General features: G+C 36.7%; 1 protein-coding gene and 2 pseudogenes across 3 annotated transcripts; 2 read left to right on the forward strand and 1 right to left on the reverse strand.

Moving 5' to 3' along the window:
* Positions 1 to 59440: 59440 nt before the first annotated feature.
* Grm1 (glutamate metabotropic receptor 1) lies at positions 59441 to 436020 on the reverse strand. 3 transcript variants are annotated; one of them, XM_076859661.2, is made up of 8 exons: positions 435321 to 436020; positions 324008 to 324257; positions 163965 to 164200; positions 120816 to 121062; positions 116006 to 116174; positions 107681 to 107807; positions 94821 to 95751; positions 59441 to 60389 (listed from the first exon to the last, which is right to left on the reverse strand). In XM_076859661.2, exons 1-8 carry the CDS (start codon positions 436018 to 436020, stop codon positions 59441 to 59443), a joined length of 3609 nt encoding a protein of 1202 aa, XP_076715776.2. The 3 variants fall into 3 exon arrangements, with proteins under 3 accessions (XP_076715776.2, XP_076715777.1, XP_076715778.1); XM_076859662.2 differs by having other exon boundaries at positions 60288 to 60354; XM_076859663.2 differs by lacking the exon at positions 59441 to 60389 and adding an exon at positions 67789 to 67849.
* LOC143401637 (eukaryotic translation initiation factor 5A-1-like) lies at positions 205881 to 206371 on the forward strand (annotated as a pseudogene).
* On the forward strand, positions 331350 to 332031 carry LOC143401638 (U11/U12 small nuclear ribonucleoprotein 35 kDa protein-like; annotated as a pseudogene).
* Positions 436021 to 500144: the final 64124 nt, after the last annotated feature.

Below are 500144 nucleotides of genomic sequence, written 5' to 3' on the forward strand. Positions count from 1 at the left end.
GCATCATCAAAGCACAGACATCAAGCTAGGATCAGCAGAAGGAAAGCAGTGGTCACTGGGAGCAATGCAAGGGAAAACTCAGAAGCTAGGGCAGAGCAATACATCTCGGTCAGAGGATGATTCTATGCATCTCAGAGGGATTGAGAATTTTGCCCCTAAGACATAACTTTAGCTCTTCTTAAAAATAGCTTTCTTGATGTATAATTGACATACAAATAAACGTACTTATTCAATGTATGCAATTTAATGAATTTGGACATATACAAACATCTATGATACTATTACCACAATCAAGGTAATACACATATCCAACACTTCCCAAAGTTTTCTTTTGTCTTTACCCTTTTTTGTGTGTATGATAAGAACACTTTACATGAGATTTACCCTATCATATTTAATAAATTTATATTTAAAGTCATAATGTCTTATTGTTAACTCTAGGTGCTATGTGGTACTTTGGATATCTAGAACTTCTTCATCTATCATAGTAAAATTTTATACCTATTGAACAACAACTTCTAATACCAAAAACCTGAAGTATTTGTAGGAGTTGGCAGAGGAAGGAACATAGTAAGCATTAGTGGCAGAGGAACTAACAAGTAAATGAGATTGAACATCAACCATTCAAGAGACAGTTTACTGAGACTGCAGTTTAAATAGCAATTGGGAGAGTTATAAAAGATGAGTCTAGAGCCAAGACTAGATTATGAGAGTCTTGGAAGCAGATAATTTCAATGTTTTCCAAAAGGAACTGAGAATCTCCAGGGGTTCAACAGGTCAGGTATGAAGAATTTCATATGACAAATGTGCATAAGAGATGTAAGTAGTTAAAGAGCACAGAATTAGAAAGATTTTAGAAATATTTAGGAAGTTGCGTCAGCAGAATTAATGATTATTTAGATGTGTACAATAAGAGGATCAAAGGTGGTTCCCAGGTTTCTGGTTTGTGCAATCAGGAAATTGAAAATGATAATTCCAAATACTTTGAAGGAAACACTGGAGATAAATAATCTCATTTTGGATAAAAAGCAGCTAGACTTTGAAGTACAATGACAAAGGGAGTATTCTCATATGCAATTATAGTTACTAGACTTGAGTTGAGGTTGAAGATAAAGTTTCATAATAATCATACATAAATGGCCATTGAAATCAAGGAAGAAAAAAAGAATGCCCAAAGATTTTGTAAATATGAAGTAGGTCTTAAAAAAAAAAAGCTCTGGGAATGTTGACAACTACAAAGAACATGAAAAGTGAGGTCTGGGGAGCTAATAAATCAGTTGTGTGACATTTAACACATACATTCATCTACTTCAGTTTGACCATTTATTAATTTATTTATTTTTAAATTTTATTTTTAATATTTATTTTTAGCTGTAGTTGGACACAATATCTTTTTATTTTATTTATTTATTTTTCTGTGGTACTGAGGATCAAACCCAGGGCCTCATACATGCTCGGTGAGTGCTCCACCACTTAGCCACAGTCCCAGCCCTGTTTGACCATTTATAAGTGGAAAAATACAACATAGAATTGTTGTGAGTGTAACATGAGATGAACCAGAGCCTGCCTTGCAGTAAGTTTCAGTAACTTCAGCATGAGAGTCTGTGCTTAGTAATTATCTTATCTTCTCTTCCACTATGTACACAAAGCTCAGTTTATTTTATAGAGCAATGCTTCCTTTTTAAATGTTCTATTGCTGCATAATAGTTGTACATAATAATCAGATTCATTTGGACACACTCATAATGTACATAATGTAATTTGCTTAATTTTAATCCTAAGCTTACTTCTTTTTTATTGGCACCCTTGCATAATTATGTTTCATTGAATTATAAATCCTGCTGAGGGGATTACATTGGCTAATTTTTAGTTTTTTAAAAGTTTTGTTTGTTATATACGACAGCAGAATGCATTACATTCATATTACACATATAGAACACAATATTCCTTATCTCTGTACACCCTGAATTTCCTTTTCCCCCACCTCCTCCATTTTCCAGATCTCCTTTCTCTATTTGATTCCTTTTATTTATTTGTTGTTGTTTTGTAAAACAGAACCATTATAATTTTACATAAAAGTGGATAATTTTACATAAAAGTGTGATATATTCATACATGCACAGAGCATAATCTGGTCAGTTTCATACTGTAGTTCCTCTTTTTCCCATCCTTCCTCTCTCCCCCAATCTCCTTCCTCTACTCCATGGTCATCCATTTTATTTTCATGAGTTTCCCCATTTTAATTCTTTGTTTCTCTCTTCCTTTGTATATGAGAGAAAATATTTGACTCCTGACTCTCTGGGTCTGGCTTATTTCACTTATTGTGATGTTCTTTAGTTTCATCTATTTTCCAGCAAATGACAGTTCCATTTTTCTTCATGACTGAGTAAAATTCCATTGTGTGTATCTGTGTGTGTGTGTGTGTGTGTGTGTATGTGTATACCACATATTTTTTATGCATTCATCTGTTGATGGGCACCTAGGCTGATTCCATAACTTGGCTATTGTGGTGAATTGCACTTCTATAAATGTTAGTATGCCCCCGTCACTATAGTATGCCGATTTAAATTCTTTTGGAAAAATATCAAGGAGTGGAATAGCTGGGTGAAATGGTGAGTCCATTTCTAACCTTTCTTTTTGTAATATGTATTTTTTAGTTTTAGTTGGACACAATACCTTTGTTTTATTTATATTATCTTTATGTGGTGCTGAGGATCGAACCCAGGGCCTTGCATGTGCTAGGCGAGCACTCTACCTCTAAGCCACAACCCCAGCCCCCATTTCTAATCTTTTGAGGAAGCTCCATACTGTTTTCCAAAGCTGTTGTACTAATTTGCAAACCCACAAAAAATGTGTGTGTATACCGTTTTCCCCATCCTTGCCACCATTTATTGTTACCTGTGTTCTTGATGACTACCATTCTAACTGGAATGAGAACTCTCAGTGTAGTTTTGATTTTCATTTCTCTTACTGCTAACGATGTTGAACATGTATTCTCATGTTTATTGGCCATTGTATATTTATAATGAGAATTGTCTCTTTATTTCACTTGCCCATTTTTGATTGGTTTATTTTTTTAGGTGTGAAATTTTTTGAGTTCTTTATACTTTCTGAATATTAATCCCTTGTTTGAAGAGTGCCTGGCAAACATTTTCTCCCTTCAAGCTCTGTCTTCAGGTTCTTGTTTCATTTGTTGCGTGTAAGTTTTTAAGTTTGATGTTATCCCGCTTATTAATTCTTGCTTTTATTTCTTGAGTCTGACTAAGGACGTTGGTGTCTGCGCCAATGTGTTTGAGTATTGACCCTGGGTCTTCTTCTAGCAGCTGCAGTGTTTCTGGTCTAATTCTAGGTCTTGATCAACTTTGAATTGATCTTTATGTGGGATGAGAGATAGGAATCTAGTTTCATTCTTCTACACATGGCTATCCAGTCTCCACAGCACCTCTTTTTAAAGAGGATATTTTTCCTCTAATGTATATTTTTGGCACCTTTGTCAAGGTTATCTAAACTGTTATCTATGAGGATTACATCCACGAATCCTCTACTCTATTGCATTGGTATTTGTGTCTATTTTTATGCCAATATTAAGCTGCGTTTGTTACTATAGCTCTATAGTATAATTCAATATCAGGTATTGTGATGCCTCCAGCATCACTCTCAAGAGATGATTCTTAACATTTTTTGTTTTGACTAATCCTTTTTGAAAACTCAACATTAGTATATTTGCTCCTTCCAGAAGCATGCTTATGAACAATGCAAAACAATTTCAGTGCCCAAAACAGTGTTCTGCACATAATAGACACAGGTTAAATTTAAAAAATGAATGAGCTTTTCATTATGATCAAATTACATTGCTAAAGATTATATCAAATAAAGGATACAATCAATTTTTTTTAAAGTTGCATGCAATTTCAAGGAGCTCATGAAATTCCTGGAAATGATACATGAGTCCCTCTCTGCCATGAAGGAGGGACATCCAGATGGTATAGACACTGGTATCACTTAGGGTCCCTCTGAGATCCTAGCTTAAATCTATTTCAATTTTATAGGCTATAGTGGAGATTTAGGGTTGTTTATATTTAAGACAAAAGTGGGTGGGTACTCTTAATCTGCATGGACAAATATTGAGTCAGAAGAGGCAAGATGTGAAAATATCTTCCAAGGCCCCACTTGATAACCAGGCAAACTTCCTTTTGATCCTCCAGCACCATTTGGCATGTGACCCTAACCTCCCTGGTGACAATAGCTGTCAACTTCATCCAAGAGTGGGAATCTATTGGCTTTTCCTCTTTTATTTCTCTCTTGGTTTTCTTTTCTCTTTTCCTGTTTTTTTCCCCCTTGGACTTTTTCCTTCTTTCTTTTAACTGCACATATTATGGAAGAGAAATATAATCTTGATGTTCCATTTTCTATAGTGAATGCATTTCATATTCCCTATTTGAAATGTTAAGTTCTTTACTTTGAATGCTTCTCATCCCCTATTATCTACGGAAAGCTTCCAACTTACACTTGAATTAATTTTTAGTTTAGGTCTTCTTTTTTTTTTTTTTTTTAGTTGTAGTTGGACACAATACCTTTATTCCATTCATTTATTTTTATGTGGTGCTGAGGATCAAACCCAGGGCTCCGTGCATGCTAGGTGAGCGCTATACTGCTGAGCCACAATCCCAGCCCCTGTTTAGATCTTCTTAATGTTAAATAAAAATGCTCCCACTCAGGATGTTATACCTAGTTTTCCCACCAAATGGTTCTTGAATCTTCTGTTGAATTCTCCTTAAAAATAATCAGCTGCTCTACAAACTGCCTTGTGCTATATGTTTTAGATTTCTGATTTTTAAAATTTTATTTTAAAATTTTATTCTTGTTTTGTCACTCCAAATTGAAATGCATGTACTTGAGCTGATTTATTCTGATGGTAACCAGAGTTTTTTTTTTTTAAGTTTTTGGTTTTTTAAAAATATTTATTTTTTTAGTTGTAGTTGCACACAATATCTTTATTTTATTTATTTATTTTCATGTGGTGCTGAGGATTGAACCCAGGGCCTCACACATGCTAGGCAAGTGCTACCGCTGAGCCACAAGCCCAGCCCTATATTGTTTTGTTTTTAAGACAAATGTACCTCAGTACTGTCTTCTTTTCTGACTCTCTTTGGAAATTGGTGACTGCTATCTCATAGCTCTTTCCAGATTGTATTTTTCATCTATCAGTAAAATTGGTATCTTTATGACATATGGTAAAAAATGACCTTGAATATTTTAAATAAATGAAGTGCAATCTCCACTTATCAAATTACATTAACATGTCTGTATATTTTTAAGCCTGTTGATTTTGCTTCTGTCATCAGATGCTAGGTTCAGGGAACAATAAAGACTGTGATTCTACACCCTGTGTACACAAATCACTGGTGGTGTGCATCAAGCCATCTGCTCTGCCAAGGAACTTTTTTTCTTATCCTTTCCTAAGCATATATTAACCATGAGATGGGCTTAAGATGATAACGTCATGTTATCCATTACTTCTGCTATGATTTTCATTATCTTCCCTTATGAAAAAGGACTCCTGAACTAGGTGCAAAATTCCAATGGTAGAGGATTATTTTGCTAACTGTGTCATTAGTATCTATCACATCACTTAAACCAGAACATCTTCAAATGGTTCAAAATCTCTTCTAAATGCAAGTGAATACCTAGCTTTATTGTATGAACTCCATTATCCCCCACATTCTTCTCTGAATCTTGATTACTAATCAAATATAAGTAAATTGATAATCACTAACTTTTGTAAAAAAAGATCATATTACCTCTTAACATCTACATTCTGTGATAGTGAAAAGCAAATTTTTCTTCTCTTAAATTCTTGAAATCGTTCTGTTTTAACTGAGTAACTTTTCAAACTGCTTTCTGATATTCCAGAGGGAAACAATCATGTCATGAGCAGGCTGTGTAACCTCCCATAATGCTCATCTAGTTCATCCATATGTACTGAAATTATGGTCCAAAGATGATGGAGTAGGGATGCCATCTCAGCATCAGAGCATAGTGAAAAGGCCTGTGTTTTTTGTTACTATCCTTTCAAAAAAATCACATCCATCATTCAGATACTGAAAGAAAAACAGTTGTTTCATTTCTAACGTTGAATATCAGAAAATTTGAGTTATATTTGAATCCATGTTTTTAGTAATGAAATATATATTTCAATGCTAGCAACCTTTAGTATTAAGGAGGAAAGAATTTCTAGATGTTTCCAAAGCCAGGGGATTCTCCAACACATGTAATAAAGATGAGTGGAAAAGATTTGGGATGTGATTTTAGGGGCACTGGAGACTGGGGAATCTGACCCCTTACTGTCTTTGAGTTTTTTATTTCTCTTTCTCCCCACATTCTGCATCATTCAAAGTATATTCTCTGGAGTGGATATTAACATAATATTAACACAATGTTGTGTTCATCAGAAGATTTAACCAAGCCACAGACTGTTTGCCTCATAGAAGAACACATATAATGTGAAGGAATTTTAAAGAATGTCCTTAGAAAGATTTTGACTTGCTGTAAATATATAGACCATCCGTGACACTGCATGACCATATCAGGATTTCCAAGAAGCAGCCAAGGATGGTAGTGTTTCGGAGTTGGGGTTTTCTGTTCCTGCTTTCTTTCGATCTTAGATATTGTAAAAGGTCCTTAACATATAAACTAAGAAGCCATTGTTCCATTGGAGACAGCTGCAATGCACTTACTGTGATTTTTCTCATTGCAAAGTTTTTAGAAAAATTCTCGCAATTTTTGGATTCTGTTTTCACAGGCTGAGGAGGGCTAGCGGTCTTTTCTATCTCTTTACTACTCTATTTGCAATGATATTTTCTATGTTATCTCCTTTAGTTCTTAAAACAACCATGTAAAGTAGGCTTTTTGGTCACATAATTTTACATGTGAACAAAGGAAACTCAGAGCAATTAGATAATTGTTCAAAGTTCTTGAGGGACACAGACTGTATTAGTCAGGGCTCTCTAGAGGAACAGAATTAATAGGAAGTACGATTATAAAAAGGAAATTTATTAGATTGGTTTATGGGACAAGAAGCTGGATAGTCTACAATTGCCTTCAGCAGGCTGGAGAACTGGAGGAGCCAGTAACTGCACAGTCCAAAAGGCGGAAGCCTCAAAACAAGAGGGATCAATGGTGTTACCCTAGTCTGAGAATGAAGGCTTCTGGGAACTCCCTGGAGAACCACCAGCAGAGTCCTCTTTGGAATAGTGAAGGAGCAATAGTCTGATATCCTGAGGCTATCACAGCAGCAACCAAGAGCCTATTCAAAGAAGAATCCAATTTGCTTCTGCTGATGCTCTGCCGAGTTTCCGTTCTCGCAACTAAAAGGCTCAGGGCTCACTCTAGTCAAACTGGGCTAACTGGGCTGCACGAAATAACCACACAAGAGACACAAATACCTTTTTCTTTGGGGTTGCTGTGACGGCTCCTCTGACTTTAAGGGTCCGCAGAGAGAGCAAGAGCGCGCGCTGACCCTTTTTTTTGAGGAGAAGCTATTCAAATGAGGCAAGGGGTCAGGTTTCAGGGGGCTGAGTTTATCTTCATGATGTCCACTGTCAGCAGGTTGACTGACACCTGGATAGGCCACACCCAAGGGCACAGTAAGAGGAGGGGACACACAAGGCACTTCCATGGAAGATTCTATCCTAAATAGGGCAAGGGGTTATATTACAAAGGAACAGGTGAGCATAGCTTCACCCATGGGGCGGTAGCAAGACACACCCATTTCTGTGACTGAGTGCCTCAGCACCCAGCTGGGGAGTGTAACTCAGTCACCTGTAAGGTTGGCCTCCCACAATGCTCCTTCTTCCATCTTTCTTCCATCCACACTACCTAGCATCCTATTGCTAGACACACCCTCTTTGCACAACCAGAAGGGCTTAAACAAAGGCATCTCTTAATTCAATCAAGTTGACAATTCAAATTGACCTTTACTGGACTAACACAAGTCTCTTGAATTTACATAGCTTAAGCTAATCTTTCTAGGGAGTACTCAAAACAATAGAATCACCCTGTATTTTACTAATGATTATATAAATTGTAGGTGGATGTCTCCTTTAGGGCATCTAGTCTATTCTCTCCATCTGGTAGATGAAGGTGAAGACCCTAAGCACAAAGCAGAATGCCAGGACTAAGTCACAGCCCAGATTGTGCTGCCTATCAAATACAGGGTGAGAGGCTCACTGTTCTCTATTTGTCTATAGGGCCCAGGAATTCTGAAACTCTGAGGTATGATAGTCTGGAATTTCAAAGGCTCATTAAAAAATCAAAATAATTTGAATGAAAAACTTTTTGTCTACTTTCACTTCCATGGAGCCAGACAGCTTGGGTTTCCTGTCCTGGTGCCATCCTTGATAGTTGTATAATGTGAGCAGGCTACTTGATCTCTCTATGCCTTGATTCCAGGCACGTTCAATTGTCTAGGGACAGACTCAATTCAGCGGGGTTGTCCAGCAAAACTTGCAATTGTTTCAGTGCATACACAGCAGGAATCTCTGGTGTAGGTATGTGTCCAGTTCACAGTGGTGTTGGTGAAGACACACCTACAGGTGAAAGAACAAAGCAGTTACAAGCATTAGCACAGGTAAATCACATCCATCTGGGAAAATCCATGCCAGCTTTGAGTCCTGGTGAAGCACAGTGGCTGCCTGTGGCAATATTATAGGGACAAATGAGGCAAGGCACCGAAGATAGCAGTTTTATTTGGCTGCAGCCAGGTTCAGAGGGCACAGCTTCTGCTATAATCAATTAATCCCCTGAACTCAGAGTTCAGGGAGTTTCAGAGTTTTATACCCAGCATGTAAAGGGAGGGGCTCAGAAGCCCACAGTCTGCAGAAGTTCACATAAAAGCAGCTTTTTCTTTCACTGTTCTGGGCAAGTTAACTCTTCAAGGACAACACCTGAGAAAGGGAGAGCTTCTTCTCCCCTTTTTTCCTCTCCCTGCCAGCTGTTACCATGGTGCCCATTTGTAACTTATCTTAAAAATGTAGACATCTATGTGAAGCCTAGCTTAAGGCCAGAGGCCTTGTTTGCACAGTTCTACAAAGTACTATACTGGATATGTTTGTGAAAACCTAGTAAGGGGGTGTCCAGCACCTGGAGTGCTGGTATCTTCTTGGCCAGTGGCCAAGTAAACAGGGTGACACGAAAATAGGAAGTTTATCTACACTGAACTCTTTCTCAGAGACTCTTCTGCTGACAGTCCTAAAATCAGCCATGGTGAAGTGGGCTTTTCTGTGGAGAAAGTGGGGGGCCACTTCAGCAGCTTCCCTGATGGTGATATCACACATGTACAGATAGGTCCTGTACCCCACCTAGCTCAGTGTGCACTATCACCGGGGAACTCATAATTGGCCAATGGGAAATAACAAACATGCACTTCAAAATCTGTGTCCCATCTGTGGTACCTGGGCCAAGTCATACAGGGAGAGGGGCTTCATTAGTTACCCATGGCATTACAAGGAGATCACACTCCCAACATGTTCTCTGTGGGGCTAACAGGGCTACTCAACGAAGGTGGGAGAACCTTACTGTCCAGAGTCATGTCTAATCCACAGTTTGCCCCCTAGACATTCCAGTGGGAGCAGGCAAAAGAACATTCCCTTTTTTCCAAAACTGGTCTTAAGTTCAGCATCCTTTGTTGTCACCTGGACGCATATTGGTGCTGCTGTGTAACACAACAAAACTTCCATGGGAGGTGTTCCTCCCTGCTGGGGACCCTCATTCAGAGCTCTCACAACTATGCATGTGCACTGTGCCCACCCCTGCCGCAGTCTGGCTGGGCACAAAATCATGAGCCACTCACAGCTTTGTAGATTCAAACAGCAATTCTTTAATCCCGATCTCACACCGGCCCTCTACAATCACGTTCTGGGGAAATGAACATTCTCTGCCCAAAATCCACCTCCTCTGCCTCCCAAAAACTCTCTGAATCCCGGGAGAACTCAAGGGGAACTCAGGCAGCAGGATACGCCCTATTCCCAGCAGGAATAATCTTAAACCTGGAACCGCCCTAAACCTGGATTGTCCTAAACCGGGAATGCCCTAAATCCAAGGAGAGCCTTAAACCCTGATCCGCCCTAAACCCGGTTCCGCCCTGGTCCTTGAGCAAGGTCACCTTACATGCAATGTCACTGCAAAATGTCTAAGGCAAGTCCTATTTCCACAAGTCCTTCCACTAAGCAACATGGGGTACACTGGCAAGGAAATTGTCATACCTACTTGGCTAATGGCTCTCAGCATCTCCCCCCTTCTGATTAAAACAACAAGCAATGTGGCTTAAGGACCGTGCCTGGTAGGTTGTCCAGTTCAACATATGGTTCTTACCCGTCATTGGAAAACTGACCTTTAGGCGTCAGCCTCCTGTCTTATGTTGATACCACTGCAATTGGATCATACCCGTCACTGACTATCGGTCCAGCATATAGCCATTGGCCCCCAAATTTTAGACCATCACTAGCAGAAGGGAGGAGGATACAGAAATGCCACAACACCAAGCCAATTGACGGCTCCTTTGGAAAAATTGCATCACTGGTGACACATCAGCAAAGATATGCCAGCACTACCACAATTAACATGGGGTGCGCTGGCAAGGAAATAAAAATTGCATCACTGGTGACACCATCAGCAAAGATATGCCAGCACTACCACAATTCGCTGCACCAAACGATAGTTACATAGTCCAGACAAGTTCTGCAAGCAGTTCAAAGCGGAGGAATCTATCAATATGTCCGTTTCCTCCCAAAGTAAGTTGACTCCTTGATTGAGCATTACTTGTTGAGTTATATTCATTGATGCATCAGTTTATACAGTTTACTGTGATAGCTATCATAGAAGCTGTAGTTTGGTTTTATCTTTGTCTTCACCAGCACTGGGATGAAGATAGGAATTCTGGCAATGATGCTAAAGAGACATTATCCTGAAAAGAATTATTAAATATAATGAAAAGGAAAGGTGAAAGTAAACAAACAGATCTGTTAACCTCCTTTAAAAACAATCCTTAACAGCTGTCTACCTAATTTAAATTAAGCCATTTAAATCACGTAAATAAAAAATAATAATTCGGATCCATTTTTTCATGAGCGCTTCTCATATATGATATATGGACATATGCACACACAGACATACAACACAAAACACAAATGTGCACACAAACATACAACACATAAGACAATAATAAAGGCCTTGTAGCTTTACCTAGGTGAAATCTCCATTGCAATGTTTAAAAACTCCAGTCAAAAAATAAAACTGATCAGAAAAACATTAACCTAGGTTTGTATGAGCTCAAAAATAAAAATAGAACCTTATTATGTGGAAAAATGCAATAATAAAATAAATATTGAAAAAAGCACCCTGGTTAATCACTGTTGCAGATGTAAGAATAGCCAAGCTGGAGTTCTGGATATCAGCTGTTATGGATTTGAGTCAAATCATCTTCTTTTTGATCTGTAGAAATTGTTTTAGTTAATCTCTCTGGAATCCAAATCGGCTGCTGTTCTCCCTGTGGAAAAACACAAACAGAACCCCGACTCCAGGACCTTTCCATTGTCCTGTTAGAATATCTTTCCAAAGTACCTTAGGCTTATGTACATTTTTTGGATACATATGCCTTTCCGCAGCACTAAGTCCTGATGAATTCAAATTTAAAAAGTTTAGCGTAAAAAGGGTTATCTAAAGTTTATCTTTGGGGGATATATACCCCTTTCCAACTCCCTCTTTTTGCTTTAATAAGCACATGTCTGTATCTAATAGTTGTCTTAGCTTTTTGCATTTTCTATCTGAAATACCTTTACTTGACATTTTCAACCATTTTTTATCTTATTTCTATCTTCTAGGTTTTTTTCCCCTAAGGTTTATACATTCACCCTTAGTTGCTTTTTTTTCCTCCTAGTTTTCTTTTGTTTCCTATTTTGTGGGTTTCAAATTCTTGTCTTCCTACATCTTTTTTATCTTTCTACATCTTCTCTATCTTTTTTTTCTTTTTAACTTTCTATACTTCTGTATTTAAAGTTTTTCACTTCAAATTTTTAATCTTCTTTATCTAAATATCTTTTATCCTATTATCTTCCCATTTTCGTAGTTTTTTTTAAAGTAATGTTTTTAAGATTAACTAGGCTTCAAAAGATGCAATCTTTCCTCCGTCATGAAGGCATCTTAACCACCTTCAATTCAACCTTTTAAAGCCTTCCAATTAAGTACTTTTAAATGTACTTTTTTACCACCTATAGCTTCACTCTTTTAAATGAGGCTTAGATTCTGTTTAAATCGCTTAATGTTAGTTTACATGGCTGCCCTTCAACCAAAGGCCTTTTTTACTCCATTAAGAAGCTTTGTCTCAATCTGCCATGTACAAATACCTTTTTCTTCTTTCTTCCTTTCTCAAGCTTTTAAAGTAAATCTAGTTTCCTCAAAATCTTTTTAAATGGCATTTTATAACCTTTTACTTAACCACACAAAGATTATCTCATCTAGAAACATTTCTTTTTCTTTTATCCTTCCATATTAAAATATAGTTCCACATTTTCAATCTTTAAATGTCTCTTTTCTAGCCATTAACCCTTTTTATAAATTCATATTCTGAAACAACTCATAAAATTTCTGATTTAGACTAATTACTCCACTTTAATAAGATGAAATACTTTCATGTTTTTTTATGGTACTATAATACTATAATTGAAACCCAACTGAAACTTCTTATACTCTTTGTATATAAATTACACATGATAGAATCTTAACTCTTAGTAACCTTGTTTTAGCAAAGACACAGACCAAAGCAATATTAAACTTTTTTCTATTTCCCAATTTATGAAAACACACATAATGTTTAAATATATTACCTTATGGAACTTAATAAGTAAAGAGTACTTTATTTCATATTTAGTGGTTGATATTTTAACACTTTAGCTTTGTAAATTAATCAGATGTCTGTAAAAACCAAAATCTTAGACAATTGTAGTAAACAGTCATCTTTAAAAAGCCATGGGCTAGGGCTGGGGATGTGGCTCAAGCAGTAGCGCGCTCGCCTGGTGTGCGTGTGGCCCTGGTTCGATCCTTAGCACCACATACAAACAAAGATGTTGTGTCCGCCGGAAAAAAAAATATATATTAAAATTCTCTCTTTCTCTCTCTCTCTCTGTTTAAAAAAACAAATAAATAAATAAATAAATATTAAAAAAAAAAAAGCCATGGGCTACATTTTTGTATTGTATCAACATATGTCCTAACTGTTCTTGGTCTTACTGGGGTGCCTCCTTTTTCTAACAATTTCTCTTTCTCGGGGGCGAACAACTTCAAACCTTGAGTCGACCATTTTCCCCAGTTTGCCTGAGAAAGTTCTAGGAACAGGAAACTTGAAAAAAAAAACAAAATAAATCAGAACAAGAACACATTGTTTTTTGAAATGCTCACCCATTCTTTTGCTCTCCTTCAGGGGCGAGTAGTTTCACTTACCTCCAAGTTTCAGACGTTCCGCGTATGGACCACCAAATGCCGCAGTCTGGCTGGGCACAAAATCATGCCACTCACAGCTTTGTAGATTCAAACAGCAATTCTTTATTCCCGATCTCACACCAGCCCTCTGCAGTCACGTTCTGGGGAAATGCACGTTCTCTGCCCCAAATCCACCTCCTCTGCCTCCCAAAAACTCTCTGGGGAACGCAAGGGGAACTCTCTGGAAAACTCAAGGGGAACTTAGGCAGCAGGATACGCCCTATTCCCAGCAGGAATAATCTTAAACCTGGAACCGCCCTAAACCTGGATTGTCCTAAACCGGGAATGCCCTAAATCCAAGGAGAGCCTTAAACCCTGATCCGCCCTAAACCCGGTTCTGCCCTGGTCCTTGAGCAAGGTCACCTTACATGCAATGTCACTGCAAAATGTCTAAGGCAAGTCCTATTTCCACGAGTCCTTCCACTAAGCAACATGGGGTACGCTGGCAAGGAAATTGTCATACCTACTTGGCTAATGGCTTTCATCACACCTCCTTTGTGGAAGGTGTGTTGACTGTGGTCCTCATTCCTTGCTAAAGCAGCCCATCATATCTCTCTATTGTGCCTGCAGCCTGTGGGTGATATGGAACATGTAGCCTGAATCTGTAACTGAGTTGCCTATCACTCCTGACCTGTAAAATGTGTACCTTGGTCATTTTCTATTGTGATGGGCTGGTTATGCAAGGCTGTCAACACAGGGTGCAAATCATAGAGCACTGACTCGCTTGACAACAGGCAAAAAACAAGCCTATGCTCATATCCACTGCCATCAAGGCAAACAGTACAGGGCAATTGTCAACCTACCCTGTGTCAAAGGGATGTGTTCACATTACCTGGCCATCTGTGAATCCAAGGTGTGGGGGTTGTGGATGCTCGTGAGCACAAACCACATAAGCCTGGCAAACCTCTACCAGGACATCCCATATTAAAGGCAGACCCCACTCTTTGACTGCATTCCACATCGTCTTCATACCTGCGTATTGTAGATGGCAGTGCAACTAAGCCACCAGGTTGGTGGGAGGCACCTGCTCTAACCACTGCACCCTAGCCAAAGCAACTGCTTCATCATTCCCTGGGCTAGTGGGGGGGAGGGGCATGGCCCATAACATGCCCTATAGTCACCTGTTCTTGGTGGCTTAGCTCCCAAGGCTCTTGTCACAGAACTTGTCCCCAATACACAGCACAACTATCAGTACACATCAAGATGGGGAATGCTTCATTTGCTATCAGCTTTTAGCTCAGCTCACTGGCTTCCTTGTCTTACACCTGTATCAAACCAGACAGTGCCTGTTTCTGACTCCAGAGCCACAGCCATCCACATGGGCAGTTGTCCATGACTGGAATCATTAGTGTAACTAACAATGAAGTGTATGGGTGCCTTACTTCTGTTTCTGGCTCACCTACATAGATAATAGGCCCTAGCACCTCTCTCTTTTTTGGTTCATGCCAGCTCCTAATACACTTGGGCTCTTTTGGCCCCTGCTGACTCCTGGCACATTTGGGCTCTCTGGTGCCTGCCAGCTTCTAGTATACAGGGGTCTCCTGGCTCCCGCTGGCCTCTAGCACATGTAAGGCTGAAGTTTATGCAGGATCCATAACATGTACCACATGGGTATCTTGCCCCTGTTGGCCAGCAGCACCTTTAAATCTCACAGGCATAACAACAAATTGGTCAGGGGCTCTCTTGGCCTCTGTCCAAATTATTTTCCCAAGCCCACCAACTCCAACTCCACTTTAGGGGCACAAAGGGGTAAACTTGGCTACTGGGCCAGCCCTGCAGGCAGTTGCCCTTCAAAGCCATCAGCTGCACTGTTTGATTTTCTCCATTACCACTGGCTGGGCTTGCAGGTGCTAACCTTCCTCCTCCTACTGGGATTCCATCAGCACCCTGGGGGAGGCTGAGGGGAATTTTCAAGGTTTGCAGATCCTCCTCTGGCAACCATACTCTGGCTCTCAAGTCCTCTTCCTTATCTTGTAACTCCTTCTTCTTGGCAGTCTCTGGTAAAGCTGCATTGGAATTTGCTCTCAGAGCTGTAAGACACATTTGAAGCTAGATTCAAAGAGAGGTAGTTAGTATAGTTAGGTAAATCGGGTCTAATATGGAGTAAGATAAATAAAATGGAGGCCATTATTGAGAATGGAGTCCAGGGAAGCAGAGCAGCACTTGGGGGAATTGAAATGTTAATGTCCCCAAGGCCCAAAGCCCATCCTAAGTAAATGTTAATGAAGCAGCTCCCAGCAAACTGGGCAATGCTAATCAAAAGCTGCCCCAGGCCCTTCCTGCCCAGATTACTCCTTCAGCCACCTATCTCCCACCTTTTGGTCCTTCCCACCTGCTTTCTATCACTGCAAGATAAAGGGAAACAAAGGACAGGAGTGTGGGAAAGCTGAAAGAAACCTTAGTTATAAAAAAGGGAAGACCTTGCCCTTCCATGGAGTCCACTTTTGGGTCCCCTTTTCTTTCAGGGAGAAGTCCTTTCTGCTGTCCTTTAATAAAGCTTCTACTTTCCACTCTAAACTTTTCTGGGCCTGCTTCTCTGGTGTTATACTTCTGCATTCGGGGAAGCAAGGACTCCTCACCATTAAACAGCGGTGACACATTTGCCCTATGGCCCCAGCAGCTGTGCATGCAGCTCCTCAGGCTGTTTCTCTGTCTCACTGGCACCACCACTGCCTTCTTTGTCCTTGGCCATGGGCTGACTCCTGGGCTCCACTGCTCAGTTCACAGTCAGCTCCAGCAGGTCCACATTTACTGCAGGGCAATCAGAAATCTTCTCTATGCTCACAAGAGACCCATTCACCACATCCCAACTCTACACAGGAATTTGTGCTAATAGGACCTCGGCAACTGAGTGCTACAAGCTGCTCATTAGCCACAGGTCCCTGCTGTCCACCAGGGTTAAGGTGTAAAGGTGAAATTTTTAAGCTGATTCTAAGCCCAGAGCCTGAGTAAAAGTTGTAAAAGATCGAACATTGTGAAGTTTCTAAACTGCAAGGCTTGGGTTGTAAAGTAAAAGACCATTGTTATGTTTATTATTGTTAAATTCCTCTGTTACTCCCGGAGCCTGTGATCTCTGTAGCTGTTAGGACAATACCGGAACTGCCCAGTAAACATTCTCACTGGCTCCTCTGATGGTCTGATAACTTGGGACTTTGAGTAGCCTGGCACGTAGGCACCTCGGGCCCCAGAACCAATCAGTTTAAATGTTCACCCGGCTTAAAAGTAACCAATCACCCCCGTCCAATCTGTTCCCGCCAGTAAATGTGCTAATCATGACTCAGAGTTGTTGTTCAATTTTCCCGCTCCTCCTGATGATTTGTTCTGATGTATGCAAAGCCCCCCGCGCCCCCCCCCCCTCCAAAAGGTGTACTTAAGCTCAGCTTAACCTCTGCTCTGGGCCCCTGGTCTGCTCTTCCTTTTTGTGGGAGCTGGCCTGGGGACTCAGCGCGCTGAACCGGATCCTAATAAACTCCTCTTGCATATTGCATAAAGTCAGTCTCTTGGTGGTCTCTTCCTCCGACGCTTCGCAGGACCCTTACAAAGGCATCTCTCATCTGTGGAACATCCTGCCAGATATGCCAGATATCATGCGGGGGCTCAGACCCAGGAAATAGATTCAGCAGGTAGAAGAAGATGCAAGGCATGGTGGGAATATTGGTCAACCTTTATTCGGAGGCAGCCATAGCCATTAGAGAGCCCCCATCTTCAGCTTCAGCCCCTACCCAGTTCTATTTTAGCCCCTCCTCACACCCATTTCCATAGGCCCTTTTTATATGCAGTTCAAACAAAGAAGTCACACTGTCAACAGGTTACACAAGGGGGTGGGGACACATGCTGACAAGTTCATGTTTATGACCTTAGGTCTATACCCTAAATCTGTTTCCAGGGTCAGGTCCCTGCACAACAGCAGGGCACAGCTAACAACATGACTGTCTGCTTTGCAGCTTCATTACCTAGCTGGGGAAGTGTCTGTGGTGACAAGACAGGAAAGAGGTGTAGTCTGAACTGACTGAGATTAGACACTGCTGTTAATTTTCTGTTTTACTTTTTGTCTTTTTAAAATCAACCTCACATTCCTATACCAAAAGTACAGGTATGGGAGTGACTTCAAAAAATATTTTATATAATCCCCCCATTCACACACATGCATACTTGACTTGTTTGGTGGTAAGGATCAGTAATTTCCACCCATTCTCACTGACCTGAGCATAATAAAAACATGAAAAATCCTCACTGGTCCCTGACAAAGAAGATGTGGTTCTGTTTGGCAACTGTGCACTAAGTAATTTATTTATCATTGAACATTTTGGATTTCAGAATTTAATTCTGGGTCCTGATATAATGATCAGGCTATTTGGGCTATGACTAAGCAGACTCCATCTTGCCCTCAGATTCCACATCAGGTTACAAATGCCTCCCCCATGGAAAGCCCCACCTCTGTACTCATCCACAATTGCTGAGCATAGCATATTTGGCAACACAAAATGGCATTTCTTATACAATGTAAAAGTGTTCTCTCTTTGGTTCCCCTTTTATTCTTGGACAATGTCAGAGATTGATTGTATAGATGTTAGCAACCATTCTGTAAACTGAACTCACCTAGGGACATTTTGGCCCACTCCCTTTTCTGCTTATGATTTTAAATCTCATGACATTTGTTTATGGATTTGGATCACAGCAACAGCCAGTTAAGCTTCAATATGGTTTTCGACTATAAAAAGTGTACTAAAACCTGGGAGGGGGTTGAAGGGTATAGACTTGCAGCCTACCTCTTGGCCCACCAGCTGGTGGATCCAGAACTCTGGCTGGTGAATAAAGTTTCCATCTCCTGCTTTAAGATTGATTCGGTGATTTATTGCAATCTCTCCTTAACATTAATGATTTTTGAGAGGCTGTTTAGCTACTAGAAGTTAAAAATATTCAACAGTTCAGTAAAGTCTGAGAAGCTTACCACTTTGGTGTGCTTTTTTTTTTTTTTTTTTCTATGAGTAATACAGCTGAGCCTACAGATTGGGAGAAAATCTTTACCACATGCACCTCCGTCCAATAAAGATTAACCTCTAGGATATATAAAGAACTAAAAAAACTTAACACCAAAAAAACCCAAATAACCCAATAAATAAATGGGCTAAGGAATTGAACAGATATGTCACAGAAGAAAAATAATTGATCATTAAATATATAAAAAAGTGTTCAATATCTCTAGCAATTAGAGAAATGCAAATCAAAACTAATCTAAGATTTCATCTCACTCCTGTCAGTATGGCAATCATCAACAATACAGGCATCAATATATGCTGTTAAGGATGTAGGGGAAAAGATATAGTCATACACTGCTGGTAGGACAGCAAATTGGAGCAACCACTATGGAAAGCAGTATAATTATTCCTTAGAAAATTGAGAATGGAACCACCATTTGATCCAGCTCCCCCATTCCTTGGTTTATACTCAAAGGACTTAAAATCAGCATACTATAGTGTCCCAACCGGCAGGACACATCAACGTGGGCAGCGAACCTAGATGGGGAGGAATGAAGGGACAAGAGACACGAAAGGAGACAGCAAGACAGTAGTTCTGATCAAGCTGCAAACTTTTATTGTTCACACAGGTGTATTTATGGGCTGGGGATGGGGAAAGCTCTCTTATCGGCAGTTGCTAGAAGTCTTCACAAGGTGAGATAACGCAGGATGCTTCAGGAAGACAAATGGCCATAGAATGTCTCAGGGAGATAGATGGCTGCAGGGTGTCTTCCAGGCAAGATGTCTCCCAAGGGGCTGTTTCTTGTAACTGTCAGGCTATTCTTTGAAGGAGAACTCCCTTTTGGTCCCTGGCACTATAGTGACACAGCCACATCAATGTTTATAGAAGCTCAATTCACAATAGCTAGACTATGGAACCAACATAGGTGTCCCTCAATAGGTGAATGGGTAAAGAAAATGTGGTATATATACTCAATGGAAATTACTCAGCTTTAAAGAATAGTGAAATTATGGCATTTGCCAGTAAATGATTGGAGTTGGAGAATATCATGATAAGTGAAATAAGCCAATCCCACAAAAACACAGGCCGAATTTTAAGGTTGGGGGGGGCACTAGGAAAGAATACCATTACCTTAGATTAGGTAGAGGGAAGTGATGGGAGGGAAGGGGGGATGTGGGGAAAGGAAAGATAGTAGACATTATTACTGTATGTGTATATATGACTACATGACCAATATGATTCTGCAACATGTACACTCAGAAAAATGAGAAATTATATCCCATCTATGTATAGTATATCAAAGTGCATAAATGCATTTTACTGTCATATATAACTAATTAAAGTAAATAAATTTTTTTAAAAAGTGCAATGGTAGTTATATTTAAAGGGCAAGAGTGCTGATATTAATTAGAAAAAAATAGAGTAAGGGAATTATGGCCACAGATTCTTTGATTCTACTAAGTGTTAAGTGTTTTTAAAATGCCATGGATCAAATTCTCTTTTAGATAATTAACACGGGTAACTATGATGGAATACTGTCTCATTATGGAAATAATCTTGCAGCACCTGTCCCGCCACTATCCCATGTTTGGACAGTTATGTTCACAGTAGGTAGTGTGGAAACATAAGAATGATTATGCCAGTTTCATAGAATGATGTAACAATATATTAATATAATATTTTATATTTAATTTTATTAACTTTAGGTTTTAAAACTTATACCATTAAAGTAGCATTAAATATAAATTTCATATTAATTATTATATATAAGTATACAATATTGTTATGAGAAAATAAAGTATTTATAATTTAACAGTACCAAGATATAATAACATAAAGTACTATAAAATAATTTTATATTATACTATTATAAATATAAGAAGATATTAATACAGAATGATTTTCCCCTATCTCAAAAGGGTCTGACAGTCAATTTCTCCCTATTTTTAAAGACAGGGAAAGGAATGGGTTCTTAGTTTAATGTACTTCAGTCTATTACAAAGGAACAAAGACTAGGTTTGGGAAAGAGAAAAAAGAACTTTAGGGACCTCTAGGAAATAAAAAAAAAAAAAAGCAAAGATGTTCCCTAAGTCCAACAGGATACATGAGGATGAAGAAAAGAGAAAGTGGAATTTGTGAGTGGGCTGGGGCCTGGAAAAGTTTCTTAAGATGCTACAGTTCATGGCGCATATATGTAATTTCAGCTTCTCCAAGAGACTAAGACAGAGGATCACAAATTTAAGATCAGCCTGGAAAAATTAGCAAGATCCTATCTCAGAAATTAAAAAAAAATAATAATAAAAAGGGTTGGGTATATATCTCCGGGGTGGAATGTCCATGGGTTCAACTATCAGTACCACCAAGAAGATGAAGAAGGAGAGGGTTAAGGAGAAGGAAAGGAGTAGCTGGAAAGCATGGTTCAAACCTGTATCAATCCCAGTGACTCTGGAGGCTGAGGAAGGAGGATAGCAAGTTGAAGGGCAGGCTCAGCAATTTAGTGAGTGAAGGGAAAGTGAGGAACAGAGACGAGTAAGCGAGAAATGAAACACAGAGACCAGGCAGAGATATACCTGACAGATTATTTGTCAGAGCTGAAAAATAAAGGCCATCTCTCCATTGGGAGAGAGAGGCAAAACAGACTCGGGTTCTGGAACTTTTACAGGGCAGACTCAGGAATCAGAGCCAAGCAGGTCCTAATGTGGGTAGTTAAAGGTTGAGTTGGCATGAGGGAGTGGTGAGCCTTTCTCAGAAACGCCCTTGGGCAGGAAAGAAACTTGTTCCTTAAAATGGAGGCTGTCACTTAAGATGGTCACTTAAGATTGCCATGCCTGGTTGCAATTGATAAGGAACTGTAAAGAGCACAAGCAATAGGCACACTTAACAATGACTGGTTACAATTAAAAGGGAGAACAGCTCCATGGACATGCACAAAGAACAAGTCCTGTCTCAGCAAAACCCTGTCTCAAAATAAAAAATAAAAAGGACTGGCGATGTAGCTAAGTGGTAAAGCATTCCTGGCTTCAATACCCAGCACACCCAATATAAAGAAAGTGGGAAGAACATTGCCCAGGATGATCTGGGTAGATGGTGTCGCCAGTGGCACTATTAACAATTACTTGGGGGTGGATTGTCTTTAAATGCAAGCATATATTCCATCACACCAATCATCAAATATAAACAATTAATGCAATAGTGTTGAGTGTGCTGGAGCACCCCAACTAGCATTCAAAACATACTAATTAAACACTATAAGTTAATGACAAAATCCTAGGGTAACCACGGGCCCCAAAATAGCTCAGCTGCCAGGTGACTTCTATTAGCCAAAGAGCAGAGTTGTCCTTGTCTGGTGGTTCTTTCCAGCCAACAACTGGATGTCAGGAAATGATAGAGTTGATCTGGGGATGGAAAGCAAGGTGGCCAGTCTCTCTGATGTCCTCGGATCAGCCTGGTTAATGTGGCAGGACACATCATTTAAATATAGTTACAAGTTGATGGTTTACATTGTTGGTGATTGGTTTCCTCCAGTGAAAGTCAACGTCCACTGGTTATGTCCAGTGCAACAATGTGTATTTGCAACAGGACTTGTTCTTTGTGCATGTTCATGGAGCTGTTCTCCCTTTTAAGTGTAACCAGTCATTGTTAAGTGTGCCTATTGCTTGTGCTCTTTACAGTTCCTTATCAATTGAAATTAGACATGGACAAAGCATGCCTATGGCTGTTGTTCCTTATGGTCAGCAACTTAATGAGTCCCAGCATGTCCCAACAACATGGCAGATGCTCCTTACAATGGAGAAAGCACCTCTACGAGGATTATTGGTCGTGCACCTAGGAACTTCTTGGGAACTGAGCCACCATCTGAAGTTGTCTTGCTTTCATACAAAAAAAAGGTCTCTAATACCTGTACCAGGGGACAGTGATAACTGCCTTCTCTTGGGGTTCATGAGGATGTCATTCCTCCATCATCTACCGCTCCTAGGGCTAGGAGGACTTGCAGCCAACACCATCTCCCACTTCAATACCTGTTGTGTTGGGCAAAAGTGCAACTTATGCAGTTGAGGGGGAGAAATAAAGAATGTTCACAGGCTTCTGACATTTCAATGCTTTATTCATTCAAATCACTCAATATAATTTCACACTATAGGTTATTTTTTAAAAGTTTTATTTATATTATTCATTTTAGTTGTTGATGGACTTTTATTTTTTATTTATGTATGGTGCTGAGAATTGAACCCAGTGCCTAACATGTTCAAGGCAAGTGCTCTACCACTGAGTCACAACCCCAGCTCCATCACGCTATAGGTTCTTCATCAAGAAAATTACAATCCTAATGCTAGGCACTGCAGTAGACATAATCAATACACAGCGAACAATTCTAGATTAATTCTAAATACTGCAAACACCTTAATCATGACAGGCTCATGACAGACATTCCCTCTCCATGGCTAAGCTCAAGTGTCAGATCTAAAGTCCCAAGCCTTAGGCTCTAAGTTCACCAGAAGCACACTCACTCAGGCTGCGGTAGAGGTGGGGTGGTGCTGATGGCCAGCTGAGGAGAGGGTCATAGGGAGAAGCTGCATTTCTCACCAGGGTGAAGTTGTGGCTGTAGAGTTTGAGAGTGGCAAGGAAGATACAGAGGATCAGGCAAATGATGAGAAGAGTTGGGATGTCAGTCCAGGTCCTCATCAAGCTCTCTGGCATGAGGGAATCAGTGTCTGCTGGCTGAATGTCTGTTCATTTGCTCCATCATTTATACTAAATTTGGGGAATTCTGACTACCCTTTCAATCCTTGTCAGCTACTACCATATTTCTCAGTGATGTCATTTGCCCTGAGGTTAAATAATCTCATGGTTAAAGCATCAGGTGGTTCCACCCTGATATTCTTGACTCTCCCCCTTATGGGGCAAGGGCAACATGACACAGACCTCACTCTGAGATTGTCAGGTTGGGGAGAAATGACTTGTTTATGTCATGGCTATGCCTGATGATCATATTGGAGGGCTCTGTAGGTGTGCCTGGTGGGGCTGCAGATTGCAAAGTGGAGTTTTAAAATGGGGTTGCTAAGGCTAAGGCCTAAGGCCATCTATACAATACCTAATGCACACAATACTACAGACACCATGAACCCAAGTGTGGAAAATGACTGATGGGTCTGGACTGGGTCCCAGTGGAGCAGGAGTGAGGGCATACCCAACACCTCTAATTGGGAAAGAGTTGGTAAATGAACATACCTTGACTCTATAGGAGACTGCTTTCATCCTGCCCTCTTCTCCCTGAAATGGAGCAATATTTATTGAGGACCCTGTCATTGTCCCATGATCTCAGGCCACTTGCTTGGGCCCTCTCCTGTGCCTGCCCTCTGTCTCCCCGCCCCCCTCCCCGTGTATCCTCCCACTGCCTGGAACCACCACCTCCCCCGCTTGCCCCTCACCTGGGCTCCTCCATCAGTTCTGGGCTCTCCCCACACCCCAGCTTGGGCCCCAGTGTCTCCCCACAGGGTGGTGCCCTCCTTTGGCCCTTGTTGGTTCCCAGTTCCTTTCTGAGGGACTACTCCCCTGGGGCAACGGAGTGGACTGGGCTGGCCTGTGCGCCCCGCAGGCTCCAGATGGAAAAGACAGCCCTGCCCCGTCCCCGCACCCTTGCTGACTGCACCCTGACACCTGGCAGTGGACTTGGGCCTTGCACTGCTCCCCAGCTCCCCTGCGCTGCTTTCCCCTGAGCCATGTTCTCCCTACCTGGTTCCCGACCTCTGGCCTCGCGGGCTGCCCATATCCCAACCAAGCCCTTCCCAAGCCCCACCTCTTCGCGCTCACGTCCCCTGAGCCGCTGACCCCGTTCCTCCTGTCACGTGGCGTGACGTGGCGTGGCGTGGCGTCGTGTCCGAGCCGGGGACCCCTTGCTTGGGCCCCCTACCGCACTCCCCTTGGTGTCCCTTGCGCCGCCTCCCGCTGTCTCCTCATCCTCGCGCCGCCCCCATCCTCCCCTTCCCCACTTTGCCCTCGCGCGGGCCTCCTGCGCCTCTGATCCCCAGGTCGGGAGGTGGGTGGCTGGTTCGGTGCCTGTGTCCTCCTGCATCGGGTCCGTCCCCTGCCTGGGCCCCTCGCTTGGGTCCTGGCACTCACCCCTCTCCGCCCCCACCGTGACCCCGCGCCGAGCCCTCCCGTCGCCCTCCTCCAGGGCCCCGTCCCTTGCCAGGCCCCCTTTGCCAGGCCCCTGTGCCAGGATTCCCATCTGGGCCAGAGCGCCTTAGGAGAAACAGGCCTGCCCCTCGCCTGGGCCACTTGCTCTCACTGGGCCCTGGGTCCAGCAGCCTGATGCATGACTCCTGGCCGTAGACCCGGGCCTTGTGCCACCCTCGCCCTGCTGGCACCACCCCTCTCCCCTGCCCCGCCCTGTCCACACCCCTGAGTCTCCTGCCCCAGCCCTTAGCCCCTGGCTCTGCCCTCCCTGGCCTGGCTCCTGGCTTGAGCCTGTGTTGGCCCTTGTGGCTCAGCGCGCCTGTGGGCTTAGAAAGCGGGGCCCTGGCTTGGCCTGCCTCCCTGCTTCCTTTGGCTTGCCTGCCCTTCCTGCCCTGCCCTGGTGCCACCTGCCTGCCTGGGCTCCTTGCTTGGGTCCTTGCCCCTCGGACCCATGCCCCTCCACCCCACGCCCTTCCGCCCCCACGGCGTCCCCCCACTGTCCCTTCCCTCCCTTGGCCCTTCTCTGTTCCCTGCCTCTGCCAGACCCCTTTGCCTGACCCACTTGCCAAGGTGCTTCCCTGGTCCAGGGCCGTGGGCTTGGCCTCCTGGCCCCTCCAGTCTCCCTAGAGGTCAAGGTAGCCCTGCCCCTTGCCTGGTCCCTTTGCCCTCCCTCAGCCCGGTGCCCTGCTCCCCAAGCCCGGCCCCCGGCCCCCGGCAGTGGACCTAGGCCTTGAGCCTACCTCCCCCCTGCACCAGGCCCTGCCCTCCCTTCCCTCCCAGGCCCTGTCCGTTCCCTTGAGTCCGTTCCCTTGAGTCCGGCCGGGCCCTCACCCCTCATCCGTGGTCCACGTTCCAGGGCCTGGCTCCTTGCTTGAGCACAGGCCAGTCTTCTGGAGGACCCTGACCCTGTACCATGGCCTTAGGCCCCTTGCTTGAGCCCCCTCCTGTGCCTGCCCTCTGCTCCCCTGGTGCTCCGTGTATCCTTGCACTGCTGGGAACCACCCCTCCCCCGCTTGCCCCTCGCCTGGGCTCTTCCATGGGTTCGGTCCCCACACCCTGGCTTGGGACCCAGTGTCTCCCCCACACGGTGCCCTCCTTTGGCCCTTGTTGGTTCCCAGTCCCTTTCTGAGGAACTACTCTTCTGGGGCAGCGGAGTGGACTGGGCTGGCCTGTGCGCCCTGCAGGCTCCGCAGATGGGAAAGACAACCCTGCCTGTGCCTGGCGCCCTTGCTTCCCTCCCTGGCCTGGCTCCTGGCTTGAGCCTCTGCTGCCACTTATGGCTCAGCGCACCCTGGTCTTTCAAAGTGGGGCCCTGGCTTGGGTCTCCTCCCTGCTCCCCTTGGCTTGCCTGAACTCCCCTGTCCTGCTGCAGCCCCCTTGCCTGGCCTGGCTGGAGCATGGGTCTTTAGGTTCCTCTCTTGGCTCCTTGGGTTTATCCCAGTCTCATAACCCACTACTACCCTTCTGCGCCCACTACATCCCACATTGTGCCTTCCCTCCATGGCACTTTTAGTTTCTGTCCCTGCCGGACTCCTTTGCCTCTTCCCTTTGCCTGGATCCTCCTCTGGTCAGGGCAGTGGGCTTGGCTTTTCCGCCCCTTAGGCTTCCTTGGAGACAAGTAACTCTTCTTCTTTCCTGGTTCCTTTGCCTTCCCTCAGCCGGGGCCCTAGTCCTCAATTGTGCACCTTGGCAGTTGACCGGGGGTCTTGAGCCTACCTCCCTCTGCTCCCTTCCCTCCTCTCCCTTCTTTCCCTGGCCCTTTCTATTTTCTTAAACTTCGTCCCCAGTCCGCTGAGGTGGCTCTTTCTTCCAGGGCCCTGCTCTTTGCTTGAATTCCAGCCTCCCTTCTGCTGGACCCTTTTCCTGTCCCATGATCTCAAATTGTTGGTTTTGGCCTCCTTCTGTGCCACTTCTTTTTCCCTTGCTCTCCTTAGATCCTTGGTTCCGAACACTGCATCCATATATTTCGTGGTATTCCTGGGCCTGGAGCCTTTGTTCCAGTGCTTCAACACCTCCCTTTTCCTCCCTGGCCCTGTCCACTTTACTGGGCCCCATTCCCCAGCACTTAGTCCTTGACTCTACCTTCCTTTTCATGGCTCCTGGCTTGAGCTTCTAGTGGCCCTTGTTCCTCAGTGTGACCTAAGGCTTGACAGTGCCTCTTTGCTGTTTTCCTGCGCTCCAGTCTATTAGTGCCTCTTGCCTGTTATCTCTGGCTTTTCTCTTCTTCTTCCTTTTTTTTTCTCCTCCATCTTGACACAGGAGATGTGTATTTTTATCACTGATGTGTTAATTTGAAATGGCTCAACAAGATATAGTGAGATTTTATGGGAGATATGTCATTTGATTCATCTTGAAGCCCATGCTTGGAAGTATTTAGAATTTAGTATATGCTTAATAAACAGTTTGTGAAGTAATAAACAGTGTGTATATTCTATTAATCTAAGGAGACCAGTGTCAGGTATTGTCATTTGTTTCTTAAGAAATTGTATTCTACCATAAATTACCTTGAGGCAATGCAGTTTGTTGAAAATTCAGACAAGAGCACCTTTCAGGATATTATTGGAATGAATCCGGAGAAATGCAATGAAGGCTGAGAAGGACACATTCCTTTCCTCATGGAAACAGATCTCACATCTACTCCTTTCCTCCTTGCTGTAAATATCCACACTCCCACTGTGGGATTTTGGTAGAGCTGCCACTCACAGTATGGTCTCATCCAAACACAGCTAATGGCCCATGTTCTGGTACAATGAACATATTGTTTCTCCTTCCTCTAGTTATCAGTTTTAGTGGACTCAATAGAACCCAATCATGCCAAAATTTGTGAGAGGAACCAAATAATAATTCAAAGGTAAAATATCAGCAATTTCATACCAGGGGAATGATCTACCAGGGCACAAACTCACAGTAATTTTAGATGTGTATTATAAAATACAAGGTACGCTGCAATTGAAATAATGGCCAAATGAAGACAATTCCATCAATGTTCATTTTTCTTCCTTCTTTCCTTCCTTCCTTTCTTTCTTCCTTCTCTCTGCTCTCAATATTTTGCTCCTTTCTTGACATTGGCCAGTACCAGTGACAATGGCCTGTCCATGGATGGTGATGGCAATTGGGAGGTCAAGGAAGTGTGGTAAGCTGGGACATTGTGTGAGTCTATGCAAGAAGGTTTAGAGGATAAATTATTGGGTTCTGAGGGTTTTAGATCAATAAGTGAATTAATCCCCAGATGGTACTAACTGAATGGTTACTGAAAGCAGATAGGGTGTAGCTAGAGGGGGTGGGCCTTTGGGGGAATGTTTTTGGGAAATATATTTTATATCGGGCACAGTGGAGTCTCTCTCTGCTTCCTGATCATCGTGTGATCCACTTCCTTCCACCTCACTCTTCCACCATGATGTTAAGCCTCACTGTGAATCTGGAAGAATGGAGCCTGCTGTCTATGGACTAAGACCTCTGAAATGGTGAGCCCCCCCAACAAAATTTTCCTCCTCTAAAATTGTTCTTGTCAAGTACTTTTAGTCATAGCAGTGAAAAAGCTGAATAAAACAGACCTTTTCCTGGTCATGCAGAATTAGGGCAGGACACAGAAGGACAAGTCAAACTAGTTGGAAGCAGAGGACTTTCATTTTCTCAAGGAGCCAAAGCACCATGACATATGACTGGGCAATCTACATAGTAGAACTCAAGGCAATAGCCTAGACAGATCCCCCACCAAATGAGAGGTTAGGAACACTACCTGGGAAGTCCCCATGCGGGCCACATCTTTGCTCTGATTGGGATGATCCAGGTAAACTTAGGAAGATTTAGGAGTCCAAAACTTGTACTGGGACCCATAGAATTTGACATCTACTTAGCACCTACTTAGATGCTTTTCTAAGGAGTCGAGTTCACTTGAAACTCAGAAGAGGTAAAGAGTCTTAATTTGTAAATTCTGTATCTACCACTAGTATGTGACCATAACAACCCATACAAAGTTTCTAATTTCTATGATCATTATCTGTAAATGGGATGGTGCCCTTTGCCCAGAGGAAGCAACTTGGTTACTTCCTGGGAGGGTCTCTCCCATGTTGCCCAGGTCTGTAAGTTCACATGGTGATGGTGTGCACAAGTATGTGACCTCACACTGAGGAGGCACTGTCTGGATGGCTCAGGGAGCAATTGGTCCCAAAACACTTGCAAAGAATCCCTGTGCTAAGCGGCTTTCAAACTTCAAGAGTCTATGGATAAGTAAATTTCAGAAGATGAAAGGTAAATGTAAGGTTAGCAATTTTTGTGATTATAAACACAATCAAAAACACCAAAAAGTGGAGAGGAGAGTCAACTTAGTGAGAGGTTGGTTCACTGATGAAATTTACCTTTGGTAAATTTAATTTAATTGTAAATAAATTTTTGAAGTTTTTTTTAATCAACCTCCTATATTATGTGATCTTGATGTAGGTCATTTATCAGCAACAGTGATATGTTTGTCCTCTAAAAGACTAGAAATTCAGCTTAAGCTAGCTTCTACATTTATGTTGTGTCTGGAAATGCAAATGAATATAGACTAAAACAGAATGTGTTGTGAAATGATGTGAACTTTTTTTAGTGATAAAAAATCTATGAAGTTTCAATCAGTTTTCACAATATTAGCTTGTCATAGCCTCATACAACATCCTAGACATTCAGTATGTTTATCTGGGCAGCTGTTTCATGAGGTAGAGGTGAACACAAGCAGAATCAATTTGCTTCATTAATGTTCTTGATGTCATACCATTCACTGTAGTCTTCTTGTTATACAATTGTTATGCCAATGGATATACTGCTAGTTAGATTCAAAGCATGACTACCCCTCTATGACTGTATCAGTGAAGAACAAAATGAAAGAGATAAAGGATTGAGATACAGAACTTTTACAAAACCTCTGATAAAAAAAGGTTTCTACTAGAATGTACAAGGCTGCGAAGAGACACCAATCTTAAGTACATAATATCGATGGCAGAGGAGCTAATCTGAACTCTTCAAAAGTAAGATGGAGATCCACAGGTATCCCAAATGAAGGTATGTATCAGCATTATGAAAATTTTAACATCCTCTATGAACCACAAATTTTGATATATAATTTTTTATACTAAAACATAAGATCATAATACATATACAATAAAATTAAAGAATGGGTCTGATGAAATTTATGTATTTAGTATAATACTTGAATAGTGCTTAAGGAAAATTATTCAAACTTCTGTTTTCAGTACTTGACTGCTCTCCCTTTTCCTTTTAAGCCATATGTCTTCATATGAGTACTTCATTATACAAAATTATTTATTATTGAACTCTCTGAAATCAGGGAAATTCATTGTTAATGACAAGTCTTAAATGCATAATGTGTAATGAATCCATTTATTATCTCCTAGTTGTGTCCAGTTTCACATGAATAATTGCAATTTAATGCCACTGAAGAACAGCTTTTCATCTTTCCTCCAACTTCTCTTCCTGTGCCAGTGGTCTATCTGCAGTGCAGCCAATCCAGGTGAAGGGTTTATTACTATACAACATCACATGGTGATGGTTACATAGAATGTAAATCTTAACCATTAATGGGAAAGACAACACAGAATGTCAAATTCAGAATTTTTCCACATTCAAGATTAACTGTTTCCTGATTTAGCCTTTTTAAAAAATGTAATAATTGATACTGTGTTATAAAATAAGTAGGCATTACTAATAGTTTTCTCTATTAGCTAAGAATCTTAAAAGAAAGGCACATTGACTCGATGCCACAATATTTGCAAAGTACTATAGAACCAAACTTGTTTGCTTTGAAAAAAAAAATTAAAAACTGCTAATTCAAAATCAATTCCACCAAGGCAATTTCATTTCCCTGCACACTGCCCTGATTAGATGAAAGCACTTTATTTGAGTGGTCAGGAACTGAACACTGGTACTATAACACAAGCCACCCTGAAAGAAGGTGGTGGAATCTGTTGTTTTGATAGGTTCTACATGCTGACAGCTATAGTGACTTCAGCTTTAAAACCGTCACAAGTGTGTGTGTGTCTTCGACCTCCCTTATTTTCCTGGGCTTCAGTTCCCTGTACTAATTTCCTGTTTAGATGCTGTCATATTATAATGTTAAAATCAATGAATCTGAGATCTGAGCATAATTTTATTATCTTCTATTCAGATCAGATATTATCACAATCTGCTTTTTAAAGGACCCATGCCAGCCACGAAATTAAAAGAAATTTCATATAGTGGCATTTAGGAATTTCGATACTGTGACCCAGTTGAGCCACTAGATCATGACTGGCCAGAAACCTATTCTTTTTAGGATTTTACATTTGTTAGTAAAACTGTTGCCTGTGTCGTTTGAGCTAGTTTGAGGAAATTTTCTATGGTCTTACTCTTATTTTTAACTAGTTCTTTGTTTGTTTTTTAAATTTGGTGCCAGCGATTGAACTGAGGGACCCTTAGCCACTGAGCTATATCCCTAGCCCCTTGTTTTACTTGCCAAGTTGCTTAAGGCCTTACTAAGTTACAGGGGCTGGCTTTGAACTTGTGATCCTCCTGCCTTAGCCTCCCTAGACATTGGGTTGTTTTATTCTTTTTCTCAACCCCTTCCTCATGTAGTCTGCACCCCTCTTTCAGTAACACCTCTTGATTAACTTAAGCCAAAAGGCACATTTGATATTTTGGGCCATAGAGATTGGTTGATGAATAGGCAGGTGACTAAGATGCTAGTAAATATTTTTTAGAGGTTTCTCAGAAAAGCAGCTTCATTATCCTTCAGTGAGGATAGTCTCTTTCTCTTGGAAATTAGGGGGAAAAAGACATAATCCTTCTACAGTTGCTACTGCTTTCTTATAACTGAAAAGTATGTAAATTTAGGCTTAAGCAGAAAGCACAGGAGAAATTAAGAGAAACTAGGTTCTGAGTAACATTGTTGAACCACTAGATCATGACTGACCAGAAACCTATTCTTTTTAGGATTTTACATTTGTTAATAAAAATGTTGCCTGTGTCATTTGAGCTAGTTTAAGTCATGTATTTTGTTTCTTGCAACCTAAACATTCCTAAAAAAGTACATCTTTCAGTTTGTGGTTTTCCTTTTATTAGGTGGTTTATGCCAATCTATGTTATAATGGCAAATGTTTCTTCTATCAGGCCAGAAGTTTGGAACTTTCAAAGCTGTACATCCAGTGTGTTTATGGCATCCATTCCCTGCTGCAGGTGACCTTGCTTATCCTTCATTCCTTTACACAAACAGATCTCATTTTATTGCACTTTGCTTTACTGCATTTTTGAGATTTTTTTTTTATTTATTTTACAGATTGAAGATTTTTAGCAGCCCTGCATCAAGGAGTTGATTAATACCACTTTCCAAACAGCTGGGATGATGTTTAGCCTTTTTACCAATAAATAATTTTTAAATTAAGGTATGTGTACTGTTTTTTAGACATAATGCTATTTCACACAAAACACACTCATAACTTTTATATGCATTGTGAAACAAAACTTTAATGTGCACTGGGAAACCAAAGAATTGCATGTGTTAATTTATTCCACTATATGTTTCATTGTAGTGGTCTGGAGCAACTCACAATTCCTCTGAAGTATGCCTATATATTAAATTAATACTAGTCTAAATTGAGACTGAAAGTTTAAATAAGTCATCCATGGAAAGGTAAAGAAATAAAAGCATTCCAGGAAAAAGGCATAGCTTGTGAAATGTCATAGAATAATGGATGGCACATGCTATTTTCTTTTTTTAATGAGTTTTTTAATGTTTATGTTATTTATATGTGGTGCTGAGGATCAAACCCAAGGCCTGACACATGATAGGCGAGTGTTCTACCACTGAGCCACAACCCAGCCCCACACATGCCATTTTCAAGAAACTTCGGGGCTGTTCTCTAGGGTAAGAGCAAAAGACACACGTTTGCACAATCAACACCTGACAACCAATTGGAGTGACTTGTTGCCAAATTTGTTATTGTCTTTCTCATGTTTTGTTTATAACCAACAAAATTAACAAACATAAAACCAACCTTTGTTGTGATCCCAACTTCTCTCTTATTCTTCTCTTCATGCTGGGTTGGTGTCCAAATTTTAACATTTATTACCTTCTAATATCCAGCACTTTAAATTGTATTGATTTCTTTTCCCACCTTAAACAGGGAGAATTCTAATTCTTAAGTAGACTGCATTGAATCCTATTCTGTCTTCAGTTCTGACCCATATTCAAAGAATGTAATTGGCTTCATTGAGTATTATAAAAAATAATTTGGAAATTAGGGAGATTATTTTTGATTTTAAGAGGTTGGATCACAACGAAAATTCATTTACAAGATCCTGAATGTGAAGTGAATTGTTAAGCAGAAGAGGGCTTAAGTGCCTACGTATTTTTAAAATTTATTTTTTAGTTGTAGTTGGACACAATACCTTTATTTTATTTATTTTTAGGCGGTGCTGAGGATGGAACCCAGGGCCTCTCATGTGCTAGCGCTCTACAGCTGAGTCACAACCCCAGCTTCCTACTCCCGCACCCTCAGTGCCTCCGTTTTAAAAAAGAAGGGGATTTAATTCTATCTAGTAAAATAAGAAACTCAAGAAATGGTAAGCTACAGAAATATCCAATTGTGTGCTTTTTGTTGGTTTGTTTCACTTTGGAAAGCTATTTTGCCAAAAGTATATGTTCTGAGAAATACAGGACTCTGTTCCAATAACTAAGCTCTTGTCTTTCATGGGAAACCAGGCCCTCTGTACTCTAAGCCACCTTGCTTTGCTGGGACAGGGATTCCGCACTTTATTTTTGCCCTCTGCATTCTCTTTTTAGGTTCCAATATTGGGAGCACTAGAAGGAAAACGGAAGCGTGTAGGAGACAGTGCAGCCATCCCTCTTTGAGCTTCCTATCTGTCTGCCTTTCCTTCACATGAGCATCGTCTGTCCTTGCTTCTTCACTCCAGTCAGCAGCAACTAAAGGCAATTCAGTTTTTATTTTTTTTTTCATTTTCTGTGAGTAAGTTTCACAGTATATACTCAGAAACCACTGGAATCACAACTAGTCCTCTAGTTTTACCAGAGGGCTCTAGTAAAGCCGTTAAAGGCCCTTGGGATCTGTCTTCGGTTTTAAAATTATTACAACTTAATTTCTAATTTTAATAATTATTAAAACTTAATTTTTAACTCTGTGATAGGTCTGAGTTCTGTTTTGCACTGTCAGTCACCTAGCTAATAACTTCTTACTTAGTTAACAATTATTTTGAATTCTCATTGTTCAAATAATTAGTATACAGAATTCAAGTAATGAAGCAGAAACAGAAGGGTCCTATATATCTATATACATGCATATTTATGTATATATGATTTATAGAAAACATATATATACACACACACTTGTACATATGCATTTGTATATAGTTGTTCCTTGGTATCTGCAGGGGATTGGCTCCAGTCCCCCACCCCCAATGAATACCAAAATTTTTGGATGCACAATTATATAATATAAAATATTGTAGATATTTCCTTATTACGTATATACATCCTCATACATACTCTAAAAAACATCTAAAAACTTCTAGATTATTCATAATACCTAACACAATGTATCTGCTTTGTAAGGAGTTGTAACACTGCATTTTGGGAGGTATAATGACAAGAGAAATGCCAATATGTGTTTAGTAAAGACAAATTTTTTCTAAATATTTTTTATCTGTGGTTGTTTGAACCCTCAGATGCAGAATACACAGACATGGAGAACCAATTGTGTATATGAATTGTCTTAGATTATTGTGGATGTTGGGTCATCACTTCTGAAATCAACACAATAGCCCATCTGGAAGGATAGGCTGCAGCTTTTTGCAGGCATGCAACCTGCTGTCCCCAGGTGAGATTTCTTTGTTAGGGTACTCAGTTCTTCTCTTAAAGTCTTTCAGTTACTGAATCAGGTCTACCCAGTTCATCTAGAATAATCTCCTAAAGTTAAAGTCAATTGATCATGGGTTTTAGTCATACCTACAAAATACCTCCACAATAAAAGTAGATTGAAGTTTGATGCCATAACTGGTGATTGCAGCCTATCCACATTGACACAGACCATGACCATCACAGTTAGGGTGGTTTCCTACCTTGATATTTACCTCCAACTCACACTGACCTTCCTCTATCTGTAGATTGCTGGACTTTTCTCTGGCTGAATAAATAATGGGAAAGAATTGCTTGGTGAATTTCTCATTCTAATTCCCTGAAGAGATCACAAAAGCTAAATCACCTGTGAATCGAAAGGGCCTACTCCAGCTCTTTGTCTCTGCATATTCAAGAGTGACCTATCTTTAGTAAATTTGTTTCTATTCCTGTCTTTGACTTCTTGTATTTGATTATTGCTAATAAATTATGAGGAATACAACTTAAAGTTTTATTGAATAACAAATTATATTTTCATTAAAATAGTGAATTAGATATGGTGTTCTTGATTGATGCAATATTATCGACCTTTTAGCTTTCTGAATATTTCCATCAGATGCCTACATATAAGAACTGCTCTAAAACATTCTATGCTTTTCTATTCTATTCATTTATTGTTTTGATCCAAGGCAAGATACCTAGTTAGCTCTATGACCTTCAGTTCCTTTCTGTGTTTATTTCCCATGGTTCTGTGAGGTTCAAATAAAGAAGGTGAAGAAAGATGCTGGGTGCCTACTGGGAGGCACTCTCTACTTCAGGGAATTTACTAGGATTTCAAAAAGAGATGCACATAGCCACTCTGTTTCATCTGTTCTAATATTTTAACTCAGTTTTCTATTTCTATTTAGAAAAGCTTTATTTGCCCTCTGGATTTATTTGTTGAACTTGCTATTCCAATAAAAATCATCTAAGAAATTGTTTCCTTTGGGAGGCAGTTATAAAGAGATGTATGACTTTGATTTTCTAGATTTGTTTTTCAGAATGATAAACATGACAGAGATTGTTTGACTTCTGTTAACCTAGTATTCCTAAGTAGCACTTATAGACCTGGCAATCCAAAATTAGACCCAAGACTAAAGGTGTTATGCCAGATTCATGGGACCCCAATAGACCTCCAGGAGCCGAATCCGATCTAATCACACAAGAGTCTTTATTGCAAGCTCAAGCCTGGACTCACAACTGTTCCCGAAGCAGTGGTCCCAGGAGTGAGTCCCGGTCCTTTGTTCAGTGAGATTTTATAGGTTTTGGGGGGGATCCTCTATGCGTCACAACATCACACAGCAAATCATTCCATACGGCGGGAAAATCAAACAACAACTCTTAACATTGATTAGCACATTCAATGGTGGGAACAAGTTGGGTAGGGGTGATTGGTTAGTACAATAGGGGGATTCGTTTGAACTGATCAGTTTAGGCCACGAGGGGTGTACATGCTAAACTACTTGGTTTCCCAACATGTTATCAACCACTATAAACCACTTAGGGGTCATATGGCATCCCAGATATTTTCCCAGTCTCATGCTGATTGGAGGTTGCTACAGGCATTGCTATGGGTCCTCACCTAGCCTAACTGAGTCAGGGACACCTGGCACCACTGACCTCTCCTGTTATTTACAGACAAACAGCTCAGCAGGGTGGGTAGGTGCTTAGGAGTGCTCTGTGGGTTTTTCCAAGGACAAGGGTCATTCCCCCTTTCTTGACAGGCTTTGCTCTGAGGTAGAGGCTGGTTTCTCAAAAATGGAGTCACATTAGTTTCTCAAAGGGAGATTTACTAATGCTCTGAAAATAAATGCACTTGGATCCTAGTTTTAGTGCATCTGGTCCTCATGCTGATATGACTGGGGTCTCAGTGCTATAGACTCGAGAATAATTTCTTGACTGCTGAGAACACAGTACCAGGGAGTGTGGAATAAAAGTCTATTTAATGTTTCCTCCTAGATGAACTATATAATTTCATTCTGGAGTTTGTTTCTGAAATGCCTAACAGTAAGCACAAAACGCTGAGGAGAAGACAGATTCTTATTCTGCCGGATAGTCATCTCCTCAGACATACCCAGGAATGGATATTGGAATGAAAAACTAAGGACATAAGAGTTTGGATAGACATGTGTATTAGTTTGTTAGAGATGCTATAACAAAATACTACAGAATTTGTAGCTTAAATAAGGGAAACATTTTTTTTTACAGTCTAGAATCTGAGAAGTCTAAGGAATATTTGATTCCTCCTGAGACCTCTCTCCTATGGTCCCTGAAATTAAAGGAAATGTGAAAAAATCACAGACTTTGGGAAGTTTCTGTCAATGGAAAATGAAGATATAGAAACAAACTGTACTTCAGTTTTACATCACCTATTGACATGCTTTTGACTTTCAGGATCTTGGTCAAGAAAAGATGATTATGCCAGAATGTATCCAAGAAGAACCCCTCCAATTGGACTACCTTCTGCAGTAGACTGCCAAGGTTTTGGTTCTAATGGCCCTTCTCCAGAGGACTTTTCTTGGATTACTCATGCTGTTTCATCTCCTGGACTTGAGAAGAACAGATAGATACTGGGAGCACAGATTCCCTCCACCCAGGATTGTCCACTAGTCAGTGGCTGACTGGTCCATAACCAGGAAGCCCAACACCCCATGTGGAAGCAGGACAGATTGCAGTGGTAAGAAACGTACACCCCACAATGACCTTGGGCATCAGATTGAAGTTGGAACTTTACTGGAAATTTCAGCTTTGCTTGGTTTCTTCTCTGTTCATGTTCTATTCCCCCAACTCATGTCAGTTACTCTGGCAATGTGTCCTTCATAAATTATTTGCACATAAATCTTTGACTCAGTGTCTGATTCTGAGGAACTTGACCTAAGGCAACTTCTGTGACTAGATTTTATTCTAGCTAAAGTTCCTTGGGAGTAACTAAATATTAAATCCAGATACTGTAATGAAAGGGGATTAAAACAGGAATCTGAGTTTAACTTCTACTCTGCCATGTATTAGCTTAGTGTCTAGGTCATTCATTCTAGTGCAAAAAGGCAGAATAATCTATTCAATCAGTCTTTAAATTAAAAAAAGAAATTTGCTTATGTATATAACACCATATACAAGGGTATTCTGACTTCAGGCATGATTTATACTAAAAAATTGTCTCATTCCTTCTGGCTTCTCCCTGAATTATGGCAAGACAGCCACCATGAACTCCAGATTTGCATCTTAGTGTCCAGCAACCTCTGCAGGAAGGGGTCCATTGAGTCCCTGTGTTAGTCACCTTCATATTACCATAATGAAATATCTGAGAATATTAACTTACAAAGAGAAAAGGTAGATGGCAATGGTGGGGACCCTATGGGGGAGGAAATTGCTCATGAGTTGGAAAACAGAAAGGGCTAGCCAAGGTCCTCTAATGCCCTTTCTGGGCATGCCTCCAATGAAGGTCCTCCTAAGGACATTGTATAAGGCTCTGGCTCCCAAAAGTTCCTCAGGCTCCCAGTAGGACCACTTTGAGAACCAAGTCTTTAATGAATAGGCCTTTGGGGAAGTTTTTGACATTCAAGCTGTAATCGTCACCCCAAACACCAACATTCCTTGAATTTACTCTGATTGGTCCAATGTAGTGCACATGTCTGCCCTTGCACCAATGAATGTGTCTGCTTGGGTAGTTCTGGAGCAGATTTTCTTCTCTGAAGCCAGAACAGAGTCATCTTTATATTGACTGAGAGTGGGGAAGATATAGAATCCTGAAAAGAAAAATGAGGTATAAGAAGAAAAGTGAGTGGATACTGAGGAAATAATTAATTAGCTCATAGAGTGAGCATGAATGAGAAAATTAACATTTATATACCATAATATCCTTACTGTTCATTGGGGATACAGTAGTGATTGCAAAAAGTTGTTGTGATGATTAAATAAGTATAGAAAAGTTTTCAGCACAGTGCCCGCAGGTCATACTTCCTCAGTGCATGGTAGCTATTATTAGTACCCCATTGGTGGAGTTAGTTGGTCACCACAAGTCCCCCTCTGCCTAAAGAATTTCATATTCTACTTTAGGTATTCAGTAACACAATAAGATGTCAGGGAATAAACTAAGGCTGAACCAACATCCTGTGGACATGGGCCTGGAATGTCAAAGTTCCCAGGAGCAAGTGCTTAAAGATATAACAGAAGGCAATTCTGTCAGTTTTTAAAATCCATTTGTAATTATTATCTCATCATGAGATCAAGAAGTACATGTTAGGGTTGATAACATGGAGATTTTGGTGGTAAATTAGTAGAGTAATGTAGAAATATTGCATTTTGGGTATCTCTTTGCAGCTTCACACAATGCCTGTTAAATTGCTGACTAAATGGTAAAAAGAACTACATGATGTACAGAATTTTACTCTGATGATCATGAGGGTAAGCATGAGATGATGATGAGTACCATCTGTGGCCCTTAGTAGAAAAAAAATAAATTTATCATATCACAAAGCCATGTGTTAGGTGATAGTGGAACAAATTCCCATCATATATTACATCTTGTTGAGTTTCTAGGTGTCCTTTAATCATTTCCTGATTGAATGTAAAAATATATTCAAATTAAACAGTGCAAACTGCCTTTACAGTTAAACTTTAGTCTTCTTTCCTGAAAATAACCTAAACAATTACATTTTTTAAATATTCAATTGTTCCTTTTACTGTACACCCACACAGAAGAAAAGAGGAAATTAAACAAGAATTCTGGCTTTATCTTTATTATTTTTTTCTTTGAAACTGAAAAGTATATATTTCATCCTGAAAGTAATTTTGTATTTATAATTTTATGGTTAATAAATATGCTTTCTTTCTTTTTTTTTTACTTTGGGAAAAATATATTTTCTCCTCAGAACATATGTTCCCTTCTTGTCACAGGATAATGTCATTTCATTCATTTTGAGAAGAAAAAAAATTATCAGCTACTCAGACATACCCATTTGCTCAATGTTCTGAATAGATTAGGGAAGATCTAGAGGGGTCAAAATGTATGATTTTCCCATTAGTAGTGGCTCAGGGTTCAATGGCCTCTTTCTTGCCAATTTGATCATGTGTGCTTCATTGAAGAACAAGAAATAATGTTTTCAATGATTTTTTTAAAAACAGAATCCATTTGATCTATTATGAAAATGAACAGATAAATCAGAATTTATTAAAACTGTGATGGGTGAACAGGTGTTTTTTTGTTTGTTTGTGTGTTTGTTTTTTTACACAAGCCTAACACCTCCTTATGGGCTATTGGGAGAAGTCTTAAGTTTGCCATGCTCCAATGCATTTGTTGAGAGGCTACTTAGCGTAATATCATCGCCTTGGAAATATACCAGGAGTCAGTGTAATGAGAGTTTCATAAAACCAGAGCTGAGGGTCAAAGTGCATTTTATTTTAGACTGTATTCAATTTTACAACTGCATAAAATTAAAGAAAAATATCTTTGGCTGCAGGGAATTCAGAGGAATATTACTGGTAGATGACACAACTAGAAATATCCAACTTATCATGAGTATGACAAAATTATTAAATATTATTAAACTGTCCTAACATATTTGTTTAATAACTCCAACTACAAATTGCCATCTGAACTAGATAGTCTTGTTTTACTTAACTAGTATTACATGCAGTATGCATGTAATAAAGGAAATTTAAGAAATAACACAATTTTAAATAAATATTAATATTAGTAACACAAAACTGTGAGATAGAATCACATTCACATATTAAGAAGAATAAATTAGCTCTCTACATACATACCCAATTTTCCAAGGTAATTAAGAATTGCAAAGTTAAAAAGGAGTAAATGTATGAGCTCATGAACAGTTATATAATTATGAATACAAAGAAACTATTAATACATAGAATGATTTTTTATAAACATGTATATTTTAAATTTATTCTTTTTAATTATACATGACAGTAGAGTGTATTTTGATATACATACATGTAGTATAACTTTCTTGTGGTTGTACATGATGTGGAGTTATACTAGTCATGTATTCATATATGAACATAACAAAGTAATCTTCTGTTTATTCTACTGTTTTTCTTACTCCCACCTCTCTCCCTTTCCTTCATTCTATTTTCTGTAATCCAGAGTACTTTTATTCTTCCCTATACCCCCTCTCTTATTGCCTATTAGCATGCACATATCAGAGAAAATATTCCACCTTGGGTTTTTTGGGATTGGCTTATTTCACTTAGTATGATAACCTCTAGTTCCAAACATTTACTGGCAAATACCATAATTTCATTTTTTCTTTATGGCAGAGTAATATTCTAGTGTGTATATGTACCATATTTTCCTTATCCATTCATCTGTTGAAGGGCATCTAGGTTGGTTCCACAGCTTAACTATTGTGAATTGTACTACTATAAACATTGATGTGGCTGTGTCTCTGTAGAATGCTGATTTTAAGTTCTTTGGGTATATGCCAAGGAGTGGGATAACTGGGTCATGGTGTTTCCCTTCCAAGTTTTCATACTGCTTTCCAGTTGCATCAATTTTCAGTCCTACCAATAATGGATGAGTTTACCTTTCCCCCCATATTCTCGCCAACATTTATTGTAAGTTGTATTCCTGATAATTGTCATTCTGGCTGGAGTGAGATGAAATCTCAGTGTAGTTTTGATTTGTATTTCTCTAATTCTAGAGACACTGAACATTTTTTTTTCATATATTCATTGACTGATTATATTTCTTCTGTGAAGTTTTTGTTCAGTTCCTTTGACCATTTATTGGTTGAGTTGTTTGAATTTTTGTTGTTGTTGTTTTCTTTTCTTTCTTTCTTTCTTTCTTTTTTTTTTTTGGTGTTAAGATTTTGAGTTCTTTGTATCTCCTGGAGATGAGTGCTCTATTTGAGGTATACAGGTGGTAAAGATTTTCTCCCCTCTGTGGCTCTCTCTTCACATTCTTGATTGTTGCCTTTGCTTTTTAGTTTGATACCCTCCCATTTATAGATTCTTGATTTTACTTCTTGCACTTCAGGCATAGAATGATTCTTCAAGCCTAAGCTCCAGAGTTGATGACCTCCAAGGAGGACTAGAACCATGAGCTGTGTTTACAATGAACCTTTTTTCTTGTTCTTCAAATGTTTCTATGTGAAAGTCAGCAGAATATTATAATAATACCACATGTATATACACATCATCCATATTCAACAATTATCGGCATTTTCTATACTTGCTCCTTATTTTGTTTCTTTTCTGTTTTGAAGTATTTTAATGCATATCTTAAACATTAATATTTCATCACTAAGGACCTTGCTGTACAAACATCTCCAAGTATAAGTGAATATTTACCTGCATGCACACAATACCATTATCTCCTTCATCACAATTGCCAGGGACAGACCCTTAGCTCCCCTACCTCTTCCAATTCAAATGTTGAAGCACTAATCCCCATGATGATATTAGAAATTGGAGCCTGTAGGAGACAATTAGTTCTTAAGGGTGGAGCTCTCATTAATGTGATGAGTGCCTTGTTAAGGAGAGGACAGAGAGTTACCTAGTCGTCTTTCTGTCATGAAACCACAAGGAGGATTCTGCTGTCTGCAACCCAGGAAGTGGATCCTCACCAGATGTTGGATTTGCCAGCACCCTGATTTTAGACTTCTCATCCCCCAGAACTGTGAGAAATAAATGTTTATTTTCTAAGACAATCTATGGCACTTTTTTTTTATAGCAGTCTAAACCTACTAGGGAAATATTTAATGATAGATTATTATTCTTATAAAAATAAACATGTCATTCTATGTCTGACTCCTTTACAAATTTCTTTGTTTATCTACAAAATAGTCTTTGAAAGGTTTATGTATTCTGTTCAATTGCAGGGACCAGACCATAATGTCAAGTCATTCTCAACATGAAGAAATTTTCATCTAGAGCAGGATCCTTTACTTTTTTATTTTTCAGGTCATTAACTTGTTTGAAAGTCAAATTTGAAAGTCAAAAACCTATGGAGTGTCTCCGTTTGTGTTTATCTGTGTGCATCTTGACTGTTTCATTTAGTATGTTCCTCTATCTTCCCATGATTTCTGAAAATGGGATAAGGGTTGATTAGATTCAAGTATGTTTGTTGGTCATACAACAAATAAATGGTATTTTGAACATATTTCAGCAAAAGACTGAATTTTTAAGGGTATAGCTATGTATTTCTGCATATGCAGATACCTGGATATTTTTTAAATGCTCCAAAATACTTCCTTTTGATGCATTGAGTTGCCCATGAATGAAGACAGGATTTGAAAAAGTTTGTTCCTACCACCTAAAGAGTTGGTGTTTGATACAGATGGACTTTGAAGATCTGAAAGTTCCTTGTTAAATAGATATCAACCTCAGAGAGCTGAGTCATAGGAAGCACACTCCTGGAAACATGATAAATACCAAGGCTTAGCACTTATTCACTTATTTATAGCATGGCTGTGCTTTTACTTGGCAAATTTAATGTTTTTCAATCTCCAGAATTGGCTAAATAAATCTGAAAAGCACACTCAATTTACCAAAAAAAAAAAAATCATAGTTGATTGTATATTCATTCATTAATAATCTCTGAATGCCCACTTAATACCAAGCACCACTCTAGGCATTGGAAAAGAGGCAAGAAATCTCTTTAGTCATTTAATTGGTTTTCACATTCGTTAAAACTACAGCATCTAATATATGTGTGTACAATACACAAATCATGAATAAGGTTTTACTGTGACACAAAGAAGTGTGCGACATATCACCTGCCCTCCTCATGCCTTAGCTTAGGGTTAAGACAAACAACAAGCTGTGCTAGTCTAGAAAGACATGGAAATTGCTATTGATATAAAGGGGCGATTGAAATAGTTTCTGACTAAATAGTTTCTGAGTTTTTCATTTCATTAGAACTACCAATTAGGGGGCTGGGATTGTGTCTTAGAGGTACAGTGCTTGCTTAGCATGTGCGAGGTCCTGGGTTCAATCCTCAGCATAAAGATAAATAAAAAAAAGATATTGTGTCCAACTAAAGTATTTAAAAAAGAACTACCAATTAACTATAACAAAATGAGGGAATAACTGAGTTCAATAAGTGTTTTGTTCATGTCTTAAAAATTTGTATTTGTGTTATGTTCAAAACAGCATTCATCATGAAGTCACGAGTATATTTTTTTTTATCAGACATGGTTTGTTGCTTTGTCAATTTTGCTTTATCATTCACTAGCTAGAAGCCCTTGAAAGATAAGTGATGATCATCTCTCTGTGTTATTTGCATCTATTGATTTCCTGTTATACACAGGCAGTCTTCTTCTCCCTATTCCCCTAATGCTGAACTGTCTTCAGAGAGAGAAAACAGGCTGAGTAGAGGAAACAGGCTCATGGTCAAGCCAAAGACATTGCCAGAAACCCATCATCCAGGCAAATACCATAGCAGTGCTTTGCACAGAACCCTGACTCAGAATTAGTTATTCTTGAATAAAGAAAGTGCAGAGTACTAAAGAGAAATCAATTCAAGTCCCAGACACCCCAACCTTTTTTGGTATAATATAAAACTTCTGGGTTTCAAGAGCCCTAGGGCTTCCTTTACCACATAATTAGGCAAAGGCAGGAACAAGAACAGCTCTCCATGGCCCTACTTTATTCTCATTAGTTGGCACTCTTCTGACACTGAGTCCCAGCAACCACACTGTGGAGTTCTGCCTGGGAGCAGGATGTGATAGAAGCAGCCTAAAATATCCCAAGGAACATGTTTGAGACCTGGCTTAGCTGCCTGTTGGCTATTCATACACAGGCAAGTTTTGGCTTCCCTGATCCTCACTTTGATTGAGAACTGGGCTTAGAATACTTGAAAAGACTGTTGTGAGAAACACACCTGACCACGGAAGTAAAAGAATTCTGAAAGCTATACAATAAAGAATTGTCATCCATCTTCTTGGTAATACTATTGCAAGCACTGTGCCTTGGGCTCCCACAGTTAAATTGTTATCATCCTCAGAACAACCTTGTAGGGTCTGGTATTAGTATTAACCCTGCTTTACAAATGAGGGAATTGAGGATTTAAAAGGTGGGCATCTTATCTAAGCTTAGAAATCTGGTGAAGATATGTGAATTCTGTCAGGCTGATGTCAAGGGCTCTGTTTTCCCTGATCAGGAATAAGTCTACAGTTCATTTTAAATGTTAGGCATACCCCTGGAGGGAAAAATCTGAAACAAGGAAGCAAATCTGGAAGTAGCTAGAAAATGGTATAGAGATGAATAAGGTTGAAATCTACAGCTGGCTATTTATGGTTTTTGACCATGAAAACAGAGAAGAGGCCTGGCCTAAGAATTATTGCACGGAAAAGCATTAGTTCTTTATTTTGGATAAGACAAATCACAGACTTTGCCAAGTTTCACAGTGTGATTCTAACTCTCATTAAAGCACTTGGACACATTGAAAAAAATCCTAGTGTTTAGGTTACAGATCAGATAGACCAGACTCTGGGAATAGGTACTAGCATTTTTAAAAAACTTCCCAGGGATCGGAAACTGCAGCTAAGGTTGCCAGTGGTGGAGTCTGGAGTGTGGGGCCCTGGGAGGAAACTCATACCATGTGAAGTTTCCTAGGAAATATCACATTTCCTAGGCAGCCTCTCCTAGCAGCTGGAGGTGTTTTCTTCTTTTTCTCAACCTCTCTAGCTTTTATTTCTGTCTGAGAACACTGGCCACATTCCACCTTTAACACGTGTACTTGCCTTTACCCTACTCCTCTACAGCTTTGGAGACCACAGAAGAGTCTAGTATAAAGCATACTACACAACAGGTTTGTACCTAGTCAGAGTCCCCAAATGAAGCTCATGGCAGCAAAACTTTCCTTGAACAAATTAGTTGAATATTACTCTCGTTGAGAATTTCAGAGGATTTTGCATTTAAAATCCCTAAGATGTTCTGTAGTAAGAAAACGTCTTTAAATTTGTCTCATGGAGGCATTCAAAAAATTATTTGAACAGAAATCAATCTTTTTATTCTGTTTTTTTAAAGCATAAATATTCTAGGGGGAAACGCTAGTGTAGAAAAGAGAATGGTCTTATGTAATAATATCTGGCTACCAACTCCCCATAATCATAATAAATATTAATACCACTAACACTATTAATGATTACAAACTTTATAGGCTGCTATAAATGATTGCATAAATTGTGATTGTAAAGGATAAATATAATAAGTAACATAAATAAAATAATATCATTTATGTAATGTGTCTACTACAGTTCCTTGTGGTGGTGTTTCTTCTTTTACACCTAGCACAGATTCATGTTAAACACACACACAAGGGGCCGGGGCAGTAGCTCAGTGGTAGAGCGCCTGCCTCGCAAGTGTGAGACACTGAGTTTGATCCTCAACCCCACATAAAAATAAATAAATAAGTGTATTGTGTTCATCTACAACTAAAAAAAATTCAACTCACACAAAAAAACCTAGTCATAATTTTTTAATATTTATATTAGTATATTAATAATATTTGCTATCTGTTTTATATATAATTATATAGACATATGCTATATTTAATTAATTTATTAATAATCTTTATTTTTTAATAGAGCAAGAAAATTTTTAATTCAGAGATGGGTATCAGAAGCACAAAATGTCACCTAAATTGGACATCACAGTATTTCCTCTATTATTAATGGTTAAAGAAAAAAGAAAATATTAAAGATCACTTTCCTCTGAAATTCATCATTTTTAACCTATTTATTGATTGAGCATTTACTGGGAAGTTGATAGGGCAAGGCGCTCTGGGACTTACAAAATTGACAAGACAAGGTCAAATTGTGGACTCAGATGCCACTGTGGCCAGGGCACATGGGAGCTGTCCTGTTGGCTGAGCACAGGGAAGGCTCTGACTTGCACCAAAACTTGTTGCTTGCACCTTCGCGTCCCTGGATGTTCTGTGAGTGTGTCTGTGTTTTAATTGTTTACTAACTCAGAGCAAAGTGCATGCCTGACCCTCAGTAGGTATTTTATAACAGGCTACTAAAGTAATCAAACGTGGGGTTCTTCATAGATGATACAAGAGCCCTGAGGATTCTGAGAGAGCACAGAACATCATAAGAGTGTGTGCATGTGTATCTGGAGACACTGTTCTTTTATAAACAATAAAACCTGTTGCAATTGTTGTTGTTGAGGACAGAATCAAACTCAGACACTCCCTCTCCCCTCCCCACCCTCCTCATTTGGTTTTGAGTATACAACTGTCTTACTGGAGGATGCTGGATTTGATTGGAAGATGAGGAATGCTGAGAGAAGAAAGTTCATCATTTCCCTGGAAGTTGTTGTTGTTTATTCACTAATAAAGCTTTACTTTCTCCCTTGCCACTTGGGTCAATATTTTGTTAATATTTTGTTACATAAAGTATAAGCCAGAATTATAGGTAGGAGTGTGAGCTTTTTTTTTTTAAAAAAAAATAGACTTTTTAGTAATTCCTATGGATTCATTTCGTTTGTTTTAATCCAGTCTCTACTCACACTGAGATGATCATTCTCAAACATGGCTGCAGAGCAGGAACACCTGGAAAACTATCTGAATGATAGGCTTGCTTCCCAGAGATTGCAAATTAATTGGCTGGGAGGGTAGGCCAAGTTGTCAGTTTTGTTTTTAAACTCCTGGTATATTTCTAAAGTGCAGCCCAGGTTAAGCAAACTGCCTTAAGGGGACTCTAGGATGTATTTCACTTTCATTAATTGTAAACCTGAGAAGTTTGAAAGACTTCCATGATATTGGTTGGCTGGCTGTTCCAAACAATGAGGATTTACTTCTATGGAAGCAGCATATCTGCAGATCATAAGACTGTGAGGCTCCCATCCTACCCTGGACTCTCAGCTGAACTACTAAATGTGTCAACTATTCTGAGTCTCAATTGTACCATGACAGTCTAAAGAATGACAGCATCTCAACTCTGCCTTTGGCCAACAACACACAACATGTGACACAGCAAAGTAGATATTGAAGCTTCTATTTGGAAATCTTTAGAAGAAACTTTGGCAACTTTGAGCAGTTATGTGGTCAAATTAGGACAAGATGTACCCCATCAACATCATTTCCTGACTTTCTTTTTTAATATAAAGGACAATAGTACGCAAAGAAACTAAATTCACCAACATTTTAAGTTTATTTTTCCAATAATTTGAGTGATCCTGTGATTTGTGATTTCTAAATGTGAAAATGGTTTTCCACCTCAGCCTTCCTTTAACTTTGGTAACAGACACAAGATGTATTTTGAATATTCAATTGTGGCTCAGGACTCTTTCTAGACTCTTTCAAGTTTAGAAAAGCTTAACAAATGGAATTTTTTTTTTTTTGTATTTCAAACATACAGAGATGATGTTTCTTAGGCTTTTGTAAAACATTTAGAGATAAAAATAGAAGCATCTATATTCCTCCTTCTTTTAAACCAAAATATGAGACATAAATTTTAGACTTTTTCATTTCAAGCAATCATGCTTTACATATTATACATAATGCTCTGAGGCATTATTACTTGAACATACCCAAAAGCCAGAGAAAAATGAAATTTGTCATCCAATTTTTACCTGCATATGCCAACAGAAATGGCAAACAGAAAAATGAGAATCGGAGACTTCAATCTTTCATGAGTGTGTGTTTTGTCTTTAGCTTAGTCTTCAGATTTCAAATGAATTTAGAATGGTTGAACAGGAAAAAAATTGAAAATGTATAATATTTACAATCTCTGGCTTTTCTTAACTTAGTTCTAACTCTTTAGAAGTTTCCTGGGGTGGAAATGATACCTCGAGGATCCACAGTGCTTCTGAAGTAGAGTAGGTCACAGCCGGTTAATCTTGGGACACATTTTGCTACCTGCTACAATGGGTAGGAAATGTCTGATCAGGGAAGAATATAATGCCACAGATTACACCTTCCTTTTGTCTTGGGGTTTGTGGCATGTCACTTGGCATTGCTAATATGGGTCTTGGCCAGAGCCCCTGTATACCTCCTATCTCACTGGGTCTCAGACCCTGAACTTCTCAGGCTCCCTTCACCCAGAGGTCTCTAGCTATGCTTTCAAATAAAGGGTATGCTTTCTACAGGAGAAACAGAACAAAAATAGCAATTTGTAGTTCCCAATAATAGGACTCACTAATTATAAATCCCGTCTCCATAAAAAGTATTTTCTATCACTGTTTCTCCTATCACCCCAGAATTTTACCTTCAAACTCTAATGTTTGTAACTAGTTTTTTATTATTATTATTATTTAAAAAAACAGCTTAGGAAATAGAGAAGTTAATTAGCATTGGTTAAAAATTATGAGAAAGTAAAAACCTTTAATCATGTCTGCAATTATTTAAAAATGCTTTCGTCCTCGCCACTACTGAATAGTAAACTAAACATTCCATAATGGTAGGATTATGAGTTGCTTTAAGCTACACCCAGTTACTAGTTTCTTGACACAGACTTGATGTCAGTCTTCACCATCTGACCAAGTTTTGATAACTGGAAAGGGCTGATCACAAAAATATGTAATAAAAATTTCTGCATGTGCTAGTCTGTGGTTATGTGAAAAGGGATTATGCAGTATAGTGAAAAACTGTAAAAGGAAAACGAACAAAAGTACTTTTCATCATCAAGTACTCAGTTTACTGGGAGCAGTCAAGGCGGCAACTGCTTAAAGTGGAAGGAGACTTGGAGGATCCTATAGTCTAGAATGTGGTAAGGTAAGCCATGAATTCTTCAGGTCCTGTGCGTCCTCATTTATTAGCTACATGACCCTAAGCAAACTACCTAGTGCTCCCAGGCCCCCTGCCTTTCATGTGGTGATAGGGCCTAGTAACTGTGGCAGAGGAAAGAGAAACATCTACCATTTATGATCTCAGGCATTGGGATGACTCCTGTCTTAGTCTCTCTTGAAGTCAGGCTTCAGGGGACACCTCCTGAGCTCTGATTGCCAAGTGAGGCAATCACCTCTGTGTCCGACAAACATCCTGCTCAGCACTGAGACTCACACAGGTGCCCTGCTGTAGTGACGAAGAGACCTCATGTTGCAGCAAGGGTTGCTACTGTATGAAGGAGGGTGACCCAATCTGCATGAGGCTTTATGTGTGCTTGAAATAAATGCTATTTTTAAAAGGCACTGAAGTGTCCTACATTCCCTTCCCCCTTCCTCCTTCTGTCTCTTCCTTCAGTCTTTCCTAGCATAACCTGGTCCATCCTGATTTGAGTGCAGTGCATCACATCTGTTTCACCAGTTCATATGAATTAAACACTATCAGGGATGTAATGCTAGGGACACGGGGGCACATAGTAGGTCTTTAATATGTTTATTTTTACTTTGTGCAATCCCAAATCATTATTTTGAGACAAAAAAAAAATGCAGAGGCTTATAGAAGTCACATGATTTACCTAGGACAAACACCAAATTTTGTGTACAGCTGAAGATTTCCAGCTCAGGAACCTAACTCTCATATACCATATAGTAAAAAAAAAAAAAAAAAAAAAAAAAAAAAAAATAGACAGGATATACCTGTTCAGTGAGATGAGTACATTAAAAGTGAGAGCCTAATTTAATTTTAAGAGATAAACAACAACGGATTGAGGGTGTTTTGATAACCACACAATGTTAATCTCAATCTTGTCTTATTGAGTATATATACTCCTTATTAGGAGTGTGGTGCAACAGTTTGGCAATTTTTATATCCTCTCACAAAAATTTTCACATTTTGGAGAAAAGAAGTAATTTCCTCTAGCTTTTCTTTTTTACTTTAAATTCATTCAGCACATATCCTGGAATTAATAATGACCTATTAAACAAAAGTGATCTTTAATTAATTTTAGGTAAATGTTATTTTTAGAATGGCACAATAATAAAATAAATGATTACTAGAAATCTGTTTATTGCAAATATTTTAAAATATTTTTTGATAAATTATTACAATTAAATGTATTTCTAAATTAGAATTATGTTCTCTTGGTAGCTTTTCATGAGGAGTCCTTGTGTGGGAGTAACTCTGCTTGTGTAGGTAGATAAACTTCCTCAATTCCATAGACTCTAGGAGCCCTCTGGGGGACAATTCATGCTCAGTTTCTAACTGATGATTCTAAAACAGACAATATAAAAGTTCCATTGTTTAGCCACTCAAGCTAAGTTTGCATATTTGCAAGCTTTCTGAGTATTTTTTTAGCATAGCGTTTCAGCATAGTATGGTGGTTACAAAAATGGATTTTGAAATTACAGTATGCATAACCCCCTAGTATAACGTTGTTAGGCAAGTAATTTCATCTTTTTGAGCCTCAGTTTGAGATTTACATAATGAATTCTATCCCAAAGATGTTATTAGGTCCAAAGTGATGTAAAGTTTAGACTGTGTTTGGCAGGGAATAAGAAATAATAATAACCAAATAATTGATTAACAACATCTTTAGAAACCAGACTAAAGTGACAATAATGTTATATACATAGATGGATAAGTTTGGGGCATGAAATAATTTCTCAGGAAATTAGACATGTTCAAAGTGTCTAACACCAGGGAGGTGGTGAAAACCAATCACGTGCTAGCAATGTAATGGGTGTTTTTTTAGATATCCTTAAGAAAGCTCTTTCAGGTAACTTTGTCACTGACCTCAGGCCCTACTTGCCAACACCAGGGTGTTTCCCATTCTGTCGAGTCTGCCTTGGCACACTTTGCACACTGCCTGTGTGTCTTCTTCTTGGTCTCAGATGCTGCTTTTGTGGGCTTTTGTGGCTGTGGCCTGTTGATGTTTTGCTTTTGCCTACAGCTACTCCTTGAATCTATCCACAGACATCTGTCCATCTGTCCTGCCCTGGATACCTGAGTGGTGGCACTGATTCACCCTTGATCCCTAATATCACTTGAGATTCTCTCCCTTGAGGTCACTAACAGATCAAGTACAGCCCGTGCCTGATCTGCTGTTGGCAAACAAGAGCTCTGGTTCTCCTCATCTATACTAATTTCATTAACACCAAGGAAATTCTCTCCCCCATGTGAGATTTTCTACAAATAATATATGTGATGGTGGGTGGGGAGCACGGTAGTGGTGCAGCTGGGGAGGGTGTAGACTAGGAGACTTGTCAGGCCAGTTGAGATAGCTCTTGACATTGAGCTGCACCATCCTCTCCATCACCCAGCGCCCTGTGTCCTGATGGGTTTAGTCACCTCTCCTGACAATCCCAGCCCTGTTGCTGATTCTGGCCAATTCTATCCTTAATAGTCAAGGCTCCCTCTTCTCTCAGGTCATGCACTTCCCCTGCCCACACCCTGATTTCCACAGACCCCAACCATCTATCAGTTAGAATTGAACCTCAGGTTCCTTTGAACCTCAGTTGGGAATGAGGTCAGAATTATTTTCCAAATTGTTCCTGGATTCCATGGTAGTGGGAAACTTTGTCTAACCCCACAGGCAGGTTATTCCTCAGATCTGACCAGTGGAAACTCCTGCTGTAAATAGAAATGTCAAATTGAAAAAAAAACAGGAAAAAACAATTATAAATGGAAGTTGATTCTAGCTCTGTTAAAATAGAACTTATATGAAAGTCACTGGAAGGAAAAATGAAAATGACTATAATGATAAAATTTAGAGTATGTGGCTAGATTTTTTCCCTTAATTTGGAATTTCTATAATGTATTTTATTAGTTTTTACTAAAAAATAATGACAAAATTTAGGAAGTTATTGCAGAGAAATAATCTGGAGACAATATGCTCATTTAAAACAAAGTGTAACTTTAATTTTCTTTTGTAATGTTCCTCTTGGTTTGAACAAAACAGTCTTTTGGGGTGATTCTATAAGTGTCTGTTCTTTTATTGTCATTGTTGGTGCATTATACAGGATAATGGGTTTCATTGTGACATATGTGCAGATGCATAGAACATACTTCGATCATTTCCGTCTCCCATTACTCCCTTACTCTCTCCTCCCCTCCCTTGATACCATTCCTTTTCTCTAATGGTCTGCCTTCTCTTTTCATGTTATCTTTTTTTTTCTTTTAGATTCTGCATATAGTCTCAATGATGATTTCCACCTTTATTTGTTTTCTGGAAGTGATATGATTTCTTTCTTCTTTATGGCTGAATAATATTCATATATTACAAAACATATATATATATACATATTTTAATATATGTGTATTTATATATATACTTATATATTACATTTGACTTATCCATCCATAATTGTTTTTATAACTTGGCTGCTGTGAATTACAACATGATCAACATGGGGATGCAGGTATCTCTATAGTATGGTGACTTTATTTCTTAAAAGTGTCTGTTCTTACTGAAAGTGCCTCAGTAGACCTCTGCTTTGTGTTCTACAGTTCATTGCTTTCGCATATTTACCCATACTGATATTTGTATCTATGAGTTCATCTCTCCCTCTCCTCTCTCCAAAAGGGCATCTGAGCAGACATTTTTATTACTCGAACCACCTTCCCTTGCCACTTACCGTTCTTGCATAGTCCAACATTATGTTGTTCCATTGTCAGTTCCTGAAACTTTTGAGCAAGTCTTTTCTCTGCAGACAGGAGCTTAGGAGCCTGCATGAGGAACATCCTGAGAGTAACCTGGGAATTAATATGTACCTCCTTCCCCAGTGGCCCTTAGCATAACTAACAGAAGTTGGTGCATAAATGTTCCTGATTTCCTTGCCCCACTAGGAGAGGGGACAATTATGAAGCATGTTCCCCAGAATTCCACAAAGCTAGCCCTTGTTTCCCACACTGGTGCTGGTGATGGACATTCTCCTTCTATTGTCTGCATATTGCCTCTCTTCCTTTCTCATCTACTGCAGTTTCCAGGAATCAAATCCCTAAAATACAGCTTTCTCTCAAAAGCCCAACTTGAGAAAATATTCACATCTGTCCTCGGCACATGCCTGTAATCCCAGCTATTCAGGAGGCTGAGGCAGGAGTATCACAAGTTCAAGGGTAGCCTTGGCAACTTAGTGACAGCCTGTCTCACAATTAAAATTATAAAAAGTACAGAGGATGTAGCTCAATGATAGAGCACCCCTGGGTTCAATCCGAGCCCTACAAAAAGAAGAAAAGAAAATACTTACATCTATGTCCATTTCCTACAGAAAATGGCTTATGTGTGATAGCTGGCTCTGAGCTGAATGTGAGCTCAAAATGTGGCCATCCCATAAACAGAGGGAGTGTCACTTAAGGCAGCAAAGCCAGAATCATGATGAAAGAGATTCAAAGTATATGTGTGGTACTATGTCTACTTCTGGATATAATTTTTTTAAAAAGAACATTCAAAAATTGGAATATGACCATGGCTTGATTAGAGGTTAGGAACATAATACAAAAATAACAATGAAAGAAGTGGAGCTCTTTGGCTTGGAGAATCAATCACAAAGGAATGACATAATCACTATACTCAAGCAGCTGGGAGGAAGCCATGTGCACAGTGGCCTCAGTTTGTTCACTCTTTTTCCAGAGGGCAGAGCTCTAAGGAAAACATGGAGAAAGACACATGGCAGCTCAGGGAAATGAAGAATGTTTTAATACTTAGAGCCTTTTCTGATGAAATACAAGATCCTGGTCCCTAGAAATACTTAGGAAAAGAGTAAAAATCACCTAAATGTATAGACCCCTTATACGTTCTCACCTTATGTGTTCTCACCAAAAGCTAAGCTTGATCTCCAGAATTTTACCTCTGGGGTTTGATCTGACCACCTTGTCACCCACCTTGCCAGTTATTGCTTTTAGTTTTCTGGCTCCTGACTCCATTCTGTCTTTGTGCTTAAGGTCTATTCTCCTGCAAGCCTCATGGATTACCAAAAGGTTTTGAACTTGCCAAGGATTCTCTGCCCTCTGCCTTGGCACAGCAATTGCAGGCAGTAGTCACTGTATCTCAGTGCCACCTCAGTCAGCTGTGGACAGAAGGGATCCTAAACAGGTGACAGCTTATATTAAATCACTTCTAAGTTTATTTCCAACTGTAAGATTCTGTTCTTATTTTTATAATTAAATTTCATTTCTTTATTTTTTGATATAAATCTTCCTCTCCCAAGTTACATCCTGAGAAAAATTTAGCCGGTTTCTGGTTTGTGTATAGTATTATTAGTTTAACTAAGATAATCCCGTCTCTCCGGTGTTCCTACAGCCCATAATAACTGCTTTTGTCTTTCACTTTGTCTGAATACATGCATTTCAGTAAGGAAGGGATACCCCACTACTCCCACTCCTTTCTCTGGGAGTGATTTATGTGGCCCTGAAACTGGTGCGCCCCACCGCCCCCCACCGCCTGAAGCAGTTTATGTTATACCAGCAGTTCTCCTGCAGAGGGCGACCTCTCCCACACCTAACACTGCCCAGACCTCTAGTTGAGCTCAGTGTACACACAGTATTGCCTCTGTCTTCAGCAGAAAAGGGGAGGTCAATAGGATAGCTCTTTTTGATGCCAAAAGGTGAGCTTGTTTTTCCTGACTAAAGCATATGGCTGTCCAGATGTCAGAGATAGGATCAGTAGGTGGAAACATGGAGCTCAGGACCCATGGGGATCTTGGAAAAAAATCTTCAGGGAACTGAGCTGGGAAAACTATGGAGCTATAACACTTATTTACTGTTATTGCTTTCCTAACAAACCTTTACTGAATATCTGCTTTACCCTCAGGGCTCAGAAATTAGAATGAAAAATTGATCTCAAGCAAAATAGAATCAGCTCTTCCATTCTTCCCTGAGCTCTGAAGAAGAACATAAATTTGCAAGCTCTGTACTCACAGAGGATGGGGATCAAAGTCCTGCTGGGCCACTTACCAACTGAGAGACTTTGGGCAAGGTATTTCAGTTCTCTAAATCATCCATGTGGTTGCAGTCCTGGGAAAATTAAATGAGAATAAATTCAAAAAGCCTAACACAGTGTCTAGCACAGAGCACATTCATCAAGATATTCTTTCCCTTCTGTTTGATTCCCTGCCAAGGTGTTCTGTGGCAATTACTCATTCATCATTGTTGTATCTGGACCCCAATCCCAAGTTCTCCAAATTTCTTCTTTCCAAGTGACACTTTTTTGGGGGATTGGGGGGCGGGTACCGGGAATTAAACTCAGGGGCACTTACTGAGCCACATCCCCAGCCCTATTTTGTATTTTATTTAGAGACAGGTCTTACCCATTTGCTTAGCACCCTGCTTTTTGCTGAGACTGGAGTTGAACTCAAGATTCTCCCGCTTCAGCTTCTCAAGCCGCTGGGATTACAGGCATGTGCCATAGCACCTGGCTTCAAGTGACACTTTTGTGCTCTCTCCCAGCTTTTGTGATCTGGCACGACATCTGTGTATATCTCTAGACTACACATCTTAAATATTTTCTCTTTTGCTTTCTAGCACTTTTCCTCATTTGTTTTTTCTTCCTGCTTTTTTGTTTCCCATTCTTTCTTTTATGACTTTTCTTACTGAGACCCCTAAGCTCCCATTTCATAATTTCTTATTCAATTTTCCAGGTACACAGAAGAACCCCTGGAGTCTCAGCCTCTTCATCTGGTAATTTCTTCAGCATGAGCCTCTCTGTATGGAGTTCTCCCCTCCCAGCCAAAAGTCTTTGATCTTATGAGTGTGGTCTTTTTGCCACCTGATGTTTCTTTGACTGACACCTGGAAAATATTCTCCCTTGGAGAAATCTCACAGCAGAAAATGTCAATGATTCCCCTTGTTTGGAGGATCAGTGATGTCTCTATAGAATTTAGGGGAATTAAACTTGGGAGAAGTAGAGGAAATTTCTATTTTGGATTGCACTTAAAACTGCTAACAACTTGAGGTACCCCTTCCTCATAGTCAAATTTTACTCTACTTTCTTACTTACCTGTAAGAAATGCTGGAAATTTCAATTTTGGATTGCACTTAAAACTGCTAACAGCTTGAGGTACCCCTTCCTCATAGTCAAATTTTACTCTACTTTCTTACTTACCTGTTCTATAGATTCCATGTTGTTCTTTCCAACTTTTACCTAGAAGGCATATTCTGAACAAAATCAAATCATTGGACTTATTTCCTACACTGGCTTATTTCTATTATTAGAATGCTTCCAAAGTTTAGAGAAGCAACGTACACATTGAGTAAATAGAAAATATTTATTGTACAGCATTATCAAGGTTATTTGACAAAAGGCAGTAACAAGCCAAAGGAAAACACTTTTACAAGAAGCAGAACAATCTGTATAAGCACATACATTAAGGTGAGGAGTCTCTGACCTTCTGGTACAGATATGTATGTGTACATCTCCAACTGTGAACAATTAGGACAGAGAGCTAATACTCTATTTATTCAGGAAAACTTGAAATCATGATGATAGTAGGCATTCAGAGTATAATTGGAATTATTGTTTAATGTGTTCACCAAATGACTTAAACCAAAATCTCAGAACAAATCACCATCTAACATTATTTGAATGAAAATTGTTTTCTTCATCTATTCTGGTGTTTAAAAAATCTGAATGCACAGTCCTGCAATATTAAGGATATATATTAATATATGGCATTAACATTAAAAGATGTTCACTAAGAAGAGAGCATATGTTCTCTTGCTAGTTTGCCAATTAGCAGAACTCCATCTATTAAGCACCGGAGCTGTCCATTTTTCTCATTCTGCTTCATTGCAAGGAAAACATGGAATTGAAATTCACATTTTTGGTCATGAGGTCTTTTCAGTAAAGGTGTTTTCAAATCAACTTTTAAAAATAAAGGAAGTTCATTCTCGATATGGAAATGACTAAGCTTGGTGGTAGAATCTGGTAAAACCTAAGGAATAAAAGCCTCCAACATTAGAACTGATGTTAAATTCTGAACAAATGATGCCGTTGATATTTAAAGATTCTGGGATGAGTTTTGGCTGAGAAATCAGCAGCTTCGACATGAAGAAAGCATATTAAAATATGACTGAACATAAGGCATAAACAAAGATATTTAAAGGGATAGGATTCATCCACAAATAATAGAAGAAATCAAAACAGCAAGAGAAATCCTTTTATTGGGAGTCAAAGGAGGGTAAAAATGGAACAACAAGATTACATGTACATGGATATTAACACAGCAGGAAATGAGAGAGTTACAAACAAAAGTTATGACAGCAAAAATAGCAAGAAAAAATGACATGAAAATAAAAAGAAGGCAAAATGTGATTGATAAATAAATATTTGATAAATTATGTCTGGACTTGGCTACTATTATATGCTAGAAGAACAAAAAGCTCAAGTAACTGTGGAAAATATTTTTTTAAAAATCTAAAATAATCTGGAATAATCTAAATACTTTTCAATCTTTCATTTTAATAATGATGTGTGCAAGTTTATAAAATGTCTATTTTATTGTCACCCATAACTTTTGTGACCTTTTGATATAACAAATTTTCAAACTAATTCATTAATAACATACCCACATCATAAAATGTCTGAAAAATAAGTTCCCTCTCAGAAGAGGAATTACCATCTGAGCTGCATATGACATACACTGAACCAAAGTACTCAAACCTTCATAGAGCTTCTGCAGGTACTGGTGACAATGATATATAAAACGTTATTAGAACATGAAAATATCTATAGCTATATCCAAAAGACAATCTTCTAGTTGCAGTTAGATTGACGTTACATTGCACAGGTTTATAATTACATGTATATGAGGACACAAGAACACATTCACTTACTAGTTACAGGGACTCCCATGACAACAGGAAAGAATTACTTGTCATTTGGGTGAGTAATAGTTGCTATGAGTACACCACCAGGTTCAATAATGGATTTGTTTCCGTTGTACATTGGAGAAATAATGGCACCACATTGTACATATACTGAACCTTAGAAGTCCAACTGGTTAGATTTATTTGCTACAGTAAATGGAAGGTAACACTTCTGCCACATGGTTTGTTCTCTTTAACTGAAGGGCAATGGAGAGCCCACTTGGCACAAGCACAAGTGAATCCACAAAAGTTACAGCAACCTATTGTTTTCACAGTTTTCCAAAACCTCCAATAAAAAGGTATTGAATATGGGAGGCTGGTTGTGTTGACTGATTTTGCCCAAAACCCATACTTAAGTATTGTCTTGCTTCTCATTCTCTCCTCCCATTGCATTCCCAAGGAAGCACTTTTTGGTGATGATTTTGTTCTTATTCCTGTTTTCCTAAGTAGAGGAAAATCACAGAGCCTTGGGGTGTTCATGCACCTTTCTCCAAGTGCCACAGCAAGGCTGGTGCTGGATGGTAGCAATGGATGAAGAGAGGCCCCAGTGACGGTCAGTTCCTGAGTCTTCTGAAGACCAGGATTCTGCAGGTCCAGCAGGGACAAGGGCATCCAAGAAATGAGTTGCTGTCCCATCACCTGGTCCCTGGGTGTCCCCATTTTCTGGTCCCTCCCTTTCACCTGCCTGCTCTGACTGGGTCGACCTGCTTACTACAAATGCCATGAACTAATGGTCCCCAGAGGTGGTTCTTTTTCTGGCTTGGCCAAGTGTGTGTGGAGATATGTATATATATATATATATATATATATATATATATATATATATATATATATATATATATGCACAATTGTGCAAAAGAGGAGATTATTTTTGTTGATTTTATTTTTTATTTTTATTTTTTGCAATAAAAGTTACATACCATATGGAATTGTGCTTTGTCAGAATTCCCTTTCTTCCTAAAGAAGGCGTTGAAAAATTCAAGAATCAGAATCCTGGCCTGGCTCACTGTTTGCTTGCTATCTTTCCCTCTCTCCTCCAGTAAGGCAGCAGCAGCAGCTTTCTCTTCCTCTCCTCCCCATTTGCCCCCACCCTCTTCTCCTCCAGGCTTGTGCACATCTCTGGAGGGGTTGGAGCTCTCTGGCTTATCCTGCTTCTCCATTCGGACGCCTCCTCCCTACAGGGTGGAAGAGCTTTGCTTGTAGTCCCTCAGGATGACAGAGGCATAGGACACGTTGGGAGGCGTGCAGAGCACCGACTCAGACACTGGGGAGCTGGGCACTGAGCTGCCTGAGGCCACCGAGTCTCGGAAAGGTGAAGGAGGCGTCAGGGCAGGAGAAGCCTCGGGGGTCAGCTTGCTGGCCGCCTGCAGGTCCTCTTCTTCTTCTTCCAGTTCGTCTTCCTCCGTGGTCCCTTCGCGCTCATACACATACTCCTGGAGGAGCTTAAACCTCTCGCTGTCGTCCTCGTCCTCCGCGGGAGGGGAGATGGGCTCTTCCCCGAACGTGCTCAGCTGCAGCGGCAGCATCTGCAGGTGCTGCGTGGGTGGCGGGGGCGGGTACAGGGACCGCAGCCTGATCCCCGGGCCCCCAGGGCCTGCCAGCACCGCATGGAAGTCCGGGATTCCCGCGCCAAAGTTGTTGACCACTCCCTGTAGCTGGTCCATCAGGGGTTTCTGCTGCTGCGGTGGCTGCTGCAGCGGCGGCTGCTGCTGCTGTTGCTGCTGCTGCTGCTGGAGGGGAGGGGGCAAGCCCTTGGGAATGGCCGGGTCGGCCAGGAAGAGAGGGGTCTCCTCCGCTGTCAAGTGGGGCGGCAGAGGAGGCGTGGTCATCGCGGGTGACACGCGTCGGTGCACCACCATGGAAGGGCTGCTGGGAGGGCTGAAGCGAACCGGCTGGGCATCCTCCTCCTCTTCCACGTTGTAAAGGGACTTGGTGCTGGTATCTGAAAAGGTCAGGCTCTTGCCAGAGCCTTGGTAACTTTTAGTGAGGGGCTTGATGACGGCCGTTTGGTTGCAGGCCGTCTCATTGGTCTTCACGTGCACAGAGAGGCGGTGCCACATGTGCTGTCCCTTGGGCACCTGTCTTCCACCTGGTTCAGACCATGACACAGACTTGCCATTAGAACTATGAATAAAATAGAGATGGGTTTATTTGCAGGTGGATTATTCACAGAGAATAAAATACATATAATTCCTACGTATACCCAGCTCAATGTGATTTAATTGTACCCTGCCCTCCAGGTCCTCCCTGCACACCCCAGCCTCCCTTCAGTATAAATCCAACACCAGGAGCAGCATTAACGCATGCCTCTGAGCGGCAAGCGGGACATATGCACCACTCCAAGAAAAGAAATCTGACCCTGGGCAACATTGTTCGGGAGAAAAGCTAAAGTGTGGAGGGGTGTCTGTCTGTGTCTCTCTCTCTCTCTCTTTCACATACACAAACACACACGCACACCCGCACACATGCGCGCGCACACACACACACTTCTCAAAGTCAATAATAAAACAATTATTCAATGTAAACCTTTGAAAGATTCCCAAACTGATGAAGGAAAAAAATATTTAAATCTTAGTTACACTTGGGTGACAGAATGTGATGACTACAGTTTGTGGGAAAAATTAAGACTCATATATAAGTCTAATCCCATGGCCTGTGGAATTATAAAATAGAACCTCTCAGTTGCCCATTCTGCTATGAAGTTATTTCCTATTACCAGAGGGGCACGGGGTACCTGGATGAAAGAGGAAAGTGTAGATGGCAGAAAAACTCACATCCATGATTGACTGATGTGTTCCATACCTTTCCATTTTCTTTTTTATTTCAAAACATTATTCCCGACAAATACAACAGATAACAATTCCTTTAAAGGTCCTGAATCATAGCAGCTAGTTTGGGATTTTTCACACTGGAATTTTCAACTAGCTGTGTTTGAAAAGAACGACGAAGAAGCCTAAGAAAATACTGATGCTCATATTTCGCTTTAGCCATCCACCATAATTTGCTGCAAATGAGACAAAATTAGGATTCAGACAAACTGGCAGTTACTGAGACAGACCCCTGCCTGGATCTCTCCTCTCTGTGCCTACCAGATTATCAAGTTTCATCTTGATGGAACCCTCATGAAACCAACCAAATATAAAATCTTTCTGAAGAAGAAGAAAAAATGAATAAACTTGCTGTATGTATATACCACAAATTCTACCCTGTATATTGCAGTATGGTCTTGTTTTGGGACTTGGTTTATTTTCTGTGTAACTTTAAGCAGATGGCGGTACCTTACCATAGCATCCTATTAATAACATCAGTGTTAATACTTAAAAGAAGTAAGTCATTTTTTCTTCTGTTTTTTAAGAGTTTACTTTTTCTCTGTACCCATTAAAGCTACAGTCAAAGTTGCACAATAAGAACACATTTGAGGGCCTGGGGCTGGGGCTCAGTGGCAGAGCGCTTGCCTTGCATGTATGAGGCACTGGGTTTGATTATCAGCACAGCATATAAATAAATAAAATAAAGGTCCATTGACAACTAAAAAATATTTTAAAAAATTAAGAACACATTTGTGGCATTGAAAAGAATGTGCACATTTTTTTCCCTTAGGTTGGGATTGAAATTGAGGATTCTGTATCATTGTTTTTTGTTTGAAAACTATATGGGAAATGATAAATAATTACCATAATGGTTTATTTAATAATTTTGATAATATAAATGTGAATCACATTAAAAATTTTATGTGATTTTCACATTTATGTGGATGGTAACATTTCATATTATAATCCTGAAAGGTGAAGTGAGCCAAATAAGTACAAATGAGTGTACAAAGTCTGATATTGATTATAAATAGTTCTGTTTACAAAAGGCTCTATAATATACACACACACATATGCATGTATATACACGTATATATGCTATATAAAACAGAAATAACAGCTAAAAATTTTGACTTTATAACTTGGGGGAAAAGATAGTTCTCCCATATATCTGATAATCCATGTGGCATTTTTAATTGTCTGAGAAAATTTTTATTTCTAAACTATTATATCAAAACAAAGGCCATGGCACATGCTTATAATCCCAGTGGCTTGGAAGGCTAAGGCAGGAGGATGGAGAGTTTAAAGCCAGCTTCAGCAACTTAGTGAGGTCCTCAGCAACTTAGCAAGCCCCTATCTATAAATAAAACATAAAAAAGGGTTGGGGATGTGGCTCAATAGTTAAGCACCCCTGGGTTCAATCCCTGGTACCCAAAGCAACAACAATAACAAAATGAATATCTCTCTCTAATATGCGCTTGATATATTATCAGAGAATTTGTGTTTGTAGATGCTAAATTTATAAACTTCTTCTCTATATTGTTAGGATAGCTGACCAGCTTCTGAGATGAGGAAGCTCAAGTACAAGATGGTGGTGTCCCTGGCAAGAACACAGTTAACCAGCCAGCCCAAGACAAAACCGGAAAACACAGTTCCTCTTCTGAGTATAAAACTCTAGATGAACATGCCTCCCCATTTCATTGTCTGCTCCACCACTCTATACACACTATTTTTCTCTATATATTTGATATAGCTCTTCAAGAACACAAAATACAGCTATCTGAACCTTATCCTCCTTAATTTTGCCTTATTAACCCTTCTACTTGAGTGATTTTCACTGCTTTCAATTGCAAAGGAAAAACTTTTTTCTTTCCCCAATATCTTCCCCTCATTATTCACTTTAATAAAATCATTAAACTAAAATGCTATTTGTGTTTTCACTTAATTATGGGCATGTGTGTGGAAAGAAAGAAAGGAAGGAAGGAAGGAAGGAAGGAAGGAAGGAAGGAAGGAAGGAAGGAAGGAAAGAAAGAAAGAAAGAGATCCCTTGAGAGCTGGTCTGCACCTCGTTCAACTCTCAGGCTTAGGACCCAATGAAACATTACCCCAGTCTCTCCATGTATTAGCAAAAAAAGGGTCTCCTAGTATATTTCTGGAAAAACCTTAGGTGACTCCACTCACTTTAACCACTCACTCACATGGGCCGTTTTCCATATTGTGCAGGGGTTCCATGTGGAGCTCTTTTTAAATCACACACGTCCATATGTTAACAGTATTATTAATGATTTTGCAGGCAGATAAAACCACAATTTAGTTCTGTTTTGATGGAACCCAATTTTTATTCTTGTGAAGGGAAATTTTCACTGTGGCTGTCAAAATTAGCAGCTTTTCTTTCCCCTCAGAGTCTTGCTCTAATTTTGCTGTAAAGTCCTGTTTAATTAGGAAACAGATCTCATGCCCCAGGGCATTTATCAGATTACAAAAATCAGACTAACCTTGTTTTTCTTCAAGGACAAAATAAATTGCTTCTTAAAAACCCAAGTTAGTAAATGAAATGCATCATCTCAGAAACTGTAGCTCAGTCTATAAAATCTGGCCCTTCAGAATTACCCATTTCTCACCGGTGGTCCACGGAAAAGCTGAATGGTCTATGAATCCACACATGCATTAAGCATTGTTTTTAGGAAGAATATATATTATGTCTTTGTAAATAATATACTGCTATTTTTAAATGCATGTGTAATCTTTAACCATAAAGTGTAAATAAACTCTGGGAAGCTTTGTTGTGTTCTGTATTCAAACAACCTCTAATAAAGGTAGTTACTATCATTAATTGAGGTAAAGTTTTAATAGCTATGTTGATGTGAGAAGAAAGCATTCTATTTGGAAAGGTTGGGAACCTATTTCTGTGATGTTAAGAAGAAAATAATGTATGAAATATGTGGCACCAAAAAGAAATGAATGCATTTTTTTAAAAAATGCAAGAATACAATGAAATAAGACTTCTATTTCATTCCAGGGAATCCTAATATATTCCCCTTTGGCCACTAGCTTATTCCTTGTATTGTTTAATTTTATTTGTTTCCTAATCTTAAGAAAAGCAGTATGGTTTAGTAAACACCACATAATTGTCACAAAACACCATATCCTCTTGCTTCAACTTCAAAAGACAGAACTCGGGCCTAAAAAAATCTCCTATTTGAAGATCAAATGGGTAAATTTGGGGTAAATACCTCAGGTGGTTAAATATATTTACTGATATTAGAGTTAATGGAGTAAAAGGCTGTAGGCTTAGAGGAAGCAGGGTTGTATAGGATGATGCGCGGTTATCACTTGCAGAGCTAAGCAGGCCTGGGGCTGTGGTTCCAGCTACAAACAGGAACAGGATTTTGCTTTGATTTTTCTTTCATTAGATAAGTATCACAATCCCCCCAACACAAAACCCAATATTTACAGCACTTTAGAGAAGAGTTGGGAGTGGGTGGTGTAAACAGATTAGTATATCTTTGGCATTCAGAGTGATCCTGTCTGTTTTATTTGTTTCAGTAAGTACTAGTTACATCTGCAGAGTACACTGCTTTCTGCTCCAGAGAGGTCTAAAATGGGAATAACAGTGGGTGGGTGTTTCAGATCAGGAGGGAGGCATCCTGCAGAAGCTGCCTGAAGGGAAGGCTTACACAACACCTGTCTCCCTTATGTCCAACTTAAGTCTCTGCCACTAGGCTTAACAACAGATGTAAGGACAGTACCCCAAAAGCCCATGGACAAGGCAAGACTTTCCCATAAGGGAGGGAGACTGACTCCCTGGAATCAGAGGAGGTTAATTTTGCTTTCTCTGGAAGTGAAAGGTGTGGTGCTACCTCTGCTGAAACACAGTGTGGCAGAAGGGGTTGTCCTAATACTCTTGCCTTCACAGACATCAGTCAGCAGGTACTACCAGTTTAGAAGGTGACTCCTCAGGCCTAGGAACTTTTTAAAACCATTTGAGGCAGACTTCTGTTTTCTAAGACAACCCCAAGGGAGTCTGCCATTCAAAGGACTTCAACTGACTTCAGTTCTACTTCTTGAAAGATTTCCAGAAAAATCTGCATATTTAGTATATATTCTACAACCTGGGGCCTATCTGAACATAATTAAAATTTCTCGCTTTTTGACTCACCACTAGTTGTAATGTGGAGAATCTCTAAGTGTGCTTTTGAAGAGAAATGTTTTCTAATTATATGAGATCTTGGTAGTTTCTGTTGTTATTAAATCTTAAATATCTTTGAGAGACTACCTCATCAGAAGCGATTCAGAGAACCACTGTCTTACTGAAATTCACAATATTATATAGTATAAATATTCAGCCCTTCCTTTAGAATCTTTAGAACATCTCCATCCTACATCCTTAAGCAACATGATATGGGTCAAAAGACAACCCGAAGAAAACCACTTTGACTTTATTAGGCTTTGTGCTTTCTTCGATGAACCAATAAAGAAAAAGACATGTACTGATTAAATTATCTCATTGAAGTTAGTGAACTATAGAAGTTTCCCAAGCGTCTTATGGGTACAGGACCTACTGTCCTGAGAAAAGTGCCCAATCAGTTTCAGACTAAAGGGTAGAATTCTGATGGCTACTACATGGTCTTAGTTCAATGTAATCATGATTTATTGACTGATAAAAGAAATTCTGAAGTTTATTTAAGACATCCTCTTGGTACCAGAGCATCCTTTCAGCACAGGTAGATCAGATGAAATTATTCCTTTAGGAAATATAGATAAGCCTGGATTATGTTCCCCTTGAAGGACTTTCAGGTCAAACATTATCATTTACTTTATGCTCCCTGCTACCAGATCTATCATTTTAATTGCAAGATGCACTTCAGCCCCACATGAAGGCCTCACAATTTGCCCTGGAAATATAGGGCAGTTGCATTGCTCTGCTGGGATTATTCCTCAGGGCCAGGATAGATCTCGGCAGACCGTAATGATCCTGATCTAGTTTATTTCCACAAGTCCCTTTGCTCTGCTATTCACAAATCAGTGGGAATGAAGGTCAAGGAAAGAACATATCTTTTTTTTTTTTTTTAATTCTGTAGGAACAACCAAAGCTAAACATATCCATTTTTAGTCTGCAGTCCATGGTTTTAAAGCCACTGATCTCTTCCTGATCCTTTCGAGTCTCAGGCAGGAAAGCTGAATACAACACTTTCTGAAAGTTCTTCAAGACAACCTGTTGGTTGTGCTGACAGTTGTTTTTTTTTTTTTGTTTTGTTTTTTGCTGCCCACCAAGGATGGACCACGTTGGACTTTAACTTTTACTTCTAGACACTCACCTTTGAATCTTGAAATGTCAGTTGATTCTCCTCTCTTTCTCTGGCCCTGCTGTCATAACAAGACAAGCACATCTACCCATCCTCATCAATTTTTTTTGACAGGCAGCCAGCAGCTGTCACAATTAGGATCTCCTTGCTGTGTCCTTGGTCAGACTCACCCCTGGTACAGAACCCCTCAATGCTTTTGGACTTGGGAGAATTACAGAGAATGCACCCAGCCCTGCTCGGAGCGGCTCTGGCCTAGATGTGCAGAGTCCTCCAATCACAGCCTGAAACATACTGGCATGACTACCATATTTGTCCCTCTAAGAACCACGATGATTTGGTGGAGATCGCACTCTTTGATTTTAGGCTTTTAAAGGGAACAACCCAAAGGCAGGCCACGGACTCCCCAGTGTTCTCAACTGTGTGAACAGAAGAGACACCATGGCCCCAATCACCAGCCTCTGTGGCCAGTTTAGTAGCAAACATTTGAACAAATTGGGCTCTTGGCTTTGAAGAGCTATTCAGGCCACAGAGACCTCATCAATGGGCCCCCTCCTGCTGCAGGAATGTGTACCTTTGACTCTCCCAGGAGTTTGAAGGGCTGTAAAGGAACAGCTGAAAATGACCACAGACTCCATGCACAATGAATTGAACATGGTCTATGTTCTTTTGTTAACTTAAAGAGACACTGTCAAGATCTAAAGGTCAAAAATTGGACCAGACATGCACTGTTTTTATCAGACAGGAAAATCTGATAAAAATCACTCAGAATGTTGGGGAAATGACTAATTTTTTCTTAAAAGCTCTTTTTTTTTTTTTTTTGTGGGACTGACAAAACTCTTGTTTTGTGCTCCCTAGAGTGTGGGAGACACCCAGCAGAGGCTCATGCTGGCGCCCACCCCCTCAAACTGACATTATGGAATTCTTCTGTGAATTTAAGCTATGGCTTTTACTTTAATGCAGACAGGATCATTTCAAACATTTGTGCAACAGCAAAAAGGCAAAAAAGAAAAGAAAAGAAAAAGCTCTGTTTGCCAAGGAGAAGCTGACAAATTTCTGAAGGGGGAAAATTCACTTTCGAGCTTGTGAGTAGGAGTCACAAACAAAAGTGAATCTCCAGAATTGAAAAAAAAAAAAATGTTGCATTGAAATGAAAAAAAAAAAAAAAAAAAAGCAAGAAGCAAAAAACTCTGCTAACAACTTGACAGTGTCCTTTTAAGAATGATGGACAATCAAATTAAGGCAGTCGTGCAAACCATGGCACGTACATGAGTTCCTCATTCTTGATGGCATGCACCACATCTGTTTCCATGTTAGAAAGTGGAAAAACCCAGGAGAGAGAAAGCAAGAGGCAAAACACTATATTTTCCATGCAGCTTCTCTTACACATTCACTGCAGTGTGGGGGTTTTCAAAGCTGCACATGTGCCGACGGACATTGGCTGGTGGGCGAGAATTCTGGCTGCCTCTTCCTAAAGATTAAAAAGAAAAAGACACCCAGTGAGCAAGTGGTTATACATGGGTACAGGTATGGTGAGCACAGCACTCAGGCAGTGCCTAGTCCTTGGTCAGGTTCGGGCCTGGCTCCTGCCTTTCTCCTGGTCACCTCTGTCTCCGGGTCCTGTATGCATCCTGCGCTGCCTGCCTATTTCTTACTTCCAGGCTCATTTCTGAAAGCCATGTCAGCGATGTGCATTAATTCTTTTCCCTGTGAAACCATCCCTTTCTAAGTGGCAGATGCTTTTTCTGCTGTGTGTATCTGTCTCAGATTGACTGTTTTCCTTCACTGTTTGACACGCTCCTTATTCTTCTTTGCAGTGGACTCTACACCTCTGTTCTGGTATCGGCTGAATCTTCCCACCCACAACTCCTCTTAAAGGAAGTTTGTAAATTTATATCTGACATTGCAACTTTTAATTGCACTGCTGATTTTTTTCCCATATTGTTTCATCATAGAAGTATGGCTGTCACTTCATATAAAGTCACTCTTGGCATTCACAAGATGAAATGTGTTTAATGGTACAGGGGTAGAGAGCAGCCAGAGACCTGCCTGCTGAGATTGGAGGAGATATGACAAGGGGAGCATGTCATCCCCTTGCCTGGATAGACATGGCGAGGCTGATGGGGAGCCATGGAGTTGGCCTTTACATCATTGGTTGGAATAAAGATAAATGGTTTTCCCCTGTGTCCATCAGAAAGTGGTAGAATAAAGCTATTTTTGCTGCCATGCCACATAAGAGGAGTGCTTGTCATAGGAAAGTATTTCAGGAATGAAGTGCTAAGCATGAACCTTCAGTATGTGCTGTGGGTGATAGGGTTGAGGTTGATTGAGTTTTCAGGAAATTTCTCATATTAGGAAATTGCATCATCACAATTTCCTATAGGGCTCCCCAAAGAACTTACAAATGTTCTCTATGAATCAGCATTTGGCTATCTGCCCTCAAGGACCTTGACAATAGCTCTCTAGTGGCAGGTCCCAGCAAGTCAAAGACCTTTTACCCTCTCCTCTCTCTTTTACCTATCTACGTAGACAGAGGAATGGAAACTCAGAAGAAGGAGGAGGCAATGTTGCAGGATGAGACCATGCTCTTCCCACGCCAAGTCTTTCAGGTTGAGGTCTCACAGATATTAGAAAGGAGAAATAGGAATTTAAATTTCAAACAATAATATGCTGAAATAGCTTTTCACTACCTAGAAGTAAGGGATCTGATCTGAATTTATAAAATGAAATTTTTTTCCATAGTACAGGAGAATATAACATGTAAACAAAATTGATCGATATTTATATTTCCTTTGAGTTTGAGTTATTCAATAAAACTTTTTAAAGGCACATGATAATATACCCAAAACAATTTGAAATCTTATCCAGAAATAAGAAGCTAAGAGGTTACCTGGTGTAACTTCATTGCTGCTGCAATAATACATCTATTTTAGAAAATCAGACAAAGAGACAATGTTTGCTATCTAACTTGCCAAAGTAATATTCCCTGACATTCAATTTGCCCACCATAAATCACAAGTATCATTAAAACAATGAAGAGATGATAAGGAATAAAAGAATATTTGAATATATACATGAGGTTAGTAAGAAACAGGTTTAATCTGTAAAATATTGAAACAGTTCCTCATGAAAGGAAAAAAAAAAAAAAAAACCTTACTCAAAGCATTTGGCTCTGTCTTGCCAAAGTGCTTGCATCTTTTTGCACTTTCTAATTCATTCTGTTTTGGGATAATGTCTATAGGTGGCCTGGTCAAATGGTGCAAAGGATCAAGGGCCCTGAAAGGGCTGGCTTCAGGGGTCTATGTTAAACACAGACAGACACATTGTCCCTTCAACAGCCCTGTGATTGATGTTTAGTGATCTGTGATCATCCTCTTGAAAGTCGATTACTTTTGTCTATTGTAAGTGACAGTGGTGTAAAAATGAAACATGCTCTGGGGACCTGGAAACTCAGCTCATGGATGGTCCCTCATTCCACAGCCTCCATAACTTCCCAGGACAGGTCCTGGACGTTTTGTTCCCCTGCCACTGGAGTCCCAGCCTATCTAGCCTCCTCTCCTTGCACAGGGATCACCACCATCCTGGACTGCTTGAGGGGACCTGGGGACAAGCCCCAGGAAGATCAAGGTCTGGTAGCATCTTGAGGAGATGAATGACAGTGGCCGTCTCTCCCTGGACTTGCAGTACCAACACATGTTTGGCAGGAAACATGCTGTGGTAGAGGCCAGTCTCATGCTCATCCTTGATCCAGATGGTTCAGATTTCCCTGTACTTTTGTTGCATACCTGTTTAACATGGTCTGGGGCAGGAGGTGTGTGGAAAAGGGAAGCAACTAGTTCAGTTTTCAGTTGCTCCAGCAGTGACTGACAAGAGGGGTTGTTGGCAGTGCTGTGCCTGTGCAAGGTGCAGAATGGGATCTGCAGTGCCTAGAAAGGACTGCCTCTGCACTGAGAGTGTCCTCGCACAGTGAACACAGCATTCAATGGCAAACACAAAACCCCATGACACACACACACAGAGAGGGTAAGCTCAGATGTTAATGAAAAAAGGCATGATATTATATTACCTTTAACACATCCCCTGCTTTACAGACCAGGGACCTCATGTTTTCACTTTGCACTGAATCTTGGAAATGATATAGCTGGTCCTGTCTGCTGGGGCTGTATGATAAGAACAAGGGGGCTGTCCTGAAGTCTAGAGACTTGACCTGCTGACTTCAGCGCAGGGGCAGAGTGCAACATTCCCTGGGCAGCATCTACTCCTCTGTGTCTCCAGGGGACTGGGACAAGAAGCTTCACCAGCCTCGGTTTTAGTTTGCTTTTTGTCACTGGGACCAAAATATCCAACAAGAACAACTTAAAGGAGGAAAAATTTATTTGGGGATCATGGTTTCTGAGCTCTTAGTACGTAGAAGGCTGACTCCATTGCTCTGGGCCCAACATAAGGCCGCACATCATGGGGGAAGGGCAGTGGAAGAAAGCTGCTTGGCTCTTGATGGGGTTAGGAAGCAGAGAGCCGGTAGGGAGAGACCCGAAGTGAAGATGCACCCTTCCAGGGCAAGTGCCCCCAGGGATTCCCCCTCCTCCAGCCATGCCCCACCTGCGGACACTTACCACCCAGTCCTTTCAAATTAAGATGGAGGTATTAAGTTACAATTGTCACAATTCAATAATTTTGACTTTGAATTCCTGCAGAAACGGGAACTTTAGGGGGATACCTCCTGTCTGAACGATAACAACCTCTGTCTCTGACGTTGCCTTTTGGAACCATTCCCGCAGTCCGTGACAGTTCTATGATTCCTTTGGGGGCTTTAGCCATATTGACAGCCAAGCTTCACACAATCACTCTAAGTAATCCCAAAGCTATCTTAATTAACTATTGATTGAGGTAGTTGGATAGAATAGAACATCTTCTTCATGGTCCCATGTCTTTAATCTCTTTCACTTTGCATTGAAGTGAAATATAAATGAGCCCTGCATACAGATTTTGCTTCTAGAAAAGAAATGGTTTATTAAAGGTTACAGGCAAAGACTTGGAAACTCTGATGCCCAAATGGCCACTTTTTCAAACTACATAAAAACCAAGAGAAGGAGATTGACTTCAGGGTATTTTTAGCAATATGTAAACCACATATCCAACCAACCACAGATTCAGCAAGCTAGAGCAAAATCTTGGAGGGAAAATGAAGCATATGGGGGCTTGTCAAATATAAGTCCCAAATCTGTGCTTGAATCTTTTGGCAGAAACTGGATTTAAAGAAACCTTGTAAGTTTAGCTAGAAAGATTCCTCTTCAATTTCTTCTGAAAGTGCTAGGGTCTTTCTCTCCTCTTTCTCTTCCTCCCTCTCTCCTTTTTTCTTGATTTTTCTTTCTTTCCTCTTCGTGCAAACTCACTGCTTTTCAAACCCCAAAGGAGTATACACAGCTTTCCCCATTTATTTTCAGTGTGCAGATAATATTCTTCTGTGTAACAGCATGTCACTCTCAGGGGTTACTTAGCTCCACATGACTCTGTCTTAACGTGTCATTTTGTTTACATCTGGTCATCCCTCCATCAGTTTCTGTGTCAGGAGTCAGCCTTTAAATGGAACTTGAGAAGTGGTTACAAACAAGTTTTATTCAGTGTAGTGTTAGCAACACTCACTGGTCAAGGATCTGGGGACCTGGCTCTCTCCTGTTCTTTCAGACTTGGCCATTCCATCTAAGAAGAACTGCTGGAATAGCCCATTTGAAATTGCTTCCAAATGGCAAAATACTGCTCTAGTTGAGACCCCCACTTTGCATACCTTTCCTCTGAAGGATGTAGAAGCAAAGACATCCACAAAGAACAAAGCAACTTAACCTTAGTGTGGACTCAGATTATGCTAACTCAGCCTCTCCAACTTGGCCTTCCTTTTATTCATCGACTTTAGCCACTTTCCTTACTCAAGACTTTCAGTAACCTCTTGTAGAAAATGAACTGAATTTTATTTTCTCTTTCTCCCAGAACTTTTTTGTTTCCTGGATGAAATCAGTGACATTGAATGGATATGTCAGGAGCAGGCAAAGGCACAGTGTGCAGTCAGGATAGCTGTCCGTGTCTGAAGCTGCGAGTCTTTGGCAGGGTTGGAGGTGAATCTTCTTTTAGCAGAGATAAAATGGTCTAGACAATTCCAGATGGTCAGTCTTAAGGATATATAAAGCTCACCATGGAAATAATAATGTGGCTGCTGTCCAAACTAATCAGAAAGAATGACAGCAACCACTCAAGACTGTTTTAGCAGAGTATGGTCTCTTTTTTGTTGTTATAGATAAATAAGATAATTTGTGCTTCTGAGTTCTTTCCAAAGCCAAATGCATTTTTTCCCCTGGTATCTAAATTTTAGTATTTATTCTCAGCATTTGCCCCTCAGAGTGGAGAAGGGAGCTCTGGCTGTGTATATAGAGCCTCTATAAAGACTAATTTCTTCCACATTTCCTTTTAACATAATCTCTAACATAGTGTGTTAAGGTTCTTTATATAAACACAAATTCAGTCTTTCTACTATAGAGATAAAGTACTATTTCATTAAAATTCTTATTTATTAACATTTGTGAGCTAATGAGAGACTAAACAACCACAACCATAGTTTTGTCAAATATTAACATTTGCCTCACTGAAATCCTCTTTCTTTTGAAAACATTAAGGTCAAGTTTAAAGCTTTTATGTATCACTATAAATACTAATTCACTCCTTTTAAAAAGAAAAGTTAGCGTATTTTATCACTTGGAATATTTGAATCTTTTACAACATATATGTGTATTAATAAATAATATATGGCTCATTTATCATATTATTAGATTTTATACACATAGCATCGTTGTCTTTTTACACAGTATTTAATTGATAGATGCAGCTCTAGTTCATTACTTATATTAAATTGTATAAATAGCACACTATTAAAAAAAACACCCTTTCTCCCACTGATAATCTTTCAGGATGTTCTGGCATTTTGCTCTTTTAACTAGTGCTATGGTGAACATACTTAGGTATTTCCCTTTGCACACATATGAGAGTTTTTTAAGTATGCACATAGAAGTAGAATGGATAGACTATTGTACATGTACATCTTTGTAACATTATCACATTGCTAAAAAAAAAAAAAAATGCTTGCAGGCTGGGATTTGGCTCAACAGTAACGCACTCGCCTGACATGCACGGGGCGCTGGGGCAGATCCTTTAAAAAAAATAAAATAAAGATATCGTGTCCACCAAAAACTAAAAATAAATATTAAAAAAATTCTCTCTCTCTCTCTCTAAAAAAAAAAAAAATGCTTGCACAATTTACACTAGTGCGTGAGAATAAGTATTATTCTTTCCGATTCTATTTGGCTTTCAGGCATTTTTTTAAAATAACTTTTTATTATGAAAATTTCAAAATACTTAAGAGTCAGCCTGATGCATACATTCTCAACCCCCCCATAAGTCTTTCATCTAATGGTTTTAACAGTCATTAGTGATCATGATACATGTCAATTGTTTTGTTGCAAAACTAGAAACCATGATAAAATTCAATCACCCTTTCTGTGTTTATCACTTGATTTCTTTTGTAAAATAACTTTCCCTCATCAACTGTTTGGTTCCTCTGTGACAGAATTCAAACAGAAAAGACTGGCTACAGAGATGCACTTTTTTCACCCTCTGTTTACCAATGTTCTAAATAATGAGCTGGTTGTGTGACATCCTCCAACAGGGATCAGTGAATCACCTGTGGGTCTAGGATCCTATTGTTTCCCTTGGTTTTCCAGTTATATGGTCCTATCACTTGGCTTGCCTAACTGTTTTCTATCAGATGAAACATTATGTGTATATAAAATAAGATAACGTAGAGAGTAGATAGCATTATTTCACTAGAAGTGCTTTACCATTTTCTCTGTTAGGCAGAGGAAACTGATCAACTTAATCATATTGGCGACTGAATTCAGCATTCTTATGCAATTTGATAGGAATCAGTCTCCCATGGGGCTTTATCTGCTCAGGACTTTCAACAAAGTCTAGCTGTGTACCAGTGAGCTTCAGCTGATGAGTTTCTATCTCTTCCTTCTGCTTTTCAAAGATTTTCAATTTAGATTTTTGGCCTCCTGCCACTCACTCAGAATTAGGCAAATGGCCTGACACAGAGCCTTGACCACGTGTTTGCGGCATGTTTGAGTCTCCAATTCTGTCACTCGGGTCTTATGTGATAGCTGAAAGGGTCTTGCAAGTCTCTGTTCAGGGGAGTCTGTCTCCTCAGCACTGAAAAGCTCCAGGAAAATCTCCTCTGTATGTCAGAGGTTTGCAGCTTATCTTTTAACCATTCTGACCCATCCAACTGCAGACATCAGCAAATGTTTTGAAGGAGAAGCTATAGACCTCACAGTAGCCTCACTTGCCTTTATTTTATAACCCAGTACTATGTGACCACATGGTTTCTTCTGCCTTCTCTGTTTCCTCTGCTATTCTGCCTGGGCCACTCCCAGAGACTCCACCTATTATAGTGCTTTGATTTGGCAGGTACCCCATGGAAAAGCAGCTGGCAGCTGCTTACTCCTCAGGGCTCCTCTCTGAATTTCAAGACTCTTTAATCCTCACCATTTCAGCAGCTCCTGACACTGTAAACAGATCACTCTTGTCTTTGGTGTTGCTTTTCCAATTTGTTGAAAGCTGTTCTGCCATGATCTATTCCATTCTACCATGAAGCAAAAGTCCCATCAGAGTTTTTAATTTCTTAGTTATTAATGTCTTGATTTTTTGACCAAAGTGATGGCTGTAAAGTGACATCCTAATGTTTTTCTTACCTCTGTTCCTTTGATTCATGTTTAGGTTTTTATTATACTAGGTAGGCCATGGTCTCTTGGGGGGCAGGATCTATGCCAGATTTATCATTATTATTAACCTCATTCTTCTTTACATGTCTCAGTCTTGCAAATAGTTAAGGAAACCATATAATTTGTCATGCAAATCAATTACTTTTAAGAGTTAAGGAAGTGTTCTTAATAATTATGTCACCAAAAAGCCATAAACCCACACTACTCTGGGCATACAAACACATAACAGTCATTTTATTTACTGCAAATGTTGAATGAATGATCAAATAGTTCAAAACAGAACAGAGAAATATTGTTAATATGGAACAAAACCAGAAATAGTCCTGAACTTCTCTATCATTTTTCTAATTATAGGGACATAAAAAGAACTTATTATATTTATTAATAATTCCTAAGCTAATCTTAATACTAAATATTGACTCATAAAATTCCTAGTAAAACTCAAACTTTTAAAAATATAGGATATATAATGTCTTGTGTATTTGTGTATACCTGTGTGCAAATATAAGGAAATACATAAAAAGTGTTAATGTTGGTTTTTCTTTGGGTATTGGTATAGTTGTAGGTAATTCTTACTAGATTCCTTGTGTTTTCCTATATTTTCCAAATTGCCCACAATGAATATTTATTACTTTTTAAAATGAAAGTAATAATTATCATTGCAAAGAGAATAATATCATAGTCTATAATTTAATATTCCCTCTCTTAGCTATACCCCAATAACTTAAGTTATCATATGAGAGAAATGAACATTTGGGTGTTTTTGTTGTTGTTGAATAAGGCAATAAAATAAAAATCCTAAAAATATATTTTAAAATATATGAGCAACTACTGAGGAAACATTGAAATAATAGAATTTAGCAGTTAATACTAATACTTTCATGTTAAACAATACTGAAATCCTTATTTTAAAATTCTGTTTTACAGTTAGCCTTTGTGCTGCAAAAAGTTGTATTACTGTACACATAAGTATTCTCCCATATAGGCATCTTTACTAAAGAGAAGGTAAAAGCTCAAAATTTGGGAGAAAAAACAACTCCAATTTTTATACAAAAGGGAAAAATACCCTGCTGCTTTTCTAGATAGACTGTAGGTGACAAACCGCCAAGGTGAGACTTTTTATTATTTCACTCTGATTTATCACAGAGGGGGAGAGAAGATGCTGAAAACAACTCACCAAATGCTAAAATCTTCACCTTGGGAGGTTTTGGGAAAAAAAGAAATCATAATTTAGATAAGAGGCTTAAATCAAAGACATAATGATAGCAAGACAAGACTTGGTTCATATAAACCTAGAATTTTGTGAGTATTCTGAAATTCTTGGCTATCACACTAGTCTCAATTCTCCATGTATGTTTTCACTTAGGTTTATTTTATGCTATTATTTCTCTTTAAGCAGAGATTTTAATACCCTCATGCCATCAAACCTGCAAAAGAACTGAATAGGCAATTATTATTGAATTTTTCTTACAGTGTTAGAAGTCACCAGAGCCCAAAGAAATTATAGTCACATCATAGCCTACTGGGAAAGGTGAAGGGTAGAAAGTAAAATGGGATAAGATTCCCACTTTCAGTTAAGATAAAGTACCTCTGGGCAAACCAACTCTTCCCCTGAAAACAACTAAAAAAAGCAGATAAAACACTTTTAAAAGCCATTTGAAGATACTAGGATGCTGCCATGGCAACCAGAATCCAAGGGATCAATAAGTCAGATGAAGAGAACTTCAGAGAAGTAAGCAGATAATCTTAAAGCTGTTTTTTTCCTGGTAGACATTTGATGATTCTTGATGTAGAACAACAGATTGAGAAGATCTTAATAAAGAGGGAAGGAAGGATGAAAAACTGTTTCTTTTTTCTTTTGGTATTGGGAATTAACCCAGGGGCACTTTATCTGATCTACATATATAGTCCTTTTTAAAATTTTTCATTTTGAGACAGGGTCTTACTAAATTGCTGAGGTGGCAAGAAGAACTTTTAATAAATTAACAGGTCATAGACACAAAAGTTTAAGTTCAAATCTTCTGAGTCAGCCAGGACTTGGGGTGCCAAAATCCTGGATAGAGGGAGGTAAAGAAAAGTGAGACCAACACTTGATAGTTCCCTCTAGGAAATTTTGTAAATTTTATATTGCACAAAGCATAGACTACAAAGCTAAGTAGGAGGTACTAAAAATGAGAGTAAAGTTTTGGAGCTCTCACAGTGCTAAGCAATCAAAATTGTAATTTAAATATGGAGAAGATGAAGGACACAGTCAGCAACAGGGGACTTAGGTTCTCAGTGGGAACTTCTGGACAGTTATGCCCTTGAAACAGGATGTGCTAGGTGACACAGAACAAGTTTGTAAAACCACAATCCACATTCAAAGCAGCTTAGCCTATAATTGGATTACAACATAAAGGAAAAACATATGGGAATATACAAATAAATACAGATGGCTCCTGGCTTATGATGGTTTAAGATTCTTTTTACTTTAAAATGCTTCAATTGAGCATGATGGTACATGCCTCTAATCCCAGCACCTCGGGAGGCTGAGAAAGTAAGATCACAAATTCACAGCCAGCCTCAGGAACTTAGCCCGGCCTTAATCAACTTAGCAAGACCCTGTCTCAAAATTAAAAAATAGAAAGGGCTGGGGATGTGCTCAGTGGAGACACAGACACAAAAGTTTAAGTTAAAATATTCTGAGTTAGCCCAGACTTGAGGAGCCAAGATCCTGGACAGAGGAAGGTAAAGAGAAGTGAGATCAACACTTGGTAGTTCTATATGTCATAGTTATATAGTTCAAATCTTGAGAGAACAAAATAGACAAAAGGAGTGTTCCTAGAATTATTTGACACTGTTTTGTGTTTTCCTATCTCATCATGTCCATGAAATACTCATCTCTGTGTGTACATGAGATTCTCCACACTTTATGTAACATAGGCTTTGTGTGAGATAACTTGCCCAACTGTAGGATATGAAGAGTTTTCTGGGCACGCTTAAAGTAGGCTAGGTTAAGCAATATTTGTTAGGTTAGGCGTACTAAATATTAAACCTATGATATTTTCAACTTATGATGGTTTATTGGGGTATAAACCTATAGTAAATCAGGGAGCATTTGAATTCATTGTGCAAAATAATTACAGTAGTATACAATATGCATGAAATTAAAATGCATAACAAAATGTACAAAAGTTGACACATGATAAATACAATTAAAGTGTTCTACCACTTTCACCTTGTTTGGAAAGTGATAAACTTTTAATTTATTTGAGATCATAAGAGATTAGAAAAACTATTTTTGAAATTTCTACATTTTGTAATCATAAAAAAACTATATTTTGTAATCATAAAAAGAAAATGGATTTGGAGTCTATCATGCTAAGTGAAATAAGTCAATCCCAGAAAACCAAAGGTAGAATGTTCTTTCTAATATGTGGATGCTAACACATAATAAGGGGGCAGGGAGGAAAAAATAGAATTTTAGTGGAGTAGGCAAAGGGGAATGAATGGAAGGTGGCGGGGGGAATAAGAAAGACAGAAGAATGAGTTAGATACAACTTTCCTATGTCCATATATAAATACACGACCAGTGAAACTCCACATCATGTATAACCATAAGAATGGGATCCTAATTAGAACAAGTTATACTCCATATATGTATAATATGTCAAAATAGACTCTACTATCATGCATATCTAAAAAGAACAAATAATAAAAAAAATTAAAAATCAAAAATTAATATAGGGGAAACTGAATATTAAAATACTAGATTAATCAAAAGAAAGGAATAAAGGAAAATGATGGACGTAAATTCAGCAAGATGTGAAAAGCAGTTAAATGCTAGATATAAATATGATTATGCCAGCAATCATATCTAAGTAAACTGTATATTCTAATTAAGAGGGAAACATTTTGAGACTGAATTACAAAATCAAAGTATGTGCAGCTTAGGAGAGATATTCCCTAAACACAGGGACATTAGAAAGCTAAAAATCAAGGGATGGAAACATGTTTGACCATCCAAACACTAAACAAAACATAAAAGCTGCTGTAACAATATTAGAGAATGTAGACTCTTAGGGATAACAGATTACATTAAAAAAGGAGAGTTTATTTCAGCATTTCAAGTCTCAATGATTATTTGATAATAATTCAATATATTTCCCCATATTAATAGAGTGAAATAGAAAAAAATATAACAATTGATATATACAGAAAAAAATTGTCGAAACTTAATGCTGACTCATGACCAATTTCTCAGAAAATATGAGTATAATAAAATTATAAGGGAAAGTCATCAGACCAATAGTGATTCATCTACATAAGACCTAAAGATAATGTTGTACATTATGCTGAAGAAACTTTGAATAAGCATGACAACATCCTACACCTAGAATGGCCAGAACAATCATAAAAGAAGAATGAAGTTAGAGGACTTATGTTATCTTATTTTTAAAAATATTTTTTAGTTGTTGATAGAGCTTTTATTTTATTTATTTATATGCGGTGCTGAGAATCAAACCCAATGCCTCACACATACCAGGCAAGTGCACTACCACTGAGCCCCAGCCCCAGCCCATGTTATCTTATTTCAATAATAAAGATTTGGCAGAATCAAGATAATTTAGTATTTTAGAAAGAGAGATGTACATATCAATAGATATTAGTCCATAATTAGAACTACACTTGTATGTTTAGTTGAATTTTAACAAAAGCACCAATGTTATTCAATAAGGCAAATATTTGCACAATTGAGCTAGATGAACTGGAGTTTTTAATTTTTTAAAAATTTTTTTGAGACAAGATCTATTTGCTGAGGTTGGCTTTGAACTCACAATCCTTCTACCTCTGCTTCCTGAATAGCTGCTCTGGATTTTTATTTAGATAAAATGAAAAATGGATCTTGGTTCACTCTGTGATGGATTGAATGCCTGTGCCTCCTTCAAGTTCACATCTTGAAATTCTAACACCAAATCTCATGGTATTACAGGGAGGATGGCCCTTAGGATGACCCTTAAATAGGTCATGAGAGTAGAACCTTCCTGAATGAGATTAATGCCCTCGTAAAAAATTCTCTGATCTCCTTTTCAGTCTTTTTTTTTTTTTTTTTTTAAAGAGAGAGTGAGAAAGACAGAGAGGGAGAGAGAGAGAATTTCAATATTTATTTATTTTTTTAGTTCTCGGCGGACACAACATCTTTGTTTGTATGTGGTGCTGAGGATCGAACCCGGGCAGAATGCATACCAGGTGAGCGTGCTACCGCTTGAGCCACATGCCCAGCCCTCCCTTTCAGTCTTATCCCAGAGATGGCCTTCACTAGAATTCACTCGCATAGCACCTTGATCTAACATTTTCAGTCTCCAGAATTGTGAGAAGTAAATCTCTGTGATTTCTAAGCAACCTGGGCTATGGTTCTTTGTTAGAGCAGACGAAAGTAACTAAGGAACATTCCACACTTTTCACAAAATTACTCAAGATATATTATAATACTAAGTGTAAAAGCCAAACCCATAAAGCTCCAAAACAAAATGGGACAAATTCTTTTTTTAACTGGGGATAAGCAAATATTTCAATACTGAACACAAAAAGCATAAATAGTAAAAAAAAAAAAAAAAAAAAAGTTGATGCATTGGACTTGATCAAAATTAGAAACTTTTACTCAATTAAAAAATATCACTAAAAATGAAAAATTAAAACTGAAAAAATATGTAACACATATATCTGACAAATAACTTATATTCAGATTATAAAATCAATAATAAAAAACAAATGATATGATAAAAAAATGAACAAGAATTTGGGTAGGCATTTCACAAAATAGGGTATATAGATGGCAAATCAGTACCCAAAAAGACTCTCAAAATTATTGGCCATCAGAAATATGCAAATGAAAACTATAATTAAATATCTGTAGATATACATTATAATGGTTAAGATATAAAAGACTATCAACACCAAATGGATTTATACATTCTTGCTAAGAATGTAAAATAGCAAAACTTTACTAGGGAAATTTGTTTGACAGTTTCACATAAGTTAAACCTGCACCTCACATATCATCCATCAACCCCATTCCTGGGACTATAATCAAACAAATGAAGATAAAAATCCAAAAAACTTGTACATTTATGTTGATTGTGCTTTTGTCACTGCATGATTTTTAAGAAATTGAAGAATGGGCAAGCTTAATCTATGGGATAGAAATCAGAATAGTGGTTCTCTCTAGCTGGAGAGTGATATAGGTTAGAAAGAAACACAGAAAAACTTTGTGTTTTGCTCTGTATCTTGATTGCCTGTTGGGTACATGGGTATCCTGCACAACTGTTCTTAACTTCTATGCATATTACTGTATGAAATTGTGCTTCAATAAAAAGGGTATGAAATAAGCACATAAAAAGAATCAGAATGTGAAAATACCAAATAAAGTCAGAAATGATTCAATATATAATATTAAGAATTCATGAAGAATAAAACCAAAGGGAATGAAGCAAGTAATGGAGACTATAACTCAACAAAATTTTCCTAAAATTATGAATATTTTAAACTGTGCATTGAAAGACAGTACAATCTCACTGTGTTAGTCTGCTTTTGATCATTGTTACCAAAGTACCTGACAAGAACAACTTAGAGGAGGAAAAGTTCAATTTGAGCTCATAGTTTCAGAGGTTCAGTTCATGGTCTAATGACTCCATTGCTTTGGATCTGATATGAGTCAGAACATCATGAGAAAAAGGGGTGACAGACGAAAGCTTTCAGATCATGGCATCTGAGAAGCAAGGAAAGCAGGAGACAGGAAGTGACCAGAGACAGGTATAGTCCAAGGTCCCCTGTGAACAACTTCCTCCAGCAACACCCCAACTGCCTAGCATTACTACCCAGCAATCCACTCACATTTTCAAATGGATTAATCCACTGATGAAATGACACCTCTCATAAACCAATCTTTTTACCTCTGAACATTGCTACATCACCTTACCCATGAGCTCATAGTGGAGGGCATTTTACCATCCAAACCATATCACTATGCACCTGGGAAATCTGACCCAAGACAATGAATACTCAGAATGTTCTATTAAAACAAATGTGCTTTATAGAAAAAAGAAAATGAATTACTTTGATACTGGGAAAAAACAGTCATTATTTTAGAAGGAAAAATAGATTATTATCCAAATTTTGGATAACAAAGAATCACACTAAAAGCAACTGAAATAAGATGTTGAAGATACTCAAGAAAACCAAAACATGCATACTGAATTATACCCAGCAAAACTGACTTTTGAAACAGAGATCACAGATAAAATGTTTTAACAAGCAAAAACTAAATGAATACTATTCCCATGAGTTTCCCAGGAAATAAGATTCTAGATCTCAGACTACTAAAATTTCTAAGAGCATTTTAAGGACTAGAGGTAAGTGTCAGACATATTCTTAATTGTAGAACTAAAATTAAATGAAGGTTAAAAAATAGAAATTATAGTATGTAAGGGCTACATAGATAATGTAGATTCAGTGAAACTATTTTGAAATGGGGACATGGGAAGATCAAGTGCAAACAATTTGAAATGATTTGGTTGTGGTAGTTCTAGTAGTTATTCTAGGACATTTGTATAGTTATTGTGGAATGATATAAATATCTACTCATGGGAAATTCTGATTTATCTCCTGTTTCCTTGGGAACTTGCATTCTTGCTGCAGGAAGAAAGAAGTCTCTATGTATGACATGATAATACATGTGTTTTTGGACCAGGGCTAATACATAAATAATCCACAGACTATAATTTTAACCTATTTCTTAAAGTCCACCTACTACATAATTCCCTATCTTGGGATGGTACAATGTCTTATAAATAAAGTATGTTTGTAAGTGGTGTGTGGTAAGCAGACTATGAGCATTGTTGTCTCCACCAATGAGAAAAAGAAACCGAACTTACTAAAAAAGTAAATGTGAAAACCATGGCATGCTGCCACACCCAGCACCATTCCTGAAGAAAGGTCTTCCAAGAGGGAACCAGGATCTACCTATTGTCTTGCAAACATCCTTTCTATCACTCATGTCTCAGCTTGATGCAAAGGGCAGGGCTTATTTTGTCTGCCCAGGAAACGGTATTATCATCCAAGGTAAGACTTATATTACATAAGTTTGTGAAATAAGATTTGCGAAATAAGATAGCCACACACCAGAATCCCAATTTCATTTGCAATGGAAATAATGTACAGGAATATTAGAATTTGTATGAATAGACCTATGAGGAAAGAAAACACTTGAGAGTTGCTTACTCACAGGAAGACAGAAGGAAGAGGTGGTGAGTTTTCTTTGAAGTTCAATAATTGAATGTTATTTTCTTTATGGAATTAACCTAAGATAGTATATTCCATCCTTTTAGGCCTAGGGTTGCAATGTGATTTAACATTTAAAGAATCCACTGATCACCAGCTTCTTCACCCTTCTCTTCTGCAAAGGAGTCTGTGGCCATTTTGGGTGTTTGTTTTGATGACTGTCTTTCTCTGTTTTCATGTCTGATCAATCCCCCTTAGAGATCAATCATGATTTGGTATGTTCTTATTCTAGTTTTAGGTGAACTTACATAGGCCTAGAGCCCAGAAATCTCAGACAAAGGCAAATCTCTGTTCTGTGTGATCTTAAAATTGAATTTTGTGAGCAATCTTACTTTCACTTTTGTTTTTACCCCCTTAAGTATTTCTCTATAGTCGCTCTCTTCATCCCCAGCTGTCCAAACCCTAGGTCAGGGCACCATAATCTCTCCCCTGACCCTCTGACAGGCACCTCCAAGAGCTCCCAGCCTCCCCTCTTGCCCTCCTCCTATGCATCTCTGTACTAGTAGCAGAGTGACAGCTCTGAAACATGCATGAAGTGATCACAGTACACCCTGCTTGGTGACTTCAGTGGCTTTCTGCTGTTCACAGAATGAGATCTAAAACTCTTGTGGCCTCCAGTGGGGCCCTGCAAAATCCAGTTCTAGCAGACGCGCATACTCTTGTTCCATCACATTTTCCTTCTCCCCCTCACTATTCCAGACGTCTTAGAATTGCCTCAGTTCCTTCAGCCATCAGTGCCTTTTCCTGCTCTGAGACTTACATTGTGACTTCTTCCCCAGGCCTTCCTTTCCTAGCCAACCTCTTTTCCTTTTTTCTGAAGTCTTAGCTTAGGCAATGCATCCTGGAAGTATTTCTAGCATCCTTGAACTGGCAGAGATCTCTAACAATGCGCCTACAAACCCCATGCTTTTCCTTTGAAAAATGACTTACTTGTAATTACTCATTCAATGTCTGGTCTCCCAGCTAGATTTCAAATGCCACAAAGGCCGGGGCCAGATCTCTTTTTTCCATTACTATATTCCCTGCACAGTCCTAGTGACTGGCACATAGTAGGCATTTGAAAATCATTCACTGAATAAATGAGTCATGATCGCATCTGTTCTGGATCTTAGAAGGTGTGCATCAGGCCTTGAAACCATTCTAATCATCAGAGCAAATGTGATTTTACGCTAGGATAAGTCCTGGAATAATTTTTGGCTTTACACATTTGGAGGTAAACAAATATTCCTATGATAGTACTGCTCGGGTTCAGATGTAGTCTGTCCTTCAAGGGTTTATGTGCAAGAGGTTTAGTCCCCAGTGTAGCAGTATTAAAAGGAAGTGCAACCTTCAAGAGGTGAAGCCTAGTGGGAAGAGGTTAGGTCACTGGGGGCATCCCTAACTGCCTAGTTAGGGACTAAGGCTGACCTGTAGAGTGAGTTGTTCTCTCAAGAGTGGGTTTTTATAAAGCAATGCCACCCTGTAGGCTTGGCCCCCTCCACATGCAGCTGATTCCCTTTCTATTCCTCTGGTAGGTTATGATCCAGCCAAGTGGGCCATTGCCAAAGGTCAAACAGATGGGGCTGCCCAACCTTGAACTTTTGTCCTTCATAATTGTGAAGTAAATAAACCTCTTTTCTTTATAAATACCCAGTTTCAGCAATAGAAAATGTCCTAATGCACCTACTGATTTCTTTTTTGCATTTCTCTAATATGCTGAGCTCTCTCCTGCCTCCACATCTCCTTGCATAGTGGTCCCTCTGCCTGCAAAACTCTCTCTGCATTTTTCCCACCTTAACCCATTCCTCTCTAATAAAGTATTAGGAGTATTAGGTCAGCCTTAGTCCCTAACTAGGGCAGTTAGGGATGCCCCCCCCATGACTTAACCTCTTCCCACTAGGCTTCACTCTTGAAGGTTGCACTTCCTTTTAAGACTATACTTCTTTGGGATAGATAGTGAGAATCACTGTCCACAGATTTTCTTTGATTTTTCCTGACTTGGAGGTCTATGCTAGAAGTCCCTCTGTGTGCCTCCAAAGCAAGCATTCTCTGGAACTGTCATAGCACTTTACCTCACCACATTGTCACTGCTGGGTTTCCTGCTGCTGCTTCCCCACCACCCCATCCCATTCCTCATTGAATCCTGAGAAGTCAAGACCATTTATTTTCTTCACCAATAAATTGTCCATGATTTGTAAATGGTAATATCTCCCCATATATATATGTATAGATATTTATATATGTATATATATTTATATGTGTGTATATATTTACATATTTACAAATGTGTATAACATGAGCTCCCTGATATTATTCTTTACGTTCTTTGTATTATATAACCCCTTTTGCTTTAGCTAGGTTAAGTTGGCATGTATAACTTGCAGCCAAAGAGTTATGATTAATGAAACTGTACGGCAGTCCGTATGATCTGAAGCTTCTGAATTCACTGATACTTCAATTTCTTTATTCTAGAAATTATCAGTAGTTTTGCTCTTGGACTATCTTTATGAACATACTCATGTGGCCTGCTTCCCTGTTAGTGGATAACACTTCATACTAGATGCTAAGGTGAACAGATGGAATACAAATGACCTCATCTTTCCTTGGGGGGGGGCCAAGCACAGACAGGTTGCCAAACTGTGCCAATGGGCATCCTTCCTCACATGCATCTCACACTGAGTAGCACTTGCACACACTCACTTTAGCAGATATGCAGCTCTCCCATTTTACACAGAAATGAATACAATGAACTGGTCATGGTAATGTATATTTCTAGTTTCTAGAACTCTCTCAACCTAAAGGTATAATGAAAAGTTTTGTCAGTATAAGAATTTCCATACACCCTTTCATATTTTCATATTTTAATGTCACTAGATAAAAATGATTGATATTTTACTCTTTGCTAGTCACTATGCATAAATTCTCTCATTTAATACTAATAATCCTGTCAGTACAGTTCTTCAGTTTTGTATAACTAACAACATAGAAGTTATGCAATTTCCCCAAGGACTAGTAACTTTAGGAAAAAACCCAAACAACTCAATAAACATTTTCTATGGACTGAATGTTTATGTATTCAAATTCATATGTTGAGGTTGTACCCTAATGTGAAATTAGTAGTCTGGGCCATGGGGATGTAATTAGGTCAAGAGAGTGGAGCTTTCATGAAATAAGCCCTTGTAAAAATACAGAACTTCACCACTCTCTATTCTCTATCATTTGAGGATATGAGAAGACAGTCATGTTTGAACCATGAAGAGGACTCTTACTAGAACTCAATAATGCTAACACCCTGATCTCACACTTCCCAGGCTCCAGAAGTGTGAGAAATAAAATTCTGCTATTTAATCCACTTATTTATTATATTTTTGTTATAGCAGCTCATCTAAGACAACATTGGACTCTGAAGTTACCATCCACATGAATCATATTTTACTGTTTATTACATGCACCTAATTTTTATTGTAAGGGTATTTATACATCAATAAACTATGACTTCCTTTGGAGCAGGCTCCATGTTTTATTCATTTTATTCAATGAATGAATGAATGAATACATTATTAAAGTGACAGGCATAGACAGCTATCAAGAGTAATAAAAATAAATGATTTTATCCAGAGAACAATGATTTTTAGATCCATTATTTCTCTTATAAAAGTGGTCTTGAGCTTTTTGAGTCTCAATGTCTTTATTTACACAATAAAGTTCTGAATGTGCCTATCTTGGACCATTATGGATAATGATGTGAAGCTACTTGTGAATTCAGCTTAGAAACTACACATTGTTAATGTATGTGCATAAAATATTAAGTTGGAGAACTTGAAAAATGTCAATCATATGGGTTTATTTGAATTTGAAAGAAATGTAACCTATACTCAAAATGAATTATGTTCTCTTTGAAGTTGTTGCATAATCCATGCCAATGGTCTTAGTTTTGAATTTAAAAAACAAAACATGAGTATTATAAGCAGCTATTTCTGTGTTGTTATTATTATCTTTTTAGATCAGGTGTGTTATCTACAAGAACAAAAGCAAGGAATTTGGTGACTGAAAATTTGCTGCCTCTGATGGAGGGGCAAGTTGTGTCCACCACCATTGTACTGAGGTCATTCACTCCTACACTTGAGCCTGTACCTCTCTAGGTGACCTCTTACAGCAGCATCCTCTACACACAAGCTACTCCTGAGGGTGTGTTTATTCTAAGTAATTCCTGCAGTGCCTTAGGTAATGATAAAGCATTATGTCTTCAGAGAGTGAAAGCATTTAGACTGGCTTTATCATCAGGCACAAGACTTTACCCCAAACAAAATATTCTCATGCTGACAGCCTCAGGTACCATGGTTGGTCTTCAGGGAGGGATCCCAGGGTCTCCAGCACTTTCCAATCATACTATGACAAATGTACCTGCTTCATCCCCAATTAACCTAACTCTGGACACACAAAACCTGCTTTTCTTGTACAAAATAATAATAAAAAAATACCTTACAGGCTGAGAATCCTTCAGACTGCCAAGAATTTCAGAAAAGCACATCCTATTTATTAGGGTCTCCATAACTGGTCTCTTCTCAAATCCTACAATGTTTATAATTCCAGAGGTCTTATAAAACCCTGAGTAGGTATTTTATCATAGTCTTTAAAAGTTTCCAACTTGATTTTCCATCCTGTTGTAATATCAAACATTAAACACTCAGCTAAGAGAGAACCAGCATCAACCACATGCACACCATGTTCTCTGGAGTTGACACTTCATTGTTATAGTTGTCAATTGATGTCAAATGGCTGTATTGTAATGGCAGAGCTTTGGGTCTGGCTCCTGACATAAACCATGTTCTCTCTTTTATGTTTTCAATTGTTCTTTCTCTGTTGGCTCCTTTCTCAGATATAACAAACATGATTAAAGTTCTCTTCTAATATACCATTCCTCCCCCTCCCTGAACTTTATAAATATTAACTGAACTACTTACTTTCTTTAATGCCAAACTCTTTCAATTTATGGTAATGTAACTTCTACATTATACAACTGATACCTCTCAACATTAACTGTGAAGTCTCCAACCTTGGGATTCCTTGGGTTGGATTGGTTGGATCCCATGTTCAAACATATTGACACAGACTATTATACAGACTGAATGTTTCTGTCTCCTATTTGAATCCTCAATAAGACCCAGTAAGATTATATTTGAAGATAGGGCTGTGGGTAATTAGGTTTAGATAAAGTTCTATGGATGGGGCCCTTAGGATAGATTTAGTGCTTTTATAATAGAAAACAGAGGGTTTATGTCTCCCTGCCTCTCATACAAAGAACAGAGCATGTGAGTCATATCAGAAAGGTGGTTGTGTGAAACTGAAGGGGAAACCTCTCATCAGAAGTAGACCATGGTGGCATCATGATCTCAGACTTCCAGCCTCATAAACTCTGAGAAAATAAATCTGTTATTTGAGCCACACAGAATGTGGTACTTCGTTATGGCAGCCTAAGCAGACAGAGACAGTCTCCTCGTTGGTTTCCATGGCACTATGTCCTTCCGTTTCCCCTTTCTTCTTATTACCTTGTGTCTATTGCCCTCAAATTTCCCTTTCTATCACATCTCTTAAGCGAAAGTGTTCCTTAATGTTCTACCTTTTACTTTCTTCTTTTCTCCTGTTGTAATTGCTCTCTTGGATACTTTCAACATTCTGGTGATTGAGCTGCAGATCTAGGGCTCTAGGTGAGATCTCTCTTTGAGCTTCAGACTTGAATTTGTGAGTATTCTATGGATGCCTCCATTTGGCTGCCTTTATAGCATCTTTAACCAGAAAGCTTAAAACCCAACCCTTCAACATCTCCCATCCTACTCTACTCATATCTCCTCTATGTTTTATAGTAACTGTTTCCCCCCCCCACCCAGGCACAAATAGGAGGGTCCTATTCTATTTTTAATTCCTTCTTTCAACTTCCATAACTGGTACTCTAGTTCTAATGAATCCAACTCAGAGTTTTTTTCACAGGCATCCCTTGGGTTCAACTTTCATCTCACCTGCTCTAGTTTAAGGATCTTGTTTTTAAATTTTAAAAACTTTAAATTTTAAATTCTACTAATGAGTCTTTCTATAGCTCACTTTATCACATAAAGCTTACACATGATCATGAAACTTCCCAAAGATCTTTAAGACACCTTGTGGATTACAGAAAATTGTCTAAACTTTATCTGAAAATATTGACCACCCTCTAGAAGCCTCTCCCTGCATCTATAAATTTCCCCACCCTTGAAACAGATGCTCCTTGAATTTGAAGGAAGACCAAGTCATTGCCTAATCAACTCCATGTAATTTCTCTGACATGTACTATTTTTCAGCTTATTTTTCCAGATTCTCTAAAGTCCCAGGAATGGTAGCCTTGCAGCCAAACACCCCATGATGGGATCCATCATTCTCCTCAAGCAGCAACAGCTTCCCTCACATCAGCAAGACTGAACCTGAGACAATGATCAACTGCAGCACAGGCCGACCAAGATTGCTAACTATACAGACATCTCCACCCTTGACCATTGTTCTCTCTCAATAAAATCCTTGCACTATTTTTAGTTGCTGAAAATGGTGCTTCAGACAGTGGTCCCTCACTTCCTGGTGTTACCCATGCTAAAATAAAGTCCCTCACTGTTTTACCACTGCTTGCCTTTTTACTATTTGGATTCCTGTAAGTAAGTGGCCAAACTTGGTCTATTGGGATCCCTGGGCATAGGCCTCTGGCCTAGGATTCCAGGAGCAAAAATAGTCTTCTCCATGTTCTTCCTTTATACCAGAATCCACATTGTGTGCTAACATTTTTTAATCTTCACCTCTATTATTATATGTGAAATGATCTCACCATAGCACCATTTCTCTTGTCAAAAAAAAATCTTTCAGGTCAGGTTCACATGCTGCTTTTACTAAAATATCCTTCCAGTCCTTTCACAGATATGACTTCATAGGTAGACTTAATCTCTCTCTTCCCTGGACACTCAGAATGCTATTGGTCCTCTAATATGGCACTTAACATGGGATATTTACTTAGGTCTTTGTCTGTCCATACTGTAGAGTGGTGCAGTCAGTACCTTAGTTTTATGTCTTTTTATCCTGAATATTATCTAGAACCATGTCAACTACCTAAATACTTTAAGCTTACTATTGAAACAATGATTGATTGATTAAAGGAATTAATTAAGAGTAGATCTTCAAAAACATGTTTCCATCAAGTGATAAAATTCTAGAACAAATATTTTAATAAAACTCCTGATGCTTACTATAAAATCAAGTGAAGAATTATAATAAAATTCAAAGCCATGTACTGTATGATTAAGGAAAAGAATGATTTCAAAATGACAGATTTTTCTCATTTACAAGCCAGAATAGTGTTTGAGTTTCTATTAGAGAGAAAAAGATGTTACAGCTATTTGATTGTGATATTGGTTGGCTCACTATCAGATTTCCTTTCCTAATAAAAGAAGGAAAGACAAATCCAAATGCTTACCCAGGGTAACATGACTAATGCTGCAGGCTTATTTACGTCTACTTAGGTTTTGTAGCAGAGAACCAAGAGGGAAATTTCCTCAGAGCATCCTTCCACTTAATATTTCACTTAGCTCTTGCATTCAAAGCATAGTCAATTGTGTAAGAAACAACTACAGAAGTGAAATAATGTTGTGTTCACTTAGAAATCTATGTTTTAAAATCACACCCTTATATCAATCTGATGCCCTTTTTTTGTGTGTGTGGCAACTGCTTTCAGTTTTGCACATGACTATGTATGCGAAAGGTCCAAGGAGTATATTGTCACATTTTAGCTTCATGTACCATCAAATTATTTGGTACTCATTGAGTTTATTTATCCTGAAAATAACTAAAAATATGATTTTAACATTGAGTCATGGATATAATTACGTTTTAAGGAAGCATGTCATTTGCACAATATTTTACTTTCAGTGGAATGATGGTAACTCATTTTTCTTTGAACAGAAGTGATAAATAACTTGAATGTAAATAATTTACTTCTTTATAACTACCCATGGATTTCTGCATTCTTCTATTGCCAGAAAAGAGAAATCTCCTATATCTTTATATTAGCATATGCCTTAACATTTTCCCATTTGATGACACATAAAAAAAAAACAACTAAAGAAATAAGAGTTGTCAAAGACAATAATATATCAACATGCCTAAAAGGACCTCTGTCTATAAATAACTCAAGTAAACCAAACTTCAGATTTACTGATTAAACTCCTCCTCTATTATATCTCAGAAAATATAAAGCAAGGTCCTAACCCTTTTGTTGTGTCAGATATTTGACTATGAGTAAAATATAAAATTCAAGTACTCTTTGCAAAAACGCAGGCAATATCATCCTTCCCATACATTTCAGAGACAGTCTATCATGAGGATGTTGTTGGACTTGCAACTTCTTAGAACCATATTCCAACATATAGATCAGTTGGAAGTTCATTACAGCATCTGCTCTATGTTTATAGCTACATATGTAGCCTGCTGAATACCCTTAGTGCACCATGAATGTAGGAATTACATATCCAAAATGGTAATAAACTCACTGGGTGATGTGTTCTCTAGAGCTTCCAATCCCTTGCTTCAGCTGATAAAATTCTGTTAGATTTTTATTGCTGTAGAAAATATTAGATTGTGTTTTTTATAACTTTGGAGACAAACCAGGAAAACATAAAATGGCAATAAGAAAAGGTAAAAGCAGAGGCACTGCGATTTTTGTTACATTTTAAAATTACAGTCTCAAAGAGAGTTACAACAGAAGCAACAACTGAATAAATGAGTAAACAAATGACTGTTCTCCATAGAAGTTTAGTTCCAAATACCCTCTGTGGGTCAGCTCATTGGCATTGTGAATATCGGAGAGGTTACAAATTGTACCTCCTGTTGTTATTGTTAATTAGAACTAGGTTTCTCAACATAACACTAAGACAATTCTTGATAAGTTACAGCTAAGTTAAACAATTTTTTGATGAAACCAGGACTTCCTAGACAAACAAACCAGTTCATGTAGACTAAGGTGGTTTTTCTCTCAAATGCCAGATACCATCGCTAACTATATAGGTAAGATACAAAGTGGAATTAATTTATTAATTTGTAATAGTGAAAAGAATTTTCTCAAATTATAAGGAAAGTTGTCCAGGTATGGAAAGGTTGTCAAAAATGAACAGTGAAGTCTGGCTGTTCGAGAAGTGCTAAGCATCATTAGTGTCAGTTCAGATAACTCCATCTCATCCCTGCAGCAAGCATTGCTTACAATTCACCAGTCACAATTTTCTTGGACAGGTGCCCTATACAGTTGTCACAAATGCATATTCCTGGGCACCAACATGAGACATCTCAATTCTATAGGTTCTCAGAACAGTGTTCAGTGACCAAAAATCATATGGAAGTTTCTGAAGAGCCAAAATGAAGGCAGACAAATGAGAAACATGGAGCTAGATATTGGTGGATGGAGGAATGTCTCCCTCATGACAGCCTCCGTATGTATTACAATAAAGGGAATCTCTTGCTCCCTATGAACATTTCAGTTTCATTCCATTTCTTTTTGCTTTCTCTCATTTCATTCCTCTTAAGGAAAATCACTGTGATGCCATTTTACACTGGTATACTCTAAAATAGCCTATTCTTTTTCCCTCTCAAACCATGGGATTTTTGCTTTGCTTTCGTGCTGGACAATAATTCCTTGTCAGGAGGTTGCAATTGAGGGGATGTTGGCTAGAATCAAAAACCTTGGCAAGGGGAAAAAAATTATTAAGCTACTTTTGTGATCAGCTTCTTGTAAATAACTTGAAATTGACATAGTGGGAAGTAGCACAAGTTATTGGCTTTATCCTAACATTGATAAAACTTAGGGATGTCTTTTCTTGAAATAATAATAACCTTATGTATTTCAAAGACAGGTTTTTCCCCAAACTTCCTCATCAGATTCCAAAATTATATGATTTCTGTAAAAGGTGTTTGTGCTTCAGCTTAGCACATAAAAATTACAAAACTCACAATTTTAATGCATGTAGGGTTTTTGAAATATGTTAAGATTTTAAAAAATCATATCAGTGTAAGACCTGTGCAAAAAAATGACTAAGTGGAATAACAATGAAAAGTTTTACGAATTTACAATTGCTTAGTTTTCTCGCCTATGAAATGTAGAAAAATAACATACTTACTGGTTCAAGTGAATAGAATAGCTATATTATGGTATATAAATTATAATGGTTGCTATTAAAATTCTTCACTTTTAAAGAATTACTTCAATGAGTAAAATTAATCCTGATAATGGAAAAATTTTATGCTTTTTGACAATTCAATACTTTTTACAACTTCAAGTGTCCTTGTTATTTTTCAAATTATTATAAACTATAATTATATTATAAATTATTATTATAAATTATAAGTGTTAAATTTTGTTTTTATGAGTCTCATAAAGATGACACAAGCCAATTTTTAGCATATGTTTCTTCTTAAAACAATCAGAGAAAAGATAGGAAGTTGTTATTATACAAAGTGCTTAGAAGAATTACCAGAATACAAGACACCTGAACTTTGATGTTCACATTGACTCTCTAATTTGGGATCATCACTTTTATCTGGTCCTTTATTTATTCTGGTGCTTTGTGTCTAAGAAACGATCCTAATCATGAACTTGAAGTAGAGATAGCCCAATTTACTTATAGCATTGTAGAACATCTTTATTAAAATATGCATGAAAGTTCAAAGAATAAGAGATGACAAAGCAGTTACTTAAGAGATGTTATTTCAGGACATGGTTGGTGCTTATCTGCAATCCAATTTGGAAACAGCCATTTCCTCAGGGGCTTAATTTCCTTGCTCTCTGTCCCTAATTAGTGATAGTGTGGTCCAAGTATGATAAAAACCAATTAGAAACTACCTTCTACTATGGTCCAAACTATAAATTAGAATTAATGTTTGCATCTTTGACCCAGACCCCAGAGGTGTATTGATGCTCCTCAGAGAGAGGACCCATACAAAAGGAAAAAAGTTACTGGGAGAACTGAAGCTTGAGTTCTAGACAAAAATGAGGATGTGATCAGCCAGCTGTTAGTTCATGCTTCTTGCTGTGTCAAAGGAATGAAGATAACAAACTTAATGAAAAACTGTAAGTTCTATCTTCCTACTGCAATAGAATGTGAAATTTGTTAAAGGAAGAAAAAGTAAGAAAAAACTTAGGGGAAGAAGAGGGCAACAATTTACAAATACAGGGGAGAGAGAGAGAGGGTGGGGGAGGGAGAGGGAGAGAGGGAGGGAGGGAGGGAGAGAGGAGAGACAAACTCAGAATGGATAACTCACTTGGCATTCCCTGCCCCCGGCTTCTTTCTTCGGAAAATGTTGAGGAATGTGTTGGAGCGGCAGGGCAGCTTGCCATCGCCCACATGCATGCGGACCACATCAGAGGTGGTGAAGGCACTGCGGACATTCCTCTCGGGCTTGGCAATGATGATGTACATCTTGGGAGTGAACATGCACCCCAGGGCCACTGTTACACTGAGGCTCACTGCAAAGCAGGTAGTGATGATCTTGTAGTTGCTCCCAAAGTAAATGGGCACAAAAGCCAGCCAGATGATGCAGGTGGTGTACATGGTGAAGGCGATGTATTTGGCCTCATTGAAGTTGGCGGGCACGTTCCGGGTCTTGAAGGCATAGTAGGTACAGCTCATGATAAGGAGTCCATTGTAGCCCACAGGGGCCACCACACCCAGGTTGCTGGTATTGCAGATAAGGTAGACTTCCTTGATACTTGGGTAGGACAAAATGGGCATGGGAGGCTCCATGATGATCAAGGTTACCACCAGTGTTAGTTGCACACTAATCAAAATTGAGGCAATGATCACTTGGGCCCAGGCACTCATGAACCTGGGCTTGCGGGTACAGATCTTCTTTTTGCTGCCAGCAAGGATGCGTGCAATGCGATTGGTTTTGGTCACTAAAGCAGAGTAGCACATGGCAGAGGAGAGGCCAACCAGGAGGCGCTGGAGGTAGCAGGATGTGGTAGTAGGTTTGGCAATGAGAGTGAAAGGGCAGACGTAACCCAGGAAGATGCCAGCTAGGATGATGTAGCAGAGCTCCCGACTGGAGGATTTGACCACAGGTGTGTCTCGGTACAGCACAAAGATTAGAGTGACAAACAGGGTAACAAGGATGCCCAGGCAAGAAAAGACGATGGCTATGATGGATTCTATGTTGCTCCACTCAAGGTAGCGAACAGGAATGGGCTCACAGCCTGTAATGAGAAAAATCGTTTGAATGTGAACCTGAGATTTCCATTGAGCAATAGTGACAGTACTCAGTAGTTACCAGAGACATAGCTAGAGCCACATTCTTCATGATTTATATTATTTTTATGCTTTTCACTAAATTCCTCAATGTTACACAAAGGTACTTCTATGTCTTCCCTGGAATATCATGTCCCCAAACCTAATCTCATTACAATCATGACATATAGAGCCTATAAAAATTAAGTTTTTTTTAACACCAACATGATAAATATATGTCACCCTATAGATGGATCTTACTTCTACATTCTCAGAAAGAGAAAGAAAAAACAAACTGCTTCCAGTTGCAGTTCAGCTGTGATAAATTAATAGAATAAGATAGTTAGAAATAAACTAACACAACTTTTATTTTATGCACATTGTCCATAAGCAAGTGCAACTCATAGACAAGTATATTTGAGGCAGCAGAATGTTTTAAACATAAATTTAATTAGGAGTGTGTAGAAGAATCCGCATTTTTATGCTCACCACATAATTCTATATTACCTGCTTAAATTCCTGTTAGTCATGACTGACTTGCAGCCAGCATTTGCGGGTCTTTGAGTTAGTAGTCTCTAACAGTCACACTAAAGAGGAATGAACTCTCTCTTCACCAATCTCTTGCAAGCAGAGACCAGCATCGTGTTTTTAAATGCTGCACTCATTTATTTGCTCTAGATGGAGAATTACATCTATTTTGTATTTTAGAGTGAGAGAAAAATATGTCAGGCTCTTGAGATGATCCTTTTACAGGATTTTGTATTTGGTCTGGGCCAGTATTTCCCAAACTGCGGGAGTAAAAACATTTCCACACAAAAAGACTCATTGTTCTATGGTCCTGGCAGCAAGGAAACCACCAGAGACTATTTTAGGGTTGTTCAGTTAGTCAGAACCAACCCACCTCAGCGGACATGTTTTTGTATGCCAACCAAAGGATGTTAGCTCTTACGCTGAAGATCACACAGCAGGGGACACGCTCACTTCAATAAATGCATACCCACTAACCCACAACAGTCTCACACCAGTATTGTATTTCTACAGATGATGTGAATCACTTTATGTTCAGAAGTTTATCAATCCCTGAAGTCAGTACTTTACAAGAACCCCATAGAAAATGAGCAGTCTCTTCTGCTCAGAGAAAACTTATCTGACCAGGTAGAGTATAGCTATACCTTGTTATACTTTAGCAATAAATTCAGCTTTTGTACTTTTAAAAATTCCACATAAAGTTGTCCCTCAGTATTGATGGGAAATTGGTTCCAGTACCCCCACTGGTACCAAAATTTGCCGATGTTCAAGTTCATTATATAATATGGTCTATTTTTTGCAAATAACTTTTACACATCCTTCTGTGTAAATAATTTCTAGATTATTCATAATACCTAATGCAATGTAAATATTATGTAAATACTTTTTTGCTCTGCATTGTTTAGGGAATAAGGACAAGGAAAAATCTGTAAATAGTAAGTACAAACTCAACCATTGTTATGATTTGGATATGAAGTGTTCTCCTAAAAGTTAATGTGTTGGAAATATGACACCCAATGTAGCAATGTTCACAGGTAAAATAATTAAATTATAAGAACTGTTTAACTCCATCAGTGAATTAATTCATTTGATGGATTAGTAGTTTGAATGGATTAATTTAGTAACTGTAGGCAAGTGGGGTACGGCTGGAAGAAACAGGTCCCTGGGGGCATACTTTGGGGATTGCATTATGTTGGTGACTCCTTGTGCTTGCTCTCTCTCTCTCTCTCTCAATCCCTCCCCTGCTTCTTCTCTACCATGAATTGAGTAACTTTCCTCTGCCATATCTTCTGCCATGATGTTCTTCCTCACCTCAGGCCCAGAGCAATGGAGCCTGCTGACCATGGCCTGAGACCTTTAAAACCATGATCCCAGATACACTTTCCCCTTCTAAGTTGTTCTTGTCAGGTATTTTGGTCGCTAACACAATGATCATAGTCCTAACTATATAGTATGCATATATGTCTACAGTACATGAATAGTTCATAAAACATATTAGCAACAGTGAAAATTTTTTCCCATCCATTGTTGGTTGGATCCAAACATGCAGAACCAGCAAATACAGAAGGCCAACTGTATTTAGTCTTACCATCTTTCATATTTCTAGAGATTTCAATGATATTGTTTTAAAGACCCTCATTTGGAAAGATTTCTGAAGATGCTGTGACCAAGTTTGACTTGCTGGGCCCCTCAGGTCCAAACTGTCCTTCCCACATACTACATAAGAGTCAGTCTAAAAATGGAAATACTTAGATTGCATATAATTCAAGAAACAGCTATTGTCCCAGAATCACTACAGACAAAAGACTCCACAGAAATAAGGAAGATGAGAACAGAGCACATAAGTCTTCAGATAATCCTAGGTACCTGGGTTATATAAGAATCTTTCCTTTTGTATGGTCTGAAAGGTCTACACCATGCTAGGGATAAATTAACAACATGGCACATATTGAAGAACTATTGCCCATTGTTATAGGAAGCTTCTAAGATGTTCTCCAATGACCCTCACCTCTTAATATTTATGTACTTGTGTAATCCCCTCCTCTCAAGTATGAGCAGGGCTGGCAAATTGCTTCTAGTCTATAGAAAACAGCATCCCAATGGATGTTGCTTTCAAGCTTAGGTTCTATAAGTTAATGACTTCTATCCTGCTAGCACACTGTCTCTTGCTAACCCTGTTGAAGAAACCTGCCATGTTGAGGTTCACAAGACGAGGAACTAAGGGCAGTCCTTGCCCAACCACCTGCAAAATATGAGTTCTCCGTTAAACATCCTTTGAGGCAAGATATAATCCTGCCAACAACCTCATAAGTGAGTTGGGAAGTGTACCCCTCCCCAATCAAGCCTTCAGGTTAGACCCCATCCCTAGTCCTGTGAAAGATCCCAAGCAAGAACCCAGTTAAACAAATGCCTGACCTGCAGAAACTGAGATGATAAGTGTGTGTTGCATTAAGTTACTAGATTTTATGTAATTTATTACAGAGCAAGAGATAATTAATTTATCCACTAAACCTAACCCCTAATCCAGTAGACAATGCTAAAATCCCTTGCCTTAGGGCAGTTTCAGACATAAAGAGTCAAAACATTTTTAGGTTTTTGATATATCTTTAAATCTATTGTTACCTCAAAATAAATTCCTATTACAGTAACTGCCCAACATTGTCTACTAGTTAATTAAGTAATTATGAATTATTGCTACTTCTCCTTTCCTTTTTCTGCCTACTGATGTGATTCTCATAATAGCAACTTTATAAACCTTAATCAATTTAGGAGAATCTCAGTATGTGTTTTTATCATTCAAGAAGTGTTCCTGCTCAGAATAGAATTTGAGCACTCAAGTACTAAATTTTGACTTGATATTGCTTTTCTATGACTTTTATACTTAAAATTGCTTTACTATGTTTTTATACTAAATTAAGAAGGAACACTTCTAAGCTTGATATACAATAAGCAGTACAGTCAGTATTATAAAGTCCAATACTTTACCCCAACCTAAATTTTTCTAATAATAACTGAAGTATAGCCTTCTCTATGGTATATTTTGGATACTGCTAAAATGAAGAAGAAGATACATAAACTAATGGGGTATATGGTTCCAGAATGATTCATTTGTTTGAAATTATGTTCTTTTTTATTTTTGGTCAATCCTAAAGATCAAATCCAATACCCTGACACCCTCTACAGAAGCACTCTATCACTGAGCCACAACTTCAGTCTCAGAAACATTTTAGGTCTTCGGATGTTTTCTGAAAATAAGCAATGATATTAATTACTTGATATCATAATGTTACCTAAAATAATTACTCTCATGAAGGTTGGCTCATAGTAAAAAAGGTACTATAGAAAGTAAAGATAGTGTAAAACTAATAAAGATACAGAGATATAAATATTTTAGACATGCTTTGATGTAAAGTCCTTACTCTACCCAACTGTCTCATACAAAACAACAAAAAAACATTTTTCAATAATAAAAACTTTATGGGGAGGTTCACAGATTGAACTTCAGATATACAAAATCAGTCAGAAAATGTTCTAAAAATATCCCAGAATGATCATGTTGTAAGATCCATAAAGAAAATACTGGCAAAGCCCTAATGCCTATCTGGTGGCACCAGATAAACTATCCAATGGACACTGGAGAAAATCCTCATGAAAAAAAAAAAAGAAATAATTTATTCTAAGAGGGACAAATTGATACCCTGATAATGTATTATTGGGAAAACCTTTCCAGGATAGCAGAAGATGAAGCTAGTTCATATGTAATTTCTGTTTTAATTATTCTTCAAAAGTTGTGAAGATAGGCATTGACTGATAAAACTGCAAAAGGATCCTTTAAACAATCTCCAAATGGGTTGCATACAGTTGTCCCCCTCTATGATTTACAAACGTGCCTTTGTTTTCTGAACAGGTTGGAGAATTTTCCTGTTGAAAAGAAACAATCCTTACAACTGCTAAATTACAATTAGATTTGTATTTCTTAGGTAGAATATTACAACTTATGAATTCAATTATATGGGAACTGGAAATGGTAAGTACAAACTCTACGGATAATTTCACAGATTGAAAAAAAGGTTTTTATGAATTTAAACTTTGTAAGGTTATCTTCATTACTCCCAATCTTGTGAAAAAAATAAAAGGGAACCTTAATGTTACTTGAGATTATACCTTGCAGTGATTTTAAACTCAGCTTCCCTGAGAGGATAGAAACAGAAGGCCCATGACCATTGACTGTTAACCCTAAGTCCTTACAGCGAGCTGATGACAACACAGTGGAATTCTGTGTACGATACCTGTAAGTAGTTTCTTTCTTATATCATACTCCCTTTTGTGTATTCTTGCTTATTTGTATTTTTCTTTACTGACTTCAGAATATAAATCTGAGCCCATCTTTACTAGTTACCTTATTAGTAATAGGAATTCACCTAAGCCTAGATTTTACTAGAGACAGTCATTACTCCAACTCAATAATTCACTTATAGCAAGCAGTTGATAGTTAAGGTAACTTGAAGAATAATATAAATGTATGTTACAATAACTTTTCCAATGTATCTTGTATATGCAAAGATTTGAAAGGATAAGGGTTCAGATCTTTGAAAGGATTCAGAAGACTCACAGAATGTACTTACATAGTGTTGTCATTTAAAGGCAGAAGTTGTGTTATAAAAAGGAGAGTACAGGTCACCAAGAACTCAAAAGATATCCAGTGCAAGCTTTTATTCATGTACAAATAAACTTCATCTTCAGATTGACCTATCAAGATCTGTCTTATTGCTTTGAAATAGCTCAAAGCAGAAATTCCCAGTAGAGTCTTTTTATCATCCTCAAGATGTGAAGCTGAGTCAGGCTGTTGAATTGGTTATGCCAAATAAAATTTATCAGTAAGAAAGCTGGATTTGTCACCAGTGAAGTTTCAAATTTTAAAATATATTTCATAAATCCTAATTCCCACAACATAGGCAAAAGTCAAAGACAGATACTAAAGGCATCTCCATAGGTGATCATAAATTTGTCCAAGTCTAGCTGCAAAATATCTCTATCCTACTCAGTATATCATATACAGATAAAAAAATGTCTTTATGCTACAAGGAGATTAAATATTCTTGTGTTTTAACAGTAGCAGTTTGTCATGGAAACAGCCAGAAACATTCTGGCAACTCCACCATGACTGCTTTTTCTTTTGGGAATATCCTAAATTCTTTTCCTTCTGTGAAAACCAGACTCTTCAATGCCAATTCAGACTCACTCAAAACAGAATCAATCACCTGTAGATTAGAGCTGATAATTTAAATTTTGAATAACTTTTTCTAACTTGACTTTCTTTCTTTTCTCTTCTTTCCTATATATTTTTAGATTTTCTACATTTGAGAAGCATTAGCTTTGTCATCTTGATGGAATTAACTATAATGTCCAAATTATCTACATGTAATGTAATGAGGTTTTTTTTTTTTTTTTTTTTTTTTTTTTTTTTTGGTGGAGGGGGGACATAAAAAAGTGTTAACCAGCCACTTGGATGTTTTTGGGTCTCCCAGGACTAGAAGGGGTAGGAATTACCTTTAACCAGTGGTAAGTCATGTGCTAAACCTACTTGACCCCTAGTCTATCTGATTGAAAAGAAGACTTTATGGTGTTGTTCATATGACATTTGAAGTCCTGAGAACTTAAAGACTTGTCAAATGTTCATGGTTACTGTTATCCCAGAGAATCCAGAGCCATCAGACAAGTAAGTTTCCTGCTAGGAGAGTACAAATTACTGAATAAAATCTGAGACGTGGTGACAACTCTAATCCGAGGACCAGAAGCTACTTCTAAATTTTGAATCAAATATTTGAGAGGCTAACGTTTAACATCAGACTTCTTTTTAATTAGATCAAGTCAAATTTAACATGAATCAAGAAGTAAAGAAAGGCAATAACTATTTCACCCAAAGCTTCTATAGGCAATTCCTAACAATTCATACTAATTTATGATTGTATAAGGCCTCAGAGAAATATGCTTTCCTTAATATTATTTCATTAATATCAATTGACTACAAGGTGAAATTCTATTTATAATTCAATTGCTTCTTTCTTGGTGTTTGTATGACATTTTGCACATATCCTTATTGTAGGACTTTTATCCTAATTAACTGTTTACATGTGCAGTTTCAAATGACACTCCTCATATTTGTTTCATTCTCCTGTAAATCCTCAAGTCTCCAAACATGCCTCACACTAAACAAATAGCAGGGTATCTTATAGAATTAAATAAGTAAGTAGGTAGTAGTGTGAGAGGTCACACAACTTTTGGGATGCAAAAAAACATTAAATTTGTTACTTCCTGTAACATTAATTTCTGTTTTTTAAGGGAAGTTTCAATGTAGTCTTGTCTTTCTGATAAATCCTCTTATGCTATTTGACATTTTAAAAGAAATAAATAGTATTAGATTACTTATAGTTGGTTAGTGAATTATTAAACTACTGTCATGTTATATATCATTGTGAGAGAATCTTGTTTATGCATCATAAGACATAAAGCATAAAAATGCTGAATTCAAATGTGCATTTTCCCAGTAAGAAAATATGAAAAACTTAAAAACATCAAAAAACATTTCCTCTAAGAAATGCAATGATTTCTCTTCATAGCCCAAACATGACACATCCCGATGAAAATTTTAAAGTCACTTAAAAGCATATTTTATTCATTGATATTAGCATCTTTGGAATGTGTAAAAAAAAAGTCTTATCTAGAAAAGTAATTCAAAAATATTTTCAGAAAATCTACCTTCAGGAAAAAAATCATTCCTCAAATTTTAACTTCTCGTTTAAATTAAAATTTAATAAAAAAAATCCACTACTGAAAACAAAAACATCTACTTAAAGGCAGTGCTTTTGCTCTTCAGAGTATTTCTATGATTTTGGTATTTCATGCCAGTGGGTTTTCTCTTCACAACTACCACTACCATGGCAACATCAGCAACACATTGCCACGTCCCCTGCCCTTGCTCTGCTTGACATGGCAAATGGGGTCTGTTTTTCCACTCATGTCTGCAAGTGAAAGGAATGCAGAAATAATAGGTGTCATTAAAATATATGCATAAATTAATATGCAGGATGCATGTTCTGTAAGATCCTAAGGTAATATTTACAAAGTGGTTTGGATATATGATCCAAGAGTAGCTGCTTTGCAGAGATAAAGGCAGAATCTGAGCCGTTGCCTGGCTCGACTCATTTGACTGTTAAAGTGACTTAAATCTATGATGCCTCACAATATGGTACATCTTTAGAAAAAAATAATTACGCTATTATCCTTCTGTGTATAGTCAGAGAGGCTTTCTTTTGCTTCACCAAGTTAAAGAGTCCTCATCAATGGTAGTTATGATTTCCAGTGGGCTGACAATATACCCACAATGGAAGATCTCCAGGGAATAAAATGCATGTCTTTGAGTTTCATTATTACAATATATTAAATCTTTTATAAAAGGTTTTCTTTTTTGGTATCTTAATGTTTTAAAATACGATAAAGTTCTTTTTCATGTATGAGGTAAACTCTAATTCAAGTGAACACAGAGCAATAGGAAGTTTGGGAAAGTTCAAAAGAAGGTGGACAAGAGAAAAAACTCTCGTACTTCCAAGCCAGGACTTCTAAGACCAACCTAAGAAAGGGATCACTTTTGTCTTTGTGTCTCTTCAATCATCTGTGATCTCAGAGAGCAGAGAGGAATGACTGTTAAATCAATCTCAGCTCCAAAACAGAACAGGCCTCTGTGGGACCTGCTTATACAAGAAAAAGATGTCCAGCAGGAAGCTCATATTATAAAGGTCGAGAAAAATTAGAAAAGAGACAACATAGAGTGAGGGGGGTGGATTTGGTCCACAGGAGGCTGGCAAAACTTTTCCATGCCAGCCCACTGCATGAAAAAGGAGATAAATGACATCAGAGGGACCATTAGGCCCAGGGGGAAAAAAAAACCCTGGATTTATATTCTGATTCTTCTAATAAACAACTACATTAATCTAGATGAACTTGGATGAGTCCCTTCTGTCTAATTCTCCAATTTAACAAGCATTTACTAGGTAACTCTTATGTCTAAGGCATTGGGCTTTGAGTAAGAGGGTATTTTAGTACTACAGCATAAGAGTTTAAACATGAGGGAGGGCAGGCACTGATTGCATCAGAATCTGTAGGATCCCACCCCAGAACTAGCAAATGGGAATCTCTGGAGGTGGCTAATTCCTGAGTAATTTTTAGGCACATGAAAGTTTGAAAGCCAGCTTTTAGGTAGAGATTTTTATTTTTTAAAAAAATGAGTGCAGTATGTACCTTCAAAAATATTCTGATCTAATTTCCTTTTCTTTAAAAAGGGCCTTTGTACTAGGTGATTTCCAAAAGTTTTCTGATAACTCACTTTAATGTTTTTTTTCTAACAGTTAACCTTTTACATGGTACTATCACTTAATATGTATAATTTTTTTTTTTTTTTAATATTTATTCTTTAGTTATCGGTGGACACAACATCTCTGTTTGTATGTGGTGCTGAGGATCGAACCCGGGCCGCACGCATGTCAGGTGAGCGAGCTACTGCTTGAGCCACATCCCCAGCCCCAATATAATTTTAGTTATGTGACCTGGTTCTACTTATCCAGCCATTTATAGATGGTTTGAATAAACCACAAGAATTTTATTGTCATATTCTTCTTTAGAATCAAGTAAAAACCTCCTCTTCTCCTCTGATGCTTCCCCCACCCCACATTTTTTACTTTGGTTCATATTAGTTATTCATAACATTAGGATTCAGTTTGATATCATTATAAATGATGTATTATAATTTGCTCTAATTCGGTCCCAAGTACTTCTCCTTACCCTCTCGTCCTCCTCCCCTTGCTCCCTTTCCTTTTCTCTACTGATCTTTTTGGTATTTACTGTTGTTGTTTTTTAATTACTGCCTTGTGCATATACATAATGGTAAGATTCACTGCAATATATTCATATATTTTACATAGGAAAGTTAGTCACATTCATTCCACAGTTTTTCCCTTATCCCTTTTCTCCTCCCTTCCCCTCAATCCCCTTACTCTACTCTGTTGATCTTTCTTTTATTTGATAGTATTTGATAGAGTCCTGCTTAACCACTGAGCCACATCCGAGCCTTTTTGATTTTTTAATTTGATACAGGGCCTCACTAAGTTGCCGAGGTTGGCTTTGAACTTTAAACCTCCTGCCTCAGCTTCCTAAAATGCTGGGATTACAGGTGTGCACCACCATGTCAAACTCTCTTTTTTTCTTTACTTTTGACTAGCTTCCACTGTCAAAGAAAACATTGGACCTTTGACTTTCTGTGTCTGGATTATTTTACTTAGTGTGGTAGTCTCCAGTTTCATTCATTTACCAGCAATTGCCATCCACTCATTTTTCTTTATGGCTGAATGACACTCCATTGTGTATATAAGCCATACTTACTTTATCTGATGAAGGACACCTTTGTTGGCTCCATAGCTTGGCTATTGTGAATTATAGAGCTCTAAACATTGATGTGGCTGCACACCTATGGTAGGCTTATCTTAGACCTTTTGGATACATACTGAGGAGTGGAATAGCTGGGTCATATGGTGGTTCCATTCCTTCTGTTTGTAGGAATCTCTATATTGTTAATAAGTGGGCAAAAGAACTAAACAAACTTATCAAAAGAAGAACTACAAATGGCCAACAAATACATGAAAATATGTTTACATCTCCAGGAATTAGCAAAATGCAAATCAAAATCACCTTGAGATTCCATCTCATTCCAGTCAGAATGACAGTTATCAAGAATACAAATTATAATAAGTGTTGTTGAGAATATGGAGAAAAAAGTTACATTTATACATTGTTGTTGGGGCTACAAATTAGTGCAATCCCTCTGAAGACTTTGAAGCTACCCAGGGAAGCAAGAGATCAGGATTTGGTGAACTGGGTTCTGCTTTCAACTAGTTGCATGCAAGTAGACATGATGCACCCTCCCTCACCCCTATAGGCTTCAGCCTCTTTGTGAGATGAGAAGTTAGGTTATTCAAATGACAAAGGCTATATGTACTCAGATGACAAAATTCCTACGGCTTATGACTCTTGAAATTTATAAAACATGTTAGTGAGAAACCTCTTATCTGTGAGCTCATGCCACAGTCTGTGGAAAACAAAATTCATATACATGAGCATTGCTCTTTGGGAAGTTATAAACTCCCAGGATCAATCCATCTTAGCCCCACTGACTTTACTATTGAATTATCTCTTGCACTCATTTTTTCCTCTTCATCCCCACTGCAGCGGCCCTAGACTCTTTGAAATGATTCACTGAGACCAACAGGACAGCTTCTTGACTGCTGTGTTTCCAGTCTAATTTACACTCCACCCCACCACCAGGCCTGTCCCTTGGTAAACAGATACCATGTCACTCATCACTCCAAAGCCTTTCAGTAGATGCACATAATTTGATCAATTTCTTTCCCCAGTACCTCCTTTTCCCTCCCCTCCTCTCTCCCCAAATCAGGTTGCTTCAATTTGCAGATTGATTTTTATTGTTGTTAATTATATATGTAATTATATATAATATTTATATACAATATTCATCATATATTCATTCATTATGTATATTTATATTATCTAATATGTATACTTATATACATTAATAATAAAATAAAATCCTTCAGTATTTCTCCTGTGCTAAAGCCAGAATAAACACATGGGAAGATCATGTGGAAGTCCCTGTCACCACTGCCAGAGTCCTGCTTAGCCTTGTTTTTCATCACTTCTCTACCAGCCCTTTGTGTCTACTGATTAGCTACATGTGCTGGTCCCATGGTTTCCCCAGACTTATTTCAGACTTTTAAATTTCCCATGTTTTGTTTCCTAGAATTCCTTTCATATCCTTGTCTACCTTTTATTGTACTTGATAAATACATTTATATATTATATATAATATATAATATTTATATATTTTTCCCATGTCTCTTTCCTTACATATTGTAAGCAAAGTAAAAGCTAGGATTGTATCTCATCCTTTGTATCTTTTCAGTCTATAGTTGTGACTCATAGTAGATGTTCGAAAAATGGTTGCCAACATAAGTTCAGTTAACTAGAAAAACTTTTGATAAAATATTAAAAAGGAAAAACTGAAAATAACTCTAAAACAGAATATCCTACAAAATAACAGCTCACTTTTATTTAGATGTAAATGAGATTTTTTTGCAATATAGATTATGGAAAACTTATGTCTGTGCATACTGTTTGACACTAGCATTAGAAAGTGTGGGCTGTAAATTATCATTGAAAAGACATAATGGCTCACATTTGAATGATGAACATTAGAAAGCACAATAGTTAGGGTCAAACAAAGTTTACAGTTGAAGCTGCTTGTACCTGTTAGATCTGTATTGGGCCACCACCCCAGGTCACAGGCTTTGCAGGTGAACTCATCTTGCACGTATTCATTCTCCTTGCAGGCTGTGCAAATCCAGCAGCAGCTCACTTCTCCTTTACGTATGACCTGTAACACAGAGATATTTCACATCCTAAAGGTTTTCTCCCCAGAAAAATTCCTATATAGTGAGGAACCTTAAGAGCATAGATTAGAACATACAGGATTATCTTATAATTCAATTGTGAATCTCAATTCAGCCTATCCTGAGTTTGGAGATTTTCAAATAATAATTTATTTTATAGATTGAAATGATTGTATTATTTTATGGTTTTAAAAAATAAGACAGTTTAAGTTCTTCCTTGTTTATATTCATATTTATTCATTGCTCCAAGGGTAAGAATTACCTTTTGCTCTGAAAAAAGGTGATGTTTAGCCACAAAAGTTCTTACACAATTAAACCTTATTAGTTCACAACACAGGGATATAAAATTTTGTTGTGATCATGAAATAGAATTATAGATAATTTCATTCTACAGCAACTTTTTATAATAAGGCCAGAGTGATGGCAAAGAAAACATAACCAGGTATTGGCTCTTTCTGACTTGCTCTAGTGAATTCAAACGATCGTGTTAATTGTTGGAAGAAAAAGTTACTAGTCAAAAATTAAGGAAGAGTTGCTTTTTATCTGAGTACTTTAACTTTTCCCCATTTTCTATTTGTTTGTAAATACTTTCACACTTATTTGTACAAAACTAAACATCAAAACACCCTGCACTTTAAGTGAGTTTCCTGTGGATGGCATATAATTAGGTCTTGTTTTCATCTCTTGTCTGACAATTTCTGCCCTTCATTGCTTAATAATTCACTTATTACAATAATCTATATGGTTTGCTATGTCTTTTCATTTTTACCTATCACATTTGTTCTTTGTTCCTTTTCCCTGTTTTTCTGCCTTCATTTTTAGCATTCCATGCTATTCCCAATAGTGGCTTAGTAGCTAGACCTCTTTTTGTTTCAGTGGTTGCTCTTTCATTGACAGTAGGCACCATTAACTTATCACATGTATATTCCACTAATACTTTGCCATTATACTACATGCATAAAATTGTACGATGTAAGAATCCTACATTAATGTTCTTTCACTTTTCCTTCCCATTCTTATGGCTACCATTTTAATACACTACTTATAAGCATTTTATAGCACCATCTCCCACAACTATCTTTTTACTTCAAACAATTTTTAAGTAAATTTTTAAGTAAAATTGTAAAAATCAGAAAATTTGGAATCAGAAAAAAATTGTTATATGACCAAGGTGCAGTGGTGTATGCCTGTAATCCCAGCTACTGGGAAGCTTGAGGCAGGAGGATCTCAAGATTGAAGCAATATAGTGAGCCCCATTACAATGAAGGAGGAGGAGGAGGAGGAGGAGGAGGAGGAGGAGGAGAAAGAGGAAGAGGAGGAGGAAGAAGAGGAGGAGGAGGAGGAGAAGGAGGAACTAGAAACTGGAAAAATGCCTTTGTCTTTGTCAGCTCTGCAAATTCCATTCCCTAGAAATTGTTCTTTACTTGGACTCTAAGAATTCCACTCTACTTAAATGCAGATTAATAGTCAAATAATCAAGAGAAAATCTTTGGAAATTTATGGGACTCGCTTTTTTTCTTTCTCCTGAACAGATCCATCTTCTCCCTTACCTGTACTACAATTTATAGCTGCCTTGGCCTCCCAAACCATGATTCTGTCTTCTTAAATTAGCAAGATGACCAAACTCTGTTTCTCTAGTTGGACAATTAGGAAATTTCCTCCAGGCAAAATGCTTGAGTGATTTTAAGGTTTACTTTGTTTATCTCCCTTCGCTTCTCTGGCATCAGGGTCATGTACTCCCTTCCAATGTCTGAACACAGACAGTTGTTTCATGTTTTATCAAGATTTTTTTTTATTGTTTAGTATAGAAGGCTAAGTATGAGCCCCGTTATCCTTCATTTTAGGAGCAGAAGACCTTCCCTAACATATTAGAAATTACTGAATATTTCCATATGTAGAGTCAGAATTGAACTGTAAATATTTCCATGCTTTAAAATGATAGAAACTCTAGACTTCATGAAAATAAAATGATTTTTCTACAGATAAAGTTGAAATTTATACCACTGTTTCATAATTACATAAAATACCAAATAACAGAACATTTTGAACAAATGTAAAACATTTTTCTTTTCTTACTTTACTTTTAAATAATTTTGAAACTAAAATGAAATCAAGTCTTTTTTGAAAAAATTCATAACTATCTTCAAAATAGAACATTTACATTCCCAATCATCATTTGTTTTCTAACTGATATGAGAAAAATTCAATTAATAAATGAATGTTTCTTTCTTATTTTAATTAGAATAAGCGGTATCATAAGAGACAATACAAAATATTGTATGTTATTTCACCTACCTTTAATTTTTCTTTTCCTATTAAATTAGTACCACTAATTAGGCAAACTCAAAAGATGATAATGCTAAGCAATTTATTAACTTCAGTTTTCCTGTCCTTTTAGTGTATCGCAGCTCATTAGTCCTCCAATCAAAGGTACTGAGATAAAAGAGGCAATATTTTACCAGAAAATAATGTTAGAATATCCTTAGTTATTTTTCATTTTGATGAACTTGTTGCAACGTTTCCATTATTGGAAAATATATGGAACAATAATGTTCCTTAGACTGATCTCAAATAGTACAAGTTTCATAAATTACATGATTGAAGTCATGTAATATTTGGGTTAATTTTGACATAGTCATACATGCATGAAATTTCATTTGCTCCATTCCAGTCCCCAGTGCTTCCTCTTTCTCTCCTCTATCCCTCCTTCTAGTCTCCTTCCTCTACTCTCCTGGTCTTTCTTCTATTTCTTCTGTTTTAAAAAATGGCTGCTTCTTAGACAAAAAGGTGGAATTCACTGTGGTAGAGTTGTTCATGTACATGGTGTTGTGTTTGGCTGGTTGAAGGGAAGAAGAAGAAATGATCAACTTCCCAACCCAGTCTCCCAACCCCAAACCCTTTTCTTGGACAAAATAATCTGAAGACACATTTAAAGGAAAAAGAAAACAGAAAAAAAAAGAGAAAAAGGAGAGAGAGGGGAAAGAACGGATCGGAGGCCAGTGAAAGCAACCTGTAGGGTCCTTTATCTTGCTTCCCTGCCATTTTCTTTTGTCTCTACTAAACCCTGTCTCCTTCACAAATATTGTTTCCTTAAGTCTGGATTCTGTTCCTTCTGTGTTTTAAAAGTGGATCACTATTTATGATTTTTTTTTGCGAACTACTGAGCAACTAAAGCTTGGAAATTGAAATTTGCATTTGTAGGATACATGCCAGTTCACATAATGAAGGATAGCTTAGCAACATGTGGCCATAGGATGATAAGAGCTTTGGAATGGCTCCAAGCCCAGCTTTGGCAGATTCTAGTTGAGAAAGATCAGGAGCAAGAGACTTAACCCCTCTCGGTTTCAGATCCATCATCTGTAAAATAAGAGTGGTAATGCCTGCTTCATAAAAGTTGTCTCAAGGAGTAATTGAAATGATGTAGGTAAAGCATCTGTTGCAGTGGAACAAGAACATGCTTGGTTGATGTCGGTCCTGATCTCCCTCCCTTTGCCTTCCCGTCCCTTTTTGTTCCTCACCATAACAAGCAAAAGAGCATCAGACTCCGTATATGAGACCCGTCACTCCAGACCCTTGTTATTTACTTGCATGACATTGTCCATAAATTAAGTGCTTCCTCAGACTGTCTTAGCCTCCCTTGTCCCCTGTGCCCTTGGCCACCAGCTCCACTTCTGTGAATACCAGCTCAGCCTCTAATACTATTGTTTCTTCTTCAGACACCTTCAGTTGTCTTTCTCTCTCTGAAAGTACTTGCCAGATCCCAGAACTTCCTCCACTGGACTCACCTTCACAGAAACCCTAGCCAGACCACAGGGGACACACAGGCTCTTTTCCTTCTCACTACCTCCAGAACCAGAAGAGGAAGCCAAGTAAGAAGACATGGATTTTGGCTTCCTCAGTCATTACTTGAGGGGTCAGGTGATGCAACTCCATGTGAGCATAAACTTTGACCAAAGGAAGCAGAAAATAGATACATTCATTCTTTTCCCCTCTTTTCTCCAGTAGTGTGAATAGTCTGCCCTGAGATCTCTGCAAGGCTCAGTCAGTAGTCATGCCAATGAGGCATGGTCCTTCTCAATAAGGCATCTTTTTTTTTTGGTTATTGCTTATTTGTTTATTTTTGTGTTTCCTCATTCCTTCTTGTCTTACTTCCCTTTCACTCTCACTCTTGTTTTTCTGAGATTGAATCTCCAAATAATTCATTGCATACTTTTTTAGTGTTCAAGGGAACCTGCACTGAGATACTTGTGAATACATTTTCCAGGATCTCTTATCAACTGTATTCTAAATAGGTTTGGTAAAATGGAATGGACTGATGGGAAACTGAGAGAGAAAATAGAATTGTCTTCCACCTCAAGGAGCAGCTCAGGTAGAGGCTGTGCATTCTTCCTCTGGCCTGAGAGTGGAATGAATTTTCGCTGTTGCTCATCTCTGAGTTGATCTCAGAGTGCCTTTGAGTGTCTCCTTTTAAAAAGCTTTTCTAACCGGTTTCCTATATTAAGTTCCCTCTATTGAATCACATGTCATGGACTCTTCCTGAAAAGATCCTAATACAATGCATAACAGTAAAGAATATGATTGAATTTGCCTGTGTTTGTGGTATTACTGAAATAATTCTTTTCCTCCATAAGATATTATAAGAGATATATATTTCTAAATATAAGTAACATAAGGAAACTGGGCTTTTAACTACTTCAAAGTAAATTATCATAAGAAAGTTCTATACGTTGTCAGAAAAGACATCCAATTATTATTTTAGCATTTTAAATGGCATTGGATATTAAAACTGAGTAGCCTTTTCCTAAAGACTTTATTTCCCACTTGATATAAATGCATATTTGACAGTCACCTTGAAGCTGCCTCTCTCCTGTCTTCACGGTGGCTACTGAGATTTAGCTTTCTGCATCCTGGGCCTGGTAGGGGGCAAATTAGTGGTATTAGAATGTAAGTGCCATTATTTGGTAAATGGGATTCAGATTTCATTTGTTTCTTTACCTCCCAAGGTGTTTATGGGAAACAAACACCACCACACCCCTCTCCTGGTGCTACTAAGAACTGGCATATTTTCCTCCTGCAGGGCACACAATATTTCTAAAATTGGCCCCCAAGAGATTTGCACTTATTGTGAGTGCTCTGTAATGGCTCGGCAAGGATTTCTGGGATCTCATTCGATGATACTGAATGGGTATAACACAAAATCACTGCCAGAAATACTTCAGTATTTAGGCAGAAAGATGTCAGCAGACAGCCTTGCTCTGAATTTGAGGAGGAAAGAGGCCTCTCTTCTGGAATGCACAAGTGGGAATACACATGGAATGTGACACCCAGGCATGGCTTGCCAGCACTCAGAGCAACAGGAGAGAATTATGACAGGGAGCTGGAGCACAGGGAATCCTTGAAACAATTATTTTTTCTGCCGTTTTTTTCCCCCTTATCTCCTGAAATACTTTGTGGTTTCATAGACCATTTCACAGTGATTGTCCATGGAGCAGAATCAATGCTATATCCACACTGGAAAGGAGACCTGAGTCAAACATGTGACACCCTTTGGGTCAGAGAAGCATAAGAGCTCAAACTTCTGCATTCTCCTCTATATGTGGTGTCAGTTCTCAGATGTGCTGGTTTTGTTTTGTTTTGTTTTGTTTTCCTCAATATCAAGAAAAGACGATACAACCAGAATCCATTAGTCTGGCATCTTATGGTAAAGGACAAGAAGTTTGGAGCTTCTGGATTTCAAAGGACATACTTCTGCATACCACCAGATGGCCCCATGTGAAAGAATTCCAGAAGAAATGGCTGTTGAGGGAGAAACAGAGTTGTTTCTCATACACACTGGATTGGCTTAGGATCATTCTTAACACTGCAGAAGCTCTTTGGTATAGATTAGAAACTGACAGTGAATTGCCTGATACTACACCAGCTATATAAGAACTCTTGGGTCATATCTTCCCATAATCCACTCTGTTAGTCCATTTTTCTGTCGCTGAAACAAAATACTGGAGGCTGAATAATTTACAAAGAAAAGAGATGTGTTTAGCTCACAGTTTCAGAAATGGGAGGACTTCTAGTGAAGTCTCCTCTGGCTGCATCAAAACATGGAGGAGAAATAAAACAGGAACTGCTGGGTGCAGAAGGGGTCAAGCATGTGGGGTGTCCTCACTTCATACCAATACACTCTCACAAGAACTAACACTCGGTGGACTGGCATAAATGTTTTCTGAGGGTGATGCCCCCAGTGACTTAATTACCGCCCACTAAGTCCCAGCTCTTCAATATTCTACCACATTCTAACATCATCACATTGGTGAACAAACCTCCAGCACAGGAATCTTTGGGGAACACACCCAAACCATATCCAAACCCCAGCACCTATAAACTCAAAGATTAGCCACGGTCATGGAGCCCTTTAGCATTGCATCCTGACACAGCACTAGAGTAGAGAATAATCTGATTGGCTAGTTGTCTTGATAATTGACAAATATTTTCATATAACTTCTGCAGAAAAGGTACAAGATATTTAAAACTAGGGTGATTTGTCTCAGAAACTTACTGCTTTCTCACAGTGGCTGGAGTCACTGAGAATTTGTCCACCAGGACAGCTCATGTCATTTGACAAGAACTGTTCCTGGCCCATAAACTTCCACTTTTTCTTGGAAGTTGAAATAAGACTTCTCCAGCATGTACACCCAAAGTCATATACTACATGACTAGATCCTTGCCATCAGAGCCTTATGCTTACTAAGGGCATCTCTTCTGTAGGGTTGTTCCTGCAAGGCAGAGATGAGTAGCGGCACCGTGGCTCTGGGAGGGAGCCAGAGCCTCACACACTATCTACTCCAGCTCCAGCTGTGCTGTGTGACATTTATGTGACAGTCTGTCTTCTCCCCAAGATGAATCACAGAAAATTAGAGATGGGAAAGACCTATTAGTTCATCTAATCCTCACTCCTGCCAGTTCACAATCCCTCCCTCTGCTCCATTTCCCTGTGCATCATCCACTTTGATTGAAATAGCATGGCATACAAAGAGTGCTGCCCCAAACCTCATCACTGAGAATTCTCTCTAGCACACCAGATAATATATGTCTGCATTTACTTCAGCTTTCTTACAGTAAACTTATGGTTCACTTATTCTACTTCATCTCTTCCCACCCAAAGTCCTGGATATAATTAGAAAGTGGGGACTCTCTCTTGGTTAGAGAAAAAAAAATTCATTTCAGAAGAATCAAAGGACTTGGGGCTGGGGATGTGGCTCAAGCGGTAGCGCGCTCGCCCGGCGTGCGTGCGGCCCAGGTTCGAGCCTCAGCACCACATACAAACAAAGATGTTGTGTCCGCCGAGAACTGAAAAATAAATATTAAAAAAAAAAAGTTCTCTCTCTCTCTCTCTCTCTCTCTCTCTCTCTCTCTCTCTCTCTCTCTCTCCCCCACTCTCTCTTTAAAAAAAAAAAAAAAAAAAAAGAATCAAAGGACTTGACAGAGAAAAAGGAAGTGACATGCCAAGCTTCTTATGTTACCTCATTTCATCTTCTGTTATTTTAGTTTTGTACTTATTTGACATTGCTCAGCTTTTGCCTACTTTAACAATTGCTAGAACAATGACTAAGCACTATTATTGGTGTGGTTTTTTTTACCACATTTACTTCTGCTTAAAATTTTTTAATTTTAAAATGTTTAATTGACAAAATGGTGTATATTCAAAGTGAACCACATGATAATTTGATACATCTATGCATCGTTATGATGATTACCACAGTCAAATTAATTAATACATCCATCTAAATCATGCCATAGAGCCCCAGAACTTTATTCAGTCATAACTGGAACCATGACTCAGCAGCAATGTTGGTTTTACTTTGGTTTTCACATTTACTTCCATTTCAAGTTTTAATTTGATTCTTCATCTCCTTGCTGCCTACAGTATATGTAAGTTCCCAATTTATCAACATGATTAAAATAAAAGCGATTTAAATATTCTAATAGTTTACCTATTCCCTTTCTTAATACTTTCTTTGTTTTTCTATTTTATCTAAACACAGGAGTACAAGCAGGTAGCCTGGCACACCCTTTCTGCATAGACTTGTTTTAGAATTCCTTTTCTCTCAATAAAGTTCCTTTTCCCTCTATAATGTCTCAGTGGTAGACCTCCTTGACAATATAGTACAAGAACACAGAGGTGGCTCACCTTTATCTGACCCTTTAAGCAAGGTTCACTGCACACAGAACGTACCACTCCACTCTTATTCATCTGGATTTTGTAATCATCGATGTTCAGCACTCCTTCATGCCAGGTTCCAACATGTACATAGTCATAGCGATTAGCTTCAGTGTACTGCAGATTCATGATATCATACCTACAGGGGAAAGAGCCTGTGAGTCTTGTAGGATACGGACATCATGTAGAAAACAAAGAAATATATTAAATATATTTTAATTGAAGACAGATAAAAGCTAGAATCATTGCACATCCTAACTCCAGCTACTGTAAACATTTTAGTTTATTTCTAATGTTTCTTCTGATTTTCCAGAATGGATCTGTGCATCATCCATAGTTGCTAAGGAATATGTTACTCTCATAAATGTCTTTCTGCTCATCCTCCAAAAAAGAATTCTATATGTATTGAGTTGAGGATCTCCTTCAAATTATAATTCCCTAAGTTAATCTTTGAACAAGTAACAATCCATAAGAATATTAATAACTAATATTTGATTACTTATATTCCATTCCTTTTCACATTGAATTGCCATTTTCATTACACTGGATAAAAAGAGGATTGTTTTACCAAATTTGGAACCTTTTTTAGGCACTAATAGAACAAGAAAACTCAGAAAGGTATATTTAATGAGTAAGGTTGTTAGGGATATGACCTCTTATGCATTGACATTTAAACTGATCTCTTCCCGGATCAGGACAAACATTTCTGGAATCTAATAACCTGTGTCAGTTACTTTAGTAAGTTTCAATGCTAAAATGTTTTGCAACAGTAAATCTACATTTAAGCTCCTCCCAGTAGTAATGCTGCCTTTTTCATTTTTAAAGAAATCTTTACTACAGCCAAAGCAGATTCTGGGGGCAAGGCCTCCTCATTTCCTGCATGGAGAGCTGGAGAATTCTTCAATGCAATGGAAAGAACAGAGAACTTGATATCAGAATGTATGAGTTGGTGCTTCTCTAACATTTTAACCATAGATTACACTACTTGGCAATGTCACAAAAGTCTTTAAGCTTCATGGGTTTCTTGTGGGGATTTATAAACATAAGGCATGTACAAAACCACTTTATAATTGGCATTAATGCACAGGTCCTATGGTCCCAATGTTTGTTGAAATTCTACCCCCATGGTGATGGTGTTAAGAGATGGGGAAGAGGCTTCATTAGAGAGATTAATGTCTTTACAAAAGCCTTGCCCTGGTCTCAAAATAAAACTCCCTTCTCCATTCCACCACATAAAGACACAGTTAGAAGCTTTCGTCTGTGATTCAGAGTGTGACACTTCACCAGACACCAAATCTCTTAGGGCCTTGATCTTGGACTTTCTGCCTCCAGACTTGTAAGCAATAATTTTCTTTAGTTTATATGTCACACCCTCTATGATATTCTGTTATAACTGCCCCAATGGACTAAGATAATGTGCAAGGCAATATCACAGAATCATTCATATTTGCATTTCCATGGATACTCTAAAATACTTCAGTTCTTTCTATTAATATAAATAAACAAAACTGAAGAAGGCATTTGTATTGGCATAACCATTTGTCTCTCAGTCATTAAAAATTCTCTAGTATTCCTACATCTACTTTCCATGTTGATGTTCACTCTAAGCAAACAAACTATAACTCATGTGGCCATGTGCCAACCCTCTACGTCTGTCTGGCTTTCCCTTCCTAGCTCTGTAGTGGAATTCTTTTCTGTAGTACCTATGAGGAATCTCCCCCTACTGGGCTGCATAGAATACAGGTCATGGTATCTTGCTCTTGGTGCATGACCTAAGGAAATACATAACAGTTAACCAGCTGATTTTTCTCTTTCTCATCTTCATTCCCCCCTGCTGTTACCTGAGTCATCCTGGAATTATTTCTCTCTATACCTGACTCAGGGGCACGGTCTTTCTCAGCATTTCACTCAGGGATTCTACTACCCTTAAGCCTAAGTTGGCTTTCAAAGCCTATTTGCTGTATCTGACCCCGTTTGTTATTGACTTTTCAATTTATTGACTTTTCTGCCTGTTCTCAATGTGTGAAAGCATCCTGTCATGCACAGGGTAGCTTGTGGCTTTTCCATGTCCAGATTCAGGCGATTCCTATAAGAGCTGTCTTCTGAAAGAAAGGAGTCCAGTGTACAGGAAGTCTCCCCTTGTGCAGTGAGCAAAGCTTACCAAGAGTGAGAAGAGAGACCAGTGCACCTGGAGCTCATCCTTCAATTTTGTGCTATTTTGGCTTCAGCAAGAGTTATTATGCCTCTTGTTACTGAAGCATGCCAGAATGTTCTTCAGAATAACTGAGTGGTATTTGAGTGGATATTAATTGTGAGCTCACACTCTTTCTGTGCTCAAAGGCACTAATCTGTACCTCTAATATCTTTCCATTTTAAGCTCACTATGGCTATAGAACCTACTGCAAATATTCCATGGAGTAGTTTTCTTTTCAATTTCATTAATTTTTTTGTGTTTTATTTCATATTATGCCATGACACTTTCTTTGAATTTTCAATGAAGGCTTTGCTGCAATAGTAGCTTTAGAATAAGGTTTTTCTATAAGTCAGTTTCCTAAGACTTTTATTTCAACTTCTTTAGTTTTGCACTTTCATAGAGGAAATTAGTTCACACTTTATTTACATTTAGGGACCTCAAAATCCACAGTATTTTGGTACGAAAACATATTTTTAAAAAAGTGCCAAATGCTGGAGGGGTTCTGTGGGAAAATACTAAAACATACCAAAAGAAAAATATTGACTTACAGAAAAGAGGCCTCCCTATGCTCTGTGTGTTAATAAAAGCTGCTCTTTGCTCTTAACCCCAGGGTTCCTTCCTGGCATGTTGGCCTTTATTTGGAATATGCTCATGCTGTAAATTGCATCTTCACAGCATCCTCTCATTGCATTCGGTTTATGTTGTGCAATGATTAACTAAAATAACTACAAGAGAGACCAGAGGCATGAGCAATGGTATGACGGGAGCTGGAAGCAGAGGGAGGTGGTTGAAACAGGAACTGATCACAGATGAAGCTGACCAATTTCAAACAGGAGGAAATGATCCCTGAAAAGGGACCCAGGGGAAGCTCACAATTTAAATATGTAATTACAGATGGAAGAGATACAAGCTAAAATTATGCACTACCTTTTGGATAAGTTACAAAGAGAAAAAGGAGGAGGAAATTTGTATTTATGAAATGTAAAAAAATGTATCTGGCCCTGGGCTGGGCATATGCTTTCTTCTGGAATCATAAAGAAAGATTAGCATTGCAAATTTGACCCTGTACTGAGCCTCATTTCCAGTGGAAGGCAGGATTACAGTGGTGGGCTTAGCAAAGTAGGTGGTTCCTGTTCTGAATTTCAGACCTATTTGTTCTTCCTGGTATCACTTCCTAAGGTAATCAGCACTGTGAAGCTTTCCACATTCCCAAGCCCTGGATCATCTATCCTCAAGTTCTGATCAAAATCTGCTCCCACTTTTCTGGCAGCTTGGGGGGTGTCCTATAAATTCATTTTAATTGCTAACTGTGACATGTCATTTATCCTTCCTAGAGCAGTTGTATATTAAATAGAGAGATTCCACTTAGCCCCCACAAGGAACTCTCCAAATGTTGGAATTAAAGTTTACATGTAAAGAAGAGACATCTGGAGAAAGATTTGGGTTCACAGTACTTCCACAATGACTTTAAGAAAGTTGCTAGAAGTTTTGCCTAATTTTACAATTAGCTTATAAACTCCAGAGCCAGACTACACTGCCTCCACCAATGGCCCTCTGTGTTACCTTAGGTGAGTTGCTTAGTTTCTCTGACACTCAACTTTATCATCTGTCAGAGAAGGATAATGATAGACCTAAGACAGTGAGAATTCAGTGATTTGATGTTCCATCTATGCAAACCATAAACGAAAAGTAACAGGGCCTAGAAGATTATGGACCTACTACATAGCAGCCAGGCTGAAGGCCTTTTTGCTTCTACTGCAGGTTTTACTTTTTCTCTTATTATTCTCATTATTTCTTTCCTAGGAAAATTTGTTTGAATGAACATAACTACTCTTGATACTAACATCATTATCTATATACCATAGAGAATGACATATGAATGACGTATGAGCAGACTGGTGATATCAAAGTGAGTGTTGTAGAATATACTGTATGTCAAGAGACTCTGGGGAATTATATAAGCATGTGCATGCATACACACACACACACATAAATTAAAGTCTAATTTTCCTCATCTCTCATTTGATTAATTTTTTTAAACCATTAGAGACTAAATCCCAGAATGAAAATTCTTTCCTTTCTTGTTCCAAGAAATATATTAACAATAATATAAGTTAGCTCGAGAAAAAGGAATGCATGTATAGGACTTGTATCTCTTCACAGAGTAAGCACCTTAAGTAGGTGTACTATTCATAATAGCACTGTGACCAATTAATTGATCAGTTTGATGTTGGCTGGGTACAGGCAGTTCCTGGGGTGGTCTGCATGTCAGGTATAAATCTCTTTAGTTTCTTAGGCTTCCAGGGAGGTTCTAGTCCTTCTGAGGGTAGGACCAAATGAGAGCTGGTTAGGGGGATGGCACTGGCAAGATGCAATGCTCTTGGGGGGTTACTAGGAAGTATTTCAAAAGGCAGTGTGTACTTTGGTAATTTCCGTGTGATACTAGACCTACCTTTTCAGCTATCTTGTTGAATCTATCTTCATGACATTGAGAACCCACAGAATCAAATGGAGACCTAACTACCATCTAGGCAATGGGAAGGGTGAAAAAGTTATTCAGATCTGTCACAGAAAAGACTGCTTTACCTTCCAGGAGCATCTCCCTTCTCATCAAACCACACCTCCTCTCCAGACACGCCGATGAATGAGGACTTGATGAGGAAGTCCAGGAGTTTTCTGCCGTCAATGGGCTTCATGGCATCACAGAGTCCCACGTGGCCAGGGCAGAGGGCATGGTGCATGTTCTGTAGCCCATGTGCCATGGCATAGATGGCATTGATGACAAACCCCATCTTGCTGTCCTGGACATAGTTTTCTTCTAAGCTTTCATTGCCTGCAACAATAGAAACAGATCACTGCTGAGGTCACAATCATGAAGACCAGGTCTGTATATGTATGTGTCAAGTGCTTCCAGGGCTTTCAGAGAAGGGAAAGAGCAATGGCAGTGGCAAAGCCAAGGCCACCTGTGCAAACTTCATACTTTGGAGTGGCTTTGATGTATTCTACCTACAAAATGTTTCATGCAGTTTCATTTTCTGAACTCAATAATGGCTTTACGCAATATAGAACAAACTTCACAGAGGTAAAAATAAAGAAGTTTTCATGTATTATAAGCAAATCCTTAAAGAGCAAAGGAAATAACTTGAATTCGCTTTTGATTCACAGGAGCTTATATTAAAAGTCTCCTGTATCATGGTACTGTATCCTTTGTGACAACCTGCAATTCATGGTAATTCCTGTTTGGCATTATCTAACCCCTGATATTTCATTTGGTGATTTCACTATTTTTATCATCTCTAGGGCCACAAAACCCCCGATTTAGAAGAACTAGGTAATATGAATCTCTTCTATATGATTGACAAGGCAGAAATATTTAAATCAGATATTGCTATTTGATACCCAAGTAAAATATCTCTTGAGAGAGGAGTTGTACTACACATTTATGTTATCATTCAGATTTTAACATATATATAATATATGTTATATAAAAAATATAAAATATACATATATATTTTAAATTTAAAAAGCACTGTGATTATCTCTACCCATGCTACATGTGAATAAACATTTCTCAATTGCCAACCATTTCACAGGAAACCTATGGCTTCAGATCTAAACTCCATACTGGAAGTTTAAACTTTAGGACTTGCATATGGATGAGAAATTTGGAGACCATCTGGATTTGATGAAATAAAGGTAACAAGTTTTAGAAAACAAAATGGATTTGGAGCACACCACTGGCATGAAGCAGACTTTCTACTTAGTTCCAGATGTCTGCTTTTCTGCAGTGGCTATCTGAGTGTGTAGTGAAGGGTCTAAGTGTTACGTTCCCAACGTCTAGTTCTAGAAAGTCAGAAGGCTCAGCTCCTTATGGGTAAAGAATATGAGGCTCTCTCCTGTCAGATCCTCTTCGCTTCAGCCTAAATAGTTCACTGGACACTAAGATTCTTGAGCTGAAGACAATCAGAGGATTTCTTGGAAGTTGGAGAGTTTGGAGTTTTTAGAATGAAAGAGAAAAAGGTTTGCCCTTGATGTTGGGCTTCAGATAAAAATAGAAATTTCCAAAGAGTTCCATTTAAAGGCTAATTTATTTAGGTGTAATTGAAAATGTGACAATATATGTATATCTATCCTAAGAATAATATACAAAATTCTCAGACCAGGTCGAAGAGGAAAGAGATTCAATTTAAACCCTCTTTCCAACTTTGCTTGATAAGACATTGCTAAAAGTATAATTTGCTAAAGTACAATATTTTCCAAATTGAAAGAAAAATTTCCAAGAAGAAATGAGGAGTAAGAGAAAAAGGGCATTTTAACATCAATATTTACAGAATACGCATGGAAAGTTATATAAGACAGAAAGAAAAGAACCTCATTAAAAAAATTACAACATCATCGAAATAGGGTAACTTCTGTCTGTCACCCAGAACCCGGGCCTTTAATGTTAAGTTTTCTTTCCCTCAATTTCCAATCTTAATAGGATAATAAAAGTAAATTAGGGCCATTTGTCTGATAAGTTTTAAATAAGCTTTTATAAGTTACCCCAAGCCCCCATATACTGGAGCTAAATACTAAAGCTGCTAGAACCAGAGACATTTCCAGGAGACAGAGACAGAGACAGGGAGGCACCCCAAAACCTGCAGAAACTTAAATGATCTTAATTAATACTGAAAACACCCACCTGAATTTGGAGGTATTAAAAGTTAATATCAGGATCAAATTGTAGGAAAATAAACACACATCTTGTACCAAATGGAAAATTCTGTATTAGAGATAAAACTTATAGCCTCTGGATTTACTGTTCTTGTTTTAATAATCACTACTTAAGATTTATTATATAAATATGAACAACCATGTTGGTGTTCCCAGTTCAAATGTCTTAATGCAGTGGCTGTCTTGTGGATTCTTCATCCATCAGCACTAAGATAGTAACTTTCCTGGATCTCTGTGAGAATAGTGTTTTCTTTTTGGTCCTTATTTAAGGTGATAATGAGCTTACCCAAACTGGGTCACTTTTCAAAGTGAAAGTGAGTGTTAATAATGATATTTTTCCAGAACATAAACAAGGTGACCTAACAAGGCAAATTTGAGGAAACCAATACATGTCTCTTGAGCCATGTGCCCTCTAAATGTATCCACCTACTGATGTTGTAATGGGTAAGATTTATGAACAAATACATATTTATAAATAATCAGTATAATATTTTATTACTTTTAGCCAATTTTTACATTTATCTAATTTTAATGGCAAATATCTACAATAATTTTTTGAGTGTCAGTTAGCTATCTACAATAATAAGAGAAACTGATCGTTCACTATTATCCTGTCAAATAAACATTAATTTTCACCATTTTAAAGACAAGAAAAGAGTATGGTAGAACATGGGAACAAATGCCTTCTCAGTCCTTGTTCTTTCTATGTCACTCAGAGACTGCATGGTGCACATAGAAACCTACAGAGGAGGCACTCTTCTGATTGCAGAGGAAAAGACACTCAGCTGTACAACAGCACATTGGCCAAGTCAATTTGGGGGCTTCTCCCTGGGATTGTTCCACATGGATTCAGCTGCCTCTCTGACCATAAGTGTTGGCATCCATCCCCTGATAACAAATCGTGATGCAGAAGCTCATCCTGTCAGATATTTGCAAGGTATTAGCTCATAAACTTTTCCAAAATAAACACAAACAGCTTTGTGTTTGTGACAATCTGAAGTGAGCACACATACTTCCTTACCCTGTCAATCCACTGGCTCTGCACATGACAAGGGAGATGACCACAGTTAAGAACTGTCTCTTCAGCTCTACCCCAATCTCATCCCTGTTGATTCTAGTCTAAAGAGAGATCATTTGGAATCATGGGACATACAATTGGAAAATCAATGGCCTTTATAGGACCATTTTATTTGTCAAAGCAACTGTCTCAGATATGTTACAAGGACTCATTATCTGATAAACAAGATATATTACAGGGTTCCCCGTTTCCCACAAGAACTTATGCTTTCATGACCAATGATAGAAAATAAAAAAACGAATAACATTTCCACTTGGTAGGAAGGTGCAAACACTGATTCCCTGGGGTTTAGTGCCTTTTCATAACACTAGTCTCAGAGTTATTAGTGAGACGGGAATTTCATGATTCATTTTCTGTGATGCGTTAACTATTTTAGACCACTAGAGTGTCATTAAACCATTACCTTTTCTAATACGCTAAATGGAACCAAATAATTGAGGTCGACTGTTTATTTGCTTTCAAAAGAATACCTGTCTAACTGCTTCACAATAGATTGTGAAAATAGCTACCTTGATTGCAAATAGTAATCTTGTTCTTATTGCAAAAGCATGACGACTTTAAATTGCTACCTGAGTGTAGCAGCACATGGAGCTCCCATAGAGGCAGGATTAGGCATTGTACCTTCTGAAAACAGGAATTTCATGGTGGTTGGGAGAAATGTATGTAGTTCTATCCATCACCATTTAGGATGGTTATTCAGCAGAGTGTTATAGCAGAAGAAACTCTGGAGCAGGAACCTGGACTGATGAGAATCTTCCATACGTAGTCTATCAACTATCTATTTTCAGCAAGCCATGGAACATGGAGAAGGGTCTCGACCTCCTCAGACCTTAGTTTCATAACTAAAATAGCACAAATGGATTAGACTATCTTCCTGAAAGCCTCTCTCCCTTCAAGTTCAACGTGTTATTTCTCCAATCCCACATTTACTGGTATATGCAGAGCCATTCACACACATTATCTTTTTTTTTAGTGCTCACAAAACCACATTATCATTTGACAAATGTGAAAATTAAAGTACAGAGAAGTCAAGTCATGGCTGGGAGGAAGGTCTTTCTTTCTCTTCACCTCAACATTCTTCGTGAAGGAACTTACTGTGGAACACCTCGTACCTCCCACCTTACCTAACAAGGAGAGGAGTGACTTGCTTTTATTAGTGGATTAGAAAAAGAAACAAGACATGCTCAGCCCAACTGTTTCCTTCATTTGGAGTCAGGCACTTGACTCCAGGGTTCTGGCTGGTTCTCTGTTCTATAGTCAATGTGGGCTATACTAGTGGGCTAAGTTCAGCAGTACCAGTGACTAGATAGTTAGTCAACCCAATTCTGGGATAAAATATTCAAAAGTAATTTGTAGGCACATATCTTATCCATTAATCTATATTTCTATCCCATTTGATTTTTTTTTGTTGGGGTTTTTCTTTCAACTTTTAATAACTTTTTCATTGAAATAAAACTCAAAGTAAAGTGCAAAAATCTTTAGTGCACTGGTCAATAAATCTCCACATTTGTACCCACCTATGTAACTTCCAGAAAGTTAATAAATTTATCCTAGCACTGCTTCATAGTTTTCAGAGTTCAGATTCTAAGCGTTTGATTTTTCTGGTACTACCTCAATTTTAAATTTACAAAAAAAAAAAAATGTTTGTTTCTAGCACATAGAATACTATTGATATTCATATACCAGCTTCATATCCTTAAAGCATATTGGATTTACTTATTAATCTTTTTGTACATTCTTTTAAATATTCTATGTACATTAATACTTCTAGCAAAATGATATTTAATCTCAATGTATCTGCCCCTGGGTCCATTTATTTGGATCCAACTTTGGGAAGGAAATGCATTGGCTGGCCAACTAAAATCTCAATAGTTCTATAATCGAGTTCCCATGGCTATGAAGAACAGAGGCAAGCCAGGTGCAGTGGGGCATGCCTGGACTCCCAGTGGCTTGGGAGGCTGGGGCAGGAGGATCAGAAGTTCAAAACCAGCCTTAGCAATGGTGAGGCACTAAGCAACTCAGAGAGAACCTGTCTCTAAATAAAATACAAAATAGGGCTAGGGATGTGGCTCAGTGGTTGAGTGGCCCTAAGTTCAACCCTTAGTACCAAAAAAAATGAGCAGAGACACTGCTCATTCCCAGTCCTTCTCTGGCAAGCAGCTCTGTGCCTGCATGTTGCAACCTGGCCCAACAGGTGAAGCTGCACTGCAAATGGGACATGATATTTGTTAGCATAATGATCAGCTTGACATTTATCCTTTGCATGTGCCTCATGTTTTCCAAGTTGGAATGTCTAGATTTGAAAAAATATAGACTATAGATTGAAAGGAAATTTAACTCCAATAAAGTAACCTTGTTGATATTTGTACTTTCTCTTGGGTTAATAAAATCTCACCATTATACATGCATGTCTAAGTAGTGTTACCTTTTCCAACCTAGACCCTTGGCATTAACTTCAAAAGAAAAAAATCCTTCTTCTCATAAAACAAGGAAGCATTTTGGGAAATATTGCTAAACATGATTCTTCCTAGAGAAAATATTTTTCTGATTTAGGGGTATTTGTAGCTCTCCACTGATTTATTTTATCTGATAGAATTACATATTCAATACAGAATTTGATATAATGTTATTCAGATCAAAATAGATATGTCTGTAATTACTTTATATTGTTAACTTATCAGGCAAAGAAAATGAAATTCATATTCCTTTAAATTGCCTGAGTATTAGATTTATTGAAGGAAGATTAATCAAGTCTTTTTTTTTTTTAATAATGACCTCCAATGACTACAATGACCTCAATTTTGATTGAAGGTCTGGGCTGCTAAATTTTCTTCATGGTCTTTCCAGGGAGAATTTGCCATAAGATTCAGAACAGTTTAGTCTTGCCCATGTTCAAACATAGAATTTGTAATTTTTTTCCTCTGATGTTATACTTTACTCTTTACCTAAAGGGTTTTCTCTGCTCACATCACAGAAAAATATGACCCTCCATTATTTTTGTTCAGCTTATTAAGATGTAAATTAAATTCTATGTAGGATGGAAAAGAAGAAAGGAGAATCGCTCAATTAAGAATATGCTATTATCACTGTTATTAATAGTTGGATTTCTATTGCTCAACCCCACCTGGTCTTATCATATGTGAACAGTACAGATATTTTTCTAAGTATATCATCACCATCTATTGTTGAGAGAAATTCCCCCCAGTTATGACAGAAACAGCAGGCTCCCTGCAAATTGATGATAATATATGGTAAGCCTCAATTTTCTGAAAATACAATTACATTTAGCTAATTCATATTTCAAAAGATTATGGTGCATTTGAAAAACAAGGACAATCACTGGTGTGTTGAAGTGATGCTGAGGATCAGTTAGTAATAGTGGAACCGTGGGTCTCTTCGTTTCTCTAAGGAGAGAAAACAGGGTTTCTTGCTGTGTGCCTTTGCTTTTATTATCCATCTGTCACAAAACGGTGTCATGGAGTGATAAACTACTCCCCCTGGAGTAACTCATCTTTGTAGTTCTGCAACAGCAGTTGGCAGGTAATTGTAGAGATGGGGTATGTGACAGGAACCTGGTAGCTTTAGTGAGTATGGGAAGTGACTGTTGTTAAAATGGATCAGGAATCAGCTTCCTTCTCAACAACCTGCTGGGTCAGAATCCTTTACCAACCTGCAACTCTCTGCCTCTTCTGCACTCCAAGGGTCAGATCTGTGCTTAGAGCACCACCATTCATTCTTTATAGATGTTGGGAAGGAGGCTTTCTCTTAGGTAAGTGAAGGAGTTCAGTGGATTATTGCTGTAGGATCCTCTTTGAGTTCTGATCAATGCTTTGTTCTCTTCAAGTATCTCTAGTTCCATGCTGCAGTGTCAGGCTAATCCAATATCAGTAGATTTTGCAAAAAAAAATATGAGAACTCTTTGTAAAAAACTCTACTTTTCTCTGATGTATTTCATTTAGGGTCTGACATAACATGTCTAATAACCAATACAGGGTCATGCTTATTTAAAAAATACAACTTTAAGTTGCATATGGCATTAACACTGTAAATCCACACTTGATCAGTTTTTTTTTTGTAAGAGTAGGATTTATTGAAGGATAGATACAGGAACAGAAGTCTCGCAATCCAAGAGTGGACCCCATAGCAGGTTTTCTACCATGATTGATTTTTTGATCAACAAAATACAATATTCATACCTCAACAAGATGTTTCACAATAAAAAAACTTACTTTGGGACATACAAAATAGTTTCACATCCTTCAGACTTTTTCCTGGAATTTGTATGTCAGGTAGATGAAATAGCATCGTAGAACAGAAGCCAGTATGCATATTCTGGACATAGTTTGGGGTTTAATAAAGGCCATATATTTACAACATTCCTGAATCACCCGGAAATGAGATATACTATGGCTTCTCATTTCAGATTCACTTCCACAGAGCACTGTCAGTTGATCATTTACATTGATCTCTTGTGTAAATTTATCCACCCAGCTAGAATAACATATTATTTTTCCAGGTATCACAACTGTAGGGATTTCTTGAATGTCATGTTACTTTTTACGTGTTTTCTCTCAGCAGTATCTCTTGAAAGAATAAGATTTGGAATTCCTAAGGGCCTAATAAAAATGTATGTCTACTGAGACGTTAGTCAATATCTGTCACAGAAATTAAAAGAGTAGCTCCTAAGATTAATGTTGTCAAGAGCATACAGCTGAAGAGCTCTTAGCAGAATCTACCAGTAAAACAAATGCAGGGTCTAGAGTCCATGCAGATCTGTTTGGATTTGTAAACCACTCAGCTCAGACTGTGAGGGGAATATTTGCAGAAATATTTACAGAAACAAGAAAGCTAAATATTCTATAATAAGAAGGAACAGCTCACAAGGTCAAGGGACTGATCCAAACCTATTAAAATTATACTCAGGAATGGAACGCAAGCACTCTACCTTAGTTCGTAGAGTTGCTTCCCATGGGATATGTTAACATTTCTGAAATCACTGCACATATGTATAACAAGGTTAAACAAATTATAAATAAATGGCAGATAGTGTAAGCAAAGTTTATCAGCCTTGGAATAGGAGGTTATAAATAAGCATAAAGGGAAAGCCACAATGAATCAGGTGGTACTGGATGGAGCTGAAGATATCAGTATGAATTTAAGTTTAATCTATGAAATCGTAAATTTGTGTAGCAATGTTTACATGTGTGTTGGTAAACACTTGTTTCCTAGTTCTGTTCACTGAAGCAACAGTACCCCAAAGCCACCAACAGTCAGTCATTTGTTGAAACAAACCCTGCATTTATTTCACCAGTAGGTTCTACCGAGAGCTCCTTGCCTAAAAATTGGTGAAATCTGAAGACCTTGTGTTTTAATTTCACTTTGAAAAAACTGGGGGGTGGGTCAGGACTCCTTGGGGGAAACAACCTGTTACAGAGAAAGGACAGCAAATATACAAAATGAGACTAGAGTAACTTGTAGTGCCAGAAGTGAATAAATCCTAAAAATATAAAGCCATGGAACTATGTCAAAGGGACACTAAAGTCAAGTGAAGAACGTTGAATGGCCAAAGCCAAGACAGTTTAAGAAATGAAATAAATAATGCAGTATGGATTATAGTCCATAGTATCAAATACAAGCTCATACCAATATAAGCAAATATTCAAATAAAAATTAAATGGGGAGAAAAGACAAATCTTCTGTACAAAATAATTCCAAAGAATTTATGCAGATATTCTATTCTCAACAAGGTACACACAACTCTCCACTCCTTGAGTACAGAATATTCTTAGTGCTTGCTTTCAAAGCTCATAGTAGAAGAAGGGGCATAAAAGTAAATTTACAACACAGAGATCTGGTTAACACGACCTTAACCAGGGGATCAATGTTAACATCATCTGTGATAAATTAATGTGTATACTCTGGAGAAGATATTTCACATCTGCAGCATTTATCCCCCATCATCCCACTGCAACTATGAGAAATACATCAGCTAAACTCAAATTTAGGGACATTCTACAAAATACATAATCAGTACTCCTAAAATTTGTCAAGTCACTATAAATAAGGAATGTTTGGGGACTTCCAAGGCTTGGAGGAACTCAGTGAGACCCGAAAAATAATGCAATGTAATATGCTAGATAAGATTCTGGAATAGAAAAAGGAAAATTTGTTGAAATCCAAAAAAAGTTGGGATTTAGTTATTGATAATGTATCAATACAAGTTCATAATGTTGCAAATGTTACATAGTGATGTAAGATGTTAACTACAGGGAAAAGTGAATTGTAGGCATATGAGAACCCTTTACACTATCTTTGTAACTTTTTTAAGAATTAGAATGCAATCTTTACTTTTAAAAAAACGCCCAAGATTTAACATCCTTAGTCCAGCATCAGGTATAAGCAATAACATGATTGGATGCTTGCATTGTGACAGAACGTCAATTAGATGCTTGACATGTATTATTTTATTCTCCTCAGAAGGACTTATCAAATGAGTGATATTACTATCCCAGATTACTGATAAAAAATTCAAGGTCTAGTGGGTCAAATGATTTGTGTAAGGAGGTCACACTACCACATAGCAATAATCACTAAATCACCCTGCCTGTCTCACTCCAGAATGGTCTTAAGTACGACATTCCTGTCTCTTACTTAGTTGCAGCCAAGGAGTAATATCACTCAGCAGTATATAAAAATATGTGGTTTCCCACTACATTGATAAATGGTTGTGTGTATGAAATGAAATTTGCCCTTGGTGGTAGACCACAACATTTCATCACATGATGAGGTTTTTCTGCTTTATTTCACATGAATGATGTTAAGATAGAGGCAGAATTATTTTTATGGTTTTTTTCATATAGATGCTCTATTCATCACTTCAAAGAGAGGTTAAGATTAATAGGCAAAATTCATTTGAGAAGAAACACACCACTGAGAATCAGTGATCTTGACCATGACCTTCAGATTGACCTAGCTATAAGATATGGTAAACTGATTCCCCCAAGGTTTTTTGTTTGTTTGTTTGTTTTGTTTTGTTTTGTTTTTTGCTTTCTAAACAAGAGCTATGTTTATTTAGCTAGTGAATATGTAGAATAATACATTTTTACTTCATGACCCGCAATCAGGCTCACAAACACCCAGAAAAAGGAATTAAGGATTTTAAACATAGTTATAAAGGTCATAAAAACTCTGATTAGACTGAGGTACATTTACTCAAAATATTGAGATTCATTAAGTGGTAGCAAACAAAATAATTCCTCAGACAAATGCACATTTCTCAGTATACATATAATTGAGGGAAGGAGAGGAAAATAATGTGCATTAACTGGTGAAATCCACCAAGCTGTATATCAATAATTCTGTTACACCAAACAGTTTGAAGACAAGGAAAATGTCCTAATATAATTTTAGATTATGTTTCAATTGGCTAAAATAGAGCTTAAGGTTGCTTTGCCATATTAAAAGTTTACTATAATAATTTTCACATAAACATTTAGACTTGAATTCCACAACTAAATATGGCATGATTAATTTGCTTTTAATCTGTTGAAATAGCTAAAATTTGATCATTTAAAAACTACAACAAAGAAAAATTTGAAGCAGTGTGACTCTTACATCATTGAACTACTTCTATTGGTTAACTGTTAGTATTTAACAAATTCAAAGAGTTAATGAATCCTTGCATTCATTCAGTCTTCCGTGGCTTAGCTAGGGTGCATAATTTAAAAAGACAGCAGATACTGGTAAAAGCTTCAGGACAGAAAGTGCTTGACAAAGTTACAGTTCTCAAGTGTGTTCAGTGTGAGTATAAGGGCAGATGTGCTGATGAATACCATTATATGAAGAATCAGTTTTTATTAAAGTGTTCAAAGATGTCACCTTAAGCAGAAAAAAAAGCTTTAATAATGTCTGCATTCCTAGATGCTCCATGGTCATTCTTTCCAAATGCAGTTGTTGTTCATGTGCTTAAGAAGCTTGAAGGATGCCTTCTGTTCCAAGGGGAGATACCCAGAGAAGATTAATTTAACAATCCAATTAAACGAGTGGCCCCTTAGGCAGACATACTGTCATGGTTGTTAATATTAATTTGGAGCCACATTTTAAGAAAAATACTTGGAAATAGGTTCTTGAATGCCACAAGAAATCCCCAAACAGCACCATGTTCAATGTCTATAATTAAGGCAAGTGCATTGTTGGGGTTAGAGCTTTGCAAACTGACCAGTCTCAAGATTATCAAAACACTCTCAACAAAGATGTGTTTTGCAGAACATATGGAATTGAATGTCTCTGGGCTAATATTTCTGTTTGGTTACTAGGATGCCATTTACCCTTTTTTTGTATGAGGGCTTCAACAGGGGATTCAGTCCTACTGAAATACTGATTAGGCAACCCGTCAAGATTTTCCCTGTTGTCTTCTAGTTATTCTTAGATAAGGATAACAGGAGACAAACACAAATGTGGTTAAGAAACTTCTTTATTTACACCTATTTAACTCTTTCATTTTGGGGCTCCACCTGGGCTGTTTCTAATAAAATAAGAAAATTATCTTCAAGTAACACTTGGAATTTAAATGAATTAGGAATGTCTCCTCTACTCCAGTATTATATATTTGAGTCTCAAAGCCACATAAACAAGGAGCCAATGCTAGAGGGACAGAAGAGGGCAAAGAATAGACCATAATATTCTGCTAGTAATTAAATTTCAAAATCAAGAAAGCAGAGATAATGGGCCACAGTTAGTCAGAGCCAAGGCTATGTTGAAGGATTAAATATTGCATACTGGTAGTTCATTATAAAAGAAAGAAGTCTAGGTTAATATGCTAAATTAATACCAAAACCTGTGTTTTTTGAGGACCACAAATCCTGGTTCTGGGTGCAAAGTCCAGTGATTGTCGAACTCTTTCTTACCAGGAGTATGTGTTCTTACACTTTACTGGAGTTAGATAGCTGTGTGTGCATTCAAAGCACTGTAGTATTTAAGGACTAGCTGTTCGTAGCATCCTCCAAGTAACCTTAACATAGAAAAGGGAAATCTTCCCATTAACATGGGGCATGCAGAATTCTCACAACACTGTGAGTGAGGTTAGAAGGATGGCTTTGGTCCCCCTGCACCAATTTCTTACATAGCTAGGAACAAAAAGACAGCAGCAGAGATTAATTCTATCCTCAACTGGGCATAAGAAAGCCCTTGTAGAAATTAGTTTGCTGGAGAAATAAGCCCTGAAATAAGGTATGTCTATTCACCCTGAACATGCTCAGAAATATTTGGGAAAGGAAAGGCAGGAACTTTGGTCAGCATGACACTGCCACATTGATCAAATATGACAGCTTTGTCTAGTGGTGAGGTCAGCAGGAAAATCATTAAAAGCATCTTCTCTAAGAACATACCTGGCATTGATTTTTTCAGTCTTGACCCGTGGAAGCTCTCAGAACCATAAAGTGAAGGCAGCAATGATTTCCTATTGCATCAACTACTGTGAAATCACAATCATCAGGTGTGTGTGGAATTTGCTTAGGGACTTGCTTTCAAAACTCCACAGCAGTAGAAGGGAAATAAAAATAAATTTAGACTACAGAGACACCTTAGTATTCTGCACTAACATAAATGGGAACCACATACACAATTCCTTGGATGTTTCAAAGTTATATTAGTCCTCTGGCCTATTTTGTGTGCCAGAGAGATATTATGATTTAGCTGTGAGTTTCTAATGTTTCTGGCTTCCTAAAGTTGAGTGCTACCATGACCCTGTTCTAGAAGCCCAGAGTAGATTGCGATGCAAAGGAAAAGGAGAGGTGAAGGTCATTTTGCTGCCAGAAATCCACCATGACACTTTCCTAATTATCCTGCCAATTGTAAAACCTCCATCACACTGTGGGAGTAGACTCCACCTGCAATGTAAGCACAACTTTCCTGTCTTCACACAGTAGTAAGAGTTACTTAAATAATAATCCTCTACATTATCTCAATTGTTCTCAGAGTGACTGATTGACAGCTCAGGAATAGGATGAGGATCCAACTGAGCTTGATTATTATTGATGGTGACTATAATAATTTAAGAACATTCAAAGGGAAATCTGATATGATGACTATAAGCTATCACTCGAGATTATTGAATAAAAACTTTAATATAAAATGAAATGTCTAAAATATTAGTCAAATTAGGAGCTCTTAATGTCTGTAGAAATAAAATAAGCTACTGTGTCAAAATGGAAAAAATCAAAGGGGGGAAGTTTAGGCAATTACATTAGTCGAAGCAGTAAATGAGAATGTTCTTCAAATCCCTTAAAGGTAGAACCAAAATTATATTCCATTTCAGGTTTGTGAACTGAGTGAGGTTGGGAGAGAACTGTTCAAAGCTGTTTCACTCTTACATGGGATGAAGATATCAGTATTCAGAGTAACAGGAATTTCTAATAGTGTTCAGACTAAAATTAACAGGAGAATACCAGATCATTCATTGAAGTTATTCAACAGAAAAAAGAATGTCATACTGCAGGGATTTCATTCTGATATTGAAAACTGCTACCTGGCCATCCATGGAGTACATTTTATATCCAAGTCTGTTCTATTTGTGTATAATAAGTTGTCAAATTGTGTGGGTCCAATTGTAAGGGTAAGGATTTAGGATAGGAACCAGTCATTGGAATCCCAGGGAAGTTCATGAGGAGGCTGACCTAAGACTGCTATTATCAAAGATAAGACACAGGAAAGAGAGGAGGAATAAGAGGAAGAGGCACCTATGCAGTAGCAATTTTGATAAAGATGCAAAATGGAGAGGAAGTACTGAGTGATACAGGAAGGATCTAAGTTTTTATGAATAGGGTTAATAAAGATAGCAATGATTTTAAAAAATATTATTTATCGAACTTTAACAGTGAGTCAGAGGACTTTAGATTTGAAACAATAAGTCAAAATGAGGCCTCATTCATCTTCAGCAGAGAAGTCTTAGGCTACTTCCTGACAGTATTACTTCCTTTTAGGCCTCATTTCCCAGATAGTGTCCAGTCTACTGTGACTATCCAAAATAAGCATGAACTTCCAAGTCTAACTGTAAGCCTTAGAAACCCATGAGATCTCAAGGAGGATGGAGGAACTATTAAAGCAGAGTTAACATTCTTCTATTAGTCAGGTCTTGGGCCAGAATTTAAACAGGATGGAGAAATCTTGTTAGGGCTGAACTTCAACAAATAGTTTAAGTGGCTTTAACCCTAGTCCATTTTTTCTATGCCTACCCAAACATAGACTTAAAGAGTCTTGAACTTGTATTATTAAATAAATATTGAAAAAAGACATATCTAACACAGCCCAATAAAATGGCTCCATTGTCTTCTACAATATTACAAATATTTGGTCTGTTGGTGATTAGAAACATAGGAAGTTCTTCTTTTTCTTTTTTTGCATACAAATGTTTATATCATTTCATATATGATCGTTTCCTTAGAATTAAATCTTCACAGTAAAGTTGTTCAATCAAGATGTTTCTTTAGACTCTTAATGCATATTGAAATTTTTTCATTCAGAAAAAAATTGTACATTTATACTACCATCAGCTACATATCCAAATGCACATTTTACCACATCTTGACCAACATTTTGACAGTATCATTTTGTAAAATATGTGGCCATTTGACAAGTAGAAATTTGTTCCTTTTGTTTGCTTTGTTTGGTTACTAGGATGAATAAATCTTTTTCTTCCTGTGCATTGTACAATCTTGTCTCTTGTATTATTGTTTTTAAACTGATATTGTTTTTAATTGATTCTTGAAGTATAGTATTTTCAAGTAGACATAATTTTTTCACCATTGTGAATTTTGTTTCAAATAAACAAATATAAGTCTGATTCATCAAGCATGCGATTGCACAATAAAGCTTTAAAATGGACATTTCTTGGCAGGTAAGTAGCTGGAAGCAATGCCTCTGAATTGAAACACAGAAAGTGGAGTTGTATACAGGCAGCAATTCTAGGGACTAGGAAGCTGGCTTAATATCTCTGTTAATACTTACATTAGTGTCTTTGTTTACTTTATCTAACAAATATCTTAGCAATATCTCTCCCAAGTGAAATTATTTTATTGAAGCATTAAATTTTATTATTAGTTTTCCTAATATGTGAGAACATTTGATGGCCACCTACAATTTTACAATTGTTTTTTAAAGAAGGAAAGGTAGCAGAATAAACCAGACACAGAGAAGTAGAAGCATTCCTAACCTTCCATAGACATCACCAAGCAGAACGCAGGACACAAGAGGGCCTGGGCGAGGTAGGACCTAGGAAGTGGGCCTCCAGATTGTCCTGCACAAGCCTAATGAGAAGGTAGAACTCTGGCCCAGGAAGTATTGCCTGGCCTGCTGTATTGCACACCTCCAGATGGTGCCATTCCTACAGAACTCAATGATGATCATGCCCTTGGAATTATGCAACCCAGAATCCTTTCCAGAACCAGGGACAGGGTTAGGTAAATAAGTTCAGCAGGAAAGGGAGACTCTGAGTTGGAATCATAGAAACAAGAAATAATGGAGGAGTAATACAGATGCCTGTTAACTCAAGGGTAACCAGAGTGGACACCGTTTCCATGGGCAGATTCTGGAGCAGGTCTTCACTCTTTAGGGAAAGGATTATGAAGAACATGTTTTAAGAAATTGTGGTGCTGTAGAAGCTACTAGGAAAGGAACTCAAGCACAGAAAAAATAGTCAGTTATTGGAAACTGGGTGTAGAGAAGAACTGTGTCTTAGGATCAAAGCAGAAGAATCACCCTTTCTGGGAAGACCGTGGAGCCAGAAATACAATGCTACAAATGGGTAAGGTTGATCATGCTTGAATTGAGAGATGCAACAGATAGGATTGCAGCCCTGTTCAGATCACCTTTACCAGTCAGACACCCACAGTTCAGTTGGTGGAGTGATGCTGATAACAATCAGTAGCTATCACCAATTGTCTGGCCTCCAGAACATGCCCTGTGGGATCAGACTGAACCTTTTCTCCAGCTAAGAAATGCATGGCTTAACTTATTCCCAGCCCTATCCTGCTCTTCTGCCTTGCCTCTTGAGGACATACCTCAAAAGATCAGTAGTAGAATCTCTGCCTCCAACTCTGCTTCTTGGAAACTCAACTTCAGATAAAGCAGATGGCTTGGAAGCAACTATATCATAGTTTATAGGTTGGAAATTCTAATTTTCCCAACTTTCCTTCACATCAAAATTGATTTGGAGGCAGTTTTCTCAGTTCTGTCTTCATTGGACACTTTTAATGTTATCTGTTAAAATTCAGATTTCTGGACTCCATCATAAAATATTCAACATTGTTAGGGCCCAGAGTACCCTGGGAGTCTCATGCACTTTAGTGATTAAGAGTCATGTTCCAGGAGTTGGAGTAGGAAGAAGTTATTGATGGAAATCAAGTGGGTGGGTAAATGAAGCGAAGAGGGGCACAGGAACTGTGATTGACAGCTGGAGCAGAAAGTGAGATTGAATGCCTGGCTAGCACAATGTGATGCAAATGAAAGACATCTCTGCAATGAAAGCAGCTTTCTCAGGAAGGAACCCAGAGCATAAATATACTAGAGCATCATGTGCCTTTTGTTATTTGGTGTCACTTGCTGACCCTGGGGCCCTTGCTTATAAAATAGACACAATAAAGCCTTCCACTTAATAACTCTTAAGCAGGTTATGGAGATAGACTAACAATGTCGTAGGTGCCCCATGTCAACTGAAGGAAAGGGAACCACATAAACCCAAGTTAAAACTCTCCTGGTTGACTTTCAAAACCACAGCAGAGTTTTGAAATCTTCCAATATTCATGAAGCTCTAATGAAGTTCAAGAGGCTGCAAATTTCATTTGCAAGATGTCAATCAATGAAGGGGATTTCTTATTCAATATCTGAATTATTCCTAACGGAAGGCAGATAGCATCTTTAAGACTTCTGCAACTGGAGAGTCATATTTGTTTTAGCAGTCAGGCTGCAAAATGAAATAATAATTTTTTTCTCATTAAATTTTGGCTGAATTTCGAAGGGAAAAAGACTTTCAAATGAAGAGAAATTATTTATACAGGAATTCATGCAAGGATGAAGTCTGGTCATATATCACCCAGACCATGGAATGGTCATGAGCTGAGAGAAAATGAGGTTGTCATGACAAAGGCCTCGAGCTTATGGTGATTTATTAGTAGGAAACAAGGAACCAGGGCACACTATTAGCACATGAAGATGCAGATAATGAGGTACTGGGTACCTTCCACTCCACGTATCCACACAGTACAGGACATCTGCTTTCTCTGCACTGTCACTAGAGAAGCTGGTGGGAAGCATGTCTGGACAAAGGCCAGAGGGTTTTCATTCTTGTCTTAGCATATTTGCATTGACCAATGTATCTGTAAGTCACTAACAAATTCTGGCCTCTGCTTCTCCATACATATCAATGAGAATAATAGAATCAGCTTTCTAAATACTATATGAGAAAATTAACCTGGTGCTTCTGTTGTGTGGCTATGCACACAATAGGACTTTTGTGGTATAGGTTCTTCATCTTAAAAATTGATAAGGGATGATTGAGGTGAGACTTCAATACTCTACTTTCGATTCTAAGTGTGTTCAGACTGTCCTTATATCAAATGTTATCCACCGATTGGGAACAAGGATGCTTAGTTACCCATGATTTTCACTGAGACCCTGAGGACTAGTAAAGATGACCAAAGAAGCCAGCTCTTTCTGCTCACTGGTGTTCACTCTCTCATTCCCCAAAACTTAGGTCAGGGCTGATAATTAAGGTCAGATGTACCTGCATTCCTCTTCCTGATACAAATACTAATTAGCAGCAAAATAAGCTGAAGGCACAGGGAGAAAGAAGAGAAATTAGACTAAAGAATAAGGATTTTAAAATAACAACGGGTAACTTACTTTTCCTCAATTTCCTTCCCTAGATTTAAAGGAAATGAATATTTAAAAAGAAGAGAAAGAATCGGAGACTTTTTGCTTAAGCTAGGCAAAACACATGACCATGGATGAAACGTGGATAGAATTACCATCTCAGGATCTCCATTGTTGTCTCCTGTCCATTATTTATGTCCATATAAGGAAGGGCCTGATTCCTTGGGAGCTATTATGGTTTGCATATGTGGCGTCCCTTGGAAGCTTATGTGTGAGGTAATATAAGAATGTTCAGAGGTGAAATGATTTGATTATAAAGCTGTAACCTAATCAATGTGTTAATTCACTTGAATGAATTAGCTAGGTGATAACTACAGACAGGTAGGTCATGGCTGGAGGAAGTAGGTCACCGGAGGCATGCCTTTGGAGTTTCTATATTGTCCCTGACAAGGAGCACCCTTTCTATGCCTCTTGGTTGTGATGAACTAAGCAGTTTTCCTTTGCCATGCCTTTCCATCATGACATTATTCCTCACCTTGGGCCCAGAGCTATGGAATCAGATGTCCATGGACCAAAGTTCTCAAACCATGAGCCACAATACACTTTTCCTCCTCTAAGTTGTTCTGGAGGGGTCTTATGGTCACAGTGACAAAAATTAATTCACCCAATACATGACCAGAATGCTCTCTCAGGCCATCCAAGTCTCTCCTAAAGATGACAGGCAATTCAGCATCTACATTTTCTCATATTTCTACTAAAAAGTGAAGTCAAATCTATCTTTAATTCCTTTCTTAACCATTGTCCCAAATAATATGTACAGAGGTGTCTAAGTCTCATATAGTATAGTTATGAAAAAAATGAAACAACACTTTTTTTTTGATTTGGTAATCTAAACAATAGATCATACAATTGAGAAACACAACAGGGATGGGTGGAGGACTTCTTACTCGTCTTAGGGGAGACTTTGAAAAAAAATCACAAATATGAAGCAAATGAATAGTGTCACTTAAGTGCCAGTAACTATCCTTCTGACAGGCTACATTCTAGGCATAGTAGCTGTCAGGGGTTGCCATTTACTTGAAATAAGAAGGTGCCTTAGGAGGACAGTATGCTCCAAAAATGGATAGGAAGTAGTAATCCGTTGTAACTTATTTATAGAAGGAAGAATGGCCCCCAGCAGATGTCTACACCCTACTCTCTGGGGCCTGTGGATATTACATTACAAGGCAAAGGACACAGGTCTTATGATAGGGGATTATTCTGGATTACTCAAATCTAAACCACTAGAGCCATTAAAATCAGAAAACTTTCTCTGCAATCAGAGTTGCAGAACAGAATCAAAGAGACTTGAAGCACAGAGGGACTTGACCCATTGTTGCTAGAGTGGTCATGTGGAAAATATGAAAAAGTCGGGGGAAAGCCCATAGGAACCACTTCTAGGAACAATTGCTGGTTGGCAGGCAGGAAAGAAATGTGGACCTTAGTGCTATAGCTGCAGGGAACTGAATTCCACCAACAACCTAAATGAGCTTTGATCGGATTCATCCCCAGAGCCTTATGAGATGCCAAATAAGACTCAATTGAGCCATGCTTTACTGAGACTTAAGGCCTACAGAACTGTTGGGTAATAAATGGGTATTATTGTAAGCTGCTAACTTTGTGATAATTTGTGAAGGTGGCAGTAGAGAACAAATACATCTGTCATTGGCTGATGTGCATGTTGCAGTTAGTCAACTATAGAGAGTACATAGAATGATACAATGAGGATGACAACTGGTTTTCATATTTCATGAAAATATTATAATAAATACCATACTGGTATAAGGGTACTTCCCCTTAATTAATTAAACAATAAAGAAGTGCTTATTTCCCTGAAAAAAGTAGTGTGCTGCTTCCATTCTTGTGCTATGATTCCTTCAGGGATTTCCATGCTATCACATACTTTAAAGTTCAATTTTTCAACCAACAAGCTGACGACACTAGGCCATACTTCAAGGGCAATTGTTGGTCAGACTATTTTTTTTCACTTAGTACAAGCTCAAAGTCATCTTCAAAAATACACATGTTGGTAGTTAGAAAGTGTTTTTTTTTTTTTCCATTAAGAAAATAGGACAAAACTGGCACCTATTTGTACTCTGCTTATTTCACTACAAAGTAAAGGGTGACGAGGGTATAAATACCCTTATGAAGAGGGTATAAATAATTCTGCAGATGAAGAAATTGACCTTGTTTTTGGTCCATAACTAGTAATCAGCACACTAGGGATAGAAGTACATGGGGATCTTTAGCACTTTTCTGGGTGACAATTAATTTTGCCTTTTGCTTATGACAGGTTTCTGAATTTGTTATCAGGATTTTAAGCTGCATGTACAAACATACACAGATACAAACACATATTAAACAATAGTGAAACAGTCTGTTCTTTGGCTTGTACATACTTTTTCCCAATTCTAAATTTATATAAATTTTTCCCTAAGAAGAAAAAAAATGTAAAAACACAATATTTTCTTGCTCTACAGAGATTTATCTTTCCTCCCCTGATGCATTTTCTTTGGCCTGGCACAAACCCTTAGAGCCAAGGCCTGAGTGAGACAAAGCTCTACAAGGGCACAAAGAGTACATTCTGGGGCAGATGATGGACCATGTCAGGCAGCAATGTGAAATCCCAAATGCTCCCCAATTCACTGCTCCTCTGAGAATCCTTCCCATGATGATGTAAAACTGCAAGGCCCTCTGTATTTTCTTTTTCTGCATGAATCTGGCTTCACAATTAGCACATTTTTTAATAGCTGTGCTTCCCCATCCTGTCAGTCTCTGTATCTCACATTGAGCACATTATTATCTCAATCAATCCTGCTGTTACATATGCTCAGGTCACATTATCTAATTTAATTATGTGAGTCCCATCACTTCAACTGGACTATAAACTTCTGTGGGTAAAGATATAATTTTATTAATCTTTTTCACTCCATATCACATTTTTACATACTCACATGGTGCTTGGTACATAATTTTACAGAATAAGCATCTCATAGATTTACATATATTTAACCCCAAAGAGTGGAGTGATCTTGCCTTTGTACCAGAATATATGTATTAAGTGTTGTCTGTTCCAATAAAAATGCTAAAGAATTTTAAGAAAGCAACATTATAGAAAAAAAGCAACTAGTACATTTAGGATAACAGCAGACTGGCAATGTAGTATTTAGACTTTGGGCAGAGAAAAGATACAGAGGTATTAAGAAAAGAAAAGTAATTTTTGAATCTAAGATAAAATTTGAAAATTTGCATTATAGCATTAGACCAACAATATCACTATAGCATATTAAAATTTGTTAAGTATGGAATGAAATATAAAATAAAAAAAACCACAAGCGATGACTTTGATGAAGTGAAAGTGTCTGGGGAAATCTCTCATTGGTTTTGGTTGTTATTTCAACTTTATTAGTAGAACACAAACATAAAAACTCAATTCTTTCTGAATATCTCTCTCTCTCTCTCTCTCTCTCTCTCTCTCTCTCTCTCTCTCTCTCTCTCTCTCTCTCTCTCTCCTGACTCTACCATGAGGTGAGCAGCTTCTCTCTTCTGGGCCTTTTCCCCATGATGTGCTCCTTCACCTTGAGCTAGGAGCAACAAAGTTGGCCATCTGAGACCTCAGAAACTATGAGCCCTAAATAAACTTTTCTTCCTTAAAACTGTTCTTGTTGTGAAATTGAGTTACTCTGACAGAAATTGGCACTGAGAAGTGGGGTCATTGTGGTAACTAACTTGACCATATGATTCAGAAACCTTTGGAGTTGGTTGGTGGGAGGAATTTTTAAAAGTTTAGAGATGCAAGCTAGAAAAGCTTTAGAATCCTTTGAAGTGGAGCTTAGTGGGTGATTCTGGTGGAAACTCAAAAGACAAGAATGCTGATTAGAGATGTGGACTGTGCTTATGTGTTTTCAGAAGGAAATGAGGACTCTATTGGGAATTGGACTAAAAGACACTCATATTATATTCTGGATAAGAACTTGGCTACATTTTCCCATGTCCTGAATCTTTGTATAAGGTTGAATTTAAAAGTAATGGACTAATTAATCTGGTGGAAGAAATTTTAAGGCAGCAAGCATTCATTCACTGGTGTGGCAGAATTTGGCTACATTTACTGGGAGAATCAAGAGCAGAAAACATGACTGAAGGACTTTAAAAACTTGTAGTTTGGTCAGATTAAGTGCATACAAAACTGGGGCCAAAGAAAGTGTTCTTGTTGAAGAGGTCACAGCCCCTAAAGACATGCTAAGTACTTTGCTTAGAGGTTAATAGGAAGAATTCCTGAGGACACCTCGGAAAGTTGAAAGACCACATCCAAGGGGCAAGCAGGATGCCCCCATGAGCTCTTTTCAAAGGAATTTTTCCTTCTGTATCTTTGAGCACCCTGCTCACACATGAATGCCTAGGAAATTATTTCATCCTGCTGAGTTGTAGTTACTCAAAGGCCTCTGCAGGCCTGATTCCAGGAGGCCCAAATATTGTGCAAGTGGCAGCGTACCTTAGGGCCATGCACATAGTGCTGATTCTGCAGGAATACAGGATGCTCAAGTTAAGATGTCAGGGATGCTTCCACTGAGATTTCAGGAAAAGAGCTTGGAGGACAGGTAAAGTGCTGCAGGACAAGTCCCGCAGACTTCTCTGAGAAGGCAATAAATGAAGATATAAAGGTGAAGCTGAAGCTGAAATAGAGCCCTAATAATTAAGAGATGCCAGCAATGTGAACTGTCTACCAAGAAAAGCTGCTGGGGGCAGAAAGATCCAGGCTAAAAAAAGCCCATATGCATTATAACTGGCAAGGCCAAGGGACAGGACTTCCCAAACTCTTTTGAACACCTTCTGTCCTAGATGCTGTATATAGAGTTATAGGACCTGTTTACCTGGCTGGGTTTTCAGTCTTGCTTTGCCCCCCTCCCTTCCTTCTATGCCCCTATTCCTCCCTTTTGGAAAAAGAATGTTTACTCTGGCACTGTATATTAGAGATATGCAACTTGTTTTTATTTTTACAGAGGCTCACAGCCAAAAGGTTGACTGGAGGCTCAGAGGAGAATTTGTTCTTGAGCTAGACTTTTGGGCAAAAAATTTTTTTGTTAACACTATGATATAAACTTACTTGGATATAAATTAAATGCATTTTGCATTGTAAGATGGACATGAGCTTTTTAAGTTCAGAGGCAGAAGGTTATGGTTTGGATGTGATGTATCCCTCAAAATCTTTTGTATTGAAGCAGAATGTTCAGAGTTATAGTGATTGGCTTTGTAACCTGATCCATCCTAGTTTGAATGAGTGTAGGTATTGAGACATAACTAGATTATTAGATGAATCACTAGGGTGTTTATTCCCTGTGGCCCATTACCCCACCTGCTCTCTCTCTCTCTCTCTCTCTCTCTCTCTCTCTCTCTCTCTCTCCCTCTCTCTCTCTCTCTCTCTCTCTCTCTCTCTTTCTAAAAACCCCATGAATTGAGAAATTTCTTTTTATGGACCCTTCTCCCATAATGTTCTTCCACACCTTGGTCCCAGAATAAGGAGTTAGTGATCTCTGAACTGAGACCTCTGAATCTGTGAGCCCAATAATACTCTTTTCCTCCTCCTGTAGGTTGTTCTTATTTGGTAATTGGGTGACAGCAATGCAAAAGTTAACTAATATTGAGGCTCCAATTTCCTCAGGCTGATTGGTTCTAACCACACTGCCACTCTTCCCACTATTCAAGAAACTTGTTGCTATTCAATTTTTTCAACTGGAATCTCAGTTTATATAGTTTTACATTTTTTTCCCTTGATGCTAACAAATATCCTACTTTCCACTGGAACGTTAAGTCAGTTAATAAGAACTCCTGGGAAATTTGAGAAATTTTGGAAACCACATAAAGTATGTCTAAAAGCTTAATGAGATTCATTTTTGGTGCTCCACTTCTTATCTCTGTGTCTTTGACCACTGTCTCCAAGATACTTGTACTTATGTCACTGGCTTCATGATGTCATCTCTCCACAGTGCCCTACCTTAGTCAAGAAAGTGAGACTTCTCAGGATCCTAACTACTTGTGACTGCAGTCCTCCACAAAACTTGTGAGCGCGTCCCTCAAAACTTGTGAGCATGTCCCTCCTGTCTTTCACCATGGAGCTACAGCAGCATTGAGGCCAGTCTTGAGCTTCCATTCAAGACAGAACATGATGAGTAAAAGGAATTTTGAGACAGTGAAAGATTTTGGCCATGGAATCTCTGAGAAATGCTCAATGTCATCTTTCATACATTTTATTTTTAATTTGGTGTATTACACACTTACCTTGTTATTGTGCCTGGTAAGGAGGGAATATTAAAACACATCATGCATACACTATCTCTGAGGAAATTAGGGTCTAAGAGAGAAGTCTGAAAATATCTTCAAGAAATACAAAGCCTCCTCATAGAGAGTTCAAAGATATGCAGATAACATATGGTAACAGATGGTCCAAAGGTGGGGTGAGGTGGGGTTGGGGGAATTCACACTGAGACCAATGACATGGCATTTACCAACAAGTGGATAAACCATGCTGCTCCTTGCCAGTGACCTTCCTTGACCCACTGGAGATATGGAATAAATGAGGTCCAAGGTAGGTTTCTCCTCAGGTAAGGAATCAAATGAAGATAGTAACAGAAGTCTCAACTTCTCAATATCAATAACATTTTCTCTGAACTGAGTATTTTGGGAGCCTGTGGAAATGGCTGAACAGGAAAATGAAGAATTCAAGAAAACAGAAATAAATACCAGCAGAATCTTATGATAAACATAAAGGAAACAGCACACCAATCTAATTATGATATATAAGATCAATATATGTCATGATTATATAAGTGAAATGGTTTTAGATATATATACGTATATATTATATGAAAGTATATATAAGGAGGTAGAGAATATAATTAACAATTTTACTATCTAAAATTTTTTATGGGACTATCACAATGTATTTCACTTCATTTAATCTCTACCTTTGACATCTATAGTATAAATGAGAAAATCAAGGCCCAGATATTTCCAGAGCCATATATATCAAGGAGTAAAGCCAGAAAATGAATGAGGGTCTACTATTTCTAGTATACAGATATAGGGCTGTGATAGGAATTGTGTTTATGTGTGTGAGATACTTTAAAAGTAGGTAGAATTTTTTAACATTTATTTATTTTAGGTGTAGATGGACACAACACAATGCCTTTATTTTTATGTGGTGCTGAGGATTGAACCCGGGTCCCGCCCATGCTAGGTGAGCGCTCTACCGCTGAGCCACAATCCCAGCCCCTAGGATTTTTAATTACACCAATGTCCACAGAATAATTCTAAATGTAGAAAACAACATAAATAATTGAAATTACAGAAAATCCCATCTGTTTCTGGCATATGAAAACTGCATACAGAAGGTAGTTTCAAATTTTTGGCAACCTTGCACTACAGACAGATGTTGGTCAAAGAATATGATTCAGTTTTATGAGCAGCTTCCTCTGGCCAAGATGAACAGAAAAACTCTGATGCAAGGAAAGACAGAGAAAACAGCTTTCCTACAATCTACTCCATAAGGTACCTTAAATCCTTGCCTGTTGAAATCTCTTACAGTCCAATCAGTCTCAATATATAATCTGACTTGATGTCTGCCTATGCTAAATCTTCCTATTGAAACTTCTTTTCAAGTATATATGTTTAAAAGTCCTTGGCTTGTTTTGTATCAAAGGAGAAACTAGAAAAAGAATGGGATGATTTAGACTCAGGTGGGTCCATTGAATGACATGGTCTAAGCTAGCTGGTCTTCCAGGGAACCCTGGGACAAGTGCTATGGGAACAGTTATTTAGGGGAGGGTCCCAACCCTCTGAGACTGCATAGCTGCACTGACTTGACTCTATCATAATCCCTTTCCCACACACCCAAAATGCATTTAAGCATCATGATCCTGGCCCACTTTAAAGATGCTACAGAAATAGCCCAAACAAGCCTTTTATTATTTTACATAAAAGAGATGTTAAGGAAAATGTCTGGACAGCAGAAAGTGATCTCTTATTCATAGTTTGAAGAGGATGTTTTCTCAGAACTTACTACCAGGAAGAGTTTCTTTTCTCTGAAGCATCTCAAAAAACTGGTATGTTTGTAAGTCATGGATGCCTTCGTTCAGGGTCACACTCATTGCCCATCTTCAGCTGCAGAACATAATCTAATGATTTGTATTTTGCCTATAAGCACAACCTTGACTTTATCATATTTTCTTTTATCCTTACTCTTCAGAAACCTCACCCCGTAAGTATCACAGCCAAGAAGTCTAAGGAGACAGCATGACTAAGTGGATTATCTTATACATTGAATGGCACACTGGAACAGAACAAGAACTATTAGATATAAAGGAATAAAATATAAATAGTGAATGGACTTCAGTTGATAAAATGTATCAATATCGCTTCATTAATTATAATAGACACACTAATGTAACATGTTAACAATGGGGAAAAACGGTCATAGGATATATAAGGACGCTGTTCTAGCTCCCCAATTTTTTTGTAACTCTTCAGAATTATTCTAAAATAAAAAGTTTGTTTAAAGAAAATTAAGGCACATATCAGGTACCTTATGTTATACCATAGCTAACTTCCTGGAATTCTTATTTTCTTTTCATTCAAGAACAACAACAAAAAATTATATTGTTGGAACTTTTGTAAATTCTTGTTATAAATAAAATTTGGAATTCAGGTGTTAAGTCATGTACAAAACACATACATACATACATACAAAACACTTACATGTAAATATAAGCTTTTGGTTAATAGATAACTTGTACATTTTGCCACTATGTTATTAGCTAATATGGGCTATGCCAAATAATCAGGACTGCTACACAGTACCTACAATTCAGTATCTTGATTTGACTATTACTTATTATTATTTATTCATAGCACTGTTTACAAATGTAATAATAGGTATATCCCAAAATACAATATAACTTTTGTTTATATTTTTCCTTTTCAATAAACTCATTTCCAATAGCTCTGTGTCCACTCTCTTAATGTATTTGTATCTCTTTAGAAATGGGGTCCTCAATTAGATTATACTTACAAACTATACAAGTCTTACGACATAGCTGCTGTAGTTTAAAATAAGAAAATATAAATTTTATAATAAGAATTTTAAAATTAAATAAAACCAATGTTAATTTTAAGAAAAGGTACTGTGACATAGGACATAATCAAAAAGTAACAGAAGATAAAATTTCAAAAGCTGAGAAAATATTTAGCCTTAAAGATAATAAAAATATATAAAAATTAAAATGAGGCACTAATTTTCACAGATTATTTTAGGAATTTAATAATGTATACTTCCTAATATCAATGTTCAAGCAATCCTTGGACAATTTGTGAAGAACTTGAAGCAGAGACTAGAGAATCCTTAGCCATTTGCTACATGACAATGTTCCTCAATCTCTGAACACACAGAGCTGGAGAACTGTCACTTAAGACAGCATCATACGGCCAGACTGAGGTTATCTTATTGTTGAAATGTGATGTAAATAAATCACCTACAAAGGGAGGAAATGGGAATATGAGATTTTTCAACACCTTTTGTACCATGTCATAAGAATTTCTGTATCCTTGTTATTTTGCAAAACCTGCCTCTGCTGTAGAAAAGGTGATATTGGTCTCTTGTGCCCTGTGTGAAAAAGGAAACTCTATTACTGCTCATCAATGCCAATCATGTTAGGTTAAACCTGGAAAGTGGGACAGTTCCATAGAGAGAGGGTCATGATGTCAGACTATGTATGAACCCTTTCCTCGCTGTCTCTTAGGAAACAAATCCTCCAGTTCTTAACCACAGTAGAAGACTTCACTAATGGAAGTATGAAAACTCTAATAAATGTATTTTGTTTATAAGTCCTTGTGACAAATATCTCTCTAACTTGGAATTCCGAATTTTGCATTCACTGCCTTAAACAATTAATTAATTGGAGCACAAGTAAAGAAGAAAATTTCTCTTCATCTTGGTCAAAAATTCCCCAAAGTACTTTGACACAGTAATTCTACCTGTTAAAACATTACTTAAGTTCAAAATTCTAAAATGTCTAACCACATATTATACATACATAAGGCTTACCATCTCTTGAATAAAAGGTAGTACTAATTCTGATTTGATAAATTGAAGGTCTACTTCCAAATAATAGGTGACCCCCTCCTGTGGTAGAGATTTCCCGTCTTCATTGATGTATTGCTTGAGTATGGAACTTGTATTGATCAATGACATTTAAATGGAAGTAACATATATTTTAGCAGAAGTTTTAAACCCAGTGCTCATTGGCCATACTTAGCTTTCCTTTGCCACAATTATCACATAGCATAGAAGACACAGAAGGGATTTTTAATGAATATACACTGGACATGTTGCATGAGTGAGAAATAATTATTTATTGCTCTAAGAACTTATATTAAGGATCATTTGTTTTGTAGTATATATTAGCCTATCCTGACTAGTACAGAAATTGGTACCTAAAAGTAGGGGCAGCAATGAAACATATAGGAAACGGCAGCAGATGGCAAGGATACTGCATCTAGGGTCTAAAGGACACACATCCATTATGCAGTGATAAAATGCTAATATTGTCACATGCCATAACTAGAAAGGCACACATTTCATCAAATGAGCTTGATGTTTAGGCAAAGAGTTAGGAAAATTAAATGTTCAGATATAAAAATTAAATTGATTCTTAAAGACCAAACTGTGAAGATTTCTACTTTAAAAACAAAGAAAGAAAGAGAGAAAGAAAGAAACAAATTTCAGATTCATAGCAAATGATAAAGAAAAAACTCATATTCTTTTGTTAAAATCTTGGGAAAACTTAGTTTGGCACCTATAAATCTTTCAGATGAAGAAAATGGTTAAAAATGAAGAGGGTACGACTGTGGCTTCCTCTTATATATCTGCTAGGCTGCTAAAATTAAGTCCTGAAGGAGAGGATTACCTAAAAAAAGAATTGTAGGCATTGTTATTGGCACAGTTGTGACTGATCAACTAGTTAAAAAATAAATTACACAATTTGAAAGAGTTTTTCTAGGAAAGCTAAAAACATATTAGCCTAGATTAAAAGTGACTATGGAAATTTAAAATACTCCTTGGGCCCCCGACAATTTGGGGCCAGGAAGCAGAGAATGGAGGTCACTTGGCGCCCCCCAAATTAGTCCTTAATGCCCCATCTGAAGAGGCCAAGGAGATGAGATGAGAAAGAAGAGACCTTCCTAAGATTGAATGTAAAGGTGCACACTTTCTCAACTACACAGATGGTTTAACTTTCGTAGAAACACAATAAAAATGACCTTTTACCTCTGTTACCAAAGACTCATATCCTACACTCCCAGCATCAGTTAACAGGGGCAGGACTGTAGTAGAAGAGTTAGAGAAGATAATCCCTTGTTCTGCCTAGGTATTTAGTGTGGTTGAAAAAATAATGAATAACAGTCCCACAAAGATGACCACATCCCAGTTCCTGAACTTGTAGATAAACTAAGTTACACGGTAAAAGAGGCTTTGAAATATAATTAATCTTCCCTTGAGATGGTGAGGTTATTCTTGATCCTCAAGGTGGGCACACTTTCATCATGAGTCCTTAAAAGTAGAGAACCTTCCCTGGTCATGATCAGAAGAATGTGGTTGAGGAAGAACGGTCAGGCTGATGCAGTATTCCTGGGTTGGTATATGAAGGGAGCGGGCCATGATCCAAGGAATGTGGGTGACTGTGGAAGTTCAAAACAGCATAGAAACAGATTCTCTCTTAGGGCCTTCATAAAAGAATGTGGGCCTCTGACACTCTTACCTTAGCTCAGGGAGACCCTCATCAGACTCCTAGCCTACAGAACTGTAGCATAATAAATGTGCATTGTTTAAGCTACTGAGTTTATAGTAATTTATTACAGCAGCAATAGAAAATTAATATGTCTAGTAACTGTCCAATCTGGATATAAAGAAATATAGTATTTGGCCATGACTTACTGGTTTCAGAATACCAATGCTTTAATACAAAACAAACCTACCAATAAAAAATAAAATAAAGCAAGCACAAGAGAATGATTGAGCACCAGGAATTACTAAACTCTCTTTAGCTGTCTCCGATGCCATATCCAGAGCCAAAACATTAGCAAGCTCCCAATTTGGACAGTGATAGATGATTCCAAATTTGGATTTTTTAAAAAAGTGCTAAATGGCTCATAAATTTTAAGTATAATTTTTTTCTGTCCTTAAAATAAATGTTTGGACTCACTCCAAGGATTCTGATTCAATTGGTATATTGTAGGACCAAGACTGGTATAGAAAAGTATTTTCTGAAAAGCTTTCCTGATGATTTTGATAAGCCAGCTCAAGACCTATGCTTTAAAAGACAAGATTCTTATTCACAGCAATTCAGATTTGGGACTATTAATTTAGCTGAAAGGATCAAATAATAGTATTAAACTGATTGACACATTAGATACAGATCTATTTGAGGCAAGTCTGCATGGATTCAATTTACTGGCATTTCTGACAGATTTTAAATACTTGTCACCATGTAATTCCTGTGGATACCCACCAAACCTATAAAGATTTATGTTGTAACAATATTGTGTACCAACCAATGACAGTCCAGACGAAAGATGGGTTAGTAAATAATTAAAGAGGTCCCATCACCGTATGACATGACATTGACTTAAACCCAAGTGATTATAACATATTCAAGACCATGTCACAGAGCTCTTTGGTGTGGGTTTATCAGACAGCCCCTGGATATGAAGTATGACTCTGGGTACATTAGTGTGGTCTGGAGACACAGGAACTACATTGTTAGTGTTACTGATGGGTTGAGTAGACAGGGTCATGCTCTATCCATGTGAAGTTGGTTTTCAGGACAAGCAGCCTCTAAAGAATTTACCACTAGTGCATCTACTCAGCCAGTTCTTTAGTCATGGCAATATTGACTATATAGTTTCAATAGCTATTATGACTGACAACTTGGCTCCAAATATGGACATAAAATATTCCCTTCATCTTAATTACCACCTCCAAGTAGCAGAAGTAATGTAACAATGGATCAAATTCCTCAAGAAGCAATCCAGAAGTCTCATTATCCCTTGAATTCTAATAAGCCCTGGATTTTTTCTGTTTGATTCCATTACAAAGCTGCCTTCTCAACTGTGTATCTCCATAATGAACAGGACTAAAGGGGGATAAAAGGAAGTTAAACACACACCTACCACATGATCCAGACATTCTATGCCTGGGAATTAGGCCAAGAGAAATAAAGTATGTGTCTATGCTTGTACATGGAGGTTATATTTGTAATAACCCCAAACTGGAAACAACCAATACCCAAATAAATAAACATAGGATGTATACAAATAACAGAACATTAATTGGCAATTAACTGGAATTAACTGTTAATATATGCAATAAAATGATGAATCTCAAAATAATTGTGCAAATAAAGGAAAGCAGGCAAAAAAGAGTACAGAATACATAATACCATTTATATTAAAAATTCAGAAACTGCAAATAAACTATAGTTTCAGAAAGCCAATAACTGATTTTGGGGGGATGCAGATAAACTGTGATACAGGAGAAGGGTTTTCAATGAGACACAAAGGAATTTGGGCATATAAGTTTATTATCTTAATTGTGTAATTTCTTGGTCATATACCTGTGTCAAAACTTACCAAACAGTGCATTTTAAGTGGGTGAGAGTTTATTGTATGCCAATTATCCCTCACTAAAGCTATAAAAAAAAAACAGGAAAAGAATAGTGGGCCAGACCCCAACTCTATTTGATCATACTCCTTGTGACAAAAAAAAAAAAAAAATTCTGGCCTACTTATGATGGCCAGAATTATGACTTTACTTAGTGTGAATTTCCAGACATGAAATGCAAAAGTGTTCTCTTGCTGAGAAGCAATACAACTTATATGATGTAGAGTAACCCCATATGTAGTCCACTGAGACAATCTAAAATATAACAACCACTCATGACAGGGTGAAATGTTTATGAAAAATAGCCACAGATTTTTGTTTTGTTTTGTTTTTGTTTGTTTGTTTGTTTTGGGTACCAGGGACTGAACTCAAGGGCACTTAACCATTGAGCAACATCCCTGGCTCTTTTTATTTTGAGACAGCATTCCACTAGGTTGCTTACAGCTCTGATAAGTTGCTGAAGCTAGCTTCAAACCTGAAATCCTCCTGCCTTAGCCTTCCAAGTTGCTGGGATTACAGGCATGAGCCGCCACACCCAGCAGCCACAGATTTTAAGCATTAGAAATGCCAACTCTCAAATTTGTTCAGAAGGCAAACTAGACTATATGAGGTAGCAGTCAACTTTACAAATATGAAAATTATTTAGCAAGGAGAACTATTATCCAATTTAAAAAAAATCTATTAATGGATTTGACCAAATTCTAATAATAATTGTAGTGTATGAACCTTTAGCTAATCTTTAGATAATTGTTTACAGATTAAAACTATATAATTACCCAGTAATATATAACTACAAATTAATGGTTTTTATTAAAAGATACAACAGGGCTAGGGTTGTGGCTCAGCGGTGGAGCGATTGCCTTGCACATGCGAGACCTGGGTTCAATCCTCAGCACCATATAAAAATAATTAAGTGAAATAAAGTTATTGTGTCCAACTAACTACAAAATAAATACCTTAAAAAAAGATAAAACAGTGACCATTCACTGTAGTGAGTGTTCAATGACTCAAATAATTTTTCTTTTTGTACTTCAAATTTGTATAGGCTTATTACTATGCATCATTTAAGTCCTTTGGAAACATAACCAAGATGTATATAAAGTAAAAGAATATAGGGCTGGAGATGTAGCTCAGTATTAGATCACTTACTTGCCTATATTCATGAGGCTCTGGGTTCCATTCCCACTACAGAAAAAAGAAAAGAAAGAAGGAAAAACTCATGCCCTTGCATCAACTTTTATGCCTTTTGGGTGATAAAACATGTACATATTTCTCTAAAGTCTTCTAATATTAAAAAATTACATGGAATAAAGAACTATCCAAAAAGGCTAGTGAGTACTTGCCTGCTTTTTATGAAAATCACTCCTTCTTATCTTCAGCAGCAAATACTTAGAAATCACCAAGCAAGCTGCAGCCTTGGCTCATTCCAATAAGACTAAATCAATTTCCAGCTGTTATAGTAAGGATATTCAACAAATTGCTCAAAACTCTAACTTGTGAATTAGAGCCAAATAACCAAAAAAACAATCAAACTTGCATTTATGGAATTAGTAAAGTAGAACACTTGGGAATCAATCTAACAAAAGAGGTGAAAGATTTATACAATGAAAACTACAGAACCCTAAAGAGAGAAATAAAAGAAGATCTTAGAAGATGGGAAAATATATCCTGTTCATGGATAGGCAGAACTAACATTATCAAAATGGCGATATTACCAAAAGTTCTCTATAGGTTTAATGCAATGCCAATCAAAATCCCAATGGCATTTCTTGTAGAAATAGATAAAGCAATCATGAAATTCATATGGAAAAATAAAAGACCCAGAATACCAAAAGCAACTCTAAGCAGGAAGTGTGAATCAGGCGGCATAGCGATACCAGATTTCAAACTATACTACAGAGCAATAGTAACAAAAACAGCATGGTACTGGTACCAAAACAGGTGGGTGGACCAATGGTACAGAATAGAGGACACAGAGACTAATCCACAAAACTACAACTATCTTATATTTGATAAAGGGGTTAAAAGCATGCAATGGAGGAAGGATAGCATCTTCAACAAATGGTTCTGGGAAAACTGGAAATCCATATGCAACAAAATGAAACTGAATCCCCTTCTCTCGCCATGCACAAAAGTTAACTCAAAATGGATCAAGGAGCTTGATATCAAATCAGAGACTCTGCATCTGATAGAAGAAAAAGTTGGCTCCGATCTACATATTGTGGGGTTGGGCTCCAAATTCCTTAATAGGACACCCATAGCACAAGAGTTAATAACAAGAATCAACAAATGGGACTTACTTAAACTAAAAAGTTTTTTCTCAGCAAGAGAAACAATAAGAGAGGTAAATAGGGAGCCTACATCCTGGGAACAAATTTTTACTCCTCACACTTCAGATAGAGCTCTAATATCCAGAGTATACCAAGAACTCAAAAAATTAAACAATTAGATAACAAATAACCCAATCAACAAATGGGCTAAGGACCTGAATAGACACTTCTCAGAGGAGGATATACAATAAATCAACAAGTACATGAAAAAATGCTCACCATCTCTAGCAGTCAGAGAAATGCAAATCAAAACCACCCTAAGATACCATCTCACTCCAGTAAGATTGGCAGCCATTATGAAGTCAAACAACAACAAGTGCTGGTGAGGATGTGGGGAAAAGGGTACACTTGTACACTGCTGGTGGGACTGCAAATTGGTGCGGCCAATTTGGACAGCAGTATGGAGATTCCTGGGAAAGCTGGGAATGCAACCACCATTTGACCCAGCTATTGCCCTTCTCGGACTATTCCCTGAAGACCTTAAAAGAGTGTACTATAGGGATACTGCTACATTGATGTTCATAGCAGCACAATTCACAATAGCTAGACTGTGGAACCAACCTAGATGCTCTTCAATAGATGAATGGATAAAAAAAAATGTGGCATTTATACACAATGGAGTATTACTCTGCACTAAAAAATGACAAAATCATGGAATTTGCAGGAAAATGGATGGCACTAGAGCAGATTATGCTAAGTGAAGCTAGCCAATCCCTTAAAAACAAATGCCAAATGTCATCTTTGATATAAGGAGAGCAACTAAGAACAGAATGGGGAGGAAGAACATGAGAAGAATATCACCATTAAACAGGGTCGAGAGCGGGGAGGGAAAGAAAGAGAGAAGGGAAATTGCATGGTAAAGGAAGGAGACCCTCATTGTTATACAAAATTATATATAAGAGGAAGTGAGGGGAAAGGGGGAAAAAACAAGAGAGAGAAATGAATTACAGTAGATGGGGTAGAGAGAGAAGATGGGAGGGGAGGGGAGGGGAGGGGGGATAGTAGAGGATAGGAAGGGCAGCAGAATACAACAGACACTAGTATGGCAGTATGTAAAAAAGTGGATGTGGAACGGATGTGAATCTGCAATATGTATACGGGATAAAAATGGGAGTTCATAATCTGCTTGAATCAAATGTATGAAATATGATATGTCAAGAGCTTTGTAATGTTTTGAACAGCTAATAATAAAAAAATAAATAAAAAAGAAAACCAACAACAACAAAAAATAAAGTAGAACACAGCCTGAAGAAACTACCTACAATAACAGAAATCTACATCTGTGCAATACAACATGGTAGTTACTAGGTACAGGTAGCTGTTGAACTGTGACTTGTAAAAGAAGAAATGAAAAATTGCTTTCATTTAATTTTTGTTAATTTAAATTTAAATATAAATAGATACATGTGGGTAGTGGCTGCATCTGACAGCACCAACCGAAAGTGTTAATAAGAAACAGGCAGAGAAACATCGAGCTTATTGTATGCGTATTTTCGAAGCTTCATGTATATGTGATAGCAATATTTGTCTAGGAGAATATAATGCCCAGATGTAACTCAAGGTAAGATCACTTTTATTCTTCCAAGTACACTTCTGAAACATGGTTCCATAAGGCAACTTAGACCAGCATTGTACAAGCACATATGCTGCTTGGTTTTGAGGGTGTTGGGTCAGCTATGACTGTGTCCCAATTTTCAGCACTTCCTCTATGCACATAAAAATTCATAAGTAAAATATTTTCACTGCCTTGGGTGGGGGGGGTTGGATCTTCTTCATTACTAAATCTATAGAAATGTTTGGTTTGTTCCATGAGATCTGGGATTCTATATTGTACCATTCCTCTTAGGAAAGGAAAAGATTGAGTATTTCAGCCCACCAAGATAAGACATTATATTCCTTGGTTTAATTAAGAAATGATTGTTCCATGTAAGAGTTTTGGATTGCAAGGCTATAGAGACCTTGTATTAGTTACCTACTACCATAACAAAGCTACCTAACAAACCAGCCTCAAGGTTTAGTGGTAAATAACAAGAATTTGCTTAGTCCATGAATCTCAGAGTCACCTGGGAAGGTCTGCTGCTCTGAGTTGAACATGACTCATTTCATCTGGGTGCACACATGCGTCAGTAGTCAGGTAGTACATTGGCTTGGGACTGGCTGATCTAGGTCATCCTCAACCTAGAGGTCATTCTCTTTCTGATCCATGTTATTTCCATCTTCTGGAGGTTAACTCAGGTTTTTTCATATTGCTCAGAAAGGGTTTCAAGAATGAGAATGGGAGTAGGTCAAACCTCTGGGGCTCTAGACTTGGAGTTAATAATGCCTTATAATGTCAGTTGAGATATTCAAGGTCGAGAACAAAATCCTATCTCTTAATGAGGGGAGACACAAAGCCATTTTTCAAAGAGCAAAGGTACAGGGAGGGGTGGACAGATGTGACATTTTCCCCAAACCTCAATTAATAGTGTCAACTTCCTGGTAAAGTTAAATTATATCCTTAGGAGTGCATATTGGCATTTGAACCAAACATCCAAGGTGGGAATAAAATAAGTCATTACACTCAGACTCAATGAGCTTAATTAAAATCTATCTCAATTTATAGACCATCTCAGTCTGGATCAAACTGTAATGGGCTCCTCTTATCTGGCCTTATGTAATAGGTTACTTCATACATACTTTAGAATGTTCATAAAAATTGGAAAACTAACAATAAGGAAAAGTTATTAATATAATCAGTACCTGTCTAAAATTATGAATGTTTTCTCCAAGCTACTAGAATAAGATTCTCCTTGCTTGAAAGTGTATCTTCCCAGATATATAATTCTGTTTTCTGCTACTATGACAGAATACTATAAACTGGGTAAGTTGTAAACAGTAGAAGTTTGGGTCATGGTTCTGGAGGTGGGAAGTTCAATATCTGGGGTTCCATCTGGGGATCATCCTTTATGCTGCATCATCCCGTGGAGTGAGGTAGAAGGGCAAATGGAACCAAGAGACAGAGAGAATGGGGGTCAAAATTAAGTTCTTTCTTGGGGAGTTCACCCCTGTGAAAATGGCATTAATTCATTCATGAAGACTTTCAAAAGTCCTAATCATCTCTTATAAGTTCAATCTCCTAATATCATCATAATAGCAACTAAATTTCAACATGAGATTTAGAGGGGACATTCCCACCACAGTGCCAGACTAGCTGTCATTATCTTACTAGTCATGATTCGTTGGTGAGCATTACATACATCAGCCAAATTCTTTCATTATGTCTTGGACAATGGCCAAATACAATATGCTAGCTGTAAAAAGCATTGTGCCCATCTGCTTCCAGTTGGTACAGAGCATAAGGGGAGAAAACAAAATTTGGTTGCAAATTCAGTAGGTTGTGGGAAAAAAGCTGATAAGAACATAGTGAACCCAATAAATTTATATAGTTAATATACAACTAGCCACAGCAAATATTAATATGACTATAGAACAAGACAATTGCAATACATGCTTGCTAAGGAAACCCAAACTTATCATGCTCTAAGACCAACGATTACATATTTATGAATCTATTAAAAGGGAGCAATCCCAAAATAGCACCAACAACCATGAAAACTGTGCCATATTCACTGTTTCTTAATAAGGAAAATTGGAAGTGTCCTAAATATTCAACAATATAAGAATTGCTAAGTAATTATAGTTTTTCATTGGATAGAACACTGTAGGGTTATTAAAATTGTGGTTATAAAGCCATGCAGCAACTTCAAAAATATGTGAAATACAATCCTAAAGGAAAAAATAAGGTAGAATTACATCCACACTGTCATTACAACTACGCAAACAAATGGGAAGAATGCTGAGTTTCATGCAGAGCTAGTAGGAGTTGCCTTAGAACTCCATATTTTCAAAAGCCTTAGAAATGTTCATATCTTTGATTGAACTTCTGGTAACTTAACACAACTTCTGGACATATAACTTAAGAAAATTACCTAAAATGAAAAAGAAATGTTTACAAAGAAAAAAATTTTTACCACATGCCAAAGCATCTTTCTTTAAAATTTGTGAAAAACTCAAAATAACCAAATGTATAGGAAGAATAAAATGGTTAAATGACTTTATCTTGGTGGACATACTGGCATATGCCTGTAATCTCAGTGACTCAAGAGGCTGAGACACTGGGATTTGAGGTCAGTCCCAAAATTTAGGGAGGTCCTAAAGAGCTAACCTGTCTCAAAATAAGAAATATAAAGGGCTAGGTGTGTATCTCAGTAGTCCAGCATATTCAGGTTCAACTTCCAGTACCAAAAATAAAAAATAAAAATAAAAAGTTGCATCTTAACTGTATGCAAAGTATTATGTATTCATTAAGAATGAGTTTAATGACAAAGAGAAATTCATAACTTCATAAGAAAAAAAGCAATATGAATTTTTTAAAAAACAATATGTAAACTATTAACTACACGATTTAAAACTATATAGAGAAAAATGAAACGAATGGTGGTTAGATAAGAACATTTTTTTAAAGCTCTTCATCTTTCTCATGCACTACTATGTTTATAAGTTGCACAGATGAGCATCAAAAGCAAGTATTACTTTGAAAGTCAAAAAATTTAAAAAAATGAATAGGAAAGAAAATAAAAGTAAATATCAGTATTTACACTTACTATGTGCATGGATAACTGACTAAGGGTTATATGATTATCTGTCTAGTTTCTACATGATGGAATGTAATTATGTTAAACTTATAACTTCAAAACCCATAGTTTTTATGAGGTAATCTATGCTAGACTTCACTTTCCAGTAAGACATGATTCTATTATTACTCTTTTACATTTATGTAAGTCCAGAAGGGCCCCCACATCCATGGGTTTCACTCCTGCAGATTCAACTGGTCTTAGACTGAAAATATATATTTTTAAATTATCTATACTGAACATGTCCACATATTTTCCTAGTCACTATCCCCTAAACAATGCAATGTAACAACTGTTTATGTAGAATTTGCAATACATTAGATATTTAATGTAATTTAGAGATTTGATTTAAAGTATACTGGAGGATGTGTATGTATTATATACAAATATTATTCCATTTTATACAAGGGAAATGAGCATCCTTGAATTTGGGTATTTGAGTGCCCCATAACAAATGTCATAGATATCAAGGGACAAGTGAGTGGCTTATAGATTGCAAAATTCTTCACTAGTATTATTTCACTGCAATGTAATTCATTGTCATTATTTCATTCACTTCTCACAGCACCTGTGTGAGGTAGATATTGTTACCTACCATGTTACACTTGTAAAACCTGAGTCTCAGAGGTTAAGTGAGGTTGTCCAAGTTATGTAAGAAATTCATAACTGAACAGTATTGTACCCAGTTCTTGTCCGGCCCAACACTATACTCTATCAGCTTCTAAGGGATCTTTATAATGATTCTCATCAGGAACAATAAGCCCTGTGCCATTGCAAACATGATCTAAATCTCTTAAGGATTAAATAACTTACTAAAAGAGTGACTTTGATTTGCTTTGTATCTACTCTTTTCACTGTCTTCACAATTATTACATCTTTCGAAGTTAGTCTTTGATGTTTCAGTTAGTGCTTTCCCAACACGTCTCCAATCCCTTGATATACTCGACTAATTAAACAGTGATGTGGATTTTGCGTGAAGCACTTTTTAATTAGCCACAGTGATTCCCAAATTACTCAGTCTTGACGCGGGACCCTTAATATTCAAACTGGCAATTTAGTGCATATAAACTCTTTATTTAAATAGTGACATCTGAGATTAAGCTCAACAAAGGTTTCTATGGAAACTAACAGCAATATCAAAACTTCCCAAAACATCAGAAGTGTAAAGATGAATGACATAAAAAATAGCTATCGATATTCTGAAAAGTTAATTTCACTCTTCTTACTACTTTCCCTAAATGTGCCTGCATATTCATAACAAGGCTCAAGAATTAATTTGCTATGAGAGAATCCTAAGTGGGTAAGAATAACACAGGAAGTGACAGTTCATGTTGTTTGTCAATACTATTGAAGCCGATGTCATAGAAATACAGAGGTTAAAGCTTAAAAGCAATATAAGTTTACATGAATGAATACAAACAGATAATATAGATAAAACTGCCAAAATTTTAGAATCTCTGCAGCAGAAAAAAATCAATATATTTTGTGAATTGGTTCCTAATGGAAAGTTAAATAAGACTTCTGCCTTCCTGTGAACTAAGAACACAGGGAAACATTTTCTAAACTTGACACCAGAATGAAATGCAAACATAAACATGTTTATGAAATGTCGCAATTGCTCTTTAAAATAGCTTTGAGATTCAAGCACAATGTAAGAACAACTCATGAGTTTTGCAAGCTGTTAATTCCTGCTGTGAATGTTAATCAAATTCCAGCTTTAACCTTGACATTTACATGAGCCCTGACAATTGAAAACCCAAAATATTAGTGTACATGGCTACAGAGGTCAAATTTTTTTTAATGAGGGCTCAAGTCATAAAACGTTTTCTAAAACTCCTTACATAAAGACATCCGAGCATGTTAATATGTGTACTGATGGAAAAGTGACATAGACAACTAAAAAGTCTCACATTTAACACGCCCCAAACCAACCTCCTGGTTTTTCCCCAACCTGCTCTTCCCTAAGTGTTGAAGTCTCAATGATGACACCAGCTCTCCAGGTTCTCAAACCAGTCATTCTTGACAATTCTGTCAGCAAATCCCCTCAGGTCTTATTCAAAATAAACTCAGCACTGAAAGCCTGTCTCCATCTTCTTGCTACTACTGTGATGCAATTCCCCACTTCTCACACCTCCCTACCGGCTATGGGCCCTTCCTCCTCCTGTCAATGCTTCTGTATCCCCTGGCTCCAGCAACCTGATCCCTTACTGTTCTCCTAAACCAGACACGTTCATTCCTCTTTTCACATGCTGTTCCCTCTGCTGGAAAACCCTTCCCTAATGCTCTGATGACTCATTCTCTCATCTCCTTCAGGTTTTAAACCATTTCCTAAGTGAGGCTTTCTCCGTTCATTCTTTTTAAAGTTGTAATCCCTCCACCCCCTTGCTCTCTAATCCCATGCCTTATTTTCTCCATAGGTCTTATGATTCCATAAATGAGTATCCACTTTCCTTAAGTTATTTTTGTGGTTGTTGTCTATTGTCTATTTTCCTGCACAGCATTGTAAGGTCCTAGAATGAAGCCTGACACCGAGTACAACTAAAATCTGTTTAATGTTGAATAAAAGGAATTGTGTGAAATCATGGGCCTAACTTTTCTTAAAAAAAAAAAAAACTCCCTATACCATAAGATGATATAAATTAGCTGATCAATTAACTAACAAGAATTGACTGAGTTTCCAGATACTAATGTTGTACAGGGTTCTATGAGGGACACAGAGCTCTCTCTGCATAGATTCTCCATTTATAAAAGAAAACATTTCTTAGGAAGCAATTAGAGAACAAGACCTCATACAGGCTGTCCAGGAGGCACGGGTGCTCATTCTGTTGTTGGCAATAACTATATGAATCTTGGGTAACTATTGCCCCATCAATCCTCAACATCTTAAAAATTTTGCAAGGAGACTTTCCTAGATGCTTAGCTTCTGTGGTTCTATTACCTCAGAGAAATGAGAAGTGAGCAGAAAAATATGAATACATAGTTTAGTACTTATCTTCCCTTCCTTCTGCCTCTTTAGTTGGATTATATGTCTGAACCTCCCTAGAAGCCACACTGAGGTTGGTCTAAAAACCTTTATTGAAAATAAATCCACACCAGAAAATTTCCCAGGGAACTTGACCAAACTTCATCAAGTCTGATAAACATTGATGTGTTTATACATATTGCTGTTTTAAAGAATTTTCTAACATCAAAATGTAAATATTATTGAAGATAGAAATAGTTTGTGTAATTAGTATTATTCTTTCTCCATTTTGTACAAACCCATTGCCTCTAGTTATTTATCTGTTTCATGAGTGGGGAGTGATTTCTTTGAATTTTCCCAAAGGGATCATGATTTCCTATAAGTCCAGAGTTGCTGATTTTTCCCTTCTCTGTCTCTTTTCCTTCTGTATACAGTGTTTTTTATTGAGATGTGGTATGAACAGATGGATTCCTGACATTTCTAAATATTATCTGCTCAGCTGAGAGAGGAAATAAATGTCAGACCTCTGTTGTGCCAGACAAATGAGGTCATGGGTAGACTTCACAACGCACCATCATGAGAAGATCATCATGCTATGCTACCAGTCCAGTATGGATGACTGGCTTTGAATGGCACCATGAGAGACCCTAGATGTCTATGTCTATTACACAGACAATAGTGAAAAAGAACAGGGACAACAATGTCCCCTTGCAGTAATGATAATGCTTACAAAAGTTAAGTGTTAAGAAGTTTGGGCTAATGTATTTCTGTGGAAAAGGAGCATGCTGTGGAGTTCACCCGACCCCTGAATGCCTTGGGATAATGTGTCATCCTTTCCTGGCATGCATGAGCAGTGCCTAGGAAATACTTCTCCAACCAGGAACCATCCTATGGTCAACAGATGAGACTACAATTTCTTGGCACCTGTGTCCATAAACATCATGTTGGTGGTATAGAATATGATGATATGGGTATTAAGCAAGTCATAAAGGTAGTGGGGGGGGGGAGGATCAAACCAGTGTTGCTTACTGATCTCTGTGGTAATGCCTCCTAAGAACACATGCAATAAATCTTCCTTCTGGCTCAAGTGCTAGAAATCCGATTTCTCAGTTGGCTTTTCATTTATTTAGGCTAACTCTTCTTATCAGTTGCTCTCTGATACATCAAAGTAGTCTTCCCAGAATACAGCACCATGAATCCCTGGGGGTTATACATGCTTACTTTGTTCTAGCTATTTTATACAGCAAGATAGCCCTTCTGTCTTTGGATCTCCAGCACTGGCACTTTCTATTCTCATTCAACAGCCTGTAATGGAATTGACGGAGATGACCAAAGCTCTGGAGTGTTATTTTGTGAACACGAGTTACCTGTGCAGATTCTTTTAAAGTTGGGATTTTCCAGAAGGTGTCCTGGTAGGCGGCACTGGAACCGATGTTGCCAGAATTCAGGGAACCAGGGATTCCGCGTATTAGTGTCCAGCCTCAGTTTCAGGAAATAATCATCAAATGACCTGACCTCCGGAGACTGCAGCTTTATCGTGATTCCCCCGTTGGCTTCCACCTCATAACCTTCAATGACTTCATCTCTGTCTGCCCATCCATCACTAAAAATGCAGGGATCGGGGTGGGGAGAGAGAAAGACAAACGTCTCACAAATAGAGCTCAGAGTTATGTACGAATGAAGAAATCCAGAAAAGGCTAAAGTCTATTTTAGGTTAGCATTACTACCCATCAATGATTCTCTCTTTGGTAGAAAGTTGTAAAAATAAAATATTCTATTTATTTTTTTCTTCACAGTACTGAAGTCATGATGAAGATGATGGTAGAAATAATTACAACAGCTAAAGTTCCTTGAGCATTCACTAGTCATCAAATTTGGGGCTCTTCACTTTATTGAGATGGAAAATATTCAGCAACTAGCTGAGGTCTCCCTGGATCCAGGTCATCTGGCTTCCATGTCCTGTACTCCTTACCACTAAATCACAGAGCCTATCAGTCACTGTCTAGATCAGAGAAAAATATAACCGAGGCACTTGGGACCTCACAGTAAGAGCTCAGCAAGCTTGCAACATTGTGGTCAAGATCATTACGTGAACTGTACTAGAAAACTGATTTTTCTCTGACACATACCAATCATGGTTTTGATTCCTGGGACATTTTTTTTTCAATCTTGTCTGCCAGAGAAGTGACCAGATTTTTTTTCCTAATGTTATCTCAAAAGAATAGCTTTAATGAAAAACAATCTCACCCTCAAGTGTAAAAAGAATCCATCTTCTCACCAATTGGGGGTTCACTGACATTTGATTAAGTGGGTTAGAATTTTTTAAACATGATTACCTTCCAAAATATTCACATCTACCATGGGTTATGTAGCCCCAGTTTAATTCAGGTGTATATGTGAGCCAGCCATAAGAGGGCATCAAGGAAAAACTGTACTACACAGAGTTGAATAGGCAAATGTGGCTTTATTCAAGATGGTTACAATATGTAATAGGTAGTGGAAAATAACCCATTGTCTCTGTCAGAGTGTCTTATTTGCTTCTCGTAGAGCAGGGAACTGGCCAAGTATATTTGACTGACCATAGCTCACCCCTTGTTACATGAGCTCATTGGGATAACTGTGTTTTCTCCCTAGCTGAGCTAATTGATGCGCTTCCTCTCTAGATTCTTCCCCACAAACTACACATGAGTCATATTCCAACAGGTCCAGGGTCATAGGAGATGTGTGTTGGTGGTGATGGATTCCTTCAGAAAGTGATGTCTGCTCTGAGATGTAAAGGGGTCAGCATAGCTCAGGTAAAGACAAGAAGAAGGACTGGCATCAAGCTTCCTGGTAGATGAACACAGAAAAAAAGATCACAGGATATCTAAGGGGTTTGGAAGTAGTCAGCAGAGCTGGATCACAGAGAAGTGCTGAATGAGATGGAGGTGGGCACATAAATCCCAACCTAGACACGATTAGCCTGAGGACCTTGGGAAGCTCTTGAAGTTTGTAAAGCCTGTTCTTCAACAAGAGTTCTTAGCTCTCCCCCTTCATGGTAAGTGACCTGAAAATAGTAAGTGGGTCCTTTGCTCATGATCACTGAAAATGATGGCCAGTCAAACTGATCAGGAAGATTGACTCCTTCATCTATTTGCTCAAATCTACTGAGTGGCCCAACCTTGATTGATTATTTACTTTTACACTTATTGATATTTACTAACTACTTCTCCAGCGATATGGAGACTTGAGCCATAGTTCATGTCATGTTCAAAAGAAGGGTAAAAATAAAACTAGTTAGCCTTTTAAGAAATTCTGCCTCTGAGTAAAATTTGAAATCAAAATGACTTGTAACACGAAGAAAATAATTTTTTTTTGACATAAAGGTTAGACTTGAAGTGTTTCTCTCCAAGGTTTAATATTATAAGAGATTGGTTTAGAGTATGTACAAGAAACTCAAGATCTCACAGTTTTGAAAAGTATATGAAATGAACGTTCTACGATGTGTCTGCACTTTTTTGAGTCATGCTGACTTCTATAAAGTCAAATGTCATGTCAATGCTAGAAGCAGAGAAAAGTGTGACCTCCTGCCCTTGAGCCCACCAACACAGAAGGGCACATTCTACGGTGAAAGCTTTGTGTTGCAGACCAATTGAAGCTATATATATGGCTTAGGGGGTAGGAGCCCCAAACCCCCTTCGTCATTGATCAAAACCTGTGTGTCACCCTCATTGAAGATGACTCCCTTTCCGGAAGTTACAAGTGGTGCTAAATTTCAGAGATCTTAAAAATGAAGGAGAACCAGGGTATGATAGACAAATTATTCAAGTAGGAACACCTGGTGAATATCTTTTAAAGAGTGAGTGTGCTGAAGTTTTGCATGTGGTCTTAAATATACCACAGGTAAGGTGTAAGGAATGTGTACTGAAACAGCTGCTGAAAAACATCTATAAGGCTGGGGATGTGGCTCCAGTGTTAGTGTGTACGCCTGGCATGCTCAGGGCGCTGGGCTTGATCCTCAGCACCACATAAAAATAAAATAAAGATGTTGTGTCCACCGAAAACTGAAAAATAAATATTAAAAAATTCTCTCTCTCTCTCTCTCTCTCTCTCTCTCTCTCTCTCTCTCTCTCTCTCTCTCTCTCAAAAAAAAATCTATAAAGCAACCTTCCATTTTCATGCTTTTAAATTGTTTTTTATCCATGTCGCTCTTGTCAAATGCACTTACGGAAAATTCTAAAGGATTTTTGCTGTTCAGTTGTCTTGGGTTTGGGGTGAGGATATTATTTTGGCGAATTATCTGTAAAATGCACTTTAAAACACAGAGCCCTCAGCTCCCCTGCCTCCTGGTCTGGAGTCTTCCTTAGATGGTAGTGGTGGTGGCATGGACTGTGCGCAGCCTTAGAGGACTCCTGGGTGGCCCCCTTGGAGGGTCAGGAGTGAAAGCTGCTGTGCTGGGTGGTGTCACAGCCTCAGTGCTGGGCTCTGAGGCACACTCACAGCGTCTGGCAGCTTCTGCCACTCCATCCGTTTCCCAATTATGAGTCCCTTTCCCTAGCTGGCGCCTAGAAATAAAGCTGCATATTGTGGAGGAACAGGGTGACTCTGTAACAGAAAACTAGAGTGTTTCTCACTAGTACACAAGAACCCTTATTTCTTATGCCTGTGACAACATTTTAATACAATTCTTCAAAAGGTTGTTCTTTTCTTCCCATCAGATCTTGGTTCTCTTTCCTATACCGTTTCTCATTCCAAACTTGAATACGACTTCCTCTACAAATAAATTCTGATGCCAATAACAGGAAAATACTACTTTTACTTCTACCAATCATGATTTGACAGGATGCATGCTATTCTTACAGAATATCAGTTAAAATAATTTAATTAGCAAATGGACAGTAAAAAAAATGAAATACAAGAATGTTGATTTTTTTTAAATGTGTAAAAACATTTATTTTTATTCAATTGAAATAATTATGATCTAGATACTAAAATAATTTTTATTTAAAACGTCATGAGGAGTTATGTATAACAATGATTTTAAATTTTTTTAAATTATTTTAATTTAATTTCTCAATTACTTAAAACTACTCCAGAGATTAACATAATCGGGAAAAGAAGAAAAGCATGAAGCAATATCTTAGAGAACACATGTAAACTAGCACAATATTCTATAATTTATAGTGTGAACCATATTCATAAAGGGTAAAAAGATGTAGCAGCATCATGTAATTTAAATCAAGTGATATCATTTGTGAGAAACTTTATGTAGGTGTTCAGCATTTTCGATAATAATTTGAACAGGTTTTATTCCTTTGACATTTATCAGAACAATTTATTCACTCATTAAGAAATACATGGGATGAGCCCTCCAATTTTTGAGGTTACTGCCTGGAGATTTCTAAACCTTGATGCAAGAAGGTAGGAAGGAACCCAGGAACAGCCCAGTGGATTTGCTAAGTTGACCTGAAAAATGTGGCAAAGCCAAGGTGGCCAGAGGTCACATGGAAAAATACTGGCAAGTACAGTGCTACAGAGAGAGAGAGAGACAGAATAGTCCGGAATATATCTCCCTCAACTACTGCTTAGTTTAATATTAGCAAGCTGATGCACATGATGAAATTACCTAAGGCTGAGAAAACAAGCCACCCAAATAATTAGAGGAACAGTGCCTGGAGGTGTTACAGTACTGCAAGTAGTAAGTGTTCCCAGTGCCCCAGCAGAAAACTTCCTACTTCACAGGGAATTAAAGTATTAAGGAGGGTTTTGCCATAGTCCGAGAAAAACTTAGCCCTAGATTAAAGAGTACCCTGATGCTCCCTAATAAAGCATTAAGAGAGATACAAAAGGATCAAAATAACTTACCAATTTCCAGAAATAGCTCAAGAATATTTTCAGACATAAAATATCCAACAACCAAAAAGGTAAAATTAACAATGTCTGCCACCCAATGAAAAATTACCCAGCACATGAATCCATAAGTGGAATGAGAAGGAAGGAGATATGTAAGTGACAATTTTAACAAACTCTCACACAGTAATGTGAATGGGGTAGAGGATTTTTAGAGTTATGTGATATGAACACAGAGGAGGATATTTTAGATTGAGTGGTCAGAGGGGCAACTTTGAAGAGAGAGCTCTTAAGCTGAGATCTGAGTTTCATGAAGCCTGGCCATGTGAAGAGAGAAGGAGGACTGTAGGTAGCTAATAATAACATCTTAAGAGAGAAACAAGCATCTGTGGCTGAACATCACCGTTGTCACAGAAATCTAGGCTCAAATTGTTTGTATTCACCACAACAGATGGTATTTGAATAGATACTTGCATTATTTAGATGTGGTTTGGCTTCAAGATTCATATGTTGGGAGCTAGGTCCCCAGAGTGGCTGCTTGGAAGTGATCAAAAGAGATTTTGGCACCTGGTGTCTCATACATGCCCTCCTAACATGATGTGACACAGCCTCAAAACCATGATGTGAGATAGCCTCAAAAGGGTTTACACCAGAGCTGAGCCAATGTCAGCACAATGCACTTGAACTTCAAAAAATTGTGTGCTAAATAAACCTCTTTTGTTTATAAAGTTAGCCTGTCTCAAGTATTTTGCAATAGCAATGAAAAAATGAACAATTATAGATACTTCCCTACTTTTTGTCTATCTACTGTATATTCAATATTTTCTAAGATATCTTAAATTTTTGAAGTATTTTTACAGTTTTTAATAAGTCTTTGTTAGTAAATAAAGATGACACTTTCAAAAGAAGGTAATCTCATTTTGATAACCCAGATTCATGTGCACCTCTGAGAGCAAAACTGGAGAATCAATGAGGCCACTGGGGCTTGAAGCAAGCCATAGCTCTCTTTCTTGTAGCCCATTTAGCAGACACTATTTCTATGTCATTATGACCCCCAGAAACACCTTCATATTCCAACACTTCACAAAGATATCCCAAGTGTCTTCCAGATAAAACTTTAAATCATGTTCTTAAAAAACTCCATGTGGCTCTAAAACCATCTTGTGTTATAACGAGATATTGGCTAGGGCTAGATCAAAACTGACTGATTTTGGAATTTAAATTCTGCAAGGTTTGAGTGGAATTTGAAGCTTTCACCTTTAGCTTCACTAAGCTTAAAAGTGAGCTCCAACTCATCACTAAAATTCCCATTACCATTCATTTTTAGTGTCTTGTAGTGTCTAAAATGAAACCCTGGGTTTGAGGGGCGGGCTCAGCTTGGAGACAGAAGCAAATGCACATTTTTGTGAAAGAAAACAGACAAGTGTTCTTTGATGAAGATGACATGTATTCTTCATAGAGAACAGATACAACGTCTACATATTCTGACCCTCAGGTGACTTACTGTCACATGTGAATGGGGCACATAAGTATTCTTGGGGGCAGGGAGGGTAGGTGTCAAGAGTAATTAAACAAATACCAACCAAAACAAAATGGAGGTTGTTATGTTAATGTAAGATAGAATTTATTTTCAGATATCACAATAATTTTCAGTCATTACTGGGAATTAAGAGTCAGTATATATGAGAGAAATAAAATTTGAAATTTATTTACAAAATTACACAGCATCAAGATATAAAGTAATTGATAAAAGTCTCTCCCTCCTGTTTAAATCTCTCTTTGCAGTCTATCATACCAGTTGGCAAAGTTTGGGAGGGATTTTTTAAAAATGCAGCACAATTAACATACTTGAGTAATGAGTATACGTAGACCTTTATACTCAACAAAAAAAGGGGGCATGTGAATATGTTTCATGGAATTCTTGGAAAATTTTTAAAATATCCTTGTTAGTAGACAAGTCTCAACATACTTCAAAAATTAATATTCAGCCCACATCTCTGAATCCATAAATTTTGAGTTTTAAATTATTGTTATCATCTTCTAATATATTTGAAAACAAAAACTTAAATTTCTAATTAAACTTAGGTTAAATAAAAGTCACCATGAAAATTAAAATAGTATTAATTAAACATAAAAAGAAATAGTAAATAATAAAATTTAAGATAAGCATCTCATAGAGATTTTTCAAAAAGCTTCATTACCAAATCTGACTCAACAAGGGATATGATTTGGATAGTATTTCTATATTAACAATACTATGCATTCCAATCCATGACCACTAAATACCCTTCCATTTATTTGTGCTTTTTTACTTTTAAAATGGTGTTTTCAGTTTTCAGTGTACTTAGTCTTTCACCCCCTCAGTTAAATTTATTCTTAAGTATTATTTCTAGGAAGAGATGCTCTGTTAGTGAAACTTTTTAAAAATTTCATTTTAGGATTGTTCATTGCAAATGTGCAGTGACACAATTGATTTTTAATAATTTTTTTAGTTGTAGATGGATACATAACTTTATTTATTTATATACGTATTTTTATGTGGTGCTGAGGATGAAACCCAGTGCCTCATACAAGCACCTTGCCACTGAGCCATAATTGTAACCTGACACAATTGATTTTTGTAGGATGATTTTTCATGCAAAACTGAAGGTTTTCTTGGTCTGTTTATTAGATATAGGAGCTTCTTTTTGTGGTTTATTTGGTATTTTCCATATACTGCATCATATCAGTTGTGAAAAAAAAATAGTTTCAGTTAGTTCCATCCCTCAGCTTTAGTACTTTTAACATATTTGTCTTGTCTAATTGCTTTTTCTAAAACTTCTAACACCATAAATAATGCAGTGATAACAGTTGACATCATTTTCTTTTTCCTGATATTAGAAGGAAAGCTTTAAGTCTTTTATATCTAAGCATGATGTTTCTGTGGGTTTTTCATGAATACCTTTTATCATATTAAATAAGTTTGCTTCTAATACTAGTTTTCTAAGTGTTTCTAAAATGAAAGTGTGTTGGCTTTTGTCAAGGCCTTCTCTGTTAAAATTGAAGTAATCGTGTTATATTTTGCCTTTATTTTATTAATGTGGTATATTTTATGTTGTTTCATTTTCTAATTGAACTGCCATACTTTATTGAGATAAATTCTACTTAGTCATGGTGTCTAATCCTTTTTGATACACTATTAAGTAAGTTTGCTAACATTGTATGAAGAATTTTTATATCTATACATGTAAGCAATAATTTAACTCAATTTAACTCAAAATATTAGTTTTGTTTAAGAAGAAAATGTAATACCAATTGGGAGAGAACATGAGGAAAATTTGTGGGTGCTGGGTATAATCAAAATCAATTTTCTTATATGGTCACTGCAATGGAGAAGCTAACAATACACCTAGTGAAAAACTGTAAAAAGTGTAAGATTAACATAAGAAGAATATGGCAGAAATTGAACAAAGTATATCTTCCATTTCAAACCAAAGGAATATTGGTTTAATCCACCCATTATAATAAAATAATATATTAAATTAGATTCTAAAGAAAAAATGTAAAACTATGCTGAATACAAGACTCATCTAAAATACTATTTCAAAAATCACGAAAACAAAAATGTGTATAAGAGGATACCAGAGAAATGTAAGTAGAAACTAGGTAACATATTTTTAATATCAAAAAAGGAGTAATTTAAGGCAAAAGCCTATCTAGAGTTCAGCTGATTAGCAGGTTTAATCCCATCTGTAATATTAATTCCCCTCTCTCATGCAACGTAATATTGTAATCTCTTCAAAGAGCCCTCTGCCTGCCTTATGTCTTAACTTTTGATTCTTCTGATGTAGTAACAAATGGTTGTGCAACTACACCCTTGGTTTTATTTCTTTCCTTCAGTGAATCTCCTAATTTTAGATTATTTGAAATCTGGACTTGTTGAAAATTTCTTAATTCACCCATTTTTGCCTAATAGCTTTTTTCACAATTTATCTCCATCCTTTATTATTTTACTAGAAGTAGTCAAAATAAAGAAGAAAAAAGAGAGAAAGAAAGAAAGAAAGAAAGAAAGAAAGAAAGAAAGAAAGGAAGGAAGGAAGGAAGGAAGAAAGAAAGAGGAAGGAAAGAAGGAAGGAAGAAAAAAAGGAAGGAAGGAAAAGAAAAGAAAACTCAAGATGTACTTTTTAGAATTTCACTTGAAAATCCCCTTACCTAACGCAGAAATCTAGGCTTTTTTTGATCATCCTTCATCTTTGTCTTTACCCTTTCTTCAATTCCAAGGTCATCCTATCATTGTATATATTTCTTATATGAGCGTCTCACTTATAGGTAGCATAAATTTTACTAGTTTCCTTTTGTTGCTACGCTATAGCAAACTCACACAACTTGGTGGCTTAAAACAACAGACTTATTATCTTATAATTCTAGAAGTAAGAAATCCAAAATGGGTCTCACTAGGCTAAACTCAAGGTGGCAACAGGGCTGTATTACTTCTAGGTCCTCTTTTTCCAGACCAAGAGGCTGTGTGCATTTTTTGGCTTACTGTTCTTTCCATATTCAAAGCCACACATTGCATCACTGTGACTCCCCTGCCTCTCTGTCCCCCTTTACAGAGCCCTTAATTGACCCATCTAGAAAGTCCAGGATAATCTCCTGCCTCAAAATTTTTACTTTAACCCCATCTGCAAAGTTCTTTTTGCTATGATAAGGTAACATGCTCACAGGTCCTACGGATCATGATATGAATACTTTGGGGGCCAATATTTTCCTGCCATCACTTAGAGTAAGAAAGAGGAGACTACTAGGTGGATCTAGGAGCAGGAATATTAACTGTCCTGATGAACAACCTGAGGAACATGCAAAGGAGAAGGGGGTGATAGTTCCAATAGTTAATTGTATAAGAGGGAAACAGACCCATAGGTCCCTAAGACTCAGGGGACATATAAACCTGAGAGGCTCAAATGATATTGAAAATTTCACCCTTTGACTCAGCATTATCAAGGAACTGTCTTGGGAGGGTTGCAATTGATGCTGGATGCAGAAGATTGAGTCTTTCAAAGAAAAAGAGCAACATAAAAGCTCTTTTAGAGATAGCTCTGGCTGGCAATACTGAAGATAGAGAAGTCAGAAAGTTGAAGTCTACATAACCTTATAGTTCCTCAGCTGAATTCGTTTTAGAAATGCAATTCTGTGTCTGCATCTTAAGAACCTCTTAAATATGACAGCATAACTTTATGCTTAAATGGTTAATTAAGTAAGTGTAAAAGTAAAGGGCACCAGAGAATGGCCTAATGAAGACCCTGACTCCTTTCAGGAAGAGGAAAGCCACTAGCAGCGTAGGTCGGGAGCTTCCCTGGTCAGCTAGATTGCAGATCCAAGCTAATATTCTGGGGAGACTGTCTAAACCATTGTTAGGGAAAAAATCCTCTTTCCATTTAAAACAAACTCTTTCTTAGTCAACTGCTAATCGATTCATTATCAAAATTGAAGTGATACTCTAGATAAGCTAAGCAAAAACTTTCACAAAACCTCTGAAGCTGTGTTTCTTTTTTTACCCAAGTCTGATGACTCTATTGATTGCCTGTCCATGTTAATCAAATACAAATAATTGTTGAGTTCATCATCTCACTTAATGCCTATGCACCACTAAAACATGTGATTTTCATTATCTGTTTCCCCAGTGGGATAATATGCCTGCCATTTAATATTTTTTTTCATTTGAGGTTGTTTACTGTTTTACAAAAATCCGCCTAAGAAGCTGACACTTTTTTTAGGTGTTTTATAGGAGCTGCATATTCTGTCAGGACTTTTCATCTCCTGGTTGTTCTGTAACTAGCTTAGGTCATTAATGTCAGTTGACGTTGGTTTTTAAAGACATTTCTTTTCAAGCGCCTAGCACAAAATCTTGTTAACAATTGTTCAGTTTCTTACTTGATATAAACATGAAGTCCTTCCAGGGATGACTTTCAAAATTTAACTGGAAGTGTATTTCTCTGCTGAACATTGGCAAAATCTAAAGGATTCATTTTCACATAGATTCCTGTGATTCATTTAAGATTTAAAATCCCTGTATCAATAAAACAAGAGTGTCTTGAATGAGTTTACAGATTATATCCAGACACTTGAAAAATCAATTGTCTAAAAATGTAAGAAGCAAGATGCTATTTTAAGGTAACATTCGATTTAAATATAAAAACTTTTTAAAGCAAAACATTGGTAAATATAAAGTACATCTTAATGCAGGTCTTTTCTATTTTGGACCTTTTGGTGTACTGAGTTTTCTTAGAAGGAACAACTTTTGGAAATGTGAGGGAAATTTAAAAGGATTAGTTACTATATATTTAGAGGTCAATAAGACTTTGTAAAATAACAAAGATTTATATAATTTTAAATTCATAAAATATTTTAAATTCAACGTTTCTAAAAGAGGTATTGATTAATTCAGTAGTGATCTAATCATGGTATCAAAGATAAAGATAGATATGACTCTTTATTAGTATAGGAGATTATAACTTCTTTGAATGTCCTAAAGATGAACTAAAACCAATATTTGAATAACATAAATGATTGAGCTAAACTTCAAATCAATACAAAATTAACTTCCTATAAGCTAAAATGCTCTCAATGCAGATTTTTATTCAGTATATATTTAAGACTCTAAAATATGCATATCATATTTTCCACACATTTTGTTATGAGCATCAAACAAAATAGGTATAGCTCTTGCTCTTGAATTCTGTGGGAGCAGGTATAAAGCAGATAAACAACAGCTGCAACTTAGTGGAAAACTATATATCTATATATCTATGTGCAAGGCAGTATTCTAAGTGACTTACATGTCTTCAATCATTCAATTCTTTCAACAACTTAAAAATAGTCTATACTATAGACCATTTCCCCTGGATAAACCCCAGGTAAGGAGATAAAGATAGCAGAGGAGTGAGAGATTGCAGGGCCAATGTTCTGGTTCTAAGTGACATATGCATCTATTAAAGGGTTTTACAGAAGAAAGTAAGGGATCAGATTCACATTAAGAAAAAAATATTCTGACTGATGTGAACAGATTGAATGGAATGGGAGAAGAACAGGGGAAATTATTTGGAGGCCTTTGCAGTCTGAACCACAGGTTATGGTGCCTGGAACTCAGTTTGTGACAGTAGAACATGAAATTTAGAGATAATATTCAGTGAGATGTGAAGCATGAAGGAGGCAGGGCAAGAATGATCCTTTAATTCTGACTTGACCAACAGTTGGATGGTGGTCACATTAACAGAGAAGTGAAAGTCAAGAGTTTGGTCTGGGATATGGTAAGTTCAAGACAGTCCAATAAGTATATCAGATATGAGGTTACATAGCACCCAGAAATGGTACATTCCTCCTGCAGAGGGAAATTCAAGAATCAAGTAGACATTTGTCTAGGTCATATGAAAGTCTCTTCTGTCTTGTTTGAAGGTTGGGGGAAAGAGCGCTCTGAACAGAAAATTGTGAACTACTGTATTTGTTCTTACTGAGTACAGTGCTAGGAACTAGGAGGTGTCCATTTTATATCTCACTCAATCCCAAGGACTTACCCATCACTAAGTAAAAAGAAGATTGTAGCTAAAAGTTCTTAATATCCACATGTCCTAAAATTCACAGGAGTTCATCTTCAAAGTCTCTTTTTGTATTCCTGGTATAATGAAGCTCCCATTATCATTTTAGAATCTGGGACAAATAATACTCAATTATGCACAGGTGCTTTCTTTAATATACAAATTTGTAGATAAAAACAACTATATTCATCCTGTGAGGAATAATAATGGCTTTGGATGACATTTTTCTTTTTAAAAAATAACTTCAAATTTGTTATTGCCCATCTTAATTAGTAAACTGGTATCTTCACATTATTACCATTATTATTTTTACATCATTGTATCCTGAACAGTCACTGAGATAAGCTGTGTGCCTGTCAGCTTTCCTACAGCATTCTCTCGTGCTTTTCAGACCCTATACCCTCAGAGTCTCATTGCTGGTGTTCTGATCTTTAATGTTCTGCTACCTGAGCATTGCAATGGACAGAAGCCCAACTAGGTGATCCATGACTCACTGCAAAGAAACAGACTCAGAACCTAGCCAACCTTGAATTACCAAAGCCAGTGTTTGAAATCAATTTTGAGCTATATGGATTTTTTGAAGGTAATAGTACTGAGAAACCAGATGTTTCTGTATCTATCACATGTGGGTTATAGATAAGTCATAGGCCAGAAATACTTCAATGCTGTATTATGGTTATATATGTTGATGCTGGTTTTTGGCCTCATGTTGCCTGGTAGAATCTTAGCTGTGTCACCATCCAGCTCTATGTTCAGGTGCAGATTACTCAAGTGATTTGTACCTTCCTTTTCTCGAGTATAAAATAGGAATCTATATGTATCTCATATCTTTGCAGCATTTCAAATGAATAATGAGCTCCTGGAACCATATCTGTCATACCAAATACACAATAAATATAAGGTGTTATAATTTTCTCTCAGGATGCCTGAATTAATACAGTAATAAACACTATAGGGCAATTAAAACCTCTTCTATAACACGCTAAATTGACATTAAATGGGAAGGTGAATGTGATCAGTGGGGGTAAAACTTGCTCCTTTTATTGTATAAATGTGCAATATAAGCCCAGTATACTCTTGTACTCACAGAATTACTCATGTTTCTCATGTTTTCCTAAATAATTTCTGCATATCCAACAATATGTTATGGTTTGGATATGTGGTATCCCCCAAAATGCATGTGTTAGACAATGCAAGAAGGTTTACAGATAAAATGATCGGGTTATGAAAGCCTTAATCCAATCAGTGAATTAATCCTCTGATAGAAATTAACTGAGTTGTAACTGCAGGAAGAAAAGGTGTGGCTGGAGGAGGTGGGTCATTGAGGACATGCCTTTGGGGAATATATTTTGTCTATTGTGAGGGAATATCTCTCTCCTCCTCCTCCTCCTCCTCCTCCTCCTCCTCCTCCTCCTCCTCCTCCTCCTCCTTCTCCTTGGTGGCCATGTCCTGTCCTTCTTTCCTCCACCACACTCTTACATCATAATGTCCTGCCTTACCTCAGGTTCTGAGAAATGGAGCCACTCATCTATGGACTAAGACCTCTGAAACCATGAGCCCCTAAATAAACATTTCCTCCTCTAATTGTTCTTGGCAGATCTTTTCATTATAACAGAAAAAAAAAGACTAGAACAGCATCAATCAAGAATCAACTAACTATACATTTGACTTTCTTAGAACTGCAACAGAGATTTGGGGCTTCTATCTGGATATTTTCACATTCTTCAATTATAACAAACCACCCCTACAATCAATGGCTTAAAATTGAGATTACTTGTCCTCATTCACACATCTGTGGATGGCATGGGTCTGGCTGGTTCAGACAGGGCTCTGCTGAAATGTGCTGCTTCAGGCTGGACTTGCTATGCACAGAGCTGGTCCTTCTGGATTCATCCTGGACATGGTCTGGGGACATGGAGCCTGCTGGTGGTGATGGCATCTACACAGGAAACAAGGTCTGCTGTACCAGCACCCTTCGGCTCTTTTCTTGCATCTGGTTTGCTAGGGTCTCATTGCCTTGAACAAGTAATAAGGTTGAAATCTACATGAATGAATAGGGACTGTGTATCATTTCTAATGGGAGGTGAAACATGAGTCTTTCTTTTCACTTGTCAAATCTATCAGACCAGAGTTTGTTGCTGGTAATACTATAACTACTGTTGTATATTCGTACTTATATTCTAAATGATTCATTTTGAGACTTAATATTCCAAATCTTTTTTCTGTTACATACGTAATTCCTGCTGGTTCAGGTGTCAAGTTTTCTGATTGCAGAAATAAATAATGTTTTTCCTAACCAGGAATTCTGGCCTAGAATAGTACCTCACTAGATACATGTTCTCTGAATTAATAAACAAAGAATAATGAGAGTAATATTTTTTTGCACTAATTGCCCAGCTTTTTGGTGAGGGAAGCAGCAAAAGGAGAGAATTTATTTCCCGATCGTTTTGCTCATTGATTCCTTCTTTCATTACAAAAAAACAAATGTTTTTCTGAGTGGCTGCTATGAGCCAGGCAGGGTCTAAGTTATAAGGACATAGAAATGATCATTTGGGGAGACAGACAATAAACAATGACACAAACAAGTTAATTGTGGATAATGATAAGTAGCTAAAAAGCAAAGTATTAGGAAAATTAAATTGCAGAATTGAGATTGCTTTTGATAGGCAGAGGTGAAACTATTTTGGATAAGGCAGCCTTAAAGAAAATGTTTCAGCTGAAACTTGGATGATGGGAAGTGAAAATTGGGAGAAGAGTGCAGGAGTCAGGAGGTGCAGTATAATGCAAAGACTCTGACAGGAAAGAGTTTGGCTTCTTTAAGGTACAACAAAATGGCAGTATTCTCAACTGCAATGACGACATAAAAGCCTACTGAAATTTCTTAAATTTGACTTCTTGCCTAAGATTCCCTAGTGCCCGTGCACTGATCACCTGGATTTATGATGACTGGCCGTCGTGACAAAGAGCTCCACTGAACTGGAGCTCTTGTAGTACAAATATGGCATCTCAGTGAATCCATCCCTCAGCACTAAAGGTAAAGCTCCATTCAGCACAAGTTCGCCAGCTGCACAGATGCCTGAACTCGGGCTTTGTATAGCTTAAGAATCAGTGAGGGAGTAGCCCCGAGCCTCAAATCACCTAGAGCAGAGATGAAGTGGGTAGGAGGGGCGGTGAGGGAGTACAGAAAAGGCCACCCTTTGAAAAGAGGAAAACTGCATTTATTTCATTCCCTGAAGTGATTTTGACCTTCATTCTCCTTTTCTAGAAATATATAAATCACAAAAACATGAAAGTATTCAAGATGTATCTCACACACTAGAAGGAACATAAAAATAAAATATGGGCCCCTAAAATAATTATAATATAAAATTACATGGGTAAAGTCATTTAAACTTTTTCAACCTGCTTTTATCCTTTTACACTTATCATATTTTCCATATGGAAAATGGTCAATATTTTACTATGGCCAATAAAGGTCAATATTTCCTTTATTGACCATAGTAAAAGGCCATTTCTAATAACTGTCACTTATTTAGTAATCTGAGTTAGTTATTCCAGGGAAACAAACATTTTGGATTTTTTTTCTTAAGACCCCAGATAGAATTTAGACCTGAAAAGGACATTATAAAGAATGAAGGTCATTAAGGATGTGGACACTGAGACCAAATGTCCTAAGTAATTTGTCAGCCATACAACTAGCTAGGGGCAGAGTTTTGGCTGGACTCTGGCCCCTGAATCCTTGATTAGTTTCCTTCCTGTTACATTAGTCATGAAAGAGGCTAGGAATTTGGTTTATGATGAAATTAGCAATCACAAAAGTTAGGCTCTGAAGAAATAACAAGCAAAAAGATGTGAGGAAAATAGTGCTTAATGAGAAAATCAATCTTCCAAAGGTTTTTGTTGAATTTTTAAAAAATTTTGAGCCTTATTTAGAAACATGGGTCAATTTTTACCTTGGCAATAAATCACCTATAGTTGAAAAAAATAGCTCTCTTAATATAGGTTAAGTCCCAAACGAAAAAAAATAAAAGTGCGCAGACTAAGCTGTTATACATAGATTTGAAAAAAGATGTAAAGGAACTAATGGTTAAAATTAAAAGAAATGTAATACAATTCATTACATAGAAAATAGTCTTTAGCTTAAAAAAAATTAATCATGGATCCAAGATTTTCCACATATATCAAGGGATACAACTAAAACCCAATAATGCAGACAAAGAAACCCAGGCAATATCATGGTGTGACAGAAGACAAATGGAAAATTCTGGAGAACATATTAGCAAGCTATAAATATTGAGATTCCAAACAGAATAGCAGTTACAAAAGAGTAAGAGTTATCATGTACTAAGTTCTTAGTATAAACAGCATTTTAATTGGATAAGTATATGAAACAACTATTTCCAAGATAATTCAGGGCTGTGATCATTGATGCAGGAGAGCTGTACATAATGATCTCCATATTAACCTCTTCTTACTGCCAGGGAGCATTATCCAAATCACAGCACTAGATGGTGGAGCCCAGAAATAGAGCTGGAGTCTTGGTGAAGGAAAGAAATTAAATTCAGAGAACAGGGATTCAGACTCTTGTAGAATCTTTCAAGCAGAGTGACATAAATCTCCTACATAGAGTAGGAGATTGACAAATCTGCAAAGAAGTTCACTTGAGTCCCTAACTGAAAACGGAGGTGATGATACACAAGCAAGACTTCCACAGGCTTGGAGAAAGCTATCAGGGAATTTGAGCTGAACTGAGATTCCAGAGGCACAGTATTAAAAGCCCTTTGTATTAATTTGCTTTCTGTTACTATAATGGAATACCCAAGTCAGGCTAATTTATAAAGAAAAGAGATTTATTTTGGCTCATAGATCTGGCCCAAGGTAAAGGCCGGTTTCTGGTAATGACCTTCCTACTTGCAGAGTCTCAAGACCATGCAAGGTATCACATGGCAAGAAATAAGGAATGCATGTGTGTGTCCTGGTCTGTTGCCCTCTTCTTACAAAGCCACCAGAATTTACTCAGGGGGGCCTCAACCTCTGGACCTGTCTCATCCTCATCACCCGCAAAGGCCCTGCCTCTAAACACTAGAGGCCAATTAAGTTTCTACCCTCTAATACCCAACAGTCATCATTAAATTTCATCCCATTAGGCTTTGGAGGACACATTAAAGGCACTTTCAAACATAGCAGCTTGGAGTTCTCACCAACCAGAGTGTTGACTGCTTACTAAACATTCTGGACCTTCAGTTGTGGCTACATATGAGGGAAAAGATTTTTCTGGTCCCATAAAAAGGATTAGTCTGGATCAGTGATTCTCAATTGGGATAACTTTGACCTTCTCCAATGGAAACTTTTGGCAAAGTTTTAAAACCAAAAACTGGCAAAATAATAAGGGAACATATAAATTCTCAAATACAGATATTTAACATTCGTCTCTCAGTAACTAATAGAATAAGTAAACAAAAAACTAGCAAGGATACAAAAATATGAGAATGTCCACAAATTTATCTTATAAGAATTTGTAACATATGATAGCAAACAATGCAGAAGATACATGATTTTCAAATGAAATAGTCACCAAGATAGATGTTTTAATTAGCTTTTTCACTGGTACAACTAAAAGATCCAACAAGAATAATTGTAGAGGAGGAAAGTTTATTTGAGAGCTCTCAGTTTCAGAGGTCTCAGTGCATAGACAGCCAGCTCCATTCTTCGGGGCTTAAGGTGAGGCAGAACATCATGGTGAAAGAGTGTGGTAGAGGGAAGCAGCTCACATGATGATCAGAAAGCAGAGAGAGAGAGATTCCACTTGCCACATACATAATATATAGCTAAAAGTCACAAACCCCCAATGCCCATCTCCTCCAGCCACACCCTACCCACCATCAGTCACCACTCAGTTAATCCTATCAGGGAATTCATTTATGATTGGGTTAAGGCTCTCATAATCCTATTATTTCTCCTGTAAACCTTGTGTTGACTCACACATAAACTTTGGAGGTACACCTCACATCCACACTGTAACAATAGACCAGTCCTGCCCACATCTCAATAAAATTCAAAGGATGAAGTCATACAGGTAATGTTCTCTAGCCATACAGAATTAATATTAGAAATCAATAACAAGTCTATCTGGAAAATCGCCAAATGTATGGTATTAAGCAACATACCTATACATAATCCTTAGGCAAAGAATAAATCACAAAGGAAATTAGAAAAAAAATTAACTGAATGATGACAAAACCATAATCTATTAAAATTTATGGAATTTAGTGGCAAAAGAAAGATTTACATCTCTAAATGCATATGAAGGAAAGTGGAAACAGTAAAAATTAATGTTTGCCTTTAGAAGGCTAGCAAATGAATGTCAAACTAAATCAAATGTATGTAGAGGAAAGGAAGTAATAGAAGAGCATAGATAAGACAGAAAATACAAATTACAAATAGCAGCAAAAAAGTAACATTACTATAGATTCTATAGACATTAAAAAAATAAGAAATTACTATGGGCCTGGGGCTCAGTGGTAGATCACTTGCCTAAAATGCCCTGGGTTTTGAGTTTGATACTCACCACCACAAGAACTAAATAAATAAAATTTTAAAAATAATTTTTTAGGAAAATTTTCATGTTCATAATTCTGAGAGTTAAGAAGAAATGAAACTTTTTTCTTGATATGTAAGAATAAAAACTGGCACAACAAAAAATTTGAAAGTTACAATAGTCCTATAAGTGTTGATAAAAATGAATTTGCAATTTAAAATATTCCCACAGACTTTATCTATCCCTAGATAAATTACTTGCCATTGTTAAATATTTAAGGAAAAAATAAAATTGATGTACAAGGAATTTAATAGAGAAGGAATAAGAACACATCATTAAGAGTAAAATTTGAAGTATTAGAACATTTATGAACTTTACTTCCAGCATAATTTGGTCCAAGAACTTCTTCAGCCACTTCCAGCTGCATGTCCATGATTATTTCTTTAACTTTATAAGCTAATTTTTTCTCAAACATGAAGCAACACTCATAATATATCTGGCTTCACTGAAGATTAAAGACTAAAGAGAATATATTTATGAAGTACATGACATCATTTCTAACAGTTGTCAGGTCTTCAAAATGAATATGATTTTAAGCTATATAATATTTCTTTTGAGATTTTTATATTTATCAAATAGATGTTATGCTAATGAGCCAATGAAAGAAAACACTATCACTCAAATCTTGACTCCAAATTGTTTGAAATCCCTAAAAACTGAAAAAATGATAATGATGTTTTTAAAAAAAACTCACGTACTCATTAATGATCAATAAATACTATTATTCCTTAAATAATTTAGAAGTTAATTATTAAGCTTTAAGTAGCAAAATCTTGTTTGACTTTTGAAACATTTTAGGAAACATTTCTGGAGTGTTATTATTATGGTGTCTTGAACCATATTTTGTTGGGGGTCTCAAAATCGCTCTCAGGTTCAATGACTCCCTAGAAAAACTCATCAGACTTGAAAACCTGTTACACGCATGGCTACAGTTTATTATGGCAAAAGAATAAGGATTATAATCACTAAAGGGAAAAAAGTGCAAAGGGCAAAATTCAGGAGAAACCAGAAGCAAGCTTCTGGTACAATTGCATGGGTACACTTAATTCTCCCAGCATGGCTAAGTGAAGGTACCTGTAAATTGCTGCCACCTAGAAAGCTCACAGTTGATGTTCACAGTTCTTACTGGGTATCAGTCATGTAAGCATGCAATTCCTGCATGACTGATGGCAACTAAAGAAGAAGTCCCCCTCCAAAGAAAGAGATGTATTCACATCATCATGTTGTTAGCACAAACTGTTTGAATTAACTGGTCTCAGGAATATGAAAATACTTTAGCAGGCAAAATTTTCCAAGGGTTTAAGCCCATTTCCCAGGCTCCTGAGACCCATTGCTGAACATAGACCTTTTCTTAGGAATATGTAGAATTTGAACGACTTTATGCTATCCCACTTCATATTATTGTAACTCTCTTATCTATGGCCAATGTAAACTCAATATAAACATGTTTTCTTTCCCCAAATTTTCATTATAAAATATGCTTGGATCTAAGTCTAGCCACACATAGTTCTAAATGCTATCTAGCCTTGCTGCTGCAAACTGAGGGAACTTGTCAGGGGACCTGGTCCTTTTTCTAGCTAGCATTCCTAAGTGTTCAATAAAACCTTTTATTTCAGAGATCCCTCAGCCTTAAGAGATTTTGTTTAAAACTGATATGACCAATACTCTGTGAGATAAGTTGATTTTCCTGAAATTACATGTGGAAAATAAAGGATTAGAACTCAAGTTCACTTGCTACTTACTTACTATACATCAAGTAATAACCACAAATGAGACACTTAAAAGAAATTTTAAGATAGCTCAAAGTTGCTAAAATCGCTGTTAATAAAAACAGGAAGAGTTGACAAGGGTTTCTCATACTCAGATTTTTAAGGTAAAATATATAAGTTGTATACAAAATGAAATTAAGCTTCATATACAAAAATTACCTGTTAGTACTACAGAATTAATATTCTTTGCAATATTCTTAGAAAAATAGCCTATAGAAAGTAATTTTGTTGAAAATAGCTCACAAATCTGGACAATACATATTGCAAGTATATAATTTTTAAAACACTCAATGTTAAATAAATTGAAAATTTTCAGATATAATGATAGAATATTAAAAAATAATATAGATTATTTGCCATTATTTTTCATAAGTTTCATTTGTTTAAAAAATATTTTGGTGATATTCCTGTATTTGGTTCCTCTTTATTTGAGTAGCCAAAGAAAAAAGAAAAATTCCATATTCATATCTTAAGCAAATTAAAAGCCAAATTTTATTTCCTTATTGTATTTCATAAAGTAAGAGAGATTTTAAATTTGCTATAACAAGAAAAAGATTGCAGAGACTGACTTGAAAATGCACAGTTTATTCCTATACATCTGAATAATCACAGATTATTGAAAAACATTTTAACAAAAGATAAAGAATTGAATTCCATTACCAAGAATACAAAACAAATACTGTGACTGTTCCAGCATTCAAATAAAAATGAAGGCAGATTTGTCCAGAGTCTCTCATAATTGCCCTTTTATTTAACCACTTGTAATAACCCGCTAATAATTATCCATGCAGAAAAAAAAGGAACACGTTCTAAAACACTGAATCTTTTTGCCACTTAGCAGCCTCTTTCAAGGGAGACCTTTTGTATTTCCCCTTTGGTTTATAAAAGGAGCCCTTTCTATGTCTTCCTCATGGGAAATCAAAAGACCCATCATGTGCCAACCATTAAAACTCTCCAAGAATGGTCCATCTTAAGCTGTAGGTACCACTTAGGATTTGTAAGGGTAAGAACCAACTGTGTGAGTGCTTCTGCTCTTTGCCAACAACTGATTTCAAAACATGTAGCTAATGGGGTTTTTGAAGACACAGGGAAAAGTATCAACAATAATGTTATTTAAGATGTAATCATAGATTCTTTTGTAGTATTTAGCTTTTTGTTTGAATTATACCTCCTTTGACTTTGCTCACATAAATAAACTGCTTTCTGGCTGCACAAAAAGTGAGCACCATGTGCTGCCTGCCATGATATTCTGCCTACTTATAGTACTAAAGGCAATGGAGCCATTCAACCGTGGACTTAAACCTCAGAAACCATGAGCCAAAATAAATCTTTCCTCCTTTAAGTTTATTTCATCAGTATTTTGCTATAGCAATGGCGAGCTAACACAGAAAACTGTTAGCTGGAGTGAAATCATTGCTATGACTATACCTGTCTATGTGGTTCAGAAGCCTAAAGACTCTAATGGGAATTTAACTAGAGGCAATTCATATTATATTCTGACAAAGAACTTGTCTACATTTTGTCCAATCCAGAGAATTTGTATAAGCCTTAATTTAAAAAAACTAATAAATCTGATGGAGGAAATTTCAAGATAGCCCAATATTAAGGCAGTGGCATGGCTGCACTTAGCCAGATCTATAGTGAAGAGTTAAGAGTAAAAAGAAAACAGAAAAATCTGAAAAACATGAAAATTGGCTGAAAAAGAAGTGCAAGCAAAGTTGTGGCCAAGAGGGTATAGTTTCTAAAGAGAATGGCACTATTAAAAGGAGCCAAAAACATTGTACCAGGACAATCAGAAAGATGCCTTGAGGGCATCTCACAAATCAGCAAGACCCCACCCATCTTAGGCTCAAGAGTGTAAAAGTATGAACTTCTTTAAAGGGTTTTGTTTTGAGAAAAAAGCTTTGAAGTGCCCTGTTTATGCAGGGCCACCTAGGGAATTGTTCTCCTAGGATTCAATTCTGTGTTCAGACATCTAGGCACTCATAGGCTATTGAATCTATGGTCCTAGGGTTCTTGCTACTCCTCCTACTTTTAGCAGATCTTGGTGTTATCCACATGATGCCAGTTTTATAGGCATGCAAAAATGCAAGAGTTGTGGGATCATGGAGCCTCCCACCAAGATTTGAAAGGAAACTCTGGAATGCCAAGCAATATGTATCATTGTTCAAATCTCAACAAGTAGCCCATGAGATAGCAATGCATGAAGTTATGAGAAGGAAGTTGAAGCCACAATGGAGAGAGCCCAGGAAGTTAGAGATGCCAGGAGAGTGAAATATCTGCCAGGAAAAGCTGCAGACAGCATACAGAGCAAGTCCAAAGAAGGGGCCATGTAAGTTGCATCCAACAAGGCTATATGGGCAGGACTACGCAAGTATTTTGGAGCTTACCATTGTATACCTCCAATGATAGACATGAAACTACAGGATTTCATCTTTGTCCTAATGGATTTAAACCTTTCTTTATTTGGCTTTCTTCTTGCTATTTTGTTATTCCTCTATTTTGGAATGGGTGTGTTTGCACCATGTCATTATATTTTGAATGTATGTCACTTGTTTTGTAATTTTTTTTAACAAGGGTTCACAGACAAAAAATTGCATGGAGTCTCAGAAGTGACTCTGGACTTAAACTTTTGAGCAATGTTGGCAGTGTTAAGTCTGTGAGAACTTTTGGAAATGTGTTGAATTTCGAATTGTGAAATGTATATGTGAAAGGAAAGCTAGGAACTGGGAGACCAGCAAGCGAGAAATGAAAGACAGAGACCAGGCAGAGATACACATGAGGGTTATTTGTCAGAGCTGACAAATAAAGGCACCTCTCTCCATAGATGGAGAGACGCAAACAGGCTTGGAGTTCGGGACTTTTAAGGGGCAGGCTCAGGGATTAGAGCTGGGTGGGTCCTAATGTGGGTGGTTAAGGGTGGGGTTGGTATGAGAAGTGGTGATAACCCTTGGGCTGGCCCAAAAAGTAAAATTTTTCTTTAAATGGCAGCTATCACTTAAGATGGCTGCCCAGATGCTAAGCAAGGATCTTACAATATGAGTTTTGGGGGACCAGGAATACAAGGTTCTAGGTTTGATGCTAAATGTCACCACAAACCTCCCTATTGCGGCAGAATGTGGTCTTTGGGTGATGATTGGATCTTGAGGGTTCTAACTCCCTAATCTACTTATGGATTCAGGGCTTAATTGGCTATTGGGAGATGGTGGAAACCTTTGGAAGTGGGGCCTAGTAAATACTAAGAAATGCCCTTTGAAGAGTATATTTTGAAGTAGTGCACCATGATCAAGTGGGGTTCATCCCAGGGAATGGTTCAACATACCGAAATCAATAAATTCACCACATCAATGTAATTGAATTACATCAATGTAATTCACCACATTAATAGACTTAAAGACAAAAATCACATAATTATCTCAATAGATGCAGAAAAAACATTTGACAAAATTCAGCATCCATTCATGCTCAAAACACTAGAAAAACTAGGGATAGTAGGAATATAATTGAACATTGTGAAAGCTATATATGCTAAAGCCAAGGCTAAGACCATTTTAAATTTTTTTAAAAAATTTTCTTTAAATATTTATTTTTAGTTTTAGGTGGGCACAATCTCTTTATTTTTTTTAATTTTACGTGGTGCTGAGAATCAAACCCAGTGCCTCACGCATGCTAGGCGAGCGCACTACCACTTGAGCCACATCCCCAGCCCGCTAAGACATTTGAAATGGAGAAAAACTCAAAGCATTCCCTCTAAAAACTGGAACAAGACAGGGATGCCCTCTTTCACCACACCTATTCAACACAGTCCTCAAAAGCTTAGCCATAGCAATCAGACAAAAGAAAGAAATTAAAGAGATACAAATAGGAAAAGGGGAGCTCAAACTATCCCTATTTGCCAACAAAATGATTCTATATTCAGAAGACCCCCAAAAAACACTACTAGAAAGTTCCTAGAACTCATAATTGAATTCAGCAAAGTAGCAGGGTTTAAAATCAACACCAATAAATCAATTGCATTTCTGTACACCAATGATATATCAGAGGAAAGAGAAATCAGGAAAACTCTCTCCTTTACAATAGCCTCAAAAAAATATTTGGGAATCAACCTAACAAAAGATGTGAAAGACCTCTATAATGAAAACTACAGAACACTAAAGAAAGAAATTGAAGAAGACCCCAGAAAATGTAAAGATCTCCCATGTTCCTGGATAGGCAGAATCAATATTGTCAAAATGGCCATACTACCAAAAGCACTATATAGATTTAATGCAATTACTATAAAGATCCCAATGACGTTTTTCACTGAAATAAAAAAAAGCAATCATGGCATTTATTAGGAAAAATAAGAGACCCAGAATAACTAAAGTACTCCTTAGCACAAAAAGTGATGCAGGAGGCATCACAATACAGACCTTAAATACTACAGAGCTATAGTAACAAAAAGCCATGATATTGATACTGAAACCGACATGAAGATCAATGCAACAGAAGAGAAGACACAGAGAACATCCACATACAACACATATCTCATCCTAGACAAAGGAGCCATCAACACGCATTGGAGAAGAGATAACCTCTTCAACAAATGATGCTGGGAAAACCGGAAATCCATATGGAATAAATAGAATGAAATTAAACCTCTATATCTCACCCTGCACAAAACTCAACTCTAAATGGATCAAAAACCTAGGCATTAGACCAGGGACCTGCACTTACTAGAAGAAAGATTCCCTCCCCCTTTTTTTTCTAATCTTAGGGATAATGTTGTTTCTTTATAAGGCATCCATAAAACCTCATTTCTGTTCCTCTCTTCCTATCATGCTTCACAACAGGCATCAGCTTTTTTCTCAAATAGGATTACCCTTTTTCTTTGAAATCTGTCTTTTCTCTTTAATAGAAATTTTATAACCCTGTCCCACCAGCTGCCTAAATCCTATTCAACAATAAAGCTAAGTGAAACATCCACTATTTATTTTACTCTTTTCTAAAACATTTTAAAAAATATTTTTATGATGCTTTAATATGCCATATTGGTGGTAAATATTCTTATACATGAGAAATACACTGGGGCTGGGGATGTGGCTCAAGCGGTAATGTGCTCGCCTGGCATGCGCGGGGGTGCTGGGTTCAATCCTCAGCACCACAGGAAAAAATAAAATAAAGATGTTGTGTCCACCAAAGACCGAAAAATAATATTTAAAAAACCTCTCTCTCTCTCTCTCTCTCTCTCTCTCTCTCTCTCTCTCTCTCTCTCTTTTCTCTCTCTCTCTTAAAAAAAAGAAAGAAATATACTGGAATTATTCCTAAATATTTATTCAATAAATCTGAAGTTCTAACATGCCAGGCACTATAAGACTTGACTTCACAAAACTCACAGTCCAATCATTTAAAAACTATTCAAGTGCAAGGATAACTTTTTATTTGTGTCCAACTAATACTAATTTGTATTATTAAAAAATAATACATTTGTATTTCACATGTAAAATATGGCTGATACATGCTTGTTGAATTGAAATTCATATTATAAAATAAATTCCAGCTAAAATATTAGAAGATGATGACATTAGTTTGTATTTTTTTTTTAATAATGAGCTGAAACATTTCCAAGCATCCTCAGGTGATATACTTTCTGGAAATGGGTTTTCTTGGGCCTTTTCAAACTACAGAAAAGAAGAGCCAATGTCTACTTTATATACTCACATCTCTATGAATGAGATTTCATAAAGGAAAGCAGAGCAGCTCTATTGTCTGGACGTAAACGTGGAACACAGTACACACTCATGGAATGTAGGAATGTGGAGGATCTCTGAACAACACTGAAAGGGAACTGTCATTTTTTTTTTTAAAGCTCTGTTTATTGGCAGGAATACAGAAACTAACAAAAGCTGCAAATTACTAATGAAATAAAAGACTACCAGATTTTAGACATAAGAAATTATGTCCTATCTGTCCATGGAAGACACATTCTCCTAACGAGTGATTTGGCTTATAAATCATAACGCAGCAATATCTGTGAATTGTGTGATTCTGTTAAAAACGGCCATTTACTGAACTATACTCACACACTGAGAAAATTAGTTGGCTCAATTGGGCAGCTACTCTTCATTCTTTTCTACAAACAAGGCCAGCAATTTTTAAGGTGACAAATAGCCTACATTTAGGAAAATGTAATACTATGCTTACAAAACTTAATGACAGGCAAACCTCAAAGACTTAGAAATTGGGTTTGAGGGAGACAAACATTCAAAAGGCCACCTGCCTATCAGAAGCCTTTCTGAACTCCTAGCCCTCCTCCCCCTCTCCAGGATTCCCTAAGTGGCTCCTTTGTCTGCCTTCCACTTGCCTCCTCCTCCATCCTGCTCCACCAACTTCCCAACAGGCTCATTTCTGAGACCTAGTAAACCTCTCCTACCTCATTACTCAGTCTGGTTCCAGGCTCTCGGCCAGGGAGCCCTGGCATCCTCTCAACTGGACACCACTAAGGCTTACTTTAAAAAAGAAAGTGTTCTTCAGTATATACAATATTTAAAACTCAGCCTTTAGAGGAATTCATAAATCTGTTCTTCCCCAAAAAAGGGGTTCATGAAACAGAGTCTATAGGTTCAATTTCCATGTGGTTCAGAGCAGGTAAGTTTTTCGTAGACAGACACGGACCAACTATCCAGAGATCACAAAGGAGAAGATGGAGAAGGGAAGTTGAGCAAGGAGACCCCTGAGAGGGTCCTGAGTAACTCCTGCTGTGTTCAGAGGGCAACATGTACTTCAGTGACAGATCTTTTTTTTTTCCTGCTAGTCTTTTAGAATTCCTTCTCACAACAATTAATTAGGGAGACAAATCATTGAAAGGCAACATTTCTTTTCAATGCTATTCTTGAAATATTGACATAATGAAGAAGATTCTGAGACAAACAAGTTTGAATGAAGGACTTAAGTAGAACCAGATAAAACGTGTTTACTGGATTCTACATTGCTTCATTTTATTTTCAAAATATTTTGTATACCACTCTTGTCTTTTTGACTTAAAAGGAGGAAAAAATTAAAAAGTTTAATCCAGAGTGTTTTGTAAGGGAAGCAATTTTAATATATTTCTTTTTTCTTCCTTTTTTCCTTTTTCTTTTAAAAAAATTCTCAAAAACACCTCTTGTTCAGAAAATGATTCATCCACCTAAATCAATTTTTTTCCAACTAGCCTGGCCTTGTGATGGGCCAAAATATAAAATCTTGCTTGCCTAGATGCAAAGAGAGTGTAAATTTAGTTTTATTCAACATTACTTTATGTCCAGATTTCATGAAAATGACTTTCTTTCATTTCTTGGTTCATATTGAAAGAGGTTGGTTTCCTACATTACATTATCCCATTTAATTCAGTTCAGTGAATATTTTACAAGTATTTATTGTGAATTAAGTGTGTTCATGCACTTTCCATTGTCTTTCTCAATTTTTCAATTCTATGCTAGCACACAGAGTTGTTGTGATGCTTAAATGAGATACAAAGCATGACCCCTCTTTGAATATATAACAGAACATCATGTACATGTTAATTAGAAACATGAAAAAATTATATATTGATCATTATGTCTTTATGCAGTGATAACATGGAATCTGGCTCCATGTTCCCCTTCAGAATCCAGGCTGAGAGAAACATTTATATTACAGGTCAATTGTTAGAACCATAATTGACTTGACATCACAAGTACTCATTTGACCTGACCTGCTTCAGGAGTCAAGGTAAGTGGAAGAAGAGGCTCTTTCCTTAAGGAATATTTGCTTATTTGCTTTTTTTCTGTACTTATGATGGTCAATATCCTTGGCAAGTGTAAAAGTAAAAATGAACTTAACTCCAATGAAAGTTTTAGATGAATGATGACAGTATTTTCTCTCTGCTATTACTTCCCTGGACATTTCAGAGTACCTTAACCAATATCACATGAAATGGCTGCAGGCTGCATTGGCCATGGAAATTATGACAGACCTATTTTTCAGATCTTAACTTCAGCGTTTTCTCAGTTGTCTACCTCAGAATAAGGGGAATTATGTATTTATTTTAATGCTATAGCAATGATTACTATTGGTGCGATTGCAATTTTCCTACTTTTTAAAAATGTATTTTAACATTTCACCTTTTTTCTCACATTTTTAAAATTGGTGCATTAGAGTTGTACAGTATTATAACATATTAAAACTGTTTTAACAGAACAGCTCAATTATTTTATGAAAAAATGCAGAAATATTGACTGGGAATCATGACAGAAAAAGTCAGTCATCATCAGACTATATCTTAATTGGTATCGGACAGAGGCAATTTTCTAAAAAGTCATAGTGAATAATAAGAAATTTTTAGAAAATGATAAAACTGCAGGTCATAAAATAATGATAATCCTACAGAGATCATTTTCGTATTATTTCAGGAAAAAGGGAGGGTGATCACTTTTTTTCATCATTCTGATCTTACGCTGTGTTTCATGAAAAACGTGATCTATGGTTCATAATGAGAATTTATTTTAATGGAATAAAAAAGTCTTATTTCCAATAGATCTAAAATATGGCTGGATTATGGTTTTGGTTATCTTGCTGTGACTCACCGTGGTATGGCAGTCAAGTGCCTTCAAAATCCCCAGATACGGAAGGGATACAAAGAGGAGGAGAGCATGGAAGTAGCACCTCAGAAGCTTAAAGCTGAAGCAGTGAAGAACACACACACACACACACACACACACACACACACGCACGCGCACATGCACGCACGCACGCACATACACACATATATAGGAAACAATATCATGAGTTATAAGAGAGAAATAACTCAAGTGCTCCAAGAATGAAAGATGATCTACAGTTGGCAGAGGAAAAAGCATCCACAAAGCCCTTTGCAGGAGGCAGCACCTGAGCTGGAGTCTTAATGATCAGGATGATAGTAACAGACTTTAAAAAATAAATCTCTACAACTAAATTTTTAACAGGTATTTACTGGAAACTACTATTACCTGGTACCTGGTTGGCATTGAAGACACAAATATTAATAGATATTTGTTATCAAGGAACGCAGAAGAGACAAATAAGTAAATGCATGAAAATACAATGCAGTCAGTAAAAATAGAGAAGAAAGTATTGAGGGTTACAAAAGCTACAAACTTCTGAAAGACACATGGACAAAATAGTATTCAGCTAAAGTACTGGGGGCAGGCAATGGAAAGTTGCTTTGTGTGTTCAATCATTCAAAAAATGTTTGAAAATACTTATATTTTACTAAGTAAAAACAAAACAAAAAAACGTTGGGCTAAGAGAAAATATGACAAGTCTCCAGAAAAGCAAGTTCCATAGAACTAGAAAATGGTTAGCAGAAGGGAACAAGGAAAGGGGTGAATTTTATGAATGGATCAGACTTCAAAGAGCCCCCAAAGCCCTTCTTTGGAGTTCTCTCTTAATCTTGAACACACAGAGAGCTATTCAACAGAGGGTCTTGAACTAGGAGCACTCAGAAGATGTAAGCAAGAAGGGACATGAGCAGAGATGTATTCTAATGGATCCTTCTGGCAGTTCATGGAGATAGAATGAGGTGAGCTTCTGTTGTGAGACCCATTACCAAGCTACTAATTTTGAAACAAGTTAGGAAGACAGAACAGTCTGGAATTGAGTGAAGGGTTGGAGAGCTGTGAAGGAGGAGGCTCCAGTCTCTGGTGGTTAATTAGATGTGAGTGGCAAAGGAAAGAGTCAAGAATGATAACCAGTTCATTCTGTTTGGATGATGGATGTCAGTGGTCAAAATATCAAGGAACCAGCCAAGACAAGACAGACAATTCAGGGAGCTCAAAATTAGGAGAAAATGAACAGAAGAATAAGACTTGATGTTCCTTGGAAACTAAACCCGTGATAACACCCTAACTTATGTATAGCATGAAATACACACACACTCAACACGCATACACATACACTTACATATATACACTAACTATAAACACACACTTGTGCCTTCTATACCATGTCACAAAGTGATTTGTGCAGCTATTCTTGGATTTATATATTATATAATCGTAATCTAAGATCAAATATTACCTGCAAACTTTTAAATTTATTTTAAATATCCTTTGCCTAATTTATGCTCTATTATCATGTTTGCTAACATATATGACATGTTTTAAAGTTAACTTTTTAAATAAGAATTATTTTTTAAAAGCATACTTAATTTCATTGAAAAGTCTAAATCATTTGGCTTAAAATTTTTATTCAAAAACTACTCATTTTCTATTATAGTGTGTGATAAAAACCTTACTGTCTATGATTGAGCTGTATCTTTTAAGGACTTAAATTTATAATAGAACAATTGTTAAAATTTCATTATCTGAGCAATACAGATTTATATATCACATTTTTTAACTAAGCAGGATTAGTAATAGACTCACTTGAGAGCATTGAAATGCATGTTTGATTTGTTATATAGGACAGTAATCAAAATTTCCAAGTCAGATTGTCCTAAAAATGAGTATATTTTCTCTGAATAATAGCTCTAAATATTAAAAATATAGCAAATACTCAGATGCAGCAGCTCAGTTTCCAAGACAATGATTTTTATTTAGCAAAAATTGAATTTCTTGATTTACTGGAATTAAATAGCTACTTAGGAAGAACAGTATTAATATATAATTTTCATTAACATGCTAATTTATTTAACATTACTTAACTCTCCAGTGAGTATACATTCTACATGAATAGCATTCTGGAGTAATGTAATTGCCGCATATTCCCAACAGTATAAGAATTGCCTACATTCTCTAATTGATTTGTGATGGTATTATCACAAAAGGCTAAGAGCTTGTGTATTAACCTACTTTTTTATGTGAGAAAATTAAAGACCCAAAGTAAAGGAAAGATGTGATTTTTCTATAAATGTGTATTTAGATTTTGTATAATAGATTAAACAAATCATTCTTTTTTTTCCTAAAACATCATACAGACTTTAGTCATTGAAATGTAAAATAGTGAGGCTACAAAGGTTTCTTTGCTGGTATTCAGATAGATGTAGAATACATTACACTAAAGTAATAAATAAATTTATGTTTGAGTATAAGGTAAGATAAAGATTCAAGTTAAATTGCTTCTAAGTTGCTATTTATCAGTAAATTATTTACAGAATAATCCTCACTAGTTTGTAATTTTTTTGCCATGTACTTAAGATATTTTATATAAAAACATTTTTTAAAAATCATATGAATTAACTAGTACCACACTATTTAGAGAATAATCATTTATGCTTGGTTAATTCCAATCTATTTTGAAATATATTTTTATTTATAAAATTCAAATCATATTAAAATTTATACTTAGTATTTTAGTTATGATTATATAATAAAAATGTTCCCCACATCATGTATTTTTCATGACTATGTAAGAAATATATTCTAGGGCTGGGGATGTGGCTCAAGCGGTAACGTGCTTGCCTGGCATGTGCCGGGCACTGGGTTTGATCCTCAGCACCACATAAAATAAAATAAAGATGTTGTGTCCACCGAAAACTGAAAAATAAATATTAAAAAATATTCCCTCTCTCTCTCTCTCCTCTCTCTCTCTCTCTCTCTCTCTCTCTCTCTCTCTCTCGTCTTTCTATCTTTTTTTTAAAAAAGAAATATATTCTACCAGAACATATGCTAATGCTAGACACTTTAGCTGTTTCTAGCATGTTTCCTATTGCAAGTAACACTGTAGTGAGTGCTATTCCTTTCTCATACATTTAGGTCAGTGTCCTGATAATCTTCTAAGGATCAATCAAGAAGGGAATATAGAAATAAATTCTATAAAAATTTATGTAATATAATATGATTATTATATATTTATTATATTATATGATTATAATTATATAATGTAATTATTATAGACTATATTATAATTATAGAATTATGATAAAATATAATATAATATTATATATCTTATATACTATAATATAATATAAGAAATAAAATTTTTAAAGGTTCTGAAAACATTGCCAGTTTACTTTCTGAAGTAGTATCTGCATTCAGTAGCTTCTGAAATTGCCCATGTAATACAGTTACCAGCATAGAGAAATCTGATGTTTCCAATTGTTCAAATTTTTCATAGTGTGATATATATACATATGTGTGTATACACAGTTTTACAATATACAGATATATAAACATGTAGTAGTTTTTAGTTTGTACATTTGACAAATATTTATTCATAAAATTAATAATTTTTGTGTTGTAATTATTTATTTATGCAGAAATGACATGTCATTTCCCCATGTCAAGTTTTCATATGCTTCACATGTTTTGTTTTTATCATTTGTATATATGTGTTTATGTATACACATGTATATATATATGTGCATGTACATGTTTATATTCACACACACAATAAAGAATCTGATATCTCTAATTTGTTTTTCTTTAAACTTTGCTTATCATGATTTATGTTGTATAGAAGAATGTTTAATGAGTCAATATTATAAACACTTTTCTTTTTTGGTTCATATCATTACTGTGAAATATTTATATTTACATTATACTGTTAATATACAGATATAGTCATAAATAATATAGACATACATATAGTTTAGTCTAAGATGTATTTGGTTTACACTATGAAATAAAATTTTAATGACTCTTGAAAACTAGTTCAATGAGGATATTTGCATAATTTCTCAGCAGGTTGGCAAGATAATTTTTTTCTATGTAGTATCCTCAATAAAAATATTTCTCTCCTGCCTTCCCATGAAAACAACATCTTGACTAGGTACAGATAACTACAAACTGTCATCCACAAAATTCTTGGTTGCTTTTTTTTATTTTATTCTATCATAGAAACTTAAAGCTAGCCAAGATTTATAGCTTTCTGCCCAATGGCCTTGATTTTTATTTGTTCTGTTTTCCACCAGAAATTTTACATTTCTGAAATTCATTAATATTCAAAGATTTATCTAGGGGACTCATTTTTAATTCATTTCACCTGAAATAGGGAATAGCCTTTTAAGAAGAACTTTCTTGTTATCTTTTTAAAATTGTTTTCAATCATTATTTCTGTTCTAATTGCTCTGTCCTTTCTTGTGAAATATCCATAATTATTAGCTAACCTTTCTTTTTTTAATTTTTTTCACATCTATACTCTACTTTATTATTATTTTGTTTATTTACTTTGCCCTCTAAATTTTGTTAAGGCCATCTCAATCTCATCCCTCCAAAGTGAAATTAAGTAAGAATATGCATAACAGTAGTTCTCAGAACTGCTTTTTGATAAAAATTACATGAGAAACTAAATAATAATAGTAATTATAATGAAAGATGTTTTGGTTTAGGGCTAATTTCCATCAGGCCACTTGGGTTTGGTCTATTTCAGGTGAGAAAGTATTAATATTTTCCAAAATGTTAAATGAATGGAATTCTTCCAAGACTAACCTAGGTTTAGAATCAAACTTAGTCTGGGAAATTACATTGTTCTCTCTTCTCCATTTATGAGGAATTTTGTAGTAAATTGAAAATAACTATATCCAGCCAAACTGGAACACTTGAAAAAAATCCCTTTTAGTTTTGTATTCTAGGTCATAAAGTCTATAACACAACCCCTTGGCTGGGTTCCAAGGTCTTTAGAAACTTCAGTCTGTTCTCCTTTCATACTCATTTTCAGTGTCACTATGTCTACTTTTAGGCCAATATATCTCTATTTTTTCCCACCTTCCTCTCAAAGAAGCTTCAGTTAGACTGTCATCTGACACTTTATTCTGCTTTATCCCGGGTTATTGTTCTACAAATCCTCCATGATCCTACAGTTTATAGCCTACAAGTCAAACCTTTCTGAACTTCTCACTCAAACCAGTATTAATAGTTCAGTCAAACACCCTTAAATTCCACTGTTCCTCCAAGAAAACCAGGGATGATTAGCCAGGTTGAGATAGAGTTTCCTTTTAAATATTTTCATTAGTAGCTTTCATTCAGTGTCTCTTCTCTTTTCTGGGTATTGCCAAAATAGTGTTCAGATGTTGATAATACAGCAGTGAGCAAGAAAGAAAAGATTCCTGCCAAAACCAAATTAACAGTCAAGGGACAAATAGACAAGTCAATTGGAACTCCTACAACTCAAAAGAAAAAAAAGTCAATTAAAAAAGGGTAGAAGACTTGAATAGACATTTTTTTCAAGAAGACATGAAAATGATCCACAGATATATAAAAAGATACTCACTACTCATCAGGAAAATATAAACCAAAACCATAATGAGTTGTCACTTCTCACTTGTTTTGATGGCTATTATTAAAAATAAGAAAGGTCAGGGTCAACAGGGATGTGAATAAATTTAACTTTTATATACTGTTTATAGGAATGTACAATGGTGAAGTCACTGTGAAAAACAGTATGGGGGTTCCTCAAAAAACTAAAATTAGAACCATATGATCCAACAATCCAACTTCTGGGTATATGTGCAAAAGGAGTGAAATTAGCATCTCAAGGAGATATTTGTATTCCCATGTCCATCACAGCATTATTTATAATAACCAAGACATAGAAACAATCCACATGTCCATTGATGGATGAATGGATAAAGAAAATGTGGTTCAAACCATTATTTAGCTTTAAAAAAGAAGAAAATCTTTTCATATGCAACAACAAGAATAAACTTGGAGGACATCATGCAAAGTAGAATGCTCCAGTACAGAAGAATAAGAACTGCACAATTACACCCACATGAGGTATCTGCTATGATTCGGATGCATGTACCCCAAATTTCTTGGCGTTAAAATCTTTCTCCTTAGTGTGCCAGAATAGGGAGGTAGTGGAATCCTTGAGAGGAGGGGCCTTGTGAGAGGTCCTAAGGTCATTGGGTGTGCCTCTATTCATTCTCTCTGTTTGCTTCCTGGTTCAGGAGGTGAGCAGTTTGCTCTGCCACATACTGCCACCCTGATAAGCTGCCTCAGCAGAGACTTAAAGGAACCACTCAGTCTTTGATTAGAACCTCCAAAACCTTGAGAAAAAAAAACAAACATTTTCTCTTTATAAGTTACCTCAGGTCATTGTTTTAATAAAATGAAGCTGACTAGTACAGTATCTAAAATAGTCACACTAAGAGAAGCAGAGTGGAAATCTGGGTTTTCACTGGCTAAAAGTAGGAGAAAATGGAAAGGTGCTGTTCAATAGGTATAAACTTTCAGTTATGTAAGATGAATAAATTCTAGAGAGCTGTAAAACAGTATGCCTATATTTAACAACACTTAAAATGCACTTTAAAAATTGTTAAGAGGTTAGATCTTATGTTTAATGTTCTTACCACAATTAAAAAACAAAAACAGCATAAGTACTATGGAGAGCAAAATGCAACAGTATCTGACATGAGGCACCTGTGTTGGTTAGCTTTTCATTACTGTGACAAAATGACAAGAACAACTTAGAGGCTGAAAAGTTTATTTGGGGCTCATGGTTCTAGAGGTTGGCCAACCCCATTGCTCTTGGCCCAAGATAAAGCAGAACATCATTATTATGATTTAGACATTAGATGTCCCCCAAAAGCTCATGTAGGAGACTATGTAAAAGGGTTCAGAGGTGAAATGACTGGTTTAAGAGAGCCTTCACCTAATGAGTGCATTCATCGCCTAGCAGGAATTAACTGGTTGGTCCTTGGGCACATAACTTTTTGTCCTTGTTGAGTGGAGCGCACGCTCACTCTCGCTCGCTCTCTCTCTCTCTCTCTCTCTCTCTCTCTCCTTACTGGTACTGTTCCCAGCTGCTTTCAGCTGCCCTACCCTTCCACCATAATGTTCTGCTTCACCTCATCACCAAGGCACAATGTCAGCTATCTTTGGACTGAGACCTGGAAACCATGAGCCCCCAGATAAACTTTTCCTTTTAAAATTGTTCCTATCAAATCTTTTAGTCATACTGGCAAAAAAAAAAAAAAAAAAAAATCTGACTAAAACAATTAGGGTGGAAGAAAGTGGTAGAGGAAACCTGCTCAGTCCATGACAGTTAGGAAGTGGAGAGATAAAGGGAGGAGCCAAGGGCAAAATATAAGCCCAAAGGCATCCTTCCACAGACCCACCTCCTCCAGCCATGCCCCACCTGCCTAACATTTACCACCCAGTACAGTAAGTAGTCTTTTGAAATTATCCATCAAATGGATTAATCTGCTTATTAGATTATGGCTCTCTTGATCTAATCATTGCTTTGGGGGGATGGTATGCCTCATATCCAAACCATAACATTCTGCTACTGGCCCCTAAACTCTCATGCCCATCTCACAATGCAAAATGCATTTAAGTCAATCTCTAAAAGTTCCCATATTCTTAACAGTTCCAGAATTGTCCAAAAGTTCAAGTTCAATGTCCCCTCTGAGACAAAAGGCAAATTCTTGGTTGTGAGCTCCTTAAAAATAAAAAGTAAGTCATATATATCCAATATATAGTGGCACAGATTAAGCATTTATATTCTAACATGGAGGAACACGGACATAGAAGGAAGGGATTGGACCAAAACAAGGGCTGAAATCCAGGTGTGCTAACATGTCTGTAGTCCGTGTACAGCATCTGGGGCACATATAAGTGAGATATGATCTCCAAAGGACTTGGGCAGCCCTGCCGATTAGTCCTTGCTCTTTTGGGGCCAAGTGGCCTCTCTCTTAGGCCAGCTTTGTCCACAGCCAGCATATTACCTCAGCAGGTGCTCCACACTAGTGGCATCTTTTAATCCTTAGGGGGTTTCACTGCAATTTCCTTCTCACATGCTTTACACATCACCCTCTCAGGGGCTGACTGCATGTGTTCTGACCCTGATAGACTTTGCCTGGCCTCCCAGGACTTCCTTTGAAATCTCAGTGGAAGCTTCCATGGCCTCCTAACCCCAGCATCCTTCATTCCTGCAAAACCAGCACCACATAGATGTTGTCAATATCTGTCACCAGCTTGAGCAGTATCCAGGACCCCTTGATACATGGCTTCAGTTGCCTCTGAGTGCTTGGAAGGCTGAGCATGGTAAAGCAAATCCTGGAGTTATAATTTCTTGAGCACCCCTATGTGAGCAAGATGCCCATCATCTCTCAAATGAGTTTTCAATTTTACACCCTTGAGCCAGCCATCAGTGTGGTCCTGTCAGTTCTCTGTGAAAAGTACTTATCTTTTCTTCAATGCAAATAACTCTTTAGCAATCACAACTTTGTTGGTCCCAATTTTATGTATTTCTTGTTTGGCCAAACTGCAAGTTTTAAAATCTTTTCTCCTTGTGTTTTGCTCCTGATTCTCACAATAAACATGGCCAAAGCTTTCAGTAATGCCCATACCCTGGCCTGAAAGCTGTGCTTCCTTGAAATTTCCTCTGCCAGAATAATTAGTCCATCATTTTCAAATTTAGCTTCACACAGAGTTTCGGGACATGGACAAAATGTAGATAAGTTCTTTGCCAGAATGTAATTTGGATGGCCTCTAGTCCAACTCCAATAGAGTCCTTGTTCCCTTCTGAAACTTCTCACCAGTATTCTGAAATCCCAGTGGAACCTCAGTATTTTGAAATCTCAGTGGAAGCTTCCATGTCCTCCTAACTCCAGCATCCTTCATTCTTGCAAAACCAGCACCACATGAATGCTGTCAATATCTGTCATCAGCTTGAGCAGTAGCCAGGACCCCTTGATACGTGGTTTCAATTGCCTCTGAGTGCTTGGAAGGCTGAGCTCACACCAGTATTACCCATTCAGCTACACTTACAACATTCTCAGGCTTCTCTAGCCTGCATCTCCAAACTTTCCCAAACACTTTCCATAAACTAGTTTCAAAAGTTTCTGAGCCACAAGGTCAGGTATAATCACAGCAACTACCCAACTTTTTGGTACTAATTTCTTTGTCAGTCACTCTATTACTTTCTGTTGGTTATCACTGTGACCAAAATACCTGACAAGAACAACTTAGAGGAGGAAAAGTTTATTGGGGGGCTTGTAGTTTCAGAGGTTCAGTCCATGGTAGGTAGGCTGATGCTATTGCTCTGGCTCCAAAGAGAAGCAGAACAAGATGGCAGAAGCAAGTTTCAGAGGAAGATGATGATAGCCAGAAAACAGAGAAAGAGAGGAGTTAAGGAACGAGATATAATCCTCAAGGGCAAAGCCCCTGTGACCCACCTCCTTGAGCCTTGCCCCATCTGCCTACAGTTACCACTCAGAACATTAGTCCTGTCAAATCACTAATCCATCAGTCAAGTTATTGCTTTCATAATTTAATCACTTTACTTCCTGCATTAACATAGGAGGTTTGAGGGAATATTTCATATCCCAAATGTAAAAGTACCCAACGTAGATTTTAATTGTATAAAAAGTAATTGTCTAAACTAGACCAAACTTATGAGTAGGGGTACGCTAAAGAAGAGACTGGAGGGAAAGAGTTTTCTAGAAGCATTAACCTTTCTCCAGAAGCTGTGAAGACAGCTTATGGATGTTGGCAGAAAAGTCTTCACTAGCCCTGGGCATAGGACCAAGGCAAGGAGTCTTTAGTACCCTAAAGGTGATCGAAAGGGCTTCTTCAAGTCATAGCATTCTTACCAATTTATTGTTCAGTGACTATATCTACTATTTCCATGCACTGAACAAGAGGCAAAGACTACAATACCACATTGGCACACTTGATCCCTGATCTCATAGATTTTAATTACTGTCTTGCCTGTTGTAATGTTGACGTCTAGGTCATTTTATTTCCATGATCTCTCTGATACTCTCAGAGGTTTCACAAGCACATCACAAGTAAAATAAACTTGTTGGAATATTTTCATGTTTGGGGCCCTCAAATAAACCCTAAGGTAGGTATGTCAGGAAAAATAAATAAATTATGTAGGAAGAAAACAAGGTAAAATATAAAAGAGATTTATAAACAAAAAAGAAGAAATACAGGAGAAAGATACAAATAATAAGCTGTTTATGGTACAGAAAGGGAAAGTGCCATGGAATATTCTTTCAGATACAGCAGGGCAGATGGTCTACCTTTGGAATTATTGTCATTAAAATTAAGTTTTGTCTATTCGAATGCCTTATAGGTTCATATCAAATGCTTTGTTGATATAGTTCAAGAAAAAGAACCACCAAGGGCATTTTTAGAGTGCTAAGAAGCTCATTTTAAAAGAAAATTTTGCATAAATCTTATTGTTATCAATAAGCCAGGTAAATCACCAATCATTATACCAATAATATCTTTTGCTTTTAATTTCAGTATAGGTTTTAAGACCTTAAATCAACTTCTCCAATCTGAAAATATGAATATAACTACTCACACAAGGTTGGTAACTGTGCAGTTTAGATAAGAAATGGGTTGTATTGTTCTTAAAACTATAGTCATCATCTAAGGGGGAAATACTATTTTAACAAAAGAATGAATGGGTAAAAAGGCTGCTCTATGGAAATCCTAAATGTGTTGGTTAATTTTAGGTGTTAACTTGGTACATGAGGAGACCATGTACCCCCATTTCTGGGGGTATCTATGAGGGGTTTTCTACATGAAAATAGCATTTGATTAGTGGATCCAGTAAGTAGATGGCCCTCTGCATCATTATTGACAGGAGTCTTCCTATCCTCTGAAGATATGAATAAAACAAAAAGGATAGAAAAGGGGAATTAACTGTCAACTGTCTAAGTTGAGCTTCTGCCCCCAGCATGTACTCAGACATCCACCACTGGCCTTCTTGGGTCTCCAGCTTGCAGACAGAATATTATGGAACTTCTTAGCCTCCATAATCATATGAATCAGTTCCTTCTAATAAGTCATATATCTTGATTGATAGATAACTACCAATGGTTCTATTTCTCTGGAGAATCCTAATACATTGTATTATTAATTGATTTCAATTTAAGTAGTAAATCACTTGCTGATCATGTATTAACACATGTACCCCTAATCAATGCTCTATGTTCAATGTTCAATAAGCATTATGGAGTTTTACAAGAAAAAAGAGATTGTATATCTTGCTCTTAAATAGATTATGATCTTATTGAGTAAGGGGAAAATAATCCCATTGTACATTCTAAGATAAAGATGTCATATACATATTTTTATTAAATTTATATGCACATATAAATAAAGAATATACATAAGTATATATAAAGATATAAGTATACATATAAATAAAATTATACATAAAAATACATAAGTATATGCACATATTAATATAATAAAATATTGAAAATACATGCAAAAGAAATAATTAAATTATATCAGATTGAGTGACTAAAAAAGCATTAACTGGAAAGATGATAGCAGAGATGGTCCTAAAGTATTACTAGAATTTAAAAAATAAAGAGGAATTATGGAAAAACAGTATATGCTAAAGTATAGAAGCAGAAAACTTGTGCTATTTGGGAAAAGTCAAGCTGGGAGCATGGAGTGATAAAGAGAAACTGTGGGAGAACTAGACCCTGCTGTACAGGGCCATGAATGCCTCCCTGAGATCCACAACAATTTTGTAAATAATGAAGGGAAATTGTATTTATTGTAAGAGAAATGACATTGTGAAGGCTTTTCTCTAGGAGGATTATAGGCAGTGATATGTAGGATGCATTACAATGGGAAAAGCCTGGAATTTAGAATCCAATGTACTATGATTTTAAAAAAAGAAGAAAAAAGAAAAGAAGAAAAGAAAAAAATGTCTAGTTTGAAGAGGCCTAATGGGTTACCACCCTCTTTTTTATGCTCAAGTTCTGGATCAACTGAAATTGATGAGGGATATGGCAGATCATTACAAAAAGTATTAAACACCATAGCTTAGGGGTATGGCACAATGGCCTCCCTCATAAGAAACCCCAGCATTAGATGGATTGCTCTACAAAATTCAGGTAATGAAGGAGAAGAAGGAAGATGAAGGAAGATGAACTCCATGCTGGGACCCTTTCCTCAAACAAACCAGGGAAGGAGAGAGTAAAGGACCAGATTAAGGCTAAGAGTAGAAGAGTGGAGGGACTCCCTAATACAGAAGTGGAAGAACATGTTCCCCTACCCACAAGAAACAGGTTCTACTTCCTTGAGGTGGGGAATGATGGCTGATATTTACTACCACCCAAGCACTTTTCCAATATTTTCTCATTTAACATTCAAATAACACTAAGGTGCAACCATTATTTACATTTTAGAGTGTTGAAAAGGGTAAAAATATTGGGCAAGATGACACGACTCATGTTAGTAGACTCCAAATTGAACTTAAGGCTATGTGTTTCCAAAGTCCTTGTACCTCACTCACCACTGAATCAAAGAAGGTATCAGGAGAGACTTTAGTAAATACTTACAGGTGTAGGGGACAATTTGAGGACAAAAACCCAGGGAAGGAATCAAAGAATGAAAATAGTGCAATATAAGCGAAATCAAATAGACAAAAACAGCTCTTGTTGGGCATGAGCCAGCAATACCCAACTCAGAGACATTCAAGATCTGGGTTCTGACTATCTTAGAGGGCCTGCTGCAAGAATATATTAGCACTTCCCAACCTTATAGGTTCCTGGAGCTCCCCCAACCCACAATGCTCATGTGAAATAAGTTGGCCAGTCAGGTTTGGAATTGAAGACTTACAATGGCCAATTTGGACTTGAAGACAGGAGATGTAGGGACCTCAGTCACCTTCCCAATGCAGTGTTCAGTATTATGTAAGAATGGCTTTGTGGTGCTTTTGGACATGCAAGAGCATCATGATGTGTACTTTGAAGACTCACAAGCATATCCATGCTAAAGTACACCTGGATGGTATTGACATCTTTACTGGGAAGGGAGAAAAATGTTATCTGCCTGTCGACTCATAATATGGGTATCCACAAATATGAAAGGAATGAGTTACAGATGATTAACATCCAGGATGGGTACCTAGCCATGTTCCAGGACAGTAAGGAGGTGTTAGAGGAGCTTCATCTGCCTGAAGAAGAGCTCAGCAAGGAGACTGAGCAGAGGTATGACTGTGAAGAAGACATCCTGATCATAGCTCTTTTCACCATGACAGAGGAGGCAACTGTTGTAATGAAGGATGTAGCAAAAAAACAAAACAAACAAACAAAAAAACCTGACTCCTAGACTGATGGTGACAGTAGTGACCTTTGAACCTACAGAAGCCCCTCTTCAGCCAGACTCTACCCTGGCTGGCCTGGCCTTTGGCTAGACTCTTCTTATATAATATATTTGATGTCATGCTAAGTTTCTCAATTCTGTTTGTCTGTTGGTAAGTCCCTGTCCCTTCATCCCACAGCCCTGGCCAGAAGCAAGAGAGTCATGGTCTTCATGAAACTTCATTCCTTTTCTCTTCTCCCCTACAGGCCAGGTGGGGAAGAGCAATGGGTACTGCCTGTGTTTTGGTGGAGTTCTAATTCAGTCTAAAAGCAGAAAGCTGTGGATTCTGGCAAATTGTCCTTGTGCCCATTATTACTCTCCCCTGGCCTGGTCCCCTCTTCCTCATGGCCCTTTACCCACAACACCACCCTCAGAGACTGGAGACTATCTTGTGCCCCTGCCTGTGTCTCTCCCCAAACCATTAGATGGGGCAAGAAGAAGAAGGGAGGGAAGAGACCTGCCTACTTTTAGGGCATCTAGAGTGCCCTGCCCCAGAAACCTTCTCCTTGTACATATTTTCAAGGAATGCAGCATGTGAGGAAAAATGGAGTTATAGTTTGGTGGCCTGAGTAAACAAGAAAATTGAGTCAAAATGTCTTTGGTAGTGTATGGTATCTGGAAGCATTTGTAGAAATTTGAGATTACCAGTGGAGAAGGACAATTTGAAGACGCAAATGAGAAATGACAAAATTAAGGAACTTGGGTCTAAGAAAAAGAAGAAAGGATTGAGAACGAGAAGCAGATGAAGTGGTATTCCTTAAATTAGAACACTTCTTCAGGTAAGAAAACTATTTACAAAGACAGAAATAGAGAAATCTCACCCAGGAAGGCCTCAAATACATGTGAGAAAAATCACTGTAAGATTTGATAAGCATATACTCCAATTAGGCAAGGGAATTGTCATAGTTCTTCTAACAAGTGGAATACAGAGCCCGGAAAAGTAAAAGAAATGTGGGAAGTAAGGAAGTAAGGGCACCTCATGCAGATATAAGATGAACCCAGGACATTTGGGGAAAAGAGGTTCTTTGAGGGAGTTTAAACAATAATGTGCAGTGATTAAAATGTAAATAAAAACATTTTAAGCCTAACAATGCTTATGTTAGAATCATATAAACATATACAACTCCTTTGGGTTGAATATAGTATGATTCTAATGCATTGACAGCAATAGGCTGACCACAAAAAATGAAATAAAGAATTGAGCCAATTATTTTGTTAATCCAAGCCCTAAACATGTAAAAAACAATTATCTTGCTATTTTAGCCCCAAATATATTTTCATGCTAAAAAACTCAAATAGCTCTTTTAACACAGACAAAATTAAGAAATGTGTGCTTAATCTTCTAAGTCGTAAATCAAATAGCATCTGCATATGTTGTGTTTGTGGAAAAGAAAATTGTTCTATGGTATTTCAAAAATAAATTATAGCTCTGCTAGTCTTAAGTCATCTTGTATTCTTTACTTACTCTTTCTTCTTTCATACTGTTTTCTTTATTCTTTAGGTCTCTTAAGAATCCTGAATTTGATACAACTCTATTCTTTAGGGAAATACGATTAACACTACATCACTGGGGCAATAAAATGCCTTAAGATATCCTGGTCATTCCGCCACTGTCTGTAATTTTATTGGTAGGGTAGGGAGGTGGAATAAAGGGGAAAACATGTATAGGAGAACTTGACATTTACAAAGTTCCCTCAATTTTCTATGTATATATTCAGTCCATAGTTAGCAACCCATTCGTAAGTCACAAAATCAACTTATTGGGCCACAGCCAGGCTTTTAAAGGTGAAATAGAATAAAATAGAACAAAACAGGGATGGAACATATATGGTAAGAATAAGTTTGGGTTAGATAAATTTTTGTCTTGATTATTTATAAATACATTCATACATAAAACCCAAGTCACGGTGTAAAAGGCACTTCTTAGTGTGGATTATAGTAAAAACAAATAGAAAGTTGTTGATTTAAAGGATAACTTTAAAGTTAAACTCTTTCGTGGTTTTAGCTAGCAGATTCTTTTCCTGGCCTCCCAATTCTTTTTTCTTTCTTTTTTTGCATTCCTGTGGATTGACTCCAGGGCCTGTGCATACTAAGCAATCTCTCTAGCACTGAGTCACATCCTCAGCTTTTTTAAAAAAAATTGACAGGAGTCTTGCTAAGTTGCCCAGGCTGGCCATGAATTTGCAACCCTCCTGCCCCAGCCTCCTGAGTAGCTGGGATATCATGCATGTGCCACCATGTCCAGATCCCAATTTCCTTTTGAGGAATTATTTTTTCTGAATGAGAGGAGTCTTGCTGGGGTGGAAATCTCATGGCCTGCTTCCCAGTATGAAAGCTAGAAGGGACCAAGTCTTTTAGCTGTATACTCTTTCCTTGGACTTTGAGTCATGAGCAGGTGACAAAAGGAGGAAAAACAGATATAGTTTTCACACCCCCTTTCCAGTGGTGCATACAGACCACCTTGTTTAAGCTGTGAGATGATTCCTGTGATTCCTCTACCATCATTTCTGCCCATTGTCCGGTTTCAAGTCAATATGTTAAGTACCGATTTCCTTCCACTAATACTGTTTTGCTCATTTTTCATAGTTCATTATACTCAGAATCAAAAGACTTTCAACTTATACATATATGTTGTCTCACTTAAATCCCACAATACCCTGTGATATGCACTTTCATAAAAATTTCTCTTATGAAATAAATTCATGGTGGCCCAATAATTTTGCCAACAATTATGTCAGAGACAGTTCATTGAATTTGAAGTTATTTTTTTTTTGTTCTTTCTACTGAACAGTGCATTTTGGGCTGGCAAGAGCCTATAGCCATATATTTCACATGCAGAATAATTCTATGTGGAGGATTTGACAGGAAATAGTTCTTATTTTATTTGAGTGAATCAAAATCAATAGTTTTCTATTAGCTTAAAGAGAAATTTCAGCAGTCTTGAGATTTTACAGAAGGTTTTAAGATTATTCATGTTGAGAAAAATTCAGTTTGAGATGTTTTGCTGATATTTTCATAGAGAAAGGCCTATTTCTCTATTAACTGCATTCCTTTGTCAATATTACAGGGTTCTGGAACTTCTGATATACGTCAGATGAAGGTGAACAGCTTAGGAGTCACGCTAAGAAGTCCATCAATATCAATGAACAAGAGCAAGAATGGATAATTTAGAAGTGCAGCTCTTCCATTTTGCTAAATTTCTCAACACAAACCTGAGTTCACATACACACACACACACACACACACACACACACACAATCCTTTATTCCCAGTTTCATTTTGCTTTTTACCATTCCCACTTTCCATCCTGTGGTACAGCCCTCATCTTCTTTAGCCTGGACTATTGCTAACACTTTCAACTGATATCCCTAAATCAATCCTCAATGTCTTCAATTCTATACTTCACATTGCTGCCATCAGGATCTTTATGAAACCAGAGAACAACGTGATTCTCTATTATGCATGCTTAAAATGCCTCATAGGAGTTTATCATTATTTAAATAATAAATTATGTCTTTCTTAATATAGTACAGAGCACCAATATTTTAAAACTTGGAGTTTTCTAAACACATTATTTAATCTTTTTATCTATGATTTTCATATGATGTTGTTTCAGCCATGTGAAATTTCCTTTTCCATGTTGCCATCTTGAAAAAAATGCTTTCATCCTTAAAAACCTATTTTTGATGTCAAGTTCTCCAAAAGGGATTTTCAAGCATTTTCTAACACCTTTAAAGAGTTAATCATAACTCCCTTTATTAAGTCTATTTTTTGTACATCTGGTGATATACCCATAAATAAATAAATAAAATAGATAAAAATATCTACTTCATGAAGGCCAAAAAATCTATATAAAATAGACATAAGTAATAAAATGTATGACAGTAATAACTACTCAGGAAAACATAATTGAGGCAAATGTGAAAAGAAAGGCTAGGAGATGAGTGGTCAGAGAGAGCTTCACTGAGATGCATTTGAGAAAGGACATAAAGGAGGTGACGGAGAGGTCTTGCAAACATCTGAAGAACATTTGCAGGCAAAGGAAATTAGAAATTTGAAGATTGCCAGGAAGATTTTCCACAGAGGATTTGAATAACACAGGAAGCCACTGGAGTGACTGCAGTAAATAATGGGTAGGATGAGTTGATTTACAAGGATTATATTGCATGAATTCTGCCCTCATCCATGTGCCAAGTCAAATGCTTAGATTACATTAGATGGACAAGGTGTCTTTGTGTGATGCTTATAAACAACTGAGAAACAAAGCATCTGCTGCTCTTGGCCTGGCAAGAGCCTACAGCCATATATTTCACATGCAGAATAGTAGTTTCCAACTAAGACCCACCAGATACATAAAGCAAGTCTGTCCTTCACTTCTAATATATAAATATTAGGTCACAATTATTTCAAAGGGTAGTAATGTACGATCTACTTTTTCTAGGGCTGCTCATTTGTGACTATGACCTTGACATTTGAAAGTAGAATTAATGCTGGGACAAACATAAAAAGATTTGGGGTTAGAAAAACACTGTGATAGAGAATTGGAAAACTAATTTGGAAGTTATTCTACTGTGGGAGCCTTCGAGATGTATGCAAATTTAAATTCCAGTGGGAGAAAGGAGGGATAATAAACATGCAGTTGTCAGGTAAGATGCCCAATTATGTGAGAAGGTTGAAGAAGAGATTTTAAATACATTTTATGGTTTTAATGAAGGCAATTCTCTGTTGAAATCATTTCAATGGTCCTATTTGGAAAGAGATGGATGGCTACTAAAGTCTTCACTTAGACTTGTACATTCTTCCAGAGACCTTCTGTGTAAGCCTGAAAGCCAGGGAAACCTAAACCAGTACTTCATTCATCACAGGCTTGTGTCTGGACAAAAAGTAAAATGTTAGAAACCTGAAGTTCTTGAAGACATTCATCCTGCTAAATTAGTCCCATCTGTCACCTTAGAACTGAGAGGAACACCAGAAATTGTGGCAAATGGAATGCCTTTCCTCTTCGTTATATAATTTTTCAGTTTTCATTCATTCAAACATTTCCAATTATATCTTCCTTAACTCTACCAGTTACATAGATGTCATGCCACTGCACCTTCACAGAAAAGGAAGGGGAGGATCATGAAGGGCACATGAGGAGGGGGAACTCTAGAACCAGACTGACAGGTCTGGTTCTCACCCTACCACACACCATGTGATGCTGGTCTAAGTATTTGACTTCTCTATGACTCAGTTTCCTTCTCTATAAAAGGATAAAAATCTATCTCATAATTTGTAATATCAATTGAATAGTAAAAAATTTAAAATGCTTTAATAGTGCCTAGAACCATTATAAGAGATGAATCATAATATTATGAGACTGAATCATAATATTAGACATAAGGAAAACTCTCTGACTGAAACCCCAATATCTGTGCAATATAGTGAATGCATATACATTCATAAATGTACAAAAAAATTAAATAAATAGGTTAAATCTTTTATGTCTGATTGCCTCTATCATATTTATCATCCATCCAAGTCACCTATCTTGGTAATAATTTACTCAGTTTTTCTTAATCTTTTGCAATTCCTCTCATTCCGGAGGCCTATGCCATTACCAAAACAAGACTTTTTAGAATGGAAGCAGCCACATTGTTAAGGATTACTCCTACAGGAAGGAAAGAAGAAAATGAGAGGAAGGGCAGGAGAAAGCAAAGAGGAAGCCTTTATTAAGCACAAACTCTGAGCTGAAGAACTTATGCTTCATCAGAACCCAGCATCTGCTTTGTTTTCAATTCTGAAGACCCAGTATCCAACACAAATTTCTCAGGGAAGCATCTAATATAGATTCTTTCACTCTTTGTGCAACTTTACTAGGACCAGGATGAGTCCCTAAAAAGTAAGTAGACCTTAATGAATATATTAACATGTTGTTATGTTGTATATTACATATTATATACATATATATCATGTATATGTGTATTTCTTAAGCTACTTTAACATTGATTCCTCTAAAATATCAGGCTACCTGATTTGGGAATTTTTTCATTCACCAATTTCTAAAAACAGGCCCCCTTCGTGTTCCATGTAGCTCTATCACAGGTGGGTGAGCCCAATAACTTTGTCAGACATGAGTGAAACCAGAGGTGAGAACTTGATCCTATGGTGTAGAAAACAGCTTCCCTTCCCAAAGAACCTAGGCTTAAGACTGAGAAAGAAACCTTTTCTCATCATGAAATTGATTATGTATCAATTGTATAAATGTCAAGGAACATTGAGGGCCATGAGCTCCAACAAGTGGACTAAAGGAGAAGAAAACACTGATCCACAGAGAGAGAGGAATTAATTTCCAGAGGCAGAAATGGGCAGAAATTCTATTGATGTCCCCAGTACCGGCTATTTGTTATTTTTTCTTTTCTTATTTGGCATCAGGGATTGAACCATGGGGCACTTAACCATTGAGCCATATCCCAGTCCTTTACTATTATGATGATGATGATGATGAGGAGGAGGAGGAGGAGGAGGAGGAGGAGGAGGAGATAGGATTTTGCCAAGTTGCTTAGTTCTTTTTTATTTTAATTTTATTAGTGCACTACGGTTAGCCATTATAGTTGGGTTCCTTTGGACAAAATCATACATGCATGGAATTTGATTTATTCCATTTCAGTCCCTAGCCCCACCCATTTTCCTCTTCCCTCCCCTTATTCTCCTTTCACTATTCTGCTGGCTTTCCTTTCACTGGTTTATTTATTTAATTTTGATTAGTGCTTTGCAGATATATAAACCTTCCATACACTCCCCGTTTAGTGTAAGGAGTCTAAATCTCCACAGGTCTCACATTCATTGTTATAGATGTGAATTACCCAATATCAGCCCTCAAGTGCAAATGCTCCTCTGTGGGCTTTGTGGGTCACCAGCAACCAAAGGAGCTCTATCTTCTTGGTATTCAGAGCTTGGATTCCTGGGTATAGTCTTTTTACTGTTTCAGTCACACACACAGGCACACTCTGGGACCCACATTAGGCCACTGGTGGGTCAGGCTGGCAAATACCTTTATGAATTCTAGATCTCCTGCCTCCACCAGCTGCTGCAAGGTTCCCAATGCTACTGCCAGTGACCCGGTTCCCATGGACTATCCACCCATTGGCCCAGAGATTTTTATCATTTTTAACTGAACAACTTCCCTACAATTTCTGGGTCCATTATGATCAGCCTCCCTCCGTATTCCAGAGGTTCTCCCAAGCCAATTTTTTTTTTCACTGTGTTTTCTTCTCTCTGCCTGTGTCCCCTCTCCCCTTAGCAGCCACCAGCGCCAGATAAGCTGGTGCTTATATTTGAAGTTCTGACTTTCTGTATCTCTACAATTTCTTTAACTGTCCAGTATTAAATTTTGGTGAGTTCCCTTAGTTACCCACCTCACTGAGGAGCAGTCTTTGCACTTTTTAAATCTTCAGCTAAGAAACTGCTAGGAAGTACACCTTTTCTCTAATCTTCCAACTTTACTGCTTTTTTTTTTTTCTTTTCTGATTTCTGGATGTGGTCTTCCCCATATTATAATTCACCTTTTTAACCTAGGTTAGCCCAAAAGAGGTTTGTGTATCTTGGAAATAAAAGACTCTCTGTAAATATACCTATCGGAGGTATATTTATCAAAGGACAAGATATATCAAGAAACTATTGTTATCAAGATATTAATTTCAGGTTGAGCACAATGGCACATGCCTGTAATCCCTGCAGTTCAGGAAGCTAAGGAAGGAAGATCATGAGATCATGAGTTCAAAGCCAGCCTCAGCAACTTAGCAAGTCCCTAAGCAACTCAGCAAGACCCTGTCTCTAAATAAAATACAAAATTTATAAAAAGTAGGGCTAAGGATGTGGTTCAGTGGTTAAGCACCCCTGGATTCAAGTCCCAGTACCAACATAAATATATATTTCATATGTTGTATGTACAAAATAAAAGAAATATCTTGCACATTTCCCTAGAAACAACAGATATAAAACAGATAAACTGTAACAAGATGTGGTGAACTTCCCACTCTCAGTGAGTGAGAGCCTTGGCCTATTGATGGAATCTGTTCTAGGTAAGGTTATTAACAGTACTTTACTCTGGACCCTCGGCATTATTCTGTCTCCTCTTTGCTGACACTGTACATTCATGGACTGATTCTCACAGATCAATAGCTATCTTCCAAAGTTATAAAAATCATCATCCTCACCTGGCTGGCAAGCTCCCTCCAGAGCCCTGTCCCTCCATTTCAGCCTAAGGTAGGAATCCTACTAGCTCTACAACTAAAACAAGCTGTCACCATAGCTCTTGCTCTCCACAAAAACAAACTACTCTCATCCAACTCTGCCATCCCCGGGTGGCAGTTACAGACCCATCCATTGCCAAGTTGTTGAAGGCAAATTAGTCAATGGTACCTGTCTAGAGTATACCCAATGACACTGATGTTTTCACTTGAAATATTATAAGACTCGAAGCACAAAGGTATTAGCCTGTTTGTTGGTATTATTGTTGTGGATGCCAACATTTGTAGAATTTAAAGATTATCAACATTAATGAATTTAGAATTCTTTAGAATTAGAAGTTGACATCAGAAACTATATGTTTTTAATGGTGGGTGCCTTGAGAAGTCATGATGAGTTAATCAGTTGACCCCGGGCTTGGAAAACACAATCCCACAAACTAGTCACGATATCATGCATTAGAACTAAGATAAATATTCACAAATCACATCCTCCAAAGACACCAAGATCATAAATATTTAATAGATAATAAATATCCATCTGTAAGATTTATACATTTGATTTGTAGTTATTAGAAAAGCATTTTGTTCCTTAGAGGTTTCCCAACTGTATTTTACTTTTAACTATAATGACTAATTGTCATCTAAGCATTAATCTTGAGATTATGAAATGCAGGCATTCTGAGAAAATAAATGTACTCACTTGATGTTTATGACAGAAAAACAGGTTTGAAACATCTAACCTTGCTCTATAATCTAGCTATAATTATCTCAACCTGTATAAAATCTGCTCACATGCTCTTGACATTAAAAACTACCTACTTCAATCCTTGTATCATTTTGTTCACAGAATAAATAGTCATTATGACAAGTATTTTTTAAGCGTGTAGAATATCAATTTCCCCATCAAAATGTTTATTTGTAAAAACCTTGAATTTTAGAAAATGCGAAGTTCAAATCTAGTGTTTTCCTTGGTACAATCCACTGGGCCCACAGATCAATTTTGTTTGAACAGCTGAGAAAGAAACTAAGTACAGGTGTTTTTGTTGATGTCACAGTTTTCCCCATTGTCTTACACTCACCAATTGCACATTTATTTTGTCATGTTTGCCCCATACACAAATAAATTTGTGATCTTTTTTTCTTTTTTAGTTTACCTTCCTACACAATTAAATTTACATCTCCAATAGTTTGTTTGCTTGTACACATTGGCAAATGTTAAAGCATGAACAGGGCATGAGGGACTGCAATTTACCTTAAGAACAAAAGAATAATTTATCACTGTACCAAACAACAAAACCAAATCCCCTTTCAGTGTTAATAATTCATTATAAAGGAAGAAGCTATCAATTAGGGGAAAAAATCAATTTGAGAGTACAAGAGGAAAAAATGTCACTATCATCAAATTTGCAGTAGCTCTCCTCTAAATTATCAGCCATATCTAAGACATACCTGAGGCTTGCCATTGGCCCCAGCAAAGAAGAATGAGCAATGAATTAACAGCTACATTTCTGGTTTTCCTCCCATTTCCCAAACTAAGTCAAGAAATGAGAGTTCACTAATCAGGACCATAATGGTTGCTAGGAAATAAAAATTTGTTAGCATAGTCTATCTCCAACTTCATAGGGAGCTTTATCCAAAGTCCTATTAACATACTGGCTAATAGACACTTAGAATAAATAGGTCTATAAGAAGTTTTTGGTGTTGTTCTGATTCCCCAGCTACTGAAAGTCCTGCATCACCAATAAAGTAGTTCAAATAGAAAGGAAGTTAATTTGTACAAATTGATCAAGAACTCTTGGGTTCTTTTTCTTTTAAGAGTGTCTCTCAAAGACAGGAAGTGTTTGAGAGTTAGCTGAAGGGGCATTGTTTCACTGATGAGAGCCCATTTTTAATACTTATCATGCTAATTAAGGCAATGGCTTCACTAATATAAACTCATTTCTGACAGTCGGTATGCCTTTTAGCAATCTCTCCTACCTTAATCAAGAGGAGGATTGCTGAAGGTGTGTTGCTGCTGTCTCTGAATTACCTGACAAAAGGTGACCTCCAGAGATGAAGTGTGACTAACTAGAAGGATTGGAGCATGTGGGTGCCAGCATAAACTAAATTAAACACAATAATATCATGTAGTCTCCATAGATGAAGAATCTCTATGTGCACTTGAAAGTGTGAAAATGTAAAAAGTTAAACATTCTAAGCTTTTAGAAATGGAAGAATTATAAAAAAATGTCTGCAAGATAGATGAAGATATAGTGGAAACTCACCATCATTCAGTCTCCTTATTATCTTTGGTCTTAGTCCATTTGTACTGCTATAATTGAATATGTCACACTGGGTAATATATAAGGAACACAAACTTATTGGCTCATGGTCCTAGAGGTCAGAAAGGTCAAGATCATGACACTACTATCTGCTTAGCATCTGGTGAAGGACATTTTATTGTGTCTCCCCACTAGAATGTGGGAGAGAGCAAAGAAGGGGCTGAACTTTTTTTTAATAACAAACCCACTCTCAGAATAATGAATCCACTCCTGCATTCTTTTTTTTTTAACCTTTATTTTGTTTATTTATTTTTATATGGTGCTGAGAATCAAACCCAGGGCCTCACACGTGCTAGGCGAGCACTCTACTTCTAATGCACGAATGTAGGGCAAAATGTTCAAACGTGGCCCACCAAATTCATATCCTTCTAATGGACAAAATACGTTCATTCCATCCCAATAGAACCCAAAGTTTTAATTTGTTTGTGATCAATTTGAAAGTACAAAATCCAGAGTCTCATCAGAGTTAGATATGGTTGAAACTTAAGGTACAAATTCCACCCCAGCTGTGATCCAGTGAAATTAGCAAGTTATATGTTTCTAAAATATAATGGTTAGATATGCATAGAATGAGCATCCTCATTCAAAAAGTAGGAAGAAAGAAGAAACTGTTCTCAAGTAAGTGCAAATCAACAAGGAAACCATTAAGTCTTCAAGCTGAAGAATCATTTCTTTTGACTCTATGACCTGCATTCTGGGCATACTGGATGGGATTTAAGTTCCAAGACATCAGACAGACCACCCCACTGGCTTTTTTGTGCTCAGTCCATCCAACAGCTCTCATTGGTTGAATCCATGAGCCTATAGCTTTCCCAGCTGGAGTTGTAATTTGGTGGTCCTATAGTTCTGGAATTTCTGAGGTGAAATTACCTTACTCTCCTGGCTCCACTTGGCATTGCCCTAAAGAGGGTTCTCTGTAGCATCTCTGGCCCTGCATTTATGCTCAGTGTTGCTCTATTAGAGTTTCTCTGCAATGGCTCCATTTCAGCTTAGGCTTCCAGGCTTTCAATAAAATCCTTTGAAATCTATGTGGAGACTGCCATGACCCTACAGCTCATATACTCCACACATACGCAGTCAGCACTGTTTGAATATCTTCAAGATTTATAGTCTGTACTCTCCAGAACAAAACAGATATCACACACCTAGACATACTTGAGTCAAAATTGAGGAAGCCAAGGAGATCTGTGCCAAAATTCAAGAAGCAGACACTTGAGGTTCTAAGGGCAGTGAATGCTAAGGTCCCACTGCCCCCTCTCTGGAAACCTTGTGTTCAGGGTCCTAGCTTGCATTAAAGATCTCTGAAATAACAGCAAGGCCATTCTCCTATGGGCTGGATGGATAGTAACCATCTCCCTTTTATTTAAACTAGACTTTTCAGTAAAAAATTATAGCCTTGGTATATTCTCCTAAAGTCATATTTTCTAATTGTACATGGCTAGATTGCAAATTTTCCAACTCTTTGTTCTTTCTTTGATTATAAATTATGCCTTTAAATCATTTCTCTCCTCTCTCAGCTTATTATATGCAGTTAGTAGTGGTCATGCATCTCCTTCAATATTTTGCTCAGAAATTTCCTCTACCTCATATCAAAAAAAAAATCATTTCTCTTAATTCTGCCTTCCACTAGGACATGGACATAATTCCAAGTTCCTTGCAACTGTACAACAAAGAGGTTCTTCCTCCCCCCCAGTTTCTAATACCTTGTTCTTCGGTTCTGAGACCTCATTTGAATTTCTACTACCATTCTTAATAGTTAAATAATTTCAAAGAAATATCAGACATTCCCTGTACTTCTTCCCTTTTTCTGAGTCCTCACCGGCATTACCTTCATGGAAATCTAGGATATTTCTAGCCTGCTCCTCCAAATTCTTCCAGCCTCTACTAATTATTTCCAAAGCCACTTCCAATTTTTCAGGCATTTATTGTAGTAACAATCCCACTTCTCTTTACTAATTTTTTTGTTTTAGTCTATTTTGTATCTGAAACTATCCTTCCTAAAGAACAGAAATGTATTGGCTTGTGGTTCTGGAGGCTAGAAAGTCCAAGAGAATGTTTCAAGCATCTACTTAGCATCTCCCTGAACCTTCTTACTCTGTCATCCTATTTTAAAGGAACAGGATGAGAAAGTGGGAGGGAGACTCACAGAAGGGACCAAACTATTTTTGTAACAAACTCTCTATCAGAATAATTCACCCATTCCTGCAAAATTTACACCAATTCACCTCTGAAAGGTCTCAACTCTCAACACTATTACATTGAGGGTTATTTTCAACACATGAACTTTGGGAGACATTCAGACCATAGCAGCCCTATAAAATCTTGGGTAATGAATAAAGGAAAATAATCACCAGAATAAAAAGGTTTGGACAAAGCATAGGAATTGGCTTCATGGCATTTGGCTTAAAAAAATCTTTGCAGGGTCAAACAATTGAATATGTTTAACTAGGGATATATTACCATTTTAGCAAATGGTTTTTCATAAATTACACACATGGAAATTGCTTTCTAATTTGTCACATTCCTCATTTCTGGTTCTCAAGGATCCCCAATATTTGGTCCTTTTTCATCAATCTTACATTACTTATAAAAATTGGCAGCATGCTGGAGAAATCTTAGGCTTTGAAAGAGACACAGCTTAATACTCAAAAGGCCCTGCTGTCACCTGCTATGAGACACTGCTTTCTGAATGACGAGGATAAAAGTCCATTTATGTAAGCAACCAGGCAAAGTTCTAGACACATGGTGGCCTCATAATAAATGGTAGGCGATATAGTGACGTCTTACCAGGAACTCTTCACCCCACATAGGGGTGCACATGAGCCCTTTGTGCCCATTCTTGACTCTCAGATATTACCCAAGCTGTTCCTTGGGAAGTTATTTCCTTTACCCCTCCCACTCATATTCCAGTCATGATGAGTTCCTTGCTCCCCTTTAATATTGCAACAAAATACTTTATACTAAATTTTCACAAGCCTAAGTTTTCCCCAGGTAATAGTTTTAACATCCCAATTACTGAAGAACCTAGGCCCTTCAGCACTGGACAAAGGAAAATGAGTAGCAGAATATTTACTGACTAAAGGTACTTAGTAGGTATTTTACAAAACTACTGAGTAAATCTCTTCTTTGTCAGGTAAGGGTGGGAATAAGGATGTGGAATTAGGATTAATTATCAAGAAATTTAACATAAAAGAATGAAACACTGTAATAGGATAATTTACCCAGAACAAAACTACAAGCCACTGGGAAAGCAGATAGGATTCAGAAATGAACAAAGGTATGGATGTTAAATACTTGGGAAGCAAAGGGAAAGTATTTCCCAGTAGGACAGGAGCTAAGAAGGACTCCTTGGCAGGAAGCTGATGTGTTGGAAGTACTGAAAGAGTGTATGCAGACTGCAGTTTATAAACAGTCTAATTTTATGTATATAATAAAAAAATGAAATAAGAAATTATAAAAGGATACCAATGCTTTTAATCCAATATTAATCCGCTTTAAGAAATGTTTTATGTCTGATTATTCCCACAATATTGTGAAATGAGGTTGATTCTCAAGTAAGTTTTAATAAAAGCAATAGGTATCTTATATGGGTCCTGTTTGATGATGAAAATGAGTGCCAGTCGGTGCCTCTGTTTGTATTTAAGTAAATACAACTTTGTTCCATGAGAATGAACCTCATTTCCCTCAGAACATCTCAATATTATAATAAGAAGCAGGTATTCTTCTCATTTCTTAGATGAATAAATTAAAAAACAAAGAGGTGAACAGACAGCTCAGGAAAAGCAGACAGCTGCTGAGGCCAGAGTGAGATTTAGTGTGGACCTCGAAAGCTGATTTCCCTCTTGAATCTGCTCCAACAGGAGGACAATGTACTGATATAAAAGCTGTCCCTGTTCTGCACTGAACCCATATTCAGAAATCAAGTTGAAGTTTGACTGCCCAGGAAAATTCATTTCAGGGCAGAGTTAGCAGGTATATATGTGAACTCCTGGTAAGGAAGCCTGTACCTCAAAGTATGTCAGTCATCTTTGGGTAATTTATGCTCAGTTGCATTAGTCTCAAAGCAACACAATTTTTAAAGGCATTGTACATAATGTTTATAGCAGCACAATACACAATAGCAAAACTGTGGAACCAACCTAGATGCCCTTCAATAGATGAATGGATTAAAAAAGTGGCATATATACACAATGGAATATTACTCAGCAATAAAATCATGGCATTTGCATGTAAATGGATGGAATTAGAGAAGATAATGCTAAGTGAAGATAGCCGAATGTTTTCTCTGATATAAGGGAAGTAATTCATAGTGGGGTAGGGAAAGGGAGCATGAGAGAAACAGATGAACTCTACATAGAGCAGAGAGGTGAAAGGGGAAGGGAGGGGGCATGGGAGTAGAAATGATGGTGTAATGTGAAGGACATTACTATCCAAAGTACATGTATGAAGACACGAACTGGTGTGAATATACTTTGTATACAACCAGAGATATGAAAAATTGTGCTCTATATGTGTAATAAGAATTATAATGCATTCTGCGGTCATATATAGATTTAAAAAATTAGTTAAATTTTTTTAAAATTGTACAAATAAAGTTTTGAAACATAAAAAATTTAAAAAAATTAAAAATATTAGGGATAATATAAATTGAGCACAAATCACAGCACCTGGTAAATGCTAAGTGCTAAATAAACAGTAGATGTGGTAATAAATAAATAAATAAATAAATGAAGACATTGTGCATAAAAGGTATCCTGCATAAAGTAGAAAGCTAGTGATTTCCTCCCTACTTAACTGTTTTCTCCATCCTTCTTTATCCTGCTCTATGTCTCAGGAGAGTGACCTTCAGAAATGCTTCAATGGAGGCTTCCCTGTCCTCTTATTTAGCCAATGTGATCACCATCAGAAAATCAGAGAGTGGGAAGAAGATTCTATACCATCTTCCTTCCTGACAGGCTGCAGTTTGGCCAGGGCTCTATACCATTAATTTGGATGTAGGTCCTGTTAAGTGAATCCATTTCTTATATCCAGAGAATGTACTGTGTTCTAGTAATCACCCTGACCCCTTATTCTGGCAGGCCTTTGCTTGAATCACCATTTCTTGGTGATTTTCTTATCTTTACTACACCTTTGAAAACAGTCTGTTCATTAAACTCTCTTAATTTACCCTTTTGAGAACCCCACATGTTTCCTGCAGGGATCCTGAGAAATGTATTAATACACTTGCTCCTTTCTGGTAAAAACATAGGAATTGGAAGTACCCTGTGCTATTTTCCATGGTACAAAAAAAAAAAAAATCCAGAAATCAGTGGACCAAAGTTCTATTCAGTATGTGTATGCAATTCAGAGAAAATTGTTAAGGAAAGGGTGGTCACTGCCAGGTTTCTAATAAGCATGGTTCTAGGTGTATGCACATGTCATCCCATGTACCCTCTTCAGAAGTTCACAAGTAAATATTGTCATCTTTGTACAGATAATGAAGAATGGATGACTAAAGTCAGGTAGCACGTGATTGACAGGTGACTCCTGAACTAATGCTCTTCCCACTACCTCATAGTTAACCTGTTTTCTCCACTGCCCATAAAATGAGACTATTGGGTACATCAGCACCATCCTGGATCTGTAGTTAAATCAACTGTTTTGAAAAACTGAGTTCAAAACTTCACTCTCATTTGGTTGCATCTTTAAGCCCCTGATGTGATTCAAATGACAACCATGGTTGAAAACCTCTGGAATAAATGCTCCATAAATTTCCTTCTGATTCTAAAATATTATAGTCTAGTGTTTTTAACTTAATGCTTCAGTTTGAGCTTATTATCATTTAAAAATTCATTAACTTTTTTGTCTAATGGTTTCTTTCTTTATTCCTTATAAGTTCAAGTAAGAAAATATTTTTCTAGAAACCATCCCATATTAACTCTTGCATCAAATAATTTTCCCACATGTCCATCAAACACTTGTGGAGTGTTGACTATGGACAAGATCCTTTCTTTATGATAAGTAGACTACAATGATTTCTTTCCCTCAAGAAACTCATATTCTAATGGAGAAGCAGACCAAACCAGATATTTATAGCATAACATCCAAGTGCAGGGATGGACATATACACAGTAGATGTGTCCCTTGCAGAACCTCTTAGAGAATAGTAATGCCATGACCCACACTTTAAAATCTTTGTTGAAACATCCCAAGACTTCACAGATACATTTTCCAGAGACAGAGTGGGTCAATTTTATCCACATATGAATATAAACAATTCAGCCCATCTGAGCTGTGAATGCAGGTTGCTTGGCAACAGCTTTTACAGTTGTGTTATTTGCTCTGAAATGAGAGGAGTTGGTATTTTTCTCTTTAAGACAAAAGAATATTAATAACAGCAATAATGGTGGGTATTTATAAGTCTGTATAATATTTTAGTTCATGTGTGCTTTAGCATCCAAGTTAGGAGGATTTTGGAAAGGAGGGAGGTTGAGAGAGAAAGGCATAGTTAAATACCATCATCAGAGGCATGTCTAACAGTAAGCTGACCTAGCTTTATTAATTCAGTATACATCTATTGAGCATATTTTTATTTTTAAACTTCTATTTGCAAGGCATTTCATGAAAATTGGGGAGAAACAAGGATATAGGACAGGAAAGGAGCAAAAAAATATGTTTAATACTTATTCCCTGTATTTTGCATATTTCATCGAGTTCCTTAATCTGCCCACTTGACTTCAAGTTAAAGAAAAACCACAGTATCTACCAAGTACCAGAGAACCACTTCAGGAAAGGCCACGGGCAGTTACAGGAAATAATATGTTCGATTTCCCAATAGTGATAATTAAAGACATAAAATCCACACAAATCCACTTCTTACATATAGAGATTTTTTATACCACTCTATCTCAGTAGCTGCAATAGAAAAACATGTCCAGTTAAGAGTGGATACTATTTGTCTCAATTTAAAAAACAAAACAAAAAACACCTTTCAGATCAGAAAAGAAAATGCCAGTCATATCACATGTCCACATCTTCCTACCCAGCTCCAAAGAAGGAGGCAGATTCTTCACTCCCTACTGATATAAAATATGACAGCTAATTTGTTCCACAGTATTGGAGCCTTTTGGAGAGAGATAAGTGAATTATATATTTATAATACCTAAGAAATATGAATGCAAACAAATGTCCACTTAAAATATTGCTGTCATTTCTCAGTTCTCATAAAGATCACCCCAATTTCAAGGTCCTGCCCATCTTTTTATTTATCAGCTCTAAATGTTAGCATATTAGTAAAACCAAATGGCAGTAAATAATCTTGGATATCCAAACAATGTTTCCTGTGTCGGGTTTGTCATTTTGCTTGTTATTGAGCAGACAGATGGGATCTAACTTGTCACAGAAAGCTTCAGCAAAAACAACATAAAACACACCAGCAAAATGATGGTGTCAACAAAGCCATAAGCTCATAGTGCACTCGACTTAGTAGGTGTGATTTGTAACCAGGGGTCATGGCAACAATCCATACCTGGAGGTGAAAAGTGTCAGACTGGAAACCATTTTTTTTTTTCCAAATGCTTTTTGAACATGAATGTTCAGTGCCCACATAGTAGTCTTCATAAATCTTCAGCATATGGTCTTAGCTCATCTTCTTGCAAAAATAATTAGATTGCATCAATACTGGATACCCGATCAGGTGTTGCCCTATCAAACAGCATGAATTTACATGTCTGAGCAATAGAGATTGCCACTGCCAAGTCTCTTACTCTGCTTCTTCACCAATGATAAGGATCAAACCCCCAATACTCCAGTCACAAAGAAATATCCATATTGTTGATTCCTAATGTATCGGGAAATAAAAAAAGAGAGAGTCCTCCCTTTATCTGGATATCAACTTCACTGGAAGGGGCGAGAAGGTATGAAAAAGTATATTTAGCAATTTACTATTTTTTAATCCAAAATCAAACATAATGAAATATGATGAGGAGTTTCATAAAAGCTTGGGTCTACCATCTACCAGTGACTTTCAGCAAAGTGTTCCAGAGATTAGAACAGAACACTTCTATTTTTAAGAGTAAGCATTGTGAATTCCAGCTTCCTCCTGGGACATAGAAAACTGAAAACAGTGTCATTACTACCGTGATATAAAACACACATACACATAGAGTAAAATCCAAAAAAAACACAATGTTTCTTAATTCCATAAGATAGCTGAATCACAGAGCAATTAACTAACCTGAAATCTAAGGAAAAACAAGTGAGGAGAAAGAGCACATTTGTACTCAATTACCTAAGGCAGATGCTAGACACTCAATACCATATAAGCTACTAAAATTCACTAGCCTGCTAAAGGTAGATTGGGAGCCACCGTGACAATGTGCAATGATTGGGAATCAAAAACATGGAAAGCGGCACATTCTTTCAGAGTCTTCACAACCCTCATGGATGCTACTACCATACTCAGAATAAAAATCCTGAAAAAATTCTCTTTTGGGTGAGGGAGAATAGCATCCCTAGAGGAAAGGCATGAAGACCTGTCCGGATCCTTCTCACCTATGGAAGAAAAATCTTAAGTCTCTGGGGAAATGGAGATAATCTCATCACCCTTCAGATACAGGAAGTGACCTACAGTAGCTGAGGGAAGGGAGCAAGAGATAGTCTCTCCCCCGGGATAAGAAACCTAGTAGAACCAGATCATTAGAAAGAAGAGAACAGTCACTGAGAAGGCCTCACTCGTGAGGATAGAGAGACAAGTATTTGCTTAAAAATAAGGCAAAATCAGAATAACAGATTCAAGTTTTTGCAGTGCCTGCCACCACTCACAGTAGAAGTAATAGCAGTGTACTACTATCAGAAGGTAAAAAGGATAGATGGAAAACTTCTCTATGGAATAGAAATTAAGGCAAAACATAAATCTGAGGGTGGAAAAAACACTGAGAAAAATTCTGAAAAGCTACTCTCCATTTTAAACATAAAATACTCAAACTGTGTGTTTCAATATTATAGACACAAATCCTGTATGGCTATTGGGTATTCAGGATGTGGGCAAACATACATGTTTAAATGATGGTGTTTTGGATATGCTTGATTAAATTATATATGTTACTAAAATTTAATTCACTTTTATTTTACTTTGGAAAGTAGTTTTACTTAAAAAAATCAAAATTACCCGTGTGTCATGTGTTATAGTTCTTTTAGAGAGTACTGAATTGGAAACCTGTGCTTTGTTCAACTCCTTACACAACCTGTCATAATAACAGTTTCACAAAAAACAAGCCATGCCCATTTTCATGCAAAAATACTACTTACTTGGTCTCTACTATCTACCAAAAATGTCCAACTTTCAACAAAAAAATTACAAGGCTAACCAGGAAGCAAAAAGGAACAACTAATAGAACCAGGCACTATCTAAGTTAATAACTATAATTAATATAGAAAGGACTCCAGTCAAAAAAGTAGGCAATTGACAGGATCAGATAGACAATTCCAACAGAAATAAAGTATAAAAAAATCAAATGGAAATATTAGAACTAACAAACAAGATTACAGAATAAAAAAGAATGTCTTTGAAGGCTCATCAGTAGACACAAAACTGAAGGGAAGATGAATTAAATATAAAAATGTGAAATGAAATTGAGGATAGAGGATAAAAACTAACCAAATGGAACAAAATAATAAAGAATTTAAAATATCCACAAGCCATTAAAATAGCCCAATTTGTGAAATTGAAATATCAAAAGAAGGGAAAGAGGCAAAATGAAAATTTGGAGATATCAAGGCAGATAATTTCCTAAAATTAGTGCTATTGACCAAGCCACAATTCAAGAGCTCAGAGAACAACAACTGCAATAAATACCTAATACACTCAAATCCCTGAACATATCATATTCAAACTTCTAAAAACCAAACACAAACAAAAAATACACATTACATACAGGAGAACAAAGGTAAGGATAATAGAAAATTTTTCATCTTTGTTTCATTGTAACTTTTATAAGTAAGACACAACAGAGTGAGAACTGTAAAATATTAAAAGACACATGCACAAAAGTCTCTCAACCTAGAATTTAATACCACTTAAAATATTTTTCAAAAATACAAGAGGAAAGAGAGAGACAGGCAGAGAGAGTAAGAGGTTCACAGCCAGCATACCTGAATGACACTGTGAAAGGAAGTTCTTTAGGCAGAAGAAAATAAAGAAAGAGATAAATTTGGATCTATGAAAAGAAATGCTCAAGAGCTAGTAATGAAAATAAAAATATACATTTGTTTATTTCATTTTTCTAAAAAATAACATTCTCTAACTCAATAATAGTTTTTTAATTTATATGAAAATACATATATGACAAATATTACACAAAGTATGGTAGGAAAGAATTTGAAATATACTGTTATTCTACCATCCTACTACATATAAGATCGTAACAATTATCAAAGACATATTCTGATATAAGAAATTAACAAATTAAACCCAAGGGAACCAATAAAAACTTTTCATGATACTACAAATAATAAAATAGTGGAGATAAATAATTAATATAAAAGAAAGAAAAGAACAAGTACAACAAATAGAAAAAAAATCTAAGATAATTATAAATGTTAATCCAATTATAAGAATAATTACAATGATCCAAAAGAAGAATAAAATGCTAGCATGGATATAAAAACCAAGATACAAACATATGGTACTTACAAGATACCTACTCTAATTATATATATAAAAATTAATGTTAGAGGTAAAGTAATAAAAAAAGAAATCTACCAAAGAGCACATCAGTGAATGAATGAATGAACAAGGTGTGGTTTACTCATTCATGTAATATTTAACCATAAAAAGGAATGAAGTATTGATACAAGTTACAACATGAATGAAACTTGAGAATATTATGATAAATGAAAAATTCCAAGCACAAGGACAGTGACTGTTAATGGGAGGGGGCTTTATTTTAAGTGATTAAAAATATTTGAAACCGAGTTGTATATTATAGGAATAAATTTTATAGTACATAAATTATAGCTCAATAAAGCTGTTATTAAAAATTAAAACAATGAAACATTGAAATACTAATCAAATAAATGCTGAATTATCAGCAATTCATAAGACAAATTATCAGACAAATCATTTGAGCAATATTACATAAAGGAATGAATCCAAAAGGAAGACACATGGTATTTGCACATATATCTAATAAAAATACATGAAGCAAAACCTTTTAAAATTGAAAAGAGAAATTCAGGTTCATTCTTGTGGAGATTCCAACACCTTTTGTTAGTCATTGATAGAAAAAGTAAAATGAAAATTAGAACAGATATAAAAAACACACTATGAATCAACAAGACCTAGTAGATATTTTTACTCCAAGCAGGCATAACTAGAAACACAATTATTTCAAGTATACATGAAACATTAAAGATTATATATAAACTATATTCTAAATAAAAAACAAATCCTAACCATTTTGTAAAAATCAAAATGGTATGAATTGTGTTTTGGGATTATAAATTAAACTAGTAACCACTAGCAAAAGGATAACTGTGAAATTCAACCACTATTTGTAAATTAAACATCACCCTTTTAAATAACTCATTAGTGAAAGAGGAAATGAAAAGAGAAAAGGGAAAATATTGGAGGTTGAGTGAAAAATAAAGTATAATGTAAACAAATCATGAGGACGCAGAGAACACCATAGTGGTAAATAGTCAGCAACTAGCTTTCTGGGAAAAAGATTTTATTTGTTGTAATTGGCAATTTTCATGTTGAAAATATTCCCAGCATGGATGACTTCATTATAATAACTGAATGATAATTCAATGGATAATAATTGAAGAAATATTACAATTAGCTTTCATGAGCCAGTACAGATCACATCCAGTATATTACTGGATGCAACTTAGAGGGATACTGGTAACAGTAAATGCTTATATTAGAAATGAAGATCTCAAACCAGTGATCTAAGATTGAAACTTAATAAAATATAACAAGAGCAAATTTCATACAGATTAATTAGGATAAAAAGAAAATAACTTAGGTAAAATCAGTAATCAATAGAATTGAGAACAGAAAAAAACAATAGAGAAAGTAAATTAAACCATGAATTTTCTCTTGCAAAAACACAACGTAAATCAAGTAATCAATAAACAAAACCAGATTAACCAAGAAGAAGAAAAGAGATCAAAAATGCCAATATCAGGAGTAAAAGAGGAATGACATTGTCAAGACAGCTGACTAGAGGTGCCCAGCACACTGTTCTACACAAGAAGAACCACAACTAAGAGGGGAAAAATAGCTATCTCACAGGAGCATTTTAGGCAGTGTGAGTGGAGTGAGGATGTGATAGAGATGCCATGGAGCAGTGAGATACATGCACCACTCCCATTGCTGCCTTCAAACTTAGCCTCCCTGAAGGAGCTACAGCACAGATTGCAGTGCAATCCTACAACCCCTGCTGTACAGACCACTGACACTGCCAAGTGTTGATTATAGCTGAAGAAGCTATGCAGGACAATACACTAAAGCATCCACTTGGAATCAAAGCAAACACACTGTATCTAACCAAAACCCTAGAACACATCTCCAATATTTTTTCTTTCTCTCTTTCTTTTTTTTTTTTTTTTTTACTGTGAGAACCAATAAAACTCACAGTGGCAACTGACCTACCTGTTGCACAAATACCAACGTAGGGACACAAAAGTCATGAACAATCAGGGTAACATTTTCCCCCAAAATGAACACAATAACTTTAGCAACAGACCATAAAATAAAGGAATTTAACAAGACCCCTGGTAAAGAATTCAAAAGAATGGTTTTAAGGAAAGTTAATGAGACATAGAATAATATAGACAGGTATTTAAATGAAATCAGGAAGTCAATCATGATATAAATGAGAAATTTAAAAAGAGATAGAGATCATAAAAAACAACAAAAAATGTTGGAGCTAAAGAATGTAATGAGTAAAATAAAATGTACAGTGGTAAGCTCAACAGCAGAATTAATCAGGCAGAAGAAAAGAATTCTGAGATTGAAGACAAGTCTTTTGAATAACCCTGTCAGATTGGAGAAATAGGAATTAATGAAGAAAAACTTTGATACTAAAGGGACAAGATTAATCAAGCAAATCTTTGTGCTCCAGAAGGAAAAGAAGTGAGAAAAGGCACAGAAAGACTATTCAATGAAACTGCTGAACTTCTTAGCAATATTGGGAAAGACAGAGACATCCATGTCCTAAAAGTCCAAAGCACCCTTAATAGAGTGAACCAAAAAAAAAAAAAATCTTTATGAAGCATCTGATAGTTAAAGTGTCAAAAATACATGTCAAGAGAGAATTCTAAAAATAGCAACAGAAAAGTATCAAGTCACTTATAAGGAAATAAGGAAATGACCATTAGACTAATAGCAGACTTCTCAGTGTAAACCTTACCCGCCAAAAGAGAACAGGATGACATATTCAAAGTCCTGATGACAACACACTGATAACCAAGGATAGCAAAACTATAACTGATAACCAAGGATAGCAAAACTATCCTTCAGAAGTAAAAGAGAAAAAAAAACTTTTCACAACAAGCAAAAATTCATCACCATCCAAATCAGCCCTACAGGAAATACTCAAGGGAGTCCTTCAATAGATGTAAAAGGAGAATCACTACAACAAGACAACAAGAAAAAATAGAAAACTCAACAATACAGGAGATGTGGAAGACAGAACCAGAATAAAATCAAATGTGAATAATACAGAAAACTACTGAACCACAAAGATGAATGGCAAGAAAGGAAAAAGTATATACAAAACAAGTAGAAAAAAAATAAAAGAATGGCAAGGATATATCTTTTCTTATCAATACTGACCTTTAATATATACTAATGAGATCACAATTTAAAGATACAGACTAGTTGAATGGATTTTTCAAAAAGTAGACATGATGATATGCTGCCTTATAAGAAGTTAACTTCACCAGTAGACACATATGGAGTGAAAGAACAAGAATGAAAAAAGAGGTACCCTTAAAAAAAAAGCCCAAAATGAATGGAAATGATAATCTTATATCAGATAAAACAAACTTTATATCAAAAGCTAGGAAAAAAGAGAAAGAAGTTCTCTGTACAATAAAAAAGGGGCTTATTCAAGAATTTTAAAGCAAATAATTGCAACTACCTATACACTTGATACTGGAACTTGCAATTTCACAAAGTAAATATTATCAGATCTGAAAGGAGAGCTAGACTCTAATGCAATAATAGTTGGAGACTTCAGAATTCCACTTTTGTCAATGGAAAGATCATTTAGACAAAAAAATTAACAACTAAGCATTGAAATTAAACTATATTATAACCAAATGGACTTAATAGACACAGAACATTTTATCCAACAGCTTCAGACTGTAACATCTTTTCACGGACACATGAAACATTTTCCAGGATAAACCATATGTTAGGCCATAAACAAGTCTTAAAAGTTTAAAAAAAATGAAATCATAACATATTTCTTCTCTAAGTACAATAGGAATTTTAGAAATTGTACATGTACATGGAAATTAAATGAAAATTCTTATGAATGACCAATGGGTAAATAAGAAATCAAAATGAAAATCACAAAATTTCTTGAAACAAATGAATATGAAAACACAACACAGCAAAAACCAATGGGAAACAGTGAAAGCAGAAGCAAGAGGGAAGTTTACAGCACTTATATGCTAAATCAAAAAGAGAGAAAGATAAAGAGTTCATATGAACAACCTGATGATGAAGCTTGAGGATTAGAAAAGCAAGGAGAAACAAAACCAAAATTAGCAGAAGGTAGCAAATAACAAGGATTAGAATAGAAATTAACAGAAACACATGTGCTACATATGCATGCATATGTATATGAAAATAAAGTGAAAAGTTAATTTTTTAAAAAGATAAACATATTTGACAAATCTTTAGACTAATCAAGAAAAAAGAGACAAGATTCAAATAAATAAAATCAGAGATGCAAAGGGAAGCATTAAAATTTATTTGACAGAAATACAAAGAAAGGGTCATTAGTGACTACTGTGAACAACTGCAGCCCAATATGATTGGAAACCTAGAAGAAATAGATACATTTCTGGACACATACACCCTCGCAAAATGGGGCCATCAGAACATAGATAGAACACCTGAAAAGACTAATGACAAATAACAAATTTAACCAGTAATAAAAATTCTCCTAACAAAGAAAGGCCTGGAAACAGATGTCTTCATTGCTGATTCACCAAATTTTAAAAGAGGAACTAATGATAATAGTTCTCAAATTATTCCAAAGTATTGAAAGGGAGGAGGGACCTATTTAAACTCATTTTGAACAGGAAACAACAAAAGCAAAACATCAAGGAAACAACAAAAGCAAACCACAAGCCAATATCCCTAATGAATATAGATGCAAAAATTTCCAACATCACATTGTCTTATAAGAAAACAAGATCCAAAGCAATAGTGACAAAGAAAGCATGATACTGCCATAAAAAAGAGACACGCAGACCAAGGGAACAGAATAGAGAATCCTGAAATCAATTCCTGGATTTATAGTCAACTGATTTTCAACAAAAGTAACAAGGATATTCACTGGAGAAAGGGAAGACTGTTCAATAAACTAGAATCTACAAGAAAAAGAAAGAAACTACCCCCACCTAAATAAACTCTACATAAACATATATAAAAATCTTAAATGTAAGACATAAAACTATGACACTATAAGAATAAAATGTACGAAAAACATTCTTCAGGACATTGGTCTGGGCAAAGATATTAGTTTTTTGATATGACTCCAAAAGCTCAGGAAACAAAAGACAAAACACATAAATGAGACTACATACAGCTGCCGAGCAAAGGAAACAATCAACAGAGTGAAGACACAATGCACAGAATGAGTAAAAATATTTGCAAACTATTCATCTGACAAGGGATTAATTTTCAGAAAGGAAGGAAGGAAGGAAATCTTATTAAAAAGTAGGTGAGGGACATGAATAGACATTTCTCCAAAAGATAATATACAAGTGGCCTACAAGTACATGAGAACAGTAATCATCGGGGAAATGAAAATCCAAACACTGAGATATCACCTTATACTATTTATAATGATTATTATCAAAAAGATAAAAATAATAAATTCTGACAAGGATACAGAGAAAGGGGAGCTCTCATACACTATGGTTGGGAATGTACACTGGTACAACCAATATGGAACTTCCTTAAAACCAGAAATCATGTTGAAGAGGCTTTTTTCCAATGTTTGCTATTGGCACTTTTGTCTCTAGAATGAGGTAGCTATTTTTATGAGTTTGTCTCTGTGTCTTCTATTCTGTTCCATTGGGCTTCTTGACTATTTTGGTATAATACCATGCTTTTTTTATTACTATAGCTATATAGTATAATTTTGATGCCTCCTGCTTTGATTGTTTTGGATATTCTGACCTCTTGTTTTAACAAATGAAAATAAATTAAAAAACAAATAAAAATCAACTAGAAATCAAACTACCATATGATCTTGCAATCTGACCACTGAGTATATATCCCAGGGAATTGAAATCAGTACATCAAAGACACATCTGCACCTACATGTTTATAACAACACTATTCACAATACCAAAAATAATTAACCTACATGTCCATTGATAGACAATTGGATAAAGAAAAATGTGATTTATACATACATACATATATATGTATATATGTGTGTATATATATATATATATATATATATATATATATATATATATACACACACATATAAGTCATTCAACATTCAGCCATAAAAATGAATGAATTCTGTTATTTGCAGCACCACAGAGACAACTGGAGGACATTATGTTAAGCAAAGTAAGTCAGGCACAAAAGACAAATACTGCATTTTTTTCTTTTATACAGAGGTAAAAGATTGATCTCAAAGACATAGAAAATAGAATAATGTTTATCAGAATCTAGGAAAGTAAGAGGAGGAAGGAATGTAAAGAAGATGGTGATAGGTATAGGATTGCAATTGTATAGAAAGAATACATCCCAATGTTCTATATCACAGTAGGATAACTGATTGGCAATAATTAATTCTATATTTCAAAATAGCCAGTAGAAAGATTTTGAATGTTTCAGCAAAAACAAGTAAAAAATGTATAAGGTGATAGTACAGCAATTACCTTGATCTGCTTATTACACGTTGTATACATGTACTGAAATATCACATTGTATATCATAAATATGTACAATTGCTATGTGTCAATTAAAAATAAATTTTATGGAAAGAATGAAAAAGAAGGCATAACCATAGACTCTATAGATGTAAAAGTTTAATAAGGGTATGTTATAAATACCTTCATATCCATAAATTGGACAACCTAGAAGTGGACAACTTTCCTTAATGAGATTACTATGAGCAAAACTGGGCCTCCCCACCCCCAATTCATATACTAAAGTCCTAATCTCTAGTACCTCAGCATTCGACTATATTTACAGATATGTTCTCTAAAGAGGCAACTGAGATAAAATGAGGTTGAATGAATGGGCCTTAATCCAATATAACTGGTGTGCTCATAAGAAGAAGAGATTAATCTAGATGCCCTTCAGTAGATGAATGGATAAAGAAAATGTGACACACACACACACACACACACATACATACACACACACACACACACACACACACACACACCACAATGGAATATTATTAAGCATTAAAAGAAAATAAAATCATGACATTTGCAGGAAAATGGATGGAGTTAGAGAATATCATGCTAAGTAAAGTCAGCCTATCCCCAAAAAACAAATGCCAAATGATTTCTCTGATTTAAGGATGCTGATTCATAATGGGGTTGGAGGGGTGGGGCATGGGAGGATTAAATTAACTCTAGATAGGGCAAAGGAGAGGGAGGGAATGGAAGGGGCCATGAGGGGGAGGAAAAATGGTGGAATAATATGGACATCATTACCCTAAGTACATGTATGAAGACCAAATGGTGTGACTACTTTGTGTACAACCAGAGATGTGAAAAATTATGCTCTTTATGTGTAATATGAATTGTAATGCATTCTTTTGTTGTCATATATAAAAAATAAAATTAAAAAAAATAAATCCAGAAGTAAGGAAAAAAATACAGAAGAGGAGATTAAAACATGACAGATTGAGACATGACCATCTGATGATTGAGGGAGACGTTGATCATTTTTAATGAAGAAGAGAGGTCTCAGAAGAAACAACCTTGTACAACAACTTGATCTTGGACTTCTGGACTATAGAATTGTGAGAAAATAAATTTTCACTGTTTAGTCCAGCAGTATAGAGTACTTTGTTACAGCATCCCTAGCTAACTAATGCAGGCACAAATTGCCAAAGCTCATTCAATAATCTAAATTGTCTATTCTCTATTAAGGAAATTAAATCAATAGAAAACTTCTAATTCACATTCCTTCAGGATTATGTTGCTTTGCCAGTGAATTCTACCAAACATTCAAGTAAGAAATAATATCAGTTCCATACTGTCTTTTCCATAACATGTAAGAGGAAGAAGAACTTTTTAATTTACTATGTGAGGCTAGGAGGACCCTGATGGAAAAAAATAGAAAAGGGCATCTTCACAAAACAACAATATCACTGAAAACCTTTCCTCAGAAACATGATGCAGGATATTCAGTAAGATACAAGCAAATAAAATTTAGTAATAAATAAAAAGGATAATAGACCATGGCCAATGTGTGGTATAATTTGACAATGCAAGCTTGACTCAACATTCAAATACGGATTAATACAATTCACCATGTGAACCAATTTTTTAAAAAGCAAATACACGATATTTCCACATATGCAGAGAAAGCCTTTAACAAATCCATCTATACATGGAAAAATATCTCAGGAAACTAGAAATAGAACATAACTCCCTCAACCTGAAAAGAGTTGTTGTCGCAGGGTTGAGTGTTAAGATTTCTTTGTGTATTTCTGATAAACATCCTTTACTAGATGTGTCTCTCTTTAAAATATTATCTCCAAGTTTGTGATTTGTCTTATAGCTCTCTTGAAGCTTTGTTTGCTTACTGCTTGTCAGCAGCTTAGCAGGAAACAGTTTAAACAAACTGCTGAAAACAACTTATCAACCATTTTCTTGTCTTTTGGTCTCATACATGTATTGCATATCAGAACCAAAAGATATGGTAAATAAATGCATACCATTCGTGTTTCACTCTAAGCATGGCCATAATATTCCCAAAGAATGCCCTTCATCCCTTTATTCCTGAGGACAGCTTATATGTTGCCTTGACTTTCTAACCTCTTATCCCTGGACAGAAAGGATACAGAATTGTAACTCAGAGCAAGTCAACCTGTGTTCAGATCCTGCCTCCTGTTTTTATATGATCTTAGGAAAAGTACAAATCTTACTGTGTTACTGTGAGCATTAAATGGACTTATTCATTAAATATTTACATAACTTTTCTTATAAGTATCCAATAAATAATAGTTATTTTTATTAGAAATGTGGGTGGTTCTGCATAGCTATCACCTGCATGGCATTTTGACTTGTCCCATTATTTTTGGATAATACAATGTTGAAGAGATTCTAGGGTAAATGAATTCACAGAATGATGGAGATAGAAGAAAACTTAGACATCTTTTAATCCATTGTTTTAAGCACAGAGTAATGTTTCATTCAAAAACATCTTGAGGAGAGCCTAGTGGGTAAAATTGAATACGACTTTGGTTATTCTTTGCATGAAGGTGAGGAGGAAACTTAGCTCTGCAGTAGCACCTGGTCATGCCCTCTGTTCTCGACTCTCTAGTTTGCCATTAGAGGACTCCTCTGAATGCCTAGGGTGTCAAGAGGCAGAGAAATCACCCAGCTAGTACAAAAATCACAACCAGCCAGACTTTGAATTTTATGGGCAAGACACTGGCACCTGGAGAAGTTAACCTGTGCAGTACCATTCAGGTTGTTAGAAATTTAATCCAGGACTAGAATTCCTCCCCAAGAACCTTTAATGTGATCTGGGATGATGTGTAGTTCATATTTTGTCAATATGAAACTTTAATATGTGAAATTTTACATAGCAACAGAATCTGATATGCTAAATTAAGCAGAAAAGTATTTTATGGCTCTGAAATTGAATAAGTACCCTATCAATAGGCTCAAGATATGGGCTAGAGTCAAGGGGGGCCAGAAGGCATGGGGTCACTCACCCGAACTGTCCAGTTCACACTCTCTATCTCCACTACAACTTATCAAAATCTGACCCCACATCTTTGTAGCAATTCCGTTAGGTTTAAGGTCTTGGACAAAGGCATCAGGTTTGTATAGTTGATCCTGTGTCCAGTTGTTGGAGGAAGAGAATGGGAATTCCTGGGTCCCCGAAACTCAGAAAATAGAGTCCTAACTTCCCTCAAAACTCTTATGAATGCAAAAGGTCTATTATAAATTCCTCTTATAAAAAGAGCTAAACTAAGTTCAATTATAATTTTAAAAGTTTAGAATACTCTATAAGATTGTCTATCAGAAATTCCATCCATGTGATTTAGCATAATTATTCCTTTTTAATAATCTTAAATAGCCTGTTAATTGTTCATTCTTAAAACTATAACTTCATCATGATACATTAATTTTATAGGAACAAAACTTTCAAAAAAATAAAAATAAATGAAATTTTTTATGTTGACCTTCTCTTGCTACTAAAATGTCTCTTTCAAGGGCTAGCATGGATAAACTTACAAAGATAATGTTATTTTTGTGCTGTCTACATTCTTTCTCCCATACTAAAATTTATTTTTCCAACTTTCAAGAAATAGATAGACCTTCTATGTTGGCAGATAGAAATTGAAAGCAAAGACATTTATTGGAATTGTAGAGGAGGGTAAGTAAATCACAATGGAGCAAGGGTAGAAGTATGGAATTGGCACAAAGATAATAAAGTTTAGATGCTATGTTTATAGATGATATAACTGAATAAAAAAATAAATTTGAGAATCCACAAGAATCAATATTTTATATGTCTGGTAGACAGTTTTTCAAATATCAAACATCTCAAGAGAACTGTTGGCAGTAAACTTATGATTAAGTTCCTTTATATGTACTATGATGCAATTTACCTGTGCTGTCAGGTGAAGGAGAGCTGTATTTTTTCAGTTATAACTATCATTTCAATGCTCAAGTTTAAGAACAAAACCTAGGTTCCTGATTAAATATCAATCCACCTCTGCAAAAATGGAGGCTACAAAGGTGACTTGAGAAATACCAAAACATTAGCTCTGGCTTTCAATCAAGAGTTGATAGCTGCTTTTCAGATGTATAGCAGGCCCTAAAATTCAGTACAATTTCCCAGAGAAGACAAATTCCAGAGAAAACTTTCAGGATAAGTCTTGGGCTCATTTGGCAATTTTTTAAAAAAAATAATAATTAGAAATAGAGTTAACTGTATTTTGGTGGACCCATAAAAATGCCCTCTTTCAGTTTCACTGAATGATTTTGCTAGAATAAATATGCAATATCTTCAAAATAAATGTCAAAGCATATCTTCCTTGCACATGATTTCAGTTTGACTGCAACAGCCCTTCAATTGCACTTCTGCCTGCATAGGATATTTTCCTCTCAAAATGTAGGGGGCTCTCATCCCATTGGCTGGCGGGGTGGAGGGGGGCTGCTTGTGTTCATTTCCTTTTACCAGAAGCCATGATTGCAGTTCTTTTAATTGTCATATCTGGTTGTTTGATTCTTTTTATTACTCAAACTTGCCCTAGTAAACATTATCTAGTGGTAGCATATCCTGATCCTCAATGATCAGGCTATTATCGGTCAATGGGATCTCCAAGTTCTCTTCTGAGATTTCCTAGCTCCTATTTGTTGAATCAAAAATTAAAGAGACATTAATACAGCGGATACCACATTTAAAATAATGTTCATGAAACCATTCTGTATGATACTATTCAGGTGGATTCATGGTATGATACATTTCTCAAAACTCAAAATATATAAGACAAAAAGTGAATCCTCATGTAAACTATAGACTGTAGGTAAAAAAGATTTGTCAAACTAGGTTCATCCCCAGATAATGAAGCCATAAAGCAATAATTTTAGTATTTACTACTGCGATTAATATCAATATCCTTCCATTAAATACATATAATACAGATTTTTACCAAAACAAAATATTTAGAAATTCAATATTTATATACAAAAATTTGTATAAATATATAAACACACCTTATATTAAATTTTTATATATGTAGATACACATATGTATATATTTAGTGGAAAAGCATCAATTCAGTGAGCCTTTGGAAATCTGTTAACTACTTTTATTTTTGTATTGCTATTTGCTTTCCTTTAGTGCATACATTACTTTGGTTTTGATAATTTTACAAGAGTTCTTTATTCTTCCTATGTTATAATTTTATGAACCAAGTGCAGAGATTCATACAGAAGCATGTAATAATCTCACTGCCAAGATTTCTACTCATGTGTTAGGAGTGCCATTCAGCCCAAATTGGTAAAACACTGAATGCTTACCAAAATTATTCCATAAACTGTGAAGCCTTCCTTGATGTTCAACAAGAGAACTACTTGAATATTCTGATTCAAGGAAGGTAGAAAGGCTATGGTTTTTACCAAAATAAAACAGTACAACTTTTTAAAATGACAAAACAAATACTTACATTTAGAAGTTCAAAGTGTCCCTACTGAATTAGAAGAGGGCCACTATACTTTAAATGGAAAGTAAATGTGGATATATAAATAATTTATACTTAATATTAGACTTTATTCCTTTATTGTGTAACAGAACACAAAATAACTGGACACATCTCAAGGGGTCATTTTGGGGGTTATGTTTAGTGGCTATCTTTCTAGTAGAAAATCTCTGCTAAGTAGAAAGTTGTAATGGGTGGGAATGGTTCACTAACAGGGATGTGAGAAACAATGTAGGCTGTTTCTACAATATTAGCATCCTAACTAATATTGAGTTACAGAGGCTCACAAAAATTTTCCCTTTATTGACTTTTGCCTTTTCTATCTGACTCTCAATGCTCTCTCATTCCATCATTTGAATTCTTTCTCATAGTATCAGCTAACAGCAATTAAATCTTTTAGACTCTACTTTTGGGGTAATAAATATTAAAATATCTCCCTAAAAAGAAAAAAAAGTATTGTCACATAGCTTTCTAATCTCATGAAGTCTCTTTAGTTTTTTTCAGTATACATTTTCTGTATGCATTTGCAGAAGGAATAAAAATACTAAAAGGGAATTCACAAATATGACAACAGGGTGAGGTTTCTCATTTAATATTCTACTAACAAATAAAATCAACATAATAATCAACTAAAATAAATCTGTGTTTTAATAAAGTTTCTGAATAAATAGACAGGAGGCCAATAAATAATAGGAATAAAGAGGAAGGAAGAAGGGTAGGGCATTGGAAAGTACTGGGGAACAAAATCTGCTATGTTCATGTATGAATATGGCACAATGAATCCTACTTATAGATATAATCATAATGCAATAATAAAAAATAATAGGAATAGAAGGGAGATCAGTAAGTAGAGCAAGTGGATAAGGGGGAAAGAAGGGAAGAGAAGGAAGGTACTGGGGAATAAAATTGATTAAATCATGTTATATGAATGTAAAAATAGGATATAATTAATCCTACTATTATATATAATTATGATGCAGAAATAAAATAAATAAAATTTCTGAAAGGTTATTTATACATAAACTCAACATATGGCTTTTAAAGTGTATAATTTTCCTATTTACACAGGGTCTTAATGGTGTTGTGTTCAATAAAAGGAGCAACTGCAGCAATAGATACTATAGTAGAGCCTGGGGTAAATAAGAGACCAGCCAGTACCAGTGTCCAGAGGTGAACAGCAAAGTTAGCTTAGAATCACAGGCAACTATAGTATAAGTCTGTCCATTAGAGCATTTTAAACAATGACTATTGGAAAATAAACTGCATGATCAGTAATTGGTCAGATCAAATACCTACCAAGCAACTATAGCGCAAATAAATGACCAGAACATAAATGTAGTAATCACTTTGATTAAGACAGCCCAAGTTCCCTTGGTAGTGAGAATGAACACTTAATTTTACTTCCAGGTGCTGGATTGATAGTGATATACAGATAATGTTTTCAGTACCTTTAGGCATTATATACTTTCATTTATAAGCAACAAAAAAAATTCACTACATCTTTCCTAAAGAACCTAGATTTATTAATCAGATAACTGAAGAATCTAAAGAAAAGGCACACTTTGAGCTAGTTTATTGCAGTAATCAAAGACACCATGAAAATTTCTTGTTTCACTTTATCTTCTTTCTACACTATCATTATAATTGAAGTTGATTCTTTCTGTGATTTCAATACACTTGCCAAAAACTTCTAGAAATACATTTCCATTGATTCATGTCCAATGGACACTATCCCTTTGAATTGCTTTCCGAAGTGAATAGGCAGGATAATCAGACAGTAAGACTTAGGCAGGCAGGTAAGACAAAGAGCTCCAAACATTATTCTGTAGAAACTTCCCAAACATTCCCAACATTCCAAAGACCAAAACTCTTTGCCAGAGAGTTAAAAGGAAAGACAGGATAGACTTGAGTGGAAGCTATAGAGAATTTTAAACTCAATGGCTAAAAGGGCACAACCAATCAGAATTCTGCAAGCCAACCACTGGACAAGTCACGTTCCAGATACTTAATTATCTTAAAAATTAGGACATAACTTCTTTAGATCCAAATTCTCCTGGGCAACCCTCTATTGGGACCCCTCTTGCTTGGTGAGAACTCTTGTTTCTTATCTTCTTACTTGAATAAACCTACTCTTTCACACTCACTCCTCATTGTCCATGGATTCCATGCTTCAAGTTTGCAAGACCCAGAAACTGGAATGGAATCCTGGCAATAACACTAGCAGCATGGCCTACTGTGGAGTCCAAAGAGCTATAACACAAACAGGCCCTGCCCATAGCAACAAAAAACCTGGTTTCAGAAGGGTGGAGGGAAATTTTTTTGCCAAAAGTTTCCAACAAACTTCTTCTTTTATATCATTGGCCCAAATTATGCTTCATATCCCCATCCTTGAACTAGGAAGTGCTTTCACTGATTGGCCTAAGTGAATCAGAACTTGCCCTTGGGGCTCTGGATGGCATAATTTTTACACAATTCATTCTTATGAGGATATTTAGAACAGGGTTACTAAACAGATATTTGGAAGCAAAGGTGGACTCTATGCTGTATGAGGTGCAAGTCATACATCCCTTTGAGTCATTCTATACAAAAGAAGCAAATTTATCTAGTTATTCAGATTTGCCGCTACTCATTTATACTAATAATATATTGCACAGTCTAAAACCGTCTTTTATTCATTGTTTTAATAAGTGCAGCTAACTTTAATTATGTTTTAATGAAGATCCAAATACTCTAATAATATTATCATTTAAGAATGCTCTGAGTGCTCACTTATGAAAATTTTATAATTTTAAAGAACTTTGGTTCATTTATATTATTAAATTTGGGGTTTAATTTATTATTAGATTATAATTTGTTTTAAAATAAGGAGACTATTAATAGCTGGATTTTAGATTGTTAAGTTATTTTATTTCTGTTTAAAGTCCCAAGGAAATAGATTTCAAATTCTATCAGATGCTAAAATAAGGTATGATCTATATCAGACTTAGGGGAATAAAAAGATTAAAAAATAGGTTACTTACCTTACCTCTCTCTCATATCAGGAGTTGAACATGGTTGAAACTGACTCGACCATAAAAGGCTAAAAATCAGTAGGGAGACTTCCCACTATGGTACCTTCCCTGTCTTCCTGGTCTTTTTCCTAAAGTAGTTATACGGTTTCAAGGAAACTGCAGAAGAGCTTAACATACATCTCTGGGTCTTGTTAAACACCATGTCCTCATACTAAGCAAAAGACTGCAGGCTTCTGTAAAGAAGGACACCAAGAGTCTTGAACTCCCACTCAGGAATAGTCAAAGTCCCCATGGTTTCAGTGGACAAGATATTGGTTATTCAAAAATAAAACAAGGCTGGGATTTTCTTGTGTCTTCCTGAAAGTGTTACATAGAGGACTGAGGAGATTGTAACAGAAAAAAAAATGGAAGTACACCCAGATGATGGAAGAAACAACAAGTTGAAGAAGAGCCATCTTTGTCATTTGTGAGGAGTATACACAGAAACCATGAAAATGCCCCAAAATTAAAATTAGTGCTGTTCCCCAGTAGCCTTCCAGGGGATTGGAACTAATTCACCAATATCAAATGAGACCTCATTTATTCTCTTGACTTTTATTTTCTCCCTTCCTCATTCCAAGCAGAGGTACTGATTGAGGAGATACAGCTGTCTAAGGAAAAATCTAGCCAAGTTCTACCTCCACCAGGCTGCAGACTTCTATCTTTATCAGGCTTTCTCAAAGTGAAGGTAAAACTTTAAAGCTGAAGCACAATCCACAGTATATTATTATTCTGATCTGGACATACTAATTACCAAACACAGACTCTTTTGTGATGAGAAGAGAATTATTATCTGAGTTATAAAAGCTACCTTGAATGTCATTTAAGGGTTAAAGAAAATTCTTAACCTTTGTGCAAGTTTAAAGGGTAGTTGGAGAGAAAAATAAAATTGCTTGTGATGCACCCTCTGAGTTCTGCTTTTTAAACATAATGACTCTGAGCCTGTTCCGTCACTAGGTTGAGAAGTATAAAACTTATTTAGCAAGTGTTGTTGCTTAGCTTTTAAAAACATCATTAATATAGTTTTCACTCAGATATATTTTCAGAAATTGATACATTAAAAAAAGAAAAAAAAATAGTAAATTTCACCATTTCATTCCCCCCATCCCCATCTCAGTATTTCATTATTGACCAATCATATTTAATGCATTTTTTAAAAAAATCTTTATAGTGAAGTATTTGGAAAAGGCTATCTGTAACCAACAATTAGATGATTCAATATTTACTTGTGTTAACAGTTTGTAATACAGTGCTTGGATTTTAGCTTTTGTTGGTTGATGACATCACACATAGGCCAATGAGGTTTCTATGGCAACACAGCTGGATTTGGGGCAGGCCAAACTACACATAAGCAATGAAAATACTGGCTTTTTTTTCACCCTTAAAACTGGATCTGCCTTAATGTTAGGAAACTATACCATTTGCCTAAATCTTGAAGAACAATTCTAAACCTACATGAGAATGGTAAACTATAATCTTCATCCTATCTTGCATCCTGAAAACTCACTTTCTTATGAATGAATATGGATCATAATTGGTATAATATATAGGAAAGGACATATATTTAATTTATAGAAGGAATGTACAAGTTTATGTAAATATTGCCAACATAAGCCTAGAAATATAGGTTGCATTATGATTTCTTAATCAGGTATAAAAACATGTGGCAGAAAGAAAATTTTATTGAAGTTAAACAGAGTGACTCCAAAACAATATGATTGCTTTGATTTTTATTATTTTTGTACAAATATATTTTAGTGATATTCCTGACCTAAATATAGAATTTTCCAAGGTTGCCAGAAACATTTTCTCAGGTGAGAAAAAAAATTTTCTTCTTATTGACATGTTCATGGTCTCTCAGGCACATAACCTGAAACTAATGAAACCAAATTAGGGCTTCTAGGTGAAAAGTTTTTAAACCACTTAATCTGTGGCTGTTTACCAGTTTATTCTACATCATTCTAGTGCCAGGTATGATGTACAGGAAGCATCATGATTTCTTCCTGGAGAGTCTTCCTCCTCAGGAACAAGGGCTCTGTGAGGGCATGGACTAAATCCAGACCACAACATATGACTTTGTTCTAAAGATGAAAATCATCTGTGGATAATTCCCTTTTTTCTTACAAGTTACTTAGATAATACAGGGTAGGAGAATGTGCAGAGGTAAAGGGAGCCTATTGCTTAAGAAGAGTGCTGTTCTCAAAGAATTTCACAGTACTAATGACCTGCTGCTGCTTGGGGCTGACTCTCTTCAGTCTAGATGATAGAGAGACACCGTGGGTTTCTACCTTGCTTGACAGGAAGAGCTGCCTTTCTCCTCTTGTCCTAGAGTACAATATATACAGCTTCCCCATCCAGAATTTTTTTTTTGTTTTTTTTAATCTACCCTAAACCCCCAAATACTTCATTGCCTAGTTGACTCATATTCAAGTCTTGGTTTAATGTCGCTCTTTAGAGGAGTTAACCCAGACCTTCCAGTCATATCGCTCTGATTTATAAATACACTTGTCTTCTGTGATGGCAATTTTATGTGTCAATCTGCTGAGCCACAAAGTGCCCAAATATTTGGCTAAAAATTATTTGGTGGCATGTCTGTAAGGGCATTTATGGGAGAAATGAACATCTCAATTAGTAGACTGTGGAGAGTGGTGACTTGGATCATGTTCTCCGATTGCCTCATGTCTGCATTTGTACGGGAACTTCCTGTGCAAAGTGTAGGTTGAGATTGCCCAGTTTCTATGGTGATGCCCAGCCTGAAGAAACTCTCTGAAAGGCATGGAGTTCCAAAGGATAGAGAATTCTGAGCATAACAAGATAACCCTAATGTCTCACCAGTACTGCATCCTTCAGATTGCCTGCTTTGCAGAAACAAAATTTCCCACAAATAATCTTTTGATGATAAAACCTATATAATAAATTTGCTGAACTTGCTCTGGGTCACTATTACTCCATTAGAGTACATTGTCCCACCTGGTCCCATATTTTTCTTTATATATGTGTGTGTTTGTCTTTCTCAATCCCCCATCACACCTTGCAGATTTCTGAATTAGTGGTTGTGCAGGTCACAGCAATCAAATGGGTAAATTAGACTTTCTTGCTCAATGTGAATAGATCTCCTTCGACACCTGGAGGGCCTGAATAAAACAGAGGGGCTGAGCAAGAATCTCTCTCTACATAACTGTTTTTGAGTTTGGACATTGGTCTTCTACCTTAGGACTCAGAACTATAAAATTAGTCTATCTGCACTTTCAGCTTACCAGCTGCAGATCTTGGGACTCATCGGTTTCCATAGTATGTATATGTACACACACACACACACACACCTCCTATTGGTTCTATTTCTGTGAAGAACCCAGACTAATACATTGTCCATGTAGGTCTTTCCTATATTGAGTAAAGCCATACTTTAAAAAAAATTATAAATATATACTTATGTGTTTAATACTTATTTCCACTATTAGATTCTGAGAATGCTGAAGAACTGATTTTTTAATATCTTTATTTTTTTATTTTTATGTGGTGCTGAGGATTGAACCCAGTGCCTCAAGCATGCTACTACTTAAGCCACATCCCCAAACCTTGAAGAACTGATTTTTAAAAATCATTAAATATTCTTAATCCTAGAAAAACATATACATAAATATGTGTATTGCCCCTTGGCATGAGAGTCTTTTACAATTGTGCCTAATGTTTAAAGGATCTTTGCACACTGACATTGGAATTATCAGTTGTTTTTTTTTTTTTGAACCAGAGATTGAACCTAGGGGTGCTTACTGCTGAGCCACATCCCAGCCCCTTTTTAAAAAATATTTTATATAGAGACAGGGTCTTGCTAACTTGCTTAGTATCTCACTATGTTGCTCAGTCTGACCTTGAACTTGCAATGCTCTTGCCTCAGCCTCTGGAGCTGCTTGCATCACCATACCCAGCTGGAATTATCATTATAATTAGAAAATAACCACATATATTGGATGTTGAGTGGTCCATATTCTTTATATATGAAGAATAGATAAGAGAAATGGAAGCAAAGAGGAAAAATGTTTTAATGATGATACTAAAAAGAATGTTCAGCAATTTCTGAATTGCTTCTAACATATTTGATCTATACATTGTGAATTGTAGAAATCATAATGAAAGTAATGCTAAACTTCACCACTTTAGGACATATGTGCAGAGGAAATCACACTTACATAGATAAAGACTTTTCAGACTAATGCTTTCTTGGAACAAAATTAAAATAGCATACTCTGACAATCTTTCTGATATAACACTAAGATTCATCAATGTGAAAAAGATCATTAAAATTAAAGTGTCTTTTAGCATTGGACCTGATATTACACACTCAGTTAATCATACATCTTATTTAAGGTGATAAAATTCAAGATAAAATTGAATATTCTAATGAAGTAACTGTGTCAATGCTGCTTTCAATTTTTAATATAGCTATTTGAATTTTATGAGTTTCTGACCTACAGATTAATATTGTTTAAATGCATTCAAAAATTCAAGTGCAGTTTCCATTGTATATTGATACACTTAAGATGCTCAAATATGAAGACATTATAAATGTATCCACATATAATGGATTCACACACACACACACACACACTCACTAGCGCATGCGTCACCTGTACTATTCTATATATTCATAGCCATCTGTTTTTTCCTAACTTCTTTAAACCATCTCTGCTCATCATGGCCCACTTACTCCTACATAAGTACATAGGTGTAGGCACACACACTAAACAATAAACTGTATTTTAAAGGAAGAATTTGTAAACAAAATAGGATTTACAGAAACGTTTAGCAAGGGAGATGGAGAGGACTTACAAACTCTTTCTTTTATTCTTTCCCAAAATCAACCCCTACTCCACTGGTAATTAGGATTTTCCTTTTGGATCATTTTTCAGAATTTACCAATATTTAACAAGAAATATACTTGCCTACTATGCACACACATAAAATATTAATGAATATTTTGCCATGCAAATAGCTCCTAAAAATATACTCCATCTTTACTAGGGGTTATTTACTGACATTTCCTATTCTGTTCTCTTGCATTTTTTAATGGTTGGTCACCATCCGTTCATTGATTTTGTGACCCACTAATAGGATGTGTCCTACAGTTTGAAAACCACGCTCCAGGCTGTCCTACAGACCGACCATTGCACTCCTGTTTCACCCATTCTTCATCTTTCACAGCTGCTTCCTCCCTTACAGAAGTATGCATAAATTCTACCTGTGATTCCAAAGCCTTGATCTCATCCCCTGGTGCCTTTATCAAAGCCTCTTCTCAATAAGCTTACAAAGGCTTTCTGGTACCAGCTGCTAAGAAGATAACATATTCTCTTTATCCTCACACATTTAAAATATTCCCATGGGCAGAAGCTTAGTTAATAAAATGCTTTCTACTTTAAAAACATTACTTCAAATCCATCCACCCGGATCCTGATTTGAATGCTATTTCTTAAGGCAGATGTATTTGATCGTATCATTTCAAACTCAACATGAGAAATGAGTGCAAAGAAAATCTAAAGCTTTTAAAAATAACCAGAGCTTGAGCAATCAAGGGATTTAGAGAAAAATGAAGTCAAAAAGCATTTCTAAGACATAATATAATTTGATTCTTAAAAGATGAAGAAATCAAGCAAACTGTGGGTAGATGCCTCCAAATCTTTCCACTAAAGAAATAACTGTGAAGCAACTGTGATATCGTTTTTATAATATTATTTCTAGAAAGATATGTTATAAACCATACTTGTTAGCATGTCTCTTTTCTCAGTTTCACTTGTATTTAAATATTAAGTTTATCCAGTGAGCCTCCAGAAATTGATACACAATGTCATCACAAAAGGCAGGATGTTAATCTGGAATTGTGGATGCCAACGTTTTATGGCAGGTATATTCTACTACCTGTGTAACTGAAGCAGGATCTGGGTGCCTTCAGGTTCACTCTTCTGATTTATGCATATGTTTTATTCAGCAAAGAACTAATTTATTTATGTCTGTTCTTTTGATACTAACTGACTTTGTCAGAATCTTGCAACCACATCACTGATTTATACATCATTTATGATTTCACAAAGTTTCCTTAGTAAACTTCAGGTTCAGTACTCAAGAATCGATGGTGAGGCACTTGCCTCGAAGAACATCTTTATTGCCAATATTTTAAAGGTAGTATTTTGTATTTGTAAATGACTTTCTGCTTCAAATGTACTTGCACACATACAAAAAGAAAATAATTCATGTCAATCATTACCTCAAAGTTTATCCCAAGCCCTGCAAGGGATAGGAAAGAAATGGATGAGCTGAACCTTGTTCTCAAGACCTCACAATCACACCAACTCTAAATTCCAACCACCAGGCCCAGTAAATGCTGCTGAATTTTTCATGACACTTGTGTCTATTTATCTCACAATTACAGTGAGAAATGGTTTCATTTGAATGGGTAAGAGATGAGATTGTGAAGTAGTTTTTTTCCACAATCTAGTGAAGTAAATTGACAAATTACTAATTTCTCTAAGACTGGTAATTTTTCCATCTTAAAAATGGAACTAATGATGCCTGGATCATAGGGTTATTATGATGCTTAATAAGATGTATAGCACAATATCTGGCAAAGGGTATATGATAAAAGAAATTTGCTAATTTTACAAAACAACCCATTTATCACTTCTCGGCCTTTTGGCTAAGATCAGGTGTACAAAACAACCCATTCGCCTTACAAAATTGATCCTTCCTTCAAAATGAAGCTTAAAGTCACCTTCTTGGGGGAAGCCTTCAACTTGCAACTGCTCCTCTATTCTTGAAGCTTCTAAAACACATCTTGCTTGTGATTAACAGGACTTTCATTTTGTATTGTAATAAAGAATATATCTATCACTTCAAATAAATTATGGACTCCTTAAAAGTAAAGACTACGTCTTATGTTACAGATTTTTTCCCTACCACAGTGCTTGACCTCCAGCAGGCTCCATATCCCTCTCCTGGTTGAATAAACAAATGACCATCTTGTGGGCATGATATGTCGCTCTAAATGTTATGAAAACATAGTAGTGGCCTTGCATTGCAAATCATGTCATTATATTCACTTCTCAGATGAATGTCTGAAATATCATTATATTTATTGGAGTCTCTATTTTACCTATGCTAATATTTATGAATCATGATTTTATCTGTAAACAGAATAATATGCTCCACTTCGAAGGATGTTTTTTAAGCATATTCATGAAGTATTAAAGCAGAGAGCTCCTGAACTTCCTCAGGCTGAGAGGAAAACTTTCTCATGCTAAGGACAGCCACCAAGAAAGCTGGCTAAACCTATATATACCTATCTGGCTTTTTGTTTCATTGTAACCACTTCTGCAGGACAGGTTGATAAACAACCTCATCACTTCTCCCCAGTTTGATCAAACTGCGTGAAATTCATGTTTTCCTCTTGACATCCCTTATTTCTTATGCCAAATCTGGCCAGCCAGAATCCAGGCAGGTCCCCTGGCTTGGCTGCAAGTAATAGTATTATGTCACAATACCAACATGTTTCTGAAATCTGAAAATTGGATTTAGTCTTGTTATTTTGTGACATAAATAAAATATACATGAAAACTAGTCATCAGAGATATACAAATGAACAACTAGTAGAATTCTTCATTTTTATTTGGGAAGGTTATGGTATTAACCACAACACTGACATGGGCTATCAAAATCAAATAGTAGTCAAAGAACAATCATCCAAATTCAATGGTCTCTTTTAAGACAAGGATTCTGAACAAAATTTTCTAAAGAAATCTTAATTCGTGAAGTTGATGTCCTAACCAAAACTCTCTGGGTGCCAAATGTAGTAATGAACAAGATACTGTGTAGTAACCACACTTTGTATAAATTTAAAGCCAAAAGGGAAAAAAAAGGTTAATTAATTTCTAGTAAGCCTTCCATGTGTCACAAGAAATGACAGATTGTCATGACTTTGCTTTCTTCTACCCTCTGTCACTGGACTGTGTTCATTTGCATTCTTTAAACATAAGAACCCACATCACTAGCCTCCTTGAACAAATACACCCCTTTACAAGACTTCCTAAGTCTCACTGGTTGCCTACCAGAGTACCTGACAAACACAAACAGGTCCTCAATAAAAGATTGTCGCTCAGAATATTTAGACTTTGCCAGGCAGCAAATCTCCATCTTTATATTCCTATAGGACTTGGGAAGATGCCTTAGAGACTTAAAGTGGATAGAACACTCATCTGTGTACCATGTTGCTCTGAAAACAGGTGGCCTTCAGCAGGTGGTACTTAGTTGGGAAATGCTTCCTAGAAGATTCCACTGCCAATAAAATGTTCTTAACAGTTTATTGAGTGATAACTTGACCTGTGTGTTACAACTCATGAGAGTTCACAATGACTCTGTGAATGTTTTATAGTTTAGAAAAAAACATCACTTCCACGTGAGATGCAGCACCTGAAAGCCAAGGTTTCCATTAGTCTCAGTTACACTGTTAAATTGTCAAGCCAGCTTTAATAAACTTCTCTAAGAGAACTAGTCAGCTGAAGATTATCTTTCCACTGGAGACCAGGGAAGATTGAACTTCAGATCAAACTGTTGACATGGCAACAAAAGCAATCACCATGCAAAACAAATGACAGAACTAAACCAAATGATTTTAAGTGGCAATTTTGAGATGCTGTTCTCAATGCAGCAGCCTCTCAGGTTTTTCAGCCACTAAATTGTCCACACCAGGTTTATAAGCAACTGGATATAAGTTTATTGAAAATCAAGTGTAAAAGAAAAGAAAAAAAGCATTAACACTCTCAATGATGATAGGTCTATTCCTATCACTCTCTAAAGTTGGTTATATTTTCCTTAAAATGAGACAAAAACTTATATGATAGTAATACATTTTTATACAGACAAATCTAATACATACTAGAGTCAGATTTACAAAAGACTATTAGAATATCCTTTCTAACTGAACCATTTGGAAAAGAAAGTTTCTTGGTTTTGTTAGGAATTTTTTAATGGAAAAACATATATCTTAAAAATATTCATTGTAGTGGCTGATCTTAATTTGAGAAGATTGCAGTTTATGAAGAGAATAGCCTAATGGATTCTACTGTCATGTATAACTAAAGAGACTGGTAAACATATTTAAATGTTTCAAAACATATTTTTAAAAAGAGCTCAGAGTAAGGGCAACAAACTAGGATCATCCTACAACATCTTTTACATATATTTGTTGCTTACTTGAAGCAACAAATATGTGTAAAATATTGGGGGGGATGTTATAGATTTATATATTAGAAAATATGATGGAATAAAAGAATAAAGAAAAAAGAGACAGGGGTCAAATAGAAAAGCTAAAAACAGCAATACTGACATAGATGGAAAAAAATATTTCCAAGATTGTTGTAGGATTAGTGGTGTCACAAAAGAGACCAAATTAGAAGACTTCAAGATTTCTTTACACTTTCTAAACTAAATTGAAATTCTTAAAATTCATGGTTGGGGACATTGTATATTAATCTTCCAGGAAAAAAAAGAACAGAAAGTTAGATGAAGGTAGAAATAGTGGTTCTAGTGAACACTATAGAAAATAATAGCAATTATCCAATAACAAGTTTTCAACATAGCAGTCAGACCATAGAGAAGTGCAACAGGGATACCATCATAAAATGGGATTATTTTAGTTACAATTATACAAAGTACATTATGAAATAGATTTTGAGTTAGCAGAGTCAAATTCCCCTTCAAAGGGAGACAGATCACAAGCTCCCAGCCTCAGACCCTGTATCTTCCAAGCCCTGTACTACTGCTTGTCCAATCCTGTCATTCTTTCCTATGAATTCTGTTCTTTTGCCTCTCTCTGCCTTTGCTCTGAGCTCAGACTAGCATTTCCTCCCAGAACCACCTTCCTCTCTGGTGAAGTCTCACCCATTTTATAAGAACAAGATCTCATTCCTCCCTCTCTGTGAAAACTTCCTCCATTTATATCCAAAAGAAGTTATTCTTTTATTCTCCATAGCACTTTGGACATGACTACACAAATTATTCATCACACTGTATCACAATTATTTTTCCCTAGTTTGCCCCCACCTTGTTTTTTAACAGTGAGTTCTTTGAGGACAATGACCACATCTTTGTCTCTGAGCTCAACATATATCTGTGAAGTATGAAAGAGAGAGAAAGAGAGGGAGAGAGAGAGAGAGAGAGAGAGAGAGAGAGAGAGAGAATGAGAATATGAATATTTGAAGAGGGGTTGCCCATAGAAAATTCCAGAAATGCTAAAATATTTGGTGAATGCCTATAAATAACATTATCAGTGTGATATTGACAGATGGCAGATAGATATTAGCAGTAGGAACAGGAAGTTAAGGGGACAATTCTATAGACTGAGCTTACACACTGGCCCACATGGTTTCTTTTAAAAAACAATTTCCCAAAAAGCAAATTATCTGAGGCCATTCTGGCCCTGCTCTTATTTAAGTCAATAGAATGTTACATTCCTTAACAAACACCCTGTTGTCCTAAGCGCTGCTTTCAGGATGAAGGAAGTAGACTCCTTCTTGTTGGTAACAACACAAATTACCCTTCTGCATGGAGAAATTTTGCAACCTTTATACACACCAAAAGACACAGGAAAACAGGATAATTAGAAACAAAGTCACCAATCATAAAATCTGTAAATAACAAGCTGCAATTAGAAACCCATCAGCATGGGCCAAGGTGATAATTTCCCTTAGATCTTTAGCATATCATTTAAATCTAATTGTAATAGTAAATACCCTACCCCATGAGTTCCACTTGGGTTCCTGTGGGTAGACCATGTACAGTAAGGAATTATAAATCTGATGCAATCCTACTTTCATTCAAGAGTTAAGAGGTAGTACCTTATGGGGACTCTGAACCCATCCCTAAAATCACCAATAAAACTGGGGAACAGAAACAGCATGATATCCCTCTTCTCTGAGAAGACACCATTTCCCTTGATGATGTCTTTTCCTTTCTCATCCAATAAAATTTGCCTTACCTTCACCATTTTTCATGAATTGCTTCTCATGCAAGAACACAAGAGCAGAGAAACAAAATATGAACCCCAGATACTCAGATCCACTGACGGTAACAATATGAATGTGCACCTGTATGCACCTGTAATCTTTGCACCTGAAATGAGTGAAGACCAACTAGAGACCCCTGCCTGCTGGGTACTTCTGCCCCTACCTGAGTACAGGAGGCTTTCAGGATTTCTTCCTGGACCTCTCAGGATCAGTACTGATTGAGGATGACTTCTTGTGAATTCTACGAGAGAGGTGGAACCCATCACACCACGGCTATTTCTGGACAGATTCCACTGCACCCCCACCTCCAAGAATTCCCACACCACACTCTGGAACTTATGATCACCTTGAAGTGACTCACCACTGAAAGCACATGTTTAGATGTCCCAGATTATAATCACAGTTTCCTATCTTTTCTGTCCTCCTCCCCATTACTTCTCAATTATTTCTAGTTCTTCCGCTGCTGCATCAAGATGACTCAATTCTTCATCCTCAAATTTACTCCTAATTCACTTTACTTCTTTTCTTATCTTAGAGTTATTGATTCGTTTGCCCCAAGTCTTTCAGAATCTATATGGCATACTCCAGCCACAGAAGATACTATCTTAGAATCTATATCCAGCATACTGTAGTGCTTCCAACTTTCATCTTACTTGATGGTTTTTTGCAAAGTTTGATACTCTTTACCACTTACTATTTGAAATGCCATTTCCCTGTGCTTCTGTAACATTATTCTTTGCTTCTTTCCTATTTGTGCTTAACTCAGATCTCTCTACTAGGCTGCAATCTTTGTATCCTACCTCCCTTTGGTTATATCCATTAGGAGATCTCAAAATCACTCCAAATCCAAGTGTTCAAGACTGAACTGATTGGTGGCTGTCACAAAGATCCAACTACTTCTGCTCCTGGGATCTGCCTCTAAGGAAATAGGACCACCAATGTTCCAGGTGATACTTCATCCCTACTGCTTCTGCAGTGCCCACATCCAGTTAAAGCCCCAGACCTGAGGAATCATTAATGTCCTCAAATTCATCATTTCAACTACCCTGGTACAGATACTAATTGGTACTAATTGAATCCTCTCTGGATCGTTCCAATAGCTCCCCTATGATCCTATTTTTTTTATAATTTATTTAAAAATATTTATTTTCCAATTTGTATCTCAATGCTACAATCTCCTTTAGCAGGCATTCCAAGACAATTCTGCCTAAACTAAGCACTTGAAATTATTCTCTGTCAGAGCAATCCTTGGGTTTTTGTCATAGGACTTAACATAAAATAATTTTATTTATATATTTGTTGTTATCTTATTCTCTCTCACTTGACCCACAATGGCTTAGGTTATGCCAGTGTTATTTAGCATTGCTTCCTTTGCATATAACTAGGAATATTTTACAGAACAGTTAATAAACTTATGTGCATTTTATTAATGAAAGAATAAATTAATAAATCAATGTCTGCTACATTATAAGCACTGATCTAGTCATAGGAATATATATAATAATGTCTTAGATAGAAACAGGATCTACCATCTTTGAATTTATAGGATCCATTTCTCCAATCTATTTTCTGCAAGTATAACCACCCCCTTGCATTGTTATTTCCACATTTTGGGCTTTGAATCTCTCATAGGTGAAAGTTGAAATTTATTAATGTGGGTAACAAAACTTCCAACATCTAGCATTGATTTGCCTCCTCTCTCTCATCTTTGGACATTCCAACACTTTCATCTTGAATTCATTTTTCAAATTGATAAATCTTCTCTCTCCTGATATATATGTTTCCTTTTCTTCCTGTTCATAACCACTCCTACCTGCCCTAATTCAGTTGAAACTGTTCGGCTATTGGTTCCTCTTTTTTTTTTTAAGTCAGCTTTGTGTCACTTTGACCAAAAGACCTGACAAAAACAACTTAAAGAAGAAAAAGATTATTTGGGCTCCCAGTTTCCGAGGTTTAGCCCAAGTCCACAGCTCTGGGCCTGAGGTGAGGCAGAATGTCATGGTGAGTGGGCATGGCAGGGGAGAGCTGACCAGGACAGCACAGCCAGAAAACAGAGTTCTTCTAACTAGGGACAAAACGTAAACCCCAAAGGCACACTCACAATGACTTTCTTCCCCCAGCCAACTAGCCTGCCTGCAGTTGCCATCAAATTAGTCCACAACAATGGGTCAATCCACTGATTAGGTTATAGCTCTCACCATCTAATCATTTACCTCTGAACATTCTTGCAGTGTTTCACACAGGAGCTCTTGGGGGACACCTCATACCTAAGCCATAACATCCTTCAAGAAGAGTTGCAAAAGTAACTCCCTGGTATCCCTGCTCTTTCTTCCAGAGAAGCTTCTACTGTCCTTATCACAGTACCCAATTGCCCAGAATTAAATATATAATCAAGCTCTGTAAGATTATTTCCTTCACTGTTTTGGTCTTAGGAAACAGAAACTATTATGAAGCCTAGCATGTAGTAGAAACTTTATAAATGTTAGCTTATGAGAAACAATTAGAAATAATTCTCCAATTAGGAATAGGACAATAAGTTAATGAATGCATACATGGAGGGAAAGATCTGTTAGGTGTCTTACTTCATAGTATAGCTATAAGTTTGAATAGCAGTTTCCTTAGAGAAGAAATCACCAAATGGGAGCATGTATACCTAAAGAGTACAGTTTTTCATCTTCAAACTGTGCTTTGGGAACTTGACCATCATGTATTCAACATTGTTTAGCAAATAGAAGCAAATTTCTATTCCTTTTTTACTGTAACTCAATTAAAAAAAACAGGTTTTGTTTTGTTTTCCTATTAGGGCTAAAAGGAAGATGGGAAAGGAAAAGAAGAAAAGAATCCCATTTCTCAAACCTGAGATATATGCTGATATTCTAGTCCTGGAGTACTAATGCCTGGTTTAAGTAATTCTTGAATTGTCTTCAAATGTAAAATCCACCCAGGTCACCCAATTATTTATTTATTTGGAGCTGTACTGAATTAAAAGGCAATGCTAAAGCATCTTCAAAATCATATCTATTTAGAATAGATAAGCCCACTTAGAAGCAAAAGTATTAATTCTTTGCTATTTAAATGTCAACTATTACATGTTGACATGTTGTAATGGTCTTTTTTTTTTCTTTTTTGTACCAGAGATTGAGCCCAGGGATGGTTAACCACTGAGCACATCCAGCCCTTTTCATATTTTATTTTGAAATTGCTTAGAACCTCACCAAGTTGCTGAAGCTGACTTTGAACTTGTGATTCTCCTACCTCTGCCTCCCAAATCACTGGGATTACAGGCATGCACTACCAACCCTGACTGTGATGGTCTTTTGATGTATCAACTTAATAGTCCATGGTAATTCAATCAGTCATCCATCCAGTGTTGCTTTTAAATATATTTTGTTGGTGTAATTGAAGTCCATAACCAATTGATTTCAAGTAAGGAAATTATTTTAACTAATCATGTGGCCTGACTACACCAGTTAAACACTCTTTCTGAAAAGCTGCGGGTTCCCTGATGAAGAAGAAATTTTACCTGGGAGTAGCAGATGTGTCCCATTCCCAAGAGTTTCAGCCTGGCCTTACTGATGGCCACTTTATTGATTTTGAACTTGCCTGGCTAGCCCCCACAACTTTGTAAGTCAATACTTTGCAATTTAATTTCTAAAAATATATAATCCCAAAACATTTGTTTCTCTGGTTGAGTTCTGACTGATTTGCATGTTGTCCTTTGAGTTACTGGGGAATTTCCTGGAACTAGCCTAGTCAGTGGAACATAAAAATAAAATTGGGAAAAAAATGACTATATGGTTAACATTTAGAAATGTTTAGAACCAAACAACCACTGCTGTTTGTTAGCTTGTTGTTATTATCTGAGCTATCAACATATAGAAAGGTAATTACTGCCTTGAATTTGGGGGAATATATAATTTGAGTTGCCCAATGAAGGTTTATAGATGACTTTTAATAAAATCTAAATAGATTCTGTTCTAGTCATTTGATGTACTACTCAGCAATTAAACTGAACCCCTAATTAATATCATTTAATAAAAAGTCTCCTGATAATCAAATTTATTTTATTTGATCATATTCTAACCTGATTAGATGATATCTGACTATTCCCTTTTAAAAGACCAAAAAAATTTCATTTAGTGAAAAATTGTATATTTCATCTTAAAATAAAAATTGCCCATCTTCTATAGTAGATGATTTAAAAAAAACACACACATTTCATATTCTTTCCCTTTCTTTCATTCTATCATCAGAAATTGGTTTTTCTCTTCAGGTTTCTATAGAGACACAGAGGTCACCAAATACTGATGGCCAAATATCAGAATTGTCAACTTCTGAGAATGGATAAAAACTCTGGACCAAAGACAAACTCAATACTCATTACTTTTCTGGAACTCTAGGGATGCTAGCATTTTGAAAAATGCTATAGCAAGTTAAACCAAATGGTTTTTCCCTCCCCAACATAACACAAATAGAAAATAACACTAATTGAAATTGAACATGTTGATGGAGCTGAAAGCAGGGAATGATTGTTCTGAGTAGGTTATAATTTATATTGAGTTTTTTTCTGAAAGAGTCATATTAGAAGGGTGATTTGTGGGGCAGGCACTCTGTCTCACCCCATATGCTTAACTTACTGTGAGGTTAAAGAGTTTCCTTCCCCTTCCTGCTACATTTTCAACATACACAGGGATCCAAGGGGGCCAGAGGAGCCAGACATAAGGTTCTCAATGCCATACAAGCAACCCCTGCATGTAGGAGACTGCTGTGAAAAATATCTCCTTTATTCTGGAGAACTATCTATTCAGAGTAAAGAATTGATAAGCAAATAGATTGCTTTTTGAATAATTTCCTAGTATTGGAGTAGGAGGTGACTTCAAGATGTTTGGTAAAAAGATGTTAACTTCCACAACAATCCCATGGGCAGGCTCCTGGGTCTTGTTCTTACTCTTTCCTCCCTCTTCCACCCACCACAAGCCCCCCTCCTGTCCCTGCCTCACTTACTTGTCATCCATCTACTTCCTGGTGCTACAGAAACAAAGGAGCTGCAGATTTCCTGCCAACTCCAGCCCCAGCCCTGAATTACCCTGTTACTACAGTGGGGTGTGGTAAAGAAAGCATAGAGTGTACAATTATTATTATTATTTTTATTATAATCTAATAGCATCTTTTCGTGTGTCTGCTTCACGCTGTGGTAAGCACTTAACATTTACTTTCCAGTTTAATACTATAGTAACATTATGGACTAAGGTTATTATTACCCCTATTTTATAGACCTCTGGATATGGAATTCAAGAATGTAGATTTGACATGTTTTTTTCCCCTCATGCCTGTTATGACCATGTTTCTCAGCTCCTTCCTTTTGATATCTCCCCACTTTCCTCAAACATTCCAACTCAATCTGTTCTGAGTCACTGAAAAATTCTCAAAGTATAAGAACCAAGAGAAACCCTATGCTATTGCAACTAGAAATGCAATAGTTTATTCTGCTAGCCGGTTCTTCTCCTTACAGTAACAGCCTCCAGAAAATACAGCACTCTTGTTCTTTACGTATAAACATTATGCAAATGACAAAGCTCCTCTCCTTAAGGGTCCTTCTAATTTAAGATGCAATTGTATTATCGCTCTTTCTTAAATTACAAGACCCCCAAAGCTAAAAGGTTTATTTCAACCTCTACTCTTCCTCACTCTTGCATCCTATATTTTAACACTCTGAAATGTTTTGAATAAATTATCTACTACTCATCAACACGCCAAGGTTAAGTGAATCATTAAATAAAACATAATAATACCAATTGGATTTATAATGTAAATGAACAAAATCTATTGAACTAAAGCACACGTGTCAATGATAATTCTTTATGTTTAACATTCTCTTCCACAAATTAAATATACCCTGCCATCACAAACCATCATTCCTTTTTGTGTTACTGGCTCCAATTCATTGGCCATGAATCTTTGAATCAACGTTCATTTCTGAAATCCTAAATAGTCAAATAAAAAGTATCCCAAATGACTGCAGCCATGGACTATCAATCTTGTAAGCACTGCTCCATTTCCTCATGGTCCTATGAAACCACATTTAAAGTACAAAGAAGTGAATAAAGTCACTATGAAAAAAGTTGATAAATTTGACCATCCTTTACCTACTTAATCAAAAATGTCCCAGATCTTCAGAGCACTTTGGGAACAACATTAATTGCACTCTCTAGGACAAATCTTCCCAGGCGGATCATTTTCTATTCTTGCCTCTCCAACTCTCAACCTAAGATTTGGAGCATTTGCACAGTTTCTAAAACTAAAAATATCTGTTAACTGCAACATGGTCACAGGAAAGAGCATAGGGTTTGGTTTTAAAGGACACATACTTGAGTTCTGGTTATGTTAAGCTCTACTTTTATTCTTGTGAGTGTGTGAAATTATTTTAGTCTCTATTCTTTGTCAATATAAAAAATAATCAATAATAACAAATTCACGGGTTACTACGAGGAACAGAGTATTAGTTATGAAACTGTATTAGAAGCTACAAAGAAATTATAAAATAGTAGATTAAAAGTTAGAATGGTATCATTAAGATTTTTGCTTATACATGGCCCTTGTATATCATTTTATAGACTTTTAACATTTTATTGATTTAGTAAATTCATCTTGATTTTTTAATTAATAAATAATTGTGTTGATAATCACTGTCATTTGCAAAAATTTAAGAGAAAAAGGTATTGAAATTGAGAACTGGAGATGGCTCACAATTGGATAACTATGATTGACAAAATACTATCAGTAATTCATCTTTCTTTTAGGGAGAAGGTGTGTGTGTGTGTGTGTGTGTGTGTGTGTGTCTGTGTTCATGTGTGTGTGTGTGTGTGTGTGTGTGTGTGTGTGAGAGAGAGAGAGAGATAAAGAAAAAGATAAAAGTCCTATCTTAATTTTAAAATACATAATAACAACAAAAAGTCAATTATTCCCCAAGATTAGTAGAATGAGAAAGATTGGCAAGGGGCAGAAATAATTTAAATATTTATGTAGATGATATTTCTATTAACCAGGCAGAATGAAAAGGATCATATTTAGGGGTATTAGTTGTGTTAACATAGCTTGTATAGCTAACTATCCAAATGCAAATGCTGTTTGTGAGTAACTTAAAATCATGAAATGAAATCTACTTCTAAAAAATTAACAGTTTTGCTATTTCCATTTTATATAAAAGTCTTTTATTTAAAACACACATATATGCATATACTTATTTCAGTAGAGACTATCTTCTCATCCCAAAAGTTGAAAAAATCTTAAGGACTATCAATTTGAAGGCATGTCATGCTTTGACATTCTTGGGTTACTAATGAGGAACCCCAAGTATCTTGAAGAGGTTACTTATTAATATGCCTGTAGTATCTAAGTCACTTTTACCCATGGTACATATATTCTTCTACTTCACTCAGGCCTTAACTACATGTAGGCCCACAGATAAAGTGTGATGACATTGAATCAGGGTAACTGTGAAGAAAAGAGAGAATTCATGGAAGGATGTCAGGCAGCCTAAGAACTGTGTATGAAAGAGAGAAAGAGGTACTTTGGGATGGGGAAATGCAGGAAAAATCATCAGAAGCTGATTCAAATAAATATTCCTCTGTTTTAACATCTATTATATGTCAAAGACTCTGCATTATCACTGACTTTTGCAACAATCCTTCAGGAAATAGGCTCAAACTATTTAATATATAGTAATAATTTAGTAAATTCATCTTGGTTTTTAAAATAATAAATAATTGTGTTAATAATTTGTTATTTATATATTATATATAATATATAATATTTATATAATTTATATTATATAATATAGTAAATCTATATTTAATTTATTTTATTTAATATAATATTATTATACTAAATATATTATATTAATATATTATTATTTAATATATTTATATAATTTATATTATATAATATATCTATATTTAATAAATATAATAAATAACATGGCCCCTTGGTCACTAAATATTTGGGTTAGGAGTCAAACATGTCTATTTGACCCTAAATGCCTCTTTTCTCCCTTTCTCACCAAAACCAGTTGTCCCTCTATATTTGGGGTTGTATAGATAGGGTTTCAGAGGTACTTTATGGTGTTAGGGCCAGATATCTAGGAATGTCTGTATCCTATATTGCCTATTACTCCTTCTCTTTGCAGAAAACTAGGAATTAAAATACTGCCTAACTAATAAATACCCTGTTATCTACCATAGAGCTCTGATAAAAGATCATCTGAAGAACCAAACAATTTCTGAGTTGGTGTCTTCACATGAATGGGATCAAGTATATTTTAGGAGAAAAGAGAGGGAGAGAATGAGTTAGCAGATTTGCTAACAAACCTCAGAGAGGCCTTAGGACCACTTACTCATTCAACCACACAAAAGCTCAAAGAGAATAATAATAGGCATAGATTTGTACCTCCTCAGGAAAAATAACCCTGTCTACTAATAGCATCAAGGTCTAAAGCCTGAAATAGCAATTTCTCCTTTTCTTCAATGGGAGTGCCTGAATAAACTGAGGGACTAAAAGTGATGTAAGTAATGAACTTACTGATACTTCCCCTTCTCATCTGTTGCTGTGGCCTACATCAGCCTGCTCTTGCCTTTGAACTCCTTCCACTTCTTCAAATGCCCCACGCCTCTGATTCTATAACAGGAAGCCCATTTTCTGATTCTCTAACAAGATACTTGAGAATGGGTAATGTAAAAAGAAAAGAGGTTTGTTTAGCTCACAGATGTGAAGGCTAAAAGTCCAGGATCAGGTGGCCTCATCATTTCAGTCTCTGCTGAGGGCCTCCTTGACTGTGTAACAATATGGTAAAGAATTGAAAAAGGGAAACAGTCACATTCACAAGAGGGTGATCACATGTAAAGGCAAGAAGTCAGAGAGATTCCAGAGCCAGTCTTCTTTTTATAATAAGTGGCTCTTGCAGGAATTAACGGAGGTCCAGCAAGCATTACATTGATCTTTTCTCAGGGTGATGCGCCCATGGTCTAATTGTCTCCAACTAGGACTCACATCTTAAACCTCTCAACATCACCACACTCTAAGGACCGGGTTCCCAACAAATGAAACTTTGAGGGACACACTGAAACCACATCCAACCTCAGAACCCTACATCCTGCAGAATCCAGGGGATATAACTATGCTGCCCATGAGTGGACCTCTGTTGATGACTCTGCAGGCTCCTATACATTTATATATGGAGCATATGGGAGAAAGGGAGTCAAGAAAATGACTAAATAGTAATCCAAGTAAGGAAAGGCCAACCCCCCAGTTTGGTGACAATAAAAATGTAATATAGTGTTCTCGGTAAGCTTTTAGAAAAATCTATGTGCACCATAATAGAAGTAGACAAAAGCTAGGTCTAATGCAAAAAGGGTGAAAAATAAGAAATTACATTTTTAGTGAGCCACTTATAAGTATATATATTGTGGGTTTTTTGTCTTTTTGCACCTGACTCTGTAGGGAGAAGAAAATACTACATTGTTATCATAATAATTCAGAGAGGCTTAACTGAAAAAAAAATTAAAATTTTCTACAAGTGAATTTATCAGCTCTCTGTAGCTTCTACCATGCTGTTCCTATTGCTTTTAATCTTTCAACTATTTCACTGTCAAGATCAACTAGACATTAAAGACTTACTTCTTAAATATTCACTCGCCTGAAATATACATGCTGGGTTAAATAAATCCTCAAAAAGAGGGAAAAGAAAATGGCAGAACACCATACAGTTTCCCAGAAAGTGAATGATACCTTTTAAAATAAGTTGGTATGCTATAAAAGAACTTAAGCCAGCAATTCACAATGAAAAATTTAGCTTTGTAGAAAAAGGAACTATAACTCAGTAACCTCCTTTTTCATTTTTTTAACAAAATGCTTGAATATTTTAAATATCTATACTTTAAAACACAGCCTAAATTTAACCCGCAAAATCCTGAAGATACTTTTTGCATAGCTTAAAACTTCAATAGTTAGAAATAGTGTAAATATTGAAGATAATGGAATCATTAGATTTTTTTTCATTCATGACTTTTTTCTATGTTCATTCATTACCCTGTCCTCATGGGGTGTGAGAATGTGTCCCAAAGCCTTACATGTACTTCAAGGGCAGATCTTTGAGTGGCTAAAAATGGGGATTACTGCCCTACACTTGCCTCTAATCCTTTATACTTATTCCTCTGAATGAGAAACCTGCCTTGCTTATTTTGTTTGCAATAGCACTCCCCAAACACACACATCCAGGGCTTCTAAATTGCTTCAACATTTAATTTTTAACAAATGGAGCATTTCTTTTGTAACTACCCTCTCATGTACTTTTTCTTTAGCAAACTCTTACAAGAAACATTGAAGCTAAATCTGAATTATTTGTTAATTATCACAAATATTGCTGAAATTTATTATAAAGATGAAGTTTCTAAGAAGTACACTACTTAGTCTAGCATCAGACCCACCTGTAAAGGTAAATTAATAGTCTCAGCTCCCATCCACATCTATCTCATGGAATTCTATGACTTTACACAAAAATGTAGACAGTGGACTATGTTCTCTGTATGTGATTTTCAAGCACAAGTATATGGGACTTATTACAAATCAGAATGTATATATTCAGAAAATTAAAGGGAAATAAGTTTAGAACTTCCTGTGGTTACATTTAGTTTCTTTGCTAATCCTAAGAGCTCAGGAAATTAGGATAAACTGATAAACGCTTTTACCAATAAAAACCTTTGTACCAGAGCACTTCACCCATTGTTTTCTTACAGAATTTTAAACAGAAGCAGCATATCTTCATTTTTCTTTCATCACTCACGTCATCAAGCAGCCCCCAAAATAAGGAGCTTGTGAAGTTCCTGCAAATCCACCTTATAAATTAACACATGCATAACACTAGAGATGAGACTATCAGTTTAACAGTATCTAGTTATCACTTCTTTGAAAGCTGAAGGTGCATGCAATTAACACCCAATAAGAACATTATATTCAAAAATAACACAAAATCTACATGTGTTGAAGAACAAGGGAATTCATTCTGATTAAAAGTTTGTTATAAATAGTAATTGAAAAAAAATACTTTTGTTTTGAAAGATTTTGGCTATGCACACACCCAAAAGATAAGGAAATTAAAAAAAGAAGGACACTAATTGAGGCTCCAACATCCAAAACTTTGAGGATTTAGATGAGAGCTAAATTGTCTTCATTTTCCTTTCTCTGTGGAATTCAAATTTAGAAAAGATTCAAATTTCAAAGTTAAGTGAAAGTGAAGTAAGACTCTCCATAAATACTGTGTTTTGGCCACAGGATTAGAAAATCATACTAGGAAGGCAGTTGAAGTGCCATCAAGTCCACTGATTCACAAGTCTGACTATGGGAGAAAAGATTGACTCTCCACACTCCACTCTAACCCTGGGACATGGTTACCTTCTAAAGGGCTACATTTTCCACAGCTCCTTGAACCTACTTGTACCTTTTGACTAAATTCTAGTCAATGGGACCTAAGAAAGTGCTATGCACCACTTTCAATGCACTCCTACGTGTACTTTGCTTGCTGGAAACAGAAGATTCCAGGGTGCTGGCAGATAATGGGACAACAAGATAAAAGAAGATGAACTCCCCATAAAGGAGACTGCTACACAAATACCAGGAACCCCAGCATTGGACTATTACAAGCAAATAAATTTCTCTGTATTAAATCACTAAAATTCAGGATCTTGCTTTGAAGTAGCTAGTATTATCCTAATAAGCAAAATTCTATCAAACACAAGCATGGAGGTAAAGTCTTTAACTGTAATTTTTAAATGATCTGTTGATTGTTACACAGTCAACTCAGCAACTATCCATGGTCCTGAATCTGGGCATGTCAACCTACAAATGAAAGAGGAAACGGGTGCCCACAGAGGAAAGCTATTTGTCTGCATCCACAGTTAGCCAGGGGGAAAACTAGAAAGCTAATTCAGGCCCCTTGATGATTTCAGCCTAAGGGAAAATAAGAAGGTTTGACTTTGTAGTAGAGCCAGTAGGGGATGTATTCTAAGCCAACTTATTAACACAATATGTGCTCATTTCACTGAAAATCACATAAATTCACATTTTGTTAAGAACTGTGGATGATATTTAATTTCATTTATCAAAACTTTCACTGCACTCCTGAGAGGGCTGAGTTAGGTAGCTTCACTTCTGTCTCATGTGATTTTCAGAGCAACCCTGTAAAATAGGTATTATGATGGCTATTTTAGTGGATGAGACAACTGAAGCTCAAAGAAGTAAGAAACTTGCTCAAGATTCCACTGCTAACAAGTGTCTATATGCCCTCAAGGTCTTTGTGTCCCAAGCCCCACAGCTCCCACACAAACTAGCTTCTAATGCACTTGTCAGCAGACTGAAAAAGTCCTGACTGTACATATGCAAAATGAACATATGTTCTAAAGCATGGCACAACTGTATAATTCATTTAGTGTGTGTGTGGAACATATACTTACAAGTTGGTATATATATTGATCTATGGTATATTTGAAATGTACTCAGAGAGTGCATATTTATGTATGTGTTCATTGGGGAATGTACTCTCTGGCTGTCTGAGTCCTGCTTTTCCAAGTCATTCATGCCCTGATTACCAGGGATTCTAAGACCTTCAATAATAGCAACCTTCTAGTTGCAGCTCAGCATTAGATTCCAAAAGCTATTTCACATGGCCACAGAAACACAGCAAAGTCCACATGGTAGCATGGCTCAATGGCTGAGAGCACAGACTCTGGAGCCAGATTCTGTGGGTTCAACTTCTGGTACAGCCACTGTCTAGTTACATGATCCTAGGCAGGTCATGTGACTCTCTAAGCTTTGGTTTCTACATTTGTAAATTGGGAATAATAAGAGTAACTACCTCAAGTGTACTGTTACAAGTAAGTAATTATATAAACTGATATAGACTGAATGTATCTCCCCAAATAAATATTTTTACAACTATAGAGGTTATGAGGGTAGATCTGTCATGAATGGAATTAGTGGCCTCATAGGAAGACACTTGAGAAAGATGAATCTCTTTTCAACATTCAAGGATACAGCAAAATGGCCACCTGCACATGAAGAAGCCCCTCTCCAGGCACCTTGATCTTGGACTCCTAAAGACTCCAGAATTGTAAAGAATAAATGTCTGTTGTTCAAATCACCCACTTCATAATATTCTGTTATAAAAGGTCAAACTAACTAGAACAGAAGCCTTGAAAAGTTCCAGCACATGGTAACCTGCTACATAGATATTTATTTAAAACCACAATAAAAACACAAAACATTCTCTTGAGCAAAAAAAGCATGGAAAACCAAAAGCATTACACAAGGTATAAAAGGCATTCTTAAATGATTTATTTAAGCAACTCAAATTTTAACACAAATATAAAGCCCAGGGATTTTGAAAGTATATTCCACATAATATCTTATAAAACTATTTAATGAGGAAAGCCCAAGATAAGTAAGTTTAGAATTGCAAAACTCTGGAATCCATGAAATATACCACTCAATGCTGAGATGGCATTTCTCATGGTTCCCAATTGCCAATGAACAAGCACAGCAAAGGAATAAACGAACTTATGCAAAGCACAGGACACTTCAGATGGATCACTTTGACTAGAAACTCTACACAAACCGGACCAAAACTTTCTTAGAATTGCACTATAATAGGGCATTCTTTATACCCAATTATCTTCCTTATTTTCTGGCCCTTTATAGATTTATTTTGTGTTCTGAAATTTCTTTTTCTACCTTCTCTGCCTTTTTGCATTTATCCTTCATAGACTTTCACTAACACCCACCCCCCAATTTTTCCCCCTTACTATCTTGGCATTTACTTTCTCAAGGGCCTTAATTATCACAAGTGGGGCTAGGAATCTGAGAATCAGAAAGACTCCGTTCTGGTGTGGCTTACTCACTCCCAAGAAGATAAAGAATGCACCCTCTTGTGTAATGTATGGACCATGTAGAATCTCTGGAAGAAAGTGATGGCCCAATGACTGAAGACTTTATTAATGGTGATCTAGGAAAAAATGAAATAGAGAACACTCCTGATGTAGCACACAGACATATGATATAGATGGTGGGGACACATTCTAGAGGGATGAGGAGATGTCTAGTAACCACTAAGTTGGTTTGATGCTCTGCAGAAGGACAAGAACCTGAAGAGCATGATAAGTAGTTTAAGACTGAAATGCGAGAGCAAGAGAGCCTAGAACCCCTGCAGTGAAAGACACAGACAAGTGAGTGGTAGGATGAAGATCTATTATAGTTGTAGCTCCAGCAACGTTTCCATGTTCATTCAAGGCAAGTCTATGTTAAGGTTAAATCTCTAAATGGGAAAACCTGGAAGCCTCGAAGCACAGGTGAAATTATCTGGATAGATGCCTGTGAGGATGTTGGCTCTACAGAACCCCTGAACCTCAAAGCTTGTTAAGGTAGCCCACTCTTCCCTAAAAAGAGTTATTGCTTCTCTTCTACTTAAAACTGCTTCAAAGATCTGCTCCTACAATGCAGGTGCTGCCTGCAGGCAGGTAACAAACTAAGTCTCAGCATAACAGGCTGGGACTGATAAGGGAAGAAAGAGAAAAAGTTGTATGAATTAGCTAGCGTATACTGGCAGGAGCCTGAGAATTACCCCCGGGGTTGAATTTTGATGTTCCTTATTTGAGAAGTTCATGTTTTAATATTGTATAAAAAAGAATTCATTGCTTTGCTGACATGAGATTTTAATCCCCCATAAGAATGTAAAGGGTCAGGAGAAACTCATTTTAGGGTAGACCTTAGAAGTCTGCAAAAAGCAATGACCATTGCTGAGTGAAATTGACGTGCTTGAGTTGGTTTGAAAAATGGTGGAGGAAGGAATAAAGAGGCTGAGGCAAGTGAGCGTGAAGTAATGGATGTATGACACACACAGAGAATGGTGTCCCATGACAAGCCTGGTAGACACATCCACCACTGTCAGAAACACCCGCAAAAGAGACATTGGCATCATAGAATTGGTCAGTGATGAGTCCCTTCTGTGGACCAGACCTAAAAAGAATGATGGTGGAGTGAGTTAGACATCATTGCCCATTTTACATGTATGAAGACACGAATGGAGTGAAAATACTTTTTGTACAACCAGTGACTTGAAAAACTGTGCCCTGTATATGTAATATGAAATGAAATGCATCCTGTATAACACATTGAAATAAACAAATAATTTAATTTAAAAAAAGAGATATGAAGGGGAAAAGGAGGCACAGAGCTGGGCTACATGGGCTTGTTAATATCCATGGCAATGACAGTGACTTAAATGATGGAAAACATGGGAGACTGCTTTACCTCGAGAAGCCAGGAAGCTGAAATTACTGTAACCACCAACATGGTTATAGGACCTGACTAAGGGCTTAAATTAGAGAATTTTAGAGGCAGTTGTTGGATTTTGATGTTTCTATGATGAAATTGATTTGAAATTATCAAGGGTGCTTCTTAATATAACTACAAAAAAAGCAATAGTAGAAGATCAGTAGTCTACAGGGAAGAGCTTCAAAGAAAAGACACCATAACTTGCTCATTGCTCATTTCCCAGACCCAAGCCCATTTTCAGATCTGGAAACATTTGACTGAAGAATTGGTTGGTACCTAGAAGTTAGGATCCTACATTTTCCTGGTTCTTCCCTAAAGGGGCCTTCCACTGTGTACTCATCTATCTGAACAATGAGGGAAGGAAAAGCTCATACATTTTAAGGACTATGACATGATGTCTAAATTGACATTGATGCCAAGGAAACCAAGGCATCGTTATGCTTTTCTGTTAATGTGGGGCTTATTATAGCCAGGTAATAAAGTTTTTTTGAGTCCAGGTTATGGGGGACCCACTAGGTCCAAGGACCCACTCAGTGGTAATTTCTCCAGTATCTGAGTGCATAATTGAAATTGATATGCTTAAGCAATTGGGTCACCACAATGGTCATTGGTCTTGAGAAAGACCAGGTGAAAAATGCCCCCCCATTTATGGCTATTATAGTGAAAAAAATGTATTTTATTGCAGTGGTGGAAGATAGGTAGGAGGTTATTGCTATTACTAAAGTCCTAAAGGATGCAGGAAAGTGTATCTATCGTATTGTGGTTTAATTTTCTTGATTAGTTCCTGCCATAACCAGATAAAACCTAGATAATAATTATAGACTAACATAGGCTCAATCAAGCTATCATACTACCTACTATGCTACATTGGCATTGCTAAGGCATATTAGTAGGGTTTTGTTTATTTTTATATAGTTTTATAAAGTTTTATATAGTTTTATAAAAGTATTATTATATACCTATAACTACACATATTTAATGTGTGCAATATAATGAGTTTGAACATAAGCAAACTTCTATGATACCATTACCACAAATTAATAGATGTATTCAACACCTTCCAAAGTGTTTTCTTTTATACCTCTGTCTGGTTTTTGGTTTTTCTGGTAAGAGCATTTAGCATGAGATCTCCCCTGTCAACAATTTTGAAGTCCGCAATACCATGCTGTCACCCTAGGTACTGTGCTGTACAGCAGATCTCTAGAATGTATATTTCTGGTATAAATGAAACTTTATGCCCATTGAATAACAACCTCTGCTTCTACGAGTTTTACTAGTACAGATGCCCTCTTAAAAATAGTATGCTGCCACTTGGGAACAAATGCACTCCTTTTTATTACAAATAGAGAAGAGGCCAACAACTAGTCACCATGCACATAGAGTGAGTAACACGGTTCACTTACCCTGTGCCTTAGGCTGTGCAATTTTTCTTACTTTATAATAAAGTTCAAAGGATGTGGGTTGTCTGTACATCCCACAGAACATCACTTTGATATATTTCATGAATAATATAATTCAGATTCAACAGAGTAAGCAAGATGTGGCTAGCACACAGGATTCCTTGGAGAGCCAGGAGAGCTACGATGATTCAAGAACTCCCCACCCCAGAGTTTTCAAGAATGAAATCCCATTTTGGCATCTGCTTCTTTGAGGTCTACAACAAAACTATAAGCACCATAATTCCTTTTGGAGCACCGCATTGCTCTTTAGCATTTCAAAGACTCTGAAAAATATAAACAGACTCTAAGAACTGTAACTTTGTTTAATCCCAAATCCCCAAACATGTTTTATCTCAGAATCTGCTTTCAATCACCCCAGTGTGATATTCATTGATGTCAGCACTGCTTTCTTCAATAGCTTCTCACTCTTTGGTGAGCATTGTCTTGTCTCTCCAGTTAGACTCCCTGGCTCCTACCATCTCCCATCTCTTCTCCTCTCTGGGTTCCATGGTCTCCACAAAGCCTTTCCTAACTCCTTCCCCATGGGAATTCTTTCCTGACGCCAATGGACATTTTTACCTGCCTATTTATTTATGGTTTCCTATTACTGCACAACTTCTTATGGATGTAAGTATAAATTCTCCAACTAGATTGTAATCAACTCAAGGATAGAATTTTTTTTTTTTACTTTTTTGTGTGCTCTATGATATCTTTCACAGGATAAAGCACCTGATTCAAATAAGTTCTTAACAATTAGTTAATTGATTGATAGAAAGATTATAACAGTAATTTTTTACTCCACAATTATTAAAATAAATTATTCCACTGGCTCTTAAACATAGTGTGTATCAGGTTCACCTGAGAGCTTATTAAAACAATGATGGCCTGCCCCAGTCTCAAAGATTCTGATTCTATGATTTGGGTCAGGTCTTGAGATATTCTATTTATTTATTTATTTGTTTATTTGTTCATTTATTTATTTATTATAAATAAATCCCTGGTAATAATATCAGGGATTAAACCCCAAGGGTGGTAAACCACTGAGCATATCCTCAGCCTTTTGATATTTTAATTAGAGACAGGGCCTCACTAAGTTGCTTAGGTCTTTGGTAAGTTACTAAGGCTGCCTTTGAACTTGCAATCCTCCTACCTCAGCCTTCCTAGCCACTGGAATTACAGGTGTGTGCATTTCTAACAAGTTCCTAGTGAAATATATACTACTGTTTAAGGAACTATATTTGGAGATCCACTGAAGTAGATCAATGAAGAGAGTCTCTTTGATCATTCTTGTGTTAATGACCATTTTTTCTCAAGGAAGCCTTATGATATACATTTTTTTCAGGTGACATTTAAAATTAGAAACGTGTACTTACCCATCACTTAAAAATTGCATTTCTCATGAGACTGCTTATCAGCTTTGCTTATTATCATGTAATAATCATGTAGCAAAAATTGTCTTTTTCTTTCCTTCATGCCTATGGTGACCATACAATTAATTATACTAACTAGGAAAATGCTACACTGCACAAAATGTGAAGACTGCAGGACTGTCCCAGACAAATAGGGACATAAGATCAGTATCTGTAGCTACTCCTCCTGCAGTTCTTCCTTCCCTTGAATCTATTCTTTTCTCATCACGTACCAGTACCACTAGTATTCAGACTTTCTTGTGCTAAGAAACAACAGACAAGTCTTCCTCCTTTCATTTATGACTGTCTATCTCCCTTTGTATCTGTCCAACCAGAGTTATTCTCTTATAATCATGTAGCAAAAATTGTCTTTTTCTTTCCTTCATGCCTATGGTGACCATACAATTAATTATACTAACTAGGAAAATGCTACACTGCACAAAATGTGAAGACTGCAGGACTGTCCCAGACAAATAGGGACATAAGATCAGTATCTGTAGCTACTCCTCCTGCAGTTCTTCCTTCCCTTGAATCTATTCTTTTCTCATCACGTACCAGTACCACTAGTATTCAGACTTTCTTGTGCTAAGAAACAACAGACAAGTCTTCCTCCTTTCATTTATGACTGTCTATCTCCCTTTGTATCTGTCCAACCAGAGTTATTCTCTTTCCCTCTCTCCACTCTCAACTCTATCTCATTGTGTATCTTGTTTGTATTGGGACATTTAGAAGATAAATTAAGCAATAAACCATAGAAATCATGTAAGTATCAAAATACGCCTTATCATTGGTAAATTTTTATTAGAGAATTTAGTTTGTAGCCAGAACAATATAGGCTTTCTTTCTTCCTCTGGAAAGGTCAACTCCCTAAACAGGGCAAAGCCATTGGAGAAGAAGAAGGGACTTCCTGCAGGAAAGCTGAGAAGAAATAAAGAGCAAAAGTAGAACTCAGGCAGGCATAGGTAGTAACCTCTCAAGCTCACCAATCAATAGACCTTTCCTCCTGAAAGTGGGTCTGAGGAGGTGGCAAGAGAGAAGTAAATAAACTTCTCTCCTAAGAGCTGTGAAGTCTCCATTTCTATAAGCCAAAGCAAAAGCACAGAAAAGTGGTGATATAAAACAATTGCATTTATATCTTCCCATTTTCACTCCTAATGTTCATCTTGTCCATAACTTATAATATATTACACGTACATCTGAGTCATTTGCAAACATGCACTGTTAACAGGTACAACATGTTACTAAAGATGGAATAGAGGGGGTATCAACGTTTATAGTAGTGGCTAACATTGATTAACTCATCCCAATTTACCAGACATTCTTTTACATGCCTTGTGATCTACTTCTACTTTTACATGCTTTGTGATCTTATTGATCTACTTCAGTGGATCTCCAAGTATCATTCCTTAAATGGCAGTATCCCAGTATCATTTCATATTTGTATTACTTCTTAAAAGGAAAGCATTTGATTCAGGATCCCTGCATTCTTCCTGGACAACCATGTCGACAGCGAGGTGCCAAATAGGGACTGAGGGATGTCCATCAGCGGACTGTGAAGTTCAACAGGGAGTTAACTGATGTGATAGCAGGAAGGTAAAGTAACTGTAGTGAAAATGAGAAGCTCTTGGTTTGAATGATTAAAGATGGAAAGTTTCAAAAGATGACCCTGCTGTTGGTTCAATTAGACATCTGGCCAATGAAGTTGAAAATTTAAATAACTATAAGAGCAAAGTGTTAATTGAATTTTAAATCATACATTTGAAGATTCAAGATGAAATGGAAAGAAAAATTGTAACATAGATTCCAAAGTTATAAAGAGAGATAGGCACATATCATGGAAGCTAGCAAATGATGAAAAAGAAGAAGTCATTAGTGCATAGTGTAGACTCCAAAAAAGGAAATCAGAGGTTCAGGGAAATGGATGTGAAACAAGACAAAGAACATGCAAACAGGCAAGTGCATAAAAGAAGAAGCCAAAGTTGTCAACATCAATATGAAAATATTTTTAAACCATTAGTAATAAGAGGTATGCAAATTAAAACACTGAGAAATCATCAGTTAGAAAAGTGGCTATAACCAAATGACAGAAAAGTTATGAAGAGATTAAATTCCCATACAAAACATTGCAGGTGAAAAGATAAACTGAGTCAGTTACTCAAAAAAGCAATCTGGCAGGATTTTTGATGATCAAAAATGTGCATGCCCTAGGACCCAGGCCAGGCTTCTGTCCCAAAGAAATACTTACACAAGTCCCAAAGGAGAGAGCAGTATTCATGATAGCAGAAGCTTAGAAACCACTTAAGTCTCCATCATTAAACAAATGAAATTTAAAATAGGTTAGAATGCACAAGTTAAAAACAACAGTCCAGAAATACAGCCTGGAATAACTTTTTTAACATGATATTGACAAGAAAAGGGTAAGGAAAAAATGTACCCCACAATAACAATTATATATATTAAAACCCCATTGTATACAAAGAATGTACCTCCAGCTTCTTCCTCTACCAACGTAGCGGGTGTAAGTGTCCTTCAGGACCACCTGTGTAAGAACACTACTTCTACTTGGTGACTACTAACAGCTCTTCAAGCAAGAGACCACTCCTTCCTGCTGCACTTTCTGCACTTGGCTCCAGGACCCCCCGCGCTTTCCTGGGGATTAATCTCTCACTGGCAGCAATTTCTCCATCCCTGTATTTGCTTGTAGTTATTTTCTTAAGTTCTAGAAGTCACAGCATCACAGTTCAGTTCTCAGACCTTCTTCCTTCTCTAAATCCATTGACACACTGGGTCCTCTCATCTGATACATGACTTTAAATAGTATATGTATCCCAGTGATTTCCAAATTGCATTTTGAGGCTAGACCCACATATTAGGTATTTTGTATGTCAGGAACTGTCCGAAATACTTTAGTATATTTCCCTTTATACTCCTGAGACAAATTGATATTTGAGGAACCTTAGGTTTTGCCCAAGGTCTAGAAGCTAGTAAGTTACAGATGCAGAATTCTAACCCAGATTTATAGATCCTAAAGACCCTCCTCTTTAACCAAGATAACAAATTTTCTCTATGTATATCCCAATAGTATTCTGTAAATTATTTATGCTATTGCAAAAGCAGATAACGGCCCTGTTTTTCCTATTTTAATTTATCACCATGTAATTGTTCTGACATTTTTGCTCAAATATTACTATAAACAGAGTTTCCCTTTTCAATAAGGTGAATGTAGCATTTGAAGATGAATTTAGGGCACCATAATCTTAGTTATGTTGAAATTAAGCACTCTTAAGTGTGGAGAGGCTAGTGAGTATTCTGGATGATCAGTTACTTCTTCTGATTTTAGCCCAATCAAAAGACTATGATAGATTAATATGTTTATTCCAATCTTTCCAACATCTTTTTTGATAAATTGTCCTTTCCCCAACTTGCTTGTGTGCTGAGTGCTCCCTTTAAAGCACAGAGAGAAACCATTTTATATTCAGTACAAAAGCTTGTCAACGTTAATCTGTCATCGGCCAGAGATTGACTGACAGGAAAGAACAAAAGGTGACAGATTTCTTTCAGTTTCAGCATGAGAGAAAGGAAAGAGAAAACCGACCCAGCATAGAGGAATGGAGAAAATACTTGAAAAAGAACAGGAATGGGTAAAAAGAAAGAGTGCTGAACCAAAAGGTAAAGAAACAATTTGAAAAATAAAAAGAAAGGGTTCTAGACTTTGTCTCATTCCCAGTTATGTCTATAAAACCTAGAACAGCATCTGGCACATTGTACATAAAGAACATATTTTTAATTGATAAACAAAAGGTTGGTAGTGGTAGCAGAGATCAGAAGCTGTCCCTCTCTGTAATTTTTGCTACACTTCTACCAGAAAGATGCATCTTATTATAGCAACACATTTGTCCCTAAAATCTGCAGTTGGAAGCCCTTGTCAGGAGAAAGGTGACCTCTTTGCCCCACTGGGCCAGCCAGACCAGTCTATGTAGGAAAGAAAGAAACATTAATTATCAGGTACATCAAACAGAAATTTTCAAACATCAAATCCAAAAATGTAATAACTAGCAAAATAAATAAATTTGAGACGGAGAGACATGCACATCTCACAGACATATACAATCACACAGATTTGTCCTTTGGTATCTGGAGGCCATAGGTTCTAGGATCCTTGGTGGCAATCAAAATCTGAGGATAGTCAAGTCTCTTATGTGAAATAGCATAGTGTTTCACATCCTCCTGAATACTTTAAAATATCTCTAGATTACTTATAATAGCTAACACAATATAAATGCTGTGTAAATAGTTGTTATACTGTATTGTTTAAGATATAATAACAAGAAAAGAGTCTATACATGTTCAGTACAGACATCACCTATTTAAAAAAATATTTTGTTCAAGGTTGATTCAATCTGCTGATGTGGAACCTGCAGATACAGAGGGCCACAGCTTTCTCTGTGTGTATATAATATATATGGAGAGATATAAAATATATAGACATATATATATATCAGAGTTTAGATGAAAGATAAAATAATATTAGAGCTACTGAAGTTTGCAATAATAAGATGAATCAGTTCCAGGACCTTCTTTTAAACCCACCTCTTCCTATCTCCTTCTCAGAAAAGTAGATGTGCTCAAACTCTTATCACCAATATCCAGCCATTTTTACAACACTGCTTCAGACAGATTCCATTACTCCCTCAGAATCTGAATCAGAGAGTTATTCCATGCATTCAAACATTAATGCTAGCCTTCATTTTTCACATGGATCATCACATTCTTATTCTGTCCCGCACGTCTCTTAACTTCTGTTCCATATTTCTTGTCTCTTTATCCTCTGTGCTACATTCTGGGTAATTTATACAAATTTATCTCACTGTAAATCTCCTCCCCTATCTCATGTACTAAATAAGCATGTCATGAATTTTACTTTTACTTTCTTCATTGGCACAAGTTATAGTTTGTTTTCGTTCAAATCTGCAAGGTAGTTTGCTCTTGTTGTTTGTGACTCTTATCCTCTTTTTTTTCCTTGCCTTTTTAATCATTTTAAGAGTACAGTGATTATTACAGGTCCTCTTTGTGTATGCTCTGTCATCTCAAGTTCCAAGAGAGCTATTCCTCCTAAATATGTGCTAGATGACTTCCTAAGGTGTGATATTTCCTTGTGTGCTATTTTTTTTCTCATGAGCTCATTTTTAGTGGGATGTTTTTCATTTAAGAACTCCATGCACCCTGGTTTGATTGTTACATAATTGTTTCATCTTTGCTTTTTCAATCCTCCCAGTGTTTACTGGTTCAAAATATTTTAGAATTAAAATCTTGGCTTGAGAATTCTAACAACACATTTGTAAAATCACTTCGCTCTTTTAATCCATTTGTGGCACTAGCCCAGGACTTCAAAATCCTCACTGAAATCGTTTATCTCAGCAGATTATGGTGGAGTAAATTTCTTTACTGTTTCCTAGGACAATTGAGCAAACTTTTTCCACTTTCTTTTTTAACCCCATTCTTTTTTTTATTTTTATTTTTTTTAAAGAGAGAGTGGGAGAGAGAGAGAGAGAGAGAATTTTTTAATATTTATTTTTTAGTTCTTGGCGGACACAACATCTTTGTTTGTATGTGGTGCTGAGGATCGAACCCGGGCCGCACGCACGCCAGGCTAGCGCACTACCGCTTGAGCCACATCCCCAGCCCCTAACCCCATTCTTATAAAGGTCTCGCTCTAGCAGAGATATTACCTTCTACTCTTTTAATCGAATCCAAGATCACATCTTCTATCCCCCAAAGGATACTCAATTCCACTCACTAGCCTCCAGACTTAATCTGACTCCCCTGGCCTCCAATCCTAGAGCTGCCGAAGCAAAACACTCCAACTTGCCATTGTGGCTTTAAATTCCTCTTCCATTCTAGCATCCAGGGATTGCCCCTCCTTTATATGTCATTCAGAATTTGTATTAGTTAAAATGTATCAATAATTTCTAAGTTTTATTAGCAGAATAATAATTTACTATACCTCTGTGGAACATAAACATCTAGAGAAGTTTTTCACAGTAAAATATAACCTTAGTGGAAAGAGTCAAAACATTGCTTCTGCAGAGAATGCAGCAGAATCATAGAGTATAACATCAGAACACTTGGGTTGAAATCCCAACTCTTCTATGAACCATAACATGGATATCAAACCTCATATCTAACTGCAGATCAGTTTGTCTTTAATAAAATAAGGTGAACAGAAATAATTTGGGTCATATAAAAACCTTTAACATGTGCAGAATAATGATAACGATAGAAAAGCATGTTTTATTCTAATTGGGAGCCTGAGAGTAGCAAACATAGTGCCAATACCTCAGGTCAACAGGTCAGGATGTTTGTGGGAAGCATTCAGGTGGAAGAATAGTTCAGCAGCAAGAGAGTTTAAAAAGTCACCTCACACACTGCAGTAAGCACATACTTACATGAAAATCAGGATAAGAAGTTTTACAGGAGCATGGGCAGATGGAGAAGCAGCAGGATGTCCTAGTGCCTCAATCCAGAGCTGTGAGTGGCTCAAAAAACTAGTGGGAATCCCACGAAGAATAGAAAGCAGGCCAGGTCACTGAGGAAAATAGTCTGCTTGCATAGGAACCAGATCAAGGATCTTAAGGTTTAAGAGACATAAAAAGTTAATGGAAAAGTTTCTTCAATTAAGTAAAACAGAAAAGGCAATAAGAAAATTATTGGAGGGGGGCAGATTTCAACAATTAAGAAGCAAGGGCTGTGGAACTGTAATTGTACTGAATCTTCAATGATTCCCCTTATGCTCATTTATATCTTAACCTCAACACCCATAACATTATTGTGCTTGCTTTTTTCAGCTTGAGTCTCCATTACTACATTATGGTTTTATAAAGGACAGAAACAGTTTCTCCATTCCCAGCTCTTGGAACAGTGGCCTGGGGTAGATTACATTTTCAACAACTAAATGTTCAATGCACAAATAGTGAGTAAGACAAAGGCAAGGTAGAGGAGGCAAGTGGAATGCTGAACATAACTCTGACTAGTGCAAACCAGCAGAGTATCTTGGTAACTTGGAACTGGCAGATGTACAAAGCCACTCCCCTTGAGAGAGCAGAGGAGGCCCCTGGACAGTGGAGGAAAGCAGGGGAGTGAGTGCAGCAGAGGGGGCAAACTCAGCCAACCCATACTAGTCTGTTGATTCCTGAGGAAAGTAAAGCAAAAGGACTAAAAATGAGACCTCAAAGAAAATCTCATAGAACAACTAATATGGTTTTGAGAAAAGTGAAATATGCCTGATTGAGTTATTTTGATAATAGAATGGCAGATTATGTGAAGAACTAATATAATTTAATTAAACACTAGTGCAGCATCTGATTACTCACCACAGATACCTATCAACCAGACCAAGTGCTTAATGATACTCCAAATGCAAGGAATATATGCATTCATATTTATTAATTAAATAATGAATAAAATTATAAGAAGATTATTTATGTTTAAATGTACTATATAGTATATCTGTATACAACATACATATAAGTTTGTTTTGCAGATGTCACAAATATATGTGTGTTTTTCAGAAAACTGGTTTCTTATGAGAAATTAGGGCAAGAGTAAAATCTCACAGAACTTATTTGGAACAAAGACCCTCCCCTAGAATTCATTTCCTTCCTTTTTTTTTTTTTTTTTTTTTCTTTTTTTAACTAACAGGAACCCCATACTGTAAGAAGACATGTAGCTACTCAGTCTTTATAGCTAGGCACTAGCATGCAGAAACTAAAAGCCTATCCCTCCCCCCAAAAAAACATGAAAAGAAATGATATACACCACTTCTATATAATTTTTCAAAAGTAAAAGCTACAGTTGTTTTCCCTCTCCTTGCCAACCAAGAAATGGAAATGTGTGGGCTATCACCTTGGACAGAGAAAACATGCCACAGGTTCAGTTAGCATAGACCAACTCTCTGCCTGAGCCTGAATGATCTTATGGGACACAATCACCCAGCCAGCTTTGGGCCACTCACCTCTGGACTGTTCAGTGAGAAAGAATCAAGATTCTGATTTATTTAAATCATGGGATTTAGAGACCTGCTAACAAATTAGTTTAACCTCAACCTTAAGTATTTAAATGACTGAATTAAACAAATATTCAACAACTACTCATTCTTTCAAGGTTCTCCTATGAGGTTTCACACCAATCTATGATTTAGGTTTGTTATCAGTGATATGCCATAGTTTGGTTAACAATGGTTTGAAGTGATTTCTAAACACTTGTAAATGAGAATAAATAAGTTGATGGTGGAACACAAAACTTTGGTTTATTTACAAAGCCACTTGGATGATTCTGTTTCAAGTGCAGAATTAATGGTGATAAGATTGAATTGGGAATGGTAAGAGTGAACCCTAGAGCTGCCAATACTTTATAGCTAACACTAATATATGATAAATCAAGTAAAAAGGAGGAAGTTGAAAGCTATTATGAACTCCTTTAAATGATCAAGAGTAGCTTGGCTTCTTCATATTAAGAAAAATACAGGAATAGACAAGAGTTTCCAACTACCAGAGTGGTGGTTTTCAATAGGTCAAGCAGAATTACCTATGGAGCTTTTAAAAGTGCAAGCATATGTCCTTACTCTGATCTGTTACATTAATGTATTTGGAAGTTGAGTCTTTTAAAAAATATATGAAAAGAGATTCTAACTCACATTGATAAACAATAAGCTTGGTGTTATCCAATTAAGAAGTAGAATCTGGAGAAATTTTCAAGTGAGCATTTGTGGTTTCATTTTCTTTTTCTTATGTGGAAACAAGACAGCAAGTGACCACATGACTAAAAAGAGTTTCTGGTTTTAGGGAATAAAAAAATTAAAATGGATGTCTAATTATGTAACTCATTTATGGATTTGCCAGGAGGCAGAGACTAAACTGATGTCCCCAGGTCAATAAGCAAACAGTTACTCAGTATTTGCTATATGTTTAGTTTTGTGAGGAACTTAAAAAATACATTATTTGATTCATGAAATCATCTTATTACTTGATAACTACACCTCTTTGCATAAACAGAATATAAAAGTGTCTAAGTTACTGAGGGACAGGGAGAATAAACAGTTCTAATGCTAAGGGTAGAGTACTACTCCTGGGAGTCTTCACGGAAAGCCACCTGGGCTCTGATTACTAGGGCAGGGAGAACACTTCAGAAAGGGAAACGCCGTGGCGCACAGAGAAAGAGAGAGAGAGAGATCTGCTATCCTCTCCAAAATGAAAAGAAATGATTGTGGCGAGCGACTAGGAAAGATCTCAAATGCTAGTCCATGGTGTCTGGACTTTATCCTATAAACAAGAGGAAATCAATGTCATTTGTGTCTTGACCTGATGTGGACAAAGCTGCATTTTTGGAGAGATCGATTCAACAGTGGGGTGCAGAAAGCCTTTGAAAGAGATGTGTGGAATAAGAACACCAGAGGAAGGCTGCTTCAGTCATCCCAGTGGTATTGCGACCACAGGGGTTTGTGAGATTCCTGTTAATTCTATGACCTATGCTAAGTCTAAGAAAAAAATCGAATCCCTTTTTGAAACACTTGGAAAGACTGTGATAATTATGCAGAGAGTTAAACATGATGGACTTTAGCTTCATTAAGAAGGCGCTCTGCATAAGACCAAAGACGTGCTTTTCACCAACTGAATATTCCATTCTGAGAGAGTTTTTTTTTTTAACACTAAAATAAGAACATAAATAACAAGTAAACAGCTGTCCTAGTAGACCTCAAATGCTGCCACATTTGCTTGGCTGTATTTACTAACCACAGAAGATAATTAAAAAAAAAAAAAAAAAACTTAGTCTTGTTTTATTTTGTTGTTTGTTAAAAAGCAAAACATCTAATCATGTATACCTTTTGTGCCTACTTATTGCTGGTATTTTCTTGCCTCTTTGTATTTGTAAATATAAATCATATTTCAATAAATTAACTCCTGGAACAAAAGAACATTAGTTTTTATTTTTGTTGTCCATGAAACATGTCCCTGCCTCCCAGATACTTGGTGCATTACAGCATACAATGGTTCTTTTGAAAGACTGTAGATTTTGCCCTGGACAGATTAATAAAATCCTAAGACCTGAAAGTGACAGCTTCACAAAGCCATAGCACACACATACATACGGGGAAATAACAGAAAATTAGATGCCAATTCTAGTTGATTAAAGACTTCCTGGTGTGTTATGAGTTAAGATTCTTCATTTGGAAAAATAAAATGTCTTCTATCCCTAACAAATAAATAAATATTCCTTAGGTAGAGTCTTGATTTATGTTACATTTTTTTCTTTATTCAGAAGTTAAGCAGATATTATGCACATAGTTTATTATAGTTAGTTAATTAGTATATTCTAGCTCTGCAAACATTGGAAAAATTAAATCACATAGGAGATTACTTGTGCAAACGCTACCACATTCAGAGTTAGTTTCAAGACTTCTATATTCTAAATAATCAGTAATCTGGAATAGAAAAAAATGAGCAGGATCATGATTAATATTCATGATTAATATTTCTCCTTGCAGGCAAATAGCAATATTTCATTTCTTCTCTTTAAACTCAATGTGGTAATGTGAGTTTTTTGAACTAATGCAATGTGAATATAATTGACAACTGTAATTTCTGGGCAGCAGCCTTTAAAGTTCCCTTCCTTCTGCCATGACACCCAGTAACATTCTAAACAGCAAGCATCCCTCTGTTATTCTTGAGTGAGAACAATGTAATATAACTTGTATAACCCAATTTGCACACAGTGTGAACAGTACATAAACCTTTATGCATTTAAACTACTATGATTTTGTGTTTCTTACTAGAGAATAATCTAGAACATTTTGATTGACATAGACATTTTGTACAAGAAAATGAATCAGCTATAACAAAAATAAATAAATAAATATAAGTTATGCTATGCAATATTGGCTTAGCAACTAAGCAATAGGTAGGTAGAAAACTGCTATCAATTAAGCAAAGGAGAAACATCTGATAAAACTGCCACCTGTAATATATTGGTTGGCAGATCATGTATCCAATAAAGCCCAAAGTCTCAGAAAAGAGATTATAGAAAAATAGTAGTTATGGCATGTGTAAGTAGCTATTGCCTGCATTTTATTGGGAAAACAATTGACTGGCTTGCAATCAAACTGAAAAAAATGAAAATGAAATTAAGAGTTCCTGAATTCAGAAAAACAGAGAAGGGGAAATTTCTTCCCAACCTAAAAGGCAAAAGATAAAATTCATAGTCTTTGAGCAACAAAGGCTAAGTAAAACTCAGTCTTATAGACAAGGATCAAATTAAGGACAGGGCTATAGCACTAGTACAACTTTATAAATAGATTAAGATGTCTTAGAGTGAAAGCTAACTAAAGATGGGCATCCCAGAAAATGAACTTAATGATGTTGCTCTCCTCTAAGTCCAATTGGCTCAAAGTATGTACAATAAAACAGAATTGAGAGCTATGTGGATGAGAAAGTAAAGAATACAGCTGTCTTAAGAATTATGTTCTATAAAGAACTATGAGTGGAAATGCTAACATAATATGCTGATGCGAATCAAGTAGATAAGACAACCATGAAGTGTGCACTGAGTTTTGCTGTCATTATAAATCACCAGTGTGAACAAAAAGAATGCCATTGATCTAGACCTATATCAACCCTTGACTGCCACAAATCTGTAAGCAGAATGTAGGCCTAGAAAACTACTCGGGCCTAAAAAGAGTCATGTTTCCCAATACCAATTGTTTTAGATGTGCCTACAAATGATAATACAAAAGAAAGAATCCCCAGAGAGCCACAAAGGACAAGGGAGCTCTTCCCAGGTAGTGGAACCAGGGTCTCTTCGGTAGGGAGCTCTTGTAATCTTGGCTCTATGAGATAGTAGAATCACTCAAATTAGGCTGGCAACTGCCGTATGTCTTTTATTATTCCCTTTCCAAGCTGGAATGTTTATTGACGTTATCTTATTCTACTTTGGCCAGTGTGTGCTGAACCACGAGAGGAAGTTAACTTATATTTTTAATTCATATGTCTGAGGAAGCAAAGATCACATTCAGACTTGATGATGTTACTATTTATCGTCTACTGTTATGGTTTAGGAGTTTCATTAACTCCTTTGGAAAGAGGTGAATATATTGTACACTTGGGGATAAACATAAACTGACCATTTTTTGACCAATATTACATGTTAGTCATTAAGACTTTTTAGAGAACGAATATTTCTGACTACTTCTTTCAGATGTATAGTAGTATTACACTTCCCTCTCATAAGATGAAGTTTATTAAGTGAAATAGAAGTGAAAGCTCTTCAAGGTGAAAGTTTTTAAGGAAAGCATTTTAATTGATCTATTCCTTTCCTGTTTCCCTATTAACCAGTGAGTATGAGGTCTTCATCAAGCCACAATCCCACATGGAGACAACATGAAGTAAAAAGCCCTCAAATCTGCTGGGTGCAGTGGAGCATGCCTGTCATCCCAGTAGCTCAGGAAGCTTAGGCAGAAGGCTCATAGGTTCAAAGCCAGCCTCAGCAACAGTGAGGTACTAAGCAACTCAGTGAGACCCTATGTCTAAATAAAATACAAAATAGGGTTGAGGATGTGGCTCAGTGGTTGAATGCCCCTGAATTCTTAACCCAGTAGCCCCCCCCCCAAAAAAAAGAAAAGAAAACACAAACTCCAAATGATATAATTATGAGAAATAAATAAATATTCATTTTAAGCCACTCAGGTATTAGGGTGTTTGTTATTGTAGTATAACATAATCTATCTGATTGAGAGGCACAGCTACAAGAAATCAGTGTTTCCACAGGACTCAATAAATGTTTGATTAATGGAACTGAATTCATATAGAAATTTTAGCATTAAGTAACAAAATTAAGTCAAGGAGAATGCAATTTAGTAGATTCTCACAGTGTTCAGAGTCCCAATTCAGATAATCCTCACAAAGGTAACTGAAAAACAGAGAAGAGCTGCCTGCCCATACATGACCAGAGGATTTCTCAATATTGTAAACAATAAAACAAGAGTGTCTCAAAAAGCAATGAATTTCCCATCAAGAGAAACTAGAATGAATATATTTGGAAAGTTGAAGGGAGAGTTTTACTTAGGACAGGAAGTTGGATGAAATGACCTTCACATTTTCCTCTGATTGAAGGATTCTGTGATCATGATTATTTCCCCTTCTGTCTCTTTCAAATCAATTTAAAACAAGATACGTAGGAGCCAAGTGCCCAGGCTGAACTCAAGATTTATGACAATCCTGTTAAACCCTTTTTTTTTTTTATGATCTGTCAAGTGCTTTTATATGACCGAGGTGACCCATTTTAATATTGAATTCCTGGCTAAATCCAGCAGTGTTCCAGGTCCTACATTTACAATGCTTCAGGGTTCTCAGTGGGGAGGAGACCTATTTAATTGCCCACTCCAACTGTGATTTACCAACTAAGTGGCCTGATTATTGCTGTACTTCTTCAGATATATCTTCCCATTTTCAACTGTACAACTGTGTCCTGATCCCTACAGAAACTGCAAAACAAACTTATAATAATGTATTCAGGTCATAAGCAAATGAAAGAAGCCATACAAACTGGAACCTTCAATATCAGGAGTCAGACTAAGGAGAGAAAAGTATTGGAATTAGACAAGATTATACCATGAGGTCACAAAGTCTCTACAGGAAGGCAAAATGGAGAATTTCAAGATCATAACACAAGGCATGGAGAAGAGATGTACAGTTGATCTAGCTTAGACTTCTGTATTATAGGTAGAAACTAAAATTCAGGGATTTATTTAAGGACATTGAGCTCCCAACTCCTAGTGGCTAATTCCAAAACCAACCGCTACCAATTTTACTGTGTCACCTGCTAATATTTATATATACTCTCCATCTGTCACTTCATTTGACCCTCAATGTAACCCAAAGAACAAGAAAAAAAGGATAGAAAATGGTGATCTCAAAAGCTCCATCTTCCCCTTCTTATATAATAAGAGTTCCGAGTTATAACCTTGGCCAACTGAAGGGACAAATTTCTCAATCTCTCACAGAGCTAAATGTGATGTTTCAACAACATTCTTGTCAGTGGTATGTGAGAAGTGATGGGTCTATAGAACTTCCGTATCCTTCTCTTACAAGAAGAGGATCTCCATTTTTCTCCTTTCTCAATGACTGAAACACAGATGATGTAGTTAAGTCATCTTCAATCCTAATGATGAGACCCATAACACAGGGGATGATGGAAAACAAATTAGAAGGAACCTGAATCTATAAAGGGCCTCAGGACATAGAACTGCCCACATCCAGATCATTAAGTATTTGTTTCTATTTCTTATTTCTATTATAGTAATCAAACTTATATCCCAATGAATCTGGCAATCAGATTCTATTACTAATTTTACGAGGAAAGAATTGAGACCCAGTTTGCATAGGATACTTACTTTTTTGGCTAGTGCCTCTCTCCAAAGAAAGGATTCAAGGGGAATGACTTACAGAGTTTAATCCTCAGCATGTTTGGCTTGTTTCATGTAAATTACCAAGTCTCATTCTGCTCCAGAAAAAACAAATATGCAGATCTGCAATGCTAGTGATGATACTTCCCTTAAATAACCTAAGAAGGCTTTATGACAATAGATCTTACATAAATAATCCAAAAGTTTACGGCACATTTATATAGAGTTTGCCAAATATATTAAAGAGCATCAGGAAGGGGCAAGCAATTGTTGCCCTAGAATTTTGCCTGTTTTAATATGACATGAAAGTGAATGATCTTTTAAAATATATTTTCTATTCAGATAATGCTGCATGAACAGCTGTAACCAACTTAGGGGGAACCGAGGGATGAAATTAGCTAATTTCTTGCAATCAAGACAAATTCAAATGAGGAAAAGTTTCATCCACCTGCCATTTGGAAATTCTACGAAGGAGAACTCTAGGAGAATTTTTCAGGGAGAAACAATCTGGTAGAGGAGAAGGCACTCTAGTAATCAAGCTTCTTGTCTTTCCTGCTCATTAATGAAATAAATCAGTTTACAAACCCTATATTGTAAAACTTTGTGGTTTACCATAAAATAACTTTTTAAGGCATCTTCTATAAAATCTGGGTGAAAAGTTTGGAGTTTACAATAGCAAAACAGATCCATAATTTTCATGTTATATCCAATCAATTTGCTTTATTTTCAATATAGTACATTGAAATAAAATACATTGTGGAGGGGCTGGGGTTGTGGCTCAGTGGTGGAGCACTTGCCTAACATGTATGAGGCCCTGGGTTTGATCCTCAGTACTGCATATAAATACATAATAAATAAATAAATAAATAAATATTTGTCTACAACTAAAAAAAATATATGTTTTAAAAAAATACAGTATGGAACTACTTGACATACCATTCTCAACTATTTCTTGATGACTAAAACAGCTACCCCTTCTTCATCACTTTTCCTTTTTAATGAGCACTCTGCTTCATTTATATCCCTGAAAATCTACTACCATGTGTTCCAAGAATAATCTTTCATATCCTCTAACTATATTGTCTTCCTGCTCTTATTTAATTAATAACTTACTGAAAAATGATTGTATATTTTGAATTTCATTGTCAACCACCCTGACCCCAGATATATCCCCCTCTTCCCCTCACCTCTTACTGGATTCAGCATTTAGTTCTCAGCCCATTTGACAAAAGAGAAAAACGGCAAAACTACTGTATTTGTTGGTGGTTTTGGAGAATTGAGAAAAGGACAGCTTCAGCTATAATGACATTTTGAATCAACCTATAAATTTCTAATATTTTCCCATAATTCAGGTATTTTTGTTGGTTGGTTGGTACAGGGAATTGAACCCAGGGGTGCTTAACCACTGAGCCACATCTCCAGCCCCTTTCTATATTTTCTTAGAGGCAGGGTCTCATTGAATTGCTTAGGGGCTCCCTAAGTTGGTGAAGCTGACTTTGAACTTGTGAAACTCCTAACTGAGCCTCCTGAGCCACTGGGATTATAGGTGTGTGCCACCATACCCATCCCATAATTCAGTTATTTCCTGAAAGTTTTCCTTCCAAAATTATTTAACAAAAATATATTAAGTGGCTATTGTATACCCAGTACTGTAGATAGACTATGAATACAATACAACAGCCACTATGGCAGAGTGAATTTACCTGTAACACAACCATGAATTATACATCTCCTTTTTCCATTTTCTTTTCTCACTTGAAATCTGAAAATTATCTTGGGTTTTCTTTTTAACCTTGAATTTATTCATATGTTAGGATAACAAGAAGACATTTTGTTGAGTGAACTAAAGTTATGGCAAAGACTTCATTACTCAGTGCCTACCTACCACACTTCATTTCTCACCATAACTCTTTGGAAAGCTTGTGGATTTTTGTTTTGTTTTGGGGGTTTTTTATGAGTGTTTTTTTTGTGTGTGTGTGTGTGTGTGTGTGTGTGTGTGTGTGTTTGTGTGTGTGTTTTGTCTTAAGAGGTGGAAAGTTACGCGTGAACACTTCAAGTTTCCTAGCCTCTTTCTGAGCTCATTCTGTATTCATTGCAATCTCTTGCTGAAATGCGTTTGTCATCCATGTGCACCACACATCTATTTGTGTACCTGAGGTGTGTTACTGCAAATTATCCATGGTAGATGGGCAGCGAAAACAGTGCTGTCCCTTTCTTGGCTTATGTGCTTCTCGACAGATATTTCATTATAATTTTACATTTCATAACCCTGCGGTACTTAAGTGTAAGATATGCTACAGTTTCTATATGGCTTATTTACCACCAAAACACACATTGAGACTTTGTCCCAACAAACAAGTATTGAGAGTGGGTCCTGTAAGAGCAATTGGAGGTCTTGCAAATCTGCCTTTGTGAAGGGATAAAAGCCTTTCTTGAGAGATTTGGTCAGTTCTCTCAAGACTAGATTATTTGTTGCAGGAATGAATTAATTCCCAAGAGAGCAGGTTCTTATTAAGCAGGACTGCAACCTCTCCTCATCTCCCTCATGCACATGAACACAATGATACAATGAAGCATGAAGTCCTCACCAGATGTCAGGCAGATAACTAGCACAATATTCCTAGACTTTTAGATGTGAGTCAAAATAAACTTCTTTTCCTTATAAATTATCCAGCCTCAGGTATTTTGTATTAGCAACAAAAATGGATTAATACAGGCAGTTGGTACCAAGAAGCAGAGTGTTGCTATAATCATACATGAAAATATGGAATCAGCTTTAAAACTGTGTAATGGACAGAGGTTGGAAGAATTTGGAAAAAAAAAAAACAAGCTACAAAAAGCTTAGTATGTTGTAAAGGAAGCATTTAAGGATGATTATGGAAAGACCTAAGAAGACAAAAAAAAAAAAAAAAAAAACTAGGGGAATCGTAAAACTTCTTAGAGATTGGTTATGTAGTCATGATCAGAAAACTGATACAAATACTTATAGTAAAGGCCATGTTCATGGAGTCTCAGATAGAAATAAATAAATCTTACTGGGATCTGGAGTAGTGGCTATCCTTGCTGTGAAGTAGAAAAGAATTGGCGTGTGTTGTGTCTGTGCTCCAGGGCTGTATGGAAGGTAGAACTTAAGCGTGATAAACTAGGATTTCACACAGAAGAAATTTCTGAACAGCCAAGCACTTAGGCAGCTCTGTGATTATTTTTAATCACTTATACTAAAATAAGAGAGGAAAGTAATGATTTAAACATACAATTTATAAATAAAAGAAGAGCGGAGCACCAGGATTTGAAAAATTCACAGCTCGGCCATATAGATAAAGGGTGTGCTGGAGTGCAGCCCAGTAACAGGTTGCTAAAGAAATTAGCATGAACAGAAGGCAGCCAGGTGTTAATAGGCAAAACAATGGGGGGAAATGCTCCAAAGGCACTTTGGAGACCCTGGGGATCCCCCCTCTCTTTATAGGCCCAAAGCTGTAGGAGCACAGAATGGTGTTGGGAAACAGGTCTGGGCTACTGCTGTCCAAGACCAACTCAGCACTGTGCTCCCCACACCCTAGTGCAGGACTCATCCACCTCAGATATAGCTCAAGGGGCCTCAGATATTGCTTCACCTGCCAGTTTTGCGAATACAAGCCTGGGAGCCTCCATGTGCTTTACTGACAATGTTGTAGAAATGAAGAATTCAAGTGCCATCGAGGCATGGTGGCCTCCGGCCAGTTTTCAGAGGATGTTGCAAAAACCTGGAGGCCCAGGCAAAATTCACCACAAGGGTGGAATTGTTCCAGGGAATTATTTATAGGGCAACAAATGGTTTGTGGAGCCTGGGGAGCAGGACTCTCCCAGAACAGCAGCTGGTAGCATGCAGTGCCCCCCTGGAAAAGCCACAGGCACCAGTCAGCAACTCCAGCCCAAGAGAGCAGCCCTGTGGATTGAGCCCAGCAAAGCTGTGGGGACCCGACACCTCCCCCAGAATGTCCAGGAAAAAGCACACAGAGTAAAAGATTATCCTCCAGCTCCAAGATGTCTGACACACTGGGTTTGGTATTTACTTTGGGCTAGTTACTTCTTCTGTCCAATTTCTCCTTTCTGAAATAGGAATGACTGACTATCCCATCCCACCAGTATATATATTAGAAGTTGATAACTTGTTTTTTACTTTATAAAGTATAGCTAGAAGGAATTTTCCATGAGTTTCAGGTGAGACATTTGCAATTTGGATTTTTGAGTTGACATTGGAACAAATTAAGATTTGGGGATGGAATAATAGTATTTTGTTTGTAAGGACATAAATTTTAGGGGGTCCAGAAATGAACTGTTATGGTTTTAATAAATGTTATGGTTTTAATCAAATAGGGTTTGATTTGATCCTATCAAACTCATGTTGAGGCTTGGTCTCCAATGTAGCAATATTGAAAGATAGATGGGCTTGTAAGAGGTGTTTGGGATCTTGAGGGATTTGCCCTCATTAATGTCTTTCTCAAGGACTGGTTTAGTTCTCTTCAGACTGGATTAGTTCTTCTGCAAGCAGTTTGTTATAAAGTGAGCCTGGCACCCCACCTTGGTCCTTGTTCTCTTTCAGATATGTGCTCCTTCTGCACATACCCACTTCCCTTTCATCTTCTCCAACATAATACAACTATGCAGATATGGAGCAGATATTCTCTTGGACTTCAAGAACATGAGCTAAGATGAATTCCCTTTCTTTCCACATTACCCAGCCTCAGCTATTTCGTTACAGCAACACAAAATGGAACAGGACAAAGTTGTTCCTAGTTAGATTAAGATTGTATCTTTGCCAGTATACCTAACCACAATGGTGTCTTTTTAAAATAGTCATTGAAAGTGAGTTCTTATTCAAGATTCAATTTTGTTTTAGGTCACATAATTGAGAAAACTTTTTAAAGATCATTTCAAACCCAAAGTACAATGTGTTAAAAGAACAATTGTGGAAAGAGTAAACAAAGAGAAGCTAATAAAAGTCCTATGAAGAAACCAATTTTAATAAAGTTTGAGTTCATGACATTTGGATGCTACAGTTCATTTTGATTAAAAAATGAAAAATGCAATTTATGAAAATTTCAAACCTATTTAAGACAGTAACAGAAGAGATACTTAGTTCTTCTTCAGATAGAATAGGTAGCAAGAAATTCATCAGCTTTCACTCCCACATAGTGCATACTATTTCACATTTATCCCCTCAGCAACCCTAAGATCTAATTTGCCTTATGTGTAAAGGAGATATACATATATACATACATATATGTATATATTCCTCTGCTTTTAAAAGAAATAATCCTCTGAAGAATAACCCCATAATGTAAGAATCAATGGAAACTGCTTTTCTCTCTTACATCAGAGGCAAAAATAAAATAAAGTTTATTTTACCTTTTATAATCAATGAAAGTAAATTAATACTTTGTTGGAAAATCTATCTGGTACCTAACAGAAGCAGCACAAAATAACAAACCTTGATATGATTGGATCCTATGATGATAAAATACATAATATGAATATAATTTAAAAATTAAGATATGACAGAAAAATATAAATCACCTTTTATGGGGATTTTTCAAAACCATCTAGAAGGTAAAGGAATAGGCAGGTACAGGAATAAAGAACAGGAAAGTTGAGGGTTCGGAGTTCTATTTCTGGCTATACTTCTGACTCTACAGCTTAATCACTGAGCTCTCTACAACGTTCTGTCATGCAAATGAAGGACCAGAGTTACTTCATTGACACTCTACTTATACCAGTCCATTTCTTTCCCACAGGCATAGCTGGGGTCATAAAATCATCTCTCAGCAAGTTCAGTCAAGACTTGTCTTGTCAGGACATCCAGTGTATTTGAGGGAGCAGGTAAGAAATTAGTCTTGCCCTCTTCAGTCCAGATTCACTCTAAAGTACTGAGAACACACATGCACATGAGAGTGTGGGTTGCATTTTCTTCAATAGATCTATCCTCTCATTTAGCACATTGAGATTCTCCAGTACTTTGTAGCCTGGTGCTCTTTTTCATCTCTGGAAACAGATTTCTTCCAGGATGAAGAGCCCACATATAAGGGTTCTCACCACTATTTATTTCCCACAGGACCCTCTTTTAAGGCACTAAATTCACTTTCACTCCTATACCACCGGCCCATATTCGAATTCTTCCCTGGGTGGGTTAATGATTTTGAACAGTCCCTTGCTCAGCTTCCCCTCCACAGTGCCAATAGACGATATGTGCAATGAAACAGCAGAGAAGTTGCTCTAGAGCAGATAGTCCCAATCACGAATATATCCATGCATATATACTTGGTATAGATACTGGGTGTCCAAATGAGCCTTTCAGAATATTTATTTTTAAAATAGTCTAATAATTTTAAGTGGTAATAATTTTTAGAATTATCTTTAGAATATACAAAAAAAGCAGCTGATCAAGGTTAATACATAGTGATAAGTGATGTTGATATGATATGAGAATGACAATTTACACCTGTGGTAATATACCCCAGAAACCTATAATCTCAGTCTCATAACAATAAAACTCTAAGACAAGCCCCAGTTGAACAACATTCTACAAGATACCAGACCACTACTCAGAACTGTTGAGATCAACAAAAACAGGGGTAGTCTGGAAACTGTCACAGCCGGGAGGAGCCTAAAGACACCTGACAACTACATGTAAAGGGGTGTCCTGAACAGAAAATGGACATACAGTACAAAGAAAACCTGAATAAACTACAGATTTCTATGAGCAACAAAGTATCAATTTTTATTTGTTAATTGTAACAAATGTACCCTAATGGTGTAAGATCATAATAAGGGAAGTTGAGTGCTAGGTGTGTGAGAACCCTCTGTACTGTATTATCTTAGCAATTTTCCACAATCTATTCTAAAAACAGTGAAACTATTTTTTTTTAAAAAAAAGGTTTATTAAAATAATATGCAAAAAGGAACATTCCATCAGCCTATTATAAGAAATAATCTCTGAAGACCCTTGAAGAGGACTACTTAGGTGAGTGTCTACCAGTCGTTTTTCTTGGCTTCAACTCTGCTTTAAAATGCATTTTTCAAAGCAGGGTTAAGAAATAGATAAGCCAACCTTGCAACAATGCATTTAATAAGAGAAGCAGTGGAAAAAATTCAGTGTTGGCAGTGTGCTATGTAAATAATAATAACCAAGGAAAGAAAGGAAATTCCTGTTTACAAAACATCACTCATAAGATATCCAGCTTAAAATGGTTGCAAATATGTCAATATCAAATTTTAGTGTGATATAAACATCACAAAACTCAATGCTAAAAAATTAGAAACATTAAGCCTATGAAGAAATATATACGTTGAACTACAGAGAATATCAAAAACAGCCAAACTTTTAAATACACATTGATAATATTCTAGAGAAAAGATATGGCTTCTATTCTTACCCTCCCCCTGTGTTTTGTGTTAGCATCATGTATATCTAAAAAGAACAATTTTTTTTTAAAAGCCATGGAATTCAACTCTTCCATGGCTTTTAAAAAAAATTGTTCTTTTTCAGATATACATGATGCTAACACAAAACACAGGGGGAGGGTAATAATGGACTCAGCCATATCTTTCCTCTCTAGACTATTATCAATGTGTATTTAAAAGTTCTGGGAATATGTGTCTGTTTTTGTTACTCCACTGGGTTGAGATTAGGAAATCATATATTGCAACAGCAGTCTAAAGGTCAGACATAGAGGACTCACTTACTTTGCTACTTCCTCTCCTGGTGCTCTGTTAAGAAAATAGCACAGATTTGAAGCCAAATGTTTAATACTTACAGAAGAAAAGAAAGCTCAGACTTAGTCCATGCATAATAGAAGACTAAAACTTAGAGCTAACGGGTAGTGCTTTAATAACAGGCACTGTTAGCACTTAAATTCTACTATCTTCGTTCATGTTCCAAGAGCTGTAAAGTGGTAGGTACTAACCTGATATCGCCAGGTAGAAAGGGTAAGCAACGTACTCAAGGTGTCTTAACAATGAGAACTTGGATTAGAATCCCCATATTTCTGACTATTGTGGCTACTAGTTGTAATTCATCTGTTAAAATAATTGTTTGATGCAATTTACTGATAATTGAGAGAAATAACCATTCAAAACTTGAATTATCTCTTCTAAGATGTTATTGAATCAATAATTACTTTGATATATAATAGATACAACTTTACTGTTGCTTTGAAAATCTGAAAAAACTATAATATTTAATTTATCTTGAAGGGAAACTTACAGTCTTTTTCAAACAATTTTGAACTATTAATTCCAGTTCAAGTGAAATAAACCAAAATTTTAGAGGTCAAAATAACTTATTTCTATATCTTGGTTGTGCAGAGAATACCATGGAGAGACATTCAAATTACAGCTATGCCCTTCAGTCCTTGAATATTGATATATTCAATATTGATATCAATAAGTCTATTGATCTACCAATTCTAAAAAAGCAGTTGTAACATATTATAACTTAAGGTCAGGAAGGCAGATAAATTACCTAACATAATCCTTTCTAGTTCCTGATAGGTGGCTCTATAACTTCTGTTTGATGATTTCTAGTTAGGAAACTCTAACTGACCCATTGTAAAAATATGTTTCATTGTTCAACAGATAATCACAATTGTCATCTTTGTTAAAAATTGATTTTCTCTAAGGTACTTACCTGTATACATTATTTAATAGTAACCATGAACTGATCATTTAATAAATGCCAAGCATTATTTTGGGGATCTTAGCAAAGAGCTAGACAAATACTTCACCAATATTATATTTTATCATTTAATCATCAAAATAACTTTGAAGCTAGGTACTATATTTAGTACATTTTTATCTTCCTTTACAAGTAAGGAGAGAGTGTTAGAAGTTTTCCCAAAGCCATAATGCTTTTACAAGATATAGGTTTAGATAAATCCAGTGTTAACAGTATCTTTGAGAAATGTGGCCAGTGTGTTTTAAAAATATAATGGAACCCATACCATACTATCTGTAGGAAACACCTTAGACCCTTCTGATCTTACTAAGAAGACAAGTGTTTAATATCTTATTATTTTTTTAAAATATTTTTTAGTTATACATGGGAACAAGATCTTTATTTTAGTTATTTATTTTTTTTATGTGGTGCTGGGGATTGAACCCAGTGCCTCACCCATGCAAGACAAGTGCTCTGTCCTCCACAAGCTACAATCCAGCCCCTATCTTATTATTCTTACCAGAGGAATTGTGCACTAAGACTTAAAAACTACAGTATGTGATTTAAAAAAAAATAGTTTTTCCAAGGAGTCAGAGAAGATTTTCTGAATTTATGAGACGGATTTTTGCATTTGTATTTATTTGTATTGTATTGTATTATTTTTACTATTTACCCTTTTGGAGGAAAACCTAGAAAACTAAATCAACTTCAAAGTAAAATATTTTCAAAGTAAAATATCAGGTTTTAATATCCTACTCCTCAAAGTCCTATGGATAACACAGTAAATCCAACAAAGAAACATTGTCATATAGGTGGATCCTTAAAAATGTAACAGATTTTGATGAAGCATTTTAAACAGATGGTTTTAGAGGAAGTAGAGGTTGTGATATTACAAATCTCAGAAAATTTGAGTGATTGTGCCAGAGGGGGTACTGCTGACTTCAGTGTTGTCATTGTAAAATTTTCATTCTGATTCCTGCTTTGATCTCATTAGATAATAACTCTGAAAACAAAACTATAAAATGACTAAAAGCCAAATTCAGAAAATGTGAATTACAAATGCAAGTACTGTGGCTCTGTGCATGCTCCCTTAATAAAGTCACTAACATCTTAGTGGCATCCTCAAAGGAAGTCCTTGCCCCCAGGGATTCCTTCCCTTGTGCCATCCCCTCCCTTTGAGGGCTGGATCTGGTAAATTACTTTAGTGAGGAATTGGGAAAAGGAACAGGATATCATTCATAGAATTATGTTCCAGAAAGCCAATGATTTCCCCAACCTTCTCATCCAGATGTCATGTGAACTGCCCCAAAGAGGAGCCCATGTATCAAGAAACTTATAACCTTATAACCCCAGCAAACAGAAAAAAAAAGCCTAAGATACAACAACAGCAAAGAGGGTACAAAGTGAGTGAGTTTGGAAGCAGGTACTCCCCAAGCCAACCTCACATGGGAAGATCTTGGATAGACAATCTGCACTCCACAACCTGTTCTTTACAGAGTCAGCCTCAGCAAACACCTTCCTCACAGAAAGGCCTGGAATACAAGTGTCAACATCCTTCATTTAATAACCTAAAGCCTAATTAATCAACTCTTTGCTATCCTTTGGAAGTTATAAGCTTCACTTGGTGATTTTATAGCAACCAATGTCAATTTTTTTCCAATAGAATACAGCAACCGAAAACAATACATTAACTTCATAATTTTCAATATTCTTCAACAAAACATGCAAGCAAGCTACTCTTCTGTACCTCTTTACTGGGACAATTTTTTGTAATTCCAGCTCCCTTGCACTTTTAACTAGGTTTGTAATCCCCACAGACATAGCCAACAGTGAATTTTAATAACTATTCAATGTGTTGTATTTGGTGAATAAAGGAAGGAAAAAATATCTATTTCCTTGTAGAAAAGAAAATGCTCAAGTCAGAACACTTGAGGTCAGTTTCTTGATTATTGTGTAGTGTTTATAAATCCCTGAAGCTGCATCTATGTTTTAAGGGAAAACTTGCTTGTAGCAATTTCTATGCAAGGCGAAATTACTACTAAGAAAAAACTGTCAAAATTATTAAAATTGAATATCCAGCATGTTTTTTCAATGTTATTTAAGAGTGTATAGAAACTGAGCTCATCTCTAAGGGATGTCAGATGAAAAGAATTTAAATTCTTCCAAATTTGTGAACATATCTGACTTTGACTAGAACTAGAACTGTTGCTCAGGGTAAGCATCTCAGGGGGCACAAACTGGGTTTCTTTGGAATAATTGTCAACCATTTCACAGAATTTACATAAAACTCTGTAATAATCTACCAAGGAGAAGAGGTTGCTTGTTTTTTCTCTTTGGAGAGGTTAAAGAGGTGATTCTTAATTATTTCGCCATTCATCAAAATTAGTTTATCCTCAGAAAGAGATGAGATATGGTTAGGTTGCCAAGGGTCAAAGATTTTCTAGTGGAAAGAAAATTTCATGCTGAACATGAAATCCTTTTTCTGAACATTTTCACCACTGAAACCCAGCTAACCTCTTACTCCAGGGTCAGAGGAAGCAGTATGGCCTTTCTTTTTAAAATCCTGCCCTCACACATGTATTCATGATCTTGTCTCTCTCACCAATTAATCAGAGTTTCTTCAGCCTTCAAAAATCCATCTCTTTCTCTCAGAAAGATATTAAATTTCATACATTAAAAAATCAAGCTCAAATATCATTAAAGCAATTATAATGACGACACAAATTCTGGTAATATCACAAAATGTTTTAAATTATATACTACTAACCCATCTTCTAAGACTCAAAATTAAGACTCTTGTTTGCCTCATGCAATTTTGAAGTTCTTAGCTCTCTACCAAGTCCCTCTCTCACCTACTGATCTCTCTAGTTTCTCTCACACCTCCACAAAGATTTTCTACTCATTGCTTTTCTCAGAGTCAACTAACTACCTGCCCTCTTTTTTGCTTTCTCAAAAGAACAGCCAGTTACAGAAGCCCATGCCCTCATCTCTGGAACTAGTGAACACTCTAGGTTACATGGCAAAGCAGAACTAAGGTGGCAGAACCAAAGCTTCCGATCAGCTAGAACCTAAAGAACTTGTTCTGGATTATCCAAGGGGGCCCACTGGAAATACTAGTGTCATTAATAGTAGCAGAAAGAATCAGAAGACAGAACTATTTTTTCAAAAATGAAGATGAAATAAAGATATTCTAAAATCATCAGAGAAATATGAATCAAAACCATAAAGTATTATGGCACTATTAAAATGATTATATGTGTATATCATAATAAGTGTTGATCAGGATGTGGAGAAATTAAAATGAGGACCTTCATACATTGCTTGTGGGAATGTCAGCTGTGCTCTCCTGCCTTGGACAACCAGAGAACTAAACAAAACACATGAGCAAACATTGTTAGATATTATATAAACATCACTCTAGGACAAGGATTCCTCAAAACATTAGAAACAAAGAGAAACTAAACCTTATAAAAACCTGATAGCTGAAGGTTTCCATTTATCCCTCCTGACCTTTGACTCTTTGGCATGTATTTTTCTTTAGTATCTATTGTTAAATTCAAAATACTGTTACTATTTTTGCTTACATGCTTAATTATCTGTTTAAGACATCAAAAATTAAAAAAAACTTCTCTAATTACCCATATAAATCTTATTTATGTCTTCAAAAGGTACTGAAAAGAACAGGTGCATTGAAAGAAAGATCTATGGAAAAAAAACCAGAAGAGTGGATCTGGGCAGCCAGCAACCTTCAACCCTCCCTCATCCCAGAAAAGAAGCAGTGAAAGAACAGCTGGCCAGAGAGATATGTGACAATATAGATACTCTATATTGGAAGTTAGAGACGTAGCGGGACATGGAGTTTGGTTATCAGAGCGAAAAATAATGACACCATTCCTTGATTCTGAACCCTGCTCAGGGTGGGGTTACAGGGGAAGAGTAACAAAGAGAGAAAGAAAGAGAAGGCAAGTGCATACACTCACTTCCTTCACAACAGCTGGAGAGAAAAGAAGACCAAGTTCAAATGTGACAGTGAAGGAGTTCAGGCAATTTCACCCAAATTACAGCCTGTAAGTCGTGCCAGGTATGGCAGCCATTCTGCAGAGTCCACAAGGAGCCACCCTCCCTGGAAGAAATTAAATCAACATAGCTACTGCCCACCTTCTGTCAGCAACAAATAAAACCAGTGGGAATAACTCTGAAGTGGGTTCTCTCAGTAATCCCTCTAGAGAAGCTTATAGAGGGAATGTTACTAACTGAAACCCTCCCTCTCACTATGAACCAGGGGAGTGAGGTGGAGCTGACCCAGGAGATGATTACTCTGCGGCGGGTGGGGGGTGCTGACTCTGCCCAGAGATCAACACAGCCTCCATAGGAGTTCAGGCAAAGAGGAGCCAAGTGAGACTACCCCCCCCCATCATGGTGACAGGTAAAAACATGGTGAGCTGTAACAGCCAGAACAGAGGCTTCTGTGCCACAGACAACCTGTGCCCTCAGGCCCCACAGTTGCAGATAGCCATCAAGTGCTTAGCACTGCCCCCCAAAATTCCCAGCAGATTGGACTGGGCCAACAGACTTTCTATCTCAGTCACAGGGACTGTACCCAGATTATTCACATCAGCCAGGGAGGGGGCTTCTGCACCACAGACTACCCCCAGATAGCCCACAACCACAGGTTCCACACTCATAGACAGTCACCAGGCTCTATGCCAGAAGAGAAGTTTATTTGGGGGCTCATGATTTCAGAGGTCTCAGTCCACAGAAGGCTGGCTCCATTCCTCAGGGCTGGAAGTGAGGCAGAACATCTTGGTGGAAGACTATGGTGGAGAGAAGTGGCTCACATGGTGATCAGCAAGCAAAGAGAGACACTCTAGTCACCAGATACAAAATAAATACCCCAATTACCCACCTTCTCCAGCCACACCCTATCTGCCTTCAGTTATCACTCAGTCCCTTTCAGGGGATTAATGCCCTGATTGACTTAGGCTCTCATAACCCAATCATTTCACCTCTAAGCCTTGCATTGTCTCACACATGAGCTTCAGGAGGACACCTGAGATGGAAGTCATAACAGTTCCCAAATCCTGATGAATCTAAACCAGGAAGACTCAATAATAAGTTTCTCCACTTTGGCATGGTTTACTGTACATAGCTCTAATGTCAATTTTGATCTCACATATATTACTCTTCATTATGAATCAATAGCTGTTCCCCTAAGTATTGAATATTGTGCCCTCAACCCACTTGATTATATTTCTTCTAATGTTTTAAAGCATTAATTGGAATCATTCTCTCTTTTCCTAACTCAAATTTACACTTGTTCTTTTTAGCCCCTCTTTTCCCTTTTGCATAACCTGCTACTGCCTCATATTTCCCCAACCATATTTTCTTCTTTTTACCTTGCTTTGTGTTATTCACTTCTTTTTTCTTTTTTTTTCTTTGTCCAATTTTTTTCTCCCTTTAATATAAGAGTAATCATATTAACTTTAATAAATACCATCTCACTCCAGTAAGATTGGCAGCCATTATAAGGTCAAACAACAACAAGTGCTGGCAAGGATGTGGGGAAAAGGGTACACTTGTACATTGCTGGTGGGGCTGCAAATTTGTGCAGCCAATTTGGAAAGCAGTATGGAGATTCCTTGGAAAGCTGGTAATGGAACCACCATTTGACCCAGCTATTCCCCTTCTTGGACTATTCCCTAAAGACCTTAAAAGAGCGTACTATAGGGATACTGCTACAACGATGTTCATAGCAGCACAATTTACAATAGCTAGACTGTGGAACCAACCTAGATGCCCTTCAATAGATGAATGGATAAAAAAAAAATGTGGCATTTATACACAATGGAGTATTACTCTGCACTAAAAAATGACAAAATTATGGAATTTGCAGGGAAATGGATGGCACTAGAGCAGATTATGCTAAGTGAAGCTAGCCAATCCCTGAAAAACAAATGCCAAATGTCATCTTTGATATAAGGAGAGCAACTAAGAACAGAATAGGGAGGAAGAGCATGAGAAGAAGATCACCGTTAAACAGGGATGAGAGTGGGGAGGGAAAGAGAGAGAGAAGGGAAATTGCATGGAAATGGAAGGAGACCCTCATTGTTATACAAAATTACATATAAGAGGAAGTGAGGGGAAAGGGGGAAAAACAAGAGAGAGAAATGAATTACAGTAGATGGGGTAGAGAGAGAAGATGGGAGGGGAGGGGAAGGGAGATAGTAGAGGATAGGAAGGGCAGCAGAATACAACAGACACTAGTATGGCAGTATGTAAAAAAGTGGATGTGTAACGGATGTGAATCTGCAATATGTATACGGGGTAAAAATGGGAGTTTATAATCTGCTTGAATCAAATGTATGAAATATGATATGTCAAGAGCTTTGTAATGTTTTGAACAACTAATAATAAAAATAAATAAATAATTTCTCAACCTATTCTAGAACATTACTAAAATCTTACACCTGGATTAGGATAACTGTAGAGAACATTATCAACAAGTGTTTGTTTATTCTAAGGCTTTATACAAGGCTTTGCTCTAAAATGACCATAGTAAATAGGGTTTAGTGTCTTCCTTCAAGTGGAGCTGATACTAGGAACAGCAGAGAACACATATTGAGTGAAGGTATTAATTCCTGAATATTCACCCAGCCTGGGATACTTAAAGAAACTTGCTAAATAGTTCCTTGCACAAAAATAGAAGTGATAATCCTTCTAGTAGACGAGTAGACTTAACAATCAGTATGAAAAAGTAAAGACACAAGCCACCCTAAACAGCCCGCAAAACTTCAGTGACTGATTCCATTGACGTCACAGTTGAGGAAATGTCAGAGAAAGACTTTTGACAAAAGTTAAATGTTAAAATGCATCATTTGCTACTGCCTCAAATTTCCCCAACCATAAAAAAGTTAAAAATTATAATGTTCAATGAGTTAAAAGAAGATGTAAGGAATGATTATATGGAGAAAAAGCAGGAAATAAAAGATAATTTTAATAACAAGATAGAGATTCTGAAAATTAAGATCCTGGAAATAAGAGACTCAATAAATCAAATTAAAAACTCAATAGGAGGCATCACCAATAGATTAGACCACTTTGAAGACAGATTCTCAGGCCTCAAAGACAAAGCATATACCCTTGAAAATAAAGCCAACAAAAAAGAAATGATGTTAAGAGACCATGGCCAGATTTCAAGAAGTCTGAGATAAATTAAGAGATCAAATCTAAGAATCATTGGTGTAGGCAAAGGAACTGAAATACAAACTAAAAGAATTCACAACCTTTTCAATAATACAGTATTAGAAAATTTTCTAAACCTTAAGAACAAGATGGAAAGCCAAATATAAGATGTGTTTAGAACCTCAAACATGCAAGATAAAAAAATCTAAGTCACATTATAATTAAAATACCTAATATACAGTATAAGGATATAATTTTATCTAGAGCTACAAGAAAAAAAAATGACAGATCATATTTAGAGGTAAGCCAATAAGGGTTTCAACTGATCCCTTAACCTAAACCCCAAAAGCCAGAAGGGTTTGGAATAATATATGCCAAGAAAGAAAATGGGTGACAACCACCCACTTTACTCAGCAAAACTATCATTTAGAATTAAACACAAAATAAAAACTTTACATAATAAGCAGAAACTAAGGTAATTCCTAATCACTAATCATGTACTACAAAACCTAATCAAATATTTCATGCAGAAGAAATGAAAAATAGAAATGAGAAACAGCATAGAGATGAATCTCAGTAAAAAATAGTCAAATAAAAGGAGAATAAAATCTGAATTAAGCATTAAAAATAAATCAAAATACCAGGAGATAAAAAGTCATCTCTCAGTAATAATACTAAAAGTAAATGGTCTAAACTCTCCAAACAAAAGAGAGAGATTGTCAGAATAGATTTTAAAATAAACCCTAACCATATGTTCTTTACAAAAGACTCACCTTACAGGCAAATATATTCACAGAATGAAGGTGAAAGTATGGGAAAATACATATTATGCAAATGGGGACCAAAAGCAAGAAGACAAAGTAGACTTCAATCCAGAATTAGTCACAAGAGACCAAGAAGGTCACTTTATATTGGTTAATGGAATGATCTATCAACAAGATATAATGATTGTAAACATTTATGCACCAAACATTGGTACACTTATGTACATAAAACATACCTTTCTCAATATAAAGAATCAAATAGACCAAAATAGAATAAAACTGATATGATTTCAACCTACCTCTCTCACCACCACATAGGTCATACAGATATAAACTAAGTTAAAGTCTCTTGATAACTAAAAAATACTAGTAATCAAATGCACCTAACAGACATGTATAAAATATTTCATACATCAACATTCATCTTCTCAGCAGTACATGGTATTTCATCTAAAACAAATCATACTTAAGGGCACGAAGCAAATACCCCCCCCAAAATAGAGACAATTTCCTGTATCTTATCAAGTCATAATAGAATTAAATTAGAAATCATCAGGATTTTTTAAAAATAGAAATTTATTTTAACACCTGGAGATTAAAAAACAAATTTTGAACGAGGAATGGAACAGAAAAGCAATTGGGAAGAAATTAAAAGTTCTTAGAAAAAAACTGAGAATAGAATATGGCATATGGAAATCTCTGGGACAGTACAAAGGCAACTCTAAGAGGGAAGTTTTTAGCACAGGATTCCTTCATTAAAAAAAATAGATCTCTCACACACAACTGATGCTATACATCAAAGCCCTAGAAAAAGAACTAATTCCAAAATTAGTAGAAGACAGGAAATAATTAATATTATAGTCAAAATTAATAAAATTGAGAATAAAAATACAAAAGAACAATGCAACAAAGAGTTGTTTCTTTCTTTTTTTTTTCCAGATTGTCAACTTTCATTGAAGCTTCTTCTTGTGGCAACTGTACTAATTCACATGGATGCTTCAGGCCCATTATTAGTAACAGGATCATAAACACACAGGGTACTTTAAAGAATTGAAAGGCTGTTTTCCATGAATTCATCAGCATGTTGGGCACCAATGCTTACAGATGCCAGGGATCAGGACTTCCATGGACCTGGAATTACATGCAATTCTCTGCTCTCTGGCTAAGGATGTTCTGTGGCAGGAACAGAGATCCTGCATTAAGTGTGGTAGCTCTTAGTTTCTTAGCTTTTAGGGATAAGAGGTGGGACATCATTCATTCCAGAAGCAGCTTGTGGATTTCAACAGACCTCTTATTTGTTTTCTTTTTTTCTGAATTTTTTAAAATTTTGATTTTTTTATATATGACAACAAAATGCATTAAAAATCATATTACACATATAGAGCACAATTTTTCATATATCTAGTTGTACACAAAATAGAGTCACATCCTCCGTGTCTTCATACATGTACTTACGGTAATGATGACCATAGCATTCCACCATCTTTCCTACCTCTATGCCTCTCCTTTACCCTCCCACACCTTTTCCCCTTTGCCCTAACTAGAGTTCATTTAATCCTGCCATCCATACCGCACCACAGCATATTATGAATTAGCATCCTTAAATCAGAGATATCATTCAGCATTTGATTTTTGGGTATTGACTAATTTCACTTAACATTATATTCTCCAGCTCCATCCATTTACCTGCAAATGCCATGATTTTATTCTCTTGATGCTCCATTGTGTATATATACCACATTTTCTTTATCCATTCATCTACTGAAGGGCATCTAAATTGGTTCCTCAGTTTAGTTATTGTGAATTGTGCTGCTATAAACATTGATGTGGCTGTGTCCCTGTAGTATGATGTTTTTAAGTCCTTTAGGCATAGACCAAGGAGTGGGATAGCTGAGTCAAATGGTGGCTCCCTTCTCAGTTTCCAAGGATTCTCCATAGTGCTTTCCATATTGGCTGCACCAACATAGAAATTTGCAGTCCCACCAGCAATGTATGAGTATGGCTTTTCCCCCACATCCTTGCCAACACTTATGGTTGTTTGAATTCTTAATAGTTGCTATTCTAACTGGAGTGAGATGAAATCTTAGTTTTGATTTGCATTTCTCTAATTGCTAGAGATGTTGAACATTTTTTTCATATATTTTTGACTGATTATATATCTTATTCTGAGAAGTGTCTGTTCAGTTCCTTGGCCCACTAATTGATCAGGTTATTTGGTTTTTTGATGTTAAGATTTTTTAGTTCTTTATATATTCTAGACATTAGTGCTCTATCTGACATGCATGTGGTAAGAATTTGTTCCCAGTTAGTAGGCTCTATATTCACCTCACTGATTGTTTCTTTTTCTGAGAAGCTTTTTAATTTGAATCCATCCCATTTATTGATATTAATTCTTGCGCTATAGGAGTTTTATTAAGGATGTTAGGGCCTAATCTGACATGATGGAAATTTGGGCCTACTTTTTCTTCTAATAGACACAGTGTCTTTAGTTTAATTCCTACGTCTTTGATCCACTTTGAGTTGAGTTTTGTGCATAGTGGGGGGGTGTTAATTTCATTTTGTTGCATATGGATTTCCAATTTTGCCAGTATCATTTGTTGAAGAGGCTATCTTTTCTCCAATGTATGTTTTTGGTGCCTTTGTCAAATATAACTAAAATTATATGGGTTAGTCTCTATTCTGTACTATTGGTCTACAAGTCTATTTGGTGCCAATATCATACTGTTTTTGTTATTGTTGCTCTGCAGTATAGTTTAAGGTCTGGTATAATGATGCCACCTGCTTCAATCTTCTTGCTAAGTATTACTTTAGCTATTCTGGGTCTATTTTTTTCCAGGTGAATTTCAATACTGCTTTTTCTATTTCTGAGACATTTCATTGGGATTTTGATTGGAATTGCATTAAGTCTGTATAGTGTTTTTGGTTGTATGGCCATTTTGACAATATTAATTCTGCCTATCCAAGAACAAGGGAGATCTTTACATCTTCTAAAGTATTATCTAATTTCTTTCTTTAGAATTCTGTAGTTTTTGTTGTAGAGGTCTTTGACCTCTTTCCTTAAGTTGATTCCCAAGTTTTTTACTTTTTTTTTTTTTGATGTTATTGTAAATGGGGTAGTTTTCCTCATTTCCCTTTCAGAGGATTTGTCATTTATATACAGAAATGCCTTTGATTTGTGGGTGTTGATTTTTTATCCTGATACTTTGCTAAATTCCTTTACTAGTTCTAGAAGTTTTTTGGTGGAATTTTTGGGGTCTTCTATGTATAGAATCATATCATTGACAAATAGTACCAATTTGAGCTCTTCTTTACCTGTACATATCCCTTTAATTTCTTTCATCTAATTGTTCTGGCCAGTGTTTCAAGAACTATGTTAAATAAAAGTGGTGAAAGAGGGCATCCCTGTCTTGTTCCAGTTTTTAGAAGGAATGCTTTCAATTTTTCTCCATTTTGAATGATGTTGGCCTGGGGATTAGTATCAACAGCATTTATGATGTTGAGATATGTTCCTGTTATCCCTAGTTTTTTCCTAGAACATGAAGGGATACTGAATTCTGTGGAGTGCTTTTTCTTCATCTATTGAAATGATTATAAGGTTCTTATCTTTAAGTCTATTGATGTGATGAATTACATTTATTGATTTCTGTATGTTGAACCAACCTTGCAATGCTGGAATGAACCTCACTTGATTGTGGTACACTCTCTTTTTGATTTGTTTTTGTATTCAATTTGCCAGAATTTTATTGAGAATTTTTGCATCTACATTCATTAGAGATATTGATCTGAAGTTTTCTTTTCTTTTTTTTTTTTGATGTATCTTTGCCTGGTTTTGGAATCAAGATGATATTAGCCTCATAGAATGAGTTTGGAAGTGCTCTCTCTTTTTCTATTTTCTGAATTAAACTGAAGAGTATTTTTGCTATTAGTTCTTCTTCAAAGATCTTGTACAACTAGGCTGTGTATCCATCCAGTCCTGGGCATTTCTTGGTTGGTAGGCTTCTGATGGTGTCTTCTATTCTGTCACTTGAAATTTATCTGTTTAAATTGTGTACATCATCCTGATTTAATTTGTGCAACTCATATAACTCTAGAAATTTGTCAATGCCTTCAATATTTTCTATTTTATTGAAGTACAAGTTTTCAAAATAATTTCTAATTATCTTCTGTATTTCTGTAGTGTCTGTTGTGATATTTCCTTTTTCAACACATATTTGAGTTTCCTCTCTCCTTCTCTTCATTAGCATGGGCCTGTTTATTTATTTATTTCAAAGAACCAACTTTGTATTTTTTCAATTGTTTCTTTTGTTTCAATTTCATTCATTTCAGCTCTATTTTAATTATTTCCTGTCTTCTACTGCTTTTTCTGTATATTTGTTCTTCTTTTTCTAAGGCTTTGAGATGTAATGTTAAGTCATTTATTTGTTTACTGATTCTTCTTTTAAGGAAGAAACTTTCCTCTTAGAACTGCCTTCATAGTGTCCCAGAAATTTCGATGTTGTATCTGTGTTCTCATTTACCTCTAAAATTTTTTTAATCTCCTCCTTGATGTCTTCTATAGCCCATTATTCATTCAGTATCTTATTATTTAGTCTCCAGGTATTGGAGTAGCTTTTATTTCTTAATTTATCATTGATATATAATATGGTTCTATTATGATCTCATAGAATGCAGGGTAGTATCTCTACTTTTTTATATTTGCTAAAAGTTGCTTTGTGACATAATATTTGGCCTATTGTAGAGAAGGATCCATGTACTGCTGAGAAGAAAGTGTATTCTCTCATTGAAGGATGAAATATTCTATATATGTCAATTAAGTCTGTTATTGATTGTATTATTGAGTTCTATAGTTTCTTTGTTTAGCTTTTGTTTGGAAGATGTATCTAGTGAAAGAGCTGTGTTAAAGTCACCCAAAATTATTGTGTTGTGGTCTATTTGACTCTTTAACTTGAGAAGATTTTGTTTGATGAATGTAGATGCTCCCTTGTTTGGGAAATATATATTTATAATTATTAAGTCTTATTGGTGTATGGTTCCCTTGAGCATCATGTAGTGTCCTTCTTTATCCCTTTTGATTAACTTTAGCTTCAAGTCTAATTTGATATGAGGATGGAAACTCTTGCTTGCTTCCACAGTCCATGTGAGAGGTATGATTTTTCCCAATCTTTCACTTTCAATCTGTGGATGTCTTTTCTTATGAGACTAGTCATTTGGAGGAAGTATATTGTTGGGTCTATTTTTTTTTATCCAATCTGCTAGTCTACATCTTTTGATTGTGAGTTTAGGCCTTTAACATTCAGGGTTATTATTAAGACATTATTTGTATTCCCAGCAATTTTTGTTTATTTTTGGTATTTAACTTAACTTTGTTTCTCCTCTGATTAGATTTTCCTTTAGTGTAATACTTCCCTCTGCTGATTTTCTTCATTGTCTTTCATTTCCTCTTCATGGAATATTTTGCTGAGGATGTTCTGTAATTCAGGCTTTCTTGATGTAAAGTCTTTTAACTTTTGTTTATCATGGAAGGTTTTTATTTCATCGTCAATCTAAAGCTTAATTTTGCTGAATATAAGATTCTTGGTTGGCATCTATTTTCTTTCAGAACTTGGTATATGTTGTTCCACAATCTCCTGCCTTTGAGTGTCTGGGTTGAAAAATCTGCTGAGTTACAAATTTGTCTCCCCCAAATGTGATCTGATTCCTCTCTCTTGCGGCTTTTAAGATTCTATCCTTATTCTGTATGCTAGGCGTTTTCATTATAATGTGCCTTGGTGTAGATCTGTTGTTATTTTGTATATTTGGTGTCCTGTTAGCCTCTTGTATTCGGTTTTCCAATTCATTCTTCATACTTGGGAACTTTTCTGATATTATCTCATCAAAGAGATTGTGCATTCCTTTGGTTTGAAACTCTGTGCCTTCCTGTATCCCAATAACTTAGATTTGGTCTTTTGATGTTGTCCCACAATTCTTGAATGTTCTGTTCATGGTTTCTTACCACATTCACTGTGTGGTCAACTTTATTTTCCAGATTGTATACTTTGTCTTCATTATCTGATGTTCTTTCTTCCAAGTGATCTAGTCTGTTGGTTATGCTTCCTATTGAGTTTTTATTTGGTTTATTGTTTCCTTTATTTCAAGGATTTCTGACTTTTCTTTTTCAGAATCTCTATCTCTTTTTTGAAATAATCTTTTGCTACCTGTATTTGCTCTCATATCTCCTTATTGGAGTGATCAATTTTTGCCTGTATTTGCTCATTTAAGTCATTCTTTAATTAATTATGAACCTTATGAACTCCTTCTCTGACATTTCATCAACTTCACTGTCCATGGGTTCTGTTATTGTAGTGTCCTGGTTTGTTTAGGGCACTTTCCTCCCTTGTCTTTTCATGTTGTCTATGTGTCTTCCTTTCTTGCAGTGTGGATCTGAGATATCACATTTTCTTCCCTATATTCTTGTAGTACCCACGCAGATTGTCTGTACCTCACCTTGACGTTGGGCTTCCAGACCCTGCTGGTGTCCCTCAATGGATGTTACTGCAACTAAAGGTGGTGACAGCAATGGCCGAGGTAACTTGAGGTAATAGTGGAGGTGCCCCAAGATGGATGCAATCTCTTACAGAGATGGGTCTGAAAGGGTGGGCCTTACACTGTCTTTGGGATGCCTGCTCTGAAGTGCAGCTGTTTCTAGGCCCTGTCTCTTGTCAAAAAGGTAGGGGGTACTTCGTGGGGAAGGCTGTGGTGATGTCTGGAGTGTCCCAAAATGGAAGTGGATTAGGCTTGGGCTTCCGGCGGGGGGTGAACTTGGACTTACCCTGGGCCTGGGTCCCACATATGTCAGTGTGGGTGGATCTGGGCCAGGCCTGAGCTCCTGCCGCAGGAAAAGGGCTCCTGTGCTGGAGCCTGAGCTCTGGCAGGTGTCTGCAGGTGGCAGGATGGACCTGGGCCTACGGTGGGCCTGGGTCCCGCACAGATTGGTGTGGGCAGATTTGGGCTAAAGAGTTGGTTCTTTTAAAACATATACAAGGTTGTTAAATCTTTAGCCAACCTAGCCAAAGGGGAGAGAAACCCCAAATCAACAAAATTAGAGATGAGAAAGGAGATGTCACCACAGACACTTCAAAACTCCAGAGAATCATTAGAAACTATTTTCAAAATGTATATACCAATAAACTAGGAAATCTAGAAGATTTGACAAATTTCTAGACACATATGACCAATCTGAACTGAACCATGATGAAGTAGAAAACTTAAGCAGACCAATATCAAGCAACAGTTGAAGCAGCAATTAAAAGTCTTCAACAAAGAAAAGCCTAGGACCAGATGGACTATCAAGTGAGTTCTATCATATATTTAAAGAAGAATCAATGCCAATTCTTCTCAAATTATTCCATGAAATTTAAAAAGAAGGAACACTGCCAAATTCATTCTATGAAGCCAGTACCACTCTGACACCAAAGCCAGACAAAGGTATATTAAGGAAAGAAAACTTCAGGCCAATATCCCTGATAAACATAGATTGAAAAATCCTTAATAAAATATTGGCAAAACATAATCAAAAACATATGAAGAAGATAGTACACCATGATTAAGTGGGTTTCATCTCAGGGATGCAAGATTAGTTCAGCATATACAATTCAAGAAGTGTAATTCACAACATAAATAGAGTTGAGAATAAGGATCACTTATCATCTTAATAGATGTAGAAAAAAACATTCAACAAAATCTAACACCAAGGGGCTGGGGTTGTGGCTCAGTGGTAGAGCACCCACCTAGCACATGGGAGGCCCTGGATTTGATCCTCAGCACCACATAAAAATAAAAAATAAAATAAAGGTATTATGTCCAACTACAACTAAAAAATATTTTAAAAAATCTAGCACCCATACAAGTGAAAAATGCTGGAAAAACTAGGGATAGAAGGAACTTACCCCAACAATGTAAAGGCCATGTGTGACAAAACCAAGGCCAACATCATACTGAGTAAAGAAAATGTTGAAGTATTTCCTTCTAAAATCAAGAACAAGACAAGGATGTCAACTCTTACCCATCTTATTCAATACAGGTCTTGAAACTCTAGTTGGAGCAATCAGTCCAGAGGACAATATTAAAGAGATACAAATAGGAAAATAAGAAGGTAAAGTATATCTGTTTGCCGAAGACATGATCTCATGTTGAGAAGATCCCAAAAAACTGCAACAGATGGCTTCTAGAGCTGACCAAAAAAGTAACAAAGCATCAGGATACAGGATCAATACACATAAATCAATTGCTTTTTTATATTCCAACTATATTATTTATATTATATATTCCAACTATATATTTCTGCTATAAAAATGAATCAGGAAAATATTCCATAAGAAAAACCTCAAAAACTAAAATAAAATACTTGGAAATTAATCCAACCAAGAAGGTGAAAGACCTTTACAATGAAAACTATAGAACACTGAAGAAAGAAATTAAAGATCTTAGATGATGGGAAGACCTTTTTGTATAAGCATAATTAATATTGTCAAAGTAGCCATCTTACCAAAAGTGTTATAGAGATTCAGTTCAATCTCCATCAAAATACCAATGGCATTCTTCCCAAAACTGGAAAAAATAGTCCTAAAATTAATTTGGAAGAATAAGAGACCCAGAATAGCCAAAGTTATTCTGAGCAAGAAGAGTAATGCTGAAGGCATCAAAAAACTGAACTTCAACTTACACTACAGAGCTACAGTAACAAAAGCAGCATGGTACTGGTACCAAAATAGACATGAAGACCAATGGAATAGAAGATTGATAAATCCACAAGAATATAGACATTTGAAACTTGACATTGATGACAAAAACATATGTTGGTGGAAAATAGCCTTTTTTAAAATGCTGCTAGAAAAACTAGATATTTATGTGTAGAAGAATGAAACTAGATACTTATCTCTTGCCCTGCATAAAAGTCAACTTGAAGTGGATCAAAGTCCTAGGAATTAGACCAGAAATTTTGCAATTGCTAGATGAAAACATGGTGTCAACATTCAGACATACTGGCACAAGCACCAACTTCCTTAACAAGGCTCCTAAAGCATAAGAAATAAACCCAAGAATCAATACACAGCATGAAATTAATGTTTCTGCACAGCAAAATAAATGATTAAGAATGTGAAGAAAGAGCCTACATAATGGGAGAAGATCTTTACCAGCTGCTCCTCCAACAGGGAATTTACATCCAGAATATATAAAGAACACAAAAACTGAACACCAAAAAGAAGAAAACCCAATTAATAAATGGGCAAAACAACTAAACAGATATTTCTCAGAAGAAGAAATACACATTGTCCACAAATATATGAGAAATCATCAACTTCCCTAGCAATCAGGGAAATGTAAATCAAAAGCACATTGAAATTTCATCTCAAACTAGTCAGAAGGGTGTGTAATTATTAATAACACAAACATTAACAAATTCTGGCAAAGTTAATGGGGGAAAGGTACACTCATACTTTGTTGCTGGGACTGAAAATTAGTACAACTCCAGATAGTAGTATGGAGAGTCCTCAAAAAACTAGAAAGGGAACCACTATATGACCTAGTTATCCCACTCCTCAGTATTTATCCAAAAGAATTGATATCAGGCTGGGGATGTGGCTCAAGCGGTAGTGCACTCACCTGCCATGTGTGCGGCCCGGATTTGATCCTCAGCACCACATACAAACAAAGATGTTGTGTCTGCCGATAACTAAAAAATAAATATTAAAATTCTCTCTCTCTACCTCTCTCTCTCTTTTAAAAAAAAGAATTGATATCACTATACTACAGTAATATAACTAAATCAATGCTCATAGCAGCATAACTCCTAATAGTTTAGTTATGCAACCAGCCCAGGTGCCTGCCAACAGATGAATGGATAAAGATGTAATATATTATACAATGAAGATTTACTCAGCCCTCATGTAAAATGAAATTATGGCACTTGAGGGTAAATGGATAGAACGAGAGAACATTATGCTAAGTGAAATAAGCCAGGTTCAGTTGGCCAAGGGTCAGAGCCTTTCACTTACATGTGGAAGCTAAACCAAAATAAGAAGAAAAAATAATAATAGGGGAGGGAAAATCCAAATTGAGGGAAAGGAATGACAGATGAGAAAAGAAGAATGGTGACATGAAATTGACAAAGTATGCTATGTACATATATGAATGTACCACTGTGATTTTCACCTTTATTTGCATCTATAGAGCACTAATTAAAAGAAAACTATAAATGAATAGAAGAAAAACCAGTAGATAAGAGGAAGGAAGAGGGAAAAGAAAGGGGAAGTATTCGGGACTGAAGTGGAATAAATTATATTTCATGCTTGTATGATTATGTCAAAATGAACACCACTATTATGTATAACCATAATGTACTAATAAAAAGAAAGATCTCAGGTCTTTCCCTAACTTGTGATGTGCACAGATGTGGAAAGAAACTACCACTGAGCACAGTGGCACATGCCTGTAATCCCAGGTGCTCAGGAGGCTGAGACAGGAGGATCACAAGTTCAAAGCCAGCCTCAGAAACTCAGCAAAGCCTAAGCAACTTAACAAGAACCTGTCCCAAAATGAAAAAATAAAAAGGGCTGGGGATGTGGCTCAGTGTTGAAGCTCCCCTGGGTTCAATCTCCAGGACAAAAAAGAAAAAGAAAAAATATAAAAAAGAAACTACCCAATGCTGGAGAAAAACTCAATAGAAAATATAGACCAAACAAATCTTGGAACTTAGACAAAACTGGGAATAGCTCATGTTTTCCAAAACTGCAATGGAAAGGCTATTGTGGTAAGATAGACAAGGACATTTAAACAGCTATTCTAAATGTATCCTGAGTATCATAAAAAGTGGAGAAAAACATGGCCAAATTAAAAGAAAAAAAGTAAGCAAAGACCACAAATGTAATTTTTAGAGATGAAAATACAACATCCAACATAAAGGATACACATAATGGGATTGAGACTGCATTAGACACTGAAAAAGAAATGACCAGTCAATGAAACTGTTGAAAATGAACAAAAGAGGAAAAAAGATTTAAAAATTCCCATAATTTCCCTATGTAAAACATCAAGATTTCAAGCACACATATGAATGAAGTCTTAGGAAGAAAAGTACTTCAAGGATAGAAATAATATTCTAGGAAATGATAACCATTTTCCAAATTCAGTTTTTAAGAAAGTATAAGCTCACCTAAAAAGCCTTTTAAAAATCACAACATAAATATAAGGAAAGTTAGATTGAGGCTTATTATACTCAAATTACAGAATAATAATAATGATAAGGAAACATGCTTAACAGCAATCAGATACAATAACATATGTCAGAGGAACAAAGATAAGAATCATGGCAGATTTCTCATGATAGGCTATGCAAGTGAAAATATAATTGAGTAATAGCTCTAAAATATTGAGACTATAAATCAGCTATCTACCCAGAATTCTATAGCAGGGAAACATTTGTAAACTAAGAGAAAATGGAAACATTTTCTAATAATAGAAACATAGACAGAATTTGTTTCAGTACAAAATAAAGTATCCTGTAAGTAAAGTTAAAGAAAATTTGTCAGAGAGAAAGAAAACAATCCAGATGATAATATGGATCTCCACAAAGAAATGAAGAAGGTCAAAACAGTAATTATAGAAGGTATTTTTCTCATTTTTGACATCTTAAACAGATAAGCATTCAAGCAAAACTATTTAGAGTTTAATAATAAATAATAATTTAAAATAAGGAAGGGGGATAGAAAATTACACACACATAAACACACACACACACACACACACACACACACACACACTTGTCATTTAAAAATGTATATGTGTACAATTCCTCAGAAAATTAAAACCAAGAAATGAGTCAAATTGTCCATGACTGGCAGTGGTCTCTAGGCTGTGCAGCAGGAAAATGGACTATGTAGATATATAATTTTCAATTGTTTTCAGCAAAATAACAAGTTACTTCCATAGAGAAATAACAGTCCTTCCAATGAAATGTTCTGGAACAATTAGATACTTAAGAAAAAAAAAACTCCCTCTTTTCTCAACGTATACAAAAACTAAGTTCAAATGACTATTATATTCAATAAAAGGGTGAAGATTCTAAAACTTCTAGAAAATTTTGTGACCTTGGAGTCACATACATAAACCACAGAAGAATAATTTGACAGCTATACTTTGTCAAAATTAGAAAGACTTCATCTTCTTCCAGAGACATTATTATAAAATTAAAATTTCAGAAGCATACAGAGAGAAAATACTTGCTGTAGATATATGTAAGAAATAATTTTTGCTTAGAAATTCTAAACAACTTTTACAACTCCACAACAGTAAGACAAGCAACCCAATAACAAAATGAACATTAATGTTACAAGACATTTCACCAAAAAAGATATTAAAATGGCAAATAAGTACATAAAAGTATTCAACACTATTAGTCATTAGGAAAATGCAAATTAAAACCACAAAGAGATGCCACTATACACCCACTAGAACAGCTAAAAGTAAAAAAGACTGACAATACTATTTTGGTGAAGATGTGGAGGATTTAGAACTCTCATATATTGCTGATGGAACTGCAAAATTGTACAGACACTTTGGAAAACATTTAAGCAGTTTGTTATACAGTCACTTATAAAGTTAAACATTTATGACCCATAATCTCACATCTAGATCTGTCCTAAAGAGAATTGAAACTATAAATCCACACAAGACTTGTACATGAATGTTCATAGGGGCATACTCAGAATAGTCAAACTGGAAACAACCTAAATGCCCATCAACAGGTGAATGGATAAGCAAATCAGGCACATCCACACCACTAGAACACTACCCCATAATAAGGAGGAAACTAGCAATACCCCTAACAGTGTGAGTCTCCAAAGCATTTTGCCAATTGAAAAAAATCATGCACAAAGCATTGTATTCTTCATGACTCCCTCTACATGAAATTCTAGAACAGGCAAAAGTGTAATGACAGAGAGCAGATCAGCTGTTTCATCTTCCAGGGACTTGGGAGGAAAGACTGCCAAGCGGCACTAGAGAATGTTTTGCAGAGATGCAATGTTCCATCTCATGATCGTTGGGGTACTTATATCACTACATAAAGCTGGAAAAACTCAGCAAAGAATACACTTAAAAATGGTGAATATCGACAAAACTGATTTGAAAAGTACATATAAAGTCTTTAGTTCCTCTCCAATCACATTATATTAGTATCTGACGGAGGTGAAGCCAAGAAGCTAAAGATTTTTAAAACCTTCCCGGTTTTATGATAGGTAGACAAGCAGCTATAATAGGGAACAACTTTAGGAGCAAGTCATCCTTTGGACTCCAATTCTGATAAATAGCTAGAGAGATTATAATGATATCTCCATTTATGATCAGGAAACCCTAAGAATTAGAGATGGCCAAAGCTAACCCTACCACATGCTTAAATGCATCTTGATTAGTCTGAAAACTGTAACATGACTGTTTTCACGGGGCAAATCAGTTTGACCATATTGGACAGCAGAAGACAGAAATACAGGGTATAATCAGAGCTGCAAATAATGTTTATTGTTACTATTATTTTTTATTACTCTCAAAAATATCTGTACTTTAAAACAAAAATCCTGAAGATAAATAAATTTCAAGAAACAAAAAATAACTAAAATGAAGGAAGGACAGGCAGTGGAGTTAAAATTCATTTTTGTCTTCCTGTTCAAATAACCTGTAAGCAAGTCCTGCCTAGTACAAAACACTGATCTCAGCATCATAGGATAATGTCTCTGAAGTCTTATTCACCACAAAAAAATGGCGTTTGCTAATAAATGAATGGATCTGGAGAACATCATGCTAAGTGAAATAAGCCAGACTCAGAAAGTCAAAAGTCGAATATTTTCTCTCATAATCCAAAATAAGGGTGAGAAGAGGGAGGGAGGGAGGGAGGGAGGGAGAGAGAGAGAGAGAGAGAGAGAGAGAGAGAGAGAGAAAAGAGGAAGGGAATTCCATCAAAACTGAAGAAAGTTCAGGGGATTGAGGGGGAGAAAGAAGGGAAGAACAGTGGAATGAATCTGACCTAACTTTCCTATGTATGTATATGAATATGCCCCAGTGAATTTCACCATCATATATATCCACAAGACACCAATTGAAAACAGAAAAGAAAAGAAAAAGGCAAGTAACCGAAAGATCAATAGAGTAGAGGGAAGGAAACCAGGAAAGAGAAGAGGGAAAGTACTGGGGACTGAATTACAGCAAATTATATTCTATGTTTTCATAATTATGTCAAAATGAATCCTGATGTTATGTATTTAAAAAATGATCCAAAGTCACCACCAATAAATTTGACTGAGGGTTTGAGGTGAGGTCCAGGGTCTTATTTTCAAGCATCCCTTCTGATTGTCATGTGTGACCAGTAAGGGAAGTGACTGTCAAGGGGATAACAGAAAGGAATTAAGATAAATTCTCTTGTTGTTTCTGACTAGCCTCCAAGACAAAATGAACTCTTAAAATGACTTCCTTTTTAAATCCACTCAAATAAAGCAGTGCCCTCTAGATATGGAAGGCATCTAAAATCCTCTCCTTCAGCTTTTGTAAGACCCTTACATCGAAGCAGAGACTAAGGGGAGGGAGCCTTTCTATCTTCAGGTGTCTATTGTCTGAAACATGGGAATTGGTACTGACAGAAAGAAAGGGTTACAAATAATTACAAATTATACTGCAAACCAGCCTCTCCAATTAGTGTAGAAATCCTGAGTATTTCTGTGTCTGAGATCTTTGATCAAAATATCAGTCAATTTCTTATAAATAATGTTGATTCTGCAGGATACTCCAAACTAAATTACCTCTCCAATCCTAGTACACGTTTCACAGAGTCTTTTTCTGGAAGAGTAATCTTCCACAGAACATTCATTAATCTGCCTTTAAGCAGGAGTCTTTCAAGGAAAGAGCAAACTATTAAAGATTTGTGATCATTTTCCACCCTTGGTAGCAGAGAGGAGGTCAGGTTATATATCTGTAAGCCATGAAGATTACACATCAGAAAATTCTCAAGGGTCTTTCTGGCCTCTTGATTATAATCCATATTTGAGGATGTCATGCTTCATTGAAATTCCACATTTACTTTAAAGCTCTTAACCTCTGCAATTTTGCCTAAAGGCTGAAAACTTTCGATTTTTCCTATAATGGAAAAATGAAATCTGAAGTGATTCATTTTTCATGTAAAATTTTTTATGGAAACATAATACCATGGAATATCATTTTGTATTTCAAGGGTATAGAGGTCACTTTTCCAAATTTGTGTTTAGGTTATGAAAGAAAAAGAATTAAAAAAAGATATAGTGAAAAGCAAGATTTTCAGTGGTTTTAAAATCATACTATAGACTTCTTTCCAAATAAAGCAATTTCTCCATTCCAATTTTTTAAATTTGTGTCTAATGTGTCTGTTGTGTATTCAATTCCAAAGCATGCTGTTTGTATTTTCTTGGATCAAATTTTAGATAAAAGGCAGGCTCTGGTATTTCTCTGCAGTAATAGATGATGGGAAGCCGGTCTAGTAGGTGAGGAAATCAAAGAATGGGAGAGACAATAGACAAAATTTTTGAAATGGAAGAACCATATACTTATCATTTCATTGGCCAGGATATGCTAGAGAGAGAGAAAAGATGAAACAGAAAGTTATTAACTTCATTGTTTTCATTGAATGTTTATTTTGGATAGTAGAGAAATTAGATGTAGTCATAATCCAACAAAAGGGATTAACAAATATATAAATAAACATTCTATACCTAATATAATTTGGCTAATCAGAGATCCCTAACAAGTTAGAATATAAATTCATTGTAAGGACTTCCCAAGAGAAACCCAGGGCAGAGGTACAGGGTGCCAATACTATGCACAGAACTAAAACCAAGGGGTTCTTTATTATCCTCAGGAGCATGTCTTTAGAGGTCTGACAGCCCCACAAGGAACCTACTAATGAAGCTCAGCTATGATTTCCCAGGCAAGCAAGCATTTTGTGACTAGGAAATACAACTTAAAAGGTAGGTGCATATAAGTTCCAATTTTAGAGATAAATTCTAGAATCAGAAGCTGATTGAAGAGCATCAAACCTTACCAAACTAAGTGATATAGAAAAGGGAAACTGGTGATCATACATGAGGCCACCTGCTCTATTATTCTCCAAGCTTTCTGACATAATCAACGGATAGTTACAATGCCAAACACATTCTAGGTACAATGAGGAAGTGAATAACTACAGAAGCTCTTTATCTTCCCATTGGGTTATGTCCTGATAAACTCATTATAAGTTGAAAACATTGTTCAGTTATAAATGAGTGTAATATGCCTGTGTTAGCTTTCAGTCATCATAATGAAATCCCTCAATTAATCAACTTATAAAGAGAAAAGAGTTAGTCTGAGTCTCAGTTTTGGAGGTTCTAGTTGGTCCAATTGATTTGTGCCTATGGCAAGGCAGTACATCATGGTGGGAGCAGAGAGCATGTCATAGCAAAACCACTCACCTCACCAGGAAGCAAAAGGCAATGAGGAAGATTTCAGAGTTGCACAGTCCTCTTAGGGACCATACCTGCCATGACCTAAGGACCACCCATAGGCCCTACTTCTCAAAGGTTCCACCAACTCCTGATAGTACTGCCCTGGGGACCAATCCTTTAATGCATGAACATTTGGGGGAACATTTAAGATCCAAACTATAGTAACACCTAACCTACTCAATGTCAAAGTTCAGCAACAATGTGCCTTGTAAAACCTCAGTTGTTCGCTTTCGTGATCTCATGACTGTCTGGGAGCTGTGGCTCTGCATTATAAAAGAAAACTGGATTGCACATTATTTGCCCAAGAAAAGATCAAAATTCAAAATTCAAATTATGGTTGCCACTGATTGTGTCTCACTTTCACAGAACTGTGATCTTGAAAAATCCTAAGTTGAACCATAGTTAAGTTGGGAAACATCTTTATATGAAACCTGCTTCCAAATTTTGAGGAGGTTGCAATTCACTACTTAATAACCTATGTAGTGATATGGTGTCATTGTAAGTTTTAGTCTTATCTCTACCACTTATTAAATTTAAGAATTATGGGTAATAGTTTAACTTTTCTACCTTTTAAACTAACCTTTTAGGGTTTTTAGGAATGCAGATTTCACAGATTAAAAGCCTGGTACATACCAAATCCTTAACAAATAGAAGCTATTATTATGTGTTCATGCACATAAATTATTTTTTTTTACTTTCTTCAAGTAAAAGAATATAAGAATTAGAATGGATCCATCGGTTCCCCATTAGAATTGTAATAATTATAATTTAGAATTTCAGAGAACTACCATTCATTTATTCCAAATTGGCTTCTACATAAGTGCAGTTCCATAGATAAAGGATGGTGTACAAAAAGAAAGCTATTGTGGAGTCTCAGGTTAAGATAGGAAAAAAAAAGCTTTTAAAAGATTAAATTAAATGTCACCTTTATGAAATCATCATCTAAAATATTTAATACCAGAAGAGAAATAAAATGGATTCCAAGAAATAGAAAATAATTGGAAATGGAAAATAAATTTCTCATGGGATATAGATACTTCAGTTAACTTTCCCCCAAAAAAGTGAATCTAAACAATGAAATAATGCCAATGTCTCTTAACAAAACATTAGCAGTTTGACATGCAATAAAACTTGCTAATTAGCAGCACGGATTCTGAAGTCTCAGTGCTGAGGTTCAAATCCCAACTCTGGCTCTGCAGCACTCTGACAAGTTTCTTAACTTCTTCATACATCAAAATGAGAATGGTACTAGTACCTATTTCATCACGTTTGTGTCAATTTTGTGAGTTATTATACACTAAATGTTTAGCATAGTGCCTGTCATACAGCGAGTCCTAAACAGATGTCTGCAGCAGCTGTATCGCTATATCATTATAGCTAATATCATAAATATTCATTAAATAGAGAATGTTTCATCGTATCTGAGAACTTCCTTTGTTAAAATTCTGTTTTTCTACCATTGTTGCTTACTAGTCTACTAGGAATAGTCCCCAATTTACAATGGCTCAACCAACTTTTGATTTTATGATGGTAAAAAAGCAACACATTCAGTAGTATTTTTATCTCTTCTCAGGCTGGCTTTGTGTGGGACAATAACTCTCTTGTGATGCTGGGCGTTGGCATGAGCCCAGCTCCCAGTCAGCAACAGGGTACCAAAGGTAAACAACCAACCCTAATCTATAGCACTCTTTCCTGCAAGAGTGTTTGGCAGATTAGATACATTCAATGCATTTTCAACTTGTGGGGATTTTATTAACCTGATATTGGATTTTTTGAGAATTCGGGAGTCTGAGGCAGGAGGATTACAAGTTCAAGGCCAGCCTCAGAAACTTAGTGAGGTCCTAAGCAGCTTAATCAGACCATGTCTCAAAAAAATAGAAAAGTATTAGGGATGTGACTCAATTTTAAAGCATTCCTAGGATAAATTTCATATAGACAAATAGATAGATGATAGATAGATAGAGATAGAGATACACATATATATTGCAATCTACACCAGAACTTACTGCTAATCTTCACCTGTATGAACAGAGTTCCATGACCACCTACACATTCCTCTCTGTGAATCTGGCAGCAACCAGAACCATACTATGCACTACAAAGGAAAACAAAGGGCTCCTAACCTTAAGGGGGTTGATCTCTTGGTAGGAGAATCCCTTTTAAATGTGAGAGGGATAGCTGGAGGTTGCAGCTTGCAGTTAAAATGGAATAATGCAGGACATATCAACTGAAACAAGGGAACCAAGTCCACTGGCATGAGTGACAGAGCAGCATTTAGGATAATCCGCCCCCACAAAAAGAGCTAATCAATCACCTGAAGGGAAGGTTAATTCTAAACTCCCTGTCAACTCATGTCTGGAGCTCAGAGAAGGGAGAGAGAACTAATTAAAAAAAAATGTAAAAGGGTGTTCTCTTCAAAGTCCTCTAAGATATGGGGGAGAGATCCAGCACACTTTGATAGATTCTCATGGAAAATGGCCTAGAAAGATAGACACTTGCCCTCACTGTGGTAGAGTGTGGTATGGCTTTGACGCCTCAAGGAATCTAGACATCGATGGCAGTAACCATGGGTACAGGGAACAGTGTTCTCAAAAGCTCACATGTTCACTATGACAATAGTTCCTTAGGACTTGTCGGTAAATTCTAGCAGACGTGGGACAGGCAAGAAGAGGAGCAGAAGTAGGCATCCCATGTGACTGACCTCTTCAATGAGCAAGCGCATGTGAGAATCTCAAAAATACTAGCATAAACCCAACAGCCTTATAATGCCAGGTAAAAAGGAGTCAGAGGGGCTTAAGGGTACATTATTATCCTTGCCAAGTTTTAAAACAATAATGATGAATTCTTCATACTCCAGTTACTCACTGCAGAATTTTGTATAATTATCTTTCGCAATTAAGCATTGTTTATAACCCAAAGTTTATATATTTGCCACATCTCTCCAAGACGTCTACAATTAAGGTAGATAGCCTCTGAGGGTATAAAAGAGAATAAATTCAACAAAAGAGGCTATTGTTTTAAAAATTATAAACAGAAAAAAATTTTAAAATAAGCACATTTCATAAAAGCAGTCATTTTTCAAAAGCAATGGAAAGGACTGAATATCTGTGCACCATCTGTCCTAGCGCATATATTAAGAACACTATTCCGAGTAACACTTCAACAACGCTGCTTACATTCTTTTCACTCCTAAAAGAAGTATTACTCCTTCTTTATGTACTTCTTCTTAAAGAACTTGTTTTCTTATTACCATTTGCAGGGGCTTCACACAATTGCTTCATGTAGAAGAAGCCAAATTGAATCTTAGTGCTAGTGTGCCAATCTTATTCAAATTCAACATTTTCTTAACCTTGAATTCTAGTTTGACCTTGCCTCAACACCTCTTCATTCTTGGAGAGCATCTCCTTGATTCTTTGTTCCTGTGTTTGTATTTGTACCCTACCTTCTTCTCAAATGCCTCTGAAATGTCACATGCCTCTAATCCCAGATGGTGGTAAGTTTGGTCTTACTACCATCATAGCCATTACCACAAGCTCAGGACAGAATAGGAAACTCCATTGAGAACGTGCTCACAACTCCTACCCAGCTTCCAAGAGAAGTTGGTGGTAGCTGAGGTTCTTCAGGAGGTGCAACATGATTGTATTCTAGCCAGTAGAGGAGATAAGAGGGGCCACTGAGACCAGGCAGATGACTATGGAAGTGTTGAGGATCAGTGGAGCCTTTCATTCAGGTGGAGTCAGTGGGTTCCTAGAAAAACTTGAGTATTCTTTTATGTAATATTAGAAGCAAAATAAACAAGATACCTGATAGGTCAAAAACACTGTGAAAAATATAATGATACTGAAAACCTATCTCTACATAAGACATATAATCTAGCAAGAGAACAGAGACTTAGTAACCTACCATGCAATTCCAGACATCACATGCCAAAAACATCACAATTACCTACTCCATAAGTGTGACGGATATTATAGTATCAGGTTCCAAAGTTCAGCTTCATGTCTTCACTTAGTTAAATTTCAAATCTTAATATGCATTTTATATTTTCACTGCTGCTCTCCTCCCACCAGTAGCCCAGTAAGATGCCTATGCTTAGAAAGTATGAAGACATAAGCCATTGGTTGGGAGGTGGAGGAAGTAAATGAAAAAGAAGGATTCCACAGGACGAGATAATTCCAGCAAACAACTTCCCATATACTTTCTTAAAGAATCTCATCAGCTTGTTATTGATTTGCTGCTCTTGTCTCTCAGGAAGACAGATGCCAGTAGCCCTACTCTCAATGAGACCCCAAACAGGTGTTCAGGTTAGCCCTGCACACCTTACCCATTTTGGAGTCAGAAATTTCAATAGAAAGCAATCATACATGTGCCAAAGTGTGTGTGTGTGTGTGTGTGTGTGTGTGTGTGTGTGTGTGAGAGAGAGAGAGAGAGAGAGAGGCAGACTTACCTCCCAATAAGTGAGAACTCGCCCACAACACCAAGGCGCCGCATGGCACTTAGGAGTCCTCGCACAGTCATGCCCTCGCAGAAGCACACCACCACTCTGGCCTTGGGAAGCCGTTCTCGGAGCTTGCGCAAGAGTCGGTCAAAGCTCTTCTCGCCAGCATTGCTGTAGATTTTGTCTGAATGGGCGATGCAGAGGCCTTCCTGGGCAGCCAACTCTTTGAAAGCGTCCATTCCACTCTCCCCGTAATTCCCTGTCCAAAAACAATCAGCAGATAGATGTTCAAGACTACCGTGGCAGAAACAGCACTTGTAAATTGCAATAAGGACTCCTTAGTTGTTGGGAAGGGAGAGGGGAGACTTGCTAAATGAATTCAAATATGACTGAAACTGAAGGAAGATCTGGGTAGATCAAAAGGAGTAATCAACTGTGGCCAATCAACTCCATGAATGTGATGAGAAATTACCTGAGCTAGGCATCCACGATGAAACAAGTTTTGTAAAATAAAGGACTGCTGCTCTGTTTTACAGTCATGATGAATTGTGTTTGTCCCAGACTTAACTGTGTGGGAGACAGCAGCACAGTGGGGAGGGAGGTCAACTGGCTTCAGCTGGCCGCCAGGTTAAGCGGTAGACACTCAGCCTTTCCATGAAGAGTGAGCTCTCAAAGCAGATGGAACACCTGGCCTGGCCAGAGGTAAGCAGTCAAGAAACAGTTGCTGGGTTTAGTCAACATCCACCACCCTCAGCTGAAATGCTGGAAGGATGGGAGATTTTTATGTTATATCATTCTCATAATAAAATGTACTTTAAAAGACTAAGAACTCAGAAATCAGTGAAGTAAAATAAAGATCACACTTCACCATTTCTCCCTTTCTCTATGTCTCTGATGATCTAACCTTCACCTTGGGGGCTTCTATAGCACCTCCACTCTTCTAGGTTTGGGGACACCGATACCTGTGTGGATGATGTACTTAATAACATATCTTCACAGTCCCTCATTGATGTTTTCTGTTACTCGCCTACTTCCATGGCCACACTTCTGCCCTTGTTATGACAGATGTCTATAATATCTCTAAATGTGGATATCAAACATCCCAGTCTCTGTTTATGTCCTCTTATCATTCAAGCTCATATATTCCACTACACCTACCACAGCAATTTTTTCAACCTCATAAAAACTTGAAATCCATGAACCTATTTTTTTCCTTCCTTGCCCTCTCTTAGGCTGGCTTCAACCTTGAAGCCTTTCTTCATCATCACTTCCTTTCAAATTCTTAGCTCTGTTTATTTTCCTGGCTAATGAACCAGGCTAATAGCTAATAGCTAATAGCCAGCCACCTATCTACAGCTGTACCTGGTCACTTAAACACAGCTGGAATAAGCTCACAACCTATTAGCTGGTTTTATTTAAAATTACTGAGCACACATTCCAAAAGTGGTTCTCCATAGTACAGGAAAATTATACAACACCACCCCTATAAATAAATTTTCTTAGTTTCTAATATGACTATTTTGTCCTTACTTTCCTCTCTTTAAATCTTTACAGTAGGGCTGTGGCTGTGGCTCAGTGTTTGAGTGCTCGCCTGGCACATGTATTGTGTCCAACTACAACTAAAAAATAAATATTTTAAAAATCTTCAAACTATAGTAGAGTCCATTGCAATCCCACCTCAGCTGCGATCCTCATTTCATATTCCAATAAGAACACAGAAACAGTGAGACAAAATCCAGCCATCTCCTACAACATCTATGCACTTTTCTTCTTACATTCTCCGGCATTCTTCATGGTATACATTTGAAGTGCTTGAGGATAAGAGTTAACCCATGCTCAAAGATACTCGCTCCCATCACTTTTCATCTATTCAAGGGTTTTTTTCTGCAATTGTTGCCTCTCTCTTGGATAATCACTTTCTTCCACCTACTAGTGTCAATTTAAAAAAAAAAAAAAATCCCTGGAGTCGATGTTCCACTTGCATTAGTACCTACTCTGCTGCCATATTTGCCTCAGCCAGTGTATTTGCTTCTGTATCTCCCATTCTCTCATTTTCTGTATTTTCTTAACTGAGGTATAATTGACATACAAAATTTTACATGCATTTGGTGTATAATCTTAAGAGTTTAGACATATGTACAACAATCATCCCAGAATCTTCTCTTGTCAAAATCTGTTGCCAGGGCCACTGAAAAGCTTCCTGTTGTCATCTCTTCTGATTTGTTCTGTCTACACTGTCCTCAACCACTCAGGTACATTCAGGATCACCCCCTCTTGAAACAATTTATTCTCTTGGTTAAAGAGACCAATGTTCGCCTGGTTTCCTCACCACCCACTGACCACTTTTGAGTGTATTTGCTTGATTTTCCTCATCTACTCAACCTTGTCATGCAAGGATCCAGTCCTGGGGAAACTTCTCTCTTCTTCTGTACTCTCATCCCAGATACCCCCACTTAGTCAAGTCCGCTGTTGAGTCCCATATATATAGAACTTCAGACTAAATTGTCCTCCAGAGCAAGACTAGACTGTTCATTTGCCAGCCTCTTGTAGCCATTCATAGACATTTCAAACAACATATCTGAAGTAATTTTTTCATTCTCCACCTTGCAAATATGTTCATTTTAGACAGCTCCTATTAGTAAGTAGTGTCTTTGCCCACCAAATTACTAGATAATAAAATGTAGAGCTGTTTTAATTTCTGGTTTTCTCACATCCAAGATCCTATCTCTGAGACACTCCTAATTCTTTCTCTTTTATCTGCTTCAACCTCTGCCTCTTTAAACCATGTTTTAGTATGTCCTCTAAAAACAGAACCTGAGATGAAGATTGTTATTCAAGTAATTTATTGGGAGAAGAGGATCAAGAGAAGCAGGGAAGCACATGAGGGAAGAGCTAAATAGGAAGATTTTCTCAGCTGAACATTAGGTTCTAGCTGGTCCCTGAAGGAAGTGCAAGAGTACATTAAACCATAGAGTTACTCCCACTTTGAGCAAGGGAGCTATGTTAGGTGATGGTCCCTGACTAAACTTCACCCAGGAGGAGGAGAAATACAGCTCCCAGGAAGCAAGTAGCTAGTATTGACAGAAGCATACTCAAATAGTAGTTGAGAGGTTAGTGCACCAGGCAGACAAAGGCAATCTGAGCAGGCCATTCTTACCTAAGCAATGGCCTCAGCCTCCCCAGTTAGACTCCTTGCTTACATTCTTGTCCCCAATGATTCATTTCACGCCTAGCAACCTGAGTGTTCTGTTAAGGTGTGAACCAGATTATGTTGCTCCATTACGGAGAGCTCCGATTGCTTTCCAAAGTGCTTGGAATGAAAATTAAAATTCCTTCCCTGGGACTACCAGGCTAAACATAGGCTGAGGCTTCTGACCTCTCCAACTTCATCTTTTTCTCATTGCAGAAATCACTTATTAGACATATTTCAACATCCCCTCCTTCACTTTCTTTAGTCTCATGGATGTCAATCTCTTCATAGAATACCCCAAACTCACTCATGTTTCAGTGCTATCTGTTCCCAGGAAAGATGCTTTTCTATCAGATAGTCTAGTCATACGTCAGGATAAATACCACCTTCTCTGAAAAGCCTCCCCTTAAAGTAGCCTCTCAATAAATCCCCCTTGATTTTAATCTCAATACATATACTCAATATTTTTTGCTTATTTTTTATTCCTCTGAGAGGATAAACTCCATGATAACACCTCTTTATAAGTTGCTGTTCAATGATATATCTTTAGTAGTTAGGATAGTTCTAGATATTTAAATTTACAATAAGAGTGTTAATTATAACTGACCAGTAGAGAAATAGACAAAGCAATTTAAACTCAACAATAAGTGAATAACAAGCACATAAAAAAATCTTCAAATCTCATTGATTAACAAGAAAGTGAAATTAAAATAAAACATTGGTTTTTTTCACTTCTCAAAATACTAGAATTTCAAAGAAATTACATCCAGTGTTGTCAAGGCAAAAACATTCACTGTTGGTTTATGTGGTTCAAACATTTGTTGGAAAACTTGATAGGAGTCTTCAAAAATTTTAAGGTAAATATCAGGTAAATACAGCAATTATCTAGAATATATTTTATATTTTCTAAAAAGGACCTGGGACTTAAATTTAACATCTATAAAATTTTCATGAGCGTCGTAATGAAACCCGATAAGATTTCCTTGTATCTTTGAAAATAAACCCTTCTTGTTTCCTTGCTAATAAGATTGAATGATCAAACTGGGATATTTCTCTCTTCACCTAGCCACCTTCAGTGGCCTAATATCTTCCATTGAAACCCAAGGAGAAGCTTCAACATATCACAAAACCCTCAGCTCTCTGGTCTGTGGAAACATGCCACAGCTCAGAGAAGAGCAGTGACTGATTATAAGGGAGAGAATTGCAGCTGGCTCATTCATCTGCAGAAGAGGGCATAAGGAAGGAAGTCAGATGCCACTTCTCACAATAAATGCTGGTTTAGTAATCCAGAGGTAAATAGACTTTACCAGCAGACTCTCTTAACAAAGCTCACTGTCAGAAAAGGAGAATAACTTTATAACTATGGTGCAAATCCTTGTGCTTCAATCATACACATAAAAAATGATTTTACTTCTTTATCAAAAGACATGCAGACTAAATGAGCAAGAATGCTCTTTGCATGAAAATAAGCAAATTCTCATGTTTTAAATCTAGTAAAGTTTAGAGAAATACTCAGTCCAACACCTCAGCTTACAGACAAGGAAGTCCACCACAAAGAAGTGAAATGGCTCACCGAAGAGGACATGGAAATAGATGATGCTAGAAGTAGAAGAGTTTCTCTTTGCCCTAACTTCTAGGTTCCTGCATATTTCTCTTAATAGCAAAAAATCAATTAATATATATGTTCTCATAATCTAAAATAATGTCTGGGTATGTTAATTTAGTCCACGAAATTCTTCTTCCAATTTCTGTTTTCATATGTATTTGTTTGGACAGTAATTCTTAATTATACAAATTGATAGCTGAGAATTTTGCATTGGACCACATTTAAACTGCCCATTCCTCTCACGATACTTAAAAATCCCCAAACATGCATATAAATTTCCATGAGAAGAACCCTAACATATGGCTAAATATGTAAGTACCTAAGCATTTCATGTGTTCATCACAACAACTCCACATCAAAGTTCATAATCTCTTTTACCAATGAGATCATGGAAGCTCAAAGAAGTTAAGTAATTTACTCAAGATGACACAGTGGTGCATCTACGGTTTAACATCTAACTCAGGTGTTCTATCATTTTATACAGCCTCATATGTGAACCTATAATATAACTATGAAGACACCACCTAAGCACACAGAATGCAGCAACAACTGAGTTGCGCAGGCTGTCTGAGAAATGAAAAAAAGCTATAACATTTGATCCGGGGATGAAACAACAGGGATAATCAGAGAAGGCCTCGTAGGAAAAGTAAGAATGAAGGCTGGGCCTAGAAAGAGACCATTAAGGGACAGGCATTCAGGGTGAATGGGAGTGAATGTGAATCCACAAAAGTTATTCTTAGAGGCAATGAGAAGTTCCACTAGAGCAGAAGGTTCATGGTTTATAGAATGACACTTTGTGTAAGAATTTCGAGAGAGGCATCTGGCAGACCATTCCAAGTCAGCAACTCAGCAAAGTGCTATATGTTGCTGAGACGTAACAGATTATATAACAGACTTTATTCCTGTTACAATATTGCCTAAAACCTAGAGAGTAAAAGAGAAAGGAAAGAGTGGCATCTGACAACACCCATCATCTAAGAAAATTAATATGTTGACAAACCTTAATTTCTATCCTAGTTATGCAACAAAAAGGTTTACTGAGAATAAATCAAGATATGCTATAAAACTAAGCATCTAAATGGAACCGAAAGGGATATTTATGAGGGCGAACATAAGATTTGCAAAGATATTCCTATTATTTGGATAATAACAAATCTTGTAAGATAGTAGAAATTGAAAATATTGACAGGGGCATGAAAGACCCTGCAAACAGATGTAATAATTAGAACTGTCTCAAGAAAGAAAAAAACAATAGCTACAACTCTGGATTTTCTAAGACAGATATGATTTTGAAGCAGTCAGATATGACAATATTCCACTGATCAACATAAATTCATTCAAAACAGATTGATTTATAGTGATCTGATAGCTAATTTTATTGGTCAAGCAAGCCATGTATAAAAGTGTGCTGGATTTCAAAATCACCTTCATAAATAGCCATCATCATAGAAAGTGGGAACTGAAAGCTAGGCTCTCTATTGATTTTTTCCTACTCTCAAAATATTGAAGCTGTATTTAAAAAACAATCTGAGCTCCAAAGGATGGTTAAAGTTACATATCAATGATCATGTGGAAAATAGTCCAAATGTTCTTTGTTGAATCTTCATAACGTTTCTCAGTCAAATAATTAAGCATTTCGTTCGACACGGCTTATTCCTACGTATCAGTTAAATGAGAAGAATCACTGATGAAGGAGAATATTTAGATATTTCTTTATGTTGGAAGAACCACTAGTCTTAAGCCCTCAACATTCAGCCTGTGCTTTACTTCACATAATCCCATGATCTTGATGGTGACTCCCGTCCTGGTCCTGTCTACTAGGTCAGAGACCAGTCCTTGTCACTGACTTCTCCTGGAAAACATTGGACGAATAAGTTAATACCTCATTTTTAAAAGAGTTTTGAGAAGGAAACTGATTTCAGAGCATATTCTAGAAACCTACTCTTCAACATCCATCACTACCAGAAATTCTTCCTTTTGACCTGAGTTTCCTACAATAAAGAATATATTCTTCTTCACTCTCTGTGGAAACAGACATGAGATGGTTTGAATTATTTTCTTTTTGTGGTGAAAGATCCTTTCTCTCCTGCTGCCAGAGAAATCATTCCCATTACTTTTCTGATAACCATTTGACTTGTTTAATTCTCCCACTTACTACCTAGAAAATGTTATGTCTCTCCTGCCTCCATCCAAACACCTGCTGAGTGTTCTAACTCAGTCAGCCCTGTGGGTCTGGACAGTCAGGTGAGTGAGTCATCAGCCGCCTCAGGGCCACCAGGTGGTAGCATTTAAGAAAATTATGTGCAAGGTCAGTGTAGGAACTGCTGCACACAGGGAAGTCACCAAGAACAAAGGAGAATCAATTTCACTGGCAATATCTGGGTCCCACCTCTAATTGCCCTGATTTGGAAGGATGCAGGTACTGCCAGGAGCAGCAGCTTTACCACGGTGGTTGTTCTCTCTATGCAGTGAGATTGAGGTCAAGCTACCTTTGTCTTTGTCTTTGTCTTTGTGTCTTTGTGTCTCCATGTCTTCCTGAAACCAGGAACCACTGCATGTCCATCTCTAAGATTAAAGCTGGCAGCACTGATAACACTGATGAAGACCCACACAGCAGCGCAGGGTGGAGGGCGATACTGGCACCATACATCCCCAACAAGGCATCTCTGGAGACCCTCTCCACATCCTGTTTGTGGCAACACTAAACTTGCAGACCAAAGAGGACAGGTTAAAGGAAGTCTTTTCTCTAGCTGGTGAAGGACTGGGACACATGCTTTTCCAAAGGCTGCACCTCCACAGAGTACAAAGAGGAGCACATGTTGCTGAAAAGGCTACCAGGATGCAGAGGGCCTGTGATCCACCAGCAGGAGATATTTGTGCACCATAAGCTGGAACCGACTCTCAGAGGGTGGATCTCTTGGCCACCGGGAGGAGGACTGGGCCAGAAAAAGGAATCTGGGCAGCTGAGATTGGGGCACAGTATCAGCTTTGGCCACAACCTATTAATTTTCCTGTTGTTAAAAACAGCCTCTATAGAGAGGGGAAAGGATAAAGGAGGGAGCCATCCTGATCCTGAGGGAGACACTAGGACTGCAGGACAAGGGACTAAAACCACCACAGGGATTGGGAGAAAAGATGGCAAGAAAGAGTGCCAGGCGGCGGTGGCCTGAAAATGACTGGGAAAGAGAGCCCACCTTAGAGAGGGTCAAGCGCGGGGAGAGGGATAGAAGCAAGTAGAAGCCCAACAATAGCAGACCCCCAGAGGAAGGGACAGCTGAGTAAAGGACGAGAAAGGTGACTGTCTTTTTGAGCAGTTTATGTCCAGGGATTGAATAAAATACTGCTAATGGTGGCAGGGGCAGAGAAGAAAACACACCTGGAGCCAGATCAATCTATTTGAATTCTGGATTCTGGGTAGAAGATGAATAACCTTGAAGAACTTTCTTCTGGAAGCCTTGTTTGCCCTGTGTAAGACGGAGGACATAACGTGCATCTCAAAGAGCTCCTGTGATTGCTAAATCATATATGATAATGAATGTAAATTTCCCATGCTCCTATTATAAAACCCGACTTGGTGATTGTTTCTGTGACTGCACTGCTTCCCTTTCCACTCATGGTCACCTGGAGTCAGGTTGTCCCTCGATATTTTTCCTGACATGCTTGCACAAAGCAAATCTTTCTCTTTTTATTTTGGGGCGTTGTTTTGTTTGTTTTGCGCTCCAAGTCTGTTTGTCTATATTGTCTGTCACTCAGTGTACTTTAAGTTACGCCACACATGCCTCAGTGGATCCCTGTTAGAGCTTCTTTAGGCAATGACCCAGTTTGTTGATTCTCTAACTTGAGTTCTTTAGGAAATGGAGAAAGAAATCAAAATAAAGCTGTAAGTGATATGAAAGTGCCAGGAGATCATCATTCTTGGGAAAAAAAAAAAAAAAGCATTTTTCCATTACAGTTTCCATATGCAAGAAATAGGTTCAGAGACAGACTCTATCACACCTGTCCTCTGTCCATGTCTCTGTAATACTGTTAAATAATTAAAACTAGGAAGGATATATCAAGCAACAGTTCAGAAAACAGCACCCAAACACACACACACACACACACACACACACACACACACACCCTCTCTCTCTCTCTTTCTCTCTAAAGCTATATGTTATCTAATGACAATTTCCAGTTTGGACAATAGTGTAGTATAAACTGTTCCCTCATTTTGGTGAAAAAAATGTGTAATATCAATAAGTTCTTGCTGTATATTATTAGAATTATGTTAATTATATGCTTATTCTTTGACTCAGAAAATAATTTTTTTTACCCAACGTTTAAATTACAAAGATACTTGCACAGCATATAATTAGAAGTAATAGCAATCAAAAGCAAAAACAATATTGTCCAACAATACAGATTGTTCAAATATCATCATGTATTTATAAAAGGAATGTATTTGATACATATTTAAGGATGACACAGAATTATTTATCCTATATTATTAAGCATAAAAATAGTTAAAATCTTATTCAAAATATACAGACATTTTTAAAAGAAAATGTATGTTTATATATTTACATATTATAAAAATTTGAAGAATATGCATAAAATATTGTGTTTCTTTAGATGGTAGAATTAATGAAATTATATTTCTATATTTTTACTTTGTTCTCTAATTTATCTACAATAATCATATATTATGTTGCTAATAAAAATAAGTTTGAAATAAAAATGCATATGGGTGGAAACTAAAGATGCTAAACATAGATATTACAGGCCACTTTGGGAAATTTTCTAGAAAGGAAATGAACCCCTTATAATGCTTGTATAAAAAGTTTTCTTTAAAAAGGAAATAGAAATACTACTTTCATAGCCACTGCCCTTAAGGAAAGTCGGCCATAGACCATGTGCCACTTCCTACAATATCACACTTGGATGACTTGTGTATGTGTAACATATGCAGATTTCCTGTTTTAAATCCTGAAGTCTGATTTGAATCTTCTAATTTGTTTTTTTTTAAAAGGCAGGGTCTCCCTTTTTAAAATTTAAGCCCCAGTGAAATTCTATTATCTGCTGAGCTTCTGCCTCAGGATAATATGTAAAAGTCTCACAAATTTCCCTCTTTGCTGCAAATTTCCTCCAAGGGCTGGCTATAATCCTGGCCATCTCTTTTCCATCACAAGAAAGCATGTCAGGCTGAGGCCAGATGCCTGGCTCATTGAAGACTCTGCTCAAGTGGTAAAGGGCTAGACGCAGCATGAATCATGTCTAATTTTTTTTTTTTGTCTAGTATTTTTAATAGAGAATAATAGTGAATAAAATTTGTTGAACTGGTTTCTGTGTCTGGTGTCCTGATCATTATGTTTCATAAGAGTTAAAAGAAGTCAAAAGTATGGCTTGGTCCAGGGAAGGTAAGCAACACTAACGTTGCCTGATCCTGAAACACTGGAATAATATGAAAATAACTAGCATTTATTGAGATCTAATATCTTCTTTCATCTTCATGAAAATTAGTGCCTCATCTACTCCCAATTATCTCCATTTACAAAAGATACTGAGGCTCAGTGAAGTAAGGTAACTTGCCCCAAAATTATCAGATCTGGGATTTGAACTCAGATGTTTTTGATACTAAAATTCTATGCCGCCAAATTAAATAACTCCACGAGGTTTTATCTTTCAGATTTTGGCAGTTTCCTACATATTGTCCTTTCTCCCATTCTTCTTTACTAAAAACTACAATTTTTGTTTGGGATGATTGTGCAGAGTCAAAAATATCTACCTTCCCAGACTTCCTCATGGCTAGAAAAGCAAAATGACCCAATTCCAGATGATGAGATTTAAGCAGAAATTGCAGGTAAGGCTTACGAGAAATTTTTGCAAAAAAAAAGATGGTAGATATGTGTCTTAGGCCTTTTATTTCTTTTTTCTTCAGGCCAGTAATAGAACTGAGACTGGAGGTGCAACCACTATGTTGTAACAACCAGGGGTTAAACACAGGGATGAAGCCTACACTCAGGGACAGTAGAAGACCATAAAACGCAGAGTTCTGGTAAGATCCCTAAGTTGCAAACCAGCCACATACTTCCTACTTCTTGCATGAGTAAGTTAAATTGATCTCTAATAAACCACCACTAAGCTGGCTTTCTGTTTGCACATGAACATTCTGATCCTTGTTATGGACTGAATGTTTGTGTTTCCCCAAAGTTGATATATAGAAGCCCATATCAACAGTATGGTTATATTTGGAGATAGGGCCTATAACAATTGATTGAGGTTAAATGAAGCCATAAAGTTGGGGTCTTGGTCTAATAAGATTATTGGCTTTTAAGATGAGACACCAGAGAGTTTCTCTCCCTCCCTCCCTCTCTCTCTCTCTCTCTCTCTCTCTCTGTAAAAATGAACCAAAAGAAGGTCATGTGAGGACACAGTGAGAAGCAGCCAGGAAAAGGGCCCTCACCAGACAACAAATAAGCTGGAACCTTTGTCTTGACTTTTCAATCTTCCTAACTGTGAGAGAATTAATTGCTTATTGTTTAAGTCATGTAGTTTATGATATTTTGTTATGGTAGCCCAGGAAGGCTAATCCGATTCTCTATGATTAACCTTCCGTATCTTCAGATTCTTCATTCGTGGATTCAGCTAACTACAAATAGAAAATACTCAGAAGAAAATAATTCTAGAAAGTTCCAAAACCTTGAATTTGCCACATGCTTAGCATTAGACTGAATCCATGTAAATGAAGTGACATGAAGGTCCACCCCCTGGAGTCTCCCATGTCTAAGGTCCTCAGTCTCTCCAGCACTGATCAAGTGTTGTTGGCTCACTTCTCATTTGTTCTCAACTTGTGTGATGTGAACAAATCACTTCATTTCTGTGAAAATATGGCTCCTGAAATCACAATCCCCCTCAAAGAGGCTCCTAAAAGGCAATTGCTCGAAGGCTAAGCCGGAATGTAAAGTGCTATCCTTCAATAAAGTAAAAATCTTAGACCTTTTGAAAAGTAGCCTGACAGTAGTGGCTTCTGTACTGAACGTGTATTGACACTTTTCTTATCATTATTCCCTAAATAATGCAGTATAACAGTTATATTCATAGTATTTGCATTATGTTTGGTATTAAGTCATCTAGAGAGGATTTAAGTCTGTAGGAGGGTATGCATAGGTTATATACAATACTATGCCATTCTATATAAGCAACTTGAACACTCATGGATTTGGTAACTGTGTGGGGTCATGGAACAAACTCCCTGCAGATACCAAAGGACAACTAACTATACATTCTGTTTCACAGAAGAGAGTCAGAAGTCTTAACTGCCTCTAACTAGTTGTGACCTTGAGCTGTTTATCATCCCATTTTGGCTAATGTCAAAATGTGGGGTTCATACTAGGAGATCTCTCACGTTCCTTGTAGCATAAGCATTTGGTGATTCTAGAACAATATGAATCAGCACTCTTTCATAATCTAGAGCTTCATGTCAAAACATTTTTCATATTCTCAGTACTCAAAGTAGACATCTGCTTAACAGATTTTTTTCTAACAGCTTTTTCCTTTCCCAATCTGATTTCTTTTACAAGTGCATTACTGTAGGGGAAGAGAAAGCATTTGTTGTGCAACCATTTAAAATGTATCTTGCCTGCAGACTTCAGTTTTACCAGTACACATTTCTAGGTACCCAGTCACTGAAAAGCAGAGAAGGAGACATCTTCCTCAGAAACAGCCAACCTATGTACAAACAAGGTCACTTACAGAGCATGCTCATTAGGTGAACCTGAATTAATAGAAAGATGTACTGCCCAGCCTCATTGGACTGACATTCAGGAGCCAGCTGTTCTCTCACCCCTCCAGGTAGCTACTTTTAGCTCCCTTTGCTCATGAAATTAACCCAACACAAGCTCTTGGTCTCCTCCTATTTAAGCTCAAATTTTATATCTTTTGCATCATCAGTGAAAAACACCAATTAAGGAAATCAAAATAAATTTTAATTTGGGTCAGAAGAAAGTTAGAAAATGGATGAAAAATCGCCTTTAATTCAGGGGACATGAGAACCCTTTGAAGTAAACATAATAAATTTAAAAGCCCTTGGATTCAGTCCTATGAAAACTAACCAAGTTTTGATTCTTCCTCATTGTAACTCTGACTGTGTGCAAGTTCCTGGACAACCCCAGGCCCAGTTTCCTTACCTGTGAAGTGAAAGGCAGTCTCGGAGGTCTCTCATGACAGGTCTGTAAGTCTAACCCAGGTTCTGCCTCATGACGGGAGAGGCTCATTCCACACTATGCATCACAGAACCTTAGTGCAACATGTTTCACCTGGATTCAGACAATACAGAGTTCCCCATGGATTTACCCATGTTCTTAGAGTAAATACCCTTCACTTATAAAAGAGGTAGTACTGGTGAATGGTGAGAAATAGACAGTCTAGACTCAGGGAGTCCAGGGATCAAGTTCTGACTTTACTGTTTAATTTCCATAGACTTTGGACAAGTCAGTTAACTTCTCTGAGCCTTGGTTTCCCTATCTGTGGAGATAATAGTAACCAATTCTTACAGATATAAGAATTCATTATGTTAATGTATGCAAATATTAGCATTGGCATATTACTAATAGGAGATAGAGCTCTTATATAGAAGCATATAAGAGCTCATTATTATTTATTTAGATAACACATTGAGTTCTATGTGCTAAGAACCAAATAAAGCCCTTCACATCCATTATTTCCCTTTTGCATATAATGTAACTTAGGCTTGGGAAGATTGCTTATGTTCCCACACACAGTAAATGGAAGAGAAGGGAACACAGCCCTGGCAATCAGATTCCAGAGTCCACTGTCTTATTCAATATGCTGTAGGGGGATGAGACACATGATTATGAGCCCACAGGGGTGAGTCAGGAGGGTCAGGGAGAACACAAGGGGGAGTGACAGGCTGGATCTGTGTGATGCTGAGCAAGGCAGAGTCAATGAAGTGCCAAGAACACAACCACGTAAATGTCACTGGGCATTTTCTCGGCTCCTCAGGCCAGGGAGTTCAGGACAAGCCTTATGAGTGATGCTATTAAAAGTGCTGGATAATGTCCTCTAACCAAGACGCCTCCTTCACCAATACCTGACATTTCACCATCAGCCAGCCATTACTTTGCTCTTTCTCCTGAAAAGAAAAATGATCCTGAGCGACGGAACCCATTAAAGCCCTGACATTCTTGCACCATTTGGCTTCACAGCTTCTCTGAAAGCAGTAGTCAGCTGGAAGGACCTCAGTGCCATGGAGATGATGGGTTGCAAAGCAGAGCAGTGCATTTAAGGTGGAACTTATCAATTCCACAACACAGCTGGGGCCCAGGTGCTTCACCTTGATCACCCCTCAGTCATTTACAAACACCCTCCGAACAATGTCTTAAGTCCATTATTTAAAATCCTCCCAGTACTTGTTGGCAAGAGGACCCCTGACAGGGAAGGGGATGGGCAAGAAATGCAAGCACATTCCAGGAGACCATGAGGGTAAGGATGTAAATGAATAAAGTAGAAAGGAAAAGTTCACAAAGTACCTGAGTGGAAGCCACCCTCTGCTATCTCCCTTCATCTGGATGCACTATCATTTCCCAATCTCTGTGAACTCGTATGATACATAATTTAGTTGATAGCTCAAAAATGAGAAGAGTTCAATGTCCAGTTTTTTTATTTTTGAATTAAATCATCATTGGTTTTCACCAATAAAAATAGACATCATTTCTCAAAAAACTCAAGATTAGGAATCAAACATTTTCAGACAAGTGTGGGCCGTGGCATTGCAATGCAGTGTGAAATGCTTATTCAACTAGATCTCCTCTGAGGTTCCTTCCAATTCCAAGAGTTTCAAAATGGACAAACCACACAGGTATCCTTGATTTAGCTCTTCCAATGACACCTTGCCAAGCTCTATGAATGCCAAATTACAGCCTCCAATATCTCTGATTGTTACAAAGGAAGAATGGCAGAAATGGAGAAACTCAAATAAGTCATTCTCTAGTCTGATTTTTTTTTCTATCACAACAGGGCACACAAGGAACATTAAATCTGCTATGGTTTGGCTACAGTTTGAATGTGCTCCCCAAGAATTACGTATTAGTGTTTGATTCCATTGTAAGGTATTTCAGGGTATTAAAGGGTAGAAAATTACTCCAACTATGGTGATTAGATGATCTTTAGGGGGTTATTAGGATGAGATATAGTCATTAGAGTACAGTCCTCATGATTGGATTCTAATGGTTTTAGAAGAAAGAGAGAAAGACCAGCATATACACAGGTACTCTCTGTTTCTTGGCATAGTATACCTTGTACCACCTCAGGGCTCTGCTAACAAGAAGACCATCACTGCAGGCAGCTCCTTGATCTTAGACCTTCAGAACCAGGAGCCAAAACAAACCTCTTTTCTTACAAAGCTATCCAGCTTCAGGTATTTTGTTACACATAAAATGGGCTAATACGGAAAAATACTGTGAATCAACATGATTTCCTTGTTGTTCAGTGTCTTTCAGCATGCACATACCAAGCAGAGATAGCCTTTGGAGGCCAACAATTTAATGGAAAAGAGCTTATATCCTCAAATCTACAAGAGACAGACCTGCAAAGGAATGATTACAGATATGCACAAGGTGCTTCAGTTCAGGACAGAAGAGGGACTGTCCACACCCTGTGGGAAGAATAGTTTCTCAAGAAAAGAGCATCTTTGTTAGATCTTTAAGAAACGGGGCCCTTTTATTGAGAAGGATTAGTGAAACAGACATCAAAACTAAATCTTCGCCATAAGTCTGTTCCCTGGACCTACTCTAAAATGGGTATAATTACTGATATTTACAAGTTAAAAAAATAAATAAATAAAAGTACAGAACTAAACAGTAAAACAGTATATGAAAATTCCAAATGTTATACACACACACGTGCACACACACACACCTACCTGTGCATGTGATACATGAAAAAGATTGGCTTTAATGGAACTTAATTTGAATATATTTTACATGCTCATTAATGATAAAATCACTTTATTTTATTATACTTGGTCTCCCTTAATTTACCATCTCCTTAGTGGTTTTAGCATCTCTCCATTAACATTAATTTCTTCTAAGTCTCCATTGTCTCTCTTGTTGACCTATTACAACATCCTCAACATGGTCTCCCCTTATTTCTTTTTCCTCTCCAATCCATCTCCAAACAAGAAACCATATTTATCTTAAATAAAATCGAACCAATTCACTCACTACTCAGATACCCTTAGTGGTTTCCCCTAACAAGATAAAACCTGAAACCCCTTTCCTGACTTCAAACGACCCTGGGACCTCCAGTCTCCCTGCCTTGCCAGTCTTCCGTCTTGCCACTTTGTTAGCCCACATTCACAGCCACATTGGACTTCATTTTCAAATGTGGTAAGTTCGTTCTTTGTTGGGAGACTTCACTCACTGGCTTCCCTCTGTCTTTTCCAAGCTTCCTGCTCTTCAGCACCTAGGTTTCAGCTTCTCATCTCTGCCTCCTGCTCATGTAGATCTCTTCCCTGATCACCCCATATAAAGTGACCCAACCTTGGCTCCACCTCCACATTATTCATACCCTTTGTAGCACTATGGCTACATATGGATAAACATATAACCATATGCTTATTAGTGTCACTATTTACTTAATTCCTATAAAATTCACTAATGTGTGCTCTTGCTAAAGGTAAGGGCTTTGTCCGTATCATCTTTGTCCATTACCGTCAGCACAGTTCCTAGGCAGTGTATCAATTCAATGATCCTTAATGAATGGTTAAATTCACTCGCAAGTTATTGTTGACCATTTCAAACAACAACTATATCATTATACAAACTCTTTGTCCCAGTGGAGTGTGATTATATAGTTATCCCTCCTTATCATGGATAATAGGTTCCAAGACTCCCACGGACAGCAAAATCTTAGGTGGTCAAGTCCCTTACATAAAATAATGCAGTATTTGCATATAACTTACAAACATCCTCCTACCTATATTACCTATAATAATTTTAGTAGATTTTAGTAGATATTATACTACCTATAATATATAGATATATTTATATTACCTATAATATCTACAATGTAAATCCTATGCAAGTAATTTTTCTACTACATTGCCTGGGAATAATGATAAGCAAAAATGGTGTACATGTTCAGTACAGTGATAATTTTTAAATATTTTTAATCTGAGGTTGATTGAATCCAAGGATGTGGAACGCATGGATATGGAGGGCCAACTGAATTGAATTTTGAAAATTCTGTATCACTACCTTTTCACAGTTTCTGCAAGTAGCAATGTACATGTGTGCATTTTCTTCATTTTATTAAAAAAGAGATAAATATATAATATAATATAAATAAAATAAATAATATTAAAATCTAAGAGATCATTTTATCCATAACCCTCATTATATAGCTGAGGGCCAGAAAAACAAAGATGTGTGCCCAAGATCACAAAGGAAGTTAGTACTATACTGAAACCCAGAGATACCACCTTTTTGATGCACTGTGTTGCCACATAAAACCTTCTAGTTACCAGTCAGAGTTTGACATAAAGAGATGCAGCAGGAGAAAAACAGTCTTGAAACCTGCCTTGAATTATAACATTCTGGAACCAGGCAGACAAATTCATCTTCAGTTACTGCTCATTAAAAGAATCAGTAAAATATGGACCATTCATTCTCTCAGTGCCCAAGTCTTAGCTGATTAGATAGGCACTTACAAAATTAGACAGCGTTTAACTCTCCTAATTCCTGAAACATCATGCCATGGTTTAACAGTTATTGTGCAGCAGCTTTCTTCCAGGGAGAGAGGGAAAAAAAAAAAAAAAGGACTTGGAGGAAACAGAACCTGCTAGGATCTTCCAATTTACTATTGGTAGGTGGACCAGAAAAGCAAGAGAACTTCATCTATGATCGACAGTGGCTAATGTGCTAATTCCACTAAGAAGAATTACTTCACAAAGACAGCTGAACACCCACACGGTGGATGACTTTTTGTGCATATATTTATCTCCCTCTTGAAATTACAAGGAACTTCAGCAAGGAGCTAGTCCAACAACTGATTGTATCACTCTGCACCACAGTGCCAGAGCCCAGCTTCTTGCTTCCTAATCTTGGATTTCTCAGACATTATTCGCCTCATTCCTTAGATTTAGTTACCTCTTTTTTCTAGATTTTTCATGGTCAAACTAATATTCATTTAATATATAAAATAAAATTCTCTGCATTTTACCTTTTAACACCATATAACTTTATTATTAATAAAATACAGTGAAAGGAGAATTCCTTGCAGGGAAGAAATAGCATATCACCGAGTTTCCTTGAAATCTTAGCATAGTATTGGGGTCTACCTACCATGGCACCTCAGGTGGTAATGTTGAATTTTAAAAACATAAAATCAAACTAGTTAATTCTCAACTGATCACCATGTACTTTTTCATGGCTGACATCTACCACCTACTTTCCTTAAAAATTTTATTCCATTCTTTCAGGAAATACATGAATGTTATAACTTATTAGTGTATTGATTGAGAGACTTCTTCACAAAATTATTTGTTTTTTTTTTCCCTCAGGAAAAATGGTATGACAGAAATAAGGGAAAGAGGGAAATTTTAATCCTAGAGCCTCAGAAAACAGTAGGAATAGGAGCAAACATTTGTAAACCAAGTCTCAAGATCTTGAGCTATAGCAGTGTAAGTTGAAACTCTACTTGTGGTAGAGTTTTTCGTGACTCCAGTGTCCACTAATCTTAATTACACACTGGAGCACTAGACTGAGAATTGACACTTGGCCTTTCTCTTCCTATAACCGCTTCTCTACACTCAAAACTCCTGATATCATATAGTGTGATGACAAAAGGGTCTAGATTGCAAATAGATGCCTGTGCTATGAGTGATAATTTTATTCTAACTAGAAAACCAGAACCAAAATCAAAACCAAACCAAACAAACAACAAAAAGCAAAACTAAACAGAACTCATGACCTGTTATCTCAGGTAGCCTCTGAATGATCTAGCTTACCTAAGAAATCAGTCTGTGGCTTAGCTCAAGATGCACTAGAAGCCACAAGGTTGCCATCTTCCCAAGTTATTCTGCACAGCCCCTCTCCACGAACTATAGCAGTGCCTTCAAGGGAGATTCTGGTTTTGTCCTGCCCACAAGCTCTTCACAGAAGGTTTCACACAGGACAGAAACTGAGTGGTGTTTTATAGAGTAATTGAAATTGATTTTCCAGCCATAAACACACTCACATACACACGTGGGAATCCTTTGTCTTGTTTAATGAAACATGGTGCTTCAAGAAGAGGCCATATATTCTGGATAATAGGTCTCTGCTCTTTTGCAACCAGTCCCTGTTTGGAGGCTGCCTCCTATGCAATGCAGGCTCCAGGAACACAGGGATGTCACCTTCTGTTCTCTTTCCTGCTCTACCCACAGATTATTTGTTAAGTATTAATAGATGAAACAGAAAAATTCCAATAAAAATGCCTAAATATTTAATCACCAAAATAAATTTAAAATAAATCTTTTACTCTGTCAGTCTTAGGGCCATAGAGAGCTACTAGGAAGTTTACATTTATTTGAAAACATCAAGGGGGAAATAGTCTACGTGAATATTTATTCTTAAAAGTTATCAGATTTCTGGAGACCACATATAAAGACTCCAGGAGAACAAAGGGGATTTTTGGTCTTAAGTCTAAGGCTTCTTACAACTTTAAAAATACCCTGATTTTATAATGGAAACATAAGGGTGGCCAAGGATGCTGGGATGAAAGAATAGAATGATAAGAGAGAACAAAAGTAAGACGACCCCCAAGAAGGTTTATCTTCAGGAATTAACAAACCTCCATTATACTATGATTTATTATATTAATTTTATAATCAACAAGACACATTTATTGTGTCTGAAATATGAAACATTAATATTTTTGCAAAATTTTTCTTCAAGAAAGACTTAAGTTTGCATATCAAGCTTATATTTGCAAAGAATATTTTGTAAATGTTCTTGTTTAATCCTGAAATCAATTCTGCTGAAGGATTAGGAGTATAGAGACTATAGGAACATGGGTTCAAATCTCTATTCTACCCCTTGTCAGCCATGTTCTGGATGAAACAAAGACTCCAAGCCACATTTCCCTCATCTGTAAAACGGGAGATAATAATGCTACTACTTCAGAGTGACGTAGTGGGCAATTAAAATGATGTAATATGTAAGTGTAAATCTCATAGCACTTCATACAAATAAAGTCTCTTGATAAATATCTACCATTATCATCCTTGCAGCAGATTGTATTTTCTGCAGATGGCCTCTGCAATATACCCCCATCCCACATGTTCTTCCTACAATATGATATTATCATTTCTCCATCGAAAAATAGTCTGTTCCTTCCCCTTGAATCATGGTGGACCTGTAACTATGGCCAAAGTGACCCTAAATGACTTCTGCAGCCAAGTTATAAATGGATTGCAACTTGTGCCTGGTCTACTTGTAGTCCTGTTGCACCTATCACTGGTCATGTGAGCCAGATAAACCTCCCACTCCCCACATGCCCTTACCTCCAGAGCAAGCTCTAGCTATGGACAACAGCACCTGCCTCCCACTGAGCTCCCAGGAATGCCTTTCCAATTACATTCTGGGTTCTTAAGAGGGGGGTTTTCTCATTCTGGTGTCCACTCATCTGGCTACCAGCTTAAACTGCCTTTTTGGACTTCTGATTCTGGATTAATCATGCACTAAAAATATGTCATCGTTGCAGTCATCACCTGAGGCAGAATCTTCAGTACAGCCTAATTTTCCCCACTCTTGCCCTTGCCATTTCTTTCCATGGTAATAAGAACAGCTGCCTCTTCATATTCACAGTTCTGCACTCAAAGATTCCAACAACTTTGGATCAAAAATGTTGAAAACAAAATTTGCATCTATACTGAACATTTACAGATTTTTTCCCTAGTCATCATTCCCCCAAACAATACCTATTACAACTATTTGCATAGCATTCACATAATATTAGGTAGCATAGGTAATCTAGAGATGAACTGAAATCTGCAGGACAATGTGTGTCAGTTGTATGCAAATACTATACTGCTTTGTATTAGGAACTTGAGCATCCTCAGATTTTGGTATCTTCTGCAAGGGGTCCTGCAACCAACTCCCTTGTGTGACAAGGGATGCCTGACTATAAAACCACATTGAGTAACATAATGTGAAAAGTAACTATGCTTCTGAAATGAAAACTAACATTAACTCCTGAGCCAAGCAATTTAATATGAAGTTTATGAAGCTTTTAGCTTCAGGGTTGCTCATATATACAGGTTTCATCCAAAACCCTGAGAGAGGCCCTAGCAATACAATTATGGAAATATCTTTTTATTAAGTGTGCCAGGTGCAATATGATTCTTACATTTCTTTTTCTTAAAGGTCCTACAAATCAAACCCAACAACCTTGAATCTGCCCCTATTCCTGAGAATAGCATAGATGAAATGGATCATGCATTATAGCTATTCACTTCTATTTCAATGGTAATACTTATTGCATTAGCTAGAAGTCTTAAAACAGTTTAGTGGCAGTACATTTAAGTTTCTTCAGAGTGATTTTGAAACTTCCTTCAATAGTATAGTTCATCAGAGCTTCTGAAATTAATGAACAAAATTAGAATTCCAACAACCAAACACAGGAGAATCTTTCTCCTCTCCCCTAATGATTACAAATTAAAATGATATGATACAACTAATGAGACCATTTAGAAGAACATTTAAGCATTTATTTGAAACTTGCCTATAATAAATTAGTTCAAAATGAGATAATTGTTTAGTTTAGAGATGCTCAGGTTCAGTCATTTTAGAAAATGAATTTAGCTTCATTTTGAATCAATAGAATTGGTAAATTTTCTTAACTATATATTGAGCATATTTAAAAATTTTATTTATATCCTTATGAACAAATATGCTTGTGCCAAAAACATATCCAACTGTTGCAGTATCTCTTGATGATGAGGTTATGGCTGTTTTTTCTTTCCTTTTTATTTTGCTCTATTTTAAGAATGTTAAATAGTGAATGTGCTTTATATTTGCAACAAATAAAAGATAAACATTCACTGTCAAAAATACCTCTCTTCAAGTGTCAGTGATTCAAATAAATTTGCTTTTAGCTCTGGCTTCATTAAGATGAATTCATTTTGTTCCACAATTTGGGTCAAATTTTGATCCCTCTATTATAGGAAGCTTCCCTAGGGGTCTATATAAATAGGTCTATATAAATCTGCAAAAATATAAAACAACAACTTTTTTAAACCAAATGTTATTTTTCTCTCTATGACTATAATGGAAATAAATAGGAATATATCACTTCTTCATAACTAAATGAAGATTAAAAACAAAACTGTAATAAGAAAACAATCTGAACCTTTAAGAAGGAATGCCTTTCCAATTATATTCTGGATTCTTAAGATGGGGGCTTTCTCATTCTGGTGTCCCCTCATTTGGCTACCACCTTAAACTGCCTTTTTGGACTTCTGATTCTGGATTAATCATGCACTAAAAACATGTCATCGTTGCAGTCATCACCTGAGACAGAATCTTCAGTACAGTCTAATTTTCCCTACTCTTGCCCTTGCCATTTCTTTCCATGGAAATAAGAACAGTTGCCTCTTCATATTCACAGCTCTGCATTCAAAGATTCATACAACATATCCAATGTTGCAGTATCTCTCGATGATGCTTCCAAAAAAAAGCCACATATGGTCAGCCAGACCCTGAACCATCTTGGCAGATAGCACCATTGGTTGAGGAAAGCTAAAAAGAGCAAGAAGCTTTGCACACGTCCCCAAAGGGATTTCTGAGGAATCTCAGTTGACACTTACTAGTACACAGGAACAAGGTCAGTTTTCACCAACTTAGTCTTAAACACCTGGCAGGAGAGTGTAGCCTAAGCACAGTCCTCCATGGACACTAACTGGAAAAACAATGTTGTTGTTGTTTTTTAATGTAACTTAAGATGTACACTTGTATCAGCCCTACGAAAACTAAGTAAAGCTGGGGGTTATAGAGGAAAGGTTCTTGTGTGACACTGCCTCATAATAATGATCATAAAGGACTTTAGAGTCGAAAGTTTGTCCTAATTTGAGCCTCATCTGATAGACTTACAAATCTTCTTAACCTCCTATGTTTATAAACTTAATCTGTTTTCCACTGATATGATTATGAGTTACTGTCTTCATGGTTTTTAGAAACTGACTGAAATACTAATTGCTTTGTGCTAATTGTTTACCAAAAAAAAGTAATGCTTTACTATCTTGTTTATTGTTGTCTTAGCATGATCCCTGCCCTAGGTACGCCATGTCCAGTCACCTGCTATCTGCCACTGTGGACCCTGAACTGCTCTGATGCTGAATGCCCTTAATGGTCCATGCCCCCCGCTCCCACACACACACAACTTCACCCTTTATTAGCAGGAAGCAGCTTGGAATGAAACAGAAATTCCATAGAAATGGAATGTAGAAATTGACAGTGGGTGAATGTAACAGTGGTCCACTTTATGCTTTGAATATAGCCCTTGCTGCTCTGCCACAGCAACTTAGTTTAAAATGGAGATGTTTCTTTCTCTTCCTCTCTCCCTGTTCTTCCCTGATCTCTCCTCCTCCCTAATCTCAGGGGAAACAGGATTCCCTTTCTTCCCCATTTTAGGCAGATTTATCTGTCCTTGAATACACACCCACCATAGTAAGGAAGTAATCCAGACTTTGGGGATGGTACCAGAAGATCTCAGAAATGGTAGTATCCCAAATTAACAGAGAACACATGGAATGTATGTAGCCTTTGAATTGCCTCTTTAAAAGCCCCCTGTTCCTCCTGATGGGAAGAATCAAAGACTTTGGGACAAGAGTCCCCTGTATTTCTCCTTTGGTAGCAAAGCAATGAACCCTCTTTTTTTCTTTTCCACAAAATAAATAAAATAAAATAATGACAGTGAGAAAGAAAAAAATGAAAGCAAAGGAGAAGATCCATAGGAAGGAGAGGTGGGGGATGAGAGGGAGGAATAGAAGAAGATAGGAGGCAGGGAGAGAGGAGTGGAGGAAGTAATGGAAGAAGGGAGGAAAGAAAGAAGAGAAAATTAGTCCTAGGATCCAGATACAAACCATACCCCTATTAAGGCTTCAAAGAAACCCAGGAAGTAGAAAGAACAAAAGTCACATGTAATAAGTGAATTAATGTGCCATGCTTTGTGGGCACATTTAATTGCATGAAGTAAAATATCCATAAAAAATGAGTGAAGTTGGGCTGGGGTTATGGCTCAGCGGTAGAGCGATTGCCTAGCACATGAGAGGCCCTGGGTTCGATCCTCAGCACCACATGAAAATACAAAAATAAATAAAAAGATATTATGTCCAACTCCAACTAAAACATAAATATTAAAAAAAAATGAGTGAAGTTAACTGTTTCATAGGTAAAGACCATAGCAATAGAATAGGTATATTTTTGTCTACTCCTTCCTTCTTAGTGAATATAAGAACAACTTTTAGCCTAATTCCAAGCTTGTGATTTGGCAAGTGGCAATGCTGAAAAATAAATAAATAACTAAATAAAGGCCAGCCTGCATCATTCTTAAAGCCCAAACTTACTTGGAGGGAAAGCAAGTCGTACCCATGGAAAAGCATTATAAAGAATGCTTTGAAGTCAGGTAAGTAATGTCATTAGCATCATATAATTAATTCAATCATACTCTCACCACTGAGAGTTTTCTCATCTTGTTTAAATAATGAGATGTATTTTTAAAAAACCCTTAGTTCAAGAAGCCTAAATATTTTTTCTCTCCAGTGTTCTGTGGCCATTCGTGTCAACCTGAGGAAATGCATTTCAATTACATTAAAAATTACTGATGACCACAAAAGAGTTATTAAAAAGATTTGGAGGTATTTAGGTTATGAAAATGCTGTTTCATCTCTATGCATGAATATTCTCATTGAACTGTTTTATTGTCTGCTTTTAATTTCTCTGGAAATGTTTATCATAGTAGAGTCAATCTTTGTACCACACAAATAGATTCAGTTGATACTTAGATCATGGGAATGAGTGTTGACAACAATAATACAGTTATAAGCATATACACTGTAATGATCATTGTCTCCAAAAGGTCAAATAAAATAGTTAAATGATGTATCTGAAGACACTTGGTATTTAATGGATTTAGAGACAATCTCTCCCCAAATCACTACAAACATTTAAAATCCTTTTTGAAATACACAATGAGGAAATTCTTCTTAATAACACCAGTCTTGAACCAAATTGCAAAGGGCAAAGCTTAATATTTTATGTTATTCTACAAAGTCTCCAGTGTTCCACATTTAAATCAATTTTTCCTTTTTATAATTATGACCTTGGCAATCAGTCTGCTGTTTAAAATCACTTGCTAATTAAAACTGCCTCAGGCATTTGTTTTTAAATCTGCAAAATGGGAAAAATAATATTGAATTTAAACAGCTATGAAGATATAGAATAATGCGTGTCGAGCATGTGGCAAAGTACTCAGCACTGTTCTAAAACAATTATTCAAAGCTTATGCAAAAAGAAAAATGGTGAATTTTGTAAAAGAAACTATGTGATTACTCAGAAGGAAGAAACTTTCATTGTTGATACTAAAAATTCAGTTTTTCTGATTTATGGTGGATATCTGGACATGTTTATTCATCTTTCCTACTTCTCATGATACCTCTCAAATAACAGAAGATATTCAAAAATAAGGGTAAATTCATGGTAGCACTAGAAACCTGGGAAACGTGCAGGTTACAGAGCAGAAAGAACATTGGGGAATGTATGGGGGATAAGGCGGATGAGATCAGATTGATGGGAAAATCTTACAGAGCTGAATCTGTCACACTGAAAGGATATGAGGAAAGACCAATGAAGAAGTGAGAGTTCCTCTCAGAATCCAGAAAGAACAAAAGGGCCAAGGCAGCAGGGGCTGGAGGCACAACTGGGTAGGGGGGCTGCAGTTGCTCTACTGCTGGCTAAACCATGAGCCTCCAGACTAGAGCTCTCTGAATAAGATGGGGAATCTGCCACAGGAAATTTACAAAAGGGGCAAAGGACAGAGAATACTTCCTTGATGCTCCCAGAAATGAACAGTCTGCGTTACTGAAAAGAAATATCTACCTGGTCACAAACACGTCCCCTCTCTCCTCACAAAGCTCTTTTAAACAGTACCTAAATGCATTGATTGAGAGAATTGTTGTGCTCGGTTTTTTTGTTTTTTTTTTGTTGTTGTTGTTGTTCTTTGTTTTTTTGCTGGGAGACCATCTCTAACTATCTTTACTCACCAATCTCAACTCTCAATTAGAAATGCAAATACACTTCAAAAAATCCCACAATATGAAAACGGACATTAGACCAACCAAGGAACTAATACCCGAGGAAGCAAAAGTACCATAAGAAATCACAGAGAAACTTTAAAATTAATACAATTAGACTCCTTAAAGATTTGAAAAGATGTCCCATCCACAAAAATTAATGAAATTCCTATAAAAGAAAAAAGCAATTTGAAATCTTGAAATGAGAACTAAGGTTGTTTAAATGAGAATTCGAAAGGAACACAAATATGAGATTCTTAGTCTTAGTGCTGAATTAGTGAAATTGAAGATTGTGCTGAGAAATTCCCCACTGTTCAATGTAACCGAACAAAACATGAGAATTACAAGAGAAAAGCAATGACAGAACAGATTAAGATCTAATGTCACCAATAAGAGAAAATTAGAAATATAAATGATAAAGAAAATTCATGAGAACAGATGAACGGTTATGGAGGCTACAGACATTGAATGAGTTTTGAAGAGAAATACTTTTATATCAACATATTCTTTAGTAGAAATGAAAAAGAAGAATGCCAAAAACTGTTTTGAAATGGGGAATAAATAAAAGGTAACCAACTTGATCCAAAAGTAAACAAAACAAGAAATCATCAAATAAAATTACAGAATAATATGTAATATAAAAGTGATCATAATAATAATAAATAAATTAGATACCTTTGTTTAAAAATAATTTAGACTGAATTTGCAAATATCCAGCTACATGCAACTTACAAAATGAAACAACAGCAAAAGTGTAAATGAAATGTCACAGAAATATATTCTCTAGGCAACAAAGTTTTTTTAAAAGCAATATGTTAATAAAAATGTAAGTTTATACCAAAATAATTATATGACAAACAGAAATATTTGCACTTTGTATTTCTCTTTGAAATACAAAAGAGGATATAATTAACAGGATTTCTATTCCAAATACAATGTCATAAAAATATTACTGAAGAAGCATTCAACTAAAGAAACTTAAAAAAAAAAAGTAAAATTAATTGAAGGGAAATTTAAAAAGAAATTAATAAGCAAAATAATGGAATTAATAAAATAGAAAAAAGAACAAACTAATCACAACAAAATAAAAAATAAAACCAAGAAAAGACTTCTTTTTAATGTATGGGAGCTTTAACCCAGGGGTGCTTTGCCGCTGAGCCACATTCCCAGCCCTTTTTACTTTTAATTTTGACATAAGTTCTTGCTAAATTGTTTAGCGCCTTCAAAAGTTGCTGAGGCTGGCTTCAAATTTGCAATCCGGAGTCACTGGTATTCCAGGCATTCACCACAACACCCAGCAACAGAAGATGTTTTTAAAAACAGACAAAGTGGTTCAACCTTCTTCCAGACTTGGTCAAGGAGAGAAAATAGCATGAGTAAATCATTTTGGAAATAAATTAGGAGTATATAGGGATATAGTGATAGATACAGTGAATTATTTAAAAATTAGATAAAAGCTTAAGCAAAATATGAAAATCTATATGAAATGAAATGGAAAATAATAAAAATTTTCACACTGACATAACTAGACTTAAAATTTTTTCATAGATCAGAAGAAATTGCACAAAGTTTATTTATCTTCCCTCCCACAATTTACTATCCACAAATGGCCTTAAGATAAACTTTATCAAACCTACAAGCTTCAAACAATAGCAAGAAATGAAAGTTCGTGATTTATTTGAAATAATAAATATGTAAAAACATACAAAATTGATAACAGAACTGAAAAACATAAAATAAACATTAAAACAAAATAAACTATAGGTGTTTATTTCTTAGGAAAACAGACATAAAATTTCTTTGTAGCACATATAAGAAAAATTAGAAGAATATTAATTTACTTAATTACCAAACAGGGCTTATTCTAGTTTTACAAAGATCATTCAACACTAGAAAATTTATGAATATTATGAATGTTTTAATTACATGATCATCTGGCTATAAAGAAAAACCTTCAATAAAATTTAAGACATTTTTCAGTTTTGAAAACTAAGTTAAAGATAGTTGAAATCCCTCTTAAGTTGATGAATAATGTCTATCAAATATACACATATTGAGGGTTAAACAGTGAACATACTTTTAAAAAGCATGTTAAAAATCTATTATTAATATAATCATGCAGCATTGCACATAAACAATGTAATAAGACAAGAAAAATGGTGAATGGTTCATTAATTATTAAATGGAAAGCATCAAAAAGTCATTTTTTAAACTTTATGTCTGTGTGCCAACTAATGCATACATGTAAAAAAAACTGTGACTATTATCACTATATTAATATGAGAAAATTGAGCCACAAAGAAGTTAGGTATTATGCCTAAAGTCACATAGCCAGTACTTTAAAATCAAGGAGTTGAGAAATTTCTGCTTCCTCTCCCAAATAGTAATTGTCTCTATCATGTTTTTGACCAGAATTATACACTTGGTACCTGAATTGCAGATTTTCTAGGTTGTTTGAAGGAATTTTCATGTGTTTTAGTCATTACTTAGACAATTGATAAAGCTGATACAGTTTTTTAAGGAAAAATTTAAAAACCTACAATATCCACTTATTGGAATGATGACTTGACAACAAACTTGAACACCAGGTTTCTGATCTAAAGCATCTTATTATTTGTATATTTTCCCAACCCTTAAAATGGAGATAGCAATGCAAACTTTTCAGACTTAGCACAAGGATTAAATAAAAATATTGTTATTTATATAATTTACTTGTTGGATGCATAAGTGAATAATTTCATCACATCAACAAATCTTGATTTCTTCTTTCCTAGCCAGTTTGATATTTGTAACACTAGAGTAATATTATTTAGGAATAAGCATATTTTACTTACAATCATATTGTCACCATTTTTTTATGCCAATTAACCAAGATTTTGAGAGCCACATTGTGGTTCATTGAGTAGAAGCATCTTAATTTACATAAGCACATCACAATTATTATTTATTTATTTGGGTTGTTATTTTGCCTTTATAATTATGCATAATAGCTCAATGTGTTTGTGTTATAATTTGCCCCAAAATTTCTATTATTCCCTAAGAAAACAAAATTCCTGAAAAAACATTAAAATACATTTTCTTTTTTAAAATGAATGCCAGATTGCTTTTCAATTATTGGAAAAGCAATCATACTAGCAACATACTAGAATCTCTGCTTGACTCTTCACCAACTTTGAGCACTCATCGTATAAATTTCTTTTGCTAGCTTAAGTGACTTTAAACAATCATTGTTATACTGAAACCTCAAACAATGTTCTGCCAGCATAGTTGTTTTCAATAAATAAGATGTTCCTTTCCAAATTCTTGAGGTAGAAAAATTAATCAGCAGAGTCCACAGGTCAAAGCATTAAATATACACCTCTACCCCTCTCCTTTCAGTTTCAACATGTTATCAAGAAATGTAATCATTATTTAAGAAGAGAATTCAGAAGTGCATAGATTAATTAGAGATGTATGGCAAGAAACCATGTTCAACACTTTGGTTTTTTGGTGCAGAGAAAAGCATATATCCCAAATCAGCTCTCACTCATTATTATGAGAAATGGCTATAGGCTAATAGTTTGTTAAAATCTATTACAGTCAACCTGAGAGACATGAATCATTGTTTTTATTTTCATAAAACCTTATTCTGAAACATAGGCTTTCATTGTCATTCATCAGCTTTGCTGAAAATTTTTGGAAAGGAAAACCGTCCATATTCTAGACATTAAAATATCACTAGCATCGCACACTGTGACCTCAGTAAAAAGCTCCAAAGAAAACTTACTGTGCTGCACTAAACAGATTTTAAAGGGAAGGAAATTAAGCTATCCTCATTAGCATTCTCCCTTTTGAAGTCTTCATCTTTAAAATAAGGAGTACATAGGCTTTCTTCTGGAGGGTCTGAATTATACAGTATAAATGCTGCTGTGTATTTAGCTTAGATAAGGCATTACTAGTACTCTATCCTTTTTTGCAGCATGTCAAATTCAAGGGCTCAGAAGTTAAATATAGTTTAATTGTCACAAGTGAAATATCATAAGGTTTTAAGTTATAAACAACAATATTAATCCAGTGTCTCAAAATATTCTATTCCAGTTACCATGTATTTGTCGAATACCTGAGCAAGGTTTTGGTGATGTGGAGGAGACAACACTACCTGGTAGGATCTGTTCCCTCTAGAAGTTTCCAGTTCAGTTAGAAGATAAACCATTAAAACACATTTAAAACAATTAAAGACGGAGCATATCAAGGAGTAAGAGCACTTTCGATTTAATGTTTGTTGCTTTCTTGCTATTGGACTTAATTTGATGTTTTTGTCAAAAAGAAATATGGAGCTTGAAGACTTAAGAGGAGGAGAATATCATGAAATAATGAACTTCTTTAACTTACTAAAGTTTTACCCTTTCTGTTGATTGTTTCCAAAGTGAGCTAGTTGGCTAAAAATTAAACAAATGTTTTCAAGTAAGTGATAGTGCACCTGTTCATCTTCTGAAGGTGACCTTCTATGAAGGAAATGAGAAGAATCAACAACAACAACAAAAAAGCCACCGATTCAGGGGAGTACCAAATTGGCTCAGGTTTGTAGTTGCATAAAACCCAAGAGGAATCCTAATGCTAAACAGCAGAGAATTTAAAAACCAGCGCATGTCCCTAAGTGAGTGATCTGAATGTGAATATACAAAGAAAAAATATAAAAATCTTTCCACTTCTTAAACATAGAAACAGTGACAAATGGCTCTTGGGAAACTGCCATTCAGGAAGAACCTTTACCAAGGAAGCCCAGATAGAAGGGTCTCTATCTTGATCACTTTTCTGTCACAAAGAAAAAGAATGCATGCTCCGAAGCACAGAAAAATTCAGACGTTTGGCATTTCCAAAAAGAAACTTTCAAGGTCTAAGAAACTGTATGGATCTCAATAAAAAACTCAGTAGTTCTGCTTATCTGAAAAGCAGATGGTGCAGCAAAGCAAAAGAAAAAGAACTTTTCTTTAAATTTCCTCTTTCCAAAATGCTAAGTAGATTCTTCATCCCTTATATTCATGTAGTTTTTTATTTTATTTTATTTTATTTGGATAATTACACAAAATTCGGTGTTTTCCAAAATGGCAATTAAATACAGATTGAGCTGAGAATTATGCACACTTATACACTCCTCTGTGTGCTCCTTGCTATTACAGAGCTCATCAGATAGCCTCATGTGTATGAGGCAATAAGACGCAGCCAGAAGTGGTGGCTCAGCCGAATTACTCAGAACAGCAAGTCATCTACTTGGAAAGGGCTATTGTCAAGTGGCTCCCCAGGATGACACCCACATCCAACAAACATTATCAAGCCATCAGTGTCATACTGCCACATTGTGTAAGAAGCACAATAGTAGGCATATAGACCCTGCATTTGAAGAGCCTCTAGTGTAGTTATGACAACAAAATGTATACATGAAAACAAGGGTGCTGAGCTACCAGGCATTGCACTAAGTACTGTTCTGTGTTAATTCATTCTGCACCTCCAACAGCAAAGGGGCATTACTGTCCTCTCCATTAACTTCCTACAGCAATTAAACAAAACCCAAACTGTTAGTACTGCGTACAAACTACTATCCCCCCATGAGCAGCCTCACCGCCACCTATGTGACCACAACGCTTGCTTACTATGTCCCAGTCACACTGGCCTTTTTCTGTTCTGTAATAAGCTGAGTTATCCAGAACCCAAGTCAAGACAGTTCCTCCTCAGGTCTTTGCAGGTGGCATACATTATGCGACTCACACATCATTCAGTAAAGCATCCTCTTTCTTCCGTGACCATCCTGTCTGATGTGGAACTTTCCTGCAACAAATACTGCATCATATGGTAATATTTATAAAATAATTGAACACTTGCTTTCATCTTTTGATTTGTTTTTCTTATCTGTCTCCCTTACACTCTTTGTGCCTGGCTCTCTACTAGGCACACTTGGAATATTGGGCATTCAACAAATATTTTCAACTAAATTAGTGAATCCTCACTTTGCAGATTAATTAACAGGGACCCAAAGTTATAAAAGCTAGTAAGTAGCAATCAAAACTTGAAGTTAAATCCAGGGAGTTCCAAAGTGTATTTTTCCCCATATCTCTAAATATCAGAGTCATATAACCACACAAAAGAGTGTTTAAGTAAACACAAAATAAATGGAATAAATATCAAATATTTATAGAGAAATAACTCTACACTGGCTTTTTCAGGCACAGCTTTTAGGAAGGAGGTGGACTCAAACTGAGCTGCCTCATGGTTCGTTAAAAGAAGAAACTTGGTGAACACAAAAAGTGGCTAAGTGGCTTGTTGTCTCTAGAATGATAGTGAAGCTGTACTGGTGAAGCTGATCAAAGGACGCAGAATTTTAAATCATTATGCACAAATTTCAGCATGCTGTTCATCACCTAGGTGATTTTGCAATCACATAACTCCTCTGATTCTCAATTTCCATATCTGTAAAGTTTGTTCTACCTATTTCACAATGACAATGTGAAGCCTAATGGATATATTCATATGTATATGAATATGTGTATACATATATATGTATATATACTAAAATGTATATGAAAGCACTTTGGAAAATGTAAATCTCTTTGAAAGTCAAAGACATCTTCAGCCAAAAATGCACGAAATGATTAGAACTAGATAGCAGAAAAACTAGATAGCAGAGTGTCATAAGTGAGAAACTTATGATTAATAGCCAACAACTAGAAAAACACGAGAAAGACTGATAAAGAGAGATAAGCAGCCCCACAGGTTATTAAAATGGTCACTCAAATCACCTCAAGTCTTCACTTGAAAACGAGTTCCTCAGATGAGAAGGATGGCAAAGGTGCTCCCTAAATTTTACAGATAGACCTGAAGTATCCATTCCCAAAGCCTCCGTCACATGCACAAACATACTGTTCTGTGACACAAATGAAATTGAGAGGTGATTAAAGGAGACAGAAATCAACAACCACCGAGAGGGGCTGTGTAAGTTTCCAGAAGAGCTCGGAATTTCTGAGCCAACTGCAATTCCACGACAGGCTCCCAGGCAGGGAGGCCCAGGTAGAACAGACACCTTGGGCCAGAACAAACCATAGCACCTGGGAAGGCTCTAGGGGGTCTCAGCACAGCCAGGCCCTGGGGCTGTTTTCAGTGCCTGGAAGCACCAAATACAGGTAAGTAAGTGAATATTAAAGCCAGAAAAAAAAGCTTACAGCACAGAAACAGCAGCAAATCATGAGTTTAAGCAAGCATACTATGCCTTTTTTCACTAAGCATGTATGTGTTTTGTCTGAATGTTTCTATTTAGTCTATACATTACTCCCTTAACATATTTCCATATTTTGTCTTCTATAAAATAGTAACTCTATTTACATAAATATTCATAGAAACAACATTCAAGAAGGTATTAAAAGCTTTTCAACCTCTGAAGAAGAGTAACAAAGGTGTGATAGAATGCCATCCTCCTGATGACAGGCACACAGCACTGCAGGAACAGTGTCAGGGGAAACCTTGAAATTCAGCCTCCTGGAGTGAAGGCGCAACAGAGGACCAAAGAGACCAGAAAAGGAGGAGGCACATGTGGTCACATTTTCACATTTTCCCAGAGGTCAAAAAGCAAGTGAGCTGCCCTTGGAAACATAGACACAATAAAGCAACAAGAGAGGAAGCATTTGTCATTTTTTTCCCCCAACTAATAGTTACTGAAAATTTGCTCTGTGATATCACCAGGCTAGGTAGGTACATTGAGGAGCACAAAAGTGACCCAACCTCATGATCTGCCTTCAAGGCATCTCCAGTGTTATAAAGGTGTTTGTTCTTCTATATATAAGGAAGGATACCACAAGGTCAACTAGATCTGAGTGAGTTGAGAATTATAAATGATGAAAGTGGCTCTGTGAAGTGAAAAACTAAAAGATTCCATTAACAATCTTTCACTGGGAAGGTTGATGGCTATAAAGATCTGCAGGCTGCCTAAATGCAAAGCTTCCTCATTTGAGGGGGGCAGCCCTGATGACACAGAATCAGTGGTTTAAAAAAAAAAATCCTCACAAGAACTAGATTGGTAAGTTTTGCTCTGCTTTATATGGTATGTCACAGGGGACACTTTTGTAAAGAGGGTAATTTTTCTGTAAGAAGAATAAGGGCAGACTATGAATAAACTCCCTGAAGACTAAGATTTGGATGAGAAGTTCAACCCAGGTTGCCACCTCAGGAGCCAGGCTTTCACTTCTTCTGGTCCTCGGCGAGGACAAAAGCCCTCCTCATCCACAATAACATCGAAGGGTCTGTAACAGACAACACAGCTGCGCTCATCTTGTAATGGAAGCTGACAAGATTGTGCAGCTGACCTTCTGTCTCAGAACTTACACTTGCATCATGCATTGTATGTAAAGAGAACTCCCATTAATCAAGTCACTTTCCAATGACATTCAACAAAAGACACGAGTCCTCTGTCAATAAATGCTGTCCCCCCATGACAGAATGAAAATAATACTCAGTCATGTATTATATCTTCAAACACTATGACTTGGAAGAAAACAATTTCCAAATGCAGAACATTTCATAGTGATACGAACCAACTCCTGTTATAAGAAAGTCCTGAAAGCAGTTTAAAATCTTTCATAGCACAATGATTTGGCCTAGGAGACTCAAGTTGAACAATCCTAAAGAGAAAACCTGAAAGCTAAATGGTTTCCCAACCTGAAGCTTATTGAGCTTCACACCAAAAAAATTCCAAAAATTCCACACCCGATCTCATAAGACAGGTCACAGTCAAAATTTAGGTACACTAAAAGTATTGTGTAAAATTACATTCAGTTTACGTTTAGAGTAGACATGAAACATAAAGGAATTTCATGTTTGGACTTGGGTCCCAAATCAAAGACATCATATTACATACATGAAAACATTCCAAAATTCCAAAATATCCAAAATCCAAATGCTTTTGGTCCAAAGCATTTTGGATAAAGGATGTGGAATGCTCAGTGGTGCTATGGTGGAGTTATCCCCAGACTGGAGGCTTTAATTAGGCTTTCCAAAATCTTCATGACCTGCAGACTGACATTTAGTCCCCAAGGAATCAGTCCCAATCTGTCAAATAAGCAAGTTGTTCGAGTTATTTTAAAAATCTCCCGTTATTCTTAGCATTCCTTGACTCTAAAGGGAAGACATTTAGTGTGGAATGCAAAATTCTAATTTTTATAAAGTTAAATATGTTGTATTTTGCTGTGTCAAAATATCACAAAATTCAACTACTGTATTATAACTAAAAGATAGTAATATACCCAAGATTCCAGTCTCTTAAAGGTAAATGGTTGGCAACAAGGGTTTGAACTGTCTGTCCATATATAAAATTTACTCATTTTGTTTTTCAAGTAGTCCCTTTTATGACTCCAAGTTTCTAAGAATCTTTCATTACATTTATTATTAAGTAAAAAGGAGGAGCAAAGCTTTCAAAAGCCTGATTTAAAAAGAGCATTTGCTTGTCACCATGAGTTTTTAACCAGTGATAACAAACAACATTTTGATTGGCTGCTCATAACTTTCTCCCGTCTCCTTGTATGCACTGTGAATTAATCCAGGGTTTATGCCTTAGCAGTATTACTAATTTAAAGGTTACTTACTCCAAAACATCAGGCTATCTCTGTCTATTCCCCATCAATATGCAAAATAGATAACCCCCATTTCCAGATTTTATCCTTGGAATTCCACAACCCAGAAAGCTCAGGCTTTCCCCACCCACCCATTACTTCACTGAAACTACTCAGCAAAAGCCACTATGATTCTGGAATCAATCATTCAAATTGCTTATTTTCTTTATCCTACTTATTGTGAAATATAGATTATATCACAGAAAATTTCAAAAATCAGAAATGTATAGCCAAAAGTTTTATCCCCAAGGAAATACTTAAAAAAACTATCACCCAGGTCAAGAAGCAGAACATTTCAAGAAGCATGCAGATCCATGTGTACCCCCTTTGGATGATTGCCTTTTTTCCTACAAGGACAACCACTGTCCTAAATACAGTGCCCATTTTTCTTCTACATTCTTAGCACCTGAATAGGTATCTCTAAGTACTATAAGTTTAGTTAAAGCGGTTTTTACAGTTTATCTACCTTTCTCACTGAACATCATATTGTGAGATTTAGTCTCTTCTCTTTTAAGAAACTTTATTTAGTTTGTCGTTTTGCCCATTATACAAGGGTCTCACTGCTTTATTTTGAGGTCCTCCTTCACTGAACATCTCTGTGCCTGTTCACAGTGGTGCCTGTCTGAAGTTCCCTTTTCTCCAACAATGTTCTCCTAATCTTCCTTCTACCGGATGGATGCTGTTGCGATGGATTTTTATTGGTCTTCCTCAACACTCCCCATTAAAGTATTGTCTCCTTTGATATCCTTCTTTATCTCTTCATCTCATATATTTCACTAGGTACAGTTTCCTCTTTGGCTCTAACCCCAAACTACTTTATAGGGCATTTTTTTATTACTTCCTGTGGTTTTTTTTTTTTTCCCACCCTCACCCCACCTGGACTCTTCCCTTCTCTCCAGAGGGCTTATATAGCTGCCAAACAAAGATACCCCCTAACCATGCCATTTCCTTTTGCCTTTTTATGTCCTTCTCCCTTCATCTGGAATTCTCTTTTCTGCCTTTATCCTTAATTTCCAGAACAAATGTTTCCTCCTGTGAAATCTTCAGGGACATCTGGGCAATTTCCATTGCTCCCTCATCTGTATGCCCTAAGCTCAGTGTGCAGTCCTCTGCTGTAGCACTTATGATTTGCTTCGTGAACATTCATTTGGGTCTATCTCCCTCAGCTGAGAACAGGAAACTGTTCCTTAATCATCTTTGTATCTCTGAGAGTGCTTGATGTATAAATGTTGCCAAAATGAATGAATCTGTTTACTTGGTAACCTTTGTGAGTTTCCTAGGGAGGGAAAAGCCTCCTAGCATTCTCATTCAGGCGAGGCCCCTCTGGCAAAGCTGCATCAAACTTTTACATGGTGGGTGTTGCAGGTTGGCTCCCTTGGAAGCAGACTCTGAGACGGAGATTAGCATACAGGATGTTTACTGCAGAAAGCTGTTGGAATCAACACTTGTGGAAGGAAACTGAAAGAAAGAAAAATAAACCATATTGGGCAGAGGAAATGTCAAGCTCTGGGATAGAATGTGCCCAGGTGGGCTGAAGAAGGCGGATCTTCTTATATCCTCCACCTGCCTCAGAATGGGGCATGACCTCTGTGGCCTGGGCAATCCCTGAAGGCCTCTGACATCCAAGTGACACTGCCAGAAGCATCATAGGGTCTACCCACTACAGCAAAAAGCACTGTTAAAAAGAATTTCATAACCCAGTCTCCTAAGCTCTATCTAACATGTTAGGGTTTCTAGTGGCTAACTGGACCTATACCCTGATGGGGGAAATAGCACTTATTCATCTCACCATGTTTGATATAAAAGTTTCTGTTCTCACTTTCCAAATTTCTTTTTCCCCTCTGACCTGATGCCTGCACTCTGAAAGGACAGGCACTACAGGACCTTACAGAAGCTGCACAGAGAAAGACATCTACAGTGAGAATTTAATAGGACTTTGTTTGGAAAGCCTGAGGTCACAGAGAACTCGACATTTTCAATATTTTGCTGTTCAATGGTTCATTTTATTTTATTTTATTCCAGTACTGGGTATTAAATCCACATGCATACTAGGCAAGTACTTTACCATTGAGCTACTGCCCCACCCCAGTTTTCATTTTAATTAAGTTCCCAGTATATATTCCTAGCCACATTTATGTGCATATTGTAAAGAAAAGTTTGAAAATTTTGACTAGATTCCAAAATATTTGAATATCACTTTCTTCTCAAGTTTTTTCTTCCATTGTTTTATACATCACAAAGTATGTTTTAAAAAATCAGGAAATGAGTACATACATAATCCTTTCTTGGGATATCTCAAAATGTATGGTGTCAATTAGAACAATTTTTTTTTAACATTAAAAAAAGTTACTCTTCCCAGAAAACTTATATCATGCAGCTGTTTTATTCCCTCCATAATAATTCATCAAGTGACCAACATATCCAGAATTTAGGTGTATTAAAAAGGAAAGCACCACAGATGTGGCAGTAGAGACCAGAATGCAAAAGATGTAGAAGAGATTTCTAAGGCTGCCATGAACTGTTTCCGAGTTCTTCAGCTGTAAGGTTTATGGAATGAGAAAATGGATGGAGGGTAGTATTTTTTTAATAATTATTTTTGTAGTTGTCAATACCTTTCTTTTTTTTTCCCTTATTTATTTTTATGTGGTGCTGAGGATCAAACCTAGGACTTTGCACGTGCTAGGCAAGCACTTTACTGCTGATCCACAACCCCAGCCCCTGGAAGATAGTATTTTAAGCAGGGTAAAAGACACAGGAGGAAAGTTAAGTAGAAAATCTCCAACAAATTTAATGGATTTTCAAAAGGAAATTGATAAATCCATAAAGTGCAAACTAATTAGATATCTAGTAACTTGGAATTATCAATAATGAAGTTTTTTAAGAATTTTGAAAGGTATTAGTTTTAAAACATGGTTTTATAATATTTGTATTATATTGGGTTTAATAATATTGGTATCCTATAAGCTAATTTTAATAAGTGCAAAATAAAGTTGTTAATATGAAAAAATACACAGGAGGAGGATCAGGGTTGAGGAGAAAACATCATGACCTCAGTTTTGTAAACATTGAATTGACATGTCTAGACTCTATCCAAAGAAGATACACAATGGCTTCAGATATGTCAGTTTGCTGAGAGCTGGGTGAGGAACATAAATTTGGCAGATTTTAATTTATAGAATCATTCATTCATTTATCAACAGGTATGAGCCTGGCACGAGGCTAAGTGCCTGACAGTTTATAATGTGGTAAGAGATGAAATCACACAAGGAGAGATGGGAAGAGTGAGTAGAGGACCAATATCACAGGACCCTGGGGAGGGGCTAGGTTAAGGATGCAGGCAGTGGAAGACAAACCCAAGAAGAACACTAAGGTGGAGTTTGAAAGAGCAGGAGGAGAACTAGAGGAGAGTAAGAGTCCAGAATTTAAGGAAAAGACAGAGTTCAGGCTATTCATTAGTCAGATTTCCTTAGAGAACTTACAAATCATGACCTTGGAAAATGAATTGCACCTCTTCATTTGTGGTGATAATAATATCTGTTTTGTAAAAGTAAGAGATATCAGATACTGCTTCATAAAAGATTCTCACTTAGTTACTATTAATTTTATCACTGATATTATTGTTGTTATGATTTTTATGCCTATTATTAATACTGTCACCATTATCAACAATGTTTTATAATCCAGAAAAATTAACACAAGGACATTGAAAAATGACCAACTATAGCTTTAATCATCAGGAGTTCCTCTGGCAGAGCAGATGCAGTAAGTAGGATAACAGAAAAAAAACAGATCACAGCAGATTAAATGACTGAGAAGTGTGAAGGAGGAGACATAAGTGTACACTATCATGCCCTAGTTGTCATCCATCAAAGGAAAGAGAAGGAGAGAAGATAGGGAGCTACTAGAAATTTTTTTAAAAATGGGTATAATTGTGTTCATATAACAAGGGGAATTTCTCAGTGTAAAAAAAGATAATGAGTACAGAAGTCAGAGAGAAGAAATAAATAGCAAGGTCCTGAAAAATTTAGATGGGCTATAATCAAAAGCAAACGAAGATTTATAATAGCATTAAAAAGTAGCAAGTCTCTCAGAAAAAGTCTAACGTATATAAGAATACTACAGGAAAATTGTAAAATATTACTGAATTCTTTATAGAAAACCTCAAAAAGCTGAAATATATGACTACTCATAGATCATAAAACTCATGAGTATAAATATTTCTCCTGAAATGAAGTATAATCCTATGTTATCAACAGATTGCTTTAGCACACGCATATGTATATGTGTAAGTCAACAAGTGATTTTTAAATTTGCTTGTACAATGAATAGCCAAGAATAACCAAGACATACTTGAAGGAGAAAACTAAGGCAAGATGGACTTTCACAGATAAAGAGACCTATACAAAGTACAGTAATCAAAATGGTGAACTTCTATTGCAGAGATAGACATTTAAACCAAAGCAATATAACTGAAATCTAGAAATAACACACACAAGAGGATACTCGATTTTTAACAAATTAAAAACCAATCATTTAATTGCTCCAGAGCAATGAAAAAAGAATACTTTTCAATCATTGAGGTTGTACTAATGTGTATCCATGCATAAAAATCACCTCAGGTGAATTAAAAACCTAAGTGCAAAGGCAAATTCTTAAAATGCAATCTGTACATGTGGAAAAATGAGAATTCATACCCCAAATGTATGATATGTCAAGATCATTGTATTGTCATGAGCAACTAATAAAAAATTTTTAGAATATAAGTGAACATAATCATAATCTTTGACTGGAGCCTTTAATGAGGCAATAAAGGAAGAAGATAACTTTGACTTTATGAAAATTAAGTACTTATGCTTATCATAAGGCTCTATGAAAAAGTTTAAAACACAACTACAAAGTGGAAGAAGATATTTGTAACCAATACTGAATCTCAATGAACACAGCAAACTCAATGAAAAACATGAATATGATTTTTATGCCTATTACATACATAATAGCCAATAGAAAAATAGACAACTTGAAAAAAAGATTTAGAATGAAAATCTAAATCACCAGTACACTCAGGGGAAAAAAAAAAGATTCTCAACCTCACTGTTAATAAATGAAAATTTAAACAACAGTGAGTTAAGAGTAGACATCTTTTAAAATCAGATAAAAATGTGAAAGTCCAATATACCAAGTGTTGGCCAGGATTTAGAGCATCAGGATTTATCATACACTGCTAGTGGACATATAAATTTATACACAGGCTTTAGAAATCAGTTTTGTGTGTTGTAGTATAGTTGAGACACATATATCCTTTGACCCAGTAATTCCATATATATCACCCTCAAGGAAATGCATGCATAAGACAAATTGTTGATAATAGCCCCAAATTAGAAACTATCCAAATTTCCATACCCATAGAATGGATAAATAAACTGTGGAGAATTTTAATGGACACATTCATTAAAAATGAATGTACAAACTAAAATCACATATAACAAAATGAATGAATTATGTTGTTATCAACTTAAAGCTAGGGGGAAAAAGCAAATAAATGCAGTATGATTCCATTCATATAAAGTTCAAAAATAGGAGAATTAATTTTTGTTTTAAGAAGGCATACTTGGGTGGCAAAATAAAAAGACAAGCCAAAGCCATATTTTTACTATACAAGTCAGGATAGTATAAGCACTAGAGAAAAGAAATGAATTTGCTTCTGGCAGGCACACTCAGGGAGATACTCTTCCTGGCTAGTTCTATCTCCCTGTCTTCAGTAGCTATTACAAATCTTCTATATAAAATGCTCTATTTCTTGATCTGCATAGTTTGTACATAGGTATTCACTTCATAGTTATTTTTGAAAATGTTCATTTGTGTACTTTTCTGGGTGCAAGTTTTATTTCTCAATGAAAAATATAGAAGAAAATATTAGTAAAATTAATTTCAGGTTATAGTGGGGAATAGCACTTTCTTAATAACTGGATTAATAACATTGTGAAAATTTGCTATAATCCATACAACATGCTTTACTGTATACCAAACATAAAAATATACATGACAATTGTAAGATTAAAGTATCTATAAACTAGGGCCTCATGAGAAAAGAGAACTTCTATTGAATTATTTATTTTTTTCATTCAATTCAAAACCATTTTAAGAACGATTTTCTACCTAAAGCTATTTGTGATTACTAGCAGAGTTTGTGTGTGTATGTGTATGTGTGTGTGTGTGTGTGTTAGATTTTCCACATTAGAATAACAATGTCAATATATTTTTCAGATGGATAAACAGCTTTACCAAGGTTTATGATTATATATTATCCTATTAAATTAGTAGTTTGATCATATATTCTAAAATTTAGTATTCCAATATATTTAGAATGATAATGTCTTAAATATTTCATTTTCTTTCCCTGTTATTTAGTATCTAATTTTAAGCATAGGATTGGAGTTTGGTACTCAAATCAACTGAATTAACCATGCTGATTCATCAAAGAATTACTAGTTGTAAGACTTAGGACAATATTTTATTTTTCTAAATGGTATCACTTCCATAAATTTCATGCAGCTTCTGCCTGGTGAAAAACATTATATTAGACAGAGAGTTGAGTGGTGTTAAAAAGGAGAATAATGTGTGGCCAATAAGGAAATCAATCAAATTTAGTTGAATGGATCAATCAATAGAAAATAAACTATTCATAAAACAAAGTTGATGTAAGCACTAAATAGAAAAATATTTAATTTAGACTGAATAAATCAAAACAGATTGTCACTTGAAGGAGACTAACAGATAATCCAGTTTGGGCCCTGAACTAATTCCGTGGGCACTTCGGAGTAAGGACAATGCAGCATCAGAGGATAAGTTCTAGATACCCTCAAGGACTGTAATGGAGATTGATCTAGTGGAAGCTTTCATTTTGTGAATCGTGAAGGAAGAAGATACTGGATAGACAATGTGGAGACTGTCTTACTGTTTGCTGCTGGATGATTTATAAGGAACGGGAATGAATTTGTCTCCTGGTTCTGGAAGCTAGGAAGTGCAAGAACATGACACCCACTGCTAGTAAAGGCCTTCATGCTGCCTCATCCCATGGCAGAAGGCAGAAGGGCAAGAGAGAGCAAGGGAACAAGAGAAAGCTGAACTAATTTTATGACAGCCCACTCTTACAATAGATAACCCCTCTCCATTCATCCATGATGGCAGAGTCCTCATGACCTGATTATCTTTTATTATTATGCTCCACCTCTAAAAACATTTCATGAGGGTCTAAGTTTCCAGCACATGAACTTCAATGGAAATGGACAAACTGCAGCAGAACCCATTTAAAGAACACATACACAGCTTCAGCTGTTATAAAATAAGTAGGTTAAACTTACTCTGACATAAAACAGAATAATATGACCCATCATACAGTTTTCCACACATATTCCAGAATTATGAGCCTTTCTGAAATTCTATTTAACAAATTTTCCTCACCCACACTTACTTATTATTTTAGGTACTTCCTATCTGGTACTAGCAAACACCTATCCTACATCTTCATGTATTTGTTCTACTCACAAAATTAAAACTGTTTTCTATTAAAATTTTTGGAATCATCAGAAATCAACTAAGTTAGTCAGAACATGAATTTACAATGAGGCAATATTTTAAAATGCAAATATAAAGTTTACAGAGGAGGCATATATAAGGATGTGGAAACTTTGGAAATTCCCATTTAGCAAAACTATACCTAAATTTTATCATATTATGCCACAGATTTTCTATATTTTAATTCCTGAACAAAGTTTAAGTATGTGCAATATCAACTTTTTGGCATATGTTACCTACAGGCAGAACTACATGTTAACTCATTTATTTTCCTAATTTACTATTGTCAGTTATATAATTTAACATAAATTTTATTCCTTGGAATTAAGTTTTTTTAAAGTAAGCAACAATCTGTGAGAAAAAGTAAATTCACAGGGTGTTTTCAGACCAAATATCATCTGTTTCCTATACTAAACTCAAATGCATTTCATCAGATAACTAATTAATGTTGTAATAAATTATCCTTTTTGGAGAATCAAAACTATCCCATAGTTAAAAATTATATCATTGACTTTATTACTCAAGCATGCTTCTATAAGCAATTTCTGATTACATTATTCCCTAATCAGTTGGCAAAAGACAAAGAGTTGTCTGGGTGGTCAAGGCTGAGGTGCAGTCAGATAAACAACTAAGGAATTGAGAAGACAGAATTGTTTGCGCTTACAATTAAATTTATGTCATTCCTGGTGTATTTCAAAATCAAAATGCTTCTGTTGTGGCATGCACTATTTCCACACATGTAAAAGATGTGCAATAAGTAGCCTTCTGGGTCCTTTAAGCCAGCCAGTCACTAGGAACACACCCTCCCTCCTGTATAGATGCTAACTACAACTAAGACATGTGACCTCTGGCAAGTCCCTTCCTCTCTTGAAGCTCAATCTGCAGATTGAGCTAGTCTCCATATCCTCTCCTCTGAATCCATCCATGAACGGAAATAAAAGAACGGTGATAAAAGAATGGGGACAGGGACAGTATCACAGATATGTGCAGGTGTCCAACATTATTATGTTGCAGATATTAAACATGTGCAGTTTTTGTATACCAATTAAGTCTCAATAAATCCACTTAAAAAAAAAGAAGTATGTGAAGAAAAGTTCACCAAGGCAAGCAGACTTTGGAAAACTCTAGGCTTTAGATTGGCTTGAATGCGAGACCATGTTCAGCCTAATTAAGTTCAAGAGGGTTTAGCTGGACTAAACTTAGACTCAGATGGCAAATCTGAGTCTTGTGGTCAGACTATTTCCAGAGACAAGAAAAGATAGTCACATGTGAAGCTGTCTGTAACAGTGGGCTGCCTCTGGAGGATATGAGGTCACCAGCGCTGGAGGTGTTTGAGCAAATCTTGGAAGGGATAGTGTAGAGAAATTGAGAAGCTTCAGGTCAAACTCCTTTCAACCTTAGAGTATAAAATGCCATCATAAGCTGCTGGGCCAGAATCCAGGGTCTTTTCCTCTCATCAGTCTCATGGTAGAATTGCACATCATCATCCAACACAGTTATCAGCACCTACCCTGGGCCAGGCAGTGTGCCAGTCCTATCACACACACAATGATGATTCAGAAACTATATCTTACTGCTGAAGGACAGGAACAAGAACATGACAGCTACCAAGCAAGTAGTGATATGTGACACTATTTAAGAGCAGACCCAATATGAAGAACATTTTGGGCATGGAGAGATACTTCCAGTTTTACAAAGCAAGCATACAGCACTGGTAATGAGTATGTGAAGAACAGGAAGTTGGAATAGCACCTGAAGGATGACAAGAGGCACAAGAGAGAAAAATATGACTTAGAAAACCCTTTTATCCCTCTGTGTTCACATGCCTCATCATTAACTAGCCTAGGATGCCATAATAATGAACACAGATACCTTGACAACTCTACCTTAAAATGTCATATTCCCACTTTCTTGACTCAAGCTAATTAGGCAAGAGTCAGTGGGGCACACCCTGCCACCAGGAGAAGTTGGACCAAATGGGTCTTCACATTGTATTTGGAATCAGAATCACATTTTGGTTATCTCTGGACAAGGCCAAATAAATTCAGATATCACATACAATGTGAATGGCATGATTGAGTTTTGTAAAGCTGTTATAGGGATAGATGAGACTTTTGTTCTATGAACATTGGCCTGAAACTTTGATTCTAATGATATATACACATTCGTAATAGTGCTGACCTCCATACATCCCCATCCTCTTAATCATTTACTACACAATATACTGCCACCTGAACATCCAAATTCAGAAGTAGCTTTTAATTTTCATTACCCATGAAGCTTTACCATTGGCTCTTTGAAGAACTGTCTCATGACAGCTCAAATGTGATTTCAGCTTTTTTTGCTACATAATCACTACCTTTGGTTCCCTCTTGAAACTAGTGCATGATTCTTGCCACATCTTCTGAGATTTGAGAGTTCAGTCAGGAGTCCACAGTATATTCACAATGACGTATCTCAATGAGTATTGATTCTTCTATTCCAGTGCAAATAACGATAGTCTGAAAGAAGTCTACAAGTCTTTGCCATGCTCGAGTACACGCCATTTAGAATAATCTTTTTTCAGTATTTGACATCACATCATTTACAATCAAATGATTAATTATGCATATACAGGATAAGCTTAGTATCTTGTTTAAAATTCAGACCTCCTGGTGTTACCAAACTTATGAAATGATTAATGTAGTATAGAAAACTTAGTAATATGTCACCAGCAGTCATGCAAAGATATTGTGATTGATTCCAGCAGCTTATAGCATAGAAATGCTAATTATATACAAGTCTGACAGAAAAGACAGAATCATAAAGGCTTGAGTCTATTTTAATGTAGTGACAGCTAGAAAAGGCTATGTCTCTGACCTGGAATGCTGGCTTCTTACTACCGAAGGAAGCAGATTCTCTGCATCAGAAAAAGGACAGTGGCCACACATTTGTTGCACCCAGTACTCTTGCTTCCCCAATAGGTAGTGCTGCATCTGGATGCTTTGCACTGTCTCCTGTTTGTAAAGACCTGGTGCTTTTGTGTTAAAAGATTGCTATTTTCTGCTAAAGACTTTTCTGTCCCTGGCTTTATCTGTATGGATCCAAGAAAGAACTATATCCAAGGAAGGCATGTGGCCAATGAATATCAGAAAAGTTTGAGGGTTTTATTTATTTGTTTGCTGGCTTGCTTGCTTTGCTTTGCTTTTTGTGAGCACTATCAACAGAAGAAAATATTTATATTCTAGGTCCCTGAACAAAATTTAGCAGAATTTTACTTCTCTTCGGGCTCATTTTTATCCTATATGCTAGGAGGCCTGTTATAATATGAACACTGACATTTTTTAAGAGTTTTAATATTTACTCTCTTATTACCCTATAAATAAGAGAGTGAGTAAGGATAAAATTGATACTACCAATAAGAGGATATTGACCTAATTCCACAGAAACAAAAGTATTTATCTTCATACATAATAACTTGAGAAAATTGCTCTTGGTCCATAATAGTTGTTTACTGAGCATTTGATGAATTTTTATACATTGTTCTAGGAAAGGAGGTAGAGAAAGCTGAATATCTAAGCAAAATAAAGACTGATGCATTTAGAATTTCTCAGGAGATATGGGCAAAGGAGTGGGAACAAGAACAAAAAAATGAGGAGCTCAGAGAAGAATGAAAAACATAACACATGAGCCATGAGCCTGTGACTAAGATAGAAAACCTCCATGAAGGCTAGGATTCTGGAGAACAGGAATGTGGAATAAGGGTGTTTTTACATCAAGGGACTCTTCCCCTTGACTTTTAAATCACCCATAAAACCTAGAAATGTGAACCAAGAACTGTTTTCAGAGCCACATCTGAATTAACCACGTTCCCAACCAAGACAGTTCATACAACCAGTGGTGGCAATCAGAGAAGGGTGTCAGAGCATAAAGCCCTGAAAGCCAACAGAAATCTTCCAAAGACATGAAACTGCTGGGTTCAATGCAATCTGCCTAGACATTGAGTGGCAGTGAGCCTTTCCCACCTGACATTTTCAACTACATCTAATTATTTTTGTTCCTAATGTTCATTGGTATGAGAATAAACTGAAGCAGTATACATGGGCTCTGTATCAGAAGACATTCCAAATTAGAAACAAGAGACATATGCCCCAAGACTCAGAAAATAGAAAATAACACCTAAGATGAATAATGTGATGGGAAATCCTACTCCTAGTCTTCCCACATTTTTTCCCCAACCAAAATTTAAGATTTTATTCTGATCTCAGGGAAGGAGAAGGATGGTGTTACTAGAAATGTTTCATCCCCTATCTCAACTCTACAAATTTTTCCTCCTCTGGGAGAGAGGAAAATAAGCCCATTTGGCAAAATTGGTAAGGGTTGGTATAATGTAATGAGTTCCTGGAAAAAGTGAAAAGGGTTGATATTTTGGACTATGTGCTACCCACCCCGCCAACAACAACAAAAAATTACTGTGTTGAAATCTGAATCCCCAACAGGATGACATCAGGAGCTGAGGCTTTATTGTAAAGCAATCAGGTTTAGATGAGGTCCTGAGAATGAAGTTCTTATGATGGGATTAGTGTCCTTATCAGAAGAAAAAGAGAGCAGAGCTCCCTCTTTGGGCCTTTGGCCCATGGGAGAACACAGGGAGAAAGCAGCTGTCTACAATTCAGGAAGTGAGTTTGATGGGGTCCTGAACTTTCCAACCTCATGGTAGGAGGGGTGCTTGCCTTCCCCCCATCTCTCACATTTCCATAGAGTGAAGGGAGCTCTACTTCTTACCTGGGTTCTCTCTTCCCTCTCACCTACACTTGCCCAGGAGAGGAAAAACTTCTCTCATCATGACAAAAAGAAAAAAGAAACAAGACAAATAGTTTATCTCCTTTCTCTTTTTTAGAATGCAAAGTCTTCAAGATGTATACCTTCCATCCATTACCAGGAAGGTTCTGCTTTTATATAAAGCCTATTGTTTTATTCAATCCATGTTTACCTTCCATCCATTACCAGGAAGGTTCTGTTTTTATATAAAACCTGCTATGAACAGATGAGTTCAATTCCCAGGTTCAGGAAGCATCAAAGAATGACAGCGTGCAACTGGTTAGAGGTCAAACAACATGATCTAAGATACCATTAACAATAAAAATACCATTTCCCCCCATCATCTGTATGGATTGCTATATTTACTTTTTTTTTCCCAAAACTCAGGAGGAGTTTTCTCCTGAGAAACATTCTTTGTTTCTCCAGTAAAAGAATGTTATTGATTGCGTCTCTCCATCCCAAAATTTCCAGTTCTTGGCCCAGAAATATAAGCCATGTGTAGAAAAGACAGAAATGTCTTTACCCTAAGAAACAGAAGGAGCTGGAAGCCTTAGGCTACATAGGCCACTTGGGTTTGGACCTCATTGATTTTCTGTGGCTTTTATTTTCAGTTGGTGTCTGGCTTTAATTTCTGAGAAAATGTGAAGCTTAGTAATCATGGCCTGTGTGGTTCTCTGTGGTTGAACTTGACCTGACTTATGCTGGTACAGCTATGGTTCAAAGCAGGTCAATGAGACAGCAATTACATTACAGGTTAGACAGTCTCTTTTTGTCTAATAAAATGGGTAGAGTTTTAGTATAAAGTCAATTCAGACCCTTGTGGGTGGATCAAGGTTGGCCTATTCCATTGTATTTCTCAGTCAGATATGTAGGCTGGGTCTTTACACTGTCAAAGCAGCTAAGTTACAGGTCATAGAGTTCTTCTAAAGTGGGTCTCATGCCAGGCATAGATAAGCAATACTAAATAAATTGCCTCAAATTGCATTCCTCATCCTGTTGCTTTGACACAAAACAAGAGTTAGAAACAAAATTATGAAGAAACTAGTCCATTAGCTTCACCCAGCCTGTTGACTAGGTTTTCAGAGTCCCCTACCAAACTCATGACCTCAAGGAAGCTGTAATTTCCTACTGAAATAACCAAGAAACCTGACTTAGGATTTCAGAAATTTACTATATCCTCACGCAGAGAAAGGAAATGGATCCTGTGAACAAAAACTACAAAGGAGCAGGGCCTCTTGAGTGAGGAGAAATAAACCATAGATGGAATGCCTGCACAAGCCAAGATGGAAAGGAGGAAGCCAAGGAGGGGATGCACCGGCTTCATGCACTCAGCCTTAGTAGAAACGAAAGGACGATGAACAAAAAACTTTAGTCTGTTCAAATGTGGAGGAGGAAAGTTTTCCTTAGATGAGTACAGGCTAGACAGGTATCAAAGAAGAAATGAGACCTTGAAGGCGAGGATAGGAAGAAATGATATAAAATGATGAATCTGGACCTAACTTGTCATCAAGAGGGGGCTTGAAGGAGAAGAGGAATTTTAACATTTATTGAATCAGTGAGTATAATAAGCCCATAGAAATCTAACAAAGCAAAAGAGTCACAATCTCAGAGAGCATTTTGGAAGGCTTTCCAGACAGAGCTATGATTTAGGAAACTAATGAGAAGAACACTCTTAACTCTTTTAAGATATATGTAGAGAGTACAGTGTAAAAATAATTGGGGAGACACCCTCAAAGATATGAATGATCTCAAGTGTTTACAAGAAATTAGAGCAGTTTTAAGGAAACTAGTATAGCTATATTGGATATTAAATTAACCCTTATGTATATGTAGCTATCATATGACTATTGTATGGATAACTATTATATATAACTATTACAGCTATATCAAGTATTATATTAGCTATTTTAGCTACTTTAATTATATGTTAATCTACATTATACTATATTAGGACTATATATATTGCCTGTATGCCCAAGAAATGTGTATAATTTGGACATTCGTCAATGACCCAGGAAAGACCACCACAAAGGGAAGGTAAACAGGACAACAACTAGGGTACAGACACAATTCTAATGAAAGAGTACATCTCAGATTTAGAAATTCAAATAGGGATCAAGAAGAAACATAATATGTTGAAAACACAAATATCTACCCTGAAAATAGAGAAAAAGGAAAAAAAACACACCTAAAAATCTTTATGAATAAAAAAAATCAAGAGACTTTATAATTTTAAGCTTTATAATTTTAGGCACACTTATTAAGTGTGCCACCCAAAGGAAAAAAAACTTAAAGAACAGATAAGTTAGACCTCAAAACAGAAGATGAAGAATAGTAAGAGCAAACCTTGATCTATGTATGTATCTATAGCCAGAGTACTAAATAAGGACCTCTTTCTATGCAAATCTGAGAGAAAAATGAAGTTAAAAAGTAAAGACAAAAAAAGGGATTGAATGATGATTCATTCAATAGATATAAAGAATGCACAATTTTTGAATGTCTATGTGACATTTACAAAATTCAAAAACATAATTGGGCTCAATAAGATTTATACATTTTAAAGTAAAAAGTACCAGTATAACCATAATACAAGAATACTGATAAAAAAATATTTTGTTCACTTGGAAATTAAAAACCATCATTCTGGACTACATGTAGATAAAATAAAGGAAAATGAAAACTTTGGCCAAAACCTACAAGGCACACCAGAATCTGTTGTACTCAAAGTAAAGTATGTTTTTGTTGTGAACAAAAAGAAAACAACAACATTTATTTAGAAAATAAACTAAATTAAATCAAAAGAAACTTGATGAATGAGATAAACTCAAAGCTGAAATAAATGAGAGAACATAGTGGCAGAATCAAAAACCTGTTTCTGAAAAAGAACAGTAAAATAGATAAATCTATGACAAACATGATTAAAGAAAAATGAGAGTTAAAAAATAGTCAAAATGTCGAAAGAGACACGAAACACACCAGGGATGTAGGAGCAATTGAAACCAGTGTAAGTAAGCACTGCAAGGAGGTCTAAAGCAATAGCTATGGAGACTTGGAGCTTTCTAACTCTTTTATCCCCTGCCATGGTTTCTATCAGTGTTTCTTAAACACCAGTGTGTGTACAAATCACCTGGGATCTTGTTAAAATGCAAGTTCCGATTCATTAGGTCATGGTGGTAGCTGAGATTTTGCCATAGCTGTAATGAACTGCTGATCCTGAGATCACGTTTTGAGTAATAAAAATGTAAGTTCCATTGGAATTATATGTATTCACAGAATAGTTAAAATATTAAAATGTAGCTGTAGATTTATATGGAACAGTCATCCTTTTCAACAGTACATTTTTAAAATTACTTCCCTGGGTCTTTCATAGTAATTAGCTTATAGTTTTTCTACCTTTTCTTGGGTTAATTCATCAATTTCTATTTTGCCAGTACAAGTTTATATATGGTTTATACACATCCTAAAGAAAATCAAGATGAAACTTCAGTATTCCAAGTGTAAAAAGAAAATGCCTAAAATCATAAGCCTCTTGATAAGAAAAATAGAAGACCTTCGAAGCAAAACTGGGAAGTCGGAAGTTATTAATGAAGATAGATTATCTGCTTTAGCAAAAACAATGTGAACTCTTATGAAAAAATCCTCAGTAAACAAAGTCAACAGAAATAAATAGACTTGGGTAAAAGAAATCTGCAACAGACAAGAATGAAGGCTAATTATAATACACTAAGACCTATTACAAAATAAAAATGCGCCCCTCAAAAAAAAAAAAAGCCCTGCAGGGGAAGAGAAAATGAAAGATCACTTCACAGAAGAGCTAACCTCTGTGATCAGGAATCATAAAAATCTGGCAGATTCTCACTGGTAGGCACTGAAATTTAAATTAAAGTAACAATGAGATATCTTTTTATACCTTTGAGGCTGAAAAGAATTATAAACCTCTATCAGGATCTGCTGCTATTGAGGACACAAGAGAAATTGTTCTCTCACAAGTTTGCGGGCAAAATGTGACTCATTAGAGCACTTAGAGCTTTCCCAAGACAATGTGGCACTCCCTATTGAAACTAAAAAGGACTGGGAGGGTCCTGGGGCCTGGCTGGAGGCTGAATAATTGCTGAGCATGAGCAAGGCCCTGGATTCTATTCCTAACACTAAAAATCAAAAAAGAACACATAGTGATCACATTCCTGGAAAACCTTCCCTATAAAGTAAGTTATCAATATATAAAGTTTAATGAACAAAAGTACTTACGGAGCATTGTTCCCAGTGTCATATATATATTTTTTTAAAAATCTAGGGGGAAGAAAGTTATGTTAGGCTTCTATTGCAAGTAATAAGTTTAGTGATTTGAAACAACACACATATATTTTCTCATAGTTTCTGGGGCCAAGACTCATAGACAGAGTTTAGCTGCATCTTCTGCTTAGGGACTTCAGTGGTTCCAACCGAGGTGTCACTCAGGCTACATTCTCATCTGGTAGTTTGCCTGTGAAGAATCTGCTCCCATCTTATGTATTTTGTTGGCTGAAATAGTTTCTTTGAGAGTACAGGACTGAGGTGTCCAGCTGCTTTCTGGAGGGGCTTCCTTAACATGTCTACTTAAAGGCAAGCCAGCAAAGAAAGTCTCTTGGTGTTGGCAAGAGACCAGTCTTATATAATGTAACTATCAAAGGAATGACATCCGGGGCTGGGGATGTGGCTCAAGCAGTAGCGCGCTCGCCTGGCGTGCGTGCGGCCCGGGGTTCGATCCTCAGCACCACATACAAACAAAGATGTTGTGTCCGCCGAGAACTAAAAAGTAAATATTAAAAAATTCTCTCTCTCTCTCTCTCTCTCTCTCTCTCTCTCTCTCTCTCTCTCTCTCTCTCTCTCCCCCCCCCCCCCCGTCTCTCTCTCCCACTCTCTCTTTAAAAAAAAAAAGGAATGACATCCCCTTTGCCAGGTTCTGTTGGGTAGAAGCAAGTCCAGGTCCTGCCCATACTCAAGAAGAAGAAATTTCACAAAGGTATAAATACCAACAATGACCATGATGGGCCCATCCCTCCACTGCAGTTGAATCTCATTGACTCAGGAAGGCAAGGTAATTTGCCAATAAGGAATTAACTAGGAATCTGTCATCTGATTTGCTAGGATTTCCAAAGGTATTGTTGAATAATGAAATCAAATGCAGCTGAGTTGAATATTATGATATTAAATTGATAGAACTGTCATTTTCTACACTCATGAACTTATAAGGAACCAATCTTTAAAAGAATAGCAGAGGCTTTCACAAGGCATTAGCTAAGAGAGAAAAATGTGGCGACAAGGGAAAACTGACCCTAAGAAGTATGCTTCATAGCCAAAGACACAGGTGGCAGCCTCGGGGAGACCTGCTCATGGATAAGTAGGTTTTCTCCCTTTTATAGTAGATGCATGTTGCCAAACTCACCTTGATGAACAATTTCTTGAAGTTGAGTTTTCGATTATAGACAGACCCTAGTATCTGGATTACTGGCATCCCAGTAAATTTTAAAACAAGATTATCTCTGTCTATCTGCCTTTCATCAGACATCAAGGAATTTATTTTAGGATCTTTGGTAGCAATAACAGAGATTTGTAGTAGACTAAATCCTAGGTTCTGGAAACATTATCTTTGGGATTAAAACTTTTGCTTGGTGTTTTAAATTTCATGGCTGTGAGGTTGGTCTTGTAATATTAAGTGTTTTGTTATTTCCTTTGAAATTTAAAAATGAAACGCATCACCACATATCTGACAAAGGATTCATATCTACAATATATAACAAACTCTAAACACTCAACAGTAAAAAAAGTAAAAATATAAGTAATCCAATTAGAAAATGGGAAAAGTGTATGCAGAGACTTTATACTATAAAGGTTTTATATATAAGAATAAAAGCATATGAAAAGATGATAAACATCAACATCACTAGTCTTTAAGCAAACACAAATAACAGCTCCAGTTAGTATTAATACACACATAAAGATAGCTAAAACAAAAAAAAAAAATTAGTGGCAGCACAAAATGCAGGTGAGGATGTAGAGAAAACGTATCACTCATGTGTTTCTGGTAAGCATGTAAAATGTTACACTGAAAAATAATTTGGCAGTTTCTAATAAAATACTAGACATATACTTACCATATGACACAGAAATGGTAATTATGTGTATTTGTATTAGAGAAATGAAAAGTTTCTCCATAAAAAAGTCTACACAAATGTCCATAACAGTTTTTCATATATAATAATAAAAAATCTAGGAAAAAAATCAAATGTCCTTCAATAAGGAATAATACAATACACACACACACACACACATGCACACCAAGTTGAATGTATTTAAAGAGCATTGTATTGAGTGAAAATTTCTAATTTCAAAAGATCACATACTCTATGATTTCACTAATGTACTATTATTCAAATAACAAAACTATAGCAATGGAAAACAGACCAATGGGTGCCAAGAGTTAGGAATGAGGTAAAGTTATGGGCATGAATGCTATCATAAAGAGGTAGCACGGGAATATTAAGGGTGATGGAACACCCTTGATTGTGGCAATGGTCACACAAACACATACAGAGCTACACACACACAGTGCAAGTAAAACTGGTGAAATCCGAATAACAGTTTTGGATTATACCAATGCCTACATCAGCTATCCTGGCTTTGGTATTATGCTGCAGTTACATAAGAAGTCTTCACTGGGGGTGACACTGGGGGTGTTATAATTTGGCTGTGAGGTATCCCCCAAAAGCTCATGTGTGCGCCAATACAAGAAGGTTCAGAGAAGAAATGATTGGGTTGTGACAGTATTAACCCAATCAGTGAATTAATCCCCTGATAGATTAACTGAGTGGTAACTGAAGTGGTTGGGTGTGGCTGGAAGACATGTGAATTAGGGGCATGGCTTTGGGGTATATATTTGTATCTCTCAAGTGCAGACCTCTCTCTATGATTTTTGATCACCATGTGACCTGCTTCCTCCACCACACTCTTCCACTATGATGTCATGCCTCACGCTGTCCACGGGCTGAGACCTCTGAACCTCCAAATAAAGTTTTTCCTTCCCATACAATTGTGCTGGTTGGGTCCTTTAGTCACAGCAGCGAAAAAGCTGACTAAAACAGGTACATAGGACCTCTCCATATTGTTTCTTACAATTGCATATGAGTCTACAATTACATCAAATGAAAAAAAAAGATAAAACAATTGACACACAAGAGAGGCTTAGGATGAAAAGAACCTCATTTATTCCAACACAAGGCAGCTCAAAATATGGCTAAGGAACTCAATCTTATTTGACTTCAGAGTAGATTCCTCTGAGACTGAACAAAAAAGAGAAACTGGGTGACACTATTTTTGAAATCTAATTTCTTTAAAATTTAATGTAAAGATTTGGGACCTTAGTGTTTCGGAAAAAAGCAAGGTGATTTTGATATCTCTTTGACGTGGAAATTTCATTTAAATCCCACATTTATTAGAATACCTTTATGCTGCCATCTGATCTCCCTGAAGAACTGTTAACTGCACTTGTGTGAATCACAAGGCTAGACTTAATATGGGATGGGAATTACAACAGGAATGCTGTTATCCCTGGAAAACAGCAAGGTCTCAGAACTGACTTAACTGAGGTGTAAGTCCACTGCACACGTGTGCTGCCTACCAGAGGCCACAAGAAGACAGACTGAGGCTCAGTGGTTGGTTCGGGGTAAAGGAAGTCCAGGTGGTAAGATCTCTCTGCCTGAAAGGTACAGGGACAGACCTCAACTTAGGCATTAAACTCAACAGGCTTATCTCCTACTTTTACTCCTAAATACACAAGAAAGCTCCGCTCCTTGTGGGAAAATAGTATTAGGCCTCTCAAGCTTTTCCAGAATGAGGCCAGTGAATTAAGAAAATCCTCGACTCGGCAAAGGAACTATTGAGCATGCGCACTCAGGCGCTTCCCCTTACCGCTGCTTCTGGCCACCATGCACACATTTCTAACTTCTTGTAGGATGATTTCTTAGTTTGTATTGTAAGCTAATTGAACAGGTTTTGTCTTCAGCTGAAATTTCAAATGGGTGCATTCAATGTGGTAGCATGGTGCAGGGAAGAATGCTAAATGAGAATTGGCATGACCAAATATCACTATAGGTCAAGTTAGATACTCTTAAATTAGCCTGGATGAAAAAGGTGACATTTGGTTTCTCTCTCTCTCTCTCTCTCTCTCTCTCTCTCGCTCTCGCTCTCGCTCTCGCTCTCTCTCTCTCTCTCTCTCTCTCATTCCTTCCTGATTGTTCCTGAACTGGAAAGAAGAGGATATTATGTGCTGCCTCGTTTCAAACCTGACCTGTATCATGCACAGCAATAACCCCGTGTTACACACCCCACTACATGTCTCGTGGCTGGAACAGTCCCTATTTTCTATGTCCCCAGCGTGTTGAAGTTTTTAGTATACAGTGACAACTTTCTCAGTTTTTGTTAAAATGAACTTACCAGTTCCATGATAAACTTTCAGCAATTGTATCAAGTAACATTCTCATGTTTAAATGTACAAAACAAAAGAGATTATCCAAGAAAATTCAGGCCCTGATTCCTGAAAGCAACTGAATGTGTAATACTTGGATCAGTGACAAGAAAATTCGAATAGACTATTAAAATATTGAAATCAGCGTGTAACTGAAAAGAACATTGGTTTATACATGTACACAGTAGATCAAGTACCCAGATCTTTCTCTTTACAAAATATAGAAGATATCTATTTCTTCTATGTTTTTCTTTTTAACTTAGAGATCTAAATAAAACAGGACAGAGGAAAAGTTGAAATAAACCTTTTAAAGGTTGCATCCAAGAGTTAACAAAGGGTTAGCCATTTTTAAAACCCAGTAGGTATCATTCACCTAAAGAGAAGAGCCTTACAAGTGAACTAAAAACAAGTGGGGCAAATGGAGACATGTCAGAATCAGAATTACTTAAAAGAGAATGGTCTCTGTTACTTTAAATTCCTTCTCTGAAAATTGATCAAGTTCTTTTCCCACTTATCTTTGAGGTATTTGTGTTTCTTCTGTCATCTTTTGTCATTTATTTGTGTGGTAAAGATAGAAACCATTTGGCGTCTCTATTCAATTATTCTCCTAGTTTCTCCCTTGTCTTTTAATTTTATTCATAATGTGTCTGCATATGCATTTTTATTTTCATTGTCATAGAGTTTTATCAGACATCACCATTGTTAGTTCTTTCATTGCCTTAATATTTAGAAAATCATTTTCTGTCTAGAGATTAAACATGTACTTACATCTTCTTCAAATTTTTAATGGTTTTTAAAATTATAAATATTTTTTAGACACTTAATGAAAGTCATGACTAAATGGAGAAACATAACATGCTTTTGTATGGGAAAAGTAGTTTTGCATAAACCTAGTAGTAATCCTAAGGATTTGTGTGCTAATCTAGAAATAATATGCATGGTAAATCATAAAATAGATGGATTATGATGGGTAGGTAGATCAATGATATGGGGTATAGGTAGGTAGCTAGCTAGATAGTTCCTGTTTCACAGGAAGTGAAACAAATGTCAAAATAAAGATTTTAATATTATAAGGAAGGATTCAATACAATACAACATTAATAGGGAAGGTATGGATTTCATGTGTCCATAAATTCATCTGGACCATCTTCTATGTACCCAAGAGCCATATTGGGTGCTGGTAAGAGAAGAGAGTCTATAGAGTTTATACGCTAGTGGGAACATCAGACCGTAAAAGAATTAAACACATCCTAAAGGAAATGAGTAGGGTGCTAGTGGGATATTCAAAGGACGGATGAACCTCTAATCAGGAAGACTTCGGTGAGAAAGGACTTGTAATCCAAGATCTGAAGCTGAAGCTTAGCCAAGATCTGTCCTGGCTTATAGAAGAGCCTGGTGAACAGAACACAGCCTTTCCCTAGGCTGGATACAAAGAATACTAGCGTGTTTAGAGTAGGAAGGAGCCAGATCATGGAGTGCTCTGGTTCTATCAAAATTTGGACTTCAACTAAGGGCAGCAGGAAGAAACTGACATATGAAGCTTATAAGATAAAGTCATTGTAAGTGACTTTATCAGATTTTACTATTGAAAATAGATCAGAGAGGCAAGAAGTATGGGTACCAGAACTAGCTAGAAGACTGTTGAAACGCTTCAGTAAAAGATGATTATGCTTGAAGTACTGATGATAAGGGTAAAGAAAATGGAAATTTTTGACAAATATTCATAGGTAGATTTGGTAGAACTTGGTGATTGCTCAGATTTTTGAGAGGTAAAAAGAGGAAAGAGTCCAAGATAACTATTTAGACAGTGAGGGGAGAGGGAGTATTATGTTGGATCCATACTTCAAACTGAATAACAAAATATATTCCAGATAGGAAGAGAAGGTAAATGTTTAGTCAGCTTTGCATTGCTGTGAACAAAAGACCTGACAAGAACAATCAGAGGAGGAAAAGTTTATTTTGGCCCATGGCTTCAGAGTTTCAGTCTGTGGTTGACAACTCAGAACCTCTGGGCCCCAGGTGAGAGATAACATCATGGTGGAAGGGTATGGCAGAAGGAAGGAGCTAGGACATGGCAGCCAGGAAGCAGGGAGAGAGTCCTGCTCACCAGGGACAAAATATAAACACAAAGTCTCACCCCCTGTGACCTACTTCCCCCAGTCACACCCTACCTGCCTCCGCAAAGTCTTTCTTTCCCTCCAATAAAAATAATTCTTCTTTTGTTTCCACGGCATTTTGCATATAGACTTTATATTGTTGATATTACAGTCTATCCTTTCAGGTTGTGTTCCTATTTGATTGTTACCACTAAAGACCCATAAACATCTGGAAAGTGAACCTTCAGAGCTACATCCTAGCCCTGTTCCTCCTAGCTCCCACCACATCAAGCACACAGGACTTTATATATGCTCCAATGAATTAAATAACAAAGGCACTAAATGTAAGTTGAAATAAGTGCTTCTAGGTAAAAATCAGACATTTTCCCACTTAATTAACTCTCCAACAGCTCAAATTTTCCAAACCCCAACTTTTTACTATCTATGGACAGATTCATGCCATTCACTTCTTTTTTTTTTAATAAACTTCATCCTAAAAGAAATTAACATTCTTTGTCAATTCTTACCACTATGTCTTCTCAAGATTCTGTAAGTCTGTTTCTTTTCTTCTCTTTTCAGATGTGAAAGGTCCTCCAACTATTACTAATTCAGTAGAGCAAGGTTACTCTTTCTGAATCAGTGATAATCTGTAGATCTTTGACATGACCCAGACCTCTCTATGTACTTCATATTTTATTTTTTAATGTTTCTTTCTCTCTAATTTTTTAAATCTTAATTTGAAATATTTTCAGACTTTCAGAAAATACAAAAAAAAAAAAAGTTCTGTATAGCTTTCTCCAGATCCCTAAATGTTAACATTTTTCCCTATCACCTGATAGTTCTCCTCCCTCAACACACAATTTGTAGCCAAGTTAAAGCTAAGATGCTTTTTTGTCTCTTGGCACTTTAGTTACTCCACAGGTTTTAAATAGCATTGCCAAGGTGAACATCGTTCTACCTGGTCTTGAACCGTCTATACTCAGGTGTGCAACTGCACTGATCCTATCCTTTACTACCAACAAACTTGCTGAGCTGTTCCCATATCCGCTCAGGGCACTTAAGAAACGTTTAGCTGTTCCTTCTCCACTGAGGATTGTGGGAATCTCAGGACGTGTGTGTGTGTGTGTGTGTGTGTGTGTGTGTGTGTGTGAAATAGTATCAAGCTACAGTTAGTCACACAGACAACAGGAGCTCTGTGAAATTGTTTCAGTCCTGTCTGCCTGGACACACGCAGCCCCTACTCTACTGCTTCCAAGCCAGCCACAACTGAGAACATGGAAAGAGTGTCTTATTGCCTGCTTTTCTACTTCTTCACACACACACCCAATCCCTCATCCTTCCTCTAAGCTTTCATCCTCTCTGCTCTCAGATCACCCCAGACTACCTACTGGTCACAGTATTGTCCCTGGGGAGCAAGATTGGGGCCCCTTTCTCAGCAACCCTCAGCACCTAATACCACTGCTTAATTGTAACTTCCCCTTCTCCCACGACGTAAGCCCTTCTAGACTCTGAAGCAAAGAATTGGCTCCCCTTAGACCATGTGCAATTCTAGGTCTTGGGAGCCCCTGGGAACCTAGGCATTGGAAACACAAACGTTAAGATTTGTTTTCATTGTTTTCCTGTTATATTATATCATGACCTCCTTGAGGTATTAAAGGCAGAGGCTCAGATATCCAACAAAGGAAAAGAGAGAGAAGTAATTAGTCACATATCACCCACACAATCGTATGTATATAATTCTGATATTAGCATTGTCTAAAATGGTGGGTAAACCTACTTACTACATTAGCCTCATCTACACAGTAAAAAGTAAAATTGCCATTCCCAGTGAAAATTATAATGCTGCCTCTTGAAGATATGGTGATTCTTTTCTTTAATTTGTTCTAATTAGTTTTACATGACAGCAGAATGCATTTCAAATCATTGTACACAAATGAAGTACAACTTTCATTTCTCTGGTTGTACATGATGCAGTCTGGGCACTTAAGAAACATACATGTACAGACATTATCAAATGTCTGTCTCATTCTACCGTCCCTCCCACCCCAGTCCCCCTCCCCTTTCCTCATTCCCTAATCTAAAGTTCTTCTATTCTTCCCTGGCCTCCTGCCCCCATCTGAGATTTCATTACACTCCTGTCAGAAAGGCAGTTATTAAGAATACAAGTAACAATAAGTGTTGATGAGGATGTGGGGGAAAAGCTACACTCATTCATTGCTGGTGGGACTGAAAATTGGTATAAACACTCTGGAAAGCAGTATAGAGATTCCTCAGAAAACTTGGAATGGAATCACCATTTGACCCAGCTATATCACTCTTTGGTCTATACCCACAGAACTTAAAAACAGCCTACTACTGGACGCAGCCACATCAATGTTTATAGTAGCTCAATTCACAACAGCTAAATTGTGCAACCAACCTAGATGCCCTTCAACAGATGAATAGATAAAGAAACTGTGGCATATTTACACAATAGAATGTTACTCAGCCTTAAAGAAGAATGAAAGTATGGCATTTGCAGTCAAATGGATAGAGTTGGAAAATATGCTATGCAAAGTAAGCCAATCCCACAAAAACAAAGGCCAATGTTTTCTCCGCTAAGTAGATGCTGATATGGTGATTCTTTGAGTCATGATAATCACATGTTTTTCTGTGTTATTTGTGTTAGCCTGTCAGTGCCCAGCTCTCTTTACAATTATGCATTGGCACTAGGGCAAATATCTGGTGAAGACTTCTGAACGTCTCCCAAACCCTCTTTCATGGTAAAGAAGGAGAGCAAGAAACGGTGCAATCAGGCATCTTTTGGACCCTTAACTACCTCTAACTAACCCATGGTTTTAAAGAGATATGCTGTGTGTGCTGCATCAGAGGATGGAGAACATCCCAGCTGGTGGGTCGCGCACAACTCTCAGCATTGAAGGACATCAGCCTGTGTGGAAAGCAGTGATTTGAATCATGGGCTTTCTGACTCTCACCTGGCTGCATTTTCACTGAGAACTTCCTGTGCCAAGGTGCATGCAGGTCAAGATGGCCCAGCTGCTATGGCGATGCCAGCTGAGGAAACTCTGTACAAAGGCACAGAATTATATTAGACAGGAACTAGAGCTCAGGCACTAGCTCCCAGGGATAGAAAATTCTGAGCATAACAAGATGACCCTAATGTCTCTCCAATCCTACATCCTTCAGATTGTCTGTTTTGCTGAAACTTTCCCACAAATAACCTTTTGATGAAAGCTGTATAATAAACGTGCTGAGGTAGCTCTGGTGTCAGTCAAGCTCCATTGGAGGTTGGCTACCACCTTGCCCCAGCTTTTTCTCTTTATGTGTATCTGTTTTTCTTTTCTTCATCCTCCATTGCTCCTTGTCCAGTTTCTTTCCCTGAGTTAAGGACCATGGCTAAGATATGGGAGGGCTGTGGCAAGCTTGGTGTTGGTTTCTGATGATCTATGAGTGACCAATGCTACATATCTGTTGAGAAGACAGACTGTTTTATTGACTCTTCGGGAAGAAAGAGCTCTTTTACTTGCTGTCCTATAAGATGAAAGGAGAGACTAAAATACGTTATTTTTCTCTCCTAGAGTTAAAGGAAAGATGTATCTATTATCTTTTTGATGGTTGAGACAAGGTAAATTTTTAATAATGGAATTGTTTCTCATAAAGAGTCCATAATTTAAAAACAAACTTAAAAAGCTTTTCTCCACCAATCTTCTCCAATCCAGAAGATAAATTTGGGTTCTTCAGGAGAAGTTGCTGTGTTTTTCTTTCTTCTCTTCCAGTTAACTCCCAGGTGACTTCCTACCCCCATGCACTATTGCAAAGTTCCACATGTCACATATCCAAGGCACTGGGTGGAATTTTGCTTTTAAATTAAAAGATACCTGCATAATGGCACATGGCTCAACCTGAGTTCTAGCACATAAGTTTTGCAGCAAATGATTCTACATAACAACAATAATAATGGCAGTAGTTTTATGTTCCTAAAAATCATGAGACATGCTCTATGAAACAAAATAAAGGATTGGATGATTAAATTGTCTAACCACATGATTTTTCTAAGTTCTTCCCGAAATGTTTAAATACTTTAATCATCCTGTAGCTAATAATAAAGGAAATTTTGCATGTGGTTCATCCAAGTACATTAAATCTAGTGGTAATGTAAATCTTTCTTTACCTCTACATTTTGTGCCAGTGGAATGGTGATAAATAAATTTCCTTCATTTTCTTTAACATGTCTGTCCCAGCATTTTAGGGCTACCAACCATTCCCAGTAGACATTGGCCCAGCCAATGCATGCAAAAGTGCCAGTCTTAGTTAGCACGTGCGCTGAACAGCCAAAATCTTTCTTTCTTTTAAAGACATATTTCCACAGCTGCTATCTTGAAAGTGAGTTATTCATCTTGAGGTCTTTCAGACTGCCACTAAAAACAACACATGAAGCAAACAGTTCAGACTCACAGGAAAAGAACTGAGCAACAAAAAAATCCTGTTTTTCATCTTCCATCACACCAGCAGAGCCCAATCTGAATAATAATGCAGATGCTTTAGATGTGATGCTGCACTCAACACCAGGAAACATTCTCAACCTGGGTACAAATTTGCTGACAATGACTGCTCCTCTCATAACACAAAGAAAACGAGGAAATCTTTTCTCTACTAATGTTCATTTGCTTATAGTTTGGTCCATGTGTCAACTAAACCAGCATCTGCTTTGTCAAAGGAATTGAAGCACAATGCAGTCCACATTTTAGTATGCAACACCTCTGCCAGGCTGTCTACGTGCTGGTCTCTCTTCTCAGCAGAGTGTGTGCTCTGGCTCAGCTGCTCCTCCAGTTCATCTGAGGTTCTCAAAGCACAGTCAGCTTGGAGTTGGCTCTGCCTTACCTTGACCTCTTGGACCAGTTCTTTCCCCCAACATGAAGTGGAGAGTGGACCTTATGCCGAGACCAGAGCCTGATTCATGAATAGACAAACAATAAATATTGTGGAAATAAACAATTAGCTAGGTAATGTAGACTGCATTTCTGAAAGTAAGGGAAGTTCTTCTGAGTCTCCTGGTAATTTAAGGTGAGTACAATTCTCTTCCCCACTTCACTATGTAGACATAAAATTAATTTTCTGAGTTTTATGAGCAGTAATAATAGGCTATTATTTTTAGCTCTTCCAAAATGCAATGGAGCTGGGTATGGTGGTACACACCTATAATCCCAGCAGCTGGGGAGGCTGGGGCAGGAGGATCACAGTTTCAAAACCAGCCTCAGCAACTTAGCAAGACCCTAGGCAAGTCAGGGAGACCCAGTCTCTAAATAAAATACAAAAAAGGGCTGGGGATGTGGCTCAGTGGTTGAGTGCCCAGGGTTTAATCCCAGGTATCAAAAAAGAAAGAAAGAAAGAAAGAAAGAAAGAAAGAAAGAAAGAAAGAAAGAAAGAAAGAAAGAAAGAAAGAAACTAGTGGAAATCTACTGACATCTTCTACATTAAATCCAAATATGGCTTTTTCTACTGTACCACTCTGCATTTTTGTTATTGTTGCTATTGTTGTTTTGGCACCAGGGATTGAACTCAGGAACACTCAACCACTATGCCACATCCCCAGCCCTATTTTGTATTTTATTTAGAGACAGGGTCTCACTGAGTTGCTTAGCACCCCACTTTTGTTGAGGCTAGCTTTGAACTTATGATCCTCCAACACCAGCCTCCTGACCTGTTGGGATTATAGGCATGTGCCTCCATGCCTGGCCACTCTGCTTCTTAATGTGTCTTTCTGCTGAAAATATCTGTCGCCTTAGTGCTGAATTGGAGATGGGGAAAGGAACACAGGAAAGAGCAGTGTGAGGCGGGAAGCAAATAAGACAGTGTTTTCATCAGCTTTTTTGTTACTTCGACCAAAAGACTTGACAAGAACAATGAGAGGAGGAAGAGTTTATCTAGGGCTCATGGTTTCAGAGGTCTCAGTCCCACAGAAAGCCAAGTCCATTCCTTGGGGCTCAAAATTTGGCATCATATCATGGTGGGAAAATGTGGTAGAGGGAGGCAGCGGGGAACATGGTGCCAGAGAGCAGAGAGAAAGCTCTCCTTACCAGGACAAAATACATACCCCAAAGCCACACTCCCAATGCCCCACCTCCTCCAGCCACACCCTATCTGCTTTCAGTTACCACTTGGTTAATCCCTATCAGAGAATTAATTCACTGATTGGGTAAAGGCTCTCATAACCCAATCATTCTCCTCTAAATCTTCTTGCATTGTCTCACACATGAGGTTTTTGGGGGCACCTCATATATAAACCCTAACAAACAGCCTCTGAAACACAGCAGCAAGGACTGGGGCCCATCAAGGTAAAGCTGAAATATTCTGCTGTACTCTTCCATCTCCTCCACCCCCAAATAAGATATGGAAGGAATGTTGGATGCCTCCGTCTGTGCATGCCTGAGCAGTGGTGACGGGGATAATCCTTATTCATATTTGAGCTACCATTCTCAGTAGTCTTCAAGGCTAGCTATTGGAAAACAGGACCCCATTTTCCTATGTATCAGGGCATACATAGTCTCAGTCACAAAACCCACAACAAACTAAATTATAATTAAAAATGGCAAGTTAATGTTTTCTTTTTATCAAATACCAACAGAAGGGCAATTGTTAAGTATGATAAACTCAGAACAACATCAACAGTACAATCACAGCAAAGATCCTGTTTTAATGTTTGTGGTAATCCCAACAATCCCAGCAAGGAGTTATAATAAAAAAAGGGGGGCTATTGGTAGGGATAACATATATGGGGTGGCCCCACACTTCTTTGCAGAATATTGACAGAGTTCTCAGTAAGCCTTGAAATATACTGGTGTCAGTTTTGCCATCAAAATTTTATAATTTTAGTAAATAACCACTAAGCATCTTAGAGTTATAAACTCAAAAATGAGAGTATGGTCAAACATCATTAGCAATGGATATGTGACCTAAGAAAGGGATTGTTAAGTCATTTTGTCTTTGTGCAACCATCATAGAGTGTACTTACACAACCTGAATTGTCTAGGTTGATCACTTGACTTGGCCTCTTGATGCAATAGAGAAAAGCAGTGAACACAACATTTATGAGGTTGCTGCTGGAGTAATTTGGCATAGTTTTATCATAAACTTTGAAAATTTTTATGAGTAGATGGGGTACACTAAAATAATGACAAAAAGTTATGGTATAGTAAATATATAAACCAGTAACACCATCACTTATTATCATTAAGTATTATATACCGTATGTAATTGTGGAGTGCTGTGTTTTTATACAGCTGACAGTGCAGTAGGACTACTCACACCAGCAGACCACAAGCACAGGAGAAAGACATTGCACAGCAACATCACTAGGCCTATCATATCTCTCAGCAATAGGAATTCTATGGGACCTCCATTGTACGGGTGGTCCCTAGTCCATCTAAATGTTGTTATATGGGGCATTGCTGAGCCATTCGTGAACTGTGCATGGACTAAAATGATGTTGAAGCCATTAGGCAGGAAAGCCTGGTATTGGGAACTCCCAGCAGCAACCCTGCTGATGTGAGAACGCTTGGTTCATGTGGCTTCCTACCCAGCTCCATCACAAGTTCAGTACAGGACGGCAGATGAGGTGAACTGCTAGAGCCCCACAACCTCTCTGAGATGGGTGTGGCTTGCCAAAATGCCAATCAACTTGTTTACAGCAAGATCCTTGCCATACCAGAAACAAGCACCAAGCAAGCACCAAACCAAACCTCCTCCCAAACTTATCCCTGCCTTTGATCTACTCCCCCTTAAATAAAGAATCAGGGCCATTTTTCAGTTGTTCAGTTCCAGCTCCTATTAGAACTGAAAGACCTATCAGGCGCTCCCCTTTTTATATCTAATTTCTGGATCTGTCTCTATTTCTTACTAATTATTTCAACTTTTTATTTCTCAGGTGGCTCAATTTGCTGAGCAATAACCTACCCTGGCGGGATGCTGATCACCCCAAAATAGGGCGTGACTATGCATGGAACTCTATGTACCACTGGCAGGTACAGAGAAAAGACCTGCATATTTGGAGGAATCACTGAACCTTGGAGGAGGCAAGAAGTGGCCTGGCTTTCCACTGGGAACTTCTCCTCACCTGAAAGGACCAAAGCAGAGAAGAACCCCTGTTTGGCTAGGAAGAATGGCTAGTGTCAGTCTCTCACTAAGTCTTCACCCTCCCACCCTCCTCACATCTGTCCAAGGTCCTTCTGACTGAGAGGGCAGAAAATCAGAACCTGGATTCCTACAGAGAAGGGCAAAGGAAGGCTAAAGGAAGGACCTGTTGGACACACTGCTCACAAATTTTATCAGCAGGCCTAGCAGAAGCCTCTGGTGAGCAGAGAGGTGGGGGTGAGCACACCTGGCCCAGAGTTTGGCTGTTCAGAGGGGTATCTTTTACTAATTTGCACAGATATTCTCTGGCAAGAGACAGCTTCTCTGTCCAATCCCACCCCGAACTCCAACATTTGTGCACAACTGACCATCCAGTATCTCCTCCCCAATATTAAAAAAGCATCTCAAATATTACACCACCTAAATGAGGCATCTCAATCTCCACACTTTGCTCCACCAGAAGGCTTCATCATTCCAGTTGCTTGTGGCAAAATCCTTGGAACTGCCTTTGAGTCTTCTTTCTTCCACTCACTCAAAATTATAAGGAAGTCCTCAGGCTATATCTTTAAAATATACCCAGACTCCATCCAGCAACTTTTTACCAACTCTACTGCCAACACCCTGATCCAGGCCACTGTCCTAGCTGGAGTATCAGTATAAACTTCTAATTAGTTTCTTTGCATCTTCCTTTGCCTGTGTAACTTATTTTCAACACCATTACCAAAATGAGACTTTAAAGGTATGAATCAAACCCCCAAGTTCCCCCATTCATCCAGTGTTTAAAAGCAAAGCTCTGGATGGGTGTCCTCTGGTTCTTCTCTGACCACATCCCTTTCTACATTCCTCCTCAGGGGAAAAAAAATGACTTTCTTGATGTTCCCCAAACACTTGAGCTGGTCTCTGGGCTCCAAAAACTTATATCTGCAAGACTGATTATCTCATAGTTGTATGTTTAATTGTTGAAGTCCTCATTCCTACTACCTGTGAACGTGAACTTACTTGGAAATAGTGTCTAATTAAATGTGATCGAGTTAAGATGAAGTCTTTAGGGTGGACCTTAATCCAATATGACTGGGATCCTTATAAAATGAGAGGTGGACACACACAGAAGCCATGTGAAGGGACATTGGTAGAGACTGGAGCAATGCAGATGCAAGTTGAGGAACACCAAGGACTGCCAGACACTACCACGAGCTCCAAAGAAGCAGGGAAGGATTCTTCCCTGGATTTTGGTGGGAATACAGCCCTGCCAACAGCTAGACTTAGGACTTCAAAAGTCCAGAACTGTGAGAAATTTCAGTTTCCATTGTTTCAGGCCACTCCATTTGTGGTCCTTTGTATGGCAGCCCTAGGAAACGAATCCACCCACTCATCTTCATTTCTTCTTGCAGATGTTACCTTCTCAAGGCAGCCTAGCTTCACCACTTTATTTAAAATGCAGCCCACTCTGGGTGTCTCCATTGCCATCATCCTGCTCTGTGGTTTCGTACCATGGAGCTTCTACAATAGTATGTAATTCAGTTATTTATTATTTTCTAGTAGGATATCAGCTCTCTGAGGACAGAGAATTTTGCTCACTGATGAATTTCCAGAGCAGAGCACAGTGCCTGGCACATAGTTGATGATCAATCAAAGTTTATCACATAAAGGAGAAATTGTTGTACCTCCTCTATTTTTGAGTCCAGCACTGGGCTTTCTTCTAACAGTGAACTATGCTGTGGGATCGCTTTGCTAATCAAGGGAATAAGGTGTCATTTTTTTTTTTTGGAGCATGTCAAATATCTCCTTGTTATTTGCAAGTGGCTAATATCTCACACTTTTTCCCTGCAGAATACTATCGGGAAGCCATCAGAACACTAGATAAATTCAGTCCAATTTGAGGATACATGATTATATTGTTTCATAGTACAGTATATGAACTCTGGAAAATACTTATTTAAATGATAAAAGGCAAAATAATATTGGGTATAAATAGAAAGAAAATTATAGTTTCTATGAATTAAAATGCTCTAATTTAGCAACATAACTCTATTTCCCTAAGCTGCCACAACCCTGATTATGTGTAATTTGGGCAGGTAGTTAGGACCTCTCTACTTGTCACAAAACCATGATTTAAGGTTATTAAACTGTTATGTGAACATAATATAAGCCTTGCCTGTGGGATATTTGTGTCAGGTTTGTTACTCTCAACTATTCGATAAAAACTATTGTTACTTATGAAAGAGAGAAGTTCAAGTAATTACAGTTGAAAGCAAAAAGAACTAAAGTGATTTAAGAATAGAACTTGTTAGGCCATATTATCTTTATACCAACACCTATAATCATACTATTTACTAATAAATAAACCTACCAGGAAGTGGGTAGCTCTACTCAAGCCAAAGATAAGCACAATAGTAACCATGGGTGAAATTCTCAGGCATTGTACCATGACTGACTGATTCATTCATTAAAAAGCTTCCAGGGCTTGGTCTATACCTAAAGACTTAAAAACAGCAACCACTTCAGAGTTTATAACAGTACAATTCACAATTGCTAAACTGTGGGAGCAGCCTTGATGCCCTTCAACAGATGAATAAACAAAGAAACTGTAGTACATATACACAATGGAATATTACTCAGCATTAAAGGAAAATAAAATTATGGCATTTGAAGGTAAGTAAACGGAGTTGGAGAATACCATGCTAAGCGAAATCAGCCAATCTCAAAAATCCAGGGACCAAATGTTTTCTCTGGTAAGTGGATACTAATCCTTATTGGGGGGGGGGGGTGCATGGGATAAGTGGAGAAACATTGGATAGGGCAAAGGGGAGGGGAGAGGGAGCAAAGGGATAGGAAAGACAGTGGAATGAGACAGACATCATTACCCTAGGTAAATGTATGATTGCCCAAATGGTGTGACTCTACTTCATATACAGCCAGTCAAATGAAAAATTCTGCCCCATTTGTGTACAATAAATCCAAGAACTTTCTACTGTCATATATAACTGATTAGAATAAATAAAAGAAAAATAAAAGCTTCCATGGATTGAGGATGCAGCTCAGTGGTAAAGCATTTGACTAGCATGTGTGAGGACCTGAGTACAGGGAGAATAAAACAGCTTTCAAGACTTTGAGTAAAGTTTAACCTAAGTAAACAGTAGTAGCCCTGAATTCAAGGAATTCTGATAACCCTACACAAGCTCAGGTATCTCTAGGGACTGAGAGGCAGGTGAGTGTGTTAGCCACAAACTGCAAGCCTTCTCTCTCTCTTCCTAAATTCCCCTTAGGATAATGCAGGTCACTAACAGGCTGCTAGGCAAACCACAGAAATGCTGCTCCCCCAGCCTTTACCAGATAAAGACTGTGCAGTCTTGCCCCTGCTACTCTATGCCCACTCTGGGGAAAACAAGAGGGCTGGGAGGTGATCTGGCCTTGACCTCTCTCACCCCATCAATATTCAGTAAGCACACTCTCTCAGGATAATGACTTCCTAGGGAGAGCAGAATTTTCGTCTTTTTATCCCAGCACCTCTTTGAAACTTCAAAGGAAAGTTCCTCCCCAAATTGTGCAATACTATAGTGACAAAACAGTCATGCACAATCCTGATTCTATATAGTTCAGCTCATGGATTATAGAACTATCAACTTATTGATATCACTTAACATGAATATTTCACAATAATAACCATATTTCTTTCCTCTCCATATGTGGATATCTCTATATAAGCTTGACTGGATTTCATGATGGTTACTTTTGTGATCCACATATGTTTTGTTTTGTTTTCTCAAAATTCAATTCCATAATGTCATTGTTCCAGGTGCAAACACACAAGATTTTTTCCATTGTAGTTATTTCTCCCAACGTCTTCCCAGATGCTGCATGACATTCTTATAATCACTTAAAATTGTTCTTTATGATGCTTCTAAGATTTTTGCTTGTTCCCCTTACCATCATCAACAGTTTTTCAGACAAAAAAATCTATAATTACTACTACATGTCATGTTTTGATCATATTTGATAGATTACGACCTATAATTTTATAATGATTAGTCATTACATTTTTATTGTGCTTTAAAGTTTCCAAAGTACATTCATATCTGCTGTTCCCTTTGCTCTCACTATATAAATAAGCCAAGTATTAGCCCCACACTACAGATGAAAAGTAAAGTTTACTCTGTGGTCCATTTGCATAGTTAATAGGTATAGGAGTTTTTTGACCCTTTCCCCATTCCACATTTGCCCATGCCATGCCTTACTTAAATATCCAGTATAGGAAAGGATACTTTAAAATGCTCCCTTCTAACCCTTCAGAATGTTCTAACCCACACTGGAGATGTCTGTCCTCTTAAGATTTAATGCTGAACACCCTTTCCAGGCAACAAGCTCAACAAACACAGTGTTCAGCATGCTGGTCATTTTGTCCTCTTCTCAATTTCCCCAGAGTCTCTTCATAGTAACAAATATCCCCAGTCCTACACATACCATAACAGGTGAAATTACAGTTATCACAGAATAAATAATTGCACTTACTCTATAGATATTTAACTAAACTATAATAAGAATTGCCTCAAGAATAATGTCACTAAGAAAGCAAGTATTTGGAGACATTATGAGACCACTAAGACCCTTAGGCACATGTTTCTTTTGCATTACCAACAGACAGCAATTTAGTTCATAGCAGGTTCCCTTCTTCTGTCATCTTTGCATCCCAGGCAGCTAGCATATGACCCAGAATGTCATAAAACCTTAACATAGACTCACGGGTGAAATATATCAAGTGCTTCAAGGATTTACAGTTTTTGTCTTAATCATCAGTCCCTCCTGTGATCCTCTGACAGTCAGTTGTCTTTTCCATTAGAATTAATTCTTTGATCCACATAATCTCTCCCTTCATCTATCTTGCATAAATTAGTAAAACATATTACAAAAATGATTCCTTATGATGTGTATCTAATAGTTATATATGCCATCTGATTTCAAAGTAGTACTTTACTCATGTTGTAGACCTTAAATGTATACTATTTTAAAAAGTTTTACTGCCCTAATCAGGAGAAACAAAGCAATTTAGGTTTTGTTTACTTATTTATTTTTAATGTGGAGTCTCTATAGAAATGCTCAAAAATAAAAATAATTTCCATCAATTCTTTTTCACATAAATCACTTGATCTTTTAGTGCAAAATATTATTGAATATACACAATAATATTATTTAACATACACAAAGTAGAGAAAGATATCAAAAATTTGCTGTGTAGATTTATTCTGACATTTTAAATATATATATATATATATATATATATATATATATTTTTTTTTTTTTTTCAGGAAGTGTTATAGCTCAGACTCCTGATAGAGGAATCTGGGAAAGGAAGTTAGGAGGGAAGGAAAGCAATGGAAAAGAAATATCTTCCAACAAATACCAAGGCTCAGGATATACTTTTGTCTAGAGTATATACACAAAGTACACAGAATATAAGGCTACCCCTCACTCAGGTAGCTACATCCGAAGTTTTATGTTTATCAAAAGGAGTAATGACTTGAAAGTGTTGAGAAGATTAATTCACATCACTGTTTCTTCTTTTTGAAATGCTGGTGTCATGGATGCTGCACTGTCTGCTAAGATTCCATCTTTCGCACTAATGGATATTTATCCTCTGGCAATTGGGACAGCTCTCAGCTCTTAAACTTTGTCCAGAATTGCCTCTGCTGCAAGAGTTGCCTCCACCAAGTCAAGTGCTGTGACACATGCCTGTAATCCCAGGGACTCAGGAGGTGGGGACAGGAGGAGTGCAAGTTCAAAGCTAGCTTCAGCAATTTAGTGAGGCCCTAAGATATTTAGCAAGACCCTCTCTCAAAATGAAAAATTGTTAAAGGGCTGGGAATATAACTCAGGGGTAAATCACCTCTGGGTTAAATTCCCAGTACCAAAAATGAAATAAAATGAAAAGAGTTACCTCAATCAAGATCATGCCAACTTCAGGAATAACCTGTATCAAATCACTGGTCAATGCAGGGTATAAAGCCCCAGGCCTTTATATTTAATCATAAGTAACTATGACTCTGATGCATAAAATACAGCAGCTTCAGAACTCCCCACTGGTGGATCAAGGCTGTGTTGTGACTACCACAACCCCCTACTCTATCCTGTTTCTTCCTCTCCTCTCTCCTTGCCCCACAGGTGTGGAGCCCAAGACCATTCCTAATAAACTTCCTTCAGGCTAATCTCCATTTCAGATTCTGCTTCCTAGGGACCCAACATGAGACAAACAGTAAAGTAACAGATTTTATTATTGCTTCATGCCTCTTCAAGAAACCATGCTATCCCTTCTGAAAGAGCTTTGTTTTGAGGACTCACATATTTTAGGAGAAATGCAATGAAATTTAATAACACTGAGTCTCTGACCAGAACTGCCCAAGTGAATGAAGGTATGGAGCAGTAATTAAACAGGAAGTGATGTGGCATCCATAGTTGAATACAAAATGAGATTCACACTAACTTAGATTCCTATTTGGAATGTCTTCCTCCAGTTATATAAAATAAGTAGAGTAAAATCCCTTCCTTCTGCCCAGAGGATAACATGGGAACAATGAGTAGCACCTCAGGACAATGCTTGGGTACCACATGGAAAAGAATTAGGACAGGAAGTTGCTCTACAGAAAGTGTATTAAAATAAGACTCGCTTATCAATTGAATAAAGAAAGACTCTGTACTTAAGTGACCTTTGAATAATAATCACAGGGACAGAGCCCAAGAATTTCCTGTCAATGTACTAATAACCTTGATGCAAAGAAGCAGATCAGGGTGAGAAAAGAACAGCATGAACAAAGAGAATGATTTGCAAATTTGAAAAAGAAATATAGATAAGCCAAAAGCAGTTGATTCCTCAGCCCCATAAAGCTAAATATTTCCATAGATCCTTAGTGAATTAGAATTAGAAGTTCATGGCAAATCTGGCCTTATAGTACTTATAATTGCAACATATCTTTATGTTTAAGTAAATGCCTATACTTCTCATTACATGGTATGAGATTGGCTAGTTTGATTAATATTTTTGTTATAAGACCCCAAACTAATAAATTCTTCCTAATAATCACTGAAAGGGAATTTTGAACGTTAATAGATTCCTGAATGACTAGTCAGTTTAGGATTTTGTTGCCAAGAATTAACAAAATAGACAAAACATAACTTTTCAACAGATGAGTATCTGATACCTTTGTATAGTGAATCAATTTTTAACATAAAATCTACTAATATACCTGGTGTATAATAGTAAAACCTGCTATTCTGTAAATCTACTTCCCCAGGGAACCCTACTCTTTTAAATTTGCCAGATTAGAAATTAGGTGCCAATGTCACATGGGAGCTAGCACGATTTGATGAAAACTGCAAAGGCCCTTGGATGCCTCCAGATAAGATTGAAATCCCTAGCATTTCTACTTACAAGTTAGGTACCTTGGACATAACTCTCAACCTCTATGAATCTCATTTTCCCCTTCATAAATCTTATATAAAATGCATTCTACAAGAAGATTCTGAGTATTAAATGAAATCATGTGCATTAAGTGCTCACAATGTGCCCATTTCCTTCCTAATGGATTATCTCACTTAAAATCTCTATGCTTTCAGCTTTATGACAGCTCGATTAGATATATAAAAATGGCATTTAAGATTTGTCCTGCTGACCTTCATTAAGGAGTAAACTTGTTGAACAAAGAAATAACTTCAAGACTACTAGGGGAGTTAAACCATTCATGTCTTCATACATGTACTTGGGGTAATAATGTCCATCTCATTTCACCATCTTTCCTACCAGAGATATGAAAAATTGTGCTCAATGTGTGTAATTGTAATGCATTTTGCTATCATATATAACAAATTAGAATTTAAAAAAAAAAAAAGAGTACTAGGGGAAAGATGGCCTTTTCCAAGATCTTAAGGTCCTCATTTAGCTTGTTTCCTCAAGGACAAACACATAACATACACATTTCTCTTTGGCTTTGGAGTATTTGTTATAGCAGAAGAGCACACATAATATTTAGGTGGGCCTTGGGGATGATGGATCAAATCCCAGCTCCTCCACTTTATAGTTGCATGAGCTTGGGAAATCTACTCAATGCTTAACTTCCTCCTTGTGGGAGGGTTGCTACAAAAATTAAATGAGATTAAAAATATTTAAAAATCATGCACAGCATTGAGAACATAATAAATAATGATGGTAGTGTAGACAGTGAGGGTGATGATGATGGTACCAAAAATGGTGCACTAAAACTGCCAGGTAAATTGCTTCCCATCAGTTTTCATAAGGTTTATAAGAGAGCATTAAAAATCTTTAATTATATGAAAATGTTGTCACACTTTAAATTCAACTTGAATCCTCATTGTTATTTCAACACATAAAAGGGTAGAAAGAAACTTAACTCATGGACTTTATTTAAATATTCCATGGACTGGATTCTCACAGTGAGGAAGTCCCATGGACAGAACTGAAAACTGGTCTCCCAAGCATCTGAATAATGTGTAATAACAATGATAAATGGAACAAAAAATATATAAAGCATATTAGACTCTTACCTGCATTTTTAAAAGATATTGTTATATTGCAATTGCTCAAAACACAATCTAGAGTCAGTTTATCATAAAAATATTGTATTAGAGAGCTTTCCATTGCTGGGAAAAATATCTGAGAACAATAACTTAGAAGAGGAAATATTTATTTTGTCTCATGGTTTCAGAGGCTTCTGTCCTTGGTCAGAAGATTCCATTACTTTGGGCTTGTGGTGAATCAGATAGTCATGGTGGAAGGGCATGATTTAGGAAATATGCTCACCTCCCAGCAGTCAGGAAGCAGAGAAAGAGTGCAGAAGGGGCTAGGGACAAGAAACACCTTTCCAGGATACCCGCCCCCAGTGACCCACTTCCTCTAACTAGTCCCCAACACTTGAAATCCCCATCACCTCCCAATAATGTCATAAAATTATTAGTCTATCAATGGATCAATCTACTGATGAGGTCAGAGCTCTCAGGATCCATAACTTCTCCAAAGCCCCACCTCTGAACTTTGCTGCACTAGGGACCATGCCTTCCACACATGAGCCTTTTGGGGGACACTCCAGATATATTATTATCAGATATTATTTATCTATTAGAGATCATAACTGATACTTTAAATGCTTAACTCTGAAAGTTATTATAGAACATACTGAAAAAAACTATCATCAATGTAATGTAATGTGAGCAATATCAATCAGAAGTTTCCATTCTGGAAAAGAAGCTTTAATATAATGTTCAAGATTAAGCACTAGGTTAATACATGGTAGATATCCTAAGAATTGTACAGAACCAAGCATTCACACACAAGAAGTAATTACTATCACTAAGAAATGAAAAATAATAAATTTTGAGACTCCATTTCTGGATATTCTCCTGTAGTAGATCTACAAAGAAGACTAATAATCTCTATATTTCAAAACTTCACATGTGATTTTGAAGTCTGGATCAACAGATTCAGAAAGATTATAAGTTTAACATTTCAAAATTGTTAGGAATTTAGAAGCTTCATAAGAAATACATAGGACAAGAAGCAGAAAAACTCAGCCAACCTGAAACCTAAATTTCATATTAAAAATTTTTTAACTTTAAAAATGTGTGGCCTACCTTTTCAAAGTACAAGTATTTTTAAAATATATAATTATCAACTAATGTTCAAGGATTGTTGGTTTAAATAAGTAGCATTTTTTTCTAATGGGGACGTATTATTGGATAAAAATATTTTGTTCACATAAGTAATTACAATCACAAGTAGCATTAGAATCTCAAAATATCATGCCCTTTATTTGCATTTACTGCTTCATATCCAAATTTCTCTAACTCATGACCTGGAAAATCCTCTTCTGATATTACTCAGAATCTGCTAGACTGTATCACGAGTTTGCAGCAATTATTTTTTTCTCCAAAACAGATAATTTAATAATCATCTGATTATCTCTTCTGTATATTGGCTATGGCCTAAATTTTAATTCCAAACCAGTTCTCCCGACTTAAGAAATTCCTCCATCTTCTCTCCCTTTCTTAAATTTTAACCCCAAGAGGAAGGGAAGACAAAAGATCTAAAATCCACGTACTACAGTGACACAGCCACATCAATATTTAGAGCAGCACAATTCACAACAGCTAAATTATGGAATCAACGCAGATGCCTGTCAATAGATAAACTGATTAAAAAATTGTGGCATATAAGCAATGGAGTTGTACTCAGCTATTAAAAGGATGAAATAAGACAAACTCAGAAACTCAAAGGTCAAATTTTTTTCTCATATGCAGAAGCTAGAGTCAAATAAAGGAAAGGGGGAGGGAAGGATAAGATTACATAAAGAGTCAATCAAATACAAATTAATGAAGGAGGGAAAGGAAGTCTATTGAAGTAGAGGAGGAGAAAGGGAGAAGGAAGGGAGAATGGGAAGGAAAAGGAACGGGTTCATGAGCTGAAATCAATTTTCATGAATGTCTGAGTTTGTCTCAGAGAACCCAACTACAATGTATAATCATATATTTCTACTAAAATAAAAATACTAAGGTTACATTAAGAAAAAAAGAGGGGGAGAAAAGTAGAAAAATGGAATACAAATAACATCATTTAACATATCACAGAGTTGGAAATGGTATTTATGTACTATCTTCCATTGAATCTTAAGCAGCTGTTTTTCAGGAAAGCTGTAAGCCATGATTTAAAGCTCATTTACAACTTCTCCTCCTCAAACTCTGAAATATTAAATGAGTTGAGCAAAATCAAATTAATGAAGAGGTAAAATCAGATCGCTTTCCCTATTAGCATTTAAAAAGTCATGTTTCATTCTCATTTTGTCATATTAAAATGCAGATACACAAAGTGTGGGGAACAGCCTTTCAAAAATTATTAGCAGCAATAGTTTATGGAATTCCCTTTCCAAATCCTTCATCTGTAGACTTTTCTTTTCTTTTCTCTTCTTTTTAAAGAATTTAAGAGACCTTTTAAAAAAAATAAGGAAAAGTTAAACATAGCTCTTATCCTATGATTTTGTTTTTATAACAAAATTGTGGTAGGTGGGTCAATTATAAACTATTATAAAACCATTAAAATAGTTCAAGAACATAATGTTACTTAAGAGTATATTGATCATTTAGCTCTTTGCTATTGTATAATCTTAATAATTATTTTAGCCTGTCATGTCCCATTCAAATAAATTTTAAACTTTTCAAAAAGATACTCATATATTTGGTAATGAAACTATAGTGAAATTATTATCATGATAGAAATAAAATATAAGTCTAAGACTTCTTTATGATAATAGTGGCAAAAAATACATCTAAAGTGAAACACAGATTTAATTTGTATTCTCCCTATTTTCATGGAAGATTAAGAGCATATGTCATACTGAATACACTTTTGAGTAATAACAAATGACCACGATTCCAACCCACCTTCCTTTCTGTAAGAAATTCAGTTGTTCTCATTGCTGATGAGAAAATTTATTATTTTACTAACATGAAATCAATTAATAAATAAAATTGTTTCCTCAGATTCATTAATGCCAGAGTCAGCGGTGTAATACCAGAAACTCACTAGTTCTATTGAATTTTTAGCTAACTTGAGCTTCAAGAATTGCCTGTTTTCTCAATTTTCCATATGTCCAGTTAGCATGAATTAGCAAAAGTTAGACTGTGTTTTCTTAAATATGAAAGACAAAAATAAAATTTCATCCAAACTATAGCTCAGAGAATTCAAGTATTGAAAATAATGCATCATCATTTTCATTAGAAATTTGGAGAATTCATAATTATTACGAACAGAGCATGCTCTCAAAACATGAGATCATTTCCTAGATGTCCCACATCCATAGGACTCACAAAATTGTATATATTTACTGCTCTCTCTCCCCTTTTACTGTTAAACATAATATTTTCTTTTGCAAGTGATTTTAGACATTCTTTTAAAATCCTTCTCCAGCCACATGAATCTCACTGCTTCCTTACAATACAGATCATTCAATTTCAGGAATTCCATTTTAGAGGTTTATTTTTTCCTTTCAAATTATAGAACTCCTGACTTCCTGCAACCCCTGTCCATATGTCCTATATTGACCTTGGCAAGCACAATGAACAAAACAACCCGGTCCTCCACAAAACAGTACTTCTAATAATGAAGAGAGCTATTCTTTCTTCTCAACCTTTATGATTCTTTTAACATTGCTCCATACGAAGCCAACATCTGTGTCCCTTACTTTTCCAACATTCCTTCTGCCTTCTCTGGCCTAGAAAATTCCTTTCCTGACTTTGGAAATTTTATTCCATGTAAATGAGGAGTGATAGACACTGCCTCCCTGCTTGCCCCCTGTACTAACAAGCCAAGCCCAGGACTGAGTCTAAATATTCTGTTGTTTTGTTTGTTTGTTTGTTTTCCTAGCTAATCTCTTTTGCAACTTTGTCTTACTTGCACTGAATGGCTAGTGATAATGGGAGCCAATACTGAGCAATGCACTGTACTAGGTTCTATCTGACTTAATTGCCAGTTAATTAACCTAAAAGGCAAGTAGGATTATTTTCTCCATTTTACACATAAGGAAATGGAAACACAGAGAAGCCAAAGAACTTGTCCATAAAAATGGCAGAGTCAGGATGTGGACCAGAAACTGGCTGGCTGCCTCAGAAACTGTGCTCTCCACCTCCGAGCAGGACAGCCTCGTCAAGCAACCTGAGGATGCTAAGAAGCTAGACCTGAATCTTTTTAACACACAGCATGAGTGCTTCTCAGCACAGGGCTATACATTTTCCTCCAAATCAACTCTAAAAATTAATACGAATCCAATGATAAAGAAAATTTTTACCTATTTATTTATTTTAAACAGAGCTCACATTAAAAAGATTCTGTCCTGTGCTGGGGTTGTGGCTGAGTCCTAGAGTGCTTGCCTAGCATGTGTGAGGCACTGGGTTTGATTCTCAACACCACATATAAGTAAATAAATAAAATACAGGTCCATCAATATCTTAAAAAAAAAAAAATTTAAAAAAAGGTCCTGTCCTGCATTTGATGTAGTTATTTGGAGATCAAACAAGAGTTCAGAATTGAAAGAATCTTTTCCTAGAAAATACAGGCTTAAAGAGTAATTCAGCAATTTTTTTTAAAATAATAAAACAGTTTTGTAAGAAAATTTGGAAAAAAGTATGAGTCAAGATCAAAATATCTACCAATTATGGCAGTCATTTTTTATGAGGTAAAACTGTGTAAATCACCATCTAATGGTGGTTTGTTAAGTATGAAACTTAACAGCAAGAAAAATAATCTGAAAGTGTCAATGTTTGACTATTCATCATGATAAGGAAAAGTTTATAAAGGATAAATCTCACCCACCCTGCTTTGTTGTTGTTGTTATGAGAAATTAGAAATTAGTGGATCAAGGAAGTAGATCCAACATTACATCGAGGATCAGGAAAAGCATTACATTTCAATAATAAAAATATCCAAATGGATTTAAACATAAATATTGTTATATGTTTGAATATTTTCTGAAATGGAGAAAAGCATAGATAAAATATTGGTATAGAGTTGCAGGACTTAATGTTAAATCTCAAATTATTTACTGTATTTATTAATCAATGTGTTTTAAATTAGACTAAAATAACACATAAAATAGAATTAAGATGAAAACATGAAACAATTCTATCATTCAATTTAACACTGGAAAAAATACAATTACAATTCCCATATTGATCATACATTCAGTATACACAATGTACACAGGTACACTCAGGCACAAACATGCACATTGTGCTAGGAACCCTTACAGATTCATGGGAAGACTTGATAATGCTTAACTACTTGTGGACTGTTATTCAATTTGAGAATTACCCACTTTGAATTTTATATCCTGGATTGTTGTTGTGTGAGTGTGTTTGCTTTGTTTTGGGGGGCTTTTTGGGGGGGAGGAGGGAGGGTGTTGAGAACCAGCATATTAATGTATGCTGTTAGTATGATTTCAGAGACCTAAGCTAATTTGCATTTAAATTTAGGTGAAATTATAATTATGCAAATATGAAGCAAGGAAAAAGTTGTAATGCATATGAATCCAAAATAATGCATAAATAGTTTCTGAATTGCTTTGCATTTCTGTGACATTGCACCTCTTAATTGGCATAGATAACAGGTTGACTTACTTGAGTATGCAATATATTTAAATATCATTATCTCCTCTTCCATTAATGCAGGACTTGCAGTGATTTCAGTGTGACATGTGTGACTGCCCTTGACCTCAGTGTGTAGCATAAAAGGAACAACAAGGACCTACAATATTGATATATGTCAAAATGTATCATGTAGTCTATTATGGCTGCTGTAGTACAATAAACCATTAAAATGTAGTTTCAAAAATGAAATTATTCCATCATGTACCAGGAAATAAATAAGCAAGAAGCTTCAAAATCCAGTAATTTTTTTAAAAAAATGTAGAAATTAAGTATTGAATAATATCAACAAGAAAATGAAAGCGGCAAAAGTTCCTTTTCCCAAATCCACATTAAAATGTCCAAGAAAATGTCTGAAATAAGAAAAAAAATATTGATTCCTTTGGAAACCAATTAACACATAGGAATTGATCTTCTAGAATCCAATCAGTATTTCTGCAAACTCCCAAATTGACAGGACTAAATTAGAAAACAGTGTACGTGGCAATCATAAGACTGTACACCCATTTCAGAGAATTTTCCCCTTCAATTTGAATAGTTCTTTTACAGCAAGAAGGATGAACTAAATGTACTTAAAGGCTGCTATACAGGTACTTTGCCCTGGAAGCTAGGCTGTGTGCCCTGAAATGAACTTTCTCTCCAACCTCGGATCTGTCAGAGAAGGGTGCTAGCAGAGGAGCAGATGATGGAGTCACCAAGGAAACTGCATGCCTGATGGTTGCCTTGGATCATCAGACCTAGTCAGACCTAGCTCACTCAAAGAGGAGCAAAGGGAGAGATAGTGTGCATCCACAAAAGAAAATTTACAGCACAGAAAAAAAGGGATAGTTATTGAAAAGCAATGGTGGGGATGAGGAGAGGCTCAAAAATAGTTTTTTGAGGAAATCTAAAGCATTTTAGAAAATATCTCCTGTGCTTGGTGCCTTAAAACGGGGTCTCTAAAGGGATACAATTTCTATTGAAGAAGAGTAGACTGAAGGAAATAGGCAGGCCAGGGCAAGAACCAATTATAGCCCCTCCCCAAAAAAAATCACATTGAAGGAAGAAAAATAGAAAAACAGGCATTACAGAAAATTCAATTGGAAGTATAGTGGACAAACCTAAATTTAGAACAAAAAGAAACCAGGAAGGACAAAAAAATAAAACACAAAGTTTAAAAGATAAATTCAGAACAGCATATGGAATAGAAACTTCCATTGCCAAAGAAAACGGAGCGGTGTGGCAATAGAAATGATCACAAACAGAAGAGCAAAACCCAGAACCAGAAGGTGACTTGGAAACAGAGGAAGGGTCACAAGGTGATGCACAAAATGAAAAAATAAAATAAAACTATGACAAGCTATATACACACCCATGAGGTTTATTGTTGTCACAATGGTAAAGAATGCTGCAAATATCCAGGCAGGAAGAAAATAAAGGTACTTTCAAAAGAAGTAAGATTAGGATTTTGACAGACTGTTGCCCTTTAATGTTTAGCAGAGCCCTGTTTGGAGGTTCGAAGGCCTCTGACAACACAGAAATTACAATGCCAAAGCACCTTTTCTGCAAAGATATTGCTCAATACAGCATGAGGTGAAGTAAGAACCTTAATATGAGGAAACAGGTGATACCAAAGTATGCTTTAGAATATTTTCAAGCTACAGTAAATCAATAAAGGTATCATTGGTAAATATAAAAGAAAAATGAGGCTAATGACCATAGATAACCTTGGTAACTGAGGAAAAAAGTTAAATGGAAAAAAATTAATCTTGAAAGACTAGTGTTATAGTTTGGATTTTTAAAATCTCCAAAGACTCATGTGTTAAAGGCTTAGTCCCAGAGTGACAAAAGGTGGTGCAAACTTTAGGATGGGAGGTCTTTAGATCACTGGGAACATGCCCAGCCAGGGGATTGCAGGAACCGGGCCCCATCCTCCTCCTCTTTGGCTAACTGGCCATGAGGTGAACTGAACCATGAGGTGCTCCTCCACATGCTCCTTCATTGTCCTCTGGCACACCCACCAGAAGCCCAATGCAGCAGCTCTCTCCCATCATGGACTGCAACCTCTAAAACTGGGATCCAAAATGAACCTTAACTCTCTCTAAGAGAATCATATCCACTATTTTACTATAGTGATGGCAAGATGACTAACACAGCTGGTGATATAGTCATTTTACTCTTTATTTAAAAATATGGAAATTATTATATAGATATATACATGATATATGAGATTTCCCTACATGAGATACTATGCAAAATTAAATATAGTTTATAAATAATAAGTTAATGATGAAGTAATACTTAGAGCTTTATTTCCCCCAACTTACTAAGATTTTTATCACTACATCACTATATGTAGTGATATACTAGAGCTGCATGTACTGACTCAAAAGATGGTTGGCACACCTCCTCCCAACCCTCCAGTGGGTGACATTAAATCAGTAGCTTGAAATCAGCCATAGTGGCAGAATTCACACCATTGAATGCTACAAACCAGTTCTCTCTCTCCTCTCCCTCTCTCTCTCTCTCTCTCTCTCTCTCTCTCTCTCTCTCTCTCTCTCTCTCCCTTCCTTTCTTTCATTTTTCTCAAGACCTACTATAGACTACTAGGTATATCCAAGAAAAAAGAAAAGCAATCCAACAAACCCAAAACCTCCTGAATGCTTAACAAGGAAGGACTTTCAGTCCACCCAGCCATAGAAATACCCTGCCTATACTTTAAATCATAAACATGAGACTAAGTAGAAACTTAACAACAGTACTTAACTTCCTAAAAGTGAAGAAGTGCCAAAGATGACGGTGTGTTCTCTACACCATTCTGTATGTGACTTTTGAATCACCCAAGGTCCTCAACGTCATGTACAGCCACAGTTAGGGATCCTAATTAGAATAAGTTCTACTCCCCATATGTATAATGTGTCAAAATACACCCCATTGCCATGTATACCTTTAAAAAAAAGAAAAATGAATAAATAAATCCAAAGGAATATTTTTGAGGTCCTTCAGGGAACAGGAATCCATTTTCTCTGACACTCTGAGTTTGGTTCTATATACCCAGTGACACAAATAATCTGCGAGTTGTAAGACAGGGTTTAGAATGGAGGAAAAACGAATGATAGGAGAGAACAGGAAAGCCAGATCCAAATCCCAGAGAATTACAGCTGCGGCGTGCCGTAGCCTGCAAGCTGCTGTGTGCAATTTGCACTTCCATCCCTCAGGTTTGGGTGAGGTAGGTGATTGATTAGTATGTTACCTCCTTGACATATAGTGCTTTATGTTTTGCAAAGCACTTTCATATCTAATTGCATTCTTGTGATCCTCACAACAATCCCATGAGATTTTTTTTCAGCATTTTTTATAAATGAGGAAATGGAAATTCAGAAAGGTATGCAGTTTTCAAGGTTACCCAGCCAGTTATCAGCAAAGACAGAAGGGCTTGAATGTAATGCCTAGGTTGTTGTACCACACTAGGGATAGTTCCTAATTTACCACCTAAGACATTATGTGCTTACATCTAAAATTCACATTAGAAAGTGACTACAAAGGCAATATACTACTTTTATTTCTGGCTCCAAGTAATTGTGTGATAGCACAAAAGAACTCACATGACAAAATTAAGGAGAAAAAAACCCTATCCTTCCATGTAACTGTGTATTTGGGTTGTATGGATTAAAGATCCTAGGTACCATCACTTTCTACTGCGTTCATGAACTATGATCTGGTTATGACAGAAAGGAGAATATTTACTAGGATATCACAAGCCAATCTTGCCTCACTAGGAGAGACAGACAAGTAAATGTAACAAGGACACTGTGTTTTCAAGAACTGCATCTGTTCACAGTTCCTGTGGTGAGAGCTTATTAATATGTTTACTACAGCAGGAGATGGCCAAGTATTACAACTCTGTGAACAATTTACTTAGACTCAAAGACAAGTTGACAGTATTTTCTCTGGTCAGTTTCAACAAATGTTCCCAAACAACTCTCAGAGAGGCCAATAGTAGGCAGATTTCAAATATTTAGGGAAATAGTGTCATTCACAGTGAAAATGAGAATGTTCATGAATATGAATATCAGTTACTGTTCCTTATAAAATAATAGATGTTGTGAAAGTTGAAAAGAAACCAATTTATGTATTGTTTGGCCCAAAGCCCTAATTTTAAAAATGAGAAGGCCATGAGTAAAAGAGTGACTCGCCCAAGGCCCCCACACTTCTTTCTGGCTTAGAGCTCAACGTGTCCAGCTCCAAGGATGGTCTTCCTCCCAGGACATCTGATTGCCCGAGACAGTGATGTCAAACCGCAATCAGGGCAGTTAGGCTCTGCATTTAAAAATTCATTCACTGCTGAAATTTAAAGATGCAGGAATTTCACACTGAAGTTTTTCTATTTCTACCTTTTCTTCAGTAAGAGATTTGGCATCAGCATGCTGACATTCTGACATTTGGCTGCAGATGGCTGGAGATGCCGGCCGCTGCCCATTTGGGTTTGTCCATGGTCAGCCTCACCTGCCTGAGCCCTGGAATATTGTGCAGCCCCTGCTGCTTAGATTGTCCAGTACAAGATGGTTTTAGAAAAACAAAATTCAGAAATAGCTAATTACATAGCAAGATACTGCATTGCAAATGTCTCAACTTTCCTGTTATGCCACAAAGATGGGAAATATGAGTTGTAATCTGACTACTGCTTGAAAGCACTGTGTATGGTTTTGAGTAAAATGGAATTCCTATGAATAATATGTTCATAACAAACTAATGAATCGGTTGGAAAGTTTTTCTCACTGATTAGCGCCTGCTTCCCTTCATTTAATGATTGACTAAATTCAATTATTTTCCCTTTTTATTTAATGAGATGATGTGTATAAATACAAACCATTAAAATTCACTAAATAAAGTCAATATACATTTCTTTAACCACAGGCCATCCAGCTTTCATTTAGCACAAATTATTTCACTACAGTTATGTTTCATTTTTGTTGGCAATCAGTTTTATTTCCTCTTATTTACAAATGGGAAACCAAAGACTACCCATCTTTACAGGAGCTAAGGGAAATTATTTATTGCTTTACACACTACCCACATGCTGTCAGAAAATAGAGACACTACCAACCCTTAAATTCTGTTCCCACAAACCCAAACCACACAGGAATAAACTCGTTAGAAAAAAAAAAATAATCAAGTTAACAAGTGAAAAACTGGAAAATATGATTTTAGAGTAACTTTTGTTTTAGATAAAATGACTTCTCATTCTTGGGGAAAAAATTAAAACAAAATGTAAAATGAAACCAAAGCATACTTTCCTAAAACCTTTTCTCAAAAATCAAGTGCCCTTCTTCGTTTTAAATGCATTTAAAAAATTAAAACCTATAATATATCTCACCCATGCTAGTGGGTAGACTCTAAAACTTCCTTATGTGCCAATTAAGTGCTAGATATTATTAGAATCCAGAAACTCATCCAAGTATCATGAATCCTATTTATCAAAATTTCATCTTCCTCAAAAGATTTGGCTGAAGGCAAACTGGAAGCAGTTATTTATATATATATGTTTACTTAACACATTTTTAAAAAACTGATACATACCAGGCACTGTACTAGTCACTAGGGAAAAAAAAAAACAGCATGAACAAGACGCTGAAGTTGGGTACAAGGAAATCTATCCCAACCCATTTCTATCTCCTCATTCAGCCAGCACTCAGTCCTGCCCCACCCACAATTATCCTGCCTATTGCTTGTTCTCCACACCCACCCACTACTTCCTTAAAGTAGCAGAGAAAGATAACTCTTCACAACGCTAATAAAGACACAGACATTCCTCTTCTTCATCTCCTTCATCCCCATAAGTCTTTGGAGACGGCGGAGGGTGAGAATACATATATTTTTTTCATAGTCCTGATAGTTGACTCTAGACAACTTTTTCTATAAAACATTTCTGGTAGATGTTTTTAAAAAAACAGTATACAGAACCCAACTTAATGATTAAAATTGTGTTGTTTTTTTTTTTTTAAATTAGGATGGAATCAAAGCAAAACACATTCAGCAGAAACCATACTTTCTTAGATTTTGATCTTTCCAAAGCCAGAGATTTGATTCCCTCTTGAGATGCAGGTGAGGGGCAGCAGCCACAGCTCCTAGTCAGCCACCCAATCACCAGGGAAACAACTTGGTCCTGCAGTGGGCTGTGTTACTAAGATGCTGCAAAGGTAGGTAAATTGATGCATTTGTAATTTAGGAAGGATATTTTCAATTTACCAGGGCATTACTGGGCTATATATAACCCCATCTAAATTATGGGTCATCCCTAAGCTGTATCTCAATGTACACTGAATCTCCCAGGGCCTCTTTAAGTCCATCTCTAAAATATTTTTCTCCCTTTCTCTACTCTATAAATGTGAGAAATGAATTTCTCTGCCACTTGACATGAAACATGTCAGCCCCGATATTCTGTGTAGAGCACATAGAAAAAACTATGGATAGGATGTTTTATTGCTCACAGACATCATTAGATAAAATATAAGGTATAGGATGTGAAAACTGGTTAAAAAATGTAGAGCTTGCTATGGAAAGAGCTTGCTACCTTCACATAAAGATTAAATCTGTTATAGAATTATTATACCTATTATATAATTAAGACTGTTCTATTTTTGTTCAATCTGAAAATATGAGAGCGATAAACTATGATGTTTTTTTCCCATCTCTTCCTCTCAATCATCCACAGAAAATAAATAATGAATGAATACTTTGGGTACTTATCATCTGGTAGATAATTTTACAATAGTTTGAGTAAGGAAAAGGCTAATTTTATTTAACAGTTTTGGGGGACAAATAAAGCATCCTGATGCACCTTACTAGGTACAAGACATGTTGCCAGCAGTCTAACAAATCAAGATTATTTAAAATTCAGAGTAATAACAGAATTCTGCAACTTCTTTCCCTCTATTTAAGTAGGATTTAAAGAGCCTATATTAAGAAACATGTCCTACACCTTTTTTATCCTTCACACTCAATAACTGTTGAATTTAATTAAATGTCAGAAGCAAGTCTTTAGTTTATTGAGATTTAGCTCTAAGACTGATACTATGCAGCTAAGCAAAAATCAGAGGGTTTTGAAAGCCCTATAAATGGTTCTATATGGAATCTCCCCATCTCCATAGTTAAAAGGGAGGCAAATCCATGTATCAATAATATAAAGGATATGGTGTTTCCAAATCTGCCTGTGGGAGAGAATTGCCTCGGGGGTGGGGGTGAAGGGGCAGGGTGTAAAATTTATTCCCAGGACACCATCCCCAGCACATATAGTAAGATCCCCAGATAGCTCTAATCACATGCTTTTGAGGATTGTGGGTGGTGAGGAAGGGGCTCTGGTCTTAGAACTCCATTCTGGTGTCTCCTGTGCACAGAGTGACCACATGACCTTGAGCAGGATTCAGTCTGCCAGAGCATTATTCATCCCACAAGTACTAATGCAAAACAAAGTTTCAAAGTCTTCGTCTGTAAAATGAGATCATTAGAAAGGAAGATTTGAAATCCCTTCAACTTCTCTCTTATCTATACCATAATCATTCCAACTGTATTTTCAATTGTCACCTTATATAAAGTAATTTGTGTATCCTTTTAGAACTTCCTATTGAATTAATTGCAGCAAATATGTATTTAAAAGCATATTATGGGGCTGGGGCTGTAGCTCAGTGGCAGAGAGCTTACCTAGTTAGTATGAGGCACCAGGTTCAATCCTTACCCCTGCATAAAATAAACAAATAAAATAAAGGCTTCTGTTCATTTAAAACTACAAAATTTTTTTAAAAAAATGCATATTATGAACAAGCATAGCACAAGATCCAAGTTTGGGAGATATGTACAGATCTGAATCTTGCTTCTTGTTTTCTTAGTTCTTAATACTTTTGAATGAATAAATAATAAATGGAGATTGGAATGTGTTTAAAATATTTGAGCCTCAATTTCCTCAACTAAAAAGTCTTTATACAGATAATTATTTTTCAAAAATAGGAATATGAGAGATGCTTCATTTTGAGACTGATGATTGAGAACTATGTTGAGAAGAATCCAGGAGTAAGGATATCACAAGTCAGTCAGCAATGTCTAGGTCCATTCTCACTGAAAACATAAAACTTGGTGTTTATTTATTTTTTAAAAATCCATTGCAGCATTTGGGGGACCAGACACTCTTTGGGCATTGGAAATATAACACTATCCTGTGCATAGGTGAGAATTACAACAGATATGTAAAGAACTGCATCAATAATTTTGATAGGAGTAAATGGAATGAAGTAAATAAAATAATGCATTAGGATAGTGTTATGGTTTGGATTCAAGGTGTCCCCCCAGAAACTTACATGTGAGACAACGCAGGAAAGTTCAAAGGTAAAATGATTAGAGTATGAGAGTTGTAACTTAATCAGTGGATTAATCCATTTGATGGGTTAATGATTCAAATGGATTAATGGGTAGTATCTGTAGGCAGAGAGGAGGTAGCTAGAAAAAGTAGGTCACTGGGAGGTGCCCTTGGGGTTATATTATCCCTGCCTCCTAGCACTCCAGCTCTCTCTGCTCCTGGCTGTCCTGGATGAGCAACTTTCCTCTGCTACATTCTTCCACCAAGATGTTCTGCCTTCTCTTGAGCCCACAGCAATGAAGTTGGCTAACCATGGACTGAACCTCTGAACCGTGAGCTGAAGTAAAGTTTTCCTGCTCTAAGTTGCTCTTGTCATGTATACTGGTCACAGCGATACAAAGCTCACTACCACATGTGGGAAGTGAGAGGGGAAGGGTGATACTTTGATAGAGAACTTCCTGAGGAAATGACATTGTAACTAAGACCTAAATAAAAAGAAGCAGCCAGTCACAAGATCTAAAAGAAATGGAGTCCCATCAGCACCAAGGCCAGAGCCCACTGCCAAGGTCAGGGAAAGGTGGGGAGGGGTAACGATGACACCAGTGCAGGCTCAGCCTTGGCACTTGCAGGGCCCATCCTGCTCTCTGCTCCTTCTCTTTCCCCCTCCAGAGTCGTCTATCCATGGGAAGGACTGTGGCACCTCAGCCTGCTTTCCACGTCCTATTTTTCCAGAATCTGCATAACTGAAACAGGTATCCAAGCTCCCTAGATGATTCTAATATACAGCCAGAAGGAAGAAACTAAGCAAAAGTGAAAACCTAAGATGTAGACCAAACAGACTGAATTTATGGCCCATCAAAGAATAAAGAAGGAGAAAGCAATAAATAAATATGTCAATGAAAGTTAGAAATAGAAATCAACCTCAAATCTCAATTTGTATTATACAACTCATTTCAACTAACATTCGCAGTCTACATGCAAAGAGTTGTGATTGATGCTATAAAAATCATAAGAAAGTTAAGATACATACAACCCTCAAAAAAGTTATAACCAGAACTTTACCAGGTGCAGTGGTGCATGCCAGTAATCCCAGTGACTCAGAAGGCTGAAGCAGAAGGATTACAAGTTTGAGGCCAACCTTAGCAACTTACTAAGGCTCTAAGCAACTTATTAAGGCCCTAAGCAACTTACTAAGGCCCTAAGCAACTTAGTGAAAGCCTGTATAAAAATTAAAAATAAAAATTACTGGGGATGTTGCTCAGTGGTTAAACACCTCTGGGTTCAATCCCCAGTACAAAAAAAAAAAAAAAAAAACGGAAAAAGAAAGAAAAGATAATTATAACCAGGAATACAAACATCTACTTTTAGCCTCTGATCTCATTGACATGACTTCAACTTACCTCCATCCCACATAGCCATTTCAGATAGCAATCTTGTATGGAGGTCATTGCTTTATGTAAACCAAGAATATGTAACCATGCTTAGGAAAGGTTTGTGATGATGATTAGAGGTGATCATCACAGGCTTTTGGGAAATGCTGCACCTGTGTTCATGACTAAAACAAAGTAAAAATTATGAAATAGGAAGAATGTTTGACAGCATGCATGTGCAGAATTGGCTCCCCTCTGTAGGAACCACTCTGCCCTGCCCATCCTAAATGCTTATCCAATAACCCTGAAGTAACTGATAATAGGTTTAAGTACTACACTTTCCAAAGACACTACCTTTTAATGGGAGCATATTCGACACCCAAAAGTGTCCCCATTAAACAAAGCTAAGGGAGGGGGAATGGTTGAATGCCTGACAGGTTCTGTAGACTATCCCTGCATATAGAATTATTCTCCTCTTTTTCTCTCTGCCAATAACTTCTGTGCCAGTTCCAGAGAGCTTCTACAAAAGATCTAGGATGAGAGTAGTATCAAACCCATAGAGGAAGCAGAAGTTACTCCCAGTAAAAGCTAACCAAAGTAGAATATGCCCTACCAGGCCTCTCCCTTAGTAGACAGTATGTATACATGTGTGTTTCATTGAGGTTTTTTAATATACCAACTGTTATCTTCTTCTATCACAAGAAGCAAGTACAATTAAAATTCCCACTTTACAGACTTAAGGGATAAGTACAGAGAGCTTAAATGATCTGCTTGAAGTCATACAGTTCCACGATGACAGTGCTAGAATAAGAATATAGGACTATCCAACTCTAGCAGAGCTCTCTTAGTCACTAACCCCCTCCTTAACACCCATCCATGTCCTTTTGTGTGTGTGTGTGTGTGTGTGTGTGTGTGTGTGTGTGTGTTTGAATTATAACTACAAGTGGAAGGGCCAAAATTTAAAAAGCTGATATAACTGCTTATTAGACAAAGACATTGGTAGATCCCTCTCAGGAGGGGATAGTCAGCATTGGTCTGTTACAAAGCTCTAGACTCTTTCCATCTCTACACATAGCAACACAGGTTCTTGGGTCTTTGAGCTTATTTGGTTCAACCAAATGAACCTAATATCCCAATTCCTCTTACAAAAAAAAAAATAAAATAAAGAAGAAGAAGAAGAAGAATCTCACAACCATGTGCTTATAACAACACTAAGGGCCAATTAAGAGTAGCTGGCTTGCATGTTAGCCAACACACCACTGGAAAATCAATTGGCAGTCATATATTCTGCTTTGACAGTAACTCAGTTAAGATCATTGTCAAATTAAAGAACATAGAAAACCTACCAGCACTAAAGCAAGCCCTAGACATTTCCAACAAGAGAATAAAGCTTCTCTTCACCTCCCCTCACTGAATAGTACATCTTTTTTTTTTTTTTTTAGAAATATGGGTATTTTTAATTAAGGATTTTTCTTAATACAGATAAAAAGAAACCATTTTTTTTTTGATCAACATTTTCAGGAATTACTACCCTTGAAGGTTTGTCAAGGATCAGGTTCACATGGAAACACGTCCATGGGTAGCCAGCCATCTCTCACCCTCAGACAATGCCCCACTCTGTCTGTTGCTGTGCAGACGAGTGAGAGCCTTAGTGGAAAACACACATTTCAGAGCATGAAGAGAACTAAAACAGGAGGAACCAGATTGCATTTATTTTGTCCTTTTTGATATGGTAATGGACTGGGCTATGTGATCTGCCAGATTGAAAAGAAATAGTGTGCAGGATGCAATAAGGCTGAATTTTTTAACATTCTTAAAAAAAATTGATTATTTACTTTTTTTTACTAATTTAAATAGGCATTCAAAATGCTAACAATATCTAGCTTAAAATTTATAGCCTGTTTCTGGCATGGTGGCGCACACACGTAATCCCAGTGGCTCAGGAGGTTGAGGCAGGAGGATCACAAGGTCAAAAACAGCCTCAGCAACTTAGCAAGGCCCTAAGCAACTGAGTGAGACCCTGTCTCAAAGTTAAAATAATAAATAAGTAAAGGACTGAAGATGCGGCTCAGTGGTTAAATACCCCAGGGTTCAATCCCTAGTACAAAAAAAGAGAAAAAAAGTTATAAGCTCATTTAGATAGTTGAGTGCCTCCCTCCACAGGAAATTATATTGTTTACAGCCACTTGAACTTTGGAATGAAAATTGGCTGGGTTTGTACCCTGTGTCTGTGACTTAAGGAATCATTTTGATTGTTTTGAAAATACTGTTAGTATCTACCTTAAAGGGTTACTGGGAGGATCAAATGAAGTAAAGTATATAAACCAACCCGCACAATGTCTGGTATATAACAAGTGGCTCAATCATCAGTATGGTCATTATTTTTGTTTTTCAAAAAAAATAACTGTACTAGTCGAAGTTCACCAGAGAGCTAGAACCAGTAAAGGATAGAAAAAGAGATACACAGATGGACAAGAGGGGATTTCTAGGGACAATCAGTCACACAATGAACTGCCTGCAGGCTGGAGAACTAGAGAAGTTGGTTGTGCATCTCAGTCCAGGTCCAAAGGATTAAGAACCAGGGGAACTGATAGCATAATCTTTAGCCTGAGAGCAAAGGCCTAAGATCCTGAGGGGCTGCTGGTGCATATCCCAGAATCCAAAGGCTGGAGAACCTGCAGTCTGATGTCCTGCAGTCTGTATCCAGCGCCAGAAGAGAACAAGAGAAAAATTTGCATTTCCTCTGTCTTTTTGTTCTATGTAGGACTTTGGCAGATTGTATATTGCCTCCTCACATTGGGTGAAGGTGAATCTTGCTTGCCCATACACTGATCAAAAAGCAATATCTTCTGGAAATACCCTCATAAACATGCACAGAAATAACGTTTTACCAGCTGTCTGGCTATCCCCTAACCCAGGCAAGTTGACACCTAAAACTAACCATCTCTATAACAAACATCTGAGTTATATCAACATTTATGAGTTGAAAGTAGTAGGTCACTTGGTGGGGGTGGGGTAAAGGTTAAAACAACTAACAGTCCACAGCAGGTGAGCATCAGTGGCCCCATAAATCTGGTTTCTTTCAGCACATCCAGAAAATAATTAAACCCGACTAGGTTTTATAATGTAATAACCTCAAACTATATTAGTTTCCTAGAGTTGCTATAACAAAGCACCACAGACAAGATGGTCTAAAAAAAAAAAAAAAACAACAGTTCTTGAGACTAAAAGTCTAAAATCAAGATGTCAACAGAACTTGTTTCTTCTGAGAACTATGAGAAAAAAAAACCTGCTCCTTGCCTCTCTCCAGCTTCTGAGGGTTTGCTGGCAGTCTTTGGCATGCTTTATTTGGTAGATGCATCATTCAGATATCTGCCTCCATCTTCATGTGGATTTCTCCCTGGGTGTGCATGTCTCTTTCTGGATACTAATTTCCCTCTTTTATAAGGACACCAGTCATGTTGGATTAGGGCCCATGCTAATGACCTCATTTAAACCTCATTATCTCTGCAAAGCCCCTTTCTCCAAATAAGGGCACATTCTGAGCTACTACACATTGAGACTCCAGCACAATTTTTTGAAGGGTTATAATTCAACCCATAACAAGAACAGAGGACAAAAACAAAAATTATAGTTCAAGTTTTGCTGTTTTGGTTTGGGTTTTGGGCGGGGGAGGCGGGGGTTTTGGGTTTTTTGTTGGTTTGCTTGTTTGTTTTTTTGGTTTTGATTTGTTTGTTTTTTGGTACCAGAAATTGAACCCAGGGGCACTTGACTACTGAGCCCAACCCTTTATATTCTGAGGCAAGGTCTCACTAAGTTTCTTAAGTCTGGCTTTAAACTTGCAATCCTCCTGCCTCAGCCTCCTGAGCCGCTGGGATTACAGTTATGCACCGCTACACCTGGATCATAGTTCATATATTTTTGAAAAGTGTTTATTTTAATATGTTTTTTCTTTAACCTTTTAAAAATACACTGTAAATGCTTTCTAGGCTACTCAGTACCCCTCTTATGCCAAGATGGCATTGTTATTGCAATAAGAACATCCATCTTTTTATAACATTATACTCAGTTTTTTAATAGATCCTTCTTAGAGAAATAGGAAGCCAAAATTCTAATACCCTGATCAGCCCAAATGTCTATTGGATTATAACAGAATAACCATTTGGTTATTTATTCAACCAATATTAAATAAGCACTTTGTGCTTAACACCGTGTCAGACCTTACAAAGACATGGAGAAAATCTAAAATAGATACATACTATACAGAATGTTTTACCTACTTGTGAAGATATGAATTATGTCTCTTGGTTTGTCTAAATAAAAATTGATGAATCAGGTCTCTAATGAGTCCTGAATGTGTGCTCTCTAAGGCTTATATCCAGGAATCCTTGCAGGCCCTTAAAGGAATGACATAAGGTGTGATCTTTCCATGTCACCAGGGTGGCATCATGGCTTGGTGTCAGGTGGACGTATGCCATTTTTCACATGAAAGATAATTTTCATTCAAGTGCCATACCTAAATTTACAACTGTTCCTCTGGAATTGAGATTTGGCCCTGTTAAATATGGTCAGTAAACCTCAATTTAATGACTCTCGGACTGAAATCTACCCTAGATAAATACCATGGAGAAATGCACTGCAAAAGGCAGAGAACACAACCTCTCCACATGCAGAAGTGAAGCAAAGTTATCTGTGCATGATGCCAGAGGGGACGGCAGCTTTGGGTGACAGGTGGCACGCCTCTCTGCCAAGGAGAAGGCGTTGCTCCTGGCAGTTTTTTTAACTGAGGCATGTGACCTAAGTAGTGGCATTTCACAGCTGAGAAACCAGCTTGTGATATGCCTTTTGCTTTACTGAGAGGCGGGCCACATGTCCACCGGGACTGCAGCTCTAGCTGCAAGATGTTGCAATAGGTTCCCCTGTATCCTTCTTACGATCAAATATTTATGTTACTCTGGAAATACACATGGACTGTATGATTAATGACATTTTGCCAAGCAAACAAAAAAAGTGACGTCCCTCACAAAGGTGTCATTTTCTAGCAAAAGGAGTTAAAAGAAAAGGCACCAAGGTGGGCATGATGGTGCATGTCTGTAATCCCAGTGACTTGGGAGGCTGAGGTAGGACTGTGAGTTCAAAGCCAGCCTCAGCAACTTATCGAGGCACTTGCAACTCAGTGAGACCCTGTCTAAATAAAAAATATTTTAAAAAGGGCTGGGAATTTGTCTCAGTGGTTAAGTACACCTGAGTTCAATTCTCAGTACCCTCCTCCCTCCCAAAAAAGGGACCAGAATAATGAGTGAGCAGGAAAAATTAAAAGTGAGAGCTTATTTATCAGCTTTTGGTAGAAATTTGTAAAAGAGGCTCTGCTGTGTTTTGATTAATACAGCAAATGGAAGATGAACTCAAACTCTGCATTCTCAACACTTGGACATCTGAGTCCACTTTTCCAACTTCCGTAATTCCCCTTTAGGTACCTTTTAGTCCAGAATTATTAAACAGTTCACCATTCCCTGTACACCTGTTAGCACTTTGCTCCAAACCCTTATATCACATGCTTTTACTCATGAGAGATTCCATTTCTATCTAGCTCTGTATTAGCTATCATCTAAGACCCAGATGTAATGCCATTTATCACAAGAAACTTCTCTGATATCCCTAGGGGCCAAGTTACTTGCCTCTCCTGGGACTTCTACATCTTATCACCCTTATGGCAATAACAATCTCTCTCTGTCTCTCTCTCCCTCTCTAGCTCTCTCTCATTCTGGGCTATAAGCAATGACAGAACTGCAGGGTATCCACAAAGTCTGGAAACACAGATAACATTATTTTATTGTATTGTAATATAATGTATGCATAACTTATTACAAATGTTTGCCTATGTGCCAAACGTTATCTGCATCAGCACACCTGGAATGATTTTTGATACCTGGTGCCTGGCAGAGTGCCTAAGGTTTAGTAGGAACTGTACTTGTGGAATAAACTGATGAACTAGGTGGCTAATTGATACGAAGCCAAGTATTGCCCTTCAGACCTACCTTCAAAAACTGAGTAAAGAAAGCACAGAAAGTAAGTAGAATATGTGAATAAATGAAGATAAATGGTCAGGAGACGGGGTGTGGAGAACAAAGGCTGGCTAGAGTAAAAGTCCTGCATCTTGTAGCAACTAGCTGTATGCAACTTCAGGTAAGTCAACTACCTCAAAGTTTCCTTTTCAAATCAGGAACTTAGAAATGTGTTTTCTTCAGCACAAAATCTATAAATTTATGTAAATGTTAAAATATATAGTAGCTTATAACTTTTGAGGAAATGCAGAGCTCAAGAGACAATTATTAATACTGAAAAAGAGAAAACAATATCACCTATGGTACAATGGAATGCAACAAATTGTGTTTATTGAGAAGTGTTTAGTTTCAAAAATACTTTCACATTGCTCATCTGGTCCTCACAGGAAACTTGGAAGAAAGGCATGACAGACTCTTTATAGATGAGAAGACAGACTTAAAGCAGTGGTTTTTTGTTGTTTTTTTTTTTTTTCCATGTCCAAGGTCAGGAGCAGAGCTAAAAGAGGAGGTGAGATGAAACCTAGCCCTCCTACGCAATGCACCTCCCACTGCACATGGGCACCAAAGTCTAACAGGAAGAGAGAGTACCACAGGCCAATAGGCACACAAAAGAAAAAGAGAAAACAACCTCTGAGGATTTTAGTTGACATTAAATGTGCATTTTCTTCAATTATCAGAAAAGTTAAAGGTAAATAATGATATTAAGTAGATTCTACCCACAAAACAATTACTTGGATTTTTCTCTTTGATGTGTTCCACTTTTATGAGAAAGAAACAAATAAAAATAAGCTATAAAGAATTTAGTAGAAACCAAACACTTCCAAGGTCACTGGTTCTTGGGAAATGAATAATTAGTCCACTATCTTATTTCATTTACATTTACAGTGCGAGACAATAAGAATTGACATGAAACTCAGCCAGCTCTTAAATCACCAAACCCCTTACTAAAGCAGGGAAGGCATTTAAAACAAAAGTGTTTCTTATTTAATTCAACTGAACATTTATTGAACGTCTACAATGTGCAAAGCACTGTTCTAATTGCTGCAAATGCATCAGAGAACAAAACAAACCCAAGGTCTCCCGTTCCACAGTTTACATTCGACGAGGAGACACATTCTGTTGGGGAAGGGTATTCTCATTGAAGAAGGCATTCTTGCTTCCAGAAATGTGATTAACTAAAGCGTCACATCCATCAAGTATTCAGGTTACCTAATACATATTTTTAAAAATTACTGGATATAAGACATGAATAGATCAATATATTAAGTATAATTTTCTAAATTTTGAAACCACTTTCTGTCTATTTTAGGAGTGAAGAACATTGCTTTCAGACCTATAAATGACTGAAAAAATGTGTGAAAAAAATATATACAATGTACTATGCACTGTCATAGGGAGCATGTTATTAAAAGGAGGTGAGATGAAGTTTCTGTCCACACTGTGGTCCATGGACCAGCAGCATCGACACCTCCCAAGAGCCTGGTAGAAAGGCAGACCCTCAGAGGCCCACTCAGCCCCGACCAAATCAGAATATGCAATTTAACAAGTTCCCTGGGTGATTTGTGTGCACGCTAAAGTTTAAGAAGATTCTTCTAGTGCATTTCTCTGCACCTAGAGAATCTAAAAATAACTCACTGAAAGGGAGAACATAAGCACTTCAAAAATTAATCACTCCCTTGATATTTTTTCATTTTTTAAGAAGTAATTTCTTTTCAAGTAAGATTTTACTTTAAAAATGGCAGATCAAGGATATTACATACTGAACTTTCCTGCAGCATGTGTCAACACAGAAGAAAAATGAAATTTGCCTTTTCATGGTTTCAAATCTGGCATTTCTAGGCTTAGTAGGAAATGAGGATACCTCCCCCTCCCCCCAAAAAGGGAAATCATCCCTCATTTTATCAATGCTCAGTGCCTTCCTCTACTCTCTGTGATTTAGCAACCACCTATTAGCAGGATAAAGAGATGTGGGGAGCTTTAGGGTGTTCCATCTTATGTGAAGTTCCATTTGAAATCACGTTGCCCTTGGCTCAGAGGAAAATGATGTAGAAGACAGCATCCTTGGTACTGAGCCACCTAGCACACCCAGCAAAACCAGCTGCCAGACGACAAGCAATCGTAGTCAAGAAAGCACATGAGGACTCCAGGAAAAGTCAGGAAATGGGTCAAAGCCAGTTCCCTCTCCATTTATCACAAAACTGATGCTTTACAAAAAGAAGAGAGTTTGGAACGGAGATTGTATCCACGCACAGGCCATAGAGGCTCTGCTTCGTTATGCACTTGGGAGAGTGTTTCAGCCCCACCTACGCCCTGCCAAAACAGGGCAAAGCATCCAAGCACAGCCACAGAGCAGGCCCCAGAGGGCACTGAAAAAGGAGACAACAGCAATGAGCAGGAAATCCAAGCCAGGGAATTTTCATTAATCATGCTTTCAAAGAAGCATGATTTTCCTCTGTTATGTGACCAACATTCAAGGATTATTCTGTATATACTAAATACACAGGAAAGTTTTCTCCAACATTAGTATATTAAACTATGGGTGTAAGAGATCCCCCACTTCCAACTTTAGGGGAAAAAAATCTCTCAGTCTGTCATTACCATCTGCTCTATAAGATATAGAAATTTCAGTAGGGATCTTTACCTACTATAAGTGGGGGTCACCTCCATTCACATATATGTTAATATTGTGCCTTCTCCCAAAATAGAGTTGAGGCTTTTATAAAAAGAGTATGAAATAATGCTTTTGAAGTAAGTTGGAAGAAACCAATATCTATATACATAAACTAGAACATTTCTGAGATTGAGCATTAAATTTAGTTTTAAGCTTCCTGGTAGGCAAGAAAAAAATGGAACAATACAACACTCTCATGAGTGATTAAGATGAAATATGTCAGAGCTTCAAGAGAAACAAATGGCTTCATGGGATCAAAACCCAAAAGGAAATTTTTTACAATAGATTTTCTATAAGGGGCATTGAATAGCATGGGCAATGTCTTCAATTAAAAAATATGCAAAAATTATAAAGCATTATCTATTTGCAATCACACTATGACCTTTAAGAAATGAAAAAGGGAAATATTAACATACAATTTACAAAAGACAGTTCTCCAGGGAGAATTATAAACAAAGTCAGGTCTGTAATATTCTAGAAACCTAATTTTATGCAGAGAGTTAATAATGAGCTTTTAGATGATACAAAGACATACTAAATATCAATTCCCTCATCTGATCTTCTGACAGGAGCTGAGTAAAGAATAATTCTAGGCTATGATATCGGGTGAGGTAACCCATGTAATTAACTGAAGAACGATTTGGGGCATGGGGCCAGCAGGTGGCCAAGTTAATGAACCATTGTAAAAGCTGAGACTCTCTTCTTGTATCTGGGGGCTGCACACCACTAGAGAGAATTTCAAAACAGTAAGAACTGACACTTCTAGGAACACGTGGTTTGGAATCTCAGTTGAGCCCTCCTAAAATCTTCTCTATTTGTGTTTTACCAGCTTCTTTTCCCTTTACACTCCCCTCATTGAACCATTGAGAAAAGGAAAGTTACAAGATGTTGTTTTCAAACCTTCTTCTCCTTCTTTCCCAAACTTAACTACATCACCACCCAGAGGAAAGGTTTCTGCTCCAGGTTTCTTGGCCCTGCCAAGATTTCTTCTTGCTTCTTCATTATCTTTGCTTCATCATTTGTCTTCAAACTTCCCCTTTCTACGCAATCTGTTCCACCAGCCTTTAAAGCTGCCAAAGCCTTTCCCTTCTTTGAGAACGTTTTCACTTCTCTCTAGCCACCATTGCTTTCTCTCAACTTCACCTTCCTTCCTTTCTCAGTCGCTAGGACCAATGCTGCAAGCAACAGCTTCCACTTCCTGGTGAACTCTGCTCCTCTCAATGGATTTATAAGTCAAGAGATTATTGAAAAGACAGGATGCTAGAAAGAAGTGGAGGCTACATGAAATGGTCTGAATATCCCTCGATATTCACATGTTAAAGCTTAATTCTATCTTGGTGGTATTAAGAGGTGCAGTCTATTGGTAAGTGATTGAGTTATGAGGGCTCTGCCTTTGTGACCAGATAAATGTCTCATAAAAAGGTCCTTGTTGTTTTCCATCACTTCTACCACATGAGGACATTGGGTTCACCCTCTTTGGAGGATTCAGCTTCCAAGAGCCATCTTGAAAGTAGAGAACAGCCCTAAATGGACTTCAAACCTAATCATGGCTTCATCCTGGACTTCCTAGCCTCCAGAACAGTGAGAAATAAATGTCTGTTGATCATAAGTTACCCAGTCACAGGTATTTTACTATAGTAGCACTAAGGAACTAAGACACTACTAATCTGGACACTTCTGCATTCCCCTCTCCCTTTCCTGTCAGCTCTGTTTGTCACTATTCTCTTCTTAAAACTGTCTCTTCCCTTGGCTTCCGTGCTGTCTGGTTCTTCCCTGGATTTTTCTCTTTCTCCTTATCTAATTGGTCTTGGTCCTTCCCTTTTCTGTATCATCTTATGCATTTTCATGCTCCCCAAAGTTCTTCCCTTAACTTGCTTCTGTTTTCACTCTCTATCCTCCCTCTTGGCAATGTCATCAACTTTTGTGGTTTCAGTCTCACACCTATTTGCTGAAAATCGCAAATCTATCTCCCTTGCCAGAAGGTCACCCTACTGAATCTCTTGACTGCATTTTTCTCATAGATACCTCACACTGAGTTTTCCCATTCTGTGCTTCCTCTTTTATTTTCTATTTAGTCCTAACAAAATAGAATCCTGGAGTCATCCTAGATTTCTCCTTTCTTTGATTCTCAGAACCCATGGGTTTCTAAACCCTAATTTACCTACTCCATGACTGTCAAATCCATTCTTTCTATTCCCTTCCCAATGACACTTCCTTAAGTAAACCTCTCATCATCTCTGAACTAAATTGATTAATTTAATAGGCTTTTCTACTACGGCTCCCCATCCAAAATGTCTTCCTAACTTTCTTCTATCTCTTCATATAGGCCTTTTCTTAATCTGTCCTCTCTAAATCTTTTGATGTACTCTTCCAAAATATAAATATGTTCATGGTTCCTCTCTGCTTACAATTCTTCACAGGATCATCATGCTTACAAAATAGAGTCTGAGTTCCTTGGCCTGATAAGCATGTCCCTTCATGACCCAGGCGCTTCCTCCCATTACAGCTGGATCCTTCTCCACTGCCTTTCCCGGAACACATTCCTTCCAGGGCTAACAATACATACCGTTCCTTGAGTAGACATTGTTTTCTAGATCAGTATTTCTCTTCATATTCACTCCTTTGCTTCCTCTTCTTATTCCTCTAATGCAGTGAACCTCAGATGTCACCTCTACCACAAGGCCTCTCTGCACTTCCCCTCTCTTCTTTCTAGAGAAAGCTAGTCACACTTCTCTTGGTTAGCTCTGTACCTCTTACCTACATTTAGTAAACTGAGCAGTGTTCCCTATATGGTGAACTCCTTAATAGGAATTTAGGCCATATATCTTTGCTTCTCAGTGACTATAGCAGAGGTCTGACCCAGAGAAAATGTTAACTACTTTTTTTTAATGAAGATAGAGATCTAAGCATATCTTTTTTTTTTTAACCAACACAGTTCTACCTGTTGACCAAAAAGTGAAAGCAACAGACAGTGTATTTATCCAGGAAAAGGAGCATTACATGTTTATTATAAGTTATCTCCACTAATTCAATATCCCTATATTACCTTTGGAAGTCTATTGTAAACAGTTTCTTCTCTTTAACATATTACCAGCAATTTGCTTATTGATCTTTTTTCTCTGCTCTTTATAACATAGAAACTATAAAATGTGTTGAGAGCCACAGAGAACAATGAAAACTGGCTCAGATTATCCAATAGCTGAGGATTATGCTGTACAAGCAAAAGATTTGCACTCAGGGCCACAGGCTGAGTTGGTGTAATTGTTATGAAGAGAGAATGAGGATCCAGACATGTGTAGCTCAATGCAAGAAAATAAGCAAAATGTAATCAGTTAAATCCCTAAATCCTTTGGGCCAATCCTATTCCAGACCTCTGTAATTCAACCCTAGCCACCTTTATCCAATTTTCTCATCTTTAACCATTTCATATCATCCCTGGTTATTTATAGAGCATGTATCCCAGAAATATCTGATCCATGTGATCTCTCCTGCTTCACCACAACTCTCATGAAAAAGAGTCCTTCCTTTCCTTTTTCATTTTAACAAGGTACTCTTTTCTGTTCTTAATTTATTTTTCTGTTCTTAATTTATTTTTCTTCATTAAGAGGCTGGGGTGTGGCAGATTTACAATCTCTGCAAGCTGGAGTTTCCTGTGAAATAGCCACTCTGAATTGGAAGCTTATTTTCTCTAAGAAAAGAGCTTTATTACAAGATGACAACAAGCACAGATACAGAGTTGGTCAGATGCAGAAGTGGAAGCAAATCAGCTAAGAAAGTGACTTGATATAAGCTTTCTAGGAAAACGTGGAGAGCAGGTGAGTTGGGAATGAAAAAAGTTGAAGAGAAGAGGCTTCTGTTTTTCAGAGACTTTCTGAGTTTGCAAGTTCAGAAAGCAGTTCTTAGCAATTTCAAGATGCCAAACTGTGGTCACGGTGAGCGGGTTGTTGAAGTGATGACAAAGGACACAGAGTTAAGATCAACGTACAATGAGGATAGGGATCCTTATTGCACCAATAGGTCATACATGCATATTGCAGTTACCCAAAACTAAGGCAAGGATTTACACTGAGAGGAAGACTATCAGCTGTGAGCACAGGTTCTCAGTGGCAGAGAGGAGCCGCCTAAAAGCTGTTAAATGACACAGTGAAGTTGGGAAGAATGCTGTTGGACCAGATGGTAAGAACCTCACAGGAGGAAAATACATAAGGGCAGGTCATGTGAGTTAAAAAACAAACAAAATCCCCTTGGTTTCGAAAGTTATCTAACACAAAGCTAAATTAGTCTTAACTTTGCTACTAATGAAATATGTAGACTTGGATAAGTCATGTCATTTTATTGTTTTGAACCTTAGTTTTTTAATGTGTAACATGAGATGCTATACTTTTTTATGCCAGTTGACTTTTTATTTACAAAAAGTTTTAAAGCAATGATACTTTAGGAAATGGGAATTAAGTCAGAGAAATTTTTTTCCTAGATAACATTCATAACCTATAAAACTCTGAGTAAATTCTGATTAAGGTGACACTATAACATTTTAAAATAAAGTTGAAAAGTCCTATTTGAGTTTGCATTTCTACATGTAGGAACCTCATGTGTAAACATTTCCACACGGACATATTTGTTTACAGGATATTCTATCCACATCTCAAATGGTTAGCCTTGAGTTTTATTTTCATCTTATGTTGCTAGGTTTGGGGCTCAAACATGTACACCTCATTAGTTGATTTTTTGTACTTGCTCAATACTTATCAGCTGAGAAGACTCCATCTCTGGTGGCAGTTTAACAAAAGCAACTTAAAGGGAGGTCTGTGTAGCATCCCCTGTTCAATGAAACACTGTGTGAAGTAGAAAATATGACCATGAATACTATTCTTGTTTTACAAATAAAATTGAGATGTGTATACAGTGTTTCCCAGTCGCTTGCGCATTCTTTTGAAAAGTAATTAAATGTGATTTTTTTTTTTTTTTTGGTAATCCATGAGCCTATGAGTACTTATATACTTCTATGTCTCTTCCAATGGACTATGGGGAACCCTGAGGATAATAATACTACTAGTAATAATAATAATAGTAATTGTTCCCATGATTATTATTTTAATTTATGTTTCTAGTGTCCAGAAAAGTGTGTGATTCATAGTAGACACCAAGTACTCATTAATTAATTTCTTCATTAGAAAGCAAATAAATTACTTGGTAACCAAAGAATTTCTTTTCCCAAAAATCTTTTTCTTCAATTGCCTATTATCTGAATTATTTAGATAACAGGTATCTAAGTATTCTATCTTCAATGTGTTGGCTCTGAAGTGCATAAAACAAGATAATCCTAAAATTGATAAATAAGGATTTCTGATCACCAAGTTTCTGGGTGAACTTATAAGTTCTCTATATAAAACATTAATTCTATGTTTGGTAAAACAATGCCATCAGTTTAAGAAAGCAAATCTTCCTGTGAGACTGAAAAAAAAATAAAATTATGATTTTAATGTAAGATTTAAAATGTAGACATGCATAGAGAGTAATTAAGTATAAGAAAGATGTAAATGTTTCTACATAAATTTAGAATTTAATGATAACTCTTTCATGAATAAGACAGGGATCATTTTGACAAGTCTTTATGTCTTGCCTTGACTCTGGTTTCAGCTACAGTCTCTCTAAAAATTGATATCTTTCTCCTAGTGAGATGTTGCTTACAAACTAATATCAGAATGGAATTCATTACGAGTAGTTTTTGTTTTTTCAGGAGTTGTAGATATACCAAACTATTCTCTCCTCAACTCTGGTTCCCCAGACCCTGTGGCTTTCCTAGAGAGTACGCTGAAAATACAGCTTCAATGAATCCCTTTAAGATGACAATACTATAGCCCCTACCCAGAGAGTTATCAGAAATCGATAAACCAGTCATTGTACAATTAACTCCATTGGTCAGAGAAAAGCTTCAGTACTCAAAAGAAGACTGCCAACTGCCCAGGCACAAGATAGGAACATAAAATAGATGCTGCCGCCACCACCTGTCCTAAGCATACCAGCTCCTTATAAAATTGGCTCCAAGACAAATATAGTCAGAGCACAAAGATATGACAGAAGAATCAAGAAGAGTTCAAGTTTTCCCAAAATATCAAAAGTGTATCTTTACCACATTGTTGTTATTCACTAAATATTAATTAATAACTTAGAAAATTGGTCTGATAAGTCTAGCCAACATAGGAGAAAAGAGAAAAAAATTAATCTGGGTCCATTCTGAGTAGAATAAATGATTATATTTTTAAATTATGCTAACACAATGTAAGAATTTATGCTCATGATCTATTAAATTACCACTTTATTTAAAAAGAAGTTAAGAAACTACATAACATAGTTTGCAAAACTCACCTGGTAAAATATTTGAAATGTAAAAGTTGGGGTTTAAAAAGATGAATTTTCAAGCATAAAATATATTGATAAACCAGCTGGAGAATCAAAACTAAACCTTGTTCTCATTAAATTGAAAATATTAAATCCAAGTGTGTATTATTTATACCAAAAGAATCATAGGTTTGAATACCCTACATCAAAAGACTGTTAACTACACCAAAATTCACCTGGTCAGCCTGGCTGGCAAATATTGTCTCTCTTCTCCCTCCTAACTTTTTGCTAAAAGGTATTCCTTTGGAGTACTTTCTATACTTTCCAACTATCCTAATAGATAGTAGTTCCTAGAATTCTACAATTACTGAAGTTTTAATAGTTGATTTTCCCCCTTCCCATCAAATGGATCTCCCTACACATTTCAAAAAGAATTCCCTTCTATTATCTTTGAATCAAGTCAAACCTGCTTGAACATCTTTCTTAAAACCCATACTCTTTGGCACATGCTTCAAGATTCTACATTATTATCCTCCATATTCCATCTTTATGGAATCACAGAATATCACAGCCTACTTCTGTCTTTATTATTAGTTGCTGGCCTGGACTTCCCATTCCAGTAAATATATCTGCTTGTTTTTCCCTCTAGGGAGACACTTTCAATACTGCTACAAATGTTTACAATCTATGTAACCAAATAAAACACTGACCAAAATTTCTTTGCCTCTAATTTTTCTCAAGATAACTAAATCGCCAATATTTTTTTAATATTTCTTAAGCATAAGTATAACTCATATTTTTAAAGTCTATATTGCCAATGATTAGATTTTACTAGTTTTATGTGTTCAAAATGCACTTTTAGTGTAAACTACTTAATAACTGAGAGTAAGTTTTAAAATTTGTGACACAGAGTTTTATATAGTAAATGTTCAAGGTGAGTTGAACATCCACTGTACTAGCATTTCATTTAAACTACTTAGAGTTATTGGTGTATCTACAAGGTGGTGTGATATAAAGTGGAAAAGCATACTGTCAAAAATAGTTCATAGCAGGACAAGTGGCTACTGAAGGAAGCTAGAATCCTAAGGTCAGAAAGTAGGAATTCTAAGATAAATTCATCAAAATTCTAGAATCTACTAATAAGCTAAAAAGGCAGACTTAAGCTAATAATTTTACCTTTAAAAGAAAAATATCACATTTCTACCATTTGATATAGTAGCACTAATAATAGTGATAATAATAACAGTGCAAGGATGAAGGAAAGAAGATATGACTTAATAGAGGCACATACTGTTTAGAAGACTTTGGTTTAATAATGGATCTATGATCTAGTTAAAGTTAGCTATCATGGTGAAGGAACCAGAACCCAGGATATATGAGAGAAGAAAATGATGAGGTGTAGTATAAGAAAGAGAGAACTCACTGAAAACAATATCACATGAAAGAAGAGTTTGCATTCTTTGGGATGATACCCAGGAGTTGATGGGAATTTGGAGGAAATTTCAGGGAGTCAGTTTGTGGTATAAAGAAGAACAAACTGAGAGATTCTGCTTTGGAATTTAACTCCAAATTTTTCCCCACTCTCATTAGAAGACCTAATCACAATCATAACTTTGGAGCATGGATAAGGTTGTAATAGTGGAATTTTAAGTATCCTAAATTGGTTGGCCTAAATAAACTTTCAAGACAATTCCCTTCCTTCTTATATGAAAAAAATAGAGCAATTCATTAAGATAACTTCCTGTGAAATAGGTTGCAGCCAAGAAAAGAAAGGTATAGAGAAAATTATTGTAAGTAGACAAGAACTATGATAGTAGGTATAAAAATATTATATGTAATTGCATTAACTAAAACAATCACTTTATCCTTGTACAGTACTTATGACTTAGAAGGACTTTCCTCTGATGCCATAAGAATTTTAACTTTAGTTTTATATGAAATAGTAAATGTTGCTAAAAGAAAAAGATCCAACTTTGAAAAGAAGTAAAAAAGGTCAGTTTTAAATAATATATAAGCAAATTCCCCAAAAATATTATCCTACAATGAAAACCAAACCAAACAAAAAGTGAATATTTCCATCAGGAAAGTAGCACCATTAAACCTTTGTCATATCATTGCCTGTCTCCTGACCTAAGACATATGAAGAGAAAAATGTTTAAAACAAAATGAAAATATTTCTCCTCCCCCAAAATTTTTTTTAACTTTTTTAAGCTACAAATTCAAAGGATATTCTTCATTGCACTCACTCAATGCTTTGAATTTAATCAAATAAAATTATTGTAGGTATTGTTTTAAACTTGATTTTGGATGGGAGCAATCTTAATTTCATCAGAAGAATGGAATAATGTGTCCTTGGCCGAGATATTCTCAGTAGAGGCTATTTTTGTACTCCATGTTTAGCATATTTAAAGATACACATTCCAGGTGAGCAGCTCATTTCAAAGTGCATTTGACTTTTTCGTGAAGCTCTATTGCTTCAATGCTCCTCTGCCTCCTTGACAGATCTTTCTCAACATTTCTTTCAGGAAGCAATCATGAACAATTTCTGGAAAGTCTATTGCAGGTAACTTCACACGCACTGATTCTCTCTTCTGTCAAGTAAACTGGTCATGTTGTTATGACCAGACAACAACTGCAGCACAAATGATATGATAGAGCATTGAAAACAATGTGAAAGAATATAAAAACTAAATTCTTTTGGATGAAAATTTAAAAACAGAAAATACCTCAAAGCTTACTTCAATGTACAATAAAGTAATAAAGCAATATTTTAAAATGAGGTCGTTCAAAGACTAGATGCCTTATCTATGATTGCAAAGTCACCCAGATTAACTATAGAAATGAAGGCCACAGTAGTGTAGTCTTTTTTGATATTTACTGGATTGGGTTAATTTCTAACTTAAGAAATGGTGGCAACAAATTAATGAGGCAATGGCCGATTTGGAAAGGAGAAGTGAAGGTCACTGGAGGTTCCAAGATTTTTAAGCTCCAAATTGCCAATATTCAGACAAATAGGCTTCCTTGCTGAATAGTGCCCAAATGGTAAGGACAACACTGATAATGTGGACTTAGCTGCTATTTACAGGAAACCGTCACCATTACATGACCCCATCAGTCTGAAGGCAGGGAAATTACTAAGTGATCCAAGAAAGTGCCTGTAGGCCAATACACAATGCATCTCTGAGAAGCAGAGGGCAAAGCCTTAGGAAAAATACATTTTTAGTTGGAGCTTACACCAAGAGCTTACACAAAATTTCTTTATGGATAGCAGAAAATAAAAGCAATTCTGTTTTCACAAATGTTATGTCTAATGAAAAGAGAAATTAATTTCCTTTAAGAAGAAACAAGACAGCATATATAAATGGCTAAGTGAATAGTTGTAATCTCCTGTAATGAAATCACTTGATTGGAATAGTGTGAAGATACTATCTCTGCAATACAGTTACAGTCAGAAAGCAGAGGGGAAATAAAATAGTCCAAAGTAATACACAGGTAAAGTTATAAGTCATTCCTCAACAAAATTAGAAAACAGAAGTCCAATTAATTTTCCAAAAACATAATTCTATTCTCAGAAAGCAAACTCTATTAGCAATTATTTTTACCAAAGTAATACTATTGGGAAATAGATATAAGAAAAGTGAATCTTTCTTCTACACCTTCCTTCCTCAAAATATCTTATATAAAATATGGAAAATAAAAATCAGTAAAAAATGATAAAACATTAGTTCTTCCTGAAGAAATAATAATATCAATAATCAACTGCCTAGCTCAGTGGAGGGAAAATGATTAAATATGTCAATAAACCACATTCAACCTGGATTTTGTCATTCCTTTTGGAGAGATCTCTCCAATGCTGATATTTCACACATTTTTAACTTTTACTTTCAAAATGTTCCATCTAAGCACTAGAGGAAACTATATTAAACATTAAAGTGTAGGAAATTAACATTAAACATTAAAATGTGAGGATTTAACTTCTGGACTTAAATTTGTGTCTTAAAAAAGTAATGAGTCTGTATTCAAAAAGAAGGATGCAGTTCATAATTTAAAATCAAGATACAGAAACAAGAATTATATGTTAGAAGTGACAATATTATAGCAGAAAGTTTTTTTCAAAAGCAAATTCTGAAATTAAAATTGTATAATTCTATATCATTTTTGTTTGTTCTGAAAACAATGCCTTTTATAAATTAAAGCATCTTTACTCATTCCCTATGATCATATAACTATTTTACTAAGAATGCTTCCTAAACTTTATAATCAGACCTCACACGAGTAACTAAATTTTGTGTAAATATTTTTAAAAGTGAAGCCATGTCTATGGGCTTTCTTTCTTTCTTTTGATTTTAAGAAATATGAATGCAACAACACCCTCAAGATTCTCTTCTTCATGCCAGCATATACACATGTGGATTATCCTAGATGTCAATTTAGTGCCAGGGCCTCAATTTCCTTATAAACCTACTAGGGAAGTTAAGAATAGATGAGCTCAAAAGTCTCATTTTTATCCAAAAATTTAAGTAGGCTAAGATGAAGAGAGTAAAGAAAATCTTTAAGCAAGAAATTCTTTGAGAATTCATGGCTACAACACACAGGGGAAAAAAACTAAAGCTTTTAACCTCAGGTCAATCTGTTTCATTTTTAAAAGGCATTTTAAACCTGACATCTGCTATCCTTTTATTGGTAATTTATAATTGGTCTAACATTAAATTTGAAGAGCAAAGTCATTGTGATGATAGGGGGGGAAAAAAACTAGAAACCAAGGCTCAAATCCAAGAAGTTTTCAGTGTCATCTGTCATAAAACAAGATAATTATTGGGGAAGTGAGGAAATGTGTGTTTCTAGCATTTACAGCAAGGAATAAATGGTTTGAATTATTTACAATTTCTTTGTATCTAAGTTATCCCAGAATTGGAGATAAATTTCCAATGTCCTGAGGGAGATGGCTCCATTAATCCCACATTCTCAGGGACATTTTGGATTCTAATATGGGATGAGAGAGGACAAAGGAAACACCATCTGACTGTTGAAGACAAGGTAAAGCTTTCAAATTAACATTCAGAGACAGCGATTTCTTTTGATTAACCATTCATTCAGGATTAGTCAGCCTATTGAACTTGAATAATCATAACCAGTCACTGAAGGGTAATCTAACACCTTGGGCCAATAAGCCTGCCAAACAAAAACTTAGAATATGAGGAGAAACCATCGTGTAAGACTAAAATCTACAGCTGGACACTTTGCATGGAGACTGATATTTTTTTTTATGCTCCTCCTATCCCCAGTAACACCATGAGATGCGGTTTGCTTACGCTATAATTACAAGGGAATGAGGATAAAAAGCAATGCCTGGGTGGGCGTGTACTAAGAAGGGTAAAGTCTGTTCCCCACAGTGCTAGAAATAAACAGGGACGATACTATGATCCCAGGAGCACATCATGCAATACCTTGGTTTTCTCAGTACTTTTCTTTCCCAATATAATGCCTACCTTCCGTGTGGACAGCAGAAACATAGGTCCAATTGTAACGCTTGACTATGTCAAGCATCGCCCTTGCCTGCAAAGTGTCAGAAGGGACAACCCTCAGGAAGTATTTGTACAAAGTTTTGTCACTCAGATCGATGCTTGTGGCAGAATAGGCGATCTGGGGAATGTCGAACAGCTGGAGCAGGTTCTGGACTTGAATGGCTACTGAGCTGGAACCCGGGCCGATCACTCCAGCAATAGGCTTTTTAGTCCTGCCTGGGGGGAGAGTCTGGCCGTCAGGCAGGCACCGGTTGAGCCCATCCTTCTCATCTCGAATGGAAATCAGAGAGTCCCTGATGAACTCGATGCTTTGTTCCAGAGCCACGGAAGAGTGCCAGCAGGAGTCCCTGATCTCACTGCCCAGGGTGATGTTGGGCAGGAGGACGGGGTCCGCGTTGATCTTATCCAATGTGTGGAACATGGCCTCCACCCTCTGGATGCCATACTGCTCCCTGATCTCCCCACACTTCCTTTCGGGCACCTTCTCGGCAGGGGGCTGGTGATGGACTGAAAAGAGGGCTCCAATAATGACATCTCCGTCCATTCTGGCCACAGAGCGCTGCGATGAGGCCCCCGCCAGCAACACCTGTCTGCCGGGGTTCTTGGGGAGAAGGAACATCTCCAAAAAGATCGCTGGGAAGAAAACCAAGAGGAGCCGGACCATGGTGGTGAGGACGCGGTACACAGCCGGCCAGCAGCGTTCCCACGCTGGTCCCGCCTGCAGGCTCTGGGAGCGCACCACTGAGACGCCAGACGCTGCCTCTCGCGGCTTGGTCCCCCTCGCCAACACGGCTGGTCCAACGCCTTGGCCGCCTCCTCCACCTCCTCTTTCCCCTCCACCTCCTCTCCCTGGTCCTCCACGACCGCCCGCACACCCTGCAGGCGTTTTTAGAGGGAATTCAAGTCCCTGTCCTTCACCGTTGCATCAAGGTAAATTGATCAAGGGTACAAGTGGGAGTCGTGTTGGCGGCGGTGAACTGGACGCTGCTGGTAAAAGAGGGAGAAAATAATTCAAATCCTGATCATCGGAGGACGTGTGTTTAAACTCTGGGGTTAGTGATGCTAGTTGTTGCCCCGTCCATTTCATTTCAGCACATCCTGATAGCAGCTGCAGGGACTGCTCCGAAAGCAGTTCTGGTCAGTAAAGAAAGTGGTATATCCTGCTCCCAGCGCTCTCACAGCTCACAGGCGGCAAAGAGCCCCCACCACCTGCCTGCCCGCTTCTCCAGCTCAAGTCTCTTCCCATGCCCAACCATCTATGACTTTCTGACTCCTGAGCAGGGGCCGGGGGCAGCAAGGGAGGGAGAAGAGAGGAGGGGAGGAGCTAAGTCCTTCAACCTAAGAGAACTTTTCGAAATTTGAAGAGATTAACTTTTTCCCCTGAAGAAAATTTGGAAACTCATTCTAAAGGTGGAAGCTCTACTTACAAATGAACGTGAAAAGAGGTGCCTTTTACTTTAACTTTGCGGGGTTGAAGAGACCCTGACATAAAATCCAAGTGGCAAATATGAATCTGCCAGCTTGTGGAAAATCCATATCAGTTACTAAGGCAACGCCTGGTAAAGTCTCCTTATGTTGGAGTTTGGTACGTTTCCCCACTAAGAAGTCGGGCTTATTGTAGATGTTCAAGGAGAAGGGGTGCAGGTAAGGTAACTTGTTTTCCGAGAAGGGAGAAAAGGTGAAGGGTCTTCTGCACCACCCCCGCCCCTATATATCGGGACCTTTTGGCTTTGCATAGTTGCTTGAAAGGGAAAGGAACCCAAGCTTTCTGGCTGCTTTAGCCACTGCAGCCAGAGCCACGCCGCGTTCAGAACCCTGGACAGTGCTGGGTCCAGCTGCCGAGACAGCACCCTGCGGGGGCCTGCAAACAGATGCTTTAAGCAATGAATTGCAATTCCTTGACCCCACTTCACTCGTTCAACCCCCCTCCTCCACGTTCTTTGCACACACACACACACATACACACACACACACACACACACACACACACACACACACCCCTCCCCTCGCTTTCCCACCACCATTCTCTTCTTGCAGCGCTTCTGCAGGTATAAATTCAAACCCAACAGCTTCAGGGGCACAGGCGCCAAATCTCAGCCGCCTGCAAGGCTGAAGTTGGCTCCCTCTCCCGTTCCTCCCCAATCCCTTTCTCAAGGTGAGAGTCAGACAAGAAAGGGGCTACCGGAGCGGTCAGGGAGTGCGAGCACAGCAGGAGAGGCAGGCTAAAGGAGCAAGACAACCCAGGGACCCACCGCTCCCGACCCTTCCTAGGCAGGCAGGATGTGCCTGGGTCCAGGAGAAAATCCGATAAAAGAGGACTGTGTCTGCCTTTGTGGGTAGGTTTCACCGCGGAGAGGTGCCGACTCACCTGTCTGCTTGAAGGATATGGACCTGGGACGTACCTGAGTCGGGGTACAAAGAGCTGTGTTCCCTAGGTCAGAGGACCCCAGCCGCCCTCGGTTCGCGGACGCCTCAGCTCTAATCCAGACGGTGCAAGGATGCGATCTGGGCTGTACACTAGTGCCCTCTTTCTTCAGCACTATTTTACCGCAAGGTAAAAGGGGGAGGGAGAGAAGGGGGGGGGGGAAACAGGTCACCCAAGGCTTGTCTATTATTTCATGCATAAAAAATCAGTCATTTGATGGAGGGGGAGGGGAGAAAAACTAGATTGATGTGAGGACTATTATTTTCTGTACTAACTACAGGAGAACCTATCAGATACAAAATTGTCATATCTGGTCAAAGGAGTGAGGAACTGCAGGCTGGTTTTGAGTCAATATCTTTGTGTATATCTCAGCAATCCTGGAAATCAGCGTGTAAGCCTATGGATAGACATCCAGGGGAAAGCAAGGGAAACAAGAAGCTGCATCGGGTGGGAGTAGGGGAAGGAGGTACATGCACATCAAGAATCAAGGTAAACCAAACGAAGAGGCAAGCCATGGCAGCTCTTTCCAGGTCAAGATGTAACTACATTGAAAATGAGTCAGGTCACATGAAAACACTGGAATGAAAAACACTTGTCCAAATTCCTCCAGTCTGCCAGCACATTCCTGACAGGTCTACAGTGTTGTTTCTTACTGTGTGGAAAGTGGAGGTTAAATCATATTTCTCTGAGAACATGAAGGCTTAGCAGAATGTGCCCTGGGTTTTTCAGAGAGGAAAGACAAGTGACAGTGTGCCTTTCCACTCTTGTTCAAAGCTTTCTATTTGTGTCATCTGCAGAGCAGAGATCAGCTTCTGTGGGTCCCTTATTATGCCTTGTTCATGTCATTGCTATACTATAGAAAGATGGCATGTAGTTCTGGAGGGGACAAACCATGTGGCAGTTTCAAGTACTCTTCAGTATGTACTGAGAAACTTAGAAAAAGTAACAATGCCTCCAGTCAACAACAACAAAAGAACTTTCTCATTCTGTTCTTGTCCTCTTGGCAAGTATCAGACAATCTACATAGCATAGAATTTTCTTTTTCTTTTTCCACAAATAATGCACTGAATTTTTTTGGATTAAAATATTTCAGTTCTGGAAATAGCCACACATTCACTCAAGGTAAATGGGAAGATGTAAATTTCTGTCTTCATAGTATAGGCTCAAAATTTTCCCTGCTTGTACCCTTAGGAAAATAAAATGTCTGTTGTAAGAAGAGCAAGCCACAGATATTCACAGCATCCTATAACATCTCACTTACTCTAATAGCCATTTAGTTTAATCTTAGATAAAGCCATTATAGTTTAATAATCTCTAAGTGTGTTTTTTTCCGGAATATTTCATAGAGTGATAGAGTGAACATGCTGCATATAAACTACTAATTGCCAGGATAAGAGAAAATAATGTATCTAAAGTATACTTTTGTCTTTAATATATGCTCCTCAAAGTTATTTTTTTAAATGTTTTTAGATGTATAGACCTTTATTTTATTCATTTACTTATATGTGGTGCTGAGAATCGAACCCAGTGCCTCACACATGCTAGGCAAGCGCTCTACCACTGAGACACAGCCTCAGCCCCAAGTTAGATATTTTTAATACACCCATTGCTGTAGTATAGAAAAGAGTCTATTACTGAAGAAGTAACTAAATATATATATTTATAAATATATATAACTATATATATATATATATATTCTAAAATTTACTTTACATTTCAAGTAAAAACTATACATTCAAATTGGCTGAAACAAATCATGTTAAAGAGAATGAACTTGTGCATAAAATACACATTAGAGGTGTTAAAGAAAAAGTTAATTTTGAGTATATCAACTTGTTTTATCAATCAAATTTACTATCAATTTATTTAAGACTAGACATTAGCAGGTACAAGTACAAAAATAAGAAAAGAAGAAAGCAAAGCATTGAGACAAGAGAAGATAATGTCACTAAAATATATTTTCTCTTTCTGGAAATTAAAGCTTCAGCATGGAAGGAAAGATATAATATATGTGCAGACATGTATTAAGAGATGGACCTATTAAAAGACTTAAAAGAATTACTAAAATAGTTAATTATATTTAGATTAACAAAAACAATGCACTAAGAGTTCAAGAATGTTAAAGGTCATGCACCCACATGTTCTGTCAGTATAAATATTTATTCAGTATTGATAGGGTAGTATACTCCACTTAGTATGTGACTCATAACAGGGCAGAAATGTTATCAGTATTTATGTTTGGGAATTCTATTTTATATAACATGTAGTAGAGATCAAGCAAAATAATATCAATTCTTTCATGTGCTGCTATAAAAATAAATACAATAGAATGTTCATCACATGTGTATGGTAGTAAAACAAATGTTACCCATAAACATAATTACTGTAGTCGCCTTATGATTACGTGCATAATTCACATTCTCCCCAGCATAAAGGATATCACAGAGGAACAGGTCTAGGTTTAAAATGAGTAAAAGAATATATTTTCCACATTAAATCAAAGGAAAATTCAAACCCTTTAAACAAGAGAGGAAAGAACAAGAAAAAAGGAGAAATAGATGAGCTAAGCATGTATTACAAATTATAGTGTACTCTAGTGAATATTTTGAAAATTTGAAAATTAAAAGTTTACACAGTCACTGGAATATGGAAGTGAAGTATACACCAGAGATAATAAACTCATTACTAAAGAGGTAGTACAAACTGAAAATAGAAATGGGATCAAAGAAGGTCTTTGTAGAAAATTGATTTGTGGAAAATTGATATGGAATGTATTACTAAGGGAATATAATGGGTTTTCAAGGTAGATCAATGTCATGTCGAGTGAATATCATGCTTTTTTTAAGTTACCATGTTCCACAGACAATTGACTTAATCTAGCATGACATTTCTCATATTCCTATACTTAATTCATGGGTTTGAAAAGAATTCAAGCCCCAGTGAGAATTTTCAGTTTATTTATTCAATTTGGCCATCTGCATTGCTTAATTCAGGAGGGAATGGTCATGTCTTCACTGGACTTTATGCCCTGAACCAAAGGCAATAAAAATTATAAGATAAAACCTCTTCCCTTCGGAAACTCAAAACATTTCTACAAAACTTGACTGATTAACAAAATAAATCAAACATTTTTTAAAAGATAAGAACTAAAACGAGCCAAACTTCTTATATATTACATTTTTTTTTTTATCTGATTAACTAGGTGAGGGCAACACACCAAAAGCCTCGGCCTCCATGGGCAATTATAAATCGTCGATGGTACTATGGACTCACACAGATGGACAGGGAAATATGCATCCTGCCACATGGTGTTCTGCCACAACTATCCAGACGCTTTCTTTGAAAGAATTAAAATGCAATGGAGGAGAATAAAGCAAGCACAATTATTCTGGAAGCACAATGAGAGCTACAATTATTGTCTCTTTTATTCCCTGCTGTATTCTCTGTGTCTACAACAATGTCTGGTTCATGATAGGTGCTCATATATTTGGTGAACAAATGAATGGATATAGTCTTTCTGAACATTAAAATTATCATGTACTAATACCTTACAGGCTTCTTTCATTTATTCTTTAAATAGCATAGGGAGAGTGATTTTTCTGTGCTTATTTCTCAAGTTAGAGCTTAATTAGTATGAAACTATTTAGAACCATATTTATACTACAAATGCTATTACATTTGAAGTATTTTTTATGGCTTAAATCTCAAATGTTTCCCAAAGGCTCCTGTGTTAAAGGCTTGGTCTCCAGCTGATAGTGCTACTGAGAGAAGGCAGAAACTTTAGTAGGTGGAGCCTAATTGGAAGAGGCAGATCACTGGAGGTTTGCCTCTGAAAGGTATATTTTATCCTGGATCCCTTCTCTGGCTCTCTTTGCTTCTCGATGTCCATAAGGTGAACAGCTTTTCTCCAGCATGTTGCCATGATGTACTGAAACAAGCCCCACAACAATGAAGCCACTTGGCCATGGACTGAAACCATGAACAAAGTAAATATTTCCTCTTTTAAGTTGTTTTCTCAAGTATTTTGTCACAGTGAGGGAGAGCTAACTAACAGTAGTATTGAAATATGTTCCAAATTTGATGAAACTATTTTCTTTACAGTGATATATATTTTAACCTGTAATAAATGAAACTTAAAAATTTTATAAAGGTTAAAAGAAGATAATTTTAAAAAACAGAAAATAACCTTTATCTATTGTTGTGATTATATAATTTGAAAATATTCAGAGCTACCATATGAGATGTGTAAAATGGGCATATTATCATAGTCTGGAGATGAGACACCAATAATCTCTTCCTCACCCAAGTTTAGCAAATTCAAGGCAGTGCCATATCTCACTACCTTTATTACAAATTCATAACTAGAATGTAATAAAAGCCAACCCTATGAACTGAGCTAAGTGTTATTTTCATTTTTCCTTAAGCTTGAATTGATTATATCTTCCCAGAGAAAGCTTAAGTAATAAAGAAAATGAATTTGAATTCCTTTCCTTTAGGCCTTTCATCTGTTGAGGGCATAAACATTACAGGTGATTGTTCTATTTGCTTAAAATAGCCATCTTTTATAACAGTTCTAATAAAGGCAGTAACCTACTTGCACAGTCGCACAGCCAACTTTTGAACAATTAAGCAAAAAAAGTATCTAAATTTTCAGATCCAATAAAAGCTTTTCTTAGAATAGGCTTTATCTTACTATAATTTTACCTACACAATCAATTAAATTACTATTCCTATTTAAACAGCAATATATCATGTTCCTATTTTACTGTAACAGAAAACCTACAATGTGTTTGTAACCCATCGAGCACACCACCAAAGTCTTGTTCTAAAACACATACAGTCCTTATCATTTCATTTACATGGCTCAAAACCTATCACAGACCCCAGCTGTCAGTACAACAGGGTCTAAAGTTCTTAACCTGGCACCTCAAGTCATTCAATTGTGGAACAGGTTTATAGAAGCAAAACAAGGTAACTACTCATATCCAACATTTCCCTTCTCTAAGGAAAGAAGGTAAAGGATAGGGAGCAGGTCAAAGAAAGAAACTCTGACTCAAATATACCCAAGGGGTTGTCAGAATAGTCAGCGTGTATTTTTGAAAGTGTTCTAGGTATTTCTGATGTGACATTTAATTGAAAGCCACTGATAAAATTCCATTCCATTTTCCAACTCATATTTTTCTAATGAAACAAGCCTTGGATTTTCCTATCTTCAGCTCACACCTCTCACTTTACAAAAAATGCATTCATTTTTTTTCATTTATTTTATATGAACTTGATCTACTTCAAAATTCATTTCAAATTCAACTTCTCCATGAAAGTTTCCATTTCTGGAGGAAATAATGAAAAAAAAGTGTTTATTGAGCACTTTTAAATGAGATGCAGTTATAAAGCAATATGACTGATTTTTGAAACTTTCTATTTTACCTGGTCTCATTCACAATGATCGTGATCAGTTTCAAAAAAGTGACTTGTTCAAACTATATTGCCATTAATGAAAATATTTTAGAATGTTTATGAAATGAATAAACTGAAATGCATTACTTTTAATATCATTATTACTAGTAAATGATCATCCTTTACAAGTAGATTTAATTTTCTGAGGATGGACAATTGTCTTCAAAGCTCTTCAATAATAAAAAATAACCAAGCTCCTTGAAAACACAGAAGTGATTTGCTCAAAATTTAATCTCCAGAACCTAAAATAGTACCTAGAACTTAATAAATAGTAAGTTAATTATATAGAATTTGGGATCAAAAATGAGTTGTGATTCTGAAGCAATTATACTTCTTTGGCTTTAAAAGCAATTTGGAAGAGTTGCTTCAAAAGTATCTGAGCAATTGTGATATTAGTGACTTTCTAGAGAGAACAATGATATTTAAGACATGAAACTGAGTTTATTTTATGGTCATCATTGTTTTTGGCTACATTTATATATGGGTTGATTTTTTATGGTTATTTAAGCAATACTTATCAAATTTTAAGACTGTATATACTATATGGCCTGTTTTATTTTTAAATAGCATGTAAAACATAGACAAAAAAGACTATAATGACATTATATCAAAATATTATCAATTATTGGCTATAGAAGGCAGTATAATGGATAATTTCTTTTTTCTATTCTTTACTAAAATTCTATCATGAATACTTATTGTTTTGTTAAAATGTTACAATAGCACAGGAAATTAGCATCTCCTATTAACCCTCATAGATTTAAGGAATCAAAGTTTACTAGGTTACAAGTGCTTTCTTCACCCATACTTTTCACTATCTAAGATACCTCTGTTTGTGAGAAGAATTCTGCTGAGTAGTACGGACACCAAGTGAACAAGATACAGCCCTTATCTTGGTGACTTGGAGTCCAGTGAGTAACAGCTGGTACTCAACCGCTACAGAACAGTGTGGAAACTCAGAGGAGGAGAGAGCCCCAGGTGCTAATGGACCATATGGGAGGGGCAATTTTCTTCAAAGTTCAGAAAAGAACTCCTCCCAGGAAAAGTGACATTGAAATCAAGATTGATGGACAAATTGGAGTTAGCCAGATGAAGAGGAGAACAAGTAGCAGAAAAGATAGCCTAGCCAGAGAAACTGCAATTGTCCACATGTAAGTTGTATGCTTTAATTGAAATAAAAGTTTGGCAAAGTCATCCACAAGCAGGGGAGGTAGAGGTAGGAAGTTCCTTTGAGATAGAAAGACATAATGAATGGTTTTGTAAACAATGTGAAATGAAGGTTCAAAATGGTGAAGCAAGCTAAGAAGTATTATTGTATTTGTGATTTGGGAAAATACACTCACTAAATTGAAGAGAAATTATGACTTTGAACAGTGTAAGTTAAGAACAGTTTAAAAAATTGTTGGACAGCAAAGACTTTAAGAAAAAATGGGCGAGTGTGTCTCTATAACTGTGAGATATGAAAAGACATCTTAAGACAAAAAAACACAATATCCACAACAAGAAAACAAAAAGATAAGTTAGACTTCAAAATTAAAAACTACTGTTCTTCTACAGATATCACTGAGAAAATGCAAGCAATGTATGGAGACAACATGTTAAGGTCAAAGGATCAAATTATATTGAGCAAAGGGCTATATCAAGACTGTAGGCAGAACACCCACAAAGTCTATGGTACAATGACTAACAGCCCAATTCTTTTAAATATCAAAAGGCTTGAACAGCCACCCAATGCTGGGGAGAGGATACAAATGGTCAGTTGATAGATGAAATAATGTTCTACCTGACTGAGTCATCAGTGAAATACAAATTAAAACCACAATAATACCCTCTCTCTCTCTCTCTCTCTCTCTCTCTCTCTCTCTCTCTCTCTCTCTCTGTCTCTCACACACACACACACACACACTCACACTCACACACACAGAGACAAAAAATGGTAACATTATAAAGATTGCAAAGACTGAAAACACTGCATGGTAATAACAATGTGAAGAAAATTCAAACATCATAAATTGCTGAAGGAAGCGTTGAATGGCCCAACAACAAATTTGGAAAAATGGTTAAAAATTTCTTATAAATTTAGAGGTTCTATAATGAAGCAATTTCACCCCTAGTTATTTGCCCACAAGAAGGAACTTATGTTCACAAAAATACTTTTATAATTTTATAGGAATGTTATAGCAGTTTAATTCATAATTAGCAACAACTAGAAATAACTCAAATATTTATCACTTAGAGAATGAGAAAAAAAATTGTAGGTCGTCATACAATGGAACACTACTTCAAAATAAAAATTACAGATACATGCAACAACATGGGTGTTATGGTTTGGATCTGAAATGTCACCCAAAAGCTCCTGTGTTGAAGGATTGGTCCCCAGCTGACGGTGCTATTGGGAGGTAGTGAAGAATTTAGGAGGTAAGAACGGTTAGAGGAAATAGGTCACTGGGCAGTCCCTCAAAGGGAATGTCGAGACTCTAGTCTCTTCCTCTCTCTCTCTTTCTCTCTCTGCTTCTTGGCCTTCCATGAGGTAAACACATTCCTCTGCCATGTGCCCTCAGCTCTGATGTACTGCTTTGCCAAAGGCCCAGCACAAGCAGGACCAAGCAAACAGGGACTGAAACTTCTGAAAGCATGAGCTAAAATACAGCTTTCCTCCTTATATGCTGATTTCCTCACAGCGGCAGAAAGCTGACTAACACAATGAATAAATCTGAACAGCATTGTTTTGAATAAAAGATGACAGAGTACATACTGTCTGGTTACATTTATATGAATCTCAAAGACAGTCAGACTCATCTATACAAGTAGAAATCAGAATGATTGCCTTTGGGTGAGGTTCGGGAGAACTCAAAACAACTGAGAAGAAATTTTCTACAGTGATAGAAATGTTCCATATTTCGGTGGAAGTGTTACAGCACTACATACATTTGTCAAAATTCTGGGAGAGTTATATACTTAAGATTTAGATATTTTACCACATGTAAATTACATTTTAATAAAATTAGTTAAGTAAAATTGTTGCAATTAATCAAAGCAGGAAATGATAATAAACTAAGGCATTAGCAGTGAAAATGGATAAACATGCAAAAATTGGAAGAATAGCAGTAGAAACTGGCTGCTGTGAACACTGAGCATGAAAAAGCAGCTGAAATGCCTCCACACTTTGGAATTCAGTGCAACTTAGCAGAAAGTGTTGCCATTTACTGAAATAAAAAACATAGGAGAAGGAAGAGTTGCGAGGCAGGGGGAAGCATCAATTTCATTTGGGACCCATTAAGGAGTCTTCGAGACATTCCAAATGAAATTCACCCTTAAGCACTCTGTACAGAAGTGGAGGTGTCAGAGATAGGGTATATACCAAAGAAATAGCTGTAAAAAGTCTTTACACATTATGTCACAGAAGTTGAAAATATGACCCACAGAATATTCCAGGAAAGAAAAAACATTCCATTTATAGTAAAAATAGAGAAAGTGGAGCCCACAAAATTAAGCAAGAAAAAGTGGCAGAAATAAAAAATTAAAACTAATAAATGCTAGGTCAAAGACAAGTGAGAAAAAAATCCTTCAAGGAGAAGAGAATCCCAAGTATGATGAGAGCAGAGGGGAAAGGTAAGAAGGAGAAGAACTAAAAATAGTGCATTGGATTTGTCCAAAAGTACCTCAGTGGTGATACTATCAAAAGGGTTTTAGGAGGAGAAATGGCATCAAAGCCAAATTGTGGGGAATAAGAATGAGGAAATACATCTTATAATTTTTTAATGTATGAATCCCTGTGCATTTGTTTACCAGTTTGTGCACTAGCACAAGAATCATTGCATGAACACACGTATACACACACACACACACACACACACACACACTTAGACACTATATTCTTTACATAATACTTACTTTTTTGAGATTTAGAATTAAGCCTCTATAAATATCCGAAAATAGAGAATTACTTTGTAAGAAAAAATTTATGCTGGTATTATTTACAGCTTATTTCTATAAGATAACCAGGAAATTTAGATCACTTTCAAAAGTCAAAATTAAGGTAAAATTGCAAATATGAATTCAGAAAGAAAAACAAGCAAATGTGTCCATTAAAAACAATAAAATATGACTGGGAAACATATGTATAAATATATATATATATGTATATACCTACACACATGTTTATAGAAGAAATGGCCAGTTTAGTCCACAACAAAGCTTTAAGGAAGATTAACAGATAGGTCTGGCTGGGGTTTTTTGAGGGGGGTATGTCTTTTGGTATCAGGGATTGAACCCAGGAGTACTTAACCACTGAGTTATAGAGTTATATCCCCAGCTTTTTTGTATTTATTTATTTATTTATTTATTTATTTATTTAGTGAGACAAGGTCTCTCTAAGTTGCTTAGGGCCTCACTAAATCATGAGGCTGGTTTTGAACTTGTGATCCTCCTGCATTAGCCTTCCAAGTTGCTGAGATTACAGGCATAGGCCACTGAGCCAGCTTGATGGTATTTTCTTGTGACCCAAGAATTGCAAAGTAAAGCCAGATTTCCTTTACCTCCTGTTATTAGATATTATCAATGTAACAGTATTAATATACATATCAGTACATATATCTGTAGCTATAAAAGTGAGGAAGTACAATTCACCTCCAGTGGGGAGCAACATTATTTAGGAAACAGGGCCCACTCCAGACTTTAAAGTTCATGGGATATTCACATTTTACACTTTTATTGTAATTAATTTAAAAGTGACATTTTTCTTTAAATCTGTAATGGTTTCCCCTCATCCTTACCTGATAATTACTATAAATAAGATTAACTCTTCCTGAGCACCTGATGCAATTAAAACCTTAGATGAAAATCGCTCTCTTATGACAACAAAAGCAGGTGTTATTTATTAATTTGCTAGAATTTATTTAAAGGAGTAGAAAAGGGATAGGATGTTTTTTAGGTCATGATTTATAATCCCAATCCTGCAACTCCCATTAATGCCGTCAACTCTCTTTGGAGATTTTGGTGGGAAAGAGGTATAGGATATCAATCAATCGGTCAATCACTAGGTTAGTTTATCATCTGATATATCCACAAAGAGATTTAAAAAAATAAATGCTGGTATTGTGACAGAATAAAATAAAAACCTAAATTTCACAATTAATTAAGTAATTTAAACACTATAGGGGTATAAGTTACATGAACTAGGAGTGTATCCCAACTTAAAAATTGAAGTTCCCAGGGCTAGAGTTGTGGCTCAGTGGTAGAGTGCTTGCCACACACACATGAGGCACTGGGTTCAATCCCCAGCACCACATAAAAATAAATAAGTTAAAGATACTGTGTCCATCTACAACTAAAAAAAGTATTTAAAAAAAAATTAAAGTTCCCAGCTCCAGTGCAGTATGAGATATCCTAGTACCTATAGAGGCAGACTTGTGTGCCGCAGTCTCTCGGCTGGGCACAAATCACGAGTCTCCACACAGCTTGTAGATTCAAACAGCAATTCTTTATTCCCGAACTCACACCGGCTGTCTACAAACACGCTCTGGGGGAATCCACGTTCTCTGCCCAAATCCCCTCTCTCAAATCCACTCCTGCCTAAATCCACCCCGCATGGGCTTCTGCCTCTCAAAATATACTGTCTGACCTAAGCACTCAAGAGGAACTCAGCAGCAGGATACGCCCTATTCTAAAGGGGGAACACCCTACTCTCCTATTATGCTAAACTTCCCTATTCTAAAGGGGGAACACCCTACTCTCCTATTATGCTAAACTTCCCTATTCTAAAGGGGGAACACCCTAAACACGGATCCTGCCCTGGTCCTTGAGCAAGGTCACCTTTCAGAAGTCCTTCCACTAGACAGCATGGGAGTAAGCTGGTAAGGAATTTGTCATACCTACTTGGCTGATGGCTCCCAGCATCTCCCCCCTTCTGATTAATTAAACAACAAGTAATGTGGCTTAAGGACCGTGCCTGGTAGGTTGTCCAGTTCAACATATGGCTCTTACCCGTCATCGGAAAACTGACCTTTAGGTAACTGACCTTTAGGCGTCAGCCTCCTGTCTTAGGTTGATACCATTGCAACTGGATCATACCCGTCACTGACTACCGGTCCAGCATACAGCCATACTTGTGGATAGGTCTATGCACCAGTGGGGGGGTGAGGTTCTTTGCCTCACCTCTGTTGGCCCCCAAATTTGGCCTTGGTGCCAGTGGGGGAGTGAGGTTAATGTGGCTTAAGGACCGCGCCTGGTAGGTTGTCCAATTCAACATATGGTTCTTACCCGTCATGGGAAAACTGACCTTTAGGCAACTGACCTTTAGGCGTCAGCCTCCTGTCTTAGGTTGATACCATTGCAATTGGATCATACCCGTCACTGACTGCCGGTCCAGCATATAGCCATTGGCCCCCAAATTTAGACCATCACTAGCAGAAGGGAGGAGGATACAGAAATGCCACGACACCAAGCCAATTGACAGTTCCTTTGGAAAAATTGCATCATTGGTGACACCATCAGCAAAGATCACTGGTGACACCATCAGCAAAGATATGCCAGCATTACCACAATTTGCTGCACTAAACGTAGTTACATAGTCCAGGCAAGTTCTGTAAGCAGTTCAAAGGGGAGGAATCTATCAATCTGTCCGTCTCCTCCCAAAGTCCGTTTCCTCCCAAAGTAAGTTGACTCCTTGATTGAGCATACTTGTTGAGTTATATTCATTGGGATGAAGATAGGAATTCTGGCAATGATGCTAAAAAGACATTAACCTGAAAAGAATTATTAAATATAATGAAAAGGAAAGGTGAAAGTAAACAAACAGATCTGTTAACCTACTTAAAAAACAATCCTTAACAGCTGTTTACCTGATTTAAATTAGTAAACAAGCAGATATGTTAAGCACCTTTAAAAACAATCTTTAACAGCTGTTTACCTAATTTAAATTAAGCCATTTAAATCACGTGAATAAAAAAAAAATTCGGATCCATTTTCTCATGAGCGCTCCTCATATATAAAATACGCACACACAGACATACAACACAAAACACAAATGTGTAAACAAACGTACAACATATAAGATAATAATAAAGGCCTTGTAGCTTTACCTAGGTGAAATCTCCATTGCAATGTTTAAAAACTCTATAGTCAAAAAAATAAAACTGATCAGAAAAACATTAACCTAGGTTTGTATGAGCTCAAAAAATAAAAATAGAACCTTATGATGTGGGAAAAATGCAATAATAAAATAGATATTGAAAAAAGCATCCTGGTTAATCACAGTCGCAGATGTAAGAATGGCCAAGCTGGAGTTCTGGATATCAGCTGTTATGGATTTGAGTCAAATTATCTTCTTTTTGATCTGTAGAAATCGTTTTGGTTAGTCTTTCTGGAATCCAAATCGGCTGCTGTTCTCCCTGTGGAAACACACAAACAGAGCCCCGACTCCAGACAATCACTGGGTCTGGACCTTTCCATTGTCCTGTTAGAATATCTTTCCAAAGAACTTTAGGCTTATGCACATTTTTTGGATACATATGCCTTTCCGCAGCACTAAGTCCTGATGAATCCAAATTTAAAAAGTTTAGAGTAAAAAGGGTTATTTTAAGTTTATCTTTGGGGGATATATACCCCTTTCCAATTTTTAAGATTAACTAGGCTTTGAATCACGCAATCTTTCCTCCGTCATAAAGGCATCTTAACCACCTTCAAATTAACCTTTTAAAGCCTTCCAATTATCATCTATACTGTACTTTTAAATGTACTTTTTCACCACCTACAGCTTCACTATTTTAAACGAGGCTTAGATTTTGTTTAAATCGCTTAATATTAGTTTACATGGCTGCCCTTCAACCAAAGGCCTTTTTTACTCCATTAAGAAGCTTTGTCTCAATCTGCCATGTATAAATACTTTTTTTTTTCTTTCTTCCCTTCTCAAACTTTTAAAGTAAGTCTAGTTTCCTCAAAATCTTTTTAAATGGCATTTTACAACTTTTTACTTTAAAACAGAGATTATCTCATCTAGAAACATTTCTTTTTCTTTTAACCTTCCATATTAAAATATATTTTCACATCTTCAATCTTTTAATATTTCTTTTCTAGCCATTAACCCTTTTTATAAATTCACATTCTGAAATAACCCTTATAAAATTTCTCATCTAGACAAATTACTCCACTTTAAGAAGATGAAAGACTTTCATGTTTTTTATGATACTATAATACTGTAATTGAAACCCAACTGAAACTTCTTATACTCTTTGTATGTAAATTACACCTGATAGAATCTTAACACTTAGTAACCTTGTTTCAGCAAAGACATAGACCAAAGCAATATTAAACATTTTTCCATTCACCAATTTATGAAAACACACATAATGATTAAATATATTACCTTATGGAACTTAATAAGTAAAGAGTACTTGATTTCATATTTAGTGGTTGATATTTTAACACTCTAGTTTTGTAAATTAATCAGATGTCTGTAAAAACCAAGATCTTAGACAAGCGTAGTAAACAGAACTAGCCATCTCTTTCTTGTTGAAGAAAAATCCTTCTACAGGATACCATGATGGTATTTTATCAACATATGTCCTAATTGTTCTTGGTCTTACTGGGTTGCCTCCTTTCTCTAACAATTTCTCTTCCTTGGAGGCGAACAACTTAAAACCTTGAGTTAACCATTTTCCCCAGTTTGCCTGAGAAAGTTCTAGGAACAGGCAACTTGAAATAAAAACAAAATAAATCAAAACAAGAACGCGTTGTTTTTTGAAATGCTCACCCATTCTTTCACACTTCCTCAGGGGCAAACAATTTCACTTACCTTCTTTTCAGATGTTCCCCGTACGGACCGCCAAATGCCGCAGTCTCTCGGCTGGGCACAAATCACGAGTCTCCACACAGCTTGTAGATTCAAACAGCAATTCTTTATTCCCGAACTCACACCGGCTGTCTACAAACACGCTCTGGGGGAATCCACGTTCTCTGCCCAAATCCCCTCTCTCAAATCCACTCCTGCCTAAATCCACCCCGCATGGGCTTCTGCCTCTCAAAATATACTGTCTGACCTAAGCACTCAAGAGGAACTCAGCAGCAGGATACGCCCTATTCTAAAGGGGGAACACCCTACTCTCCTATTATGCTAAACTTCCCTATTCTAAAGGGGGAACACCCTACTCTCCTATTATGCTAAACTTCCCTATTCTAAAGGGGGAACACCCTAAACACGGATCCTGCCCTGGTCCTTGAGCAAGGTCACCTTTCAGAAGTCCTTCCACTAGACAGCATGGGAGTAAGCTGGTAAGGAATTTGTCATACCTACTTGGCTGATGGCTCCCAGCACTTGTGATGTATACAGCAGATGTGAAAATCTAAATAGATCTAATCATGTGTCCCCACAATTTTATAAATCTAGGGGTTAGATTTTACAAATGGATGTTCTACTTCAAAAAACCTTGAGGTTCTTTTAATCAATAAAAGAGTTTAAACTTTCATAAGACTTTAGAATGCAATACTGTATTTTTAGAATAATTTAAATGCACATCTCACAGACTGACTGGTACCCCACAGTTAATCTTCACTAATTAAGGGATCTGTTAACCATCTCCACAACATTACTCTTCTTCCTGCCTCTTTATCTCAGCCTTGTCTTATCCCTACCAGGTCAGTCTTACCTATTCTGCAAAACCCAGATCCAATCTCATCTTCTTGGAGGCCTCCAGGAAATATCAATGTGCACTAGTTACTGCCTTTTTTAATCTCTTCTGAACTGTGTCACTTGAATTTATACCAAGAAAATATCTGTATTGTACATGTTATACATAATCAAGAAGAAAAACTAGATGATTCTTACTTTTAGAATCAGGTTAAATTGTACTTTTGTAACCAGTGATATAAAACTGTGGACATAATAGAGTCTCAATAAAAATGTGTGGTATTGAAAAGATGAAAGAGAATTATGAAAATAGCATAAGAAAAAAATAAATTTGAAGTGTAAGAGATTCCCAGTTTTTCTTGCATTTTAAACAAATGATGTGGTTTTTAAGTACTCCCCAAATTAAGAACCTTTTATAAAGTGTGTTAGTCAGCTCTGCATTGTTGTGACTAAAATACTCAACAAGAACAACTTAGAGAAGGGAACGTTTATTTTGGCTCATGGTTTCAGAGATTTAGTCCATAGTCCATTGTTCTGGTCCAAGGTGAGGCAGAACATCCTGTGGAAGGACATGGTGGAGGAGCTGTGCTCCTTTCAGGCTTCTAAGAAGTGAGGCAGAGACGCAGGGTGTCCTTCCCCAGAGACCCATCTTTTCCAATCACATGCTGCCTGCCTACAGTTACCACCCTATTAGTATAAACTAGGATGGGTTGATTTGGTCATAGCTCTTACAATCTAATCATTTCACCTCTGAATATTCCTCCATGAACACAGGTGGTCTGGGGGACACCCCCTATCCAAACCATAACATAAAGATTTCTTATGACTTTCAAAACAATACTTGACCATACTGTGAAGATGTGTTACCTAGTTCTAAAACCAATTCAGCTAATGATTTCCATTTTTGTCCTTGATTCAGGAACTATACTGACATTTCTATTTTCTTATCTCTTTGTGGGGATAATTATCTAGCAGTGATTTGATGAGTCAAAATTGTAAAAGTACTTTAAAGGAGAGACTATATAAAGGTGCATCTTCATTGATGCAAATAATGTATAAATAACATGTTTTGTTGCTGCCTTTTAACTTGCTCTCTTAATATGTGAATACACAAGGGCCTATATGATCAGTTGACTGATGTCTTAGCATTTTGCCACAACATAAATATTAAAACTAGAAAAATAATTGAAATATACAAAGGTATATAATTTGAGTTATATATAAAAAGAAAACTAACTTCAGACCCAGAATCAAACAATGAATAGTTATGCACATTACAGGATTTTTGTCTTTTTAATTATAAATTATATATATTTTATATTAATCCATTTTTTAAATACCATTATGGGCACTTCAAGTCATTACGATTATAAAAATATTATCTAGCAAAACATTTTAACTCCAAAGCTAAATTCATTATAAAAGCATACAAATTCACTTTTTTTTTTTTTTTGGCATGTTTGCATGTGTGGTGCTAGGGATTGAATCCAAGGTCTTGTGCATGCAAGGCAAGCACTCTACTAACTAAGCCATATCCCCAGCCCCAAAAATTCTCTTCTTAAAGTCACAAAATTTGTTTTGCAGACAAATATCAACAGAAATTCTTTCACATACCGCAATCAGATTATTTTTGGTTTTGCACCACAAATAAAGGAAGGGAAAAAATCTTTTAAAGTCCTTTTTTAACATGTTCAGTATCAGAAATGCAATAGCTTTCCATGAAGAATCTAAAAGATATTATTCTCCATGCTCAATCATAAAAACAGAGACCAACATGAAAGAAACCACCCAAAAGAAATAATACGTCTTAAAACATTATAGCCAGGAAAGGCTTAGCTGCCATATCATAGTGGAACTATGTCTCATAGGGGAACTAAGGTGTAATACATAGTTCTCCACAGATGAGAATTAAGATCAAAGTTATTTATGGTCTAGTTTTTATGTGGCAGACCAAATAAAGAATGCCAGTAAACTGACTGAGCAAAGCTTTCTATGTCACCCAATACTCTAGTGTCATTTATTCACTTAATAAACACTGAGTGCTTACTATGTGCAAGATACCATGCAAAGGTGAAGAACAAATGAAACACTGGAAAAGTGCAGAACTTTTAAAGATGATAAACACACGGATAAATTAAAATAAATATTCTAAAGCTAAACAATAATGATCAAATAACTTTTTCTAGGTCTTAGAGAATAAGGAAATCTAAAAACTCAGTGGCTGAAAACAACAGAAATTTATTTTCTCACTGTTCTTGAGGCCAGAAGTCAGAAATAAAGCTATTGACAAAAGGTTCTTCTGGAAACTCCAAGGACGAGTCCATGCTAAGCCTCACTCCTAGTTTATGATAGCTGCAAGTTTGCAGATACATCAGTTCAGTCTCTGCCTCTGTCTTCACATCATTTCTCCTCTGTGTCTCCACTTCTCCCCTCTCCTTCCCTTCCTCTCCTCTTCTCTCCTCTTCTCGCCTCTCCTCTTCTCATACAAGGAAGCTCATCCTTGGATTTAGGGACTAACTAATCTAGGATGATCTCACCTCAAGTTCCAGATCTATATGGGGGTCAGGGGGTATTAGGCAATTCAACCTATTCTACAATCAGAATTTCACATGTGAGAAAAACTGAAACAATATTCTGAGAAATAAGAGCACATACCAATGCATTAACATTCAGGAAAGAACATGTCATTTAATGGAAAGGGTAAGAATTGTGATATTTGAATGAACCTGGAGAAAGGATAGGTGATAAGGCTTAAGCGGCAGTTTGGGGACAAATTAAAAAGCACTCTATAATTTAAACCAAAAAGATTTAAACAAGTCAAACTATTTTAGGTGAAAATGTCTATGGAAACAATTTGGAGTCTAGAAGAGCTGGAGAGATTTACTAAGGCTGACAGACTTTAAAACAGAGGTTGGCAAACTTTTTCTGCAAAGAGCCAGATTGTAAATATTTTAGGCTTACAGACCATACTATCCCTGTCACAACTACACAACTCTGCCATTGTAACATGAAAGCAGTCATAGAGAGTATGTAAATGAGTAAGGGTGGATATGTCCCTATATACATTATTTGTGGACACTGATATTTGAATTTCAGATAATTTTCACAAATCATGAAATAGTACTCTTTTGGTTTTGAAAATGTCTTCAATTACAAAGCCATTTGTAGAGCTAATATCAACAAAAGTAGTGAAAGAGCTAGCTAGCTCCAAGGGTTCATCCTTACACAGAAACACCAAATATCAACCCCAAACTGGAAAAATCAAATTTTTCAGAATTCTGGAAAATAGTCAAAGTTTATACAATCAAACAAATATTGACTCAATAAGAATAAAAGCAAAAGCAAAATGACAGAAAAGCAAGCACCTATATTTTCTCTTTTCCCATCTCCCTCCACAATGTTGTGACAATATCACAAAAGAAAACCTGCATTTCTGGTGTGAGACTTTGGTCTCTGGTTTGTGAGATGGCAAAGCAGAAAATTGTGTTATTCTATCTTGACTTGTCTGCAACAATCTCCAAGACTGACTCATGATGTTTGCCTTTATGGACTCATGATGTTTGCCTTTATTGTACCCAACTGGGAGCTCTCTCACATGGAAAAGGAGCTATACATAGGGCGTTACTGAAAAAACCCCTGAGGAAGCTGGACAGCCCACCAGCACCTGCGGCAAGAGCACACCACTGAGGCAACCAATAGGTAAGCCAGGAGCCTGTGAGAAAAGTAGGGAAGAGGGTTCTTTGGAAAATAAAGGCACTAGAAAGCACCTGTGTGAACAGCAAGATTTAGGAAGTCATGTGTGTAACCAGGGCAGGATGCAGGCTTAGGGAAGATCCTAGGCTTTCACCTTAGGCTAATGTTCAAGCTGAGCACAAGCAGGAAGTGAAGGCTGGGACAGAATTGTAAAAAGAGATGCCTGGCTGAGTTTCAGGGGTACACATAGTAAACCTGCAAAGATTAGGAAAGTTTCTCTCCTTTTCTACTTTTTCTTCCTTCCTTCTTTTCCTTTCCTTTTTCTTTTCTCCTTCTTCTCCTTCTCCTTCTTCTTCCTCTCCTCCTCCTTCCTGTCCTCCTCCTCCTCCTCCCCTTCTCCTCCTCTTCCTCCTCCTTCTTGTCCTTCTCCTTCTCCTTCTTCTTTTGATTCCAGGTATTCAAATCAAAACTATTTGTCAAAACTCTAACAGAACACAAATTTTAAAAATCATACATAACAAAGAATACAGAGACCTATGGGACACTGTCAAATGTATACTTGTATGAATAACAGAAGATGCAAAAGGAAAGAGAAGGAGAAATGGGTATAAAGAATGTTTAAAGTAATAAAAAACTTTCTGTCATTGAAAAAAGACACTATAGCCAGGAAAGGCTTAGTTCCCATCTCATAGTGGAACTATGTCTCATAGGGGAACCAAGGTGTAACAATTTCAACAAAAACAAAGAAGGACAAACTCACATACCAAGGCACATCATAATCAAACTGCCAAAATCAAAGGGGGGAAGGACCTCGAAGGCAGCAAAAGAGAACATGAAATCTTTAATGAACATGGAATATTTAATAATATTGCCAATTTATCAGCAGAAACTACAGATGCCAGAAAAAAATGAAATAGTTCAAATACTGAAAGAAAAAACCGTCCTTCAAGTTCTTTATAACCAGAAAAACTTTTCTTCAAAAACAAGACTAAATTGAGATAGGCTTAGATAAACATAAGCCAAGGGAGTTGGTTGCTAGTTGACCTGCCTTATAATAAATTGCTAACAGGAAAATTTCTGGTGGAAATGGAAGGAAAAGAGAAAATAACTTAAAACAATATCGAGAAATAGTGAGCACATGTAAAGGTTACCACATAGGTGATCAGAAACCAGTATTATTCTATTTTATTTTTATTTTGGAACTCCTTTTCCTATAGGATTTAATGAAACATGCATAAAACAATGATTAACAGTCTACATCAATGAGTACACAGTACATACAAATTTGTTTTCCTTTTTCAAATTTTTGTATTAGAGCATTATAATTATATATAGTATTTGGGTTCATTTTGACAAAATCATGCACAGAAAAATTTGATTTCAATCACCATTCCTCCACTTTTCCTCCCCCTATTTTCCTCCTCTATTCTACTAAAATTCCTTTCTCCTACATATATACAAAGGTAAAATTCACTCTGATATCCTTACATATGAATATAACATGATTTTGTTAAAAATCATTCAATTTATCTTCTCCTTTCTACTCTCCCCCCACCTTCTTTCCTTTGTTTAGCTCTAGCTTCCACATATGAGAGAAAACACTAAGCCCTTAATTTTCCAAGTCTGACTTATTTCACTTGGCATGATTTTCAGCATTTCCATCCATTTACTGGCAAATGCCATTACTTTGTTCTTCATTATGGCTGAGTAAAATGCCATTATGTATATGTTTTACATTTTCTTAATCTGTTCCTCTATTGATGGGCATCTGAGTTGATTCCATAATTTGGCTATTGTAAATGGTGCTTCTATAAACATTGAGGTGGCTGTACCACTATAACATGCTGATTTTAGATCTTTTGAATAAATACTGTAGAGTGGGATAGCTGGGTCTTGTGGTGCTTCCATTCCTAGTGTTTTGAGGAATCTCCATACTGCTTTCTAGGGTAGCTGTATTCATATTCAGTCCTACCAACAATGTATGAATATAACATTTTCCCCATATCTTTGCCAGATTTATTATTATTATTATTATTATTATTATTATTATTATTTGCTTTCTTGCTAATTGCCATTCTGACTGGACTGAGATAAAATCTTACTATAGTTTCGATTTGCATTTCTTAATTGCTAGGGATATTGAGCATTTTTTCATATATTTCTTGACCATTTGTGTTTCTTCTTTTGAGAAGTTTCTGTTTAGTTCTTTGTTCAACCATTGATTGGACTGGGGTTTTTTTGTTTGTTTGTTTGTTTGTAGGTTTTGTTTTTTATTGTTGTTGCTTTGGCATTGAGATTTTTGTGTTGTTTGTATATTCTGTCCCCTGTCCTATGAGTAGTTAGAAAAGATTTTCTTCCATTTTATAGGCTTTTCCTTCATTCTGTTAATCATTTCCTTTGGTGTGTAGAGCTTTTTAATTTGATGTTATCCCACTTATTAATTCTTGGTAATATTTCTTGAACTTTAGGTGTCTTGTTGAGAAAATTGGTTCCTTCACTTGTATGATGGAGTATTGACCATATGTTTTCATCTAGCAGTTGCAAGTTTTCTGGTATGATTTCTCAGTCTTTGATCCATTTCAATTGACTTTTGATCTGGGTGAAAGGTAGAGATATAATTTCATTCTTCTGCTTATGGACATACATCCACTTTTCCCAGCACCATTTATTAAAAGTGTTATCTTTTCTCCAACATATATTTTTGGAAACTTTGTCAAGTATCAGATGGCTGTAAACATTTGAGTTTATCTCTGTATCTTCCACTCTATTCCATTGGTCTTCATGTCTATTTTGAGGCCAATACCATGTTATTTTCTACTGTAGTTCTGTAGTATAAGTAGATATCAGGTATTGTGATGCCTCCTACATCACTTTTCTTATTCAGAATGACTTTGGCTATTCTGGTTCTCTTATTCTACCAAATGAATTTTAGCACTTTTTAAAAATTGTTCTGTGAAAAATATCATTGGTATTTTGCTGAGGATTGTATTGAATGGGTAAATTGCTTTTGATAATATGGCAAGTTTGATAATATTAACTCTGCCTATGAAAGAACATAAGAGATCTTTTCATCTTCTGAGGTCCACTTCAGTTTATTTCTTCAGTGTGCTATAGTTTTCATAGTAGTGATCTTCTACCTCGTTAGTTAAATTAATTTCCAGTTTTTACTTTTCAGACAATTGTGAAGGGGATGGTTTCCTGATTTTATTTCTTTGTTAATTAAATCACTATTAGAATACAGAAAAGCTATTGACTTATAAGGGTTGATCTTACATCTTTCTATATTGCTAAATTCATTTATAAACTCTAGAAGCCTTTGTATATTCTAGATGTAAAATATTATCAGCAAACAACGACTAATTCTTTCCCAATTAATATTATTTTATTTCCTTCTTTGTCCTTATTGTCCTGGCTAAAGTTTCAAGAACTATAGTGAATAGAAGTAGTGAGAGAGTGAATAAGTTATACTCCATGTATGTATAATAGGTCAAAATACACTCCTCTGTCATGTACATCTAAAAAGATAAAATTAAAACAAAATAAGTGGTGAAAGAAGACATCCTTGTCTTGTTCTTGATTTTAGAGGAAAAGCTTTTAGGTTTTCTTCATTCAGCATGATTTGGGCTATGGGTTTGTCATATATGGCCTTCATAATGTTGTGGTACATTTCTTCTATTCATAGTTTCTCCAGTGTTTTAACATGAATGTTTGCTGTATTTTATCAAAGGTTTTTCTTGCATTTATTGAGGTGATCATATGATTCTTGATTTAATTCTTCTAATGTGGTTAATTGCATTTATTGATTTATGTATGTTGAAGCAACCTTGCCTTCCTAAGATGAAGCCAACTTGGTCATTGTATATTATCTTCTTAATACGTTTTTGAATGTTGTTTGCTAAAATGTTTTTAAGGATTTTTGCATCCATGTTCATCCGAATTATTGGTTCACAGAATTATTGGTTCTTTTTCTAAATTGGTCTTTGTCTTGTTTTGGTATTAGGATTATACTGACTTCATAAAGTGTGTTTGGGAATATTCCTTCTATTTCAATTTCATGGAATAACTTGAGAAAGAAAAGGATTAATTCTTCTTTAAAGGTCTGGTTAAACTCTGAGGAGAATCTGTCTGGTCCTGGGCTTTTCCTTGTGAACAGGATTTTAATTGCTGTTTCAATTCCATTACTTGATATTGGTCTGTTTTCTATATCTTCCTGGTTCAATTTTGGCAAATCTAGAAACCTGTCAATGTCTGCTAGATTTTGCAGTTTACTTGAATATAAATATTCAAAATAGTTTCTAATGATCCTCTGTGTTTAGGAAGTGTCCATGGTAATATCTCCGTTTCATCTCCACTCTTGTTGATTTGGATCTTCTCCCTCTTTCTTTTGGTTTGTGTCTAAGAGTCCATAAATATTATTTATCTTTTTGAAAAACCAACTCATTGTTGCATTACCTGTGTATTTTTTATTCTGAATTTCATTAATTCTGGCTCTGATTCTTATGATTTCTTATACTGATTTTGAAATTTTTTTTCTAATGCTTTGAGGTAGAGCATATGCTTATTTATTTGGGATCTATGATTTTAATGTAGTTAATCAATGCAATGAATTTTCCCCTTAGTCCTGTATTCATATTGTCCCAGAGATTTTGATACGTTGTTTCATTGTTTTCTTTTCTAAGAATTTCTTAATTTCTTTCCTCTTTTATTCATTGATCCATTCTTCACTTAGATAAGAGTATTGTTTTATCTCCAGGTGTTTATATGGTTTTTATTCTTTTTCTTCCTGTTCATTTTATTCCATTATGGTTCAATAGGATGCATATGATTAATATCTATTTTTTCTATTTGCTGAGGTTTTTATTGTGAACTAGAATATGGTTGATTTTAGAAAAAGTTCCATGAGCTGCTGAGAATAAGGTGATTCAGCTGTTTTGTGGTGAAACATTCTGTAGATGTCTATAGGTCCATTTGATTTATAGCATTATTGAGATTGGGTATATATTTGTTGATTATATGCTTTGCTGACCTGTCTATAGGTAATAGGAGTATAGTGGAATCACCCAACAATATGTTACTTTCAAGAGACTCATCTTGCAGGAAAAGACATCCACAGACTGAAGGTGAAAGGGTGAGAAAAAATATACCACTCACATGGACCTCATAAACAAGTAGGGGTTTCCATCATCATATCAGATAAAGTGGTCTTCAAACCAAAGCTAGTGAAAAGGGATAAAGTAGGACATTTCATACTGCTCAAGGGATTCATACATCAATAAGACATAACAATCATAAATATCTATGCCCCAAACAATGGGACATCTATGTATGTCAAACAAACCCTTCTCAAATACAAGAACCAAACAGACCACAACACAATAATTCTGGGTGACTTTAATAATACACTGCTGCAGTCTGGCTGGGCACAGAATCATGAGTCACTCACAGCTTTGTAGATTCAAACAGCAATTCTTTATTCCCAAACTCACACCGACACTCTACAAAAACACGTTCTGGGGAAATCCACGTTCTCTGCCCAAATACTCTCTGAATCCTGGGAGAACTCAATGGGAACTCCAGGAGCGGGCATGCCTGAGGCAGCAGGATACGCCCTATTCCCAGCAGGGTACACTTAAACCTGGAACCGCCCTAAACACAAGGAGAGCCCTAAACCCTGATCCGCCCTAAACCTGGATCCGCCCTGGTCCTTGAGCAAGGTCACCTTACATGCAGTGTCACTGCAAAATGTCCAAGGCAAGTTCATTTTACCACGAGTCCTTCCTCTAAGCAACATGGGGTACGCTGGCAAGGAAATTGTCATACCTACTTGGCTAATGGCTCTCAGCAATACATCTCTCTCACTACTGGATAGATTTTCCAAACAAAGAAACTATAGAACTCAATAATACAATCAAGAATTTGGACTTAACAGACATATATAGAATACTCCACCCATCAACAAGAGAATACATTTTCTTCTCAGCAGCACATGGATCCTTCATCAAAAATAGACTATAAGTTATGCCACAATGCAACTATTAGTAAATATCAAAAATAGAAGTATTACCCTGCATTCTATCTGACCATAAGGGAATGAAATTAGAAATCAATGATAAAATTTAAAAAAGAAACTACTCTACCACCTGGAGACTACACAATATACTATTGAGCAATGTATGGATAACAGGAGACATCAAGGAGGAGATAAAAAAAAAATTCTTAAAGGTAAATGAGAACTCCAATACAACTTATCAAAATCTCTGGGACACTATGAAGGCAGTGCTAAGAGGAAAGTTCATTGCATGGAATTCATTCATTATCAGAAGAAAAAGTCAACAAATTAACAAAATGACATTACAGCTCAAAGTCCTAGAAAAAGAACAAACCAACACCAAAAGTAGTAGAAAACAAGAAATAATTAAAACCACGGTATAAATTAATGAAATCAAAACTAAAGAAACAATTCAAAACATTGATAAAACTAGAAGTTGATTCTTTCAAAAAAAAATAAGTAAAATTGGCAAACTCTTAGCCATTCAAACTAGAAGAAGGAGGGAGAAAACTCAAATTACTAAAATTTGTGATGAAAAAGGAAATATCACGATAGATACTATGGAAATACAAAAGACAATTAGAAACTATTTTGAAAATTTATACTCCAATAAAATAGAAAACCTCAAAGACACTGACAAATCTCTAGAGGCATATAATTAACCCAAACTGAATCAAGATGACATACACAATTTAAACAGATCAATTTCAAGCAAGGAAATAGAAGACTCCACCAAAAGCCTACCAACCAAGAAAAGCCCAGGACCAGACAGATTGACAGCTGAGTTCTATAAGACCTACAAGGAAGAATTAATACCAATACTTCTCAAATTATTCCATAAAATAGAAAAGGAAAGAACCCTTCCAAACTTATTCTATGAAGCTAGTATCATCCTGATACCAAAACCAGGCAAAGACACATCAAGGAAAGAAAATTTCAGACCAATATCCCTAATGAACATTGATGCAAAAATTCTTAATTAAATTCTAGCAAATTTCATACCAAAACATATTTTAAAAAATAGTGTACCATGTTCAAGTGGGGTTCATTCCAAGGGTGCAAGGTTGGCTCAACATACAAAAATCAATAAATATAATTCATGACATCAATAGACTTAAAGATAAGAATTATATGACTACATCAATTGATGCAGAAAAGGCATTTGGCAAAATACAACACCATTCATATTCAAAACATTAGAAAAACTAGGGATGGTAGGAAGATAACCCAACATAGTAAAAGTTATCTGTTCTAAACCCAAGACCAACATCATTCTAAAAGGAGAAAAATTGGAAGCATCCCCTCTAAAAACTGGAACAAGATAGGGATGCTCTCTTTCACCACTTCTATTCAACATAGTCCTTGAAACTCTAGCCAGAGAAATTAGACAGATGAAAGAAATTAAAGGAATACAAATAGGAAAAGAAGAACTCAAACTATCATTATTTGCTGATGACATGATTCTATAATCAGAAGATCCAAAAAACTCTACCAGAAAACTTGTAGAATTAATTAATAAATTCAGCAGAGTAGCAGGATATAAAATCAATACCCATAAATTAAATTCATTTCTATACATCAGTGATGAATCCTCTGAAGGACAAATTAGGGAAACTACCCCATTCATAGCCTCAAAATATAAATAAATAAAATACTTAGGAATCAACAAAAGAGGTGAAAGACTTCTATAATGAAAACTACAGAACACTAAAGAAAGAAATTGCCTATCCCATGCTCTTGGATAGGCAAAATTAATTTGTCAAAATGACCATACTACCCAAAGTGCTATACAGATTCAATATGATTCCAATTAAAATCCCAATGGCATTCCTCAATAAAATAGAAAACACAATCAAGAAATTCATTTGGAAAAATAAGAGACCCAGAGGAGCCAAAGCAATCCTTAGCAACATGAGTGAAGCAGGAGGCATCACAATACCAGACCTTGATCTCAACTACAAAGCTATAGTAACAGAAATGGCATGGTATTGGCACCAAAATAGAAATGTAAACTAAAGGTACAGAATAGAAGACACAGAGACAAACCTACATTAATACAGTTATCTCACACTAGACAAAGGTGCCAAAAACATACATTGGAGAAAAGATAGCCATTCTTCAACAAATGGTGCTGGAAGAACTGGAAATCCACATGCAGCAAAATGAAAATAAATTCCTCTCTCTCATCATGCACAAAACTCAACTCAAAGTGGATCAATTACCTAGGAATTAGACTAGAGACTCTGTGCCTAATAGAGAAAAAAGTAGGCCCAAATCTTCATCAGGTGGGAAAAGGCCCTGACTTCCTTAACAAGATTCCTAAAGTGCAAGAAATAAAATCAAGAATTAATAAATGGGATGGACTCAAGCTAAAAAGCTTCTTCTCAGCAAAAGAAACAATCAATGAGGTGAAGAGCAAGCCTACATTTTGGGAGCAAATTTTTGCCACATACACATCAGATAGAGCACTAATCTTTAGGATATATTAAGAACTCAAAAAACTTAACACCAGAAAAACAAACAATCCAATCAATAAACGGGCTAAGGAGCTGAACAGATACTTCTCAGAAGAAAATATATATATTCAATCAACAAATATTAAAGAAGTTCAATATCTCTAGTAATTAGAGAAATTCAAATAAAACTACTCTAAGATTTCATCTTATGCCAGTCAGAATAGCAGTTATCAAGAATACAGACAACAATAAATGTTGGCGAGGATGTGGGGAAAAAGGCACATTCATACATTGCTTGTGGGACTGCAAATTGGTGCAACCGATCTGGAAAGAAATATAAAGATTCCTTAAAAAACTTGGAATGGAACCACCATTTGACCCAGCTATCTCACTCCTTGGTCTTATCCAAAGGACTTAAAATCAGCATATTATAATAATGCAGCCATATCAATGATTATAGCAGTTCAATTCACAATAGCTAAACTGTGGAACCAACCTAAATGCCCTTCAATAGATGAATGGATAAAGAAACTGTGGTATGTATACACAATGGAATATTATTCAGCATTAAAAGAGAATAAAATTATGGCATTTGCAGGTAAATGGGTGGAGTTGGAGAAGATAATGCTAAGTGAAATAAGCCAATCCCAAAAAAATCAAAGGTCAAATATTCTTCTGATAAGTGGATGCTGATCTATAATGCGGGGGGTGCAGGCATGGGAAAAATGGAGAAACTGTGATTGGGCAAAGGGGAGGGTGGTGTGGGAGGGGCATGTGGGTAGGAAAGATAGTGGAATGAGATGGACATCATTACCTTGGTACATGTATGACTGCACATATGGTGTGATGCTACATCATGTACAACCATATAATACAATGTGAAGTTGTGCTGCAATTGTGTACAATGAATCAAAATGCATTCTGCTGTCATATATGCTTAATTAAAATAAATTTTAAAAATAAAATAAAGAGCAAGCTAGGGAACAATAGTTATACCCATGATACGGGGCAACTTTAGTAGTGACAGTTGATGACAACTACAATTTGTCTCTTTCCTGGTGACTAAAACACTCAGGGTCACTCCAGGGGGACTGGGCTGTGTGAAATAACCACACAAGAGACAGAGATACCTTTTCCTTTGGGGGTCCTGTTATGGCTTCTCTGATTTTAAGGGTCATCAGAAAGAGAGAGAGGGGGGGAGAGAGAGAGAGAGAGAGAGAGAGAGAGAGAGAGAGAGAGAGCATGCAGACCCCTTTTTATTGAGGAGAAGCCATTCAACTGAGGCAAGGGGTCAGGTTTCAAGGGGCTGAGTCCAGCTGCCTGATGTCGGCTGTCAGCAGGTTGACTGACATCTAGGAAGGCCACACCCAAAGGCAGAGCAAGAGAAGGGGACACACAAAGGGCATTTCCATGGAACATTCTATCCCAAACAGGACAAGAGGGTAATATCACAAAGGAACAGGTGAATGAAGCTCGATCCAAGGAGCTGCAGGAAGGCACGCCTATTCATGAAGACACATTCTGCTACTTCGAGGATCGGGGCAGCCTTCTGGGGCCACTTTGAATGTGGCTATATCACTGGAAGTGACCGACAGAGTCTCAACCGATTAAGGAAGGAAAATGATGGTCACTCAGCGTGACAGCCTCCCACAACAATTCTTCCAAAATTTCCTTGCAAAGCCAAAAATCTTGATATCGTACTTATCATTATTTTAAAAACATTTACACACATTCATTCCTTCAGACAAATTTACTGGCTGTACTCATAACATATATACAGAGTGTCCACTTCACATTATCTCTATTGCTACCAGCCTGGTCTCATTAACCTATGTTTTGTCTGGATTATTGCAGTAGTTTCCCAACTAGTATGACTCTTTCCACTACAGTATAGTCTATTCTGAAGGTATCCAGAGTCATCTTATTAAAACCATAAGTCATATTGTATCTCTCAGCTGCAAAAAAAAAAAAAAATCTTTCAATAGCTCTCCATTTCATGTAGAATAAAACAAATTCCAGTGGCCTACAAGGCTCTATATGAATAGCTCCTCATTTTCTTTCTGCTCTCGCCACCAACTGCTCTTTCCCTCATTTACATTGCCTCAGACAAAATATTGTCCTCATGTGTCTTCAATCACACCAGGCACTGGACTGGAGAGCTTTTCTCTGGCTGTTTCTTTCCTTTGCATGGAACGTTCTTAACACGTATCTTCTTAAGGCTAACTCGCTTATAAGTTTTTGTTTGAATGTTACTCTCTAGATGAAGCCTATTTATTTAAAGTTACATCCCCTCTCTTTAATCTGTACCTTACACTTCTGTTCCCTAACATGCAATTCTTATTTTCCCAGGGTCCCTTTTACCACGTCATTTACTTGCTTATTATGTCTAGAGTTTATTTTCTGTTTCTCCTGGATAGAAAGAAACTAGAGATTTTCTGTAGTTTTTTCACCGAAGTATCTAACCACTTAGAAAAATGCCTGGCAGCTAGGAACAATGGTGTATGACTATAATCCTAGCTGTTAGGGAGTCTGAGGCAGGAGGATCACAAGTTTAAGCCTGGCCAACTTGATACCCTGTCACAAAATGAGAAGGAAATAAATAAAAATTGGGATTGAGTTTAGTAGTAGAGAGACCTAGGGTTCAATACCCAGTACTGTGCAAAAGAATAACAACAACAAAAACAAACAAAGTGCCTAGCACATAGTACACATTCAGTAAATATTTATTGTTGAATTAGTGGTAATAATAATAGTAACAATAATGTCAATGACCATTTAGATTTGCATAGAAATTTATAGTTTTAAAAACATATTATTTTTTAGGAGATTCTAGTCAGTATGGAAATGACTGGGGGAGGGTAACCCAATAAAACCCATTGTCAGCCAGAACAGTAACAGAATTTCCAGGGAAAGCAGAGGCCAAAGGCCTCTTCATTTGATCTCTACATTGGATAAGTTCAATTCACCCAGGCACTTATGTGAAGAAAAGTCAGTTGGATTAAGCATTTGAAATTGAGACTATAGAGAATAAAAGAATGTTTCCAGAAATGAGATAAAGAAGGCATAAAAAATGAACATAGCCTAAATCACAATTTCACCTAAACCTGTGCCTATTAGGACATTATAATTCAAAGGATATTTTAAAAATATATACAGAATAGAAAACTTGGTGCACTTTGAAGTCATTCCAAGATTTGAATAGATGTAGTTTATGCATTAAGAATACTAAAGGGAAAAATACCATTTTGTGAACAATTTGAGAATAACAATGAGTACAAATAGACAGATGCAGTGGAAGACTATCACCTTTCATTTCGAATGGCGTCGTTTAGTCTGTGATATATAATCTAATGATTCCTTAGTGGTAACAGAAAGAAAATACCAAACCAATTACATTTTTTAAATATTAGTAAATTTAGCCTGAGAACAATAACATTAAAAATATCAGTCTCTAAATACCTTGTGAAAAACAAAGCTGCTTGAACATGCATCAACAAACAAATATTTTATTTCTCCCTAAAAAGATAAAATCTCCAACCAGAGAATAACCATTTACTTTTAGCTCAATAACTAGAGTAGACTGTGAAGCAACTAGACAACTGGAATAGCTCCCTTGAGCAGAAAAATGGAATGCAATGTTTCATAAATTCTACCTGTGGTTATCTATCACATTTAATCAGTTTAATAAAGGGGAATAAAACCTGATTTTGCAATTGAAATGTGTGTTGTGATGTAAGACTAGATATAAAGTAACTAAAATTCAGGATATAGGAATAAGCTACTTTATCTGTGAAGTAAATCTAGATAAAGAAGATTTACAATTCATTAGAAAGATATTAATTACATCTTTAACTATTCAGCTATAATATGGAAAATATTATAACCTAAAATATATCATCAGATAATGAATTAATTATGCTATTGTTCTTTTCATGCTTACCTTAGACTAAATTTAATTTTGGAAAGCTTTCCTTTCAAAAAATATACATGACATAAAACTGTTTATACAAGCAATTATAAAAAACTTTATTGCAATTACCTGTATAGCAAATATCTTAAAGGAAGAATTAGACATGTAGTGGTTCTTCTCGAGTTTAACAATTTCTACTCTACAAAGGCAGATATTTAAATTACAAGATTATTTTAACATATTCCCTTTAATTTTGACTCTAAAGGTTAATCTAACTGTTCTATTTATAATGCCCTTTAAAACTTTATTCTCATTTTTTTCCAATGGATCTCTATCCCCAACCATAGGAACCAGATATTCAATAACGTGATAATTAACTTCATCATTTTAAAAGAAAAATAGTTCTTTATTCTCAGTCATGTAAAAATCACAACTATTGAAGATAATGAAATAAATGGAGAAAACAATATTTAACCTCTTACAATGAAGAGAAATTGTCATCAAGACAGAGTATATTTGCATATCATGATATCTAGGAGGAAATTATCCAGAGAGAAGTATAATTTTAAATGAAAAATGCATGACAATTAGTAACTAAACTCTGAATTTTTAAAAGCATGGACATTATAAGGGGGAGGTATTGGGATTTGTGGGCATATAGTGGTTCTGAAGAAAGGTCATTGCCTCCTCTCCTTCTGCTCAAGTTCAAGGAAAGAGGAGCTCCTGAGAGAACAACTTGAAGACTGTAGTGGCTAAAAAAAAGATTTGCATCTAGTTGGCATCTAGTTTCCTAAGTGATATCTACTCATATCATTATGTCACTTTTTTGGCAGGGGAGATTCGGGGTATTGAATCTAGGGGCCCTATGAACCACTAAATGAATCCCCATCCTTGTTATTTTTTTATTTTGAGACAGGGTCTCACTGAGTTGCTGAAGCTGTCCTCAAACTTGAGATCCTCCTGCCTGGGCCTCTGGAGTCACTGGGATTACAGGCATGTGCCACCGTGCCCAGTGTTACCATCCTTATTTGAGTTCTTGGCTCCTTTGACAGCACAGATACAAGTGACCAAGGGAGCTCATAGAAACTATTTGTTTTATTATAAACTTTTTCTATGCTGTCTTAGAATATGTGGTGTGGTTTAATTGATTCCTGTGCCCAACATCTCTGAACAGTTATGTGAGACAGAGTTGTAAGAAGTTAGTTGGGATAAAATTTGGTGAATGAACTCTCTATAGCCATTCTTGTTTGTTTATTGTGTTATTGGTATATCAACTGTGGTTGTGTATAGGATAACCATGTGGCTGTAACATCTGTACTGTAGTGCTTGTTTATGTAAGTACACAGGTATTTATGAATTAATTTAGTATTAGTTATGGATTCAAACACTGAAATGGAGTATTTACACTAAAGAATAGCATATTATTTAAAACAAGTAGAGATCATTTGTAAAAGCCAGGCACTAAGGAATTTAAAAGTAGAGAGAAATGGTGCATTTGGTAGGATATTAATGCTTACTGATAAGACTCTAAGATGATTACTCATGGAGTAAGCATTATTCTATGGAACATATATAAACATAAATATTTACATATTTGTTATGAGTCAATGATAAGTTTAGCTTTGATCTTTCTAGCAGTCAATGCAAAGCAGAAGCAAATTTCACTCCCTTTGATTTGCACACCCCGGAGCAGGCTATCAGGACTCAGTAAAATTTCTGACTTGAAAATTCTAAAAACAAACAAACAAACAACAAATAAACAAAACCAAATCATGCTAATTTAGGAATAAAATTTTCAGTAAATAGAAGATAGTAACACCCCCACTCACGCACACCAACATTAGACTTGACTTTATCCCCAAATATAAGTCCTCCTTTTCTTCTAAGCTAATCTTGTCACCCCTGAACTGCTTCTTCATTCTCAATTATAATGTTCCCTCTGGAAGGACCTTTTTACATCTTTTTACTATTTTATGATCCTCTTCCCTGCCAAATGGTCTCTGATTTACTCCTTTTGACCAAGATCAATGCCAAGTGTCATTTAAATTCTTATGGGTTTAATGAAATATTATTTTTATTCTTGGTAATGTTGCTTTGCATTGTTATTATATCTTTCTGGAATTCTTATATTTAGAATTCTTGGGGCTGGGGATGTGGCTCAAGCAGTAGCGCGCTCGCCTGCCACGCGTGCGGCCCGGGTTCGATCCTCAGCACCACATACAAACAGAGATGTTGTGTCCGCCGAATACTAAAAAATAAATGTTAAAATTCTAAAAAAAAAAATAAATAAATGGAATATGACTTGAGAAAATATCTAAAAAAAAAAAAAAAAAAAAAAAAAAAAAAGAAGAATTCTTACTGGCTTTTGAATAGAAAACCTCTGTGTTAACTTTCCACTACCAAAACAAAATACCTGAGAAAATTAAGTTTTAAAGAGGAAATATTTATTTTGATTCATATTTTTGGAGGTTCCAGTTCATAATTGTGTGGTATCATTGTTTGGGGCATGGGACACAAGGTGGAGCAAAACTACTCATATTCTGAGTCATTAGCAAAAAGATAAAGAGGAAGAGGCTAAAGTCCCATAATCCCTTTCAAGGCTTCCAGTGACCTAACAACCTCCAGCTAAGCCCCTCCCTTCAAAGATTTTACTCTTTCCCAATAGTGCCATTTTGGAGCCTTTCGTGGACATTTAAGATTCAGACTACAACATTGTCAAAAGTAACTTTTGGGAAGACAAAGAAAGTGATCAGTCATGTAGATATTTGGTTTTCTAGGATTATTCTAATACTTGGTTAGCACTAAAATGACTTGGTTTTGCAAGATATACACCTTAAGTGTATTAAATTGGTTCTCTTGGTTCCTGACCAAGAATGCTGAGAGGTCTAGAGGTTTCTTAAAGATCATTTCAAGGTCTATCAGAAAATGTAGCATTTTAAAAGAAATCTAATGAAAGTTTTGCTCTCCTACAGAAAGCCCTTAGGTAGGCTAACTACAAAGTTAGATTTGTTTACTGTTGGCTAAGTTTTATCAATTTATCAGACTAAATTGCATGGTAAATAAAGCTTTTAAACTTTTTTGCATTTATGAAGAGAATATAAAATACATCATTGTTGATAGAAGGATTGCTTACCATTCTAATAGACCTCTTTCAGGGCTTTGCTATAGGATATTGCATCTATGGTAGATAATATTTTAAAATATGCCTCAACCCAAAGTTGCTTTCTATGAATATATATCATAATAGTAATGTGACTTTAAATTGATTTCTTTGATAATAAGAATCACACATTTAGTGTCTTCCATATGACAAGAAGTCTTGGAAGAAACACATTCACAATCTCATTCATCTTTAAAATAATTCCATGAGGTTATTATTTTTATTTCAATAGTCAAGAGATAGAGGTTGAAAAGAATTGAGTAGTGTGTTCAGGGCTGCTTAGTAAGGCAGAAGACTTAGAATTAGAAAGCAGGTCTGTGTGAATCCACCGTGATTACTCATTTGACTGTTCTATACTTCCTGTCTATTACAAGTGAATGGAGCTACAAGCTATGATAAAATTTAGAAGGAAACATCACATGCAGGTAAAAGGGCAATCTCATTAGCTTTAAAATTCTGTAGGTTTTTTCATGGCTTGGTTATTAAATATTGCATCTTTAGCAAGAAACTTGGTTTGGATTTGTTTCTGGACTCTATTTTTAAAAAAATCTTTCCTTCTCTGCCTTTTTCTGGACTGAGAGCTCTTTGGTTTATGAGTGATTATTTTAGCCTCATACTCTAATCAGTAATTGATTCTATCTAGAGCTTGTTTATGATCGTCTATTTCTCAGCAATGTTTACAAACTGTGTTGGTTCTGAGTGAAAACAAAGGATAGAAAGGAAATACTATATTTGGCCTCACTCTTTATTGGAGCAAGCTTTCACCACTGTAACTAGGTCCTTCCATGAGTTCACAGTTATTGGATGACTAACAGACCCGTAGACACATTTACTCACTACTCTGAGCTACAACCACCCTTTGTTACACAAACTCTGCCTTTCCTTCTGACACTGGGCCATTATTGCTAAGAAATGAACCTCTATTTTCAAATAGAAGTTTTCAGCCTGTTTCTAGCTCAACTGTTTTCAGTGTTGAACACACACACACACACACACACACACACACACACACACACATATTTGCTTTCTTTTCATATATATTTGCTTTCTTTTGGGTGACTTTTTTTGATTCCATTTTATATTCACTTTTGGCACCTTATTCTACTTTTTACAATTGTAATGATTGTTCTAAGACTTAGTATATATTTGTAACTTTAAACGATCTGCTTTCCAGTTATATAGCACTTTGCTTAGAATACAAGGACTTTAAAGAATGTACCACAGTATTTATTTCCACTTTCCCCTCATGATCCTTTATACATCCTTTGTATATTTTACTTTTACATTTGTTTTAAACCACACAATATATTATTCCTATTTGTATTTTGAATAACCATGTCTTAAAGTATAAAATGCTGTAAACATTTGAGTTCCTTCATATTTGTATATATTTTTACCATTTCTGATATACTTTTTTCCCTAGTATAGATCCAAATTTCCATATAGTGTTGTTTCTCACATCTGAAGAGTTTTCTTAAACAACACTTGTGCAGGTCCTCTAAGTGAATCCTCTCAGATTTTGTTTGTGTGAAAAAAAAATCTGTGTTATATTCTTCATTTTGAAACATATTTTCCCTTGGTGAAGAATTTTAAGTTGACAATGTTTGGTCGTTCTGTTTTGTGCCTCAAAGTGTTCTTCCTTGAGTTTTGACTTCCATATTTTTTGATAAATACACTATCATTGTTTTGTTTGTTTCTCTATATATAATGTTGCATTTTTCTCTGGCTGGATTAAAGATTTTCTCCTCCTTCTGGGCTTCAGTGCACATAAATATTTTTTGTGTGTGTTTGTCATTCTTTGAGGTTCCCTGAATTTTTTGGAAGTATTTGTTGATTTTCACTAATTTTTGGTTCTTGGCCATTGTTCCTTCAAATATGTATTCTCCTCCATTCTCTTTCATACTTCTTTAGTTATACATCCTTCTTTAGTTAATATAGGATATTTGGATTTTGATTCAGAGTTCCTGAATGCTTTGTTGTATTTTTTCTCCACTACTTCATTTTTTTTCTACTGTGTGTGTGTGTGTGTGTGTGTGTTTCCAATAGGATTTTGGCTATTTCCAGCTGACTTATGTTTAAGTTCATTGATTTTTTTCTAAAAAATGTATTTTTCTAGTATTCTCTTAAGTTCATAAACTTGAAAGTTTTGGGTCCTGGATTTTCCATTTCATTTCTTATTTTCTATCTTTCTGATAAAATGTCCCATCTTTCCATGCATATTTTCCACTCTTTTGACAGAAATATTTCATATATTAATCATAATTACATTAAACTATTTGTGTACCTTTTGGTAACTGTTTTCCAGTTCCTATAGACCAGCCTTTGTCTTGGGTTCTATGTGCCTATGTATTAGGAGTGGGGCTTTTTCCATATGCAACTCAATTTGAACAGAGTTGATTTCTTGCCAATGTCCTATCTCCCCTCTTTGAAGTTTTAAAATATGGAAATAATCATATTAAATAATCATTTGCATGTATTTAGTATTTGCAGCTTTACTAAGGACTTAAAGCTCGATTCCAATTTTCATCTTTATATTGAGTCTCAGTCATCCTGAATGACTTCACTTCTATGACTAAATCTAATTCTTCACCTCTTTTATCCTTTGTCTTGCTCCATCTTCCTTTCTTGCTATTTTCTTTTTTGAGAAACTTAAGTTGGAATGTGGACCAATAAGAAGAAAAGCCTGGACTGGTACCACACATTTTATAAATCCCACACTAAAATGGATATGCATTGTGCCTTAGGTTCCTCTACCCAGCTGCCTCTTTCTCTCAGGACTCTCAATATTCCTGTGCTCTACTTCACCAACTCTTCCCAGGAATTCTGTGAGTAATGAAGGCTGTGATTAGACACAGTCATTGACTTCATAGTATCTTTGGACCAATGCTGGATATTAATTGATCAGCTTTAACAGTAACAGCTTTTCCATGCCTTGTTTCAGAATAGCAGCTCATACTCTTCTCCCATGCAGTCCTTGTGGTCTACTAAGTGTTCTTCCAATTCACAGTCTTTGTTCCCACGATTTTCCTTACTGGCATTTTATTCTCCTTACCTGGTGCAACTCCTCTATGTCCAAATAACAGTGGATGGAGTGGATTTGGGACTGGGGGGTGTTTTGTAAATGAGAAGAACTTAAGCATATTAATATACTGAAGAGCAGTTGGTAGAGCAGATATAATTTGTGCAAGAACTTTGTGGAGAAGGGAGGAAATGGAGCCTAGTTGGGAGAAGAGTATCTATGAGAAAAATAGAAATGGGAAATAGGGATAGATTTGTAAATGAATGATAAACATAAATAGGATTCCTCTGATGACATATTATATGGGGGAAAGTCACCTGCGATTTAGAGAATGTTATAGAATGAGGATCCCAGAAATAGTGAGGAATTCTAAATATTAGTCTAGGGAAGTAGGAGACCAATTGGGGTCAAAAGAAAAGATTACTGATCAGTGCTGAGGGATTTGTTGACATTGGAAACCATAATTTTCAGCAGCACCAACTAGTTTCATGTACATTAATCAAAACTGTATGTCCATATATCCAATTATGACTGCTCTTTTAAGTTGCAGAACCACATTTGCTACACACACACACATAAACACACACACACACACACACACACGGAATTCCCCTGGCTTAACAGCTCCCAAAGAATTCATTTATTTTCCCTTTCCCTAAACTCCACACTATTTTCTACATTTCTAATGATGATGAGGGTGATAAAGATTTTATATCCCATCTCTCTATTTAAAAATTATTAGCTCACCTAAATGAATATTTATTTTTGGAACCAGAAATTGAACCCAGAGGGGATTAACCAATGAGCCACATCCCCAGCCCTTTTTATTTTTTATTATTTTTTTTACTTTAAGACAGCATCTCACTAAATTACTAAGGCTGGTTTTAAACTTGATATCCTCCTGCCTCAGTCTCCTGAGCCACTGGGATTTAAGCCATTGCAATAGGCTTAATTGAATATTTATCAAGCACTGATCTAACCATGATGGGCTTACAAGAAAAAATAATTTTGAATTCCACCTTTAAAAAGCTTGTGACTTGAACAAAAGAACTATTAACAACTATCGAATCACTACTGGTTATTATGTGGGTGACCTCTTAAAATAGAGGTCAGCAAACCATATCCTACAGACCAAATCCCACCCTCTGCCAGTTATTTTATGTACTGGGAACTAAAATCCTCTCCCCACTTTTTTAAAATTAATTAATTTATTTTAATTAGATATGTATGACAGCAGAATGCACTTTGATTCATTGTTCACAATTGAAGTACAACTTTTCATTTCTATACATCAGTGACAAATCCTCTGAAAGAGAAATTAGGAAAACTACCCCATTCACAATAGCCTCAAAAAAAAAAAAAAACTTGGGAATCAACTTGCTCTTCATTTTAAATAAGACAGGAAGCAGAGCAAACTCTTTGCACACATGACAAATGTGTCTGGCATTATTTCCAGAATACCAGGAAGATTCAAAGCGTTCCCAAACCCCTCATTTTTTGTTTGTACCTAGAATTTAAATTGTTATAACTTTTCTTAAAGGTTTTGCATACTATTATAATACAAATGATCCTGAAAACAGATGCCATGTAAGCTGTTTTCAGTTAACAAACTTGTTTATACCTTAGTAGACAGGAATGATTAAAGCAACAGAATGAGAGGCTACAATGAGCCTTCTCAACTGCTATAGTTTAAAAACAAGTAATCTGAGAGTCATGGAAGTTAAGTGATTTACCCAGGATCATAAAACTCAGTGGTACAAGATGGAAGACTAAAATCCAGGTCTCCTACTTCCTACTTCAGAATTCTTCCGGGGTAGATTTGTCCATGGAGCTGAGTAAAGTCGATACATCTTCATTTGGAAAGACAGTGGTGCTAAAGGTAGTAATGTACTTCAAACACAGGCAAGAATGATTGTTGGGGGACATTTATTTGAAGCTAATCCTGTTTGTGTGTGCTTTCTTATCTCACTAGCAACTGGACTTTTTTTATTTTCAACTTCTCTCTCTAGTGCGTCTCTCAAGATTTTTCCTCCCTAAAATAAATTTTTTTAAGAAACTCAGAATTCCTCCATTGAGCCTAGATTCTTCTTCATTTCCTACAGTATCTCTCACACCCACTCACAACCAACTCCAAGAAAAAAAAGACTCTACACTGAATAACCCCTTCTTTCCCTGTTTCATTCACTCTTCAACCTCATGTAAGCAAGTTCCCACTCATAACTATTTAAGCTCCTCAAGTAAAAGTCATCAATGACCCCCAGAAGATCCAGTGGATATTTTTAGTTTTCTGCATGCTTAATTTCTCCCCAGCATTCAACTACTAAATGTTCCCTCATCATTAGAGGAAACAACCCCACTTGATTTCTGTAACTTTATGCTTTCTGGGTTTCCTATCCCACCATTCAATCCACATCTTCTCAGACTTTTTCAATTCTTGCCTTTGTTTTGTTTTAATTTTGTAGTGGGCTTTGTGTTGTTTTGCTTTTGTTTTGGGTGTGTGTGTGAGTGTGTGTGTGTGTGTGTGTGTGTGTATGTGTGTTGTGGGTCAAACCCAGGAACTTGTGCATGTTAATCAAGCGAGCACTATGCCCACTCCACAACTCCTGCTCTTTAAAAAGTGGTGCTCCCTAGGGTTCTGTTCTTGGTCCTCCTGTCATCCTGCTTTGCAAATTGTCCCTGAGTAACTTTTTCCCCCTTCTCTTGACTTCATCTACCAACCATGTGCTCATAATATCTCTATCTCCCACCCAGAGATTCTTCCCAGCCTCATTCTCATGTATTTATTCAATTATTCCAATTCACCTAAATCAAGTGCCTCTTATGTGCAGGATGATTCAAATTATCTAAGGCACAAGTCTGATCACATCATTTCCCTGATTAGAATTATTCCATGTCCCCCATATTGACAATGAAATACACCTCAAATGCCTTATGATGTAAAATGTATCCTGCACTCAAACCCTTAGCTATGCTCCCATTTTACTTCTTGGCTTGAGAAAGCCTCATCACCTCTTCACAGTCACTCTTCACCCCACCTGTGTCTAACAGCCTGCAATTTCTTCAGATAATTCAGTCTTCTTTACACCTCCACTCCTTCCATATTTAAGAGATTCTTTGCATCTTAGATACCTGAGCTCCCTACCTGGAACATGCCTAGTAATCCTTCAAAACCAATCAGCATTTTCTCTATGAAGCAATTTCTAAACATCCCAACAAGTAGTTTGTAAATTCCCTCTGCACCTTTACGGCATTCTGCACTTCTCTCATAGCATATACAAAAGTCCATTACCTATTTTTTTTTTCTTCTCATTAACACATGTTTACTTATTTACCTTTCCTTACTAGACAGTGAGCAAATTGACAAAGATACTAACATAGTTCCCTTTATATTTGCACTGATTTGTACAGTGACACACAATTCTGTAAAATATTTACTAAGCAAAATTAATCAAGTGACAAGTTAGACAAAGGATTTTTGCATATGTGATATCTTCATCCAAACAAATACTTCTCAAACACTAAGGCAGCTATGAGGTAATGTTTTGAGACAGAGGTGGGAATACCCTTTAAGTTACACTGGCATTGATGGTGCTCATACTATTCCTGCCTATGGAGTGTCTGCCTTGGCATTATATTAACAACAAGGTAGTAGAGAACTCAACTTGGCACAAAGTTGGTCATACAGATTCTGGCCTCCTCTGTGCATTACTTTATACCTCACTGCAGGTAACAAAACCTCCTATAATTTTCAGAAATGTTTATAACAAGCCACAGCCTTTTTCTTCAAAATGGGCATGATGACCAAGAGTTGACACCACAACAATGAGTCACCATATTTCTCCAAGACATTGGAGGGTATTAAATTAAAGGAATGAGCTTAGACTTGAATCTGTCTAAATTGATATTTTGATATTTGCTACAAATAAGTTTAATATTATCAAGTTTTCTTTAAAAAACACTCAAATAACAAAGAGAAACATAAGCTGGGGATACAACATTGAAACATTTTTTGTTGTTTTCATGTAAGTTATACTTATATCTAATTGGAAAACAGAGCATATGGTACAGAGAATCTAAAAGCAAGGTTTGTAGCATGTATAAATAAAAGTATTTTTTTCCAACATTCACTTCAAAATTTAAAATTTCCAATAACTATATAGTCAACAATCACTATAGAAATATCCTATATAACTCCTTTAAACTTGTATAATAAAATTTCGAAAATTTAATAACTCCAACAGTTTCTTTAGGGTGGAGAAATTTTAATCAAGCTCAACAGTTTTCTAAATGCCTGTGTTCAAAATGATTGAAAACACACACCCATAAAAATTCTACTCTACATAAGGAGATATTTCCTTTGTAATCAGCATCATAATCACTGACAATTCAGGTTTATTTTTAAATAGTTGATTAAATGTTTCGTTTCTGCCAACATATCCATTTTGAATTATCCTCCTTAATGAGACAGATTTATGATTTTCAGGTTGATTTTAATGTTTTCACATTCAACTGGAAAGAAACTGAACAAATGTTCTGTGTAGGAGAAAATAGACATTAAAACAAGAGAAGTCCTTCATTGGTTTCTGGTAGAATGGGGGAAATATTATCTCCTACCTCTTTGTATAACAAAATACAGAAAACTGTATTTGAAAAATATTTGTTCAAAATATTTAGGTCAGGAAAAGCATTATGGAAATCATCATATTGATAGGTTAAGTTCTTTTACATAGATGATTTCTTCAAAATGTCAAAGTGTAATGAAATAGACAACACAATATCAATTATATTTTAAATGATTTTTTTTCAGTGTTGCAAATCCAACCCAGGGCCTCAGGCATGCTAGATGTGCTAGGCAAGAGCTCACCTCTGAGCTACTTCCATAGCCCCCGAATCATTTTTTGATGAGTACTATTAGTTATCATTCTTGAGTTCTGGATTTCTTAGACTTTCTAGCCATTTGGAAACGAGATAAATAAGTTTATTTGAGGTTTGGAAGAGGACTTCCTCTGAGGATAATTTTAAAAACTGGATAATTCTCTGCCCTGGAAATTAAATCTCAAGAACATTAGGCCTGATCCCTATATCCTTTTCATTTTCTCGTCTACATTTTCTCTTCAGGTTATCTGTTAATATCAAAGCGTCGGTTGAGGACCAGTGGCATCAGCATTATCTGGGAACTTGTTAGAAATGCTTATTTTCAACATTGTACACCTTAGAGCTTCTAGAAACTCTGGGGATGAGCCCCAGCAAATGGTGTTTTAACAAATCTTCCAGGTGGTTTAAACCCACTGAGCTAATGACTTCTTGTACCTGATAATTATCAACCCTCTTGAAATATTCCTGTTGATGTTTTAATAGTCATTTTACACTTAATATATCTGAAAAGAGACTTGAGCTTTCTCTTCCAAATCTCTCTATTTCAGCAAATGGCACTAGCCTTGATTCAACTGACTCAAGTTCAAAACTATGCCATCCTTGACAACGACTCCTGTTGGCTCACCTTCCTCCACCCTTTCCATTACAAACTCCTGTCTATTTTGCCTCCCAAATGTATTCAAAATCCACTTATTCCTCTATAAACCTTCTCCTCCTACACACTTTTCCAACCTACCTTCTAAATGTTCTTTCTCTTCCTGTTTTCTTCTTCTCTGATCCATTATTCATATGACAGAATAATTTTTAAATTCAAATCATATTATGTATGATTAAATTCAAATCCCTTAGTAAAAGTTTATATTGTCTTTGGGTTGCTCTTGAGATAAAATTCAATTGCCTTACACAAACTAGAAAGCCTCTTATGATCTGTCTTCTGCCTTCCTCTTTCTTACCTCACAAGACTAAATTCCCACCATGCAACAAACAAAATGTGCCAAGAATTTCTTCCACCTAGAATCCTTGATCTTGCAGTTCCCTGTGCCTAAAATGCTCTTCTCTAAGGTCCTCGAAAGGCTAGCTCATTGTCATCCCTCACTCAGCCAAAGGGATGATTCCTCAGATATACCTTTCCTAACCCATTTAAAACAAGCCCCCTCCATTCTATTACACAGGTTCTTTTACAAGATCCTTCAGAGTAAATATCATACTGTATAATCACCTTCTTTTTGTGTTTATTTGCTTGTTATTGTCTGCCTATGCCACTAAACTCTAAGTTCCTCAAGAACAAAATCTTTGTCTATTTTGCTGCTCTATTTCAGATTCCTAGTACAGTACCTCAAAATTAATACTTAAATAAATAAGGCAGCATTGTTTCTGGCTGAGCTTCTTAATGCAGCATAAATAACAACTTACTTGAAATCACAGGATAAGGAAGACATATATTTTTTTCACAGTTTACACCCAAATGCTTGAAATAAAAATAATAATTTGAATTAACAATTTAAAATATTTGATGTTGAAATAAATATGAAAAAATTATGGACTGGAATTGAACATTTACATGATTTTTTAAAACATAAAATCTTGTAGGAATGTCAGGTAGCTTCAATATGTACATCTGTTCTTAGAGAAATCTTGGTAGAAAAGTTTAAGAATCACAAAAGACACTGATCCTTTGAAATCTGGTTAAAATATATCACTTCCCTGCTCCCTGCTTTGTGTAATCTACCATCTTGTGTTTCTACTCTGGTCCTGACACCATCCTAAGTATATTTAATCCTATTAAGAAATGCTGCAAAGTATATATCTTTAATTTCAAGAAGCTAAAGTTCAGAGAAGCTGAACAATTTGACCAATGCCAAATAGCTATTAAGTGGATGGTTCTAAAGACTACCCTCTCTAGGACATCAATGTTTCCTGTAATGTATTCTATAAACAAAATGTTCTTAGAATTTTAGAAGGAAAAAAATCCAAGGTTAAGTAGCTAAGAAAAGCTCTGTAATCTTTGATTTCAAGTATTGGCAACTCTATAGTGGCACAGCTACTCCCCCATACTGGCATTTGGGGAATAATTGATAATGTAACTTCGGAAAACAATGCTGACAGTTATCTAATAACTTCCTAGTATCTACCCTAGATACATACTTACAAATGTCTCCAAAAAGTCTTATGCTACTACCTCAGACCTTTCCTGACTCATCTCTGTAACTCATCCCCTCTCCCTTCCTTCCCGTCTTCTTCATGGTCTGTATCAAAGTGTAACAATGCCAAATATTTTATGCACTTTTTAATTTTTTTATATTCTATTCTCCAGTCCTCACTAGACTGTGAGCTCCACTGAGGGCAGGTACTTAGTCTAGATTTCTGTGTAACTTGTTCATTGCTGTATCTCCAGTGCCGGCACATAGTTAGGCACTCATTAAATGTTTGTTAAATAAATGAGCAAAATATTGTAAAGTAAAGTTGTTTTAAATATTTTGCTATTGTAAATGATATGTTCATATATTTTTTTCTTGAATGCTTTTGTCTGTATTGCTGATCATTTTCTTTGGATTAATTTCTTGAAATTGGCATTATTAAATCAAAAAGTTTCATTTAAAAAAATAGCATTGTGTACAAGAATGTCTACTGTGGCATTGTTTAGGAAAGAAAAAACTATAGTAATCTCAAAACCCATTAGTGGTAAAATGGTTAAATAAACTAAAGCCTATCCATGTATGAAAGAATATGTATTAGTAGTACAACAAGTCAGGTAGGCTATCTAGTTATTCTCCACTTTTTTCCCACCCTCAGAGACATTCTCTGTCTCTCTCTGCCCTGTACTGATCCCTAGGAGATTTCCCTCTATAAACTACATCACCTGAGGCCCACTGCAGGCTGACTTTCCATAACAGCCAATAGGAGACACCAGTAGAAAACAAGAAGTGAGACAACTCAGGCCACTTCTCACCTGTTCTCTCCCTGTTTGATACCTCATTTCCAGTCATTGATGTATTCAGAACTTGAATTCCCTATGAACAGATGGCTTTCACTGTCTCGGGTAATATGATCCTCCTCATTCCCCTTCCAGATGAGATCTTCATTAATTCCTGTTTCCAATCTCTTGGTAACTCATTCCACTAAGTTAGTTTCCTCAACCCTTCACATTCCTCAGGTAGACTTTTCACTAAAGTCTCTTGGGCCATTTGAATTAGTTCTACTTCTTGCCCAAACCCTGACTGGCTATGTGTGTGTGGTGTATATAGAACAGGTCTCCAAGATATTCTATTCAGGGAAAAATGCAAATCGCAGCATAATTATGGTATAAGTTAACAAAATTATTCCAAATATTTCTGGGTGCATATATGTACTTGTGAATGTACAGAAACATGTCTGGAAAGATATTTTTCAATCTAATAAGACTTGGAATGATAAAATATTCACAGGAAATCTGATTGGGTTATCATGTAAGAGAGATCTTACAATATCTTAATTTTTTTAAGTAAATACATTCATGGGCTACATTTTATATGGTCTAGGAAGTGCTTCCCCAGGACCCCTGGCTCTTAGAACTTTCTGTTTGGATTTTGATTCCTGAAGTCTTCTAATTCTGTAACACTGTTCATGTATATTTTCTCACTCATTATTCTGCTCTGGGACCACCTCTTCATTAGTGGTCTCTTTCAGGGAGGGAAAGACATTATTTCAGTTTACCATCAAGAATCCCAAAGGGAAACCCTGGGAACATTGTTGGTCCTGTTCTAAGTGTGTCCTACTCAACATCCTAGAGCTATACTGTCCAATATGGTAGCTACTCATCATATGTGGCTCTTCAGCTCTTGAAATGTGGCTAGCTAGTTTGAAATGCACTGTAAGTATAAAATATATAGCATACTTCAAAGATCAAATACAAAAAACAAGAATGTAATATAACTAATGATTTTCATATTGATTACATGTTGCAATGACAATATATTAATAAAATTATTTTCCTCTGTTCTTTTTAGCCTTTTAATAAGGCTACTAGAAAATGAAACTTGCATCTGTAGCTTTAATTGTATTTCTGTTGGAGAGCACTGTCTTAGAGAATGCCCACAGATTTTTACTTTGAGATAATGTACTTCCAGAGGGCAGTCAGGTAACTGGTAGCATAATTTTGACAGATGAACATGTGTCAGTACCTCCAGGAGGCAGTTCTTGCACCCACAGGGTAAGGACACAGCACAATCAGAACCCTGTGCACCTTTCTTGACATCAACCTTCAGAATCTAGAAAATTAAGCTGAATTTATTGATTGTGCTCAGACTAAGTATTTCCCTGTTATAAATCTGAGATACAGGAAAAAAAACCTTAAATTTACTGATTGAGTTAGATTTCTATTAATCACAGTTCACAGATGAATAGGACACATGCCTTGAGGAGCCAACAATCTACTAAGAAAGAGATAAATGAGTTAGTTGCCAATGATGGTACAGTGCTCAAATGTCATGATAGGCAGCTACACAGGATATTCTGAGAACACAAAAGAAGATCACAGTAATTCACACTGGAAAAGTCAAGGTAAGGTGTGAAGCAATGCTTCGTTGAGTTGGGAAGGAGTGAACAGAAATGAGCTAGCCTGAATTGGGAATGGAATTCTAGATGGAAGAAGAAGCAGGTACACACGCCTGGAGGAGAGAAAGTTGCTGGGGGAGCTGTATGGAGCCCAGAATGATTTTAGTAAGGGATTGGAGAAGAACATGGTTTTGAGTAAGAAAGGACACACAAGACACATTACTGATCACGCTGGAATTAAGACATCATTTTTTAATTAAGAGTATAAAATAGAATTGCTGGGAGCCATCAGCCAAGTAGGTATGACAATCTCCTTGCCAGCTTACTCCCATGCTGTCTAGTGGAAGGACTTCTGAAAGGTGACCTTGCTCAAGGACCAGGGCAGGATCCGTGTTTAGGGTGTTCCCCCTTTAGAATAGGGTGGTTTAGTATAATAGGAGATTAGGGTGTTCCCCCTTTAGAATAGGGCGTATCCTGCTGCTGAGTTCCTCTTGAGTGCTTAGGGTCAGACAGTATATTTTGGGAGACAGAAGCCCATGTGGAGTGGATTTGGGCAGAGAGTGGATTTTGGGAGAAGTGGATTTGGGCAGAGAATGTGGATTCCCCCAGAACGTGTTTGTAGACGGCCGGTGTGAGTTCGGGAATAAAGAATTGCTGTTTGAATCTACAAGCTGTGTGGAGACTCGTGATTTGTGCCCAGCCAGAGACTGCGGCATAGAATAAATAATTTCATCTGATGTGTTTCCAAAAGATAGCATTGACACATGAAAATTGGCGTGGAGTTGAGGCAGAGTGGCTATTTGAACTGTTGCAGTCTACACTGTAAGAATAAACTACAGCAGGATGAACCAGATGACAACAATAAGATGCAAGTTCAATGGTCAGAACTTGGTGATGGATAGGACATTGGGAGTGGGAAGAGTCAAGAATAAAGAGTGGAACGGTGAAGAAATCAACAAATATTTACTGTGCTCCTTCTACATGCCAGGAACTCTACTCCCTTAAAATTCCTAAACAAACTATTAGCAACTTTCCAGGATCAAAACAGAGAATCAAGGGAAAAAAAATCTCAAGAGGCCTATTTTCTATATCTTTAGACACTGTTCTATATTCCACCAGATTCACTGTTGTGCAAATAAAAGTTGGTTTAATTTAATTGTCCAGTGACATTTTCTTATTATTTCAGCATTCATAATTTATAACACAAGTTCTCAATTCTCCCTTTTAGAATTCAGGTTAATGTAATGTATTTTCTGTTCCTATAATGAAAATCCTTCATATTGTTTCAAAAATGTTTCAATCACAAATAATCATCATGCCTTCTTCTCTGTTAATGTGAAAATTAGTTTAGTCAAAAACATCTGTCAGTTTAATAATAAGAGATTTTTTAATAAGCTGCCAACTTTATAACACTTTAAATTGAGACAATAATTAAAATAAGTTGTGAAAGGAACATCTATAAATCAGGTCATATCATACAAGTAAAATTACATAAAATCTAATGCACTATTATAGATTATTTTTGGCATTTGTTGAACTACAGAAAATAAATCATTATAGTATCATATAACTTAGTCAATATGAAACATTAAGAAATATACAAGATAAACATAAAAGATCAAAGTCATTTGATTTATCAAGTACTTTACAGTGTTGAAGTCTATCTACTTATAAAAGGTAAGTATAATTTAGACAAATTTTATTTAAAATAAGAGTGGATAATTTGCCAAAACCTGAATATAATATTCTACTCTAAGATGAAAGTCTTTAATGTAATATTGCTTTTTATTAAAGCATTATATTTATACATAGTATCTGGGTCCCTTTTGACATAATTATACATACAAGGAATTTGATTTAAACCCCATCCCCCTCCCTGATCCTTTCCTCCATCCCCCTTTTCTCTCTCTATTGATTTTCCTTTATTAATTCCTTTATTAATTTTGATTGGCTCTTTCTATACATACATAAAGGAGATATTTCCTTTGGTACATTTATATATGTATATAATGTAATTCTGTTAGATATATTCCATATTTCTTTCCCGATGCCTTCCTTCCTCCATCCAATTCTCCTATTTCGACTCCACTTGTCTTCTTTATATCTTTGTGATGTTAAATCCCTTGTCTTTTTTTCTTCATTTTGCTTTAGCCTCCATATATGAGGTAAAACATTCACCTTGATCTTTTGAGTCTGGCTTATTTCACTTAGCATGAATTTCTCCATTTCCATTCTTTTACAGGCAAATGCCATTATTTCATTCTTCTTTATGGCTGAGTAAAATGCTGTTCTGTATATATACCACTCATTTGGGTTGATTCCATAACTTGAATGTTGTGAATTGTGCTGCTATAAGCATTGAGGTAGCTGCACCACTGTAACATACTGATTTTAGTTCTTTTGAATAAATACTCACAAATGTGATAATTGGGTCATGTGGTGTTTCCATTCCTAGTGTTTTTTTGAGGAATCTCCATATTGCTTTCCAGGGTGGCTGAACTAATTTTCAGTCCCACCAACAATGTATGAATGTAACTTTTTCCCCATATCTTTGCAGCATGCATTATTATTATTATTTTTTTTTTGCTTACTTGTTAATTGCCATTCTGACTCTCGACTGAGATTAACTCTTTCTGTAGTTTAGATTTACATTTCACTAATTCCTGAGGAAACTTTATTTGTATATTTCTTGGCCATTTGTGTTTCTTCTTCTGAGAAGTTTCTGTTTAGTTCTTTTGTCCATTTATTGACTGAATTTTTTTTAAAAAAATTGTTGTTAAGTTTTTTGAGTTTTTAGTATATTCTGAATATTAATTCCCTGTCAGAGGAATAGCTGGCAAAAAAAAATGTCTCCCATTCTGTAGGTTCTCTCTTCACTATCTTATTTCACTTGCTGAGCAGACGCTTTTAATTTGATTGGTATCCCACTTCTTGATTCTTGGGTTTTATTTCTTGTGCTTTGGGCATCTTGTTAAGAAGTCAGTGCCTGCACCTAACATTTTCTTCTAGTAGTTGCAAGCTTTCTGGTATAATTTCTCAGTCTTTCATCCATTTCAATTTGACTTTGGAACTGCTTGAAAAATTACTAATTTCATTCTTCTACACAGGATATACAGTTTTCCTAACATCATTTATTGTACAAGCTGTCTCTTATCCAACGTCTATCTTTGGCACTTTTTTCAAATATCAGATGACTGAAAATTTTTGAATTTGTCTCTGTGTCTTCTGTTTTATTCCATTGGTCTTCATGTCTATTATGAGGCAAACACCATGTTGGTTTTACTACTATAGTTCTGTAGAATAATTTGAGATCAGGTATTGTGATGCCTCTGCATCACTTTTCTTATTCAGAATTGCTTTGGCTGGATCTCTTATTCTTCCAAAAATCTGAGATTATTTTTTCTAAATTTTATGAAGAACGTCATTGGTATTTTGATGGGGATTGCTTTGAATGTGTAAATTGCTTTGGTAGTATGGCCATTTAACAATATAAATTTTACCTATTCAAGAACATGGGAAACCTTTCTATCTTCTGATGTCTTCTTCAATTTCTTTCTTTAGTGGTAGTTTACATTGTAGAGGTCATTTACATCCTGGGTTACATTAATTTCCAGTTTTGTTTTGTTATTTTTGAGAATAATGTGAAGGAGATAATTTTCTCATATCTTTCTCAGATGAATCACTGTTGGAGTATAGAAAAGCTATTCATTTATAAGTGTGGATCTTGTATCCTGCTGCTTTGCTAAATCTATTTATCTGCTTTAGGAATCTTCTGGTGGAACTTTTTGGGTCTTCTAGATATACAATCATGTCACCTTCAACCACTGATAGTTTGACTTCTGTTTTCCTATATGCTTCTCTTTAATTTCCTTTTCTTTCCTGATTGTTCTAGCTAGAATTTCAAGGTCTATATTGAACAGAAGTGGTGAGCATGCATATCCTTTTCTTGTTTTTGATTTTAGAGGAAAAGCTTTCAGTCTTTCTCCATTCAGTATGATGTTGGCTTTGAGATTGTGGCATATAGCCTTTAAAATGCTGAAGCAAGTTCCTTCTATCTAGAGTTTTTCCAGTGATTTTAATATAAATTGTTGTCTTTCTCTTTTCTGGTATGGTGAAAATTTTCTGTTTCAATCTAATAGATTTTAGCTTGTCTCTCCGTGGTTTCTTCTATTCCAATTATTCTCAGATTTGGGTTTTTTTTTTATGTTTTCTCAGACTTCTTGTACATTTTAGCCATGTTCTTTTTTTTCTTTTTCCTTACTGTATTCTGTGTTCTCAAATTCATGTATTTGGTCTTCAAGGCCTGAGATTCTGTCAAGGGCTGAAGGTCTATTTTCTATGCAATCTAACCTGTTGGTGGTGCTTTCAAGTGAATTTTTAATTTGATTCATTATGTCTTTCATTGTCAAGAGTTCTGATTGTTGTCTTTTCAAGATTTCTGCTTCTTTATTGATGTGGTCTTTCATCTCCCTTATTTGCTCTTTCAATTCATTTAATAGATCCTATTTTAGTTCACTAAACATGTTAATTATCAGGGTTTTGTAATCTTCTTTTGAAACTTCATCCTCTTCAATATCTGTGAAGACCTTTTCAGGAGGGATTGTGAATTTGGAAAGTGGAAGATTTGTTTTCCTGCTTCCCCATGTTTTCAGAGGTCCTGGACTTGTGCATCAATTGAGATAGATTCACAATCCTCTTTTCTATGCTTGTTCTTTTTAATTCTAGGATTCCTTTCTGGTTTTGGTATAGGAGTAGGTGTCAAATTTTATGTTAAAGGACATAAAATTCCCCTTTGCTTGTTCCTTCTTGGGGTAGTTTTTGGTTTGATGTTTTTGTCTCCCCAATTCTATGAGTTGTTTTGTCTCAGGTGGAGTTAGACCTTGTGTGGGGTGAGATTCACTATTGTGTGGCTGAGTTGTGAGTATTTCTCAGCAGCAGCATCTCTACATTCTGATCTTGAAGTGTCACAATCACTTCCCTCTGCTCTGTGGGGCATGGTGGTATGGAGCCAGGAGTAGCACTAATGTCACCCACGATGTATAGTTTTGAGATATGCGCCCTGTGTCTACTTTGACATGTATAATACTAATGGTTGCTTATATAGAAATGGTGGTGTCTGCATTTAACATAGGTGCCAGAAATACATACCTGTGGACTAGATCAGGCATTCAACATCAGCATCTACTATGTCATCTACTATATTAATAAATCACAGCAACATGCCAGTGTGGTGGTGAATGCTTGCAATCCCAGCTGTTCAGAAGGCTGAGGCAGGAGGATAGAGAGTTCAAAGCCAGCCTCAGCAACATATCGAGGCCCTAAGCAACTCAGTGAGTCTCTGTCTCTAAATAAAATGTAAAAACAGCTGGGGATGTGGTTCAGTCATTAAGCACCAGGGGTTCAATCCCCAGAACCAAAATAATAATGATGATAATAATCACAGCAATATAAACAGAGATTATGAATTACATAATTCTACTATTGAGTGGAATTATGTTTTCTTAAATACAGAGAAAGTAGGGTGGGAAAGTGAAAGAAAGTTTGAAATATTTTTAAAAAGTGACCAAAGGAGAGGAAAGTGGTAGTTAGCAGATGTCAGCTGTGCAGAAGAAGAAATAAAAGATTTACAGCCAGATCCACCCACACCAGCCCACACGGGACCTAGGCTCACAGTAGGCCCAGGTCCACCCCTCCACCTGCAAGGTAGACACCCACCAGAGCCTAGCCTCTTGCATAGGACTGCCCCTTCTGACCAGCAGACTACTAAAGGAGGTCAAGCCCAGTGGCCCAGATCCACCCACACCAGCCTGTGTGTGACCCAGCTCACAGTAGGCCTGGGTCCACCTCTCCAGAGGAAGGCACCTTCCAGAGCCCAGCCTCTGGCACAGGACGGCCTCTTCCAACCAGAAGACTACCATGGGAGCCCAGGCCTGGCCCAGATTCATCCACATTGACTTGCAAAGGACCCAGGTCCAAGTGTGCCCCCACACATACACACCTAGGAGCCTAAGCCTAACCCACTTCCATCTTGGGACACTGCAGTCATCACCATAGCCTTTCCCATGCAGTAGCCCCTAACTTTTTGACAGCATACAGGACCTAGAAGCAGCTGCATCTCAGAGCAGGCATCCCAAAGGGAGTGTGTGGCCCACACTTTCAGCCCCATCTCTGTAAGTCATTGCTTCCACCTTGGGGCACCTTAACTATTAACTCGAGTTGAGTTAATAGTTAATTGACGCCACCACCTTTAGATGCAGTAGCATTCATTGAGAGACACCAGCAGGGTCCAGAAGCCCAACATCAAGGTGAGGTACAGACAATCTGCATGGGTACGACAAGAATATTGGAAAGAAACTGTAATATCTCAGATCCATATTGCAAGAAAGGAAGACACATAGACAACATGAAAAAACAAGGGAAGAAAGTGCTCCAAACAAACCAGGATACTACAATAACAGAACCCATGGATAGTGAAGTTGATGAAATGTCAGAGAAGGAGTTCAGAAGGTTCATAATTAAAATGATCTGTGAATTAAAGAATGACATAAATGAGCAAATACGGGCAAAAATTGATCACTCCAACAAAGAGATAAGAGAGCAAATACAGGTAGCAAAAGATTACTTCAAGAGAGAGATAGAGACTCTGAAAAAAAATCAGAAATCCTTGAAATGAAGGATACAATAAACCAAATAAAAAACTCAATACAAAGCATAACCAACAGACTAGATCACTTGGAAGAAAGAATGTCAGATAATGAAGACAAAGCATACAATCTGGAAAATAACATTGATCACACAGTGAAAATAGTAAGAAACCATGAAGAAAACATCCAAGAATTATTGGACAACATCAAAAGACCAATTCTAAGAGTTATTGGGATAGAGGAAGGCACAGAGTTTCAAACCAAAGGAATGCACATAATCTCTTCAATGAGATAATATCAGAAAATTTCCCAAGCATGAAAAACGAATTGGAAAACTAAATATAAGAGGCTTACAGGACACCAAATGTACAAAATTACAACAGATCTACACCAAGGCACATTATAATGAAAATTTCTGGCATACAGAATAAGGATAGAATCTTAAAAATCACAAGAGAGAGGAATCAGGTCACATATAGGGGGAGACCAATTCATATCTCAGCAGATTTTTCAACCCAGACCCTCAAAGCCAACAGATCATGGAACAACATATATCAAGCTCTGAAAGAAAATGGATGCCAACCAAGGTCTTATATCCAGCAAAACTAAGGTTTAGATTTGATGATGAAATAAAAACCTTCCATGGTAAACAAAAGTTAAAAGAATATACAACTAGAAAGCCTGCACTACAGAACATCCTCAGCAAAATATTCCAAGAAAAGGAAATGAAAAACAATGAAGAAAATCAGCAGAGGGAGGTATTACATTAAAGGAAAAACTAATCAGAGGAGAAACCAAGTCACATTAAATACCAAAAACAAACAAAAATGGCTGGGAATACAAATCATGTCTTAATAGTAACCCTGAATATTAATGGCCTAAACTCACCAATCAAAAGACATAGACTAGCTGATGGATTAAAAAAAAAAAAGACCCAACAATATGCTGCCTCCAAAAGAATCATCTCATTGGAAAAGACATTCACAGACTGAAGGTGAAGGACTGGGAAAAATCATAACACTCAATGGATGGTGGAAGCAAGCAGGGGTTTCCATCCTCATATCAAATAAAGTAGACTTCAAGCTAAAGTCAATCAAAAAGGATAGAGAAAGACACTACATACTGTTCAAGGGAAACAACCATACACCAACAAGACTTAACAATTATAAATATATATGCCCCAAATAATGGAGTGTCTACATTCATCAAACAAACTCTTCTCAAGTTCAAGAGTCAATAGACCACAAAACAATAATTTTGAGTGACTTTAACACACCCCTTTCATCACTAGATAGATCTTCCAATCAAAAGCTGTACAAAGAAACTATAGAACTCAATAATACAATCAATAACTTAGACTTAACTGGCATATATAGAATATTTCCTCCTTCAACAAGAGAATACACTTTCTTCTCAGCAGAACATGGATCCTTCTCTAAAACAGACCATATACTATGCCACAAAGCAACTCTTAGCAAATATAAAAAAGTAGAGACATTACCTGCATTCTATCAGATCATAAGGGAATGAAATTAGAAATCTATGATAAAATAAGAAATAAAAGCCACTCCAATACCTGGAGACTAAACAATATGCAACTGAATGAACAATGGGTGCAGAACATCAAGGAGGAGATTAAAAAATTGTAGAGGTGAATGAGAACACAGATACGACATATTGTAATCTCTGGGACACTATGAAAGCAGTTCTAAGAGGAAAGTTCATTGCATGGAGTTCATTCCTTAAAAGAAGAAAAAATCAACAAATAAATAACTTAACATTACATCTCAAAGCCCTAGAAAAAGAAGAACAACTCTACACCAAAAGAAGTAAAAGACAGGAAATAATTAAGATCAGAGCTGAAATCAATGAAATTGAAACAAAAGAAACAATTTTTTAAAATTGACAGAATAAAAAGTTTGTTCTTTGAAAAACTAAATAAAATTGACAGACCCTTAGCTATGCTAACAAAGAGGTGAGAGAAAACTCAAATTACTAACATATGTGATGAAAAAGGAAATATCACAACAGCCACTACAGATATACATAAGATAATTAGAAATTATTTTGAAAGCTTATACTCCAATAAAATAGAAAGTATTGAAGGCATTGACAAATTTCTAGAGTCATATAATTTTCCCAAATTGAATCGGGCTGATATACACAATTTAAACAGATCAATTTCAAGTGATAAAATACCAGACGCTATCAAAAGTCTACCAACCAAGAAAAGCCCAGGACTGGATGGATACACAGCCAAGTTCTACAAGACCTTTACAGAAGAACTGATACCAGTACTCTTCAATTTATTTCAGAAAATAGAAAAAGAGGGTGCACTTCCAAACTCATTCTATGAGGCCAATATCACCCTGATTCCAAAACCAGGCAAAAACAAATTAAAAAAAAAGATAATTTTAGACCAATATCTCTAATGAACATAGATGCAAAAATTCTCAATAAAATTCTGGCAAATCGAATACAAAAACATATCAAAAAGATCATGCACCACAATCAAGTGGGATTCATCCCAGGGATGCAAGTTTGGTTCAACATACAGAAATCAATAAATGTAATTCACCACATCAACAGACTTAAAGATAAGAATCATATGATCATCTCAATAGATACAGAAAAAGCAGTTGACAAAATATAGCACCACTTCATGTTCAAAACACTAGAAAAATTAGGGATAACAGGAACATATCTCTACATCATAAAGGCTATCTATGCTGGCCGAAGGCCCCAGGCCAGCATCATTATAAATGAAGAAAAATTGAACTGGAACAAGCTAGGGATGCCTTCTTTCACCACTTCTACTTAACATAGTTCTTAAAACACTGGCAGAGCAATTAGACAGATAAAAGAAATTAAAGGAATACACATAGGAAAAGAGGAACTCAAATTGGCACTATTTGTGGATGATATGATTCTATACCTAGAAGACCCTAAAAATTCCACAAGAAAACTTCTAGAACTAGTAAATGAATCAGCAAAGTAGCAGGATATAAAATCCACACCCACAAATCAAAGGCATTTCTGTATATCAGTGACAAATACTCAGAAAGAGCAACGAGGAAAACTACCTCATTTACAATAGCCTCAATAAATAAATAAACAAACAAATAAATACAATACAATACTTGGGAATCAACTTAATTAAAGAGGTGAAAGACCTCTATAATGAAAATTACAGAACCCTAAAGAAAGAAGTCAAAGAAGACCTTAGAAGATGGAAAGATCTCCCTTGTCCTTGGATAGGCAGAATTAATATTATCAAAATGACCATACTACCAAAAGCACTATACAGATTTAATACAATTCTGATCAAAATCCCAATGACATTCCTCATAGAAATAGAAAAAGCAGTCATGAAATTCATCTGGAAAAATAAGAGACCCAGAATAGTTAAGCAATTCTTAGCAGGAAGAGTGAAGCAGGTGACATCACTATACCAGAACTTAAACTATACTATAGAGCAATATTAACAAAAACAGCATGATATTGGCACCAAAACAGATGGGTAGACCAAATACAGAATAGAGGACACAGAGACTAACCCACAAAATTAAATTATCTTATATTAGACAAAGGTGTCGAAACATGCATTGGAGAAAAGATAGCCTCTTCAACAAATGGTGCTGGGGAAACTGGAAATCCATATGCAACAAAATAAAATTAAATCCCTATCTCTCACCGTGCACAAAACTCAACTCAAAATGGATCAATGACTTAGGAATAAAACCAGAGACCCTGTGTCTAATAGAAGAAAAAGTAAGCTCTAATCTCCATCATATGGGATTAGACCCTGACTTCCTTAATAAGACTCCTTTGGCACAAGAATTAAAAATCAAGAATCAATAATGGGATGGACTCAAACTAAAAAGTTTCTTCTCAGCAAAAGAAACAATCTGTGAGGTGAATAGAGAGCCTACATCTTGGAGCAAATCTTTACCCTTCAAACATCAGATAGAGCACTAATCTCTAGGGTACATAGAGAACTCAAAAAGCTGAACACACACACACACACACACACACACACACACGCACACACACACAAATAAATAAATAAACCAATCAATAAATGGGCCAAGGACCTGAACAGACACTTCTTAGAAGATGATATATAATCAATTAACAAATATATGAAAGAATGCTCATCATCAGTAGCAATTAGAGAAATGCAAATCAAAATCACTCTAAGATTTCATCTCACTCCAGTCAGAATGGCAGCCATTAAGAATACAAACAACAATAAGTGTGGGCAAGGATGTGGGGGAAAAGGTACACTCATGCATTGCTGGTGGGACTGCAAATTGGTGCAGCCAATATGGAAAGCAGTATGGAGATTTCTTGGAAAATTGGGAATGGAACTACCATTTGACCCAGCTATGCCTCTCCTTGGTCTATACCCAAAGGACTTAAAAACAGCATACTACAGGTACACAGCTACATCCATGTTTATAGCAGCACAATTCACAATAGCTAAACTGTGGAACCAACTTAGAAGCCCTTCAATAGATGAATGGATTTTTAAAAATGTGGCATATATACACAATGGAATATTACTCAGCAATAAAAGAGAATAAAATCATGGCATTTGCTGATTAATGGATGGAGTTAGAGAAGACAATGCTAAGTGAAGTTAGCCAATCCCAAAAACAAATGCAGAATGTTTTCTCTGATATATAGTGGGGTAGGGAGAGGGAGCATGGGAGAAATAGATGAACTCTAGACCGGACAGATGGGTGGGAAGGGAAGGGAGGGAGCATGGGGTTAGAAATGATGGTGGAATGTGATGGACATTATTATCCAAAGTATGTGTATGAAGACAGGAATTGGTGTGAATATACTTTGTACACAACAAGAGATATGAAAAATTGTGCTCTATATATGTTATAAGAATTATAATGCATTCCACTGTCATGTATTTAAAAAATAAAATCAATTTAAAAATGAAATAAAGGATGTGGAAATAGGAAAATTTGGTGGTTAGTGGGGGAAGACAGAGATAAAGTGGAGAGAGAGGGCCTAGAGCAGAGTATGAACAAACCAGGAACTTTAAGATCAAAACATCTTGAACCCAGGTATAATTATAACCCCACCTCAGACAAGTCAAGGCTAATAATAAGCAGGTACAGAAGGAAGTAATTATTATGAAAGCACAGTTATATGAATATACATATTTTTTAATCTGTCTATGTAATGAGTACATACATAGCCAGACCCACATACTCACCTACATGCATACAAAATCATAAGGGAAAAAAGTGTAAAGAAATACAATATAATGACATGATGTTTGAAAAAAATTTTAGTAGCTAACAATTTTAAAAAAGAATAACATAGATTTAAAATATGAAGATGAAGAAAAGAACAGAAGAAAATACGAGGAGAAAATAAAGAATAAAAAATAAAGAATCTTGCTGAGAAATAAAGTGTTTATTTCCTTTGAGGTAGTCAAAATTGTTGGCATGGATGGATGGTATTTGGGGTTTGCTTTGTAACCCTTGGGTGGAAGAATGGGGGTTATTAAGCCCAACGCCATTGTACCCCTCTCTTAATTGCCAGCCTTGAGGCCTAGAAGCAAAGTTGGTTATAGTAGATCTTAGCTTCCCGTCTCCTGGGTAGCACCATTTGGGTGTAGACAAATTGTGTTTCTGTGGTGGGGGTGTTGCAGAGTTCTCAACTGAAGCTTCCAGTAACTGGGGTTAGCCTAGATGGAACTTTGAAATTCTGGGGAGGGGGTGGGGTTGAGAATGGACATACACTCCCATTAAAGGAGGAATGCTGGTCTCTGCAGGATGTCTGAAACTCCAGGGTAGGTAAAATCCACTTTGGGGGCAGAGAGGCAAAACCTCCACAGGTTTCACCCTCACCACTATGAACACGGAATGCCAGGTATCTGCCCTGGGGCGCAGATGCTCCCGGGTGTCTGCAGTAGTGCCCGCCACAGCGGGAGCTTTCTCCTTTGAGATCCAGATCCTGCCATGGTTCAGGCTAACTTTTGTGCCTACTTCAGTGTCCCTGGTTCAGGCACCTTCTGGAAATTTTGGTCATCTGCAGGGGTTCCCGTTCTCTGATCTCCTGCTCTGGGCGCGGGAGCCCCAGGAGAATGCAGACGGCAGGGGCGTGGGCGCAATTTCCCCAGCCGCGGGCACTCAGCGGTCAGGGCGCAATCGCCGCGGTGGCCACAGTGCGTGATGGGGCAAGCGAGTGCTTTCCCGGGAGCCGGGAGCGCCACCGGGAGCCGGGCAGCTGTTTTACTTGCCCAGCGTGTTTTCTTTCCCTCCAGTAGGAGTTATTTGGGGATTTGCTCTCATTGATGTACCTTCCCGACTTGGTAACCTCCCTAATCCCCAGGTGACCCAAGTCAGTTGTTCTTTACTTTTTCTTTTCTCTCTCCTGCAGCCGGGAGTCTCCTCCGTTGGTCCGTGCTGCCCCTTCCCTGAACTACCGCAGGCTGCCCGCAGCCTATCTGACAAATTATTTCTTCCACGCGAGTTTCAGCCTTCTGTGACTCTCTAGATTTTTTTTGTTTGTTTGTCCTACAGTTCAGTATTAATTTTCAGTGAGATTCCCCAGTTACCCACCTCACTGACTGGCCTTGTTCCTGCCTTTAAGTGGTTGTGGCTGGAACCAGCACTCTTCCTCCAGTGAGCCATCTTCCACCTCTACAATAGGGCTCCCCCGCTTGGGTGGGGGGCGGTACAGCAGATTGAACTCAGAGGCGCTCAACCTTCTGAGCTACACCCCCAGCCCTATTTTGTATTTTTTTTAGAGAGAGGGTCTCACTGATTTGCTTAGCGCCTTGCTTTTGCTGAGGCTGGCTTTGAACTTGAGATCCTCCTGCCTCAGCCTCTGGAGCCTCTGGGATTTCTGGCATGGGCATAGCCTCCGGCCAATATGGCTTTTAGTGGTATTTAATTGCTAGCAAAACCCCACAGCAAATATATACATTAATACGAATATTTATTAAACACCTACTGTCTGGAAGATAATTTGGTAGGTACTAAAGATCCATAGATGCAATATGAATACCTAGCTCAATGATCCTCAATGGAGGTGATTTTTGTCCCCCAGAGGACATTTTTCAGTATCTGGAGACATTTTTGATTGCCATGACTGGGGTGGGGGGTTGTTACTGGCATTTAGTGGTAGAGACTTGGGATGTTCTAAATATCCTACAAAGGCACAGGACAGCTCCTCACATCAAGTTATGATGCTAAATGTCAATAATGCTGGGGTTGAGAAACCCTGATCATAAGACACAATTTCTTTTTCACTTCTCTCAGCTTCAGTTTCTTCCTCTGTAAATTGTGCAAAATAAGTTACACTTGTGTTATAACAGAATGTATAAGTAGTATATATTATCCTTAAAGCTGGTGTCTGTATTTCTATTATTCTTTTACTATTGTGATTCAGGGAGATAAATGGGTTGCCAAAGGACATGCTGCTGGGAAGTGCTGGATTGAAGATTTTTAACCTGTCTATAGTCTGATTCATTCAACCAGTAATTTAAGAAATATGTCCTTGGCTCGGAAATACTCACTTTATATTATAAAATATATGAACACTGTGATAAAATTTCTCTTTGTGTTATTCCTCTTCCCTATTAAATTTCTGTGTCTTGGGTAAGAGTCTGATTATGTGCCCTTTTTTCAATTGTAAAAAGAAGGAAACCTCTAAGTGATGCTACTCCTAAAGAAACTGCTTTGACCTGTACTTCTTCAATGTATATTGAACTACTACATTTACAGTAACTACACAGAAAGTGGCCAAAACTCAGACACCCAAATCTCTTTATGGTTTGGGGAAAATAGCAAGCCTTATCTTGCATGATTCATCCAAAACATTACATCACAGAAGTACACATAACTTTTTCTTTTTCTTTCTTTCTTTCTTTTTTTTTTTTTTTTGCCATGCTATGCTGAGTATTAATCTAGGGCCTCATACACACCACACAAGTGCTCTACCACTGAGCCATACCCAGCTCTTTTTAAATTATTCTTTTTGTAGTGCTAGGGATCTATCCCAGGGCCTTGCACATGCTAGTTAAGCATTCTGCCCCTGAGCTACATCTACAACCCAACATAATTTATTAATTACCTTCCTTTTCCATTGTGTTTGAATACATTCTAAAATTTTTAATCTCTTATTTGCCTTTTGAGGAGTCAGTGAGAGACTCATTGAAAAATTCGTAATTGAAAGAGTAGCAAAGTTGATAATGATTTCTTTTTGGTTGTTATTTGACTGGACAGTTAGAAATTCTATAATAACTCCATTTCCAAATGATCAAAGCTTTTAAAGAAAAATTAATCCAGATGCATTATGAACTATAGTTTCCATCTAGACTTCACATTTTATTCCTTTATATCTGAGTACATTAAGTAACTTACATTGTGTTTTAGTGGCTATATTATGTGAATAATGCATGACATTTTGGTTATAGGTAGAGAGGATACTACTGTCCCCATTTTGTAGTAGGTAAAAATAGTTATTAAGAGAACAGATGATTGGTGCAAGGCCCTACACATAGTGAAAAGGCAGAGCCAGGACTTAAATAGATTTCTGCTTAACAGGGCTTTAAATGAAATAGCTAGGATAGTCAGACTTTGTGGTATCTAGTATCTGTTCTTTTCCTGATATCTAACTGGGAAAGTTTTGCCAGTGTAGAATTTATAAGTTCCATGAAGACTGAAGAAGCCAAACTAGGCCTCATGCATAACTTTCTTCCTTCATATATCTTTTCATAATACTCCCTTGTCACCACCACTCCAAATAAAGAGCAGAAATCAAATACAGTTATAACCAATGGCCACACTTAGGAACCCTGAAATCCAATGAAAATTTAGCAAACTCAGTATGTAACTGCATTTAGCTTGAGAAATTATTTTAGATTTTCTGATATTAAGAAAACAGCTCTGCTAGGTGCATGCCTGTCC

Source organism: Callospermophilus lateralis, chromosome 6, assembly GCF_048772815.1.
Source record: "Callospermophilus lateralis isolate mCalLat2 chromosome 6, mCalLat2.hap1, whole genome shotgun sequence".
Classification (NCBI taxonomy): domain Eukaryota; kingdom Metazoa; phylum Chordata; class Mammalia; order Rodentia; family Sciuridae; genus Callospermophilus; species Callospermophilus lateralis.

Coding starts and splice junctions, on each gene's coding strand:
- Grm1 (XM_076859661.2), bottom strand. CDS start 436,020: ATGGTCCGGCTCCTCTTGGTTTTCTTCCCAGCGATCTTTTTGGAGATG. Junction 121,063..163,964: donor CTTTAAAAGAATCTGCACAG/GTAACTCGTGTT, acceptor CTATTGTTGCAG/GCAATGAAAGCTTAGAAGAA. Junction 107,808..116,005: donor GCTTAAAGGGTCAGATAAAG/GTGAGCCACCTC, acceptor TCTGTGTTACAG/GTCATACGTAAAGGAGAAGT.